General features: G+C 40.3%; 4 protein-coding genes and 1 pseudogene across 7 annotated transcripts; 4 read left to right on the top strand and 1 right to left on the bottom strand.

Moving 5' to 3' along the window:
- The first annotated feature begins 40,349 nt into the window (after nucleotides 1-40,349).
- On the top strand, nucleotides 40,350-42,892 carry LOC122407376 (bifunctional 3'-phosphoadenosine 5'-phosphosulfate synthase-like; annotated as a pseudogene).
- Nucleotides 42,893-55,933: 13,041 nt separating this feature from the next.
- On the top strand, nucleotides 55,934-59,760 carry LOC122405925 (RING finger protein 121). The gene is made up of 7 exons (XM_043411005.1): nucleotides 55,934-56,341; nucleotides 56,639-56,673; nucleotides 56,747-56,888; nucleotides 57,419-57,573; nucleotides 57,698-57,926; nucleotides 58,065-58,300; nucleotides 58,409-59,760. The coding sequence occupies exons 1-7, from the start codon at nucleotides 56,303-56,305 to the stop codon at nucleotides 58,527-58,529; spliced, it is 957 nt and encodes a 318-aa protein (XP_043266940.1). The 5' UTR covers nucleotides 55,934-56,302; the 3' UTR covers nucleotides 58,530-59,760.
- Nucleotides 59,761-64,067: 4,307 nt separating this feature from the next.
- On the bottom strand, nucleotides 64,068-430,505 carry Ten-m (teneurin transmembrane protein Ten-m). The gene is made up of 16 exons (XM_043410995.1): nucleotides 430,204-430,505; nucleotides 340,639-340,724; nucleotides 273,731-274,090; nucleotides 88,145-88,327; nucleotides 84,881-84,965; nucleotides 83,012-83,175; nucleotides 80,291-82,714; nucleotides 78,778-79,055; nucleotides 77,464-78,085; nucleotides 76,665-77,000; nucleotides 76,038-76,245; nucleotides 74,262-74,288; nucleotides 72,745-72,961; nucleotides 71,784-72,619; nucleotides 68,619-71,681; nucleotides 64,068-68,523 (listed from the first exon to the last, which is right to left on the bottom strand). Exons 2-16 carry the CDS (start codon nucleotides 340,652-340,654, stop codon nucleotides 67,035-67,037), a joined length of 10,308 nt encoding a protein of 3,435 aa, XP_043266930.1. The 5' UTR covers nucleotides 340,655-340,724; nucleotides 430,204-430,505; the 3' UTR covers nucleotides 64,068-67,034.
- LOC122405927 (uncharacterized) lies at nucleotides 251,918-253,053 on the top strand. The gene is made up of 3 exons (XM_043411007.1): nucleotides 251,918-252,035; nucleotides 252,542-252,821; nucleotides 252,919-253,053. The coding sequence occupies exons 1-3, from the start codon at nucleotides 251,969-251,971 to the stop codon at nucleotides 252,977-252,979; spliced, it is 408 nt and encodes a 135-aa protein (XP_043266942.1). The 5' UTR covers nucleotides 251,918-251,968; the 3' UTR covers nucleotides 252,980-253,053.
- LOC122405922 (sialin-like) lies at nucleotides 360,911-370,439 on the top strand. Of its 4 annotated transcripts, XM_043411001.1 has the most exons (8): nucleotides 360,911-361,080; nucleotides 361,486-361,598; nucleotides 366,860-366,981; nucleotides 367,134-367,422; nucleotides 368,070-368,655; nucleotides 368,775-368,907; nucleotides 369,199-369,440; nucleotides 369,672-370,439. In XM_043411001.1, the coding sequence occupies exons 3-8, from the start codon at nucleotides 366,978-366,980 to the stop codon at nucleotides 369,870-369,872; spliced, it is 1,455 nt and encodes a 484-aa protein (XP_043266936.1). In that variant the 5' UTR covers nucleotides 360,911-361,080; nucleotides 361,486-361,598; nucleotides 366,860-366,977; the 3' UTR covers nucleotides 369,873-370,439. The 4 variants fall into 4 exon arrangements, with proteins under 4 accessions (XP_043266936.1, XP_043266934.1, XP_043266935.1 ...); XM_043410999.1 differs by lacking the exons at nucleotides 360,911-361,080; nucleotides 361,486-361,598 and adding an exon at nucleotides 362,729-363,346; XM_043411000.1 differs by lacking the exons at nucleotides 360,911-361,080; nucleotides 361,486-361,598 and adding an exon at nucleotides 365,568-365,705.
- Nucleotides 430,506-447,038: the final 16,533 nt, after the last annotated feature.

The raw sequence follows: 447,038 nt of genomic DNA, 5'->3' as shown, positions 1-447,038 counted from the left end.
GGTCCTTACATTAAATGGTTCTCGGACAAGCTAGGACCCGATGGACTGCACAAAATGCTAGATGGTTGGAAGGATAAAGGTGCTGAAGCAATATGCACGTTTGCTTACACGAACGGAGACTCGGACGGATCTGTCATCCTTTTCAAACGTCGTACAAGAGGAACAATCGTCAGTCCAAAAGGTCCCCGGGACTTCGGTTGGGATCCCATTTTTCTTCCAGACGGTTACGACCAAACTTATGCAGAATTACCGAAATCGGTAAAAAATGAAATCTCACACAGACACCGAGCATTAGAAAAATTGAAGGATTATTTTAACGGCAAAGAAACTCTCGTACATTGCAATTAATTTTTTACATATTATATGTTAAACAAATGTACCATCATTAAAATTTCATTTTCAAACACGATCATTATTTTAACGGCTTATTTATTCAATCCCTCGAACCTCTCTCTTTCTCACTCTTTTTCGCTGTCTCTCTCCATCTCTCTCCATCTTTCCATTTCTCTATGTATCAATTCGCTCTATTTCGTTATTCCTCTATATATCTATCTATCTTTCTAAATTTCTATCTTTTTCTATCCCACTCTAACTATCTCTTTCTAACTTCGCTTTGTTATCTCTCTTCGTCACTTCGTTTCTCTTTTTCCATCTTTGCATTTCCCTTTCTCTCTATCTTTTTCTGTCACCTTACCACTACCTACCATCTCTCACCGTCTCTCTCGCTCACCGTCTCTCTCTCTCTCTCTCACCGTCTCTCTCTCTCTCTCTCTCTCTGTCCCTCTCTCTCTCTTTCTCTCTCTCTTTCTCTCTCTCTCTCGCCGTCTCTCTATCTTTCTCTTTCTCTCCCTCTCTCTCTCTCTCACTGTCTGTCTGTCTCCCTCTCTCTCTCTCTTTCTTTTTATCTCTCTCTATCTTTCGATTTTTGTATCTCTTAATTCGTTCTATTTTGTTATCCCTCTAACTCCCGATATCTATCTATCTTTCTATCTCTCTATTTCTTTCTATCCCTCTCTCACTATCTTTTTCTTACTTCGCTTCTATATCTATCTTTGTCTCTTTATTAATCATTCTATCTCTGCGTCTCCCGTTCTCTCTATCTTTATACCTATTAACTATATCTATCCCTAACACCGAAAGTTTTTCTCTCAATAGTCGTTTCCCCCTCTGAATCGCACGAGCCAATGGCGATCGGCGTTAGAGAGGACAAGAATTGACATGCACATGCGCCTTAACGCTTCATGTTGCACTTACTTCACACGCTTCCGTAAACGTTCACCAGTGTAGCCTCCAATCCTCGGGGGCCTATAAAAGTTTAAAATGAAAAAAAAAATTGTGCAAATTTTTTTCAGTTTTTATTCCTATTTATATTTCTCTCACCTCTGAAGAGTAGCGAAGCGTAGCGTGGCCGAACGATGAAAATACAATAGTTACGTTCGAGAACGCTACTGTACAGATGGCGCCACTATACTTTTGCCGGAACGACGCGCTCCGAAGCTTCGAGAATGCGCCACTCTTGGGCTGGCTGGCCTGACCGGGCAGTCTGAGCACAGGACTGGAAGAGAGCGGACGCGTAATCTTCCGAATAGTGCAACATTAAATAAAATATTTCGAGGACGCGTGCAGTTTTGGAGTACAATCCCATCGGTCTCTGATAGCTTCGTGGTCTCGGTACGTCTGAGCGTAAAAAGACTAGATCACGACGAGATCCTACATTTTCCCTGTGCCAGTATAAAATCCAAAAGAATCGCTTGTTACTTTTTAAGCGAACGTCTGATTGAAAAAGAGTTTTTGGTTTTTGTTTGTTACAGAAAATGGGGAAACCACTCGTCTTCGTGACTGGAAATATAAAGAAACTAGAAGAGGTCGTATCAATATTGGGGAAGAATTTTCCCCGTGAGATCATAAACAAAGACATTGATCTAGCGGAATATCAAGGGGATGCGGATGATATAAGCATAGCAAAATGTCGTGCAGCGTATGAAATCGTAAAAGGTCCGGTGATCATCGAGGATACGTGCTTATGTTTCGACGCGATGAACGGTCTACCGGGTCCTTACATTAAATGGTTCTCGGACAAGCTAGGACCCGATGGACTGCACAAAATGCTAGATGGTTGGAAGGATAAAGGTGCTGAAGCAATATGCACGTTTGCTTACACGAACGGAGACTCGGACGGATCTGTCATCCTTTTCAAAGGTCGTACAAGAGGAACAATCGTCAGTCCAAAAGGTCCCCGGGACTTCGGTTGGGATCCCATTTTTCTTCCAGACGGTTACGACCAAACTTATGCAGAATTACCGAAATCGGTAAAAAATGAAATCTCACACAGACACCGAGCATTAGAAAAATTGAAGGATTATTTTAACGGCAAAGAAACTCTCGTACATTGCAATTAATTTTTTACATATTATATGTTAAACAAATGTACCATCATTTAAATTTCTTTTTCAAACACGATCATTATTTTAACGGCTTATTTATTCAATCCCTCGAACCTCTCTCTTTCTCACTCTTTTTCGCTGTCTCTCTCCATCTCTCTCCATCTTTCCATTTCTCTATGTATCAATTCGCTCTATTTCGTTATTCCTCTATATATCTATCTATCTTTCTAAATTTCTATCTTTTTCTATCCCACTCTAACTATCTCTTTCTAACTTCGCTTTGTTATCTCTCTTCGTCACTTCGTTTCTCTTTTTCCATCTTTGCATTTCCCTTTCTCTCTATCTTTTTCTGTCACCTTACCACTACCTACCATCTCTCACCGTCTCTCTCGCTCACCGTCTCTCTCTCTCTCACCGTCTCTCTCTCTCTCTCTCTCTCTGTCCCTCTCTCTCTCTTTCTCTCTCTCTTTCTCTCTCTCTCTCGCCGTCTCTCTATCTTTCTCTTTCTCTCCCTCTCTCTCTCTTTCACTGTCTGTCTGTCTCCCTCTCTCTCTCTCTTTCTTTCCATCTCTCTCTATCTTTCGATTTTTGTATCTCTTAATTCGTTCTATTTTGTTATCCCTCTAACTCCCGATATCTATCTATCTTTCTATCTCTCTATTTCTTTCTATCCCTCTCTCACTATCTTTTTCTTACTTCGCTTCTATATCTATCTTTGTCTCTTTATTAATCACTCTATCTCTGCGTCTCCCGTTCTCTCTATCTTTATACCTATTAACTATATCTATCCCTAACACCGAAAGTTTTTCTCTCAATAGTCGTTTCCCCCTCTGAATCGCACGAGCCAATGGCGATCGGCGTTAGAGAGGACAAGAATTGACATGCACATGCGCCTTAACGCTTCATGTTGCATTTACTTCACACGCTTCCGTAAACGTTCACCAGTGTAGCCTCCAATCCTCGGGGGCCTATAAAAGTTTAAAATGAAAAAAAAAATTGTGCAAATTTGTTTCAGTTTTTATTTCTATTTATATTTCTCTCACCTCTGAAGAGTAGCGAAGCGTAGCGTGGCCGAACGATGAAAATACAATAGTTACGTTCGAGAACGCTACTGTACAGATGGCGCCACTATACTTTTGCCGGAACGACGCGCTCCGAAGCTTCGAGAATGCGCCACTCTTGGGCTGGCTGGCCTGACCGGGCAGTCTGAGCACAGGACTGGAAGAGAGCGGACGCGTAATCTTCCGAATAGTGCAACATTAAATAAAATATTTCGAGGACGCGTGCAGTTTTGGAGTACAATCCCATCGGTCTCTGATAGCTTCGTGGTCTCGGTACGTCTGAGCGTAAAAAGACTAGATCACGACGAGATCCTACATTTTCCCTGTGCCAGTATAAAATCCAAAAGAATCGCTTGTTACTTTTTAAGCGAACGTCTGATTGAAAAAGAGTTTTTGGTTTTTGTTTGTTACAGAAAATGGGGAAACCACTCGTCTTCGTGACTGGAAATATAAAGAAACTAGAAGAGGTCGTATCAATATTGGGGAAGAAATTTCCCCGTGAGATCATAAACAAAGACATTGATCTAGCGGAATATCAAGGGGATGCGGATGATATAAGCATAGCAAAATGTCGTGCAGCGTATGAAATCGTAAAAGGTCCGGTGATCATCGAGGATACGTGCTTATGTTTCGACGCGATGAACGGTCTACCGGGTCCTTACATTAAATGGTTCTCGGACAAGCTAGGACCCGATGGACTGCACAAAATGCTAGATGGTTGGAAGGATAAAGGTGCTGAAGCAATATGCACGTTTGCTTACACGAACGGAGACTCGGACGGATCTGTCATCCTTTTCAAAGGTCGTACAAGAGGAACAATCGTCAGTCCAAAAGGTCCCCGGGACTTCGGTTGGGATCCCATTTTTCTTCCAGACGGTTACGACCAAACTTATGCAGAATTACCGAAATCGGTAAAAAATGAAATCTCACACAGACACCGAGCATTAGAAAAATTGAAGGATTATTTTAACGGCAAAGAAACTCTCGTACATTGCATTAATTTTTTACATATTATATGTTAAACAAATGTACCATCATTAAAATTTCATTTTCAAACACGATCATTATTTTAACGGCTTATTTATTCAATCCCTCGAACCTCTCTCTTTCTCACTCTTTTTCGCTGTCTCTCTCCATCTCTCTCCATCTTTCCATTTCTCTATGTATCAATTCGCTCTATTTCGTTATTCCTCTATATATCTATCTATCTTTCTAAATTTCTATCTTTTTCTATCCCACTCTAACTATCTCTTTCTAACTTCGCTTTGTTATCTCTCTTCGTCACTTCGTTTCTCTTTTTCCATCTTTGCATTTCCCTTTCTCTCTATCTTTTTCTGTCACCTTACCACTACCTACCATCTCTCACCGTCTCTCTCGCTCACCGTCTCTCTCTCTCTCTCTCACCGTCTCTCTCTCTCTCTCTCTCTCTGTCCCTCTCTCTCTCTTTCTCTCTCTCTTTCTCTCTCTCTCTCGCCGTCTCTCTATCTTTCTCTTTCTCTCCCTCTCTCTCTCTCTCACTGTCTGTCTGTCTCCCTCTCTCTCTCTCTTTCTTTTTATCTCTCTCTATCTTTCGATTTTTGTATCTCTTAATTCGTTCTATTTTGTTATCCCTCTAACTCCCGATATCTATCTATCTTTCTATCTCTCTATTTCTTTCTATCCCTCTCTCACTATCTTTTTCTTACTTCGCTTCTATATCTATCTTTGTCTCTTTATTAATCATTCTATCTCTGCGTCTCCCGTTCTCTCTATCTTTATACCTATTAACTATATCTATCCCTAACACCGAAAGTTTTTCTCTCAATAGTCGTTTCCCCCTCTGAATCGCACGAGCCAATGGCGATCGGCGTTAGAGAGGACAAGAATTGACATGCACATGCGCCTTAACGCTTCATGTTGCACTTACTTCACACGCTTCCGTAAACGTTCACCAGTGTAGCCTCCAATCCTCGGGGGCCTATAAAAGTTTAAAATGAAAAAAAAAATTGTGCAAATTTTTTTCAGTTTTTATTCCTATTTATATTTCTCTCACCTCTGAAGAGTAGCGAAGCGTAGCGTGGCCGAACGATGAAAATACAATAGTTACGTTCGAGAACGCTACTGTACAGATGGCGCCACTATACTTTTGCCGGAACGACGCGCTCCGAAGCTTCGAGAATGCGCCACTCTTGGGCTGGCTGGCCTGACCGGGCAGTCTGAGCACAGGACTGGAAGAGAGCGGACGCGTAATCTTCCGAATAGTGCAACATTAAATAAAATATTTCGAGGACGCGTGCAGTTTTGGAGTACAATCCCATCGGTCTCTGATAGCTTCGTGGTCTCGGTACGTCTGAGCGTAAAAAGACTAGATCACGACGAGATCCTACATTTTCCCTGTGCCAGTATAAAATCCAAAAGAATCGCTTGTTACTTTTTAAGCGAACGTCTGATTGAAAAAGAGTTTTTGGTTTTTGTTTGTTACAGAAAATGGGGAAACCACTCGTCTTCGTGACTGGAAATATAAAGAAACTAGAAGAGGTCGTATCAATATTGGGGAAGAATTTTCCCCGTGAGATCATAAACAAAGACATTGATCTAGCGGAATATCAAGGGGATGCGGATGATATAAGCATAGCAAAATGTCGTGCAGCGTATGAAATCGTAAAAGGTCCGGTGATCATCGAGGATACGTGCTTATGTTTCGACGCGATGAACGGTCTACCGGGTCCTTACATTAAATGGTTCTCGGACAAGCTAGGACCCGATGGACTGCACAAAATGCTAGATGGTTGGAAGGATAAAGGTGCTGAAGCAATATGCACGTTTGCTTACACGAACGGAGACTCGGACGGATCTGTCATCCTTTTCAAAGGTCGTACAAGAGGAACAATCGTCAGTCCAAAAGGTCCCCGGGACTTCGGTTGGGATCCCATTTTTCTTCCAGACGGTTACGACCAAACTTATGCAGAATTACCGAAATCGGTAAAAAATGAAATCTCACACAGACACCGAGCATTAGAAAAATTGAAGGATTATTTTAACGGCAAAGAAACTCTCGTACATTGCAATTAATTTTTTACATATTATATGTTAAACAAATGTACCATCATTTAAATTTCTTTTTCAAACACGATCATTATTTTAACGGCTTATTTATTCAATCCCTCGAACCTCTCTCTTTCTCACTCTTTTTCGCTGTCTCTCTCCATCTCTCTCCATCTTTCCATTTCTCTATGTATCAATTCGCTCTATTTCGTTATTCCTCTATATATCTATCTATCTTTCTAAATTTCTATCTTTTTCTATCCCACTCTAACTATCTCTTTCTAACTTCGCTTTGTTATCTCTCTTCGTCACTTCGTTTCTCTTTTTCCATCTTTGCATTTCCCTTTCTCTCTATCTTTTTCTGTCACCTTACCACTACCTACCATCTCTCACCGTCTCTCTCGCTCACCGTCTCTCTCTCTCTCACCGTCTCTCTCTCTCTCTCTCTGTCCCTCTCTCTCTCTTTCTCTCTCTCTTTCTCTCTCTCTCTCGCCGTCTCTCTATCTTTCTCTTTCTCTCCCTCTCTCTCTCTTTCACTGTCTGTCTGTCTCCCTCTCTCTCTCTCTTTCTTTCCATCTCTCTCTATCTTTCGATTTTTGTATCTCTTAATTCGTTCTATTTTGTTATCCCTCTAACTCCCGATATCTATCTATCTTTCTATCTCTCTATTTCTTTCTATCCCTCTCTCACTATCTTTTTCTTACTTCGCTTCTATATCTATCTTTGTCTCTTTATTAATCACTCTATCTCTGCGTCTCCCGTTCTCTCTATCTTTATACCTATTAACTATATCTATCCCTAACACCGAAAGTTTTTCTCTCAATAGTCGTTTCCCCCTCTGAATCGCACGAGCCAATGGCGATCGGCGTTAGAGAGGACAAGAATTGACATGCACATGCGCCTTAACGCTTCATGTTGCATTTACTTCACACGCTTCCGTAAACGTTCACCAGTGTAGCCTCCAATCCTCGGGGGCCTATAAAAGTTTAAAATGAAAAAAAAAATTGTGCAAATTTGTTTCAGTTTTTATTTCTATTTATATTTCTCTCACCTCTGAAGAGTAGCGAAGCGTAGCGTGGCCGAACGATGAAAATACAATAGTTACGTTCGAGAACGCTACTGTACAGATGGCGCCACTATACTTTTGCCGGAACGACGCGCTCCGAAGCTTCGAGAATGCGCCACTCTTGGGCTGGCTGGCCTGACCGGGCAGTCTGAGCACAGGACTGGAAGAGAGCGGACGCGTAATCTTCCGAATAGTGCAACATTAAATAAAATATTTCGAGGACGCGTGCAGTTTTGGAGTACAATCCCATCGGTCTCTGATAGCTTCGTGGTCTCGGTACGTCTGAGCGTAAAAAGACTAGATCACGACGAGATCCTACATTTTCCCTGTGCCAGTATAAAATCCAAAAGAATCGCTTGTTACTTTTTAAGCGAACGTCTGATTGAAAAAGAGTTTTTGGTTTTTGTTTGTTACAGAAAATGGGGAAACCACTCGTCTTCGTGACTGGAAATATAAAGAAACTAGAAGAGGTCGTATCAATATTGGGGAAGAAATTTCCCCGTGAGATCATAAACAAAGACATTGATCTAGCGGAATATCAAGGGGATGCGGATGATATAAGCATAGCAAAATGTCGTGCAGCGTATGAAATCGTAAAAGGTCCGGTGATCATCGAGGATACGTGCTTATGTTTCGACGCGATGAACGGTCTACCTGGTCCTTACATTAAATGGTTCTCGGACAAGCTAGGACCCGATGGACTGCACAAAATGCTAGATGGTTGGAAGGATAAAGGTGCTGAAGCAATATGCACGTTTGCTTACACGAACGGAGACTCGGACGGATCTGTCATCCTTTTCAAAGGTCGTACAAGAGGAACAATCGTCAGTCCAAAAGGTCCCCGGGACTTCGGTTGGGATCCCATTTTTCTTCCAGACGGTTACGACCAAACTTATGCAGAATTACCGAAATCGGTAAAAAATGAAATCTCACACAGACACCGAGCATTAGAAAAATTGAAGGATTATTTTAACGGCAAAGAAACTCTCGTACATTGCAATTAATTTTTTACATATTATATGTTAAACAAATGTACCATCATTAAAATTTCATTTTCAAACACGATCATTATTTTAACGGCTTATTTATTCAATCCCTCGAACCTCTCTCTTTCTCACTCTTTTTCGCTGTCTCTCTCCATCTCTCTCCATCTTTCCATTTCGCTATGTATCAATTCGCTCTATTTCGTTATTCCTCTATATATCTATCTATCTTTCTAAATTTCTATCTTTTTCTATCCCACTCTAACTATCTCTTTCTAACTTCGCTTTGTTATCTCTCTTCGTCACTTCATTTCTCTTTTTCCATCTTTGCATTTCCCTTTCTCTCTATCTTTTTCTGTCACCTTACCACTACCTACCATCTCTCACCGTCTCTCTCGCTCACCGTCTCTCTCTCTCGCACCGTCTCTCTCTCTCTCTCTCTCTCTCTCTCTCTCTCTCTCTCTCTCTCTCTCTCTCTCTCTCTCTCTCTCTCTCTCTCTCTCTCTCTCTCTCTCTCTCTCTCTCTCTCTCTCTCTCTCTCTCTCTCTCTCTCTCTCTCTCCTCTCTCTCTTTTTCACTGTCTGTCTGTCTCCCTCTCTCTCTCTCTTCTTTCCATCTCTCTCTATCTTTCGATTTTTGTATCTCTTAATTCGTTCTATTTTGTTATCCCTCTAACTCCCGATATCTATCTATCTTTCCTATCTCTCTATTTCTTTCTATCCCTCTCTCACTATATTTTTCTTACTTCGCTTCTATATCTATCTTTATCTCTTTATTAATCACTCTATCTCTGCGTCTCCCGTTCTCTCTATCTTTATACCTATTAACTATATCTATCCCTAACACCGAAAGTTTTTCTCTCAATAGTCGTTTCCCCCTCTGAATCGCACGAGCCAATGGCGATCGGCCTTAGAGAGGACAAGAATTGACATGCACATGCGCCTTAACGCTTCATGTTGCACTTACTTCACACGCTTCCGTAAACGTTCACCAGTGTAGCCTCCAATCCTCGGGGGCCTATAAAAGTTTAAAATGAAAAAAAAAATTGTGCAAATTTTTTTCAGTTTTTATTCCTATTTATATTTCTCTCACCTCTGAAGAGTAGCGAAGCGTAGCGTGGCCGAACGATGAAAATACAATAGTTACGTTCGAGAACGCTACTGTACAGATGGCGCCACTATACTTTTGCCGGAACGACGCGCTCCGAAGCTTCGAGAATGCGCCACTCTTGGGCTGGCTGGCCTGACCGGGCAGTCTGAGCACAGGACTGGAAGAGAGCGGACGCGTAATCTTCCGAATAGTGCAACATTAAATAAAATATTTCGAGGACGCGTGCAGTTTTGGAGTACAATCCCATCGGTCTCTGATAGCTTCGTGGTCTCGGTACGTCTGAGCGTAAAAAGACTAGATCACGACGAGATCCTACATTTTCCCTGTGCCAGTATAAAATCCAAAAGAATCGCTTGTTACTTTTTAAGCGAACGTCTGATTGAAAAAGAGTTTTTGGTTTTTGTTTGTTACAGAAAATGGGGAAACCACTCGTCTTCGTGACTGGAAATATAAAGAAACTAGAAGAGGTCGTATCAATATTGGGGAAGAATTTTCCCCGTGAGATCATAAACAAAGACATTGATCTAGCGGAATATCAAGGGGATGCGGATGATATAAGCATAGCAAAATGTCGTGCAGCGTATGAAATCGTAAAAGGTCCGGTGATCATCGAGGATACGTGCTTATGTTTCGACGCGATGAACGGTCTACCGGGTCCTTACATTAAATGGTTCTCGGACAAGCTAGGACCCGATGGACTGCACAAAATGCTAGATGGTTGGAAGGATAAAGGTGCTGAAGCAATATGCACGTTTGCTTACACGAACGGAGACTCGGACGGATCTGTCATCCTTTTCAAAGGTCGTACAAGAGGAACAATCGTCAGTCCAAAAGGTCCCCGGGACTTCGGTTGGGATCCCATTTTTCTTCCAGACGGTTACGACCAAACTTATGCAGAATTACCGAAATCGGTAAAAAATGAAATCTCACACAGACACCGAGCATTAGAAAAATTGAAGGATTATTTTAACGGCAAAGAAACTCTCGTACATTGCAATTAATTTTTTACATATTATATGTTAAACAAATGTACCATCATTTAAATTTCTTTTTCAAACACGATCATTATTTTAACGGCTTATTTATTCAATCCCTCGAACCTCTCTCTTTCTCACTCTTTTTCGCTGTCTCTCTCCATCTCTCTCCATCTTTCCATTTCTCTATGTATCAATTCGCTCTATTTCGTTATTCCTCTATATATCTATCTATCTTTCTAAATTTCTATCTTTTTCTATCCCACTCTAACTATCTCTTTCTAACTTCGCTTTGTTATCTCTCTTCGTCACTTCGTTTCTCTTTTTCCATCTTTGCATTTCCCTTTCTCTCTATCTTTTTCTGTCACCTTACCACTACCTACCATCTCTCACCGTCTCTCTCGCTCACCGTCTCTCTCTCTCTCACCGTCTCTCTCTCTCTCTCTCTGTCCCTCTCTCTCTCTTACTCTCTCTCTTTCTCTCTCTCTCTCGCCGTCTCTCTATCTTTCTCTTTCTCTCCCTCTCTCTCTCTTTCACTGTCTGTCTGTCTCCCTCTCTCTCTCTCTTTCTTTCCATCTCTCTCTATCTTTCGATTTTTGTATCTCTTAATTCGTTCTATTTTGTTATCCCTCTAACTCCCGATATCTATCTATCTTTCTATCTCTCTATTTCTTTCTATCCCTCTCTCACTATCTTTTTCTTACTTCGCTTCTATATCTATCTTTGTCTCTTTATTAATCACTCTATCTCTGCGTCTCCCGTTCTCTCTATCTTTATACCTATTAACTATATCTATCCCTAACACCGAAAGTTTTTCTCTCAATAGTCGTTTCCCCCCTCTGAATCGCACGAGCCAATGGCGATCGGCGTTAGAGAGGACAAGAATTGACATGCACATGCGCCTTAACGCTTCATGTTGCATTTACTTCACACGCTTCCGTAAACGTTCACCAGTGTAGCCTCCAATCCTCGGGGGCCTATAAAAGTTTAAAAGGAAAAAAAAAATTGTGCAAATTTGTTTCAGTTTTTATTTCTATTTATATTTCTCTCACCTCTGAAGAGTAGCGAAGCGTAGCGTGGCCGAACGATGAAAATACAATAGTTACGTTCGAGAACGCTACTGTACAGATGGCGCCACTATACTTTTGCCGGAACGACGCGCTCCGAAGCTTCGAGAATGCGCCACTCTTGGGCTGGCTGGCCTGACCGGGCAGTCTGAGCACAGGACTGGAAGAGAGCGGACGCGTAATCTTCCGAATAGTGCAACATTAAATAAAATATTTCGAGGACGCGTGCAGTTTTGGAGTACAATCCCATCGGTCTCTGATAGCTTCGTGGTCTCGGTACGTCTGAGCGTAAAAAGACTAGATCACGACGAGATCCTACATTTTCCCTGTGCCAGTATAAAATCCAAAAGAATCGCTTGTTACTTTTTAAGCGAACGTCTGATTGAAAAAGAGTTTTTGGTTTTTGTTTGTTACAGAAAATGGGGAAACCACTCGTCTTCGTGACTGGAAATATAAAGAAACTAGAAGAGGTCGTATCAATATTGGGGAAGAAATTTCCCCGTGAGATCATAAACAAAGACATTGATCTAGCGGAATATCAAGGGGATGCGGATGATATAAGCATAGCAAAATGTCGTGCAGCGTATGAAATCGTAAAAGGTCCGGTGATCATCGAGGATACGTGCTTATGTTTCGACGCGATGAACGGTCTACCGGGTCCTTACATTAAATGGTTCTCGGACAAGCTAGGACCCGATGGACTGCACAAAATGCTAGATGGTTGGAAGGATAAAGGTGCTGAAGCAATATGCACGTTTGCTTACACGAACGGAGACTCGGACGGATCTGTCATCCTTTTCAAAGGTCGTACAAGAGGAACAATCGTCAGTCCAAAAGGTCCCCGGGACTTCGGTTGGGATCCCATTTTTCTTCCAGACGGTTACGACCAAACTTATGCAGAATTACCGAAATCGGTAAAAAATGAAATCTCACACAGACACCGAGCATTAGAAAAATTGAAGGATTATTTTAACGGCAAAGAAACTCTCGTACATTGCAATTAATTTTTTACATATTATATGTTAAACAAATGTACCATCATTTAAATTTCTTTTTCAAACACGATCATTATTTTAACGGCTTATTTATTCAATCCCTCGAACCTCTCTCTTTCTCACTCTTTTTCGCTGTCTCTCTCCATCTCTCTCCATCTTTCCATTTCTCTATGTATCAATTCGCTCTATTTCGTTATTCCTCTATATATCTATCTATCTTTCTAAATTTCTATCTTTTTCTATCCCACTCTAACTATCTCTTTCTAACTTCGCTTTGTTATCTCTCTTCGTCACTTCGTTTCTCTTTTTCCATCTTTGCATTTCCCTTTCTCTCTATCTTTTTCTGTCACCTTACCACTACCTACCATCTCTCACCGTCTCTCTCGCTCACCGTCTCTCTCGCTCACCGTCTCTCTCTCTCTCACCGTCTCTCTCTCTCTCTCTCTCTCTGTCCCTCTCTCTCTCTTTCTCTCTCTCTTTCTCTCTCTCTCTCGCCGTCTCTCTATCTTTCTCTTTCTCTCCCTCTCTCTCTCTTTCACTGTCTGTCTGTCTCCCTCTCTCTCTCTCTTTCTTTCCATCTCTCTCTATCTTTCGATTTTTGTATCTCTTAATTCGTTCTATTTTGTTATCCCTCTAACTCCCGATATCTATCTATCTTTCTATCTCTCTATTTCTTTCTATCCCTCTCTCACTATCTTTTTCTTACTTCGCTTCTATATCTATCTTTGTCTCTTTATTAATCACTCTATCTCTGCGTCTCCCGTTCTCTCTATCTTTATACCTATTAACTATATCTATCCCTAACACCGAAAGTTTTTCTCTCAATAGTCGTTTCCCCCTCTGAATCGCACGAGCCAATGGAGATCGGCGTTAGAGAGGACAAGAATTGACATGCACATGCGCCTTAACGCTTCATGTTGCATTTACTTCACACGCTTCCGTAAACGTTCACCAGTGTAGCCTCCAATCCTCGGGGGCCTATAAAAGTTTAAAATGAAAAAAAAAATTGTGCAAATTTGTTTCAGTTTTTATTTCTATTTATATTTCTCTCACCTCTGAAGAGTAGCGAAGCGTAGCGTGGCCGAACGATGAAAATACAATAGTTACGTTCGAGAACGCTACTGTACAGATGGCGCCACTATACTTTTGCCGGAACGACGCGCTCCGAAGCTTCGAGAATGCGCCACTCTTGGGCTGGCTGGCCTGACCGGGCAGTCTGAGCACAGGACTGGAAGAGAGCGGACGCGTAATCTTCCGAATAGTGCAACATTAAATAAAATATTTCGAGGACGCGTGCAGTTTTGGAGTACAATCCCATCGGTCTCTGATAGCTTCGTGGTCTCGGTACGTCTGAGCGTAAAAAGACTAGATCACGACGAGATCCTACATTTTCCCTGTGCCAGTATAAAATCCAAAAGAATCGCTTGTTACTTTTTAAGCGAACGTCTGATTGAAAAAGAGTTTTTGGTTTTTGTTTGTTACAGAAAATGGGGAAACCACTCGTCTTCGTGACTGGAAATATAAAGAAACTAGAAGAGGTCGTATCAATATTGGGGAAGAAATTTCCCCGTGAGATCATAAACAAAGACATTGATCTAGCGGAATATCAAGGGGATGCGGATGATATAAGCATAGCAAAATGTCGTGCAGCGTATGAAATCGTAAAAGGTCCGGTGATCATCGAGGATACGTGCTTATGTTTCGACGCGATGAACGGTCTACCGGGTCCTTACATTAAATGGTTCTCGGACAAGCTAGGACCCGATGGACTGCACAAAATGCTAGATGGTTGGAAGGATAAAGGTGCTGAAGCAATATGCACGTTTGCTTACACGAACGGAGACTCGGACGGATCTGTCATCCTTTTCAAAGGTCGTACAAGAGGAACAATCGTCAGTCCAAAAGGTCCCCGGGACTTCGGTTGGGATCCCATTTTTCTTCCAGACGGTTACGACCAAACTTATGCAGAATTACCGAAATCGGTAAAAAATGAAATCTCACACAGACACCGAGCATTAGAAAAATTGAAGGATTATTTTAACGGCAAAGAAACTCTCGTACATTGCAATTAATTTTTTACATATTATATGTTAAACAAATGTACCATCATTTAAATTTCTTTTTCAAACACGATCATTATTTTAACGGCTTATTTATTCAATCCCTCGAACCTCTCTCTTTCTCACTCTTTTTCGCTGTCTCTCTCCATCTCTCTCCATCTTTCCATTTCTCTATGTATCAATTCGCTCTATTTCGTTATTCCTCTATATATCTATCTATCTTTCTAAATTTCTATCTTTTTCTATCCCACTCTAACTATCTCTTTCTAACTTCGCTTTGTTATCTCTCTTCGTCACTTCGTTTCTCTTTTTCCATCTTTGCATTTCCCTTTCTCTCTATCTTTTTCTGTCACCTTACCACTACCTACCATCTCTCACCGTCTCTCTCGCTCACCGTCTCTCTCGCTCACCGTCTCTCTCTCTCTCACCGTCTCTCTCTCTCTCTCTCTCTCTGTCCCTCTCTCTCTCTTTCTCTCTCTCTTTCTCTCTCTCTCTCGCCGTCTCTCTATCTTTCTCTTTCTCTCCCTCTCTCTCTCTTTCACTGTCTGTCTGTCTCCCTCTCTCTCTCTCTTTCTTTCCATCTCTCTCTATCTTTCGATTTTTGTATCTCTTAATTCGTTCTATTTTGTTATCCCTCTAACTCCCGATATCTATCTATCTTTCTATCTCTCTATTTCTTTCTATCCCTCTCTCACTATCTTTTTCTTACTTCGCTTCTATATCTATCTTTGTCTCTTTATTAATCACTCTATCTCTGCGTCTCCCGTTCTCTCTATCTTTATACCTATTAACTATATCTATCCCTAACACCGAAAGTTTTTCTCTCAATAGTCGTTTCCCCCTCTGAATCGCACGAGCCAATGGAGATCGGCGTTAGAGAGGACAAGAATTGACATGCACATGCGCCTTAACGCTTCATGTTGCATTTACTTCACACGCTTCCGTAAACGTTCACCAGTGTAGCCTCCAATCCTCGGGGGCCTATAAAAGTTTAAAATGAAAAAAAAAATTGTGCAAATTTGTTTCAGTTTTTATTTCTATTTATATTTCTCTCACCTCTGAAGAGTAGCGAAGCGTAGCGTGGCCGAACGATGAAAATACAATAGTTACGTTCGAGAACGCTACTGTACAGATGGCGCCACTATACTTTTGCCGGAACGACGCGCTCCGAAGCTTCGAGAATGCGCCACTCTTGGGCTGGCTGGCCTGACCGGGCAGTCTGAGCACAGGACTGGAAGAGAGCGGACGCGTAATCTTCCGAATAGTGCAACATTAAATAAAATATTTCGAGGACGCGTGCAGTTTTGGAGTACAATCCCATCGGTCTCTGATAGCTTCGTGGTCTCGGTACGTCTGAGCGTAAAAAGACTAGATCACGACGAGATCCTACATTTTCCCTGTGCCAGTATAAAATCCAAAAGAATCGCTTGTTACTTTTTAAGCGAACGTCTGATTGAAAAAGAGTTTTTGGTTTTTGTTTGTTACAGAAAATGGGGAAACCACTCGTCTTCGTGACTGGAAATATAAAGAAACTAGAAGAGGTCGTATCAATATTGGGGAAGAAATTTCCCCGTGAGATCATAAACAAAGACATTGATCTAGCGGAATATCAAGGGGATGCGGATGATATAAGCATAGCAAAATGTCGTGCAGCGTATGAAATCGTAAAAGGTCCGGTGATCATCGAGGATACGTGCTTATGTTTCGACGCGATGAACGGTCTACCTGGTCCTTACATTAAATGGTTCTCGGACAAGCTAGGACCCGATGGACTGCACAAAATGCTAGATGGTTGGAAGGATAAAGGTGCTGAAGCAATATGCACGTTTGCTTACACGAACGGAGACTCGGACGGATCTGTCATCCTTTTCAAAGGTCGTACAAGAGGAACAATCGTCAGTCCAAAAGGTCCCCGGGACTTCGGTTGGGATCCCATTTTTCTTCCAGACGGTTACGACCAAACTTATGCAGAATTACCGAAATCGGTAAAAAATGAAATCTCACACAGACACCGAGCATTAGAAAAATTGAAGGATTATTTTAACGGCAAAGAAACTCTCGTACATTGCAATTAATTTTTTACATATTATATGTTAAACAAATGTACCATCATTAAAATTTCATTTTCAAACACGATCATTATTTTAACGGCTTATTTATTCAATCCCTCGAACCTCTCTCTTTCTCACTCTTTTTCGCTGTCTCTCTCCATCTCTCTCCATCTTTCCATTTCTCTATGTATCAATTCGCTCTATTTCGTTATTCCTCTATATATCTATCTATCTTTCTAAATTTCTATCTTTTTCTATCCCACTCTAACTATCTCTTTCTAACTTCGCTTTGTTATCTCTCTTCGTCACTTCGTTTCTCTTTTTCCATCTTTGCATTTCCCTTTCTCTCTATCTTTTTCTGTCACCTTACCACTACCTACCATCTCTCACCGTCTCTCTCGCTCACCGTCTCTCTCTCTCTCACCGTCTCTCTCTCTCTCTCTCTGTCCCTCTCTCTCTCTTACTCTCTCTCTTTCTCTCTCTCTCTCGCCGTCTCTCTATCTTTCTCTTTCTCTCCCTCTCTCTCTCTTTCACTGTCTGTCTGTCTCCCTCTCTCTCTCTCTTTCTTTCCATCTCTCTCTATCTTTCGATTTTTGTATCTCTTAATTCGTTCTATTTTGTTATCCCTCTAACTCCCGATATCTATCTATCTTTCTATCTCTCTATTTCTTTCTATCCCTCTCTCACTATCTTTTTCTTACTTCGCTTCTATATCTATCTTTGTCTCTTTATTAATCACTCTATCTCTGCGTCTCCCGTTCTCTCTATCTTTATACCTATTAACTATATCTATCCCTAACACCGAAAGTTTTTCTCTCAATAGTCGTTTCCCCCTCTGAATCGCACGAGCCAATGGCGATCGGCGTTAGAGAGGACAAGAATTGACATGCACATGCGCCTTAACGCTTCATGTTGCATTTACTTCACACGCTTCCGTAAACGTTCACCAGTGTAGCCTCCAATCCTCGGGGGCCTATAAAAGTTTAAAAGGAAAAAAAAAATTGTGCAAATTTGTTTCAGTTTTTATTTCTATTTATATTTCTCTCACCTCTGAAGAGTAGCGAAGCGTAGCGTGGCCGAACGATGAAAATACAATAGTTACGTTCGAGAACGCTACTGTACAGATGGCGCCACTATACTTTTGCCGGAACGACGCGCTCCGAAGCTTCGAGAATGCGCCACTCTTGGGCTGGCTGGCCTGACCGGGCAGTCTGAGCACAGGACTGGAAGAGAGCGGACGCGTAATCTTCCGAATAGTGCAACATTAAATAAAATATTTCGAGGACGCGTGCAGTTTTGGAGTACAATCCCATCGGTCTCTGATAGCTTCGTGGTCTCGGTACGTCTGAGCGTAAAAAGACTAGATCACGACGAGATCCTACATTTTCCCTGTGCCAGTATAAAATCCAAAAGAATCGCTTGTTACTTTTTAAGCGAACGTCTGATTGAAAAAGAGTTTTTGGTTTTTGTTTGTTACAGAAAATGGGGAAACCACTCGTCTTCGTGACTGGAAATATAAAGAAACTAGAAGAGGTCGTATCAATATTGGGGAAGAAATTTCCCCGTGAGATCATAAACAAAGACATTGATCTAGCGGAATATCAAGGGGATGCGGATGATATAAGCATAGCAAAATGTCGTGCAGCGTATGAAATCGTAAAAGGTCCGGTGATCATCGAGGATACGTGCTTATGTTTCGACGCGATGAACGGTCTACCGGGTCCTTACATTAAATGGTTCTCGGACAAGCTAGGACCCGATGGACTGCACAAAATGCTAGATGGTTGGAAGGATAAAGGTGCTGAAGCAATATGCACGTTTGCTTACACGAACGGAGACTCGGACGGATCTGTCATCCTTTTCAAAGGTCGTACAAGAGGAACAATCGTCAGTCCAAAGGTCCCCGGGACTTCGGTTGGGATCCCATTTTTCTTCCAGACGGTTACGACCAAACTTATGCAGAATTACCGAAATCGGTAAAAAATGAAATCTCACACAGACACCGAGCATTAGAAAAATTGAAGGATTATTTTAACGGCAAAGAAACTCTCGTACATTGCAATTAATTTTTTACATATTATATGTTAAACAAATGTACCATCATTAAAATTTCATTTTCAAACACGATCATTATTTTAACGGCTTATTTATTCAATCCCTCGAACCTCTCTCTTTCTCACTCTTTTCGCTGTCTCTCTCCATCTCTCTCCATCTTTCCATTTCGCTATGTATCAATTCGCTCTATTTCGTTATTCCTCTATATATCTATCTATCTTTCTAAATTTCTATCTTTTTCTATCCCACTCTAACTATCTCTTTCTAACTTCGCTTTGTTATCTCTCTTCGTCACTTCATTTCTCTTTTTCCATCTTTGCATTTCCCTTTCTCTCTATCTTTTTCTGTCACCTTACCACTACCTACCATCTCTCACCGTCTCTCTCGCTCACCGTCTCTCTCTCTCTCACCGTCTCTCTCTCTCTCTCCTCTCTCTCTCTCCTCTCTCTCTCTCTCTCTCTCTCTCTCTCTCCTCTCTCTCTCTCTCTCTCTCTCTCTCTCTCTCTCTCTCTCTCTCTCTCTCTCTCTCTCTCTCTCTCTCTCTCTCTCTCTCTCTCTCTCTCTCTCTCTCTCTCTCTCTCTCTCTCTCTCTCTCTCCCTCTCTCTCTTTTTCACTGTCTGTCTGTCTCCCTCTCTCTCTCTCTTTCTTTCCATCTCTCTCTATCTTTCGATTTTTGTATCTCTTAATTCGTTCTATTTTGTTATCCCTCTAACTCCCGATATCTATCTATCTTTCTATCTCTCTATTTCTTTCTATCCCTCTCTCACTATCTTATTCTTACTTCGCTTCTATATCTATCTTTGTCTCTTTATTAATCACTCTATCTCTGCGTCTCCCGTTCTCTCTATCTTTATACCTATTAACTATATCTATCCCTAACACCGAAAGTTTTTCTCTCAATAGTCGTTTCCCCCTCTGAATCGCACGAGCCAATGGCGATCGGCGTTAGAGAGGACAAGAATTGACATGCACATGCGCCTTAACGCTTCATGTTGCACTTACTTCACACGCTTCCGTAAACGTTCACCAGTGTAGCCTCCAATCCTCGGGGGCCTATAAAAGTTTAAAATGAAAAAAAAAATTGTGCAAATTTGTTTCAGTTTTTATTCCTATTTATATTCTCTCACCTCTGAAGAGTAGCGAAGCGTAGCGTGGCCGAACGATGAAAATACAATAGTTACGTTCGAGAACGCTACTGTACAGATGGCGCCACTATACTTTTGCCGGAACGACGCGCTCCGAAGCTTCGAGATTGCGCCACTCTTGGGCTGGCTGGCCTGACCGGGCAGTCTGAGCACAGGACTGGAAGAGAGCGGACGCGTAATCTTCCGAATAGTGCAACATTAAATAAAATATTTCGAGGACGCGTGCAGTTTTGGAGTACAATCCCATCGGTCTCTGATAGCTTCGTGGTCTCGGTACGTCTGAGCGTAAAAAGACTAGATCACGACGAGATCCTACATTTTCCCTGTGCCAGTATAAAATCCAAAAGAATCGCTTGTTACTTTTTAAGCGAACGTCTGATTGAAAAAGAGTTTTTGGTTTTTGTTTGTTACAGAAAATGGGGAAACCACTCGTCTTCGTGACTGGAAATATAAAGAAACTAGAAGAGGTCGTATCAATATTGGGGAAGAATTTTCCCCGTGAGATCATAAACAAAGACATTGATCTAGCGGAATATCAAGGGGATGCGGATGATATAAGCATAGCAAAATGTCGTGCAGCGTATGAAATCGTAAAAGGTCCGGTGATCATCGAGGATACGTGCTTATGTTTCGACGCGATGAACGGTCTACCGGGTCCTTACATTAAATGGTTCTCGGACAAGCTAGGACCCGATGGACTGCACAAAATGCTAGATGGTTGGAAGGATAAAGGTGCTGAAGCAATATGCACGTTTGCTTACACGAACCGAGACTCGGACGGATCTGTCATCCTTTTCAAAGGTCGTACAAGAGGAACAATCGTCAGTCCAAAAGGTCCCCGGGACTTCGGTTGGGATCCCATTTTTCTTCCAGACGGTTACGACCAAACTTATGCAGAATTACCGAAATCGGTAAAAAATGAAATCTCACACAGACACCGAGCATTAGAAAAATTGAAGGATTATTTTAACGGCAAAGAAACTCTCGTACATTGCAATTAATTTTTTACATATTATATGTTAAACAAATGTACCATCATTTAAATTTCTTTTTCAAACACGATCATTATTTTAACGGCTTATTTATTCAATCCCTCGAACCTCTCTCTTTCTCACTCTTTTTCGCTGTCTCTCTCCATCTCTCTCCATCTTTCCATTTCTCTATGTATCAATTCGCTCTATTTCGTTATTCCTCTATATATCTATCTATCTTTCTAAATTTCTATCTTTTTCTATCCCACTCTAACTATCTCTTTCTAACTTCGCTTTGTTATCTCTCTTCGTCACTTCGTTTCTCTTTTTCCATCTTTGCATTTCCCTTTCTCTCTATCTTTTTCTGTCACCTTACCACTACCTACCATCTCTCACCGTCTCTCTCGCTCACCGTCTCTCTCTCTCTCACCGTCTCTCTCTCTCTCTCTCTCTCTCTGTCCCTCTCTCTCTCTTTCTCTCTCTCTTTCTCTCTCTCTCTCGCCGTCTCTCTATCTTTCTCTTTCTCTCCCTCTCTCTCTCTTTCACTGTCTGTCTGTCTCCCTCTCTCTCTCTCTTTCTTTCCATCTCTCTCTATCTTTCGATTTTTGTATCTCTTAATTCGTTCTATTTTGTTATCCCTCTAACTCCCGATATCTATCTATCTTTCTATCTCTCTATTTCTTTCTATCCCTCTCTCACTATCTTTTTCTTACTTCGCTTCTATATCTATCTTTGTCTCTTTATTAATCACTCTATCTCTGCGTCTCCCGTTCTCTCTATCTTTATACCTATTAACTATATCTATCCCTAACACCGAAAGTTTTTCTCTCAATAGTCGTTTCCCCCTCTGAATCGCACGAGCCAATGGCGATCGGCGTTAGAGAGGACAAGAATTGACATGCACATGCGCCTTAACGCTTCATGTTGCACTTACTTCACACGCTTCCGTAAACGTTCACCAGTGTAGCCTCCAATCCTCGGGGGCCTATAAAAGTTTAAAATGAAAAAAAAAATTGTGCAAATTTGTTTCAGTTTTTATTCCTATTTATATTTCTCTCACCTCTGAAGAGTAGCGAAGCGTAGCGTGGCCGAACGATGAAAATACAATAGTTACGTTCGAGAACGCTACTGTACAGATGGCGCCACTATACTTTTGCCAGAACGACGCGCTCTGAAGCTTCGAGAATGCGCCACTCTTGGGCTGGCCGGCCTGACCGGGCAGTCTGAGCACAGGACTGGAAGAGAGCGGACGCGTAATCGTCCGAATAGTGCAACATTAAATAAAATATTTCGAGGACGCGTGCAGTTTTGGAGTACAATCCCATCGGTCTCTGATAGCTTCGTGGTCTCGGTACGTCTGAGCGTAAAAAGACTAGATCACGACGAGATCCTACATTTTCCCTGTGCCAGTATAAAATCCAAAAGAATCGCTTGTTACTTTTTAAGCGAACGTCTGATTGAAAAAGAGTTTTTGGTTTTTGTTTGTTACAGAAAATGGGGAAACCACTCGTCTTCGTGACTGGAAATATAAAGAAACTAGAAGAGGTCGTATCAATATTGGGGAAGAATTTTCCCCGTGAGATCATAAACAAAGACATTGATCTAGCGGAATATCAAGGGGATGCGGATGATATAAGCATAGCAAAATGTCGTGCAGCGTATGAAATCGTAAAAGGTCCGGTGATCATCGAGGATACGTGCTTATGTTTCGACGCGATGAACGGTCTACCGGGTCCTTACATTAAATGGTTCTCGGACAAGCTAGGACCCGAAGGACTGCACAAAATGCTAGATGGTTGGAAGGATAAAGGTGCTGAAGCAATATGCACGTTTGCTTACACGAACGGAGACTCGGACGGATCTGTCATCCTTTTCAAAGGTCGTACAAGAGGAACAATCGTCAGTCCAAAAGGTCCCCGGGACTTCGGTTGGGATCCCATTTTTCTTCCAGACGGTTACGACCAAACTTATGCAGAATTACCGAAATCGGTAAAAAATGAAATCTCACACAGACACCGAGCATTAGAAAAATTGAAGGATTATTTTAACGGCAAAGAAACTCTCGTACATTGCAATTAATTTTTTACATATTATATGTTAAACAAATGTACCATCATTTAAATTTCATTTTCAAACACGATCATTATTTTAACGGCTTATTTATTCAATCCCTCGAACCTCTCTCTTTCTCACTCTTTTTCGCTGTCTCTCTCCATCTCTCTCCATCTTTCCATTTCTCTATGTATCAATTCGCTCTATTTCGTTATTCCTCTATATATCTATCTATCTTTCTAAATTTCTATCTTTTTCTATCCCACTCTAACTATCTCTTTCTAACTTCGCTTTGTTATCTCTCTTCGTCACTTCATTTCTCTTTTTCCATCTTTGCATTTCCCTTTTTCTCTATCTTTTTCTGTCACCTTACCACTACCTACCATCTCTCACCGTCTCTCTCGCTCACCGTCTCTCTCTCTCTCACCCTCTCTCTCTCTCTCTCTCTCTCTCTCTGTCCCTCTCTCTCTCTTTCTCTCTCTCTCTCTCGCCGTCTCTCTATCTTCCTCTTTCTCTCCCTCTCTCTCTCTTTCACTGTCTGTCTGTCTCCCTCTCTCTCTCTCTTTCTTTCCATCTCTCTCTATCTTTCGATTTTTGTATCTCTTAATTCGTTCTATTTTGTTATCCCTCTAACTCCCGATATCTATCTATCTTTCTATCTCTCTATTTCTTTCTATCCCTCTCTCACTATATTTTTCTTACTTCGCTTCTATATCTATCTTTGTCTCTTTATTAATCACTCTATCTCTGCGTCTCCCGTTCTCTCTATCTTTATACCTATTAACTATATCTATCCCTAACACCGAAAGTTTTTCTCTCAATAGTAGTTTCCCCCTCTGAATCGCACGAACCAATGGCGATCGGCGTTAGAGAGGACAAGAATTGACATGCACATGCGCCTTAACGCTTCATGTTGCACTTACTTCACACGCTTCCGTAAACGTTCACCAGTGTAGCCTCCAATCCTCGGGGGCCTATAAATGTTTAAAATGAAAAAAAAAATTGTGCAAATTTGTTTCAGTTTTTATTCCTATTTATATTTCTCTCACCTCTGAAGAGTAGCGAAGCGTAGCGTGGCCGAACGATGAAAATACAATAGTTACGTTCGAGAACGCTACTGTACAGATGGCGCCACTATACTTTTGCCGGAACGACGCGCTCCGAAGCTTCGAGAATGCGCCACTCTTGGGCTGGCTGGCCTGACCGGGCAGTCTGAGCACAGGACTGGAAGAGAGCGGACGCGTAATCTTCCGAATAGTGCAACATTAAATAAAATATTTCGAGGACGCGTGCAGTTTTGGAGTACAATCCCATCGGTCTCTGATAGCTTCGTGGTCTCGGTACGTCTGAGCGTAAAAAGACTAGATCACGACGAGATCCTACATTTTCCCTGTGCCAGTATAAAATCCAAAAGAATCGCTTGTTACTTTTTAAGCGAACGTCTGATTAAAAAAGAGTTTTTGGTTTTTGTTTGTTACAGAAAATGGGGAAACCACTCGTCTTCGTGACTGGAAATATAAAGAAACTAGAAGAGGTCGTATCAATATTGGGGAAGAATTTTCCCCGTGAGATCATAAACAAAGACATTGATCTAGCGGAATATCAAGGGGATGCGGATGATATAAGCATAGCAAAATGTCGTGCAGCGTATGAAATCGTAAAAGGTCCGGTGATCATCGAGGATACGTGCTTATGTTTCGACGCGATGAACGGTCTACCGGGTCCTTACATTAAATGGTTCTCGGACAAGCTAGGACCCGATGGACTGCACAAAATGCTAGATGGTTGGAAGGATAAAGGTGCTGAAGCAATATGCACGTTTGCTTACACGAACGGAGACTCGGACGGATCTGTCATCCTTTTCAAAGGTCGTACAAGAGGAACAATCGTCAGTCCAAAAGGTCCCCGGGACTTCGGTTGGGATCCCATTTTTCTTCCAGACGGTTACGACCAAACTTATGCAGAATTACCGAAATCGGTAAAAAATGAAATCTCACACAGACACCGAGCATTAGAAAAATTGAAGAATTATTTTAACGGCAAAGAAACTCTCGTACATTGCAATTAATTTTTTACATATTATATGTTAAACAAATGTACCATCATTAAAATTTCATTTTCAAACACGATCATTATTTTAACGGCTTATTTATTCAATCCCTCGAACCTCTCTCTTTCTCACTCTTTTTCGCTGTCTCTCTCCATCTCTCTCCATCTTTCCATTTCTCTATGTATCAATTCGCTCTATTTCGTTATTCCTCTATATATCTATCTATCTTTCTAAATTTCTATCTTTTTCTATCCCACTCTAACTATCTCTTTCTAACTTCGCTTTGTTATCTCTCTTCGTCACTTCGTTTCTCTTTTTCCATCTTTGCATTTCCCTTTCTCTCTATCTTTTTCTGTCACCTTACCACTACCTACCATCTCTCACCGTCTCTCTCGCTCACCGTCTCTCTCTCTCTCTCACCGTCTCTCTCTCTCTCTCTCTCTGTCCCTCTCTCTCTCTTTCTCTCTCTCTTTCTCTCTCTCTCTCGCCGTCTCTCTATCTTTCTCTTTCTCTCCCTCTCTCTCTCTTTCACTGTCTGTCTGTCTCCCTCTCTCTCTCTCTTTCTTTCCATCTCTCTCTATCTTTCGATTTTTGTATCTCTCAATTCGTTCTATTTTGTTATCCCTCTAACTCCCGATATCTATCTATCTTTCTATCTCTCTATTTCTTTCTATCCCTCTCTCACTATCTTTTTCTTACTTCGCTTCTATATCTATCTTTGTCTCTTTATTAATCACTCTATCTCTGCGTCTCCCGTTCTCTCTATCTTTATACCTATTAACTATATCTATCCCTAACACCGAAAGTTTTTCTCTCAATAGTCGTTTCCCCCTCTGAATCGCACGAGCCAATGGCGATCGGCGTTAGAGAGGACAAGAATTGACATGCACATGCGCCTTAACGCTTCATGTTGCATTTACTTCACACGCTTCCGTAAACGTTCACCAGTGTAGCCTCCAATCCTCGGGGGCCTATAAAAGTTTAAAATGAAAAAAAAAATTGTGCAAATTTGTTTCAGTTTTTATTTCTATTTATATTTCTCTCACCTCTGAAGAGTAGCGAAGCGTAGCGTGGCCGAACGATGAAAATACAATAGTTACGTTCGAGAACGCTACTGTACAGATGGCGCCACTATACTTTTGCCGGAACGACGCGCTCCGAAGCTTCGAGAATGCGCCACTCTTGGGCTGGCTGGCCTGACCGGGCAGTCTGAGCACAGGACTGGAAGAGAGCGGACGCGTAATCTTCCGAATAGTGCAACATTAAATAAAATATTTCGAGGACGCGTGCAGTTTTGGAGTACAATCCCATCGGTCTCTGATAGCTTCGTGGTCTCGGTACGTCTGAGCGTAAAAAGACTAGATCACGACGAGATCCTACATTTTCCCTGTGCCAGTATAAAATCCAAAAGAATCGCTTGTTACTTTTTAAGCGAACGTCTGATTGAAAAAGAGTTTTTGGTTTTTGTTTGTTACAGAAAATGGGGAAACCACTCGTCTTCGTGACTGGAAATATAAAGAAACTAGAAGAGGTCGTATCAATATTGGGGAAGAAATTTCCCCGTGAGATCATAAACAAAGACATTGATCTAGCGGAATATCAAGGGGATGCGGATGATATAAGCATAGCAAAATGTCGTGCAGCGTATGAAATCGTAAAAGGTCCGGTGATCATCGAGGATACGTGCTTATGTTTCGACGCGATGAACGGTCTACCGGGTCCTTACATTAAATGGTTCTCGGACAAGCTAGGACCCGATGGACTGCACAAAATGCTAGATGGTTGGAAGGATAAAGGTGCTGAAGCAATATGCACGTTTGCTTACACGAACGGAGACTCGGACGGATCTGTCATCCTTTTCAAAGGTCGTACAAGAGGAACAATCGTCAGTCCAAAAGGTCCCCGGGACTTCGGTTGGGATCCCATTTTTCTTCCAGACGGTTACGACCAAACTTATGCAGAATTACCGAAATCGGTAAAAAATGAAATCTCACACAGACACCGAGCATTAGAAAAATTGAAGGATTATTTTAACGGCAAAGAAACTCTCGTACATTGCAATTAATTTTTTACATATTATATGTTAAACAAATGTACCATCATTAAAATTTCATTTTCAAACACGATCATTATTTTAACGGCTTATTTATTCAATCCCTCGAACCTCTCTCTTTCTCACTCTTTTTCGCTGTCTCTCTCCATCTCTCTCCATCTTTCCATTTCGCTATGTATCAATTCGCTCTATTTCGTTATTCCTCTATATATCTATCTATCTTTCTAAATTTCTATCTTTTTCTATCCCACTCTAACTATCTCTTTCTAACTTCGCTTTGTTATCTCTCTTCGTCACTTCATTTCTCTTTTTCCATCTTTGCATTTCCCTTTCTCTCTATCTTTTTCTGTCACCTTACCACTACCTACCATCTCTCACCGTCTCTCTCGCTCACCGTCTCTCTCTCTCTCACCGTCTCTCTCTCTCTCTCTCTCTCTCTCTCTCTGTCCCTCTCTCTCTCTTTCTCTCTCTCTTTCTCTCTCTCTCTCGCCGTCTCTCTATCTTCCTCTTTCTCTCCCTCTCTCTCTCTTTCACTGTCTGTCTGTCTCCCTCTCTCTCTCTCTTTCTTTCCATCTCTCTCTATCTTTCGATTTTTGTATCTCTTAATTCGTTCTATTTTGTTATCCCTCTAACTCCCGATATCTATCTATCTTTCTATCTCTCTATTTCTTTCTATCCCTCTCTCACTATATTTTTCTTACTTCGCTTCTATATCTATCTTTGTCTCTTTATTAATCACTCTATCTCTGCGTCTCCCGTTCTCTCTATCTTTATACCTATTAACTATATCTATCCCTAACACCGAAAGTTTTTCTCTCAATAGTCGTTTCCCCCTCTGAATCGCACGAGCCAATGGCGATCGGCCTTAGAGAGGACAAGAATTGACATGCACATGCGCCTTAACGCTTCATGTTGCACTTACTTCACACGCTTCCGTAAACGTTCACCAGTGTAAGCCTCCAATCCTCGGGGGCCTATAAAAGTTTAAAATGAAAAAAAAAATTGTGCAAATTTGTTTCAGTTTTTATTCCTATTTATATTTCTCTCACCTCTGAAGAGTAGCGAAGCGTAGCGTGGCCGAACGATGAAAATACAATAGTTACGTTCGAGAACGCTACTGTACAGATGGCGCCACTATACTTTTGCCGGAACGACGCGCTCCGAAGCTTCGAGAATGCGCCACTCTTGGGCTGGCTGGCCTGACCGGGCAGTCTGAGCACAGGACTGGAAGAGAGCGGACGCGTAATCTTCCGAATAGTGCAACATTAAATAAAATATTTCGAGGACGCGTGCAGTTTTGGAGTACAATCCCATCGGTCTAGATAGCTTCGTGGTCTCGGTACGTCTGAGCGTAAAAAGACTAGATCACGACGAGATCCTACATTTTCCCTGTGCCAGTATAAAATCCAAAAGAATCGCTTGTTACTTTTTAAGCGAACGTCTGATTGAAAAAGAGTTTTTGGTTTTTGTTTGTTACAGAAAATGGGGAAACCACTCGTCTTCGTGACTGGAAATATAAAGAAACTAGAAGAGGTCGTATCAATATTGGGGAAGAATTTTCCCCGTGAGATCATAAACAAAGACATTGATCTAGCGGAATATCAAGGGGATGCGGATGATATAAGCATAGCAAAATGTCGTGCAGCGTATGAAATCGTAAAAGGTCCGGTGATCATCGAGGATACGTGCTTATGTTTCGACGCGATGAACGGTCTACCGGGTCCTTACATTAAATGGTTCTCGGACAAGCTAGGACCCGATGGACTGCACAAAATGCTAGATGGTTGGAAGGATAAAGGTGCTGAAGCAATATGCACGTTTGCTTACACGAACGGAGACTCGGACGGATCTGTCATCCTTTTCAAAGGTCGTACAAGAGGAACAATCGTCAGTCCAAAAGGTCCCCGGGACTTCGGTTGGGATCCCATTTTTCTTCCAGACGGTTACGACCAAACTTATGCAGAATTACCGAAATCGGTAAAAAATGAAATCTCACACAGACACCGAGCATTAGAAAAATTGAAGGATTATTTTAACGGCAAAGAAACTCTCGTACATTGCAATTAATTTTTTACATATTATATGTTAAACAAATGTACCATCATTTAAATTTCTTTTTCAAACACGATCATTATTTTAACGGCTTATTTATTCAATCCCTCGAACCTCTCTCTTTCTCACTCTTTTTCGCTGTCTCTCTCCATCTCTCTCCATCTTTCCATTTCTCTATGTATCAATTCGCTCTATTTCGTTATTCCTCTATATATCTATCTATCTTTCTAAATTTCTATCTTTTTCTATCCCACTCTAACTATCTCTTTCTAACTTCGCTTTGTTATCTCTCTTCGTCACTTCGTTTCTCTTTTTCCATCTTTGCATTTCCCTTTCTCTCTATCTTTTTCTGTCACCTTACCACTACCTACCATCTCTCACCGTCTCTCTCGCTCACCGTCTCTCTCTCTCTCACCGTCTCTCTCTCTCTCTCTCTCTCTCTGTCCCTCTCTCTCTCTTTCTCTCTCTCTTTCTCTCTCTCTCTCGCCGTCTCTCTATCTTTCTCTTTCTCTCCCTCTCTCTCTCTTTCACTGTCTGTCTGTCTCCCTCTCTCTCTCTCTTTCTTTCCATCTCTCTCTATCTTTCGATTTTTGTATCTCTTAATTCGTTCTATTTTGTTATCCCTCTAACTCCCGATATCTATCTATCTTTCTATCTCTCTATTTCTTTCTATCCCTCTCTCACTATCTTTTTCTTACTTCGCTTCTATATCTATCTTTGTCTCTTTATTAATCACTCTATCTCTGCGTCTCCCGTTCTCTCTATCTTTATACCTATTAACTATATCTATCCCTAACACCGAAAGTTTTTCTCTCAATAGTCGTTTCCCCCTCTGAATCGCACGAGCCAATGGCGATCGGCGTTAGAGAGGACAAGAATTGACATGCACATGCGCCTTAACGCTTCATGTTGCACTTACTTCACACGCTTCCGTAAACGTTCACCAGTGTAGCCTCCAATCCTCGGGGGCCTATAAAAGTTTAAAATGAAAAAAAAAATTGTGCAAATTTGTTTCAGTTTTTATTCCTATTTATATTTCTCTCACCTCTGAAGAGTAGCGAAGCGTAGCGTGGCCGAACGATGAAAATACAATAGTTACGTTCGAGAACGCTACTGTACAGATGGCGCCACTATACTTTTGCCGGAACGACGCGCTCTGAAGCTTCGAGAATGCGCCACTCTTGGGCTGGCCGGCCTGACCGGGCAGTCTGAGCACAGGACTGGAAGAGAGCGGACGCGTAATCGTCCGAATAGTGCAACATTAAATAAAATATTTCGAGGACGCGTGCAGTTTTGGAGTACAATCCCATCGGTCTCTGATAGCTTCGTGGTCTCGGTACGTCTGAGCGTAAAAAGACTAGATCACGACGAGATCCTACATTTTCCCTGTGCCAGTATAAAATCCAAAAGAATCGCTTGTTACTTTTTAAGCGAACGTCTGATTGAAAAAGAGTTTTTGGTTTTTGTTTGTTACAGAAAATGGGGAAACCACTCGTCTTCGTGACTGGAAATATAAAGAAACTAGAAGAGGTCGTATCAATATTGGGGAAGAATTTTCCCCGTGAGATCATAAACAAAGACATTGATCTAGCGGAATATCAAGGGGATGCGGATGATATAAGCATAGCAAAATGTCGTGCAGCGTATGAAATCGTAAAAGGTCCGGTGATCATCGAGGATACGTGCTTATGTTTCGACGCGATGAACGGTCTACCGGGTCCTTACATTAAATGGTTCTCGGACAAGCTAGGACCCGATGGACTGCACAAAATGCTAGATGGTTGGAAGGATAAAGGTGCTGAAGCAATATGCACGTTTGCTTACACGAACGGAGACTCGGACGGATCTGTCATCCTTTTCAAAGGTCGTACAAGAGGAACAATCGTCAGTCCAAAAGGTCCCCGGGACTTCGGTTGGGATCCCATTTTTCTTCCAGACGGTTACGACCAAACTTATGCAGAATTACCGAAATCGGTAAAAAATGAAATCTCACACAGACACCGAGCATTAGAAAAATTGAAGGATTATTTTAACGGCAAAGAAACTCTCGTACATTGCAATTAATTTTTTACATATTATATGTTAAACAAATGTACCATCATTTAAATTTCATTTTCAAACACGATCATTATTTTAACGGCTTATTTATTCAATCCCTCGAACCTCTCTCTTTCTCACTCTTTTTCGCTGTCTCTCTCCATCTCTCTCCATCTTTCCATTTCTCTATGTATCAATTCGCTCTATTTCGTTATTCCTCTATATATCTATCTATCTTTCTAAATTTCTATCTTTTTCTATCCCACTCTAACTATCTCTTTCTAACTTCGCTTTGTTATCTCTCTTCGTCACTTCATTTCTCTTTTTCCATCTTTGCATTTCCCTTTCTCTCTATCTTTTTCTGTCACCTTACCACTACCTACCATCTCTCACCGTCTCTCTCGCTCACCGTCTCTCTCTCTCTCACCCTCTCTCTCTCTCTCTCTCACTCTCTCTGTCCCTCTCTCTCTCTTTCTCTCTCTCTCTCGCCGTCTCTCTATCTTCCTCTTTCTCTCCCTCTCTCTCTCTTTCACTGTCTGTCTGTCTCCCTCTCTCTCTCTCTTTCTTTCCATCTCTCTCTATCTTTCGATTTTTGTATCTCTTAATTCGTTCTATTTTGTTATCCCTCTAACTCCCGATATCTATCTATCTTTCTATCTCTCTATTTCTTTCTATCCCTCTCTCACTATCTTTTTCTTACTTCGCTTCTATATCTATCTTTGTCTCTTTATTAATCACTCTATCTCTGCGTCTCCCGTTCTCTCTATCTTTATACCTATTAACTATATCTATCCCTAACACCGAAAGTTTTTCTCTCAATAGTCGTTTCCCCCTCTGAATCGCACGAGCCAATGGCGATCGGCGTTAGAGAGGACAAGAATTGACATGCACATGCGCCTTAACGCTTCATGTTGCATTTACTTCACACGCTTCCGTAAACGTTCACCAGTGTAGCCTCCAATCCTCGGGGGCCTATAAAAGTTTAAAATGAAAAAAAAAATTGTGCAAATTTGTTTCAGTTTTTATTTCTATTTATATTTCTCTCACCTCTGAAGAGTAGCGAAGCGTAGCGTGGCCGAACGATGAAAATACAATAGTTACGTTCGAGAACGCTACTGTACAGATGGCGCCACTATACTTTTGCCGGAACGACGCGCTCCGAAGCTTCGAGAATGCGCCACTCTTGGGCTGGCTGGCCTGACCGGGCAGTCTGAGCACAGGACTGGAAGAGAGCGGACGCGTAATCTTCCGAATAGTGCAACATTAAATAAAATATTTCGAGGACGCGTGCAGTTTTGGAGTACAATCCCATCGGTCTCTGATAGCTTCGTGGTCTCGGTACGTCTGAGCGTAAAAAGACTAGATCACGACGAGATCCTACATTTTCCCTGTGCCAGTATAAAATCCAAAAGAATCGCTTGTTACTTTTTAAGCGAACGTCTGATTGAAAAAGAGTTTTTGGTTTTTGTTTGTTACAGAAAATGGGGAAACCACTCGTCTTCGTGACTGGAAATATAAAGAAACTAGAAGAGGTCGTATCAATATTGGGGAAGAAATTTCCCCGTGAGATCATAAACAAAGACATTGATCTAGCGGAATATCAAGGGGATGCGGATGATATAAGCATAGCAAAATGTCGTGCAGCGTATGAAATCGTAAAAGGTCCGGTGATCATCGAGGATACGTGCTTATGTTTCGACGCGATGAACGGTCTACCGGGTCCTTACATTAAATGGTTCTCGGACAAGCTAGGACCCGATGGACTGCACAAAATGCTAGATGGTTGGAAGGATAAAGGTGCTGAAGCAATATGCACGTTTGCTTACACGAACGGAGACTCGGACGGATCTGTCATCCTTTTCAAAGGTCGTACAAGAGGAACAATCGTCAGTCCAAAAGGTCCCCGGGACTTCGGTTGGGATCCCATTTTTCTTCCAGACGGTTACGACCAAACTTATGCAGAATTACCGAAATCGGTAAAAAATGAAATCTCACACAGACACCGAGCATTAGAAAAATTGAAGGATTATTTTAACGGCAAAGAAACTCTCGTACATTGCAATTAATTTTTTACATATTATATGTTAAACAAATGTACCATCATTTAAATTTCTTTTTCAAACACGATCATTATTTTAACGGCTTATTTATTCAATCCCTCGAACCTCTCTCTTTCTCACTCTTTTTCGCTGTCTCTCTCCATCTCTCTCCATCTTTCCATTTCTCTATGTATCAATTCGCTCTATTTCGTTATTCCTCTATATATCTATCTATCTTTCTAAATTTCTATCTTTTTCTATCCCACTCTAACTATCTCTTTCTAACTTCGCTTTGTTATCTCTCTTCGTCACTTCGTTTCTCTTTTTCCATCTTTGCATTTCCCTTTCTCTCTATCTTTTTCTGTCACCTTACCACTACCTACCATCTCTCACCGTCTCTCTCGCTCACCGTCTCTCTCTCTCTCACCGTCTCTCTCTCTCTCTCTCTCTCTGTCCCTCTCTCTCTCTTTCTCTCTCTCTTTCTCTCTCTCTCTCGCCGTCTCTCTATCTTTCTCTTTCTCTCCCTCTCTCTCTCTTTCACTGTCTGTCTGTCTCCCTCTCTCTCTCTCTTTCTTTCCATCTCTCTCTATCTTTCGATTTTTGTATCTCTTAATTCGTTCTATTTTGTTATCCCTCTAACTCCCGATATCTATCTATCTTTCTATCTCTCTATTTCTTTCTATCCCTCTCTCACTATCTTTTTCTTACTTCGCTTCTATATCTATCTTTGTCTCTTTATTAATCACTCTATCTCTGCGTCTCCCGTTCTCTCTATCTTTATACCTATTAACTATATCTATCCCTAACACCGAAAGTTTTTCTCTCAATAGTCGTTTCCCCCTCTGAATCGCACGAGCCAATGGCGATCGGCGTTAGAGAGGACAAGAATTGACATGCACATGCGCCTTAACGCTTCATGTTGCATTTACTTCACACGCTTCCGTAAACGTTCACCAGTGTAGCCTCCAATCCTCGGGGGCCTATAAAAGTTTAAAATGAAAAAAAAAATTGTGCAAATTTGTTTCAGTTTTTATTTCTATTTATATTTCTCTCACCTCTGAAGAGTAGCGAAGCGTAGCGTGGCCGAACGATGAAAATACAATAGTTACGTTCGAGAACGCTACTGTACAGATGGCGCCACTATACTTTTGCCGGAACGACGCGCTCCGAAGCTTCGAGAATGCGCCACTCTTGGGCTGGCTGGCCTGACCGGGCAGTCTGAGCACAGGACTGGAAGAGAGCGGACGCGTAATCTTCCGAATAGTGCAACATTAAATAAAATATTTCGAGGACGCGTGCAGTTTTGGAGTACAATCCCATCGGTCTCTGATAGCTTCGTGGTCTCGGTACGTCTGAGCGTAAAAAGACTAGATCACGACGAGATCCTACATTTTCCCTGTGCCAGTATAAAATCCAAAAGAATCGCTTGTTACTTTTTAAGCGAACGTCTGATTGAAAAAGAGTTTTTGGTTTTTGTTTGTTACAGAAAATGGGGAAACCACTCGTCTTCGTGACTGGAAATATAAAGAAACTAGAAGAGGTCGTATCAATATTGGGGAAGAAATTTCCCCGTGAGATCATAAATAAAGACATTGATCTAGCGGAATATCAAGGGGATGCGGATGATATAAGCATAGCAAAATGTCGTGCAGCGTATGAAATCGTAAAAGGTCCGGTGATCATCGAGGATACGTGCTTATGTTTCGACGCGATGAACGGTCTACCGGGTCCTTACATTAAATGGTTCTCGGACAAGCTAGGACCCGATGGACTGCACAAAATGCTAGATGGTTGGAAGGATAAAGGTGCTGAAGCAATATGCACGTTTGCTTACACGAACGGAGACTCGGACGGATCTGTCATCCTTTTCAAAGGTCGTACAAGAGGAACAATCGTCAGTCCAAAAGGTCCCCGGGACTTCGGTTGGGATCCCATTTTTCTTCCAGACGGTTACGACCAAACTTATGCAGAATTACCGAAATCGGTAAAAAATGAAATCTCACACAGACACCGAGCATTAGAAAAATTGAAGGATTATTTTAACGGCAAAGAAACTCTCGTACATTGCAATTAATTTTTTACATATTATATGTTAAACAAATGTACCATCATTAAAATTTCATTTTCAAACACGATCATTATTTTAACGGCTTATTTATTCAATCCCTCGAACCTCTCTCTTTCTCACTCTTTTTCGCTGTCTCTCTCCATCTCTCTCCATCTTTCCATTTCGCTATGTATCAATTCGCTCTATTTCGTTATTCCTCTATATATCTATCTATCTTTCTAAATTTCTATCTTTTTCTATCCCACTCTAACTATCTCTTTCTAACTTCGCTTTGTTATCTCTCTTCGTCACTTCGTTTCTCTTTTTCCATCTTTGCATTTCCCTTTCTCTCTATCTTTTTCTGTCACCTTACCACTACCTACCATCTCTCACCGTCTCTCTCGCTCACCGTCTCTCTCTCTCTCTCTCACCGTCTCTCTCTCTCTCTCTCTCTCTGTCCCTCTCTCTCTCTTTCTCTCTCTCTTTCTCTCTCTCTCTCTCGCCGTCTCTCTATCTTTCTCTTTCTCTCCCTCTCTCTCTCTCTCACTGTCTGTCTGTCTCCCTCTCTCTCTCTCTTTCTTTTTATCTCTCTCTATCTTTCGATTTTTGTATCTCTTAATTCGTTCTATTTTGTTATCCCTCTAACTCCCGATATCTATCTATCTTTCTATCTCTCTATTTCTTTCTATCCCTCTCTCACTATCTTTTTCTTACTTCGCTTCTATATCTATCTTTGTCTCTTTATTAATCATTCTATCTCTGCGTCTCCCGTTCTCTCTATCTTTATACCTATTAACTATATCTATCCCTAACACCGAAAGTTTTTCTCTCAATAGTCGTTTCCCCCTCTGAATCGCACGAGCCAATGGCGATCGGCGTTAGAGAGGACAAGAATTGACATGCACATGCGCCTTAACGCTTCATGTTGCACTTACTTCACACGCTTCCGTAAACGTTCACCAGTGTAGCCTCCAATCCTCGGGGGCCTATAAAAGTTTAAAATGAAAAAAAAAATTGTGCAAATTTTTTTCAGTTTTTATTCCTATTTATATTTCTCTCACCTCTGAAGAGTAGCGAAGCGTAGCGTGGCCGAACGATGAAAATACAATAGTTACGTTCGAGAACGCTACTGTACAGATGGCGCCACTATACTTTTGCCGGAACGACGCGCTCCGAAGCTTCGAGAATGCGCCACTCTTGGGCTGGCTGGCCTGACCGGGCAGTCTGAGCACAGGACTGGAAGAGAGCGGACGCGTAATCTTCCGAATAGTGCAATATTAAATAAAATATTTCGAGGACGCGTGCAGTTTTGGAGTACAATCCCATCGGTCTCTGATAGCTTCGTGGTCTCGGTACGTCTGAGCGTAAAAAGACTAGATCACGACGAGATCCTACATTTTCCCTGTGCCAGTATAAAATCCAAAAGAATCGCTTGTTACTTTTTAAGCGAACGTCTGATTGAAAAAGAGTTTTTGGTTTTTGTTTGTTACAGAAAATGGGGAAACCACTCGTCTTCGTGACTGGAAATATAAAGAAACTAGAAGAGGTCGTATCAATATTGGGGAAGAATTTTCCCCGTGAGATCATAAACAAAGACATTGATCTAGCGGAATATCAAGGGGATGCGGATGATATAAGCATAGCAAAATGTCGTGCAGCGTATGAAATCGTAAAAGGTCCGGTGATCATCGAGGATACGTGCTTATGTTTCGACGCGATGAACGGTCTACCGGGTCCTTACATTAAATGGTTCTCGGACAAGCTAGGACCCGATGGACTGCACAAAATGCTAGATGGTTGGAAGGATAAAGGTGCTGAAGCAATATGCACGTTTGCTTACACGAACGGAGACTCGGACGGATCTGTCATCCTTTTCAAAGGTCGTACAAGAGGAACAATCGTCAGTCCAAAAGGTCCCCGGGACTTCGGTTGGGATCCCATTTTTCTTCCAGACGGTTACGACCAAACTTATGCAGAATTACCGAAATCGGTAAAAAATGAAATCTCACACAGACACCGAGCATTAGAAAAATTGAAGGATTATTTTAACGGCAAAGAAACTCTCGTACATTGCAATTAATTTTTTACATATTATATGTTAAACAAATGTACCATCATTAAAATTTCATTTTCAAACACGATCATTATTTTAACGGCTTATTTATTCAATCCCTCGAACCTCTCTCTTTCTCACTCTTTTTCGCTGTCTCTCTCCATCTCTCTCCATCTTTCCATTTCGCTATGTATCAATTCGCTCTATTTCGTTATTCCTCTATATATCTATCTATCTTTCTAAATTTCTATCTTTTTCTATCCCACTCTAACTATCTCTTTCTAACTTCGCTTTGTTATCTCTCTTCGTCACTTCATTTCTCTTTTTCCATCTTTGCATTTCCCTTTCTCTCTATCTTTTTCTGTCACCTTACCACTACCTACCATCTCTCACCGTCTCTCTCGCTCACCGTCTCTCTCTCTCTCACCGTCTCTCTCTCTCTCTCTCTCTCTCTCTCTCTCTCTCTCTCTCTCTCTCTCTCTCTCTCTCTCTCTCTCTCTCTCTCTCTCCTCTCTCTCTCTCTCTCTCTCTCTCTCTCTCTCTCTCTCTCTCTCTCTCTCTCTCTCTCTCTCTCTCTCTCTCTCTCTCTCTCTCTCCCCCTCTCTCTCTCGCCGTCTCTCTATCTTTCTCTTTCTCTCCCTCTCTCTCTCTTTCACTGTCTGTCTGTCTCCCTCTCTCTCTCTCTTTCTTTCCATCTCTCTCTATCTTTCGATTTTTGTATCTCTTAATTCGTTCTATTTTGTTATCCCTCTAACTCCCGATATCTATCTATCTTTCTATCTCTCTATTTCTTTCTATCCCTCTCTCACTATCTTTTTCTTACTTCGCTTCTATATCTATCTTTGTCTCTTTATTAATCACTCTATCTCTGCGTCTCCCGTTCTCTCTATCTTTATACCTATTAACTATATCTATCCCTAACACCGAAAGTTTTTCTCTCAATAGTCGTTTCCCCCTCTGAATCGCACGAGCCAATGGCGATCGGCGTTAGAGAGGACAAGAATTGACATGCACATGCGCCTTAACGCTTCATGTTGCATTTACTTCACACGCTTCCGTAAACGTTCACCAGTGTAGCCTCCAATCCTCGGGGGCCTATAAAAGTTTAAAATGAAAAAAAAAATTGTGCAAATTTGTTTCAGTTTTTATTCCTATTTATATTTCTCTCACCTCTGAAGAGTAGCGAAGCGTAGCGTGGCCGAACGATGAAAATACAATAGTTACGTTCGAGAACGCTACTGTACAGATGGCGCCACTATACTTTTGCCGGAACGACGCGCTCCGAAGCTTCGAGAATGCGCCACTCTTGGGCTGGCTGGCCTGACCGGGACCTCCATAAACTTGGCCGAATGATTTGCGCTTTTCTAATTTTTTATTAATCATATCTTTAAGTGGTCGTTTAGTAGTCATCAGTACTGTAATTAAAAAGTTTAGTAGTAATTAATTATTTTATAATCGCATAAACAAAATTTGGGTGCAAGTTAGCCGAAATTTTTTTATTTTTTGTTCAAATCGATTAAATCAATGCCTAAATCAATAGAGAATCGTTGAGTGGTCACGAATAATCGAGTTGAATCGTTTAGTAGTCATTAGATTATTGAAAAACTCGAAAAATTTATTTCCCAATCACCGGCTACGTCTAGCCTATTGAAGTAGTTATTACCCAACCGATTATATTCTAATAAGTCTCAATCGAAAGAGAATTGTAAAGTGGTAATTAGTAGTATGCTTGAAATCTTTAGTAGTAATTAATTACTTCATAATCGAATAAACAAAATTAAACAAAACTTGGGTGCAAGTTAGCCGAAATTTTTTTATTTTTTGTTCAAATCGATTAAATCAATGTCTAAATTAATAGAGAATCGTTGAGTGGTCACGAATAATCGAGTTGAATCGTTTAGTAGTCATTAGATTATTAAAAAACTTGAAAAATTTATTTCCCAATCACCGGCTACGTCTAGCCTATTGAAGTAGGTATCATCCAACCGATTGTATTCTAATAAATCTCAATCGAAAGAGAATTGTCAAGTGGTAATTAGTAGTATGCTTGAAATGTTTAGTAGTAATTAATTACTTCATAATCGAATAAACAAAATTAAACAAAATTTGGGTGCAAGTTAGCCGAAATTTTTTTATTTTTTGTTCAAATCGATTATAATCAATGGCTAAATTGATAGAAAATCGTTCAGTGGTCATGAATAATCAAGTTTTATCGTTGAGTAGTCATTGAATTATTTGATAATTTGAAAAAACTAGAGACCAGTTGGCAGGGACAAAGTCGACCAGTCGGTGGGATTTAGCCGGGCAAATAAGTTTTTAATTAACCAATCGCATTCTAATTAATTTTAAACTAAAGATAATCTTTAGGTGGTGATTAGTGGCATAATTTAAATATTTAGTGGTCACTCCTCATTCTTAATTAAATAAATAGAATTAAAGCAAAGTTGGCCGAACAATTTTCATTTTCCATTCAATCATTTAAACCTGAAGCTAAATCGATGTAGAATCGTTAGGTGGTCACAAATAATTGCGTTGTAATGTTTAGTAGTCAATAGATTATTTAATAACTGCGAAAAACTATTTGTGACCAGTCGGCGGAGTTTAGCCAGTCATACACATTGTTTCATCCCAACGTGGCGACTTTTGATGGAACACGTGGTTACGACAGTTCCTTTCTGGGACGTCCAAGCTCTTTGAATCCCGGTGACTTTACACTGTTCGTTAGTTAAGAAAAATATTTTAAGCACGGATAATATGTTTGTTGGGGTGAATAAAAAAGTGAAATAATAAGATTCGCGTTATTTACAGGTGAAACAGTGAAGTGACTCATATTAAGATTCAGAACGCTGATGATTATTTTACGATCTTTATTATGGAGGTGAAAAATTTGCCACACTCTCGGAGCTCGCCCAGTTTTACATGGAAAATGGTAGACAATTGAGAGAATAAAAAAACGGTCAAGTTATTGAATTAAAGTATCCTCTTGATTGTGCGGATCCAACAACCGAAAGGTGGTGCCATGGACATTCATCCGCCTAAGAAGCCGAAAGTTTGATGTTCGAGCGAGGAAAAAACGGATCGTTTCTCGTGCGAATCGAAGAGCTAACCAGGAGACGTTGTTTTATCGGTCAGGACTGATGATCTTGTTACTCATGTTATATGATCTCAAGTTCGAAAGCATTCTATCGCTGTTTTGAATATTTCATAAACGACGATTTCCTCAATTGACCATCTCATCGCACGTGGGAAGATCAGTAAGTTCAGCATCTGAAATACGGCGTTGGTGGGGGTGAGATATTTGATAGTTTGAGCGATCTGATAGAGCACTACAAAAACCAATGTACAATGGCTACAAATTTTGAAAGAAGGTTTGTTCTTTTTATTTCTCCTTCAATTCATTATTTTTGTTGAGTCAAAATTCTAAACGTTTATTTGCAACGAAAATAGCAAAAATTCAATGATTTTTGGGGTTTGAAATTTTTTTTCAGGTTGGGCAGCTCTCTTGACTGTTTTCATGTGAGAAGACCAATTCCTGTGAACTCAACATTTGAGATATTTGAGCAACAAAGGAACAGAAGTGAACCAATCTGTGCCAATAGTATTGGCGATAAGCACTGCGAATAAAAATTGTTTGGAAAGTTTTCTGCTATAACCCTTTGATACGCTGGTAAATCTTTAGCTATTTTGAGAAAACCAGAATTTTACGATCATCGGAAAGAGGAAAGATGCGCTCGCCAATTTGACACAATCGATCAGCGGCATCCGTACGTCAAAATTATCTGCAAATCTAGCGATTGGCTAGTCGATGGTGACGTCGAAGTACTCGAGAAAATCAAATGGCACGATGAAGTTGACGAGTACAGACTCACTCCCAACGAAATACGTTAAATGCGATTGAAATTCAAGGAAATGAAAGCCGACGCGGTCTTTGCCTTCCAGCTTAGAAATCCTATTCATAATGAACACGTTTTGCTGATGAACGCAAGTAAATTATTTTGTAACGTTGCTACAAGCATTTCAATTATATTCCATAACTGCACAATTGAACGAGAATCTGAAAAATTTTAACTTTCAAATCTATCGATCATTTTCGTTTTTCACAAAATGTTTTTCGACAGTCCATAAAGAGAGAAAAAAAGAATTTTTAAACAAGAATTGTACTCAAAAGAATCTTTGATTTTGATATTTTATTCAACATTTTTCTCGGAACGCTGCAGCTCGTATAGAACAAAAATTATTACCATTAATAAATGTGTGAATATTCATTACATTATTTTTTGTTCCGTCACTATTTTCATTATTAAGGATACTCGAGAACGTTTGCTGAGCGATCGTGGCTTCAAAAACCCAATTTTGCTTTTGCATCCACTCGGTGGTTGAACAAAAGACGACGACTTGCCTCTGCTGACGAAAATTCGTCAACACAATAAAGCTGTTCTCGAAGAAAGAATATTGGACGCCAAATCAACACTTTTGGCCATTTTTACAAGTCCAATAATGTACGCGGGTCTTGTGGAGGTAAAATTGAAAAAAAAAACCATTCCATGTTCATCTGATGGATAAAAAATGAAGAAAATATATCGAAATTGTAGTAAAAAAATCAAAAGAATATCAAATTTCAATTAAATACAGATTTTTCACCTCTATTCGCAGGTTCAATGGCACGCGAAAGTTCGAATGAACGCAGGAGCACATTTTTTCATCGAGATTCGGCTGGAATTTCTCATCCCGATAATAATATGACACCCGATGGAAATCTGTACGATCCGTCGCACACTGCAAGAGTATTGTCAATGGCTCGTGGAATTTAAACACTAGAAATAATTCCATTCAAAGTAGCATCCTATGACACAAAAAACAAGCGAATATCGTTTTTCGGGCTCGAGCGTCGGCGAGATTTTGATTTCATATCTGGCACGAGGATGTGCGGTGAGTTTGAACTTTTGGAAATCAACTAGATAAGCAGACAAAAACGAAAAATGAGAAGAATTGTTCGAAATATCAAAACATTCTTAAAGAGCGGATACAATCAATCATATTTATTGTTTGCATTAAAATGTCTAAAAAATAAAACATTTTTTAGGTTTGGCAAGGTCCGGCGAAGTTCCTCCGGACGGTTTTGTGGCTCCCAAAGCTTGGCAGGTCCTTGCAGAATATTACCAGAATGTGGACAAAAATTGACGCAGGAGAAGAAAAAATGATTTATTGAATTGTATAAAAACGAGGAAGCAACGAGTGGCTGCTTCGTCGAATATGTTTATCACGCAATCAACTATTTTACATTCTTCTAACCCATATTTTATTCTTATCGTTATTACATGTGCAAAATGTTATTAATGATGTTTAATGATGATTAATGATGTTATGATAAAAATTTTATCATATTCATATGTTATTTATGATTTTTGCAAATACTCTAGCACGTGACTAATGTATCTTGTACAAAGATAGCTTAATTCTCATATATGCACATACTCAAATCAAAGTATTAGAAAAAGTATAAATGTACTGTGTAGAAATATGTCTATCTCTTATAATATTAAACCAAACTTACATACACGATTCGCTTAGCCTTTACGTTTATCATTTGTGGAGGTCAACCACGAGTGTAAATTTTACTGACATCTTGAAAAAATGATGCACTGAGTTTTTGCAGTAAAAACTCCTGGGGCATTTTTATTCAGAGCCACCGTTGTTGAGATAAATCAATCTAAAGACTTTTATAAATAACTTTCCTAGGTGATATCACGAATTAAGAATGAAAAGTAATGAAATAATTGATATAACATCAAAGGATGACAACTTGGAAGGGTGAGAATCGTTATTACGTGAATCTTGAAAAGGAAAATACTCTTTTCCTTCATTCATTCTTTTCTTTAAAAAATTAGGAAAAAAATGTAAACTTGTTTGATATTTAAAATATTTTTATTATCGTATTAAAGTTACATTACATTGAAAAAAGAATTGGATAAAAACCCTTTTTTACACAGTTACTGTAGAAAGTATTCGTCTTCAAAGTTTCGAGTGCGACCAGGATCGAAATTTTGGCGAATATTATTTCACAGTAATTTTTCGAGCTATTCCATATATTCTTTCTTGTGAATTCGCTCAGGCTTTATTTTGTACCACGAAGAAAACATTGAATGCTTTATAAATTTTTTTTCACCGATATTCAATAATGTCTACTAACCGCACACAAATTTTGTACCTGCGATTGTGTGAAAGAAAAAACAAAATAATTTGTATTTTTTAAATCCAAATATTTTTCGAATATCATTTCAAGCAAAAATCAACTTCAGTATATACATATATACATACATATATATTCAGTATTGTTATAAAGATGGTGTTTTCTCTCTAAAGATTCATACAATTCGTAAGAAATCTATACCTTTACAAATTCCAATTTGAATTGAAGTGAATCTCAAGTTCTCATGTCGATTTAGGTTATAACGTTTGAAGCGTGGTCATATCAATAGATCCTCGTAAACAATGAAAAAAAGTGTTTCACGATGATTTTTTTTTTCATTTGCTTTTTAAACTGTTTGGAAAAATTTTTCCAATAAGCAAATTATATGCTTACACTTCTTTCGAAATTCGAACGAGGTTTTCGCTACGAACCTCGTTTTATGTTTTTTTCTTTTTTTTTTTTAACCATTTACAGCACGAATAAAACTAGTACAAATTTAATTATCGTACATTATCAACGCAGTCGCTAAATTTACCTCGGCGCTCGAGTCACAGAGATCAGGACGTGATAGCATTACCAGTATAACTTGAATTTTACTAGAATCATCTTGCTATAGTTCTGTATATTCTGATCTGAAGAATTTTGCATATGCACAATATATGTGCACTCATTCGATCGCGGAAATAAGGGAATTGACATAGATTGACTATAAAAAAAAACTCGCTGAAAGGATGCCTTTGATAGAATGATACCGGAAAGATAAAAGTATCGTAAAAAAGCTCTTTCAAAAATGAGGCAGCGTTCGTTGCAGTACGACAGCGAATATCAATATAAGTGCTTGGAACTCTAGAAGTTATCTTCGTTTGAACTGCAATTGCATTGCTTTTTCAGAGTTGTCGTCAATGGAGCGATGTATCCTGAGGGGGACGGTCACGTCCAGATAAAGAAAGAGTAAAACGTACAGCATAAGAAACCAGCTCCCCGTGCCTTCCTACAGATTCCATGTTTTAATAAGAACACTGTATAACAGAAGAAAAAATATTTAAGAGGAAAATACGAAAATCACCAATATTTTATGTTTTGAGACAATTTTTTAATTTTTTTTCCCCTACTTTTTCGTAATTAACAAAAACTGCCAACTGTGAAACATCTATTTTTCAAAGACGGCAGTTGTAGAGATTTTTCAAGGATATACAGTTGTGGAGATTGAGTTTATTCAAACAAATGCAAAATAATGTGGAAAAATGAGCAAAAATTTACCGTATATTTCGAGAACATCGAATTTGAGAGCTCTTTAAACAGAATCTATATTTTTTTGACATTTAAAAAACTACGACGCAGCACAATATTAGCAAGCATTTAAAGACGATTTGAATTTAACAAAACTGTAATTTTTTTTCTATCAAAACTCACCTTAAATAGATTGCTGTTAATGCTGTTTTATGTAAACAGCTAGATGCGGTTCAATTTCTTCATTCATTTTGGAGTTTGTTATTTCTTTAGCGAGATCGTTAAATTGTTGCCACGTCCCACTCGCACGTCGACAATGTGCAACGAAGTGGTTAGAAGAAAATGATACTACTGCGATTAGCCTGAAAAGGAGTATTTATCGATTAGCAACAAATAATAAATACATATTCAATTTTGGATTACAAATTTTTAAAGATTCAAGTTCTAGATTGCAACTGTGTTTTATGGTAATTTTTTTCCTTTCAAATGAAAATCGTAGTCTTATATTTTGTCACGATATCGACACACCTACAATTGGTAATAATAGGATCTTATATATAATTTATTTTTTTTTTTACATCGAAAGACAAATGAACTAACCTATATATAACTCGTAATTCGTTTGAGATTCGAAGAGATAGGGTTGTTGGAACGTTCGCTAACTTGCACCGCAGCCCTTCCTTGGAAACGCCCGAAGCTGTGATCCTACGAATGTCCATGTCAATCAGTAAATGAAAATTCAGCTTGTTATGTAAAGTCGCCCCTCCTTCGCATCTCTTGCAATGGACATTGTAAATCTCCGGAAAAAAATCTAATGCATCCTGCAGATTTGCGATGTTGTTTCTAATTTTTCGATGATTCGGAGACAGAAATGGCAATGAAGAAGTTTGAACACCGCATTTGGAGCAATCCTCTTCCACGTACACACTCGGACATGTCTCGAGAGTTTTTTTCACGAGATTTGAGATGCTGTCTGTAGCATCCATGGAATACGAAAGGATTCGTCTTTCTGTAGTAATTTCGGACTTGCACGAGTATCCCAATAGATCCAGAAGCACTCCTCTGTCTTTAAGAACTTCCTTCGTGACTCCTGTGATCATTAGCTTCTGGGCAAACCTCAATATTTCGTTCGTACAAGTTTCAATCATAGCTGCGTAGTTGCAGTCATCCAGAGCACCAATCATGAGAGCATGCACGAGCGAATCGAAAGCACATGTTGATTTTATGAAAACTTCTTTACTTTTGATGGTCAATGGTGTTTTACTCAGCGAGCCGTTCGGTAACAGAACGGGTTTTCTCGTCGTAGAAGTAAGAAGATTCATTTGCCGAATTTCCGGATACGGCTTGAAATATTTGCTTGATTCAGATTTCGATTGTATTTCGTTGGTGCAATAATTCAGATCGACTTGAGGTGTTTGACCATGATCGTTTGCTTGCGGAATGGAATCAGTTTCCAACAATGAGTCTTCTATCGTAGTTTTCGATGCGCTTACGATGTCACACGTCTTGTCCATAGAATTTATTTCATCGTGCGATATTTCTGATTCCGGATTTCTGCAGTATGAATGATCAGAAAGTTCCCCATTGTACATCGATGTGTTGTAATTTGATGTTAATTCTGCTGGAGGATTGATGTCACTGTTTTCAAGTACAGAGAGAATTTGAGAAATCTCCAATATTGGTAATTCTGAAGACTCTGTACAGTCGTCAACTGAATCCTCACTCGAAATATGATTGTCAACATTTTCATTCGAGGCTTTTGCTCGCCAGTTTTCTTGGGCCATCAAGTCCGGATCGATCGTGTTCAAAATCATTCTTTTTTCTTTTTTTCGTTGATTGTAAGTCGATTCAGCGCTATTAGTATTTCCCACATTAATCATCTTCTGTAATTGTAAATTAGCTGAAAGATGCTGTTTTTGATCAAAGTGAATAAGCTTCGAAGAGAAGAGCAGAGTTTCGCCGATGATGTCTCGAAGATGAATTTTGATAAATTTATCGGCTCGAATCGGTAAAGATGTATTTTTAAAAACTCTTGTTTTGACATCGTTGAAATGCCCTTCTGCATACGCTGAGCTGGCTCGTCCAACGTTGTTCGGGATAGCCGCATTTGACCATACTGGAAATTCTTTTGCCAATAAAAATAGTTGATCAATGAAATCGGGTAAGTAAAATGGGTTCAGATTCTTCCCCTCACGAGTTATGATTTTTGCGCGTTCCAAATGCTGCGTCAACCATTCCACGAGAGTATTCGATTCATTGACGTGGTCTGGATCGTCGATTTTTTCACTTGGACCGGAACCATCAGAAAACGTGCTTTCGATTTCCTCGTCTCCGTTTTGCATTTCAGCGACTTCAAAGTCAACCGCGATTTTACGATCAGCAATGAACGTTTCCAATGTTTCTCTGGCGTTTTTAGTGTTTTCTATGCTGTCAATATCGATTTCAGAATCTTCATATGGCTGGAGACCTACTACACATGTGAGATAAAAAACCTGTCCAAATTCAGCAATCGACTGTGCCTCAATCATGAGGGAAACACAGCGAACAAAAAACTCTTTGATACACCTTTGCCGGAGTGATTGGAAACATTTCCAACGACAAACCATGTGAATCAAGTGTGCAACGTCGATTCTGATAAACGTTACTATTTTGATGAAGTGAGGTTGGTTGGGATTAGCAGCCATTGTGAACAACACTTCAACATATACCTTTATCGAGATATTATTATACACGTGACACAAGGCAGCAATCAGAGCTCGGGAGTAATCTGTAATTGTTTCATTCGGTACAGGGGCACCTCTACGATTCCACTGCAGCAGCCAGTAAATTATGATGTCTGTTTCATGCGTTTCGGACAACATCTGATGGACAGCCAATGTCGTATTTTCAAAATTTATGACTATCGAATATAGAAATATATGCCCGCTGAACTGATCATCAGAACGTAACAATTTTTTTACAATGCCTCCCGTTGCATCTAGAATGATTGTAGCTTTTTTTCGGTTCAAACGACAAAACTTTTTGTATGCATGCATTTGGGCAGGCGAGCTGTAAAAAACGTAAAAGGGTTTCGAACCGGTATTGTGTATGAGCCCTTTGAATTCTTCTGTTAGAGATAAATCTTCGATTGTCCGTACAAGATCTCTTCCATCTTCTGGCTTCACATTGAGCTCGGCGTTGATTCTATCCTTATTCGCGTTTCTCAGAGTACTTTGTTTCGGGAGGATCGGAGGTTCAGGGTCACCCTCGTTCATGAGTAGGCGTGCTTGTTTATTTTGCCATCTTTTGCAGCCTTCTGCTTTTAATTCCTGTTGCACTTCTCTTCTCCGTTTTCCATTCAATGGTCTTTTTTTATTTTCGTGAATTTTTCCGCGAGTGTCATGAGTTTCTACACAAAGTGTTAGACCATCTTGAGCAGAACGTTTTTCGCCCGTTAAAGTGATGGTATTACCACATCTTTTACTTAGGCACGATCCAGGTATCGATATTGTAAAGGTACTTTCGTCGGAAGACAAGGAAACGTCTGCTCGTTTAAACGAGAAAGCACATGGAATCTTGAGCTGCTGCCACAGAGCTGTACTTATTGTATTCGACCATACCCACGGGGTTAAAATATATTTGGCTTGGCCCTTGTACTGAACTTTCCCATGTGGCTTAATTGCATCCCAATCTTCCTCATTTAGATATAGATCAAATTTTTTGAATGATGCTGAACAAGTATTATTCAAGTCAACTGAATCTTCTTCGCGATCTGATTCTGATTCAACAATTTTTTTCGAATCATTTTTGACGACGATGATGCCCATTATTTCTCTCGCCGTACTCAAAATTTCTCGTCGGTCTTCTCGAACGGCCGTGTAAACTTCATGGGGAGTCCATACACCTTTGAGTTCTGCACTCATATCCTTCCATACTTGCGAAGTATATTTTGGGAGCTGGTCGGTTGTAAAATATTGGATGAAATTTTTAACCACGTTTATAGCATCGTCTTTAGCAACTTTCGGAGGGCGAGGCATGATTTCCCTGCGACAATAAAAATAGAGGTGATAACAAATTTTTCGTTCAAACGAATAAATCAGATGTTAATGTTGTCGAAAATAATCCGATCTACGGCAATTTTCTCTATTTTGTTTTGTTTTGAAGTGTTTATAGAGTAATCATTTGATTTCAATTTTGACAATTATGTTGTGGAAATTATAGAATTTCAAATTCGTGGAAATCTGTTCAACACGATTTACGCCTTAACACAGAGAGTAATCATTTCATTTCGGATGGGCCTCATTGAAAAATGTATTGATTTACACATCAATGTACCCCAAAAAGCCCCTTTTATTTTCATTTACGGTTTCGCTGTCGTGAGCTTATTCTAAGTTTCTAGTAAAATATTTAATCTGTTGTTTTCAATACATACTTTACGTCAATGGCAAGAAGGTTCGATCAATTTTAAAACATCAGTGTCGAGGTATATATATATATATATCGTTGATACGACATTTATGAGCCGCGTCTAGAGGTAGTGATCCATAATCGTTCCATAATCTGTAACAATTTTCGAAACATTACCAATATTATTAATTACCTTACGAATGAACAAACTCATTTCTCAACACATGAAACTGAAAAGTCAAAAAGTTCAACGTTTAAGTTGCATATGTAATTACAATGATATTCATTTCTTCTCTTTACGAAACTGCAAAATTTATAATTACATCATAGGAAAAAATCGTAACAGTTACACTTAGGAATTGTAACCCTTGCAAGTGCTTCCCTCGAACAAAAAGTTATAATTTCCTAAAAATTGTCATAAACTTTTTCAACGAAAAAAATTGCATTAGTTTTTAGTTGGTGGTCATAAAGCTTCATTTTATTGCGTTGGTTATACTTTTCAAATCTTTAATGAATTTTCAAGTACATGATGTTTATTTATCGTTTGTGGTATGAACTGATTTTTCGTGTAGAATACATATTTAAAATAAGAGCTTTTATAAACTAAGATAAATTTGAATATAGAATTGAAATTTTATCAGTATGACCATTTGGAACGTATGTGTAAAATATCTCTAACCAGTTGCAGTGATTTCGTTTTCAAATAGTCAATTATGAGCAATCGCAGAAGCAGTACTTTTTTCAGCTGGCAGGCTATAAACTTTAATGACTTAGAATTTTGCCATACGATTTGCAAAATGCTGTTTAAGTATTTGAAATGAAAACGATCATGAATAGCAAATAATAATTATTTTTAAAATCATTTTTTGAGAAGTGGGAATGCGACCCAATGTTGTTATACTAATTTTGAAAAATATTCAATATACTTGAAGATCAGCAAAAATATTTTAATGACACAATGATAATTGGTTAATTTGTTCAACTAAAATTACCTCAAGTCAATGTTGTTAGATTGCAAAGCGTTTTCTTGATAACTTTTAATCGTCACCACAGTTGAGACACTCAACGGACCTGACTTTGAACAAATGCGTCAAGGTGTTTTGACCTCCATGTGAAATAATACCTGAGAAAGAAAATAGATTGCAGTTCAAGTGAGACAAGCTTTCATTAGGCAACATTGATAAGTTAGTTTTTTCTATTATGTCCTTGCATATTCAAAGCGAAAAATGTCAGATTTCAAAGCTGCTTGATAAAACACTCTGTAATTGGTTGGGGCTGGAATGTGCTGTAAGCTCAATTCTAAAAAGTGACGTTAATTTGTTAAACTGAAATATCAGATACCTCAAATCAATGGTACGAATCGTTTTCTTGATAACAACTTTTAATCGTCACCATAGTTGAGACACGCATCGGACTTAACATTGCAAAAAGATGTCAAGATGTTTTGACCTTCATGTGAAAAAAAACCTTGAGAATGAAAATAGATTCCAATTCAAGAGAGACAAGCTTTCATTAGGCAATATCGATAAGTTAGTTTTTTCAATTATGTTCTTGCATATGTAAAACGAATAATGGCAGATTGCAATTGTTGTGGCTGGGATGTGCTGCAAGCTCAATTTTGGAAAATGACGTGAAATCGTTTTAATATCCATGAAGCAACACAAATCTTCCAAGAAAAGAATGAATAATTGAATATCAAAAATTATATCTGAATAAAATTGAACAAATTTATGACGTCATATAGATTTTACAATTTTATGTATTTCAATCACGCATACCTCAAAAAACTAATGCCAGATGCCGAATTGGTGATCAACTCACAACTGTTGCTACATTTCGATTGTTCATCAGACTCAATCCGAAGTAACAATGTGAAATTGTTTTTTAACATCCGTGTGAAAACATGTGTCTTGAAAAAAAAAAAAAATTTCAAGTAATTCACAAGGGTTATACACTTTGAATAATAATTATCCACGAAATGAACGAAAATTTAGTTGATTGTAAGTGTAAGGAATCAAAACACAACAGTTATGACTCTATTGTTCATAAATGTCTCTACTACTGATTCGCGCTGCAACCGAGTCAATACATTGTAAGGAGTCGAAAGCGCGGGAGCGTTGTGCCTTTATTGTTTATCAATGTCTCTACTGCTGGTTCACGCTGTGGCCACGTTTGTTTTGGTGGCTATACCTTTTTTTTTTATTTCTATTCTTAATACACTACTACACAAACGAACGTTATAAAAGTATTTTATTTTTTTCATCAAAATGAGAATATTTATTAATGAAAAGACAAATTACGAAAATTCGAATACTTGCTCAAAAAACTCTGAGCATTTTTTTTCATGAAGCAAACATAACACCTTGCAACACGCGTGAAATTTCAATGCATGCAACCGGTATGATGGAGATGTGAGACAAAATGTTCTATATATTTTTTTATTTTCCAAAAAAAAAAACAGAAAAATCCACTAGTGTGCTTATCTTTAAAATTGCTCATATTTGATTAATAAGCAAGCTAAAGCTAAAATTTTGTGCTAGCTCGTGTAACTTTTGCACATTATCTTGAAATAACGCTTAGCTTCCATAAAAATCACTCTCATCTAGGTAAACGTGAGTTATTGAAAAAATAGGATTAAATAATAACGAAAACTATTAGATATCTCGCCAGAGCAGATTGAAAAAGCTGAAAAAAGTGACATGCGCTCTACTGTTTATAAGTCTATAGAAGGTCTATAGTCACAATTTATACATTCTATTGTGCATTAAAACAAGCATCAGTTAAATGCCGCGATGCTGAATTATACGTACATTATTCACCAAAATATTTGACTTTGGTGTTATAATAAAATAATTCCAGACCATAATACGCATCATTCATAAGTAATTCTGAAATTTAACTGCCTCTAATGGATTTGAGCATCCAAGAGATATCAGTTATATCATTCGTTCTTTTTTAAAACGGCATATTATCTTTATTCAAAATTACACTTCATCGTTAATCCCAATTCTACCATATTGAAAACTTATTTGTTCATAACAAAAATGATGATATAATTTAAAAAATAAATAAGTAGTATGCATTTCAATGGAGCATTATTCCTTAAAGATGACCATTATTAATCAGCAAGTTCATGAAATAATTATTCTTACCTTTGTATCTAACATGGGTATGATATTTTAAATCCCACTGATTCCATTCGGCATAACTGGTCTTCATGTGTGATTTTGGATTTGTTGAGCCCATTGTTGATTCCATGCACTGTAACTTTTCATTCATATTTGACAATATCGATCCAGTTTTTTCAGTAGGTGTAAATGGATGATCTGAAAAATAATTTCAAAAGAGTCACCATTAACAAATTGGAATATTTATTGAAATCCAGTAATAGCGTCAATCACAGATCTTCAAAGGATTTTATTCAGAAAAATTTCCTATTTCACGCTACACCAGTGAATCATAAAGATAGAAACATTAAATTCATATTGAATTTTATCATCAAAATCGACCTTAACTAACGAGTGATATACATATTTGTTTTTCATTACTTTTTTGTAACCTTAATGAGAAAGCAGAGATTTCAATTAGAAACTACTTCGAATTATGAAGTATATATTTGAAATGTATTTTTTAACTTATCTAAAGATTCACAATCAGTTACAAAGTGCATCAATTATGAAATAACTTAATGAGATCGAATTATTGTAAATTTTGAGGTTAGGATTCGCTCGCTGTAAATACTCACCAGAATTGTCAGAGAATGGACCCCTTGATCGGAGAAATCTTCAAATTAACCTGTGTAACAAAAGATGAATAAAAAGTGAGAGCCGCTGTGTTTACATCTTTTCCTTTACGAGGGTTTTTTATAATTTTTCATTCTAATTGGGTATTTGTCGCAATTAATTACTAAAGATTCATACTGTGTAACGTAAAAGTATTCGATTGCAAAAGACTACAAGAAAATTTTTTTATTAAACATTAGCTAACGACTATTTCATATAACTGATAAAGTTCATTCTGAAATTGATACCACAAGTAGAGGAAAAGTCGAATATAATTAGTATATTCGTATGCATGAATAGAATTTAAGTTACGAAGTCGATTCTTTTTATGAAAAAATCCCAGAATCAAATTTGTTATTTTAGTCTTTGCATTCAATAAGTATAACGTAGCTATATTTATCGGTATATTAATTCCTATGCTTAATAATGTCAACAAAATGACGACGATGCTCCATTTATATTTTCGGAGTATGTATGTGGTTTGAAAATTGTGTTTTTCAATAACCCTTTCACTCACCGCAAAGGTGAAAATAATAGAATAATCAACGTAATTCTCTAAAAATATATATTTTTTAACTTGGTTATTACCTTTCGCTTCCAAACACTTCTTTAATTTCTTCAATATGCTCCGAGCTCACCATACCGCATGCTGTTCACCTGCTCACTCTGCATCTTCTCTCCTTTCCTTCTTTGCGGCTTCAATGGAGATGGCCGGTCTCACCTGGCCTCTGGATTCCGTATCGGCCAATGGGAGGCTTAGAATCCAGACCATCCAGACGTACTCTGCTATTATCGACTGGCTAGATATATAGCTGACTGTCCAAAAATAGTTCTTTAAAGTTATTTGATAATTTAATGACTACTAAACGATACAACTTGATTATTCGCGACCACTGAACGATTCTCTATTGATTTAGCCATTGATTTAATCGATTTGAACAAAGAATAGAAAAATTTCGGCTAACTTGCACCCACAATTTGTTTATTCGATTATGAAGTAATTAATTACCACTAAACATTTCAAGCATACTACTAATTACCACTTTACAATTCTCTTTCGATTGAGACTTATTAGAATATAATCGGTTGGGTAATAACTACTTCAATAGGCTAGACGTAGCCGGTGATTGGGAAATAAATTTTTCAAGTTTTTTAATAATCTAATGACTACTAAACGATTCAACTCGATTATTCGTGACCACTCAACGATTCTCTATTAATTTAGACATTGATTTAATCGATTTGAACAAAAAATAAAAAAATTTCGGCTAACTTGCACCCAAGTTTTGTTTAATTTTGTTTATTCGATTATGAAGTAATTAATTACTACTAAATATTTCAAGCATACTACTAGTTACCACTTTACAATTCTCTTTCCATTGAGACTTATTAGAATACAATCGGCTGGATGATAACTACTTCAATAGGCTAGACGTAGCCGGTGATTGGGAAATAAATTTTTCGAGTTTTTCAATAATCTAATGACTACTAAACGATTCAACTCGATTATTCGTGACCACTCAACGATTCTCTATTGATTTAGGCATTGATTTAATCGATTTGAACAAAAAATAAAAAAATTTCGGCTAACTTGCACCCAAATTTTGTTTATTCGATTATAAAATAATTAATTACTACTAAACTTTTTAATTACAGTACTGATGACTACTGAACGACCACTTAAAGATATGATTAATAAAAAATTAGAAAAGCGCAAGTCGTTCGGCCAAGTTTATGGAGGTGAGCGATTGTCACGTTAATGTCATAAGTTTTCTTTCGCGTCAACGCCGCTATATGTCGTTGCTATCGATGAGTGTGATGCGCAGTGTACATCGCGCATGCCAGTGCTCCACAAGGTTTCCACAAGCGTCTAGCAACTGTCGCGTACATTGCCGTTTTGGTTTTATTTAATCATTTTAATGTCGTTTTGTTGAGTAATAGGAATGAGTAAAAAAAATGTGCTATTTGATATTTTTGGAAAATTAATGTTGATGAAATTTTATTTATGCAACTATTAAATATTCTTACTGCTTCCTTCGTTTATTTTAACATTGATTATCTGAAAACCCTATGAATCCAACTCTAGTTTCCTTTCCTTGATTGTGAGTATTGAAAAAAATGTAGAAATCAAGATACTTTTGTTCTATTCAGAGAAAAGTCAAATATTATTTACTAAGCTTTTCTTGAGTTTAAATCATTGCAAAAAAAAATTACACGTACTGAGGATCGAACTCAAGACCTTCAAATAATAGAAAAGCTTTATACCAACCTAACCACAATATCTCTACAAAATATAAGTAGTCTTTTAATATTTAAGTAATTTTGCCACGCTTGAGGTCAAATATTAGACTTGCCGGTTTGTTCGGCTAGTCTATTATCTCATTTGTTTTATGATAATTACCTACATTCTTAAACATAAAAGACAAATCATAAATTTCCATTATAAAAAACTTGTGTCCTACTTGTATATAATAAACACAAGTCCACGTGTGAATAAAACAATACGAGCTAGGCGCATGCGTTACATAAGCACACTCCTCGATCGTCATGCCTCTCGCGGCCGTAAATTGAAAAGGAGAAGCGCAACCATTAAGCTGACATCCCCCACTACCGTTGTTGCAAGACCTGTATACAAGACCGTGATTTGAAGTGAACGCGGTGACGCTGGTTGCGTTCACGTCATATTCGACTTGGTGCGATTACAAAATGGTGGAACCAACGAGTGATCTTGTTCTTTTTTCAATTACTCGACGAAATAACACTGGATTTATCGAAAAGTGAAGACAGAGAAACAAGTAGTAGTACGATAACAGAGATAACAGACGATTCTCTCTGTGGATGCGTTCAACCACTTGAACGTCGGGAGCGTTGAGAACACAATTCTAAACGCACCCATCTAAACGCTTGTAGCGTTTACAACGCCAAGTTGAACGCAAAATAACGCTATTAACGCTGTCAGCGTCCAAGTAGAATGTACCCAATGAGTTCTTTGAACAGCGGGAAAATTAGAAACATTTTTTACACACGATGGAAACCGCAATTATGTTGAATCTACATAGATGCCTTTACAAACATTTTTTTTTGCAATTCGATTTAAAAATTTTTTATATTTTCCGTAAAAAAAGGGCAGTTTTTGAAAAACTTTTTGACGAACAAACGAGAGTGTTATTCAAATGATTTTTTGAGAAAATAAAAAATCTGATCAGCTGTTTGAGGGTGTGCGCGAGATTCGTACGTGCGTCGTGGCAGTCGGTTTGGCGTTTTTGAGTGTCACATAAATGTATTTATATGTATATTTATCAATATATAGGTGCGCGAATGTTATCACCCTATTGATTGCCGCATTTTCCTCCGGACAATAAAAAAAATAGTGAAATTTCAAAAATGGACTCGTACATGGAATTGCATGTGATGCCAAATAAAGTAGGAAAACGTTTTCCTTAAAAAAACTTGTAATATTTACAGAACTTCCCTTGCCATACGTCAAACATCGATTTAACCTAAAAACTTGTGACTTCATTATGATATTTTTTGAATTGAAATCTCAAAACTCAAATTGTCCCCAAGAAATAGGATAATTTAATGAAAATTTTTATTTTTGCATTGATTAATTAAGCAGATATTTTTGTTTGTGTAAAAGAAAGTAGTTTACTTTTACTCATACAGGCAATTAATCGGAGAACATTTTAAAATGTTTTTAATGTGTCAAATTGTTTACAGAGTGAGGCTGAATTAACGCCTGAGGAACGATGGAGGTACATATTTCATTATTTAATTGCGTGTTGTTATGAATTATTAAAATAATTGTTTGAATTTACTTTTGTTAAGGGTGGAACATATAAAAATGCATCGAAAGCATCAGGGCCACGAATCAATGCACGCTGAAATGGTCATTGTTACATTAGTCACTTTGTTGGTAGCTCAATTTATATTAGTCCAATGGAAACAAAGGCATTCTCAATCTTATCAGGTATGAGCTCATTGCTCCATTTTTTCTTTTACATTCATCGGAAATAACTTTGTTATTCATATTGAGGGGTTACATTCACGTTGCTCACTAAAAATGGTAACCACAGTTGTGAGTGACACTGAAGAATTCAATTTCACGTCACTCTATATGTTATTAATAAACCTTAAAAATGTCAGAAAATTTTGCACCTGATTGTTTTGTTTGAGAAATCAATATTTATACCAAATATTTTGAGAGGAAACTGAATTATCAATTTCTCAAATAGATAGGTGTTTTCATGGGAAATACTATTTCTTATTGTTTCATAAGAATATTTTTAAACAAAATTCTTCAAGACTAGCTTCATAAACTGTGGGGAATTTCGAAATATAATTGATTGGAGTAAACTTGTCCTGAGCTTCTGACATTTTTCACAGTTGATATTATTTTCCTTGTTTTTAATGAAAGATTCTTGTCTAGGCTAATTCTAAAGACAAAGATTCAACATCTATTATATTAATCTTGATTATGGAATGATCAAAAAATTTCAGCTCGTCACTTTGATCGCCATGTGGCTCATACCGTTTGGTGTGAGTGTGAGGAATTACTGGTGGCGGTTTGTGTTCATTTGGCTTGTATTTTCCTGTATTACGGGGCTCGTTGTCAGGAAAGCTAGACAAAAGCCAATTTTGGGAACAACACCTAGGTTTGTACCATTAATCATAAGAAATTCCTGTTTTTTATCCTTGACATAAAAATATTGCAATTCTAAATTCATCTTGAAACTTTATTAAAAAGAATTATTATTATTACATATTCATTTTTTGCAGATTGGTTTACAAATGGTTCTATTTTCTATACAAATTGAGTTACATTCTCGGTATATGTAGCTATCTCGTTGGACTAGCAACGTTTTTTGGACTTAACTTAGTATTCGATGTTAAGCCAGCAGTCTGGATGGATTGCGCCCTTTTATTCCTGTGTTATGGTATTTATTTTGGTGTATTGGGCAGAGACATGGCTGAGATATGCGCCGACACCATGGCTTCGCACATTGGAGTGAGATTTTATATTTTTTCAATCAAATTTTCAAGTCATCGCAAAGTGCTACTTTCTAACGACTATCACAAGAGTTCCCCTTTAAAATTAGATTACAATAGTTTTAATGTCATTATTAAATAATCATTATTGTTTTAGTACTATGCACCGGGAAAAATGCCAACGAGAACATTGGAGCCAAATGTGTGTGCAGTATGTGGTAACAGACTGTTGGTCTCGGAACATGAAGAAGGAGTACTCGAGAACACATACAAATTGAGTTGTGAACATGTTTTCCATGAATTTTGCATTCGAGGTTGGTGTATCGTTGGTAAAAAACAAACATGTCCGTACTGCAAGGAAAAAGTCGATCTCAGGAAGATGTTCACAAATCCGTATCCTTTTGATGGAATGATGTTTAATTTTGTGTTTGATATTTTGGGGATATTGAAATGACAATTTTTATTTAGCCTTTACTCAGAGAAAACATTTCTTTTCGAAAGTTGGGAACGACCTCATGTAATGTACGGTCAATTGCTCGATTGGATAAGGTGGCTCGTAGCTTGGCAACCGCTTATTACTCTGCTTGTTCAAGGCATCAATTGGCTGTTGGGCCTTGAGTAAGCTGCTCAAAGAAGCGAGAAAGTTATTAGAAAAATTTGCAGAGCTATGCCACCAAAAAACTATGCCACAACAAAAGAAGATTGATGAGGAACGACAGAAAAAGGAAAACTTGAAAATTACGAATCAACTGATTTGTAACGGCCCCTGAATGTTTGTATTTTTGTATATTGCTATACACTAATTGACATGAATTATGGGGTGAATTGAGAGATTGGTCGAAGTCATAGGATTGCTTATCTGTTCCCAGACCTGTAAATATTTGGTTTCTTCTTGATACTTTGACGAATTATCACAAAAAGTTCACACACAGAGAATAACTTTCGACATTATTCTGTTCTTGTGCGTTTTGCTTTTTATGAACTCGCACTACATTTTTTCCGCCCAAAGCTCGAAGGAACATTGATTTCCTTCTTACAGCATTCCTTAAGGTCCGTCTTTGTTTTTTTTCGACTAGTCAAAAATCGCGTGAGCTTGGATTACTGAGGATATTTCTTTTTTTTTTTTTCGATATCGAGTAAAAGTGTGTGTGTATGTGTGTGTTTGCGTGTGTGCGCGTCGCGTGCTTGCATAAGTATTTTTCAAACCGTATTGTTCCATCTCTTTATGCAAGAATATCTAGAAAATGTCCATCCTCAGCCTTTAAAACGGATAGATCGTGTAATTTTTGAAAGAAAAATCCTGATCGTCTACAGATTTAAATTGGTGATAAAACTGATCAACGATTCGTTGTAAGAAAAAAACGCTTGAGAACTTTCTTTTCGGTAATTTTACTCTTTATTTGACGCTATAAGTTTCGGCGAGAAATTAGGTAAATTACGTGTTTCATTAAGCATTCATTTATATTTTTATTCACTATACGTTGAGTATTCTTGTACGTTAAGTTCGGTAGTTACGGTCACATCTTATCAGAGTTTGGTGAAATTATTAATGATATGACTCGACTGGAAGTATTTAATTACCGAAAATCATATAAATCCACATTACTTTTTTTGTTTCGTTGAATATTGCACTGAATTTATGGGTTTTTTCCTCATTGCTCTTATTCACAACACTTTCGCATAGTTTATGAACTATCATGGGAGGGAACGAAAGAACATGGTACTCGTATTTGTAAATAGATGATAATAAAGTTATCCATTTATGAAATAAAATAATATGAACGAATGAAAATTTATAAACATGATTTTACCAATCTAAATTGCTGACAGAAAATAAAAGTCTTCACATTTGATATTTTTTTTCTATCAATTCTTCGAAAAGTTGCAAAAACTTCGAAGCAGACTGCATTTGACATTGCTCTTCGGAATTGAATCTTAGTGCAATCGAGTGAATCTATTTTGCATTCACACTCGCTGGATAAGGACTCGAATTTTCTTTTTTTGCAAAACGAGTCGTCGAACCGTTGCAAAACTTTTTCGAACGATAGCGCTCCAGTATCGGTCCGCATTTCAACGTTGCGAACGTTGAATTTGCTGCAATCAAGTTCATTCTCATCTTGATGTAGAAACGACCCCGGAAAATTATTCAGCTCCTCCAACAACACAAATATGGCTCGAGCGATGAAAAGATGACGTGAAGAATTTGGGTAATCGTGAAGGAATTCAAAACGGTAAACGATCCTTGATACATCTACGAGTATTAATTTAGTTTCTCATTGCGTGAAACCTGAAAAACCCATTTGCATAGTTTTTTTTAGGGGCAAGAGAACAGTCGAGAGAACGAAGAACATATTCAGCTTTGACGTTTTCACTCGAGCCGTGGATCTCGCCGACTGGAAGATCGATACGAGGCACTCGCGTAATATGAGTAGCGTTCCAAACCGCAACTTCATCGGCTCTGGAATAAAGAAATCCAGAAACAGCACAACTTGACTCACGCCTGTCGTGAAAAATCTCGAAATTGGCACATTTTTGGTTTCACCAGTGAACTGTAAAAAATCAGTTTTAGGTATACAGGGCGAGGCAATAACTGTTAGCCAGTAGAAATATTTTCTACCTTGCCAGACTAAGGCAAAAACTTTTCCTACAAAAGTTGTATGATTCGTAAGGGGTCGTCAAGTAACTACGAGGTTCATCTAGGTGGAGGCACTTCGAGAATTTCAAGCACTTCTCCAAATGCTTCCACTTTTTTTCTTCATAATTTCATCGAGGGACTGTGAATAAGTTCACGTACTAAATTTCGTCATGATCGATCAAGATTTAACATAAAAAATCGATAAAATAGAAATTTCAATGTTTTCAGCCTTAAATCGATTTAAAAAACGGTTCAGCCACTTACTCTTGTAGAAGATACTCAAACCCCGATGGCTGCCACTTTCAGTACGTGCTTGCAATCTAATTCGCACGCCTAGATTGTATACTCTTATTAATAACGAAGCAATTTTATCAGAACTTTCCTAAGAAATTTAGTTTCCTAACAAAGTTATGTACATTTTTTACGAAACATGTCTCCAAATTCTCGTCAGTATACCATTGCATTTTGTCCTTCAGTAATGAAATAATAAATCACAATTCACATCAAATTATATCGAGTATGACTTCCAGTACTTATAAATAAATGATTCAATGTAATACCCAGAAAATTCTAAAGGACGAGAAATCTTTGAAAAAATTCAATGCGAGTGAAACAGATTGTAATACTCGACAGGAAATGTTTCAAGGGCGCGTTCGACTTGTAGGCTGACATCGTTAAAAACGTTTGAAACCCTAAAATGCGTTCGACTTGGAATGAACGCAAAACACATCGCAGTTGTCCTTATAAGCGTTCACATAACGCCAAGTCCAACGGTAAAAGTAACGTTATTAATGACGTCGACGTCCAAGTCTAATGCAAGCCTTTTCCATCAAATATTAATAGTTAAATAGTAGATCGTAAATGAAAAATTTTGACGGGTAAAGGAATTTTAATTTGGAATAAAATAACGTGTGCAGTGCGATATAGACGTACACATCGGAGGTGCAGGATGAAAGACAAATTCGTGTGGAGTTTAGGCAAGGGGCGGAGTTTAGACATACACAACACGAGGACATTTTATATATATATTTATTGAGTACTTAGTGTGTAAGAGTATAGAATATGTATATATATATATTCATATTTAGAGATATATATATACCTATCATTAAGTATTATTACGCAGTTATATATAAATATATAAGTATACTTTTTATATAGATATATATGTATATATAATTGCGTACACTTTAAAATAAAAACCTTGTGTGTGTGTGTGTGTGTGTGTGTGTGTATGTGTGTTACATGTTTTTTTGTGTTCGCGGGAGAGTTCAGTGTATTACTTGTTATCTCCGATTTTTTTTTATGAAATATGCTTTATGTATAAGTTTTCGTGCTATTTACATAATCATAGTAATAATAATACGATATTTACAAATTCATGAAGTTCTTACACACCCTTTACGTCTCTCGTTCGCTACAAGTCGCGGGTTATCCTTTTATTGTGTCACTTATTTGCATTGTTTTCACGTGGTAAAAATCTCAAACGGAACACTAGTCGTTAATTTTTTAGTTTTTTTTTTTTTTTTTTTTCAAATTTTCACGCTTTTTTATGAAAGTATACGCAAAGGGTATATCCCCGAAATGATCGGTCGACGCAACACCCTCGCGACAGCGGTTGCCGCGCTTGATAAAAACGTCGTCGAAATAATTATTTCGCTATTGAAAATATTATTAATGTAATGATAAAAATTGTATGTACAAAATCGGAATCAAAGAAAATAGGAAAATCAGCGAAAGTTTTGCAATGATTTTTTGGTTTTTTCTTCTCAAATTTCCATTTACGCTCGACTTTTGTCGCGTTTTTCTCACACGCTGCGCATTTTTCCTCATTTGTTAACTTCTCTTTTTATTTTATTAGTGCCAACGCACCGTGACCGAATGCACAAGCGCGTACCTTTTTTTTTTTTCGGCAGTTGCAATTTTCATTTCTTCCTCCTATATTTAGATATTCGGTCGTAATATTTTCGTTTTGCTAACATTTCTTCCCACTTTTATCTCCCTCTCCATTAATCGTTGGAAAATTCCATTCACACTGACTTTCTTTTAATTATTTATTTATTTAGTTATTTTTTTTTTTTTCTTTCGACAGCCACAACATTCAGTCATTCGAGCACGTTAGTTACGAAGTATTGCTTTTCTTATGCACACGTGTCAGCACATTTTTTTTGCCCGTCGCATCTACCTGCTCCTTTGTGAACTCGCACTGTTGAAATCCTGCAGACATGAAATATGCAGCGAAAAATGAATTATCGAATGATTCGGCTGAAACGATTGCTCGTAATATTACTATTAATAATATAATAAAAATAGTAACAATCGTAACAATGATAAAAGAATTTTGTCGTTATAAAAAATTGTTTTAGCACGTTCAGTGTGTAAAAAAATGTGAAAAAGGACATTCGAATTTTTCCCCGCAATGAATTTTGGATGAAAATAAAAACGATTATAACGCTTTCTCGATACGATAAATATTAACGGTGTTGAACGCGAGAGCTTTTTTTTTAAGCGATATACAATTCGACTGATTCGAGAGGGCTTTTGTATCCAATATATTTTTTCATTGCTCGTATCAGACGGTCCTTTCGACCAAATATTACGAGCGCATCGTCGTCGCAGTTGTTTTGTTAATGATTATGTTTCGATCACGTTTTCTTTCACTTTGCTCGTTTTTTTTATTTTTATATTTTTATATATGTCATTTTTCATATGCTTTTTATGTGTGCGTGTTTATTTCGCGATTCCGGGGGGAGGGGCGGGGAGGGGAGGGGAGGGGAGGGGGGCGCTCTCTCGTTACTTTTTCGCTTATATTTTCTCGTTCGACAGACAAGTACATATATATTTACGTACGTGTATGCATTTAACACGTAAATATAAAAGACACGTATATGTAAACAGGATGATGAAAAATAAATCGGTCGACAAGCTGCTACGGTTGTGCTGAATTCCTCAAAAGCAATGACCTTACTTTTTTCTCTTTTTCTCTCTATTAAGCAATCAATTATTTGAGTTACAGCCAATCCGTTGCGCCGTTGAATGAGCGCAGGGGAGACAGCTGTGCCGGTTCGTTTCCGGTTGGCCGGGTGCGTCACCACGTTCCGTTAGTCACTCCCACATTTAAAAAACAGGGCCATTGATTCGTTACAATTGATCAATCGATATCTCATAAACGGTATCACGTAGAAAAAAATAGCTCAGGACTTATATTTTATCTCGAATTTTCATGCTCTAATCAACCGCGAAATTTAATGGGCTAATTTTTCAAAGAATCCTGTACATATACACGTAGATATATGTATGAGTGAGTTCTGGGGGACATGCACGTGGGCTTGTTGTTTATTTATTTACTTATCTTCTCTTGTTTCGTTTATACTTTCTATCGATTACTTTGCTTGCTTTTTCGTTTGTTTTTAAATCTTTTTTTCATCCCTTTTTCGATCCAATCCAATCGGGGCATCGAGATCTATACTTCCAATATCTAAACACCGACAAATCACTTATTTTATAATTGTTGTTGTTTGTTTGTTTTTTTTTTTTTTTTTTTTTCTTTACGATTTACTCCATTATTGGGTAACAGTCGGGAAAGTTTGGGACCAGGGATTGGGGGAAGGGAAATGGGGACGTTGGGCTTACGTTTTTTCTTTTGACGACACAATTTAAAAAATAATTTGCTTCTTTTTTCTCCTCTCATTGTTTTTTTTTTCTTCAGTAGAAAGATAGGCGGGGCATATTACTATTATTATTATGATTATTAATATCATTATCAATATTTTTATTACTGTCGTTATTAATTTTATCATTAATTTTCCTCATTTTTTTCCATCTCTCTCTCTCTCTCTCTCTCTCTTTTTTTCTCTTATTAATTTCGTCATTAATCCTTTCGGATATTTTTGGTGTGTTGTTTTTTGAATTTGTTTGCTAACGATCGGGGCCGCGATCATAATTGAATACACGAATTTCTCAGCTCTCCTCAGCTCCCCATCATCCGAGCTTTCCCAACAAATTTTGCAACATCCATTGCATCATCGTTGTTCTCCTTCGTCTTCGATGCTACTCCATCAAACTTCTCGCATTAGATACGACACAGTTTTTCTTTTTTGTTCTTTTCTTTCATTATCTAAATGAACTTTTTATTATTATCGTTATTGCTAATATTTACAAGTGTCTATGACATAACGAGAGAAAAGTTGTTTTTCTTTCGCGACTTATGAACTAATCGACCACGAATGAACGATAATCCTGCATCGATTTCTCGAGTTGCAAGATTTGTTGTTGTTTATTTTTTTTTCCTTTTTTTTCTTCATCGGGGCTTATTTTATTTTATTTATATATACGTATATATATCATTGCTTGTGCAACATTTCATTCGCGCGCGCGCGCGCGCGCTATAGACTTCGCAAACAACGATTTGTCTCGTACACGCAGTGAAAAAGAAAAAAAAATTGCAAAATTCTCCGAAGAGAGCCTCGTGAAATTTGAATGAGAAATTGTGAAATTTTCATCAGTTCCAGCGTTTTTCAAGAGTATTTGAAAGAAAAAAAAAACAATCTTAGTTTCACAATTTTCTTGAATTATCCGGTCTTCGTGGCAATTTCGACATTTTTTTTTCTTATCCAAACTGCGCACTCGTTCATGTATACTCGTATATACACATACATGTGCGTGCAGCTCAAGTACATGTATCATTGGATGCTACAATTATAGTTTCTCGTTCCATTCATTCATCCAGTTTATTCTCCGGTGTACATGAATTTTGCATTTGCTGTTGTAATTTTTGTTCATTTTATTTGATTCTCTAATAACTCGCTGTAATTACGTTCATTACCGTTTATGTGTCCGAGCATGGCGCTGGTAAATGGTGTATACATATAAAAAAGCGATATCGTCGAGTGATGTTCATGCATCCCTGTCGGATATTTATATATATATTTTGTTTTTCCACCTCATCGATATTTCGTGTTACAATATTATCTACAATTATGACCGTTTTAATTTATATATATGTATAGATTAAGTTGATATTTACAAAAAAAATCGAGATTCTCCCTCGATTCATTGAGTTATGTTAAAAATATTCCTTTTTGTGTGTGTGTGTGTGTGTGTGTATATTTGCTTCTATTCGCAGCTCATCACCGCGCACCCCACATTCTTAATTTAATTTCTCGTTTGTTTATTATTTTATTTTTTTCCTCATTCCTCATTTCGAAAAGAATGCGCGAGACGACGCTCTTTTGCAATTTTTCTCAGCTTCTCCCACCTCTTTTTTTCACTATCAGTTACGTTGGACGTACACGCGTTTGCGTGGATTTCGGAGAGAAAAAAAAGAATAAGAAAAGCAAAACAGCAATGTGGGCGTCATGTAAACACAGACGGAATCGCTCGCTGCGAATGATCGCCTGTATATTTTTCCAACCCTTCGCTCGTCTCTCCCCCCCCCACCTGCCTATTCGCAGTTTTTTTAAATTTACGTACACGCGTCCTTAGACCCTGTTGATGCGTCAAATATCACCGAGCACTCAATGCATTTTTGCAGGCGATTCTTACATTTTTTTTCCCCCCAACTACTTCGTGGTGAGATCGTTGGAAAAAAAAAACAAAAAAAAAAAACAATTCATCGTCCTCTTTTCTCGTTCAGTCTCTACGCTCAGCGCAACCCAGACATACAAAGGACACACTCGACATCCTCGACATTTATTCTCACATGTATTGTTCATTAATTACATATCTGAAATCTCCGCGTAATTAGACCCGAGAGTTCATAATTCGTCATCTATAAAATAATCACCTTGTAACAAGCTTTATACTTTTCGTATTGTAAATATATATCGCGACTAGCTTATAATTTTGACACTTCACGGATCACTCGTCCGATAATTACACCGATCATCACTGCCGTATTAAACAACGAGACTCTGGTCACGTACAACAAAGCACTTGCAGAAGTTGAAAGAGAGAAAGAGTCTTATAGAGTCAAAAGAAATAACAAAAATATTAAGAAAGAGACTAATAAAATAAACAACAGAAGAGAGAAACGGAGCGGACAAAAATAAGGTCTATAATACAGAAAATGATTAGGCGATCGATTCGACGACGAAACGAGGGCACTCGTGGATACAAAACGAAAACATAAATTGAGATTGAGCTCTACTCGAGAGGTGGAATCTCAAAAGTTGCATTGTTCGTTATGGGGAAAAAAACATTTCAAGAAGAAACGTTTTTCCCATCAACGTATTGATTTTTCGCGGTCGTTTGAACGCTGCTAGTTAAGGACGCCACCGTCGATGGCGCCAGGGTAGTCAGCGCCACAGTCGTCGTATCGGCCACTCTCTGCACACTCGTCTCTCTCGTCGGCGCGATTGTACGTGACGTGTACTCGTCATCGTTGTCGTCGTCGTCGTCGTTGTCGTTGTTGTTGTCTCGTCGAGTTGTATCGACGACTTTGGACTTGGTCGAGACGACGGTCGTTGCAGATGATCCGTGGCAACGGTCGCATCACGAATCGTGCCTGTGTATTCTGTTGCGTCGATTACCCGATTTACGTCTCTTGCGTTTAGTGTCCCGCGTGAACGCGACGTTGCCGGGATCATCCGCTAATTGTGGATACCTGTGTACGCTGTGGATGTCGACACCCTCGTAACCGACGACGGTACCGCGAGCGATCAACTCGTCTTTTTCCTCTTTCGACCAATCACCGCGACCCTGGAAACCCGCCATTACCAATTGCTTCTCAATCTCCCAGGCTCGTTCGACCGCCCTCTTGTGAGCGTGTTTCAGGATTCGATGTCGCTCCTGCTCCGGATCAGCCCCGTATTTTATAACTACAGCGGCATCGGGATTATGAAGCCTCAATTCTTTCCACGTGCCAGCGCCATGCTCGGTCGTCTCGTGGGTCGAAACGTTGAACATGCTGCCCAGACGACGAAGCTCGTCCATATCATCGCGTATTTTGAGGGCATTGTCCTTCACGAAGTAAAATACGTCCTGATCGTGTACGCTGAAGTGGAGAGGCAAGAAGTACGAATTGTTGAAGACAGAAGTTACGACGTCTTGGACTACGTTGTTGACCCCATCGACAACGCTCACCAGAGCACGACCTCCGACCCTCGAAACTAATATACCCTCGCCGAAAACTGCCCGTCTGTGGGCCACTCTCGGCAACAAATTACGCGTTTTCGGCTCCAATTTTAACAGAGGCTTAGGCACGAAACCAAGATCTGAGAATTTCTCGTGTACTCGATCAACGATGCACTGCAAGCCTGACATGACTCCAAAGTCCGGTGTCAACTGCGGCGAGGTTATCGTCGCGCTCGGTTGATAAACCATCCGCTTCGTGTATTCGGAACCCAACATCGAGTCGATGTCGTAGCCGTAGAGCTTCAACCAGCTCGTCAAATCGGTCATGTATTCAACGTTCTGTCGGATATTTATTGGATCGTTATTGCGGAAACGATATATAAATATGTCCGTAGGCGTCGTCAATTCGTTCGCCATTTGCTCCCAGGCCGGCGTCATCCATTGGCCAACCGTAGGATCGTACAGGCGTTTGTTCAAGTAAACGAGCTTGGTGTTAGGATCGAAAAGACCACCGTGGAAGTCGATCGGCAAGTAGAAATCAGGATTGGTGTCTTTGATTATTTTTCCGAAGGGCGTACGGCGCATCTCTTTCACGAGGTTGCCATTCGTGTCGAAGAGTGCCAACGGTGAGCCGTTCTGGTCGGTCGCCACGTAGAAACGCTGTTCCGACGTTTCCACTGTCATCAGGTAGTCCCTCGAGTCGTACAGGAACCGGAACGTTTTCGATGATTTCGGGAAGTGCACGTGAGTTATCAGATCCGGCGTTCTTGGATTGGCGTAAAAGAATTGTGTTATATTTTCCCTGTCGTCGTTCCAGGATACCAGGCGTCCACGGTCGTCGTAAAAGTACCAGATCTGGAATTTCTTGTGTTCGGATGCGTGGATCAGTTGGCCACGTGAGTTGTACCTGAAATAAAACAAATGTCGTACATTTGAAAGTTGTTTTGGGCGGTGAAAAAATCAATGGGGAAAGTTGATCTGTTGGGCGGTGATACCCCGTACCTGTATTTGTGTTCACCACGAATAACAACGAATCCTCTGCCATCGTAGGAGTTGAATTCGACGTCGCCGTACTGAACGACCCGATCACCGCTGTCGTAGCCAAGAGTTATTTTTTCAGTGTGTTCGGTCACACCGATGACGTTGCCATTCTCATCGTAGGCGTACTGCCAATTGTTATCGGTGTCGGCAACTTCGAGAACGTGCCCGTCGGCATTGTAAGTGATTTTGTCCATTCTGGACCACTCTTTCTTCTCCATGGGTTCTTTGCCGATCGTTAATTTGCGCATTTTTATGCGATTTCTATTGTCGTACTCGAGTTCCATGCGGAAAACGTCGACGGATCGGATATTGGTCAGAACAGTTTTGACGCGGCCGTGCTCGTCGTAATCGGTGACGGTGAAGAATTGTTTACTGCTGTCCTGCATGACCGACCGGTTGAAAGTGTTACGATAAATTCTCAGGTCACCGACGCCCTCCAACACTCCCAAATTCTGATTGTACTTCAATCGCAATTGCGGCAGTTGTTTCCCATTGATGTCAACTTCGATGCCGGATATGCGAGCGTTACCGTCGTACTGGTAACGATAGTGGGCGTTTGCCATTCCGCTCTTGCTGCCGAATTTGATCTTCTCGTCCTTGACGATGCCAGCGTGATATTTGTACTCGATTCTCATCTCGAAATTAGGCTCATTGATGTCGATGCTGCGCACGAGGCTAGTAGTCTCTTGGTAGGTGTAATGGATCGAGGAAAGTCCGGCCAACGTCGTTTCCAGTTTGCCGGTGTGATCGTAAACGTAGGCAACTTTGCCGCTTTGGTGAGGATAAACCTTGGCAAGGATTTGCCCGTCGTCGTTGTAAAGGATTTCGTACGGATGACGATTCATCGGGGAGTAATATTGGTACTTGTAGAAACCGAGAGAAGTTTGGAGAGAGAAGGCGTGAATGTGGCCCCTCGGCGTTGTCAACGATTGGAGAGCTCCGGCTTCGTCGTACTGCAGGAGATAATCGCTGCCGCGTGGAGTAGTGACTTTGAGGGGAAGACTACTGAACATGTCCTTGAAGGCATAGATCATTGACGTTCCGTCGCTGTACTTGATCTCATACAATCTTCCAGCTCGGTCGAAGCCGTAAGTTTCGCTAATGTCACCCCAGGTCCAGCTGGTCAGTCTGCTAAACCGATCGTACTCGAGTTCAACTCCGGCGAAGATTCCATCCCGCGGTCCCCACTTGACGGGTCGGGCGTTCCTGTCATAGGTCACGTTCAGAAGTTCCACTCGATCATCGATGAAGACAGCGACCGTGTTGGTTTCACGGTCGTATTCTAACGACAGCAAAACGTCACCGTTGACCCGGAGTTTCCTGCCGACTTGAGCTATCGCTTTGGCGTTGCCACGGTTTTTGTTGCCTTGAACCTTCCGCAGGAAATATCTCCACTCAAATCGGTTTGCGAGATCGCCGGCGATCTCCGTCCGTTGCTTAGCTGGGACGGGATAACTTTCGCCCAGCAGTGGCTCGATCTCGGCCAGGATGGCGTACGGCATCGTGTCCGTACTAACCGTATGAGCCCAGGGTGTCACGCGGCCCACAGAACCGTCACCCATAACCGTAGTCCGTTGTTCAGCATCGCCGATCTTCGTGACGACCGAGGAACCCTTGATCAACATGGAAACGGGTTTTCTGTTGTTTTGACCGACCTTCACGGTGGCTCCTTTCAGGCTAAGGTCGAAAGTCAGGCTTATGACTTTGCCAGTGGGTGTAACTGCACTGGTCAATCTACCGAACTCGTCGTAGTTGTAGACGTAACTGCGTCCCGTGCTGTCCAATTTGGTTTTCAATAGCCCAGTTGGTCCGTGGTAATCGAAGGTCACGTTGTAATTGTCCGGGGTGCTCAGTTCGTGCAACATCTTCATACGGGACATGCGCAATCGGCACTTTTGTCCCTTGGTGTTTTCGATCGAGTTTACTTGGCTGCTGTAGTCCCTCAACAAAAATACTTTGTTGCCTGCGGCATCGGTGACCGTCGACAGCTTGCCGTTGCTGGTGTTGACGTTGTACGTGAACAGGTAGAAGGTGTCGCCCGTAAGAATGTTTTTGGTAGCGATGTGCTGGCCGAATCGATTGAACACGTAGATTTCCTGAGTGTCGGGCGAGTAAATTTCGTACTCTCTGGCGCCACTCGCATCCGGTATACTCGCCATTACCGATCTGATGCGGTAATTGGCCTGGTCGCCGATGTGAACGACGCCGTCGGGCGATACGGCGACGGCTGAGATCGTATTGAACTTTGAAGTCGAGGCCAGATAATGATCGGCATCGAAACAGTCGCAGCCACGTTCCAGACAATTGCACTTGGATTCGGCGCCGGCGTACGGAGAGATTTTTCCGTCCGTACCGATCACCCGAACTCGATTTATCCTTTGGGAATCGCTCTCAGCGATGTAGAGGTTGCCCGATGGTCCGAACGCGATGCTCTGGGGCATTACTAACGTCGCGTGCGTCGCCAATTCCGTGTCGAAGGTCGAGGAGGGACTCGCACAGTGCAGGGGACGTCCGGCTACCACTTTGACGCGGCCGTCCGGTGCCAGCTGGAGTACCATGTGGTCGTCGATCATGTGAAGAGAATTGTCGAGGGGATTTATCGCCAGCTCTGTCGGCCAGCGTAAATGAACCTCCTCGACATTGAGAGTCCCTTCACAAGGAATTGGCTTCCAGTGGGACTTGTGCATGTGGTTACCGATCACCGTAGTTATTATCCCGTCACGATCAACCATACGGATATTAGTGCCGTCCGCAAAGTAGAGCACGTTGTCGGCCGAAACAGCGACGCCTTTCGGATACGCCAACTTGGCGTCGCGAGCCAATGCGCCGTCGCCACAGTGGGCCTCGTCTCCGGGCAAACAACGTTCACCCGAGCCTACTATCGTTTCCCAATTGTGCTCCGGGTCCGAATAATCGTTCGTGTCGCGGACGCGAATGATCTGATGCGATTCCGGGTCCGAAATGTACAGGACACCGTCCAGGGGGCTCAGGGCGATGTGATACCGGTACGAGACTCTGGTCGCACTGAAAATAAAGTTAAATACGGTCCAGTTAGATCTCCGATTTTTCGGATGCTTCAAACACAAGCGCGGACAATTCGGATGCACATAAATACTGTAAACTTACTTGAGACGAACGACCGTTTTGACGGTCCCGTCGACAAGGATTTTCCTCACGAGGTTGAAGTCCCCAACGAAGATGGACCCATCAGCGGATGTGGCGAGTGCGACTGGCGCCAATAATCTCTGTTTGGAAGCTTGCCCGTCGCAGTCGAAACAGTCGAGAGGTCGCTGGTGCCCATCCCCCATGGTGGTCAGAATGACGCGTGGTTTGTGCTTGAGGTAGATATTCGAACCGTCACCTTTTTGCAATATGCCTTCGTGGAAATTGTAACGATGATGAATGTCAAGATTCCAACCACCAACTTCGGATATCGACATGTCATGGCCGCTCAGCTTGGTCGTCTGGACGTCCCAGATTACGTCCTTGCAATCGCTGTACTCGTAACCAACCTTCACCATTGCTGTGGTTACCCCATAAACTCGCTGGCGATAGACGTTCAAACGATTCCAAGCGTAAGTGAATTTGATCACCGGATCTGCCTCAAAAGTTTTCTCGAAGAGTATCCCCTCGATCGTTATCCTCAAGTGGATAAGGTTCAACGTTGGTGGTATCGTCTCAGGTGTCAATTGCAATTGTATCGTTGATAAATAGCCGGCTGCTCGTGAGCTGTGATAAACCAAGTTCAAACCGGTTCCCGGTATCTGTAAACTCTCCTGTATAACTTGCGACTCCGCGAGAATCGCACTTTTGTCAGGACAAGCACCTTGGAAACCGTGCTTCCATGTTGCCAACACGACCGGCTTCATCAAATCGTAGTCGTGCGCTGCACACGCGTGCGGTATGTGAATTGGCGCTTTTTCGTCCACCGTGCTCATAACTATTCTGTCGATTATTACAACCTGTAAAATTAAACGTCATCCAATCTTTAGGTCGTAAATAAACAGCTAATTAATGGTTATTGCTTGGGTTGTTGCACCCCAAGCGAGTTTGAGCGGCATTGAAAAAGAAGTAAAATATATTTTACCTCGTTCCAAGGCACGAACACGATATGGCTCTGGGGCTTGAAAGGCGATCTGCCAAATTGCAAGGTGACCGCTCCGCCGCCATTAACGAGGAGATCGAACCAGCCGTCGTCTCTCGTCAGGGTGAATCCCTCGAGAGGCGTACTCGTACTGACCCTTACGCCCATCAGACCGGTACCCAATGACGTCACCACGCGTCCACGAACAACGGCCGAACGACTAAACGATGAAAGGCAAAATTAATTAAGCAAATTCTTCGATTTCTTATCGTCGATCAACAATTTCAAATCTTTTCTCTTCTAGCAAAATCTACGTCGCAACGTTTTTGAAATGACTTTATCAAACTACGGATAATCAGCGACTAGTCTCGTTTAATTGGCGGCAAAACAAAATTCTGATGTTGATACTTTAGAGTTCTTTCATGTTTTTAGTGACGTTTGTTCACCATCAATTCCCAACATCTCATATTTATTCACGCGAGCTTTCCAATTCGGAATTTACGAGGAGTATTTTTTTTCCGTTTCTTCGGTTACTGATTTGATAGTTGAATTTTGTTTGGGTTTGTTTAAATGATTTTTATGGAGTTGTAACCAATAATGGCGTCTGTCCTTAAAAACTTTGGTGTTCTTCAATGCTCTTTCTTTCGAAAGTTTACGAGAGCAACACACATACGACAAAATATAATGTAATTAGCTTAATCACGTGTCCTAACCAACGATTAACACAACGTACGAAGCTCAACGAAAAAATTCACGTAACACAACGTAGGAATGTAATTAGGTCAAAATGAACCATGCAACAATTACGTTTAAACACAAAACCACGCATTGTGACAGACGAGACGATTCAAGAGCTCGGGTGCGCAACACACATATACACAATTCGTTTTTATTTTCTTTCGCCAATGTGGGTCCATTTAGAAATTGGAGAAAAACCACCAAAATAAAATAAAGCATCGTTCTATATTCGAACAAAACAAACATTCGAGTTACCGGATATTCGGAATATTTCGAGATCACGAGATATAATAAAACGGAAGAATTTGGTGATTTTTTTGATAATTCCAAACAAACGAAATTTCTTTGTGGACGTAGGCTAGAGAGAAAGAGAGAAAAAGAGAGAGAGAGAGAGAGAGAGAGAGAGACGGATAGATAGAAAAACACATAAGAGGCGGATGTCGATAACCCGCTCGTGTATTGACTCTCCAAATCCTTGACATAAACACACACACATACGGTCTGAATATATAAAAAAATGTGTTCTCGCAACGTTTCGCTCTCAACATTTTTTTCGAACGATTTTTTTTATCATTTTTTTTCCAAATTTACTTCTCATCAAGGATGCAGAAATAACACGAATGCAAAAGCCGATCTTCACGCGGCAGCTACGACCAAAATAAAACGGTTAACTCTACGAGCTCTTTGATAAAAAACGAAAATCGAAAGAAAAATAATCATCAAATTATTGTCGTAAAATCGTTCCTTCGATTCCATCCCTCCTGCGGACGGGGCATTCTTACCTTGTGTTGAAGTGATTCCAGAACACACTGATCGGGCAGCACGGATAAAACAGAGCCCAGTTAAATTAAAGTATTTTCTTTTTTTTTCACCCCAATACGATAGTCGAGAGAGTGGGTCAAAGTGATCGATACAGGGTGTAAAAGAACGAGTATTTTTCAGTTTTTTCCGAGTATTTTCATCAAATAAATCGATTGAATTCGATAAAAATTGAAGAAAAAACAAAATAACGAGCACATTGAGAATAGAACGAAAAATTGTTGACATTACGAAGTATCGAGTAATCCATTAAATGAAATGATCGCTTCGACTAATATGCAAGGATGAATTTAATCTCAAACAAATTCTATTCCTGAATTTCCTTCGCTTCAAAAATTTTGAGAATTTCATCAATCATGATCGAGCATAAATTCCACTGTGGAATAAACCAAAAAATGATTGGGGGTGAACTAATGGATATTTCATGAATTCAAAAACTCTTGTCTCTCTCCAATGTCTTGTGATTGGCTCCGTCAATAATGAGCAATATTCGAGTGTCCCTTAGCTGCGACATTTCCAATGTACTATTTTCCTTTTTCATTCGTTTCGTACGATGGTACGATGGACCGTTCGAGAGCGATGGGCAAAAAAGCATGGGTATTTTAGACATACGCGCAAGCTTCACTCGGACGGACAATAGAAAGAAAATATTAGTAAGAGAGAGCGAGAGACGGGGCTGGGGGGGGGGGGGGGGGGGTTCGTCGAACAAAAACGAAAAATATCGATGGGAGACGATTATATGAAATAAATTCAAAACTACGAATGAGCGTTATTTTTTGAAGCGTTATAACAATCGGAAATGGACATCATTTTGTAGAAACACTACGCAAAAGGAGTTTTTTTTTTCGAAAAAAAAAAAAATTTTCATTGGCTGTTGAGAAACAAGAATGGAGAAAATATCGTAAATGGGAGGTTCGGGTGCATCGGGGGAACACACTCGCGCACACTTACATACAAAACATATGTACAAAACTGATGGGATGTGATTTCACACGGGTCACAACAGCGCAGTATATTAATATATTAAATATGATATTCTGTGGTATTTGTGTCAACGGTAAATGTCGTTTCGTTTCTTTTTTAATTATCCTTGAAAAATAATCGCGATTGCGATATTGAAATAAAAAAGAGAAATATATAATTGTCGCAAATCAGTAATGGGCCTCGACCCAAAAGATTCGGTATGAAAAACACTTGAGTCGTTTTTCATCTTGCAAACATCAACAATAATTGTTAACCGATTAATACTTTTGTTTTGTTTTGTTTTGTTTTTTTTTTTCTCGATAAACCAATTTGAACTCTACATTTTCTCGAATTTCATTGCAATAAAATTAATAAAAAATGATAATTAAAAAAAAAACAGAAAAACGTGTGTACAAGTGTGAAGTTATTGCATGACATCGAACGGATTGACGTTCGGGTTCTATGATTAAAGACGCCACTGCACGCAACATCGAATCGGGACGGACATTTTTCAATATTCATATTAATATATAAATGTAAATATATAGATATATATATATGGATATATAGAATTATATGTACTACTATTGATTTCATGAATCAATTTTAATAAATATTACTATCGAACATCTTAACAGGTGTCTTTGAAACGCCAAGACGATTTCGAGTACGTTTCAATTTACAGCTATCAATAATATCGTTCATTTTGTTTTGTTTCGTTTTTTTTTAGCTTTCTTTTCCTCTCGTAAATAACGAAAAATATATCAACAACTCACCTCTCGTTGAAAGTCTCTTGGCGAGCGTAATTTTGGAGACTACCTTCGTCAATCAAAAATTTCATTCTCTCGAAAAACGAGGCCGTTATCGCTGGTGGTTGTTTTCGCAATAAAATGTCAATCGGTTTCGGTGCGGAGACGCAAAGTTGGCTGCTCCGACAGGCGTGATTAGCGCAACACTCCGGATCCGCACAGTCCACGAGACCGTCTATTTTTTTCGAATTGTTTTAATCAGCTTTTCATTGTTCACTCGGTGGAAAAATATTATGAGGATATTCGAGGACGAAAAATTTCAAATTGATTTGAACGTTCGAGGCTCATCGAAGCTAGTTTTCGGGTAATCCCGAATGTGGAAAAAATACTGAAGAAGAAATCCCCGGAATGGACATCATTGAAATGCTTACGAGATCGAAAATCAATCGGAGTATTTTCAGAGGATTTTCATCAAGGCTCGATGCCTCGGCAACTCGAACAAAAATTATCCAAAAGTTGGGCAAACTTTTCACTTGAATTTCTAGCTTTTATTAAGCTTTGGCACAGCAAAGAGAAATAATTTTATTGACAGCCAAATCACTGGAGATTTTCCTCCTTCGTAAACGTCAACGAGAACGAAATTCGTCAACTGACCTTTGTCATTGTCCCTTCCGTCGTTGCAGTTCTGCTCGAGAAGAACGCTGCAGTCCTTTCCATCCCAGCCATCGTAGCATCGACATTCCCACTGTTCGTCCGCGTTACCTTTGCATTGTCCATGCCCGGAGCAAGAATTCGGGCAACCCTCCATCGTGCAGTGACGTCCGTTCCAGCCACTCACGCACAAGCACGTACCATTTTTACATTGGCCATGCTCGTTGCAACGCGGATCGCACTGTTTCAAGTTGCAGAGGTCGCCGGACCAACCGGGCAAACAATCGCAGGCGTTATCGACGCAATGACCGTGAGGACCGCAATCCAAATCACAAAGCTCTGCAATAATATTCGCTTTATCAATTCCCATAAATTCTCATTATCTTAAAAATGCAATAATTTTATTCCGATTTTTCGAACAAACGATCAAAATTTATGGAGAAAAGTACATTTAAATTAGTGTATGCGAACTTTGCGCGTAAATTCTTCATCCTTATGAAAGTGACGATAGAGAAAAGAAAATAATACAAAATCAGAAATAAGACATTTTTTCACTCGTTTCATGGACATCAGAATCACCATTAATGGAGATGATAAATGTTTCGATATTCGTAAAGCCTCATCGATTAACGAATTTTCGTTCTCCGCGCCAGAATTGGTCCGAGCGAATAATTCACTAGAATTCACAATGGTTTGATTCTCGCGGTTTTCTAGACAGCTGATTCCACTAAAAGTGGGTAAAAATAAAACTGATCAAAGGAATGGGCGAATCGAGGTGAGAGAGTGGACGAAAGTTGCTCACCCTTGGAGCAATCATCCCCGGACCACATGGGTTCACAGTGGCAAGTTTGTGACTCGAGATCAAAATTTCCGTGTCCACTGCAGTCAGGCAAGCATTGGAGGGCCTCCTTGTCCATTGTGCTGCAGTCAGCGCCCTTCCAGCCCTTTTTACATATGCAGGTACCTTCGGCACAAAAACCATGGCCGGAGCAAGTCGGATGAGGACAGTCGGCTTCCTCGCAGAATTTTCCTTTGTAGCCACGGACACAATTGCATTTTCCATTGGTGCAATGACCGTGACCGTTGCAATCAGGGACTTCGCATTCGTCGTGACGCAACGAGCATTCTTTACCCTTCCATCCTGGGTTACACTGGCATTCGCCGTTGATGTATTCGCCGCGTTGGCTACAGAGCACTGGACAAACGCTCTCGCTGCAATCCTCCCCGCCGAAACCCGGGTTACACTGACAATGGCCAAGCAAACATTCGCCTTTGCCGCTGCAACCGTTCGGACAGTTGTGCGTCATGTCTTCAGCGATGACGGCGATGAACGCGACCTCCTGGGGATCACCGTCGTCATTGTACAGCGACAAAAACCAGTGGCCTGGCTCCATGTAATGCGTCACTTCCTTTTTTATTGACGGCTGTAATTCATTCAAACAAACATAACGTGTTTATTGAAAAAGTCACAATTTTCAGAGTTCATTCATTACGGTCGAACACTGGATACGGGAAAGGCGGTTAAACGTTAAAATTCTTCTTCGATTCATCAATATTCGATGACCCTTCATCGAGGCATTGAAAATATTCGACCGCGATACTACAATTTGTAATTATGTTAATAAACACATTTCCAGAATAATGGGATGCTTTATTTGGACTACGTGATTGGTCGCCCATTTCAATAAATTAGCATCCGATTACGAATCGTCGATATGCAATGGGGCCATAAATTACGATTGACTCGCAACGGCGTGCGATAAAAATATCTAGAGGGAGTGCGCTCGAATTTTTCAAATGCCGAAGATTTATTCGTCGCGGAATTTTCTCATTTGAGGAAAACGCATAAAATTAACAGGATAATTAAAAAAAAATAGGAGCATCGGTATCGAACTAAAAATAAAATTGTAACGATATTTATAAGAAAAACATGATGATGTTGAAAAATTCAAAAATTTATGTTAACGATTAATAACAATGAAGTGAAAAAGGATAATAAAAATAAAAATAATTCAACGATAAAAATATGATAATGCACAAAACTTGATGAGCGTTTCGATGAAAAGGAGCGAAAATAAAACATAATTGGGTCACTCGCACATACAATTACACTAACATGGGACGCCCTGGTTGTTCGAGCCTTGAATCCGCTGAGGACTTCGAGAAGATCGTATTGCGTGTGAGTCGGTAGAGCGTTTCTTCTCGCGTAGACACCGATACTCGCACCACGTGGAATATTGTAATCGAAACGTACGTATGCAGGCTCGGATTGATAGAACTGCATGTTCCAATAACTGTAGGGAGGAATTTCCTTGCTCAACCTTTGGCCGAGACCGACTTGAGCAAAGGTTGTGCCATCCGGTGGGAAAGATCTCGCAGGAAACGTTCTTGCGCCTAAGAGACAGTAATATAAAATTCCTCATTAATTTCGGATTAAAAAATCGCTCACGAAAAGCGTGAAAAATCATGAAAAAAAGATAAAATTTGAAAATTAAATAAAATAAGCAGAATTGATGGGATTCGAAATTTATGCAACGAGAAAACGTGTGAAAAGAACGAGGCAAAAAAGTGAATGAAACAAATGAAAGATTCTTGTGGCGAGTCATGTTTTAGTTGCGTCGAATGTGTTATTGTTATTATACGAAATTGGTGTATCGTGCATCGCAACGAATCGTGAAAAAAACGAAAAACATAAATGTTTGTATGAAAATCCCTCGTGAATGAAAAATAAAAAATTTTTTTGCAAACTTTTGTCAATGTGTAAACAAAAATAAACAGTCTGGCGTGAAGGAATATTTGAAAGATACGAAATATAATAATAAATGTCGATAAGTTATCCGTTGTAGAAAAATTTAAACTGGTTTTTATTACGCCACCGGAGATTAAAATAACATTGTGTGTTTGAGAACGAGTTGTCGCAATCTTTTTTATAAATGAATTGTTTCACGACGGGAAAAAAGCTTTCGCACAGAGTAACGCTTAACATTTTTGAACCTACCCTTCCGACGTTCTTGGGCAAAGCAATTTACATGATAATGGTACAAAGGGAGAGCGGCAAGTGAACGGTAAACACGTGATTAAAATGAGGTCGTTTACCTGTGACATTGCGAACGAATAGAGGTGGGGGGCAAAAAAACTACAACAACAAAAAAATGCACACTCGCTAAACTAACGAGCGCACAAAGCATTTTACGATAAAAGGAATGGTTGACAAACAAAAGCATGCCGCAAAATTGAAAAAAAAAAAAAAAAAAAAAAAAAACAAAAAAACAACAGGAATGGGGCATGGAAAAATATTGGTAGCAGATTGTGTGTCGAGAATGAAATATAACCGAAAAAAGAGTGAACAAACAAGTGATATCGAGAGTTTGAAAAAAAAAACGGAGCAGCGTTTATTAGAGCAGGAAAACTCGATCCGCAGCGCTGTAGGTTGGCAGGTCATAAACAGAAGTTTGCTTGAAATTCGTCTGTTTTAGAATTTTCAAAATTCTGTTAACTCACTCGGGGTAGTTGTTTTTCGAAAATCTCGATCGACTTTTGTTTTCTCGGGATCAATGGAAAATGGAAATGGAAGCAAAGCGATTGAATAAAAAGGCGTGAAAGATGGCGAGCGAGAGAGCAGGCCTCACCTTCGAGAATAAGTATAGTGGGCTCAGGGGGAAGTGGGGTAGTGTTCGAGCACCAGACAGTCTCGTTCTCGCTGGTGGTTGCGTCGACATAAACGGTTGGCGTTGGGTTCCTCGTATCCACGTTCGTGTCGTTAAAACCCTCGGAAATTTCGGTGCTCGTAAAAAAATCGGACAAACCTTGGTCAGGAGTGGTGGATAAATCCTGGCGATGCTCGAAATTCGGGTTCTCGAAAATGGTTGTATCTTTTTGAGAAGAAATTTCATTAAGGTCCTGAGAGAGGTGAAACTCGTTGTCGAGAATTTCAAGGACGTTAGGGGCTCGTTGGTTAGTCGAGAAGCTGTCCCATTCGTCGGAGGACGATTCCATGCATGGGCACGAGCACTCGCATTCGCCGCCGCCCCATAAAGGGGGCGGCGGTGATGCGGGCGGCTGGGGAGGCGGTGGCAAGGGTGCCTCCAATATTTTATACGGCATGGCTCGGGAGGACGTTCCCAAAGTCAAATTAACCTTGTCGGGCTCGGGTATGTCTTGGAGCTTGGGAGCAGGCTCGACGCTGACGTGAGGTGAAAGGTCATTCGAAGGTGAACCGTTGCCACCGGGCACCGATACCGAGAGGACGTAAAGTGCTCGAGTTCCCGTCGACGAGGACGAGTCTTCCGTCGAAATCGTCACGTTTACGAGAACTCTACGAGAATCGTGACGGATCGCAGCCTCGTTTCGACCTTTGGCCTCGGGGACCATCGGGATTTCTATCATTTGGACGTTCGTTAAGCTCGCACTGTTAGACTCTGCATTATTGGGAGAACCCGGGGCGTGACCTTCATGCAACGACGCTTTCCCATCGATTTCTGGAGAAAATGATGACGGGGATGTTGTTGATGACGATGAAAGGAATTGCCTGCTCTTGTGGCTGAAACGTCGCTCGAATTCTCGGAGGAATTCCTCGTCCGTTCCTTCTCTCATGATCACCCGGAGGTCCTCCTTCGACCTCTCCTCCAAGTTCTCCTCCATCGTTTCCGCTTCGAATTCTACCGCTCTCACTTCGTTGTTCATTCCCGTTGACCTTGGCAACGTATCAAGGTCGACACTGTTATAAATCGATTTAGAACCGGTCATCGACTTTTCGTGATTCAATTTAACTATTTCTACCTCCTCGTAGTTGTACAACAGTGGATAATCTCCTTGAGGCTTTTCTGCCGACTTCGCGCTCGTCTCCAAGACCGGAGGAGCGTCCGCGTTCGCTACTTCCATCGATTGGTCCTCGTTCGAGAGCTCTCGAACTATTTTCAAAATGTTTGATGTTGAATTCTCCATTTGGACGTCAGGATCAGAAGATTTTTTGGAACTCGTAGTTTGCTCGGACGTGTTCGGTTCTGCACTCGAGGCTGCCTCCTCATTGGTCATCGAGGAAACTTCATCTGCCTGAGAAGGCTCTGATGACGACGAGGTTACCGAATTATGCTCACCAGTCGAGATATTTTCGTCGCTCCATCCAAGTTCTTCAGCCCTTGGAATTTCGGCGTCTCTGAGATACATTTCCGGCAGCAATTCCAACGAGTCCTCGTTCGAGTCTTTATCAGTTCGAATCTCATCGAGATTGCCTTTCGTTTTTGTCGCAATATCCACGGGAGCAAATTCATCGATGGGATCAGGATTACTAGAAAATGACTTTACGCCGTTGTCTTCCATCGTCAGTAACGTCGTCCCTTCCTTCGTTGACGTTTCGAGATCAACGAGGACTCGCGACGGCGTGGTCGAGTGAGTTTCCTCCTGATTCAGTGGGGTCGATGAGCCCATGGAACTTGAGAAGGAAAGTTGAGTCGAGGGCAGAGAAGAAGACGAAGAAGACGAAGAAAAAGGAAATGAGGAAGTCGCAGAAGAAGATGAAGGAAAATGAGAAGAAAAAGACGAGGGAGATTCAGGTAAGAACGTAGGCGAATGTTCCCGAGTTAGTTGTTCAGTTTCCAGTTCATTGTTATCACCGATGCTAAAGATTCCAGGAGCATTGATTTTCGCTTGCGAATAATCAACAGGATCCACGACATGCAAACCAACCTTAAGAACCTTGTCATGCGGATTATCGTCGCCGGGGCTTTCAGACGCATCATCAATACTGACGATCTTCTCCGTGACGTCACTCGGATTATAACTAGTCATTTTTGTTTGGTGCAACACTTGGGCATGCTGGTTAACAGTGTCTCTACGTTTGCGCAAAAATACGTTGTCTAACTCCTCATCAGTACGTTTCCTACCTCCTGAAGACGATTGCTGACGCGTCCTGCCACCCGACGAGGAGGAGCCCGACGTCAACGACGTCGACGTTTTGTTCGCCTCGGATCCTGCCAATTTCGCGTCCGCATTCTCGCCTACTAGCACTGTGCACGCCTTGGTTCGTTGATACGACCAGTTCATTATATTTGAGGCTGAAAAGTCAGGAAACGTGAATGTAGAAGGTGAGCAAACTCGTCCGGAGAATAGAACTGGAAGAACGAAACGGCGCTCAAGTTTGCAACGTTGGAGTCCAACGAATTTAAAATTTGTAGTTTTCCAACCCCCACCAATGATTCGTGAAATAAAAAAACGAGTTACGAATCTTCTTTTCGTTCATTTCGTTGGACTCCAACGTTGCGAACTTCAGCGTCGTTTTTTAAAACTTTTCCCTTAATTTTCAACGTCACGTGCACAAGAACGATTGGAAGTACATGAAAAAAGGAACTCACCGGCGACGTAAATGAGGGCTGCGCCCAAGCAGAGCGAGACCATGGTTACCACAATGGCGATTTGTTTCCAGCTGCACCAGACCATTCCTTTGCCAAAGTGGCATCGTATGCTCTGTCTTCTCATGGGGATCATCGATGGGGTGTGCCCGTAAGGCAAAGTAACTCTGGAACAAGAGAAAAAAGAGGCCAAAGTTATCACCCCTGATCGTCGTGGATTACACAAAGTCACGTTTCGGTATGCCTACGAATCGTGTGATATTCAGTGGCCAGGGGGGCGGCAAAATCGGTCCCTGGATTATGTCATCAGGGTCTATCTCTCGTGGGAATCGGACACGTTGCATGCCTAGATGAATTCAAGCTCGTGGGTCCCAAAAGTGATTTCTCGATGCATTGGCATCCCTTCGACTGCTGCCATGGGCTCTCGAAATAACCTCCACTAATCTCACCAGATGACCCATATGCTAACAATCTTCTCGAGGGTATCAAAGGGCACACGTGTCCTCGTATACTTTAACGCGGTTATCGAAAGTTCGACTATGTTTTCTGTCGAAGCAAGATTATCGAAAGCATAATAGTCGGACTCTTAAGCCTCGGCTTGGCTCGAGATACACTCGGAGTGTGACATTGTCACTCGCAGATTAATAAATAGGAAAAGATAGGAAAACTTTCAGTGATTCGTCATGACTTTTTGTCCCTTTTCGTCTCGCCCCCTCAGCTTCCAGGCTTTTTTCAGTAGGTCTCTTGGGGAATTTTTCACGGCAGTATCGCACTGAAATATTTTTCCAATCGTACGCGAGGAACACTCTGGCTGGATGGAAAATTCTCCCTCTCTCTTACCCATGTGGGTGTGAATATGTGAACGTTTCTCTGCGCGACGAGACAAGTGTTTACTCTGGACCCCGGAGCCCCGTTCCTGTTACTTACGAGTGTCTAACCATAATATTTGAACTGGATAGACAGATTCTCAGGCAAGAAAGAAAAAAGAGACGGAGAGCGAAGAGAGTTTACTCAGAATTTTCTACCGCACACTCGACCTCTGAGTGACGACGTCACGAGGAAGAGGCTCAACACGAGTGGCAGATATCTCTTTAACCGAGTCTTCAAATAGAAAAAACCTCCATATTTTTATTTCTTTTGCTTTCCAACATTGCAATATGGAAACATAACTCGTTCAGAATTTATTAAATCGAATTTTCTTGCTTTTCACTGGTGAAATATTTTCAAAAAATAAATGAAAAGTTGTTTTAATTATTTTCACCATAAATTCTGGCTCCTCGAGTCCTGAGGAATCGATGCGAAATTTTTCGAAATAAATTCGAAAGATTTTTCTTCAAAATCGATTATTTTCTCCCGTGGCATTAAAAGATTTTCGAGGACCCTCTCGAGGAGAGCTTTTGTCGTGAAAAAGGAGCCCCGTCAATTTTCACGGTGAGCTCGACACCGAGGATCACAATACTCCAACTTTGACTCATTCACCGATTCATCGAGTGTTTGGAGGAATGATTCATGGTTTAAGGAGAGAGAAAAAAGAAGACCAAAGTTTGTATAACGGTAGCAATAAAATTATGAATGAACACGAAGGTGGTGAAGGGGAGGGGGGGGGGGGGGGGGGGGGGAGGGTGCACAAAATTCCACGAATGGCGCTTGCAACTGGTCCTTTCCCAACGTCGCCCTCGGAAATTTATCCAAATTTTCTGTCCCTTATTTTCCATCCCTTGTTTTTTTTCTATTCGCTTTTTTTTTCTGGACGAAAAGTCGTAGGCTTAGGAGAAAAAACACGATGGAAAAGAACTCGCGATTGGAGGGGGGATTGATCGATCGATCGTTTTGTTGAGCCCCAACTACTATAAGCTGTCCCGTCAATCTTACCTGTCCATGTTGTTCTGGAGTTCGACCTTTATTGGACTGTTGCCCGTCGATGGGTTCTTGTTGTTGTAATCATTCTTCGGTATTTCTGCAAATAAATAAATGAACGTTTAAATGAATATTGCATTGGAAGAAGGTAAAGGTAATTATCAAATTTGATCGATGGACTGAATAATTTCGTGGAAAAACAATATTTTTCACTCGTTCGAAGAATAATCTGTGTTCCAGTGTTTTAAAAATTATAGCGAAATTTCTCGAGCTTCGGAATGAATTTGAAGCATAAATAAAAAATTTAAAAAAATTCTACGAAACTCCGAGCACGTTGTAAAGATAACAACCGTAGTTGAGGGCCCGAATGTGTCCAAGAGAATTGCAAATGCATTATTTTTAATATTCTAGACGCGTTTTTCGAGCTTGCTGTGCATTGAGATTCAACGAAAATTCGCGAACGAGACACGCGAGACTATAAATAAAGAACCCGAGAAAATGTGCGCGGAGGCGAACGAAAAAAAGGGGAACATACCCCTGTTGAATCAATAAGTACATGATTCATCGCGTGGTTTAAATTTCAAGCCAGCACGCTAGTCCAGAGATGAGTAAGTCTCGTTACATATTGGCCGAGTGCGAGGAATAAATAAACAAGGACTTTGTTTCGTGAATTATTTTCGACGAGGAGAAATAAAGTGAGTGACAAAATGCGTGTTCGAAAAATATAATGGCGCTCTAGAATTTATCGAAGGATCCATCGCTTTTTTTATTCATTTTTTTTTCTTTGTTTATATTTTTGAAAATTGACTCTGGGACGAGACGAATGCCGAATGATTAGTAAGGTCAATTTCACCGGACGGAGCTCGAGGCTCGCAAATCCGAGCGTGGGAAGTTTGTGTAATGGTCAGTTCTCTAATTGCGGGTGTCGAGACCGAGACGCTCTTATCCGGGTCAGGAGAGAGAGAGAGAGAGAGAGAGATAAAGGGTTCAAAGCTGAGGGAATGAAAAGGAGAGTCGAAAGAAAGAAAGAGAGAGTGGGAAAGGAGGGTCGAAAAGAAAGAGAGAGCGACAGACCTCAAGAGGAGAAAAGAAAGAGTGCAAAAATGAGGGAGTGCTATGGTAATTATGGCATTTACGAAGATGTCCGTGATCAGGACGTTTAGGAGCTCTCGAATTCCCAGCCATTATTATTTCTTCCTTTGCCTCCCTTCCGTCCTTTTATTCATTTTGTTTCTTCCCCCGCGCTTCAAATTAGCCAATGTTTCAATGCTTTTTTCCTATAATTTTCGAGTCCGAAACTCGAAAACGACTCGAAGAATGCGGCGAAAGTTTCAAAACTTTCAATAATGTCAGTTTGTTATTCGAAATTAATGAATTACGAGAACGGAAATATAGCAATTGAACGAAGCCTAATAACGTACGGTTTGACAAAAGATAATCTTGCACTCATCCGCGCAAAACCTTAATCTCGAAATAAACGAACCCTCGTCTTCGAGAAATAGGTAAGTCGACGATCGGGGAGGGGGACGAGGATCGATAATTGAAGATAAGAAGTAGGAGGAATCGACAGGGGCGAGGAGGGCGTGAAGCGTCGGAGAGGAAAAAACTAAAGGGATAAAAATGTACATTATGCAGGGCGATTGATCGAAAAAGCGAGGCTGTCATAGCCGCGAGAGAGTCAATAGATCGAAGGGTCGTTTATCACGGGGGTGCTCGCACAACACCCCAAAAATAACGTAAGCTGCTCTCGTGCTTTGAGATTTCGCTTTGTTTTACGAAGAAATAAGAAAATTAATAAATTTTCATTTCAGAGTGAAATTCTCACGATGATTGCGGTCGCTGAAGAAGCGCGGAACATTTGTTGCGTTCGGTTGAAAAAATAAAGCCTCTCATGTCAATGAAACGTGTGGAAGAAGTTGACCCTGCTTTCCCCTTCCAGTAAAAAAGGGGGAAAAAATTGTTTCCTCAAAGGGCCATCGAGAGACGAGCAGTCAACGATAAGGACGCAGGGAGCGCTCGGCGGCTCGGGCGATAAATAGCTGAGAAAAAAGATGCGAAGGAAGTTAGAAAAAAAAGAATAACACGAGTACCGAGCTAGAGCTATCTCGAAATTTCTTTTTATCTTGTGTGTCTGTCCGTCTGTTCGGGTCAGTCGGGAGAGAAACGCCCATCGATCGAGGGCTAAACCCTCGTCAAAGTTCTCTCAGATTACGGAGAAAAGCAGAAACTTCCCTTTCGGCATTTGTTTCGTGATTTTTTCTCTTCTTTCGTGTGATTGAAAATTCGTTTTTTTTTTTTTTTTTTTTATTTATTCGTAGCTGCAAATTCATTTCAACTATTTTTCATGATTTTTTCAATGTCGCGCTCAAGTTTTTCTGTCGATACGAACATATATTTTTTTGATTCTACATCGGTTTTCTTGTAGGATTTCTCCCCGTCTACCTGCTGTTGGTTTCAAGCCAGTATTATTATACGGATCGATATATTTCCGAGTGACTCGGATCCTTTCCGTTTCTGACCACTCCCACACGAGCCGCGTGGATTTTCTATTATACTCGATATCCAACATTAGTGAATAATGAAGAAGAACGTGAACGAGGTTACCGACCACACAATGAGACAACAAATTCTTTCATGAAATATGTTTATATTGTGCATCGAATCGATCCGATCAAAGGAAATCTCGATTTCGATACAAATTTGTGGTTCGAACGTTAAAAAGGGAGAATCATCGAAGGGTAACCATTTTTTCCACGCGTCACTTGATTTAATGTGCTCGGAGATGCTTTTTTTAATCCAACGTGCGATCGCGTCGAATCAATGTTTTATTCATGCACGAAACGATTTTCTTAAGAAAGTCTTGAAATTTGGACAGAGTTTAAATGGCTAATCGTCACAGCCTTCTGTCTTTTTATTAACCCTTTTTTCTTGATCCATTTCCCGTTGTGTTTTTCCCATTGTGCTTTCTAATGCGATTTTTTACATAAAAAATTAATTTTTACGTAAATCATTTCAGTCACCGAAGGATAAGTGGAAAAAATTTATTTGCAATTTCGAATTGATAACTTTGACATTAATTCAATGCGATTATATCTTTAATTAGCGATTGAAAATCTATCCAATTTAGAAAACCATAAAAAACGATCTTTCGGACATGATCCACCTTAAGGAATGTATATTTCGCTCGATATTTATTCTCAGCATGATTTTTTTACTTTTTTTTATCGTTCATTCTCAACTGGCATATTTCCATCGTAATTAGCAATCATCGTTACTCACTTCCAATATTGTAGAAATTGCCAGATGGTGTGCGCACCAGACAGGATGGTTCGAGATCGGGATCGCGATCGGGATCACTGGCTCCGTGACTTCCTGGCAGTCTTCCGTTGATACGGCTCATTGTAGGATTTCGGGGTGGCACATCGGGCGGTCCCCGTGGTGCCGTGTTGTCCAATAAACACCCTGGAACACAACAAAAAAAAAAAAAAATTAGATTCATCATACAGCAGCTAGCTTCGAAGCGTGAATATTTAAGTCTCATGAAGTATAATCGCATCGTGTCAATAATCTCTCAAGCAGATCACCATTTTTTTTTCTCTTAAAAAGACTTGGAGTGGAAAAGAACACGATAAAATCATACTCGAGAGTGTAAAAGTACATGAGCACTTGGAATGGATTACGAGTCCGACAATTTGGAGGTCAAAAATGGTAGGAGGATATGAAGTGCACTCGGCGTTGACTTCTGGACACGTGGGACGAGACATAAGCGATTTAAAGCGAGGAGATTTTGAGAAAAAAATCAAAGAAATTCCGTGAAGTAGCGTCACAGTGGAAAAAAAAGGACGAAAAGGAAAAATAGAAGGCACCCTTGGACTGCACGTGTATGGTACTTGTGGGAGTGCTCGAAGGGCCATTGTCCTCTGGGCGAGATGAGAAGCAGAAGCCTCTCAGGAGTGCGGAGAGCTCAAGAAATGTGGCTTTTTTGAATGAAGTGGCTTCCTCTGTGCCACATTATCCTCGGTACGATTTTTCTCTCCCTCTTTTTTTTCTTTTACTGTTTCTTTTGCATAGAGCGGTAAAGGGATCGAGGAGAATGTATTTTTCCGCGTTGTTCTCTCCCACCGAACGCTCGGCCCGGAGGACGAGACTGAAAGGTTCAAAGGACTGAAAATTCCAGCTCGACATCTGTCCTCGCGAACTCCGTGAAAACGAGGAGCTCCAAATGCCCCACTTTCCCTTGGCCATTCCCATTGTTTCCGAGCCATTGATTTTTTTCGCGATTTCGACACTTGTCAATTGAATTTGAAGCCTTAGATGGTCGCGCGCGTTCCCATTCAACGGAGCGTTTGCAGCTGTTAGTGCCCGCGAAGCAACGGGGTTGAGGATTCGTGCCGTAAGGTCACCCAGGAAGCCCACGAAGCTCCGGTGAGGTCACCGGGACTAGTTTTTCTTCTTTTCGTTACGAGGAACTCTTATTAACGGGAGAATTCGTGGAAGGAAATTTGTCTTAATTAGGAAGAACTCGTACTAATGAGGGGCACCCTTTTTTTGAAAAAGGTCAACAAACGCCGTCCCCGTGGAGCGGAAGCCCTTGCGATCAACATTTTGCGAGCTTCTCGAAGGCTCAAGAGTTTGAAAAAAATGAATTTTGCGATGTCGGGCTCCGATGAAAGAGGATCATATTTTGTGCATCTTAAGGAGACTCTCGTTTCGGTTAAGAAAGCCTTTGCTCACGTCTCAAGTGATGTTTACGAGACTGCTCGCCCATTAGTTACAGAATTGACATGAAAGAAGGTGACCCAGGTCGTTGACGAGTCCACGGATCATTTGCAAGGGCGGGTGGAGAGGACGGATGAAATAAGCGTCTGGCTCGAGGAGGGAAAAAGCACAAAAGTAGGATAGGCTAAAGTCGTCAATTTTCAAGAGGTTCAAGGCAAAAACGTCTGCTCGATCGAATTAGAGTACGCCTGATTGACCTTGAGCGTCCTTTCGTCTAGGATTGCTCACGTGAATGAGACACGATATTTCATTGTTCGCATTCTCTCCTCAGCGCACTCTTCTCGTATCTCCTTATTTTTCTTCTCGTCTAACGGAGAAAGAAAGAAGATAAAAGAAAACGTGGCGTTGTTGTCGTACCTCGTGGCGTAATGGATGAAAATGGTCCATTGAGGTCGTCCAAGGGCCGTGTCAAAACCCCTCGTAACATAATATCCTCGGGCTCCTCATGCGTCCACGATTCCAAGACTAATGGAATTTATTAGAGAACGCTCCGCGTGCCAAGGTAAATATACAATGGAAAAAATTTCTAGCTCGGCACCGAAAAGGGCCCTCGTCTCCCAAATCGCAAGTTACACCCATCTCCGCAGGTATAAACCTGGCTTATTCTTCTCACATTCTCCCTCCACTCGATCTTAGCGCGATGAAACTGAAGCCTATTTTCGCTATGACATGATACCATTCGCTCCAACATCTGGCAGGTCGAGGCACACACTTCAGCGCGGTGAATCGTCCTCGGCGCAATGAAGGCGGTTGCCAAAATAGGAGGATTTTAATAAATGGCCTAAAATTCGGGCTGCCACGGCCGGGGGTCAGTTTTTAGTCCCGAGTGGAGTGAAGATTCGTCGACATAGTTTGAAACTTTAAAAGGTCCCCTGGAATGTCGACGATCGGATTCCGATCTCGATATTTTTATATTTCAAATGAAATTCCACGAGAATTGAATTTCTCTCGTTAATAAATCGCACTCTTGACACAATTGACGAGAGAAAAAGCGACCTTTTTGTGCTCCCGGGTCCCAGACTCTCGTGCGAGCTTCGCCTCGATTGAAACCGACGAGTTCGATCCAACTCGAATTGTTTTCGGCGATAAAATCGCCGGGGTCATCCGCGGGGTTCGTCTCACGCATAATTCAAAGAAAAAGTTTATAAACGAATGTCATCGATCTTGAGGGCGCGCGCGTGATTCGTATGCAGAGGTGCGTGCCGAGGGGAGACTTCGCCAAGGGCTTGGAGAGCCGGACTGGCTCCAGTTTTCCCGTCATCCCTCGTCTCTCATTCACTCAGAGATGCTCCGCAGAGCCGGCGTCACTTCGGGCCACTTTGGTGAGATTCCTCGGCCAACACATGTGTGCGCGGGAATCGCATCAGTCGCGCTCGTTCGTTCGCCACGCTCAAGGAATCAAGATTCCCTCTTATTCCACCCCCTCCTGCCGCCACCCTCGGACCCGTCGCACGGATACTTAGGAAGACGGGGACACATGCGGGGCACATACACAGAGGGATGAGAATGCAGGGACTCCTCGAGAGTTCGGTAAACACGCAGGACGTAACGCGCGTTTTGTACCGGAGAGAAGCGGAAGAAATAAAGGAGAGAGAAGTTCGGGATACTCGAAGCTCGAGGCCGGGACAAAGTGCGACGCGTTAAAAAGGGGCAGCGGGGAGAGCGCGAGGGACAGAAGAAAATCTCAAATGGAAGAAAAAGAGGGCGAACCCCCTCCATTTGCCACTTTTAAAGGGAGACCGAAGCGAGAGTTCACGCTTTTATCGATTACGGACTCTCGGCACGTTGCAGCTTAAAAGTACCGGCAGACATTCCGAATGATACTCGAGAGAAACTTAGCCACGAGAGTCAAACGTTTCGTCACGATACTCCGCCAGGTGAGATCCGCCGGAATCCCTTTTTCTCCGGACGCACTCGTGTTTTTCTTATATTCCTCTCCTTGTGCTTCTCCGCGTCTTCCGCCGCGCTTCGTGATCGATCAGCGTGAATAATTGCCCGGCTTCGAGCTCGAGTGCCCTCCCGGCGAAGCTGCAAAAACAACTGGCATCGGGACGTCCGGCCGTTTAAGGGAAATCGTGCTTTTTCAGGGCCTCCTTTTCTGTCATAACGTTCCACCTCGAGACTCGTGTTTTTTCAACTTAAACGCGTCCCATCTCGGCACTTCCTGTCCCTATCGATTTAGCCTCTCGTTTCTTAAACGCGCTTCGGAACCGCAGCGCTGTTGCGCTCCGCCGTTCTTAATTAAGTATGCTTACTTAATTAAGTCTCATTTCGGGCCGACCGAGTCATCAAACATGAGAAAACTCACTCGCCGAAATGTTCGGGACAAGAGAGCCGAAACTTTCGTCTCTTCGCAGTCTCCCTCCACCCCCTTAAGATGATGGATCAGTCGGTAATCACACTTCGAATTTTTGAAATCGAAACTCTTTGACATCGTTCGTCCGATTAAAACAATAAAAATGTCATCGTACGCAGCACGATCGCAAAAATCCGATGACATTTTTATTTTTTCGATCAGACGAACGATGTAGAAAAATTTCCTTTTCAAAATATGCAGCTATCTCTCTCGCACTCACGGTTGTGATTACCGACTGATCCATCATCTTAAGCTCGACCGCGACTTTTGAATGGTTCTGCATGTTTGCGCACTCAAACCCAGTATATTTATAGAATACAGAGGACGCTGGAGGGAAAAAAAAACGAAGTGCGTGAATGCGTCCTCCACGCGGAAAGCCGACCAACGAGAATGGACAATGAAGGAGAAAAGAGGAGGAAGAAAAGAGGCCGGGAAAGAAGATAAGGATATAAGCGCGTCGAGATACTCGCCCACGCGTACATTTCTCCCCTTTCTTCCGCGATCTCCTCGGATTCTTCCACGTTTTTTTATCCTCAAAGCAATTCTAGTAAAAGTTCCATTGTGCGAAAGAACCGATCGGTGCCTCTCATTCCGCGAGTTTCTCGCGGTATCGAGGCAAGCGATCGGGAGATTCGCGGACCTCTTATAAAAGCATCTGTGTGTGTGTGTGTGTGTGTGTGTGTGTGTGTGTGTGTATATGTTTATATACATTTTTTATTTATTTGCCCGTATGTATATAGATTTATATAAATATCTGTGGGAACAAGAATTGTACGGACGAGAAAAGGAGCGAAGTCTCGCGTGGGCGATTAAACTCGCGATCGGTTCCTACCATTCACTTCCATACATAAGCGATATATCCGAATGGATATTTGAATACAGTAGACATTGCACTTTGCAGATATTTCTCGTAATTCCAGCTAAGGCAAAGCCACTTGGCTTCATAAAAAACCGTTTTTTGCCGATTTTTTGTTTCCTTTTACTCAGAGGATCCTGCAGCGATTTCTCAATTCCTGGAATGCTCCCGAAAATATTCAGCATTTGGTCAAAGGTATTTCAGGAGGTGCGCGATCAATTTATAAATATTTTCACGCGCACAACGAATGATAAAAAGGCTGCGCGACGTCACGCCCTTTATTAATAGGACAAACTGTTATAATTCGCTGTGTGGATTCTTGTGCAAGAGCAGAACATCACGAGAAGGAATCGAGAGGCTGATGACAGGAGAACTTGTACGAAAAAAATCCGAGTCATCGCGAGTGGGGTGAATGAGGCAACACGCCGAGGAAACAGGGGGAGGAGCGGAATCGTGAATCGAGGTAAAACGTTGACACACGTTGCCTCAAAGAAACTTTTAACGCCCACGTGTTAATTTAATGAATTATATCGTACGCGCGGCCACCCGTAGAGATCTCATCTTTACGGACGAAGAAGGAAAAGCCAAAGATGCGTGCATTTTGAAATGTACACGCGGGGACACCCGTATTGCTCGGGGTACGGATGTGACTCTCAGATATAGTGCCTTAAGATTTCGTGATGACAGTATTACGAGCTACACGCGCGTGCTTCGCGTTGAAAATATTAATTTTTTAACGTGAGAAGAAAATTTATGGAGAAAACCTTCCATTTTCTTCCGCGTAGAAAACAAATTTGAGAGAAAGTGGAATTTTCATTCCAAATGAAACGATTTTTGGTAAATGGAGCCATGGGAATCACTAATTTCATCAGTAATTAATTAGTTAATCAAGAAAACTTGTTAATTTATCAACAGACGAATAAATAAATGTGTAATCAGCTCATGGCCATTTTTCATGGTCGATTAGAGCATTTCGATGAGCCCAAACTGTTAATTAAAGCTTCTCTTGGAAATGATGGTGGGGAGAAAAAAGTCTGACACAAGCAGCGTAGTTATTATAAGCCACCTACGCGTTCGAAAGGCCGCGCCTATCTCGTGTTCCAGCCTATATATTATTGGGCCTAGCTCGAGGCAGTGAAACATCGAATACGTTGGCTAATAAAAAAAATAAATCTATTTATGATAATAATAACAATAAAAGGTATAAACAAATATGAAAAATAGGCAGATTCGTATTTATTAAAGGAAAGAAATCTTACGGATCAGTGGAAAGAAATTCTCTTAACATTTTTAATTATAAAACCTGTCACTTCTGGTTGTAAATCTTTGTTGGGCGAGAAAGAGGATTAAGTAGGATCTTGCTCGCTAAATCACGTTAACTTATAATCGAAGGATTTACCCACATCCATAACACCACAATAAATTCGAACAAATTTATGCTCCATCGTATATTAATCGTGGATCTCGAATTCCTTCCTCATAGCCAGCTACGAATTGATGCTTTTCTATAAATTTACAGGAATTTAAAAAAAAAGAAAGTCCAAGTGGACTCCGTGATCAGTTTAATTTCTCATGGAGCCACCTGCGAAAAACGGTTCCGCATTTGTGTCCATATTTTTATCGTTATGAAATGGGAAATTATTCGAATCGACTAGAGCCGTATGGATCAGTCTTGGAATTTTCGAAATCGAAATTCTGTGAAACAGTTTGACCGATTGAAAGAAGGCTCTGTCAGCCTAATCAGGGCGATGCCAAAAATCGGCTGAGAAGAGAGCTTTTTTTAATCGGTCAAACTGTGTCAAAGAATTTCGATCTCGAAATTTGCAGCTATTTCTCTCGCTCTCTCCCAGTTGCGATGTGCCGACTGATCCACGCTCTTAAGGGCCTCGGTAAGCAATTTTTTCTCCTCGCACCTTATCGCTCGGTTTCTCTCACGGTTGCGAGAAGACGAGAAATAAAATGGTTATAAAAAATGAGCAACAAAAAGCCGTATATTTACGATGACGAGTTGGTTCGGGGTCACGGAGGTTCGGAGAGACGTCCGGTGATGCGACATAACGGAATTTCGAATTGCGTAGCGTAGCAGCAGCGGACACGTCCCAGGGACGAACGGGGGCGAGGAGATGGACGGGAGAGCTTGTGAAATCCCGATTATTAGTCGCGTCTCTCATTAATCAGCGTTTCGTTCCCTTTCGTACTGGGAGATTGAGAATAATCCCTCTTTAATTCCAGGGATTAACTTTGCCCGCGAGTCTCTGGCAAACGACGCACGAGAAACGGAAGAGGAGAGTTTTTCGTTATATTTTTTCGGTTTTTCAAGAAATTTTGGATGCGGGCTTGGAGGGAAAAATAAACGAGAAAGCGTTGGTGAATAAATAATGCTTATGCTCAATCACCGAGTTCTTTTTGAGCCCCCACCCCCCTCCGCCCATCATGCCACGTGAGAGATAATGCTTCATGATATTAATGAGAAGTAATTAATTGGCTCAGAGGGTTGGGAAGTGCACTCGAGGTTCTGATGATAATCCTCCTTTTGAGGGTAGCGACAAGAGAAATGATTCGGATTACAGCATCGCAGAGGCTTGACTGAAGGAAAATAGCACTGGAGAGGCTTAGACGAGCGGCCATTTTGCAAGGTTTCGTTATAGCCATCCGTGTAATCGTCGAGCCCGCGCGCGCGTCGCGCGCTTCTAATCCTCGTACAGAATCCATCACATTTGTGTACAGATAATTCGATTGGGCAATTTATATTTTCCTGTCTCCTCCGCAGGCCTTTTCGCGATTCGTAAATCCCTTCGATATCTTCCCTTCAACGGAACCCGGGGCCGTCTTCATCGTTGTCGCTTCGAGAAGGAGGAGGAGGAGGACGACGACGACGACGAAGATGATATAGTATACGCCACAAGGAATCCGAAATAAATCCGTTGAGCCGGGCTCCAAGATCGATGCGACGAGCTTCGTGAAAAAGTACGAGGGTCCGGAAGAACCAGTGGGAGGGAGACGCCGAGATGCAAGCGCGGCTACCTACCGAGACGACGCGACGAAGGCCGAATAAAAGGGAGGAAGAGAGACGCGCGCCGATGGGAAATGCGTAAGACGATAGTGCGGAAAGAAAAGGGCTCCGGCGACCCTGCAGCGTGCGAGTCTAACCGGGAGAGAGAGAGAGACGGCGGAGAAAAACGACGACGGGGAATGAGAGGATGAGAAAGACGCCGACCGCGTGAGAGGCTCTCCTGAGTTTGGCAGGTCGCGGATATCGGAGCGAGTCGTACATAAGGGCTGTGTGGGAGGGCGCCCTAACGGAGGGAGATTCGGGCTGGTTTGTTCGTCGCTAGGGTCGTCACATTTTTGCCTCGACGAGGGTGCCCAACTTCCAAGGGAAATGTTTAACTCGCGACGGGCCTGCTTCGGGAGAGCTCCACGCCCGATTGACTACCACGGGCTCTTCCACTTCGATCTGTCCGACTCTGCGGAGCGTCGTCCTTCCCCCCCGCCGCCCTTTTCATCCCTATTTCTCGTCGCCACGGTCCACCGGCCGTCCTGGCCCCCCGGGAGCTATTATGAGCACTGGAAAAAATCATCGATTGCTATCCGCGTCGTGGCCTAGATTTACGCGGGGAATTCGAGCTGCCGAATTCTCGGGAGCAAACTTCTCAGCGATATCCCGCGGCGTCGAATGATTTACCGTTTCTGGGACACTGATCGAAGCTAGTGCGTGCAGCGCACCCCGCTCGTTTCAGACACGCCGGGATAGTCTCGAGCGGCCGCGGCCTCTCGCGCTCGCCACTCCCGCTCCTGCTTATCAGCGGCATTTGATAGCCGCTGATTCATTAATATCTCGTTAACGACGCTTCCCCGTGAAAAACCGGGGAAAGAGTTTTCGCTCCGGAATTATGTACGACCTGCTGCTGCTGCTGCCAGGGCGCTCCTGACTCAAGCGAATGTTGAACGTCGCTGTATACACCGCGAGCCCCAGTCTATAACGCTCAATCGATAGCTGAGCACGTGCCTCTAATGAGAATCGGAGCAACGTACGGAACCCGTAATATTGCCACTCGTGTGTTTCGGCCCTGTCGCCCTCTCATGTCCATCGTTCGTTAGTTACGTACATTGGGAGGGGCAGATTATCGCGGCAGGCTCTCGTTTTCAAAGAAATTCATTGAAGCTGTTTGCGAGTGCTGTCAGCTCTCTCATTTAAAACGCCGACGAATTCTCGTATACGCGGGAGATAGCGAGCTCGAACTTTGACACGGCGATGAATGAACAAACGGCCTAATCGCGGCAACCCGCTCTCTTGGAGCCTCCAGATAAAGCGGGGTTCAAACTTCGGATAACAGCGAACCGCTAATTTGTAGCCGCATTCTATATTCGCCGAAGTGATTTAAAATTTTGCTATAACGATATCGCTCCTACAAATGACTTCATACTTATTGCGTGTCGTTGACTATCGATGTAAAATTTTTAAATTGTCGGACAACATGAAATAACACGAGTTGTAATGAGGAAAAATCGGCATTCTTTCGCAGAAAGAAGAATGAAATTCTACCGGTTGAATCTGGCGTCGCCGCTTCGTATAAGGTCACGAACAATTAAGTACCATGTTTGGACGATAATGCCCAACGGGAGACAAAGGGAGCGGGGCGAGGCGGAGAAACAAGCCGTTGAAATGTGGCTGCTCCAGTAGCATGACCGAAGTTCGCAACGTTGCAGTCCGACGAAATGATTTTAAAACAGCCTCCAATAATTCCAATAATTCTCCAATTTCGCGTTGCCTGCCGAATTTGCAATTCGTAGGTTTTCAACCTGCACCGATACTTCGTGAAATAAATAATTCGCGGTCTCACGAGCATGATTGTTAAAAAAAAATGTTTTTTTTTCTTTTTTTTTTTTTTTTTTCACAATTTTTTGTTCGTTCGATTGGTGAAATTAATTTTGGATATGAATATGAAACGATTACAGGTGGACGCACAATCGGTCGCGAGAAGCAACAGGAGAAATTCAAGCATTCGTGCAAGTGTGAAGTTGCTTTTTTATTGCCAACTGTATATCTCATCTCCACGCGGTATAATGTTTCAAGGAGCCGCTCGCCTGGCGGACATATAAAGTTGAACGAGCTGAGGGTATACGAGCTTGTAATATATACGATCGTATTTACATAGTTAGGTGAAGAAACGAGATTTCTTTACGTTTTTATCCTCGGTTTATCGATCTCGAAATTCGGCTGTTCAGGAAATTCTTTGTGCGGAAAAATGCGTTGTCCCGAGGATCCCGGAAGTCCGGTTTCTTGTTTTTAATTCACAGTTACTTTTGGCTCAACGATATGCTGCTGAGAATAATTTTATAATTTCTGACGCCTCTGCGGCTGGATGTCGAAACCGTTTGGTAAGCGCATTCGAGCCGCTGATCCGGAATGTTTTTGTAAAAAAAAATATTAAATGAAAATAATCGTCGAGGTATTTATACAGATATGAGGAGTGCGAGTAGAGCGATTGCGCGGAGTTTGCATTCCGAAAAATTGATATATGTAATCGCGCAAGCGGTGCTGAAATTGGAGAGTGAATAAATTTAAAAAATGTATACACCAGCCTCTCGTTTTATTGGCACATCTTTTACGAGCCCTTTACAGAGAATTCTTCTTTTTTTTTTTATTGGTCGGAATTTCCGGAGGAAATTTATGGTGAAAAAGAAAGGAAAAGCAAAGGGAAAATGTATAAAAAAGTGGAAAAGGTCGTTTTTTTTTTTTTTTTTTTTTATATTATTGTTGCAGGAGAACGACAGCTGAGCTCTATTTCAACGATTCTAAAACCACCACACAGGGCATTTCACCACGTTCACTACATTTCTCTGTTATTTTTTTTCCTCTCTTTCTTGCCACATCGCGTATAGATTGCTAGGGCTATAGCTCGAATCCTGCATCGGAGCTTTGCCTCAGGGAGCACGCGATCTTTTATTATGCAGATGTAATATCGGCTTCGTGACGTCACTAGAAGAAGAAAAAAAAAAAAGAGAGAAAATGCGGGAGGGAACGAGAGGGTTCGCTACGGAGAGAAATATATATAGGGCTGTAAAGCTTTCAGGGTGAAAAGTGCGAAGGCACGCGAGCCCTACAGAAAATATATAAAACCAATAAAAATGACATGGAAATAAAATCTTAATAAAAGAAAAATCCACGCATTCTTATACGCGATTCTTCCTTTTTTACTTCTACCTACGTGTCCCACACGATTTAGACGCACTTTCGACGTCTCGGAGTGTCGCGATAAAATTCTCTCCCCCCTTTCCCACCACGGGAGACTAAAAATCATGATTGTTTATGCGCTTTTTAGAGTTTTATTGTTCTCATCGTCTTTATGTTTCGGGCCATTGTTTAACGCACGTTAGGAAAAAATCGTTGCAAACGTTTTTTTTATTCGTCGGTTTAGCGGATAAAAGAGGAAAAGCACACGCGGAAATGAAATTGGTGATGCACTTTTTTTCGGAGCACGAGCTTCGCGAAAATCGAAAACAACGTTTCGCTTTGCTTTTTGGCTGAAAAAATAATGTTTTTTTAATCCACCAACTACGAATTTTTATTCTGAATCAACGAATGGACTTATTTGTTTTATTCACGCACCATTTTGTGTAAATTTGTTTTTTTTTCTCGTTTCAACAAAATGTTTGCGCGTCATTGAAAAAGTTTGATCGAATACATTGCGTGATGGGAGGGCTTCCTTTGGTTTATTTTAAGAACAATTGTATTTATGGGACGAGGAGACGAGTTTTACTCTCGATATTACTTCTTTATTGGATTTTAGATTGAATTTTTTTGTTTTGTGTTTTTTTTTGTTACGCACCTCGACCACCACCGTAGCAATACGTGTACTCGTTGTAATCCATGTTGGGCTTTTTCAGTAATCCTTCGCCTGGTACGAGATCCAAGAGTGCCACAGGATCGCACATTTAACGTTTATGTTGTGTGATAAATAATTAATTAACGGTAATTTTAAGAAAAAAAGACGAATTCATTGTTGCATATTTAAAAAAATAATTCCCATTAATGGGGATTACGAAAGCTATTTTCAAAATGAACAACACGTTCGATGGAGCAGTCTATCGCTTTAAGCTCGACTTTGAACCTTTTTTACTCCATTTCTTGATGAAAAAGTATTATCGAATGGAGTAATTCGCGATAAAATTGAATCACGCACTATTTTTTTTCACGCACTTTCGACACGAGGCTTTCGCATAATTCGATAAAACTTGACACTTTGTTCGGCGATGTGGAAAAAAAAAACAAAAAAAAAACAATATTCTCGTTTCACGGTTGGATTGAATTAAACTTTTTTTGTTTTTACATCTCACAACGAATTATTTTTTTTATTTCATCGTCGCCGAGATGACGCGCAGTTATTTTAGACCCCTTCGTAGCAACGAAGTCATTTAAAAAGCCCCAATAAAAAGCAAGACTTATACTCTGAAAAAATCGCTCCTCTCAGGACTTGAGAACCCTTAACGAGAATTAATTTCTCCGGATAATTTTCACTTACGATGATTGGGGTATCCAGAATCGGTCAGTATATCCGGCGGAAGCATGGGCTCTCATGGACCGCAGATAACAACGTTAACAACAACAATAATCACTCGTTTTATTCTCCAACAAATTCACCTCACTGAATATCCATTTTGTCACTGTGAACAAATACACGCTTCCACTCCCAAATAAATGTTTTTTCGCCACGTGAATTTTTCGTTTATTCCCCAATACGTCGTTTCCCCCCAAAATATTTCTCCAGCTCCAAATTTTTTCTTCACTCCGCCGACAAAATATTGTTTCGAATCCTCGCGTTCGAAAAATATCGAACGAAAACAAACGAAAAAGGATAACGAGAAGAGTAAAACAAAACAAAACAAATCTTGGAGAATTGAAGAAAAAAAGCAACTTAAAAAACACGAGAAGAATTTCCAAATTCGTGTTCGCTCCTTCCCGGTTTGACGGGACGATCCGCACGGTTGCGCGGTCGACGGTAGACTGAGTATCTCGCGGGGCGAACCGTTCCTTGGCATACTGTAGCCAATGCACAATCCTCAGATTCTGCTGCCCCCTGACGGACCGTATCCCATCTTCCGTCTTCCAAAACGTACGGAATGGCCAATATATATACATTGATACTTTCTCTCGGATTGCTCTGGCCCTGCACATGTACAGCGTTGCGAAGGGGCGATACGTGTGTGCGTGGAGAATGGTGCGTGCGGGCGAGAGTGCTCGCCGGCTGGTTTTTGAAGCGAGGGTGGAGAGAGAAAGAAAAAAAGGAGGCGCTCGGAAGGGAGAGGCAGGCGAGTAAATTCACATGCAGCGCTGGAGGATCGGAGCTTGTGCTCCGGCCTACGCGAGATGAGGAGCATCGGTATCGGTCCGAAGCGGCTCGGTTTTTCTCGCTCTCTCTTTCTCTCTCTCTCTCTCTCTCTTCATTCGCTATCTCCGCGCGTAGTTTTCGTACGTTCTTTTTCATTTCTCCCACGACAATTTACGTATTAATTCCGTTAGAAATTCATTGTGCACGAATGACGTTGAAAAATTTCATTTCATAACGAGGGACATAATCCGAATGGAACAAAAATGAGAGGACGATTGGATTATCGTTCGGAATTCCTCTTTTCTCATCGATTTTATTTCGAGCTTGAATTGAGGGGGTACGAGAAACAAAAAAAGCGAAAAAATACGGTTAACTAGATCTCTAATTATGCGATATGCAAAGAGCAGCGGGCATGCCGCGTATGTCTACGTTTCTGTAACGCAGGTGCATGCACACGGGGACATCTGCGTGATTTTAATGTATTCATGAGATATCTCTCAATCCGCGTTCCTCGGTCCACCGCGAGCTCTTCCTCCTTCAAGGCTTTTCAATGCGAATGTCCGTACGAATAAGAAACGCGCATCAGCTCGGAGTCTGCTCCGGGGATTAATGTACTGACCAAGCGTGAGCAGGTGGTCCACGTATTTCGACAGATTGAGTTTCTACTTTTTTTCAAAATTCTAACCAAAAATCACTCTCGAGATAAATAAAACAATCGAATTTTGCGTTAAATTATGAAAGCTTTGATGAATTATAAATTCGCGATAACAATGATGATATCGCGGGTGTGAAACTGGTCAAATGGATCGTGAATATTGGAAAAAAAACTCTTACGGTCCGAACCGATAATTCCCCCGGCTGTGACATAATTACATTTTCATCTACCTTCCCTCTCGCTGTCTCATTTTTCGCAGACATTTTCTCCCATAACATTTTTTCAACCTTCTCCAACTTTGAATTTTTCATATTTTTTATTTTTTCACCGTGATTTCGCTGTGTATGAAAGTAATAAAAATTACTCCGAGTGCTTTTCGCTCTGCCTCCCTCCCTCTCTCTCCCTCGCTTCCTTCTCCGATGCTCTCGCATTTTTTGCGGGGGCGTGAAACAGCCACCATGGTTAGATAGAAAAGTGAGAGAGCGAGAGAGAGAGAGAGAGAAAGGATGAGAAACGAGTTTAGGTGTATAAGAGGGCGAGAGGGAATGAGAAAATCCCTGAGGCTTCCCACACTCACTCGTTACATTAATATATATAAGTATATGTGTGTGTGTGTGTGTGCGTTATGTTCACGCGGATGATAGCTTCGTAAATTGCTGCCCTTACGGCAACGGCCCTCGCCGGTAAAGTCCCTCTATCCATTTTTCCTTCTTTCTTCTTTTCCTTCTCATTTCCCTTCCCTCCCGCTCCTCCTCGTTGGCTCTTTCTTATTGTTTATTTCCTCTTTGCCCTTTTTCCTTTTTTATTTTCAGTTTTTATTTTCGTTTTTTTTTTCTACATCTTCCCGTCTCGTTCTCTCTTTCTTAACATCGGAGCATTACATACGTAACTTTTGTGGCATTTTATGCACGCGCGTGCACGTATGCCAATCTTGCCTCCGGCTTTGAATATATTTTCCTCCCTCTTTGCTGCCCCTTTCCCTCTGCCGTTGCTCTTCTCTTGAGCCTTCATTACTAAGGTGGATAAAGACGAAATGATCTTCCCTGAATTCTCATAATCTTCTTGGACGGTATTCTCTCGAATATTGCGTTCGCGGAAAGAGTATCGAACTTAACAATTCTTAATCTCGGTATATCTCGTCGCGCACCCGTTTTATAATCGTCGAAAAGTTTGACTTCTAATCTCGCGATAAACACGGCCAAATAAATTTCACCGCTACCTTCTGCGGGACAAAGTTATAAATTCTCTTTAGTCAAGAGAAACAATATTTTTATTAAAACCTCATACAGATAGCATAACGAATTTATCTTGTTTTTTTTACTCTCTGAAAAAATAGCAAGTCTTTGTAAAGTCCTCCATAAAGGGACTTTGAACCAAGCAGGATATAAAGCTCGAAAATTTCCGCCCAGGCTTTACATTCAACCGACTCGTGCTCCATGGTCATTTTATATTTAAGTTTGCGCGGCCATACATTGAATATTCGGTCAGTGCAGGTTACATGGATTATTCTGCTCGTGTTATTTTGCAGCTCGGGGGCAAATCGCCCTACGAGCTCTCCCCGTAACGTAGCTTTTGTCGTTCAGGCAAAGCAGGTCGTCACGATACGTTATAAAATACACATGCATACGTACATATTGAGGCTCATACATGTACGTACGTATACAGGGTGTCTACACAGGAAAAGCAACGACTCGGTGCGCTCTCTCCGAAAGGAAAAACCCTTGGACTCTGCCTCACGTCAAATCGAATCCGAGATTGTCGTGTTTCTTATTTTAACTTCGTTTCAGAGAGACGAAAAAGCGATTGTGAAACGAGCGAATTCGCTCTATTCTCAGCTTCGAATCGCCCAAGTTTTGGTCACTTATTACGCCGCATTTCGATCGTTTACGCGATTCAGCAATGATGCAAAAATGTTACCTAGTATTTCGAGCATTCGCCGCACCCTTTCCGGAACGAAAACGTCTTGCCCTTTCGTCGCGAGCACCCAAGACGAAATGTTTTTCTTACTTTCGAATATTTCCTTGAACATAACCGACAAAATTGCTTGAAATTTTACACAGCTCGCACGCCTCTGGGAAAAACAGTGCACACTGTATAAGCATGCAGCCTATATTTTCCTACGCTTTCTATACACAGATATACACTCAAATTGATAGAGTGTAATATCCATATGTATGGGTAAATGCATGCCCATGGTTGTATAACGCTAAGGGGTCGTCGTGCACAGGGTGCTAACCTCGTGGTCACGCAAAAGCGTGAGTCCGAGGTGGTATTAATACAACACTCTTAGTCCATTTATATACGAAGCCTCATGGCACCGAGTAAAGCCAGAACCTTCGAGGCTTTCTCACTAATATAAACAACATACGAATATAACGAATATTTGGGTATTTTTGTGGCTGTATGGATAAATATATATCCGGATATCAATATGGATGGATACACATTTCATGATCCCCCGTTGCAGGTTGAAAATTTCTACGGAAACGAGGGTTTCGTGTTTTGTGCTCGCACTTCCATCTCGTAATATCATAGTTTAGTATATTTTTGTATGGATTTTTCATCGGGCGACGATAAAACGATAATGGCACAGGGCCCTGGGTTCTTTTGCTCTTTGTTTTATTCCACGTTGAATTTCCGAGGTCGGGAGAACATTTTTGGGGATGCGTTAAAGGTCAAAATGTCTGAAATTTTGCACATTTTATTCGTTAACATAAAATTCGGTTTCGGCCGATTCTTATTTTGTTCTTATTTCGTAATCTGTTGAATAGATTTTTTGGAATGTTCGCCAATCCGTTACTTCGTGTATAGGTGTTTGGAGCATTGGATTAAAGTGGTTCGGATCCTACGAGCAATAAATTATTTTGGTATTTTCATAGAGGTAATAACGACAACAAAGGGGAAAATGGAACTTTTCAATAGTAGCGCGATCATCGCGCCCAGCTCTGGGAGGAAGGGGTGTGTCGAAGAATCCATCCCGGCTCGCTCTGCAGCATCCCGTGTGTATCCGAATGGAAGAGAATAAAAAAACGACAGAACGAAAGAGTGTAAAAAGGGAGAGGCGCTCGTTTTTGGAGGCCCTCTGTGTCAGCAGACGAGACGAGATCAGCATTGACCGGACGTATGAAAGGACGACCCAGCATCCTCGTGGACCCACCCTTTTTTACGTTTCATTTTCTACAGATCGACAATCTCCCCGAAGTTGCAGCTCAAAATATCAGAATTTCAACCGAAATGAGTAGCAAGTTATGCACAGCACTTGGTATTTTCTCTCGCCCGTTAATTACGCAGCATCCATTTTTCTCTCGTTGTTCGTAAAATTAGTGGAAATTATTGATTCAATAACGAACAGTTTAGCATAGAAATTCATTCGCATGGGAGAGAATCGACGATGGAGGTGAGAAATTCAAGAAATTTTTTCAGCTGGATTTACGTCTTTGCTAGTTTTCCTGAATTCCTGGTAGCAGGCGAAAATGAGTGGCGAAGAATGGACAAAAGAATGGAAAGGAAAGATTTTTTCGTTGTGCAAAATCTTACTGCATCTTGTATACGTATATCTTCGTAACGTTGCGTATGGGTTAAGGATGAACCAAGTTCGGGAGACAGCCGCGCCTGCCATCTGGCCGATAGGGACTTGCTCTTTTTTTTTCATCATATTCTCTTCGCCGCAGCCCTTTTCGTCTTTCTTTCCATACACACGTACAGACCCAGGCAGGCGGTAAGCTGAGACGATTTCCAATCTGCGATGAGAAACTTTTTCTTCTCGAGCCCTCCGCTTTACTTTCTTTCTTTCGGTCTTTCTTCCGTGCTCCCTCTCTCCTTTAAGGGAGTTTTTTTATCTTGTCTTGGAGTCTGCCCATTGAAAAGGGCCCCCAAAAATATCGGGGCAACAATCGGTAAAGAAAAATCGAGATAATGCTGCTGAGACCCTTGGGCCCGCGCAGGTTTCGGTGTTTTTTTTATCGCAAACACAATTTCCCAGATTCTTCATTTTCATGAAAAACGTTGAGTACTTCGATCCGCGAATTTTTTAAACCGTGACTGCGTTTTTCGTGTATCCAATCACACAAGTTTTAGCCTCGAGGGAACACTTCCACATTTTTTGGATTTGCGAAAAATACAACGGTCGAAAGATCAAGCGAAAAACATTGAAATATATTATTTCGTTTAATCCGAATGGCTCATTGTTTTTTTTTCTCCCAACAAGCATTCCAATGATTTTTTCCACTAACGCCACCCCTTGAATCGTTTTATTCCCTCGGCCATGCGCGCAAGCATACGTAAATGACATTTTTTTTCAGGTCACGAAACGTACCAGATTTTCTTGCCGGACGCGCGACACTGGATTATACGTCATTTCCTTACTGGATGCACTTCCGGCTCCACGCCGCGGCGGCGGCGGCGGTCTCGTACGAGATTTTATCTCTGGCGCGTTCTCTTCGCTATCTCGCCGAGCCGGGAGGACAGGTTTTCTCTTGGAGTCTTCGGCTTGGAGGGTAGCGCGAGAAACTCGAAGGAAAAAGCTCAGGGACGAACAGAAAGCAGTCTTACCACCCTTATCTTTGAATAAGGGTGCGAGAGACGTTTCTCCACGGGCTTATACATATGTATTCATCCATCTATACATATTTATACATAGTGGTAAAAGTAGAGAAACGCCGCGAGGCCACTTCCGCTATATTCGTTCCAACTTCCCTTGTACCCTGAGAACGAGTATTGCGAACAAGATACGAGGAAAAGTGTGAAGCGAGAAACGCACAAGTGCAAAGTACGAGCGGAAATAAAAATGGTGCTACGAAACTGCGAAGGATCTCGGATAAAACCTCGTGAGAATGGAGGAAGCAGGAGACGTGGGCGAAAAATGGAAGCAATCAGAGATCATGATCGTGTCACCATTTTTTTCTCCAGCGTTTCATTTGCTTCTTAATACGAAGAGTATTGACCGGAGCCTCAAGGGCTCACGATTCGCTACGAGACATTTTACTTCGACGCGAACATTCGCGTATGCTCGTGCAAGCGTACGAATACACTTACAAATGTGCAGCACGCGACGAGAGCCTCCGCATGACGTCATCAAAGGCCAACGAAGGTAAAAAAAGGGAATGGAGAGCGCGTGGACGAGAGAAAGGAGGAAATAAATTAAAAAAAAACGTATGAAAAAAAGGAAGAAAAAATGGAGGGGCACGCTCGAACAGTTTATCAAGCCAATGAGTCGTTCTTTCTCTCAGCCACGCGTGAGTAAGCAAATCATGTATGCCACGCGCGCAGCAAGGTGTACCAATATGGCGTCCGTGTGAAGGAGCCTGACACTTTGACATTTCCTGTCGAATCAACAATTCCGCGTATCAATGACTCGAACTTTTTTTTTATCCACCTTCCTTCCTCCTCCCTTCGTCCCAGCTCTTTCTTCGGGTGTGGGCAAACGAACAATGATATTTTGGGGACCCGTTATGTATGTTTGTACGGCCCATCGAGGAATTTAATCGTGCCTATTTTCGATATTTATACGACAACAATCGACAGGAAATTTGACAAAGAGACTTTCGTTATTTACGTGACCGGAATCGTACGGTCAAAGAATTTGGAAGCTACGTTATACCGAACTCTGCAACATTTCGTTCGTCGAAAAATTTGTCTGCCATTTTTTGAGAGAGACTCCAAAATTTTGTTCAATTTTTTATTCGAACGTGTGAAATAATAATTCATTTTTTAATAATAAAAACGCTGATACTTTGGAGATAGTAAATAAACAGTTAACACGAGAATTCCATTATTTAATTGCTCCCCACAATATTGCTATCGTGAAAGGTCGTCCGATCGTGTTTTAGAAAAATGTGGACAATCAAATCGTAAAAGATCTGGGAATATAAATTTATAGGACGGTAATAGAAAAACAAAATGTTTCGTAGTGTTATAAAATTATAGTTTTCTCCACCTTAATCTCCAATAAATCAGAGCTAACTGCGGAGGCTCGGAATTTTTTTTTTTTCGTCAACACTTGCGAGACCGACCACCTACGAGAGCCTCGGAATTTCGATTTTCGTTCCATCCTTGTTAACGAGAGAAAGGGGCTTGATCGTGAGATCACTTGGGACACCTGAGATTTTATGTTACAACGCTTCGGACTAAACCTTCGGAGTACGTTATCGTGTTTTTATTATTTTTGAATTTCAATAAACATTTTTACAAATGAATAATCTCACATTTGTTTAAATATTTAATAAAATAAAACGTTTGGCTCGACGTGAAAATTTTTTTTTCGTCATTCTTTGTTCTTCCTTCGATTTTTCTGTACACTCAGTTTTTCTCACGCCCACCACTTTGGCTCAATTTTGTTTTTCGTTGGATAAAGGCTTAGGGAGATGGAGGAATTTTTTTACGCCCTTTTATTTCTGTATCGGGTTTTGAATCCTCCGGCCACTATGCAGCTTGCCTCGTGAATCAAGAATCAGACTCGCGTTTCTTCGCAGCATCCCGTCGGCCAGAACCAAAAACGTTTATGTACACGTATTCTCATACGTATACGTATACACGGGTTAAGTAAAGATTCTTATCGAGAAAACGAGGAGATCCACATCCCCGAGCTGAATTCATCCCTCCCTCGCATACACACAATGTAACTGGCTTGGATATATCTCCGAAAGATATATCTTTCGACAAGCTCGCTAACACCTTTCTCTTGGTAAGCTGCGTTTCGTGAACCCGATCTGTGCATAGAAAAAAGGAGAGACGAAGTGAGACCGGAGAAAAAAGTCACTCGGGTGGTCCTCGTCCATTCCCCTTTCATTGAATTGTTTTCTCCATCTTTCTTTTCTCTAATTGACGTATTATTTCTTGAATCTTGGAAAAGCCTGTGCGAAAACAATTCATTCTAATGGTTTCCGAGTGAGATTGAAATAATTAAAAAAAATGATTCATTTTTTCTTTCGATACGGATTTTTTTCTTGTACTTTCTATTCGCTTATTGAATATGTTTTTGTAAAAATTTGATTATCAGTATTATAATATTTGCTCATTTTCCAAACGATAAATATGACACATAAAGTGAAAATAAATGCAATTGAAGATCCTGAATCATGGCGGGGTTTGGCCAGAAATAGAGAGAGCGAAAACAAGCAATGTATTTGGAACAACGACTGTATGTAGAGAAGGCTCGTGGGCGGGCATATTAGCATAATCGGCTAAGCCGGCTGCTCCTCTTTCATGTACACGAAAAATTCAAAGAACGAGGTAGAAAAAGAGATGCTGGAGGAGAGGAGAAAAAAAACGGAATATACATAACCAAGTAAAAGGGAATAAACGGGAGGGAAAACCGAGAGATCGAAAGTAAAAAAAGAAGCGGCCGAAGGGGAGAGAGAAAGCGAGTGAGGTACGCGGAGAGACGACAATAGGAAGAATGGATAGAGGGAGGGAGAGACTGCGAGAAAAATACGAACTGCACAGGTAGACCGCGAGGACAATTAAACATTTTTTCGCCTCCACATTTTTTTATCTCTTCCTCCTTCCGCTTCGTGTATTGTTCGTTCTTTCAAGAATAGTCGGCAAAATGTTTGTCATTCTACCGCGCAACGCAGTCAGGAATTTAAAGATGTGTACATACGAGGATTGAACGCTGCGCGCTATTCTCGAGAGGAAGTGAAATCGCGTGTGTGCGTGTGTGTATATTGGCACGAAGATTAGCATCTCTCGGTGACCGTAATTGACGTCGAAGCCGAGACACCCGAAGAGCGAGTAATTAACGGGGCGACAAACTAAGAACATGGTGGAACAAAGGACAGAGGAATGAAGAAAACAAAAAAATCGCAATATTTCGATTCGTGGAGTTGGTTAACACTTTTTCAAAATTCATTAATATATGTCATCAAAAGAAATTTCAAAAAATACGAATCTCAGTATCCTGTTGAATTGTTGCCCTTCTAAATATGAAAAACTATTTTTTCAAGTTTCATGATTTGATTTTGGGTGTAGAGAAAAATGGAGGGGCAAGGATTCTTCTTTTTTTCAATAATTACACAATGTGATAATTAGTTGAATATATTTTTTGGCAGGTAGAAAGAAAAAAGGAGCAAAAGAGAGGGGGGAGGGGGGGTTCGGGACGAACGAGATGGGGAAAGAAAAATTCGTGTGACGGGGGAAATATAATCGTTGGATCGTGTAGGAACGTTATTCGTTTTCATCCATTTTGGCTGGATCCCTTTCACTCGAGAAAAGAGAGGGAGGGTGGGGGCGGATAGAGGGAGACAAATATGAATTTTCCTAGCTATTTGGTCCTGTCGGGATGCGACGACACGTACGTCGCGGAAGCTGCGAAAGATGTGTTGCGCCACGAGGGAATGAAGGAGCTCTCATTATTATGAGAGCAAGAGAAAGAGAGAGATAAATACCACATTTATGGGCTCACGACAGCCGCAACTGCCAGTTAAGGAAATTTCGCACGTGAGGCACGTGGCGAAGGCGGAATTATTCGGCCGTAAAGTGTGACGTCGGAGCAAAGAATTTTTCCACCAAATATACGAGCGCGAAGAATCTCGTCCTCTTTTTAAATCCACCCAAAAATGCGTTAGCTTACAAAAAGAACACGAACAAATGGAGACTATTGAAAAACAAAAGATAAAATAAACAAAAAAATCATTCTTCATGGAGTTGAAAAAAGGATGAAATTTGAAAAAAAATGTTATTGTCCTACTCGAAGGAACATGAGTACCCAGTTTGGTCGAAACGAGACGGCCATTAATCCAATCCCATATCCCGAGGTAGCAAGTTATTGTACGCGCTAGCAGACCGATTCAATGTTGTGTACACGAGACGCGGAGGTTGTTGGAGGCTGTGTGGGAGGATGAGGTTTGAAAAGTGGGGGACGACGAGTCGTGTATACTTCGGGGTTGCTGATTTAGTACGCTCGTCGAATTCGCAAAACAGCCACATCAAACGAAATCGATGAGCCCGGTTCCGCGGGGGCCACGAGGGAATTTAACCCGAATGGACCAGCCGAACAAACGAACCGGCGCGAGAGCAAAAAAAAAGTAAAAGAACGAAAATGGTGCACGTATAGCACCGAAATAATCACGAGGAACAAGCACTTTGCAATGTTAAATAAAAAAAATGAGAAAAAAAAGTTTATTGACAGAACTCACGGCTCGAGAGCACGAATGCAGTTACGGCACGTTGCCCGACCCAGGGATCGGCCGCGTCGACGATATGGGCCCCTCGGGGCCACTAGAAAAATCGAGGGGGCGCATTGAAAGACGCTTGGCCAGAGGTTTGGGGTACCAAGGGGTTGCGACAGGTTTTGCTGTTATAATGAAAATATTTACTGACTTTGATAAAGGGCAGCAGGGCCGCTGCTGCTGCTGCTGCTGCTGGTTCCGAGATTCGTAATCCCAAGTCTCAGTCCAGTCGATGCAGTCAAAGCGGACGAATCGGGAGAAGGAACAAAGAGGATGCGTTATTCCTATGCGAGAGCGTAACTGTTCCATTTTTTGCGGAATGATAAAGCGCAGGGTAGCGCGTAGACGAACAAATTTGATTGATGATTGAGCTCCTGGAACAGAGGGTCCGGTCGTCCTGCTCCCAAGCGACCGGGGAATAGCAGCATGCGTTGAATAAAAGCATGCTGGAGTGTGCTCGCCGAGATGACGGATGGACGATCACTCGTCGGCAGCCGAGGCCTTTCAAGTCTTTCGACCGGAGAATGGAAGGGGAACTCGCCATAGAAAAGGGAGACATTCGTACAGGAAAAAGTGGTATTAACCCTCTAACTGTCCCTGGGTGATTATCTAATACGAGCACATGACTGGGTTACATAATGTACACTACTCCTAAACCATAGAACTAGCCGAGCTGTACGTGTTTTCTGTTCTACGCACATACATGTACTGGGTGAACCGAGGACAAACTCCGTTCGAAATGAATAGACCTTGCCCTGGGATTAGGGCGATGATCTCATGTTGGCTGTGCGTAGGCATCGTCAATGGATGAAAGAGAGAGCCTGGCTTTTCACCGGTCAGATACATTGGCGATCCACGAGACATACCAATATCCTTCGGAGCTGGCATACGCCGTGTGGCCTTAATCCAACCCTTTTCAAGATCCAAACCTTCAGATGCTGCTCAATCACTTCGGGAATAATTGGACAACTTCTACAATCTTGGGTCGAGTTAGAATTTGATGTTATTCTCTCGAATCAGTGTAGTGCCGCCTTCGCTATCGGTGGTCGAAATTCTATCGACTTGAGGGGCTGCTGGCGACCTGGAGAAGTGGATGTAGAACATGAGCTATAACGAATCCAGTTTGTGAAACCGAAATCTGTGTTTAGTTGCAGCTGTTTGTTATTTTTTTGCTGGTGGCTGCTGTTTCGTGTCTGCCATCTGTAATTCAACGAATCCAGTCTCCGGGCATCCGAGCTGGCCAACTGAATCGAATAGTTGGACAGGTCTCGAGCAGGTTCTAAAAGCAGGACGTCGGCCCGGACATGCCACAACGGGTTTTCCGAACGAATTTCCTATTTTTTGTTGCTAGATAACTCATTTGGTTGAACCCTTTGGTGCGGAGAAATGGAAAGGTGGGCAACAGCGGCGCGGCGGAGAGAGCAGGACGAGCGAGCGGTAACATAAGGCGACCTAGCGGGGTTTTGGACTGAAAGGGCGCGCGGTGGAAATAAAAAGAAGGAACCCTTCCAACTATTGGGCGCATTATAACATGTCGCCTCGTGCGGATTGTACAAGAGACGAGAATATGCCAGTGACACAGAGGGAAAGAGAACAGCACGAAGAAAGAGATGGAGCTAAATCGGGTTCGCCTTTTTCCGGAGGGGCTTTGCTCCTAGCTGGGTGCTGCTGGCAAAACCGAAAGGAAGGGAAGCCACCCGGTGGGCTGAGGGGGGCTCGGGGGTACAAATTGCTGGCTGCCACTCAAATTGGCCCGACAACGAACAATCGCTCCTATTACGTCGCATTTGTCGGTCTCCGCGCTACCCATGTCTCCTCTCACATTTGCTCTTTCCCTCTCTCTCTCTCTCTCTCTCCCTATCTAATTCCTTCATTGCCCCGTCCTTCTTTCTCACCCCTGTTGCTCCGATCTCGTGTTACTTTTTACGTACGTGTGCGCCAGAACCGTGACCGCCGCGATCTCCCGGTTCTGTATGAACTGTTTTTGTATGTAGGTGTTGTACAATAGCGCGCATACGTGTACACACCCGAGTTATATCCATACGGATTGTACGAGGGGTTGGAGATACACACGAATTAGGGGCTGTTTCGGGGTTGCGGAAGTGCCATTGCGACGCCTGATGGCCTTCCTTTACCTCGAGAGTTTATAATCGTTTTGCTCTTGAGTTTCTCCTGGCATTGTTGATACTGCGGGTTCCTGCTAGTTTTCTGCATTTAGTCGATGCTTCTGCTGTTGGACCCTCATCGTGGTGTGGTCTTGTTCGTCACCTGATGCCACGCTCCAGCCGTTTTTCTTCTAGTCATTCCCACATCTCCAGTCCCCCTCCCCCTTTCCAGATTGTCGCTGATGAGTCATTGTCCAATTGATTTCAATGCACCCATCAATCGTCGCGTGCCATTGATGACGTTTTCGAATCAGCACTATCCGTTGATAGCCTCGAATCGAATAGCCTCCCGGGCTTGTCATAATTACTGGTATTTCTCTTTCCCAAGAAAGAGCGAGCTCTTAATTGCCGTTCCTAATGGATATTTAATCGATTGTTTTGGGGAAGGCATGAGCTGATAAATGAAGAACAGCAAATCCGGGAAAAGGGTCGGATGACGTGGCAATATTCTGACTGCAGGCTCTATCTTCTTGCGTCGAATGACACCCGCGCAACTGGACGCTTCTTAATGACTGGCTTTCTGGTTCAGCTTAGTTGAAACGCCTATTGAACGCACCGCACAGGGCTTTCGGGAAGAGAGAGGAAGAAAGAGGCGAGAAACGAAAAGGGTCTCTTCCATATGATGCTTCTGTTTTTGCTGTTGATCCTTCACGTCCTGATGATGAGCCAGGAAAAGAGGGAGTCGCTTTGTAAACAGGCCTCTGCCACATACACTGACTCGCATACCACATGGCAGTGAGTGTTAAGATAACCAAAACGAAAAAGCAGAAACGCCTTTTCCTCATCCGTCGTCTCTTTTCCTTCCGCGTGCACTCGGCCGTTAAACTATTTGTTTTTCCAGCCACTTCGAACGGTATGCCAAGACGCGGCGTCTTACAGCTCTATATTTCCATTTTCACATACCACGAGATGGAGTCCAATGACTCGTGACCTCTGAGGCCTCCATTATCGGAGCCATGGTTTTTCCTGGGTTTTGAAATATTTATGAAAACACAGCTGGTGCAAAAGAAAATATGATTTTCACAGAAAATGTTCAACCGTGTTTTGTAGCTGTTGGTTCAAGTTCCCTGCACTTCGAGTTGCCGTTGACGTTAGTCATTTTGGAACAAAATTTCAATTAACCGGAAGGCGCACAGCGACGCGCGTTGCTTTGTAAAGACGGGAACGAGGCCCTGGTTGAGCAAGCGAGGAATGGAAGTCAAAGAGTAGCAAAGAGGGAAATCTCACAGCTGGACAAGTCGAAACTCCCTTTATAGACTCTGAAGCGTATGTGGAAACGAAGGGTTTCTCCACCAAGCTCCAGCAAGAGTTAGGATAATAATAACGTCTTTTAACAGTTCACCGGTTCCGATTTAGCGAGCTTGGATGGACGGGTCCAGGCGGAATGCTTTTACGGCAACATGGCTTGCCACTATACCACTCTAATTATCGAGCTCGCTTGTTCCCCGAGTGCGTACACTGCAACAACATTGGTACTTTCTTCTTCTATCACTGAGGGAAAGAGCGAGAGAGAGAGAGAGGGAGAGAAGGAGAAAGCATTGGCAGCAAACTCCCAGGACGAAATAGCTGGCTGAGCTTCTCCAGCATCTTCTGGACTTGGATCCACTTGGCGTCGTGTTCTCTCGTATTAGCGTCTTGAGTTCGAGTCTTATCCTCCGTTTGTTCAACGACAAAGCTCAGTCTCGTGGGAATGCTGTAACCCTCCGCCATCTTCCAAGCCCTCCTAATCGACCTCGTAACTCCAACTGTGTCATAACCGAAGCTATTCCTTCAGAAAAGTCTCCCAATTATTTCAACTCCTGTCTCCTTATACTTTGACCTTTGAAAGGACAAAGGTTGAGCATTAACTCGAAGGAGACTTTGGAGAAAGATAAAAGAGTAACCATTTCAGGAATCCTACCTATTCCACGTGCTTGTGTTTTCGACCCTGTCTAGGATCAATGAAAGAGTCGCATCAACATCGCTTTTGTATCATCATCCAACACTCGACGACCCTGATTCAATGGCCCAGACGACGAATCGTTTCTGAGTATAGCTCGCTCTCAGTCGTTCGTCTCATTCAGATCGTTTTGCCTCTTCTCGCGTTACCCGAGCTGCGATCTTCGGGTTCGTCATTGAAATATACAAACCTAGGTCTAGAAACAAAAAAATATAAAAAAAACACAAGTCAGTTTGAGGATAGACGGAGGCTGGGGCAGTATTGGTTTGCTAGGAATCCAATCGGAACTTATTGGATCCTTATTCCACTGCAGAGTTTGACTTTTCTCTCTGCTTCGAGAGAGAAAAAATGTTCGTATCAGCACGCAGTTCTTTCACTTATTATATTGACCTTGGGTTTGCACGAGTGCGCCGAAAGTACCCTTTCGACCACTGTCTTCGACCTTCGAAAGTGACCTCTCACCCTTGTATTCCATTCGGGAACACACATATCTTCCTTTTTCTCTCTCTCTCTCTCTCTCTTCCTGCCTCGTGGGCTGTACATTCGATCCTCCGTTTATTGACCGACCCTCTTGGCTCTTCGGACCCAGACAATTTTTGTTTGTTCCTGTCTCCGACTTGTCGTAGATATGAGGAAAGCGATACGAGATTTTTGAAAATCAGATGAAGATCGAACTTCGCGTTGAAATATTGCCAACTTATGGGGAACAATAATATTCCATCTATAAATAAAATCAGCAATGAATTTACATACGAATGAGATGAGAATTGAAGTTAAGAGGGAAAGGAGGATAAAATAAATTAAAGAAATGTATGAAATTGACGAGCACAAAGACGATTTGGCGAAGCTTTGAAGGGCTATTCAAGCAGACAAAGTCGAATGAGCCTCTTGCCAAGTACAATAGAGCAGAAAACCGTAATTATATCACAAGGTGAATATCTCGTCTCGTCCCTCTAATATATACGTAACGTGAATGTTTTCTCATAGCTCAAGATCACGATGGAGAAAGATCTCGAATATACTCGTATATTTAGGTATATTTAGGTATATGCAGGAGTGTAGATGTAAAGAAAAGAGGAAATGCGTAGGGCCATGAAAGCCAATTGATAAGGGCAAGGAAGCAACTACGTGGAATGAGGGAAGGCAAGACGATATTACGAGAGCACTTTTTCTCCCTCTTTCTCTCATCGGGGATCGTCGAAACGTTCGATTATTCTCTGGAGACTTCAAACGATATACTGAGCACAGGAAAAGCGAGAGCCAGAAGGAGAAGACACAGAAGAGAACTCGTTATAAAGTCCCTTCCTCGCACAGTACCTCTTTATTTTCTTCCTCTTGCTTCTCGCGAAAATTCCAATTTGGAAATTTTCAAGGGGCTTCTTAACTCCCCTGCTCTTCCCCTCTCTCTCTCTCTCTCTCTCTCTCTCTCTCTCTGTGGAATATTTATTCGCACAGACGCATGAGCATGGATCCACGATTTTCTACCACAAATGCACCACTAAGTTTTGAGAAATCTCGAATTTTCGTTTATAAAACATCGAAGCATTTAACTCGACGTTGATTTCATTAGTTGTTTTAAATTTGAATAAGTATTATGGGAAATGTAGAATGATATTTGTTAGAAAAAATCGATCACTGCCCGAAAACATCTTCGTCAAGCTTGACTCAGTTGAATTAAAAAAAGTTAATTCAACGAATAATCGCCAATCCAAGCGCATCGAAACGAAACTGTCACTTATGACAATAATTGTCATGACAGCACGAACGAGTAGATGGAACTCCGGAATTTTTTTCTACCGGAGAGTGAACGAACGAGAGAGCAAGAGTGAGAGAAAAAAGCTCGAAAGAATTTAGAGGCGTCTTCTAATTGCTTGGAAACCTGTCAAGCAGTGAGGCATGGTTGATATCACCTCGCTGTTGGAGGGCTCCAAGAACCACATGATTAATGGACGTAAATATATGTGTGTATATACCTATAAATATATAGATATATTGTAACCTTAACAACGAATATTCCAAGGATTTATGCAGTATTTAAAAAATATTTTTTAACCATTGAAAAGAATCGTGTGTCATGTCAATACATATAGAATAAAAATATTATGAATACAGTAAATGAAACAAAAAGTGTAAAGTGAACGAAATAAATGTAAATACTTAATTGATATTTTGATAGATTTTTTAATCTTTCTTTCCCAATCCATATCGAAATGAGTATCTCGTTATAATTGTATTTTTAACGCTCCTTCTTTCGGTGCCTCACCTACTCGTAGATAAATGGTAGAAGAAAAAAACTCGAAGATGTATCAGCTCTACGAAATGGATCTCAACAATACTCGTCACGACGTCTTTCTCTCCCTATCGCGGTATGGTCCGTGTATTATAATAAGTATTTTACAGGCATGAATTAATCTACATAATAATCGAGTTCACGGACCCCCGCATCCACGGTCGAAATCCTCATGTGCTCGTATCTCTCCAGGAAATACAAACGTGTAGATTAACTTGAGGAAAGAAAAAAAATTCTGGAGAGGATCTTAGAAACTGTAGAGAAGGTTTTTTGAGAGCACGGGATTAAGGATTATCGATGAGAATCCAATTATCGTCGTTTAGGAATGTTAGTTTTGGTGACATTGAAAAAAAAAATATGATTTTTATTTTAAAAAAATATTTATTTAATTTTTTAATTATTTTTAAGAGCCGTATGGAATGAATTTTGTGAATAATTTACAAGTGAGTGTCTTTATTGGCATTCTTCATTTTTATAAATGATGTGCGAGTATTGGCTTCCCCTCAGGGATATTTCGTGTAAAAGCTGTTAAACGAAAAGTTAGTTCCGAACTGAAATCGATTTCGAAATTACGGAGTCAAAGTTACATTGTAAAATGTTTTAAGGGGTCTGTTATCCAGGTGTGTCAAGTTTCAAAATTATTTTCGGAGTTCTTATTTACTCGTGAGTGTTATAGATATATATTTTTTGGAATTCCAAACAATTCGAAACGTGACATTTCTGGCGAGCATATTGGGAGTCCATCTGGGTGCAACTGAATTTATAAAAGATCGAAGAAAATAAAAAGGAACGTGACGAGAAGTCGTCTCGTCACGTTTCCGACTCGAAATTTCGCTCCCTCTGGTGTTTTTTTTCTGTTTCTCCTTTGTACACATCTGTTTGAGAGCGCGAAAAGATCGCACGAGATTTCGTGTCGATTGTTCCTGATCACGTTTGCCTCGTCCAAGAGAGAATCTCGAAACATCCCTTCGCAAACCGTGACTTTCTTTGACGGGCTTCGTGTCCGATATTTTCGTTGCTGTAAACTCCGAAATTGGAGGTTTTTTTTAGTCTTGAAGTGTGTCCAGACCCGCTCTTTATTAGACTTGAACGCCTTGAGGGCACGTGGTCTGCAAACCTCGATGACCATGTGTGTCTTCTTCTCGTCTCTTTTTCACTCTGATCCTTCTTTCTTTTCACTCCTTCCTTCCCTCTTTCACTTCACATTGCTGAGAATCAACATCCCGTAAAGTATTATTTTGTGCAGGAATTCCGGCTCCCTTTGAGATAAATTTGAATTCGTATTTTGTTTCATCATCGTCGACGCGAATTCTTCTTCTTAATCACATTTTCGACAACTCCACGAATAAAATTCCAAAAATTATTCGATTTTCACAATATTTATTGATCCTTAGGACTGCTCCTCCTACAGCCTTAAATCGTTGGCACGAGAAAGGAATTTCATCGTAACAATTTTTCTTCCAAGTATTCAGGAGTACGTAATAGAAGCAAAGCACTGGATGATTCAAAATAATTCTTATCAAACTCGAAGCTCCATTAGCTTGAAACCTGATGGCGTCGAGTGCAGAATTTCGCAGTTCAAAGGCGAAGCTTGGACAGGAACAGATTGAAGTTTTCAAGGCGAGCGGCCTAGTTTGTTCTCAAACATTATTATTGTCCTGGAAAACTTGAATCAAAGATATGTGTCAGCTCCAAAGTGTGCATGGGCATTCGAGATCGTAATAAACGTAGTCGAGGCGTTCGGTGACCGCACACGAAACAACGCCACCTCTTGAAAACGCCTGAGGCTCTTCTCGCTCAAATTGAGAGTCAAGAGAGAAGGAGAAGCAGCAGGAGAGAGAGATACGGAAAGAGGGAGAGAGAGAGAGAGGAAAAAGAGAGAAAAAGAGTCATTTAAAGAAACGACTGCGAAGGTCGGTGTCTGTTGCACACGTTTTGAGCAGAAATTGCTACGGTGAGAGAGGAAGAGAGGTCATCGAGACAAAACCACCCAGGATGAGACGTTGAATGGTCATGCTCGACACCCTGCGGTTGTGGCGTCACTACGATTGACCACCGGGACAGAAATTTATCTATAAATTAACAAACTCTTTTTTTTTTCAATTTTACATGACGTTTTGTTTGAACAATATTTCTGAACCGTTATTGATGGGAGTTTAAAAAAATGATCGAACTGTTTGATCAAATGATTGTGAAACTGAACAGGAATTTAGAAGTGCGTCAAAACGAATTTACGATCTACTTTTCACATCGAAATAGTTCGTCCCAATTCATCAAGATTCAATGTTTAGTATGCTTCGTTGATCCAGCACGGAGAAACAGAATTTTAGAAAGTTCCTATGAAATTGGGTTACCTAGAAGCCCGTTGGAAGGCCCCGCTCCTGGGCAGTTTTGTTCGTTGCGGCTGTGAATTTGCATCTCAAGACCAAAAACATTGCCTGTCGGGGGTCTCCTCCTTTGAGGACAATAACAGCGAAGTTTCTATATCTAAGAGTTGAAGGGCGATCTACACGCAGATGGATCTTCAGAAGTCGAGAAAAAGGCAGTAAAGGCAAAAGGAGAAGAAAAAGGAGCGGCGCCTACCGAGGAACGTCGTGGGCCACTTGTGGACACCAGCCGACGTTGCCAGACCCCCGGCTGGGTGGCCATTTTTTCCTTCGCTGTTTATGAAGGATCGTTGAAGAAACTAATGGTCGGCCCTTTTTCTTCCTTTTCCCTCATTGAGCAAACACCTAAGAGACCTTTTAGCCAACCTCGTGGAATGTTTTTTCCTTTCAAATGAGAATTATACGCATAATGGAATGTGTACCACACACCACAACCTCTGACTGCTCCAGCAATCCACGTATGTCTATATACGCTCTTCTTATGGTGGACCCCCGGGGGCCTTTTTTGTTTACGTTTTCAAGATCCTAATTCCCTTCAGGCGAAACAATTAGCCACTGTTTAGAATAGTCGCTGCCTACCTTGACCGCCCATTTGAGGCGGTAAGTTTTTCCCTGAGAAACCGATATGAAAGAAACCGATAGGAAAGACGCAAAGACACTTACTTGCTTACGAAATTTTTACTAAGTTTCTAGTCGATTCAAACGAAACATTTTTTCAGTATTCCCAGTGTCAACAAAATCTGGAGAACCGCTGACTCATTTTACAAGCGCATGTTTAACAACGTTCCGACCAATTGGAAGAGCAAGCAGCGTCGTACGTCTAGATAGGAAGTCCGCTCCGTCTGATGTCACAAGTCTTTATTTGTCCATCTCGAGTTACCGTTTACCAAACTTTTTGTCACAGTCCATTAATTATTCCAGAAACCAGAGTTTCTCCACAAGCTTTCAAACGACACACTCCGCGTACAGCAGTGAACCTTCCACGAATTCTTTCAACTCCTCCCTGGGCCTTTTGACTAACTTTTTCAGTTTGTGCCAGCAGTTTTAATTTCCATTACTCTGAAATCGGTAGCGGGATATGATCGATTAGATTTTTCCATATTTTTGCATTTTTCGGTCCAACGAAATTGTTCAATCGCTGATAGAAAATAATTATTAAGATAAATCATGCCCGAAGGACCGTATTTTATGAGTGTCTAAATTCGGTCGATTTTTACTCCTCAATTGAAGATATAATCACTTTGAATTAATCCCAGAGTTATCGATTCGAAATTGTAAATAAATTTTTTCAACTTATCTCATTGCGAATGAAATTACAAGCCATTAATTAATCGGGGATCCATCATACTGACTGAACCTCAAATTTCATTCGTTTCTGGCTAAAATACTATACATATGGATCAAGAAAAAAGTATTAATAAAAAGGTGACAGGAATGGCCCAAGCCGAGAAGAAACAAAACTGTTTATTTTTCTTCATATTCAAACACGTTTATCTCAATAACCGATAAGACGAAGCCTTAAAAATTTGATATGCGTCTCAGTCGACTAGCCATTTAAACTCTGTGCAAATTTCAAGACTTTCTTAAGAAAATCGTTTCGTGCATGAACTACCTTAATGCCTCAGATACGGATAATATTTAATATTTAATAATAAAATTGAGATACTTGACGTAACGAGCGAGCGAAATATATGAAAATAATGTTATTCGTAGCGTTATTTAAAGATCTAGATCGAGAGGTAGACATCAAGTCTGGTTTATTTCGTTTTCATTTTATCTTGAGTCGAAGTTTCATATCTCATTATTTCAATAAGGATCTATATTTTCCTATGAAATTATAACGAAACTTCGTAGCTGTATTAATGTCTCGTTAAGCATTGAGTCGAACAATGAGAGATAGAGGAAGACGTTGTTGGCAAGGTGAGCCAAGGGCACGCTTTGTAAACATAAAGAGTGACGCTTACCGAAGGTATTCACCCTTCTTATCGCATATTCGTCATGCTCTTTTATTCCGTTAAATTCTCTCGATTCTTAAGCTTCTATTTTCTTCATCATTTTTCTATGGATCGTGTACCCAGGCAACGGAGCCACCTACGATCCTATCCAAATAGGCTTTTTACATTACAATACCAAAACTAATTCGACCCTTGAACAAAAAAAAAACGATGAAAGAGCGAGTGAGATGGAGGAAAAATTCCCTCGGTATATCGAACAGAAGGCTCCGGCCCTTTTTCCCTTCGAAAAGCCTCGATCCATACTACACAACTGTTGGAAAAACAAAGTTATTGTCACGTGGTGCGATGAGACATCTATGACTGGTACGAACAATAGAAAAGAATGGAGAATGAGACTTTGCTGGCAGTTCGGAATGATCGAGTCTACTTTTTCGTGCAGTTATGTTAATATATTTAGCCGGAAACGAATGACGAATCATCTCAAATGACGTTTCCCAGCCTTGTCACCGTCACGTCTTTTTTTTTCCCTTTGGGAAAATATTTTTTTCCAGAAATGATGGAACCACCGATATTCGCGGCTGGGTGAAATGGTAATTTATGTACAGGGGCAGGACTAAAATAATACGATTAGAAATTCAAAGAGAAATTCCGCTTAATCGAAATTTTTAATTGATTTAGGAAATCGCACAGAGTTTTACGGTTTAAAATAGCAGAAATCATGGCTAGAGTAAAAAGTCGACCGATTAAAATGTTGAAACTATTAAAACTATCGTTATAAGGTGAAAAAGCGCAAAAATCAAAGTCCACATTGAGTCGATTCCCAAACAATAACAGGCGGCTTCGATACGAGAGTTGAGCTGGGCTCACAGGTATTAAGTTCGAAGAGAACAGATGCCTCAAGGAAAAGGGTATACAAAAAACGTGGAGAGCAAGATTCACAGCCGGTTGTGTGCCGAGGTCCACTCTTTCCTTCCGCGCCCTTTAATCTCTCGTACTTTCTCTCTCTTGCTCGTTAAGAGCCACCAGTCATTCTAAGATCTTTTCGGCTTTTTGGATCCTCGCTTAGTTTCCATCTCGCCTTCCGTATGTCGTCGTTCACCGTGTATAGTAATCGGGTTACGAATTTGAGGTTAACTTCTATTATTTTCATCCTTTCAGCCTTTTCCCATCATCTTTTTTTGTGCACATTTTTTCGAGCTCAGATTCTCAGCTGACGCTTGATTTTATGCTTCCTCTTTACCGTCCTTGACTTTGTAATGCTCAAATAAAATCACAACAATCGTCCAAAATTTTGCAAATAACGTCGCGATAAATTAGTCCAGTTTTTACGGACCAATGTATTCAGAAAAATGGATAATCCGGTTTATCCAAGTTTTATATAAGGCCATTTAATTTCTAATAATGCTGGTCGAAAAAAAAAATTTCGAATTAATTTTACGATCCAATTTGTCGTTATGAGAGGGTTTTAAAAAAATGTCTCCATTAAGTAGATGGTGATGATAACATTTGACAAACGAGACCAAGTTGAACGACTTCTTGTCCAGGAGCTTGTGTATACACGTATAATCTCATAAACTTCCGGCCTGACGAAAATTCTCAGGCTCCGATGTTAAGACTACGCTCGTTAAAAGACGAGGGCGGAATTTCCGGCCCGCAGGCTTCCGTCATAGATTCGTTTGTAAATCGTAAACTTATTTATCGAGCATAAAAATGCTGTCTGTGTAAACACGTATGTCTGAGACTCACTCGCTTATCCAGAAAAAGTGCGGCGTTGATACTAGCCCCATGAATTATGTGGAAAAAATCATCACGAAACAAAAATCAGATTAAAAATAGATCTTTCGAGATTATTTCTGTCCCATCGATCCTCGAGAGTCCTATGAAGTCACTCGTACATACCTGGAACATAAATAAAGATTTTTTTTTAATTTTTCAACTCCAATTGCATAAATTAAACAATGAAATGAAATGTTCGTTCCCAATTGGAATTGAAAATTAAACGGACAATTTTTCAGACGAAAATTGAAAGAATCGTCTTTTGAGATGAACTTTTTTCCTGAAAACTTGAATTCGTTTATGAAAATGACGAATCCACGATTATTTTTACGAAACAATAATTCTTACGGTGTGAAAACTTTTTGTATAACGTGATAAAAAATCACCCCTGCATGACGCTTGAATTTGACGTGCGTGCAAGTCGAGGGTGACGATTTAGCCACAAGGGGCGAATGAAATGGCGCGAAAATATGAGAAGAAAAAAATTGGATGAACGAAGAGCCCCGGTGTGAACTTTAAAAGCTTTCGATTTTTTCGCGGCGAGGCTACCGCGAGTGTTCCGTCTATGACTTGCAGATCTCGCGGAGACTGGCAAAAATCTACCCCTGCGAAGCACCCCTTTGCACTGCCATTATGTACGGAGCAGAGTATGTGTCACCATCAATCTTCGTGCGGGACAAAACCGGCGTATCGCAAGATTCTCGTGACTCGTATAAAGTTCAATCTCCGCCCCTGACAGCCCCAACAAAACTATGTACGCATATTTATTAATAACAGTTTGATTTTTCCAAGATTTTAATATAAATTGGTCTTTTTAATATTGAGAATTTGACGTGGTGCGAGCGATGAATGAATTTTTCTCAAAATGCAAACTGACGATTGAGTGGACATGGAATTGGGCAGTGTTCCATTTCGTGTCGTTCGAGTTGGATACAGGGAGTCCGATTTGGCAAATTAGTCGTTAAAGAAGGAAGAGGAGAAGGATGAGGGGAGAGTGCCGAGTACAAGAAGACACGATAATAGCTGTGAACGTTGAAGCAAGTGCTCGGATGTTAAGCACGGCGAAGAAAGGTGCGGGGAGGTGAAAAGGAATTAATGTTGAGGGAGCAGACGATCTTGGGGGACGTTGAGAGTTGGGCTTCTCTTCTCTCGCTCATCTCACAAGTCACTTATGGCTCTTAATCGTGTCACGACTCAATGTCCTATCAGAAGAAGGCGTTTTTTCACTTAAGCTGTACCGAATATACGAGAAAAAAGATGAAGGAAAAGGAAAAAAGGGTTGAGAAGAATATAAATGGTAAATGATAGGAGATAAACATTAAGGTAGCTCGAGCACGAAACGATTTTCTTAAGAGAGTCTTGAAATTTACACAGGGTTTAAATGGCTAGTTGGCTGACACGCATATCAAATTTTAAGGGGTTCGTCTTATTGGGCACTGAGACAAACGTGTTTAAATTTGAAGAAAAATACATAGGGCTGTGGAGACTATGATTAAAAAATCGTTTATCTTTCCATACAACGAATGAACGCTTCTTACGAAGTTTATGAAAAAGTACACAATAACAATGAAGTATATAACGAAGGTTTGGGGAAAAATTCTAGACGATTGTCTTACTAGTTATAAAGATATATTGCGTTAAAGATTGAACGAATTTGGTAATGAGCATTCGGATGACCACACATTTGCTTATTTTGGCATTTTGTTTCTTTTTGGCTTGGCCCATCCCTGTCACAGCCTTCTGTCTTTTTATTAATACTTTTTTCTTGATCCATTTCCCTTTTGCGCTCTCTAATGCGATTTTTAACATAAAAAACTATAGTATTTTAGCCAGGGACGAATGAAATTTGGGGTTCAGTGAGTGATGAATACCTGATTAATTAATGTCTTGTAATTTCATTCGCCATGAGATAAGTTGAAAAAATTTATTTACAATTTTGAATTAATAACTCTGATATTAATTAAAAATGATTGTATCTTTAATCAGGGAGTAAAAATCGATCGAATTTAGACACCCATAAAATACGATCCCTCGGGCATAATCTAGCTTAAACAGGGTAAAAAAAAGAGGAAAGAATCCACCGAAAAAGTGGAAAAATGGAAAGAAAAAAACGATGCTGAATAATCACTCGGGAAAGACAGAAAAAATGCGGTAGATAAGTTGAGAACTTTGCAAGTGTTGCCGGTTTTCTCATATCAAGGCGCGTGGGAGCTCGTCAATGAGAAGGAGAAACTATTACTCACGTTCTCTATAACCGCATAAAAGACACATTTTGAATGTAGAGACGCGGCGGCAGCGTCTTGTTACGAAATGGGACGTTTGAAACTGGAAAGGAATGATAACATAACTGGCGACCGATACGAAAGTCTACTGCCACTTTAAATTGACTCTCATTTATCAATGATTACTACAATTTACATATTTCCCTCCTCGGATTTCCAAAGCGGCTAGCGCTTCACAAAAGAGGCGGATATATCTTTGAAGTTTTTTCGTCTCCTATTTTTCTTCTTTATTCCTGTTTTCGTAGGCGTAGACTCGACAAAGCTGGACAAATGTTATTTTCATATTAAAAAAATGAATATAAACGGGATGTGATACTCGTGCTATAATTTTAAGGCGCAATTTTTTTTTCAATAAAATACTTCCAAAATATGGATCGGCTAAAAAATTAAATCGATCGCAGTAAAAAAACATTCAATAATTTTCAATTACCAGTTTTTTACGTTTGTGTACCGAGCGAGAGTTTCACAGTGGAAAATCGACTTGAAAATCGAACGATAAAAATTGCGGATTTATTTCGAATTCCAATCGTTTTCGCTATGTAATTAATTTGCCAATAACAACTTGTTTTTAATTGTCAAAAATGCATCCGACAGTGACCACCCAAACTGAAAATTAATCATATTAACGAACGAGACAAAGATCCTTCGGGTAGTAAAAAATAAAAAAGTTAAATCAAGAGCACATGAGGAGTTCAGTGTGAATGTTACGATCGTCGATCGAGCAGAACTGTAACCTTAAATATATATATACACATATATGTATATAATACGAGTGCTTGTCAATAAGACTTGTTAAACCCGACGTTGGCTTTCGGTCCTGCGTCGAATTAACGTCGATTAGTATTCCCATTAGCCAGACGTTGAACCTCCAACCGAGAGGTAACAAAATCTCTATATATATTCATTCGATCGTATTCTGTTATTTATACCGCGTGTGAACACTTGGAATAAAAAAGAAAAATGGAGAATTTTAAAACCAGGCCAGTAGAGGTATAAAGTCGTTGAAGGTGTCTTTCATCAACCGTGGATCTTCGTTAGTTATTGATGAATCTTTAAAAAGTCACTTTTGCTGGAGTTTCAAAGTATTTGCGACGATAATTTCGGACGATAAAGTTGAGAGCAGAAAAATGGAGGGCTCGGAAGCCGGAAGCATGTTTCTTCGAAGAAACCAGTTTTTTCCTTGCTCCTTTTAAATGTTTTTCAAGTTCGGAACAATTTGTCATCTGCTCAAAGAGCTGTGAAGAGAGGGGAGGGAACAAACTCCAAGAGTTATTTGCTTAGGACTCGTTTTTCTCGGCCCTTGTCGCTGGTTCACAAAAGCTAATAGGTGGACAGTGCTTCTAAAGAGATCCGCCATTTCTATTTTTTTTTCATGTGGGGGAGAGAAAAATAGAATAAAGAATCCGAGTGACACGCGCTCGAGAGCGTTTCACGATCGGTCGGACGAAAGATGAAGTCTTCTTCGGATACGTTCCACAAGAAAAAAAAAAGATTCTTCCATATTCGTCTCTTTCAATTTGGGAGATTTTTCCGACCAACAATACGTGTATTTTTGAGAAAAAATTGCAGCATCATGGACATTAGATCCATTCGGTCGGCAGTTCTCCTTAATCGCCTCGAGGAATGAAAAGAAATCGATGGAGATGAAAAGGGCCACACGTCGTGTCCCAGTATGACGTCTCAAAGGGATCGGAGACCCTACTCCCTCCATTTCTGCCTCCTACTCCCTCCCTCCCCCCTCTTACTGATCTATTCGACCGATTCTAAATTCTGGATTACCTTAGAGAAAGCAGCCGCTGGCTCATCGGTCCAGAAGACTTTTACAGCAATCGAGAAAAATTCTAACAAGAATGATGAGAAAGCAGACATTTATTTTCATCATTGAAATCATGGGCCTGCGTTTGGGCTGGCAAAAAATCGAGTTTCCAAGTTTGAGTCTCATTCGTCGTTATTTAAATAAAAATTTATTCTAATCTCTGCCTTAAATTCGATCAGATAGTAAGATAAGCGGCAAAGAAATTGAAGTTTGGGTGAAAACGCCACCACGAAACGTGGGTAACTCTTCCGTGTTGTCCATCCTCTCAAGATCCAGAAGAATTCTCGTCGTTAATCTGCAGAGAGGGAGAGAGAAAGAGAGTCGTAGAGTAATTCAGCACGTTTCTTCTCGTAGGATGCCAACCTCCAATACTGTTTTTCCCCTCAATATGGGATCCCGGGGACCTCTGGCTCGTCCCTTGGGCCACGAATGGCCCAATCGTAACCCCGGCCAAGTCTCCAAATGAAGCTGAAGAGAATAAGAGAGAAGAGAAAGACGGAGAAGGAAAGAGAGCGAGAAGAAAAGGCGAAGAGTGAGGAGACGCGTGGAACGACAACCGTGCCTTGTGCTCTCCATTTGCAACGCTCGTTTTCCGTAAATAGCTAATGGCTCGGGTCGTGGCTCCTCTTAGGTGTCGTATTTCTATCCCTATGAAATTTCTCCCAACCCAAACGAACCGACCGACTCTCATGTATTTTCCCCTCTTTTCCCCTTTTTCCACGATTTTCCGTATTTTTTATGGCGCCATTTTTTTCGGCACAATTTTTATGCTCTATACGAGATACTCCAAGTAAAAAACAGCTGTTCACATGGGAACGAAAATTCTGCGCATCCGGTAGTGTCGAAAAAAAAAATCATTCAATTTATTTGATTCCGCTTCCAAGGCTCTTTTTAATTGAAGTTTGAATAATTTTTCAATATTATAATCGAGCTCTTTAATACCGTCATTCGATCAGTGTATTGCTCTCGATTGTGAGTCGATTCAACTCCTCGCATTTTTGTAACTCATTTTATTTTTCCCACCGTTCCAATGCATAAAGAGAAAAAAATCGTTTCCAAATTTAGGTTGATCGGGTGGAATCCAGATGGAAAAGGTTTAAGAATTACGATGGAATCTTTACGAGGATCAGAATCGTTGCAGATGCTCTGTTTGGAGGTAGAAATAATAAAAAAAAATAATAAAAAAATAAAAAAAAAAAACGAGGATTGTAGAAGCTGGATAAAAAGGGTAGAGGGAGAACAGAAGAAAGAATAGGATGAAACTAACCCTTGAAAAAAAAAAATTCTATCGCTTGAGAATATCGCTGGCACAGATTTTACGAGTGATAAGTCGAGAGAGAGAAAAAATTTGTAGGTCGGAATAGTTCACTTCTCTCGCTGCAGAGTGCAATGCGAATTATTACGAATGGTAGGCCACGTGGGTCACGAGTAAGAAAGAATAGTGGAATGGGCGGAGGGCGAGAGCGCAAAGGAGTATTAAGAGAGAAAAAAGAAGGGTACGAGACAGAGAAAAAAATGGTGCACGAAGAAGAGAGCGAAAAAGAAACGACAACTGAGACCAGGTGCTCTAAAAAGGATCAAAGAGATCGAGAGCTGCGATTTAGAAATTCGTGCATTGATTCTGGGCCAACCCTCTCGAAAGTCCAGCAGCAACGTTTTAACTTTACAATGCCACGAATCAGTTCTTCCTAAGACTTGCATACAATATAAACTGAAAATAAAAACACCCAAACGATTTCTCCTAACAAAGAAACAGAAAGAGGATCCAATGTTTTAATAAGTGCTCTTTTTTATTATACAAAATTTCATAAAATCATGAATACCAATATAGTTGCCCGATGTTTGATTGCTCGGAGATCAAATTTAATGAAAATTTTGATTATCGAAAAGTATATGAAGTTGGAATTGTCGCGTGGAGATAAAATTATGACATATTCGGTATGAACGCGTGAATCGATTCGACATGAGGTCAATAAATTTTGCGATGTTCCCAGAAGCGACTAATTTTCAACGGTGTAATAATAGATCGCGCATGAACCATTTTGAGTGCACCCAATAATAGAAACTGTAACGGTTTTGCTCGACCGAGAGAAATTTGAATTACCGTCGTGGACCGAGACGAAAAATCTCGTCCCCTCAGTTTTACGAGTCAGTCGTTTACCCGCATGAGAAAAAAACGGTCGCACATCTTGGTAAACCGGAAGTCTTTGATTGTATACGATTCTCGTGAGTCGGTTCCTTTGCATTAGTTCACTCTTATTTTAAGCTTGTATGAAGCATCGAAAAAGTATAATTTACAAAGGTTTTGATATCGAGAAAATAATGATGAGTGGTCGATCGTTTTTTTTTTTTATTCGTTTAGTCGTGAATTTCATTTTTCAATGATTTTTTTTCTACTGGAAAAAATTCACAGCTTCTTCCACGTGTCTTTCCCGGTGGAAAAATTCTACGGGCGTTTATTACAGAAAATGTAGTTAACGGGCTTTTGTGCGAAGCGTGGTTTGGCAATTTTTCACGTCACCGCGTAATTGTAGTATCTCCCACAAGTTTTTTTTTTCTTCTTTTCACAATTGCAACGTAACGAAAAATAAGCTGTTATTAAATAAAATGAAAAATGTCCGATAAGAAATGCGAGAAAGAGAAATGTAAGAAAAATAAATGAAATTTTTTATCCACAATAGTGACACGAAATAATAGGCGAACTTTGAAGATCTTGGATCAGAAATGAAATAGAGTACAATAGCAGTACGATTTAAACAGAAATGTAAATATGGCTGGATACAATTTTTTTTTTTTAGTTTTATTATTTATCTAAAGAACAGTCTATATAAATAATACATAGAGTTCGAGATAGAACGATACATGAAAATAAAGGAGCGAGGGAATTGAAGAAAATGGTAAAGCGGCGAGGAGGAAGACGAAGAAGAAGAAGAAGAAGAGAGGAGAGAGATTGGAGGACCAAGATGGGTGAGATAAAACACGTTATAACGGTTGTCGAAGAGCAGCAATGTGGGAGTTGTGAATAAGGGCCAGGGAGCAGTTCCCGTGTCAGGCTCAAGGATCTTTACGAAGCAAAAGAGGCGTTGGAATCACGAGAGAATATTCCTCTGTACCGCACGAGATATACGACGGAGAAGAAGAGACGAAATTACGTGATTCGATCGACTATCGTATTACTGACGTTTTTGTTGTGACTGACGAGTCATCCGGAAGATCGAGAAATTAAATTGAAGATTGTAAATACATGAGAAACTCGATTCACGGGATTACGAGGCAGTTATCATTGGATTACTCTAAAGTAGTTATATGAGAGATGAGAAAGAGAATAAATTGTTTTTCTACTTATTAAAGATCGATGTGTATATGAATAATACAGTTCGAGAGCTATCTGAACTTATCTCTAAACAATGCTTGATCTCAATCCAGAGAAAATCTAATTGCCAACGTTAACCCCTTGCACCCACGAAAATTTCAAATGTCTAGAACTTCAAAACTCCTTTCTTCAATTTGGCCATTTTTCTATAATAAAACTTTACTTTACAATTTTCTTGATGATTGTAATCGATTACTGAGGAATTGTTACCCCTAAAAAGTTTCGTTGTAAGATTAATTTCATACATTCATGAATGATGTAAAAACCTTTTGGAAAGTGCAAGTGCTTGTGTTCTAGTTGACCAAAATGTGTTGCAGTAATTTTTGACTTTCTTCCATGAAGAAAAATAAAAGAATTTGCTTTTAATATCAACTGGGGTATGAAATTTACATTTCTTATGCAAGTGAAGGTGCAAGAGCAAATCTGACGTCAGCTCGTAGAACAGCCGATTGTAATTATCGATGAGAATGATTTATTTAACCGATTTCCTGCAAGTTGAGAGCCTAATCTCTTTGAATGCTCGTAGGAAAAATGGGTTGGGACGTTTTCGATTTTGAATACGTCTCGGTCCATGTGTATCCGATGATTAATCGTGCGCTGATAACCTCTTACACACGATTACATTGTGCGGTGGAGGAGCTGAAAAGGGTGGATGGAAGATAGGAGCGAAGGAAGTTCTCGCTCGTGCAGTCCCTTGGAGTCGTTATTCAAAATCCTAAAAAGTTAGGCTAGAGCCGGATTTCAGTTGACATTTGCGAGGTATCAAATTTCATGGGTATGTCGAAGATGTGAGTGTGTGAGGAGTCGACGCAGTCATGCGACCATACGAATCTAGCCGGGCTTGTGAGAGAGGGGAGAAACGAGCCCTTTGCGTTGCACCACTACGGTTTCTCTGCAATCTATGAAATAGACGATACTTTTATTTATTGACGCGAGGATGGGGCTGGACGGTCGCTTTGGACAACAGAATTGTCCGATCCGGTCGAATGATGAAAGAGGCGGCAGACTCCCACTTCGTTCAGGTCCATCCAGCGGCTAACTCCAACTATATCAATCCGTCCATGGGCAGAGCTCGTGCATTTTCCAGGATCAGCCACGAGCCACGTTGGGCAAAGAGACTGGGCTCTCCAGCTCCGGTCCAACCCGTCCACAATACCCACGGACAATACGATCGTGAATGGGAAGCAAAGAGGATGAGGCAGAGATGAGCCAGACTGGTCGACACTGTGCCTCCGAACTCATCCCATAAAGTAGCGACAATAGATTGGTGAAAAGGAAACCAAGTAAATACGGGGGTGGAAAGGGTGGCGAGAGGACGTAGGAGAGGATGGTAGGATGAGGTATGCCAGGGGCTTTGTCCCGACACCCTTTCAAAAATTACATTAGTGAAAGGCCCTGGAATGCTGGAACAATTGGTCAGTCGAGCAGGACAATCATTCAGCAAACTCGACCTCGCACTCTGATCAGCTGGCTTTTCGAATTTTCACTGTTTCAGAATCATTCAACTCTCAGGAATCTAGTTGGCAAACCAAACGTCCGTGTGACTAGTGATCTGGAGCAGATCGTAACGAAATTTCTACAAAAAGCTGCAGGAAAGTCGCGAGCGTCGATGAGAAAAGGCCTCGAGGGCAACACTTGGAGAATTGTCGATAGCTCAAACTATTGTGGTGAACTTGGAGAAGTTAGGTGCTGACTTTAGGCACTTGGTCAAGTTCCATTTGCCATGGTCAGACTGGAGGATTACAAGTTGCCCTGCTCGATTGGCTTCTAATTGCAAGCTCATTATCCGAGTCGAGGGTTGGACTTGATCATTACTATCAGTGGGTAACTTAGTTACGAAGCAGATTCCATTTTCCTCGTATGACGTGGGCCATTGGAAGGGTCGAACGTGGTAATTGCTAGGGCAAATGCTATTTTCAGGTCCAAGTTTCCTGACTTCCCTGTCTGGATGTTCCTGATGATCCGTTCAATCACGATTGATCATGAGGAAACGAAGACGAGTCAAGTGAGATGGAAGAGGTTCCCATGGAACTACATCGAGACTAGGAACACCGACCTTCGAACCTAGCTGGACACGTCTTCGTGCCTTCCCGGGTAAACGAGCCGCTTCCAACCGAAAATCCTCCATCCTTTATCGTCACTCACCAAAGCTCTATCTTTCCGGGTCTAATGGATGGTAAAGCTGACCAAAACTGGCCCCGGTTAAAAGTGTTGCTTGCTCGTAACGCAGTTTTACGGCTAGCAGCGGATTTACCACCTTATTATATCTCCAACAGTAGCAGCCATGCTGTACCCACTCCAAGACATTAAGGGTCCAGCTTTCAGAGTGGAATTCCCTTATCGTCGACGGTCACTGTGATTACGACCAAGACCGAAATTCCGCCCGACCTGCAGGCTTCTTTATCGATACTTTGGCGGGCGCTAATTGACCGGGTTTTCGGTCCGAGACTAGCGGGCTTCTAGGCTTCATCAGTATTTCCATTGAATTGCCTCATCCAAGATCATATTCCGGGTGTCGCCGACGATGCACTCAACTGAGAGAGGCTTTTATGATGTCTCTTGGATTTTATGACGAATGACGCCACGGGTGTGGAATATTGAGATCTCTGACTCAGGGTTAGTGCTTGCTCCTGACTATTGATTTACCCAGATGAGATTCTTGTGGGTTTCTGAATCATTAGTCACAGGTTTACAACGTCCAATTGCTGTGCTCGCTCTCCTGACGATCCTGACTCATTGGCAACCCTAACTATTGTTGATTCAGTTAAGAAAACATTCGTCATCACCCAAGAATGATTATCCAGCCTGATTTCAGTGAGTTGAATCCAGTTCTGTTTATTGACAAACCGGATGGTCTAGGATCTCGGGCTTGCGTTGTAAGCCCAACGAAAAAATGTTGAAAAAAACTGAAGCGAGTTGCGCGTTTGTGAAATTTTCTTGCAACTATTCGAGCATTCTTGACAAATACAATCCTAGGATGAAATCTTCGACGTGGATGATTTTCAGGAGAAATATCCGAGCACCCCGGCGCCTAGACACTCGAACACAAGTGGTTTAAGCTTCGTGAAAACTGGTCTGAGGCCTTTTTTTATTCATACCTGCAAATTTTTCACTGCGCCGAGAACAAATGGCTCGGAGTTGTGTGATAGAGGTTCAGGTCTTGGGAGAACGAGCGACAAAAGGGAGGAGAGTCTTGTCTCGCAGATTGCCTCAGTCAGCAGGCTCGTGCTATAAAAATACATGCATACATACGTATATAGATAAAACTGGAGGTTGCCACGAACGCATCAGCGCCGCCGAGGCAATTTTCGCACGTCGAACTTTCGATACAAGTTCCGGGGCTTGCTGCGCGTGGATTGAGGCACAGAAGGGAAGGAGGGGGCAGGGAGGATAAGAGAACCGGGCGCTTTGGTACTTTTCAACGTTCAACCAGACCACCCCACGTCGGATTTTGAGAAACACCCTCCATTATTCATGGCAGAGTTCGCGTGCTCCGGATCACCCTTCTCTCCCCCCTCCCGCGCTCGCTTTTCGTTCACTCTTCCTCCGGCTGTTTCGACAGGAGCTAAAGGGTGCCATGGTACATCGCAGGTTCGAAAAACCTCTCGCACTCCAGAGGGAGCGTGACTACTTTTAGCTGGTATACCTAGAACCACGTCAACGAAACAACGTCGGGTGAGAAAATTGTTTTTTCTCTCGACCTCGCTAATGAAGCACGAGGCTACTGAAACTCCGCCGCTGATACGAGGATTTTTCTTGTTTTCCCTCACAGATGAATAATCTGAATTCTGAGAATGCTTCATTTTCAAATTCAGATAAATGAGCTACACTTTTTATTTTCAGAGTTGACAGAATTCCTTTCAACAATCGTAAATAACTTTTTTCTCAGCATAAATCCAATCATTTACTAAAATTAACTAAAGATTATTAAACGAGGCAATACATCGATGAAATCATTGTTGGCAGATCAAATGAAATGAAATGTATGGAAAACGACGTGATTTATGCCCGTATAATCAACGCAATAGCCTCCACCAATGGTAATCCTAATAACAATAATAACTAGAAAGACTGGTAGAGAGCAAGCTCGGTTATCTTTTAATCTGGCAAATGTAATACATGAATAGAGTGAACCTTTCACAGGAAGTCAATTTTCCAGAGGCTCGCGTCTCGTCCCTTTGGTGAAAACTTCATACCCTCCGCACTCTGCGAGTTATGTTCCTCGAATATATCATTGTGAATATACGCACGAGTATACACTTGTATGTAAAGCATTACGCCGTTTTGGTAATTGGCAGTATGAATGGATACATGTGCCCCATAGAAATGCATTTTCGAAGCTTGTACATAGGTTGGTCGGTTCGCCCATTCTCCTCAAAGTACTCAATGCTCTGTTCGAAATCTGTTGACTCGCTTGTGAACAGTGAGCCACCATGATTGCTGTGGACCAATCAAATATTATCCTAGTTATCGAATAACTAGAAATTTCATTGAATTTACTTTCATATTGAATCATGAATTTTATAACGAATTGAAAATATTAGAGAACATTCTTCAGCGTTTGTGTTTCGATCGAGATGAAAAAATCCCCCTGCTCGATTTTTACCAATGTTTTTCCGACAGCTATTTACTTTGACCACTGTCAATCCATCCATGTTTAGCCACTTCGGAACGCCTGTGCACACGTAATCCTAAATCTGTCTCTATATCAATAGCCATCCTCCATTAATTTACCAACGTCCATGTACACGCTCGTCTGTATTCGATAGTGAATCCCTATACAAACCATAGTCACGGGAGTTCAAAGCATTTCTAGAAACAGGGAGGATCCATGGCCCCCGGCTAATTCCCATTTCTAGATCAACGCGTCTGATCATTAACCGGTCGAACTGCATATGACCGAGAGCATCCTATAGGCTTACTGATTTCTACGGATGCTGATGCATCGACAAACGAGGGAGAAATTCATCAAGCTTATCATGCAGGATGGCTTCAGAGTGGCCCTCCGCGAGTTGCTTCGAGGATAGAGTGGATTAAGAGCATCCGAACTTTATTATTTTCAATTTGATCGAGAATAAAAAAAAAAAAAAACAAAGTATATTCGTGCAATATCAATGCACTGTGGAGGCAACGAGAGTAGAATGCCGAAGCACCTTACTCACTATCGTCATATAAGTTGATGTGCAGCTAATTTGAGAGTATGTAAATTTTCGAAATGTCTCGTATAGGATGTGCTTTCAGTAACGTTCCATTCACGCACGTAACAACCCCGAGAGCTTGCGCGTGTGGTCGGCGAACGAGGGTGCCGTGACGAGAGGGCTGCAGTATTTCGTCATCATTCCCACTGTCCAGGGAGGAAGAGAGAGTGGATGAATCGACTGATAGAAAAGGGGGTTCGCAGGCTGCAAAGTAAAATAGAGAGAGAGAGAGAGAGAGGCAACAGGGGCGGGGATCCAGGGGGTAGTTTCTATGGAGCGAAATGCAAATTCCGAAGCAATCGTTCGCTCCACGCTGGAATTTGATCGGGACACCAGACAGCAGTAGGCTGTTGATGAAAATCATCTTTTTTTCTTCGGATAAGCACGGAGTGCTAAGATATATGTTGCGAGGGATGAATAGTCGAGTGGGAAGCGAAGTGCGGGAATGATGAATGAGTGGAGGGTGTATTAATAATGCTTTCTATAGGTTATGAACATTCCTGCATCGTAATTTCTTTAAATTACGCGTCATTCACTCGGGGCAGGAAAGAAATATTGCTCGCGAGGCGACTTGCCTCGGAAACAAAATACAGCAAATCTTTGAGAATTCTTCTCAAGATCTCGCCCACGGAATACTATTTTTAAGCTCTTTTGAACATTTCACTCACTGCAACGTAGAAAAAACTAAAGCAGCGATTCTTACACGTCCGAGATCCGATCTACGGCTCGATCTTCCGAAGAGGATTACCGGGACTATCTTCTTTCCTCATTCGATCCCTGATCGTCCGGATCTCGTTATACGAGTACTACTTAAGCGTTTAAAAAAATCCTTCCTCGCACGAACACGACGCTTAGACTCACACATTTTTTCGAGGACACTAAACAGCTTACTGCTAAAACGACAGCTAAACGGTATCGAATGAATGAAAGACATAATATTCGAGACAGAGAATCGCTTTGGAAGGTTATAATAGCATTACAGCTACAATGCCCTGTCCCATAACAGGCTACCATTGCTAGAAATCGCCATTGCCGTGTGCTACAACCATTTTTCGTTTTCCGACGAATGTCACATTTCTCTGCCACTTATACAGCCCAGCTCTACTCTAGAATGGACTCCCTTAAGCCGATCTACACACTCGCCTAAGAGATAAGGGTCCTTCCGACCGGGAAACGTGTAGCGATGTATAAATATGTCCTGTCTATGGGGCGTTTTATGGGTAACTTACAAAATCGACACTTTCATGATGTTTTACTAGTGGAAGTCGATCAGTGTTATATGATGTACGAATGAACGGAATTAATTGATTTTTCAACGTGCTTTGTGATATTAATATTGTTTATTACTGGTTCATGTTTTTAGGGGCAATGGAGTTTTAATTGATGAAAAAGACTCGGAATTTCTAGGGAACGTGCGAAAGCCATTCAATATTTTAATGAGGAATTGACAAATAAACAGTTTTACATAAAAGTATAAATATGAAAAAAGTCAGAATAATTCATGCAGTAATTCTTCAGCTATAAGCCTTAAGAAATTTTGGCATGTAATTTGACATATTTAAAGAAGAGCAAATTCATAAACGATTTTTCCGATTAATCCGAAAATAATTTGGATTGATTAAAAACTGTTTTGAAAGATACGAATTGAATGTATCATCTGTGTGCACCTCATTTTTGTGGACATTTGGGACAGAAAAAATCATGGTTTGGAAATGGTTGATGGGAATCGGAAGACCTCGTATGAAGGAGAAAACTTGAAGGATCGGGCGACGAGGAGGCGAACAATCGCCATTATGTGTCGTTCACGTTTTGTCCTGTTGCGAATATTATTACGGCATTAGGGTCTGAAGGAACAAGGGTGGGATTAGAGGACGGGGAAATTGGCCCATGGGAGATGGGTTTTGGCACTTGGTCCATCAGGACGCAGCATCCCGAATGAACTGTCCGCGGATCGTGAATAAAAGAGGGAAATTTCGTTTCGTAAATGAATGTGTGTGCATGCGTGTTTTCGGTCTCGTGAGGTTCTATTCTTCGCCCTTAAAAAAAACGAAGGACGAAAAATCCTTGTTCAATGGGTTGTCTCTCGACCTTGAGGTTTTCATATTTTTTTGACTTCCTTTTTCTTCTCCCTCTTTTCTCCCCGTCAAAGTTTTTGCCCTTTTTTACTTGCTTCTCTTCTTTATGGGTACTTTGCGACGTGGATTTCGGCTGCCATGTCGAATCCTCAACAACCCGGAACTAAATAACAGCTGTAGGAAAATCGAGTTTCACTGAAAGGACATTTTTTATGGGGCCGTCAAGCATTATGCACCCCTTTTCATTCCCCTTTTTTAATTAAGGGCAACGAAAAATTCTCGATGAAAACAATTGACCTTTGGCAAACTTGCAATTATCACAGATTCGAGAAAGTTTCGCTTATCATTTGTACGTGCCATATCTTCGTGGCAAGTTATTCTGCTAATTTCCGTTTACGTATTCAGCCACATCAAGTGTTTGGCTGCGTTAGACCGTGCACTCGTTATTCATTTTCATTCAAAACTGAATGAAATTAACATTTCGATTATAAGTTTTAAGCAAGAAGACGAGAAATACGGATAAACGTTTGAAAGTTTTTTGTATTTCAAAATGAACTATTTGCTGTTATGATTTTACAGGCCCACCAACCTTCGCTCGCAATTTGTTAAGTCAAGTCATGCAATAACCCGAGATTTTTCCCCGTCGAAAACAAAAAACGATCATAAAATGCAAGAGCAGGTCTCGAGAAAATTTCTAGAACTTGCAATTTGCGTATCCGAGAAACAAATGACTTATCACGCGTGTGTGGTTAACCTGACTACTTTGCACAGGAATTTCATTCGAAAAACCTGCCCTGCTCAAGATGAAGCGCGAAGATTCCTCGCTCCCTATTTCTCCGCGCACGAGAGCAATCTCGTACTTCGTGTCTTGAGCATTCTTTCGTACACCCGGTAAAGAGGATTTTCAAACTACTGCTGGTTCTCAACTTATGAATAAATTTGCCGATCTTTTAAAGAGTTATTGATTTTCCATTATTATGTTAGTGAATAATTGAGTTTAATTTTCAAACAGTAATTCTCCAGTGAGATTATCTATAATTCTGAGGCTGAATAGAATAATTTCGCCAGGATCGTCTCAAATTCGCCTCAAATGGCAGGTCGCGTGCGTGATAAATTATCGACTTGAATTTTTATGAATTCTACAGAGATTAAGGATTCGATTAGTGCAGCATTACTGATCAAATTTTTGGTGACACGTCAATATAACGTAACGTCAAAATAACTCGAGACAAAATAACGTACAAAAATAACACACAACAGAAATAAAATAGAACAAAAATAATACGCAGCATAAATAACATAGAACAAAAATAACATGCAACAAAAATAACAACGAGCAATAACAACGCGAAACGAGTGTTCGGGGAGACCGGGGCAAAATGTCCGATAAAGTGTTCCGAATCCATTGAACGATTTCTTACACACATTAAAAGTGTTCCGAACACACGCGCGATTGAATGTGTGTGTGTCGATTCCATTTTCGTCGATTACTGAACACGAAAATGGACCTATAATATTGATTATGGTGATGTCAATAATGGTGATAAAATGAATGTTATTTTGGGATCATGTCATTTTAAACATATGTTATATTGGTGCTATGTTATTTTTTCTTGTGTTGTCTGGACACATGTTATTTTGACGTTATGTCATATTGACATAGTATTAAATTCTTCGTGACATTTTGATCGAGAAAAATGGAAGTTTTGTTTGAAGAAAAGTTGTCCAAGAAGTTGAAAAATATTTGCAAGACATAAATTATCGAGAGAAATAAAATAAAACGTGAGAAGAAAAAAAATGAAAAACGATACACATCCTTAGAAATTATGGGGAGTCTTTCGGTCGAGTATGAAGTGAGTTTAGAGGAAAAACTCACGTATAGACCGTAGCCCCGTTACGGCCGTTACCTTTATGATCTTTTTTATCGTTTCATCGGGCCCTATTCGCGCCACGTACGAGACAAAACTCCCAAGATTCAGGATACAAGAAAAGAGAGAAGAGGAAAGTGCGCGACGGGCGGAGGAGTCAGGGACGAGGTTTAGTATCATATCCGGAAGTTAGAAAGACAGCGAGGTTGTAAATAATGAAAGAATTGAACAATCTTCCCCACACTCCGAATTTATCGGAATAAAGATGAACAAGAGCTACGTGCATATCAGGCTCACACGAATGTCGAATGCTCAAGTTTCTCTTCACGATCGCTTCTCCACAGCAAACTCTCATTGTTGCAGTACCAATTAATGGGTGAAGTTATATTGGAATACAACTGCGTCGCTTGACACATTTTTTCAGTTATCAAACGTTTCGATGCCCCACGATCACGTGCCCGATTGTAGCCCCACCGTATTCACCATCATAAAATTTTTAGATTGGACCGAGGTCGTTCGTCAGCTCGTCGCATCTGAGCTACGAATGCTCGTCATACGGAAGATCCAATAAAGCTATTCAGATACTTCTGAAAATAGTTTTGGAATATAAACACTTTTTTAATCCCCGAATATTTTAAAAATAAAAAATACGAAGTGTGGTTATCGGTGTATGAAAAAACCGAAAAAGTATTTCGATTCGAGAGATGACAATTCATCCAAATTAATAAAATATTTTTAATATTCGAATCCAAAGTGCCGTTCTAATTAATATGGGAAGAGCTCAATCTTGGATGGAAAAATAGAAACTTTTTTAGACCATTCTGTAGAAGCGATTCTTGAAATCGGTTCAATTTCGTAATGAATCTCTTAATGTCATTCAACCAAATTTTACATGCAATTGCGAGCTCAAATGTGGTGAGTCATTATTCATGAATACAAAAAAAAGTTCAACGAATTTTAACGGCTATACGAAAGATTATTGGACAGAGAGATTGAGTCGCGATTAAAATTCATAAGAGTTCCTTGAATAATACAGTTAAGATGGATATTTATTTAAGGTTATTGTTCCATAATGAAACCCGATTTGTTACGGAAATTTCGAAAAAAATATTTGTCGCGCAGAAAAATCTAACGAATCAATAAATTACGATTCTGATTTTAATGATTTAAAAAAAACACAGTGTTAGAGTATCTTCTGAAAAAAAATTAAAAAAAATTAAAAAATAACACGATCTACCGTCTAGTTTTTGAGAAAAAAATGATTGTAATAAAAATCGTATGAGAATTCGAGTCGGAGAATATCAAGGTTCGCGACGTAGCAACGCTGTCGCGTGAGACAAGCTTCGTTTATCACGATACTTTAGGACGTTGCGTTCGTCTCAGACAGCTGCCCGTGTACAGTGTTGCCACGAGCAATTATGAAATTTTAGTAAAATATCGTAACCATATAATTCTTTAACTGATCATTGATGATTATTTCAATGATTTTTGGAATTTCACAACGAATAATGCGCACACAGGAAGGGGGCTGCACACTATTTTTTATACGGCACTTGGCTATCGAACTACCTTAAGTTGCTGAAGAAGCGATGCGAGAAAAGGAGGAAAAAATAGGGAAAAGCGAACGGTGATGTAGTTTGTGTAATTCGCTGGCGTATTATATAGAAATATGAGAAGTAAAACAACGCATATGCTTAGTCGGTGTACACGAATATGAATATGATTAAAAGTATCTTGATAGCGAGACAGACTGACGGCGTGGATAATCGATTGGTCTCGTATCCCTTATTCGCACATGCCGCTTAATAAAGCTCGCCCTTTTCCTCTCCCTTCACACCCAGGGCTATTTCTAATATACTATTTCTCTCCCCTCCCACCCTCCCTTCTCACAGGGGCAACTACTTTTTTCCGTTTTTCCTCCCTTGCGTTGCTTTTTATCTCGACAAATTTACGAGTGTTGCACGTCGCAATATTTTCACGCTCGTAAACTCATTTCTATTTGATTTTTTTTCATCTTTCTTTCGTTATTTTTCAACGAAAATATTGCTCGTCAGGATTTTTTCACAATTGAAAAATAATGAAACGTGAAACAGTAGTTTTAGAGGTGACGGAAAAAATTGCATGGAAAATCTCAGTCGTTCTGTCCTACGACGAAAAATAAAACGATTCTTCGATAAAAGCTCGATTTACCACGGCGAGAAGAACAAAAAAAATTATTTCGAAACCAAAACAATCACTGATTATTGGAGAAACGAAAAAAATTTACTGGAAAGTGCACTTTTAAGGTCTCGATCCTGCACGGCAGTTGCGAAAACGGACAGATTTTCAGCCCCCTCGTAGCTTTTCACCCCGTAGACAAAGAGAGGGGGAGGGAAAACTCAAGCGTGAAAAATCTCGTTGAGATTGGACATTCCGGGTGTTCTGGTGTTACATCGAGTGTTGCAAAGGTGACCTTAGTACTTGGATCCCCGTCCGTATAAACTGATGTAAAAATATATATTTTTGGCCGGAAAGAACGAGCGCCGCAGCCTCGGTGATCGATGAGTCCTTCGGGCCCCACCGCAAGGGGCGCCATCTTCGAAATGAGCGAGCGTGCACACGCGGTATTTCCCTTCAAATAAGAAGAAGTTAATGACGTTGCAACGAACGGGAATTATTCGATGCTTTTGTGAGAGGGGCTGGTAAGAATACACACAAATATATAGATATACGTTTCCTTATTTTTTCAACCCCCGCTCGTCGCCTCGAGAATGTAAGAAGGGGGAGAAAAGAGAGGAGAAAAACAGAAAGGAGGATGGGGCTCGAAGACAAGGGGATGCTTGAAACACTTTCTCTTTATCATCCCTTTTCCTCTCTCACCCTTTCACATCTCTGTGATCGATGTACTGTCCGAACACGAAATGGAAGGAAGACCGAAAATACACTTTGTTAATCCTCATCCATTAGTTTCGAGAATAATAGTTATGCAATTTTTATTTTGACGTTCACTAACGAAAAGGATTTTTTGTATATTATTCCATGGTTTTGCATCCCCCTACGTTATTTTCTTCCTCCGGCATCGGAGACTGTTGTTCCACTTGTTTGAAATCTTCCCTGTTTATTATTACGAGATAACGAATTTCTTCGGGATATTTACTGAAACAATTATGCAGCGAATTCCACGAAATTGAGGAATCAATTCGACGTCATTTCCAACCCTCCTGTTTATTATGCTTCCGGTCCTGGCCCTTTTTCCACAAGCCCCTGCACTCTTGTGCTCACGTAAATTCTACTCAAGAATTTCCTCTCGCTCGATACTCCACCACGAGATCCGTTCGGATTTTAAAAATTTTTTGTTACTGTTATTGTTATTCACTGGAAGTACGTCCCATAATGGTTCTCTGGATGTGTATATGTGTATAGACGTACAAAAATATATATTGTAAAATATGTATAAAGTGTGTATACGTATGATCGAGCAAGCGCTGTAGTTCGCCCGGGGCTTTTCCTTCATCCATTATCCTTTGTGAATGTTTGATTTATAACGTAGTGAAAAAGAGCACGATATCGCGAGAAGCTCGAGCTTCGGTTCGTGCTTCGTTTCTCCTTTCTACATTTTTTCTTCCTCTCCTTTTTTCAGGTTTTTTTCTTCTATTTCTATCGCTGTCATTCCTTCTCTCTCTCTCTCGCTCTTTCTCTTCTATTCGCTCGTTGATCATTCACCGCAAGTGGTCTCGATGTTTAGGCTTGCACAGGTATTTACATGGGTAGGTGAAATGACATGATTTCAAAAGTTCGTTTTGTCGCTCAAACCTCTTAACCCGTAGACACCAGACTGGTGCAAATTTGCACCCTAAAAATTTCAAGTGTCTAGAACTTTAAAATTCCTTTCTTCAATTTGGCCATTTTTCTATGTCAAAACTTGATTTTTGAATTTTTAAAATGATTGTAATCGATTACTAAGGAACTGTTACCCTTAAAAAGTCTCGTTGTAAGGTTAATTCTATACATTCATGGATGAAATAAAAAGCTTTGAAAAGACGAAGTGCAAATTTGCACCAGTGTGGCGAATGTACTGCGACCTCAAAGGGAGTGTGGCGTCTTTCTCGGTGATTTTTAATAAAATTAATGGAAAGGCAATTGAAAAAATAATCGACTCATTTCCGATCATTTTCATGACTCGAATCCACAGACAGAGATATTTGCCAATTACGAAAATGGGTACCACGAATATTTTTCTTATCGAAAAAAAAATCATTGTTTTCCTCATACAGCTGCTGAAAAACGTCACGCTTGTTTGTTCATACCGATCAAAGAAATTGTGGCTCGCTGTAACTTTCTGAGTCGATCAAAACCCTTAAAATCTTTATTTTTCCTGTTCTTGGAAATGAGACATCGAGCAGGATATCACGTTGGAAGAATTTCGGACGGGAATTGTCGAACGAAATCGCGACAAATATCGTTTGCGGTTTAACAAATAATTCGAACGGTAGTTTGGGGCTGATTTTTTCACTGGCGGCAGGGCCGAGGGGGCCGGAAAAGGAGTGAAGGAATCGGGGTGCTTTCGCATGAATTATTCAAACGGTCGCGGTTGCTCGAGCGAGAGAAATTCTCGAAATAAACTGGTGTTCAGATACACATATATATATATTTATCGCAGTATCTTTCCTGAAATATTAATCAACGACTTTCATTGGCGCGATTCACAACCGCAACCGTCGCCCCCTCACTTCTCCCAACCGCGTAAAATCTCCGGAATGCGATATCCTGTTTCTCGCGATGCTCCGTATTAATTCGATAAAGGTTGCTTCTTAAATTGATAAGAGATCTCTACTCGACGACAAATATCCGTCTCTCATTTCGTTTTCCTGTATTTTCACTAAATTTCTTCACTCTCTCATGCAAAATCATTGAATTTATAATGGAATTGCAGATCAGTGCAAATCGCGTTGGCACACGAACAATGTGTGCCTTCAAGATATTTTCATCGAGAATTTTTGAGAGGAATTTCCAAATGGAACTTGTCGCGTTGTCGCGAAGAGGATCCCAAATCTAAGAATCTTCGGAGAGTTGCTCTACTCGGATAAGGAGGAAGCGAGGCGGAGAGAGTGAGGAGAGAAAATTGAAGCCCTATACCGCGCAGCAAGCGGATAATACGTAATTAGAGATCGTTGCGCAGTCGGTGGTTTCTGGTGGACCGCGTTTTTGCGGTTTGCAAAAGGTTTGCCCCATCGCTTGTTCAACAGAACTCTCAGATTGGAGGAGAGGCCACCCTGGGTTACTGAATTTTCCTCATTCGCATGATCGAGCCCCTTTTTTCGTTGCCCAAGTAAAATTATGCCTTGAGGAAGAGCAGTGAAAAACTAGACTCGTGTTGCAACATTTCCATTCTTCGTTTTCAGCGATTCAATGACGTGCAGATTTTCACTGTTTATGGTAGCCGATGCGAAGGGGTCGTTGAGCACTTTTCACGGTGACAGGTGCGCTCCTTCTCCACCGCATTCACTCAGCAGATTTGCTATCAACCGAATAATTATTCCGGGGAGGATTACTCGAGTTAAAAATGCCAGGGGAATTCCGTATTCGAAATTTTCCGTTTCATTAGTTCGATGATTCGTATTTTAGGTTTAAATGTTCGCATCAATCCAACGTGAGATTAAAAGTCCAAATAAAGTTGTCGACAAGCTTGATTAAGCTTTCACTCTTTTATATATTATCTGCTCCTCCTCCGTCGTCGTCTCTCTCTTGCTCTTCATCATTCGCACTCGCACCGAGCAGAGAGAGCATCTCAAGATAAACAATCGACGGCATTGTGCTCTCCTCGGTATAATCGTTTTTCTTTTATTTCCTTTAATTTCTCTCAGCCTCGGTCATTCGAGATGAAATCTCTGAGTGTTCATCTCGTCGTTCGAGCACGTGCGAGAAACGAGAAAAGAGAATAGGGAGATAGGGAGTCTGAGCTGGGGCGATGCAAGAACAACGGACAGTGGACTGGTTTGTGTTGCCATGAGAAAAATATTTTTTAAAATCGAGCTCAACCGTCGAGCTTTTTTGCTCTTCGCGTGTGTCAAGCATGTGCAACCGAATTTACGATGACGAGAAAAAATTTACGAGCCCCTCGCGAAATTGACTCACGTTTAAATACTCAAAACGAATGTGTCGTTCAATTTTCACTCGCTCGCAAGATAGTAGCGTAAAACGAAAACAAAATTTTCATTCCTCGCACAATGCCCTCGTTCACGTAAATCGAAAATTTTTATTTTCCGCTCATTCTTTTTTATTAATAAAGTGTAATAATAATCCTTCAAAAATCTGTATACATTTTTCTGCTTTGTCCCTCGCTCCTGGCTCTTTCTATTATTATTTTTTCTCGCTTTCATTCTTTATTAAGTCTTAACCCCTCGTGCCTCCTCACCGCCCTCGAGCCCTCCTCACTTTTGTTAATGTAATCCAAGCAGGAGAAGCTATCACGGAGTTAATTAGTTCGTCGAGATGACTACCACGTCGGCGACTATATGAGCATAATAAGTACAATAATACGACGAACTTGGTGAGAATTAAATTGACTCGCAGTCAAGAATTTCGAGGGAAGGAGCTGAGAAGAGAGGGGGGATGAAAAAAATGACGATATTAATAAGAACGAAACTGCAAGAACCAGCGTTAGCCAATGGCGTGGAATCCTGCATTGTTTCTAATCCTGGCCAATTTTATGGACTCATAACAAACCATAAAGAAGGAAATGCTACGGAAGGTTTCGGTTATGAATAAATAATTCAGAAAACAATCGAGATTAATGACGCGTGACATCGTTTGATAAAATGAAATGGACGAGGAGTGGCCCATATAATTTTTGGTACACGATATTCTCGAGTCACGAGATCTCTTCGCGCTCGTGGCAATTCGGTTTAATTAATCCTCTCGGTCTCCGTGAGTCGAGAGACGAGAATGAAAATGTTAGAAAGAGGCGAAAAGGACGAGAGAGAGAGAGAGGAAAGAGAAAGGGAAGATGAGAGGAAAGACAGTGATATTTATCTCTCTGTTGCACTCATTTTTCTCGTCTTCCCCTCTCGCTAATTCCCCTCTCTGTTCCTCCATCTTTGTGTAATAAATACGACACTCTCGGCGCTGAAGTCATCTCTCAATTAACGTACAACAATGCTCGCTTAATCGCCTTACGTGTCACAATTAACGCGAGCTTCTCTCTCCCTCTTTTCCTTCCCTTTCGTTTTTTCTTCCTCTCGTTTTTTTTTCACATATTTTAAAAAAGTGATTAGAGCGCAGAGATTGTAAAAAACCTTTTAGCATTTTTGCTGGAAGTCTCGAATGGGAGCGAATCAATCTGCCGTCATTTTTTCAATGATTTGACTCCATTGAAAAATAAATATTGACGAGGTCGGCCTCCTTCCACTGCCCGGACCTCGTCTCGGTCAAATAGTTGGAAAAGTTTTTGTCCACGTTGAACGTTCTCGGCCGAGGAAAAAAGCGAACGACGTCCATTCAATTACGATTTTTTCTCGAAGCGAGAAAATCCTTTGTTTCGGTACGAATGGATGAAGAACGAATAACGCGAAGTGGCTTGATTAACATTGCTGACGTAACGTTGATGGTGCAGCCTCCACGACGGCCAAGCTAGCAAAACAATGGGCTACAACAACACGAATGTGCGAGTAGTATTATCTTGAGCAAATACGCAAGAAACTTTCTGAATCTATGCAAAGGTACTGGCGAGCCTAAAACTTGCGTTCGAGATTGACCGGTAGAAATTAAAAGAGCAAAGAACGAAAAACTTTTCGTCAATTTTTTTCCTCGCGGCTCGCTAAATCGGACATTAATCATTCAGATATCAGTCAATCCAGTACAGCGATAAGTGGGCGGGCTTGCACTGTCCTCACTCCCCAGCTTTTATTAACGACACCATCCCGGATCAATCAATATTTCACGAATGGTGTAACAAAAAAAAACAGTCGACGGTTGTTCTCTTAAAACTTCACGAACTAATCTATAAAGAGTGAGTGTTATTTTCGGTATAGCCTGTACACGTGTGAAATAGAAATTCGTATAAAATTTTAACGGCTGTTTTGTGGAGTTTCGCGTTATTTACCGAAACGTTAATGACCAGTTTAATTACGGAACGAGGTCAGCGAATTTACTTCCTTGCCCATTCGATCCTCGAGTACGTATTCCGTATGACGCTTGTTCACAGTTTTGTACGACAAACTCGTTGAAAATTCAATGAAATCGTACAGCGCGTTTGCTGCCCTATTTTTCGATAATCAATTTTTATTATTAGCTCTCCCACTGGCTAACAATGAAATATTGCGAGTGGCTTGAAATTTTGGGTCGAACGTTCGACGGTTTAATTATGTCGAACGATTTTACACATTTTTTTTCAACATTTTCCAATTCCATGCCAATTTCGGTGTGTCTGTGAAAACGTTTTTTTACTCACGACAATATCCTCTAAAAGTTAATCCTTCGAAAATGGAGTTTGCTGCTGTACATACCTGCAACAAAAAGAAAGTGCTCTTCAATATAACGAGGAACGATGCCATGCCTCTGTACGCAGAGGCATGGATGCTCAATATTTTATTTAAAACATTCGCATCGAATAACAGTCAAATATCATCAGCATTGTTTATTTTTTTTTCGGTTATCAGAATGAAAATGATTCAATGGATGATCGCAGCAGCCAGAAGAGAATGAGTAATGTAAGACTTCCCAATTACCGTTATCATACGTTATAATTTGCCTGTATTTTCCGTTGTGTATATATAACCCGTATGATATCGGAACGGTACAGCAGCGATAGAGGGAAAATCCCGGAGGCTAATTTCCCGTGCCAACGAAAATTGTTCAGTATATGCCAGATCCCATTGCAGCCCCCTCAGGCAATATTAACGCACAGAGTTATTAATGAAGTTAATTACCAAGAGCGTTACGTTGCCATTCGAATTATTCGGCTGGTACTCGAATTCGCAATCTTCCATCAAGCCAGCAATAACAAATCCGTGATACAAATCAATTGTTTTTCACACCGATCTGAATATATACTCGATCATCACGAGTCGCTTATATATTCGTTCAATCCGGATCACCGTTTTTCCCCTTCCAATTTATTTCTCAAAGCTCGAAGAGGGATATGAACATTTTTTAAGCTTGTTGCTTAAAATCTTTGAGGAGAATAGATAACTATAAAAATGTTTCTATTTTTTCATGAATATCTCGACGATCATAGATTACTGCATGACGATCATATCGGGTTAAGGATATATTGCACAGGCGATACAATGTTGCCATGCTAAACCATGTAAAATACATAAAAAAATTCAAAATGATCAGAATTTTATAAAATTTGGTGAACATATTCTTTAGTGCCAAATTTGACAATACAAATTTTTTAAGATTTTTCTTCTGTACAGTTATCGAGTAATTGATCACTAAATTTCACGCGTATAAGCATAGCGTTTCCATATATATAGTTATACATTCCGGGCATAAGAAATCTGCTTTAATGCGTAATTACTTGATAACTAAACAGAAGAAAATTTTGAAAAAATTTGTGTTTTCGCACTTGATGTTGAAGAACATTATCACCAAATTTGATCAATTTCTAATTATTTCGACTTTTGTATTATTCACCCTTAACTGAGACTGCGGTGTAGAAACGCGGCAACGTTGCGAAACTAAGACACCAGCGGGAGCATTTCCTTGACAGGCAGTCATTGACATAATAACCTCCAAAAACGCTGGGCGAAGCAAGTAGCTCGTACACAAAGGTACAGGGCTCACTGCATCAAACCTAACAATTGAGTACGAAGAAATAACGCAACGTTGACAAACTTTGTCTTTATTTCAACGCAATTTTCAACAACCGAGAATAAATTTTCTATCAACCTTAAGTCATTAAAATAAACTTATTTCTGAATAATAATTAATATTATCATTCACACTGTTGAAAATTCTCGTGTTGATCATCCGAATGAATAGTAATCGTTCAGTATCTGTAAGGCGGCATTGCTGACGTCACTCGATGTATTAGCATAGGAGCTTCGCCTCTTGCCCCCTCCCCCCTAAAAAGATTTAGCAATAACCTTAAAATATAAATAAAAAAGTTAATCAGTCGATAAAAAGTTAATCGACTGATTAAGGAGGGTGGTTACGTTCGTCAAATTGATAAGAAATTGATCAAATTTGGTGATAATGTTCTTCAACATCAAGTGCGAAGACACAATTTTTTTTTTAATTTTCTTCTGCTTAGTTATCGAGTAATTACGCATTAAAGCAGATTTCTTATGCCCGGAATGTATACCTATATATATGGAAACGCTATGCTTATACACGTGAACTTTAGTGATCAATTACTCGATAACTGTACAGAAGAAAAATCTTAAAAAATTTGTATTTTCAAATTTAACTCTAAAGAATATGTTCACCAAATTTTATGAAATTCTTATAATTTTGAAATTTTTCATGTATTTTACATGGTTTAGCATGGCAACATTGTATCCTCCCTAGCCACCCTCCTTAAGGAACAGTCGGTAAACTTTTAGAATTTCATTCGTTTCGCTAGCACTTTTCGTCAACCGTCAATCTAAAATTGTCATGGCCTACTTTCCCTCGAAGTATCCGCAAGCAAGAAACTGTGCTATCCATAGGAAAAAGTTATTTCCGAGTAAGAGTCGCGTCCACGGGAAGAGGGGTGTACGATAATTTTGTAACGTGAGAACACTAATTCCGAGCGAGTATTTTGTATTGAACAGTTCGCACTCATTTATGGGGGAGGAGAGGGGTTGGCTTTGGACGAATCGCGTATTTATGTGACACTGGAGTGCATGAATATACCGGTAGGGCTCTGGGAACATAATTACGGAATGTCACGCATTTAAAGCGATATAGCACAACTGTTATTAGCAGCAGGAAGACCGGCAGCTCGTCAAGATTATTATTACTGTAGTCCGTTCGTTCCCTCCCTGGGTTCTGTCCCTCGGTGTGTCTCTGTCGCGCTATCAATCAACGATTACCATGTAACGCTTGATTTAACGTGTGTTAACGACCGCACGTTGACATTGCTCCGTCGAGTTACTCTCGGATGAGAGATGCTTAACCCAATGTGCGATATGGTGACTGTGTCTGCGCGCCTATGATGTACGCAATTTCATTGTTCTGTAGATTAAGAATGTGCTAATTTACGAGCTACCTTCGGACGTGTATCAGTTGAATATTTACGAAGTGAGTGGGTCGTTAAATTCTGGAGGGAAAAGTCGTTGAGCATTTTCCGGGACGATGCATCGATGTAGTGCTATTGATTCATTAAGGGGCGGGGGGGGGGGGGGGGGGGGGTTTGTTTTAGAAAGTCCAAAAATCGATTGTTTCCGGGAATGTTTTTAAGATAGACGGACATAACTCAAGATAGTGAACTTTTCGGTAGTTTCGAGGATATCTCAAAAGTACAAGTTGTGAAAGTACAATGTGGCGATAGTAATTATTGTCTGCAACATAAATTCCAATTTTTTTTTCCATTCTCATATGTTTTCTTTCCATATGAACCTATAAAAATCCGAATAAATTGCGAAATTATATATTTACAGCACGTTGAAGTAATATTCTTCTTCTGGAGAAGTAATTTTTTTTTCAAACTCGTTAAAATATAGAATTTCGCAAATTTTTTCAGTTTTTATAGGCGAAATATCCTTGAAAACCGAAAAGTTCATTGTGAGTTTCAAGTTTAATGGTGAGTTATTTCCGTCTATCCAAAAACATTAGCGAAAACTATCGATTTTTTTGACTTCTTAAAACAGGACATGGTTTGTCTATCGGCGTGAGCTGGCGGGGCATTGCTAGGGCACCGTATTGACTGGATGTCGACCGACAGTATCTTAGCGAGAGGGCATCATATACCTGAAAAATTGTCGTTCCAGAACGGTGGGATCTTATACAGTTTATTTTTAAAACGATTTTTGAGACACCTTCTATAGAGGTTGATCGTAATGTATAAAGGTACTTCGACATTTCGTGTGTGAAAACGATCCCGCAACGCAATGGAAGAACAGAACGCGAAATATTGCAATTGCAAACGAGCTGGTGAAAGCCCACTTCATTGTGGCAACTGCAACTTGGATGTGTCACTCGATTTCTGGATAATTAAGCCATCCACAATAATTGAACGCGGATGATCGATCCTCAATTTCGTATGATTAGTGACTCTCGAAATTGCGCTCTCTAAAGGCACAAAGTTTCCATATTGGGCGGTTGTTTCCCTTGGATTTCTGTCCCTCCCTTTTCGACTCGTGGCTGTTTAGCTCCAGAATACATATTATATAATTATGTACACTGAAAATAAGATTGAAAGTGTTGCCGTAGCTACGCGATGAGATTAGACGACCGTTCACGCTGCGTTTACGGACATATTGCTTTCTGTTGATCGGTCGGTGATTGATCCATTGGAAGGCAGGACGTTGAGGCATCTACGTCACGATTCTACCTCTAGATTGAATTCGTTCGAGCTCGGTGTATGCTTCATGGGAAATAATTTCTTTATGGAAAACAACAAAACCTACACGGAGAAAACGAGGCCGAAAATTCTACAGGAAAGTACTAAGAATATAGTATCTCACGTACTGGATTTCAGCCTTAAGGAGGGTGGCTAGGGACGATACAATGGTGCCATGCTAAACCATGTAAAATACATAAAAAATTTCAAAATGATAAGAATTTAATAAAATTTGGCGAACATATTCTTTAGAGTTAAATTTGACAATACAAATTTTTTAAGATTTTTCTTCTCTACAGTTATCGAGTAATTGATCACTAAAGTTCACGCGTATAAGCATAGCGTTTCCATATATATAGGTATACATTCCGGGCATAAGAAATCTGCTTTAATGCGTAATTATACTCGATAGCTTAAGCAGAAGAAAATTTTGAAAAAAATTGTGTCTTCGCACTTGATGTTGAAGAACATTATCGCCAAATTTGATCAATTTCTTATCAATTTGACGAACGTAGCCACCCTCCTTAATTCTAAGAGCAGTAATAAGAACTGTTCTATCCACCATAGTAAAAAGACCAATACCCATACCTTGTATTCAAAAGACTCAAGAGTGTTTTTCTCATAAGCATAGTAAAAAAATGTTTCAGTCACTTCAAATGTTTATATTGTAAGGTATGCTCGAGCAACCCTGAAAAAAAACTATTCGTATGGTAAAATGTCACGAGTATTCGGTGTATATTCGTGTATTTATCATAGAATTTACGATGCTGACAGTCAAAATTTGTGATTTACAATACATTTCCACTCGTCAGAGTATTATTCATCTGATAAGATGAATAATACTCGAAAATAAAACGAAAATAAAACGTCCATATAAAGCTGTTTAGAATCGAAGGGATGAAAAATAGGAAAATTCAAAAAATATTATGCTGTTTGTAATCGGTGGCTAAATACTTTGAAAATTTTTGAAAAATAATATATTCCTCACTACACGAAACGAATCCATTTTCCTCGTGTTAGTGACATATTATGGGGTTGGAAAAACCTTCAGTTATTCAATTATGCGGAAAGGACATTTGAAAAAATTAAAATGCACAAAAAAAACGGGGCGCGCTATTTCTTTCAATACTTTGCGTCGAGTCGCTGCCGCATCTCTTGGGCGTTTATAGTAAAAGATAATCGAGGGGGATCGAATTAATTGAATAATTAAAAGCCAGGATTATTTAACTCGGTGTTTGTCAAAATTAGCGTCAATAAAAAGTTTTTAATTAACGTTGGATAATTAATTGAGAAGAAAGATGGTGCAAGAAATACGAGGAAGCAGGAAATAACTTGGTGGTTGGAACCATGGTCGAGAACATCGACCGGAAGTTCGAAAGTGCACCTTATGTAGATTTTCCTCTTTCCAAGGAGTCCCAGGATCTTGGACCAGAAGATCCTTTTGACGAAACTCTGAGCCTGTGCAACGATATCCACGTACAACCACAACGAGACAACTCCAAGTCGTTTCCAAACTTGAGAATAGAGTTATTCGGGTGAACACCCTCGAGAATCTCGAGTTTCGACCATTGCTTTGCTTTTCCACCCACCAGTGTTTGCACAGCACCGCACTTCTTGCCCTCAACAACAATTCTCTTCGATTCTCGCGACACACCCTAAATTTACTCGTTTTTTTAACCTCTTCGGTTCGAATAAATATTCCGATTGAAAACGCGTACCGTGAAGAGCTCAATTATTTCATTGTTTTCTTGGCATGTTCATTCGTTCAAGAAAATTCAACTCGAGCAAGTACATTCACTAACTTCTAGAGTTCCAACGACCTTTCCAATCGTCATATACACACATCGATAGGAATCCTATCAGTGGATACCGAAAATAGATGTCACGACAATTCGGAAGCATGGGAATGATGTGTCGTGATTGAACGAGAAACGAGAGATCGGGCGAGCAATTTAATTGAGTCTTTAACGTTTAGCCTGCTTCTCTCTCCTTCCTCCTCTCGATGTTCCTGTCCCGCGCCTCGCGCTCTCGTCATATTTGAAGCACACGCAAGCACGTTCTATTATCCCAATTATCGAATCGTTCATATGTTCGCCATTGGTGAATAGTCGATCACTATGAACTTTCGTTAAAATAAACGAAACGAAGATAATCCGTTTACCCCAAGGATCATCGTTCAAGGTATTGACATTTCAATTTCGATCCGATCTCATTTTTCGCGTGCATTATTTTTCAGACCTTTTTTCCCCCAATCGACTTTTTGTGCCTCATCAAGTTTACTTTTCGTGCTGATAAAACTAACAAAATTTTACCCTGGAGCCGTATTTTTTTCAATTAGCTTTATCAGATTTATTTTCCATTTATCAATTCGGCCATATTTTTCACGAGGAGAATAATTCCCGTACCATTGCAGGGGAACTTTTTGAACATTTTCTATTTTATTTAATCGCTCACCGACTGTGGAAAATAGAAAGATTTGGCAACGCGCGCTTGTGTTTTTCGGATTTAATCAGTGAAAAGATTGATGAAAAAATAGACAAAAAAGCACAGAAGGGAAATGGGGGAAAGTATAAAGAGACAAAAATGATGAGACAAGAAATTTCGTCGTCGCGGACAAAAGGAAAAAAAAACCAGAGAAAATGGCGGCAAGCGAGGAGGAAGGGGAAAGCTCGAGCTTACTGGCTGGCAACGTAATTGAACCGACACATAAGTACTCTTTTTATGTCGTTGCGAAATGATCGAGAGGATTACCGTAAATCCCATTGGGATATATGGCCAAGGAGCAAAATGTATGAGATAAAAAAAATAAAACGATATTTAGGTGAAGGAAAAAGTGAGCTGAGCAACTGAAGAGCGTGAAGGGAGGTTGAGATGAGGTTGATTCGAGGGTTTCTTCGAAGAGGACAGAGGAAGAAACTCTGGCTTTTTCTCCTTGAAGGTCGAATCAGAGAAGCGACTCGTCGAGTCAGCTTCGTTTCTCTCTTTCTCACTCTTTCCCCCTTGATGTGTAGGATCCAAGGAGGATAAACCTGTGGTACGTAGAGCAATTTCGAGAGAAATCACAATCCTCCAATTCTGTATCGATATTTCCCTCTTTTATATTCCTCTCGTTCAAAATATTATCGTGAATAATAAGCGTAAAAAAGCTAAAATACGAAGTAGCGAATAATTATAGCAACGTCAAACTTCAATTCAACTTTGCAATCAATAATACCGATCGTTCTATCAGATGGTGATGTCATTCCACATTTGGTTTGGTGCCCAGATAAGAGCTGGATTAAAATCATTATTTTTCAATCTCACTTAGAACTAACAGGATTGTGATCAACGTGCTTTTGTTTCTGGGCTTTTCATCACAACCCAAGCAAACTAGTTAGGAATGTTTTCCGCTCGACGAAGCCATGCATCGATGAACCGTATCATCCGAACCAGATTATTCCCCGTCGACAATCTAAATTATAATGAAGTACGTTTATTCGCACGTGTAAAAAAATATGCGGGATTCGCATAGAACAGAAAGTGGGGGGAGAGATCAATAGCGATCTTTCCTGTTCTGCCATTTGTCCACGCTCCTAAAAGCAACATCTCTATACGTCGGTTGATTCGACATCCATCGAATCGTAAAGAGCGGATTGGAGTGCTACGGAAATCAACGTCGGACTATCCAGGCCACAAGTACCTACACACGTGTTTTGGCGAGGCAAAAAGAAAGAGAGAGAGAGAGAGAGAGAGAGGGCGTCCAGTCGATAGGGTTCGCGATCCGTCCACATAAATTCTATAGCGAGTCTAGTATCGTTGATACACAAAGTTGTCGTGGATGAGGGAAATGAGAGGGTTGGAAGAGGCTTTTTCGCCTTTGGCCGAGCACGGTTTCGCGTACGTGCATCATGCTATATAAAACGCTATGCCAGGTTCCCCGGGTCATTCCGCCAAACGCTCGATAGTAATATACACGCGAGCTCGCCATGCATATCGAGTGTCCTGGGATTTGTACTTCGTAATGAGCGAAGCCAGTTAAAATATGAAATTCTGAGTCGTTTAAAATTTTTCTTCCCGTCGAGTCTTCGCGGATGAGTGAATTACTGGGGGATGAAAATCCAGACGGGATTTTCGAGCTACCGTCAATTCAGTAGCTCCAGAAAAAACGCGATTCCTCGCCGCCTCATTCCTTCTATTGTCACGTTCGACTTTCGATAAAGAATTCACTGACAGGAAGTCTCAAATTGAGATGAAAAGGAAAGCCTCAAAGTTTGCTCCCAAAGGTCCTCGCAGTAGAAACAGTGCGCAGCGTTTAATCGCAGAAGGAAGTAGTTCGATCCACAACTGCAAATACTGCTTTAGAGGAAAGCTCAGAAAGCTCAGCCAGCCCCGTGGAATCAGCGATACACGATATATTGTTGACCCTACGAGAGCTCGAATCCTCCGATTTGCCCATTGTAAACGTTTCGGCAATGATTTCTCGGACACCTTCTATAATCCGCGTACATATATCGGCGCGCCACCCACTACCGTTTCTCTTTTCCTCTCTAGGCTACTCACGTTCTCTTTACCGCACGTACTCTCGTCGTTTTCTCCCTTCTGCATCTGCGGTGGACGCGCCGGCCATACACATAACCTACCGGACAGTCTGCGCACAGGCCAAACGTAGATCAAAGGAGCCATTCATCGGGCTATCCGTGTGTGCCTTCTCGGAGAACACATATATTGGTACACATGTGTAGTACAACGGGCGACAGCGTTCTCTAAGCTACCATGACAACCATCCCAGCGTGTCCCTTCTCTTGCTCGTGCTTCCACTGCGAGGCGCGTATCAACGTTGCTACTGTGTCTCACCATTGCTTTTTTCTTCTTCGTATATTACCGAGCACAGTGACGAAACACTGAAGGAGACGGGACGCAGCAGAAGAAGTAACCGAAGTCCCGCTCACTGTCACTCAACGTTTCAATTAAGATGAAAAAAAAGAGAGAGAAATAATGAGTGATTGGATGATAAATTTTCATGTGCGACACGAGAATCCGCGTGCGACCCAGATCGAAACGTTTATGTTTTGTGTTATCCACAGCGTCGTTCACGTCGTAGATGCGAGCGTGTGCACCCAATTCTCGCTCCGTCGCAGTGTACAATTTGGTAATGGTTTGTTGGTTGAAAGAGAACTGCATAGGATGAACCGACGCATGCAGTATGCCCGCATGATCCTACTGCGGACACATACGAGTGGGGGAACGAGACCGCGCGGTTCACGGTTCTCTGTAGAATCTCTGAAACATCACGTGTCTCGAAATTCGGAAACCTCTATTCACTGGTTGCTGCTAAATTGTGAAGGAATTCGTTGCTGCTACTTCATTAATATTTGGGGAATGGTGAACCGGCCGAGAACAGAACGATGCTTCGGGCTTTTCTCCTCGGAATTTCACAGCGGATATATTGGCTCGATGCTGCAAGACAAATTTAGGGCCACCGGGTGTATAGAGACATTGACATAACACACAAACAACGCGTAACAAACGAGCCCAACTTCTGCTGCTACTGGCTCCACTGAAGCACCGAATTAATCGAGCAAGTTCCACGCCATGATGCCCAATAACCCGTGCACTACGATTATGCTTCGAATCATCGATACACGTACAATCATATGCAGTCATCTTTACTAGAACCACAAGTATCGATCTTTCTACGGACCTTTAGTTCAGATGGACCGAGTCGTTAATAGCGAAGTTAATTATACTACCGAATTTTATCGCCCGCTGAATTCTCTGAAACTCATCCCGATTGTGTACGATTGGACGATTGGCTGCCGGCTTGGTAGAAAAGTGGCAAATGCTGGTTACGTGACAAAATGTCCCTGGGACGAAATATCCTAGGACAAAATATCCTCTATAATTGAACGATTAAACGAACTTACCTAAGTGAAGTTCTATCGTAATTGTATGAAGCGCCTCCTCCGAAAGATCAACAGTCGTAGTACCCGCTCCAATGCTCGCAGTGCCACAATGTTCATAGTGATGACTAAAAAATTTTGTCGATCACATGTATTTACGGTTAACACCTTCAGGTGCTTGGTTCTCGATCTTCATTCTTTTAAAGTTCTGCCGTACTAGTATCAACTGGGTTGAATGGGGTAATCTTAGGGAAAATCAATAGGGTGGGACTGATCTTTCGGAGGAGGCGCTTCATACAATTACGATAGAACTTCACTTAGGTAAGTTCGTTTAATCGTTCAATTGTATTACGCGCCTCCTCCTTCAGATCAACAGTCGTAGATGTTTAAAGAAGTACGTGCAGAAAATAATCAAGTTTTTGAATCATAAGAAATTTATGAAACTCGAACGTGGAAATTTACACTCAAGGTGCACACTTAACTAATTACTTATTTGCTTAGATTTTAAAATAGTGTTTGCAAAGTTCGAACGGTCTTCTACGACTTTTCGATTATAAAATTTTGCAAACGTTTGTGAGGACGATGTCCATCCCGCGGTTTTTCTAATTAAATCAATGTTAACTCCATTTCTCATGGCTGCCGATGTCGATGCGTGTCGTGTAGTGTATGCCGTAAATTTTGTTGTGTCAATACCACTTTGTTGGAGAACTTGCTTTATCCACCTGCTTAAGGATTGCGTGGTAACAGCCTTGTATGGTTTCTTCCATGATACGAAAAGGCTTGATGTGCTATCTCGCAAATTCTTCGTCCTATTGACATATTCTTCGAGAGCCGATGCTACACAGATCGAAGGATCTGCACGGAAAAAAGGAAGCACGAGACTTGGTTGATTTCGTCTTGGGTTTGACGTTTTAAGTTGAGCAGTGATCTTTATTTCGATTTGATCACGGTTCTTGTCAATGTTCGCAACCTCGATTGCAGCTAAAGTTTGAATTCTATGGCCAGTCGTCAGAGCCAGAAGCGTGACCACTTTACTTGACAATTCCTTTAGTGAAATTTTTTCATTCGGAAACCACTTTGAAACGAAATCGAGCACCCCTTTTGGATCCCAGGTACTGTCGTATTTAGGACGTGGTGGACGAAACTTTGCGACACCTTTGCAAAATCTTTTGATGTCCGGGTCATTTCCCAAATCTGATCCTAAAATTAAGGCTATACCGGATCTGAGTGAATTAACGGTGCCATAAGAAGCTCCATTATCCACTTCACTCGTAAGGAATCTCAAAACATCTGGAATTTTTGCCCTGAACACTGGGGTTTCGGTAAGATGGCAAAATTTCCACCATTTCTTCAGAACCGAATCATATTGACGTATAGATGCTTCCGATAGTGAAGCAATGCTTATTTTTATAGCTCCTGGAGTCAAGTTCCTTTGAGAGAAAGCTTGCGTGATAATTTTCCGCCCACCAGGGAAAGCTGGGACCAAAGTGGATGAGGTTCTCTGTTTGATGACAAAAGTAATTTATTATTTGGCTCGAAAATAATTGGAGATGATTCGAACATTGCCATACATCTAGGGAACCACGCTTGTGAAGGCCAGTTAGGAACTACTAAGATTCCTGTTGCACCATCATTTTGAATTTTTCTTAAAACTTTCGGTATAATTGCAAAAGGTGGGAAAGCATAAAAAAACCAGCTGTTCCAATCTAAAGTGAATGCGTCGATAGCAAATGAGCCTGGGTCTTTTTTCCAAGACACGTATTTTTGGCATTTTGCATTATTTCGACTGGCAAAGAGATCTATCTCCGGACTTCCGAAAGATTTTTCCAAACGATTAAAAGCTTCTCTAGATAAACTGAATTCCGTTTCGGGTTCTAATCGTCGCGATTCAGTATCTGCGTCTTCATTATCTTTTGAGGAAATGTATGATGCAAAAATAAAGATATTTCGAGTTTCGCACCACTTCCAAATATCTTTCGTAATTTTACTTAAATTTTTGAATTGGACTCCCCCCATACGATTTATGTATGCAATAGCTGTGGTGTTATCAATTCTTAGCAGTATGTCACAGTTTTTCTGACTGCTAGCGAAACATTTTAAGCCAAAAAATGCTGCTTGAAGCTCCAAATAATTTATATGATTTTTCCTCTCATGAGAACTCCAGAACCCATGAATTCTTTCATCCTGACAGAAAGCACCCCATCCTGATAAGGATGCATCCGTGAAGATTATCATAGAAAACTTGGGACTTTTTATGGGCTTAAAAATTGTTTTAATATTAGATTTCCACCAAGTAAGGTCTTCGCACACCCGTGATGACAGTGTCATTTTTGCCTCAAAATTTCCCTGATTTTCTTGAAGTGCTAAAAATTTTTCTCTTTCCAAGCTTTTCATATATACCCAACCATAGGTAGCTGCTACGCATAGTGATCCGAGTACTCCTATCAATGAAGCAAAATCTCGAATTTTGTACTGAGAATTTATAACAAATTTTTCCAATAATTCTGCAGTCTTTGATCGTTTGTCGTCTGGTAGTTCCACTTTCATTTCAACAGAATTTAAAATGAAACCTAGGAATTTTTGTTTTTGTGCTGGATATAATTTGCTCTTTTTCTGGTTGATTATAAACCCAAGGCTTTCCAATAGGTATACTGTTTGTTGAATGCTTTTCAAACACTCCCTTTTAGTATTTTCTAATATTAAAAAATCATCTATATAGACCACTAAGAGACAGCCCCTTTTTCTAAGAAGTGTCACTACTGGTCTCATTATCTTTGTAAAAACATAAGGTGCCGTACTTAACCCAAAGGGTAAACAATTAAATTCGAAAATCTCGTTGTTAAATTTGAATCTCAAATATTTTTTGCTGCAGTCAGCTATAGGGACGAGATAATAAGCGTCTTTGAGATCTATAGTTGCCATAAAACAATGTTTTTGCATTAAATCTCGAGCTATCCTCAAATCCTCCAGTTTGAAATGTTGAGATGTAACGAACTCATTTAACTTTTTAAGATTTAAAATGAAACGGCTCGTTCCATCCGGTTTCGGGACAAGAAATATACTCGAAAGAAACTGACCCTCATTTTCTTGACACCTTTGAATAGCACCTTTTTTCATTAATTCGTTTATATGAGTAGCCATCTCTAATTTTTCTTTATCAGACCATCGTGGTTCCTCTGGTGAATTTATTTGAAATGGCGTACGTGAAAAGGGAATAACATAGCCCTGTATCCATTTCAAGATAATTTTGTCAGAAAAAAGATTTTTCCATACACGAACGAAATGCTTTAATCGTCCTGATGTGATATTTACTGATTTTGTTATCGACGTTTCCTGGTGTACGTCGTCCCCTGCCTTCTTGTTGGATGCTTGTAGCTGGAAGATTTCTGATTCTGGTGGCTTTGTTTGCGCTGCCCCCCCGTCCCCGAGTTGTTCATCGTAGATTGACGGCGGGGCCCCTTCATGTTTTTTGAATTTTTTGGAAAAGATGATGACACTTTGTTTGCTGGCTTAAGGTCTTTCGACGAACGTTCAAGTGATTTTGCTGATTTGAGCGTATCCTCAAGGCCCTTGCCAAACAACCACTCGTCTGCCGTTGTAGAATTTAGAGTATCTTTGAATGATGCGTTCAAGTTGGCAGAAATAATGAGACGTCTTGTAAGTGTTTCATCGCGTTGTAAATCCACCAGAATTCGTCCAATTTCACTTAAATTGGCTATCAAAGAGATCGAGTCCAGTGCAACACCTTTCAAGAGACTCGATAACATGGTACCGATCGTAGATAAACAGACCGTTACTTTTTGTTGTTTTTCAACAATTCTGTTATCTCTGTTTATAATTTGCTCTAATAATGAAGCTTTCACTTCAGCGTTTAACTTTGGTGGCTCTAGAGACACGCAATTTTCTGGTGTTAAATGTTTTTTATATAAGTTTTTCCGTTCATCTTCTGGTAGGCCTTTTTTAAGAATATCTTCCCAACGTACCACAATATCATTGTGAATAGCTGGGGATCGTTGTTTGTCGACATCAAGACGACTTCCCATGACAGCTAAGATTTCTGGAATTATAACAGGGTCTTCGACTTTTCCAATATCCAAAGGGGCTGAAGTGGATTCTATCTGAATTTCATTTTCACCCTTTTCTTGAGGAGGATCTTGAGAGAAAATTATATGTTCATTATCTTGATTATGGTTATTTGTTTTGGAAACATTATCCGGAGTCCGATCGCTTTCCCGAGCCATATCATCAATACTGGCTGTATTTGTCGCAGGTGAATTTTCACGATTTCTTTGCTGATCATATGGAGTTCTACTACGATGACGGTACGAGCGGCGATGATGTTTGCTAGAGTAACTCCTCGAGCTACCCTCTTTTGGCGATCTCGATCTCGATCTAGACTTATCTGAAAATGTACATTTACGTGTGAATTTTGCACGTAGAATCAATATAAAATATTTATTGACTCTCAAAAGATTGAAAAGTTGTCGATGGTTTATGTCAAAATAAACCAAATTTTGTTCTTGACAAAATAAGCACAATATCGTTCTTGACGATATATACGTGTCATTTTTTTTTTTTTTTTTTACCAATAAAATAAATTTGGGTTTTTGTTGGCTTGGACCAAATTTCGTTCTTGACGAAATAACCCATTTTTCGTACTTGACCAGACGAACAAAATTTCGTTCTTGACGAAATAAACCATTAGTCGTACTTGACGAAAATAATCAGTATTCGTACTTGACGAAAAGAACCAATTTCGTTCTTGACGAAGTGAACAGAATTTCGTTCTTGACGAAAGGAACATTCTCGATGACATATTGTAGTTAGGTTAAACCTACGTTTTTTGCGTAATCGATCAATTTCGTTTTCCTGTCGATCCAATTTTCTCTTCATACTTCTCAGCATTTCCCGTATATCTTCTTCATTCTCCTCTTCTATACGATGTCCTCGTTTACCCATTTTAATGAAAGGATTTCCACGTATTTCAAAAACGATGTGGCTTTCTTTGAGCACAAAGAAAAGGAATAAAGAAGATCGAGAACCAAGCACCTGAAGGTGTTAACCGTAAATACATGTGATCGACAAAATTTTTTAGTCATCACTATGAACATTGTGGCACTGCGAGCATTGGAGCGGGTACTACGACTGTTGATCTGAAGGAGGAGGCGCGTAATACAATTTGATTTAATGGTTATTCGTTTTTTTTTTTATTGTTTTTATTCATTTGTGCCAGGCAGGCAGAACACACACACATACAAAGCCGAATAAACATGAAACACACACACACACACACATCGAAAAAAACAAACAAGAATATACACATATTCAAAAAACTAATTTTGTATGGTGAAAACGCGAAACAAACGTTGGTCGTAAAGAAATGTTCTCTCGAGTAATTCGATTGGAAACCAGCGATTTTAGTTTTCGAACAATGTTCGGAAAACAACGGATTTTTATGAAAAAGCCATCCCTCATCGCTGATCGTGCCAAGTTTTCCAAATATCAAAAGATTTGGACAAACTGGCAACGTTGAAGCTCACGTTTTTCAAGAAATTTGCAAGTCAATCGGTCAGCCTGGACCCGGTCAGATCGAGTTGGGTGGTGATCGATAGTTGACAACGACTTTTTACTAATTTTTAATCGTCGCTGTTTTTACTGTTTTGTGTCGTTGCTCCTTTAGTGTTTTTCCGATCGCGTTAAGCGAGTACACGTATTTTTCGTTCATATTCGATGGGCCCTCAATGTTTTTTCTATTCGCCCTCGAGGCTCAAAGAAGTGCCCATTCTATGCGGATCCGAATGGCTTTTCAGTTCATTTGGGGCTCAATATTTATTTTTCCTCTTTTTCTCCGTAATATTCTTTTTTTAAAAAAAAAACAGTGTATCGAAACATTGTCGAATTCACATCGCGTATTTTTTCGTGCACGTGATTATGTCGAGAAATAAACAACGATCGAGGTTACAGAAGAAGGACAAAATATTTTTATTAATTTTAATATTTACATACATAAACCTGCAACGGAATCTGGCATCAATGGTCCAAAAAACGAAGTCACCGTTGCTAATGCGATCCAATGCGGTTAACCATTCCGGCTGATCTCTCGCTCCTCCATGCTCGTGATTTATTATCGTAAAACGAGTAATAAAACAACTCATAAAAAACTAAAAACAAAAAGATAATTAACTAACTTTGAATTCTTAAATTTCCGGAGAATCCGGTGAACCGACGAATGAATAGAATTTCCCATGAATGAAATATTTCGGAAAGTGAACATTGTGCCACGATTCAATGGAGGCTCTCGAAAGCTCGGAACGTAAACAATGTCAGTTATTATCTTAGGTGAGGGGGCTTCGAGCCTGGTGCATTTCCGGGGATGAGTTATGAGGGGTTGCTGCGAACGATCCTTATGGGGATATGAGCCAACGAGGAGATTGAAGTTACTTTTGGTTGGATGTTAGCGATTGAGCGTGGAGATTCGAGATTCTATATAAACATAGATATATTTATATCTATAGATAATTGTATCTATAGATGCATATATATGTAGTTTCAGGTCGCGGCGTTCGACGTAATGAAGCTCGCGCGCAGTATTCCACGTCAATATTCACGAGCCTGGGCAGATCCTAGCTCTCCCGACGCGTCCCTGACCACTGCCGCCACTTCCTCCATGACCCTTCCGCCTTCCAGCTTATGAATGTATCTATGTACGCAGTAAAATCCATTAATACGAACGTCACCGTAAGATATTTCATGTTTAATTTGTTTAATAGAAGAATTTATTAGTACAGTAATTGCACCGGGATACTTAATAAAAGTGGTATTTTGGCCCGCTGAATCCGAAGTCAGATTGGCCGATAACCTCCAATATTTTGAATAAATTCGAAAGAACCGCTAAAATGTCGGAAAATCGAAGTTAAAAGCATGATAAATGTTGTCTTCGGCCTTAATCGGGGGTGTTTTTTTATGTAAGTTGATGCGCTGAATCGGAATCTGAGGTCAGATTAGCTGATACGTCCGTAAAATTTTGAATAAATTCTAGAAAATCGCAAAAATATCGGAAAATCGAAGTTGAAAACATGATAAAAGTTGTCTTAATCGACCTTAATCGGGGGCTTTTTAAATGTGATTTGATACGTATTAATCGATGGGAGAGGCGATTATTGAATTTTAATTAATTTAGTGAAAAATTCATAATAAAACAACGAATTTGATGTGACCGCAACGAATTTTTAGCAGGAAAAAGATTGAAAATCCATTGAATGTTAACTGCCGAGGCCGTGGAGTTTTTTTCGCTTCGTCACTCACTTAGAGACAATTCTTTGCGCTTTTTTCACGTTGGCAACGCTTCGACGCCCTCCGGGGATCAGAAATTACCGTCCGATTCATGATCCTCGATCGCGAAGAGAGAGGGAAACACACACGCGCCGCTCGGAGCGAGCACCGAGAGTAAACGATCCGAACGAACGACCGCCAGCCGATAAATCAACGGAGCGTGATCCTTAACGCCGACTACTCGCCCGTGGCTCCATCCCTCACAATTTACCATACCATGAGAAAATTCTTTTTTTCAAACAATTTGAAAAAAAGTTTTTTCCCTTTTTTCACTTCCTAATTGTTCCCGGTCGTAATAACGTTTGCGAAAACAAGCAATCTTTGTGGTAAAGCATTTGCCGTTTTTTTTTTTTTTTTTTTTACTTTTTTCATTCATTTTTTATCGTCGCAGTTGAAAATTTGCGTTCCGTCGAAATTCGGAAAGGCTATTTTCGATTCGTTTTTTCATACCAGCGATTATCTTTTGTTCGACAAATAATCTGATGTATCAATAGACGCGCGGACTTCGAACGAACGGTTTTTTATTTTAGACAAACGTTCCTGCTTCATCGACGACAAAAGAGCGTCATCATTTTTATTGAAAAAATCGAAATTTCACTACAGTCGTTCATATTTTTGTAATTGGTTTTCCTAAAACCCTTCATTCAATGATTCAATCTGTTGACGCATCGCTCTCTCATTAACGACGACGAGCCAAATATTCGTGATGACTCCAAGCTTTTTTTCAAAAGCTCCTTCAAAGTTTTGCTCTTTTAGCATAATTTATTAAATGAGAAAAAACTTCAAAATATGCTTTATTGAATTTGCCAAATTCAAATCAATCAAATCAGGGCAAAAAAATGCCAAAATTTATTCAATCAGGTCGCTATTTTTTATCGTCACACTTATGGCTGCATCTTCTGAGAAGACGTTGATTGAAAATGATATTTGAAACTCTCTGTACGATTAAGCTGATGCGAAACGATCGAGCAGTCGATAAAAAATCAATTGAACAACTCCGCCGTGGCCGATAATGTTTCGATGAAATTTTCTACGAGGTGATTGAACTGTTTTCGAGTCTCCCTTCCTTTCGAATCATGCTGTTTCTTCATTATGGAAAATATATTTACGATATAGGCAGAGGTATAAGTTTCTTCCGTCCATTATACATGCTCCGGGATATACGCGGTTCGATTTCACAGCCAGATTCACCGTGTCTATACGCTCTTTTACATTTTAATATCGATTGTATGTAAATGTTTCGTTTATACTCGTCAAGACCCTCTTACCGTTCGACCGTTCTACAAAATTGCTCCACTTATCGAACCGATGTTTTTGTTACTTTTTTTCGACTAAATCTCGAGGGCTCCAGACAAACAAAGGAGCTCGGTAAATAAATAAAATTGAGGCATTGAGAAAATTGTCACGAAAGTTCATAAAATTGATTCTGAAGCTATCACTTTCTGTGGGTCAGCATAAAACTATTTTTATCCTCGATTCAAATTCGTTTCGACTCAACCAGTATTTGCAGTGCATTCAATAAAATTATTCCCAAAAATTATTCATGATTTCTGAGCCAAAAAATCCTAACGGAAAATAATTAAGGAGGCTGGAACTCGTTTCAGTTGTTTCGAGCTCTTCGTAGCGTAGCACAAAATGTTCGAAGAACTTACCGATTGGGATAATCGGCATTGAGTCAAATAATGTTTCAATGAAGAATCCGATGGGACAATTTTTCAAGTCAAAAAGTTCGAATCGAAGGAATTGATTCCCCAGGCTGTTGTTATGCAGTTCAGGTCGTTGTCAGTTTAACTATCGGATTCTACGTGACTTGGCCCTCTCTTGGACAACTTATGGCCCCGAGAATTCTCGCTTGCTCTGGCCTCGTGGAAAGCGGGGGGTTTGGAGGGTTAACCATAGAGGGAGCTAGTCAGACACTCGAGAGACTGCGCCATTACTCGTTCCGGCACAATCAGGACGCGACAAACGTGAGGAATACTGATGGGGAGCCCACTGCGTCCTGAGATGTTCAATGCACAAAAAGCAAAAAATAAAAAATAAAACACCGGCGACATGGAAAAGAGGTGTCGGAGAGACGTTCAGCATGAAAACGATCTCCCAAACGTTTCCCGTTTGTACTTAATCGATGCTAAACTTTCACCGGATCTAAAGTAGTGCCACATACTTTAATAAAACCTATTCGAGCCAAAATAACTTTGAAACGAAGGAGTGCAAAAATTTCAAAATATTTCAAAATGGTACTCTCTCACCAGGTCCGAATAAATCCCAATTAAAGTCTGACGATTTTTTCATTTTTCATTGGACCTGAACAAGGCACGTGTGAGACAGCTAAACGCATCAGCTCAATTATAAAAAGATATAATTCAGAGAATTCTATATATAAAAAATCATCATTGACTTTCGGTTTTAATCAGACTACCAAAATCCATGACTATTAGAAAATTCGTGGACTAAACGAACTGATCTGTAAGTGGAGTTTCATCGCAATTGTATGAAGCGTTTCTTTCGTATTGATCAACTGTGCTCACTTACCTCCTCCCACTCTAAAAGTACATTGTAATAAATAAAAAACTATGAAGTCGTTGAACCGATCGTTACATGCAGCAAGTCTCATACTTGGGAGACTCTCGACGATATTAACGGATCTGAGGATAAAATCTTCGAAAGAGAGAAAGAGTTTTCGAAGAACGGATGTTGATCGTGTTGGAAGAGGTACTTCGTACAATTACGAGTGAACTTCATTTATGGCCAAGTTATTTTATTCCGTAAACTGTATTTACCGCGCTCTCTCTCTCTCTCTCTCTCTCTCTCTCTCTCTCTCTCTCTCGAGATTAACGCTTATTACGACTATTTAATGAAAAAAATAAAGATCTTCCCATATTAATTTGATATTATCATCATTAAGCAGTTTCAAGTGATTTACTTTTTTTAAATTTTTTATATTCTTGCATATTCTTTCGAATGTGCAATGAATCTTGACGAATTGTCAAGAAAGTATAAAGTTTTTAAAAATGCGTCACTTTTTAGTCCGTTCAATAACTTTTTTCAAAGTAACAATAATTATTTTGTCCAGAATTCAGAATTTTGTTCTGGACCTACAAAAGTTTTTCGAGACTTTTTATTCTCTCGTAAAGATAGAAAATCATGAAAAAGTTATCAGTGAATAGTTAGTGCGTTCGAATCTTTGTAACTTTGGAATAGAAATAGGATGGCATGACATAGCATCGAGCATTCGATTGGGAAACACATGAATCTATTTCTGGTCTATCAAAAATGTTACTTCAGAAGCTATATGCGAGCATTTGAATTTCGTTAGAATCTCTACGACTCTGCATTGCTTTTTCTGAATTCTGGTACGAAGACCAAATCCACTTATCAGACACGTCGATTTATCGACACATATCAATTTTTTAACGGCTTTGAATCAGAACCAAAGTACTCCACATCGAAGCGAGCTTCGTGAGATCTTTTTAAGGGATTTACCCTAAATAGACGAGCAAAAAAAGACTATTTTTTCGAATTTTTTTCACCAGTATCAATTATAATATGGATACAAAAAATGTTAGGTCTAAAAAATACATTTTTAAAATACACAAATTTTTTTTTTATATTTATTTTACTCAGTTCTCGTACAAAATAACGAAATAAAAGACGGGTCAAAAAATGGGTGTGCGCTCTCGATAAAATCTCAGAAATGGATGATCGGAGAAAAAATAAAAATGGTTCTAGATTCAATAGGTAAATGGCTACAGCGCATATATTATACGATTTTTGATTTTATCAAAAATGACAAAATGCTGGCCATTTTTCCAAAAAGCCGTCGAAAAATGTAATTTTGACGTAATTTTAAACGCCGCTCAAAAGTACACTCGGACTGCTCAGATCTTTATAAAATTTCAGTACGATACTTTTAAATACGTATACTTTCGAAAAATGCAATAAAAAAGTCGATTTTTTGAAAATTCTAATCCGTCTAGACCCCTTAACGAATCCTCATCGCTATCTTGACATCGAGGCATCTAAAGTATTTCCAAATCGACTCCAGGCTCTCAAGTAGACAAATTTCTTATTATTGGAGTTCCTTTATCACGCGTCTTCACTCGAATGCCTTCCAAGTTGAAAATTACACGATTGCTGCGTGAAGCGTTCATGTTCAGGTCGGATCAGTAGAAATCATTGCACTAAAAAATCAATTCAGCCAGAGAATATTTTGAAGAATGAATCTACGAGAATTTTGACTGTAGCTAAGTAATAATTTGAAATTATATTGTACGATGTTGGTGTTCTGTAGAACGGTGAATCGAAGGAGGTCGGTGGACTGGAAATATAGGGCTGTACGCCCTGCGGCTTAAGCCTCAGTCCGAGTAGCCAGGCCAAGAGCGTTCCTTCGATTCGATCCTTTATTTATTTCATCCTCGATTTCATCGGGTTGTTGTAATATTCATCGGAAAGCAGAAATCGATTTGAAATTAGATTCCTCTTAAAGTCTCGTTCGCCTCTCGCTCTCCCTTGACTTTTCCAGACGATGTTTCGGAGCGCGGCAACGGGCTTTTATTTAGCTCTAGGCGCTGTGGCCTTAGTGAAAAATGCTCGATTGTTTTTGTCCGTCCATGTCTGTGAATTTTGTTCTTCGTGATGCAGTAGATTCGAGGGAATGCCTCGAAAAAGGGAACATAATTCATCGGCTCGAGGATGGACTGCGAGGATAAATATTTAGGCATGTACGGCGGGGTTGCAATCACAGACGAGAATAAATTTTTATGGGATTTGTAGATTAGTCCGATGGGCTATTCGACTCGGAGGGCAGCGGTCTCTCACGCGATCTCCGTCTTTTTTCTTTCGCTCATTCCTTTCGGCTCTTTCTCTTTCTCTCGCTGATGGGCGTGCTACCATCAGGAAATTTCGTATCGGCATAATGATCCTACGTACATATATAGAGCGATATAATCGAATGAAAAGCCGAGGGGCTTGGCCACATCCCAGACATTTAATGCGTGAGAGCCTGGTATCGTAACGTCGGCCATTTAAACTATTACTATATCGTAAGAGGCACCGTATAAACGACATACTTGTTCTTTCGCTATCGTTCTCAGAGCCTGATAACGCTCGACATTTTGTCAAGCGTCGAAATTAAAAGCCGCATGAGCCACTCCGTATGCGCTTGTGCATGTTTATAGATACGCGTTTACGTTTAATGTACCCCCGGGACTTCTTCGACACTATCGCGAGAAGCAAATTCTCAGCGTTGCAAAATTTCCATTTGATATATACGTAATTAATGTGTGTCTCAGATTCGATCTGAGACCTCCACCATTTTCATTGCAAATTACGCTATTTTAGGTCCCGCAAGCCGTTCTTATCTTCATTATTTTGTGTATTACACACTCCGAAGAGATATCGTTTTTTCGAAGACTGAAATTCTCGTGATATTTCACGGCGTGTTTCGTTATTATTTCAGCTCAATCGTTCCTCAAGCCTTCTGTCATTGGCGTATGAAAATTTGCCTCGTTTCTTCGATTTTTTTCCTCCCGGCCCAACTTCCTCCTCCATTTCGAGCTTCGAACGGCGCCATTTTGTACGGATGAGTTTTTATTTTCTTAACAGTGAACAAGCTCGCTGCTTACCCTCTCGCAGTGCTGGCTTTTGATATTTATTAGAAGCCCTCCCGGCGCTCTGTTAATCTGTCGAACCACCGAAGCTCCATATAAATTCGACTCGGGACGGTGATAATTCAGTGAGACGAGACTGGACTATCGAGGGTTAGTACTACTGGACTCTTCACTCGTTTCTCGTTCGTCTTTCTCCTCAAGTGTATAGATATATTTGCAGGACTGTGGAAAGGGCTCGAGGGCGATACCAAAGACTTGGTTTGGTAAGAGATACGAGGCAATATAGACAGGCATAAAAATTGATTTCTGTTTTCCAGATACGTGCTATTGATCGAAGCTTTTTTGAGCCTGTGCTCCTTGCTCTATGTACGACCCTTCTAAGGTTTTATCGAATAACTCTATCTCGAGGCTATTAATGGAGTCAGTTGTAACATTAAAATCTATTTTTTATGATTGAGGTAGAGAAAATCAAGCGTTGTGCCGTTGTTTTATTCAATGTTTCATCAACTTTTTCATCCCCCACATTTTTTGTTGTTTCTCATAATACGTACGAGGAATAATTGATTTTGATTAAAACTACAAACTAAATGATCATTGTTGATTAATAAAAAGAGGGCACGACTCGAGGTAGGGTAAGGAGTCAATCCGGAGGAAGGACTTGAAGTGATCGGAGACATCAAGGGAGGGGGTTAGTTAAGGCCTTTATACACTTGCAACGAGCGAAAAAACGTGATTTTCTTGATTTTTTTTCGACGAGAAAATAAATGTTAATTAAAAAACTGTGAACGATGTTCGTTAGTACATATGTTCATGTGCTTGTACGATTTTTTTCATCGAAAAATTTCTCAAAATGTAGCAACTTTTTTTGAGCATCAGTTGCGGTGGACGTGATAACTAAAAAACTATTGATCCGATCCATACCAAATTTATACCATTTATATATTATAATAATAGCTTGGGCGTGGGTGAAAGATTCGTAAAAATTTCGATTAAAAAAAATGGCGACAGTTTTAACAAAAAATTCAGTTTTTGTGGTGCTAAATTTCTGGTTTTTCGTTACAATTTTTTTTCCAAAAAAATACGAAATCCTTCGTCCAGGCCCGAGTTATTATTGTAATAAATAAGTGGTATAAATTTCTGGACCGGAATAACAGTTTTTTAGTAATCGTGCGTCCACCGCAGAGGTATTTTTCAAAAAACACGATTCTGAGATAATCGCGTTTAAAGATGCTCCTATCTTTATGAAATTCTTTTAGAGTATTCTTCAGACATTGTACTTGAAGAATATCTAATAAAAAATTTTCGATTTTTTCGCCCATCGCAAGTGTATATAAGGCCTTAAAAAGGGAAAGAGACGAAGGGGGTGAAAAATAGGGGTAGTTGAAGGAGCTTGCGAGTTGCTAGGAGAAGAAGAGGAACGAAGGGGACCAAGACGATGGATCGAGGCCGGTAGAAGTCGGTTAAGGTAAGGGGCTGGTCGGGGGTGCGATTCCTTGATATTTCCTTCGGCCATGAAGTTTACGTAGATGAGAGGAGAGAGAGAGAGAGAGAGAGAGAGAGAAAGAGACGAGACGAGACAGAATGAAGCGACGCTCGCGTGAGCTCTGTTACTCGTTCAAACCCCTGCACTTCCATTCCACCCCCTCCAAAACCTGATAGAAATACTGTCGGGGCTCTTGGTAAATTTGCATTTTTGGCGAATTTACAATTTGATTAGAAAGCTCGAGCGCGTTTCTCCCCTGGCCTCCCAACCCCTCAACCCCTCACGCGCTCCATAGACAGTCCTACGTCTTGACTATCTACAACCGGGAGATAGTCGGATTGAGAAATGGGAATCGTCGACGATTCCTGTCGGCTGCATCCAGACAGTTGGGAGGGAAAGAATAGGAGGGGTGGGGGGTAAAGAGAGCAGGAGAGAGAACGGAAGAGAAAATGGAAAGGGAGTGGAAAAACGATACCCAGCGAGAAGGTGAAAGTGTAAGTGACCTAGAAACAAAAGGGAGAGAAAAATCCCCACCATTATACCTAAATAAGAGCAGGATCAATATTCGCACTTTGGGATCCTACTTCCCTATCAAAAATTTCCAAAAGACTAGCTCCATTGGCATGAAAACAAATATTTTTAAGCATCAGTCATTCATTTTCATCGTAATAAAATTTCTAATTATTACAAATTTCGAAAATTTACCCTCTCGCATGAGAAAATATAAATATTCTCGAATGATTTTCATGCTTTTCCAATTTACGCAGAAAAATGCGCGAAACAACCTTCTACGCACTTTGTTGCAGCTCTTTTCACCGGATTATGTAAAATATTCACGGAAATTTCAAACACGAGAATTTTTTCAAATTAGAGAATTGTCCTTGCTCCTTTTTTGTTTCTCGAAAGAAGGGGCTCCTTCTTGGAACTCAGTGAGCAAAAACGCTTATCGGCTTATGTTCTCGGAAGGGAAACTGCGGGTTTTCTGTGCTTGTAGAAGCTTAACATTTAATCTACTGCTTTTTAAGGTAGTAGAATTATATAAAAAAAAATTAACGTACATTTTTCTGTTGGATAGTAATATTGTCAGTGTACGAGGGGCGAAATGCACCTTGAATGCATCTGCAATCTGAAAGCATTATGAATTCACTATTCCATTCTTTGTAATGTTTATATCTCCATATATGAAATTTGTTGGAATGGTATTTTTTTTATATGTACATTAAAGAATAGATAAGTGTTTAGTCCATGGCTCCGGAGATCTCGTAAGAAAAGCAGTTACGTACGAGACGAGTTTCTTGCAACAGCAAGGCAGACTATCCGGGAAAGTTCAGTACTGCAGTATTTGAAAAGAGAACGGTTGGGGGTAAAACTGTTGAAAGATCCCACCGAACATAGAAGTCAATGAAGTGAGAGAAAAGTGGCGTTAAGTGATGCTTGGGGCTCGTAAAAATCTCCTGGAAATAGAAATCAATTGGAAAAATGATGAATGAGTTGGAATGAGTTTTCTGAATGATTTCATTAATAATATTATTTTGTATTGAGTGATAATAATGTACGTATTCCGGCATAAAAATACTACGAAATATTCGAAATTGTTATTGAGGTTGAAGCAAATTTATTTTTATAAATCAATCGCGGTATTCACGCCCCATTCCACGTTCGCGATTCTCGTTCGCGAGAATACCGAATCGCCTGATATTGCTGTTGGTTTTGTACGAAAGATAAACGAGAAAATATCACCGAACGCACATATGATTTTTCAGTCGGAAATTAAATGTATCGAGGATATTTTGTGGGAATTATTATTGTGTCAAAAGGTAATGAAAATATTTTCACGGGATTGTTTGAGCGAGAATTTCATGTGGTGCTTTCCAAGGGTTGGATTTAGCAGCTTCAAAAGTCAACATTCACCGAGTCAAAAGTTATTGAAGCAATATTAATATTTTTTTTTTCAAAACTTTTATTAGATGTACAACAAAATAAAACGCATTCGAACGTCACCAATGAGGAAAATTGGAGGATTTAATGAAAAACAAGGCCCAAATATGTACGAATGAAAAATCAAGTGGACAGCAAGTTTTTCTTGTGGCTATATTTCCCATGATATATGAGAAAACTCCGAGGAGCACATATACCGATCGTGCCAAGAATTGGGGCCATCAAGAGGCCACAACGACCTAGACGTTATTTTCTTACTCGAGCAGGGGTTACCAACCTCACGTAAATTGGCCAAGCTGTACACTAAAAAGATATTACTATCTATTTTACTCGAATGTTGACTCAATCCAGACAGGGCCTTTTGCCAAACGTTTTCCATACGAAAATTTTATCGAAACTTCTTGAAGATTTATGCTATAACAACGAAAAATGTCGAATATCGTGAATTTTTTCTACAGTTAAAAAAAATCGATAACCGTGGCAAATAAGGAAAATGTGAAGTTCGAACAATTCAACAGCAGCTGTTCCGAGCGCCCGAATCCCACAGAATTTTTTTTCTTATTCTGCATGAGAAATTTATTTGAAAATTATCGAAAAAATAATTTTCGTTACCCAGGATTAAGGTAGTGCATGCACGAAACGATTTTCTTAAGAAAGTCTTGAAATTTATACAGAGTTCAAAAATGGGTAGTCGACTGACACGCATATCAAATTTTAAGGGGCTCGTCTTATTGGTTATTGAAAAAAACGTGTTTAAATACGAAGAAAAGCCCACAGCAGGACTGTGCGTAAAAAATAATTTATCTTTCCATATGACGAATGGACGCTGCTTACAAAGTTTATGAAAAAGGACACAATAATAATGAAGTATATATAACGAAGGTTTGGGAAAAAATTCGAGACGATTGTCTTACTAGTAATTAAGATATATTGCGTTAAAGATTGAACGAAATCTGTCTTTTTATTAATACTTTTTTCTTCATCCATTTTCCTTTGCGCTCTCTAAAGCGTTTTTTAACATAAAAGACTACAGTATTTTAGCCAGGGACGAATGAAATTTGGGGTTCAGTGAGTGGTGAATCCCCGATTAATTAATGTCTTGTAATTTCATTCGCCATGAGATAAGTTGAAAAAATTTATTTACAATTTCTAATCGATAACTCTGACATTAATTCAAAGTGATTATATCTTTAATTAGGGAGTAAAAATCGGTCCAATTTAGACACCCACAAAATACGATCCTTCGGGCATGATCTACCTTAATAGAAAATTTCCATTCGTTTTTCCGATATTTTCTACCATTGAAAAGTGTGCTCAATATCGCTACGAATGACTTTCATTTTTCATATTTATATGTGACGATAAGGAGACGTCATTTGTGATGAAGATTTTTTCTGGAGTACATCAACGCAGGAAGATAGGGAGTCGGTATAAAGCACACGGAGAAGCGAACAGGAAGTCGTGGGTGTTGTCAACCGGAAGCTCTATTCGGTATCTCGCGAGCGACATCCGCGGTCGGCAGGACGTTGCTACGGAGTCAGAGGGGCGGGGGGCGGGGGGTGAAAGGGAAAAAACTGTCTGGTGCCGTTGATGATGCTCGGACGAGAGTCAGAGCATTCTCGCGGAAACCGAGAATCGACTTCCGGTACGTTTAATTAGTCGGCGACGTGGAAAGGGTTTGCTGCCGAATGGGCTGCTTTGCCGGCTTTCTATTTTCCCCTTGATACACTCTCGAGAGCGAAGATACGATAAATGAATTTGTTTTTTCCGATTCAGTATCACGGAATTACACATTTTGACAAGAATAATTAGCTGCAAAGCATTACAGGGCTTGGGTTAACCACGAATAATATTCCCGCCGGCTTTGAATACGTCGCGAAGATGCTCGCCACTTGAAATTCCGAGGTCGTTCGTCTCGAATCTCAACCCCTTCGGTGCTCTCTTTCCAACCATTTTCAGTCTCTCCTCTTCCTTTTTCGTCTGCCCATTCAATGCTTCCCAATGTATATAAACACTCATGTACATTTATTTTTATATAACGGATGTCTCAGGAATCCAGTTCGAGAGGAAATAAACCGTTAAATTTTCAACGGCGCTGAAGCTTGCAACGCTGGGGTCCAGCGAAATGAACGAAAAAACTTTTGTAATTCACCAATTTTTTATTTCACGAAGTATCGGGGCAGGTTGAAGGACCACGAATTGCAAATGCGGCAAGGAACGAAATTGGAGAATCACTGGAATTATTGGAAGCTTTTCTTAGATCATTTAGTTGGACTCCAACGTTGCTAATTCAGCGTCACGAATTTTCAAGAAAAAACTATTCAACTATTCTGCTCATGAATGAGCAATTGCTCAGATATTTCGATACATGTCGGACAGCCGATTCGACCTGGCGTCACTATCCATCAACATCCATCAGCGCTCTGTCATTGAACGGTTAATATCTGTGGAATGGTGAAACTCCTCGCATCCAGAACAATGAAGTAAAATCATATGTAGTTTTGTTTTGTTCCTCGGGTCTATAGAATGCATGCATGCACGTATGAATATGTATACAGAGACAGCAAAGTGCCCGATCAAGAACTCAAATATCAGAGCTGTAAAGGATTGTCTGATTCAGACACCACGTGCCAAGCCACGTTACATTTTGTATGAAGACACTGTCGGATTGCTGTACAAGTACGAACTGAGATTACTTGGTAAGACCATGGCAAAGGGTCCATTACAGTAATTAATGAAAACTGCTTAATTATTTCATTTTTCTCTTGAGGGCATGCATTATGAAACGAAAGACCAGATTCATACTGTGCTCCATGCTGATAAAAAAAAAATAAAAAAAATAAAAAAAAAAAAAACACTCATGGACGGATTGAACATCGGATTTTTTGGTTCTGCGAAGGAGAAAATATTCGATTTGGTAGTGCAACAAGCAATGAAATTCTGTATAAAATCTTCGATGCATCGAAAAGATACAAACTGTTATCTTCGATTCTCGAAATTTGCACAAATTTGAAGGATTTAACCCGTAGACACCACACTCTTTTTGAGGTCACACACTCACCACGCTGGTGCAAATTAGCACTTGGACTTTTCAAAACTTTATTTCATCCATGAATGTATATAGAGTTAATCTTACAACGAGACTTTTTAAGGGTAACAATTCCTTAGCCCTCTCGGACCGTATGTTGCTTCTACGCAACGCGCGCTTCCAGCCCCAATAAAACTGCATCGGTCAGTAAGGTCGGGGTTCTAACTGCCTATTTCCATGAAGCAAGGTTAGATTGCACTTTAAATACTCCTAAACCAAGATCTAAACTGCTTTAACTCATCGAAATATCAATATGGAGTCGGCGTTTCATGTTGAGTTGGCGTTGTGTGAAAAGGTGCTTTAGTTATCGCAAAAGAAAAGTGGGTATAAATTTTTTTTCGTACTCCAATCGTTATTTCCTTTCAAAGGGAAGCTAATATGATGTATTTAAGGTATTCGGTGCTAGACTCATTCGTAAATTTTCCTGATTTTGCTCCCCAAGGACCTGGTGCTGCACGCAGCGAACATTCAAAAATTCATATTTCCCAAAAAAAAAACCGAAATGTCACAATGGATTCGGAAACTAGAAAGTATTTTGAGATAAAATTATGAAGGGAATCATTTTCCGTCAACGCGAAATAGGTCTCGGTCTGAGAGGGTTAGTATTAGATTTAAATCATTAAAAAAATGGAAAAATAATGTTTTATTACAGGTAAATGGCCGAATTGAGGGAAGGAATTTCGGAGTTCTAGACACTTGAAATTTTCGTGGGTGCAAATTTTCAGCAGTCTATGGGTCAATGAACAAGCACACGATAAACGTGAGAACAACGTTCAGCTACGTCCAATAGAATAAACCTGAGCATGTTGTCATTATATCGTGGCAATATTTCGAAAAAATTCGAGTTTTTTTATCACGGAGAGCCTGATTAGAATCTCGATTAAGCGCCCCGTAATGAGGGGAGACCACTCGATAATGTTTTGTAACGAGTGAACTGATCGTGCTCTATTCGAAATTCTATGTTGGCGCCCAAAATGTCGCGTGTCATGTGATTCTCCCCAATAATCCACGGACATGCGTATAGTGACCATCGATCAAACGTCGATCTCCCGAAATTTTCGCCTGACTCTTTCGTTCCGGGGATCTCATCGAAGCAACACCTCCGAAATCGCTCCTCGTCATCGAGTCATCATCGCGAACCTCGACATAACAACGCCTCTTGGATCTCGGAGTGGCCTCCCGAATTCGATCAATTATTTCGAGCTGTGAGGTTTCCCCGGAACATGAGAAAAAGCCAACGTTGGATATCCCCTCAATTTAAAGATAAGCAATATTTATCGTTATAATCTTGTTCACCAATAATTTCTGTGCTAATGATCTCAGATGAGTCTACGTTGCGAGAGAGCTACTGTATTGTGTGTGTGTGTGAGTGAACGAGTGGATGAATACCTGAATTTTATCGACAAACCATTTCGTCTTTTCCTTTCATGTACAGTTACGAGTGCATTTTTATTTCCTTTGTCATGAAAGCAAACTGAAATATTACAGTTTAATTCCCAAAATTTTGCAATCGCCTGGTTTCACGAGATTTCACAGAATTCCCGGGACACCCTGTATCGAATAAAAATGTGAATAATGCAGTGGCTTTTCTTATACCATCTTTTCTTCGTCGCATCGACGAGGCGAAATTACAACGAGGACAAAACGCACTTAATTACTGCTCGAGGGAGCGCGACGTTATCATCTTCCTCGCGCTCTTCCCTCGATCCCCCTTTTTATCCCTTTCGAGCAAGCTTCTTCATACAACTCTGTACTTTTTTGTTCCCAAGTCTGGACCCTTTTCAATGATTTACGCAAGAGACGCACGTTCTCGGGGAGATTTGTCGACCGGTTAAATTCACGTCAACGGATGTGGGATTTGTGGGAATCTGCGTTGAACGCTGGTCGTAGCTGCCGCTAGCCTCGTAGCCACCGAGGAAATATGATCAAGAATTATTCATTACTCGGTACACCATTATTGATGCGTGTCTTTAAAACCGATAAATATACGTCCGCAAAAGTGTTAGCCAGTTTCTTTCACAGTGATTATTCCGGTTCACAGGGAGGAATGCATTTGTATACGTAATTTACGTTGGCGAGAGTAGTCGAGAGGTCTGCGTGCTAGGGTCACATTCGTCAGGTCAAATACAAGGGCGAACGAATATAGGGGTGCTCTTGTTCGTCGACTCTAATATACTCATCCCTTTCGCGTGGCTCCTCAACAACTTTTCTTTACATATATCTATGCTCTAACGAACAGATAGGATCTTGACTGCTTGGACTGGTCGGACTTACGTAAGTACGTACGTGTGGGTGGCTCCCTCATTCGGCAGTCTTCTGAAGTCTGCTGTGATCTATCATTCACCGTCTTCTAGATTCCTTTGTTTTTCACCGCCTGCACTTTCTTCGATGAATATATACGGACGTACAGCACGTTGCAAAACTCGCCTCAGGACTTTGGCTCTTGATGGATTGCGAATTTGTGCTGAGTAAAGTACTTGATCATTTTTTCCTGTGATACTCTCTTCCGCTGATATTAATTAGCGAGTAACGAGTTACGCCGCGGTAATGCCACGCCTCCTTTGTCAGATAAGGTTGTGACTGCTGGTTGTCATTCGGGCTCTACTGCCTCATCGTATTGGCTCATGCGCGGCAGCTAAAATCTTAAGGAAGTTCGAGAGGATGCCGTACGAAAAATACGTAGATTTCATTATTCCGAGTTAACGAATTGAAAATTTGCGGGAATTTTGTTGAACAGTGCTTAATAATGAGTGAAAAATTTGGAGAGGTTTCACCGTCTGGTAATCGAGATATTCATCGTTGAAAATGACTGGTTAAACACGAGTTCTTGTGGAAGCTTCCAAAAAATTGGGAACTTCAGCAATAAATATGCCAATTTTGAGTTTAATCGTCGGCATATTCAGCCAGAAGTTTAATACTGTCTGAAGCTTTCTGTTTAGAATGTTATTCTGCGAAGTTGGAAAATAATTTTTCCGTAAGATACGCTTGATCCTCCTTAAGAACGCCGCTTCGTGGATAAAAGTGCTGAGGCACTTTCCACTTGAGAATAGCGTAAACTATCCACGGTTTAAGTTGGAGCACGAATGTTGGTACGCCCTATACATCGTTTGGCGAAACGTTTGCAGCCTTCGGACGAATCGAAGGGAGGAAACTGCCGAGCGGAAACATTTTAAAATAGGCTGGACTGAGGGACAAGTCGTTACCATTCATCTGCATTCTTTTGACGTTAAAGCTAACGCATCCGTTGCACGCAATGTTTCGTCGAAAGAAATCGATGAAGGGGAGTAATGACAATCGTTTTTTGAAAATGATGCTTGCAGCGATGGAACTCACGCGGAAGATTCTTCGAAGTGCGGAAAAAACGTCAAGTACGCGTGAGCTTGAACGGTATTTCTATTTGGTTACGGAACTCCGTCTGATATTTCTTCTACTCACCGAAAATTCTGACTCCCCCAAAGGTCGACGACGGAAAAGATGTAAAAAAGAGTACACGGATGACCTTAGCGAGAGGTGTTGTAGTGAAAACGTGTATTTTTCTCCTCCTCGGAGCATAAAGATCACAGGGGGCTGAAAGATGGAGGGAATTCACATATATCGTGGCGGAATTCTCAGCTAGCAATCGAGAGAATCCGAGTGGAGATCGAGGCATTGTGGAAAGAAAAGGGAATAAAGAAAGAGAAATAGAAGAAACGGATAAAGATCGCGCGAGGAGTGGTGCCGCGCCCTGAAAGAAGAAGCCCCCGAATCTCTTCGAGATAAAGGTCATCCCCGATGCCACTATTCAAGGGAGGGTTGAAACGACGAACCAAGAATCTTCGGGCTATACCTATTACAGGCTGCGAAGGTGGAGAACGCGAATAAAACTAAAGGCCATTAATCAGGCCTTTCCAGTTTTCTCTCTTTCCCTCTCAGGGCTTGCTACGGAAATAAGGCCGCGAAAAGGAGCGCCAAGTAAAGATCTTCTTTTTCAACCCCTTTAAATCATGAGTTTATTTCGTTGGGAAATGTGTGGGTTGTTGCTGCAAGAAAGAGAGGAAAGGAGACGAAGAAGAAAGGTTTCAGCACCAGGGAATAGGAACTTCCCTCCGCCAGAAACAAGCAGCCATTGCCGGTGTATTTCTGCGCTTTACTGCTTAATGCGAGATAAATCGAGAGAACGCAGGGGAGAAAATAAAAGAAATAGAGCGAACCCTACGAATAAGCAAATAATACATCACGTATTTTACCCCATGCTTTTTTATCTTTCTCTATTTGCAGATAATTTCCGCTTGCGAATCTCCGTGTGAGAGCTCTCTGAATATAGAATCTGTTTTTAGAGGCCCCTTTACAAAGTTTAGAATTACCCTGGATCAAAATAATTCCTTCGATCCAGAAATCTCACTGAACAGAGCTCGAACCGTACGCCGATTAAACTCGGTATGATATCGCTTTCTCGAGATAATTCTTCAAGTGTGTCATGACCTCTTAGTACCCGAAAATGGAAATGCTTACTCATATAGATAATCACGCTTTCATTGAACGAAGGAATCTTTTTTTAACCTCGGGAAGGTCAAAAGTACTGTAAACGGAATTTGAGGGGTCTATACAAATTAGAATTCTCAAAAAATCGATTTTTTTATTGCATTTTTCGAAAGTATACGTATTTAAAAGTATCGTACCGAAATTTTATAAAGATCTGAGCAGTCCGAGTGTACTTTTGAGCAGCGACGTTTACGCGGCTGTCTGAGCGCGCTGATACGTACCGTCCGGTGCGGTACCGCGTACCTGCCTATATTTGAAAACGATGAAAAAGGCGCTTTTTCGTATTTTCAGGAAAAATGGCCGCCATTTTGTCATTTTTGGAAAAATAAAAAATCGTATGATTCACGCTATAGCCATTTACCTATTGAATCTAAAACCATTTTTATTTTTTTCCCCGGTCTTCCATTCCGGAGATTTTATCAAGAGTCCACACCCATCTTTTTTGGACCTGTCTTTTCCATTTTTCTGTACGAAAACTGAGTGAAATAAATATAAAAAAAAAAATTTTGTGTATCTTACGAGTGTATTTTTTAAGCCTAACACTTTTTATATCCATACTTATAATTTATACTGGTCAAAAAAATTTGTGAAAATAATCTTTTTTTTTCGCCGTCTAATTAAGGTAGATCCCTTGAACGTAATTGAGCGGTACTGAGGAACATGTAACAGGAAATAAGTTACAGATCAGCAACCAACGTTTTCGGTAGAGTGCGATAATTAATCAACTTCCGATGTTTCAAGATAAATTGACTATTCACTTCTTTTAGCGAACGAATTTGTGATCTTTTCATCGCAGCTTTCGCGTCTTTAACGTTAAGCCCATTTCAACGTTTATACGTTTGAAAATTTTTTATTTCCTGCATCCTTGGGCACGTGGGCACTTATCAAAGTAATGTCACTGGTTGGAATGTCCGTCCTTGAAGTTATGAAGAGAGACGAGCCATCAATGGAGAGGAGATTTATCAAAACTTTCGACGTTTCGACTTGTCAAAAGGTGTTCAAGTCTGAAACACGGATAATTCGATAGCCCAGAAAACTTGAATAGTTTATTAAATTATTTGTATTTTGGAAAGAAAAAGCTTAACGAACTCGACGAAGGAGCACAAGTATCAACAAGTATATAGAATTCGACTAAGACTCGGTACAGAGTCGAAGTGCGTAATCCGCCATTCCATGAACCCTTCGAAAGGGTATGGAACTATTTTATTATGCTTAATCCTCGCACAGCGACCTTAATTAATCTCCGGAGGAAGCGGCAACGCTCAAAAACGTTGGGAGATGAAAGCCATTTTGAAAACCCCGTGAACGTTTGGCAGCATCGTCAACTGTGCCTAATCCTTGCACATAGTGCTTAACTAAGCTCTCGAAGGACCGGAAGTATCAAAAAGCATATCCAGAGTGAGCTTACTGCGTCAATGTGCGCGCGAGTTACATTCGGGGTGCGGAATGCGACGTTGAAAGCTTTGGAAACGAGGTCACCCGAAGGATATACAGGCGCTGCACGTATCTGGTCTCCTTAGCGATAGAGCTCGAGAACCCTGGAGAGACCTGGAGGACGTTCTGGTTTCACGGTGACGACAGTTCGCCAACTGGCTACGTGGCAAAAGAAGGGATGGGACAAAAGCAGCAAAGAAGAGGTGAGCAGGCGGGGAGCTCGACTGCGCAAGATGGGAAAACGTATTGGATGAGAATAGCTGAGCAGTAGGCAAGGACATGATAGAGTTTTGTGGCTCAAATAGCATAACAGGGTGAGAGAGAGAGAGAGAGAGGCAGCGCTGGCGGAAATATATGGAGCGAGAGGAAGAGTTTAGACCTTGGCGCGTCTCGGGAAAGTAAAGGATGAGGTAACAGGGTGATATCGCGGGCCTCGGGGTGTGAGTTAAGGGATAGTTTTAGTGGCATCAGCAGTGAACAATCCCGGAGTGCACCAGGTGTCCGGACAAGTTCCCAGATCGACCCGAATCGCAGTTTGAGCGACTCGTTCCTCTTTGCCGACGAAAACCTATCCTCCCTTGCTCTCTGTCCGCTTGTCATCATCCCCTAAGTTCTTGTTACCGGCGCTTCGTCTGGCGTCTTCATTGAATATCCCTGGATTTACGGGTCACTTGGCACAAACACGTACGACGTCACGTGACTCGATAAGTACATTGAAACGATGTTTAAACGCTTCGTGGAACGGCGATTTTTTGTCGCATCTTATTGATCTGTAAACTCTTGTTTCGAAGTAAACTTCCATCAACGTTTTTTTCTTGTTCTCGATGAAACTTTGCTTTCGCCAAGTTTCAGCTTTCTCGGGGTTTCGATCTTTTGAGAGACTCTCGTACGCCAACCTCGTGGGCACAGAGACCGTATGTTTCGACGGTCCTAACCCAAGCCGCGCGTCCCTCCAGACGAGGCTGTACCACCAGGGACACAATTAGTCACAATCTACCTTAGTTATGACTTATTCGCGGTAGGTGCACGGCGCACGAATTACTTAACTTGGTCATCTCTCAGGAAAACGAAGAGGCGCGGTCGTTCGAGGGGAAACACGCGGAGGCGAACACCACCAGGAAAAGGGACTGAGGCTCGAAAAGCGAGGGCGCCAAGGAGTGAGAAAGGGACAAGAGCGTGCGAAAGTTGTTACTAGGCGTTTCGGCTCCCTGGGTGCGAGCAGGATACGAACTAAGGAGGAAGAAACCGATGGGGGGTTGTAACGACGCCAAAGTTTGCCTCGAAACTTTCGCACCCCTAAATCCCTCGAACTCACTATAGGAATTTCATCGTCATATGGTACATTTCCACGTATTCGATACTCTCCACTTCCTCCCTCATTCTCTCTGCTCTCTACATTCCTCCCATTTCTATTTCTATTTGTTCGTTCTCGGCCCAAATGGCGCATGACGTTTCTATCGCTTCCCGACGCTCCACTAGACCCGGACTTTTTAGAGTTTTAGCACGTGGAACTCTAGAAATGCTTTCTTTTAGATTTTTCATACGTTCGGATCTGATCTAAGTGAAAACGTTACTCATTAGGTTTTATCTTTGTTTGGGTTCTTTGGGTTGGAAGTTGGAAGTTGCTCCACAGGCAACGCTGACATGAGTTTTTTTCATACTTTTTCCAAAATCATTGATTGTGAGCCGTCGTATTCCAGTGTTCAGATATTCGCGGCCGAATGTGTAAAGCTTCTTGGTTGCCAGATTTTGGCCAAGTTATTAGTGCCGAAGAGACGGAAGCGCCCTCTCTTAGCGGCGCGATCTCACGCTCTCGGCCTCCTCGCTCTGGGACGTCAACGAGGTAGGACACTTCTCGGGAAATTGAGAGGATCGTACGAATCAATCGACTGGCCAGTCTTCAATCGATCGCAAATTTTGGAATGCGATTCGCAATAGTCGGCATAGAAGCGTGTGTGCGTGAGTGAAGAATGGGTGAGATGGATGCGATCGAATGGTGGGAGCCAACGTGACGCCATATTTTCATAAACGATTATAGAAAAAAAAAGAAATATAAAGAGATTCCGACGATTCTATTTCGATTGCTAATAAATCTACATGAGCATTGCCGAAGAATTTTTATTCCTTTTTATTGCTTCTTCGAAATTTAAAGAACTCGATTGCACCTCCACATTTTATTCATTATTCCAAACATTTATGACAATTTGTGGATGGTTTTTGAAAACTGGAAAGATTTCAGTATTCAGCTGATTAAGTACTTGAAGCCATGCTCGAGGAAAAAGATTCTCGAGCGCGACAAACTTTTAGGATACAACGAGTAGGCCGGGTGCTGATGAGTTGCCATTTCGGACTTAACGTATAAGCAAACTTTTTGATGAAACGTTTTGTATACGACCTCTAACTTTTGATTAGATCAGTGTCAGTATGGTTTTAAAATCATTTGAAAAATTTCTCGTCGAAAAAGTGATGAATCTCGAGCATTGTGAATCCAGGTGAATTCAGCAATGTTGAAGAATTTTATGGAACGTGTGTTTACTTTTATCTTTTGGCGATAGAGAACAAAAGCGACGACGTACAAATTGCTGAGGAAATAAAATCGAGGAGTGGAAAAAAAATGAAGGGAAAAGAGGAAAAAAGCAACAGATTATCTAACACACAATTATGGGAGTTTGTAAATTATTCAGAAAGGAGAACACGTGCATTAGTTTATGGAACGGTAGGAGGAGAATCGCGTGACCGTAGCTTCTCTACTGAATTACCGTGTGTTAGCCCAGTTAGTGGTCGAACGAGCTTACACACACTAAAATATTCAAGCGAAGCGATTGACGAAGTGTTAAAATGGTTGCTCCCATTTTTAATTTCCCTTTTTTCTCCCGTGATTGAAATGATTTTTTCATCCTTTTCCATGTTAGTATACTTTCGTTATTTCAATTCGAAGGCATCTTTTTTCAAGCTGATCACTTAGTTCTCATTTCAAATTTGATTCTACTTGCTTTCTTCTTTCACTTTTATATATTTGGTTGTACTTTATTTTAGATAAAATAATCTTGTGGCTTCTTTTTTCGGCAACAAACTTATCACTTAATGATACGTCAACTGTGGAGCGATTAAATTAAGTATCCCGGTGTTCTTATCTCTCAAGAGTTTTCGCCCCTCCCAGTGCTAGAAAAATAAGTCCCCGCGAAATAACACCCACGCCTTTCTCTACACTTTTCTCCTATCTTTTACTAGTTCTTTTTTTCCTCCGTCGTTCCACGAATTTTATGGTTTTGGTCTTAGTGAACGCGGCCCGAGCAGCCAGACCATCATACAGTCCAGACAACCCCTGCCAAGTGCTTTACCGAGCTGTTAAATACTCCAAACGAAGGGGAGAGGAAAAAGGTTTGAAGAGTAAGAAAAAAGTCGTCTCGTAAATGAAAAAAAACGAAGAAAATGAGACAGTCGAACGTCACAAAATAGTGGGATGATGCAAAAATAGGGAAAAAGTACGAGAATACGATGCGAGTTTAAAAGTCATTCGAATTGGATGTAAAACAAAAATACTTAAGGCAAGAACCGACAGGGTTGAGTGGACGGTCTGTGCAGACGTCCATACTTTACAGGATTCAGAAGTTCCCAACCTACTGGAAGGGATGCAAAAATCTTTCAGGGATAACTGAGTGTGGACCAAACTTTCGGGAGGCTGCTTAAACACGCAAAAGTCAGTGTAAAATAAAAGGAAAAAACGATACTAAAAAAAAGTATTAAAATCGATTTGTTCAAATTAGATTGAAAAAATGTATTAATAGAAATTTTCCATTCTAATAACGTCCACGTTGATAAAAAGAAAAATAAATTGAAAGCATTTTTGAAATTCATGAAACGAAAAGCAGTTGGCGAATCCATTCAAAGCGTTTGAAAATAAAATGAAATAATATACAGTGGAGGAATTTCAAGATACAGAGTCAAAGGCTAAACAAGAAAAACTCCATGTTCGTGAGGGAGTCGGAAAAATAGCTCGACCGTCGAGTTCACTCGTTTCTGGGGATAGTAAAGGGTGAAGGGTTGAAGCTGAAGGGCATCTCGCGTTAAAGGTAATTGTCGGTGAAGTCACGTCACGTCTCACACCTTGTTGGCATGGTCAGTCGAGCCTGGGTGACCCTCGTTGGTCCATTGATCACTGGCAAGACCAACAACAAAACCCGACACTCTTCTCTCGCCCTCTCACGTTACACAGCAGCAACGTTCAGCCGATGGAGGAGGTCGACAGGTGGGGAGGTCATGAGACCCGAGTTTACCATTGAAAAATCGCGTCCTAATAATGGGAAACTCCTCTGTTGGTAAAGATGCTTTTTTGGGCCCAGTATAATTTCTATTTTAGTCGAAAACAGGTACAAAAGTAGAAGAGTTTATTGACTGATGGTATTTCTTGGCGGATCCTCATCTCTCCTACCCTCTGACGTTTAGTAATTTGCTCTTTTCTATTTCTGTGAGTGTCTTCATATTTTTCGTTAATCTACATTATTTCATAAATTTTTGAATATTTTTGTAACTGGATGTTCCGTAACTGCTCGTTGTCGGGTTATCTGTTCAGTATTTTTCATTTTCAGTAAAAATAGGAATAAATTTGAGCGCAGTGAATACTAGAAATGAGAGAAATAATTTTACGATTTTAATGGTCCATGCGACCGAAAGCAGAAAGGAAAGAGTATAATCGATGGAAATAAAGGGCAAAATGCACAGAATCCACATGGGGAACGTAACTGGATTGATGCATTAAAAAATGATGGCAGCAATTCTGTAAGTAAGACGAGAATAAGTTTCCAAATAGTGCGGGGTGAATAAATTCGATAAAATTGAGTGTATTTTGCAGGTAAAAAACGAGCATTTTATTCGGGCCATTTTTCTCGGAGTACGAGCCATTCATTGTCTACTCGAGATTATTACGTACACAGCATTGCTCGAATAAAAATATCACGTATACCACGAGATAAGTACGATATGCGATAACCTTTCACCTCCTACTTTTCCTCCTCCTCCAATTTTTTCTTCCTCTTTCTCTTTTCCTCTTGGGAATAATGGCTCCCATATACTCTCGTTCCTCTACACGTTTCAATGCGGACTCAAGAGCGATAAAACATTCGAAGAGTGCAATAGAGGAAGACAGATAATAAAAATGAATTCATTTCCCGGTAGTGAGGTCACCGACTGTGTGCCAACTCTTTTGAGTCACGCGACCAGATACTACGTTATTCTTCTTCCATAACTGTTCCCTCAATCTAAATTGAGAAACTTGGAGAATTTTTTTATCGAATTTGATACGCGTATAATTTAATTCCCCATTGGCGAGATTCAATTTTTCTATTCGAAATAATTTCATTATTTTTTTTTTTTTTTTCAGCACGAATGAAAATATTTAAATTTGTGAATTTAGTAATCAATGTATTTTTTTAACGAATATGAATACTAGTATGAATGAACGAAAAATTCTTGAAAAGTTTTGCTATTAACAGTGATATTTCAGTAATGACATAAAATGTCGGAGAAAAGGTGTCGGGGATAGAGAAGAAAGAAGAAAAGGATGGTCCGAGTACGAAATCGATGGGAAGAAGCGTGAGAATACGGAAACAACGTCGACTCATTTACAGCGTACTAAGCTGCGCCTCATAGAAACCCGGGACAAATGTAAATAAATTCAAATTGGAGCTTTAGTCGGGGGAAGCTGAGACGACTTAATCCGGGAAGCAGACTGTCATTGGTGAGGAGAAAGAAAGTACAAAATACTGGAAAAACGACGTTGAAGAGGAGAAAAGAAATTATGGGAATACCATTTTCCTAGAAGATTATCGCTGGGCCCTTCTTTTAATAAAAAGGGTCTAAAGTCCGCGAAGAATTCGGATAGGGCGTCTTGGGAGATAAGAGTTCTCAGGTTGCGTACATAAATTTTATATGCAATCGAGCGATCGAGCTTTCATTTTCTTGGCATCAACGCCTGAGGGCCCTGGGGGCCCTTTTTTATCTGGAAAGTACATATGAACGAGGAGAATGCACGTTGAAGAAGGAAAGGGAAGGGTGGGAAGGGCTGAGAGAAAAAAGTAAGCAAAAAGAGTAACGATAGAAGGAAAAATAGAATGAGCGTAGGGCCGGCAAGGACGGAAGAGGGTTTTCCAAGCAACGAATGCCGAGGCGAAGAATGAGGTGAGGTCTGGAAAGAGAGACGAAAGTATAATGGATGTTGAGTGAAAGAGTGCGGAAGGGAAAAAGCGGAGCTCGGGCCTTGAGGCACTGGAATACCTTTCCTCCTTCCATATTTTTTGCCTTCTTCTCTGCCTTCCGTGAGTCTCGCCATATTTTTCTGACTCGCTTGGGTGCAGAGAACTTAGGCAAAGGGTGGAAAGAGTGCGGCCTCAAGAGGCTTCGAGCCCTCCATCCCTCGTCATCGCTTCTCTCTGTTTCTATATATCATGACGCAGTCTTGGTAAAAATAAAATGAGCAAACACCGTAATTTGCACACGGAGTATCACGCAATCGTTTTTGTTACTGTCCAGCAATGCCTCCGTTGGCAAGGAAAAGGTTTGGAGAGCTGTGATCGAGCGACATTAAAAAAAACTTCATTTATTTTGTATTTCAGGAAAATCGACATTGAAATAGCTTCTGGTTTCGACAGCTCGTCCTGGGGGATGGACGAAGCTACTCATACGAGCTGCTCGTGCGCTTCACTAACGCGAAAGTAGTGCCCGAAGCCATCTAGCGGTCGCTTCATGACTCAGACCGCGCCGAGTCCTCTCGTGTTTCCGTAGCTCACGAACAATTGTTCCAATACTGCGTAAGACGAAACACTGTCGACGCTTTTTTCCGGAACAGCGATGGAAGAGGGTCTAGAAGGAAAACAATAAAAGAGGGCATCGAAGAAAAAAAAGGTGATTTGGAAACAGGTGGAAATAAGGTTGGCAAAACGAAGGCAGAGTGAGAATCACGAGAGGTTGGAAAGGGGATTGAAGTCTCGAGTACATAAGTTGCTTCGTTCGCCACTAGGGGAAACTTCCAACCACTAGTCAGACGTCCCGAAGGGTAGCTTTTCGCTCCAGCTCGATTTTTCCTACTTTTTATTTTCCTTATTTTTTAACGTCTGTTTTTCCTTCCGAACGGTTTTGGTACCTTGGTAATTTTGTATGCCTGTAGTTTCGGCAACCACCCTCCGACTCTTTGAGCTACCGAAGGGCGTGGTTTTTTGATCTCTCCCTTCCTTCCTTTTTTCTTTCAATGTACCGAGCCCCTAATGATTTTTACATCGAGTTTCCGCTAATTAATTACTGGAAGTGCGCACAAGAAACAGACAAGGCTGGGGGTTGCGCAGTTCGTCGGGTAACGTTTATGCGGACGTGTAAAACACTAATTGGTATTTACACTTTGCCAATTCCTGCCCAATCACCGCACACACACACACACACACAAACATGCCGTGCATTAATTTCCGAATGTATTGTACTTTCACCTCTGTCCTACGACGAGTTGAACTTAGCATAACCTCCAACTTAATTGTCCCACTAATGAGAGCGTAACATGCTCCACTGGTTCGTGACGTCTCCCTTTATTTTACATCCTCCGAGTCGTGACTTACCTGAAACAAAAACAATTCAATCTTTCAGACGGTGTTTCCTTCTTCACGCACTCAATCAGACCTTCATTCACTTCTAACTACACGGAGAAAACGAACTCGATTTGTATAGTGAGAAATATATTGTTTTTCAAGAATCTTCAAAGTATTTCAAAATCATAATCACAAGACATCGATTACAAACAGCACTGTATTTTTTCAATTTTCCTATTTTTCGTCCCTTCAATTCTAAACAGCTTTATGTACATAGCAAAAAGTGATCCACGTGAGAACTATATTTCGTTTTATTTTTGAGTATTATTCATCGTGTCAGACGAGCATTTACTGATGAGTGGAAATTTATTGTAAATCACAAATTTTTACTGTCAGCTAGTAAATTCCATGGCAAATACACGAATATACACCGAATACGTGTGACATTTTACCATACAAATAGTTTTTTTTTCAGGGTTACTCGAGCATACTTTACAATATAAACATTTGAAGTGACTGAAAAAATTTTTTAAAGATTTTTTACTATGCTTATGGAGAAAAACACTCTTGAATCTTTTGAATAAAAGGTATGAGTATTGGACTTGTTACTATGGTGGACAGAACATTTCTTATTACTGCTCTTCGAATTAAGGCTGCAATCCAGTACGTATATACTGTCCCCGAGATACTATATTCTTGATACTTTCCTCTAGAATTTTCAGCCTCGTTTTCTCCGTGTAAAAAACTCGGAGGTAAAAAATACTTTCGTCGTTCTGTAACCACCTCGATGTTTGTAAAATTCAACAACAAAAGCAATAAAAATTGTAGACAATTTGGAATAAACTCCACTTTCGTTCACCGCATCATTTCTTATTACTGCTCTTCGAATTAAGGCTGCAACCCAGTACGTATAGACCGTCCCCAAGATACTATATTACTAGTTATTTCCTCTAGAATTTTCGACCTTATTTTCTCCGTGTAGAGACTCAACGCGTCGAAAATATCATTCTCATTGTAAGTACGTTGAATTATTTAGGAACAATTCACAAGAGCAATCGTATATGTTTCTGCAGAATTCGTTTGCCGAAGCCTAAGCATTTTCCGAAAGAATTCATCCTCCTCATTCACATTGAACATTGCAGTGAATTGAAAATTGGTGAAAAACTCGAAAAAGGTCGGCTTCCAAAGTTTTTATTTTTCAGGTTTTTTAAAATATTTGTTTTCAAGTGCACGAATTCCCTTATGTTGTAATTTCTGTGACGAGTCAGGGTGTGCGCTCCTGGGCACCGAAAAAAAATGCAAAAATCCACATGCGCACATTGAAATGGTTACAAAAGCGGCGCCGCTCGAGTTACAAGAGCATAGGGTGCATACCCAGTGGGAATGAAAAGCGAGGGAAAAGGGAAGACGAGCGACGACGAATAATTGAAAGGTACCCTGTCACATACCGGGGTGGAGCACGGGGCGGAGGGGAAGAGGGAAAGAAAGCTCGTGGCCAAGTGCAAATTGAGCCATACACTACGAGCTCATAGTTTGTTTGCAAACCCACAGACCGGTTTTCCCCTCTTACTCACACATTTTTTTTACCGTACTCGCATTGTCATTGTTTCTGCAAACTATTTTTCTTCCAACCGAGTCACACTTTCCCTTTGACGAAAAAAAAAACTAATGCAACATAAAATAACTGAAAAGGTGGCGGGCGCGCTCCGCAACTCTCCGAAAATATTTCCATCCCGGAGCCATTAATTCTCAGAAAACTGGGCGCAGCAGCCGGATGAATCGAATACGAGAACAATAGCGGGGATAGCGTCGAAGAGAAAAGCCCACAAAAATGGGATTAACTTCTTGGTGTCCCATGAGCCCAGGGTTAAATACGTAACGATACAATGTCGAAGCAGCGATAAGCGGATGTAAGTTTGGATCGAGGAAAGAAAAAGTTTGCTCTTCTCGTCGTACAATAATGTCTCGTTTCAACGAGACTCCGTTCCTTCGAGCAGTACAATGACAATCAGCAAAAATTGGGGGCTGCAGTGACTAGATTTTCCATTGTTAAGGCGCCATTATTTTTGACTAAATTTTTTTCCACGCGTTGTTGTATTTTGCCTCATCCGTTTTATACTCTCCTTAACGCAGCACGATACACAGTCGATCTGTTGATGTACCGTTGGTAAAAGTAAAGCGGTGAATCCGTATGGAAAGCCACAATTGAGCCTGCGGGCACAGAGCGAGTTTTTTTGTTTCACCACGATTTGAAGAGTCGGAGGGAAGAGGTGGGTGCTGAAAAAGCTAGAAAAGGGGAAGGGAACGTATCGCCATATTGAAAGCTCCGGACAGAGCGACGCCGTTTTTATCTCGCTCTCCATCTCTCTCGTTTCCTCGTTGTTTTCATTCGTTCATTATTGGACGAGGCAATTAAGCGGAATCTCTTCGAGGAAGCCAATTGTTCTGCGTGAATTCCATTCTGCGTTATGTACCGACAGCTCCTCTGCCCCTTCCCAATCTTCTATCTCTCTTCCTCTCTTGTGTGTTTGTATCTCCATGAATTGGTGAATAAGTGAGACTGATATTTGTTGAAGAACCGTGCATAGACAGCCTCCCTATTAGAATTAATGATCCTTCATGGGGATTTTTTTCCCTAGGGTGGAGAATCTGTCTAGACACGGACTCTTCTCATTTTAAATAATATTTTCCTCCAGCATGCTTTCAAATATTCTTTCAACTCTCGCAACGTCTACTTCCGGCTTTCGATTCCGATTAGAAAAATGAATCATCTGCCAACACGCTTCCGTGGGAATGGTCGTGAGTAGTGAAGACAATTTGGAATCCCCTTGACATTGGAATGATTCGCCAGAAGAATTTTCAAAGTTGTTCCTTTTTTCTTGATCGAAAAAAAAAATTCATTATCACTACATAAAATATAACCACTTTGTTCATCCTTAGTTCTGCCGCAATAACAATTCATCAAGTTCTTTTTGTAAATACAATTGTGTATGTGCGTTCCACCCTTACACGGAATCCTTTTTCCGTACCACGTGATGATGTCACTAAGGGTGACGCTACCGACGCGCTAGCCTGGGATTCTAATTAAAAAATTAACGTTAATTATACCGGCCAGTGAGCCATGCAGCCTGGGCACTGACTCAGTTGGTTGAAAAGAGGCTATCTCGTTGCATGCCTGGACCAGAAGCTGCAGCAGCAGCGTGAGACTCGCACGCAAGAAAGAACGAGACGGAAGAGAGTTGGCACGAATGCTTTTTAATCAACATGGGCTCGCGCAAATATATGTACTTTCTTTTGATGTCTGTATATACAAATGTGTATTTTGTGTCCGTATGTGATTAAGGGGGAAGGTGGTTTGGGAGTTGCAGGGAAAAGTCCAAAAGCGGATTAGCGTGCTCCAGGAAACGTGAGAAAATCGCTGCAAGTTCATTTTTTTTCTTTTTCACCGTTGGAAATTAAGGTCGTTGTACTTATGCGATTAATAATTATCTTTGCAATTGTACTTATAATTGCGAGGGGGAAATTTCACTCGATCGTTGTCAAGGAAATAAATGATTTTGACAAAAATTCGGAAAGTTCCTACGACAACAGAAAAGCTAGATTTTGATAGTTTTTCGATGAAAATTATTTGTTCCCGAAATTCGATACCGTAAATCGTATAGATAAATATTTCAAGGCTGAGACAGAATCGTTCATTCCGGGTTCAAGGGCAACAACTCAACGAGTGCTCGTCGACCTGTGTATGCGACTTCTTGAACCCGGTAACCCGATGACAACGGCGACGTCAATGAGGACAGGATTGCTTCTAACCTCTATTAAAACATGGACCGATCGATACACGAGCCCGAAGGGTAGTTAACCCCTTAACGACGCTTCGTACTACGATCTCTACGTCGTCGAGTTTTTTCATTCAAAATGAGAAAAGGAAAATCGATTCGAGCGTACATTCGTCTGCAAGTGTAGTGAACTTATTTTACCGTTTGAAATTTTTTCACGTTGAAGAGCTGTTATTGGAATTTTAAAAAGCATGATAACAGCAATAATTATTTTTCATGAAATTTCAACATTTCGACAAGAAATCGAATTATTCATGGATCGATAGTTTTTTTTTTTTTTCATCTGCCACGTATATCAATGGAGATTTTGTTAATTCGTGCCCGACTTCGATAAATTAGTAATTCAGCGGATTTTCGGGATTTGTATCCTGTAATAAGTTTTTGCCACCCCATCGAAGAGTAGAGCACTCTCGAAGCATTAAAACCAACGAAGCGAAACCCTCGACATCTTGGGAGTCGGAATTAAAGTGCATTATCCGCGGTGGGTCCCGAGAATAGAACTCGACGATCGATACCGCATCGGGACTTTACTCTTTGCTATAATCGTTTATTATTCACGCTACTTTCCGGGTATTTCGCTCTATTTTTAGTTATAAATATCCAACTATCTTGGATAATAATATTTTTATACGACGCTTTTTCGTGCAAATCTTGACCCGGATTTTGTTCGGAGTTGAACACTTTGCTGATGCGGTGAACGAAAGTGGAGTTTATTCCAAATTGTCTACAATTTTTATTGCTTTTGTTGTTGAATTTTATAAACATCGAGGTGGTTACAGAACGACGAAAGTATTTTTTGCCTCCGAGTTTTTTACACGGAGAAAACGAGGCTGAAAATTCTAGAGGAAAGTATCAAGAATATAGTATCTCGGGGACAGTATATACGTACTGGATTGCAGCCTTAATTCGAAGAGCAGTAATAAGAAATGTTCTGTCCACCATAGTAACAAGTCCAATACTCATACCTTTTATTCAAAAGATTCAAGAGTGTTTTTCTCCATAAGCATAGTAAAAAATCTTTTCAGTCACTTCAAATGTTTATATTGTAAAGTATGCTCGAGTAACCCTGAAAAAAAACTATTTGTATGGTAAAATGTCACACGTATTCGGTGTATATTCGTGTATTTGCCATGGAATTTACTATGCTGACAGTGAAAATTTGTGATTTACAATAAATTTCCACTCATCAGTAAATCCTCGTCTGACACGATGAATAATACTCGAAAATAAAACGAAATATAGTTCTCACGTGGATCACTTTTTGCTATGTACATAAAGCTGTTTAGAATTGAAGGGACGAAAAATAGGAAAATTGAATAAATACTGTGCTGTTTGTAATCGATGTCTAAATACTTTGAAGATTCTTGAAAAACAATATATTTCTTTCTATACAAATCGAGTCCGTTTTCTCCATGTATACGACATTTCGATCGTGTTCAATCGCAGCATTTTGTGTACGTCTTTTGTAATTAAAATGATATTCTCTGTTCGGCCATCGATAAAATGCTATTGAAAGGTGCTCGGCGCATGAATCAATATCGCTTGATCCGATAATTCATATGAAGATGACTGTGTTCGCAATTCATGCGGGTTGTATTCTTTCCGTGTCGTTTTGTTGATCATTTTCCATTGAATTGTTTGCTGCCCATTGGAATGATAGCTGTCCGAGCATGCTCGAGACACAATTAGGTGGGCCATGTAGCGCGTAATCCTCGAGCGTATCAGGCTGACGCCCCATGACAACAAAAAGCGTTCCCAGGTTCGACGAACAAAAGCTCAGTATCGGCTCAGCGAAACAGGACTTTGGGCCGGGATAGGATCTCTCATCTGTATACAGAATTCCATGGTAAAGTCCTGATCAGGATTTCGTGAGAACACGAGCGTGTTTATAAATTCACGACACTCTTCGCTTTGGAAATTAGAAAATAATAATAAAACAAACTATTTTTCCAAAAAAAAAAAATAACGAGCTCGGGGACGTTGCCCGACACTCGGGAAGTGACCAATACGTTTGACAACTGACAGATGGAAACCAATCGCATTGATTGGCAAGTTTTTATTAATAGTAAGCCCACCGTCACCCTTCGTTTTTGAATTGAAGCGCCCGCTTCGTCCCTGACGAAAAAAGATTCAGCCAGAAAAGAGGCGGGGGACGAAAGAGAAAAGGTTGAATTTAAAAAATAGTCTCTAACGATGGACCGGGAATATCATCGACAAAACCCGCAATATATAAGTGATCAAAAACCAACGAGTTTTAATTAATTCCTGGGGGAGTTGTTTCGTGAAGAGAAAGAGCGCGAGAGCGAGGGAGGGAGGGAGTAACTGTTACACATATTCAACCCCCCTCGCCTCGCTCGCTCCCTTCCTCTCGATAGGCTACGAGAATTATCCCCACACGTCACGCACGAAAAGAGGGAACATAAAAGAGCGACAGGCTTCTCGTTAGCCGAGAACACCCCATGGGAAAATATCCTGCCTCTCAAATACGTTCACCCAAATATGTAAAAGTTGCATTGTCCGTTATGAAATTTCGTTACTCTTTCCACGCTTTCGAAGTGGAAACGGCAGGAGATGATTTATCGTACGGTATATATATTTTAAGTAATTTCCGGATAGTTGAGAAACATTTTCAACAGCTTTATGTCATTTCGTCGGGCTCCAATATGCCGGAAGAGAGCTGAAAATGTGTGACAGAATTTGAGGGTTGAGCGATTATTCAATCCTCGAATCCCTTGCCTCCCCTTTGTCAATTACACCTGAGGATAAAAAAATGGTACAAGAGTATTTTCTTCCTTTTTTTTTCGTTCTTTCAAGACGTCGAGGGAGCCGAGAAAAATAAGTTGCCGGGAGACTCGCCTCTTTTTTTTATGTTAAGGAGTCTGACGACAGGCAGGGCTAAATTTCGGTGGAAGCGCGAAAAAACCCATTCCCGGGTGGGTTACGATCGAGACGAGGGTAGGAGAAAGGAATCTTTTCCTAAAATCGGTACTCCTCGCTTCTCCCCGGGCAATGGGATTGGTACGTGTAAAAAAACCTAAGTCACGTACAGGCTGCCTCAAAAAAAGTATCTCAACCTTGTACAGGGCTGACAGTTCATCAATCCCGAAAGAAACAAAGCGTCGCGTTGCCTGACGCAAATCATTGAAAATCTCCTGAACGATACATCAGAGAATAAAATTTGTGAGACTCTTGTTTCGAGAATTCGATACGAATCGAGCCGCCGCCTCAGTTTTGCTTCCGCCTGTATACGCGGGTGCGTGTAAATGTATACGTATTCGTTATCGTGGCTGGGGCGTACTGCCGCTGATGTTGATGGGGAACAACGGAATATATATAGGTGGGATCGTAAAGGGAAAATCCCTCGACTATGGAGATACAATCCCGGGGACGCTAGTAGATGTAGTCGGTAGGATAAGGGAGGAGGGTCGCCGAGCTCGCACAGCTTCGTTGTCGTGTAAACTGCGTATAAAATACAGGCTAACCCGAGAGCGACACAGTTCCCCGGGACTAGCTGCGTGATTGGCTAGCCCTCGGCTGAAGGGTTGAAAAACAAGCCCTTTGGGTCATTCTGCTTCGGACGAACGTCTACATACGAATTTATGACTTCAGGTGTGATTTCTCACTGGATCGCAGTCCTATAAATTGTTATTGAATTCGGCACGTGTGCTAATGTACATTTAATTTTTTTTCTCTCCATTCGGGAAGTACGATACATCGTAGAGAAGCATTCATCGCGGGAGAGGGAGGGAGGAAGATGAGGAAATAAGTCACTGCGAGGGAAGTTCGAAGGGATTATCTCGGCCTCGCTATTTCAATGGATCTCTATTTTCCAAGCGACTGATTATACGGCAGCATCGAGAAGCTCGTTGGCCCGAGCATAACCCTGTCGATCTACCTGCATTTGTATTATAGTTTACATACGTACGTATATAAGTATGAACGCAGTTGTATTTGAGCTCGCTGGTAATATCCTATCGGTTTGTCGATATCCGGCTGATGGAATTATCCCATCCCTATCCCGAGGCCATATTCTCACGCGATTTCGTCGAATCGTCGCGGCGAGGGGTGGCGCGAATCGAGGGCGGATGAGCCTCCGAGGAGCCTACGTCCGGATCAGTGACGAAAAACACTTTTTGCGAAGCGTCCAACGAACGGAATGCGAGTGTAAAAGGATAGAAATGGTAAAATGAAAATCAGCGATTCGGTTGATGTTCACCTTCGCTCAAGATTTATTTCCATCGCGTCAGAACGTCTGCATTCGGTGACTTTAGTCACCGAGAGCGACTGGAGTTTTTGTTATTTTACGGCCACGCAGTACGGCTACGAAGTAGCGGAACTAAATTGGTTTTTATTTTTTCCAGTTATTCCGCTTCATTACCGCGGCCCGGCCCCATCGTAGCTGAGATAAAAAGTCCAGGCGCTCTGTTTAGAGCAAAAAAATGCTCCCTCAATGACCGGGATGAAGAAAAGCTGGAAAAAAATGAGAAATTCGTCGATCAACGGTAATAGTGGTTGGGAGAGCGAGCTAAGTTCCTCGCGAAGCTGTGCATTGCTGCAGAAAATTCAGGCCCCTTTCGCAGTCGGGAAGAGAATAAGAGAAAAGCGAAAGGAGAGAAAAGGAGGAAAAAAAGGGAGCAGAGTAGATGGAAAATTTTCTGGCCATTCTCGCTCTCTATACAAAACTCTTATACAAGGCGAGTGGAAAAAGGAGAATGGAAAGAAAAGGTGCTCCCATAGTCCTGAGAGACTTTTCAAGCGCGGGAAAAATTCTTCTGGAAGATCGCGAATCTCTATGGCGAAAAAGGTCGAGGATTTTTTTTTCTTCCTCTCTTTTCAAACCCTTTTATTTATCCTGATCAAAGGAAAATTTCTAGCTTCGTGAAGGTTGATCGAAGTGAAGAACAAACAACAAAGAGAATGGAGAAACGCACGGATCCGCGAAGGTGATCCAGGTGTTAATGAAGCTAACATTAGAACCAGCAGTTCAAAGAGCAATGCAGTCAAACCACGCTTTTCCCCTATGGACCAGGAAGGGAAAAAAATTCACAGCAGAAAAAAATTCGTGGCGTTACCTCGTCAACCATGCTCGCTTTTGTGCCTCTTTCATGGAGCCGCGAACAAAAGGGGTTGAAAATAAAACTCTCAAGATTTCGAAAAATCGATTTTTTTACAAACAAAAAACCATGCATGCGCACAATTGTTTTATGTATAATCGTCAATTCCGTTACCAACGTTTCATTTATTCGTTAAAATTCGTTGCAATAACGAAATATCTCATTTGTATTTTGTTATGAAATAATTTTGTTACGGAAAATCAAGAAAATGAATAAAAGCCCAAATGAAAATAGCCTACAGTTATTTTTTTGAAGATAATCCGTTGACGGAATGGAGAAGACTCAGATGGCAATCAAATCCCGAAAAGTCGGTGATAGAATCAAAATGGCACAGAGATTAAAATAATCCAATATATACATAAATATATGTATTTATGTTCCGTGAAAAGAAGAATAGCGACAAAAGATCCCCCTAGTTTTTGTTGAATATTAAGACACCTTATCACCTCACGAGATCATCTACAAAAAGAACCCCAACGCGTGGCCGAGTTAATCCACGAGCTTTCTAGATGTCATCGTCGCTCGATTATTTCGGCTACATCGAAGAGCAGATGTGGATTTGATTGAAATCGGTTTCGTATAACCACCGCTATGCACATGAATAGAAAAAATAATAACAATTTTTATGGTTATTACTACTGTCATCAAATCTTTATACAAACGAAGTTACGTATACGAAATAAAATAAATTATAGAATATCGATGATAAATATTTGTATTGGTTGGATTTTCATAATTTTGGTTTCATCATTAAAAATTTATTAGTCTTTATCTCGATTCGAGAATAGTGCATCTGATTTTTTGGGAACTTCGATAAGCATACTGTTTGAGGGCTATGATCAGTGTAAACGTTGAATCTTTAGGTGTTTTTGTACATTTTATAAATAAAAATTGGTCGGATGGATTTAAATAAAACCTTGTACACATTTTTTACACACTCAGAAGTACTGGAAATGTTTTTTTTTTAAATTTGTTTCGTGCCATTTTTTTGGACAATGGTGCGTTGAAAATGGCACCCCTTGAATGGGCGTTGATAGCAAATCTCAAAAATGGAATAGCTGAGGACAAAAAATAGCGACTATTTAAAGAATAAAAACACATTTTTTGTGGATTTTTCAGTAGGGAATTGTTTATAAAAAAAAATTTAAAGAAAAACGGCTACGTTAAGCCCAAAATATACGTTTCCCTTATAAAATGCAATTTTACCATTTTCAACACACAATTGTACAAAAATGTACCGTTTAAAAAATAAAAAATTAAAGTTAAAGTATAAAGTTTTTTGGAAATTCATCCAACCAATTTTTATTTATAAAATAAACAAAAAACACCTAAAATTCCAACGTTTACAGTGTTCGTAGTCCTTAATGACGTAAGAGAAAGACTACAACAATAAATGTAGAAGGGCGGCGACCTTTGTGCAAGGCTAGTTCGATAAAAGGTGTGCGTATATATCACGTAAGTTATTACAAAACCCCGCCCACCACGATGCCGAAATAGAAAAGTTTAAGCAGCATCGAAAATTCCATAGTCCGGCATCACATTTCAATTTGAAAGAGAATTTTCGACGTATCGTTTCAAAGACGGAGGCCAGGGTAAAAGCAACGAATATTCTGCCACAAAACGCTGCCTGATTGCTTCCGCAGGATTTTCAGAGAAACTGCCGTGAGAATCCGACGCGCCCTCGACTCAGTTGCAATGTGCTCAAAGAACCTTTTCCTTGTTCCAATTCAGCAAGTGCAGCTCGAGGCTCAAAAATGCTTCCCGAGCGCTAAAATTTTCTGCCAAACTTTTATCATCGAACTCAACCGCCTCATTAACGAATCGATTCACCCCTCGATAAGACTTTTGAGACATCCTGTAGCTGCATGTACCCAACCGCTTGTATATATACGAACGGCTCGCTAATTTCCCACTCCGCTCGTGCGAGGAACCTACGATGCGAGCCGTACCCACGACCAAACCAGACCGGAGAAGACCAGGGTTGGTTTGGTCTCGTACCATACCAGGAGGCTCGTATATATATCTATATAATGCCCATGAGAGCCTCTAATTTAGATTGGACGCAGGGTGAACGAGGGACGCACGAATTTCTCTCCCAGATCACGATCCTCCATCCAGCACATCAAACCTCCCCTATTTTCGCGACCACCCTGTCTAGATACACCATTTACAATATAGATATATACGAATAGGAGGAAAATCTCCCTGCTGTCTCTTCTGCCATTTTGCAACCAAGTCACCTTTTCCGCAACCCTCGACTTTATTCCGAGACCCCTCTTCCTGCTCATCTATAAAAAAATAGTCAACGAGATTCCTTCGAAACGTATATAATTATAGGCAATAAAAATAATAATAAGAAACGCACGGTTTCTTCAAGATTGTCAACTTTATTTTGTTCCGGGGGTAGGCAGGCTCGTATCGTGTGGAGTAACGTTAATCAGTGCCACGGAGACATTCTTCGGGGGTGGAAAAAATATGAGTTCCTTGGGATTGGAAGAGAAAAATGAGCGTTCGTAGTTTGCTTGGAAATATTTTTTTTCGGATGATATTCCTTTGATAATTACTTCGTTGAAGTATTTCTGGGTTGTGTATTTCGTTCATGGGTTTTTTTTCTCAGCAAATTAAGGTGGAACGGTACGATATATGAAAAATAAGAGGGATTTTTATGCAAATTGGTAAATACTTTCGGAAGTGTGTAAACTGTTTGCTCGCGAAATTTTGACTTGTTCGACCCTACCGTTTCTGAGAGAATTGAATTAATTTTTTACTCAGATCTTATGGAGAAGCGTCAAAAAACGCAAAAAAAAAACGTTGAAAAATTACTGTTAAAAAAGTCACTTTTCGATGAAACGAACTCCAGTATACGAACCAACTGTCAAGATAACTCTCGCGAAATTTGCAGTGTTTATTGCACCGTGTTTATCTCCAATGTGCAAAAGAAAATTGAATATTAATAAACGAAGTTTTGTCTCTCTCTCTTCCGGCGGACACAGCTTCAAACGCGGCAACGTCGCATCGATCAGCGTTCTCTCGTATAGCTATATATAAACAGTGGGACTTAGGCTCGCTACACATTGTCAATAATATTGCACAGTAATATTGCACAATAAGTTCGTATGGTGTGTAGTGCGCCATAAATTGAAGATAGCTCAAACTTCTGTACAATGATTGCGCAACGTTTCAATACTGCATCTATACACGTTCAATAATATTGTACAATCACCTATATTGCGCAATATTATTGACCGTGTGTAGCAGGCCTTAGAGCTTGTCCTCGAGCTTGAGCAGAGCAGCCAGCAGTCAAAAACTGAAACCATAACCCTGCATTGTTGCTGTCAAAGCAAATGTTTGATATTTTGAAATATAAAACAAGAAGCTTTTTGACGCAAAATTAAGAATATTATGGTCGAAATAGTTATTTTTTCATCTAAAAGTAGAGAATTAACATTTTTTCATGTAAATTGAAAACCAGAAACTAAATTCACGTGCAATTGGTAAGACGAGAGGGCTTAAATAAAAAAATAAAAAAGGAAAAAAACCTTAAATAAAAGAGAGGAGGGAAATTGTTTGTAGTAATTTGCAAAAGTTCGTCACTGACCATCGCGTTCGTTGATTGTTAAAGTTCGAATATTTATGCAAATATGCAAACACACTCAGTGATATATATTTATCAATAAATGACGCGTGATTATTTTCATGACACCGAGATAGGATTAGTCTCGGTGGATTATTTGGGGTGTTTTTCGCACCCCTATTTTCATTTCAGAATGTCTGAAACTCCCCTCGTTGCCAACTGGCGAAAAAAGACGATGGCAGGGGGTTGAAGTAAAGAAAGCAAAGAAAAAACGAGACTAGCACGCGTGCAGTTCACACACCAGGTGACGAAATTTCCTATATACACATACCCTTAAGCCAATGTATGGACTGCAGTGTGACAATGACGCGGAAGATTTTTTTTCCATTTTTTCTTTTTGACACTAATATCCCATCATCCATCCACCCTTATTTCTCAACCCCGTGCCACTGAGACGAGCCAATATTTTCGCCACTTATTTCGTTGGCCGAGTCACGTGTCGTCGTTGTCAATAAAATCTCACATGACGTTTCTCACTGACAAAAACAAGGATTAAACCGACCCTCGTGTGCTCGGGGTATGCCTCCATTACGGACGAAAAACCATGACGTAGCTCTAATTTAAAAACGAAATTAGGTTTCTTGATGGACTCCTTCAAACAGGATCATTCGAACTTTTTTTTAAATGAGAATCGAAAAACTTTTGCGCCATCCGAAAAGCCATACGAAAATCGATATTTTCCGACGTTTTTTCAAACCGAATAATTCATTCGATGAAAATCTTTGGATTCGATCCATCAGCGAATGAAATTGTATTGAGAGGAACGATCTCGCCGCACCTTTGGCCGCCAAATCAATCCGCTTTTCGACATTTGGATGAAAGATAAAAAAACTGAAGAACAAAAAAATGAAATTTACGGAGCACGCACGAGAATACGTATGTGCCGAACGTTATCTCCCCTGCTCGTTCGTGCAACTCCACGATGGCACAGTGCGGCACGCATGGCTCCCATGGGGAGGCTAGAAAGAGCCAGGGAAAGAGGGAGAGTAAGAGAAACGCGAGGGAAACTTCCTAGATTTATGGCACTCTTGGTTCAGCGTATCGAGAGTCCAGAAAGAATTTCATAATGCCGCAAGGATAGCGAGGAAATACATGTGGGTAGATCTGCCATGTTGCGAGCGTCTCTTGATATTTATTGTTGTCGAATAACTCGTGCGATATCGAGCCGAAAAAGGTGGATATCGTTGTCACACAATTCCAATTTGAGGAAGGGCGCTTTTGAACCTCGAAAATATAAAGCCCCCCCAATCAGTCTGAGCGATCTGAAACATTGATCAAACCAGCCTTGTAAACCTGGAACGAAAAAACTCACATTTTAAAATGCTCTCAAACAAACTTGACCTCAAAAACGTTTGGCCGCAATGAAAGTAAAGATTTGAGTGTGAAAGAAATTCGTTTGAATGAAACAATTCCAAAGTTTATATTCGCTCGCGGAGATTGGTCTTGATTTAAGGGGCTTCGTGAAGCAAAGTCTCGGTAGTATCGAGCTCGGTAAAAGCAACCCCTGACTCATCTATATCGCGCATCCGTACACGCCCTTGTAAATTCCTGCGGAGCGGTTTGTGCACATTCGTAAACTATAATCGAATTTACGGGAAGACTGGGTCCACCATCTTTCTCCATTATTTTCCGTCTCCGTTCTCGTACGTTTTGCTCTTAAGGGTTGAGAGAGTCAGGAATAAACATCTTTGGTTGCCACGGTTCAACGGTTGAGAGAATCTGCCCTTGATATGTAGGAATCGCTTTATCCACTTTCCCCGGCACATGCTGAGAGCGGAATACGTGAAGGACGAGCTCGCTCGTATTATTGAGGAGTTTCCTCAGAGGGCTTCAATGGAAACCGCACAACCAGGAGGATACTATCCTCCATCATGGTTTCTCTCCCCGTGGCCTCTCTGCGGGTTTTCAGTTGCCAAATTTGTGCTGGAGCTATGATACGAGCAAAGTTGTTCGAAACCACGCGAAATAGCTTCTACATACACACCGCAGCGCTGAGTAGTGAGGCAAAACAACGTCTATTCCACTCCAGAGATTTTGATGAGCGAAACGGATTATGTGTCTCAACTGACCTTGATACGTCCGAAAGAAACATTTTTTCAAGTCATTATTATTTTCAATTCCGCTCGCTGAGGTCAGAAAGCAAAAAGCCAGCTTGTGGATCACATTTCTGTGAATACTTTTTATTTCTCAAGTGCCAAGCTTTATTCGAGGCTTCGATGACCTTCTTTCTGGTCCACGTCTCGCAAGAAAGTCACTGAAAATATTGGTGAAAAGTGGGGCGTAGAAGTTGAGTTAAAACAATGTAAAAAATGACATTTTCAATAAAAATGAGTTCCAGAGAAGAAACGAGTGAGAGACGACGAGAGTCCATAGCGTGATCTTATCGATCTTGGCAGAGGTCACTGTGGTGCAGTGTGCCCATAAGTTCTGGAATAGAAAGAGAAAAATGGCGCTCGAAGGTACGTAGAGCGATGGTGTAGTCGACCTCAAACCTTAGCCATCTGCTGGGAAAAGAAACATTTATATTTCATCGAGTAAGCTCAAATCGTGCAATCCTCTCTTTTTCTCACAGTCACACTTTTTAACGCTGTAACTTGCTTATTACCTTCCTCACAATTTTCAACAATAATCGAAAAAAATTGGTGAAACAATTACAGTGACCTTGACTATTATTTTGAGTGACCAGCGTTGCTGGTCCCAGCACTCCCAAACGCTAAAAATTTCATGTTTTTCTTCATTTTTATCCTCAAGATAATGGCTCACGAAAATAATTATGGTTTTAGAGCGAAACATGGCTGTGCCTACAAAGTTGTTTGACTGTGTATCGTCTTGTGCGCTCCTCCCTTGACTAAACTCCCGCCTCGCGCTCTCACTTTTCTCTCTTCTACAACATTCTTTCCCCACTTTTTACCATTTCTACTCCCTCACCGTTTTACTCTTTCATCCCTCTTCCCCGTCCTCTTGTTCGCCAGCTCACGCGAAAGAACGTGCGAGATGGAGTCGTGGACGAGTTGAACCTCTGCTGGCAAACCCTGCATTATTTATGAAGCCCCGGTACAACCCTGATGAGAGCATCGCGACCGACTTCCATACCGAGCTCTCTCCCACCCTCAAACATCCCTTATTCGCTATATTTCTCAGTGACAATATACCTGAAACCACGCTTTTGTTAGCCTCCCCGAAATAAACTGGCAGAAGCTTTTATCAAACGACGTGTATATCCGAGTCTCGATGTACGAACTCCTGCCTTTAGTCCATTCTGTCATCTGTTATGTTAATCATGTTGGCATGTCATATCGATACAAATAGCAGAATGACACCTCATTAGAAATTCAAAAGATCCAGTTTTATATCCTTCGATATTTACTTATATATATATTTTTTTAACTTTTTCTAAAACTATCATATTATAATGCCATAGATGATCTTCCGATTTATTGCAATTTCCTTATGACATTATTAAGGCAGAAAAAGCCTGAAGAATTGGATTTTATGAGTGTTTAAATTGGATAGATTTTTACTCCCCAATTAAAGATATAATCACTTTGAATTAAGGTCAGAGTCATTAATTAGAAATTGTAAATAAATTTTTTCAACTTATCTGATAGCGAATGAAATTATAAGCCATTAATTAATCGGGGATCCATCATCACTGACTGAACCCCAAATTTCATTCGTCTCTCGCGAAAATACTAGTTTTTTATGTTAAAAATCGCATTAGAGAGCGCGAAGGGAAAAACTCCTTAAAATTTGATATGCGTGTCAGTCGACTATTCATTTAAACTCTCTCTAAATTTCAAGACTTTTTAAAGAAAATCGTTTCGTGCATGAACTACCCTAACTCGTTTTTCTACATTCGTTAATTTTCACCTAATTATTAATTTTCTATTTCATTAGATTCATTAATAATTCAACCTGTCACCGAATAAATTTTCATTCTAAATGTATTAGACTACCGCAAAAAAGATGTTTCGAGATTATTAACCACGATTTATAAAATAGGTCGAAGTGAAATGTCTGAGAAAAAGATATTTGTATCTGACAACGAAGAGAGCTCCATTGCAACGTTCTCATCAGATGTCACAATGTCGTGAACGAGAGACAAGTTCTGCAGCTATCAAAAATCTTAGTTAACTTGTCCAAAGTCTCGAGAAAAAAAAAGAAATCTGCTCTATCGAATTGGAAAAGGCGGGACAGAGCCCTACCGTTAAAAAAGCTCTTGGAAAGAGGAGTGCAGTTCATAATGCAGATAAACAATTCTCGTTGACATCCCAGACGTAAATCCTTTACGGTCACTTGACTCTTAGACGCTACATTTCATGTACCTTCCCCTCTCGCTTCGTGCATTCTTCCCTTCTATTCTTTGCCGTTATTCCCATTCGCATGCCATCAGCCAACATTCTATTTGCAAAAGAATCGAGGCTTTTGTGAGCACGAAGAGTCTGGGCTTGAACGAACCGATCGATAAAACCGTGGTGAAACTTGCTTCGTACTTATAAAATTCGTTTCATAAAGAATCAAGTTCTCATTATAGCCTTTTCAATAACTTTTTTTCTTTTGTCAATAACCCTCGATATTTTATGCAGTCCCCGAGAATATTTTCATTCTCAGATGCTTCGGCCCCGTGTGCTCGATTATCAGTTTCGGAACGTGTTTAGCAAAATTTTTCATGGAAATCTCTGAGGCCATGAACTTATTGGTTTGTTGACAAAGCTTTTCTCGATTCCTAACTATTTCAGGTTAGTTTGAATTCCAAATGAGTCTGCAATGATCTTCCAGATTGGGCCACGTGAATTGTGGGGTACTTTAAACATTTCGGACAATAATTATTGAAAAAAATTTTGCAGTTTTGAATTTCGTAGGGTTCTTGAAATTGGAATTTCCTACTCCTAATTTTTCAAGTTACCCGACGATCTCTTTTTTCGATGATTCTTTGCAACTATTCGTTAACCTCATATTTCAAAAGACAATGTTCTGGAACGTGAGATACGCGTTTCCTTTCGCGATAGAAAATTTTCCCTCGAGTCTGCTGAGTCGCAACTTTCTTTGGGAGCTGCGAAATATATAACCACATTTTCCCAGTTCGTTCGCACAGTTGGTCGGCGTAGCAACCCAAGGCCAGTGATTAGAGGTGATTCCATTTTTGCTCAGTTGAGCCTCTGCGTACTCCTTTGGCTTGCGTGCTCCACGGCAAAATGTGAGAGGTCGAGAGAGCGAGCAACTGGAAAAGGGAGAACTTTGCCGCTCAACGATTCTCATTATTATAAAGTCACTAACGAACCGGAGGAAGCGCGCACCCTTAGATTTCTTTTGCACCGCACCACCGGAACCGTTTCGACCCCCTCAAACCACCCCCGACCCCTAATTTCTCCTTTTTCTCTCTCTCTCCCTCTCTCTCTTTCGCTTTTTCTCACGTTACCTCGGCCGAGTAAATCGATTGCCCTGGCAATCGAAAAAACGAGATTGAGCCAATTACTGGCGGGATTGCGTCGACCATTGGAGAACTTTACGAGAAAACTCCGCTTCGAGTGAGTTCCGCGCACAGAACGTTTTCACAATTGTCGTTTGGCAAATCAGGCCTTTTCCTAAATCAGGCTATCCCACCCTTCTCTCCCAGCCTCTCTCTTTCCTCTCCCATTCTTCTTTCTTTTTCAGTCCATTATGGCATGATGATGGAAAATATGATAACAGTTATAGTTATCATCACTTGAATGTATGAGAATTCAAGGTTCATCGTTTTAAACGTCCATTTTAGGCTTTCTTTTTGGTGTTAGTGACAGGTTTTTATAAATTTAATCAATTAATTAATTATCTATAATTCCATCAGTGAATACATTTGAAAAACGATAATAATAAATAATAATAAATAAATCTAAAAAAATTAATAATAAAGTGTGTCTAAAAAAAAAAAAAAAAATGAAAAAAAAAATAAATAAAGAGACAAACTTTGAATTTTTCTCAAGCGAACGGAAAAATAATCGTTCAAAAATGAGAACGCGTGTGATTGGAAAAATAGAATGAATTTATTGTGAAATCTGGATTTTCGGTGGTATCTTTGAGCTCGTTGATAAGCAGAAAATCCCGTGGGACGAATGGGGCTCGAATAGAGGGAACATAGGTGCCTTTTTTTCTCTCGAGGGGGTTGCAATAGAGTGACGAATGTATAGAGTAGTGGTTCGAACTAGATCTAGCTAACTCTCTGGGCTTGTATGAGCCAAGCATCTGGCGCTGTGTGTGCCTCGGTCTTCCTGCTGGGAAAACTTTTAATGCCTCCCGATTTCGACCCCCGCGCTTCATCCCCCACCCGTTTTAACGGGGCATCGATTCACCGCACGAACTCTTTGCGGTGAGGCGCCACAGCTTTCGTGGTGTCACATCGAGGGCAACGGAATTTCTATCTCATCCCTTTTGCCACCCCTTGTCCATCTTTCCCACCCCCTCTCTCCTCCGGCTCTTTCGCGGACACAAAAAATAATCGATCTCTTCCACCACTCGATACTTCTCGATACGTAGCCCAAATAAATCTCCAGTCGTGCGCAACTACCCTCTCACCAGTGGCTGGAACCACTTTTTTCAACCCCTCAGCGTAGAGTAGAGGTCCATATTTTTTTTATTTTTCAAGAAAATGACTCAGAAAAGTTAACGGGCTGCAATTTGGCGCAGAGGAAAAAGTACTTTGGGCTCAACACTCAGTATTTTTGAGGATAAGATAATCTAGCCTTGAGACGAATGAAATTTTGTTGCGATTTCTTTATTGGGATGCAGCACAAAATAGAACGTTTTTTTTTTTTCGTTTTGTTTATTTCGTATTTTTCTATATTTTCATCGAGCTGTCGGAAATAATCAATCGATTTAACAACCGGACGATTATTTCCACCTCCGAGACGTCGATTTTCGGGATAAGTTAGGCACTCAAAATATATAGACAGTGAATTTAGTTGGAGCGGTATTAGATGGGATGTTGCACGAGACAGAAGCGAGCGCCCAAGGTTATTTCTGGTTAGTTACGCATTTACTAACTGAAATATTAATATTCGTTGTAGATGAGGATCGGGAAGCAAAGTGATGTTTCGGAAGTTCCGGTACTTGGCGAATCCACGTCGAAATAACCCTCCGTGAACTCGCCTGAAACGCGAGGCTAAGATAGAGAGGGAAAGTCAGGGGGAGGGTGATTTTTAGGGGTAGTTTCAAGTGGAGTACGGTTTCCGGTGAAAATCGAGATTCAAGTTACCACGAGGATGCCCCGAGACGCCTTCTCTTCTTATATAGGAACTTCGAGTACCCAAACGTGGAAACCGACAGAACTAGACGCGAAAGAGAGCTCGGAGTTTCCACGAGGGGTGGGTTCTCCTTGCAGAATTTTCCACCGAAGACGAAGTCCTATTAACGAACATTATTATATCTACATACTTTCTCTTTCCTCCTTCCCCTTCTTCTCGATGAATACCTTATTCGCTAACCCGTCCTATTCTATTTTCTACTGAACTAACCCCTTTATTATTTCGACTTTTATTGCATGAGAATTTATCGAAAACATCTAATAAATTCGCAATGTTTTCGAGAATTTCTATTCTTCATGTGGGTGTTTTCTATTGGGTGTTACACCTTTTTTTGAAAACTGTTTTAAATTTATTCTGAGATCTTAATGAACCAGTAGAATTTTTATTTTCATTTTATGAGATCGAAAAGTGCCTTAAAGACTATTGTTTGTTTATGATTTTGAATTTTCGGGCGAATACGTTGGTGAACAATACGACTGCGGAAGACCAAGTAACAGGATGTTTGAAAATAATTAGTTATAATGTATATCATTGGTGTCTTGTGACTGAATGCAATAATACAAGTGCAAAAACGCCACAAATTTGTGGATTCATCGTCACCATCGATGTATTTATCATTGATAGATCCGTACTTTTTGCTTTCACAAACCCCTCTTCCATGATGCAATTTTAATCAAATAAATGGCAAAAGTCCACAAACGTGATAATAACTTGTAAAATTTTAAAATAAAACAGAGCGCAAGATAAAAATCTAGATTGCTTACTATTCGAGTGACGTCACATTGAAATCCAATATGGTGGATGGCGTTTTAGAATTTAAAAAACAGATGAAAAAAGACGATTTTTCAAATCCCTTTTTATAAAGTAAGCTCGTGACGCGTGAATTAGCTGTTCATTGTTATCGCTTTTCCGTGATTCCGATTGGCTCTTGAAACACGATCATTGTGGGGCTAAATTCATTCGGAAAAAACAATAACGTTCACTCGTCCCGTCAAAATGACAGCTTTCAACATTTCCCGTAAAAATTCAAACCATCTTTGACATTTTGTCCATATCGTTTTGCTCGACTCGATTTCTCGAAAATTCTTCGAATTGGACATTCTTTCAATAGTTACTCAATAGTTATTAATTAGTTGAATTATTAATCCAGGTAAAAATAAATAAAAAATTACGCTACGCAAGAAGACGACGTGCGCGGAGCGCGCGTCTGTGACCCACCGAGTTGAGTTATAAAGTTTACATTGCATTTTTGTGAATAAATATTGACGTTTCTCGTTTACTTTTTACGAAATCTATTATAAACATGCATTTTTATATTTTTTCTTACATGTTATAAACTACTCTGTTGGAACATTTTCGTAGTATTCGGAAGCAGACAACTTTTCACTAATTCTATAGGATTCGATTTAGTTCTGACGCTCCGTAATTAATTCTAATCACGTGTAGAATTACTTTAAGCCTGCATTCCATTGCTATCGGATACCGACGCTCTCTCATCATGTTTCCATCTTCAAGTTTTTGAAGCTGCATGTTCTTGCATGTAATATTGCACTCAGAGTAACTTCATAACTCGTCAATATCGTCGGCACACCAAAAGTTTCGTACCATTCATTAAATGTCAGTTAAAATCAGTGAAAACTCGTGGATTCCGGCTTGCGAGGATTTCATCGTCACTTGTCATATCTTCATCGAGATATTGGCAGCCTTGTGTCATTAATAGAATACATTTTACGTCCTGGCTCTTGTATTATACCTCGAGTTCGAACGGTGACATTTTTTCCTACTCATTGTCTCTGCAGTACTTGTCCTGTCGCCTTAACCCGGCACCTTAGAATGTTTGTTATTTGTTGGTTAAGCACGTTGGTGTAAAAACAAAACTTTCGACATAAAATAATGCCGTAAAATCGAGAGCCATTCAGTGTGTACACGCACTTATAATAAATTGCGGTCTATGAGAGGAACTATGATTCCGGAAATGTAGAATTCCGAAAGTGAATAAGAGCGGAAAGAGAAAATGCGGAAGAGGGTCAGGGAGGTTTAGGCAAACATGAGAGATACAGCGCTGTATATTCATCATTATTCCTACAGCAGTATAATAACAGAGTGGGAAATGGCGTTAACTCTCCGATTACGAAATACCGGATTCTGTACATTTGTTTGCGGGTGGACGCGTGCTGATGATGATTTCGTAGCTCGGGGCACAAATTGCGAGAGAGTCCGAATATATGGTAGCAAAATCTCCCCCCACCCTGGCGTTCGTTCCTTCCCTCGTCGCTATTCACCCTTCAGCAGAAATGTGCGTTTAAACGTTTCACAAGTTTGGACGCCTGCAGGGGTCACCTACAATCGTAATAAATATCATTGAAACGGAGAGCTAATAATTTTCTGTAATCTTGGTTACAAACAAATGTTTTTATGATTTACCGTTTTGTTTACAATCTGTTGCTGTTTGTATTATTTTTTTAGCCCCGGTCGCGTAAATGTATTGAAAACACGATGAAAGAAAATATTTTGAACACGTATTTTCGTTTCTATTTTTCGAAGCGTTCATTCACGAGGGTTGTGCGGAAAAAGGAGCAAGAGGAAAAAGAATTAACGTCTCTTAACATTGAGTTTCCTCGGGAAAAATTCCAGGTTAAATGTACGAGAAAAACTGGGGTATTATGTGCGTTTTATCGAGCGAAAAGTTTCTCGACGATTGGAAGCAGTCGATAAGAGGAGCGAGAAGAAGAAGAAGAGGAAGAAGGAGAAATGCGAGGAGGTTCGATAAGGGTGTGTTCGTATATGAGTACGAAGACGCACGATTCCCGTGGGGTGCGTCGAAATAAGCGATAAATTCGGATTTAAGAAAACATCGGAGATTCCAAGTTGAGGGTTGGAAATGTAAGGGAGGTGAGGGAGGGCGAGCACTCGTGAAGAGTCTCGCAAGACTTCGTATACTCGGGCTAATTTCGAAGGAAACCTAAAGCGTTATTTCGGAAGCGCGAAACATCTCGAAACGTTGGTAGGGCGATGTCTCGTTCGCCGCTACGACTTCCGCTTTAATCCATGACCGTGCTTAGAGTGATTTGTGACTGTGAGTCTAAAGCTCCGAAAGATTTTCCTTATCTCTGGAAGAGAGAATCGAAAAAGTAGGAGAGAAAGTAGTGCGAACTAAAAAAATAAAGGTTCGATACACCGGCCATGAAAGTGCGCGTTATTGCTTTTCAATTCAGGAAGAGCAACGATACCTTCATTATCCAACGAGATGAGAATTTAACCAGTAGCCACACGAAGCCTTTTTTCGTTCGCTCAAAAGGTATTAATTTGACAAAGTTTTAGCAATTTTCATTCGAATGAGCGAATGCAACTAGCAGCCATTTTGTAAAAATCTGATTGAGGTACCAGCGGAGGCTTGGGAGCGTTGTAATTAATCAGCGATTCGTTAAATTCGTCGCTATCGGTTAGAGCCATTGACAAGAACGAGCTATAGCCTCGTTGGCTAACCATTCTACCTCCAACCCGCATATATATTTGACACGCTCTGCAGGCTCTCACTATATACAAGTATTTACACACACATACGCAGACACACAAGTGCATGCTCTACCGCGGGGGTCGTGGAACCTGTGACGGGGTAGGTAGCGACGGTAGCGATCCTATGTTGCATACAGTGGATGGTTTATGCAGCGGCCATACATTACGGGCTTTATTGGAGTTGGGTTGATGCTATACCATCGCTGAGCTCAATCAAAAAGTACAGTTATATGTTGACAGCGAAGTGGGTACCTTCGCTCTGTCCATAGTATGCCAGAGATGTTATTTCCAAAAATATAACACCCGGGATCAAAGTTCTACAGCGAGAGAGGACATTTCCGGTTCCACAGAATCACCGATCATGTCCGCACCTTTCACTTGTCTTCTTGCCTCTTACAATATCGACTCGGGTAATTGAAAAATACTTTTGATTAAAAAATTCTCTTCAGATGTCATTCAGTCCTCGAGGATTCGAACCTACCTACTAACCGAGCCAGGACTTCATTCGCGTTTGAGCTGATGATGGTTATCGCAAAAGGATCTCCAGTCTATCGGAGCTGTTTCACCTACCGAGGCACCTGAAACATCACCCTTTGGATGAGACCCGTCGACAGGTCCAACGGTCTATGCCCTACCGCGTCTACCAGCACGTTCACGATGACATTGATGATACCTTTTCCGGATCAAAGTAAGAAACGCTAGCCGTACCTGTCCAGCTATCTTCTGGATGTCACAACCAGAGCTGTGTAAGCCCTTATGTATATCTGAGAGGTGGATAAATATATGTACAGGTATAGTGTGACGAAATGTGATGCGCATCAGCGAGAGATGCACATGAGCTGTGCATGCGGGTCACTGAATATACCACGGCCGGGTATGTGTATACTGGTTGGTAAACTTACAGTATTATTGTAGCGTACGTGTGTGTATGGGCTATAGGTAGCACGAGAAACTCTCGAATCTAAGCGGAGCGAGTGAGAGAGGCCACCGCGTATACATGTATAGCAAATGAAACCGCCGGCGGGGCCATGTAGTCCCCGTGACACCCGACCTAGCGTGGCCTCGATAATGTCTATCAGCTCCATCACCCACCCAGAGACGAGTTAAGTCTCCCCGTCATGGCCCGTCTCGTGTTCAACAATCTCCCTCTCCCGCTCGACCACCTCTTCTCTCCCAACCGCCCTCCCACAACATATATAAGCTATTTCATTCCCTCGAGCACTGCCACAAATTGGGCTCACGAAATCGGTGCTCATGATCGTTATACAGCTTCGTAGTATGACTACTGGCGTACACGCAACATCACGCTGTTTCATCCAACCCTATATTCGGATTTATCAGTCTTTATTCTGGATTATCCTCTCGTTCAGGTGTCACTGTTTGCTCATATCAGTTTCCCCATTGGGGATCATTGCTGGTTAGTTGGATCACCGTTCTCTGGCGGGAATGCAGCTGAGGGCTTGGCAATAATCTTGATAACGAAGGACAATGGTGCAAAGATGAATGCATCAAAATCCGGGATTTTATAACGGGAGTTTGAGAATATTTGGAATTTCGTGGATAAGATTTTTCGAAAGGATTCGCCATCAGTTTTCAAGCATGGTTTTGATCATTGCTGACTTGCACATTAGGCTGCATTCGACGTCATTGGGTTTCAGCGAATTTGAACTCTAGGAGATTCATGATAGGGTGGAATCCAGTGAGGGAAGCTTTCCATCAAATTCAATGGCGACATGGTATGATCAAAATAATCGATAGACACTTGGCAAGCTGTTCAAAAGTTCGTCCAAGCCAGGATTAGTCACCATGAATCCTTGAACATATTCCTTGTAGTTGAAGTAGAAGAGTTTGTCATCAGTTGGCGACTGAACGGTCCAGACTGACCATAATAATATCTGATGATAATAGCGCTTTATCACTACCCTAACCGGATGGAACCGAGAGACAGTTTTTCCCCTTCAATCAAAAGTATAAGCCAAGTTTCATTCACCGATTGAGCTGGCTCTGTATCTACTGTGGAATTCCAAAGAGATAAATGAGACTGAAAGATAAAGAGATGAAGAAAGAGGAAGGAAGAAAGAGATGACGCAGTTGAGCCCCCGTTAATAGCAAGGGTGGTGCGGAACAGGGAGAAAGAGTGAGAGAGAGAGAGAGAGAGAGAGAGAGAGAGAGAGAGAGAGAGAAGAAGAACGAGATGGCACAGTGAAAATCTTTTGCTTCGTAGTGGCTTCTACAGCCAGTGTCTGCTTCAGTCTCCTGCTGGATTCCTATGTATCGATCCGACGTCCTAGCTCGTCCCGGGCCAAAACCGAGATTGACTGGGCGGCGCGCCACCCTCTTCCTCTCCTTTTCCACTCTGCACCATTGCCTACAATCCTACTGTCCCTCGAGAGGCCAAAGGCAACGTGGAGGAAAAGGGTGACTGAGCGACAACGAAACGACTCCAAACGTATTTTAATCTGTGCATCATTATTTTCTTCCCTCACGTCGATTGAGTTGGCGAAAAAAAGCTGTTGAAAGGTTTTTAATACATCTACGTGAATCATCCTTTACAGTCGTTTCCGATTGATTTTGTATCAATTCTACATCGTCTGAGTTGCTTGCAAAAAACCATGTTTCGCATCCATAATTGCATAACTCTTTATATAGCAACGCATTAAGGTGGATCCATGCACGAAACGATTTGCTTAAAAAAATCGTCAAATTTAGACAGAGCTTAAATGGGTAGTCGACTGACATGCACATTAAATTTTAGAGGCTTCGTCTCATTGGTTTTTGAGATAAAAGTGTTTAAATGTGGAGAAAACATGTATTTTTACATGAAATTTACGAAAAAGTACACTGTAACAATCAAGTATATAACGAAGGTTTGGGAAAAATTCAAGACTAGTGATAAAGATATATCACGTTTAAGATTGAACGAATATGCTAATGAGCACTCGTACAACCTCACATTTGCTTATTTCGGCATTTTCTTTCTTCTTGGCTCGGCCCGTTCCTGTCATAGCCTTCTGTCTTTTTATTAATACTTTTTTCTTCATCCATTTCCCGTTGTGTTTTCCCTTCGCGCTCTCTCGTGCGATTTTTAACATAAAAAACTATGGTATTTTCGCCAGGGACCCTTGAAATTTCAGATTCAGTCAGTTGATGGATCCCCGATTAATTATTAGCTTGTAATTTCAATCGTCATGCGATAAGTTGAAAAAATTTATTTACGATTTCGAATTAATAGCCCTGACATTAATTAGGTAGTAGAAAACGATCCAATTTAGACACTCATAAAATACGATTCCTCGGGCATGATCTACCTTAATCTCAATAAATCTCGCGTTCTCTGGATTGGTAAAAAAAAAAAAAAATGGAACACTTTTCATCAATTTGGAAAAAAAACCGGTGCTTTGCTTTGTTCAAAGGAAAGGGAGTGGGTAATGGGATGGGTGGAGTGTTTTGCCCTGTACAAGTGACATTACCACACTATTCTCGTAACACACCACGCTCTTCCGCGTCTTCTGGGATTCGGTGAGCTTTCAACGGAGCTCGATATGTTTGCCAGACAAAGTAGAAGGGGATGGAACAAAAAAAATATGTGTATGTATAAAATAAGTGTACGTATAAATATATGTATATAAGAAGGCTTTTTTATCTCAGAGAGTGTATAAGGGTTGGAAAGAGATTTGAGGGGAGAAAAAATTTGACGCCTTGTGTACGGGGGTTGTCAGCTTGAGACACACCGCGGGTCCGGGGTGCCGAAGCGAAAAACATCGACGAATATGACACTGATGCAAAGTACGAATGTGTACGCGCCCACCGTGCACTCAGTCAAAAATGCGAAGGGAAAAGAGATATGGAGAACGGCTCAGATGTATCGACAGGAAAAGACGAAAATACAAGAAAAATGAGAATAAAAAGGAAGCGCGGGGATATACGGAGGCGAGAAGTAGGGATTGGAAGGTTTTGCGTTGGGGGTGAAAAAACCCACCCAGTGGAGGACATAAAAATTCCCATATTTTCTGTCTGAAACATTTTCATTTGGCAGCTATTATTTTGATTGCATTTTTCACGAGTGCTGTTGTCTTTTTTCTTGTCCCCTTTTATCTCCTCGTTGCAGAACCATGCGCTGGATTCTCTGTGCTACTTCATTCACCGGAATCCTACTCTTTTCTCTGACAAGATATAAAAACAACCTCGCCTCAATTTGATTCTTTTTTTTTTGCCGAGTGCTTGATAAATCCATTTTCCAAGGATTTCATTCAATTTACATTTTTTCGTTTTCGAATACCATTCGATAAAACGAATCCAATTTACAAAAAGCCAATATACTCACTTCGCTGAAGAAGCATGCCAACCTAATAACTATTCCACAAATTTTTTTTTCTTCACAGCTGCACCAAAATCTCGCTGTTTTTATATCTTTTACGAAATTTTTATGGGATAGCCTGTTCTTAAGGCACGTCCATCACAATATTCTATCAATAGAAACTATCAATTGAACGAACATTCGCGTATTTCTGATTAGAAAAATTAGCCTGAAGGGCAAAGAAGTCACCGAATTTTCTACTCTTTCTGCACCGCCTCCCAACGTTTTTTCTCATGCTCGCTCTCTAATTTCAAACACACTTTTCTGGAAAATTTGTCGAGTACAAAAAGAGCTACAATACTAATTTATGCTACGACCGCGGAGAGCGACGAACTCTATCACGCGTGAAGTTGCCGCACATAAGCCGGAGGCGCATTTGCAAAACTGGCCTTCGGCCTGCAAATCTCAAATGCATCGTAAGTCGAGGCGAATGCGGCATTTTATGTGCGGTGTATTTCCTTTTTCGTCGCATACGTCGCATGCATTATTTTTTGTCATGTTTGCCCCGAATGAGCTGCTCGAGACTCAAAAACGTTGGAACGAATTTTTATTGCGTGTCATGCGAATGACACTTCTCATGACATTCGGTGTCAGTCGGATTCAACTCTGTTCGGACTTTCGTATCTTATCAAAACTACCGATTCTGTAAAAGAGCTTTTTTAGTAAATCAAAGCGTCGATTGAGCTATAAAAATAGTGCTTTCCGTCACTGGTGTTGGAGAGCAAGAATCGTTGAGAAACCAGGCACTTTCCATGCGCTGGATCTCAATTAAAAATCGCTCTTGCGAGGCAGACATTCATTGAAAAAAAAACTTTTTTCGAATTACGCTGACATTTGATCGAGTTAAAATTGAGTGGGAAGAGAAAAATGTTTGAGGTGCCGAACGGAAATGGTGTCGTGAGATGTGTAGTGTCAGTGGCCAGGATGAATAATTAACATCCGGAGAGTTTGCCGTGTCAGTAGCTGACGCTTGAATTTTTGATGGACGGAAAAGCGTTGTTTCTGGTCCGTCGATAAAGGGGATGAAAAATACTGCAATTTAGGTAACGTAGAAAAAAAACTCGGTCATGGTAGGATCGCAGCGTTCATTTCCGTTCTAATTCTTTCTGCACGTAGACGATGATATATACTCGATGAATACAAATATTTGAAAAACAGTCTTTATCGAAGGGGAAATATTTTTTTAAACCATCGAGATTTATTCAACTAAAAGCAGGACTCGAAATATTCATTGGCGCAGGTGCAGCTCGTGCGCAACTGTAGCATGGCGCGCACGAATATCGCAATACTCGTTGGTTTATTATTACGTCCTTCGGTTTGGCAGCAGAGCTTTCGTGCTTCCCTCAGTTTTTCGCTGTTCTAAGAATACACGATTTTCTTCAGGGTGTAAAGCTCGCCTTTGTGTCAAGCTATGAATAGAAAGTAATAACGTTTTAATCGTCATTACTGGCCCAGCTGAACACGAACAATTAAATGTATATGCGAGAAATTCCACAGTGCATTATCGATTTCTCATTGAATGCTCCCAATTAAAGTTCATTAAAAACACATCTTATAACTACGCTGACTCGATGAGCTCGCAGTTGTATTATTCATGGCAATGCTTTCGTAATCGATTCGACGGATACATGCGCTTTTTTCAGATATTTCTTTCAATTTATGCACCCGTGTATGTGCTGCTTGAAAAATGATCGTTGAAGTTTTGCACTATTCATTAAACTTTATAAATAGCTCGTACTTTTTCTTTTTTTACTTCGTCACTCGAAGCAATTACTCGGCTGTAAATTGCCAGCACTCAGGCACTTCGTAATTGTTTAAATTCGATCAATTTTTGAGATATCGTAGCAAAATAAAGGGTAGGTCCAACAAAAATCGATTGTAGGTCGTTGGCCTAAGATGAACTACGATCGGCTACGTTGGACATTATTGATTCTTTTAGAATAACGAGTAGATGTTCTTTAATCATCGCAATCGTTATAAATGCATCAGCCTTCGATATTATTCTACCCATTACTGCGAGGAGGACATCCGGAAACAAGTTCACTCGGATATAACTGGATTCTCGTATAAAATATGCGAAAATCTTCATAATTTGTCGCTTCATTAATACGAGAATGAAAAAAAAAACGAATTCAGAAATTTCTAACTGAATGGGATTGAGTAAGCTTTGCCAGCTTTCATTGTAATCGAGCATTTCGCGTTGGCTAATTATTTCAGGACACGATAAATTTTTGCACGACTTCTTGTTAATGCTCAATCGCGATGTGTGTTCATGAAATGGTTAGAAAAATGTTAAACCAGCCATAACAGCGGATGGGACGAATCGTTGTGTCATTCTCGTGATTCAGACTTTGTCGTCGTTTGCATCTCAAGATAATAAAGAGCCTGAAAAATACACGTGCACACACATACACTTATATGCACGCACGAAGGATCTCGTGGGTCGTCGACCGGATCCAATATATTTAATAAAAGCGTCGGTCTCGAGCAAAGAAGACGCAAGTGGTAAACATTCGTTCGGGTCATCAAGTGCCATTGATTGGCTCGAGAGCGCTCCCACTGAACGTCAATGCCCCGCCACGATCAAAACGATGAACCGCGTATCGAAAGCTTTTGTGATCGTATTTCCTCCTCGACAATTACTAATAAAATGGAATTTTCTTCCTACGCAAGAACTTGGCTAAACTAGTTGTAAAAGTGAATTGTGGATGTGAAAAGCATTCGGTTCATTCTGATCCATTTTCGAGTCAACCAACACCGTAGCTAACGTCGAAATGATGTATAATCCCAAAAAAAAAAAATCAATGAATTTCCTTCACAAAATATCGAGGTTTTCCATTTAAATGTGTACATGGAGAGAAAAAAAATAGTAAGAATTACCATGCTGCCATAGTGTTAAGGTTCTATATCGCCCATTTCGGAGGTTTTTACCAAAAACGTTGTAATTTTCGTGTCGTTTCGAAATAAAAGCTTTTACATTGCTTATTTTACAGTTGAGCATATTAAAATTCCAAGAGCTCGAATACAGTATCGCCGATCCGCCGAAATGTTTGAAAATTTACTATGGCACATGAAGAATTTCATTCGTCCTTGAATATTCAGACGGAGAGAAAAAAATTGTAAAAGTTACTACGACACCATAGTGTCAGGATTTTACATCGCCCATTTTGGAGGTTTTTACCAAAAATATTGTAGCTTCCAAGTCAACTCCGAATAAAAACTTATAAATTGCCTATTTTGCTCTGAAAAAGGTTTAAGCCGTGCTATTTTTATATATGCTGACTCGACGATGAACTGTAAAGTAGAATTATTGTGCCATTTTGCTATGGTTAGTACTGTTTTCACAATCGAAATTTACAGTCGCGAACATAGTAAAATTTAAGGAGCTCGAGCACAAGCGTCGATGATCCGCCAAAGTGTTTAGAAATTTACTATGGTACGTAGCAGAATTTCATTGGCGCTTGTACGATAATATATCGGTATACATATGTGTACCGATATATTTCTTTCGGTATCACACATCAATTCCCTTTGAGTTCTCATTTCACAAAAAATGACCATGCATGTTAGTAAGAATGAATAAATATAGAACCCTACTCCTATGGCAGCGTAGTAGTTTTAACTGGAATTTTCTCTCCGTGTAAACATCAATGTACCACTGTCTTGACACTCGTCTCGAGAGTCGATGAGTGACCCAAGGAATGTGGTGGCATTTTTCGTGGCACGATTCAATGATCCCAGGGCCAGCAAAGAACTCCGAATATGATTTTGAACAATTAAAAACTGCGTGCTTAAACAATTTGTTGTAATATCGAATTTTCATTGTCCCGAGGTCAAAGAAGAAAGGGTCAGAAGCCTCGTCACTTTGACTTATTCCATGAAGCGCGCACATGGTGAGACATTATTTTTCGCGCTGCAACTATTTTCGTAGCTCGTGGCATTGGGTGTCTTTGTTTTTCGCCGTTGTTGGCGTCGTCGCTCTCGGCGATGGCGGCACGTGCAACCGACACACCGCGCACACCATTCGTGTGTGCTCACCCGTTCCAGAACGTGTTTCAATGACAGACAGACTAACACATACGCAGCGCACACGAGCCTCGTACATCCACATACATTATGGGACACACAGCCGAGTCACGGTAATGGGGAACACATACGGTGAAATACATCGAGAGCAAAATGGCCGAGAGGGAAAGGGGCTGAAGGGGTAGGGGCCGGTACACCAAGACTTGAAGGGAACGGATAGGAAGCCCGGAGAGTATACAAGTTGCATTTGTTTCCATTAAAATACCAGGCGCCACCAGCTCGGAATCCCTTCGAGAATGCCACGTTTGTTTGCCTTCGACAAGAGAGAGAGAGAGAGAGAGAGAGAGAGAGAGAGAGAGAGAGAGAGAGAGAGAGAGAGAGAGAGAGAGAGAGAGAGAGAGAGAGAGAGAGCGAGCCTCTTTCGTCGTTTCCTTTGGGAACACGTTACCTTATTCTTTAAAAATTTCCGCATCTGCAGATCAAATGTATTTCTCTCTTTTTCTATTCGCAATGTTTCCGAGGGAGTGAAAAAAGGCGTAGTTCGTTCCTGTGTTTATTGAATTGATGCGAAATCGGTTATTTCCAAATTTCATACAATTCGGGTGAACTACTTTCGTACTGTACAGATTTCAAACGGGAATAAATTCAGGCACGACAAGTAGATTATTCGCTGACTCGTTTTCTAGATTAGTGGCTGGACGTGAATCTTCAAATTTTGAAAATATTTGTTCCTTTTACATTTATATCATTATTAATATATATTTCTCATATATTGCGATTTTTAAATAATTTATTGGTGCTATGGATTAATACATATATTTATCATTGTTTCGGCGATAAGGATTACACGTGCAATGATGCTATAGGATCGAAATTCCATCTGCCTCTCGCGTTATCCCTTCGCTTTTTTTAATACCTAAAGCTTTCGCGCGATATTCGATTTGGGCGCACGTCCGGTTAGCTTGCGATAAACACTGCTCCGTTTAACTCGCTGGTGCATCGCTGCACGTGTATAGCGATCGTTACAACCCGGTGACTTTGGACCTCCGAGGTCGTGTGAGGATGATGCTCGATCAATCTGCTATAAAAAAAGGAGGAAAAAAAAACGAAAAAAAAAAAGAACAAAAAATTCTTTTTCAGAGACAGACCGTGCTGACATATGACGACGGACATAGACTGAGTGTGAAAGCGCATAAACTGTGTCTAAATCCTTCACCGTTCGTGGATTGAACGATTTTTTTGTTCGCCATTTTTTAATACAAATCTATATACAATATTATGGAAAAATGAATATAAACGCGAATATGAATTAATTGGGCAGGGAAACAATATATTGCGTTCTCCGTTGTAAAGAAATGTTTGCACCGCTCGCGACACGCGTTCAATAAAAACGCAACTGTTACGGGTTCTCGTTTTTGAGAATATTGAAAATTTTAATGGAAAAATCCGAATTAAAATGCACGCTGAATAATTATGGGCGAAGAATAACAAACGAGGAATTGATTTTATTCAGTTATTCGTATAAACGTCGATGGGAAATCAGGATATTGAAATGCGTCGAGTTATCGACGTCTATCGAGAGGGTGAGAGGCTTGACCCTTCAAACCCTCTTGAGATTCGAAGATCCCGCGCGCCTACCGGGGATCTGCACTTTTACGACAACGGTGCACGAACGGAAAGAGCAGGAGAACGAGAGGGAGGAGAGATGGAGAGCGAGAGAGAAAATACGAGGCAGGACCATCGAATGGCGGAAGTTTGATGTCGAGTTCGAGAATCTGAGCTTGGGAATCGATAAGGTTGCCCGTTCCTTAGCCCCACGAAAACCTTCTCCTCTTCTCTTTCCGCTCTCGCTTTATGTCTTTCCGTTCTCCCTCTCCCGACATATGATTGCGAGCAACTGTCGCATCCAGCAACCGTCTGAAATAGTTTTCCTCGCGAACTATTGGAATTGGCCTGGATGCTCGATAATCATTTCCACCTGAATCTAAACGGAAATGCTATTTTCCCAGGATGAAGGTTGATTAGAAGATACTCGGACCGAAGTGGATCGGGCCACCAAAACTGTGGGGGTTTATAAGATTTCCGTTGGTTTTAAAAATCTCACATAGCTTCGAAGTCAAACCAGGTTAGTCCAGAGCCTGTAAAAAAGCTTTCAACCTCGGGGTGGAAGGTGTCAATTTTGTGGATACAACATGCTCGTATAGGATTGAAAAAGTAGTCCATGCATCCGAGCAATGACACAGGTAAAGGTTCAATTCGCAGTGGGCGTGGTGGGGAGTCCCGAGAGAGGGTCGCGAACGCTGGAGAGGTTTGGTATGACTCGATTCTGGGTTGGGTCCGTCGAGGTTTGTCGGCGCGAGGCTCTCGAGAGCAAAGACTCATAAGAATTGAAAATGTCCTCGTAACGTTGAACCTAATAAAAAATTTCAAGAGCAAGTTTTGAGCTCGTAAACACAGAAGATGCCATTGGATTCGCAGTTTCGAATGTCAACAAAAGCCGTGGCACTCACCTTGCTGGTACATTGATCCTCTATCGCTATCGTTGTAACGGTTGCTGTTATCATTGCACAAGACACTGTTACTTGCTGCACTTAAATCACCATCGTGTTCGGCCCAACTTTGATTAACTTCTAGGTTAGTGCGTCAAGATTAGTGAAATTGAGCCCGGAGGAGTTTTTCACTGAGTCACAGAGAGGCGGGAACGTTCGGAAACTCGAAAGAATTCAATCCAAACTTATGCGGAAGAACACACACGAATAAATTTACCTTCCCGATTGCCAACAATCCTGCAAACGAGCAACGTTAATCCTCCGCGTCGTTTCGGCCGAAAGTTTTGTTTGACCTACGTAAACTCGCAACGGATTATATCGATGGACTCGTACTTGGCGTGTTGTGAAGGCCACTAAGTGCAGTAGTTCTATCCTGTACTAATGCACGGTGTGTTAGTGGGATGCAGAGGCGATGACGGATTCGCCCTACGTCAGGAAGTGGTCAAGCATCTGATCGGAATGAGCGACATTGGGCAGGGAGTATCTTGAAGATCTTTATTGGATAACGAAAGCTCTTAAGGGGGCTTCAAAGGCTTTGAGAATCAAAAGTTCATCGACTTATATTCGAAGCATTAAGCACACGGAGTTAGTATCTGGTCCTCGTGTATTTTTTGTCTCAACATAGAGGATAGCCGCTTCTCGGAGTGTTAACCAAGTCTTTTGGGCATGAGTAGCCTGAAAACGGATGTGGTCAAATGTCAGAATTCTCTGACGAATTGACCGTTTGCTGTTTCATCTCCACCGTTGGTGAAGCTTCGTCCAAACTCCGATGAGTCCTATTCCAATCGAAAAGGATCGTGATTTGACTGATCTCGTCTGAATCTTCCAGCACTCGGCCTGTGTATCTCGTATTGGACGTTGTATAATACGATACCGAATTTCGTGAGATAAACGCGGACGTACGCGGTACGAGATCAGGCAGTGGACTGAACTCGTCTCCTAGTTCGACCCGAGTTACGGTAGCATTACTCCGTATTGCGCATGCGTGAATAAAGACGACGACGACGACGACCCTGCGCCGTCGCCGCCGCCTGCATCGCTCTCCTGCCACCCTGGCGCCTCGACACCACACCAACGCCACCGTCAACGTCGACATCGAAACCGCGCTACCCAACCCTATACCCTCAAGCTCCCTCTTCCCCTTGGACTACCCTGAAACCCCTGCGCCTCCTTCCCGCTCGTGTTTCATCCCCTAAATCGGCACTCTGCACCCCCGAGTCTCTGTCCTAACGACGCGAGTACCCCCCCCCCCCTCCCCACCCTTCTTCTCCTGCTCCTCTTCCCCCCTCCGGAGCTGAAGAGAGGGAGTCGCTTTCCTAGCTGTGCAGCAGCCTGCTCAGGCGATATAGTAGGTGAGTTCAGCCTCTCATACTCTATACATATGTGTACATTTACTCCTACAATATCGCACACTTTCTACTCTGACTGTTGTACTTTCTCTCCTCGTCTGTGGCAAGAGTGAGAAATGAATGGTATATGTGTACTAGCCTGAAATGGCTAGTGGCCCCTTACGACACTGGCGGGGCTCATATCCCGAGGTGGTAAAACGAATTTGGCAGGATCGTACGTATGTAACGTAACTCGTTCTCTTTCTCCTTCGCTATGTGTGCGCGTGGGTTAACGTGAGTCGGTGATGTTGCAGATGGCTCGGCGATAAATTGCATCGACGAATCCTCAGCGGTACCTATGACTGCGAAGGGATTTATTTTTTATTCGAGCCTCACAAAGTTGTACTTTTGGAACTGGTCTGATCCGGAATGGATGAGTGGAGGAGGGAGCGGCCATTAGGCAGAGAGCTTGTGAGGAGGTAGTTGTCACCGTAATTGTCGGATACACCATCGTACGATTATGTGGAGTAGCCATTGATAGAGGTAGGAATCGACGTTGTCGTCGTGAATATCGTCGAGGATTGTCGAAGCCCGGTGAGGGCTTTTTGCGAGGCCATTCGTCGTCGAGGATTAGCATCAACGAATCAGCGCCTTGGATGGAAGCGACGGTCGCATCAACGACTGCCGTAATGAAATAATTTCACTAATGATTTTGTTGGATGATAAAATTTGGTCGAGCCAAAAAACGCCATCAACGCTTCACCACCCCAGGACTTGAAGATCCACGTAATACTATCAACACATTTTTCTACCCTCAAGACAAAGGAAACGAAATAACAATAGAGGATAGAGCTCCCTGTGCTGAAAATAATTCCCTGCGTTTGCACAGTACACTAGGGTAGTAGAAGGTTCAAGGGTACCGGAAGACCCCGCACGACGACCCTCGGCCAAGTGGTCATCCGGGGATGGAGGACGCTGTCCACAGGCTCCACGGGCAAAGGGACTCGGAGGCAGGAGAGAGAAAAGCAGAGATAGGGGAGAACTGTCGCGAGGGGACCCGTCGTAATCCTTAATTGGTTCGCGCGCGATTCATTCGGTCCATTCATCGTGACTAACTCGCCCGACGTGGCTTGATCGCAACGAAACGTGAGTCCGTTTCGTTCCTCCTCACCGGTTCCCTTCCTACGGTCCACGGCCACGTTCGCGAACCGACACAGCCGAGAGTATCAGAAAGTTACTATCTCAGGGACAACACGTGCGACAACAGCCTGCTAAAATAGGAATGACCAAAGGGAGAAGCGATGACACAATCTAAGGAACCCGTAAAAAAAACAAGAGGAAATCAATTGAACGAGAGATCACGGTAGCAGGATCCTTCTGCGTCGTTAACCAGTCGAGATCTGATAAGACGAACAGGCTTGATTCATTATGTACCTCAAGGCTTGACATAATCGCGAAACGATTCAGGTGCCAAGTTGAGTGTGTTGTAAGACGTTCCTCCTCTTGTCTACCAAGCATCGGGGACAACGAGCTCTCTCCCCTACATCTTTCCACCACTTATTTACTCCGATGACGTGTTCCGATTGCAGTTGTCACTGAGAGAGACAACTTCTACAGTCCCCTCGGATCGAGCGAATACTCACTCTGGATTCTGCTTGCTCGGATTCTCCGATTATTTCAACACTGGCTGGCATTCCGAAGCGTCAATCACGATCACTTTAGTTGTATGAATGAGGCGAAGTGGCTCGAGACAGTTCGCTAAAAGAAAGTGATTTACTTTGCTGAGGTTGACCAAACGTGTTGATCGAAGTTGATCCAATTTGCTGATGAGTCTTGTCAATTATCGAAGATTCCTCGGAACGGGCAACCCGTGAGAAGATTATCTGAATGCGGATTCTCAACGTCGCTAATTTAGGCTCGAGTTTTAACTGTCCCATGGCAGTCGACACCTTTGACTTCCATAACATTGTAATCAAGCGGAACGAAACAATAAGAACGCATCGAAGAGTTTACAGCCGAGCGGAAAGAAGCGTAGAAGAAATTTCAGTTTCTTTGAACCGCGTCACAATTGAAAAAATGCGTTTCCGGGAAGCTACAACTGAAAATCGATATGACTCTGCTTACATTGCAAAGGTAAAGGCGTTTCGAAAGGAACGAGGCAAAGAGTGAGGTACTGGTTGAAAGAGCCTGCGGAAAGAAACTGTAATAGTGACTGAGGAGAAAGAAAACACGGTAGATACGATGAAAAGAGAATGGGGCATGTATGTATGAAGCAATGGATGAGGTAGAAAGATCTAAGACTCGTGCGGATCGCCTGGCAGAAGGGTGAATAATAATGTTTTGGAATTCGAAGAGCAGAATAAAACGATGTCGCGAATGAAGAGTTGCACATGAGAAAAGAAGCAACGGGGGACGGTGAGGAGGTCGAGGAGAGGCAGAGGAAGCGAAGAAAAGCGGAGGAAATGGAGGATGAAGTGGCGGGGAAGGAAGGAAGGAAGGAAGGGAAATATCAATGGATGCTCGTAGGCCTAGAACTCGAGCTATATACGTAAGTAATTCAAAGGGATATTGAGGAATTGGCATGCCTTGGTTACACTAGGTTGCCTTCGATAAAACGGAATATCTGATAAGGAACAAATAGAATTGGCCCAATGTGAATACACGCCTCGGCTAGGTCGCCTGGACAGATAAAATACGAATGAGAGAGATGAGGTCAAAGTGTTGGTGGCTTGAAAGAATCCAAGATAAGCTGGGAGAGCCCCGGAACGAGCAATTGAAAAGCGGAAAATGTGAGACGCGGTATATATCATAGAAATCTCTCCGAATGGATGGAAAGCTGGGCAAACTCGATCTCGGTAACTCTGAAAAATCATGGTTCCTTGTTTCTTAGGTTTCCTTCGATGTTTCTTGACCTCTGAGGTCCTCGAGTATGCGGAATGTAAGAGCGGATCGATCCGATCTAATGATTCGAAAAAAATTTGACAGTTGAAATAAAAAAACATTATCGCAGACTCGGTCAGCTTCACCAAATGCTTTTTGACGTAAACCTGAGGATTCGGGCACTCACTGAAATGAAAGCTCAAGGCGGTAAACGAAGAGAGGATCGATCGACTTTATCTCGCACGAGTTCTACTCCCTCTCTTTCCCAACTCCGCCGCCCCCCCCCCCCCCCCCCTCCTCCGCCCGACCCCTCCCAACCCTCTTTTACTACTATTCGTCCGTACAAACAACGATGAAAAAAGGAGAGGAAAAAACAAACAAATGGAAAAAGAAGTAACATCTGTCTCATCCCGCAATTTCCAGAGTAGTACCAAGCTGGAATCCATGCTCCATGCTTTTATGGATAACGACAGTGAGCAAGGGAGAACCAATACGAGGAGACGAGCGATGAAAATAACGAAGGGATGAACAATGCAACAGAAAAGTTGAGATTTACCTACAAAATGTCGTTTCATGACGAATAACTTTGACAACTGTTTTCGAAAGACATCTAAACGAATGTTTGATGAAAAACGAAAATAATGTACGTCATTCTTTGATGACTATAAAAAAAGAATAAATTCAAAACGTGATCGCAGTGCACGTACAACCAGATTGTAATAATTCCAATCCAACCGAAATGGAAAATTCATTTAATGGGTTCATTGCGAGACACATTGATTAAGAATTCTGGAAAAATAATCGACCGCGAAATCACTTGCAGAAAAAGGTCAGAAGAATTTCTCGACCCTTTTCTCGTACTGGGCGAGGGCAGTGCTGCGACAAATTTCCAGGATATCTACCGAGGTATTTTGGTGTGAATCCAGAAGGGATTTGACCCAAGAATGCCTCTTGTAATCCAGCGAGGATTCTGGGTGTCGGAATATGTCAATGGTACGTCGATTCTTATCGGTGAAAGGTGAATCCGAGATGGATTCCCATGTAAATAACTCTGAGAAAATCAATCACTCGAGTTGGAGAAAAACGAGAAACTCACGTTATTCGTGGTCCATTTTTTCACTCCTGAATGTTTTTATACATAGATATATGCGAGGAGAAACAGGCATTTTGCGACTGTCTCGTGTCGAGGTTGGGATAAAGAAATGCGAAAAAATAACGTATACAAAAGTGAAAGCGAGACAGGAAAGAGTGTAAATGGTGAGTCGTGAAACCTTTGTTGGAGGTGTATGTAAGGATCTTTTCCTGTTTCGCTTAAGATGGATGGATCAAGGAGAAAATGGATTGAGAAGATGGAGATGTAGGAAGAGGATATTCTAAAGACACTGAGAATGTGACGCGCACTTTTCAGCATCTTATCTGGACATATTTGATGTGCCCTTGTCTCGAGTTTTTTTTTCCCCGTGAATTTGTTGCTAATTTAAGTGCAATAAGCTACCAATATTAAGGAGAACTGTGATCAACGATCTTGAACTCTGCTGTTCGATCAACGTGTCCGAGGCGAATACTGAGTGAGCCTCTTTCTCCTTCGACCCCATCGACAAATCAACTTATCACAACATTAACGAAGCCTGACTTTGATTACGAAAATACAGTGCAAATGATTTCGCGAGCTTTTTAAAAAAGTGTACTGAAATTAGTGGACTTAGGGGGACTGAAAAATCGTTTTGGGTAGGCCCACTTGAAATTTATTTTGGAAAATCGTAACGTACTTTTACGGAACGTTATTCGGCCGGATGAACTACTGCACAATAATCTTCACTTTCACGAATACCTTAAAGCGTAATATCAAGATTCTCTGCTCTGCTCTCACGTAACACTATGAACGGCCTGACATCGACAAGGCCCCATTGTTTCGGGGAATCCCCTCTCAGTACTTTTGCAACACTTGGGTGTCGTGGAACGAGCCGGAAAATACTCATGCACAACAATATATTGAATTTCGCCTCGACGCTGCCACAAGTCGATGTCTGAAGACTCGAGTGAAAATGAAAAATGATGCCAAGATTATCAGGGGATCGCACATATGAAAAGGGGAATTCACCGCGCAACGGTATAAACTTGAAAAAACTTTTTGAGATCCGTCATATTTGAGTACGGCAGGGCTCGCTCAAGCTTTCTTTCATAGCCCTCGACTGCATGCCTCTCCCAATCGGGTGCATCCAAAAAGTCGAGCTATATTTTTCACTGATCGTTAGTTACGCACGTGTCAAGAAACCCGATCGGATAAAGTTTGTTCGCTGCCGGAAATTTGAGAGACGCAGTCACACTTGCGGAGTTCTCAACTGGAAATCGTGAAAACTGATGGAATCGAGTGTGCTCCTTTTATCGACGAGTACGAAAGAGCTCCGAATGACCGTCACGTAATTCGCATGGATCAAAACACGTACATGACCCAAATAAACACATCCACTGGACACACAACGTCAGTATTGAATAGAAAGAACGAGTGTCAACGAGCCAGTATCTTCGTGGTAGATACGAACAAATAAATGCATTACAAAATTGTATTTTAATTCAGTATTTTATTCTTGACGTCTAGCAAGACTTTTGGAAAGAGATGGAATGTGAGTATGAAGTATAATGTGTGAAAGATAGTGGGGAAAAAAGAAGGAAGAAAAAGAATATCTTTTCTCCCTCGTTTCCTTTTGGTTCCTCGACAAGTTTCGTGCAATCGGTTCGTTTGATGCGAATCCCTTCTGTCTCTTCTCGCGGGCCTTTTTCTCAAAATCCCTTGGCCCCTTTATTCTTTCGTAGACATGACTCGCTTTTACATTCTCCACACTCTGACGCACGCAAAGAAAGTAGAAAAGAAGGAGGTGGAGAAGAAGGATATCTTCTGATCCGAGACTCACACGCCATTGGCGTGGCCAAATTCGAAGACGTTTCCTGCACAAAGTTGAGGCACCCTCGAACCTTCTCCTCTCCTCCCTCCTCGCCCCTCTTCCCTTCTTTGCTGGTATTCGCACAAACGCGAGAGCAACTCAACTGTTATCCGAGATCCTTGCTCAACCCAACTTTTCGAAAGGAAAGACAAAAAGCGAGGAGATGAGCTTGCAAGCAGGATTACAGAAGAGGATGGAGACCGATCCACCGAGTAACTGAGAAAGACTTGGATGGAGGAATCCTAGGAATACCTCCGAAGGCGAAAAAAGGAGTGGGGAGGAGCAGGGTGAGAAACTTCCCTGAAACTCTAATGTTTATCGGCTTCCTTACTCCCGATAAAGTCCTGCTATTCTCTCTCTCTCTCCCTCCCTCCCTTTCATTCTCTCGCTTGCTTGCTTTTCTACTTCTTCATGTCTCTATATCCCCACAATCATACGTCAGATATTCACTCTGCTAAAGTATATTGGCTTACTTTCAACTTTAGTAGTGCAGGCTTTTATTGTTTATTCAATAATTAATATTCATTTTATACCGATTGTTCGTCAAAGTTCGTGATAATATTCAAATAGGAAATCTGACTTCATCGAAAAAAAACGAAAAGTTATCGCCATTTCCCATAGACTCGCACTGTGGACAAAATGAATCTTGGAAAAATTGTGATACATTTCAAAATAGGGAATAAAATGGAAAGTTCCCGGTAGCACAGGCCAGGACGTTTTCCGATGATTAATCAATGCCTAAGATAAGCATCAGAGACCGACAACCCGGAATCTTTTGGCCAACCTTGACCCCCATGAACGGTAGCCAACCATCGATGGCCAACGTGTACGTTCATTCCCCGGGCTGATGCTGCTCGTCGTTATTTTTCATAGATTAGTGATGAAAAATTGAATGGCCCGAAGTTTTTGAGCAGACGTCAAAATTTTATTTCACCATCGAAATGAGTGCGGCTGTGTTTTAAAAAATGTTTGAAAATGCTGCTGCAATCCAAAAGAACACACAGAACGAGCGTAATCGTGTCATCGTGAAATCTTGACTCAAACTCCAGAAGAAAAGTGTGCTTGTATTTTTTCACAAATATTTTGATAGCCGGATGGCAGATATCGAATCGCGATAGTTGAAATTATATATATCGGTTTGCACAGGGCCTGGAAGGTCCCAGGAGACATTCGTCCGGACAAGAGGTATTGGGAAAGGGTCGGGATGTTTCTTGAGAGTGAGCAAAGAGAAGAATATGAGAGAGAGAGAGAGAGGTTGATGGAAATGGCCGATGGTATCTTACGTACACGGAGACCCAACCTGGATAAACCATTATTTCATGTTTATTCGCTCACGGTCAGTTCTCCATCTGCCATTTTGTTCTTCCACTTATAGCTTATATTTATTTGCTTCAGAAATAAGAAACGTTAGCTCACTTCTATGATACGTGAACGAGGGAAAATTCGTTCTGGACATTAGAAAAACGAAATAGTTGGACTGTATTTACGAAAATTCCATCAATAAAAGACCAAGATATGAAAGAGAAACGATGAACGGTTTGATTCAAAATAAATTCTTTCTTCCCACGTCGATTTGAGTTTTGCTTCTGTTTTTTTTTCTTCGTGATTCCAAATATATTGAAGTAAGCTTTGGAAAAAAGCAGTGTGTAATTTCATCTTTGATATCTCGTGCCCGAAAATCGTTGAAAAGTTTTTCGTTTATATTAAAATCTACTTTTTCATGGACCCACAAGATTAATGACAGCTCTGCAATATTTTTTAAAATACAAAATCGCATTCTTACCCTTTCTACTGTTGACGGAAAAATCCAAGGAATGATTCACTACTCACCTGGAACAAATAAAATAAAAATGGAATGTAATTATTTTTTTCAAATATGTTGTCGTGATATTTTCTTTCAATTTGGTCCTCTCTCAGGGTCAAAGGGGGTGAAGAAAATTGGAAAAACGTAGTATCAGTTTTTCATGTACTTTTGCTCAATAAACATTCGTATTTGGAATAATCGATAATTAAATTTTATTTTAAAATTCCTGTAATTTGTTTCCAAACAAATGTCAATTAAATAGCACTTTTGTGAGTTCTGTATTTCTGCGGGGTATCGATCGTGGAGTTTTGGAAGAAGTCTTATGATTCCCTTGACTTTTTTCTTTTCTCAACATGATTATTTTCATTTTTTATATTCTCTTTCCTCTCAGCTCTGCGTAAGTTTGCATTTCCGTTGGTGAAAGCCTTGGGCTAAGGAGTCAAGTCGTTCTCCTCATCGTTCACTGGTGCGTCCTCTTCGTTCTTGGACTCTTCCACGTGACTTCGAAGCATCGTCTGAAGAGCAATTTTCCCAACTCTTACCAACAGCAGCATCCTTTTTTCCCTTAGCCCTAGCCCGGTCTCAAGCTTTCCCTTTTTCTGTACCCTTCAATTTTTTTCCACGAGCCACCATTACGCCTCAGCTATCACGCACTCTTGGGCCTTTAATTCTTTTTTTCATCTTGTATCAAGTTTACGGCTTAAAATACGGAATCAAGACACGGGAACTCGAGCGAGCCGATTCCCGTCTAACTTTTTCTCTCGGAGCTTCAATCTCGTGGTCTACGGCGTACGAGAGGCTCGTAAAAGCGCAGCATCCCCAAAAAATGAATATTCTTTTCGTACCGAATCCTTTGAAAATATAATATCAAACTCGGACAGAGCTCGGTGAGAATTGAAAAACTGATCTTTGGTAGATCGTTCCAAAGTCGGCACGCAAAAAATACAATGTAAAAATCGTGCTCGTACGACAATGATAACAATTGCACTTGGATGAGCGTCCAATAGCGTGCAAATGAGTTTTTTTTCCCCTAAAAAAATCATTTCTGTCTTCTGTCCATATTGAGAGCGGCTGAGTGGAAGCGATGAATGAAAAATCCCGTTTGATGGAAGATCAACAAAAAATTCAAACGCGCGTAAATAAATAAACCGGAAGTGCGATGACGAAAGTTTAAATTTCCGCTGAGAATTCGTTTTTGTTCAGTACATTTCAATTTTTGTACAAGAAATATATTAGTCGCACCGGTAAGTACTACTTTTCCAACACACGTGAATCGAATGATCGAATTTCTTAGTTTTCTACAGAAGAAAGAGTGTATCACTTTCTTCGGGGGTTGATGTTACGCGTTTTTCCTGGTCTTTTGCTTTTCCCTAGGCTGCTTTATTCAAGTATTTCTTCCATTCGATGTACGCTCCGTGGATGTTCTGCGAAGCGAAAAATTGAAGAAGCAATAAATGTTGAATAAAGAAAACCGAAAAGGTATAATTTTGAATTTCGCGAGGAGTAAACTTCCTCAATCGAGTAACGCTTTCTCTTTCACTGAAACGTGGGGGGTTTGGAAGAGTATGGAAATTTGAAAAACTTTTCTTAGCAGCAGGAGCGAGAATTCCCGTCGATGATTCAGAGCCGCGAAGGAAAGGGGCGTCTGCAGAGGGAAGAAATGAGAGCGATACGTATCCATGAATTACAACCGCTTCGTCATGAATGATCGATCAAATTACGTTAGTGTGAGAGCGAAAGAGCTGTACGACGCGTTATAAATGCGGGCTGAAAAGCTTTCGCAAAATGGAGACGTCGAGTCTCGAACAAAATGGCGCTCTTCCACCCGCAACAAAACGACAAACTGTTGTCGCTTGGAACACGTTAATTTATTTCTTCTATTTGTCTGAGGTTTCCAACAAAATTTATACAAATATCCACCCATTTGCATCTACTTGGATATACCTTTATATACGCAGACTCGTATATTGACATATATATTTCAAATCTATGTATAAGTATATCGTCCCGGTAAACGTTGAGGGTGAGAACGCTCTCGCGCTAAGACAAATAGCGAAGAAACAATTTTGGAATTGCTAGAAGAGAAATTGTAGAAATTCCACAAAATGGCAATAGCTTCTCTAGACGTGGACTGCCCTTTTGCGCGCCCCTTCGCCTCTCTCCCTCTCTCCTCAAAGCGATGAGATCTCTCTCGCCGGCTTCTGAGTAATTACGATTATTAGCGTGGAGAAAAGTTCTTGAGAACAAGCCGATATAGCAGGAGAATCTGATAACGAATCGAGATGACGCTGGTGCCGAGGTTGGTTTGATTGTCGAGCGAATCCCGATATTAATCGAGTCTTTGAAAAACCCTGGAATATCGATATTTGGAACTTTGACAAAGTTACTAATATTCGTTCATTCATTTGTCCAAGTTATTCTGCGTATTTATTTGCGGCTATTCGACACACGTAAAAACGATATTGATCGTACATATAGTTGACCACGCGAAGGGATGATAGTACCTTAATATCGTTATAATATTATCGTACATGGGTTTTGGGGTTGGCAGTTGAGCTGCATCATGAAGGAGCATCACACACATCGAAGGTAAAGTACATAGACGCTCGAGTACACTCTATCGTTGGGTTTACAATCACACAGGCACTCGCACACGAATTCGTATATTTTGGCAGTCGTGTACACCGTATATGACTCCCTCCTCTCTCTATTTTTTTCTCTGTACCTGTCTCTCGGTCGCTCTTCGGTGCATATCGTAGGGTGGTGGGTCTCGGTGAATAATCAGCAATCAGCAATGGCTATGGCTCGATGGCGTCGGGGGGGCCGAAGGGTATTCGTGGAAACGCCAACGGTTTGCCACAAACTACGCGCATGTGTACACATGCTCAAGCCAGGCACGAGATGCAAATTTTCGTATCGAATTTCTAACTTGCTGGCTTGGGTATTCGTCCAGCCAGTTTGATCCTATTCTCGCCCTCTCCCCTCCTCCATTTTTCGCTCTCTTTCACAAATTAGCTGTTGCTCTTTTGCACTGGCCAGTCAGACTCGTGAAATGAAAAAAATGCTGAACACTAGTGCGCAAAATTGTCACGGTTATTCGGTTTATCGAAGTTGGTTCCAATGAAGATTCGGCAAAGTCATGGGGGGAGTCAATGGGAAACCTGGAAGCAAATTTACAGTGAATTCCTCCCTAGTGTTGATATTTATACTTGATTTTTTCGAAACTTCCAAAAAGCACTAAAAGTGGTAGGGAGCGTGGGATTTTTTTAACGGACGAATGGAATAACGTAAACGCTCGAATTGGTCACGTTTTTTCGTTCGTTTGTAAAGCAAAAAAACAAATACGGTTTCCAAACCAGAAAATAAAAAGTTTTCTGGTTTACGCTCTTTGAAAAGAGTTTCATGAGGGAAGACGATAAAGAGACGTCGTCAAAAGGGGATGGATGGTTGATAAGGGAGGAAGGAGGGGGGAGGGGGGGGGAAGAGAGACGTGCAAACACCGGAGAGAACGCTAATTCGCAGTAGCCTGGCACGCTCCGATTAATCGCCAGAACGTATTTTCCGATGTTGCGACGAGCTCCGGAAGCAAGGATGAACAGGGCGTAACGAGAAACGCAAACCTTGGCAAAACACACGGTAAAGAGGGCGCCCGCGAGAGCAAGGCACACAGTCGAACTAACGTTCTTACCCACGGACATTTGACTCGTCCCTGATATGTCCTCATCCCTCCCTTTGCCTCTCTTGCTATTCCTATATTCTGTACAAACTTTCACCAATCCGCGTTTTCCAGACACTTTTATCCTCGGGGAATCACATGATCTTGCAAATGTAAATAATCAAAATTATCAACTATTTACTCGAAGTGACTAGAAAGTAGATCGTCGCTATGCGAGTTCGTTTCCTCTGAATTTTTTCGATTTTTAATATATCCCTTTTGGGGTTCATTCTATTGTGTCTTTCAAAGTGTTTTGCCTTTGTGGAATATTGAAAGGAAAAAACAGGGAAATGAATAGAAATCAGATTTCGATTTTCAGCGATGATAATCCACTCGAATTGATCGGAAATAATAAAAAATTCATTTATCGACAGCAATCAGTACTTGCTCGTGGTTTTGGCGACCTCCCAAAATAAGTCTCGCGCACCAATATCGCTAGATTCGACCAATAACTAGTTTCAGCGTTTATAAATAATTTTTTTCATATATCAAGAATGTTTTGGTTGAGAGAATTGAAATTTGTTGAGATCAACGAAATTTTCGTTTCCACGTAGACGAGGAAATCTCCCGTCTCTCGTGCCAAATTTATGCAAAAACAATATAGGAACACGAATGTGTATAATGTTGGAATACCAACCTAAAAATCAATTAAGCATTTTCACGGAAAAATGAGAAAAACAGCAATTTTGAATATTTTAATAATAAATAAGCAAAAATACAAAATTGAGGAGCAACATGAAATCGGGCTCCGCGGTGCGATTGTGTTCACTATGCTCTGGACGTTCGTGAGAAGAGATGGGATTTAAAAAATGGCCGAAAGATGGATGTATATCAATGAATCTCAGGTAGAAAGAGATCAGAGACCTCTGCGAGGAGCGGTCGTTTCTCATGGTCGTGAGGAGTTCACGGGCCAGGTACGTAATTGACAGGCTCGTGCTCGAGAGCCCTTGTGCCCATCCCCCTTGGACAATAATTGGTGATGTTATCGGGGACCCAATAACGCTCGTTTGGGCCTCTCGCGCAAATAAAAAAAGAAATGATGAAAAACTTGGAGCCTATTTTACGAGCAGGATGGGATGCCAAGGGAGAGTAAAAAAAAGACAAATAATCAAGATGTGATTGATCCTCATACCAGCTAATTGCTTACACGACAATAATTTCGGCCTTGTTTTTATTATTTTTTCAATTTCCAGAATTTTCGATAGTAACTAATTTTTACTAAATTTATATTTAACTTCACTATTTCAGGTAGACAGCAATTCCTATTTTCCCTTACATCGCTCATCCACACTCTAATTTCACAAACAAACTCCTCGACTCATTTAGTCTCCTTTGGAATTGTTCCAGAAAAAATGCAAGCTGATTTGACATTTAGTTCATTTTTGTTCTTAGTTCATTGATTTTTATTTCACGAAGATTTTCAGCACATGTGTGAAGTGCACGGAATCCATTTTGTTGGGTCGTAAAGTCGGAGAAGTATATAAAAATAAATAAAAAAACACTTTTGTTAAATTTTTGAATATTATTTTCCGAGTGTTTTTATTTCTCCACGAGCCCGATTTTTTTACTGCTCACTTTTTCTCGGGGACTCGATCGAGGGCTGTTGGATACATGCCTTCGTAATGTATATCAGATTAGCGGATCTGATGCTGCGGCCGAGTGTACGCGAGTGGACCGCGCGAAATACATATCTGTGCTCGAGATAGACCTCTCCGATTTCACGCTCCTGCTCGTTCGTATAATTTACAGACCGCGGGCTAACCTTCGAGATGCCACGGGATCGAGTACATCGCTGTCGAGATCTCTTTTCCTCTCTTTTTCTCTTTTTCCTCTTGCACTCCCACGATATTAGAAATTGCACGTATTCACAAGAAGTCTGGAGTGAGAAAACACACAAGAGCGAGTCAAAGCAATAAATAAAAACATCGGTGAAGATACAAAAAAATATTAAATTCCCAAATGACACTCGTGTATTGCTTGAGCATCTAAAATTCAACTTGAAATAGTAGAATTGAAAAAAACGCTCGGATGAATAGATGAATAGAAAAAAATTATTTGATTTTTTTCCATAGTTAAAACAGCAATTTTGTGTCTTTCGTTTCTTGCGGAGTTATTATTTTTAGCCCCCTTTCACCCTTTACACTATAAAAGGTGATAAGAGCCCTAGATTCTGGACGTCTTCTTTTTTTTCGATAATCAGAGAGGCAAGATATTTCCGGAGTGAAGATTGGTTGACTTTTGTGCACAGTTATAGCTATAGAGCCTCGAGTATCGTACAGTAGCTTTTCTTCGTGAGAAGCATACAGACGAAAAAAAAGTTCTATCTTTGTCTCTCTCGTTTTCTCTCTCGGTCCCCCTCTCGCTTTTTCTCCATGTTTTGGAGCGACTCTAGAATTTTTCTCTACCCTTACTCCGTGTCTTTCATCCCTTCGCTCTTTGCCTGGTACTTACTTTCACTCTCGCGGAGTCTTCGCGAAGGTACATCGTCTCGGAGGCAGCTGTAAAGTTCTCACGAATTGTGGAGTACATAGGGGGTGTTATACGAGGCTGGGGAGACGAAAAGGGAGGGATGAAAAAACAAAATAAAAGTGGCGAAAAGGAGAAGAAGAAGAAGAAGAAGAAGAAGAAAGAAGAAAATAGAGAGGGAGGAGACGAAAAGAGCAACACGGGGTAAAAGAGGGTTGAGAAAGGCCTGAGAGCTCGTAGGGGATGAAGAGGGTCTAACGGGTGGGGATGAGAAGGTGAAATTGAAATAGCGAAAGCGGATCACCCGAATAGGAGATGCACCCCTTACCACGTGGAGACACAAACTTCAATTCAAGCATACAAGGGATGAAAAAACGGGGATGTCGAGTAGGGGATGTTTCAGGAAGAAAAGACAGATCTGCTAAGTCCCACGCTAATCCATGTATCCCTCACGCCCTTTCTCTCTCTCTCTTGAAGTTCACCCCAACCCTCCACATTCTTCCCTCTCACAAATAAATTTTCCCCTTGTGGGATAATCACTTATGTGAAAATCTGGAATAATTATTCAAAAAACTTTGAACCAAGACATTGGAGAACTCGAAATCAGATTGGCGGTTGCTGTTACACAAATACCCAACCCTCGTTCGTGATTAATTTAACGTGCTTTGAGACTTCATCGTCTCATCTTCGATGTGAAGTTTGTCGAATTATTTATCGGATCAGAAATACATTTTTTTGAGGCTTTTTTGTAACGATGTAGAGTGGAACAAAAATGTTCTTCTCTGAATCAATAATCCTCGTGGCTTCTCCAAAGCGGTATATTTTCAGTCTTTCATTTTTATTATGAGTCGTAGTCGAAGATTTTTTAGATGTTCGTAACACAAAATTACAAAAAGAAAGATTATTTGAAAAATGTGAAAAAGCAACGATGTCAAAGGGGAGTCTGCGGAAATTCGTGCAGAATCTGTACAAACTATGACAGTGTACACGAAGCAATGTTAGAGAAAAAGTATTCGAAATGAAAACGAAGCGAGAGAAAGAGAGAGAGAGAGAGAGAAGCAGAGAAATGAAGGGTACATTTAAAAAAGAGCGAGAGTTTCTCATTAAAATAGAGTTTTGCGATTCGGCGCGTCGCTTCGCGGATGGGTGGCGAGTGGTGAGCTCGAAAGGAACGCTCTGCAAGGACGAGGAAAATTACCGTTACGACGACAACTCTCAACTGCGGTCGTGAAAGGCAAAAAAATATATTTTTTCGTTTTTTTTTTCTACAAAAATAAAATAAATAGATGAAAGTGTATGCATATTTTTCTATATTTATTTCAATTCTTAACGAGTCGACAACGTTACGAGTCTGGCTGCTCAAAAGTGCATACTCGCTCCCCGGCCCCGCACGGTCCTCACCGTGCCTCGGAATGCCCTTTTGCATCTCTTCAATTCTCGTAAACTTTCGCTCGACTTCTCATTTTCACCGAAGAACGTTTGAATTTCGTCGCCGAAAGAAGAGACGTCGGTTTTTTAACATTTTATTTTTGTTTTCGCGTTTTTTTTCACGAAGATTCGCGTAAAGTTCTCCATAATCTGACGAGATGCGCGAGCTTCTTTTTTTTTCATTCCTAAATCTGTAACGTATTTTACTAGAAAATCTTGACAATCGTGAAAAATCTGCAGTGCTACATTTTTTCAATCGCATTTGCATGAAACGTTTTTTCAAAAATCGTATTTATATAAAATGATTCGAGTCCACGTTCTGAAAACATTGCGAGAGAATAAAAAATGCGATAATGAAAAATTTCGATTTCCTCGACAGTTTTCTCCACGTTCGCGTGTCCTTTGAAATTGACAGAAAATTTTGACGCGTCGCCAAAAGAGTTTAATTTCCTCGCGGGAGATTGTACGTCAATCACAAATTGCAGAGCCACATTGAAAAATAATGATGCAGTCTTGATAATGATGAAAAATAATACCCGAAGCATGGCTACAGACGACAGTCAAGTAAAGTCGGTTCGAATGCGTAGATTGGTTTAGCCTCAGGGGCTGAACGGGTTGTGAAGAGGGTGTTGTTTGTTTATGTACGTCGAGATTGTGCACGACGAGATTGGTGCCGTACCTGCCGTCGATCTCACGCTCAGAAATCGACAGCTGTTTGATTGATTACTGCTATTTTTTCCACATTTATGAACTGCTGGTTCGAAAAGCATCCACGTACAAAGACTACTCTCATTCTTGTGTTTGCAGTACTCCAAAGATTTTCCTTCGGATATGATCGAACCGAAAAAATTCCCAATATCAATATTCTTATTTGCTGTCTTTATTCATTAAATTAACAATTATGTTGGTAACATGATTTTCTGAAGCATCGAAATAATCATCGACCAATTTGCTGTGTGAAGAGATACTTCACTTTACCATTCGATTGTGGATTCAATTAGTTCATTTCGACGTTACATTTGGATGTTGACAGACGGTTTTGTATGGTCGATTGCAAAGGAATACATGTGTTTTGGAGCCTGAAGGAAAATAGAGCACGCAGGTGCCAAAAAGCCTGGAGGTGTTTACTTGCCCTTGTTTACGCGTCCAATGCACGTACGATAGTTTGTACACACAAAAATCGACTGGTGTCTACGTGTGGTTGGAGATGTTTCAATAATAACGTAATGCAATAATAATGTGGATAAATTGAATTGACTATTTCCCTTTCGGAAATGGCTCCAGGAAACGATTGACTGTAGTATATTTATTGACAAAGGAGATTTGGATTTTTGTAAATATAATTATTAATGAGGCTTGAACTCGAAATTCGTTGAAATCTTTCGAGTCCGATGCGTTGATTGCCGGGGAGATAAATCCAATTAAAATATCAATTCCCACTGGTTTTTTGAGATAATTCTTTCGTCGGTCTTGGGCTTAAAATATTTCGTGGGTCGTTTCCACCCTCGAGATCCCAATCGAAATGATCGAGGCTGCGTTATACGTAGCTGTCGAAATGTTCGTGTTTTTTTTCTGCCCTTAAAGTCGAGATCATGCTGTCATCGAGCCGAAATAAATAATGAAATAAAGCAGAGAACTGATTACATAATGTGTTAAGGGCGGTTCGTATACGACAAAGGGAACTCTCTCACGCACTCCATAGATAACGATTATCGGCGCGGCATTGTTGTTGTGGTATAACCAAGGGTCAAAACTGTTAGCCAGTAAGCTCAGAGAGTTATATCAAATATTACAGCGCCTTTTATGGCCTCTGTACAGAACGCTTCAAAATAAATGTCATTGCGATTCGGAGCTTGCGTACAAAGTGAATTTTTCTCGAGATAAATAATCCTCAATCTGTTTTCTCCCTGGCGAAATATTTTTAGTTTATTGTGATCTAATTAAGGATGATGGATCATGACTTAGGAGTCAAAATAGAGCCCAAAATTGTTAAATTCATAATTTGTGAAAACTGTAAAAATTATATCGTCAACGACTCTGCAATATTCTTCATATTAGATTATATATCGACAACGTCTCTATAGTTTTCTCCATAAAAGATTCGTAAACAAAACGGACTTGGCAACGTTGCGATTGTAATACCCTGTATTGGTGTTTGCAGTCGAGCCAGGTTATGCCCGCTGGCGGCATCATCTGTCAGTTGCGACGTTGCCACATTTTTCAATACCTCTTCGTCGTTCTCACAATGCTCAACCGGAAATGAAAACTTTTTAGTAAGATTATTTTGTTAAAAACCTGGCGAGGTACGATTTTTCTATTTTTTACCAAATCTTTAATAACCCATTTATCCTAAAATGGGTTTTTTAATGAATAATCTTGTATTTTGGGCAAGAAAAACCGTATTCGTGGCACTTCCGGTCGATTTTTTTTCAATAAACGACGTATATCCGGTGCCTCGAGATCATCGACTCTGCAATTTAATTACAAAATAACTGGATGGTCAATCCATCCCGAATTTGGCTAATCCTCAAATAAAATATTCATCAACATCATAAAAATATTTCACGTCAGAATCTTCCATTTGACCTAGTCATCGATCATCCCTAAGTCGAGCATAAAGAGTCGAGCGAAAAGGGAGAGCAGTGCACAGCAACCAAAATCGAACCGGATTGGTTTCATCACTATCACGTGGTTTTCACCACGCCTAAATTTCCTTCTCGGAGCTCCAGATTGGCTCTCCCTATGAGGTGAATGTTCCATCAACGAAGCAAAGGAGAAAAAATATTTTGCATACTTTTTCTCTTGGTAAGCAACGTTCGCCATCATTCAGACTCTCGTCTTTTGTATAACTCTGTACGAGGCACGTATCATAATCGCCTTATGTCTATCTATATATGTATATTGTGATAAAATGTATATTCCGGTGGGGCATAACGGTGTGTATTAACGCGATCGTGATGTTGCGTGACCGTTCGCGTTTTAGCACCGTTTGTGGCGTCAAGGGAGTGGATATTTAGTACACTTATATACCAATGTATATTATTATCCTATTTTGTGGATATACGCGCCGAAATCATGGTCGTTTACCCCGACAGAAGCGGAAAGTAAAAACCAACGAGCCCCGCTTTTTGACTTTTTAGCCTTCGAACACTTGGCAAGGGCAGTCTGCGAAACGGCTGTGAAAATACCATTTTTCCAATCCCGCATCGACCCATCGAAGATACTTTTTTCTCGTGCAATTCGAATCTTTTCATGCACTCTGCTCTCAAAGACCATCAGCGATTTGCAAGCTACTGGAGACACTTTGTACGTTCCAAGTGCAAAGTCCATTCGAAATGTTATTTTTAGCAAATTTCTAGCCTGCTTCTTTCTACCACTGTTTCAATCCTGGTGATTATCGTCGTCATAAATATTACTCCGTCCATCAGTATTGGAGCTCTTTAATCCTGACAAATTATCCCATTTTTCGACAGAATTAATTTTCTTTTGCTACCAGGATTGACTACAAATGCTCGATCACTTTCTTCACCCTCGTTTCCCATAATTCTTAAAATTTCATCCCTCATCGTAACTCCCAGCAGACGAATCCAGCATTTTCACGACTGTCCCATAAATTTGGCAGAACCCTGACGGAATAACCCTGTTCCCATCTTCTGTTTATATATGTATATATCGATGTATGTATATCTGATGTATGATATATATCCGCTTGACTTCTCATCAAGACGTGAAGGCCCTCGGACCCTTTTATTTCTCACAAGACATCAGAGCGAGAGGGAGAGAGAAAGAGAGAAAGAGAGAGATTCTCAAATACATTGCCTGGAAACGTTTCCTCCGGAATTTCCGGTACTTTGCGTCGTGAATGCTCGTATATGCTCCGCGACTTTAATAAGTCTGCAGAGTTCTTCATCATTGCACATGTTTGTTAAGGACCTAAGATAAGAAGGAAAAATGACAATGTGACAGAATTGTGACCAATTTGACTTGGAATTTTATCTTTTTTGAATTTCATCGTATTAAGTTGTAATATTATTAATTTTGTATTGCTTTTTTCATACGATCCCTATGGAGAATTATTAAATTTTTGTATGCTGTGCATGTAAGATGACAAAAATATTCACTCTCATATTTCGCTCACTTTTCCTTCGTTGAAAACGATCCTTTTTTTCTTCTCATGGTACGAGGATAAAATCTGTTATTACCAGGAGATAGTAGAAATAAATCGGAAGAGCCTGGGACGTAATTGAGCTCAGGAATATTGGGATTTCTTTCTTTTCCCTTTCCCGGATATTTTGCTGAGTAAGGTCACTTTGATGTTATCGATACTCAATCGAGGCGTCGTCATCTTCATAATATCGGGAGCAGGAGGGTTCAATCCCAGTATATGGAAGGGCAAAAAGGACAAGTACAAGGAGAGATGAAAGAAGCCTGAAAAACATCGGGATAAAAAGGTCCGAAAGGAATGTATATACATCACATTTTTTTCGGTAAATATATTTAGACGAGTTCCGGACAGATGCTTGCGGAATAAATAACGTGGAAGTGTCTTTACGGGATTCCTTTACTATCTTACAATCCAATATTTTTGTCGCGTATTTTTGTCATTATCCAAAATGGAATTTTCTAGACTTTTTTCAAACGTTACGTGAATACTTTTTTTTATGTGAATTCGATGAAAAATTGTTTAAGGTAGTTCATGCACGAAACGATTTTCGTGCAGAAAAATCTTGAATGTCTAAGAAAGTCTTGAAATTCAGAGTTTAAATGGGTAGTCGACTGACACGTACATCAAATCTTAAAGGGTTTGTCTTATTGATTATTTAAATAAACGTACTTAAATATGGAAAAAAAAACACACACACACACACACACAGGGGTAAAGGGACTATGCGTAAAAAATCGATTGTCCTACTAGTAACAAATACAAATCTTTCGTTGAAGATTGAACGAAATTGGTAAAATGAGCACTCGTAACCTCACATTTGCTTATTTCGGCATTTCGTTTCTTTTCGGCTTGGGCCATTCCTCTTACAGCCTTCTGTTTTTTTATTAATACTTTTCCTTGATCCATTTCCCGTTGTGTTTTCCCTTTGCGCTCTCTGAAGCGATTTTTTACATAAAAAACTATGGTATTTTAGTTTGGGTTGAATCAGTGATGAATCCCCGTTCAATTAATGGCTTGTAATTTCATTCTCCATGAGATGAGTTGAAAAAATTTATTTACAATTTCGAATTGATAACTCTGACATTAGTTTAAAGTAATTATATCCTTAATAAGGAAGTAAAAGTCGATCCAATTTAGACACACGTTAAATACGATCCTCCGGGCATGATCTACCTTAAAAAAATCCTAATTTTCATAATTTATGGCTGAAAAAACTAGAATTATTCGTAAAAATTCTTCGGAAAAAAAACATTTTTTTTTTAAATGAGTTTCATGTTTAATCTGTTCGAGAAAAGTGTATATGAAGATTGGGCGAGCCGATGTGTCCGTGAAGGGGCGGGGAAGGGGTCATAACACGTGCCAATACCGAGATTGCCAAAGGCACGTTGTATATCCGACGTATCATACGATTGGCGTAAATGCCAATAGGTATCGATATTCGTGACAAATATACAGGCCACGATAGCGTGAGAAAGGGACACCGGGTAAGGGGACCAAGGGGAATGAAGGCTTTGGAGAATTTGCCAGAACTTCGTGTCATGCGACCCGCTCGGGTCGGCAGACTGTGCACACATAACCTCAAACGTTTTGGTAGCTTAAAAATCCCGTTACGCGTATACCTGCAAAATATATTCATGTATGCATTACACTATTTCCGGACTGTAATTAACTATAAAATGTCTATCTACAAAATTGTCCGAAAAACTCGTTTTTTTTCAGTATTTTTCAAGTAAATTCTGTATTCGAGATTTTTGAAATTTTTTTTTCATAAAAATAAGATAAAATGTGACCAACTTTTTAAAATTTTCCATCTTGTTGACCTTTTTTTCCAGCATTACATTTTTGTTTGCCACAAAATAATGAATCCAATTTTTTTTCACGTGACTAGGATTTGGAGAATGTGGTTCTTGAAACACCTTCTCACGATACCGATTTGGCAGTTGTCCTTCGCGATAGAAACAATATTATTTTTGTAGGAGTCAATGACGTAGAGTGATCGAGGCAGGTGTATCGGACATTCCGTTCTCTTTGTACTTTGATGTGGTTTTTCTCACAGATGATTGCGAAGAACACAAAGTGGAATCGACTGTACTTATTTGGTAGTCGGGGCCAGCGAGGCTATGCGGATGGTGACTCGAGGCTCTGGTAATCACAGCATGTGGCACTCTCGGCAGGTGGAATAGCGAGTGACGCTTGAACCGGCTCAAGATCTATACACGAGTCCGTGAAAGAAAATTCTCAGGGAATGAAATTGTACATGGCGTCAATAATTTTCTTGGAATCCAAAATGATACAACAATTAAAAAAACAATTTATGGAAAAGGTCATTTTGTTGAATATGGTGGAGAAAATATTCCTAAAATTACGAAAAAAATTGGGTATTTTGGGAGAGCGATATGATGGCAAATCGTTTAAGCAAATAGGTCAAGATTTGTTTATTGTAATCAACAAAATGATAAATGATATTCCAATTATTCGTGATCGCGACTCGCCCCACTTTCGTTTCATAGCTATTATAATAAACGGAAATTCAAGAGTATTTGAATTATATCAGCAGAACGCATGATCTTCCTTAAAATCCTTCGAGTACTTTTGTACTCATTTCGAATCGCTACTCCAGTTCCTGGATAAAATTTGCGAATCCTGATTCATCCGTTTGAATTATGCACCGTACAATTTTTCAAATATAAACATACTGAGAGTTTTCCTCCAGAATTCAAGAGAATGAACGTGCACTCGAAAAATTATCTCCAAGCTTTGTGGTTGAGCCCGGAAATCTCCGGTCTCAGGTTTACGACATTTTCAGTGTATATTCAAAGTTCAACTGAGCCATATTTTTTTCAATTATTTTTTTCCTCCAGTTTGCACCTTGTTACTGTAATCTACTTCGGTATTTTTCATAATTTTCGTAAATATAATGTCGCCTTTACCGTGTTTGTATTTTTATAATTTACATTGAATTCGTGTTGTTATTCGTCGCAGATAATTTGACCTTCTCAGTTAAATTTTTCGAAGAATTTCAATTTCGTTTTCATTAATCGTGGTAATGATGTTTTTTGAGCTGATACAAAATACCGATTCGTGTGCATAGTATGAAAGGTGAAGATGGTGATGAGCTTTGCTACTTGTTACGCCAGAACGCAACTGCTGCAACGTGCTAATGCTCGACGGAGTATTGCCCAACCCATATTCCCCAGAAAATGGTTCACGTGGTTGGATGAACCGAGTTATGTATTTATACGCATGGACATGTGGATGCATTTATTATATACACGTATACAGCACCTACACATATTGGAAGGTATGGCAAGCATTCGGTAATCCGGTAGGTTTATACGAGCAGTCGTAAAACCTCGTCGAGGTAAACGACATTGGATTACGTGACGTCTTATGGGAGGAAGGTAGAGCCACATTTGTAGCTCTCGGAGCGTTAGAAGTGCGCGCTAGCGCGCTGTCAAATCGCGACTGAAGTGGATATCGCGACTGCAGCGCCAGGTACGCGTCTTTTTGCGCGGCAAAGTGGGCAAAAATGTACGATCGTAGCGCCACGGTGAACGGAGGATGCCGGAAACAGATTTTAAGTCGATTTTCTTGGGATTTTGTAGATTAACATTCTTTGTACGCATTCCTAATACTTGAATAATATTCGCCGTTTGCCAATCTGCCGACACGGCTAGTGAGGTCCTCAACGGAGGCGAATTTTCAGAAAGTCAATTTCTGGGGCGATTACTTTTTGGGTGGGGTGGAAAAGTACTTATTCATTGATAAATAACGGCAATCGTATAAGTAATGAAGAAGCTTATAGGAATGGAAAAACACTATTTTTCGTACATCAGAATCTTTTAGTAAAAATTGCATTCGTAGATTACCGTGGTTTTCGAACTCCGCTGTTTTCATGCGCCATTAAATTTCATCAATGGCCAATTAGAGCGCCTTTAATAGGTGCTTCCTAGTTGTTATCGTTTTTTCTTTATGTAATGATCTGATCACTACTCAACGTTTCGATCACCTGTCTAATCACGATCAGATGATTCTCTTTCTATTGAGATTCATTAGGATACGATTTATTGGACAATACGAGCAATTTGGCTAACCAGACGTAACTAACCGCTAAAATATAACCGTTCTAGATAATTTACAAAATAAATAATGAAAAATTCGTACTGAAACATATGATTAATAAAGACTTGGGAAAGTGTAACTTTTTTAACTAAGTTCAAAAAGGTACGAAAAAGTCGTATCTTCTACTTTTTTTAGTATGTCCAATGAATCTCCGATGTTTTGGTATTATTTGTTATCACGTAAGTGTGATGTGGACCTCGCGAACAAATTTTCGTCAATATTAATCCAATGGCGGAGATGATTGTTTTTTCGCAATAAAAAGACATTCATAAAAGCTTTTCATGTGGTCAGATATCGTAGAATTCAATCAGACTATCATATCAGGTTCATTGCTTTATGGTTTTCTAAACGATCTTTTAATTTTTACAATGCGGCTGCAATATTTTCATCGCACAAAAGAGTAAAAAAGGGGGTCGAGTGTATGGTAACTGGAAAAGAAGTCACAACGTTGTTTCCTGCTGACGAGAGGTTCCTGTATTCACGATCCCAGATACCCTTTGCTTCTGCACTTTTTATAGATTCGTATCGTACTTTTTTCTTCTTCTCTCCTACAGTCCCTAACCTTTTTTCCCCGAAGAGAATCGTATTTGGATCACGAAGAAATTTATAACGGCAATATCGGCAGCATTGAATAAGACCGTAAATTTGATGGCTTCTCATCTTCCCATTATGATAGCACTGTTTTATTTTCTTCATTTAATTTTCCTATGGCTCCTCTACAGACTCTAAACAAAAAGATTATAAATGAATAATGGATATTCCCATTTATTTTTTTATTTTTAATCATTTGATTTTTTAATTTTTTTTAACCAATTTAATTTTCATTTGCTATTTATTTAATTTAATTATTTATTTTTATTAATTAATTTAATTAAATTATATATAAATATAATTATTTTATTGAATTACTTAAAAGAAAATTATTATTATTTTTATCAGTGAATTGATCACTGATTATTCACAAATATTTTACATTCTGTGAACATGAGATAACAATACGCCTAATGTGGATTTCTCCATGATAACGATGTCAAGACAAATGTTTTATATTCATCCTTGAATAGGAGCAATCAGAATAATTTCATATTTCATCCGATCAGACTATTTACTATTATGCTTTCTAGTTTCAACTGAAAGCTTTGTTACTTGGACTCATGTTTAAACTAAATTAACATACTTCAATGAAATTAAGTTATAATAAGATATAAATCGTGTATCTACTCAATGATTAAACAGGTGTTTTGAAGAAAGGATTGATGGAATAATCGATAACTATTGAGATGTATAAATAGTCGTAGATTTCGTTGAAATTTCATTCAACTCTGTCAGTTCGATTTGGTCATCAAGATGTACGCATTTGGCTTGACTGTCGCAATTCTTTGCGTTCTTCCCAGCACTATCTGGTGTGACTCAGGTAATTAATAATATTTTTCAAACCTCTTTATTTTATTTTTTCAATTATCACCATGTTTGCGTAAACTTTTTCGGATTTTTACAAACCCTTCCTACTATTTCAACTTCACTTTTTGCCTACTTCACCATTCCCGTTTCTGATAAATCCTACAAAATGCCATGCGGAATATCTGGCCCTTTAAGGGCGCTTCATTTTTATTGACTTTTCGCTGCGATTGAGGCCGGAGGTACTGCCTTCCGCTCTGTGTTAAATGTTCAAGCTGATGTACAGCTAAACTGGCACTTATCTAAAGTCTGATTTTGCTCGAGGCTGTTTAACCTTAGAGATCGACAAACTGACTGCACACTCAATCGCAGGTTCTAAAACCCAAAAATAAATCTGGTTACCAATCGTTGAAAAATATTTAAAAAATTTGTGCCAAATGCACTAATACGAATACTCATAAAATTGATGGAACCAAATAAATCGTGGAGGAGAAAATTGATCAGTTTTGTTTTTATTGTCAGATCAAAGTTCCTGGTGCGATGTGGAAGCGGGAAACCCGGAGTATCCTCAAGCACCTGCAGAATGTTGCACGACTTCTTACCATTGCAATATCACCATTGAGCCGAAAAGCTCAAAGTTTGGTGTAACTAACAACGGCGACTGGAGGTTACAGTCGTGTATTTGTAACTATCACTTTGGCAATTGTTTATTGAATACATTGCCTCGTCCGGACGCCTTCAAAAGCTCCTTCGCTGCTCGTCGTCGTTCCTGTTTGGAGCCACGGAATTGTCCGAATGGAGTGTGAGTAGAAAATATATTTCGTTTTAGTATTCAATCATTTAGTTTATAAAAGGCATCCATCAACGAGCATTACTAATTTATATTTCATGGCATGTAGGCAATGCGAGACCCAGTACAACGTCGTGAATTTTGGAGATTGGTTGTCAGCACAGAATTGAATCCTTTATAAAAAAAAAAACAATTTCTCCAATGCTATAGTCCCAGTGGAAATTTTCTAGTGTCCACAAAATTGGCATCCATAATAAAACAGAATTTTAAGTGTGCATTCAGTTGTTTTTTTATTCCCACGAATAAATCCAACCATAGTATAAGGAATAAAATCAAAATGCGCTGAATTTTTAGACACAATTATCAAGACCTGAATTTTTTAGTATTATTTCTAAAAATAAATTGATAAGAATTAAATAATAATTAGTTTTGTAAATGAAAAAGAGAATGGATGAGAAAAATTGCGGGCGAAAAAATGGACGATGCGTCGCCATGAAAGAGCAAGTGGATCTCGTGAACTGTAGGCTCGGGTACCAGCTCGATGTATAATTCTGAGGTGGTCCAGACAAAGTTTTTTCAAAAGAATGTGTGTCAAGTGACTGCATCCACTATGCATATAAACTTTTTTTTCGGTAAATATATGCCTTTCAGTATCCTGAGCTTGCCTCATCGCTCTATGAATTTCGCTACAAAAAAAATGAAAATGTGAAGGAGGAAAAACTCCGCTCGTATCTCGGCTAACAGTGCACTGGGCTTGTCCAGTCAGCCCAGCCAAGTCTATTCAACGGGGGAGGCCTCGCCTTGAAAAATTTACTCGGTCGTAACGAGAAGCCCGCAAGAAGATGAGGTCAGCATATTGTGTGTGTGTATGTGTTTTTTTCGTGTGTACCGGAAGTGAGAAAAGAGTGAGCGAGGGAGAGAGGAAATTTGTTCCACAAACATCCATACACACAAACACACATCCCTTGGTGTCTGCTTGAACCTTTACACCCTTTTTTCTCAGGCTTCATTTTCCCTTTTGTTTCTGTCCACAACCCTTTCTTTTCGTTTCACCTGCTCTCGTTATCGTACTGACAATTATCTCGGTCAAAATCATAACGCTTCTCGCCTTTAGGCCTCTCTTTTCCTCACTTTTTTTCTCTCCCGTGACAAAGAGTTTCTTCACTTTTTCGCTCGTTCTGAGAGACTGAAAACGGGATCAAAAAAAGTTCAATCAAAAGCTTCATCTCGCTCTCGTCTTTTCGTTCGTTGTTTTCACAACGAGCTTGTTATTGTTTCAGATTTTTCGAACAGATTGTAATTGTCATTCAACCTTACAGTGGACACGCTACATCCTACGATTTCACTCTCTTTCACGAAACATTTTATGTATACACATTTTTTTTATAAATATTTATTGTTTTTATTAACAAAATTTTATGTAGAAAAATATTCATTTTTTTTCGAAAAGTTTGGCTCAATATAATCGCTTTTCTATTACGAGATTGCTTGCATCTCGTAAGCTACCCGTCAGCTTCTATGAATAAATGAAATGTTTCCATTATTGAGATACTTCCGAGGAAAAAATAGGAAATTCAATATAAATACGTTTTGTGTATTCGGTTATAAAATTTTTAATAAAGGTTTCTCATTTCCACTTGAATTGGGTCAAATGTCATGTTCGACGCGATTAAATTTGTTGCTTTGATGCTGAATGGATTGGGACGGGGGGATCCTCACCTTCCAGTTATCCCAAAACCCTGTATTCATTGGATACAATTATTACAGACATCCACAACCGATATCTGTAATTCTGTGCAACGTAGAAAACCCAGCGCAGTATCATCCATAAATACATACCCATTAATCGATTATACGTGGAGATGTCAATTGTCAAATTTAACCAAACGGAGTCGTGAGATGCCGTGTGAATTTTTGGCACAGCCACTTAACGACAAGAGATCTCGGAAATGCAGGAATTAATTAATCTGGATATTCGATAGCCATGGAAGTTTGTACCGTCACTCTTACCAAAATAAACCTTTCCATTAAATTCGATATGAATTAATAAGGAACTTGAATTTTGATATACACAGTAAATTTTCAATCAAAGATATTTATATTTTTTTTTCACGTCTTGCTGTTCGAGATTCATGAGTCACTAATGGGTAACGTATAAATATTTCTAGTCTAATCGAAAGTGAAGAAAATGCGATCGCAGTACGTGTGCACGTTTCGAATTTTCATGTCGAGTCTAATTTTTAATATCTTTTCATGACAAATTATGATAAATGGCTGTATCATTTTCCTCCGTCGAGATTTTGCCCCATAACGATGGGAGGATTTGAGTTCCACGCCCTTCTGTCAATCGTACTTGCGGGAATATGTTTTCAAGAATTTCTTAACGATCCGCTATTCGATACCCTCCTGGTGCGTCCCTCCTTTACTTTGCCCTTTTTATCCCTTTTTTCTACTTTGGTTAGGAGGATCTAGACGGAGTAGGAGGAGTGGATGTTATGTGTTTCTCGATTTGTTGTCATTCCCGGTACACTTGAGAACTACGGGGGTGCTCCGCAGGGCGCCTCAGACCCCACATCATGCTCAAAGGTGCCGATCCCTCAGCATCCAACATCACCAGATGTGTAACATTCGAGATCAGTATTTGTGTGGATATTCCATGCTCGTAGAGCGAGCCTAAGTGGCAGTATTTCTTCCTTCAATCCTTTTTCTCTTGCCCAATCTTCGATACAAGTTTTTTGTTCTCTTCCTTTGGCGCTTTCGCTTCGCATCCTTTATCGTATAACTCGAATCTAATTCAAGTCAGAATCGAACCTGTCCTTTTGCTAAATTTGTCCTTTCGGATTTCTAGGAATGTCATATCGTTCAACGAATTTCCTTGAACTCATAACCCACTTAGAAATCGCAAAATTTTACAGAAAAGCATTCACTCATCCGAGTATTTAATTGCTCATCAACGATACGAATTATTTGGATAAGCTAATCGAATCCGGTGATCAGATACACAGAGAAAACCGGTTCGTTTCATATAGTGAGGAATATATTATTTTTCAAGAATTTTCAAAGTACTTAGGTACCGATTACAAACAGCATAGTATTTTTTTAATTTTGCCATTTTTCGTCCCTTCAATTCTAAACAGCTTTATGTCAATAGCAAAAAGTGATGCACCCAACAACTATATTTCGTTTTGTTTTCGAGTCTCATTCATCGTGTCAGACTAGAACTTACTAATAACTAGAAATGTATTGTAAATCACAAATTTTGACAATCAGCATAGCAAATTCTATGATAAATAGACGATAGTACACCGAACACGTGTGACATTTTACCATACATACAGTTTTTTTCAGGGTTGCCCGAGCATACTTTACAATATAAACATTTGAAGTGACTGAAAAAGTTTTTTACTATGCTTATAAAGAAAAACACTCTTGAGTCTTTTGAATAAGAGGTATGGGTATTGGTATTTTTTCTACAGTCAATAAAACTATGGTGAATTCTTATTACTGCTCTTTGAATTAAGGCTGTAATCCAGTACGTATGTATATACTGTCCCCGAGATACTATATTCTTACAATTAGTACTTTCCTCTAGAATTTTCGGCCTCGTTTTCTCCGTGTACGAAGTAAATGAATTTTTTCTAGTCCACAGTGTGTGTGCTCGACAGTAGCTTCGAAGAAGGCCTGCAAGATTAATAACTCGACGTCTGTATACACAGTTGGGAAAGATGTAGACATTTGTCTTTTTACAATTCGTTGATCAGCGCAAACTCTTTGGATACTTTTGGATATCGATCTCAAGAAAAAAAAGTTGAAAATCACTCATTGAAAGAGTTTGGTATAGCACGAATCCGATCGTCGATTCGAGAAAGCGCGTGAATCTTTAGGGAATAATTCTTCGATCCCCGAGACATTACGTGGTTAGGGAGTTACGAGAAGCAAGAAAATAGCGATAGACAGCTAAATAAATACACCTTAATGGAGATAAAGTATGCTATCCCACGGTCGTTTTGAAGTGCGATTTATAATTCACGTGGATATAACTCCGGGAAAGCACTCACGAAATCGAAATCCCTGAATTCCCGTAAGAATAACAGATCCCGATAAAGAAATAAGGTTTCAACGATCCCAGATAAAAACTCTAGCAAATTTCCATCAGTTCATTTTGAAGTGAGCCCTCAATGAAATTTATCATCCTCCAGTATTCGTGGGAGCTCGAATTGATTCGAAAAATGATTGGAATTCCAAAACTATAGAGCTAAAAGCATTGTTTATGAGAGCAGTCAATGAAAGACCCTGAAGTACTTGAACGTGAAGTATAAAATCGTATTTTTTTTCCCCCAAGCAGAAGACCGAGAACTGATGACTTTCCGTAGGTTTTTATGGTCGCTTTAAACACCCCTTAAGAGAGGAATGAAAGGGTTACCTAAGAGGCACGGAATCTGCAGGATGGTGTGTGCACCACACTTAAACGGGGTGTTACTTCCGCATGCTTAAGCTCACCCTCGAAGACATTCCGGGCAAGGCCTCGGGGGCTCTCGTCGTAAGGGACCATCTTCGACCCCGTCGTAGTCTTTGGGCGACGCTGCTAGTCGGACGGTTGCACAAACTTGGCGCGCCATAAACCATCAAAGAAGCGTTTGATACACAGCAGCAGCTTGACAAAGCCAGAGAGGTTTCGATGGACCAAGGAATCCTGTCAAGTGGATACGATATAGCGAGCGTCCTGGTAAAGACGAGAACGATACTGCCGCAAGGCGTCATGCGGTAAACCCCTTTACCCAAAGCCCTTGCTCCTTCTCACGTGACGTCGCGGAAGTGAAGTCTGCCTTTCTAGGATCGGCCGTCATCAGGCGGCCGTTTAAAAAGTTACTTTTTGTGAGATAATCCGGGACGAGGCTAGAGAAAGCAATTGTCCAGATTCAGTTTATTTCAGAAATGTATCAACGAGTAGCCAAGGTCATAGGAGCACTCGTTAGTCGATAGAGATTGACACTTTGATTGGCATTTCGTTTCTTCGAAGCGGTAATTCCTGATGGATGAATTGGATCGACAAACGTTTCCCTCCTGTCAAAGGTCACTTTCTGCCTTAAGGTCATTTTCACTATCGCAAACAACGCTCTTGGTAAACGAGGAGGAAAACGGTAGGGGAGGAATGGAGTATCAAGCGAAACGACTGCGTTTATGCTTGATAACAATCGCAGCATACTGAGTTAACGATGAGAAACGATAATTCTCAATGTAGCCAGAAGCGTATCGGTACACGCATGAAGGGTCGAGGGTCAGCCACAGGGGGATCCCGAGATCGTGCGTGCACGTGACGACTGTCACGACCAGGTGTCAGAATCGTTGTTTCGCCTTTAACATCCCCGTAAACGCATCAGCACACCGTGACCTTGCACGAAATATGGGAAAATGACTTTCGTGCTCTGCGGTCAATGACTTTTTTTCTCGATTCCTTTGAGCCTACATTTTTTACGAATGAATACATTGGTGTATGAGTAAATGAGTGAATTAAAAAATCTAGGTAAATTAGAGGAGAAAATGGGTCGTGGTATTGATGAAAGGTGAGGCAAACGTAGGTACACACGTCAATGTTTCCCTGCGTGGTCAAAATGAGAACTCGTGTTCGTACGTTTGCTGACATGCACGCGATCCTTCATCTCTCTCGCACTAACGCATACGCCCTCGGTAATTCCATGAAAGCTATTGGAGCTAATTCGCAGGTATGTAAGAGCTCATATCTATGTATGCTGAATTTTAAGCATGAGAAGCTGAACTAAATGTTGCCGGGGAACAATTTCAAACGGTTAAAGCGATGCGAGGATCGCTGAGTCACGGTCCGAGCACGAGCACATCGCATACGCTGTGCGGTGCGATGTGAGCTTTTAGAGTGTTCAGATACCTGCACACGATATCAAACTGCCTCTTCTCCTTTCTCTCACTTCATATCCTTAACCCTCCTCAGCTTGATAGGGCCGCATAACTGAAGCTCAGGGAGGGTACAACCGCTGACGACAGAAACATCCGGTTCCGGCTTTCGCATGGACGTTGCCCCAATCGGATCCTTACAAAAGGGCGAGTCTTTACGTAATTAATGAACTCCAGTCTTCAACTGGTTATTGCGTGATATTATCGTTGCCTCGGTGTTTTTAGTACAGCCATAATACTATTTTTGTCATTTCGTAAAGATCATTCGATAAAGCGAGCCCGGAAAAACTTTTCTTAATGATTAATCATTCCGTTTCGATTTATTGTAGAGTATCGGAATTTATTTTCCTCTTATTAATTTTTCTTTTTTTCGTTACAACAATCATTCGTTTGTAACCTTTGATCTACTGCATGCACGAAGATAATGAGGCCGGAAATTCTAAAGGAAAGTACTTGGAATATAGATCTTGGGGACGGTCTCTACGTACTGGATTGCAGCATTTATTCGAAGAGCAGTAATAAGAATTGTTCTATCCACCATAGTAAAAAGACCAATACTCATAGCTTTTATTCAAAAGACTCAAGGATGTTTTTCTCTATAAGCATAGTAAAAAATCTTTTCAGTCACTTCAAATGTTTATATTGTAAAGTTTGCTCGGGCAACCCTGAAAAAAACTATATTTATGGTGAAATGTCACACGTATCCGGTGTATATTCGTGTATTTGTCATAGAATTTACTATGCTGACAGTCAAAATTTGTAATTGACAATATGTTTCCACTTATGAGTAAGTGCTAGTCTGACACGACGAATGAGACTCGAAAACAAAATGAAATATGGTTGTCACGTGCATCACTTTTTGCTATCGACATAAAGCTGTTTAGAGTTCAAGGGACGAAAATTAGCAAAATTCAAAAAATACTATGCTCTTTGTAATCGGTGACTAAATTCTTTGAAAATTCTTGAAACATAATATATCCAGTACGAATCCGTTTTCTTTGTGTAGATTGAAATTTTTCTTCCAAAAGATTCGTAAACTAATAGCGGCAAATATGGCGAGGTAACTTCCTTATGGAGTTCTCCAATCGTACCTTTTTATAAACTTCATGCTTTACGGTGTATCCTCGTATTTATCGAAAATATGTGTGTCTACTGCAGAATACCTTAATTCTACGTCAAGAGACGCGGTAGTAGCTGTGAGCCGAGTTTTAAAAAATCCAGCGTGAGCTCCTCCCATCTTAGTTATTCGAATATGATTATTCTCGAGATCTTTTTATTCCTAATCTATACTCATTGGAGGCACTACATTTTTGCTTTTAATTATTACAGAAAATGTTCTGACAGTGAGTGAAAATAGGTTTTTTGTCAGTATCACTTGTCTGTTCGAGGACATTTATTTTTCTGTCGAAATAATGGTACAATGTACTCGATAATATTTAATTCCCAATAGTCTTTAGACTAATGGACATTGACATTGAGGGTACATGTATCTGAATCGAGATATAAACGAACTTCGATATTTTCCAATGTATTAGTGCAGGATTCAAGTGAAGTATGTTTGAAATAGAAATGACGTTGATGCGAGTACAAATATCTAAACGGAGACATTCATTTTGTAAATTTACTTCGAGGATATGCACAAAAACCATGCGAATATGTCACGATCAATATTTGCCGACTCAGTTAATCAATGATAAGGGGGCACTTGCTATTTTTGGTCGAACAATTTACTAATCACGTAATCATTTTGATGGAGACGAATCTGTAGAGGGAATACTGAATTTTTTTGATTCCCTGTTCATAACATACCCCGCTGTACTGTCAAAAAAAAAAGTTCCAAGCTTACGGTTGATAATTCCTGATGTACGAAAGTTTCAAAAATTTAAGAAGTTTGAATCGCTTCGATCTTATTATTAGGGTTTCCCAAATAGGCTGAATTATTCGATCGCATTTATTGAATAATTCATTTTCAAATTTACAGTTATCCTATTGTTCCAGCCATAGCGAATTATTAAATTGTATTTCGATCGAACTGTCGTGAATAATTCACTCGGTTCTTACAGAAGAGATATGTTTGGGAAAGCAGCGCATTTGATAGAACTCGGGTCGTAATATAGTTGGGGAACTAAGAACCAGTAATTTTAGAGTAGAAATTTACAAATGGCTAGGTGAACTAGAATTACACGTACATTTATGCCAATAGGCAGTAAATTTTGTCAGGGCTGGGAAGCCTGATATTAATAACGTATAGCTTATTTTTGATCAATTTCTTTCATTGCTGTCCCAGTAAGAGGGAGCATTTAGCCTCATTCCTGGCTAGTAACATTGACGAGACGAGTATATAAGTGGGCAGGGGGGCGAACTGTATAACTCGTAAGTAGGGGAACAAAGATGGAGAACGAGGATAAAGCTCGTAAATGGTACTTGCGATGTATTGTAAACTATGAGAAAATGCGGGGGGTGTGGAAGGGGAGGCGAAGATTTCGATGAGTTCCTCCGGGTCCTCAGGTAACGAGGATCCATTTATTCCGGCCAGATGGAAATGTAAATTCCCCGACCCAATTTACCCTAGGCGGGTGGATGGGAGTTTCACTCTTTGCATCGCTCTCTTTCACTCTTCTGTCTTCCTTTCCATCCACGACTCATGCTCGAATTTCTCGATTTTGTTCGGAGAATACGCTCTCGCGCTGCGTCTTCCGTTCACGAGAAGCGGAGCTATTTAATTCTGGAGAATCCTGAGCACGTTAATTGCCTTTACTCATTCATACGAATAGATTGGAATGCCTACATACGTGCTTACATCGAGTCAAGTTCCACAATTTCTATCAGCAACAGCACGTAATCCAGCCCACACAGATTAAATTAATTGCTAAGCATGTCTAACCGATAGATTTGTGTATCGCTCTAGAAAATATTTTCTATTTACGCTTCATTACGATACGATCTGTAATGTTACGGAAGACTCCAAACGTGTTCGTGCAGTCGTCGCATTAAACGGCTTTCCTGGGATTAAATCTACGATGAAGTTCGCTCTGCAATAATTACGGTCCTCAGAATACCATCGAAAATTGAGTTTATACTGTGCGAATTATTGATCGCAGAGGATTTTTGTAACTTAAATTTGTTGCTTATTCGTTACGGAAAAGTTTTCACGAGAAAACCCTTCGAACGTATTCACATGTACCTTTAAAATTCTCCCAACAGCTTCCACTGCGTGACCAACCTTTAAATAGTTTCATTTTGTGAGGAGTTACATTCGAGTGAAAACCGCTATATTCGTCCACTGTAAATTGGCCAAATTGGCCGTTCAGTTCACTAATTTTTCGCCTCCGTGAACTGCTCTTTATAAAGAGCCAAGAGCATGAGGCATCGCGCACGAGAACCTCAGCCACCTCAGCCATCTGGTGGAGACTCAGCGAACTAAACTGTTTTGACGTTTAATTAACGTTGAAATTTCATACGATTATCTGTCAAATGTATTTTAGCTGAAGTTGATCGTGTGACCACCTGGAATTGATATATTCCGGGACAATGATGGCATCGTTCGCTACGCAATGGCTATTCAATTCGAGGCTTTTTTCAAAATGGTTTATGGACAGGCCGAATGCCGTTGATAAAATAGAACGTAAAATGAGGGTACAATTTACATAGCAGGCGCGCAATAGCAACACAGAGCCCCACCCAAACAACAAACTCATCATAGACTTTCGTATGTATCAACCAGACGAACAGAATTCACGTGTATGTACTTGAAGCGGGCAAAACAAACCGCACGTTTACAGAAGAGGTTCCATGGTGCGTGCAAACATTGGCACAGAGAGAGAGAGAGAGAGAGAGAGAGAGAGAAAGCCAGAGAGATGAGGGGAGAAGAGATGGAACGAGGGAGAGATGGCCCCGTGTAGATTACACAACAGTTTATTACGCTCGACGGGGGCGACGCGGACGACTCGCTACGGACTTTAATTAAACGGCACTATTTTAATATCTTCAGATGTATTACGCTGCGTACAACAGAGCGAGAAAGGTAGAAGTACATGACTTTGAAATAATCTGAGTGTCTGGAGTAGTAAAAAATTGTCATTAAAATGTTTTTCAATGATTAATTAAGCAACGATCGACAAACTACTCCGTGCAGGAAGAGAATCAATTTAGAGGAAAAAAATCGAAGCTGCCCATGGATTTCCCATGTAATAATGACATTTGCCGAATTTGATATCGATAGGACGGGGAAAAGGCAACATTCCTATAGCAAAGGGTACAAAAAAAGCGACGCAAAGATGGCTAAAAGAGATTTCCAGATTGGACGGCACGTGGTACGTGCATGCTCTGCGAAAAAAAAACACACACACGAAGTACTCTGTTTTAGCTTTGCTCTTTCACTTTCTCCCCCATATTGCGTTGGCGTACGTCGAGAAAGTCCATTCCCTTTTCGCCAGGAACGAGCTTTTCCCGGATCCCCGTAAGGAGAACCGACAGCCAGCCGCGTCCCTTTCTCCCGATCATCCGGGACGATTTGTACTCTCATACGTGTTCTGAATGAGGCGAAAGAGTCCAGGAAATTTGGCCGAGAGAGTAGTTACGAAATATAAGGGACAACATGTGTTGGTAAAGAACGAAGAAAATCGTAGATCATGACGTCTCTCCGACGCTTTCTCTTCACATCGTTGGCAGTGCTTTGAATTATCTTGAGCTTTATGGCACCCATGGGACATGAATGAACTAGGGATAGTGGTGATTCTTAAGTATGTGGATGTGTGTTTGAAAAAAATATTCGCACACGTGTGCTTGTGCTTGGCCCGTTATGCGCTCGGAAATGTGCCATTCACTTCTCTATATAGAGCCCCGAACGCGGTAGCTCGTTCGCGAGAACTGTAATGTGCCCTCGCCATCTAGCGGCGCAGACAGGAACTGAACTGTTTTTTTTCGAAAGAATCGACTGGGTCTAAGCCTAAGAACACTGGAAGAAGGGATTAATTTTCTCGTGTAAATGTGTTTTCTGTGAATGCTTCTCGAAAACTACGTTCCTGAGAGTTTTAATGGAAATCTTTGTTTTTTTTTTTTTCACCCCAGTGGTCAATAACTTGGTATCTGTATAGAACATTTTTCTACCTCCAAGAATGAATGTCTTTTGTTGACTCTGAGTTCTGCGGGTATATGTGCTCGAAAAGTATGGAAAGACACAGTGGCATTGTCCCTAAGGAAATCGATTCGACTTGGCATTGTTCGTCGGGCTTGAAACTTTAGAGTTGCCGTCACAACGTGACCTCCACGCTTCTTCTTGAGCGGTATACCGACGTTGCAATTACAGTACGGTCTTGAATTTTAATTTCATTGATTGTTATTCAATAACGAGTTATAGATTTCTATGAAATAATGTCTAAGAGTTGATAAAAATTATCTTCATGATCGTTAATTGAGAGAACAGATCGAAAGTGAAGGGCAGCAGATTCTGTGCTGGAAATGGTAAAACGGTGATTGTTCGTAAAAGCCGAATCTCCACGATCCCGTAAGTCACGTTGACGACTATGAAGGAACGGGCGAGAATCACGACGCTGGTAATTGTCACTGTGTGTATGGTTACTTCGGCTTTGCAGCAGCTCGACGTTAGAGCTTGGACAAAGCTCCTAAGAGCTCGACAAATTGGGTAACCCTCCTCCCTTCCCCTACGACTCCGTTCACCTTGCGACAGAAGCACCCTTAAGAGATGGACGAGAGTGTATAGCGTGTTTGATGCCCTCTTACGAGCCCTCAGCTCTTGTATTGGGAACTCGACTGGACGGGTAGAGAGCCCGAAAGATTGGCGTCGAAGGAGACGCCATACGTTTTCATTATTCCATGGTCTTCGTTGTCTCGTATGCCGCCGCAGCCGCCCCCCCCCCCCCGCCCCGGCTCCCCCTTTGTTGTCTGCTGAACCCTTCAGCTGCGAACTTTTTGAAAATAGGATAAAACTTTCGAGAATATGCTTTGGAAGGAATCGACAATAAAAATAAATAACCGTCTAATTTCCTAGGAGTGAGCACAACGCCGTTCGAGAAACAAATAATGAGTGTTTACCAGGTCTATTGTATCGTGGAGCTTGAAAGATTTGTTCCTTTAAATTTCTTGCAATGTCATAGCGGAAAACAGAGATGCACGGAGAAAACGAGGCCGAAAATTCTAGAAGAAAGTACTAGTATCTTGGGGACAGTCTCTACGTACTGGATTGCAGCATTTATTCGAAGAGCAGTAATAAGAATTGTTCTATCCACCATCGTAGAAAAGATCAATACCCATACCTTTTATTCAAAAGACTCAAGAGTGTTTTTCTTCATAAGCATAGTAAAAAATCTTTTCAGCCACTTCAAATGTTTATATTGTAAAGTTTGCTCGGGCAACCCTGAAAAAAACTATATTTATGGTGAAATGTCACACGTATCCGGTGTATATTCGTGTATTTATCATAGAATTTGCTATGCTGACAGTCAAAATTTGTGATTTACAATACATTTCAAGTTATTAGTAACTTCTAGTCTGACACGATGAATGAGACTCGAAAACAAAACGAAATATAGTAGACACGTGCATCATTTTTTGCTATCGACATAAAGCTGTTTAGAATTCAAGGAACGAAAAATAGCAAAATTCAAAAAATACTATGCTATTTGTAATCTATGTCTAAATACTTTGAAAATTCTTAAAAAATAATATATTCCTCACTATAAAAAATAAAACCGTTTTCTCCGTGTAGGTATTTCCTGGAGTGAATATTGATTTGTAGTCAAAGATGCATTGTTTATCGTTTTATTTAATTAAAAATCATGGTCAGATCACTTGTGACCAAAAAAGGCTTATTAATTATATTTTTGCTTATTTACTTGGGTGCATTTTATTGTTAGTTTTCATTGAACTCGCCCACGTCAAGTTTTCGGAAGTCTGGGGCGGTGTTAACAAAGTTTCGGAGGGAAATTTTGAAACCGGAGATCGATCTATCGTGTTGTAAGAGACAGATTTACGGTTATTAATTGATGATTCATAATTGCCAGCCACAACTAGCGGCAGCATCCGAACTTAGCTCTCTCTCTCTCTCTCTCTCTCTTCCCTGTCTCTCTCCTTCCCTCTTTCGACTGTTGCTGAGCTCGGAAGTTGCGAACGACGAATCTTCACCTCACCCCCTCCCCCTCCTCCTCACTCTCACCCTCCTAGTCTATGTTCCTCTCTTTCTGTTTCTCGCCTTTTCCTTTCCATGGAAAAGCCACCGCGGGTGTTGCTAATAGGGTGGTATCCGACGTTTAATTATCCCGCCATGAGATTTATAGAGTTGAGAAGGGGTCTCATTCCTCCCAGCGACTATGGAGTCCAACAAATCTGCTCTAGCCCTCGAGACTCGATAAACGCAAATTTTATATACATATGTGCGTATTCAAATTTTTACTTTCTCCTTTATATTTCCTTATCACGTTTTTCTTTATATTACTGTCATGAATTTCTTTCCCTTCATATACGAGATTCTATTTCATCCTCTCATGGACAGAATTATCACAAATTTAAAAAAAGAAAAAAAAACAATTTTAAAAAGACATGACAACAAGAATTTTAGCGTCGTAACCTTTTCAAGTGAATTCCTTATCAGCGACCGAATGTTAATCTAACTCCATTTGGACCATTTGGATGGTTTTTAGCTTCTGGTGACACTGGATGAATCATCATCAAAACTTTTTTTATACGAACACTTTGATAATTGTAAAAATTTAGTCGCGAAATTATTGAGCGGACAAAGTAAGTGACAAGAAAGAAAATGCATTGATAAAAAAAAAAAAAAAAACATTGCCAATGAAGAACAAAATTAATGGATGAATAAATGATTTATATATTTATGGGTGCGATATTAACTCTGTTTATATGTAGAGCTAATAAACATTTCCTCTGTCCTTTTGTTCCTTGTTTCTTTTTCTCACTCCCTTCTTCCATCCATCTTCTCTGGTTTCTTTCATTCTGTTTCTTTCATCGACCTTGAAGTTGCCAGCGAAATAGCTGCCGCCATGGCAATAACGCAATTTGCTTTCGTTTCTCGCCCACTCAGAGCCCTTCTAGATCGTTGGGGATCTCCAGCGAGTTCTCATTCCTCCCCCAAATATACATATACACAAGTCTCGGTACTCACTTTTTCCTTTTCACCCTTCGTGTGTTTTTTTTTTTTTTTATTTCTTTTTTCTATTTTTTCATTTTTTGTTCAGCCCCTCTTTCTTTTTCGTGCCTTTTCCTTGCAAATCGTATCCTCTCACCAGGATCGAATGAGGCAACTCGGCTCTCGGCTTGGTCGTCTGTTGGGGCGGCTACCTATCGTTTTTTTCTCAAGCTCCAGCCGCCTCGAGTATGTAAATTGGAGTTTCCGGCTGGCTCGCGTAATAAACGCGCATTAGGACTCTCTGGTTCTCTCGGTAAAATTCACAGAGACCCTTCGACGACTTTCCAACGTTTCCTCGCCTCCTCCCCTCGCCCCACGCGAACATTCCCCATTACGTTTCCGTCGAATCTGCAAATCCACTAGCGCTCTCCAGCCCGCCTTTTCCCTCCCCTTCGCACTCTTTTCCAACCCCCTTGATCCTCTTTGCGACTCAAGCTACCCTATTGGAGAAAACGTCACCCTCTACAGGATTGTAATCAGCGCCATTGATATACAACTTCTTTGTCTACCGCTCTTCCTTTTTTCCTTCTTCTAAAATTCTTTCAGAGTGAGTTTACTGAAAGTTCATTTTTTATTCTCGAATTTATTTTCGGAAAAGCTTACGGAATGATATAAACTGAAACTTCATTGCATCAGCAATTCACAGTATTCAGTAAGAAGTAATATAGAAATATTTTGATATCTCGACAGAAAAAAAACGAATGGCTTTGTAAGTGTCCCTCAATATTTATCTGACTCTCGAAGGCATTGGACTCGCTTATAGCATTAATCAAAGAGAAAACTGTAATGATCGATATAATTCTGCTCGAAGAAAGAAACAACGATGCTTCGTTTCGTCTCCGGAGATTGATGAAAAGCTGGAGACCTCGTATAGCAAATATTTGCATGAATGTACGGACACGGACCTTCGACTTGGGACTACCGGGACAAATGTATTTCAATATTTACCGAGGGCTGCTGCGACACAATTAAATTGTTGATGCTTCGCTGGAGCTAGTTTGTTATTTGAATTTTTCGAATTTTCGGCTTATGAAATTCAGTTCAGAAGACTGATGCGTTTGCTCTTTTGTCCAATTGAATTTTTTTGATCTTTGAGTTCTCAGAAATCCCTTGAATCATTTCTTTCTCGCACAAGATTTTCAAGGTTTTTCGTAACTGTTTAGAAATTTTTTCAAACTGCTCTTCAAATGTAAAACGAAAAAAGAATGTCGTACCTCAAACGAATTTTTACGGTTCGGATAAGAGGAATCGTCGTGGTATGTGAATTGGAGCTTAAGCGAAGTCACAGAAGAGTCCCGAGTTGTTCATCCTCAATAGTAATCTCCAAGGAGCCTGGGGAATGCGTAAGATATCCTTCGAGGAACTTCAAAGCGGCTTGCAAGTTCTAACGACGATTGAAATTGTTTCAGGAGCCTGCACGTAAGTAAAAAAAAAAGAAAAGAAAAAAGCAACAAATACAAGGGAGGAAAAGGAAGAAAGCTTGTGAGGTTTGTTCTGATGTTTGTTTGTGTTGCATAGATCGTGACCAAAACTGAGGATTTTGCCTCTTACTTTGTCGGGTCACAACGAATTACATTCCTGTTCCTGTACAAGCTTGGACCGATTCCTTTGTCTCCTCTTTTTAGCTTATCCGACTGTTTAGTGGATAGAAAAGACTCCGGGCTTGGACGCGACGTTCCAGTTGCATTTTTCCTACTCCTACTTACACTCTGGCTTCCTCCCTTTAGTGCCCTGAAAAGATCGCTTTCAAAAGATTTTGAATACCGAAACATGATTGAACCATCAATCGACCAATGGTCTTCCGAATTTATCAGGCGCAGCGTAAACAAACTCCCTGCCATTCTTACGTAAGGTAGCGACTGGATGCAATAAAAGTTGGACAAAACTGTTCCCAAAAGAAAATAACACGGAGCCAAAGTTTTTCGTAGAAGGGTGGGAGCCTGGATCAAAATCGGGCGTAAGGTAGTTTCCTTAGGGGGTGAAAGTTGTGCGTATCTTTGGCGCTGGTAAAAAGGCGACAGGAGGGTTGATAGAAGGTACGTACGAGGGTTATATCTAGATATAACAGAGAGGGCAGTTGAGTTAGCTACGAAGGGTCATGCTCTCGTTGATACATGATTCCTATTGCTTAAGCCAACGTCTTCCAACTTTTCCACCCAGAAGCAAAAAACACGGTAGGCTCGAATGGTAGTTGAGTAAGATTTTTTTCCCCACTGTCTGTTATCTTAAAGATGGTAATCATCTGCTGGTCTTTTTCTCTCCAATCAGATGAATGTATGTATAGCCAGAGGGCAAGAGTCATAAATTTGTGAGGATAAACTTTGAAAGTAGGTGAGAATTCGAACCGTGTCATCTCCTTAAAGAACTTGGAACGTCGCGAAAAATTCACGTTAATTTAATGCCACATTCCTTGCAAGCAGAATTCCTGGTGATACCCTAGAAAATCTGGTCTTCAATGACATCAACGCTTGACAATGTGTATCTTTTTGATCAATGGATTTGCAATTTGGAACTTGCCTAGTGCGCAAGATGAGACCAGTGGTGCGTTGGTATATTGAGCTTTTTGTCTTAGACTCAAGGTTACTACGCCATTATGAAAGGTTACTGGAGCCTGACCAATCTTAATGACCGCTCGATTGAACGTGTCGTAATTATGGCACCAAGCAACCGCCACGAGTCCACTGAAGGAGCTTTCTTGGATTTCTTCGATGTTGAGCAACACTCCTACATCACTGGTACGTTGGGCAAGTGGCATTACCGTTAGAATCGAGACCCTCTTACACACCTAGGATGCCTTTTACAGCTTTTACTCTTGCCTGTTCAATCCACCACAGTCATTCTGCATTACGACGCGCTGCTGTTGTATCATTATAGACCACACGAGTATATCGTTTTAAGCACACGTTACGAACAACCTGCTATTAGTGGCACGAAGAATGTAAACGCCGTCAGTGGGGTTGGTCGAGAACGATCATGTGTCCATGAAGACGCCGACTATGGGCTGAAATCCGTCGAGGGCATTGAGACTGCTGGCCTGCGTGGGTGGCTTCCATGAATCTTTTATTTATCATATTTATCATGGTGGTACGTGAAACAGTGTTAATAGTAAATCATGTTGATGACCCATTACCCAACGCTTCATCATCAAGCATAATTGTTAATAATTTCGTCTTTGGCAAAGGTCGTACATGGCAGTGCTAATATTTTTATGATCGTGCGGATTGAACCACCGCCTTTTTGCCTTCAATCGATAGCTATCCTCCGTGCTCATTATTCTTGGATTTCAAAGTACCAACCTTCTTGCAGTCTTTTCCAAGCTTTCGTATACTTTCTCTTTCTCGTCTGTATGAAGTTATATATCCCAGGTACTCGAAGGTATGTCAGGCTGAGGATCCGAGCGTAGGGGGATTGCCTGTCAATTGGGCTGCTTTGCTTCCCTCTACAACTGGGACGAGCACGGGAGAGAGAAGGCTTTCATTTAACTTAGAAATTGCTTCTTCCGTAGCGATGATGGGCTGCAAATTGGGCGCAGAAGAGAAAACCCCCGGGAAGCAGCAAGGGAGGAAACCAATAGCATCCAACAGACTGACTCAAGTGTATAATCGACAACTTGCTTTCCTCACTCGTATTACTAGAGTTCTTTTAACGGCATTGAATGGGTCTGCACATGAATTAAAATAAGATGGAGAAAGTTTTTTTCTGGGGGAGAAGAAAAATATAGAGGGACGCTGAAATGGTTGCGCACAAAAACCGATGGGGACAAAAAAATTGATTTCCCTCTTTTCTGATAAGAATTCTACCACCGTTACCATCATTAGCAACCTGGAAATCTTTGAAACATTATAACTGACTTCAGTCGATTAACCACTGAAGCGAAGAACCACTTGAACACAGATACCGATTCGGTAGGATGACGACTAGCGTTTTTCCTCCATGAATATTGCATGATCATTCAAGCTGAGAAACACACGTCCATTGATGTACTCGCACAATGGTTGGGGGATGATGACAAGTTGAAAACTTTCATTCCAGTGTGCTGAGGAAGCAGTGCGGTTGCATGAAATTACTTCCGTTCCATTAGAGACCAATGACATAACGAAAAAGCCCTCATGCGTTTGATTAAATTGGCGTGTGCGAATGCCCCGTGTAACATTGGCGTTTTGCAGTATCCATGAATTCGTCACGCCCGCACTTGGGGTTGCAACCGGAGAGGTGTACGAACGGAGGGGGCTGATATTAAGTCACCCCTGTTTGCCGGTTGCGTACTCCATGACAACATTAGTTAAGTTAGCGAATGAGAGAGAGAGAGCGAGAGGGGGGAGGGTAGTGCCATCAGACGACTCGGAGACTCGCCTGTATGATGAAGGACGTTTGCGCTTAGGCAAGGAGGCTTGTTATAGCCAAAGGCTTAATTACTCACATGGCAGAATCTTTCTATGAATGTGGATGCAAAATTGGGCATCAAGCGAGTAAAAGCGTCACAGTTACATAACTCGCTGGTGACCAAAGATAATGCAATCGTCTCTATTCCTCTACCGGATAATACGATGATGCCTACTGTCATGCTAATTCACAACAAGGTAATTGCACCCAGTTACGCACCCTTGACATCCAGGATCGGAGGGTCGAATATCCTCGTAGCTGATTACCATTGTCCTCAATGACTGGGACTAGGTCTACCTGCATGTACTTCCAAATACAATACCATTCGGCGGTGTATGAAGATCTTGAACGTATGTTGGTCTATATATGGAAAAGCTAGATAGTGCCAACCATTTCACATGCTTTGGAAGGAGTGAAGCCTTTAGAAAGATCATATGTTTTCATGTCCCGCTAACGATACCTTCGTTATAATTAGTCTTACAAAATAAATGAGTTTAAATAACCGCGAATGAAAGTTAGTTGTGAGAAATCTTGAATGGATCTTGCAACAAGATTAGAATCTTCCTGACAACTATGAGCAGCGAAGGAACCAGGGTGATCTCATTTTTCCGGGCTTCGGAGCTGAGGGAAAGAGCTATTTGCTCGAGGAACAAAAGAAAGTGCGAGATGATCGATGATGTCGGGAGTTACAGGATGGAACGACGTGATAGCATGGAGTCTCGTAGGGGAAGAAGGTTCGCCTTGTATACTCCCCTGCTCTCTCTTTCGCGCCCTTAGTTTCCCTCCCGACTATCGCGAATATTTCTCCCGGAAGTATATATCTCGACGGAATCGTGGTGAGACAAAGGAGAAGATGAGGATGATGGAGAAGCGAGTCTGGGATGAGGGCCAATGTGGCAGGATGTGTTTTCCTCGTGGAAGAAGGATGATAAGAAGATTCCACAAAGTCACTGCGTGATTTCGCTAAAATCATTGAGTGCGGATCGAATACAATGGACCAAAGCGTTGATAGCTATGGCCATCGTGGGCGCGACGAATTATTATTTCCTGTAGACGTAAGTAACCCCTTACATTCACGATATGATTGAGAAATTTCCAATGCTCGATAAGGGCGAAGGCCTTTCTCGAATGACTACGAATAAATGTCCAATGGTCGCGTTGGGGTGAATATATTTCTTGATCATTCAAAGCCTCTCTCTGCCCTCTTATCTTCCATACATCGTTGTTTTCAACGACTATATTTCTTTCTTGAATGGGAGGCCCGAACAGTTTCACATTGAATATCCCTCGAAAATTGAGCCACAAATCAAGCCACGGGTTTGTGGAGAGACAGCCACGTGCGTACCCAGGAAATTACGTGGTCCCGCGATCTCTGATCGGGTAATTCGAGAGAGGCTTTCAGTTACGAATCACTGCGATATTACGACACGTCCGTATATACTCGTAATATCTCTGCAGTACGCTGATATCAACGTTTTTTCATATTAAATCCTCCATTTATTTCTATTCTTGCCATCGAAAAGTGCTGATTTTATACCTGAATAAGCTGCCGTTCATAACGAGCTGCGACAAAAACGCTTTTAAAGAAGTCTTTACATTACCGGGCTGTTTTCGGCATTGGAGGCATCGCTTAAGACTCCACCCAAGAAACTCTGCGTTCCAGAACCAATTTGAAGATCGATACTAATCACCTGAAATGCTGCAAGGACGATTCTTTTAAATGCCGATTCCTATCATCCTGAGACAGCTCTAGAGGCAAGTTCTTCCATCGAAAGGAACAGCTTGAATGTCATTTGAGTGTTGACACTGGAAGAGTCAGAGAAAGCAAAGCGAAAGGCCATGACCGTAGGCATACGTGAAACATAGACAGAGCCTAGCGCAGCATTGGTTGAGTGTTGCTAGGAGTCACGAGAATCCGACCTACGTTACCGTCCAGGCGATATGTCATTTGAACTTGACAACCCAGTGTGGGCACAAGCGTTGACTAACCTCACCCTCCTCCTGTTCTTCGTGCAGTAAACGTGTGCGATGTATCGCCAGCTATAGTAGATGTGTACACACACGCGCAGTGCTCTTGTTCAACCCGATATCCATGTATAGTTACAGATATCGAAGAGCTCCGACAAGGAACTTTGAGAACCTTGCCCAACCGGACCGTGCTCATTCATCATACTTGCGTAATACAGGAACACGATTTCACGTTATTGGCAATAGTCGAGCTCGTCATAGCCGACCCGATACACGAAATGGGTCATCATCCTTCTTTAACTATAAAAAATAAATGGATTCTGCAATTCCACAATGGCCCAGCCCGTGTACGAAAAAGCGGATGAAAGGACTTTGGAACTTTGACTTCGAGCTCACTGAACACCTGTAGAACTCGTTCCATCTGCCATCCTTCAAAGTCATCCCTGAATAGAGCTTGAAGAAGAGCTTGCGGACTTACCGTTATGAACTAGAAGAGTCGAGTCCCTGGCAAGGTTGGTCAACTCGCTGTCAGTAAGAGTTTCGTCCGAAGCGTTGCCGGAAGTAGGCGTATCACTCAGCCCCGCGCCGCTCCCAGGAACGTGATAGAGCGGATGTTGTTGCTGTAGTTGTAGTTGTTGCTGTTGCTGCTGTTGTTGCTGGTAGGCTCGTTGCTTGCTGTGCTGACTCGAATTGTAGTGATTGTGTTGGGACTGAGCGGTTTGGTGATTATTTTGGGGATAACCAACGCCACGGCCACCACCACCGCGTTGTACACCCAATGAATTATCCTCGCCCTCGCTGCCGCTCAGGCTGTAGGCCGGGTAAAGCCGTCCCTTCCCTGTGGAACGTGAAACAAAGGGTGCAATCAGGAACCCCAGCTCGATAAACCTCATTCAAATCTTCCCTTTCCCTCTTCCCTCCCAAACTTCCATCCCATGTCTGTCTATACGAATCGTCTGTAAACAATTCAACGATAAAATATTAATCAAAGGAGTTACGTCGAACCGCCGTGTTTGCAGAACTGGGACACTTGCTTTATTCTGTTTTTCCCTTCTATTCGAGTTAGCTTGAATTGGTTCGAATTTCGGTTGTCACATGGCCTGTACTTTTTGCGGACTTCTTCAAACTGCGTTGGGCTCTTTAATTTATTTTTGTTTTTTGAGAGTTCATCAAAACACGTTACTCTCATAATCATTTTTCTTTTAAATCTTATGGTTCGTTTTATTTTATTTTCTCAATCAGAATGAATAAACGTGAAAACTATTTTGACTTGAGTATTTCTCACGAATTCACGCATTCTGATCCATGGGAATAGTTTCGAGGTTCTACAAAAATACGTCAGTTGGCACGAGGCTGTGATACGTCGCTGAGTAAGACGCACTAACGACGCGAGAGACTTTGAATATCTATCTCGCTCGATTATCGACATTCGAACGTCTTCTCCCTGCCTCATCCCGTTGCACTGTCAGCCTCTTCGTCATCCTATTTTCACGTAGGAAGCTTCAATCTCAGCAGAAGCAGCGTCTTAGTCAAAGGATTCTCGAGATCCTTGTACTTGTAGCCAAAGTTTACTCGTTACGTTGCCCACCGCGCGTTACTATATAAGATCGTTCGAAGCAGGAGGATGAGGTGTCGAGCTGCACAAGCAGGAACGTTCCTCCTTCGAGAGAGACAGAATGAGAGGAGACGGAAAGGACCAGCCAGAAGAAGACTGGGAGCAAGAAATCAGAGAGGATCAAAGAGAGGACTGAGAGAGAAAGATAGGACAGTATCAGAAGAGTCTACGCTCGACTTTCGATCGGACTTTAATTATTCGTTTTAAAGGACGGTTAACAGAGTTACCTGGTCATTGTATAACGCCCGATAATCTCGTTCCACTAATGGCTCCGATAAAAGTCTTTCGTACGTTGCATTAAACTCATTTCATACTAAAGAGCTTCGTGTATTCTTCAATTTTTTGAATCCACGGCGCAATAGAATATTATCTTTTCTAGTTTATTCTTAAATTCATAACAAGCTTTCGTTCCATTTTTTTTCCTGTTGCCTACCATCATTTTATAATCAGGTTTTTCTTATTCTCCATTGTTTTTTGCGCACGCTATTTTCATCGCTATTCCTTGTACACTATGTTCCATTAAGGAGGTTGAAGCGTATCTTATGTTAAAACTATTTTCCAACTTTGCCCATTAAAATTTTTTAAACAAAAAGCTTAAGACAGTATTAAACTTCTGTCGGGATATGCCGATGATTCACCGTCGCGAAATTGAGATATTTATTGTTGAAGTTAGCAATTTTTTGAAAGTTCCCATAAGAGCCCATGTTTAACCTTGTCATTTTCAACAATGAATATCTCGATTACCAGGCGGTGAAACCTCTCCAAATTTTTCACACATAATTAAGCGCTGTTCAAGAAGATTCACGTAAATTTTCAATTCATTAATTTTGAATAATAAAATCTAATGTACTTTTCGTATGATGTCCTATATATATCGCTTCAACTTCCTTTATGCCTGGACCTATCATAATGCAACTTGAACGGTCGGTAACAATTGATAGGTCCAGGCATTAAAACATAGTACTGTACCTATTGAGTGAACCCTCAAAAGTAAAAATGATCTCAACTCAGAAAATGCAACAGAAATCGACTGATTGAGAAAAATGGAAATTCTAAATTATTTTTCGAAAGAACCCCCAAATATTTGTCATTCATATTTTCATCTAAAAGAACCAAAAAACCACTGTTTCGTTTTCATTTCAATGCATCGAAAAACGAAACACAAAAGTAGTTTCGGTCAGTCGTTATCTACTATGCCGAAGTTACAAGGCATTTTCAAGGTCACAAACAAGATTGCTAGCAGCTTAGATTATTCGAAACCTGATTTCCGAAAACCCGAGTAACGTTAAATGACCATGGTATAAGAGCAAGCGTTTAGCAACAAAAAGGCGTTGAATGTGATCGTCTTGAGGCACTTTGAAGGAAACGATAATATATATAAAATTCTGGTAAATCGAGAGTGTGTATATGCGATAAAATGTTTTCAGAGGTGGAGCATACAGCAAGCACGGGTGTTGGATATCAAGCGATGGCACTTTCGCTTAAAGCAAAAAGAAAGAGGGAGGGAGAGAGAACGAGATTGAAACCCAAGAGGTAGGACGGTAAAAGCAAGCTGATGGCAAAATGCGAGGGTGTAGATTTACTATACATCTCGTTCGGGCTGTTTGTGTACGTGTGCTGGGCATTAAAGCTCTCGAAAAGAGACAGTGGGCGTTTGCCACGATGAGGAAATCGAAAGATACAAGAGTAAGAGAGACGAAAAGGAGCGGAGAAAAAAGAGAGAGTGAGAGTTACTTGGGGTGGCAAAACAATCCGGACGACTCGCACTTGGACAAACATCCCAAACGCGAGACTTCCGGAGGGTGAGAAGAGTGCTACAGTTACTGAGAGTGAAAGCCTCATGGGCGATATTCTTGCAACCCTATACCGCATACCATCCCGTCTTATACTTTTGCTTTTTCGGCTGAGGTACTTTGACCCCTCGTTTCGAATAACACCGGACCCCTTACGCATTCGATAAAACATTTTTCACGTTTTCGACATTTCGGCAAATGGGATTCATGGAATCGTAGAGGAAAACATGTTTTATTATTTAATTGGTTAATTGATTAGTCGAGCGGATAATTCTATTTTTATTACAGATTTCCTGCTCGTTGTTGGTTCTCAGAAAATTACGTTTTATATATTTATGAACGATTCGTTTCCTAGCTCAGAAGTAAAGCGGTATTTTATGGACGTTAGATTTTCATGAAGTGCACACCAGCTGGATAATCGGTGCTGGGAATAAATGCTGAATGACGAGAATCGATTGGAAACGCTTCCATTCCCGGCATCAAACGCAGGGTATAAAGGATACCGGCTGACTTTTTCGTTATGATTTTTTATCGTCCTTTTTTATTTCTTATTTTTTTTCTACTAGATGAAAAGGTGTGTGAGCGTTATTGGTCGCACGATCGGACGAGCTCGGGTCCGAGATGAGGAAAGAACGTTGAAACGACGAGAGACCCTCACGTACTTGTCCTTCTGCTATATAAGCGGGGACAAGGACGAGCTACGAAGAGACGCGCGGAGACAGAAAGAAAGAGGGAGGAAGAGAAAAATATTGCCTCCAGGTTTGAGTGCGAGGTTTGCAACGAGAAAACTGCAGATGGTCATCGGCGTCGGGAACGTAGTCACGAACCGGTTTCCTCACACCTTATTCTTCGCGAAGATATAATACACATACTCTCGTTTTCACGCACCCAAAGGTACCTGCTGTCGCTGCTAAATGTTTCGTACGTGTTGCGCGAGTCTCGTATCTCGCTCGCGTGCAATCGTGCACAATCGAGTGCACCTCCTGTCAAAGTAATTGATCGTCGAACTGTTTCACGCAGATCACGGATTCATTGTCAGTCGATGATACACAGTGATACGTCAACTCCGGAGCCGTCATAATTATCGACAGCATAATTCGACTTAATTCATCGACCTTATCCAGAAAAACGTTTATTTCGATATTTTCTGCACCGAATTATTTGGAAATTGATTATGCAACTATGTGAAATTCAAAAATATTGGGAAAAATTCGATCTTACCTGCTCTTTAGAAATGTAGCAGGCCTTCCGATTCATCGAAAATTAAGAAAGTTCATTTGGTAATCGAATTAACAAAGAGATTTCGATTTAAACATTTGAATATAGTAATAAATAACTAAAAAATGTTCTGTCAAAATTTTGAGGCCCGTGGATAGTTTGTTCGTGAGAAAAAAATTTTAAAAATTTAAAAATTAAAAAAAAAATTAAATTCATCTTCAAATATGAAATTTGCAGGCATTAACAAACAGTTCTTGCAGGAATTTTCCCAAGTGATAGAAAAATATGTTTACAGTTTCGTAAAATCCATTCAATATTTATAAAGTTCGCAATTCATGATATTTTTTTTTCGAAAAATGGTGATTATTGGGAGGTTAACCCGTATGTTACTTTCACTATGGCAACGTTGCATCCATGCGCTTTTTGAAACCGGAAACTACGTTTTCCGATCCACGCAACTCACACTAGGGACTTCCAATAAAATATGAATCTCTACCATGTTTTAATTATGCCAAATGTTTAAACACTGATTATGACATGAGCGCGTGTGAAAAATTCTGTCAATAACAGCTGCATCGACAGTACAGGTTACGAGGTCGCGGTGTTGCCAAACTCACTGGACCGTCGACTACGCTAGTCGCAATAATTATTCTTTTAACTAACTCGGTACCAGACGAACTTCCTTAATACGATTTTTCTAAACACCGCTGGGCAGCGTACGATCTCGGCTCCTCTGAAGTTAATTACCTCTAAAGTTAGCCCCCTCAAATTTAGGCGAGTCCAACACGTTTCAATATTTTCACTTGACATATAATTTATAGTGTTTCAGGTGACCAACATTGCAATATTAGTGTTTGATTGTTGAAGCACGCGGAGCGTTTATGTGTCTTGTGTATACATGCAGCTGTAAAGTACTGACGTTGCTCAACGCATGCCGAGGTTGTCTGTTGCATATCTGAGGTACAACATACAATCCCAGTGAGTAAACATGGAAATACGTCGACGGTAAAAGGGACATGGGAGAATATTGATGGAGGAACGTAGAAATATGGTTGATAGGACATGGACGAGGAAGCTTGGCCATACACAGAACACGGGAGGATCCATTATAATTAGGTTTGATCGTGCATACCGTTAATGGAGGCTGTATCGACTTGGCCACACTCACGCACATATGCACGCGTCGTCAACTAGACTCTTGTAGTTAACCAAATTATTCACCATCCTGTTATCTGCCTACCTTCGTTCCTCACGTGTTACATCGCGTCCGAAATTTACCTCGCGTGTGTGCACATACTCTGTACTATACCTAGTTACAAACGAGTGACATCGGTTTTAGGATGGACCTCATTCCAGCCAAATCCTAAGCTGTGGTCTTTTGAATCACGGCGTATCATCTTTGGCATCGGTGACCCGTTCATTAGCATGCCTTCATTAACATCCGAAAGTTAGTCGTGCAGAGCTGCCCACGAGAAATTACAAGCCAACTATTTTGGCATTAGATGCTTTGGTTGGGTTCTCAAGCGAATTATTACTTTTTTGTCTTTGGCAAGGCAAACACGTGTGCCCAAACTATTTTCAGGGGCTGCGTATTTTACTTTGGCTATCTAACAAATTATCTTTTCGGGTCAAAAGTGAGTCGTGCAAGATCGTAGTCTGCTAGGAGCAAACACATGGCGCGGGAAATCGGCAAACAAAATTAAATTAGAAGGGAAAATTCATCGTGGCAGTAGTGTTAGTCGACATTCAAGTTGTTGCGGTGAGATCCAGTGCGAACTGTGTGTTGAACGTTCAACTCGCGATACGCGAACGTTGGGCACGCTACGGAAAAGAGAGAAGGATGGGGCCGGCGAGTACAGAACCGTGAAAGCCAGGGGAAAGCCAGTTGAGAGGTTGCTAGCTCATCCCCGGCTTCTCGGGCTTCGTTATGCTCACGGGACAAACTTTTCCGTGTCGGCGAGCGCGGCTGGAAATCGTTGAAACAACAGGGACGAATATTTTATACCTATACTCGGCCATGTGCTGGCCAGTTAAAAAAGGGAAGCAAAGAAAAGTAAGAAGAATCGAGAAAAGTGGCGTACCGGTATTAGTAACGGGAAGACTAAGAAAAAACGAAAACAAAATGAACGTGGGAAAAGTCGAAATAAGAGTTGGATAAAGTTCTCCGAGCGGAGTCTGTGTTCTTTTCTTGCTGCTAAAGCTCACGATGAAAAAAAAAGCAGAAAAAAAAAACAAGAAAAAGAACATTCCAAAGAAGTATGGACGTCGCCATGTTGGCCAGATTCGCAAATTTCACATGGACCATTCGTGCCTCGAATTCTTTTGAATGTGCCAACTAGGACACTCGTTCGTTCTGCTTCGCTATCATCCTCGAAACCCGTACAAATGTGAAGGACCGTGAATATTGCGTGAGCAACATTGCCAGAGTGACTTTTATAGCCTCATGAAAGTGTGTATAGACAAGCACCCACTTTACTTCGTACGCGACCACGTTGCCACCGTTGAACGTGTATCACTCGATCCGGGGTCACTCCGGTCGCGCGCCGTTGTGAGCTTAAGGGCTCACCTATATACCTGACCTACCACCCTGAGCATGGTATCGTCACTAACGCGTGAACCTCCCGTCTTCGCGTCCAGCTATGTTACGTCGCGTCGCCTGTTCACGTGACCGCTGTACCATTTATAATCCACAACGTGATATAAAAGCTCGGTAAAATAACTATTTGATATGATGATGCATGGCGTTAGTGGAGTGAACAATTGTCGGGAGTTTATCGGCATCACCACCAGCTGCGAGCTATGATTCTCAGAAGTTGTTGGTTGAGTCTTCGAAGCGAGAGCCTGTCGAAAAACAAAAGTTGTAAATCGACGATCAAACTTGAACAGGATCGATTCGGTTTTGAGATCAAATCAGAAGTCAAATTTTACGTTTTACAGTTCGTTCCAGAGTTAAAATATCTCGAGTGGACCAAGATGACCGACCAACGGAATGTAAAATACACTGCGGAACCTTTTTTTGATCATCCATGTATATTCATTCGAAGCCACGTATTCCTGCTTCCTTTCACAATCTTGTTTTCAATTCCATGCTATTTCGGGACTTAGAAACCGCTCCTGGCTCGTCTGTGCAGCTAACCCCCATGAGCGCTATCGATCCCCAAGCCTCGGAGCCCGACTGCCACCACAAACCACCGCTGGGCTTCTCTGACCTCCTGCTGTTGATGCTGGTGCAAAACCACCTTGCCGCATCGAATCACCGCACTCAGAGCGCACCAAATCTCATCAGTCATCTAGCGAAAGCTCTAATCCTTACCAAAGCTATCGGAGAATATTTCCGTACTCGGATGGAGATAATTTCAAACCGTTTTCGAGAAGGATCCTTCGTTAATTTGCATCGAATAATCGTGTTTGGATGGGCTATTAGGTCGAAGAATTAAGTGAACAACTGTCTGATGAGCTAGAGGTCGATTTTAGAGGTTCACTCGGATAGCTGAGTAGTGAAAAAGTTGAACGGCGAGCTTTCGAGTAGAAAAATAGTCAACCATATTTTTTCCTTCTTACGATTACATTTCTTCAAATGGTTCGATCAAATGCTTCGAAAACATCATCGGATACGCTGCTCCCATGCTCTTTTTCCCCAGTCAATGCCATCTTTCCGGTTCTTGTAGCTCCTTCACGAACATCTGAGTGGTCTCAACGAGCTGAGCAATTGAAGAGACGGTGCAGTTTTTTGTTTTGTTGTTGGAGTTGTTGGCTTCTGTCGATGCCGAATACACTGGGAGGGGGAGTAAAATCTACCACCGACATTAACCAAGCAGGATTCTTACGCGTTGCGGATAATTCCTGACCAGCGAACGAGCACGAACGAAAGATTAATGAACGAAGCTCGAGACTTTTTTGTTCTGAGAGGCATGGAAGTAAAAATGCTAGGTCTTTGACAACATTGCCAATGGCGACGTTAGCACTCTCTTCTCCGGAGTATACATACGCGCAGAAATGCGGGAGCAGGTGCGCGAATCAATGGCAATAACCTCGGGGCCTGCGTCTCGAACCAATTATCTTCCACGACTCATGTGCTCTCCTCTCTCTCTCTCTCTCTCTCTCTCTCTCTCTCGCTTCCCCGTTTTCCTTTGCCTCAAAGACGCTTTAAGTACATGTCATATAACATTTTTTGACAAAACCCGAACACAATCATGGAGTGTTCGCTCCTTCACGAATACAATGACAGTAATTAATAGAGAATTTTCAATGAAACCTGGCACTTGGACAGGAAACCATTTCACAGATATTCCTCAATTGACAAATCTAATGCTCCAAGCCATAAATCAAGCAGTGCAAAATCACGGCTCCAGCCATTTTATCCGGATATGAGGAAAAAATGGGGAAAGATGGCCAAACAGGTTACATATTGGAGACGATTATGATAAATTATGGGGTTACCAAGGAGCCCAAGCGATCTTGGCATGTAGCGTGTGTGTTGGCTTCGGTTATGTAGCTCGCGAACAAGGCGCGTGCTTCGAATATCGATCTATGTAAAGTCACCGACTGGCTTTTACGTATTCTCGGCTGGTTAATGTGGGTACACGCGAAACCACTACGTTTTCTGTACCCGTGCGCGCAAACCGAGGCTATGCTCGGGATCGAGGAGCGTTGAGGACAGTACCAGAAAGAAACGAGACTACAGTGCCGTTAACAAGAAATAGTCAAATTTTGATCCAGCAAACTCCAGCAATCCAGCAATCAGTGGCGCAGTCTCGAATTGTCTGTCAAAACAGTTGTATGACTTGAGGACAAACTTCAGATGACTGGGAACATTGACCTTACGGTTCGTTAACAATCTCTTTTTTTTCTACTTCCATGTTAAAAGATCTTTCCTGTTGGTGTTAAGGTATACTGGCTATTGCTTATTTATGCACATATCTATAGAGAGGATTCGTCACTGCTGCTGACGATTCTAAGCTCTCTCTGGTGGAAGAAAGCTCTGAATGCTTGACGACAATTAGATTCACTTATCCTCCATCCTTTTCACCATCCGGTGCTCTACTTTCTACCATTTCTATCGCGTTCCCTTCATACACACCGTCCATATGCATGTATATAATAGAAATGGGTAACGGGAAGAGAGAGAGAAGGAATTGCAGTCGTGAAAAGTTGACGAGTGCAGGCTTGTCAGGAAAAGTGCTGCGCTTGCGATTCCGCGAGTGAGTAGAGGGAAGCGGATTGTGTAAGCGGAGGATTGGGGTTGCGGAGGGAAACGTTGACGAAACGGGTGGTTTGCTACTAAACGACAATCCTCTGAAAGGTATAGCGCGAGTGAAAAGAGAAAGAGGAGAGTGCGAGGAGAGATAGATCGTATCAAAGCGGATAGTATGAGTGGGAGAAAGCACCAGTTGAGAAACGGTTCATGCCTGAAGAATGCGAGGACACCGAAGAATATAGGGGGAGAGATAGCCGAGTCTGTAAAGATAGAAGGATTCTCTCCATGGTTCAGCTGGATGAATAATTCAAGGATGGGTCAAGAAATCACAAGAGAGAATTAGAGATGAGTTCCAAGGCTTTCCTCTCATCCATTTTTTCTTGTACTGGAAAAAGAGTACAGTCCTCCCATCGCAATATTCGTCTCTCTTCATAGTTAGACACACATCATTTTTGAAAATATTTAACTCTGCCGAATCTCTGAACTTCAGGACATGAGTCAGTTCGTATTTGATCGACAGTGGATTGTAAAAAAATGCTCTGCCATTGATGAATTTTCTTCCAAGATTAAAATGCAGGTTTTGGTACGCCCTGTACATTTTAAAGATTTCCAGAATTCTGTATATAACGTTTCAATAAAGCAGTGGAGCTCCAGTGGCAGCAACGCTCTCCTGCTCCCGCAAAATCGCTCGCCCTCGTTCAAGGACTGGTTTAATTAATTAGTAAGAAGGCTGATTACAATACATGTCCCCTCGACGTAGCCACACTTGAGACCTCCGCCCACCTTCCCTCTTCTATCGTCTTGGCGCTTCTGAGGTCCTGAGGCGAGCTCAAAGTCATTTGTGCTTCGACATTGCAGTTCAATTACTTCGATTGTGGTATCCTACTCACCAACGGTCTCGAGTGACATTCAAAACTTTTTCCGTCTCGTTATTTTTTCTTGGGAATAAAACTTCACAACCTCACGAACATCAGCAGGCACTTGAGAAGTGACTCGATTCATGATAGAAGATTTCATTCATACGAGACGCGCGTGAATCCATTTTTCGTACTTTAAGCACGAGCACACACCGGACCCTCAAAAATGTCTTTTGGTCGCAACGCCACTTCGGAAATAGCGGTCCATGTCTATTGAGTAGTGGATACAACCGAGCAAAGTGCTCGAGGCCATTTAGCTTAAAAAACTGTAAGAAAATGGCCGAGTGTTCCGAATAGGAAGGTCACAAGGTTGAGGGGTTCAACACTTGGAAGGAAGAGCTCGGGTGTCGCAGCAGCTGGGCTCGACGAAAGTGTTGAAAAAAAAACAAGAGTGTACTGAGTGATGAGTATGAGAGTGAGAAACGCGAAAGAAGGGGGAGAAAAAGAGTTTGAAAGAAGAAGCTTGAAAATTGCATGAGATTCTAAAGAGGTACATGATCCCTGAACTCGGTGAGTGGAGGATCAAGGGTGCCATTATTATTGTCATCGAGATGTCGAACGTGGTCGAGAGTCTTTTGGGCTATATATTTCCTTCGAGATCGATCATTTACGCCTCATTAAGGAGGTTCAAGCGTATATTATGGAAATATGATTTTCCAACTTGGCACAATAAATTTTTTTTTAAACTCGAGACAGTATTAAACTTCAGGCGGAATATGCCGATGATTCACCGTCTCGAAATTGAGATATTTATTGTTGAAGTTCACAATTTTTTCAAAGCTTCGATAAGAGCCCATGTTCAACCTGTCATTTTCAACGATGAATATCTCGATTACCAGACACGGTGAATCCAAATTTTTCACACATTATTAAGCACTGTTCGACAAGATTCCAAATTTTCTATTCAATAACTTGGAATAATAAAATCTAATGGATTTTTCGTATGGTATCCTCCATATGTCGCTTGAACTTCCTTAAAGAAAACCTCGAGCCCACTTCACTAATCTTATAACAGAATTGAACGGTAGGTGCATTACGATTTTTGATATACTTAGCGACAGAGATAAAAATCGAGGTAAGATTTGAAATGAAAATCATCGAAAAATGAATGAACTATTAAAAATTGCAGCATCGATTCATTTTCGTATTACGTTCAGGTGGCTTCGAAGATGCAGTACGGAGCTCACTCCCATTCGCTTGAATGTTTTTTGTTCTTCACCCGTTCCACAGTTCGTTGGGTGGATGGTTACCCAGACATAAATTCTGTATCGGACAATGGGTAATTGTGCGATCTGGGCGACGTGAGCGCGAGCTCTGCCGGTGGGCATAAACCCGAAGACGAGCTCACGTAAGGAATAGCCGATATGGAGTACAGTAGAGACCCTCGCAAAGTGCTTATTTTTTCTTGGGATTCGTCGATCGACGGCATCTTTGAAATCGTCCAAGTGAATAGTGTAAAACTTTGATATCGTTGTTAGGTATTAGTTTCGAAAGACGAGGAATGTAAAATACTGTGGGGGTCGAGGATGATCCGAATTGAGCAGACGAATTTGACCGAATTTTTGGATAGGCTACAACGAATGTCCAAAATTCTAATGGAAATCGAACAACTCGAATTGATACGAACGAAAATAAATAGTTTGAAAACTTTGACCACTGCTTCAGTCTTACTGACGCCATTGGCGCTGTTTCCAGTTTGAATTGCATTGTTCACCGGAGTAAAATATTGCAACGAATGCCGCCTCGAGCACGAGCGCATTGTGGGCGTTTCTATGGGATGTCAGATCGACCAAGAAGATATATTTGCCCTCATACTACCCTGAATTACGTTCTTCTGCAAAGAAATCATCTCCCACGCTTCCTTGATCTTGGTGCATCAACTCGATAAAAAATAAACAATTTCTCTACCAGCATGCTCGTAGAGAAATCCAAAAAAGGCTTGCTTTTCGATGTCCATTAATATTACGGAGGTACAAAGGTCATGGTAAGCAAGTATACATCATTTGCAATGAAAATTTGAACTAATCTCCACTTTTTAAGAACTCTATGATTTAATTTGTCACATTCGGAGGGCTCTTTGAATCTCAAAAGAAAGGTTTTTTGGATCTCAAAAAGTGTTGTTTTTATCTAGTCACGACTGAGAAAAAGGTATCAATCATCGTGGACAAAGAGATATTGGATTCTTTAAGCACTGTCTAATGAAAATACATGCTGATTAATAAAGAGAGAAACTTCGAATTCTCTAATATAAATATACTTGACATAAAAATAAGGCGTTAGTAAATTACAGTTAAAGGTACAAATTTGGTATAGTGAGCTTCCAAGTACTTTACTGGAGAGCAGTCTTTGGGGATCTTTGATTCGCGGTAGCTTCTTTGATCGCAGTTGAGTTACACGAAGGATTAAAAAATATTCCAAGTCACAATTGAAATGATCGGGAAATATCGAAAGTCCTAAGGCAGAAATGAATAAGAACTTGAACGCTTTGGTTCTGGGATTGGACGAGCTCTCTTCTATGGGGAACTCGGAGTTCGATTGGAGCTCGAGCATAAGACGACTAACCGAATGAAAACCGAACTACTGCTAACAGTATGAAGGTGACTCTAGGTACGGAACGGAATGCGAGTTGTGTTGGAAATCTAGTCTTTTTAAGGGCTTATATACCCTTGTGATGGGGGGAAAAATTGAATTTTTTTAGACAACCGCGTTCGATGCGCGCCGTCTAATACTTGGATCTTTAAATGCGATTATCTCAGAATCGTCTTTTTTGAAAAATACCTTTATGGTGGACACGATTACTAAAAAACTATTAATCCGATCCATACCAAATTTGGACCACTTATTTATTATAATCATAGCTATAGAGCCTGTACGAAGGTATTTTGTTGGAAAAAAAAATTGTAACAAAAAACCGAAAATTTAGCACCTCAAAAAATGAATTTTTGGTTAAAACTGTCGCCATTATTTTTTAATCAAAATTTTTACAAATTCTTCATCCAGTTTCAAACTATTATTATAATAAATAAGTGTTATAAATTTAGTATGGATCGGATTAATACTTTTTTAGTTATCATCTCCACTGGAACTGATGCTCAAAAAATGTGCTACTGGAATACAACTGGAGTCGCGCCATTTTGAGAAATTTTTTGATGAAAATAATTTCACAAGTACATGAATATATGTACTGATGAATGTCGTTCACGCAGTTTTTCAATAAACATTTATTTTCTTGTCGAAAAGAATCAAGAAAATCACGTTTTTTCAATAAAATATTCAATAAAAATGATTTACGAATGATGAGGCATAATTGAAAAAGCTTAGAAATTAATATAATCACAAGAGAATAACCGGAAATCCTATAGATGGCAGGGTGGACTCACGAAAACGAGCTTTCTCGCTAGCTCGCTTTTCAAAAGGACTTAATTACCCTCGTACTGGAAACTGTGGGGTCAGTAATGAAAGCAATAGATTCTCTCTCCGCGCTACTACCCTCTATTATACCGTTGCAACCGCTATACGTACGCGTAATAATACAAAAGATTTTACGAGACAATTCCACAGGCAAACGTTAAACTCAACATTTTCCTTCGTTTTCGTGCCATTTTAACTGCGCTAAAAATATTCCGGTACAAGCGATAACGGTGTTCTTGGTTTTCCCTACAAAAGGTTAAGGTTAACAACCTTCGATCGTATAAATAAAAAAGACAATTAAGCCTTGTGCAGATGTTGCTGCAAACTGTTGAGTCTCGTCGTTGAGGAAGAAATACTTTGAAAAAGCAGCTATCGGTACACTTTTTTTGCACGCAATAATTTGATCAAAATTGAGAAAAGTCAAGTTGAAAAAATGGCTTGTAAGTGAAGGATTTTCATGTGCAGATGAAAACGTAAATGTCGTCTGCAGAAGTAAAAATGTTCACCCTAAAACCACGCATTTGGGACATCCCCGAATATGATTGGACGTTATTCGTTAAATATTTTTTCGCACTTATTTTCGCGGGTTGAACGATTGAGCATCCCCTGGAACAGTGGGGCTTGTTGCGTGACGCCATTATCGACCTCGTAAGCGAATTTTGACGCACTTCCGGGACTCCCATGTCGCTTTGTGCAAGTTTATCACAATTTTTCTCTTCCCTCTCTTTTGGCCTCTCATTCTCTGTGCACTATTTCTTTTTCCCTCGGCGTTTTCCCGAGTGTCGAGAATGCCCATTGGGAGGCTGCTGGCTTCGCTTCAACAAACGGAAGAGAACGCGGCGCTATTTTTCTTCCTTTTTTATCGCACTGAATTTCCCTAGACAGTGGCGTTGAAGCTTGAAACGAAAAAATGGGACAATTTGAGGCAACAAAAAGCAATCAATAAATTTATAATCCAAATTCAGTTTACCAACTGACTGGAACTTTTACTCTTTTAGGAATTTGAAAATTCACCGCTATGAACTCTTGCCTAAAACATTCCGAGATTTCAATATATTCTGTACAATCATTTCATAACCACTTTCTTTCCTTTTACTATTATTTATCAAACCAATCAATCTCCGATGAGATGAAACTCGTAAAAGTTGACTGTCGAATAAAATGGCTCAGTAAAGTATATTCTACAGGGAAAATAATATGTTATGAAAAAAGACAGAAGAAAAAAAGGGGAAAAAGACAGTAAAATTGGAGAAATGAGAAAGAAGAGGGGCGGTGGGGGGGGGGGGGGGGAGGGGAGCTGCCAGTAGTTACGTGCACTATAAGATGAGTCCGAGAGTTGGATTCTCGTGGGAGTCATCTACAGGATAACGACTCCCTTGGAATAGAGATACTCTTCTCGAGGTGACCATTCTCCGAACCTTACTATCTTTGCGATGTTGAACCTCACGCGAAACAATACATGTATGGATAATAATATAAATCGGCCATGAAGTATTCTACGTAAGCTTGGCCAATTTATTTCTTCCAAACCGCCAAATGTTTTCGATTTATTCTCACTTTTTTTTCATTAATTTTTTTTCAATAACTGTACAGAAGGATTGGAGTTTCTTGATTTTTCAGTCTCGTTTCGTTCCTAATGATTTTCAATTACGCAAAAGGTACAAATTTAAATTTGCACTTTTTTTATCAGCCGTCACACGAAATGTTTTGTTTTGATTTTATTTTAACATTGCGCGTTCGCTCTTTTTCGCATGTATCCTCGTTAGTGACATCAATAAGTTTGAAAATTATTTGCATATTGCATATCGAAAATCCGATGATATAATTGACGGCACAAAAACTCGAAAGTGTGCGTGTTCATCACGACAGAGAAAAAAATAAAAAAATCGTTGGCGGAGCGAAAAATGATGGCACACAGATTCAAAATGAGTGGTATTAGGTTGATCGGTTCGGCACATTCGTCCATAGAGTGTATCCAATTCGTAATCCTATGTGGGAGGATTTTCGAATCGAATCTTTTATACGACGATACTGCTCCGGGGCCTCAGGTCCACGCGTTCAAAATGTCGATTTCGATTTCACGCTTGTCGCGTCAATCTGCCGTTATACTTTGAACTATTTCCGAAAGAGTATCGCGTGTTGATATGTTTTGTATTTCTACTTTTTTTTCGTATTTTTTGATCGTTTGTTTTTTTTTTTGTACTTTTTTGTCGTTTTCTTTCTTCCCGCAGCGATATCGGCTTTGATCGGCTCGAATCGACTCTCCAATCTGCCACTTACAGGATCACATCGAAATCGTCACACGTGCTAACGTTGAATTCACACATTTTTTATTCTCCCACAAACTGAAACTCCAGAATATATTTTTGTTCCTTTTGCAAATTCCCTGAGCCCCCGGATCATCGAGAGCTTAGCCCCTTGTCCAGCCAGCTTCAATACTTCCAGGACGAGACCTCCGATAATCAGATAAGAAGCCTCTCAATGGGAACAGATCAATGGAAATTGGAACGTTTTTTTTACCCTCTCCCTGGTCCCAGCACACCCCCGTGGCTTTCATAATTGCTAAAAATACGTCCCAGACTTAAAAAAAAAAACGATCAACCCTCTGAATTGTGTTTGAAATAAAAAATTCCGCATGCCATCAGTATTTGAGTACTGAATAAATAACTATTCAGAATTCTCATTATTTTATTGTCAATTGTGAATAATCAACATTCACCGTTTATCAGTTGAGAATATTCCTCGATTTCGATCTTTTGGTGAACCATTCCGCCGAGATGCAGACGAGTTTCAGTAAGACAATAACTCGGCACTACCAATATTATTACACATAACAAAAAAAAAATAATCAGCAGAAATAAATAAACGATTTATCTCTGGAATTTAACGAATCCCATGTAATATTGTAACAGGGGAGAGGGAGGTGTTACTTATTGGCCACCATATCACATTATGTCTCTGGGGCTCCGAGAAGGGGCGAATGAGACAAAAGAAGAAAGACGAAAGAGAGCACAGGACGAAGCCAGCGAGAGATAAAAAGAGAGAGAGAGAGAGTAAAACAGGGGTTCTTGAGGTGGTGGAATCTGGCATTTGATGCAGGGGGAAAGATCCCCGCAAAACCGCCATTGCACATGAACGATAGCAAAAAGTCAATCAATCTGGAATGACGTCGATGTACGTGTGTGCACACTCGTGTTCGTGTGTAAGGGGAGAAAGCGTTGTTTGGACGGAGCTCAACGCGGTAATTCCTATTTGTAGTTCTGATTGGTACGGTGACCGGCGGATTAATGCGGCGGCGATACGGATTGCTATTTCATTATCATTATAGAGGCGAAATCCTGACTCTTTTCACTGCAAAAGAATCAATTGATCAAGCTACTCGTTTCGTGACCGAGGCATGTAAATCCTGACGATGATCGAGTGATAGCTCGACAAAAGATATTCTTAACTCCCCCATCTACGGGGTGTCTTGAAAATAAAGCCTGCAGTCATTCTGCCGAGGAGAATCATTATTTTCCGAATGGAAAAGTCGCTGGCCTTCCACTAGTTATGCTGGCTCAATTCATCGGGTATTATTCCGTAAGCGATGCTCAGCAGACTCAGGTGAGTTACGTTCTCTCGCTCGCACATCCACTGCTCGAATCAACGGATTGACCGCCGCAGCACTACTAATGAACGATGTATTATGCAGCGATATGGAGCAAACACTTTTGTTTGTGGGGTCGAGCGATTTATTTGATCGATAAATATTCCGAGCAATATTTCTAATCCGTATAATATGGACGACGAATTATAAGAGTTGGAGAATGTATCAAACGATCCCAAGGGAACTATGAGCGCGAGGGTGATTCCTGACTTTGACAAGCCCTGTTTGAGAGCTATTTAAGCGTTCCGGTAAATACTTGCTCAAGGTTTAGAGTACATCTGTACGAAAGTTTTGTCGATTCACGATGTTTGAGAAGGCTCCGCAGCTCTCATTTCCATCGAGCCTGTTCGTATACTTGAATGCATTTTTTTCAATCAATTTCGTTTATCCACATATCGAAACCTTCTGAAATGCATGTGTACGCGGACAAATACGTGGGCTACGTTCAGTAGGGTATGAGCGCATGTACATTGGGATGGACGGTGACGAGCAACGTAGCGTAAAGTCACCGTGCTTCGGACCCACCACACGCTCTCTCTTTCTCGTTCGGGGTGTCCTCCATCGTTGCCCATGCTAAACTCTCGATGGAATTCGCATATCACGCTGCTCTCTCTCTTACGCACGCGTGCGCGCGCGCGCGCGCACACACACACACGTTTGTTTTCGCCGCGTCGACGCAATCGGACAATGGAGCGATTAACTCGCGTGGGAGGTTCCGTTGTTTATCGTACGAGCGTTATTTGCCTGGTGGTCGTTCGCTTAAATTATTCGTCGCGTTCGGAGCCTGCTCGGACAAATCAGAGTATGTGTGTGTGTGTGTGTGTGTGCGGCTACATGGGTGAGGGAAAGAGAGAGAAGCGATAAAACGACAGAGACAACTCGAGAGTCCAGAGCCAAGTGCAGCTCCACCAAAGCGACATTGAGCTCGCTCCAGACTTTACACGGATGCTTTAATCGTTCCCGGATAATTTGACGGCTATTAACGAAGCTCCGAATAGTTTAGCGTGTGTGGTCGAAGCATTGGCTACCACGAATTTAACATCCTATGAATTCACGGACCAACGAGAGGGCTGACCTCCTCTCTCGCCTCTTCCCATCAAAAATCAAAATATGTCGACGCTTCTCCATTGCTTGAATCATTCAAGCCTACTACCTTTCCTCGAATATGAACGTTACCAGTGTACCTTGTTCCCACAAACCACCAATTTCACTCTCAGAACTATCGATTCCTGGCAGTTTAGAAAAATTCATAAATTTTTTCACTTTTTGTTGTGGTTCGTTAAGTAGATTCGTCGTAAACAATATGCTGACCATCTACCAGAGGGAAAATCCTAAGGGGGGAGGGGGGATCAAAATTCAAAAGCAAGGAAAAAAAATTGTCGAAACGTCACAACCAACGAGAACGAGTGTACATCCGTATAGGTGTTTATGTATGGATGAACAGAAAATAAACTCAGTAGAGCTGTGAGAGCGTAGAAAAGCTGTGGGAGGTCGATAACGTCGTGACGATTAAATATTTATGGGACCCACCGAGAGAGCTAAAGAATAAAGAAAAAGATCTGCAAGCGAACGAAAGAGAGATAAAAAGAGAAAAGAAGATCAGTCAGTATGCACTGGACAACGCGGGGGATCTAGGTGCCCTCTCATTAGCTCGTAGTTGCAGCAGTTTTTTTTTTGTTTTTTTCATCAAATTGTATTTTTTCGTTCTTTTTCCTTCATCTCTTTAATAATTAATTGGGCTGCGATGAACACTCAACCAGTGTCCGTTTTTTCTCTTCCTCTGTTTTCCGGTATTCTGAGCCAGAATTAATTTAATTTATTCATTAGAAATACAAATGAACCATTCATTAGCTAGAAACATTTTTATCATCACTATATTTCTCGACTGTTTGTTCATGGAATAGTGGTTCATCAAATTTCCATTCACTCTTGCTAACTTTGAAATATGTGTGTGTGTGTGTGTGTGTTTGTGTGTTTTGATAGATTGATGCAACATTGGATGTTATGCAGAAAACAAGGGATAAAAATTGAAAAGGTTTTGTTTCTTATTCGAAGGTGCGAAATATAAATTGCAGGAGGCTCTTGCGAACAAGTCTGCGAGGTTGAAAATGGCGAAGGCTTAAGGGTGGTGTATGGTAATGGCTCAGGGGTTACTCGCGCAATTCTCTATGGTCCCATAGAGAGCGCGGCACATACTCGAGGGTGAATCCACCGACTCTTTGTTATTGTAATGTTCACGAAGATATGCTACGTTCCTTTGGACGCTTCGCCGAAGTCAACCCCCGGGCATACTTTCTCAGTCCCCGTTAGCCCGATCTCGCACACCGAGCTTAAAAGCACCCTGAAGGTTATTCCCTACAATTGCATGAGTACGATAAAAGAAAAATCGAAATTTGACATTCATTTACTCTCGGCGAAGCCGGTGAAGGATCTTTTTTTCAATTCTTATCACGTTTCATTTTATCGACATGGATTGTTAGACTTTCTACTTATTCAATCGATTCATTCTGAATTTCATTCAATTTATTCATCTCATAAGAGTTTATTATTGTTTTAATTAACAGATTTCCATTTGGGATTTCATTTAATAAAAAGTCCATTTGGTACATTTGAATTTGACTTATATTTCACAATGCGAATAAAAATAATAAATCAGGTGAAGAGTTCTGAGAATGTTATGCGGTCCGTAATGCCTGGGTTGGGATCTTGGGGGACGTACGAGAAAGGCCATTCCTCTTATCTGCTTATCCTTATCCCGCGTGACGGAGAAAGAGGCCGTGATAGCTTGGCGGATGAGCCTGAGAAGAGAATGCTTTAAAACCTTTCCTCGTGTATTATTTTTTTTATTTTATTTTTTGCGCTTCGTCGCCTCGTCTCGTCAACACTTTTCTACCCGTTACCCTTAAACCTTCGTCCGGACTTCCATTCTCATTAGCCGAGCGCTGTGCACCAAGCATTTTTTCCCAGTATTTCAGTTCGCAATTTATTTGCTACGGACGTATATTTCGCTCCGTTTATCTTGATTTTGTTGTTGGTAAACTGGATTTTGAAACACTGCGCGATCTCATCTAGATTTTCAAAGACTTATGCTCCACGAGAAATTCCAGAAATGATCGAATCTCTTTTTCCGTTCGGCACCCTCTACAGGGACGCTAAGGAACCAGAAGCGGCGGTAGCGCCATCTTTAGTTACTCCACGAAACTTTATCCTCGCATCCGCTTCCAAATCGTGCCAAAATCTGTGACTTCACTTTGGCTGCAGTTTAAAAGTCGCGAACCTTCAAAAACTCATCTTCCATGTGGTGGAAAGGGCGACGAAAACGCACAAAGACCTCGTTAGCATAGACTTGCGAAAATTTCGACATGGCTTGACGAATCGAATGACCGAAGTCGATGGCAGAAAATAGCGGAATGGAGGACGATGCGAGAAGTAACGCGTATAGATAGGCTGTCTATGGAAAAGAGAAGAATGATCGAGAACAGCGAGGCAGACTCGCGACAGGAATACCCTCTGATGAATGGAGCCAATTTACCGGACTGACGCCCGGTCTATTTCCCTTCTACGTTCGAATGGCCACCTCCTATGGAGCCCTCTCTCTCTCTCGTTCTTTTTTTTCCACTCTTTATCCCATAGGCCCTATAGACTGTGAATCCAGCTACCTCATGCTCCGTTGAAACCGCGTGTTACACTCCCCCTGCCCCTCCGGCCGCCAGGAGCTTCAATAGCGTTTTCAAAACATTTCACCCGGGCACGATGTTTTTTTTCTTCATCTTTGACGATGCAATTTTTATTTGAAAAAAGGTATTTTTGCTTTCGCACTCGCGTTGCGTGAGTCATATTGTCGTGCACGAGTCCACGTACAGTCTGGGAAAGCACGTTTTTTCTCAGAAGCACTGTGGAGAATGGGGTGACTTTGTTTTTTGGCCCACTTGACGCAATAAAAGTCCTTTTCTCTTCTCAGAAACGTTCATAACGTAATCCATGGAATAGTCTAGCGAAAATTGACATCGACGAGGAGACAATGTGGTCAAGAAATTTGCTGGTGAGAGAAAAAAATTAGAAAATTTTTTCACACTGATAAGCTTGTTTTTTCTTTCTGTTTCAACAGTGACGAATTTTACAAACACACATTTTCCGCAGCAAATATTCAATGCGGATGACATTTTTGAGAAAATGATGACAGCACTGGCCAACAAAAATATTGAGCAATAAAATTAATTTTTCGGAAAGATTTTTCTGTCACAGATTATAATTGGAGTTGATGGACCATCTTGGGGTTTAAAGAAGAGATCTCGAAGCCTTTTCGTGTACGAAAGAATCAGCGGAAATGGCGGGTCAGAGTTGAGAGGACAATTACATAGAAAAGGATAAAGAGTGAAGCGGAAGACGAGAGAGTGTGGAGGGGGGTTCAGGAACCTTCCCAGTGGTACCAGTCGCACGGAGATCTACTTCGTCGGCGGGATAATCCTCGAAACGTAATTATATTTTACTGCGACTCGACTTCCCCGAGAGTACGATGGGGACATCTTCCTCTCCGTCTCTCTCGCTCTCTCTCTCTCTCTCCTCCTTTTTGAACGAGGCCTCTTTTTCCCTCTGGAAAACTGGTGAGATACTCAGAGTGCACCGTTTAGGCGATGAAATACGGATTAAACATTATAACTGGAAATTGCCAGTGGACCAACTAACTTGGAACTCTTCTTGATTAATGCCCCCCGCCCCCCTCGCCCTCGGCGTCTCGTCCATTGCTGCGACGGAGTCGCATATAATCTCGTTTTTTTTTTTCCATTGCCCTTGATATTTGAAAACTTGTTGTATTTTAGGGTGCATCAGGTGGCATAAGATTCATCTAACAACAGGCTTCTGGTATGAATGGAAATGTAATTCTGCAGTATGAAAACTGAGATTATTTCGGGGAACTCGGAACGGGCTTGTCCTGGATTCGAAAGAAGTGCACCACCGAAAAATGAGGATGGAGTCGGAAGGATAACTGAGAAATTCGTTTGCCCCACGAATTTATCACATTCGTGAAAAAGGAGCACGATATTTTGGTTTCACAATCAACCCAGATTGACGTCTCAACTCATAAATCATTAGTGATTTTCAACGGTTTAATGTCTCACGTTGAACGATTTACAGCTGAAAAAAGCTCTGGCGTAAAAATCGTTGCCTGAAAAGGGGATGAAAACTGCAAAGGGTCAAAAGATGATTTTTTTAATTTCTATTTGGCATAACTCCGTATACGTCCCTGCGGTCCTTTCGGACGTCGCTTTTCCTCGTTATACGGCCGGTGCACGCGGCATATACAGGAGAGAGAAGAGGGGGAAGCGCAAGGGTGGCGGGAAAACCAACCACCGCCGTATTACAACAGGGTCCACCGCCAACCCAACACAGTTCCGTATTGATCCCGAAGGGGAGAGAACGCCATCCGCCGCGCGCAACCACCCTCTGAACAACTATTGCCTCGGGCATCTCCGACGATCTTCGTCGTCGGATAACCCCTTACCCCTGTTTCAGCCCCTCAGCTCTCTAAAAACTCCCTCGAAGCCCGATTTCACCCACCGAACGACTCTGCGTCCCGTCTTATTCTCTACAACCCTTAACTTCTACGTCTTCCTTATCCAACCCCCTCCTGTCACCCCGTTCCTTCCGTCCTAACCTCAAAACTTCATCGTCTTCGGTTTCATGGCCCTTTTACGCCTTCGATTTCGACCTTGAATGACCCCCCGAAGAATCTCCAAAGGAATTCCTCCATTCTTTCTCTGTTTCTATTTACTTTTCGTCGAATAAAAAATACTGCTACCAACGAGATGGTCCGTAGACGCGAGGAATCACGGAATATCGAGGAACAGTGAGCATTTGATTTTTTATCGGGAACATGAGGCAGGAGAGAATTCCGATGTGTTATTCTATCTACGAAATTGAAATTCGTAGAACAATACTACGATTATATCTTCAGTCATTTATTTTCTGACCGAAATTTCGTAATGATATTCAGGGGGTCAAACGAGTTCTTGGGAAATGGTATTTCGATAAATGATGGCGCGGAGAATGGTTTATGAATGGATTATCTGATTTCTCTTTTTTCCCATGAAACATGGAGCTGGGGAGAAAAACGGAGCTGAATATATAGAGAGGATTCGTGATATAGGGTAGTTTTGACTCTCTCTTTCGTCCATTGCCCGTTTCCTCGCTTTTATCGATATTCCATGACTTTGCTGGAAGTCATAATGAAAAGCCGATCGAGCGGGAACAACCCTTAAATGGTGCGATGCTTCTGCGGGCTCTCGGACTGCGGCGCAGAGGGGAACTTTGTTCCAGTGTAAAATCTTCCGGTTCCTCGCCCCCTGTGTCTCCTCTACCCCGCTTTCCATCCCTTGTAGTACTCACAAAGAGTGAGAAATAAGAGAAATGGAAAAAGCGGAGTTGCACAAAAACCAAGTTGGGCTGATAAAAAAGGTAGGAATTTGATAGAAGTGGAGGAAACTAAGAAATGGGTTATTGATTTCATCCCGATGGAATCAATTTCAGCTGGAGTTCATAGTGGCTTCGGGTCACATTTGATACCCGAGAATTTTTTACCCCCATTCTTATATACCGCACTCGAATATTTCCTCTCTTTTTTTACCCCATCCGTTATGTTCTTGGTCATTCCATTATGCTCATCCATTGAGTAGAATCCTTTCTGTTTAAAACAGGGAAAGTAATCAAGAATTTGTTGATTATTTGGATTATTAAAATTTAACAATATTTCGCACAAATTGTTCTTGGTCAATCATTTCCTTTTGTTCCCTCGAACATAATGTTTGAGAATTTTCATCAAAATGTCAGTGATGTCCGACAAATTTAATGAATTTTACAATCACGCGATTGTAATTTCGATTCTATTCAGGTGTATGAAAATAAAGAAAAAAAATGCACACAGACGGAAATTGCGATGCATCGATTCGACCAATACATTTTTATAGAATTTTTTTTCCATATCGGAAGAGAATCTGGTCATATTTTGAGCGGCAATGTCGGGGAAAAATATGGACATATCTACCGATATGACGCGTCACGAGAGACTAATGTGAAATGGCATTTTTCAAGATTGCAAAGACACACGGCTATATAAATAAAGAAGAAAGAGGAATTATTTCAAATGAGAAAATATGAAAATATGTGGAAAGTCTTGCAGAAAAACAAAATGTTACAGTCGATCCGAGCACCAATTTCCTGGCTCGTAATTGGGTCTTATCTTTTTGGAAAATAAGTATAAAGAGATAATAGGATTCGATCGAGGATAACAAATGCGTAAATAAATTTGAAGAAAAGAGGAGCCCTTATCGTTCGAGTGATACAAAAGCCTCTTTTAGGGATTTTCGTTAAGGGTAGTTCGCTCAACTTTTGTTCTGGGGGCGATGGATATCGAGGTCGTGAGGATCCGTATGAGGAAATGGAGCAAGGAAATGGTTTATAGCGGTATAAATAGAAACTCGTTGTGCGTACCAGGCTTCTTGACCAGGAAATTGACTCTAACCAATTGAGCCAGTGATAAATTACTCGATTTCCGGAATCTAGTTATCTTCTGGTACATTATTGTAGATATAAAATATGAGTAGCAACGTATGGGGAATGACAAATAATTGCGTGCTGTATTATTATCAAATAAATTCATTCAACAAATAAAAACGTTTTTCTGAACAAATTTCGTCAATTTATTTATAAAATATTCAAATCCTCCAAATTATATTGTGCAACTCGAGCGATCACGAGGCTTAATCGAATTCGGGTGGAACCAATACTTAGTTGGGTGACCGTTTTACCATGCACCTATTTAGTGAGACTTGAAACCTATTCAATTAAAATCATTTCGTGCTCTACTGTTTCCTTGGTCCTCGATCAAAATGTATTACCCATTATAAAGCAATGTCCAAAACAGATGAATCGCGATAACTTTCAAATATTTTTTTATTCGATCACCAACTTTTTTCATAATATGAAGTAAAAAATAATAAAAAGTCGTAAGATAAAATAAATAATGGCCTTAAAAGGAAAGCACATTTTTTCACGTTGAGAATGGAGTACTTGGACGCAGAAAGATCGTGAACTCATGAGTTACTAGGCTTTTTTATATTCTCGACATTCAAGAGGGTCCTTTTTATGAAGAGAGCCAAAAAGGGGTAACTTAGCGAAAAGTTAAAGGGATAAGGGATAAGAGAAGCGAAAAATTCGTGGCCAAGAGTCTGATGCCAATTGGACATGACGTTTTCTCTCGTGCTTCGTTAGACGTTATTTTTTCTTACGCAACTCTTCCCTCACTCCCTCATTATTTCGCTCGATCGTGCTTTACCATCCCCTTTCCACTCCTCTCGCTTTCCTCCTGCTTCCCTCCCCCTTCCTGCCTTTCCCATGTTTCTCACTCGGTTTAACGCCCCCGAGCAACATATCTTCTTCACGCGTTGAATCCCAACACGAGTCCTGATAAAGTGCGAAAGGAAAAGGAGAGGGAAAGTAAAACGTAAGGATAGTATCCTGTTTGCCCTGGAGGCCTTCACTTATATGTGTTTTACTATGGGTAAACCTTTTCGAGAGCTCACACGCTCTTATTTCCTTTTTTTTCTTCTCATTTCTGAGAATCTTATTTTTTTCTTTTCTTTCGTTCCCTCTCTGGAATTTCGTTGAAAAATATCAGCGTAATGCTCTCTCGCATTCTTGTATGAACGTTGAGGTTACTAATTACGCTTGAACGAAATTCTCCCTGTTTTAACTCAAAAACAATTCCGTTGCGATTTCGGAAATTCGTTGTTTCTCTATTCTCGATAGTATAAATGATCAATTCGTATTTATACTTAATATCGTCTTTTTTGTATTTATGATTGAAAGAGAAGAAAAAGTGACGGTCATGAAGATTCTCGTGGGTAAAATTTTTCCCAATTTTTCTCAAATTCGGCAATTCATCTATAAAAATTTGTGTGCACGCGAAGGAAAAATGGAGGATGATATAAGTGGCAATGTTCCCTATGGCCGAGGAGAAAGAGAAACAGCGAAGATGGGAGAGAGAAAAAGGAGCCGAGGGAGATGCATCATGAGTGTAGACGAGAGTGTTCCGCGTTAAATTACGAGCCAACCCGGCGATGGTTCATTGGAAATTCTTCAGACAGGATTACAATACGCCTGGCCTCGACGGCCCTCCAACATACCCGTTTCCTTGCTCCTTAGTATTCATTTGATCTGAATAATGTACTATTAAATTATCGGCCGTGGAAGCCTCGTGCTAAACGATCTTTCGTCGTCTCACCAGTGAATGTATTATTATTAGTCGATATACATGTATTTTATACAAACAGTACCAGTAAAAATAGAATATGCAATATATCGTATTTACTTATTTTTTTCCAAAAACAAAAATCTCAGTCGCAGTCTGTGATATTTTGTGGTGTGGGCAACACTTTCCATTGAACTCTACGAGAACAGTCGATTACGGAATAAATACCGACGATCATTCATTGATTACGAATCGAAAAACAATGTTGGTTCATTGACAAAATGAGAAATTCGGTGCTGAGGACCGGCGAAGGCTTAGTTTATAGGATTTCTATTCGAATGAAAAAATCACGGATAAAATTTGTATTATGGCACCAGATTTGTCACTAAATGAAAAACAAATAAACACGAAAAATGTGTGCGAAAAAATGCATATTTTTTTGATTACATTAAAAAATTAATAATTAATATCTTTTCAATGCGTTATGCTACAGAGTTCGCAGAGGTCACAAACGAAAGGAAAAGAAATAAAAAATATGCCAACTTGTGGTATTCTTTGAACTACTGTCATTATTTCATTGTTAAAGAAATAAATTTCGAAAATAAATAAAATTTAAAAAAAATTGAAAAAAAAAAAATAAATTATCGAAAACAGCTGCAAAACACTAGCGCTCCTGTAAAGACTCTCTGGAAACGACTCGTAACAACATGAATGTACTTGTCTCAAAGTGTAGGAAACGTAAGGAGTTTGAAACGCGACCGATAAATTAAAAGCGAGTGAAAAAGAACAAAATTCGCCAAAAAAAAAATCGGCTTTAGCCAAATTCTAAGATTTCCGGGGCCCAAGCTTTTCTGAATTGTTTTTAAATCCCCTCGAGCCTCCATTCGAGAATGTCGTCACTTCCTCGGCGCTAATATTAGTCGAGTAAACGTAGAAATGTGCTTTATGGTAAAGCTGAGATGATTTTTGATAGCTAATGCCTTAATAATGAAATTAAAGTATGGATAGAATCGAGCAGAAATCTAGAAAAGTATTCGCGAACGGAGACCACCTGTTGTCCAAATCCCAAAAACTCTGCATCAGCGTCAGCGAACAGCCCGTCTCATTTCCACATAATTCGGACAATTATTTATCAATATCCAATTTTCCAAAAGATCGTTAAAGAGCCTCAGAGTGCACTCTTAAAACGTGTTTTGCAAAATTCGGAATTGCCTTGATGGCGAAATTTTAAACGAATGTGATATGAACGACATCCAACGCAATTTCGATATGCTCTTCAAGCAAATTTTTAATCATATCGATAAACCTCTTTATTTCCAATAGTATGAGTATGAAAACGTCCCTGGATCATGTTTGAAAAGAAAAAAATGTTGATTTTGATTTTGATCACTTTGAAACAGTCAAAAATGTAACTTTTTTTAGAGACATTCTGCTCCCTTGTCAATATAATTTCCCAATTGCTCATGATTTAATTAAATTTTTAATGGTACTGGACATTTTCAGTGTCATTTTTGAGCTAGTTTTGAGTAACATTTCAGCGAAATATACTAACAATTGGCTGTGGATGTAAATGAAAGCAGATGTTGCCAGGAATTCATGACAATTCAAAAATGCAGTGACGTGTACTACGAGAATATTTTTCTACTTTTGAGAGTAGACGAGCATCGGAATTTAATGGGAAAAACAAATGAGAATGGAAGCACCAGTTGGGTAATCACGAATCCGCATTCTTATCATTCGAACGTGGGAGCACACGAGAGGACGATTTATTTCACAGTGTTTTTACGTTCGATTCGCATACACTGCACTTTTACTGTCCATCAAAATAGCACACACTTTTTCCCCATCCTCGAATCACCTGCAATTCGAACTCAAACATCGACATCTTTACCTCGAGACTGTTTTTTCCTTGTTTTATTTATTTTTTATCGCAGTTTCCCTCCTTCAGTTATTTCCGTTGGCTTCTCATCTCCCCGCTTTTACAACCACTTTCGTTCGGATCGACATGCGTTGTATGCTATCCGTTGAAATTTATTTCCGAGCGTCCAGAACATATTTTCGATATTAACATGAAGAAAAAAAAACGAAAAAATCGAATTTTCGTTGTTTTTCATTAATACTTCACATTTCTGTCAACAGTACATGTCCACTTACCGAGAGTTAAGAAACTCGCTATTTTTTTAATTCTTTTTCTACGGCAAAAACAAGTTTCCCTTTTTCCAACGTTGAAAAAGGGTCATGAGCAGAGACTCGGCGACATTGTGAGGTAGGTTAGACGTGAAGGAGGCCGGAAATTAGGAGCTTTTTCCAGGGCCGTTACTTTTTGTCATTGCGAGTCGGTTGATACGTGGGACCATCAGGAGTAGTAATAAACTGGGGATAGACGTGAATGTCGTCCGACCGGAAACGAAGTGAGAAGACTAACGAGAGGTCGTGTCGTATACGAAAGCAACGTGCGTGGAGGGTTACGTGGCAGAGTTCCTCGATCTTCCGGTCAGAATTCTTGTTGTACAGAGAGAACGCTCGTAATGCAACACTCGGGACAGTACGTTTACAGGATTTCTCAAAAACCATTGGCAGCTAGTGAGGGGTGAAAACGGAAAAGAATAAGCGTCGACCTTGAATGGTTCGCTGAATCACTGCGAGGCTGAGCTTCCCCAGAGCACGGTCCTTCGTCATGGGACGCAAAGTTAGCTGTGTTTAATTAATTAAAATCTCAACAACGATGCATCAAAATAGAAAATGTCTAGGCTTCAACCTCCAGAATTGGACATTCAACGAGGTCTGCAAGCTTGAAGAAATTTAGTGCGCCTTATCCACAGTCTTTTTATTATTTTATTTTATCCGGCAGTGGGGAATGCGAACCCATCGCCAAAAGTATTAAACCCTTGTGTGACTATTTCCTAGCGTTTTCTCTCTTACTCCTGGAAACGCAGTGCACTGTGTGTACAAGAAAATAGAGGCCCCGCAATGGGAACGCTGATGAGATTTTTTTTAGTGCTCCTATAAACATACACACGTATAAAGAACAGGGGCGTGTTAAAACTGGGCAATCTAGAGATTTTTACAGCCGAAAGTTATTAACGGGAGTGGATTAGAAGTTGGGCGAGCCACCAAGCGTCACATTCCCATAGGTACTATAACCCCCAGCCCTACGAAAATATAAATCCCGACTGAGCGGAAAATATTAAAAATGAAAGTGTCATCTTACTCGAGGACGAATTTCAGTAAATCTCGACGTTTTTGTAATGTATAATTTGTTTTATGCATCACAATACTTGTAATAGTTATATTCCGTAATAAAAATGCAACAGAAATGAATGAAGGGTAGCTGATAAAATATGAAATAAAACTAGAAATGCACGAGGCAAAATACTCAGGGCTACGAAATTATTATTATTATTATGGTGATTGACTCTCTCATAGATTTTAGACGATTATTAGACGACTTTCGTATCGTCAAACATTTAAACAACTTTCCCATATAGAATTGACCCCATTGGCCTAGCCACTATTGAGCGACATAACACCTAAACCGGCTTGGGACCTTCATACATCGTTTCCTTCGTTGGTTAAATGCCCTAGCAGACGTGTCTCAACGACGCTTTAGGACGGTCGTTAGCGTTGATTGGCCTCGAACAGAATCAACGAGGAAATTCTACCCATTCTCTCAACACGAAATTAAGGTAGATTTATCGTCGTTTTCCGACGTTATTTCACGTTTAACCCGGCCAAATCGACGACACCAATTCCAATTCTCATCGTCTGTAGGTCTTGAAGGAGTAATGGCCACCCCTAATGGCACTAATGTCCAATCAAGTGAGATTCGAATAAAAACATTTGTGACCCAACTTGAACCTCATAAAAATGCAACTTACATACTGCAAACAAATCCTTCCCCTTCATTCATTTTCCGATCGAAACAATTTCGCAGATCATGATTGTCGATACTTTTTTTTCCATGATTTATTACCATCAGTTAATACCTTCACAGTTATTTAGTTAGTCAACAAAATGGAGAAAAAAGTACAGCACAGAAGAGATCTTTCTAAAATCAACGTGGTGATTCGTTCGTATCAATATGCATTAATCAAATTTTTCGGAGCTCGCCATGTGCTGGAGGTTACAAAACACTCATTTAATTATTCAGGTAAAGCTTGAGCTATTCTGGTAAGCGTTGTATCACGACACTATTAAATAAGCGAGGGTGACATTGGCGCTTTTACTCACCGTAAACTATGCACTTTTATTCACGATTTCTCTCGCTCTTTCTCTTCTTCGCTTTACTGACATTGTCAAATGTTGGTTTCTACCGAGCATTGGTTCTGCCATTTGAATGCAACGGTCTGCTTCATTATTTTGGCATTAAAATAAGTACCACGAAGGGACAGCAAGCACCACCCCTGCATGTGACAACGGCCAATGTAGCGTGGGTAATTTTATAGTAGCATTAGCGCGAACGTTTTGTACCAACCGTGATTACTGCCAATTTTCGTATGTTTATATATATATAAGCACAGGACAATAGTACACTTTGCATCACTTTCTCTCTCCCTCTCACTATACGGAATGAGCAGTGATAAATTCACGATAACGTTCTGGGGCTAAAATGGTGCGACATTTGGTATTACCGTACAGCAATGTTTCGCTTTGTAGAGACACTTTTGTTGCAATTTTTATTTCACTCGTTTTATCAGAATTTATAATCGCTTGATTTTTCATGGGGTTTTAGATCGAGAGAGTTCGGAAGTTACGGTGGACTAAAATTTGATTTTAAAGGTGTTCGATGGATGTCAACGATTTGTCTTCAATCTACAAAAAAAACGAGATTTGCATGTGATTGGTTTGAAAAAATTAAGGACATAATAATTTTTTTATGCTAAAAGTATTGTGGAAATTTCCATGAGAAATGGTCGGAAAACTCAACTTTTCGAGTTATTCAACAAAAGCTGAGTGAGTTTTTTCCATTGAAATGACAACATTCTGTGGGAATTGAATTCTTGAAATCCACAAAAATTTCACAAAGTTTGTTTAACTCTTAATTACGCTAGACTTGCATGTTGAAAGAACATTCGGTTTACGCCATGGCATTTGAGAATTCTAAGAGTAACAGCTGATGAATCAAATTATTAAAAAACGGCAGCAATCATAGTTATAATCCTTCCCGTCCGTTGCTGGCTCCATACTGTTTTTTTAATGTACATGAGGAAGTAAAAAATAGAGAGATTGGTTATTGGGCTTCTGCCTATCTACATCGACCGGGTGTGCGGAAAAAGAGGGGGTCGAATGCGCGAAGGGTGCAGTGCGGGCAGTGCCAATCCCCGCTAATCAGACCCGTCACCGATATGTTGATAGAGTGACAGGTCCGCCCATGCGTATTTGTCCACGTGCGACATCTGTCAATTCCGGGGGATTTCTCATTGATCGGGGCCTTGACGAGGGGGGTTAGACGTACTAAAGCAATCGTTCAGTCGTAAACCAACCGTAATCACATACAGATGGAAATAGAAACATTGTCTTGGTAGGCTGACATTTAAAAAGTAGTTGGAAGGCCACTGAACTTCTCAGAAGACGTTCAAAAGTGACTTGGCATCCCGGAAGACGTTGAAAGGTCACGTGAATACTTTGAAGTTTGAATTCGGCACACTACCACAAGGAATATTCCATACTCCCAGCTGCATTGAGTCCAGGTTATCAAGTTTCAGTGTTTAGCGCCCCCCCCCCCCCCCCCCCACAATATTAAACATATCCGACCCTCCCTGCAGTGTACATATTTGTAAATGCCACGTGACTATGAAAAAAACCAGAGCATACGAACTTTAGCCTAGTGCACAGCTGCGTGAAGGTACTTCACCAGGACCTTGAATGCTTTTCTGCCCTTTTTCGGGCACTACAGTCCTACATATGTCCACAATGCGCGCCCCTATAAGTCGTCTGTATTGGTCCACGTGCAGTGATCATTCGAAACAACAAATACGAAAGATAAACACGTTCTATAATGGATCTTGGCTGGATGAGAGTCTTCATCAACCAATTAATGCCGTCATCGGGTCATTGACATTATTCACCTCAGCCTCAGCCAAAATGGGCAATTGACTATGATTCCAGATCGACTAGGGTCCTCGCGAAGTAGTTGTTTGCATTGACCGAGCTATATCGACCTAACGATAATGTCGAAAGCATGAAAATTCGTTTCTTCTTCTGTCGCCGGCTTCGTGACAACGATGATCGCTTCTTATGTCGACTCATTCTTGATCCATCCTGTCATATTTTTGTTCTCGATAGTCGCACTTTGAACTATGATATTTGGACTGAACTTTAAGCTCTTTTGCGTCTCACTTGGTTGGTGGCCTATCCATCCATCCATCCATCCATCCGTTATACGAAACCACCGTTGGCCCAACGACCGCAGCCAGCCAACAGTGCAAGCACCTCACCAATCCTTCACGCCAGAAAAGCATCTCAACCTCTCCTCTCAGCCCGCCGCTTTTTGCTTTCGCATTCTCTCAGGCTCTTAGCCTAACCATCCCTTCGATATCCTTCTCTCACATAACCCTCGGCTCGGCTCTTCTTGTCTGGCCACCAACATGGCGGGGGCATTCAAGCAGCAGGACTACCGCAAACTCCTATTATTGCAACAGTTAAGGAGATGTTCCCGACCTCTTGCACCTTCCATATCTCCCTTTCCTGTCTTACCCCCATCCAAGCCTCTCTTCATTCCTCTCAACGCTTTCTCGTTAAAATTATGCTCACCGCAGGCGCATCCTTTGCCGTTGCCATTGCACCGCTAATGGCACCATGGGAGGGAGAGCGTTGCAAAAGCTTCGAGCGTTTAATAATAGCGTTAATAACGATAATTTCCGCGCACTCCTAGCCCTCATAATGCCAAGATCTGAGTATTAAAACTACCCTACCCAAAGTTATATTGATTGAAGTACACCAAAGGGAAGTGTTCGTCTCGAGTGCTGGAGGCATTTCATCAGGACTTGCTAATCAGTAAGTGTGCCTTGTTTCTATCATTCATGATCCTGTCATTAACGATTTTAATCGTTTGATGCACGATTCCAAAGTTAATTAAAGATGCTGATTAGAGCAGGTTTACTGCTTCTTATCCAGTAGAGATCGCAAAGGACGCTTCGATAGCATTAATTATTCCTCCGCCGTATGCACAAAGTTAACAAATCACCAAAATTCTCCAGCATGTCTCGTGGCTAATCACGATTAAGTTAGTCCTTCATTAATCATCGGATATCAAAAAATGTCTTGGCCTATAGATACAAATCTGGGTATAACGAATCAGTTTCGTGGTAATGACCTACGGTCGGCAAGGTAGAAACCGTGCAGCACGAAGAGAGGGGGGAGGGGGGCAAGGTATCATGTGGAAATGGATCGTTTTAGTGTAGATTTTGGTTTGCTTTGTACGGCAAGATTATGACGGGAGTGCACTGCCTCTGCTTCCCAAATAGCCTTTTGGCTAGGGGGAGCCCAGAAAAAGAGGATGAAACGATCGAAGAAGTAGGAAAGGAAGTGAGACAAATAATGAACGACTAATACACGGCAGAGAAGGCCCTCAACGATCCAACTACCCCGAGATATAACTCGGGTCAGCAAAGCAAATATGCGCTCGCTGTTAGTACGACCGCAAACATTGATATCTCCGTTATACTCACTTTCGTTAGACGAAGAAATCAAAGCTTTCGATCTCCCTCTGTCTCAACCTTTCCGTGTTACAAATGCAACGTCGAGAAAGACAGGACTTGGAATTCAGGGCTTTGAGTTATGACAGCTCGACAGACCAGACTCAACGGATCAAACAGTTCGTTAGTTTCACCCCGATTTTCCATGCCGGTTATCAAGCTTGTGCTTCAACCATTCGCTTGCATCGAACGCCTCGATTAACTCATCGTCAATGATTCTCATATAATATTACTATTCTTTCATTATAGCATATTCGTAACTGCACTTATTTTGTATGCATGATATATCATGTAACTTTTTTTAAATTTCCATTTTTATTGCATTACATTTAACATATTTATGACGTTTTCGTTCTGGACACATATTTTGAATATTTATTCAAACGAGAACGATAGCAAAGTACCCACACTCGCTTTGAGAGCAAGAAACGCTGCTTCGACAAACAATCGCGAGATATTCGGCCATTTGGCTTGGCCTTACGGTCATAAACCGGAAAAGCTATACGGTGGAGTGTCTGCCAGCTACGAAATCGTGCAACCTTCCGTTTTCGCGTGTTTGCTTCCCTCACATATATGTGTGTAGGTGTATACGTGTTGGAATCGATCGTAGACTACCACATTATTTTATAGCACCATCTTATACGAGTGCAAGATTCTCTCCTATCGACGTTCTTCGTTTTCTCGCTTCTCGACGTTTCGAGAGAACGATGAAAATGAACATACTGGCGTACAGACACTCGCGATATTTTCATTTTCTACTTTTTTTCTCGCATCCTTTTCCCATCTATTGTCGTTTAGTCTTGTTTCTGACAGAATTTCCATCCTCTGTTCGATGATCTTCAGGGCATTGTTGAATCCGTAAAGAATTCGAATGGGTATAAAATTCTGATTTTTCCTCAAATAAAAGAAAACTTTCTACAAGCTTCGACATCTTAATTGAGCTGTTGATACTCGAGCTTACTTTATCACTTATAATACGCGTAGGATCTCGTAAATATGAGGGGTGAGTCGATTTTTAAAATCGTACTGTACGTTCAAATGTGATGATAAAAAAAATGTAATCCAAGATGGAATAAGCGTATCCAAGCGTTATAGTAGCAATATGGTCGGTGGATCGTCCCTTCGTGCGAATGAAGATTCCAAACACATTTCCGAGTGCGTTCGAGGTCTGTACTACCCTAGCGTAATACAGGAAGCGAGAAAATCGAACCCCGTAACCTCCACGTGCAAGCTTATCGTTACGAGAATCTCTCGATACAAGAAAAATCCTAAAGTACTATTGAAATCGTATCCTCTACCCTGAAGATCCCACATTGCCCTATGACTTTGAATATTTCCGGGCGATATCCGACCAAGAAGATTCTCCCCACCATTGAATAGCAGTTCCCATAATCAAGATTTCTTCTGTCCGTATCTTAAAATTCATAGTGTTCCTTAAGGGCAATCACACGAGTCTGTTTTCCACAAGATTTGTTCAAAAGGCTAAGTAAAAAAAAAAAGCCATCCCTTCGTAATTGATGAGCTCTTCGTGGTTAATCATTTAGACAAATAGTTTTTACAGCATTCGGGATCTTGTCAATGTTGCATCATACTGCCAGGCCTGACATCATCAAGGTAAAGTACCAACTACAAATCTTTGCCTCCCGATTAACAGCAGTGAGTCTGACGGCAGTTGTTGTTGTCTCACGGGTATCTGAACCGGATTATCTGGACTGCCTACTTGCAGAAAGCACATAGCGGGATAACTGTACCGTAGAGGGGGAGGGGACGACGAAGAGCAAGAATGAGCAGCGGAGCGAGTGAGAAACGAGACAGGGATAGGTTGCTTACGTTTAACGCCCAAAACTCATAAACCATTCGGTGAGCCGAGTCACATCCGGCGCATAAATCTCTTGGGGGTTAGTCAGAGCTCCCTCGTGCCGCGGTACAAAGCGTGCGCAAGTGAACTACAACGGCCCAACTGCAGTTTTGGTGTTCGAGGGGGTTGGTGGATGTTCAGGGGCGGTTTGCGAAAAAGGGAATTGCACTGTTGCTCCCTTCACTCCCCGGTCTCCGTCCTCATTCACCTAACCTACACGCTTTATAACTAGGAGGGTGGATTGCAACAACCATCACACAGTTGGGCCAACCTCTGCTCGCTTTGTAGCTGCTGGACAACCGGTTAATGGTCATTAGCGAGCTACGTCAGTTTTAAATCTTCACTGACGTGCCTGGCCCTCTCTTACACACACGTGTACGTCAAGCATGCGAAGCTTCTATCGCTGTTCACATATTTCGTTATGTATTGCACTCCACACATTGTGTATTTCAACTTACCAACCTGATAGGTAGCATGATAGCTTGGCAGAGTTGATTTAGTGATGCGCAATATCCGTAGAACCGTAAAAGTGCCCTGAGTACATTCTCTTTTCAGCTCTAAACCATCCCTCCCATGGTACAGCTCACTTCAAGGTCAAACATATTTGCTGACCAAAGCATCGTTGCCGACAAGGTGGGTAGTTAGATCCTGCGGATTTCATATCTAAAGACGAGTAAAATACTGAAAATATGGACGTCATCAGAAGTACTTGGGTTTTACAGGCGATTAAGATCTTTCAGAATCCGATGACCATGTCGCGACAACCGTTAGATGCTACAAATGTTGATTCATTTCCCCGTCAATCCAAGATTCATTCAATCACGTGGTTATAGACTGCTCAGACGTTTCTACTATCAGCCAAATGCTCCTTGCTCAAACTGATGGAGGGATGATCATAGTAACTGCTGCCGATACATCCATCGGCAGTTGCTATAGCCATATTACGATACGTGAGAAGCACAGCTCTGCTTGAAGGGACGATAGTAGGAGGTTAATGTTAACGGCTCCGCTGTTCCGGCGATTAATCCTCTGGCTTCGTTCTGATACTGGCGGTAAGAGCACCACCAAGCCACCAGCTGGACGGGGAGACAAGTGTGTAGGAAGTCCTTTCGCTGAAGGAGTAGCCACGCCAAGGCCCAGGAGCATTCCTGAGCTGTCCTTAATCCCACCCCAGAAGAGCTCCAACAAAACTATCGTGCTCTTTTTGTATCTTTTTTCTTGCTTTCTCCAGCATGCTCCAAACAGTGGTGGTTGCTTGGCCTTTCACTCTCACTGGATTGTACAGTGTCGAGTACCTTCTGGAATCCTCCTTGAGAGATCAAGCTCCGGTGCACTGTAGTCCCACCTTCGAAGCATCCAAGCCTGAGGAGTCAGAGAAGAGAATGGCTTGTTTGGTCTGTGCAGACGATGCTGAGATTTACGACCACGCCATGACTTATCCTGTTCTCCTTTCGAACATCAACCAAGATTTAGTTTCTGGCATGGGTGAGTTCAGAAAAAAGCTCAATTTGGGTGCTCGTCTTTGGTTAGTGATTTCAATTGGCTGTTGACTTTGTGGATGTACGAGGATTATAGTCCGAGCTTACGTTACGAAATGAATAAACATCGATGAATATCGGAGCTTTATTAAACCATTTCGTAATTGCACTCTGGAGTACGAGCGCAGCTTTTTTGGCTTCATGCGCTTTGCGCGAACTAGAAAATAGTTTTATCATCGGAGCGAACCATCGAGATCGTTTGATGTTCACCGAAGATTCGCTCGGTTCAACCAAAAGGTCCTACGATGAATAACATCCAAGGCCAATGTCTCTGTTATTAAAAGCGTGGCAATTAGTGAGTTCAAGCCTCGGAATTTCTCTCAACGGAGTAGTCGAGAAGTCAACGACTTGCGATCTCAAAATGTTTTTTTTGTTGTTGTTGTTTCCGTGATTCTTTTAATTACCCAGACATCTCTTTTAAAGGGGAGCTTTTTTTTAACAAACGCCGTTCTTTTATCCTGGTTCAGTGTTTCCCTCTCAGCTGTCTGGCAGACGTAAGTTGGAGTGAACGTCCTTGCGCTTCTCGTATCCATCTTTAGTCGCTTAGACGCTTCTCACATCCGAGACAAGTGTTTGTCCTCTGTTTAGGTTTTCCCAAGACTCGTGTTTATTTCCTTTGTACGTATTTAAATATGTATACACGTGTGCGTCTGAGTCCTTGCGATATGGTGTGTATGTACACTCAGGGTGGTCTCCAACGCGTGACTTTGTACACTCTGCCCTTGGTATATTTAAGCCACCGAGCTCTTTTCGTTTCTCTTTGTTCGGGTTTCTCGTTGAAGGGATTCCTACCTCTCTCATTCCATTCTTCTTTCCAGCTCTCTCACCAATTCACCGAGACCTTAACGCCTCCCCTTCGTGCCTCATTCCCTCTACGCTGCCCCTTCTTGTTGAGGGTCCGACGTAACTCACGCATAAATACATGAAATTACTAACCCTTATTTAGGAGCTCGTTAGCCGGATCTACTGTTATTGCCAACAAACCAAAAGTCGAGAATGTCGGGCGCTCGCCCTGCTCCCTCTTCAACGAAGCCAAAATGCCCTAACGTTTTGCTTCGTAGCACGGCTCATTTTTAACCAAAACCCACATCCCATCTCCTTCTCTCTAGTGCACTATTGAATAATTTTCTGTGCTTCCCTGTGACTAATTTGAACGAGACCTCCGGAATGAGGACTTTTTGTGTGTTTCTGGTAATTGGAACATCAACTCAACTGTACAAGCGCCTCATCAAAAGGCAGGAATTTAGCACAGGAATTACCAGGTCCACGGAGCTGTAATACTCCCAGTCATGACACATTAATTCGACGATTTGACTAGCATCGTGAATCACTCCAATGTTTCCTGTTCCCATCAACAATCTGTCAATCTCAACGTACTGCTTCGGATCTACCGAGTCACCGAATTTTTAAACATTTTTCTTTCTCGTGTCTCAATAAATACGATTGGTCTGTACGTCACGGTACATTCGTTTTCCATGCTGCTTGCTAGAGGATATGTTTCACGATGCGCTACAGCCAATTGTATATTTTTCCAGCCGTGAAGAACGTCAAGATTCCGGTTGATGTCTCCCTCTCTTCGCTCGAAGGCGTTTTGGGTTTCGTGTATGTGCAACACCCTCCCCCTTCCCCGTGTGCCTCCTCCCTTTCAGTTGAGCCAAGTGTACCAGCGTCATCCTGTGAGGCAAAACACTTGTGCACACAAAGCACTGGAGGAACTGGAGAAAAATGCTTTCTTGCCTCTTTTGCCTGAGTCTAAAGAGACCCCAACAGCTGAACAGACTCAGACTGGCTTCTCCGAGAGCTTGCTTTCCTTCCTTGATGCACTCTTTCAACGGAGTCTCGAGCTACGATATCTCGTAAACATAAACAGGGTGAGATATAAGGTTTACAAATAATTCATATAAATTATACGGTCCAAATGACATTTCTTGGAGAATTCGAGATCCAATAGGTTCAACAAACTTCCTTAGGTTCGGACCTCAACTCCGAGGGTCGAATCGAGTTTTCAATCTCAGAGAACTGAATTTAGCAGCACGAAGCACTAATATCTTGGAAGAACCGATTACCTAATTTCTATTTTTCCTAAACAAATCCCCCAGAGTATTGTCATACTTTTTAAATGCAATCTTGTGTTCCATTTCCAGTGCTTCATACAAGCACTGTCCTTACCCGAGCTTGAAAAAGTACCGAAGCCATTTCATTGATCAGGCACTAGTCCCATCACCTCAAGTCAACACGTTGTATGGCTGATAAATGCGTACACAAATCGGTTTTCCACTGCACTTAAAAAAACGATATTTTCTTCATACTGCTCAACAATCTTACCAGAGACGAAAATGATGAAGGCTCAGAATTTGCAGAAAATGTGACTTTGATGACAGAACGTTTGCTATCAGTTTATATTTGTAATAAGCGTTTTCACCTTGCACTTGAACCGGAAGAGCAATTATCGAGGTTCCAAGTTTTTATTCTTCTTTTCCAATTAGTGTTCTCCCTCTCCTTCCATCTCTCTCCCTCCTCTCAGTTTTTCCCCATTTTTACTTTTTCTTTCTTTCCGTGAGAACGAGCCTTTCACGTCAACGACTGACAAAATATAAATACGAATGAAGTAGTCACAAGCTTTTGTTTTCGTGTCAACACTCATTATTCAGAGTCAGATATATGCTCATTACTTTCTGGATATCTTTTAACCAGAAATATTGATTTTTTTAACATATTTATCTAACAGATTATTTTATTTCCACTACATGGCCAAGCAAATCTCGTGAAAATATTTTATGCATAATGAGATGCATCAAATATATTGCTTAATACACGATTGATATCTTGGGACAGCATGAACTCGGAGATAAAATTCTCAGTGTTGAAACTGGAGTTCTCGTTTATTTACGGAGGTCACGATGAATCGGCCGAAGTGTTAGTTCCACGAGTACATATAGAATAGGATAGTTGTGGGAGGCCGAGAGAGCGGACGAACCGGATTTGTGCCCCCCATTAATACCACTGGCTCTGTCCACTATTCGTGTACAAGCTCTTGATTAATAACGATAAGTACAAATGCGTCTGAACCGCAGCGGATAAAGTGTGACAGTGGTGGTAGTTCGTTTTGGTCGCTCGTACCACAAAAGTGAGAGAGAAAGCGAGAAAGAGAAAGGGGGCAAGAAGGAGAGACACATAAACGTACTTAAGCTACGTTTATCTCGTATTTTGACCATTGCGGTGAGATGACGAAGAGCGAAAGAGCGAGAGGGAGAGAAATGAACGAACCTATTACCGAAGAACAAAAACAGAGTTTGAAAAAAGTGTTTTTATTTAATTACAAGCGATGAAGCGTGCGGAGACAAAACAAAAAATTCATCTCAATCCGTCATTTAAACACTGAACAAATTAAAACCATGCTCATGGGGCCATCGCCAGCGAAAGCTGCGCTCGAAAAAATCGTAAACAAGAATTAAAAAAAAAAAAAAAAAAAAAAAAAAAAACATTTCCAATAAAAATGAAGATAAATATTTTTTAAAATCGAACAACGTCCACGTCCTGAGGGACGATGAAGTAACGAGTAAATAGCGAAATTCCTCTTGTATCTCGGATTTCGGAAGGGAGAGGCGTCATGAGCTTGTTTCTCTCTCGTGCTTGATACAAGCCAAACAAAAAGCTCAAGAGCATATGGGAATAGCGTGTTGCTATTCCCGTATGAATGAGAAGTGGGAATAAACGTGATTGCTGTAGAGAGACAGAGAGAGAGAGAGAGAGAGAGAGAGAGGGAGAGGGAGAGAAAGAAAGCGAAAATGATAAAAATGAACGATCGAGCACACTGGTCGAGATTGAAACGAGCGATTCGGGATCGAGTGCGTATCGAAAATTGCGGGGGCAATCCTACATCAACGTGGTGCAATTTAAGAGGGGCTGAAGAGGCGATGAGGGCGAGGGGGAGGGTGGCGTCTCTGTACGTCCGATCGAATCGAATAAACGAGAGAGAATTGAACATGGATCAAAATGCCCAGAATTGAGAATGCAGGACAAATGAAATCGGTTTTTTTTCTTTTTAATTACGTATATACATATACGTACAAATCGTTTCAAGTCTATTGTAATACTGTGATCAATCAAATCTTGTACAAAACTCTTCAACTAAAAGCATTGACCACTCCGAATCATCATTCCTGCTCGCCCTACATATGTAAATATCACGAAAACTCCAATGGATTTTGTTTTTTTTGTTTTTTTTTTCAAAATCATTTACGGACAGACGTTGCATGTTTATTGTTTCATTTTGTACTCGCTCGGACTGGATACTCTTCGGTTGCAGGCCAACATTTTTTTCACTTTTTATTATTCAATCAATGTGTATGTGTGTGTGTGTGTGTGTGAGTGTGTTGATATCTGTGTTGATTCGTTTATTCATAATACCATCGAAGGTATATTTTATTTACTGTTTCAGCATCTCTACCCGGAATAAAAAAAAAATCGTTGTGATGCTAGTGTCAAATTGGAAACCATTATGTACCAGTGTAACTAAATTTTATTACTGCTGTACAAGTTTGAATGCACGAATCGACCTTATTCGCTTCAAATGTTTCATTTCATTATTCATTTTTTTTTCTTCTATTGTGTAACAACATTTTTTCTTCCATCACTGGAATGTTTCCAACTTCCTTCTACTCCCACTGACTTCCTTCGTTTTTGAATAATTTCATAAATGCCTTTTTATATAGGTATGCCTTTTTTTTATAGTTTATTCACGTGTTTCAATTACTAGGAAATTTTCAGAATTTAATATGATCGATTAGATTGAGCACATCATTAATTTTCTTCCTGGGAACGACGCGTCGAAATTGGCTTAGTTTTCCCCAATTCACGAGCGGGGCGAAACATACTTTAGCGGACACGTTTCAATAGAAATTGTTTCGCATATCTCCTCATTAATTCTCAATCGGATTATAATATGTGTTTGTTTTTTTTGTTTTTTTTTTCAATCAGAGACTGCTTTTACAATTGCAAATATATTTACGGTTTGGAACGTAAATGTAATAAATTGTTTTCGACAATGTTCAGCCAGTGTGTCTACGCGCGGTACATGAAGCAGAAAACAATACTAAATAGCAGGCTTTTTGATGAATAAAATCGTTCCGTGTGACTCGACTCGTATTAATATTACCCCCGATGAATTTAAGTACTGACACATGCGCATGAAGAATCACACATTGCGTTTTAAAGTTTTCAATATTTTAGCCTTTTCGTTTTCTCAATCGAATTTTTTCAAAGTATCGATCGTATAAAGGACAGAAAAAAGGATGCTGAACAGACTTACTACTGAACTCCAACACGTCGGATTTCTAAAGTTTGATCATTGCTCCATTAGCATATTAAGTTGTTATACAAACGTTATTACAAGAGATTCGGTACCGTGCAGTTCCAAGAAGTATAAGAAACCGCGACATTCGAGTTTTCGATAGAGAAACGTAGATTCGTCCATACCCTGACGTCATTGTTGCCGAAACTTTTCGCATCAGGGAGTGAGAGTACGGGCACCGAGGATGTTTCGAGTTTTTGGGAAAAAGAGAAGTCTCTGAAGGGATAAAAAGTTTATTGAAACAAGAAGATACTCGAACTCCTGAATCGTAAGCTTTCCTGGTCACTGTGAGAAATCGACGATATGAGCGATTAGAAAAAGCAAATTTTGCAAACAAAAATTGTTCGGTTCAAGGTTTTTGGCAACTGATTCTTACACCTCGCCGGACAAATTATTGAGATCTTACCATCTCCAGATCGTTGGAGTTTGAAAAACTAGAAAAATCACTCAAGTTTAGACCTCTCAGCGTGTATTATTACGTAATTGTCGAAAAGTGGCGCACAAGAGGGCCATTGACGCTACAATTTCTTTTCCAGTCCTCAAAATTTTCATTGGCAGAAATACAAAGCAAAAGGTTTCCAAGATTCGGTGTGACAATGATAATCAAAAGGGAGCAGAGGACCTGAAGCCAAAGATATAGGAGACTTTGGGTGAAAGAGGAAACCGACGATCAAATATGGCAAAGGGAAAATAGCAAAGGATTAATTGTCTGTGAAGCTATTAGTGAACTTTCTCACACTATGATATTAATTTAGCGTTCATCTCGCCATGAGGTGTAGCACAACAATGTGAAACATCGAAATTTGATGTCAGAGAGGAAAGCCAGGATCCTCCCCCTCCCTCCCCCCCCCCCTTTCCTTCCACTTCTTGTCGTCATATTGCCTCATTTACTTGGTGAATCATCCAACGAACCACCGGAACCACCAAGCATGATATTCAATCCATTCTGTATTCGCTACTTGAGCACATTGTTCATTTTGAAGCTATGACCCTGCAGATAACAATAACCCGAATGATTATAGAACATTGCACATGATTATTTGAGTTTGACATTTGAAGTAGGAGATAATTGACTGGTTAACTGTGGTATCGCTACTTTCATACAAAACTCAAATACTCCAGGGGCATCCAGAGTACATTTTTTGAGGACTAAATATTTCATGAATTCTTTTAATGTTTGTAAAGGGGGATTCTACTTTAGAAAATCAAAAAATCGATTCTTTTTGGGAATATTTTTAGGATGGACGGAAATAACTCACTGAAGCGAACTTTTTGGTATAGTTTCAAGGATATTTCAAGAGTAGAAAAACATTTTTTTTATGTGAGAAATACTAATTTGTACATGGCTTATGCGCCAAGTCTGATTGTCGAAGTTTCTCAGCTGCGTAGAATGTGGAGATCGTAATTATTGTCAGCAACGAAAATTGCAAATTTTTTTTCCATTTTCATATATTTTCCTTCCATATGAACCTATAAAAACGAGAAAAAATTGCGAAATTGTATATTTACAGCACGTTGAAGTGATATTCTTCTTCTTTAGAAGCGTTTTTTTTTTCAAACTCGCTAGAAATATAAGAATTTCGCAATTTTTTCGTGTTTTTATAGGTTCATGTGGAAAAAAAATATATGAAAATGGAAAAAAAATTGGAATTTTTGTTCCGGAGAATAATTACGATCTCCACATTGTACGCGGCTGAGAAACTTCGACAATCAGACTTTGCGCATAAACCATGTACAAATTCGTATGTCTCACATTAAGGAGGGTGGCTAGGGACGATACAATGTTACCATGCTAAACCATGTAAAATACATTAAAAATTTCAAAATGATAAGAATTTAATAAAATTTGGTGAACATATTCTTTAGAGTTAAATTTGAAAATACAAATTTTTAAGATTTTTCTTCTGTACAGTTATCGAGTAATTGATCACTAAAGTTGACGTGTATAAGCATAGCGTTTCCATATATGTAGGTATACATTCCGTGCATAAGAAATCTGCTTTAATGCGTAATTACTCGATAACCAAGCAGAAGAAAATTTTGAAAAAAATTGTGTCTTCACACTTGATGTTGAAGAACATTATCACCAAATTTGATCAATTTCTTATCAATTTGACGAACGTAGCCACCCTCCTTAAAAAATGTTTTTGTATACTCTTGAAATATCCTTAAAACTATACCAAAAAGAACTTTGACTTTGTAAAGCCCTTCCTTAAGCAGCATATTCGAAGCGTGGTGATATTGTAAATATTGTATTATTTAAAACGCCTGCTCTGTCAATGAGAAAAAGTCGGCTTCCTCGAATGCAAAAGCTGCTGCGCGTGGATTATTTCGTCGACCAAATGGTAGTTGAATCACATGAAAAATGAAATCTTCAGACAATTAGTTTTATCGACCAAACTTTATTCCATTTGGTAGAAAAAAAAAACAATTTTTCCAAACTGGTGGGCCAAAAAAGTGCCAAAAAGTGAATATCGCAGTCGTTTCATGAATTGGAATGATTTGGCACACGCAGCTACGAGTGTATCAAGTTTGCGACTAAAATATATGATATTTTTATTGGCCAAAAAGTTCACGAATCGACGAGACCCAGGATCATACCCTCTCCGCTCCTCCTTCAATCTCAACACGTATTCTTCCGACGTACTTTTTATTACCGACAATGTTACAAACTGGTGCCAGAAAACGAATTTTATTCGCCACGATCGTAAAGAGAAAAATAATGGGGAAATAATGCTTGAAGCGGAAACTCTCAGACGGGGATACTAATAAAGTTTTCCAATGAGAAACTTATTATTTAGTCGGTCTAGTGGATTTTACGAGTGATACTGAATTTCGCCCTTTAGTCGAGTGTCAGTTTTATTACTGTTTCTTTTTTCCTATATATTCATCAATATGCCATAGAATTTTGAAGAATTGAAAGAAAAGAGGCATCAAGATTCCCCCAGTTATTTTGCAGATCCCAAAATAATTTGACGAGAAACTTTGAAACGTTTATGTCCAGTGAAAAAAATAAATAAAACAAGAGGAAAAAATTATCCGGATGTCTTTTAATTTCTCCCGAAGGTTGGGGAGAATAAAAAATAAAATTTGCATAGAAGTAACATAAGGTGTATACGACGAGAAGAAAATTCAATCTAAATGTAGTTGGTGCTGGAACGAAATTTTCAGCGACCGAATCTCGTCGGAAAAATCCACTTTCGAAACCACAATTTGGCCTTCCGTTGCTGCGTCGTTTTCTCAAATTATTGCGGAGAATGATTAAAAAAATCTGCATATATGGGACTCTAGAGGAAACCTCGACATTCCAGAGACCAGGGGTTGAAAAAATCGATGCCCGAGCGACTCCGAGCTGCGAATTGCCAAGGGATGAAAGATAAGGGTGAAAAGTCAATCTAGTACTCGAAAAATGAGTGAGTTACTAATAATCGTTATAATCATTTTTATGTTTTTTTTTTCGTTGATTTGTATTCTTGTAAAGTTGACAAAAATAGACAATTGACCAGAGCACTAAAAAAAATGGTTGTTGAGAAATTAGTGGACTCTCGCGGACTTCCAAATGAACAATTAATATGCAAACAACGATTACTTAATTTCAAGTCAGAGGCCGCATTTCCATGGACTATTCCGCAACGCTGAAAAAACTTTATTATACGAATGTCGTCTTCGCAGTTTTGCATTTTTTTTCCTTCAATTTCTCCCCATACAACCGTTGTTTTGAAGAAAAATAAAAATGGTCCTGCTGAATTTGATCAATCGTCACATCGGTTTGTTGATAACGTCAATGGACAATTTAAACAATTTTGTACCAAATACCATCACAATTGCTCCACGTAAAATTTGTCTTAAATCTTAACAGCAATAAAGCACCATATTAATAAACCTGTCCCTTTATTACCGCCTTAATTACGAAATACGTAACATGCACGTGACGCGATCGTTCACTTCTCGTCGTCCATAAAGCATGTACGTGAGGCATTATATATTTATCATAAATATACGACCCAGTTTTGAGATCACAGCTCATTCTCATATCTCGCAATTTCTTTTCACGTACACGAAAAAGTGCTCAATTTCGAAAAGAATGCCAGAGCTGCCTTTTACCAAGTTAGTATACTTCGACCTTTCCTCCACACTATTATCGTGGTCGGTATTATCGATTCGCGATTTCATGTTATAGCCAACGTGCTACAGCTCCGCACCGATCCCTACCAAACGTGACATCCACTTTTTTCAGAACTACTTTTACTATGTATTTCTTCTCACGAAGTTCACCATAACTTTGGGTCACATCTTTTGTCGTCTCACTTTAATAAACTTAACTTTTTTCAACACTCTCGAAGCCTAGAATGAAAAAAAAAATTATGAATCAAGACAAAGTTGCTATTCGAAAGGAGGAAAATTATACTTGCATTATACTGGCATTTGTATTAAGGTAGATCATGTCTGAAGGGAGGTATTTTATGAGTGTCTAAATTCGATCGATTTTTACTTCCTAATTAAGGGTATAATCACTCTAAATTAATGTCAGAGTTATTAATTCGAAATTTAAATAATTTTTTTTTAACTTATCTTTAAGCGAATAAAATTACAAGCCATTAATTAATGCGGGATCCATCACTTGCTGAACCCAAAATTTCCCAATCCGAATCTTCATTATATACTTCATTGTTATTGTATACTTTTTCATAAACTTCATAAGAAGCGTTCATTCGTTAAATGGAAAGATAAACGATTTTTTACTTTAAAATTTGATATGCGTGTCAGTCGACCACCCATCAAAACTGTGTAAATTTCAAGACTTTCTTAAGAAAATTGTTTCGTGCACGAACTACCTTAATATTTCTAATCGAGCTTGTGAGTGAACTGTTTTTGAAGCTGCATTTTTGAGATAAACGTGAAGCGTTACAGGCCCAAAATTCCTATGAAATCATACAACGAGGAACAGCTGATGAAATTGTAACATACAGTGATGGAAAAAGGCAATACTTTTCGTCACATAGAAGTCGCGGTTTTGGTGAGGGCTCTAAAAGAAAACTCCGTGGGCAGGAAGTTGTGGAACGGCACCAGAGTAGCTTCGAATGCTATTAGTATATTCATGAGAAGGTCCAGGATATCTTGGCTGGATGCGATATCGTTACCGCCCCCACTTCTACCCCTGCTCCGACGTTCCTCTTATCCATACTGGCCCCTTCCCTACCTACTTGATACTCAACCTATATAGGACACCTTTGGATTCAGTGACAGAGGCAGGACTAAACAAAAATGTAATTAGTTGCTTGAGATAAGAGGAAGAGCGAATAAGGGGAGAGTGAGAGGAAGGGAAGAGGTTGAAGATGGAAAATCACCTCGCCCGGAGGCGAAGGGCGGAAGAATCGAGCGTGAAATTAGCCGATTATCTGTGCGACTCCGAGAGAACATGGCCAACGAAAAATCTTCCTCAAATCTTCCCTCGAATCGTTCGCTGGTTTTTCTCCCCGATAAGAGCACTATCAAGCTATTTTTTTCGACGATTAATCCTTCCTAATCGAAGAAAATTATTCTCATCAACTTGAGTAAAATGAGGTAATTTCTGAATCTTGAATAATGTTGAACGTCCAAAAGTAACGAAATTTATATTTTACTTGACTTTATTCAAATGAGGAAATATATTTTTAGGTTATTTCTTCAATCCACGAAGCAAAGGCCTGAACCTGGCTATAGAAAGTAAAGGCACAACCCTCGTGTAACCATCTCGCGAAATCGAAGAGTCGCTGAGGCGTGAAATAGAAGTAGGGAGCACGAGAGTACGTGTAGGGATTCGAGGAGATGGGTAATTATTAGCTGTACAGATTCGTCGCCTGCGCCAACTTCGACATCACCCAACTGCAAATGCCTTCGGGCAAGTCTGTCTCTTGAGAATCCTTCGGGCGTTCGTGCTTGAGGAAATAGTGATGGATTGGAAGATTGGGAGGTTTATGACGACGAGGCTATTGAAAAACATTGAATTTCTTGGCGTGATCGAGCTTTCAGAGGCGGCTCTTATACCGATATTTAATTCCTGGAGCGGTAGATCGCATCAGGTCACGAAGTATTTTTACTCTTCATTCAAGCCACTCTAATGAGTCAATCACTGTTCACAAGTTTCTAATAACTCGTGAAAAAGTATTGAGCGATTCCAATTTGACGGATGAAGCATTCCAAGGTCGTCCGAGCCCAGGATGCTACTTCCTTTCAATCCGAGGATTGCATGAAATGACAAAAAGAAAGTTGGGTTATGGTAAAAGCACGATGGGCCCGTCACGGAGTTCAGAGTATGACCTTCAGTTAAACCCGATACCCCAACTAATCCGGGCGCCTTAACCGCTTGACCCACGTCCGCGTGATCCTCTCGCTCCTTCCAGAGTTGACGTCGAGCCCGAAAAAGCTCTGCGCCGAAGCTTCCGGAGTGTCCAAGTACAGAGCAGCACGCTGGCGGAACATTATTGAGTGACGTGGCTCCGAGGCGATCTCTTCGCGAAACGTGATGGTATCTCCCGATATCCGGTTGACCATCTCCCTTGGGATTTCCTGGTCACTGGGACGCCGGGCGTGTCGTTTTGGTCTGTTCACCCTTCTCGCGCGCGCGCGCGCACTCTTTCTCTCTCGTTCTGATGAGGCAAACCTCGCAGGATCTCTCTTCTCCCTCGTGACATACAGACTCGAGCAACTATCTCCCTCTCAGTTTATTTACTCCAGCTAAGTAAGTACACCGGATAGATAGCCGGAGGGAGCCCGTGTTATAGCTCCGTTACTTATGGTATCAAGTGCCCTTGTAGATCTTAACGGATCTACGAGCTTCAAGAGGATGTTACACTCCGGGTTATAAAAGTTGGTTACTCGTTCGATGTCATAACTTCCCTTGAAATTGCCCTCATACAGCTGCAAAGATTCTACGAGAAATCCAATGACTCCCCAGCCCCTGAATCCTTCTTTAATTGCTGGTGAAACACACTCGTCCGGATAACTTTTCTACTTCGATGAAGTACGACTTAGACACTTTGAAGCATCTCATCCTCTGCTTACCCAGTTTTACGACTGCGTGTAAAGAGCTTGGGACTTGCTCCTAAAACCTCATTTGAGTAGAAAATTCACTGAGCAAATCTCGTGGTATCCTTAGCATGAAAAATAGTTGAGTCGCTAGTCATCTGGCAAACTGTTCGACGGGACGACTCGACTCCTTCCAACGAGTCCTTCAAATGAATTCGAGGAAAAAATCAACTGGGGAATGGAGAGATTCTCGATCTCATTCCTTGAAGATGACCAATGGGATTTCACATGACACTGACATCAAAGAGACTAACTGAAAATCACAAGAGCTCTAGGATTCAATGGAAACGTGCCCAATTGGACGGTCTCCATCCTCAAAGTTATTCCACTATTGTCTGTGACCTCAAGGGAGCATTAAGCAATCGGTGATAGCAGGACAAACGATAACCACCATCAGCCTCCGAGCACGTAGGTTGGCACTCATGCGTTGTTCTGTTGGATTTAAAGAGGGGGTTGCTAACAGCAGTTCGCCCTAACTGGTCAACGGCCTTTGCGAGGTCCTGCAACAACCCAAGCCTTAAACTTCGTCTCGTTGTCCGAATTACAGGCGTCCATGCATGTTGAACAAAGTTTTTGATTATGCGAGATGCGGTTGCTACGTTGGAAGCGAGCAGTTCTCAGCTACAGTTATAGCAACGGCCACTAGTGTCAAACTAGACTTTACACCTATCTCTGGTTATCCTCTTTGCTTCACGACCTCTAATGCAAAGTTGGTGGAGTTGAAACACCCGCGGGGTGAAAGTCCTTTTAGCTATACTCTAACTAGGAACATTGGTCCCTTTGCTGGTCTAGTTAGAGGGATTCCCGGTTGTATCGTACGAGATAATCAAATGCTGATCCGCTTATTACCTCTATCGAGGTAATTGGTGGCTAAACGATTAACCAGTTTGATCTGTTAGCTTCAATGACTTTGGAAAAGTTTTTTCTTCCAATGGAAAAACATTTTCGTTGCAATTGGACACCTGAGAATCCTGAAAGCTGCGATGTAGTGAGTCTGATCAATCTCAATTGCGTTCAGAAGTTCTCTCAAATTTCCTCTCTAGACCTGAAATTGATCTTAACTCCAGAAATTTCCTTCAATTTTGAATCCTGGGTCATGCTAATGCTCCAAATGTCCTTTCAATGAATCGGATGACCAGAAACAATAACGAAATCGTACCAGAAGTAGAAACGAGTGAAAATCCATAAAAGTAATAACGGCAGTTGGATTAGTCGAGCCCCTCGTGCCAAAATCATGTTCTCCCCGACACCCCCTTCTACCAGGCTTCATCTTTAAGGGGGATGCCGTTCATTCGCCCGTAGCTGGGCTTCGTTCGCCCGTGCTAATTCAATAATATCGCTGAATCTATTAAGCGGATACGATCGTGACTCTAATATCATCTCGTAATGTTCTTTGCCCTCATTCCCTCGTCTTTTTCCTACATCCCATCGACACTATTGCCTCGCTTTCACCCCCTCTTCTTTCCTCCACCGACGTTGCTGATAGGCTCTCCGTTAATATTGTCAGAAATTTTATTCTGTATCGAGCGATCACTCGACTTCGAACATCATTTTCACCCCTACATATTGTTGCATCAATATTCCATCTCTCTCTTATCGTTTTTCATCCCTCTTTTATTATTCTTCATTTTACGCTACTATTTTGCTCTTGCTGCGTATGTGTAACTCTTCATTTTTCCTGATCCATACTTTACGAGTCGTCAACCCCTTTTTAAGACACGCGAGTAAACCTGGGTAAAATGATTTTAATTACAAACTCATAGCTAGCCTTCCAGGCAGCGATTTAATCGTCTTCTGATTAATTGTGGCAACTATGTTAAGGGTGACTTTAATGAACATTCCGGGGTACGACGAAATGAGTGAAATTAATTCAATATTATAATATGTACTTGAGGCATTTGAATGAAAATCAATAATAAGGAGAAGAGTTTGAAATTTGTTTGATGCGGAATTATTCTATAAAAGATTAAGGTATTTAGCGTATAAATAAATGTTAATTATTGCAAATAGGATACCTCAAAAGGTTCATTCATGAGACTATCGAGAAAAAATGGATTCCTTTCCGAAGGATCATTATTCAAAAATATTGACAGTCATCTCGTTGAAGCATCTCAGCTCCTCCTAACAACTTCGATCGATCTTCTTTTTATAATTAATGAATCGCTTCAAGCCCGACTTTTCTCTTTCTCTTTTTACAAATTGGCACGATTCCTTTCTTCCGTTCAGAAGAATATCATTCACACGATTAGTTTGCACCGACCAGCGGTATTGAAATTACATTGGAATTCTTCGCGATGAAATGTCGGAACGATTAAAAAAATCACATTGAAAAGAATCGGGGAAAAAAGACATTGAAGGTGCGGTGTGTGACGCAAAGACGAGAACCGTCGCGGACTCAATATTAACGATCTTCGCTACTCGACAAGGGTAACCTTATCCAGAATACGATGATTCTGCATACCTCATGGATGAGATTCGCCAGAATAGATCCAACATTCTCAAGGTAATATGGCACCGTCCTGGAATAGATTTATCGTGAAGTTTCTCGGAGCTCATTTCCTGCCGAATTTTTCATCACCTAGCAAAATTTTTGTTGAATTATCTCCATTTTTAATTCCATTAAATGTTAAAATAAACGTTGCAATACTCCCAACAAAAATTACATTTGCATCATAAATGCAACTTGAAACGAAAACAAGTAATGATATTAAATAAATATTCTAAACAAAATTGAGAAATTAATGTTTTGTGAAAAGCTAAGCTTGATCGCTTAATATTTGGGGACGTCAACCTAAAGAGTCACTCCAGGTAAAAAAAAAAGATTTGCAATAAAAAATGGCATCTGAAAAAGTATAGGAAGAACCAGTAAAAATAAGGGATAAAAAGACTGAAGGAAAAATAGAAGCACGATCGAAATAGTTGACTCTGGCGACGATTCTCCGATAACGTGGAAAATAGTATTACAGAATCATCAAATTTAAATCCAACAGAATAGTATGAAGCTTCACGGTTATGAGAAGTAAGTTAATGGAAGCAAAATGTTCAATTACAAAATGCATTAATAAACGACAAAATAACTGCTCTACTTTCGGATCATCCTTCACATTTATCCTCTGCAGTTCAATTGACGAAATATGTATCTTTGAAAAGCAACGCCATTGCATGAACTTTGCTCTGGGTGCGTGAATCGTTCGAAATTAGATTGGAAGAAAGGGGCCACTGCAAAAATAGCAGTGAGCTCAAAATAGGGTCCAATTGAAAATTAACAAAAATAAAATACATGAATAAATGATAAGAGTTCACTGAATGGGTATGTTATACGGAATGCTTAATCGATAGAAAGGGAATAAATTTGATAGAAGCACAGACCGATATATTGAGAAGTACAAAGGTTATGATATGGAGGTTTAACTGACACGAAATGAATAAATATCGTATCCACATTTTAACGGTGTCGAAGAGACTGGGCTCATTCAATAGGATTGATATGCCTGCTAACCATAACTGGAATCGAATATAGTTAAAATAAATGTAAACTTTTTGTGAGTCGAATGTATTTTTCGCGTGCTTTTTGTTAAAATGAACCCCTTTTGGTTCAAGAAAATGTATGATTTCTGATAGGCGATACGAATTTGATTAGGATGAAAAAATATTATGATAATTGATTCGGAGCCAGACTAATCTCACACGGGAAGAGAAATTTCACGAGACTCGTGTGAGACGATGATATGTACTGTGTCTTGTTCCAGTTTGAAAATTTGAGAATTGATTGAGAAAAAACACGAGTGAGCAATCGAATAGAGCATAGAGACACAAATACAATATGATTGTTCCAATAAAAGTGTAAATTATAAAGAAACGTTAATATTTAGTAGCAGATTACCTGACGAAATCTTGATTAACCGTAATTCAAGTGAAGGAAAAAATGTAATCCATTAATCCATCTCCATCACTCGTTCGTTTAAGAAATCTTCTTGTTCTTTGGCAACTTAAGTACAATTTTAAGGATGAGGACGTAATTATAACACAAAATATCGATGTTAGATAAATTGATTGAATATTTCGATGATATAAACTTTACGTCCTTTTTCACCGTTCGTCGTCCTTTTTTTTTATATTTATATCCATCTACATATCCGAACTAGACAAAGACAGTGTGACCTTCACTGGCAACACCAATCGATAATATTAATACTCAATTGAAAGAATGAAGCATTTATCGAAAAACAAGTTTCTTCATTTTATAATATCTTTTAAACACTTTTTCAACGTTCATTCTTTTTCGATTTTAAGTCTGAGCATCCAAACCACTCAGCTTACTATCGCACAATTTGGCCAAAAAAAAACAAACAAATTTATGGATTCCATAGTTTTTCTCGTTTTTCATGGGATTACTGTTTTTTAAGTGCTTTTTTTAAATAATTTTTTTATTGTCCTTAACACCTTTCCCAATGGGAAACAACTGCGACGCCGTTCCCATTGTAAGTTGATGCTATTATCATATTTACTGAGAATGACATTATTGGAAAAATAAAAAAATGATGGAACGATGATTCGTGATACTTTTGTCATTCGAAAAATTCTTCGTCATTCGGGATTTACGTGGACAGAAAAAAATTCATCAGGAATGTGAATATTGACCGGAAAGAAATGAATTCCCTTTCAAGTCCCCGAGCCGTATATCAGCTCGTTTTTTATGACTATCTTTTTGGCCATAAAATAATTCCGGGAACGCGAAACCATTAAAATCCGCGATCGAGACTACATTAACGTATTTTTTATTTCGAGCGAAGGAGGGAAGGCGAGGGAGCGACGAAGATAGAGAGAATGATTCATCAGGTATACGACACATGAAAATTGATGAATGACCATCTTCCGGTGGATAAGAAAGTTTTTGTTGCTCGTCTTATTTGGGTACATGGTCGAATCGGTTGTTCCTATCCAATATCGCAACTCATAGATCTATGGAAGCGGTTTTCAGGCGCTAATAATTATTCTCAGAACAAATGAGACATTCCCTCGCTTTCAAGAGTTATTCTTGCCCATGGCGATTATTATCTTCTGTTATTCCGTGATCCTCGTCGCGAAATTCCAGCAAACTTTTGTTTAGCTTCTCGTGATTATATAAATCCATTAATCATTGACGCCATTCTTCTCTCAGAAAACACATTATATGAATATATAAATGTGTTTGTATACATGTAGGAAAAAAAACAATTATTCGTGTCCACGAATGATATTAATTGTATGAAAAAATTGAGGGTACAAAAATTTATTAAATTTGTAAATAAAATAAAAACTGACAATATTTAATGTTTCAGCGGATGATAAATTATTTTGAAAAATATAAATAAATATTTATATGATGTTCGTTGAAGATGATACATGTGAATGTGAAATATGAAAAAGATGCAACTGTTGACGAGAATTTCAACACGGTTTTGAGGCTACGACCTGGCACAGAATATGAGAAGGGACAAAGACAAGAAGGAAAAAGATTGTGAATATAAGCATGAATTTAGTTTGCTCGTAGGACTTGGCTTGTCACTGAGCATAACAGAAGCAAAAGCAGCTGATAAATCGTTGCTCGCTTTGCTCAAAGACTATTTCTTTGTGACGCATGTCGTCGTTCTTCTCTTCTTCTTCTTCTTCTTCTTCTTCTTCTTCTTCTTCTTCTTCTTCTTCTTCTTCCCTTTCTCGCGTGGTATTACCATTTTTAAAGGTGTATAACAAATGATCTTAGCGATAAACAGCGTTCAGAAGTTACGCGTCTTGGCTCCAGACACATTTCTCAATTCGAAAAATTTATTTTACTTTTTTGTAAATGAAAATCAACAATGGATGGAGAACGAAATCTTGTCTGCATTTCATTGGCTTCATTTCATGTTCTCAAAGCTACGAGGAGCACAAAACTCTACGAAAAATAACCAGGAGTCACACGCTCACAGAAAGCATAACGCTTCCATCCGATTTTTAAGGTAGTTCATGCACGAAACGATTTTCTTAAAAAAGTCTTGAAATTTAGACAGAGTTTCAATGGGTAATCGACTGACACGCATTGTATCAAATTTTAAAGGGTTCGTCTTATTGGTTATTTAGATAAACGTCTTTAAATATGAAGAAAAATACACAGGCTTATGGAGATTATGCTTAAAAAATCGTTTATCTTTTCATATAACGAATGAACGCTTCTTACGAAGTTTATAAAAAAGTACACATATATTGAGTTAAAGATTTAACGAAATTGGTAAATATTGAGCACTCGTAACTTATCATTTTGCTTATTCCGGCCTTTCGTTTCTTCTTGGCTTGGGCTGTATTTGTCTTTTTATTGGAACTTTTTTCTTGATCCATTTCCCTTTGTGTTTTCTCGTTGCTCTCTCTGTTCAATTATTGGCTTGTAATTTCATTCGCCAAAGAATGAGTTGAAAAAATTTTAATTATTTACAATTTTGAATAAATGACTCTGACGTTAATTTAAACTGATTACAACCTTAATTAGGAAGTGAAAATCGACCCAATTTAGATACCCATAAAATACGGTCCTTCGAGCATGATCTACCTTAAAACTATTTCGTCAACAATTATTTGATGATATTCTGGATCTGTTTCGCTTTCTGCTTCAAGTAACTTTTGATTAGAGAGCCCGCTGAGAGCTCGTGCAAAAAGCCATTGACATTCGTACCCTCCGTTCGTTATTTTTGTTTCTGTATCAGATTCATTTTGCTCTCATTTTCATTCTTGTTCTCGTAGCGTGGCACAACTATGTGATGCAAATCATAAAGGCGAAAGCTGGAAAAGTTTCACCAGAGCGACTCGTGTCACCAGAGCAACGTGAGTGTGCTCGCGTTGCCATCCGGGAGGATTAAGCGGGTGTCGGCTATATCGACAAGGTTTTCCGCAGTTTCCCTCCACCGTCGGTAAACGCAATACGTTTACGGGTAAGTGGATTCGAGTCGTACAGGCAGGGGTCCGAGGGTCGAACGAGTTGGGAAATATCAGCGGTAAATTTGTCCGTGATGGCTTCAACAGCTCCATTATTATGAGCCTTAATAAAAAACAATAAAAACAATAATTCATCCGATTACTTCGAGCGAGAGAATTTACTCCGTTTTGTTTGCGACCATGCACTTTTTCATTCTCTGCACTGAGTTATGACGTTTAATTATCGAATGCGTGATAGCAAGGATTGATTTGATCGCGTCTGAATTATACATTAACAATGGGAGTGGATGATTATGAAAGGGAAGCAATTCATTGAAGTTTAAACGCAGTGTGTATGGGCTATGGTGAGGTCATTTCTGCCTTGTCGATTCAGCATCAATAAATTATGGATTAGTTTCCATTGTCAATCCACCAATAAATGTGTACATATTTTACATGTCTGTATAGAGACACGAATTTGTTGGAGGCTGTAACCGGTTCACTATACGCTTAATTGGTTCGTGCTATGCGGACAATCTATTACTGTCATTGGTGCTTATTGTAAATTTCGACAAACGCGGAGCACATTCTTGCTACATTTGCACGCTGGTTAACACACCGTATTATATAAAGAGCTAACGAGGTGGAAGTGAGGAAGAGACAGAAAAAGGGATACACTGAAGAAGAAATGCAGCGAGATAAAGACTTGAGAGCAAAAAATAATAAAAACAGATTCGAGAGAAAGAGATGTCAGGAAACTCGTGAGCGAAAAGTCCATTGATCAGACGAAAGGAGAATAACAAAAAAAGATAAAAGACTGAGATAAATTGAATAGAAATCAAAGCTCGTGCAAAGTAATTTGACAATAAAATGAAATAATTGAGCTCCAACTAAAAATTTAGCATATTTTAACGATATGAAAAAATTGCCTACAGAAATTGACAATCCCGATTTGTGACATCGAATCAAGAAGGAAACAAAATCCCTCGAGTCACATTTTCAATAACGCTATTCAACAACAAGAAACTACTACAAAGGCAGTCAGTTTTTTTTCATTACTTAGTAATATGTGGTAACACGACGAATGGTAGGAAGGATGGCGTGGTAGCAGGTGCCAATGTCCCACTCACTGCGGATAATCTAAGACATTTCGGATTGAGGCGACACTCGAAGCCTGATTTGAAAAAAGTGTAAGAAGGCTGCTGGAAAAATGGCGGTCAGGCTGACGGAGACAGAAGCGAATATAAAGTTAGACGAGGGAGAGATTGGAAGGACATTTGATTTGCATGCAATTCAATACGAAACTATGCGTATTCGAATCGCTCTGTGGTACGTTTTAATTGCGTGAACGCATCGGAAAGTCCAAACGTTTCATGGGGGCAGAAGAGACTGGAGGAAGGGATAAAATAAAACAAAGCCGGTGAACGAAATTCAACGATAAATGGTATTGACTCGATGAATGTGATGATGATGACGATGACGATGCCTCGGAAACGTAAATCCAACAGCAGTTGATCAATTTGTACTGTATTCTTGTATATACACACTTCCACATATGTACGTAAACCAATATTTGGCCCTCATGCTTCGATGCAATATCGACTAAAACTTGTAAAAGGTTGGCGACAGGAAATTGCACCAAGAGACAATAGGTCTCCTATTTGTGAATGAACAAAATATCTGTACGCGTACGTGCAATGCTGATAGAGACACAAAAAGATTTTTTTCGGTATAATTTAGATTTTAGCGAAATTATATTGCGAGAGGAATAAATCGACAGTGTTAAGGAGGATCATGCGTTACTTGTGACTCAAAAAAGCAACTGAACTTTTTTGCTCTTCTGATCGTCAAAGAAATGAATAACATTTATTCTTGCAATTATTAAAATTATGTTTAATTTATTTGTTGAGGTTGATAAATTTTTAATATTATGACAGCGGTTAAAATACTTTCGTAGTAAAATCGTCAAGCAAAATGTATCAACAGCCATTTTCTATTTATATTTTAAACCAGTTGGCTCATGCTGTTGTTAAACCTCTCACTATTTATTTCGTTATTACTCGTTAACCTCAGATAAGTGTTTTTCTTTTTCCATTCCCAAGTCATTTTAACCGGTAACAAGGCTTTCTCAAGACATCATTGATTCTCATTCTCGTTTTTGGCTCTGTAAAGTTGGGAGGATCCCATTTCATCAAATCAAATTATGTATAACCTTTTAAAAAATGAGATTTTCGTTGATTGTTTTCTCGACAACTAGACGGCAGATCATATAATAATTCTGGGAATAGATGGACACTGTACATTTCTAGTATATTTCCAAATGTCAACTCTCGAAATTGGAATTTTCGACTTCTATATTAGATTCGTGTGATCTTCCTTAAACAGCGTTGAATAAACATATATATTTCGCTTGAGGATAAAAAATGATAAAAACAAACAAGAATGAACGAGATAAAAAATTTGCGAAAGAATAATGAAAGAGCATTCCGTATCGTCCGGGACTTTTTAATGGCTCGTTTAGAACGAGTCGCGATAGTTGCAGTAGCCTCAATTAAAAATCACGAAGTCATTCGTCCACGTCAACCTGCCGGGACTGTGGATAGCATCGCCTCTACCTTTGTCCCTAGAAACTTGGGACTTGGATCAGAGGTTCAGAAGGTGAATTTCCACCTTTTCGACCTCACGACGACCACAATGGCCGTAAGTAATGGTCACGCGGCGAGAAAGATCGACCTCCTGCTCGGCGAAGTGTTTCACTTTTGTGTCCACTTATTTACCTCGCCCTACTTGGCGGGTCCTCGAGAAACTAAAGTTAAAAGGAAGAAGAAAATAACTGCTGAAAAATCATTTCATTGATTTTTCGCGCAAACGGTTCCTCCGCATTGCTACCAGCTCGGTCTCTTCAGAACGGAGGGTCCCGGCAAAGATTTTAAGCTAATCCACATCGAAATAAAACGCTTGGGATAAATGGGAACAAATTTCAAGGTGCCTCTTGAATCGTTATAAGTTTCTGGCCCCCTCAGGACGTTTCGAGGCTTACGCAACGGAACGGGTATCGTACGTGAGTCCCTAGCGACGGCATCGCGAGAGTGAGAAGCGGGTAATGAAATGCGAGGGTGGAGAAGGTGGATTAGTCACCCCTTCGGAGCGTGAGAGAAACGGTAACGAGCGAGGGAGGAAAAAAGACGAAAGTAGAGGCTGCACAACACTCCCTCGATAAGGGTGTGCACGGCCATGTACAATCTCGAAAGCAAGTCTTTTCCTTCAGCCATTCTTCGTGCTCGTGTCTCGAGCGTTTAAATTTCATTACGCTATAAGCAAACCTTAAACGTTGGCTATCTTAATGACACTACCTGCCTCCATCCCTTCCCTCGTATTGTCATTCAGTAAAACAAGCCCCGGGTGTCTCTGCCTCGCTGCTTAGTAAATTCGATGCTCGTGAAGCCACATGACAGCTGATCATTCTCGAGATTTTGGCAAAGAACGAAAATCACTCGTACACCAAACCTAGCCAGAGTTATCCAGTGGCAAAGATCGTTGAAATTAATCCGTGTATACTGATCCAGCAGTTGATGTTATAACCGGAACATCAACCCGTTCAATCCATCGCCGGAAGCATTGGTCGTCAACAGATTTTGAGTGACCTCAATGACCGGGGGCTGGAGGTCATTGGGAAGGGGCGATCCGGAGGATGGGCTACCGCCCAGGTAGTCCGATACTCTCTGGCGGATGTTACAGACCGACGCGTGAACAATCGATGACCCCATTAGTTGCAGTTACGCCGGGTTACGATTGTTATTGACAAATCGTCATGCTGGTCATTGCTCATGACGCTGAACGACCTCCATGCCGAAGCCTCCCCTAAAGCTTGTAGCCACGAGTGTTAACCCGTTAAAACACGGAACGAGCTATGCTAGCCAGATTATTCGGAAAGTGGGCTCTACGCAAGCGGACACGCGTAAGGCTGCAGGCTATTCATCACTTTGCAGCCGGTCAAAATCCTCCTGCTGATTTCCATTGGACACTGTTGAAGATGCGGGGAAAAAATGAAAGCTTCGTGCCATTGTTTTTTCGTCGGAGAGTTATTTGCTTGACTCTGATTACTCTGGAAATATTCAGAGTCTTCGAGGAAATTGAGAATCCACTTTTCAATTATATTAGCTGAAGTTGCGCATGACGCGAGATATTGAAAAATTGCCTCAAGACATACTTTGACGTGCTTCTATTCATGTTGATTAAAAATATTTCAAAATGACCTCAGGCACAATTGAATATTTCTGGGGGTTAAACCAACGCCGAAGCATCGGATGCCAGGCTGAAAGTATCGTAGACGACTAGTCAGTTTCGAAGCTTCGCTTGACATCTTTGTCATCATACAAATGACCACCCTTTTCGAGTCCCAAATTCTCCTGTGGCATTCCTGAACTGTCTGTATCCTTAAGAAAGTTGAGGCATTAGAATGAAAATGGTGTCATCGCTTTTAAAACGATTGCATCTTATAAAGTGAAGTGTAAAAAAAATCAGTTAAATTTTCAGACAGTTTAGGAGCGTCGTTGCTGAGAAAAATCAATAACAATTTGGGCCAAATAACATGTAACCTTATGGAAGTCAAGACACATTCAGTGATATCTCCGTTAAAAATGATGTTAAAAATATGAAATTTTTTGGGCAACATGAACAAGGCTTGCTGAATAATGTCAATTTTTTCAGATTTATTAGGAGATTCACTGAGATTATATTAATAATAATCTGTTTCCCGTGCAGTTTTTTGAGGCTAGGATCGTCACCGTCCGTGTTTTCGACTGAGCTTTCACCAGTTTTTCATCTTTTTTTCCCCGACTCTTCTTTAAGGTGTATGCAACATTGTCTAACTGTATGCTGGCCTAACTTTTGAAAGGCACAGGTCATAACTTTTGGGTAAAAAAATGACTGTACGGCCTCAACTTCCTTAAACGGAATGTTCACAGTTCTGGTTTGAAGGAATGATGGTGCTAGGAAAACTGGAAATTTTGAAAAGCTGCTTGAGAATTCGCCAATTCCAATGGAGCAATGTCGAAATGTTAATTACCGGTACGAGGATTTCTCGACATTTGATCTCATTGCTCGCTGTATCGTTGCCCATGACGGGTCTTAATATCGTCGTTCTTCACCTGTGAATGAGATGAATGAGACCTCCCCGATCCCTTTTCGTGCAGTGAGGGTTGCTTGAGTCCGTTGGTGTTGAGGAGCCAAGAGAATGAGAGGATAAGGGAATAGAATGGGAAGACCAAACCAGAGTATTTTAGAGGAGACATCCGGGTGCACCAGACCAGGAATAGGAGATAGATTCGAGAACGAGGGGCTTGAAAGAGCGGGGGGCGAGACAGAGAGAGAAAACGGAGATCCAACTGTCTTGGGAATTCAATTATACCGAGGGAACAATGGCACCAACGACGGTAATGAAGCAAGGAGTGGCGCCCTAGGTCCCTAGATTACGAGGTATTTACAATATATAAACCTCCGTTCAGCCAACATCGGTTATACAAAACAAAAATCTCACGTTTTGTATCATTTTATTTTATTGTTTCGGCGTCTTCTTAAGGCCTTATGTATACGCTTGCAGCGGGACGAAAAAACGTGATTTTCTTAATTTTTTTTTGATAATAAAATAAATGGTTATGGAAAAAGTGTGAACGAGATTCATTAGTACATATGTTCACGTACTTGTACAATTTTTTTCACCAAAACATTCTCAAAATGGAGGAACTCCAGCTGTATTTCAGTAGCACCTTGTTTTGAGAATCAGTTTCGGTGGACACGATAACTAAAAAACTATTCATTCGATCCATACCAAATTTCTACCACTCATTTATTATAATAATAACTTGGGCTTGGACGAAGGATTTGTAAAAAGTTTGATTTTAAAAAAATGGCGACAGTTTTAACAAAAAATTCATTTTTTAAGGTGCTGATTTTTAGTTTTTAGTTACAATTTTTTTTCCAACAAAATACAGAATCCTTCGTCAAGGCCCTAGCTAATATTATAACAAAGTGGTTTAAATTTGGTATGGATCGGATTAATAGTTTTTTTAGTGATCGTATCCACCGTAAAGGTATTTTTCAAAAAAGATGATTCTGAGATAATCGCGTTCAAAGATTCAAGTATTAGACGACCACGCGCACCGGGCGGTCGGTTGAAACCCCCATAGCTACGAATCCAATGCTCCGATCTTTATGAAATTCGATGAGAATATTCTTCAGACATCGTACTTGAAGAATATCCAATAAAAAAATGTTCGATTTTTCCGCCCATCACAAGTGTGCCTTAAAGTTGACGTGTTATTAGAACGTGAATAATGAAAAAATCGATCTTCGGGCACTCAATCAGTTAAATTAGTACGACAGAAATAACAGTCCAGTGAACGAATTTTTTTTTCCAAGACGATTGAAACTTTGAGGAAAATAATGAGGCTTGTTTTACTCGCAAAGTTACTCGTAGCTTCCTCTCTTCCGGTTCCAGATCCAAATCATATACGCGAATAGGCAAATTTATTAATTGTACAAAGTGGATGAAAATTTACATTCCGCAGGAAAAAATTGAATCAATAAAATTCGTAGTTCCAATTAGACCCGGTGGTTTTTACTTCTCAAGAAGAGAAAAAAACAAACACTTCGGACGCTGACTTTTGATGTTGGTCCAATTGGGACCGATAGAATTTTCGATACGGAACGATCGGTCGAATAATTATCACGTAACAGAGACAAGCGATGGAGAATTTTTCACGAGGGAGTGGGACGTGAAAAACGAGTATCGAAAAAATTCACCCCTTTGACTCGAACCGAGGCTGAGGCTAATTCTATTAAGAGTGAGGGTTGTAAAGGGATGGTGAAATAGGAAAGGATGAAAAAGCGGACTGGACCAGAATTCAGGTAGCATCAACGTCCCCTCGCTCGGTTGGTCAAGCGTCCAGAGGTCAAAGGGGGTCGAAAAAAACACCCTTCCCTCTCTCTCCTGGAGCCCCTGCTGTTCGCTTGATAAATCTTTTTTTTTCATTAATTTTTTTTCCTTCTAATGCTAAATTAGTTAGCCTCGATGCTCTTTTGCATTCGCTGCTGGTCGTTTAAATGTATGGGGGGGCGTAATTTTTCCCAACCAAAATTCTCTTATTTCTCCATTCTCTCTGAGCCCGTCGAGCTCCTATTTTTTTTGTCCACTTTATGCCGACTCCGCTCATTCGAACGGTCGCCAGAATCCCTTTGGGAATAAATTAACAACGATTCTAAAATTGCACCAATTTCTTTTCCAACCCACGTCATACCTTGATAATTATATTTATTCTTCGACACCCGTGCTCATCGGGAAACATGAAATCACATTCTTTTTGTTTCCCTAATACAATATTTCTCCTAATAAGTATTAATGAAAATCAAAGGAAATGTAAAGTGAATTTTCAGAAGTTTGTCATTTCGATACAAAAAAAATTTGAACCTTGTATAGACGAGAATAATCGAATGAAAAATATGAACGTGCATAGCATTTCAATTTCTGATCGACATTAAAGATTAAGAAAGTTCTATTCTCACTGCATGTTGGAGAAAAAATTTTTTCCCTCTGAACATCTTCAAATTGTGTGGAATCATCGATTTTATGATAAAAATGGTTTTACACGTTCGAGGGATTTCCTCCGAAACAGTAGGAGAAAGCAACATTTTATTTCGTAGCTGCACAGTCTTCGCTCCGAGTTCGGAGAGAGTTTCCTAATGGTATGGTTATATTAGCATTTCAATGCGCAACAAGGCGCTTAGGTACGTAAAAGCGCGTTGCGTTTTCTCAGACCAAGAGGAAAGCCCTTCTCGTTGCATCTAGCACAAAGTAAAACGAGCAATTGGGGTAAAGGAGAGAAAGATAGAGAAGAGGAAAGAGAGAGAGAGGGAGCGAGCCGGAGAACTGGGTAAAGAAATGGAAAGGCGAGCAAAGTCCGGTAAACGAACGAAGAAAAGCAACGAGAGCAAGACAATTAGTCCGAAGACACAAGACTAACAGCCGGAATAACGTTGAAAATATATTTTACCATTCATTTTCAACCAAACACTGTTGAACGTCAACGAAAGTGAAATGGGAAAAAAGTAATAACTATAAATATCTACAAATAATCATGAAAAGTATGAATAGAAATAAATCGAATGACAGCTCAAGAAATTGCAATCTGTCGTACGAACACGCTCATAAAAATTTAGACTAATCATCAGCGCACCTTGCAATGATAGAAATTGATGAGACCCCTTTACGAAGAAAATATTATTAAGGTAGATCATGCCCGAAGGATCGTATTTTATGGGTGTCTAAATTCGATCGATTTTTACTTCCTAATTGAAGATATAATCACGTTAAATTAGTGTCAGAGTTATTAATTCGAAATTGTAAATCAATTTTTTCAACTTAATCTTTGGGCGAACGATATTACAAGCCATTAATTAATCCGGGATCCATCACTGACTGAACCCGAAATTTCATTCGTTCCTGGCAAAAATACTTTAGTTTTTTATGTAAAAAATCGCATTAAAGAGCACAACGGGAAAACACGACGGGAAATAGATCAAGAAAAAAGTATTAATAAAAAGACAGAAGGCTATAACAGGAATGGCCCAAGCGAAGAATAAACAAAATGCCGAAATAAGCAAATATGAGGTTGCGAGTGCTCATTTTACCAATTTCGTTGAACCTTCAACGTAATGCATCTTTATTACTAGCAAGAAAATCACCTCGAATTTTTTCCCGAACCTTTATTATATACTTTATTATTAATAGGTACGTTTTTCATAAACTTCGTAAGAAGCGTTCATTCGTTTTATGGAAAGAAAAACGATTTTTTACGCTCAGTCCCGATAACCTTGTGTATTTTTCTTAACATTTAAACACGTTTATCTAAATAACCAATAAGACGAACGTTTCGTACACGAACTACTTTAAAGTGACCATCCCATTGGCCCTTCTTACTCTGAATATCGGTTGATAACACCCAAATGCGGTCCGAGAGATGGTAACCTTGGAATAATAGTTTGTAATAAAATTCATGAAAGCCAACCGTCAATAAACTACGAAATAATGAAAACAGGCCAACAGGCCTGTAATTCGATTTTGTAATGCTCCACGATAAAAATACTATAAAAATCGTCGTTCAATGAATCGCTGTAGAACCTTAGAAGAATAAGAAATTTGTTAAAATTTTGTTGAAACTATTCTAGACGAAGGGGAACGAGGTTAAGGGACAAAGTAAATCTAAGAGAGAAAGAGACACGACATTGCCATTCGGGCCACGTAGATTGCTAACGTAACTTGTTTAGCGGTTTTAGCGGTATTTGATTAGTTCAGTGAATTTCGAAACTGTTTCGGTACGAACGAACCTTGCGGATTGCGAACGAACAGAGTTACGAGAAAGGAATATACGGGAATAAGTACACGTATATATGCGATCATACGTGTATAGGAGAAGTAGTAAGAGAATCCAGAAGCTCAGACAAGGTACATCGTGTTCGACAGCCGATTACACTATATCTACTCTAGTTCATCCAAGATGCATGTGTGTATTAAATACGCATATATTTGTTTCACAGTGTACTCGAAACTCTCGAATGCGATTGTAACCCGATTGCTGCAAATTTCGGATTACTCTCGTGTCAAATTTTCATTCCATCTGAAAATTCCAAGTGAATTAACTCACAAATATCATTTGAATCAGTTCAATTTATCACTATTAATGTCCTGTTAGTATTATTACTGAAAACAGTTTTTGCACCAGAGAATATGGTCCTTATAGAATATAATTTTATTTCAGTTTATTTTGTCAATTTTTGATGTTCTCCAAATCATTGAATTTTCTAATATTCGATAATAATTGCAATGACAATAATATGAGTAAGTTACCTTGCGAGTAGTTCATGTCCTCCTCTCATTCACGTCGTCCTTAACTCCGTCAGGGAGTCGCCTCGTCGCAAATTTGAACTAAAAACCTGCAACAGAAATATTTTCCATTCTGCATATTTTGATTTCATTCTTCTTTTTTATGTCACGTATTAATTAATGCATACGTTTTTTCTCGGTTTTTTTTCCTCGCTTCCGCTATTTTTCACGCATCTCAAAAGTACCGAGAGCAACTTTTTCTCCAGTCAAGGAGCACGCGGTGGAAAGTTATGAGAACCGAACTGGAGTCTTTGGAATGGGGAAGGGGTTGGAAGTCGGGACAATATACGACCTCGACTTATTAGCAAACCGAGCCAATACCACCGCAAATAGGGTGTCCATCTGGCCGGCTAATTAGCAGTTTACTGTAGTCCCAAATTATCGCCTCACCTTCCTATCGCCACCCGTGCTCAGGGCTTAGGAAAACGAACGATTTTTGTGCTTTAAGCTCACAACTTCTTGTAAATTGAATTACACATTTTATATCGATTTGGGAATCATTCCAATTTTTAACGGAAGCTTCACTAAATCTGATATTGCGTGAGAAATTAAATTAATTGACCAATATAAAAATTCGTTGAGCTTGGAGCTTTCATTGACGGTCACGATGTATTCAAAGTATTGGAAACCGATGTATCCCTTTAATTAAGGGCGAATTTTATTCGAGATTTTAATATTACATGGCGAGAGGAAGAGCAAGGGAGGAAAGGAGAAAGTAGGTAATTGAGAAAAAATGAAAAACAGAGAGAAAGACAGATCGAAAGGACTAAAAGGACGAGATGTCCAAGTCGAGGGAACAGGATGTGAAAAGGGTCGAGGAGAATGAGTAAAGGGGTGGCCTGGGGTTGAAGGAGGTTTCCGAGGTTTATACAAGGGCTGCTAGATAATACGCCGGACGTTAATGCGGCTTCGAAATAGTTTCCGGAACTAATTTGCCCCCGTCGCTGCCGTAGCTATTTCTCGGTGCTCTTTCGTGTACTATTCCACCAGAGGGCACCGCTAGCTTCGTTGCCCAGCCACTAGAATCTCTTCCTTTATTTTATACCTTCACGCGGCTATCGCCCATAAAATCGCTTCGGTCGTTAAGCACAAATTTCCGCGAGAGAAACTTCCCTCTGACCTCAAAAATCATCATGGAAAATTTCAGTTGATTGCTATCGTTATTTGTCAATAATGGAATATCGTTGATGGAATCATTGATGAAACGAGACTCCAAAAATTATTGATTTTCCTGTGAGTTTTTTTTCGTACAGTTTCTGCGGTACCTTTGATGCAAAATACTCGAGGGCTATCCAATATTCAGCTTCAGAATTCAGCTCGTTGAAGATCGGTGAAAATACATTTTTCCTCTGGTGTCTGGGCATAAGAATTTCGATCGTCCACTTCACATTTACTGGCACGGAGGAACGTTGGATTATTTTCTTTCGAACGGACCAAGGATCTTGAGGTCGTCAACACACCCCATAGAAATTGCCTTAATATGATAAAAAAAAATGGTATTATCATAAAGAAATTGACAGGGAGCCTCGACCAAGATTATTTCGGTTTTTCTCCCGTTATACTTCGTTGACCGGTCTATCGAATGCCTACGAGACAGAAAGTCAGCCCGTAGAGCCGATATTACTAGCCATTCATATACACACCTTCAATATCCATTCTCCATATTCCGCCATATCGAGCTCGCTCCATATGAAATTCTGAATATTCGCTATTGCCAGAATAACCGCGAATCACTTGGAATTTTTTCATTTCTATTTTTTTCATTTTCATAAAAAAACCTGTTCCATTTATTATTGAAAAGGGAAGTCGTCACTGCCTGAAAAAGGCTTGGAAAAAAAAAAATGCGAATGAATTTTTTCTAGGCTCAGTAAATCAACTTTGACGCATTTCTTGTTTCTAGTGAAAAGTGTTAACGGTGTTTGAAGGGGGAAAAATGGACTCGTTTTGTATAGTCAGGAATATATTATTTTTCAAGAATTTTAAAACCATTTGTCCACCGATTATAAACAGCACAGTATTTTTTTAATAGCAAAAAGTGATGCACGTGACAACTATATTTCGTTATGTTTTCGAGTGTCATTCATCGTGTCAGACTAGAACTTACTAATAACTGGAAATGTATTGTAAATTACAAATTTTGATTGTCAGCATAGTAAATTCTATGATAAATACACGAATGTATACCGAATACGTGTAACATTTTACCATAAATATAGTTTTTTTCAGGGTTGCTCGAGCAAACTTTACAATATAAACATTTGAAGTGACTAAATAATTTTTTTACTATGCTTATAGAGAAAAACACTCTTGAATCTTTTGAATAAAAGGTATGGGTATTGGACTTTTTATTATGGTGGATAGAACAGTTCTTAGTTCTTATTACTGCTATTCGAATTAAGGCTGCAATCCTGTACGTATAGACCGTTCCCAAGATACTACATTAGTAGAACTTTCCTCTAGAATTTTCGGCCTCGTTTTCTCCGTGTGTGGTGGTCCCTTGCATGAGTGATGAAAAATCGAGATTTGGGTAACCAAGATTAATGATTACGGAGGAAAAAGCGATGCCTCGTGTTTTTAAGTTATCAAATAAGTGAATAAGTTTTTCAACCCAAAACTCTTTACAGGTGGTCGAAACAAATTTATTGTTAATTCTGCATCAGGCTTCAAACGTCCTGGGACCATTGGAGCACGCGTAACACCTCAAAAAAAATATCGCGAAGAAAACTTCATAAGGAATTCCTGTTTATCCTGCATCGTTAATTCTGGATAAGTTGACCAGTACGATGGAAAGCAAACCGAGGAAAAAGTAGCTCCTGAAACTGGAGACAAGGAAACTTTAAGGTCTAACGTTGTTATTGACCCTTTATCGTTTCGGTCCCCCAGGAACGTTTTCTGTTTTCAGTTTTCTGAAGAACTCTCTAAACCGGAATAAAAAGAGAGATAAAAATAAATTTAGCTTCGTAATATTGATGGCGTAGCAGAACCTATGTCGTACATTTATTTCACAAAATACGTAAGGCCTGTTGAAGAACAGGTATGCAGAGGAGTCGAGGGTGGGTTTGTACTTTCTAGTGAAAAGCCCCGGGGCAACGAGAGAAAGAGAGATACAAAAGAGCCATATCGATACGCCAATATCGTAATTTTAACGGTACCCGAGGCGGATAATGTAAACTCAATATCCTGCATCCCGGTGTATCCGAACGGTTGGCAATGATCCTGGGATAGTGAACGCTTCGATGGTTATACAGGTCCATCGACCATACACCTGACGATCGAGATTCCCCGCATGCCCCTGCCCCCCCCCCCCCCCCCCCTCCACCGCTGCCCCACTCCTTGCTCCATGACATCGAATCACCCACATAATCATTATACGAGTATTTCCCGTTAATACACCCGGTTGATGCCTCGACCCAGCCCAGATTGCCCAGGCATCACCCCAATCGTTATCCAACTACCGATACTTCCAATATGGCGCGTTAAACCCTCTCCACATCGTTCCGAGCCTTCTCTCAATCATTATAGCACTGTGGGTGTGCCTTCTGAAGTTCTGCGGACGTATTATCGTTTTTCTTTTTTTTTTCCAACCGCACCAGAACATTGTGAATTCTGCGCGGAATTTCCCGAAATTTCACCCGATCCATGTGCACCAGAATTGCCAACTTTCATGAAATTTACAAGTGTCACTGTTAGTCTCTGTACGGTCGCAGTGAAAATCATAATAAGGGTTCCGCTAAATTGGGCTTCGACGCGAGTACGCAGCTTGAAAAATATAGCCAGTCTGTTTTTTGCTAATGGAAAAATGTCTCCGCTCGTGCAAGGCTAGCTAAAAAATCGCAAGCTCTTTTATCTGTTTTTCACTTTTCTCATCCGGAGACTGCAATATCCTCGAGTGGGGCCAGCACTCGATCCTTAGAATACTAATTTTCTCATGGCGCGAGCAGATTTACGCTTTCTTAATTTCGCACCCAGTCTAACGATAGTTTTATAAATCCGTGCCCCGGCAAAACAGCATGCTGAATCCCAAAATCCTCCTCGCTTGTGCGCTCCTACGTGTGCGCTCGTACCTCTGTGTGCTTTTTCGCTTTCCCGAACGTTTTTCCACTGAACGCTTTTCCTTGTACAACGCGGAGCGGCTGCCAAAGCGCGAGAAACGCTTTCGCCCTCTTGTCCGGAATACTAATTCCTCTCCAACGTTAAGTTTGCACATTTCGATGAACGAGTAAAGATCGACTGCATCTCCCACCCTTGAACTCTCCATAAATACGATTCACCAATTTACCTTTTTTGTCCCACTAAAAACCCTTTGTTTTTCCACATTCTGGCCATTCGAACGGAAGATATACCAAACAATTGTACACGGAGAGCATTAAATTTGAGTAACGTGAGTAACGATTATGCGGTGACGAGCTACAATTCATGATATTATTATGAGAGAAAAGTTGAATTGTCCTATAAACTAAATGATATTTGTTGTTCCAAGTTTTATCGGAGTATTCAGTAAATTTGGACGTCCCATCTGCAATTTTACTGTGCCTTACAGGAATGAATACTACTTTTCGTTAAGGAAGTTGAGGCTGTACAGTCATTTTTTTTACCCAAAAGTGATGACCTGTGCCATTCAAAAGTTAGGCCAGTTTACAGTTTGGCAATGTTGCATATACTTTAAAGAAAAGTTGGGAAAAAAAGACGAAAAACTGGTGAAAGCTCAGTCGAAAACACGAACAGTGACGATCCTAGCCTCAAAAAACTGCACGGAAAACAGATTATTATTAATATAATCTCAGCAAATCTCCTAATAGATCTGAAAAAATTGACATTATTCGGCAAGCCTTGCTCATGTTGCCCAAAAAACTTCATATTTTTAGCATCATTTTTAACGGAGATATCACTGAATGTGTCTTGACTTCCATAAGATTACATGTTATTTGGCCCAAATTGTTATTGATTTTTCTCAGCAACGACGCTTCTAAACTGTCTGAAAATTTAACTGATTTTTTTTCACACTTCACTTTATAAGATGCAATCGGTTTAAAAGCGGTGACATCATTTTCATTCTAATGCCTCAACTTCCTTAACTCGTCCCTGCCATCAAATATATCAGGTAAATTTTACAGTGAACTTCACGCTAAATATTACGGTTTAATGTTCTCCATGTAAGAGAGGGATTCGAAAACGTTTCGCCTCCTTAAGGGTTCTTATAATCGAAAATGTACAAAATAATTCAAACCATAAAACAAAAATAATATGAATAATAAATAATATGTGGAGCGAATACCATGAATGATAATGAACGTCCAATGAAATTGGACGAAGGTGTCTGACCAAAGGACCAAGAGGGGACGTATCTCGAATTTCCGAGGGACGTACAATCCTCGTACCGTTGGTATACGGCACCACCCAGAAAACGTATAAACCCACGTAATACGTTTTCCTTGCACGCACACACTCACGGGCACGCAGATTCACGCTCACACGCACAGGCTCAATTATTCGAAGGAACGTGGACCAGCATCCTCTCTCGCGTACGCGTTTGCACGTACGTTTTACAGAATGATTGATGACACGACGCAGTGGGCCTTCTCATCCCTCTTATCGTCTAGCAGACGCTTTTACTTGCTCCCCCTTTCCCTTTAACTACAACCCGAAACGTTCCGTCCTTCCCACTCTTTTGGCACTCTTGCATGATCCGCATTTCTAGGGTTAAAACAGAGGCCTCAGAACGAGCTTGCAGCCTCCCATTTGAATAATTAGCCCCATGACGCACAAATATACCCTCTTAACATAGAAAATACGAGGCTGGCTTTTCATTAATTTCCTTACGTGTGCCTTTAGCTCCTTTATTTAAAGCAAAAACAGCCCGCGAATTTTACACTCCAGCTGGAAACACTTCACGAGGCTGGGGCCAATCGTCAAATTCGCTTCGTCAAATGGATCCTGAGCCCGACTCTGAATTAATGTTTCCTCGAGTACTTGTAAGATTTCTGGTTGTTGCTAGAAAATTTGTTGATTGAAATAGAAGTGTTTTTACCTGACTCCATTTTCTCTGTGTCTAGTTAGAAGGACTGGAAGTGAGGAAATAGGAATCAGACAAAGACCGAAGTAATCGAAGGGGATAAAATGATTATGGAAAAAAATAATGTTCTCGATGTCTCTATATGAAACTGTGAGGTTCCATTGCTACTTCCTGATCAACGGGAAAATTGAATTCTAAAACTAGTGCAACGGGTCGCCAGGGGAGACGGGGAGGATGTTGATGAAGGAGATGATCCTGATCCAGGAAGATCTCTCTTCGAAGAGGAAGAAAACTGCACAAGCACGAGCAGAAAAAAGGAATGCTCGTGCACGAGTCCCTTAGCAGTCTTGGCACGTCGCCGATGAATGGCTTGACGAGACTCAGCGAGACAATCGCTTGGGAAATCTGAGGATCCCGGTGATCCACCCTCTGCAAAGCACCCTCTTTTTTACCGACTGAACAACAACTCGAGAGAAGAAAAAAAGAGATGGCACCAAACACTGTGTTTATTTTCTTTTAACTTGTTATTCTTCTTTCATACGTTTATAGAGTTGTGTCAATCAATGTTAACCCGTGGACACCACACTCCCTTTGAGATCACACACTTGCAAAACACTCGTGCAAATTTGCAGTTCGATTTTTCAGAACTTTTTGTTTCGTCCATGAACGTATGGAATCAATCTTACAACGAGACTTTTTAGGGGTAACAATTCCTTAGTAATCGATTACAAACATTTAAAAAATTGAAAAATAAATGTTTATTATAGAAAAATTGCCAAATCGAAGAAAAGAATTTTGAAGTTCTGGACACTTGAAATTTTTCGTGGATGCAAATTTGCACCAGTGTCGGGCCAACGGGTTAAGGAGGGTGGATCACGAAATCAAAATAATCAGAATTTGATAAAATTGGGTGATGACATTCCTTGGTATCTTGTGTATAAATACATTTTTTTCAAATGTTTTACCACATGGTTATCGCATAATTGAGCGTTAAATCGAAGTTCTCAAGCACGAGATGTATAACTAAATAAACTTTATGTTTATACACATGAACTTTAGTATTCAATTACTCGAGAACTATGTAGTAAAAAAATCTAAAAAAATTTATATCGTCTTATATATTTTTAAAGAATACATTTACCAAATTTTATGAAATTCTTATCATTTTGAAATTCTTAATGTTTTTAACATGGTTTAGCATGGCGACATTGTATCGTCGCGATCCACCCTCCTTAACAAAATCGCATAAATCTTCTTAAACTGCCTTAACGTTTCTGAACATTTCCGGATCACCGTTTATAGAATAACAGTGATTTTCCAGTGGCTCTATAATGCTTCTAGTATGATTTATAAAAGGCTCTGAATCTTGTTAATATTCGCTTACAAATAGTGAGCCGAAGCGTAAATTCGCTTTGCCTAATGAGTCTTAAATATAACTTACGGTTTATCAATCGGGTTATTGAACTGAATTTCATTGATCTTCATAAGTGCATCGACCGATGCACAAATTCAAACCATAATGCATTGCACATGGTGCTGAAATCTCGCTCATTTTACCGTAGAGATTCCAATTCACATAGAAATCCCCTCCCAACTCGTTTCTCTCTTTCTTCCTCTCGCTCGTACTTTCATTGCATGGTAACATGTAAATATTCGACTCTTGTTAGCTGCATCAATCTACTTCATCCTTGTGCATCGTTCCGCGAACGTGAAACTACCGCAACTCCCGGACCTAAAGAGGTTTCGAAACTTTAACTGAAAGTCGACCAACCGTAATTAAACACAAATATGATGAAATTTTTCCTCTATCTCAACTGAATCAAATAATAATGAAGGAAATAATAATAGTAATAAAAATAATTCCGAAAGTATCCTACCTCGAGCAAGTATCATGAATATTTTTATACAAAAGCCCTTTTTTGTTGACTCGATCGCTGCCTTTTTATTTCAATAAGTGAAATCTCCATTTTTGTTAATATTTGGACATTCTTGCCTTTCGATTCACGTCCGTTTTACGTCACGCTGGGATACTTCAATTGTTCAATAAATCCCAATCGAAATAGCGAAGTAAATATCATGTGAGCACTGCAATTTCACCATCAACTCGAAATGTAATCATAAACTAATTGACTTTGAAGATTCATTTAAAAAGTACATTTTTTATTGAAATCGTTTTGTATTGGACTCAATCAAATATTGAGTATTACAAATACAGGTGCATGGGTAAAATCTATTGTTAATCATGAACGTCCGGTTGAGAGGGAAATAAAGTGGAGTCATACGTCAGAAGAAATATCGATTTACAGAGAAGAAATCATTGAGCGCTAACAATTGTATTATCGTGAGTAGATTAGAGGAGAGAGCAAGAGGGACGAGACGGACCATTGTAAACAAGTAAAATACCGAATAGGATTTAGTGCAGTGTTAAATATATAGAACGGATTTAGCACTATCGCGACCAGCACTACATCGAATTTCTCGTGCTCGTCTTCGCCCACCTCTCCACGCCGTTCAGACTCTGCGGTCGTTAAATGGATTTACTCGCATTAGCGCGTCACTCCCAATGTGACTCAACTCCCGGATAATTCATCTCTTTTACCTCCCTCTAACTCACACACACACACACACAGATTACTTTGCAGTTGGAGCAACTACCGAGACCACTGAGTACTTCTGCTCACGTGTTTACCCATTTAACGCACGTAACTTAGGTATTTACAGTTTTGAATTTCACTCACATTGCTTAAAAATATCTCGTGAAAACTAGCATTCGTTCGCAAGAAATAAACGAAACTTACATCGACCTCATAATAATTTTTTCATGTTCTTGTGTCTCTTTCGAGATTTGGAATTCTTAGGCTGATACAGTAACATTGCAATGTTGTGTTACAAAGTTTAAAAAATGTTGAATTTGAAGTTAGAAAAATTTGAGCCAGCTGGAAAAAAGTTCGTCAAACGATCTTCTGTTCTGGCTCCGATGGCAGTCGTTTGTCAAACGTCTGTCACCGTTCAGCATACATCACGAACATACACACATGCATAGAGGCGCGACCATTCAATGTGTAGGGAAACTCCGCTGAGACAAGGCAAAAAATGTGCATGGCAACGCTGCTAATTACGAATCGCGGCTCCATGCAACGTCCGAGCCTTTTGGCTTTGGATGGAGTCACGATAACGCGTTTGTTACAAAAAACAAGGCACAAGCAAAAAATAACGACCATAAATCAAGCATCAAGAACTACGATCCCGACCTCATTTCAAATTTACTAACTTTCTCACGTTCACTCCTTCCGAGGTGTTGGAACTTTCAGGTATGAATTTATTTTCTTACTGTATGTGGATTGAAAATTTCTGGTACTTTGTAGAATTATCATCACATCTCTGGATACGGTTCACATTTACTTCCACCAAATAATATCTCAAAAGAAAATTTTCCAATTTATATGTTCTCTCTGTTACTGAAATACGAAGTTGATCACGAAAGGCGATGCGAATTATTGATGAGTAACTTCTCAATCATTCTCCTTGAGGCAGATGGTGTCTGTAGGATCGTATTTTATGAGTGTCTAAATTGGGTCGATTTTTACTTCCTAATTAAAGAAACTTTATCACTCTAAATTAATGTCAGAGTTATTAATTCAAAATTGTAAATAAATTTTTTTCAACTTATCTCATGGCGAATGAAATTACAAGCCATTAATTGAACAGAGATCCATGACTGACAGAACCCAAAATTTCATTCGTCCCTGGCGAAAATACTATAGCTTTTTATGTAAAAAAATCTCATTAGCGAGCACAAAGAAGAAACAAAATACCAAAATAAAAAAGTGTGAGGTTAAACGAGTGCTCATTACCAATTTCGTTCAATCTTTAGCGTAATATGTCTTTATTACTAGTAAGACAATCGTCTCGAATTTTTTCCGGACCTTCGTTATATACTTCATTGTTATTGCATACTTTTTATAAACTTCGTAAGAAGCCTTCATTCGTTATATGGAAAGATAAACGATTTTTCACGCATAGTCACTATATAACTCTGTGTGTTTTTCTTCATATTTAAACACGTTTATCTAAATAACCAATAAGACAAACCCTTCCAAATTTGACATGCGTGTCAGTCGACTACCTACTGAAACTCTGTGTCAATTTCAAAACTTTCTTGAGAAAATCGTTTCGTGCATGAACTACCTTAAAATCTCATGAAATTATTTCTTACTCCGATATTCCATTGCTCGCAAAGTTCCATCATAAACCCTTTGCAGTGTTGTAACAACACAAAGAATTTTCCAAATACGTTTCCGGATGACAGAAGGTTTACGAAAAGAATTAAAAAAAAATGAGAAAATCAAAAACTTGAAGCATGCGTCGAACGAATTTAGAAGTGCCGGGTGGACAAGTTTTACATTAATATATAAGCGCCGGTTTACGTTATCTCATCATTAACGATGCATCGATTCTTGCCACCGACAACTGTGACGGCTCTCGCGCTTAAATATTTCAACGTGAAATGTCGCCTGGCGTGTGTATTACCCCATCGATGTATGGCTGAGAGAGAAGGCCGAAATGAAAGAGACACAGTCCAGATTCCCACGTGGGTTTGGACTATGGATACGGAAACAATCGAAATGGTCGTTCGCTCCATGTTCATGGACATGCATAGTATACACGTTTGACATTGTGTATCGACCATGGGAAATCCTGGAATCTCACACCAGAGCTTTCCCTACGTACTAAATCTATCTGTGTTTCAACTGTATTCACACGAATCTATGTCTGTAGATTTGGGTTATATACAAGCATTCGAGCAAGTTCCGATTGTCACAAATAATTCATCCTGATAGACCTTCCTCTATTTTTTCTATCTTCAATATTTAATTGTTACGACATGGTTAGATTGCGTCAACACTCAATCCTTGTTTAATTTCTGAAATACTAAAAATTTTCATTGGTACCTACTGCATAGGGATATATTGCAAACGCGTGGTAGCGAATCGAAACGAGTGCATCTGGAAGAAGGAAAAGAAAGTAAAGATTTGGTGAGTGGTTATATCAGGAGTCAGAGAATTTAAAAAACACTGTAATTATGGGATTATTAAGAAAAATCACGCGTCACTTGTGACTCAAAGAAGCAATTGAACTTTTTTACTCTTTTCATGATCGAAGAAACGGATAACATTTATTCTCGCAAATATTAAAATTCTGTGTAACTCATTTGTTGAGATTGATAAATTTTTAATATAATGACAGCGGTTAAAATACTTTCTTGGTAAAATCGTCAAGCAAAATGTAACAACAGCCATTTTCTATTTATATTTTAAACCAGTTGGCTCATGCTGTTGTCAAACCTCCCACCGTTTATGTCGTTATTCCTCGTTAGCCTCAAATAAGTGTTTTTCTTTTTCCATTCCCAAGTCATTTTCACCGGTAACAAGACTTTTTCAACACATCATTGACATCTAAAAACATTTTCTTTTCTCATTCTCGTTTCTGGCTCTCCAAAGTTGGGAGGATCCCGTTTCATTAAGGAGGGTGGATCACGAAATCAAAATAATCAGAATTTTATAAAATTTGGTGATAACATTCTTTGGCATCAAGTATACAAATACAATTTTTTTTCAAATTTTTTTACCACATGGTTATCGAATAATTGAGCGTTAAGGGTGAATGATACAAAAGTCGAAATAATTAGAAATTGATCAAATTTGGTGATAATGCTCTTCAACATCAAGTGCGAAAACACAAATTTTTTCAAAATTTTCTTCTGTTTAGTTATCGAGTAATTACACATTAAAGCAGATTTCTTATGCCCGGAAACGCTATGCTTATACACGTGAACTTTAGTGATCAATTACTCGATAACTGTACAGAAGAAAAATCTTAAAAAATTTGTATTGTCAAATTTGGTACTAAAGAATATGTTCACCAAATTTTATAAAATTCTGATCATTTTGAATTTTTTTATGTTTTTAGCATGGTTTAGCATGGCAACATTGTATCGCCTGTGCAATATATCCTTAAATCGAAGTTCTTATGCACGAGATGTATACCTGTATATGTAAACTCTATGCTTATACACGTGAACTTTAGTGCTCAATTACTCGAGAGCTATGTGGTAGAAAAATCTAAAAAAATGTATATCGTCTTATATATTTTTAAAGAATACATTTACCAAATTTTATGAAATTCTTATTATTTTGAAATTCTTTATATTTTTAACATGGTTTAACATGGCAACATTGTAACGTCGCGATCCACCCCCCTTAAGATGATGGATCAGTCGGTAATCACACCTCGAATTTTTGAAATTGAAACTCTTTGACATCGTTCGTCCGATTAAAATTATAAAAATGTCATCGTACGCAGCACGATTGCAAAAATCGATGAAATTTGTATTTTTTCGATCAGACGAACGATGTGGAAAAATTTCCTTTTCAAAATTTGCAGCTATCTCTCTCGCACTCACGGTTGTGATTACCGACTGATCCATCATCTTAAATCCAAATCGTCGCACAGGGAGTGTGCCTGCCATAAGAGCCCATGTGTGCCTGCCATAAGAGCCCTTTTAAAAATGTGATTTTCGATCATTATTTTCTCGCCAACTAGACGGAAGATCCTGTAATAATTCCGGGAACAGATGCACGCTGCATATTTCAATCATATTTCCAAATTTCAACTCTCAAAGTTGGAATTTTCGATTTCCATTAGATTCACGTGAACTTAAAGAAATAAATTTGTAAAGTTTTCAAAAACAGTTGAAAAACATTACCCCTCCTGTAAAGACTGCATGTCTGAGAGCGATTCGTCATACGCATAAATGTACTTGTCTCTGCGACTCTCATTACGAGAAAGCATCACCTTTTTATTCCTTTTTGCGGAGTTTGTGTTGTTTTCACAAGTACAAATGTAAATTTAGTTATTGATAAATTCTTTTCGCCCATATCATCTCAAGCTCCAATGTAGTTGAGCTCCGATGAAGAGATTTTTTAACGACGAGGCATGGCACAAAGGGGCGGATGTTTACTAAAGAGTTTGCCCTTCGTTGGTAAGTTGTGCGCTCTTCAAGGTTCCACTCTATCTTGGAGACTGCTGCTGATGGCGTTCATGATGATGGTGGAAGTACAATTTGTCAAATGCTGACAGTAAGCCGCTAACTTCACCCCGTAGGATCATAGCTCATCTCAAGCAAAAGTGGTGTGCAGGGACGGGGCCGGGGGGAGAAGAAGATTGGTGTCTTCCTCGTACGATGCCTCTCTGTACGCCGCGTTTCAGTGTCAGTCTGTCTCCCCGCTACGCGCTCACGTTCACGTCAACATCGTCCGCTTCTGATGACTCTGGTCCCCCGCCCTTCTGTCCCTTTTGGTCCAGCATCACGTCTCCATTGGGCAGGAGATATTCGGAAGATCGAAAAGCTTCTATTCGACCGAAGCTCCGACGTTATCGATCGAATTTCGACATCATTTTCACCAGGCATGCAAATGGATAACCCTCTTTCGAGGCTGCTCTCAGTCCTGTGAGTTCATCCGAAGTTAGATGACGCCGTAAAGTTTCTGGGAACTATGTCGCCCCGGTATACCGGGCACCAGATGCGATTCCGATTGCCCATCAGAGTACCGCAGACCACGGGAAGTGAGAATCGTTATGTACATACACCCAATTCTCATTGTACAGGATTTTCCAAAAGTAGTACCGAAATACATCGACTAATGAGATGCTGACCTTCGTAAGGAAAATATTTTTTCAACAGAGGTACTAAAAAGCCCTCAAAAGTCTCGTTCGCCAGCCCGTTTCATGGGTGGGAAGGGAGAAAGAGAAACGAGTCTGTGGTGTGTCTGCACTATAAATTGAAAAGACACTCCGATGACTTCGTAGTTCGCTGATAAGTAACGAAGCTTTTGAATGAAAATGGAAAAAGACCTTCTTTTAGAAATTTGACGTGCTTTCCTAGTCGTTCATTCCGAATACACGTATTTAGGAACACTTTGCATAAAAACATGAATTCTACAAGCCCTATAGTTCGTCGCCTCGCTCGGTAATGGGGGTGGGAAGAGATATCTACCCTAAAATCGTCGCGACGCGGACATCACAGTTGGCAACTCGCCTGCGGTTATTGGAAGCATACAACTGATTTCTCTCCTCCTCCTGCTCCGCGTCCTTCCGCCAATTCTCCTCCACCTCGAGCCAACCTAGCCTCCATCATTCGCACTCTCTTATCCCTTTCCACGAGAAACTCTCCGAACGTTCCGACTATTCGACACGGACCCCAAAGACAGTTTATCAGCGGATTCGATGTGCCCCCGAGTGAATATATAAACGCGTTCTTCCCTACTTTCATTTCGCACTCTATCGAGCATCCTTCTGGTCATTCTCATCCCTCTTTCAGATGAGTATTCGCGAGTACTAAGATTCAATACTTATTGGATAGAGCCGATTCATATTACTACGAATTGGAATGAACGCTTCGAACCAGGAAAACAACTTTTTTGTCTCATTTGCAGAACATGTAAAATATTATACTTTTTATGCAAGGATAATTACGAAGATGACAGAACGGCAGAGTTGGTCATTCTCGTCAGAGTCGAATATTGCCATTGATGAAAAAACTGCTGTTCAACTGACAGTAAGCGAGCTGTCCACGTGCTTCGAAATATAAAATTAAACATAAATCTATAAGTAGAAGTGATGAGGAGGTTTCTGGGAATAACGAAATGCCGAGCACACGAAATATACGAAGAGTATGGATCAGACGATTAACTTCATTTGGAATTTTCGAAATCGAAATTTACTCTCTCGCACTCGCCGTTGTTATATATCGACTGATCCATCCTCTTGAGGAGGAACATCAGCTTCACGTCAAGTGAGGTTATGAAAATAGGAATTCGATTTTTTTTATCCAAGTTATGTAAACTCTTTTTCCTTTGTTTATACGGGACCCAAAAATGACGTATTTTTGGGGCTAATTAATGATAAAAAAACGACAGAATGAAACGACCTGCAAGTTTGCACACGTTCTTTAGGGTTCAAATTGTAAAAATAGTACTTTTTTCTATCCTATCACGATTTTTTATTTGTTTTTGAGTATGGAAAGATGGGGCCTGTCGAGTTATTTCCTATGCGTGAGTGTTAAATATTTGAAGTTTGGAAATTATTTACTAGAAAATTGCTGAATCGAATGGATTGAATGTTGGAGAGGCTATAGAAAATATATCCAAAAATATATTCTAAAAGTTTCATTAAGCTATCACCATCAGAGAAATTTCATTCCCGAAAAGTATGCTTTTCACCGTCGATCTCTGGAATTTCATGACATAAGAAAAAGAAGTAATCGCACATCGATTACCCCGAACCTACTACAAACCGTACGAAATAGAATCATAAAAATTGTTCTACGTGAAGATGAATGGCACTCATAACACAAGTACACAGCACTGGAATACGACTTACGTAAGGAAACATTGCTGCGTGTCTGCGTTGAGCCCCTGCATGAAGGTAAATCTAATATCCATCTTTTGCTGACCCAGCTCCAAGCGAAAGAGTAACGAGAAGCTACGCAAATAAGAAATGCACTCGCGAGTTATAAAGAGCAAAGGTTGTAAGTACTTTTTCTATTGTACAAAAAAAAATTGCAAATTACCTGGCTCTGGGAACGCGAAGTTCCTTATTGAGCCTGCCTGCTGCATATGCCTGTAAAACACATAAAAGTAGTTTCATTAGATCGCTTAGTAAATAATAGCTCCGCGTATTGAAATAAACTCGAATCGCTGAATTTCACTTGTAAAGAAAGTTACATTTTGGAAGCCCAGTCTTTCTTTTCGGATGGAACAGCAGATCTGATGTCACTGTATGAATGACAGGACAAAACGAACGTCTTTCTGTTACGAATGCTCTAAAATTGATTATTCTCGTAATTATGTTAATTAGAAATTTATTTTAGTAAATTTAAAATAAAAAGTTTTATTTTTCATTTTAATAATAATTTTCATTATTATTTATTCATTTAATAATATTTGCCATTAGAATAGTATTTAAAAATAACAATAATTTTAATAATAAAAAAAAGTTAAAATAAAGTTACACAAATTTTGCAAAAATGTCATTTGAAGTTGGAAAAAGAAGCGAAAATTTGTTTCAATATGAATCTTTGAGTAATTCGGCCGCGTAAGAAAACAGACTTAAAAATAGTACGTCATCGTTCGAGTCTCATGTGCGGCGAGAAGAGTATACACAGAGGGCAAGCCTCGTTAGCATCGAAGAGATTTCCGGCTGCTTGATTACTCGTGTGTTACTTTTGCTCGTGTGTCTTAGAGGAACGTTAATGAGCATCGAGAACGTGACCATTCGTCTCAGAAGCTGTGAATGAGCAACCCACCGAATAAATACATACGTAAATGTATAGATATATATAAATATCTGTGTATCTATACGTTTGGAAGGAAATCTTCCAGTACACTTGCGAAATGTGAATCTCGAGAGGTGAATAACGACGAACGTCGTCAGAGTAAAATCCTCATCCCCCCTCCGCCCTTATTTCCCTAACCCATCAACGACATGTCTCGAGTGTTCGCCAGACCCCGTCGTCGTCATCAACGAAAGAAGAGAAGCCTGTGAATTTCTCAGGCGAATCCCCCCTTGCGACTCTCAAATGATATCTCTTGAGTTGTGTATGAAAATTCATACGAGAGATTCGGCCAGGCGAAAAGGAGTGAGAATTAAGTACGTTTGACGTACAACACGTTACGATAAATGTTGAGATTCTCGAGATGCTCCACATTTGTGACGTTCCCTGTGAAAAGGCCATGAATGCAGCATCCACTTGCGAATGGATGAGAGAAATTTGTTTGACCTATCAATTAATTTGATCTCGTTGAGAAGATCAAATACATCGGTGCACCTCGAAGTTGATGGAATTTCAATAAATGAATTTCCTTCATCATTCTCGATCTACTTGAATTGCAATTGGTACGAAAATTCTACAAAATATTCTCCTAATTATCGCGAATAATTTTGATTTGTAACGTTTTGTGAAAAAGATGAGAAAGATTTTGAAACGTGTGTGGAGGAATTGATTTGAAAAATGTACTCAGTAAATTCGAGGTGATTTTTTTTCTTTTGGAATTTATATAATGTAAAACAGAGGCTCACGAGATGAACTCTTTGAAAGCTCGCGCGTACACGTCGCGTCGAAATATAATAACGTACCATTAAAATCTAATGCGTTTGTTGCCATGCTCGTCATTCTACGAACTCGATACAACCTAATTAACTCCCCTTCCCTCCCACTCTCTCTCTCTCTCTCTCCTGCTCTCCCTATCTGTCCTGTTATGTTGAACCTGATAGTACTCACTACCGATGTAATTATATATCCATTCCTGCTTTTGATGCAGCTTTAATCTAGTTCCAGCCACGTGGTTTGTGACATTCACTCTATATACACCATGCGATTTTGCTCCCTTCTCGTTGGCCATTTTTTTCTCCTGCCCTTGTCCCTGAAGCCTTCATCCTTGGGGTCCAACCCTAATTCCGTTTGACAGTCACCCTCGGCAAGGGGCAGAGTTTACAGTTTTCGCTTATAGTTAAGAATTTCGTTTTGAGTGACCTTATAAAGTAGAAATATATAACCAAGAAAGAGACAAGATATATTTTGGAAAAAGGAATGGATGGGGGATTGGAAACCGTGCGGAATATTGAAAAGAAGTGGAGAAAATAACTCGTGAGAAGCAAAGACAAATGGAAAAAAGAATAAAGGAGGGACTAAAAATAAGGGAGAAGGCAACAATTAAGTCTTTGTTCCTCCATCGATTGTTTGGTGTATCGAATTGATTCTAATTTTTCAGGCAAGTGTCCTTGTGACTCTAAGAACGTACATTTTTTACAGTACTTCGACTATGACTGTATTTATATACGAGTATGGTCGATACGAACATTCTTGTAACCATACTAGAGTAAATTTTATTTTCGTTTTCAACACCGTTTAAAATATCACACTTCTTAAGGTATAACTGGATGGACAGGCTCGAGCAAAAATTATATCTTGATCGGAATTTCCGTACTTCGTTATGCAATAAAAATCTTAAAAAATTCAACAACATTTGGAAAGCTATGAACAACGATTATCAATAATAATATTGCCCAAAAGTTAATAACAAATTGTTTAAACAATTAATTATTCAATAATTTTGCGGTGACCTATTGTTTTTTTTTTACGAATCGAATGTGTCCATTTTTCTGAATGCTCATGATTTTTTTCAGAATTTTCATGGATTTTTGAAATTGCCTTTTTTAAATTTTTTAAGTGTCTCTATTCGTACATTTTTGATCCAGCAACCTTGAGACTTTTCAAAACTGATGGTAAATATGTCTTCTAAAACATATCCAAAATTCAAATTTTTTTAAATTTTTTTCAAAATTTTTTCAAGAAATTTCAAAAATCCACGAAAATTCTGAAAAAATTCATGAGCATTCGAAAAAATACACACATTTGATTCGTAAAAAAAAACAATAGGTCACCGCAAAATTATTAAATAATTAATTGTTTAAACAATTTGTTATTAACTTTTGGGCAATATTATTATTGATAATTGTTGTTCATAGCTTTCCAAATGTTGTTGAATTTTTTCAGATTTTTATTGCATCACGAAGTACGGAAATTCCAATCAGATATAATTTTTGGTCGAGCCTATCCATCCAGTTATACCTTAAGTCTGAATATTTTGACTTGCACCATCATCCATTGATATTAGTAATAGTGAAAAAAAACAATTTGACGAAATTCAAAGAGGCCATCAATTGCTCATGAGTTTCAGAATGAAAAAGGTCTTTGATCTGAAAGATTCACTCAAATCTTCGAAATAAAGAGACAGTGCCAGCGGATCCGTCAGATGTGTTGGAAAAAAATGTTGCGAGTGATGATTTATATAAGATAAGATGCACTTCGATTGTCAGGAACAAAGCCAAATAATAATAATAATATGATAAAAACACAATAAAGGAAAGAATAATGGAAAAAAATAATTAATACATAAATGGAAGAAAAGGCGAAAGAAAATGGAACAAAAGAAAAACAAAGCAGGGATCGAGGGAGGAAGAGAGGGAATGAAAAGGAAGTTGGTGTTACAAGATCCAATAGTGTGGTTCAGGATTGTTGGAGGACTTGATGTATGAAGACTAGCCTCGAGGCTAGCCACTATGCTACGATATGTTTTCTCTCTCCCTCTCTCTTTCCGTTGCTCTCTCGTTCGTTCTCACAAGTGTAACGAGGTCCAGCGAGCACAGCCGCCCTTGTGCTCGCTCTCCATAAATTGCACCCTTTCCCAGGCTCGGAGCCGACTCGGCGCGTTAATTTCGTTAACATCCCAGCACCAGGAGAGCAAAAGAGATAGAGAGGAAAAGATATAGAGACGGAGAAGTGGCCGAAAGAGCATAGAAACGAGAGGAGAAAGAGAACGCGAGTTAACCAAGAGAATCAGGTTAACCCGGAACTGGGCACTGGCTCTCCACTTCTGCGAGTCAAGTGCAAATGAATTCTGACATCTCGAGGATCGTGACATGGGAAAGTACATGAAAATTGCCTAAGAGAAAAAACAGAATTTATCAAAAAACGAAAACGTGAAAGGTACAAAAAATTAAGTGAGCTGTCAAAAATCAAACATTCGAAGGTCAATTTTCTTAACGTGTTTACGAAGATCAAACGAAAATGAATGAAAAAAAAAAAAAAAAAAAAAAAAAAAAAAAAAAAAAAACATCTCGTACATGAATGCGTTGATCTCGAGCCAATTTCCTGTATATCAATGACAAGAATTCTTACAAGATTTACATACAACAACTTTAACACTGATATGATAATTTCTGAATAATAATAAAAAATTCCCCTCCGGGTCGGAGCTAATCCGAAGCCAAGAACGAGGGCTGCAACTGACACTCCGTACGAGGGCTTCGCTTATCTTTCATGATACCTAGTATCGAATTCTATTTCAACTATGATTACTTTGAATAAAATATGCTTAAAAACGGAAGCCATGCAGAATTAATCGAACCTTCATTTTTTCGTGGCTCGAAACCAACGAGTCTCCTTTCAGAATTTCTGCTTCAATAAGAGGAACTTATACTTCCGGAATTAGTGATAACGAGGGGAAGGAATCTTGCTGATTGTTGACAAGAGAGGAGAGGACACTTCGTCTTCGCTAGTGTCAAGTGTATCTCATCCGAGATCCACGATTGTTGAAACGTCCTAATATAATATTTCGCAGAGTCAGTCGGTCCCTGACATTCCGTGAGACTATGGGAACATCAGCGAGATTCGTGCCACGCTGAATATGTGCTTAGCTTGCTCATACGTCCGTTTTCCAACTTGGCACACGACGACGACAACGACGGCGGCGAAGAACGTGTCTTTCTGAGTGAGTGTCACGTGACCGAAATCCTACGGACGTATCTTTGATATCGTTGTTCGCCGTTCTTTTTATTTCCCATTTCTGCGTGACGAAAAGTTCATTTTTTAAGGCGTTTCATTCTCTTCGTTAGAGCTGGTTTTTATTTTACATTTGCTCTTCTCGACAAACATAAAGTTGTTTTTTCTACGGCTCCATTATTTACTATCTTATCCAGTTTTGTTATAATGGAATATTGTCAAAATAAAAATTGTAAATTAGTACTGGAATGGATTAACCCCCTGTACCAGCAGGGCCAGAATTTGGAACGGGAGGAATCGGAAGGTCGGAAACCAATTTTTGAGCGTTGTTCTCAAGGTTATCACAAAATCTGAAACTCCAATTTAATAATTTTGTTTGCCTATGTCATTCTAGAGAATATAGAGAATGAAAAGTTCATCCTCCACTTCTATTCGTCCCAGAGACATGGCGAATTAAAGTTTCGCCAAAAACGCTGGAAAAACACGGGAAAACACCGTGGAAAATCGGTAAGAACATCCGATGTTTTTTTTTTATTTAATAAATTAAAAAAAAATTGGCTAATGTTGAACCTGTTAAAAACAATAAACAATAAAGTTATAATCAAGCATTTCGAATTCCATAATGAAAATCCCGCATAGAGTTTCGTATTTATCCGCGATCAATATTTTAAATGAATATTTCAATTATTTTCCATATTCCAGTAATTACAAACTTGACGTTCATATTTAATAACGATTTCTGTTCATTGTTATTTTGTTCGTTGGTTATTTTACCAGGTTATTTTGAGCGAGGTTATTGGGGCCTTAGCATATACATGAAATTGTATTGAAATAGTAAATGACAACGAACTATGGTACGAGGTACGATGTAGAAATCTTAAATTTGAAAAATCAAATGACAATATTTTAACTACTCTCGAAGTATGTCAATCCCACGTACAAGCTTTAGTATTTATCACTTATTTTTTCTTCAAACTTTTATAGCGAACAAAATACTCATTCACAATCTTGCTGGCTTTTCTGATAGTTTCGAAGATAAAGAACGAATGTGCATATATAAATTTCCGTTGTATTTCCAACGATTTTCCATTGGCCCTGTTGTCGTCTATCCGGATCGTGCGTTGGTAATCAACATTTTTCTGTGGTGATTTCGTGAGTTATCGTTTCCGAAGATTACGTAGGATTGCGATAGTTTCGAGATTAACGCCCCCGCATGCAGATATATTTATGTGCGTTGTTCTGATTTTCTCACAATATAGACTACGACGAATTCAAGGCCACAAGTAGAAAACTGGCAACTTTAAAAGCAAGGCGATCCAATTTAGTCCACTTCATAATTCTTACAGTGCGTATGAATGTTCTTCATTCTGTTTTGAGTATCTTTGTAAAAGCCCTGATAAAAAAAAGTGTGTCACCACTTGCAAAGATGCGCTCCAACATGACCTCAATTAGCTATAATCTAAATACAAGAATGAAAATAGACAGAGAAAAGGTGCACAATCAGCCGAGTTAATCTGCTGATTGCAATTATTTGTCGATCGTATATGATTCGGTGTTTAATCACGTGATTGGAATTTGATAAGATTGTGGAACATAAGCCGGTAACTCAACTCTATTTTATGAGGAATATACGACCATAAAAAGATTAATCCATCCTATAAAATGCATGAGTACAGATTGACGCCTTTTAACGACATCAAAATTGTTCATCAATCGGAGCAATCGCGATGGTACAACACAGCCCACTGTGACTGAAAAAAAAACCAAAAAAAAAACAGGATTTATCAATGAGTCGAAAAAAAAATCTGTGAAATAACGGTGTAAAAATTTCTAACCAGTGAGAAGCGAGGCGATTATCATCAATTCTCTGTATCAGTGAAGTGCGTGGATAATTTAAGCTTGATAAACGATTTCCTACGGACCGTCACTCACAGCCATGTGGCACTGCAACTTTAAAAACAGTTTTCCCGGTCGACTGATAATTCATTTTCGAAAAATCTCAGACTATATTTGAGTGATTAATTGTTGTGTTTGCGAACATCATAATTGAATAAAAAACACGAAGTGTTTGTCCCCAAACAAAACGTCGGCAGAACTATGCACTTGTTTGTTAAAAATGCCTTGTGAAACGAATGCTTGATGCGACGAAGAAAGGATGGAATGTAAAAAAAGAAGTTATTTGGAAAAATTCTGATCTCGTTTTCCAGTAGATGCATCAAAGAGTGAATATTGTCGAGAAGGCACCTTATATTAAGGTATTAATATTAGCGATTCGAATCAGGTACATCAATATGCATGTAAGTCGACGGGTTGGGTCGGGGCTTCCCTTTCGAGATTAGCCAGGGTATCATAATACTTGTAAGCCATCGGACACGTTAAGCCGGATCGTGGTATGATTGCCTGCTGCAAGTTGGTGCAGCTACGAGCTTCAATCCCGCACCCTCTGTTCTTACTCAACCTTAAGGGCCCACCAAAAACCACTTTGCCTTTAAATCTCATACGTTCTCGCGCATTATTACGAACATTCATTAATTCAAATAATCCCCGTGTAATTAAACGATGTTCATCTATCGTGAAATTCATTATTTTATTTATCTATTATTCTAATATTACGTTGTCCTCGTTGGGACGAGTAACGTTGAATAAAACATTGATTTTACAATCAGAATTTATTCGTATATAAATGGCATGATTTACATTCATCCAATTATTACGCCAAATTCATTATTATTCCAATCGCAGTTTTACATTCGTTTCTCTAATATTTACCGGCATACAACCTTCGTCAAAAGTATTGGGAAGGTGAGAGAAGACCCAAGACTTTTTGCTGTTGTCAGGCCGCAGGATTTTCTAGGATTTCGTGGCGATCGGGCAAGGCAAAGTGCCTAGAAACGAGGAAACAATTTAATCATTCAAGATTTTGTTTCATTATTTTATGAACTTCCGGAGAGCCGTGCACTGTCCCATGTTTGCGTAATCGTCGTTTGGCGAATAAGCAGTGAACTGCGAAAGTGTCGAATACCTTCGGCCAAGGCTGTATAATTGTAGAGGTAGATAAATAAAATTCAATCACGTTCACGAAATTGTCGTGGGAAAAAACAAAAGAATGATAAATGCTCCGATCTTAAGGTCCATTGTTCGCTGGGATCGATCGTAATCTGCTGGCTGCGCAGCTCGTTCGAATTTATTTTATTTTTTCGAATATTCCTTTTCTCGTAAATATTTATTGAAGTAACCACATGAAAATATCAGGAATACTCCTTGAATAAACTTATTGCGATAAATTTTTCCGTAATCGGTATTGCGATCTTTGCGGGTACTATAGAAGAGGCAGAAAGAAAGAAAGAGAAAGGAAGAAAAGAAGGAGAGGGACCTTTGAGGTCGTCGGTGAATATTCATCGGGATGTCGCCTTCGACGTTCCCCTATCTTTCAGATCGCGGTATCCCGTCGGGCTACATCGAACCTCCCCCCACTTCTTCACCGCGTCACTCCCTCCTTCCTCGAAGAGCATCGGTATGACTTCCTTCTAGTCGATTTTTTTATTTTACCACTTTTTGCGTTCCTCTCGCTCTCATAATATTTTTGGCTTCTTCGAGCATTTCTCCTCTTATCAAAACGTCGATAATGCAAGGGCACTGAGAGTGCGGAGAAAGTACAAGAATCAAGACCAAATAAAACCTCATTATTCGTACCTAAAAATAAAATGATCCGCTCTGAAAAGAAATCGTTGTTACAACTCAATGTCTGCAGTTGATATTTTTGTTGCTCGATCTAACTAACATCCGCTTGGGATAAATGAGGAATAGTTCATTTATGCGAATCACTAAATTTTTGTTTATGTAAATTGACTAAACGAGTGAAACCAACATTTTTCGACGAACTCGAAACATTTGTTTATTCCTAAAGCACTGAAATATCTAAACGGTTTTGTTGAGAATGATAAATATTTTGTAAATCGAATCATACTGGTCAGTTCAATATAACACAATATTTTTTGAAATGTATTATTATGTTAGCCAACACGATTTGTGCAAAGTAGCAAATAATTTTGATAGCCAAGGAAGATCGATATCAAAAGCAGCTGAAATGCTTCAACATCATATCAGCACTTGAAGTCTTTATTCTTCGAAATTTCGATAGCTTCAAATGTTTATTTTGTTACCCACATGGCAATGTGGTGGCCAACAAAATAATAATTGAAACTAATAATTACAAAATATAATTTAAGTTTACAATATTTTTGTGCAAAAAAATGAATTTTATTCGAGGAACAACATTTTATTTCAGTGCACAAATAAGAATGGCAATTAAAATTAAAATCATCAAATTGACCATCATTATTTTCCCATTATTTAGCATAATTGCACCCTCATTATTCAGTTTACATTATATTCTCATTATTTTATGTAACGGGCTGTAGGTTACGGTGCGCGTGATTATTGAGCAGTTTCGGATCGTTGCTCAAGTGACAATCAGTCGGTGCTGATATTCGGTGAGGTGCGCTTGCGATTTTGTGCGTAGTGTTTACAAATTTATAGTATTGCTGGATATGAAAATGTTGGTCATTGTGATTTTCAGCGTTTGTTTTTCTTCTCATTGAATACTTGCATGAGGTGAGAAAAAAAAGTGTTTTTTGGTCAGGTGATGAAAACGAGGAAAAAAATAAAAAATGACAAAACGATAAACGACGAGGTAATCCGTCATCGTTAAAGTTTCAAACGGTGACAGTGGGTATCTGCAACGGTTTGGTACTCGTTTAGTGGCAATGCGGAAACATGCCAGGAGCTCACGAGGGGGAGGAGAGGTGGGTGCAAAAGAGGATGGCGCAGGGTGGGAGAGACTGACGACTGTGAAAACTGTGTGTAAACGTCGTCGAGCAAACAAACGTTTTACGGTCGTTCAATAGAGAGTCTCCCACCGTATACGCCGACGATCGTAATATTTTGTATGTTTATGTGAGTGTACGCAGACATCCGTGTGATGGATATTTCAAAGGAACGCACAGTAGAACTTTACAACACGTGTATAACGTATCAACGAATACGAAAATGTTTGCTCTTATCTGAGGTCAATGGATGCCTTTTATTTCCCAAGGATTTTCTATTTATTTCATGCCTTCATTTTTCAGATACTTCTCCTACTCGAGCGACGAAAAATTTCGACGTTTGCCATTATTTTTATCTTTGAATGAATTCATTCTGAGAATTGTTGTTTCGTAGTAATAAGTTTTAATGATTTGGTCCGTTCGAATTGATTGGGTACAGTGGTCCAACGTTCACTAATTGAATCACTGACTTATTCATGTTCCATTAAAAAGGTTTCGGCGGTCTATATTCTAATTAACTCATACTGTACGCTATTTTCAAGTCATTAAAAGTCAGCTTCCGGTTTAACTGATAATCGAGTTTTCGAAATCTCGTTTAGAGATAAAGAAATAGAGGAAAAGTAACGTTTTCAACACATCCGTTTCGTCACAAAACGAGTTAATAATTATCAGCAGCCCCAGGATATTTTCTCGTTATCGCGGCAACAACTGTCGTGGGTGGCTCTGTCATTTTTATCAAATATAATAAACTTTTCAACGCTCGTGCTGCTTATGCGTGTCAGTTCTTCAGATACTCCTTCTCACATCGATGCCTTTCGAATGGCTACTTTCGTCAATTTTCTTCTTCTTTTGCTCATGAAAATCGTGCCGCTTACACGTCGAATTTCTCCGTTATTAATTATAACTGTGAATAAGTGTTGTGAAATTTTTTTTCATTTCTAGGCATGCCTGGTGACGATCTAAATGTGTCACTTTTGACAGGAGCTCATTGGGTGAAGTTGGTGCATTCCGATCCCAGCAGTGAATCGATTGCTCAACGATAAAATCCGATATTAAAATAATGGGTGAGGCATAGTAGTATTTTATGCAGTGAAACTTTACACTTTATTCATAATTCGCAACCTATAGATGAATTATTAACACATTATTTTCCCTCGCATAATGCACTTTTCTACAGTCCAGGCTTTTTTAGAATTCATTTTCTTCTTTATTTCAGCCGGAGTCGTCAGATTCCTCTTTGCAATAATGCTTTGCATAGCAAACATGATAATTTACGGTCTCAAAGTAAATATTTCAACCGCCATCATCGGAATGGTAAAATCGCATAAAAATCACAGCGGTGATGCCTTTGACGAGTGTCCAGATTTTCAGCAAAATGAGGATCTCTCAACGACCGACCTCGATGGACCTTTCGAGTGGTCCAGCACCCAACAAGGCTTGGTCGTCAGTTTGTATTTCGCCGGTTATTTTGTGGGCATGTTTCCTGCTGGATATTTCGCCGATCGGTTCGTTACTTTATTTTTTTTTATATATCAATATCAAAATTATTCAGTAATATTTACTCAGTTAATATACAAATTGGATTGGCCCATGCAGTCGGTAAACTCTCGATCGAAAAAAAGGAAAAGTTACCGAATTAATAAACTCTGCTTCCACAATTGATTAGTCAAGTTATTTCTTCTAAATATTTATCTTCACGGTTTAATCGTTGACTTCAAATTATGTTCAAGTTTTTTTTACAGCATCAATTCTCAGTTTAACAAAATAATATTTATTTTTATCGACACAAATGATCAACTCGCAAACGAATCGTCGAATTTGTTTCCTTCAATGTCAGTTCATTGCTCTCCTACCCCCCCCCTCCCGTTCATGTATCGGATTACCTAATTACTGTTTCCGGGTCCAAGTCCATCGAAACAAGCATCTAATGAGCAAGGAATATTTATATTGGAGCATGATTTATTCACTAAAATTACAGAAACGTTTCAACCAATTGGAATCAGTTCAGAAGTTCACTGTTAGGCTTACAAATAGAGAAAATTCTAAATTCACCGAAATATCAGCGAAGCTTTGCCATCTTCATATTGGAAGGCGAAGGAACGATGGATTAGCTGGATTTTTTTTTTACAATTGTACTGATTTCTTGTTGCAGTTTCAACACAAAATGGGTGCTCTTAATCTGCATATTCTTCAATTCGATATTCACGCTGTTGGTGCCATTGGCTGCGAGCAGGATCGGAGTACTTTTGGCACTAAGATTTATTACCGGTCTCGTGAGTTCGGCAAATCTTCCGGTGGTAAATGTGCTCGTTGGTAAATGGGTCGTTTACGAGGAAAAAAGTATGTGGGTCGGAATAATTTATGCTGGCACGTCACTCGGCACTGTAATATCGATTCTCTCATCTGGTCTCATAATGCGATATTTAAACTGGGAATCGATTTTCTACATTCACGGATTCCTGCCGCTCATCTGGTGTCTCGTGTTCGCATTTTTTTTCGCTGATTATCCCGAGGACCAAAAATTCATAAGTGAGAAAGAACGCAACCTTTTAATCAAATCTTACGGCCATCGGAGCCCTGGATCCACAAATATCCAAATACCGTGGCGAGGAATTTTCACTTCCGGCCCATTTTGGGCCCTCATGCTCACTAATACACTCGGAAATTTTTGCTGGTATTTCTTACTCACACAATTACCGCTGTACATGAACAAAATGCTCAGATTTAATATTACCTCGGTGAGTCGAGATGAAATTTATCATTACTATTAACAATTACAACCAAATATTATCAGTATTAATTTATACTTTGCTACTGTAAAACTGTTTTTTTTCAACAGTCCATTATGCTTTTTTAGAATGCTGGAATAAGCTGTATTCCATATTTAATAAATGCTTTTACGAATCCACTGCTGGGAAAAGTGTTGGATATAGGAAGAAAACGAGGCTACTGGACGCAGACGAATGCACGAAAAACTGCCGTAGGAATAAGTACGTAATTAATTATAAAATAAGCCGAAACATTTATTTTTAAATGAAAGGATTTTGTTTCCATTTTACTTTGCGATTTCGAGACAAGCTAATGCAGCATTCATACGTTCATGGGTATTGATTAATTAGTTTTGGTAGCACGTTCAAAAGAAGTTAAAAAAGGCTGAATTTTTAAAAATTATTCAACGAAACCATATGCTTCCCTCAAATATCGATTCGGACCATTATTTATTCATATATTTGAGCTCAATGATAAAATTAATGAAAATTCATTGTTAATGCTCCATCCAGGTTGTATTCCACCGAGTATTCTACTGATAGTGATCGCGTATATTGGCTGTGAACGAATCGCAACGACTGTCATGTTAATTCTCAGTATAATTATTTGTGGAGCCATTTTTGTTGGTCACCTCACCAATCACAATGATCTCGCTCCCAATTACGCTGGCATACTTATGGGAATCACTAACACTCCTGGAACCATATCAGCTTTTGTGTTGCCAGCTTTGGTTGGGGCTATCACAGCAGAGGGGGTGAGTCTTTTTTAAACGAAAATCAACAAATTTTTATTTGTATATATCCGCGATTGGCGTCAATTTCTCTATATTTACCTTTATTTTTTAAAATGTAATTTATTTGGCATGATCTGGTTCTACGAATTTTTTTCACTCTCGCGTTCGTCTGTTCAGAGAACTTTTTATTACCGTACTAATTTATATTTTTTTCGAAATCTTACATCCAATGGAACGTGATTATTTTTCCAGCACACGTTTGCCAGGTGGCGCATAATTTTTTGGATAAACGTAGCCGCCCAAATGGCTGCGTTTTTCGTGTTCTTATTTTTCGGCTCAGCTAAAATCCAAGATTGGAATTACCCGGACGGCCAGCGCCCAACTGTTGAGAGCACAACCACAAAAGCAAATGACAATAATCTCGAGTCATTAAGTACAGAAAAAAAGTCTTGAATAATTTTTTGCCATTTTATTTTCTACGTCAGTGGATTGATTTTTCTTTCCGGTTTTTTTTCCTGCTTGAAAAAATACCGATAATTATCGGAAGTAGAGGCGAGTCAAGGAGCTTAAAATACGCCCATCGAGAGAGTACCACAATTAGTGCAAGGGACCACCCGCGCTTTGAACAGCCAATTAAGTCGCGAAAAAAAATTGTAATGAAAAGTATAAAAAGGCAAGAACAAATAATGAAAAAATTCAATAAGAAACTAAAAATCTCCTAATTAGTTATAATTTCGTCCTCATTCATATCGCCCGACTCAAGAAAATCACTGAAAATGAATGAAAAATGTACAAAAGATATTAAGATTTTTAAAACAATCTATTTTTATATCTGCTTAGCACTTAATTGATTTTTTAAACTCTTCGTCTATGAAATAGAAAATTAAATGAAATTCAGGATCAATCGGACTCATCAGGCATCGTATTTGCTTGTCGATTTATTTATTAATTGCGAGTTTCTGTACCCGCAAGTAATTGCGAAATTGTTAAAAATAAAATTTAAGAAAATAATCGGTTAAATCTTGTCAAGATAAATGCTGCGATTTTAGTCTAAGAGACAGTCGAGCGATTATTCGAGATACGCTCTCTTTTTGCCTCTCCTCCTTTTCCTTCCCTTTCCCTTTCCCTTTCACTAACCCAGCTCCAGACCGCACCGTTATTACTAGCGATAAATCGCCACATTTAATAAGAGCCGCGTGCACGCCATCCAGGGACGGGTGCGAGGATCACCGCGGGGTCAGGGGAAAGGGCAGAGGAGGGAGGGAAGGATCTGATCCTCCAGAAATGGAGGAGTATTCCCTTCCCGCTTTCCTTGTCTCTGAGTAATATAGAAAAAGATTGAAGAGAAAAAATGGTGAAAGTGCAAGATCGAAAACCGAAGAACCTGCAAGAGCTGCAAAATTTTTACCTCGCGAATCAATCTTCAGTTCTTAGATTTACTCAATCTTTTTATTTCCCTTTTATCATACCTTTCAACCGGGATTGAAAATATTGAAAAAAGTTAGCAGATCCAAAAGCTTTTGCGAGTTCAAACGAACCGCCATTGTGATAACTCCGGAATCGAGTTAACTCGAATCGACTCTGTTTTCAATTTTTGAGCAACTTATCGTTCAGGAAACTGAGCACTCGACCCAGCGCGAACTATTCGACAGTCAAGTATTTCGTCACTTTGCGAAGCGGTTAAATGAAGTCCTGCCGCTGGGACGACCCGAAAAAAAATGTTCGAGCCATTGATCACCGGTCGAGAGGAACCGCTTTTCCAGCGAGCAGGCTGAAGTTCATTTTGTGGATTCAGAGAAAACGTTTTCCCGCTCCAGTTTGCTTCAAAAATACACATTCCTTTTCCGTCGACATGCTCAAATTGCAAGTATTTTATTAAAATAGTGATCGCAGAGGCGCTTTTCAGGTCGGTATTCATAGGAGGATGCGCACTCATTTCGTTTTATATTTTCGACGTTCCCTCCTATCCATCTGCGAGCTTGTACAAGTCCAGAGTCCAATATACTCGGCAGCATTTTCTCTGAGTTTTAGTTCGTCATTGCTAAAAACTCGAAAAATTTGGCTCCAACTCAGCGATCGATGCGCGCGAGCGCCGGTGCATGACAAACTGGTAAACTCGATAAAGTTTTGACCCCACCCGAAGCTGCTTAACTGGGACGATCCCTGGAAGCTTACACCGACCGCGCACCCACGGCTGGTGGGTGTCCCTCAACTTATTTCCGTGATTCATCGGATCATAAATCCGTCAATCAGGCCAAGTCAATTTTATTCGTTGCGACGTATTTTCTGGGATTTATTATCTTTATAGCAGGAAGCTTAAAATTTAGTTTCGGAGGCAAAGAAAAGTATAAAATAGCCGATCCTTTTCAGGACGAGTAAACATTTTTGCGGTCTCGAAAATTCCCATTTGAAATTCGGCCGGTTAAAAAAGTATGCATTTCCTGAAATTTACTATTTCTTCCCCGCAACGTAGACGCGGATGGAGGGAACGTTTTGCGAGTGTACGAAGGTAGCTAGGAAATCGATTTAGTCGAGGTGGCCGCGGGCCGATGTTGAATGTGGGTCAGTCGTTGAAAAGGGAAGTGAATTGTACGTTGGAGAACATCGAGGGGGTTGTAAAGCTTGCCCAGGATGTGCAAGAACTTGGCAAAGGGAGGAAAAAATGAACGAAAAAAGAGAGTACAAAAGGCAGTGGAAGAGGAATGACAAATTGCTCGAGTCAGCTGACTATGGTAAGAGCGCGTTATCATGCAGCTATAATCCTCAAGGAAACTCGTGCACAACGAGTATTTACCTCAAAGCCTCTTGACCAATAGTTTAACTTTGGACTGGATGCATATCAGACCAGTGGTTCTTATCAGCGTTGAATCATCGCAGCAGAATACAGTGGTAATTTTATCGTTACTTTTTCTCATCCAATTTCATCAGTTTGAACTATCCCCGTGTAATTTCGGCGGACTAGTTTCGAGTAATTCCAAAACTCGAGCTAGCCCAGAATAGTCTCAAAATGAGCCTCGTTCCACTGTTTCGGGGTTCCGAGAGATCCTGCAATTGGTTCGCAGGATCTCAACATTTAGTTTGCAAGCGTCGAAGGACTCGCTGAATCAGTTCAAGACCCCTTAAAGCTGGCTCGAATGGCCCTGATTTTTGAAACGTTCCATTCGGCCTGTGGATTCCAATTAATGGAAAATTCGCTGATCACATCACCGAAAAGGATGACTGCAACGTACTTCCAAAATTTCCATTAACATGGCCTTGCTTCTGTGCCACGTATTCTGCTTCTAATTATAACCGGATTTGAAACTTCTGACGTAGATTACCTCGAGGCTGAAGTGCACGCGATCAGGCATGGGTCTGTTCGATATTCCTTCGTGAGATTGAGAACCAGTCACGCAATTACGTCTCGGGGAGTTAGAGAGCAAGGGAGCAAAAGAAAGAGGGCGATAAGGCTATGGAAATAGCTGATGATAAACCGTGGCAAGGGCAGTCGCAAGATACCTTGAGAATTGACAAGGAAATGTGGAGCGCGTGTTGGACCGCTGTAAATTCAGCGCACACGATATTCCACGCCCAGAAAAAGCATTCAGTTTATTCGACCAAGATCTCGTTCAATCGAATCAATAATTTATGCTTCGACTGCGTGGAGAGCGACGAATTCCATGGCGGGTGAGGTTGCCGCGGAAGTCGAAGTCTCATGATGCATCTCACGAGTTTTCCCGAGTGAAATGCACCACGAGTCGGAGCAAATGCGGCGAATCACGGGCCAAAAATCTCTCCTTTTCGCACGTGTTACATGCATCATTTTTCGCAACGCTTGCCTCGAAATTGCGATTTGAGATTCAACAACAACCGAGCAAACTTTCATTCCGAATCGTCAGAATGACGCGCGAATTGACGTTTTGCTTCGCAGGCTACGTTCCAGTTTTCCCTACGAATCCAAAAATATCGAAGGAACAACTATTTTCCTGAGCAATTTTAGGTTTTTAAAAACGTGGGGACAGAGAGTCGACTATAGACGCGTTCGCTCCTTCGATACTTTTCGAATGAATACTAATTAAGTGTCCGTCAAATGAGCTGCTCGGTATCGCCCAAGCACCGCCTTGCTCGCCCCTGGAACAATAATTCATGCCGAATATATTTAACCCTCTCCGAGCGTGCGTTGCTTCTACGCAACACCCAGGCCCCATAAAACTGCAACGGTCAGTAAGGCCGGGGTTCTAACTGGCTCGTTCCATCAAGCAAGGTTAGATTGCACCATAGATTCTCCTAAACCAAGAGATAAACTGCTTTAACCGATCAAAATATGAATACGAAGCCGGCGTTTCGTGTCGAGTTGGCGCTGTGTGAAAACGTGCTTTAGTTATCGCAAAAGAAAAGTGAGCACACATTTGTTTTTTATATTCCAAACGTTATATCTTTTCAGAGGGCAGCTAATATGATGTATTTAAGGTGTTAGGTGGTAGATTCATTCGTAAATTTTCCTGATTTTACAAAAACTGAAGTGTCACGATGGATTCGTGAACCAGAAAGTATTTTGAGATAAAATTATGAGAAGAATAATTTTCATTCAAATTGAAATAGGCCTCGGTCTGAAAGGGTTAACAAAAAAATTAGCCAGCCCTTATCTCCTTCACTAGCGTACTAAAAGCTCCAAATGACTTTTAATTTGAAGGTTTTTTCCCTCCAAATTTAGGATACAAGTTAAAAAAGAAAGAATCGTTTCTCGTTCTTGCTTCGTAAACACCTTGGGTAAAATTTACCTAGGGAAATGGCAAAGAGCCTTGGGGGTTGTATAACATCGTTCATTGTTGTGCGTTCGCACTTTATTGTTGTTTCAATTACCTTTGAGGGAGAAGGCATTCAACCCTTCGGCGACGTTGACGGTCTCTCGGTTATTAACTCACCTACCCTCCTTCCTTTTCATCCACCTCTTCCATCCCGTTTTCAGCCCTCGCACTCTTTTTTCTCTCTCTCTCTCTCTCTCGCTTCAATTCGCTTCTGCTTCATCCCTCCCGTTTCTCTCACCTCATCCCACTCGGTTTTCCACCCCCGCAACCCCTTAGATACGAAAACCTCTCCACCTCTCGCTCCTTCATCCCCCGCGCGAACTCAGCCTCGGAAGTCAACGTAGCTTTGCGCCACTAGTCTCACGGCCTTATTACGCATGCATAATTTAACGTCCTACCAACAAATAATAAAGTTTTTGCATACTGATAAGCTAACCATCCCCCAAACAAGCCTGATTTTGCTTGACGTATAGTTCAAACTGTATCTTTCTCTCTTTCCCTCGCTCTCTCATCTCTCTTATCCTAGTCGTGCGCATCGAGGAACAAACGAAATTGGCGCTGACACATTTTCATTTGAATTTCTACCCTATGGGCTCCCGTATGTGGCAACTTTGCTATAAAAAGACGAAATATTTTCGTGCCGCTTTGCATTTGTGACTCAGCCGAGAAATCGCCGAGAAGACGTGACTTTGAAAAAAAATACTGCTTTGAATATGGTAATAATTTGAGGGAATAAGAATTTTTAATCCCAAATGAATCGTTATATTTACAATTTAATTTTTATTAAATAATTTTCCCGCTATTTGAAATGGCTCGGAAAAAGTGCTCGAAAGAGTATCAAAGTGGAAAATATATACATTTCGGTCCGTATCCATCGGGCTGAAAAAACGGCTTTATTTTGCGAAGCGCATGAAATATTAAAACATGTTTTAGGAAGGAATAATCTAGGTCAAATCTCAAACACCAGCATCCCTTAATTAATTAACTCTTTGCAGCAGTTGGCCAGGAAGAAGAATAAGAAGAAGGAGGTGAGTTGGAGGGGATATATAAAGAAAGACGGAAAAGGAAGAGGAAGCGAAGGAAGATAGAAACAAGTACGAAGTATAATAGAAAGCTCAAGTATCTCCAGTACCATCCACTTGTGTAGCAGGGTGGAAAAGAGGGAGTCGAGAACTAAAGTACGAAATGATTCGTCGAGGATAGGGGATGAAAGGGGTTGCCCCTCGGGCTTCTATTTACATGCATATAGTTCAACGGATTCTTCCGTTCTGAAAATACCGGAAATATAAGTTGAAATAAAAATATTGTAATTTTAATTGATTCTGATCAAGCTGAACACAGCGATGTCTTGTCAGAAGAAGGTCCTGAAAAAATGTGTTCGACAAACGAATTTATTTGTTTTGGACTCTAGAAACTATTTGAATGATTAAACCGTCGCAGCTCATTAAAGACAGGACGTACCATTAAGGACGTACCAAGCGCAATGATTGATGAACTTTTTTATTATCACGATAACTGCAACGTTCATTAATTAACTTGTGCAGGGAGCTAAGGAAAGAAAAAGTGGAATTTTTTGTATCTTATTCGTGTAAGGAACGATGCTTGGCTGACCAAACCGGAAGTAAGATCTACCACAAGAAGCTTCATATGTCAGAAGGGAAAATGAGGGGAGGAACGTGACCCCACGTAAGATTCAAAGCTGAATGCCTCTGATCTGGACTAACGGGCAATTAGTAATGGAACGAACGTGGCAGACACATGCTTGGCACTGCGACATGACGTTTCGGTGATTTTCACTCACCGGATGCTCTTCAACGCTCGCCATTGTGAAAACATTTCTTTCTACCTACTATCGTCACTAGCTTCTGTGACGATCCAACCGGAGTCAATGAAAATAGAACTATTTCTCATCGTTCCTAAAATAGGAATATCACTTTACGTCCAGATATTTCAGGCAGCTTATTATCCAGAGCTGCCATCATAGTTAATCCCAAATATAGAATCATTTCCGGATGAGCCATCGATGGAGCTTGCATCATCACACTTCTATCGTACCATTCGTGGCGGAGAGATCAAAAGATATGGTGGCACAAGAGCAGGCCGGTGGAGGACTACATGTTGGACCGTCCTCTCCCCCTCCTTCTCCTGTTCCACCATTCAGTCAAGAAGTCTTTTCGTTGATCTTCTCATATCCTTGGTTATCTCGATTCCTGCGTATAACTTCGTATCCATCGATGATGATAGTGGAAGGCTTCGTTCACTGCGTGCTGAAGTCATTGGTGGTGGTCACGCAGAATTAAGTAAGATGAAAGGAAGGCGACCGAAGATTATTTCGTATCCTGGATGCAAATTATTGGAATAGTCCAATCTAAAGTTGACCTTGGTGCGGAGTTAATCTTACATTGTCGAAACTATATATCCGGTGGGAAAAGTTTCCAAGGGCAATTTTGTCCAGACAATAGTGCTATTTCCCGTCGCTGTCTCGTCCCGGCTGCATCTGCAATTCATTTTCCGTGCGCGGATTTACAGGTACATAGTAGAAATGAGAGAACGATGAAAGAAGAGAAGAAAACAGGGCCGGGCAGGAGGGGCGGAGGTGCGCCAGATGTGGGAAGAAGAAAGAAGAAAGTTGCTGGCTCGGAGGTATTTGTTATGCGTGAGTGGCAACCAACTGAACTGAAATTGTCGCCGGCAGAGGAGGGAGGACCGGGCCGAGGGGGTGGAACATAAGGATCGAGCAGCTTCGTCCAGGTTGTCGCTAGGGGTGGGAGTCTTGAAGGGAGAAAATGTAGAACGGGATGAAAGCAGTACCTCGAGGCAGGACCAATGTCTCGACGAAAGTATAAACTTGTCTAGAAAAGTCTCTCTTTCCTGCCGCAGAATACAGACAAAGTTTTAGCACGTTTCGCGAGAAGACTCTACGGCTATCGAACAACTTGCATTAACGAGTACTCGTCCCGGACTGAAGCAACTTTTCGTAAGTAACGATTGCGGAACTGTTCTACTGTTTTCATCTTCTATTCCTCAACTCGCTCCCCTTCTACGGGGCCCACGCCTCCCTTTCCTGGCTGCTTGTCTCGAACAAGCGATATCAAGCCTCATTACTCAATATTAATCAACTTTCATTCTTCCATCAACAAGATCGGTGTACAAGGACACAATCATCCTTTCAATCCGCTCGAACCGGATACCTCGGAACTCGGTAGAACCTCCCTTATTATTTTTTATGGAAAAATCCTCTTTTTTAAATGCAGTTTCATCTCAGCCGAACGGCATTAATATCAATTGGGAATCGTTCGTAACTTTTATAGCGAAGCGACTTTTCATTAATTGGCTTGAATTGCGAAAGCTCCGTTGCTTGTTAGTCCTCGCGTATTATATCGACTACTCGAGTTACGAGATCCCCTTGACGTAACGATTGTCCCATGATGCTTCAGGCTTTCCTTCTCAACACAGGATTATACAGCATCGGTCCATCTCCCATCCAAATCCCACATCTTGACTGTTTCGATCCTCCAAAGCAAATGCTGAGAAATCTCGTGTACGAGAAGCTTCACTGTAGTAACTCATGGGTCATCATCCCTACGAGGATTTCTTGAGACGTACTCGGTGGATCGAATCTTCAGGGTCGTTGGACAGTGGAAAAAAATGCGATCGGTTTGGAGAATGTTGGAGTCGTTTTTACCTGGGCAATCACGTTGGTCATTGGAGAGTGTTAATATTAATTCGCTGTCCATTTCGGGGGTGGCACCGGTCGAATGATTAGCGATTAATTGTTGATACTATTTAATTTTTTTTCCAATTTGATGAATATTTTGACCGAAAAGCAAAAAAAAAGAAATTTGCATGTCCGCAAGTGAGCTCATCCTCGAATAATTCATATTAAATTCCGGCGGAATTCCCCAGTCTGAAATCTCTCCGAGCTCCAAAGTAGAAGAGAAAGAGAACTTGACAAAAAATAACAAGAGAAAAAGGAAAGGAAAAATACATATAAGCGCATGTATACATGTATATTAAAACGTGAGGTTTTTATCCGTGGTTGTGCAGCAATGTTTAAAATTGTCGGTTGGATGACCCAGCTCATGGCAAAAGATTGGAAAGAGACAAAAACAGGAGGAAAAAAAACGAGCGCGTTCGTCCTCCGGATTTATCTTTTTTCCTCACTCCCACAATTCCGTTCTGTAATTAGAATTTTTTTCACATAAAAACCATATACATACGTATGCGGGGGTATATATTATCGTGTGAATATGTATATTTATATACTGGCGCAAAAATAGGTATGAAAAAAATCTAACTGTCTAAAATCTGCCCTAGTTACAAGGGAGAAATGTGTGTTTCGGTACGGACGCCGGCCGGCTTCGGTTTAATGGACCAACATTGCCGTCGAAGAATATAATACTTTGTTTTTCAATTTTTTTTTATTTTCTTTCGTTTCTTTTTCAAAAGAGTTAATGTTTTGTATCCCTCATCTCGGTTTTTAGTCACTTCCACGGATACTGAAATTCCCCCGTACTCCAATCGCGACAATTATCGTACATGTACTTGTGTTTGTTTCCCTCCGGGCACCCAACCCTCATTCCCGGAACTCCGAACCCGCGAAAACATTTTTATCCATTTCACGATAAACGTTACGTATTTACTCGCACATTAAGAGCTCGTTCTTATTTTATTCACGGCGGATTTCATTTTAACAAATAAAATGGTAGGAAAATTCATGACAATAAAGAGACACGAAATCTGGAAGTAGTGAAAACCACCGGAATTGTAAATATTTCGAATCTTCAATAATTTCAGAACTCTTATTGCGAAACTTTTGTATTTGATAACAAAAGAAAAAACAGCACGATGCCATGATAAAGTTGAGCCAACTGCGCTTTCGAACTCGTTGAAAAAATCGAGCTCTCGATAAATGCAAAAATTTGCTAAACAAAATAACCAGTCAAATTTGCATTCAGGATTTCAATTGAATTTTGAAAATGTCAATCTTTCGATTCTCGCAAAGTGTTTGAAGAGAGTGAATATGGTTAGCAAATTTTTAGATTGCCAATCTGGAAAAAACAAAAGAAAATGGAAATGAGTTTTGTTTCAGTAAGTTTTCTCGTCTTGTTGATATTGTTTGTGTGTGTGTGTGTTGTTAAGCTCGGAATAAGAGCATTCTGTATTAAGATAATGGATCAGTCGGTAATCACAACCGTGAGTGCGAGAGAGATAGCTGCAAATTTTGAAAAGAAAATTTTTCCACATCGTTCTTCTGATCGAAAAAATAAAAATGTCATCGGATTTTTGCGATCGTGCTGCGTATGATGACATTTTTATTATTTTAATCGGACGAACGATGTCAAAGAGTTTCAATTTCAAAAATTCGAGGTGTGATTACCGACTGATCCATCATCTTAATGGTGGTGAAGTAAAATAAAACAACATTCTTATTTCTGATTTCTTGGATTTATAATTGATAACAAAGGTTGTCAATCTCAGTAAACTATCGTCAAGAATATAACAATTAGCTAATTACGCACGACCAATCAAGATAAGTTAGTGAATATACTAAAATATCTGTATCTATCGATCGATATGATTGATTATTTCTGACATCGTTTTCATATGACGAGTCTTTGTTGAAATCTTCTTTCACTCGTCACACATTTCTGCACTTTCTGAGTCGAGTGAGTTTCTCTCGTCCAAAGCCTATGTGGAGGTTGTCTCACTTCTCGACTAATTCTATCAATACTCAGTAGTTTGGTAAAGTTACGTTCATAAGTCTATACTGAGACTGCTTTTTCTTACGAGCCTACTACTTGAAGTATCTGAAAATTGTGTTAAAATGGCTACACTAGCCAATAGTATCCACATTGCTTTACACAAGCCTGTTAAGAGATTTTATTCGCTCGCGTAAACGATTCTTGAGTCAAAACACATCCAACCAATCTCGTGTTGATTTTTTATTCGTTCATGATCTAAATTGTATCACTAATTCTGTTTGTTTTACCAAACCAGGTGAAAGAAAATTGTCTAACATAGAGAAAAATCAAACTTTAGAGAATATTTAATTTCATTGTTGTTTTTTAACACGTGTATTCTCTCATATTTTCTCAAAAGATGAAACGTAAGTAGTTCGATTGCTAACAGAAAAAATTTTGTCTCATGAGTCTGATCAATCGTGGACAATTTGAATCGACAGTAAGTACGAGGTGACTGAAGAAGAATTTTTCGTTTTTTTGTCCATTGTCGACATTGGCGAAGAGACCCGCACGACGTTTTATTACGTGACGTGATGGTGAAACGGCTCGTGACATCCTGTCTTATGTGTACGGGAACCGCATCTTTTACCACCTTTTACTTTATGCTTTTTCTTCGTTTTTTTTTTCATCTTTTCTCCTCTCCTCTTCTTCCTCCCACATTTACACACAATTATATTCTTTTAGTTTTTATTTTCATTCATTAAGTCATTCGTACAGGCTCTAATACGTCGTAGCATTCTCTCTTTTTCACTTTTACCCTATTATGTTTCCAATTTGATAAAAAATAAAGAAAAACTGCATAAAATATGAAATTACGAATTCGTGGAATCCAAAAAATGGGGGATTTCGAAATGAAGATTTTTGAAATTGGTGAAACGTTGATTGGAAAATGCCCGGAATTCAAATATTGGGCCACCGTCCACTGCATCGATCGTTCGTATCTGATGCATGTGTGCATTTCGATGAATTTTTATTTTTCGTGAAACTTTTCTCGTGTGCATTTATTTTTGAGATCGAGATAATCGTCAACTTACGATGACAGTCGACCGTTCAGATGTCTCTGCATGGGGCTCCTCGAGGAGACAGAACAGGAAAACCGCAGTGAACAATCGCACAATCTTTCGTAAATGTCCCAACCATCCGGACCACATGGATACTCGTGGTGGGATATTGTTGCATTGTTGTGAGAGAGGGAGAGAGAGTAGAAGAAAAAAGCGATGGAAGGATGAGAGAAAAAGGAAAGAGTTCGATTTGAAGTATAACGTAACACTGCCTTTGAAGATTTAGAGAGTTTGAAAAAAATAATATCAATTTTTAGGTCTTGAACTTTTTGATAAATGTTTGCAATGAATATTGTAATTTTTAAATAAAGAAATAATGTTTGTAGTTCTTAGAAACTAATTGTTGTTTTCAATCGTCTTCTATCAGACCAAGCACAATTTTTTAAGGCTTCGTTTGTGCCGAAATTTTTCGAATTTCATGATTAAGGAGGGTGGATCACGAAATCAAAATAATCAGAATTTAATAAAATTTGGTGATAACATTCTTTAGCATCAAGTATACAAATACAATTTTCTTCAAAGTTTTTTACCACATGGTTATCGAATAATTGAGCGTTAAGTCGGAGTTCTTATGCGCGAGATGTATAACTGTATACATGTAAACTCTATGCTTATACACGTGAACTTTAATGTTCAATTACTAGAGAGGTATGTGGTAGAAAAATTAAAAAAAAATTATATTGTCTTATATATTTTGAAAGAATACATTTATCAAATTTTATTAAATTTTTATCATTTTGAAATTCTTAATATTTTTAACATGGTAACATTGTATCGTCGCGATCCGCCCTCCTTAAAAAATTTTATCGGTTATTAGAAAATGTTTGTTTTTATCAACAAATCGTGTGCAAGGTAAATGCTGTGACGATTTCGAAAGAATGTTTTTTAAAAAAAGTTGAAAACGCGAAGATAATAAAAGGGCCGCGATGAGATATAAAAAAAAGTTAAGAAGAGGTGAAAATAAGCAAAAAATCGAAGGTGATATAGTGGATACACATCAGATACTTCACTCTTCTCTCTGGGCTGCTGGCTCCTCGTGCTGCGTTTTTTCTTTGATCGGTGGGATAAATCACTTCGCATCGTTCCACCCACCCTCTCCTCCAGCACCCTTAGCTCTCATTTCTTTCATCTCTCTTTTTATCTCATCGTTTTTTCAAGGCTGCTCGAGCTCCTCGCGGATATATAAGGGTGAAACCATTATCCTAATTGATCCAGAAACAGCGTTCGATATCATGAAGAACTACGCTTTTGCAATCTTTTTTCTTAGTATTTCCTATCTCCAGCCTTTCTCAAGCTCCAACGTTTGAAGCTTGAAAAAACTCTTTTGGTCCCTAAAGGAAGGAAATCGGTTGGAAAAACGGATATAACTCGATACGAAGAACCTTCGTTTTCAAATCAGTATATTTTGTTCGCTGTATTTATTGTCTTTGAAAGTAATCATTTTGGCGAAGCTACGAATACACCGCAGGAGCAAAAAACAATACTTTGGAAATATTTTCATTTAAAATTGAAAGGGATTTGCATAGTTATTTAGTCAACGTCGAATATGTTACTCAAAATTACGATTGTGTTTTTGTCACAGAATAAAAAATTAAAAAAAAATTAATAAAAGTCTGTTTTTTTTTTTAATAACCAAAAGGTTGTTGTAACAAAAATATTTTTTCTGAAGATAAATAGTCTCGACGAATCAGCCTTTTTTAACAGATCCCGAAGCGAGTAATGCGGTGAAAATTGATTCAGTAAGTGATTGGATTGTCAAAAAAATATGAATAGACTACTTTGAATTACCACTGGAAGAAAACATTTGGGACTTTTTTTCAAAGCATAATTGAATTGATAGCTGAAAATGAACATTTCCGGGCTTTACAATTTGTCGCGCGAAATTTCCGTCCCTGTATAAGACCCAGACAAATATCTGTGTAGGTATAATGTAACGTGTAGAGGACGAGTTGTTGGGTGTTTCCTCACCGACATTGTGGTTTCCTCTTTCGTTTGCCACCAGGACAAACCACCACCTGTCTAAAAATGAAGGCTCCAATTTGAGGATGGTACTTCAATGCAATGACAGAATAAATATTGCATTTCTTTTTTTTTTCATGTCCATTTAGTTGAAGGATATTTCTCAGAAAGTAATAACGACGCATCACCCGTATTGTGTTCAAAGATCATTGGAAAAATATTGTCATTCTGAGATAAAAAATTATTTAGAGACGCGACAGCATCTTGACGCAAAGTTTTAAAACGAAGAATTTTGTAGGCAGAGCGAGTCAAGATGGGCCGTGTATTTTTACTCGAGGTTGGTCGATTTCCCCTTACTCGTGAAGTCGAAGTGGTCGCCATTTGTTGGGAATTCGTCGGATGAAAAAAATGACAGTCCCACACGACAATGTTATTTGTGCTTCCTATGTGATAACAAAATTTGGGTGGGGGTCGAAACAGCGAACGATCAAAATCCCGAACAGGCATTCTGTATATCTATATATGCATATATATAATTTAAATGTTCAATCGTGAAATCGCGTCCCTTAATTTTCATAACTGTATTTTAACCCTTTTCCCAATGTGACAGCAAAACAAATTTTGATCGGGACCCTGTTCGGGATTTTGATCGTTCGCTGTTTCGACCCCCACCCCAAAATTTGTTTTGCTGTCACATTGGGAAAAGGGTTAAAATACAGTTATGAAAATTAAGGGACGCGATTTCACGATTGAACATTTAAATTATCACAAAGAATTATGAAGAGACTATAAAGAAATATTCTCAGATTTTATTGGACAATTATTATCGGAATTGTTAGTGTGGATGTTAAAAACGAGGCCGAAAATTCTAGAGGAAAGTATTAGCATCCTGGGGATGGTCTCTACGTACTGGATTGCAGCATTTATTCGAAGAGCAGTAATAAGAATTGTTCTATCCACCATAGTAGAAAAGACCAATACCCACACCTTTTATTCAAATAACTCAAGAGTGTTTTTCTCTATAAGCATAGTAAAAAATGTTTCCAGTCACTTCAAATGTTTACATTGTAAAGCATGCTCGGGCAACCCCGAAAAAAAAACTATATCTATGGTAAAATATCACACGTATTCGGTGCATATTCGTCTATTTATCATAGAATTTACTATGCTGACAGTCAGAATTTGTGATTTACAATGCATTTCCACTCATCAGTAAGTGCTAGTCTGACACGATTAATAACACTCGAAAACAAAACGAAATATAGTTCTCAGGTGCATTGCTTTTTGCTATCGACATAAAGCTGTTTAGAATTTAAAGGACGAAAAATAGGAAAATTCAAAAAAATATTATGCTCTTTGTAATCGGTGTCTAAATACTTTGAAAATTCTTGAAAAATAATATATTCCTCACTATACAAAACGAATCCGTTTTTTCCGTGCAGTGTGGATACACAAACTGGGTAGCTAACTATTCGCGTCAACTTTCCACCATCATGCTCGTGATACAACAAAAATAAGAAGGATGGAGAACGAAATAACGTGAAAGTAAGAAGAGAGAAACGGAAGGTAGCAAGAAATAGAGAGAGAGAGAGGGAAAGAGAATTGAAAGAGATCCACAAAATCTTTGTAAAATCTGTGTCACTCATCATTTAGAGCGACGTCGGTAGCCAATATCCAGAGCGCATTGTTGTCCCGTTAAATTAGTTGTTCATTACATTAAGCGGTGTCTCGTTCAGTTGCGCCGCGTCTTTCACCTTCGCTCCGATATCCCAAGTCCAATCTCGTCGTTCATCGTTACATTTCTTCTCACGTATTATCTATAACATTACCTGCAACATTTTAGCTCTCTCTGACTACGGATGCTCAGAAACCATTCTCTTTATTGCCAGAACCGGTTCATTTGACGAGAACTCGATAATAATGAAAAAATCGCTCATCATTTAAAATAAAACCTTTGCTTCCACCGAGGGAAATTCTATCGTCAAAAATTGAGGGCTGTAGAATTTTCATCCGGAATTATGGACAGTGTTTACACGTACACTTTGCTTTCCTATTGGATCTCCACAAAGACGGGGACAGTCCACGTTATCTCGAATTCTCCATTATGTCTCCTTGCACTCCCTCAAGTAAACCCTCCACTTCCTGACCGAAGAACTCGCCTCCTGTACAAGGTGTTCTGAAATTCACGTCCGGAGCCACCGAGACCGATACATCTCGAAGTTCAAAGAACAAACTGTTCAGGTGTTTCCTCTCATGCTGATGTCGTGTCAGGCTAAAAAGACACAGACGTTGTTAACGTCCGTCTGGCAGCTTGTGCTTCGATGCTTCATTTCTGATTCAATGATTTCCTCAACGACTACGAATAGCAGAAAAAAGAGTCCGAGAAAGTGACTTTGTAAAATGTTTGGAGGTGTTGTAGCCTCGGCTGTTCGATTGTGAATATCGAGACACATGGTATACAGGAGGCTCTGTAAGCTTCATCTTTGAGCGTACTTAGATGTACAGCAACAACACGCGTCACGTGCAATCCCCCACGTTGCGATGAACAAACAAAGCCTTGGGCGAGTCTGAGACTCTCGAGTTTCTCCTTGGTCCTCTGTGTGTTGCCCTCGAGGAGACATCATGACATGTGTGTAAATAGTCAAGAGACAACCTCCTAATATCCTGAGCTATGTCCCGATGATCTGCGCTCGTGTTCGTGCCTTTTCAACCTTTTTATCAACCGATCAATCGCTCCGTGATCAATCGCCAAAAGGTAAGCACAAAGAAGGACATGAAATCGGCATCCGATGCTGTTGCAGAGAGCAAAGATTGACTCCGTTTCGACGAAACGATATTTTTCATTCTCAATGTTGACACCGAAAGCGATAAGCATAAGTGGAAATCGTTGTAGCTTACTCCGGATCTTTCCATAAAATAGAGATTCATTGCTGTCGAGATTTACTCACGCGGCGTGTAAGGGCTGAAAAAAATTCACGATAGGCACGGCATGATGGAGATTTATGTCGATACTGAAATATCGCGATCGCTTCCTACGTGTTTCAACACTACGAACTACTAGCGAAATGTCATTCGCCAATAAAATCCCAATGAAAGTCAATTCAGTTTAATCTGCTCATTTGAATTTGAAGGATTAGAAAACAACTTAGATAAACGACGCCGAAGTTTGCAGCGTTGGGGCCCAACGAAATGACCGAAACATTTGTAATTCGCCAATTTATTATTTCACAAATTCGACATATTTGCAAATTCGAGAGGAAACAAAACTGCAGAATTACTGGAATTATTGGAGGCTTTTTTGGACTCCAACGTTGCAACTTCAGCGTCATTTACATAAATGCATTTTTTCACTGTGCATTTTTCCACCAACTTAATTGAAGCGATTGAAAATTCGTGTCAATCATCATATGTGAAATTGTATCGACATATTTATAAATTAAATCTCTTTCTCTCTCTTCGTTTACTCATCTATATACATATTGAGATATCCTGAGACTAAATGCCGTAACGTTTGGACCCTTTAAGGGTGCGACTCACTACGCTGAGACACGCGACGACGTCGGGGCCACGAAGACGTGACGCGCATTGGCTCGCGTGAGCGCCATTCGCGACGCATGCTAATGCATCCGACCACTCGAAATCACAAACGTCAACTGGAGCCGCCAGCATCCATATCTCGTCCGCATATAAGGATATATCTGTACAGACAACTATATAGAGATAGAAGTATTTATATACATATATAGATATACTCCGTATGAATATACATATAAGCGTTGCTCTACAGTGACAATACTCGGAGCTCAGTGCCTACCGGGATTTCCTGTAGGATTCAATTCAACACCCGTCTCAACTTCCTCGCGAGAATCGTGCACGCCGAGAGCACCGGCATCCTCCACGTATTACGTATACACAGGTATCTGCGAATTTTATTCGTCCCACCTACAGGATCGTTCATAAGATCGCCAATTTTATTTGAATAATCATTTTTAATTGGAGTGCACTATAATGCGGATTTTTGATTCCTTAAAATCTTGGTCGCTGTCACTGCGTTGATTTACTTTTCGGTATTTCAATTTCTTTACGTTGCCAATTATTGGAATTATTTTTGTTATTTCCATCCAATTTATCGATTACTATGCAGTGATTTTATTTCGATATTTTAGAGGTTTTCGTTCTCTGACCTTTTTTAATTAAGTAACAAAGTATTTCAAGGTTGAATATGAAATGGGGCGATTGGAAGATTGGATTGCAAGTCGTTTCTGAAGAATTGAGGTGACAGTTTATTTATTTCGTAGTGACAAATGGCAGATTATTTAAAAAGATTATCAAGAAGTTTTCTCAAGTAGGTGAAGGAGGATAATGATTTTGTGAAATTGTGTCGTTGTTTGAAGGCACCTGTATTTATACACGTGCATACCCACACAGAAATACGTCAATGGAGGTGGCTTCGATCGACCCAAAGTTCCGATATAACTGTATCTCGTGAGAATTGAACACATTATATCGCGTCATGGACATGTACATGCTGTCAGTATCCAGTCTCGATTGAGAGACAATTGGACAACGGGTCTACGTCAGGTTATCAATAATCGTGTTCGAATTGAATAAGGATTGATTGAGTTGTTATTTGCAGTCACGAATTTTCTTTTTTTAATCGTTCTTTTTTCCAATGGATGCCATTGGCTTTTATTACGAGGACGATTTGTAGAGATTGGCATTTGCTGGAAACGCTTGAAATGCAGTCGGAACACATCGATATCGATTGGCTACACGGGAAGACGGAATCGAAGCAAACAATCGCATTGATTTTATAACTCATTAATATTTCAATGACGTAAAACGATATGCCGTTTGAAGTTTTTGATGGCGGTGAAAAAATATTTTCATTCGTTTTGAGAGGGGAAATGGGGGGAAAGATTCCAGGAGCTTCAAGACGATTTCATATACTTTATTGCGCTCCAGTATTAAGTAATCACTTCTGGCTTTCGTTGGCAGAGCTCGTAGATTTAGTGAACTTGAGTAATCGCCCATAGGACGGTTGTGGGTAAAGTCCGCGTGGGACGAAAGTAATTTCTGTCGTCTCTGGGAGCAACCGTTTTTCCTCTTCCTGTACTTTTTCACCTCCTCCTTCCTCCTCGTCTCCCTTCTCCTCATCCTTCACCTCGCCTCGTCTAGCCTCGCTTATGACGCAACTAATCGTTGAAATACGTGCAAATATTTATCCCAGAAAGCTGTCAGGTGCAAGCTCCGAGAGTGTGCCCTCTTTCCCTTCCCACTTCCAGAGCAACCTCCTGGGAAAAGCTTTTCATCGTGTGTCTCGGAGACATCGCATTTTCACCAACAAAGTGCTTTTCCTCACTTCCACAATGTACACGAGTAAAAAAGGGGAAAAGGAACATTGCAACCTATGACAAGTATTACTGCCACAATATGGAAACGATTTTTATTTTTTTCATAACGTAGAAATAAAAAATCAATAAGTTTTCCACTCGCCGATATTGATTGAGAGCTCGATTGGAGATTGAAGAGGAAAAATGGACTTCACCTGGACCGAGGAGAGTGTGAAACAGCCAAAAACGAATTAATCTTCAATTCCAAGTTCTTGCCTTTTCACGTCGAAGCCGGGGCCACATTTATTCATACAAAATTTCATTCCACGAGTGAAGTAGTGGGACTAGGATTGGAGGAAAATTACAACGATTTTCCCAGCTGTAGAAAGAGCTTAGTGGAGGAAGGGGTGTCGTGTTAGACGAGAATAAGATTGGAGCCAATCGTGGGCACATTTCACAGCAGCGATGGAATTCCGTCCTGGATTCGTCCTCGCCCTCCCCCGGGGGAAATCGAATTATAAAAGGGTTTCTGGCAACGCCTTGGGGATCGAGAGGGTTAGGGGTAGCGAATTAAACCCCTGCTCTGAAGAAAATAGAACAAGAGAGACTCAAAAATAATAGAGGGAGGTGAGATTAAATAAAATACATTCCAAAGGTTTGCAAAAATGCATGCTTCTGGTTGCACTTCCGGTTGCGCCTTCCTGGAAACAAATGGCAGGTTTGAAATAACTGGCAAACAAAAACAAGTTTTCGCTGTTGCAAATCGAGCTTAATCCAAGAACCTAGGGGATGCGAGGAAATCTTAAATTATTTCAAAGTCTAAGCGACCGTTGGGGGACCCTATTTGAACGAACATGATCCGAGTCATTCTCTTGCTTTTCTGCCGATGGCTTTTTCTCTTATTACACTTCCGGCTCCCCTCTTCGCAGTTTTTATTCTTCCCGTAAGCTATTTCTCAAATCCTCCAAGTTGATTTAGCCCCGGCTGAAACTCATTCAATCTCCAGGATATCAATTGCTGCTCCTCGAGGGGAATGCTTACCGAGATAATAGTTTTCACTGACAATTGTAAAGTAGCTGAACGATTTTCCTGGCTTGGAAATGTACACGAATGAGGGTACAACTTGACAATATCCTGTGATGAGTTCGATTTAGAGCCGGGAATGTTCTTCCCGGCATTCAACAATATCCTTGTAACTTTCGAGGGAAGCCTACAGTTAGCAAAGATTTCGTACGTGAGCTCCGAATCTATTTCCACCACGTGACTAAGATTTCCGTCGCAGCGAATTCACACCTCGTATAACTCCAAGTTGCATTAGACCCTGGTAAAATGGGGTGAGAATCAGCTGAGGCTAAGTTCACCCTCTTTTCAACGCGCTCCTCTAATATCGCTGGATATTAAGGATTGCAAGTAGGTCAACCCCGTGCCAGAGCAGAGATCCGCGGGGCGAGAAAGCTCGGATTCAACTACCCTCGCAGATATTACAGTTACTTTCTTCTTCTCTAATATTTGTTCGCTCATGATTCGAATGTCGTTTTTTTTTACACTCGACAACCTATTGAATAAATAAATCGATGATGGATCGTGTATTCTTGAGGAAAGATATATTAGTTGAAGCTTACAGATTCTTATGCCTTATTTTCAAACACTTTTTTGCTCTTCCCGATGATATTGAAGGCCCCCTTATTTGGAGGCTAATTTTATCTCAAATGAAAAAATAAACAGCGACAATTTAAGAGTCGACAATTTATCGATTAATAAACGTCGGTACTTTTATTGATGGAAAGAATTGGTGAGTTAGAAATCTACAGTATGTTACAATCAGACTTGTACGGAATCAACCTGCTCGATTCAGGACTCAATTGTCGGTTCAGGATGTCCGTTTTTGCGATAGAATTTTCAACTGACTCCCTCTTGCCCAGCAAACAGCTGCCTCAGCCGAGGGAGGAAGAATCATGAAAGGTTTAAACATCTTTTAGTCAAAAATGTAAAGAAAGTGTGGTCCTCCAAGTGGAGAACGACACTTTCATGTTTCTTATGATTTAGAAGAATACAACACAAAAAAAGTAAATTTATGAGCCATGCGTGCTGGGGTTGCCACGCAGTGGACAGAAGATCGATCCTTTGACCTGAGCGAGCGCATTCGGGGATGACACTCGAAAACTAATAATTTAAATCTTAGTTTTACGAAAGTCTATTCAGCGCATGACACGCAACAACGAATGAATTTACATTAACGAATATGAGAAAAACGAAAAACTGCGTGAAAGTCAAGAAAAATGAAAAGGAATAAAAAGAATTAATTCTTGCACGTTCTGCGATTTAAATAGCGAGCTTCACACTGGAATGAATAATTCACGAAAAAGTCTCGAGCGCAGTTTACACGAACGAATAGTCCATGCGGGGAAGCTTTACGTTTTTCTCCTAACGGTGTACATACGGCTGCCTTTCTCGAGCGTTTTCTATCGTGCCGTTTGGGACGAAGAAAAGCGAGAGAGGGCTCAGTGACGACCACCGGGACGGAAGTGCATCGTACCGAAATAATTCAGATGGTCGGGTGAGGATTTTGCAGACTGGGATCCGACGCAGCACCGGCAACGGCCAAACACGCCATATTCTACTTCTTTTTCGTACCCCATTTTTGTTGAATTATTATTTTTCCGCTTTTTATCCTCTCTAATTTTTGCTGTTTTTCTATTTTCATTGCTACCTTTACCATCTTCCATCTTCCATTACACAACTTTAATCTCGTTAAAGCTTCCCGAATTATGCTGCTAATGAGTTTCCCTCTTATCTCTGACATGTGCATTTGTTTATTATCATTTTTTCTAACGTATTTACCAAAAGTTTTCGTAAATCGATCTCATTCGAGCAATTCGAGCATTCAAGCAGTCCCATGATTCGTTTTTCAAAACTCTATTATAAATATCGTTCTCAGATCTAATAACATAATTTCAAAAGTTTAGAATGAAATGCGCTGGTTTAAAACAAAAAGTCGAAACATTCGATTCGTTACGTCTCAAAAATGAGGCCTCGAGAACATCAGAGAATCTCACTTATCCCATAAAATATTGAACAAACAATAGTGACTCCCAACATCTGAAAAAATTTTCCACTTTTTGTTTGTAAATTTAAGGACTTTTCATTGTCTTCCCTTCGATAGCGTTTACAGTTATTTTAGTACTCGTACTGGGCACAACCGAACATAGAATCCAACAGTAACAGCAGAGCGAGCATTAAAGTGGAAGGGTTCTTTTCACTCTCGAGAACGTCGACCTCGAGATGAGAATTTATGACCCATCGTTGTTGTTATTTTTTTTTGTTCCCTGCTTTCTCTCTCTCTCTCTCTCTCTCTCTGTCTCTTGTCTCTTCCTATGTCTCCCAGCAAGTGAGGTGGAAACGAGCGAATACAATTTAAACATTGTTGATCCTGCAGTGACAAAGTGAGCTGCATGATGGATGCTGGAGAGTTTTTGATCCCCCTTTGTGTTACCTCACAGCTCTATAAATACGATTCGCAATTTATATGTAACGGTATATCGTATTTTTATCGACGTTTCACTTAGCCCACCCACAGCTATTTCCCTACATTTCTCTTAATACAAACCGTATCTATCAATTCTGTACATTCGTAGATTTCCGGGTAAAATATTCGGTGAAAAGCTCTCTTATCGATTGAGATCGTTCCGGCCAGTATTCTCCATCGTTTCGTTTTCGTCTGCAGTTCTCAATTCATACATCGATGTAACCGTACCATTGAAGAGGAACTGAACAAACATTCAACATTGTAATGAATTTCCGTGCATTGTAAATTAATTGGTAACGACGAATGACAAAGTGAAAAAATAATTGTGGAAGAGCACAAGAAAAAATGACATCCTACTTACGTGGGCGATTTAACAGTCAATTTCACAAGCCATTCGTCTTCATACTCGCTGCATGTAATTACGTCAACAGTTCGTAGCGAACGGTGCTCTTGACCTACGGATTTTTCAACACATTCTTCAAAACGAAAGCTACGAATGAAATCAATTGAAGTATTGCTAGAAGCATCAAAACTCCATGAACCCGATTGTCGTTTTTAAAAATGGCTCCAGAGTGTGCTTATAAAAAAAAAAAAAAAAAAAAAAAAAATATATATTCTCAAGTTCTGAATCCCAAAGAAAAGTGCTCGTTGACAAAAGTAAACGAAGATTAAGGCCTCGTTTCAATAGGACAGTTGCGAGTAAGCATTGCGCTAGGTAAATACAAGATGCGTGCAAGTTACACGCCAATATGTGTGTACGGATGTATATAGTATATACGTATGTTGTAAATGTACAGATATATATGAATAGCTGTAGTCTGGAGGATCGTATCTGCATACTCGTTGTTCGGTACATCCCACGCAACGTCGAACAAGATCCAGAACCTTGTTTGGTTAATGCCCGGGCTTTGTCATGATTTGTGCGACGTGTATCCTCGTTTGCCACTATATACTCTGTGGCATCATGAACTAGAATCGGTATACATGCCTTTATGTACGCAAATTAATGTATTGAATTATCGTTTTGTACTTGTTAATATTCTCGTGGCATCGTAACATTAATAATGGCAATAATAATGATGTGAATAAAGATAACAATAAGGATAAGAAGGAAACGTTAAAGATTGTTCGTTATTTATTGTAATTTGGATGAAAAAAGGAAACAGTACGAAATGACAGCGATGATAAAACTTACAACGAAGTTAGTGATTGAAATTACGTTGCAGTTTTCACTCCTCGATCATTCAATAAAATGTACAAAATTAATGCTCGTTTGAGTTTATTAAAAAATCATCACATTCCACAGTGCACGAGAAACTGGCAAGTTTAACCAAAAGCTCAATGATTACAGGATAACGGTGGGTCGATGGTTAAGCAGCATTAGGTTTATGAACGCTGGGCCTTCCCTTTGTCCAATTTACGTAAATACACACCTGGCTCGAGCAAGGTTAGGCGGAATGATGCAGATGCAACCGGAAACGAGATGGGAGCCAGAAACTGTGCAACCTCGAGGTTCGTCCTTCATGAATATTTCATGAGATGACGCGTGTGCTATCCACGGAGCAGCAGCAAGAGGCGAAGGAAGAAGGGGTGAAAGGGAGAAAGTACGAAAGAGAGAGAGAGAGAGAGAGAGAGAGAGCGAGGAGTAGAAAACGAGAGGGTGGAAGCGAGGGGGGGATAACTGCAGCGGGCACTCCGAGTCAGAAACTGCTTCTGTGACATCTCTATATCCGGTAGCGACTCGTACGGCCAATCATACACGTCATTCAAGGCAGAGGACAACGCTTTGGTAGTCTCAACAGCAACCCTTCTATCGTTGAATCTCCCCTGCTCTCGTGCTGCTTGACAAATTCTTCCAATTGCTTATTTCTCACTTATTCTCAAGCGAGCTCCCTAATGTGAATGGACAACGCTCCAAATGGAATTCATTTGTCGACTGGGCAGCAAACATTTTAGGGATCCTCTGAAGTCTTCCGTGTTGAGAAACAATAATTATTGTTTCTCAACAATGAAAGTGGATCCGTCAACAGATAGGCGGACTGCATTTGAATAATTTATTTTGTTTTTAATATTCGATCGTGGAATGTTTAATAAGCAAGGAGGAAAATTGACGCAAGTTTTTTGGTGCTCGATTTATTGTTGGGAGGGATGGTATGCATGGTAGAGGTATTTCCTGTCAGGGCTGAATTAGTCGGGACTGCGAGACCAAGGCTACGATTCTTATCATCTTTAAGTCGCGACTGGCCTCGCGCAGGACTCTAACATTTTGCATCTCTTAAATATTTATGTATATGAATGTGTGTGTGTGTGTGTGTGTGTGTAAGAGAGAGAGAGAATAACTGAGAAGCTTTCTACATGACCAAGCACAGATAAGAGGGCGAGGACGTCGTTAGTCTCGAGCTTGCCACGCCGGAAGTACGTCGTCGCACGCGAAAACCAACCCCCCACCCTCTCTCAACCCCTCGTCCACCCTTGTCCTACCGGATTAGCCAGGAGTTAGTCCCTCTTAGTTCGCGAATTTAGTTTTCTCCCTCTTCTTTTTCGTCACGTAGACTTGACTCGGTATCTGTCATTCTCGTCCTCCCCCTCTTCCCCAACTGTACTAAGCTCACTTCACTTTATCGCCACGACCTTTGTTCAAACCTCACGTTGTTATAAACTCTTCTCCACTTATTTCGTACTATTTTCATTCGCCTTCTGTACACCGACTTTGGCTTTAATTGATTATTTCTGGAACGTGCCCTGTAGAAACGAAATCAATCGGAAATACAATCCTCCGGGGACGCAATGAAGATGAATTTTGCACTTATGTACTTTGAGGACATTTTTTGAAGGGTAACAGAAATAAAAATCGAGTGCAACGCGTCGGATGATGAATGAACAATTAATTAATAGTCCTCAACTTTTCTCCTCGTCTACCAACTTCGTTTGGATACTTGCTGACTCGTTATACTCTTCAGGGTTGGGAAAAAACATCCAGTAAAATCATGGCTTGGAAAGATCGAGGGAACGATCCATCAGTGTAAAAGCCCTTATTCGACCTGCCGCTTTTTTTGATGCTCGCGTCCCCGGTGGTAACCCCTTTACAGTGGAGGGACCAGCAGTCAGGGGTGAATGAAAAAGGCGAGGAGGGGTTAAGGTGAATCGAGGGTATTTCACAATAGAGCGGAGGGTCAGAAACCCTGTAATTGTCGTGATATGCGACATTGGTTGCTGACCATCGTCAACTCATTGCACCCTTGGCCATTAAGGGTTAGAACACTCTCTTGGTATCGAGCTCCCTGTTCGGTGATCAAAGCTGTTGGAAAATTTTCCAAAACGACAGCACAAATATTCATCACCAGCAAACCTCTTGATTTTCAATCCTTTGAAACACAAGTTTTCAACTAAAATTAATAAAATGGTGGCTTGGAAAAGTGTGCCAGTTTTTCATGGGATGCTGATGCTAAATTTTCTCCAAGTTCGATCACACATTTCCTTTATTGGAGAATATATTCAGAGTTCATAAGATATTTCATTCTCAAATGACGTATCTCATTTTAAGGCAGTATGCATTAGAAATTGAATAAAATAGCTACTTTGATGGAAGAGGCATTTTCCATGATAAACGATCACGACATTGGTTCAACGAACTCACAATTCATGTGAGTACTCATTCAATCTTATCATAGGAAACGAATTTTTTGTTGCCGACATTTTTATTTCGTTGTATTTTAGAGAAACAATTTATTTAAGGAAGTTGAGGCTGTACAGTCATTTTTTTTACCCAAAAGTGATGACCTGTACCTTTCAAAAGTTAGGCCAGTTTACAGTTTGGCAATGTTGCATACACTTTAAAGAAAAGTTGGGGAAAAAAAGACGAAAAACTGGTGAAAGCTCAGTCGAAAACACGAACAGTGACGATCCTAGCCTCAAAAAACTGCACGGAAAACAGATTATTATTAATATAATCTCAGCAAATCTCCTAATAAATCTGAAAAAAATTGACATTATTCAGCAAGCCTTGCTCATGTTGCCCAAAAAATTTCATATTTTTAGCATCATTTTTAACGGAGATATCACTGAATGTGTCTTGACTTCCATAAGATTACATGTTATTTGGCCCAAATTGTTATTGATTTTTCTCAGCAACGACGCTCCTAAACTATCTGAAAAATTAACTGATTTTTTTTTACACTTCACTTTATAAGATGCAATCGGTTTAAAAGCGGTGACGTCATTTTCATTCTAATGCCTCAACTTCCTTAAGTAGTTATTTGAAGGTTGAAGCTAAAGCATCGACTGCGTGCTCATTAGATCTATGAAAATCAATAAAAAATTTAAATACCAAGGTGTGACTATGCCTTTCTCGAATCATCTGAATGGGGATCTTTATCTTGATCTGATATCACTCATACGCTTGATTTCAAAGAATGATAAATTGTTCGCAACATGTCAACGAGAAAATAACAGTGGATGACGAAAGAAAAAATGGTTTAATCAATTTTCTTGAACTTTGAAAGTTTTATAAAAGTGTAACCATCGTCCATTGCAGTGGCGTTTTAAATAACTGACGTCATGGAATCAATAATGGTTCTTCCGATTTGATTAAATTCGTTTCTTTGTGAACTCTACAACTATTTTTCCATAAAAAAAAAAAACGTTCAGGAAAGTTAGTTGAAAAAATGTTGTAAGACAATATTGCCGTGTACTCAACTTGGCGTATAAAAATGTGGAATTCTATTAAAAAGTAAATGCCGTACAAAATGTCGTGCATTTTTGTGCCAGGTCTCGGTGGAATGAGGATTTTAATTGTTGGCTCGAGGGAGAAGCAATTAAGGAATGAAGCAACTTTCTACTCGCGTTTTGTCTTCTCCTCTTCTCAATGATTCTTCGTGCATTTTACCCTGAGAAAAATTTATAGAGAAAAAGAATGCAAATGTTAAAAAATACCTTGCAGTCGTTCCTCATAAATACGTCCCTGAAAATTCATTACAGAAGTAAACATTCATCCCTACGATTCTTATATGTGACTTGAAAAATTTCAATAAAACTATAAATCATTTTCAGCAAATGTGAAGCAACGAAAAGTCTGACAAACTTGTATCAGGGCCACATTTATTTTGACCGAGTTTTGGTGAGTTTTATCACAACCGGGAACTCGGTGAAATTTCTTCCAATCAGAGCATGACACGCGAGCAGGGATCTAGCTGTGCGGTCGCCATCTAAGCATGCCTTGCACCTGAAGCAGCTTAGCGAGGAAATTACTCATGTAACGCACATTCAACAACGTTGATAACTGCCACAATTTTTTTTTATGCTTCCAAAGTGCCCCCGATTTTCTCAACCAAGTATTCAGATATTAGGGAAAGAATATTATTATTTCTCGCCTGCACTCTGTGTCTCCAACAGCCGAGGGTAGAAAGATCGTTCAGTCGTAAGCTCCGATGGACGCAAAACGTGCTTTTCGAAGTTGCAAACTTACTAAGCTCGTGGAGTTTTGCGAGGAACTTGAGATTGTCTAAAACGTTCTCGATCTCGATCGGAACGGGGTCGTCTACCAGCCTGAATAATAGACATTGTTGTACGGGCTTAGAGAAAGGGTTAGCCTGAACCTTCTCGTCCTACGGCAACTCTTCTACTCGATGAATCATTCATTAAATGCCCGGACTCGTTTAATCTTCGATGTGAGAAACTTCGAGTCGAGCCAACTTGTAATTTATTGATCCTATTAGATCCAAAGATTTGCTTGAGCTTTATTCGTTGAAACGACTCTTCGTTTATTTAAAAATAACAAATCCCTGTGAACCAACAAAATTATTTCACTGCGAACAATTAGAGGATATTTGTAAGAGTTCCATTAGAAAAGCCATTTGCGATGACTACGATTCCGAATGTAAGCTGCAATCCAAAAACACGCCAAATCTTTTTTTTCGAAGTTGAATATTAAACTAGTTTTGCTCGAAACGTACTCGTGATGATTTTTCTTTTACAAAATCCATAATTTTTCAACTCCAAAATTATGATTTGCACAGTTTTTTCATTGTTTTACTCATAAAAAACGACAACGTTCGAGAAAAAACTCTACAAAGAATCGATAATTACATGGAAACGTTTTTTTTACTGAACTTCAGCCAGATTGTAAAAACCCGGCGTTTTTGAAACAACGCTCTTTGATGATCGAACACCTTTCAAATTGATTTGAATTTTTTTTCCCTCATGCTGGTGAGGGGTTACTGGCTCGTGGATTTTTTGAAACTCATGCATTTGAGGTAGCGTTGTGGATGAAAACTATCCTCGATTTTCCACCCTTCCATATGTTTGGATACGCCCTTAAGTGCAGATTAAAAACGAATAAATATCACCCCTTGGAAATTTTATTTACCAATCACTCAGAGAATTTGTTTACCCTTTTTTGCATATAGGCAAGTTTTTCACCCTAACATATTCCCTCATAAAGTATGAGCTCATTGACAGGAGCACTTTGTAGGGACGAGCTCATGGCACACATACACAGGTATAGAGATACGTATACAAAAAAGGAAAATAAATTACAAGATTCCTCATCTCTCTCGGGAGTGTAGGGATCATGCTGGAAAAATGTATCTCGTCTGGTTGGTTTCCCAAGCTTTCAGGAAATCAACCATCGACCCACGCTGAGTTTTTTTTTCTCGAGGAGAAAAAAGAAGAAAAAAAGCTGCACGTATCAGTTCGAACGCAAAAATACATATAACAGAATTTCTAGAAACGAAAATTTCTCGAAGATTTCGCGGTTCATGAGGGCGTGTTGAGCCTCGACGAACCCCAGTTCTGGCCCGCTGGGGACCATCAATATTTCGCGAAACATATTGGCAAGGAAAAAAAATAACAATCGTCGAATTCACTCGAGACTCCTCTTTCCCATTTTTCACGTTCGACGTTCGTCCACCATTTTTTTGGACCACTTTTCTTTTTCGATCCTTTGATCTTTAGTTATCAGAAATGCTTTCAATTTTATTAAGATTGAGGAGTTAATTAGCCGATTGATTCTATAATAATTTTATTGAAATGTTGATTATTTTATTCTGTTCTTGGGTACATAATTATAATTACGATTATTAGAATTGATGAATAGCTTATTTTGGGTTTGAAAATGAAAATAAAGAAGTTATTTTCGAAATAAACTTTTGGTTTTGGCGAAAATTCAACTTTTATCCGGAGGTTAAAAAAATAACAAAATTCTAAAAAGCTACGTGCAATGAAAATTTATTCTCTGGCGCAACCAATATTCTACCTTCAAAAACATTCACTTTTATTTATTTTTTATTCGTTCGGGTAGCTGTAAAGATTTTTCGTCGTCTTTGGTTTTTGTATCTATAAAATATGAATAAATTTGTTTAAAAATTGATTCAAGTCGGTGAGCAAATGAATAATGACTGAAATTTTAAACTAGAAATGATTGCTTCGAACCTAGAAATATGACCAAGTGAGTTGTATGAGAGTATAAAATATTTTCGCACAGAATGCAGTATTGTCTTGAACTGTATGTAAATGGGTCAAGCATTAATGTTTTCGTGAATACGTGAAATTCGAGAAAAAGCATAGAATTGATTTTTTAATTCCTTACAATCGCGTTTCCCTAATAAATGAGTAGCAATTCAGGTAATTTTTTTTTAATTTCAACATTCACTGCTCATTTCTCTTTAAAAAAAACTTTGAAAAAGTGACAATCTACCGTCGGAGCTTCTGATTTTTTTTCGACTATTGAGATTACGATGAAAAGTGTCAAATGCAGAAACCTAACGTGATGGGTATGGAAATCTTCATCCCTTCGTGGTTGGAAAGGGTTGATGGTGATTGCAGAGAAAGAACTCTTTGATTATCCCATCACTGTAATAATCGATCGACGGATCCTGAAGTTTTCGCTGCGAAGTTTATCAACTTCATAATCTCTCTGGTGCTAACGACAAAAAGCATTTCTGTCTTGACTTTCAATCCCATGAGCAATTTATCCATTGTTTTTCTCTGCTCCGAACAATCGTATCCTTCGAAAGCTTTACAATCTGAGAATTCTTAAGTAAAATGAGGTCTGGTAATTTTGAAAATTAATCAATCCCTTCGTTTCAAAGAGATATAAAAACTTTCGTCACTTTTCCCCTGATTGAAAAATTGTTACGTTTTCGTTCCAAACGAAGCAAAGTTTTCCAACAGTCTCAAGACGTTGTACGAGGTTAATCAACCTGGAAATTCAAGTTCCACGTTTTCCCCTGCGCAAGAGTTTGTAATCACCGAATAATTACTACTTTTAATGGCAGCTAAGGAAGGATTGAGAAAGATTAATCCCTTCATAATCATTTATAAAGTAGAGATTGAGAGTGTGAAAAATAAACTATCAATTCAGATTGAACGGAATTGATTCGACGAACTAATAATTTCCTCCAATTTCACTACAATATTAACTTATGAATCAAAGGATTTTTAGAACTAGTGAGGAAACCTGATACGTGCTCGACTTTGTTGCAGCGTCGACAGACGAAAACATGGTCGTTTTCGTTTACTGAAAAAAAAAACAGAAATATAAGTTTTGTCCCAGTAGCACAAAATTCAACAAAAAAATCATGCAAAATATCCCAAAACATTAAAATTTCTTCCAAAATCTTTCACGATGCAAAACGGGGTTATGGAACTTACGAAAGTAATACCAATAAAGTTTAGCATATTTTTGGAAAGTGGAAAAAGGGAGAGAGAGGATAGCGAGGGGAAAAAAGTACAACGACGTGGCATCATAAAACTCAAGATCATGTAGAAAACTTGAGATCAAAGTTTTCCAATAAACTGGCCAGTGGAGCGGTAATCAGTCCCTTTCTACGATGAAACTTTTCGCGTAAACGACTTGATAACGCCATCTACGTACAAGTATGCTATATCTGATAGGTAAATGTGTCTCGAAAAAATTTGGAAAATTTGGTGGATTATGAACTCGGCACAGTGCTCCAGAAGTGTCGATGTAAAAATATAATAATATTTCCATCCTTGTGAGACAAAATGTTCGCAGTCTCACTGAAAAATACTGCTCATTTATTGAGAATCACGACAAATCAGAATTTTAGCGTCACCCATCGAATTTGAGTCTCAGTAATCAATAAATTCAATGGTTCAATCGAGTAACGAATAAACGATAGTTAGCTCTTCTAAAAATCAAATAAAAAGAACGTTCATCGATGGAAGTTTAAAAATAAAAAATACCTACACACAGAATCTGCAGGAAATGGACTGAAAATTGTTGATAAATGTAGGAGAACGAGATAAGGAAATAATAAATAGTAAAAATGGTTATTACGTCGGTACCGGGGCCAGTATCGCTGTCTTGCGAAAGATATGGTTTATATAAAATGAGTTATAACCCATTACCACATTCGATTGCCGTAAGCCCTGATTCGGAGATTATAACCTGCTCCTCTCAACCTAATCCTGTGAGTATACACATACATATAACCAAATCGAAAATACACACAGACACGAATGCGAGTATGTACATATACATACAGTTGTGTACTTTATGATACACTGATATACGAGGTTGGTTAATATTATATTATTCGACCAATCATTCTTAATACTAATTGATATTAACGAGTGATCAGGTATGCTCGTTCTCGTGCAAAGAGCCTGAGGCATCGAGAATTTACAGAATTCACACGTGCTTCGATTCGACGAGTTCATTCATCAGCGCATATATTTATGTGTACTTATGCTTGATACGTGAAATGTTGCTGTTATGCCTGAAGCTGTAGATCAACGAATTGATGTCGATTTATATGCCCGTACAATATTTTTTCGTTCCTCTGATAGTTCCCATGTACAGATGAGTACGAGCGAAATCAAGAGAATTGACGATTTCGGATGATTAATTATGATCGTGCTCGTCAATCTGTTGATGTTATATTGAGGGCACAGTTTGCCCTTCTGGTCAAAAAAAAATAATGGCCGAAAAAATTTTAATGGTGCTTTCGTACTTAATTGAAAATTGATTATTATCTCTTTAAGAAAGATCATGCGTTACATGTGATTCAAAAAAGCAACTGAACTGTTATGCTCTTCTAATGATCAAAGAAACGAATAAAATTTATTCTAGAAATTATTAAAATTATGTGTAACTTATTTGTTGAGATTGATTAATTTTTAGTACAATGACAGCGGTTAAAATACTTTCGTGGTAAAATCGTCAAGCAAAATGTGACAACAGCCATTTTCTATTTATATGTGTATGCATGTCTATGTTTTAAACTAGCTGGCTCATGGTGTTGTCAAACCTCCCACCGTTTGTGTCGTTATTACTCGTTAACCTCAAACAAGTGCTTTTCTTTTTCTATTCCCAAGCCATTTTCACCAGTAACAAAAGGCTTTCTCAAGACATCATTGATATCTAAAAACATTTTATTCTCTTATTCTCGTTTTTGGCTCTTTAAAGTTGGGAGGATCCTATTTCTTTAATCCAAATCGTTGCACAGAGAGTGTGCCTGCCATAAGAGCCTATGTATGACCCTTAAAAAAATGTGATTTTCGTTAATTGTTTTCTCGACAACTAGACGATAAATTCTATAATAATTTCGGGAATAGATGCCCCTTTTCCATCATATTTTCAAATTTCTCAAAGTTGGAATTTTCAATCCCCATTAGATTTGCGCGTAAATTTGCCTTATTCATGTACGTACTTTCGTTAAAGCCTTATAATAAAAACGTTCTGAGAAAATGGGAGTAATTATACCAACAAGTAGCATTAACTTTTCGGATAACTCGTCCGATCGTATCCTGGTACATGGGCTAGAAAAATGCGACTACGAAACTCAGAAAACGCGTGTATTTCAAGCAAACATCGGACTGTCACTTCGCATAGAGAAATGAGGGTTCACGCAGCTCTATTCTTATGAGTCTATTGAAATTTTCAACTCAAATTGTGATTAGGTACCAAGCAAAAAATTAAATAGACTGAGAAAATATGGCAACGTTGTAGACGGCACCCGTGTCATCGATCTTATCGACATTTTGGTCCTTGCGCAATTCGAATACACTTACAAAGTTCTCGCTATGATTCACTTATTATAGTTTCAGCAGCCGGCGACGTCTCTGTCAGCAGTGAATTCCGCTTACATACTTATAGAGCATTTTATGTAAAACGCGAAGCCAGCTGCGTAGGATTCTTCCATAAGAAAATTCTTTTTTAGTGGTCGCATTAACCGCAATTCACTCGTTTTTGGAAAAATGTTTTTCCGCATATTTGATGTAATCGACTCAAAAACTTACGGCGCACCAAAATATCGCAAAATTCCACCTACTCAAGTACGGCTCGAAGCGTCTTGAGTCGAACTTTCATGCTTCGGTTGGCAACACACAATGTTATGATACGAGAAACGTTTATTTGTCATCTCGCAGCTCATTCATGCCACGTCGCTTCTAGACCGCATTGTATAAACTCAACATATACCTTAAGATCCGCGTACGCATCGGCTGCGTTATAAATTGGATATTACGCTATTAGTTAGCGATTAAATTAGGCGAGCTGAGTGGTCTTTGCCAGCTTGCTGGCATCCTACGTTAGATACGATCCGATAAACTTACGAAGCTCGAGTGAACGTGAAAGCAGCTCTCCCGATGAATATACATGATCTATACATCCTCGTAGAAAGCTCGTGCAGCCAACTGATGAGTCTTGGAGCAGTCCACTGCTGCTCCTCGAACCATATTACACTGGCGAAATTGTTGTAATGGAAAAAATACTTGAACATTTTTAGTCTTCTGACGTTTCGAAGCGAGCTGCTCTAATTCAATTAAACTGAACGCGTTGTTCATTAAAATCGTCCTCACAGTTGTCCTGCATTCCGCATCCTCGTTCCCAATCAATTTTTGCTCGCAATTAATGAAGATTTTACAAGTGATTGTAAAAAAAGAAACTCGAATAAAAACTATTTTATTTCGAATCTGTTTTTCCTCGTGCTTTAGCGCTTGCTCATCTTGGCGGCAGGTTCGGAAGTATGGATCTTCTCAACTCGCCACTTGACCCGGACCACTCGTCGATCTCGCAGCGCAGCACTTATAATCTTACGTCGTGTTTTTCTCGTCGGTAAAACTCATTTTGTCGTTTTCTCGTCACTCTTCCCCCCTCCCCTGCTCTTCCTTTTTTCTCTCTGGGGCTTGGACGAAAAGACACATCGCTTGGGTGGTCGATCCTACCCTGATGTCGTGGGTCGTTTTCGTCTTCGTCTTCGAGAGTCCCTCCAGTTTTCAGACGAGAATAGAATGTCTCGGCGTTGCAATTATGTCGACTATATCCATTAAGCGACATCCGTCCGTTCTCATACTTTTTCAAGACTTTTTTTATCAGAGGAAATATATTATTTCATACTAATTGCGATGTAACAGTGGCGAAAATACGATTTTGATGCTGAAAACAATAAATTATGTTAATCCGAATGAAATCAATCAATATTTTGGAAATCATTGAGTTTGATTGACAAAAAAAGACAAATTGGAAATCCAGTTGGAAACGGTAACCTCTGATTACAAGGAACTTTCGGATTTGTTTACAGCAGCTAATTTAAAGTGCTAATAAGAAAAGATAAGTGACGAAACTTTTCGTTTAATTGCTAATCGAAATGACTTTTTCCTTGAGGACTGTTTTATTGGGAATTTAAGAAAATTTTCTCCGGTTGGACTCGTTAAACATTGATCAAGCCGAGTCTGCAGACTCCGAGGGAGTGTTGTCTCGTCAGAGTCTCGAGTGCAGAGAAAAAGAGAGCGGAAGAGAGAGAGGGACATCGACGATAGTTTGGTCGAAATGAGGGAAAGAGCAAAGGTAAATACGACGTGTTTGTGGCAAGGAAAGGGTGAGGGGCTGCTCGAAGTCTCTTCGTGTTCAAGGAAACATCGGTCTTTCCGACATCAAAAACTCACGAGATTCGGTAGTTTCGCTATTTTCGAAATGGTTTAAGTCTCTTTGGAAATATTTAACAGTTTTACTTGTTTTGATTAAGTGTAATTCAAGCTATCCACGTTCAATTAGTTTTGCAGTCATGTTCGAAACATCAATCAGACTGGTGAACACAAAATTTCAGTCTTTTTCCGCAGGGCTTTCAGTCCCACGATGCACAGAACTACCCCACTTCCGCCTCAAAGCATCCACTCTCATATCAACTTCGATGTTTATTTCCAATTAGCATAATTCTTGGATCGATTTGAAACAGGCACAACTTGAGTCTTCGAAAATGGTATAAAAAGATAGTTTCCAAGTTTTGCTCACGATTTCCGGAAAAATCAGACGGAAAAAATGGCATCGATGACCGAATCCATGCATTTCTGTGTGCAAAAATTCCAGGGAAATACCCAGTTTTTTCGCACCCATGAAAAAAAGTGTAACGACGTCGCCTGTTTTGATTTAATGTGAAAACCGTATATTCATTTTCGCATTCTATGTTGATAATTTATTTTTTTTTATAGCGTCTAAAATCTTGTGTTGATGCAAAATATTTCCGGTAGCTTTCCGAGGCCATTTTTCGACGTTTTCTAAAGAAAAAACAAGTTTCGGGAATGACGACTGTTACGAGGAAATGATACTTCTCCCATCCGTCCGTACATATTGCTTTATTGCGACGAAGCGTGAATTCGCAATTGCCAAGGACACAAATACCCTGTTGTACAAACATATAAGGGTGGCCATTTTCTCTGTTGCTGTGCAATTGCCCCACTCCTCTGTTGTTTCCGCTCGGTCGGTTGACAAAAGTTGCACCAGCCTGTCGAATAATGGCCCGTTGTATCGTTTGAAGCCCCCTTCCTCTCCGGCTGTCTGACTTGCACCGTTTGACATATGTATGGACGAGATATATCAAATTGATACCGATACGAGTCGACCCTTGTCATTGAATTGTTTCATTTTTCAAGGCTCGTAGATAAAAATACAGCATGGAAGGACCTCCTTAATGTATTCGACCTTTTGGTGCACAGCCATATGTGCAGTCTCAACTGTACCGATTGAATAATGAATTTGTACTTCACAAAACAATAAATTATTAAGCTTTTTGACCTTTTTGACCTAAGAATGACCTCGAAACGAGTTTTCTTCGTTCCAATTCACGTAACAAATATTTTTTCGCTTTCTGCTCTCAAGATATAAGTAAAGCTCAAAGGGTTCTAAATATTGTCCCTTGAACACACACAGACTCGTACACACAGATAAACATGACTTATAGTTAAGGGCTTCGAGTGAGAAAGTTTTCTCTCAGCACTCGACGGTGGCACCTAACGGCAACTATAATGTCGCAAGTTGCAGGTGTTTGAGAAAAAGAGTGGAAGGATGAAAAAAAGAATATAAAACAGTGAATATGGATACGGTAAAGAACGGTTGAAAAGCTTTCTTCAGCGGCTCTTGCTCCGTCCTCACCGAGAAAGGGAGCCGCGAGTCTGTCGAGTGTGTATGCACGCACACCGCAGCATCTTGGATTGCACAAAAGTGCCAGTACCAGCCCCCATTTTTGATTGTGTACGTGCACTCTGTTTTCTTCGCGGTACCTGTGTGCACAAACCATACGAGCGCCAGACTTCTCGATAGTTTTGGCTCCAGCCGGTACGCTTTTTCCACGCCCCCTCTCCCTTTCTCTCCTCTTGGGTCCCCCGCAAACTATTACTATCGGGTCATTGCTTTTTATGGCTACGATCGGCCCAAAATTTATTCGAAACGCTTCGCTGATTGGCGTTTTAAATTTCTCGAGCCATTGGGCGACCCTGTTCCTTCGCATCCTCTCGCCAATCCCTTCGTCTGGCTTCCACAGAGAAAAGGGAGCTTGTAAAGAAGCCTGGCATCTAAGGAGGACTGGATATACCTTACACCCCTGGAAACACATTCGCACATTCGAGCCCCTAAATCCCTCAAGAATTATGACCACCCCCCTCAACCGCTAATACCTTTCACCCCCTTCATCGACGTTCCTCATCGCTTCCGGTACATCCTTTCTAATCTCTTTGTTATCCGGGCTTGCCCCGTCCGGCTTGGCGGAACTCCGAGACCCGGCGAGATAGCATGTCGCGTAATAATGTTTGTTTTACGAGCCTCGACGAGTGGCTTAAGATACTCCAGGAAGTCTTGTTCCAGTCCAGGGCTCCGGTGATCTTCCCTGCCTCGGGAGAGCTCCGGAGCTTTTTTTCAAACAGGTTTTCAGCGGTCCTGTGAATCTCATCCTGGTTAACGGAGAAATTCTTATCCCCTCATTACTTAGACCGGCAATAAACCTTCGTTCGTACCTGGATCTGCGAGACTGAGAAATGAAAGAGGAATTGTTGCAGGTTGCTAGGTCGGAAGCTCGGTGTCGACGAGGTCGGAGCACAGGCCAGAAAATACAGTGAAACATTCGAAATATGGAGATAGAAAAATTCCGGGCAGTAACACGCTGCTGGAAAAGTTGGCAGTCTTTGTGAACGAACGTGATCAGATTTAGGCAGATCATGCGCTTCGGTCGAACCATTGACACCATACCCGACCCAACGTATGTCCAGGCAAACTCGCGCCATCATTGACGCCCGGACACATTGCCCTGTCCATCCTTCATCCAGTGTGCATCCTGCTTCGAGTGGACGAATGTTCAACGACCTTCCATTCACTCATACGCTACCTCCGCCAATGTGAACTATCCAGCATGGAGACAATGCGAACTACCCGCCGGGAGACGAAAACGGGATTTCGGGCCATTGAGGTCGTTCAAAAGTCACCAGTGTATTTTCATCCAGCACACAGAGAAGAACCAGCATAACGCTGATGCAAATAATCTATGGCCAAACATACTCTTGTCAAATTACTGAGGATTCAAATGCTTCATATCACAATCACTAGGTTTTGGAGACTGGCACTTTTTGCAATATTTTCATCAGACTGTCGACGTTGTGCAATCAGCGAGATATCCAATGGAAAAGTGGCAGCAGAACGTGGAGAAAGTGTTTACGAATTTATGATGCGTTTATAAATTCATTTTACTGATTACTAATTACTTTGACTAATTATTTTAATGCGTTAGCGTATTTGAGGCAACTGATGTTGGGCAAGTCCGTGGTTTTGGAAACTATACCACGGTTGCTTCGGGGTAGCCGGAGAATCAGAGACCAGGTAAAAAGTTGTACAATGTATTTCAGTTTTGGCTGCCATGAGTTGTCGCTCTTGAAACATTCGAGGGATAATGACTTTTTGATGGGGTGTGTGGTATCAGCTCCCGACAACGGAGAAGAAATCTTTTACGTTCGAATAAAAAATTGATCGAAGTGGATCCCAACGACGGTTTCTTCCGCGCGATAAATGTGAAAGCTCATTGCATTTCCTGTATTCGAAATTCTCATTTGTGTTCATCCAATCTTTCGTCGTATCTTTCTCCTCTTTTGCTTTATCCTAATGACCAGACATTTTGGGACTGTAGGATTTTCAAGATTTCTCAATCTTGACTCTGTTTTTTTCGTTAAAATCAACCCCCCCGTTCTCTACCTTTGACGATCCCTTTCTACGTTTGACCCCTACAAAAGTTCACCGCAGTTGACAGCCAGGCTCATTTTCAATTGACGACCGACGAATTGTAATTGTTTCAAGTTTAACGAACTCTGGAAGGAAAGTTGTTGCAAAACTTACCGTTGTACAGCAACCCATATAGTGGGTGACACGAATAAGAAAAGCTTCCAATACGTACCTGCAACAAAAATGGAAAGTTCGATTATCCAGCTGTGTTTCTTTCGACCCTCGACTTAATTTTGAACAAGTGATCTTTGCGAATATAAACAAACATGTGCAATACTCAATTACATTAACAATTAGAGGTTTCAAGTCGCCTCACGATTGCAACGAAAACTTTTCGATTGCACCGACATATTGATTTTCTCTCGAAATTAATAATCCTACTTCGGTTAGGTCCTTAATGAAAACCGGAAGCAATAACTTCAAAATCTCAACTCACTTGAACGTGTTACGCCAATTTATAGATAATTGTTATTAAATAGAAATTCCAATTTCGATTCTAAATAGAAAATATCTGGAACACAAGAAACCATTTTAATCGTATTTCAGAAAACCTAATTGCCTAAATATTTTAATCATCTCAGTTATTTATAGCTCGTTTTGTGTACCGGGAGCTTTCTAAGCTCTCCGGAGCTTCGAAACGAAGCTCGTCCTTGTACACATAACAGTCGACTCGTTCCCTTTCTCCCTTTCTCCCTCTTCCGCTCTTCCAGTCTCGCTCTATCGACTTCTACTTCCTGCCTAATGACGAGACCGGCATAAAACTTTCGACACGACACGCGAACCCAAGACGAACTAACTTCTCCCTTATTATTGCTTAGCTTTCCTCATTGTATTTAACCCCACCCCTTGCCACCATTCCCTTTATCCTCCGCCCCTTCGCCGTTCTGACATCGTTGCTTCACTTTTCGTGCCTGTTACTCCATTCACCTGACGTTTCTTCTTCAGCCTTCAAAACAATGCAAAATCACGGGATTCCGTAAATGAAATACTTCTTCACAGTGGAACAAAGTTTCTCTCTCTCTCATATCTTCATTTTTGCTCGTCTATCAGTTTCATTTTTACAACTTCCACCATGAAGTTGGAATAATTCTGTGACAGCGATTTCTCCAGTCAATGATTTTCCGCTGAGGCCATTCGATTTCATTTATCGTTGGTCATCGATCGGTACGAGGAATGTTTACGCTTCTATAAAAAGGATCGTAAGCTTAATGCTCATTCATAATCCTTGTCTTGACACGTACAGACGTCTATATACAATATAAAAAAAGTTCGCAAACGTGACTGCACGTTGATCGAGATAAATTCGTGATATTTATAGTTTCCGAGGCGGGGATCGCGGGGATACAAGAACGCGCTTGCCGCAAGCTGGCCATTGTACTTTCTATAAATGCATCGCTGCGCCGTTTGCAGCTGCATTAAAATTTTCTGTGGAATATTACTTCAAGAATTATTAATTTACATACTTTCGTGGATACACGAAGTGTCTCAAAATTCTCGATCAATCGATCGAGCGTGAATTAACTGCAAAAGTATCAAGAGAAAAGTTTCTCAGTTTTTCTATTTGTCTAACACATTCCCGAATAATAAATCGATGACGAATGAGGAAAAATAAGGCACGCCAAGCGCTGTGTGCAAATTCTTTCGACTCCACCGATCCGCTCCAACGTTTTCCGCCTTCCACAGACCGCTCCTCGTCGCGATGCCTCACATTCGGTTCGACTAATGAATTTTTATTAGACTCGTCAACAGCACATCGTAAAAAAAGGTCCAAAACCATTTTCTTCAACGATAAACTTCCATTGCACAGTTCGAACGCGAGGTTTGTGGCCCCCTGTATGAACTCTTGTATTCGTAATACACGTGCATACATATATTCATTGACAAATGTGTTGTATTCGTTTTTACGTGCCATGGGTGCGGGTTTCGTACTGCAGTAAAAATTCCTCTTACGAACGAGCAAAGGAGTACGAGTCCTCAGTACACAGTGTTATGTACATGCGCGCACGCATATACATCCAGTGGCAAAACACTCGCGGTTGTACGCTTGTGTGCTCGGGCTCCTAAGTGCACGCTAAGCATACGTAAGCTCGACGATACCCAAAAGGTATAATAGAGCTTGAATACACGACAAGAGCACGTTATTAACGGCCCTTTTTCATTTCTTATGACAGAGATCACCTCAATATTCTGCAGCCGATGGTTTCAGTACTGCTCCTCTTTTTCGAAATTGTTCAATATGAGAGTAGATGCAAATGAAAACAATATTTGTTTGCAAAAGCAGGGCGGTACGAGTGGACGAACAAAATTTCACTAAACGAGATCTGAAATGCTTGAGATCGATGCTATTTTTTATTTCTCTACTAAAAAGCGTTCGAAAAATATGGGATTCTTTTTTTTCGAATAAAAAAAGTGTCTCGTCCCGCGAGTATTGAATCTGGAGTGGCCACACGCATTTTTCACTTCCACTTATGGCTGAGGGAGGCTGACGATGGTACAGAGAAACGTGAAAGTATGCGCAGCATGAGGCAATGCATCCGGGCTAATTCGGCAAAGTCAATTATTCTCGGGGGAATATTCGATTTTCGGAATATCGACGAATCGTTGACGGAACGCGGAATTCGATTCGCTCCGCTCGCTGAAAGAAAGAGGACGCGTAAACGAGATAATCTTTACGTCTGGTGCGATAAACGTGAAGAGAGATCACTAAAAAACTCTTTGATTGATCGAATAAATAGTGACAAAAGGAAAAATGTGTTCTCGCCATAACTGGAAGTTACGATACATGCGGAATCGCCATTAAATTTATGAAAATTATCAAATATTGAAGAAAATTTAGGATTTTTTTTTTTTTTTTTTTTATCATCGAGAGTGAAATATCACTTGAAACGGAAGTGCTTCGAAGGGTGTCCTTAATTTGGGGGGACTTCCAACAGCGTTCTGGAAACGTGTCAAATATTTGGCCACAGCGGGGAGAAAAAATTTTGCCAAAATTATCAATCGAATGCAAAGTAGCGTAAGAAGAGAGTGCAAAACAAACGTGGAGTAAAGCTCCGCGACGAGAGAAGACACGGAAGAGCAAGGAGCACGGCAGTCGATATTCCCTGGCGAGATGCCATTTTTTCCGTTCAGAATACGAGCTCCTATGGTAATTTTTATTTTTTTACAATCGGTGTGTCGTATACCAACTTTAGTATATAGTAAGCTATTTTGTAGCCTCTGAAAAAAGGGGGTGTTATATCTCGATATGAAGCCGTCGTTTGGCTCTTATTCGGATCATAATTTTCAAGAAAAGTCGTAAGGAATTTTACGCTTTGTTACGTTGACATATTTCGACAAATATTGTACGAAATTTCATTGGTAATCTTCATTAGGAAAAAAAAATATTCTCCCTTTCGTCTGATGTTTATTTTTATTCAGCTATTTCAAACCATTCACCGATGTCAACTTTCAGCTACGAAGTTTCACTAAACTTGTGGTAGGTTGACACCATCAGACACTTGAAAAAACTTCCTGCTACTCAACGACTGATGCGTGAGTCGACACAGGCCTAAGAGACCACCCAACCACGGTCCAACTCGAGAGATTTTTAAAGTTCTATCCTTACTACGCACTCGTCATTGTTGGCTTACGTTTCTCATTATTTCATAATAATTTTAATTGTCTCAGTTGATTAGACAGTAAAAAAGATCGCTGATTAAATCAGAACTTCCATTAATCGTAGGGTCCGATTCACCCGAGCGAAGAGATATTGTGAGTGAGAATATAAATAATCGAAAGGAAGAGGACGCGTTCGTAAACGCGTTAAGGGTGTCTAACGGTCGGCAACTTAGCAATTTCCTTTGAGCCCCGGTCGGCAGGGCAAGGGAGACGAAAAGGTGGATTTCTGTTGATAATCGATAGTGCGATTCTCGGAAGGTCTTCCAAGCCCTTTGCAATCCTGTCTCAGGATCTTATCCGTGTCTCCCACCGGTTTTGCCACTATGGAGGTTCTCGGGTGCTCCAGTCCCTCCCACTCTTTATTTTCGCGTTGCGGTTGTCTTGAAGCATACTGAAGTTCTCGTGGAAGGTATCTTGTCCTGAACGCGTAGCTGCGATAAAGCAACGTCGTTACGAGAAGACAGACCCTTTTCTTCTTTCCCGTTTCGTTGGCCATGGCGGCGTCTAACAATCGCCATTGTTCTTTCACCGTGTTCACTGCACTCCCTCCGCAACTGCAACTCTCCAGGAGAAACGAGGACAAGCTAGTAAAAAGGAGAAAGGAAAAGAAGCGAACGAAAAAAGAGCAAAGTGAAAACAAAGAGAATCCCGCGAGTGTATTAGAGGCTGCGAAAGTGAGGGGTGGGGAGACAAAAAGATTGAGAGGAGTAAAGAAGCATGGGCGTGCATAATAAAACTAAAGCAGCTTTGTTTTCTGCCCAAGGCTATCTTCACTTCGTACGATTTTCTGTGTGCCCTCTCTGCTTATCATCCCGATAAGTGTGTTCATGTTCGCAATGTCCCTAAGGAACTTTTCCCTCTGCGCTGCTTCCTATCTTCCCTCCTTCCAGTACAACGAAGCTCTTCTGATTGATTAACAATCACATCGATAAAGACCATGGAAGATAATATTTTTCATGACTAACTCGCAGGAGGAGGAGGAAGAGAGAGAGAGAGAGAGAGAGAGAGAGAGAGAGAGAGAGAGAGAGAGAGAGAGAGAGAGAGAGAGAGAGAGAGAGAGAGAGAGAGAGAGAGAGAGAGAGAGAGAGAGAGAGAGAGACAAGTGGTAGCTTAACGAGGCAGAGGACTGGAGAACCCAGAAGGCGAACGAGATATGCTTCGGTTACACAACCAAGGAGAAAAGCCTCACCTACCGATGTATGGAGGGTGGATCCACTGAACATAGACGTGTCGGCATGTACACCAAGTCGTAGAGCTCGTACAAGTGGGTATGTGCGATACTCATTAGGCGCTTTAGGACCCTCATACCGCTGTAGAAGGTGAATAATTAATAAAGGAGTCAGCGGGACCAAACAGCAGGTAGTACTCGAGCACCCAGATGTATGCATCCTCCTGCTGCATTTCATTTTCCTGTGGGCACACCCATACACGTGTTCCAGATGCCATTTGGGTGCGAATAAACCTCCAAGAACAGGAAGGTATCATCAACCAACCTACAGAGGATCGATCCTAAACGAGTCAGGCTTACATGTCATCTGCTAAATATTGAACCCACCAGCTTGAACGGAACTTGGTTGAATCCGAATGCCTTACAACTGCAATCAGATCTTTCATCATGCAGGATCAGCATTTTCAAAAATTTCGACGATCTGGACTGGATCTTCAGGAAAACGTCTAACCAACAACTTGGTCATCACCTGCTAGAATGCTCACCCGGCCAATTTCTATTCGACATTTTCCTCAACGTTATCTACCGCCTACGAGAACTTATCTAATTTCGAATCAGCTCTTATCCCGGTGGATAAATCACCGACTCAGCCAACCAAGGACGATGGCAACCAACAAGTGCAGCAGAAGTTGTCCAGACGCCACATAAGCATCCGTGGAATCGAACGACGAAGAAAAAGAGCTTCGTCCACGCCTTCGAGAATAGGAAGATTTAGGAAACGCATCAAAGCCTCGTATCATAACTCAAAACTGACGTCCAACCTCTTCACGATCTTTTCGACTGCAAGCGGCGGCCACCGAGCGGAGCAGCAGATTGTAAGCCAGAAAACTCCAGGGAAACCATAAACAATTCAGGCAAGTTCGATTATGAAACTTTTAAACGAATATATAGGGGCGAGTCGGAGCTTCGGAATCATGACGTTTGTTTGCCCCCGCGACCATTTCTGCCTTCGATCATGTAGCATCTCACTGTATAATGGAATGCTGATTTATTTGGTATAGTAACAGAACAGCATTACGTATTGGACGTTATGACGCGATATCAGCCAGCGGGATTTCGCCCGTGGGCAGGGAGAAAGGGGCTTCGAGAGGGATCCGAACGAGTGTCAAGCGAGCTGTTAAAACTTTTATGAGGGTGACCTGTTTGGAAAAGCGAATAATCTCTGTGGATTTTGGCCTGTCACAAAATCCAAAGAGGAATAGCCCTGCACAACGTCGATCTACAATGCTGATGTATTGCATCCTGTGTTCTGTTAGAGATTCCATTGCGTTTTTGGATGAAAAAGGCCAGCAGAGATGGCGCATAATGGAATAAAAGTTTCGCTGTTCCATTCGTCGTTAGCAGAGCTCACGAGGAAATATTATCAACAGGAATTTAGGATTTCGCAGAAATGAGTTTGATCGTGGATATCGATAAAGAAATATTTCGAATCCGGAAGTTTGAGAGGGAAGTTTGGAATCCCGGAGTGTTTTTCCAAGACGAGCATCACCGTACGGTTTAATGACACTAAATTCTTTCCTGAAATGTTCCATCTCAGTTATCCTCCATCACAAATACGTTTTAAAGTCAGCAGGGTTGGGGATTATTCCATGGAGGGCCTTGCTTAATAATCGCGAACCAGAGTACCCGCCTGCTCGCTTTTCATTGTGGAAACACGACGGGAAAGGGAAAGAGGGGTATGCAATAAGTACAGTACGTACACGATGTAGGAAGTCAGGAAGCCCGAGCGAGCCAGTTCTTTAGTGTTACCCGAGGGAGTAACTCTGGCCACGTGTCGCCTGATGTGAATTACGAGCCGGCGACGCGATCCAACGATACGGGAGAGCCGAGGCTGTCTCACAACTAGGACCAACGACGGCTGACTTAATAATCCCTTCAACCTTCGCCACCGTGCGCCTTCCTTCTCTCGCTCTCTCTCTCTCTCTCTCTTCCTCTCTTCTCCGCTCCTGCTTTACCTTCGTTTCTCAACTTGCTTGGTCTTTGCTTTAACGCTTCCTCGTACGTTGTCTCGAAGCGTCACGCGATTCCACTGAGTTACGGTCGTTAAGAATTCGTTTACGAGCCCAAACTCCCCCGTACGTCTTTCCAGGATTCTATGTCATTCTTCCTCGCGTTCTCTATACGGGAAGGATCAATGGGAGTTTCTTGTTGATGGTTTTCTATTAATCCCTATCAAGGGGAATTTAGGTGAAAAAAGAGGAATGCCATTCGTTTGTCCATGGGTTACACAACCGGATGTTTCGAAGGATATGCCATCCAAGGTAAGTTATGAAAAATGAAATAAAAAAATCAAACGAGGAATGATGAGGCTTGCGACTAGCTAATATGCCGATGAGCTATTATGGCTAGTTCTAGATGAATCCATTCTCCGCACCAACCCGAATGGAGCAGCATTCATTTGGATTTTCGGTGGCACTTACTCCTAGATAGAAACGATCTTGGTTCAAGGATCCAGAGTTTCCCGCTTGGATGGTAGCCTTTCGAGCCAATGCTCCAACTTCCTGGAATCGTCTACAGCTATGGTACTGCAAGTTATACAGACGGATGGATGAAACTCAGCGAAGGGTGGTGCCTGCATTGGCCTCCCTTGATAAGAATTAGCATATACAAACGTCATGGCTGCCTTTTGGAATATCCAGACACCAGAGAAACTCTCACTACTTCAAGATAAAAGCAGATTCTCCTGGCGGCCTCGCAAGTCGTCTTTTTACTTGAAAATCTTTTGTTTTCAGTCATTCTTAAGTTTTATATTTTTGTAGGCTTCACGCTTTAGTCAAGTTGATCGGTATTCTTAATTAATGATTTTGATGTTGATCCGGACATCTATTGACCGGTTTTCATCGAATTGACTTTCGTGTCGAGATTAGTTTAGCCTCTATCGAGATCAAAGATCAAAACTATAAGGAAAACGGGAACGAGAGTAAAGATTCTTCGAATTTCGCCTGCAACCCTTATTAAGCTACATAACAGTGCACATAAGCCCAACTACATCGAGTTCCCCGCTTTCTTTATCTACGAATTGCCGCTTGGTTTGGTCTGCCGGAAGAGGAGAGATACCCAGTTGAGATCGCAACAAAAGACGAAGACGAAGATATGTTCATTGTTGAACGTGCTCCGTCGGAATAAGGGCCAAAAGAGTGTGGAGAAGCTGAAGGATGAAGGAAATAGCGAATGACGAGAGGAAGAGGCTTCGTTTTCTTTTTTTTTCGTGAGGCGATGAGAGTTTCACTCTGGGACTCTGAGAATTCAATGAATAGGGTTGGAATAAATGGAGGATGAGGGACAAACCCGACGACAGGGTGAACCAGAGTGAAAAGCGTGGGAAGGAGGGTTGAATCTCAACCAACTTCGTCAGTCTTATCGTCTCGTAATAGAAAGAATAACGTCGAACTTGATAGGACTGGGAGAGAGGTTGGATCAAGAATACGAGAGGGATAGAGAAAGATCCCGAAAGAGGGAAAAACGAAGCATGAGGAAAATAATGGTGGGGAGAAGGAGAGAAAATAGACTTGGAGAAAAGAGAAATGCGTTCTTCGTCCGCTGCTGCAGCGAGCGAATTTCAATCTGAGTCTCTTTGTTTCCCCAGAAGCGTCGAAGACTCTCGCTCTATATATATTTGAAGTTTTCTTTCTCTTCTATATACATATACATATGAAAGAAAAAAGCTTGTTTATATGTATGTTTATATAGACATATAAAGAAAAGGATCTTTTCTTTAGATAGAATCGAGTAGATAAGGCTCTGGGTAACGCGCCAAGTTGCTGAAGAGGCCTCAGGACGTGGATCGAGAATTCAAGCTGCGAAGGATCGAACATTGAAATGAAAGCATAAAAAAGTCCTTCGTACAAAAGGAGAGTAAAAGTAAAATAAGAGGAACTTGAGAGTGAAAAAAAACGTTGCAGTCTTGACAGAGGTGGACAGAAGATCCACCGTGGAATGGCAGTTGGGAAAACGCAGCGGAGCATGATCCAAGTCTTAGGACGATGGCAAAGGAAGATAGAGAGAGAGAGAGAGGGAGGGAGAAATAAAGAGGAAGAGAAGGATCGCGAGGGTGGGAGGGTAACGGAGAAAGAGAAAAGGGCATCGAGAAGCAGCATCCCTTTCGCGACTGCGCTGCGTTCGTAGCCCTCTCATTAGAAACTACGTTGCGGTTCTTCTAATTAAATTACAAAGCGAAGTATTACCCCCTACGGCGTGGGATGAGCGCAGGGAGAGGACGAGGGGGAGTGCAGCAACCCCTCAGCAAGGGCTGGAACGATATGAATTTCCCGTTGGTATATAGGTTGCTGGCGTTTGAACCAGAGGGTAAAAGCCGCATCAAGAGGAAGAGAAGCAGCGAGACGAGCGAGAGCAACGGATGAAATGAACGATGCGCCGACAAGATAAACGCACGTCGTCAGCTCACTTGAAATACAACATTTTTTCATTTGTTTATCTCAACAGGAAGTTGACTGATTTTATAACATCAACATCCGCGCGCCTGCTGCCAAACTGAGCGTTTCAATTGAATGTGGATCAATCGATTAGTAGCTCGTCCAAGAAATGAGTGCGAATTGCAACATCGCTAGTCCGAAGTTCGATTTTAGAAAAAATCCATGAATTTTGGAAACTCACAAGTGCCACCCTGGCCTCTGGTCGCCAAATATTCAACTGCACAGAGCCAGTCGCTGCCTGGGCTTTTCTATAACTATGTACATCAAAAATGGACCCTCATTCTCAGTCAATTTGCTAAACCACGCCCCCATGATGTTTCCTGATAGCGATATGGTAGTTTTGAAAAATCCCTCTCCTACTTTGCCTCTCGTATTTTTTTCGAGACCTCACTGTCAATGGATCCTTCCCCACGTCCGATCGAAATTCACCCATCAAGCCTGCTCGAACAGACATAAAATGTGCTCCAAATTGGAATTTTTCTGATGAAAAATCTATAAATATGGTTGACAAATATTCGAGCCAGTGAGACTGCCGTTTTAAACTCTCTGCCTCCGAAAGTACTGATCGCATCGTTCGGCTCATGAAACTCAGCAGGCACAAGTACTTAGCAATTTTTCTATGAGCCAAAGTGTATAAGATTATCTTATTAATGATTCTCTACCAAGTCGGAGTGCTGGCATAAAGCACGGAGCGCAGAGCTCCGCCTAATCTGCATTCGCTTTGAAGCATGCCTTCATTGGCTGTACCACTTTTTCATTATTACTGGCTGGACGGTAAATCAGAAAAAAAGGTATCCGGAGACTTATATCACATCAGAATACTCATACTGAAAAAAGCTTGAGCACGAATTCTACGATACTCTTTACACGTGCAGGAGAATCATAACGTTGCATGGGTGCCAGTTGTGTGATTTTTTTCAAGAGGATGAAAAGCACTCGAACATGAAACAATGCGGGATGAACGACCCAGAGCGCTCGTCCACTAGGCGAGTATGAGATGTTATAGAAATCACGAACGCTCATACCGAAGGCCGACGATATACGAACGCGAAATGACATCGCTCCTCTCGTCGTCGTCGCAGTTTTCGAGTATCCCCCCTTCATAAACACACAACACACGTATGTCTACAGATATGCGTATGTATGTATATACAAACACTTGCCGTTTTCCATCGCCCCGAACGACCTGCAACGAAAACATTTTTCCACGATGCCTAGACCCACTTCCAAATGCCGGCTGATCCGGACCACGTATCGCTTTTGTTTTCATACTTTTACCGTTTTTTATTTGCTTGCCTCTTTCGTTTGGCTCGACAAGATTTTTTGTTCTCCCTCTGCGAATTATAAAATTAAACCCGTCGTCTCGACACGTTTTCAAAAGATCTACAAGATCGATAGCGTCCATGTTTCCATCCCACGATTCCGGCTGATGGTGCACTTTAATAAACGACTGGAGCTTTGTCTCCAGAAATATTAGGACTCTGGTTCGATTGGCGTGGATTCGAGTCGATTGGATCTGATGATGACCAATCTCGCAGGGAAATTTGCTTCCAGACGGAAATGTGGCTACGGTAATGCATCGTGCAATATCCGTCGTTCGAAGGGATGCGAGAGGCGGGGGTGCGAATGTGGCAAGCCGCGTGCTCTTCAACTTTTAAGTGCCCTCTCTCACTCTTGAAGCGGCAGCCACTCCCGACTTGTCCCGAGCTCTAAATGCGAGTTGAACATTCTATAAAACATGACACTCGTAGTCGTGTGAATGCGTTCGCTGTTCTAGCACGCACTAAAAATCCCTTTCCAGCCCTCCCGCCCTTCCTCATCCCTCTTAGCACGTTCTATTCTCTCTCTCTCTCTCTCTTCCTATCTGTCACCCCTCTGGCTATGATTTCCCCATGCCTCGTCCCTTTTACAACCCTTTCTACTCTGCAGTACACTTGATGCTGTCACTATCAAGAAATCATATTTGTATTCTTAAGTACATACTATCTCTTCCTCATTCCATTTTTCCACATTTTACTCTGTCAGATTTAGGGATTTTATAGACTTAAACTATCTCGGGTATAGTGCATTCTTGAAACGATTGTAGTGAGTGTCGAAAAAAAAGATCATAGTTACTAATTTTCGTTGATTAACAAAATATTGTCCCCAGTGTTCTAGGGTTGTATCAGCAAAATATGATTTGGAATACAAATATGCAGATTTCGAAACTACGAAACGAGAATTCATACGATTTTCCACCTAAATTAGCGTCCTAATTCATATCCTCGAATTTTAAGGCAAATAAATAAAAAGCCTCATCCACTGCTGCTATTGTTTCAAGGGATGAGTCCTCTCTCCTTTATCGGTAAAGCCTCTATGCGAATTTCGTTCCCAGCAGCCTCGGCGCAAGAATGCTTTAATTACAAACGACACCGAAACGTCCCCTCTACCTCTGTATCTTATCCTATCTATATTTGCATTTCTCTCAAAGCTGTTGAAGCTCCGGTCCAGTTTGATGCGCTAATTCGCATGCACTTTGACTCCAATCGGCAAACAGCGCTGACAAACTCAGCGAAACCTCGGTGTACTTGCGTAAAATAAACTATGCTCGATGTACGTGTGCATGTGTGTGTGCAAACCTTCACTATTATGTCGCACGTTTAATCCCACATATGCGTGGCAAACAACGAGAGAGGGGGAGGGCGGAGGAGAGCTTGGTTTATAGTTCATCTCTTTGAGCTTTTAGCCAATATAGTAGCTAAAAAGAGCTTTTCGTTAGGTTCGATCTGAAAATAAATGTTTTTCGAAAGTTTGCGTCAACATTTATAATCGAATCGTCATTTGTATGATTTATTTTTGAAAAATATTTCAAGTTATCGAGGACGGGTATTTAAGGGATTAAGGCCGAAAAGAGTTGAACTCCAACTCGATATTTTTACAACAAGGTAACGATAAGTTTATTTAAAAGGTTACAAATTCGAGGTTTTATTCCCCAAGACGAAACGTTACAAATTCTCGTAAAAAGCTGACGATTCCCAGTTAATTGGCTATTTTATAAATTCAGGGGTTTTTCCCTCTCGTGTTCGATGTTGACATTGAGGGTCGATGCGCTCGTCCGGGAGTGTTGATATTAAAAAAATCTTTGTTCTAACCGAATGAATGAATTTCGTAATATTTTTTGGAGTATGATTTTTTTAGAGGAAATTACGGAGAAAGATTAATGGCCATCGGGAGACTAGTTAATCGTCGTGCGAGATTTTCTCTCATGAAAGTGGAGCGTGTTATTTTAGAATTTCTTTTCCCTCGTTTCTCTTGAAAGTTGGTCGATGCTGGAAAGCTGTCAGACGTCGTCTAACATTTTTCTTTCTGGCTCTTCGAGTAGGATTTATTGTTTCGAGCCTAAAATTAGTCGTCGATGACAGCGTCACACTCGGAAAAGATACCTCTCTCATATATTTTGTATTTTCGGAGCCTCTTAGACAGATATTCTCGAGGGGTGAATTTCAAGACTCTCTCGTGAATCTATCACGCCTCTTGATTCATGTCTCCAACACTTTACATTCAAAGTATAACGATTCGTTTTATTTTCCGAGTTACAACATTATTATTCGTTAATTTTTCAAGGTTCAGACAGAAAACATAAAAATTTGTTGACAGAGTTTTCTTTCACCTGGTTTGGTAAAACAAACGGAATTAGTGATACAATTCAGACCGTGCACGAGTAAAAAATCAAAACAAGATTGGTTGGAGATGTTCTTGTGAAATCTTGGCGCGATAGGCTCTCGTGGAGGGGCACGTGGCATCCAAGGAGAGAATTGATCGAACTGTCCATCGATGGGTGTGAAAAAATCGTTGAAAATAAGTAACCACTCAATGAACAAACAACTGATTTTTTCTTCATTAACTTCGAATTTTTGATTTTTGTGGTATTGAACTTTGAGAAAAATCAATGAAAATGAAAACATTCGTTTCACACGCGTTCGGAACAAAAATTAAAGGCGTTTCACGGTGAATCGTTTAGTCACGAATGCCAGAACGTCTTGCCGCGATTGTGTTGATAAATGAGTGCGTTGATGCTGAGTATCAGTGAGCGATGGTCGGAACAAGTTCAAGATAGAGATCAGTGCTTTCGCGGAACAAATGTAGGGATGCAAATCGAGGAAAGTGTAGCAAGCCACACAAAGGTGCGATAAATATATATATATATACATATATATATGCATAGTTGAAACATTTAGTGGCAAGCTGGATCGGTATATAGGTAAACTGACAAAGTGACGTAATCACGATCCTTGACGGGCAATTAGTTAGAACCCAGGCCGAGCACGACTTGATTACGTCAATTTTTCTTCACTCACAGGTAAACCTTCAGGGGCACACCACACTGGCCCCTCTTCAATCTATGAGAACTGCTTTTGTTCTTTCGGGTGAAACAAAAATGTTGGAAAAATCACTGAAAATGTGCACACACACCGGAGAGACCTTTGTACTTCAGTTTCTCGAATTTATATCTTTGAAACTTCACTCAATTATCCCATTACCAACATAAAGATTGTAATGGCTGAAGAGTATCGGTAAAAGCTTGGCGATCCATTCAATCACAAAGCTGAATTTGGAGGTACAATCGTATTATCTTCAAATATGGAAAGCGGAGAATTTGTATTTTTTTATGACAAAAATTCGTTAAAAAATTATTCATTAGATGAATCTTGACGAGTGCAGTGGATTTTTTGTCACTTTTATTCGCACACGTTTGCAGCTCTTTGTCTCAGAAGACTTGGATTTACCGATTCTTTAAAATGCGTTATTGAAACTGATGAAAATTGAGATACAAAAATATCGAGAGCCATTGTGATCACGATCGAGCTGCCGTACTGAAAAATTGATTAATTATCAGAAAAATTATCTTTTCGCCAAGAAAGCATGCTGTATTGCAGCGAAATTGCGTAGTATGTAAATTCAGCGAGTTGAAAGCACTGCACCGATAAAGAAAATGGAGGCAACTCGAAATAAAGTCAATGATAAGGAGCGAATATTTTGACAGTTGACTATAGAAGATGTTGAATGTGGCAACATCTGATTACGGTCCTACATAACGAGAGAGTAAAAAGTGATGAAATTAAAAAATTGAACGAATATACGTCGTCGAAAATGATTTTTTTTACATAGATATCTTTGGCACAAAATTTTATATCGTCTCGACCAATGTTTCTAGTTTTTTCTTATCAATACCAGAGGAGATATTTGATTTTATGTGCTCATATGTTGACTTGCTTTTGGTACCGATGGGAACGGATTTTTTTGCTACCCCGAGGCCTTTCAACCACTAGCAGGAGAGCACAAGGTTACATTCCGTGTACCGTTGAATAGGAAGCTCTGAAGTTGTATCTGAAAGAAGAGAGCGTGTGCTGGAGAGAGATAGAGAGCATTGCGGAGCTTTTAATTGCTTCCGTTTTGATCCGAGAAACGTTGCCTCGACAAGTTTCGCATTCGGAACAATTTACCGTAGTTTCATTTCGCGAAACTTGTACAAACCTTTGCCTCGTACCATCCATGACTTTATCCGCTACTTTTATATTGGGCTGTTTTCATGTCTAGTTCTATATTTTGTCACCTATTCACTTTTGCCCAAGGATATGGGTCAATCGAAATCTCGCTCTTCGCCTCTTTTCTCCCTTTCCGTCTTTCTCCTCTTCGTTTTTTCATATTCCCCTCTTTTCCTAGTTTTTTCTTCATCAGTACTTCTTGTGTGCGTGTACGTGTTTTTTTTCCTGTGTTTTCACTACTTTACCTTTTCTATCTCCCTACCGCTCTCCCTCTCTTCTTGCTGGTTCTCGCTCGTTCCTCGTTCTCTTCCTTTTTATTCTTTTTTCTTTCCATGTTACTTTTCATTCGCAATCTTGTTTTCGTATTCCCTCTCCTCGGCTCTCACTCTGTCTCTTTCGCTCTTTTTCTCGACTAGTTTTCCTCCTTCGTGCTCCTTGTATTTTGAGCGCTATTATACGAATCAAATTCTTGACACATCCTTCATCGTAAATCTTGACTTCCCATTACTCATCAACACCTATCTCTATCTACAGTTGGAATGTCCTATTGCTGCACCAAAAAACAAATACAAAACAAAATAAATAAATCGAGATGAAACCCGGAGCCTCCATTCTTTCTCTTTCTTCTCGAAGCAATTTCCGTCACAAAGCGTTTACGAAAGCGCGATCTCATTCGTTGATCCTCATCGTACGTTCTTATTGTTGTTTCTCCTCAACGTTTCTCTCCTACTGAAGAGAAATTGTCCTTGAAACAAAATAGAATACACGAAAACAAAGCACTGTTCGATCGAAATGAGTCTAGAAATACTTGTTTCGAAATCATCCCCCAATAATGAAGAAATTAATAACAAAGACGTAAAATTAACGAATTTACTTTTTTTCATCTACAGAATGAGAAAATCAAACGACGAAATAAAAATGGTTGTCTACTGGCAACACCGATTGATCTTAAATCGATCATAGTAGAGAATACTTTCCAAATACCAACGATTAGGGTTTCCTTGTATTGTTTTCTCTCTAACTAGCAACAATGCTTTCATTTTGGTATCTAACTTATGCTCGGCGGGAATTAATGACGCTCGGCAATAATTCGGCGCTGGCAACGAATAAACAAAACCATGGCAATGAATAGAGCCTTCAAATTTCGATGCATCGAAATGTCTTTTTGAAGATGGATCAGTGATACCGCAACCGTGAGTGCGAGAGAGATAGCTGAAAATTTCGAAATTGAAATTCTTTGACAGAGTTTGGCCGATTAAAAAAAGACTCCGCCAGCCTATTTTTGCCATCGTCCTGCGTAAGCTGACAGAGCCTTTTTTTAATCGGTCAAACTGTGCCAAAAAATTTCGATTTCGAAATTTCCAGTGAGGTTAGTCGACTGATCTATACTCTTAAGCTTGTTGTGAGGTCCAGCCGTCGGGGGTGGAGCGTGAGGGCTCTAAGCTTATGCACGGAACCGATGAATTATTACCAACTGTTTCTCGTTAAATTATCACCGTATTTGACCTATTTTTTCGAGGAAAAAATCCACATCAATTTAATGGAATATGTATTTTCGACAAAGTAATGGTTACAGGAATTATTTCTATTAGTTTGTGGCATTATTTTCGATAATTTTTTAGAGATCAATTATTGCAAGACGAGTTCCTAACCTCGATATTCAAGTGTTTGTTTCTCAACCGCGTGAACATCGGTCCGGGGAAAAAAAAGTTACTAAAGCAGGAAGCTGTTTCCATGTTTCCGAAGCCTTATATTTTGTGTGCTCAATTTTTGGAAAAATTCGCGATTATAATCATTAATAATTGTGAATCAGTAGTTTAAATGATTATTTTCTAGGCACCAAAAGTTAGTATGACATTCCATTTAACCGTACCTGTTTTTTTTCAACGCCGTGGCATCGTTTTCTCGGCAAATATATTATATAATATACTGAAAAATGTTCAGATTCTCATAAACATAATTTTTGATTTTTTTTCTAAATAACTGTACCCTAGATCGTTTTGAAATTTGACAAGTTCATTAGTAAAATGACCATGAACGTTCACAAAAAATTATATCTCAGTGACATCGTTTGGTCCTGACCCCACAACAACGTTACAACAACCAAAAATACGAGCCTGCATAATGCACAAGTTGTGTTGCAAGAAGCTTAAATGGCCTTGACCGGAAATTACGTAATAAAATTTTTTCGTCCGACCGTTCCAGAATATTCAATGCTCGAATAAATACTTTGGCAAAAAGCTGGTCCAGAGGTCCCCAAAATCCTATTCGACAGAAAGAAGAAATCGAATAAAACGACCCGTTGAAGGGCCCATTACTTTTGAATGCACTTTTACGTAAAATCAAAGTCTTCAATTGCATCATGTGAATAGTTACTCTCATCAAACTGAAGCCCATCTCTCTTTCCCTCTTACTCTTGTCCCCTCACTCCTCCGACTCGCCTAATTAATAATAGCTGAAATCTATCAAAGGATTGCCTCCTCGATGCAGTTTCACAAATGTCCAAATCTGACTGGTCTCTTCATGTTTGATAATCACTGTTCCTGTACGTATGCAATCCTGTTGTACGGAGATGATCCAACTCGTCGGATTAATCCTCTTACCACGAATGGATTCACAGCAATGATAATAGCGCACTCATCTCTCTATGGTGACGTTCAGAATGTGAAACAACAAAGTTTATTTTTCATTTTCATTGTCCATAATCCTCTCGATAATTCATCGTCTCTTTGAGCTAACTCTCATCGCTCCAACTTCCATTTTCCTCCCACCCTACCAACTCCTCGTTTCTGCTCAGGGTATGATTTGCTGTCATTCTTTCTCGAAGCACTTATCTGCATCGGGTCAGCACAAGGGCGGAGGGAAACTGTGGAAAACCCGGTCGATAAAGGTCGCCACATTTGCATCCAGTTTCGGCCAGTGTCCGTCGTCAGAATGTCAAGACAATCAGATTGCGCTTAACGATCGATTTCCGAGCTAATGCATGGCTAAGCGGTTCTCCGAGCAAGTCGTGACCTCGCCTGAGGCCCCTCGGCTGGGGAGATATCCTCAGAGCCACACACTGACCAGGCGTACCGACCGGTGTTGGTAATGCAAAATTGAAATTGTCCTGAATATCTTGGAGCACAGGAGAGTTACATTTCTCATTTTTCCACTTGCAATTTTGTGAAGTAGTCATTTTCCCGTATTGAGGTTTCATTAGTAAGATTTATTTGTTAGAATTTCAAACTCATTATAATTCAATTGAAAATTTATAGATATCATAAAAATGAAGAAGTTTGACTGCATCCATCGAGGACGTATTATTGGGAACGTTGATTCAGTTTTCGTTCATTTCGTTGATCGGTAAATATTTCCTGTCAACTTTATACATCGCTCAGCATTGCCCTAGGTGGTTCGTATAATTTAGCTCTAGTTGTTCGCATTGTGCATGGACTGTTGCGCTTCACTGAAATTGTTTAGCACTCGCTCATATGGACTGGTTTAAAGGATCTAACGAACTGCGAAGCGACGCTAATTGACCGTACATTCGGTCTGTCTGTACAGTGTGCTCCAAAAGTTGGAGATGAGCTTGCCCGGGTTCGTTGGAATGTTTGATTTTTCAGACGAATCTCCTTCGAAGTTCTTGATTTCAGCATACCCTTCGTAGAGCATGCAAGTAATCAAAGTGTTCGTCCAATCAGGAGTACTGGCGGCGTCGAAATCGTGAGGAAAAACAATGGCAACTGCGCCAATGCATTGCGCCAGAGTACGTGAATGCTCTCATCACGTTTTTCTTCCCGAAATTTCCTCATTTACAAGTTTTCCTATATTAATAGTTTTATGGTCTCTGCGAATACATTTTCCAGAGTATTACCTACAAAGGCACTCCGACTATTAGATCGTTTTTGTACAAGAGCCCAGTGATCGAGGCATTACTAAGCGGTCGCCCATCCAGGTATTGACCTCTCCCGAGGGCTGCTTGACTTGGGAGCCACACATCGACCAATCGCTGCCGGTTTTTTCCTTTTTTAAAATTTTTATAAAAAAGTATTTCCATTAGTGAGCAGAAGTCCGACAAATTAAATGAGAATAATCAGAAATTTTGAATCCTTTTCATCTCGGAATGAGATATCGTTTAGCCAGGTTCCTGCACTGATTATAACTCAAAAGAAACGACCTGGAGATCTGACGGATATTCAAGCGCCCAACCGAGTCGAAGTCGAGGGGGGTGCTCGTTGTTTTTGTATCACAGTGCATTCTGACTCGGAATAAGAAAAAAAATATAAAAAGGGTGGAAGCATTAGAGGTGTGCAGTTGTGCGTCGTCTAAGCAACAGCGCGCCATCCACGGCCCTCTTGCAGATTTCTGCCGCACTAGAAATCTTGATCAAGGATGAAGCGGCTCTATCGCAATACACGTTGGAGTGTCACATTTGTAAAAAAGTGTATAAACCTTTGTTGAAACTCAGAGAACAATGTGAGCACATGTAATCGTAAATGAGCGAGCGTATATAACAGTGCGGAATTCCAATTCTCAAAGGTTCGCTATCCCATTGTAACTCTGAGGCATATGGGTTCGATATTCGAGGGAGTATTGATGATCAAGATCTTAGTGTCCAGTTGTCGTGGTTCAGTGAATTCTCTACAATGCCCGTCGGCGAAGGAACTGTCGTTGAAAGTTTCATGGGGATTTCTCGGTGCCTAAAACTCATTCGTGAAACCACTGTGACCCCTGCGATTTTGTGGTACGAGAGACGTTTGCAGCGACTTGGTGGAAGAGCCCGGCTCATGTCGGGGTACAGTGTCGTCCTGCTCGATCCAATCCGTAATTACAATTCGAACAAAGTTATGCCCAACCCCGTTTTCAACCCTCTATCTTCCGTCCCACCCCCGTGACGAATCTCGCGAGAAGACTCAGGAAAAGCGCTCGTCCTGGCCGAAGGTTAGGGGTGGGAGAAGGAGATGTGTCAAGTATTTAATCAGAGCCTCGGGGTCGAGTCTGCGTGAGACAATGGAAAGGACCACCCTTCCGGGGGAGGGGGTTACTTCTGCCGGTCTTCCCTAACCTCTACAGCTATTCCCGGTATGACTAGGGGCGCAATTATGTCGACCTCATTTCAAGACAGATTTACTTCTCTCTGACGCGCACGAGCATTGTCCTCGAGCCTCTTCCTCACTCCTCCCCCCAACAACCCTTACCCTCCTCTCTATTCTTGCTTTCTTCATCTAACTTATTCTTCTATTCTACCACGACTAAACTCGACTTTTCTTTTTCATTATTATTATTCTTCTGCTTCTTCTTTTTCATTGAATGCTACCAAAGATGAAGTCTCACAGGACCCTCCTTGGCTCCTTCATCCCAATGCACTTTTGTTTTCCACCCTTTAGAACAATTCCCCGACTACCCTTTCCGCAAATTTTTATAATCTCGAATATTTCGCAATCTCGTCTCGAAGTGGTTTTTTTTTCGTCAGTGCACTTTTTAGCGCATTATTAATCGCGGTCTGATAAATATTTATTGCATTGGTAATAAATAACGATGGCTAACCTCGAATGTTCATTGTGAGTTTTCGTCGTTAAAAAACAAAAATGTTGATACCAAACTTTATAACTCGATCAACGAACATAATTTAACTAAAAATTCCACGATGTGCTGGATAAAAACGTGTTTTCGACAAAATATCGTATTTTGCTTCGTTTTCGTGTTCGATGCTGAGCATACAATTACGCGTGGTAATTTAAAACTTGCTAGACAGCATAGGTATGTACTCGGAGAATTATTGCACAAAGAGAAAAGGGCTCGGAGTGGAATTAGCGAATTATTTTTATTTTTTGTCGGATTAAAAATTCTAGAGATTCTATCTTTCGCATCAGTTTAATATAATACGTCCTGGACGTAGCAGCACGTATGAGAACACATTTTTAAGCGAACCCATGCGAACTGATGCATGACGAAAAAATTCGCGACGTGAGAATTCGTGCTTTCTATCTTTTATTATTTTTATTATTTTTTTTACCTTCCAACGAGGGTACGATAGTTGAGAGGAGATAGTGGAAAATAAAAGAGGCATTTCTGGTGCAGCGTACTGACGAATTTACATTTTCAACCCATCCCATTAGAAAAAAAAATAAACCAGCCACTCGAGGGTTTTTCCGAATAATTACGAGCTTCTCAAAAAATGCCTATTTGCGAGTTCAGCTCTACCCAACTGTCAATGTTTAAATACTTGGCGTCGAGCCGCTGCCGCGTCTCTTGATTATTTTTATTGGACTTGGGAAACATCAATGTTTCGGGTTTTTCACTGTCTTTTAACGATATTCAAGAAATGCCGACTCTGAGACGCTTCTTTCAATCCCATCTCAAAGGAAACAAAATGAAAACATGCAAAAAAAATTAGAGAAGAGATCGAACGAGTTCCCCAAAAACTCCAGGACTTTGACAATAACTCATCGGTTCTAGGACTGAAATCCAGAAGCATACCAGACACCCTCCAATATGAGGGATCCTTGTGCGTGATTGACTGTTCATTATTTATGATTGGCACCAATTTGTTCAATCGAGAATAAATCCCCGAAGGGTTTAGTGCGGTGAGGGCTGGATTTTTACCCCATTTTTACAATCAATCTGCCCAATTAAAATTGTTTATTAATGTCCCACCAATTGTTCAACCTTCGATTGGCAACTAAAACTGGATTAATCCTGGATTCAATGGGCTTCAAAATTATCTTCTGCTTTCAAAAGACTTTTTTCAATTTTTTGGCAAAACAAAAGTGATCCCAATTCTCGTTGAAAAAAGTTCAAAGCATTGTTATTTTTTGGTCTGTTCATATATTTAATTGAGTATCGGTGACTCGACGAAAAACCAAGTCAAATGCTCCGAGCTTGCCTCTATTAAATCCTTTATGAAAAAACCCGAAATTCAGTGGTCAGTTTGGTCCCACCGAACCAGGGAAGTTAGAAGAGATTAAAATCTTGCCCTCCTTTTCTAAGGGGCTGGGAAAAATAGAGCAAGAAAGCCACGTGTAAGAGGTACGTTGCAACGACTCACCAGTCACATCGAGCCACGCTTCGACCTCTCCTGAATGAGTTCTGTCTTGAATGTTTTTTCAGGTTTCCTCGCTGTTTGAATTTCGGTGTTTCTCCTGTGTCCAGATAACACACGGTAGAACGGAGATCACGAAGTTTTCTTGGTCGCTCGCCTCGTCAAGGTTCGTCGAGTTTCGATTTCACGGACGGGGCTTCAGTTGGACGCGCACGGATTCCTCACTGGGATCCCATGAGTCTACTTCGCACCGTACTTTCGCGCACTGCACACCAGGCCCTGATCTCATCCGCCTCGACCGTCACGATCTAGTCTCGAGGCGGTCTTTTGCTGCTTCTTTGATATTTTTTCCTTGTCGTTTTGTACCCGCGGTAAAAATTCGGCTAAAAATCCCCCTGCGAATTTATCTCTCGATCCTCGCACCCTCGTGTTATGAAAAAAAGCTCAAGCGCTCGGTAACCTGGGAAATGAAACGAAATCAACTCCTCGAATTGAATTATCCACCCCTTTACTCGATCAAGTGAGCCCCACGACGCTCAACTTTTACCCAACGCCGTGCTCCGAGCTCAAAATGTCTTCAAAGTGACCTTGAGACAGCCCTATCGAGGAAGGACCAAAAACTTTCCGCTGCACTGTGAGTTTGTTGACATTTTACCGACACACGAATCGTCCTCCCTCACTGTCTACCACTCGCGAGACCGTTGCTTTGAGCGATCGTCAGACGAAGCTCACATGGACTTTGTTTTCGTCTTTACACTGGAGGAATGAAAGATTTTCTTTTCCGTGCGGGTCACATCCCTCACGACAATTAATCATTTCACTCAACTCTTGGGTTTCCGAGTGGCCGAGCCCGCCAAGCTGTTTTCAGTAGAATTAAATTACTGTCCAAGCTAGAATTACATTTGAAAGAGTTGTGAGGTGACTTTGAGGTTTTCAAAGTTGCAGAAACGATTGCCGACGTCGACGCAGCCCAACCGGTTACGCTGCTCTCGGGGATCACGTGGTGGACCACGTTTTCCACTTGCTCGGTACCGCAGTGCACCTTCTTGGCCAGTCAATATTCTTTTCTTCCCCGAATTCAATTTTCATTTCCAAATTACCAATAAATTTCGAGTACCAAAAAATAAGCGATGGAATAAAATAGTCATGAATCTGGTCACAATGACCTTAAGCGATTGGATACTCGTGAGGGGTGGTTTTTGACATAAACACTTTTTTTACCGATTGAAATGTGTATCCAATCATCTGTAAAAATATTTTCAAGCCAAGTGGGTGGAACAAGGTTGCTACAAGGTTGACTCCCTCTTTTAACGAGACTCTAACTATTTCCCTGGCACCTCAACGTCGTCGAAGCCACTGGGGGTGGTTTTCGATAACTATCTCATTGCAATATCGATATTTGGAATAAACAAAATTTGCTTGATTTCTCCTAAGACTCAGAGACATGAGAAACTTCTTTTCAGTTATTATTTCACCTCTTTCTCGAGCATAGAGTTGTGTTTTGGTGTACGTATATGAGCTCACGAAAGGGGAGGGAACACGTCCGTCCGCGAACCGTTCGCCAAACGCACTGAGGAATCCGCGACCGTTGCCGGTTCGCCGGTGACGTCTACAGGACTATCTTCTCCTCTCTCTCTCCCTCTCCGTTTTCCTCTTTCTCACTCTTTCTCACTCTCTCTAGGCTTCGATGGCCCGGATGAGCATGCGCCACGTACCGTTAGCATTGGTCCTATATAGAGCTTCCCAACCACCCGACCACCCCGGAACGAGCTTGAGAGCTGCTACCCTTACCGAGCTAAAATTCTACCCTTCTCGCTACTGCTTTGACGGCGTTCAAAATCCCCCAACAGAGGGGGGGAACGCATCCTCGGACTCGTCTCAGACACTCCATGCCCTCCGACCCTCTCCTCAACATCTCAACCCTTATCAACTCCTCAATTATACCCACCTGTGTAACGTCGCCAAAAGCCTTTCAAATATAACATTTTTTCGAAATCCCTTTCTTCAGTTATTTACTCCTAAAGCGACTTCCGTTTAAATGCATTTCAAATTCATTTTCAGTCTTTTTTGAATGGTTTTTTTATGGCGTTGGAAGACTTTTCCCTCATTCAAATTAGATGTTGCAATATTGTGTAGTGCTAACGATGCTCAAAAAAAATTGGAGTTGATTTTGGCAGAAGCCCTGATTCGGAATTTTTACGCAAATAACACTCGGTTAAGAATTTGTATGTATTTCAAGATTAAGCATGAGATCAATGTTTTTCTTTCATTGCTCAAAATATTCAGAAGTTGAAACTGTCCAGTGAAGCTCTCAAACATTTACTCACTCTGTTGAAAATGTAACAAAATGGCATCCAACTTATAGAAAGTTACCCAAGGACCATAAGTTTGAGAAATGCCTAGAGCCAAAATGAACTGCAAGGCCATTTCCATTCGAACAAATATATTTCGCGGATTATGTTTTAAAAAAGTAAGTGGAAATTATTGAATTCCCAGTCGTGAAATTTTTTGAATCACTATTAAACTTTTCCCTCATCGTTAAAAAAAAAAAAAAAAGAAACAGAACAACACATCTTGAAAAGCCATGATTACTGTACTAAAATAATTCACATTGCGCTGTTTGTTGATTTACTTTCGCGTTTACATAGGTCATACGAATATTCGCTTGAATGTTGACTGAAAAGCTAAAGAGTATAAGCTCATAACTACCACTGAAATCTGCCAATATTTTCTTTCGATCTAATTATTTCTCATATGGGATTAAATTTATAGTTTTATTCATTTTTTTTTTTTCATCGAATTCATCAGTTATATTTCCTACGAGATTAAATGTTTGGGCCTGGAGATTCATAAGTTTTGAATTAAATTGTGAATATAGTGCTCCCATGCTTTTATTTTGATGAGTTACTTTTCAAGAAGTTTCAGGTGATTCGTGAAATTTATAGAAAAGCTACCATAATCCATGCATACGTGTTACTGAAGATTAATTTTTTATGCCCTTTCATTTTTTTTTTCAACGAATTCATCAGTTATATTTCCTACGAGATTAAATATTTGGGCCTGGAGATTCATAAGTTTTGAATTAAATTGTGGATATAGTGCTCCCATGCTTTTATTTTGATGAGTTACTTTTCAAGAAGTTTCAGGTGATTCGTGAAATTTATAGAAAAGCTACCATAATCCATGCATACGTGTTACTGAAGATTAATTTTTTATGCCCTTTCACGATTTCGTTATAGATAATCCAGGTTCAATGAGTGGGCAGAAAGGAAAGCTTTTTTAGTCAGATTATTAACGTAAAACCCAGTGATTATCCAGTCAAAATAATCCAATATCGTGCATGAACAAAAATCTCATGTTCAACAATTCTCGTTTATGAGATATGCCAATTGTTCTGGTCTTCAGAGTTTTTTCACTGGTGTTTCTGAAAACATCAGAGTGAGTGGAGAGATTTCACAGGTTTTTACGAAAATAAAAATCACAGGAGTCAAAGTTTTTCGATTCTGTGAAATAAACTCTCATAAATTAGGATAATTATAAAGTTCTCATTACAGTATAATAACTTCATTTGATATTGATAATTCAAACGGTTGTTAGGGACGATTAAAAATATGGGGAAAATATGGAAAAATATTGATAATAATAGAAAAACATAAGTGATCATAGAGACAAAAACAAAAACATAATAATCATTCCGTTAAGGCGGTTTTTTCACTCAGGCTTGTTTTGTGATTAAGAAGCAATATAAACTGCTTGTCAACGAGACCAATTGTACGGAGTATTTTTCTAGGGGTTGAAGAGGTCTCCGAGAGGGGAGAAACTCCGAAGCAAGTTCGTCGAAGAAACTCATTCTTTTGTATGCGTTTCCGCTGTAATCAAGAATCCGAACGAGTTTCAAAACTGTTATATATGCGCATCGGTTTACGATATAAATTTAGCATTGCGTTGATCGAGCCCCAGTAAATTGTAGAGCAAAATCGAGACGAGAGTTAAGATTCGTAAGAATTTCACGTTTCAAGGTAGCAGCACCGAAAACTGGCCAAGTTTCTTGCTCCGAGATAATCATCTTTGGACACAGTACAACTAACAACTTTGTACGGCAGGAGACTTCCGACCGAACTCCAATTTATCCCTACAATTGGAGATCTACCGATCTGCGAAAATGGTCCCTCGTTCGAGTTGACGTGGAATATCAGAAAATTCAGAGTCTGAAGTTTCAATGCTCAGTCGATTTCACGATCGGAATGGCGAATGACGAGTGAAGTTTTACAGTGAAAGTATTAGTTGCTTTTGTCACTAATTGCAATTGAGGAGTTTACCAATCACGTTTGAAAGAGTGTTCGTTCTGCAGTAATGCCGAAACGAATCAGCATATCACGTCACTCGAGTGATCAATAGTCACGCGAACTGGAAAAAAACGATTATGATAACTTTCCACTCGGAATATAAAAATTCACGTCGAATATTTTGAAATATCGGTCCACAATGATGGTCACAATATCGGAATAGCGTGAATGGCAGAGATGAAATGGAGACTGAGATATTTTTCGTGTGGTCGGTACATCGACCACGTCGATCCGGAGCAATAGAGGTTGGAATTTCCTCTCACTGTGTGACTATTTTCTTCAGGCTCTTTTCGCGACTCGGAACCAAACGAATAACTTACAGTGCTATCTGAAAGTAAAATAATGCGTTGGCGTTGCTTGCGTTTCGCCTGATTCTCCTTCCCACCCTTTCATCCTTCAAGAATGTGAAACCACGTTCTCGCACCAAGTCGCAGCAGAATACCGAGCAAAAGGGATGATGAAGATAGGGGCTTTTGGATTGTGACTGAGAGCCTTAAATCTTTTATCCCCCCGAAAAAATAAGGGTAGGAACTCCCTTCGGTTCACTCTTATAAATAAGATTCAAAACAATTGAGACCGAAATTTCACTTTTTCTTATTGCAAAATTATTTTTGTTAAAAAATGCATGCAGTGTGTCATCGACCGTTGCGTTCTCTTGCAATTTCTATTTCCGTTGAAAAAAAATGAAATTCCATCCTTGTTTTTGCTACAATTTTCCTATTTTTTACTCTCGTTTCTCATTGAACAGGACAATTTTTTTTCTCACCGTTATTGACAGCCAATTTATTTTCATTGGATTTCAAACTCTTGCCATCTTCAAAATTTAATGTCAATAACATCGCGTATTTTATGTACTTGCAGCGTTTTTATAAGCCTTGTTATCTCCGATAGTTGCTTTCGAAGGAAATTGTGCTTCACTTTTTTATAACGAACGTAAGCAGGGAGTACAATTGCGAAGCCACATTTTAGAGAGACAAAGCTGTCACTTTCTTTTTATCGACATGCAACTGTACGAACACACGAAAAAATGATCAATTAGTTCCAAATTATTGGGCTAATAAAAAAATGTACTATCCAACGATAAAATGATTATTTTATTTCACGCCGATTTTATGTATTTTGATCTGGGACAAGATTTGCTTGGAATATTGAAGAGAACACATCGGGGGAAAAAAAAGAAAAATGAAGCCACTGCGAAAGCCTTTTTATACTTTTTTATTCTCTCCTTGTCGTTAAATATTCATCGGCAAAATCCACAGAAATTCTACAAGTTCATTTTTTTTAGATTCGATAAAGAGTTTAACTGAGATTTCCAACTCGATAACATGCAATGCATTACTTAATTCGATATCGCGCTTAATTTCGATGTAATGGACGTATGACTTTTAATTTTCTTTGCTTAGCTATTCAATTGTTAATGAATATTAGTTTCCGGTTTAAAAATTATTCGGTAATTGATTAAAAAATAATTGATTTCAGGTCTTATCGAGTGGATCGAAATAGCAAATTATGGTATCATGAAATGCCATTAGATTAAAACTCAAAAAACAATAATAACGAAATTATTTTAATAAGAAGAGGCTCAAGAATCGTGATCAAAGTGATGAAATTAACTGCAAAAGACTTAAAAGAAATTAAACAAAATAAAAAATAATATTGAACGGTACGTTATCGCAAGCCGAATTTTTTCCTGAGTCAATCTGAGGGTTTATGATTTTGTTATTTTTTGCAACGATGCATTCTTTCGTCTTGGGAGTTGGTGGGCCTGCCTGAGGAGACTTACGAGCTCGGTAAAGCCCGCGAGGTTGCCCGTTCCTCGTATAAGCAGCCACCCAGTCAAGCCCACCAGCTCTAATAGGATTGCCAAAATTAATTACCTGCATTTGCATAAGCCCCTCTCTTGGTAAACGTTTTTCTTCCCTGCTTCTTTTTTGTCTAGTATTAGAAATTACCGCGCAGAAATGATGGAAAGTACACAATGTACACCTGAACAAAAAGCAGACCTGTCGATGTTTCAACTCTCGAAAATGAATTTTCTATTTTTGTTACAACACCGACAAACAGTATTCGTTCCTTCTGATTTTTTTTTTCTGGAATTTTTATACTGAACAAGTTTTTCCGAGTGGATGCTCTAAATTATTTTTACTTCTGTTAGATTTTTTGTTACATTTCAAGCCAACTTGGTATCGTTTCGTATATTTGATTTGCCTTGAAGTGCTGAATTTTCATCAGTCGGAGTTTCCGAATCAACATAACCCATTTTATTTTATTCTAGCCTTAAAATATCGGAAAACGGGAGGGGAAAATTGAAAAAACGTTTTTCTCTGTGACCTAATTAAAAATGTCTCTTCACATATTTCGTAGTGTTTTTGAACGTGAACGAAAAATATGTCGTTCGAAATGTGAGACGAGGAGTGCGCCCACGTAATCGCTAGTCTGGTCACGACAATAAAAAATGTCTCGCCGCTCTCTAATCACAGAAAGACCGGAACTGAGAAAATCACCGAGAGAGAAAAATTCGTCGCGTTGGCCCAGAGGTCGACGAATCTCGCGTCGAGAAGAGAAAAAAAAAATTAAGAAAAAACCAAAAAAAAAACGGCTTGCGATGAGAATCGACGATGCGACGTGTTTTGTGAACTGATTTTCATCGAGAGGTGTGTTCTCGAAAGAATTCCAGTTTGCTCGCGAGATGATGCGCACCGACACGCAGACGATAATTATTAGTCATTAGATCTCGCGCGCCGTTTGTTCCTCCTTTACGAATTTCTTCCATCTGCAATTTGAATTAATGCCGAAGTACACAATGGGACTATTATTTTTAGAAAATAATTGCATAAGAGTGTCAGAAGAGTTGCTATCATTGGCAAGGGTTCACAATATTATATGCAACATACCATTGGTTACCCTGAAAAGTCATTTTAAAAACAAATATAAAAAACGAATTATGCAAACGAGTTCAAATGAATAACAAATTTCTTAAAAAAAACTCACGTGCATGACCCAGTTTTTGTTTTTTAATTTCTATATTATACGGTCATACAAAGTCGAAATAACTTTGACAACTGTGAATGGACGAAACATGAAAATAAGTTTCCTCATTTATGACCATCAAGGATACGCAATGAGGAGGTGAAAATGGAGGTGGATAATAACAAAAGTATCTTCTTTTGAGTTTGGTTCGAAGTTTACTACGATAAAATTCTTTCATAAATTAATAAAATTAACTACATTTATTATTAATATTATTAAAAATTTATAAATTAATAAAAAAATTATTTAAAAAATTCGTAAAATAATAAAAATTTCATAAAAAAACATCGACGATGCACGTGTGTTTATTTTCCATGTGCATTTTGTAGTATATTTGGGAAAAATATGAATAGCAAGCGATAGAAAAGAAGAGGTGGATAATATTGTGTCTCTTTTTGGAAAACGCGTCGACGAACACTATCGAAAGATTGAAAGTCGATTGAATGGAGTGGGCAAGCGGAATCGGCCATAGCGTGAGCGAGCTCTTTACTCTGGGGGCTTCTGGCTACGTGCTATATCACAGCATTAAAATATATATATATGTAGCCATAGATGGAATCTGATCGAGTCTGTGAACTTGAATCGGGAGTACAATGGATCCAATGAAACGCGTCATTATTGTTCGATTTCTCTCCACGGTTTCGCTATCCGCTTTCCACTCCCTCCCCCAAACTTCCCCCTTACTTTTCTCGGGTCTCAACAACCCCCGTAGCTTTCGTGACTCTCGAGCATTCACTTTTCTCATGCTTATGGACTCATTTTGTAGCAATTATAACGGTGTGGCTAAACTGTACCGGGACTCTGCCATATTACGAAGAATCCCAATGAAATAATTAATCGCCTCATTAATTCCCTCGGAACATTGCAGTCGCGGAATTGATTGGTCGTATAATTGAAGATTTTTTTTTATGTGCATACAGCGTACGTTTTGGGTTGGAGGAGTGTTAATGGCGTGGTTGGAGTTAAATTTAGTAATTACAGGGATTAACGTTTATTCAATTACTTTAATAATTTTTTTAGTAGCAGTTATATCAGGGTATATGAAAAAAAAAAATGAGAAATATGATAAATATTATTGGGATGATCGATGGAGATTACAGATTTGATTTTTTAGTGGTGAAAGATGGATTTTCGAAAAAATAAAAAAGTTTCGAATGTCGAATGTGCATGGCTCATGCCATTTCCTCGTTTCAATATACCTTTGTTTCAATAGAAGTGAGGAATTTTCTAAGCTTCACTGTGACTTGTTAATTTTCCTTTTTCAATTGAAAATAAAGTCAATCGGTGTAAAGCAGGAGGATCGAGAAATGTTTGGGTTCGGTGAAACGAAATGACGACGAGGGAGAGAGCAAGAGAGTGGGAGAGGGCGAAAGGGTGAGGAAAGCAGAGAGAGAGAGAGAGAGAGGGAAACGAGGAAGAGTTATAAATGTGAAAAAAAAACAGTAGGGAATGAGTGAAAATAAACATTAAGCGTGTGACGTCATGGAATATAGGAAAGTCGAGGCAAATCATTGAATGCACCGGCCGAGGGCTTTGCCAACTCTCGGTTGCATCTCTCACCCCCTCGCACCGTGCTGCTCCTCTTGTAGATTCTGAGTTTCCCTTTAGTTTATTTTTCCATGCGTAATGAACTGCCTCTTTCAGTGGGTTATTCACCCTCTCCCTGATCGTGTCTCTCCCTCGTTGCATCGATAAATACGAACTGCCCCAACATGAATTACCAAGCAAGCCCTACTCGATCCCTTTTTCGCCCTTTTGCCATTCAACGAAACGCAGTTTTGCAATTCGATGCTACTCCCCTCAACGAACTCCTGATTTTTCTGTTTCTTTCCCTTTTTCACTCCTTTTTTGTTACCATTTCATCTCACTTTTTGCAGACCGAGTTTGTTTTTGTTTTTTTTGTTTTTTTTTTTTCACTTCTTTTTTTAGTGTCCCTCTCGTACGTCCTGACTTTCAACCCTTCTCGTCAGCAACCAACGAGCTTTTTACGTTCTCATCACACATCCACCGCACTCATGTATGCAGACATTGCAGTAGTTTTTTTGGGTTAGGCAGCACCAGCGGGGGAATAAGAGACCGCTGGTTTTATACATCAATCTATGCAATTTCTACCCAGAGTCACGATTCCGTGCTTTTAATCCTACGTTGAAATCACGTGACTGATTACTCTGGGCAACATTTTTCGTAGGCGTTCTTTGTACTAATTGCTTTTTTGATGCGATGAGCTTTGCAGTAAATTTAATCGGTTGCTTCATGAGGGAACCATTTCAAGGCGAAGAATGATGGCTATTTATTGTGATGGAACAAAATATCGATAGGCTCAGATTATATTTCGTGTCTCGTTCGAGATGATTAACTTCTAGTACGCCTTCTCTCGTACGATGTCACCACTGGTTTTGGAGATGAAGGAAAAGTTTTCTCTTCACTCCAACCTATCGAGATGCTTCATTGTTTTTTCTAGTGTGACGGACACCACACGTCGTTTATAAACCTATCAAAGAAAAAACTAAGGTAGATCGTTTAATGGGTAGTCTGTGCTTATTTCGGCATTTTGTTTCTTCTTGGCTTGGCCCATTCGTATCATAGGCCTCTGTCTTTTTATCAACACTTTTTTCTTGATCCATTTCCCATCGTGTCGTTGAAATGTTGGGTTCAGTCAGTGATGGATCCCCGATTAATTAATGGCTTGTAACTTCATTTGTCAAAAGATAAGTTGAAAAAATTTATTTGCAATTTTGAATTAATAACTATGACATTAATTTAGAGTGAGATAATATCTTTAATTAGGAAGTAAAAATCGATCCATTCTAGATACTCATAAAATACGATTCTTCGGGCATGGTCTATCATAAGTAATTATCACTTAGTCAAAATCACGTCAAAAAAGAAGAGAGAAACAGCAACTGATAAAAAAAAATTATTGATAGTAATTAAAAAACGTTATAAAATAGTGTCTTCACAGACAATAAGTAAATGGAATAAGAAAACACTTGGTATAAGTGGTATCGATACAAATCATTTTTCCGTACATAGGACTCGCCATGTGGCAACGTCCACAGAATACAAACGATGTTTAGATTTAAACAGTATTAGAAATACTGCAGGTTAGTCGGGAACACTGAAAATTTTTGCAATTTTTGATAATAAGCCAATGACTGAAGACAGAACGAATTTTTCTTTAGTCGTATTAGAATAAGTTTGTTAATTGAATTTGTAAACAGCATTAAACAACATCATATGTCATTAAATATATTACTTTCACCGAAATTGTATTTACTCTTAACATTTACAAGTTAATCATCTCGAATGAGACAAAATATAATTATAAAATCACACAAACTTATCAAGTGAATTTCGACGAAGTTCCAATTTTTTTTTATTTTCATGTATTTTCATTCCATACGAACCTATAAAAACCTTAAAAAAATTGCGAAATTTTATATTTTTAGCGAGTTTGAAAAAAAAGCTTCTAAAGAAGAAAAATATAACTTCAACCTACTGCAAATATAGAATTTTGCAATTTTTTCGGGTTTTCATAGGGTCATATGAAAGGAAAATATATGAAAATGGAAAAAGAGTTTGGAATTTTTGTTGCAGACAATAATTACGATCTCCACATTGTACGCAGCCGAGAAACTTCGACAATCGGACTTGGCGCATAAACCATCTACGAATTAGTATTTCTCACATTAAAAAAATGTTCTTGTACTTTTGAAATATCCTTGAAACTATATACTGAAAAGTTCGCTATCGTGAGTTATTTACGCGTCTATCCGAAAAAACATTTCCGAAAAAAATCGATTTTTTTTACTCTCTAAAGCAGGACCCCCTTAATTATATGAAGAGTCTCGTTCGAGATGATTATCTCCCACCCAAAAAATTTATTGTCAATGCCGTGTTTATGATCCAGTAATCATTACACATTTTTGACGCGCTTTGAAAATATGAAGCATCTCAAAAGGTAGGCGTGAAGGGAAAACTTTTTCTTTATCTCCAAAACTAGTACTTCATCTAACTAGAACTTCACTTGGTAAGTTTGTTTGATCTTATGATTTTTTCGGACTCTCATCTGAAAGCACAAATTTCATTAGATAAATTTGTTTGATTTTTTTTTCGATTTGATAGATGCACGCATGTTTGTTGCGGCTCCCAATGTATTTGCATGGTTCCGATTTCAGTCGCAATTTCTTCGCTCATCAGATAAATATCGGGGAGGAGAAGGTCCAGGTGCATGCACGCGCCCCAGGCGATTGAGAAATCTCAGCTCGAGTCGTTAAACGACGAAAAAAAATGAGAAAAGGCGAAATCTCGCGAGGAAATCTCTGCCCCAAATATTCGAAAGTTCTTCGATGCGAGCTCTCGTTATCCCACTCTTCATTCCCATCTCTGTTCCTCTCGATTCAAAAACGTATACTCACACGAATTTCCTTGTTCTCCTAAATACTGTAACGAAGTGAATCGATATCCGGTTTACGAACGTTGCCGCTTTTTTCCCTCCTTTCACTCTTACCACTTGGACAGGTGTGCACGAACGGTGCTCGTAATTCACGAGATATGACAATTTTCACCTTGTCATTACTGTGAAATAAATTGCTTCATGAATATTGTTTTATTATCATTTTTTTCAATGTTTTTAACAGACATCTGGAGGAATCAAGGAACCACGTACTCGGGTGAAGGAAAAGTAAAAGTAGAACGAATATTGCCAATGTTTTTTTCTCATTGAAAATATGACTGCACCGAAAAGCGAGTGACGTTCAAATTAAAAAAGCATGCGATCAAGTTTGATAAAATAAATGATCTTTTTATATTTAGTCATAAAAAAAAATCATTTTTGATCATTGTTTAGAAATTTAAAGTTTTGATGATTCATTACGAAGAATCAATATTTTTTTTAGTTGTTTAATACTTTTTTGAAAATACATAATTTTAAAAAACCCATATTTTTAATTAGCTGTTTAATTTTCTTTTAACTTTATATTTAGTTATAAAAAATAAAAATTTTTTATCATTGTTTAGAATATTTATGTTTTTAATGATTAATTATGAAGAATTCAAAATTTTTTAGCCGTTCAAGAGTTTAAAAAATAATAATATTTATGACGAAATCAATTTTATTTCTAATCTCCCAGTGTGAAAAATGGCTAAAATAGTTTCAACATCGTTTTTCATTCTTCACTGTGCAATTGTTTATCTGACAAACTAATCGATGTAAATGCTCATTCGATTATTGCTATTTTATCATGTTTTCATCTAATTTTTATCAATTCGTTTAGTTTTTAATGTAGGTGTCGGTGGAAAACATGAGCTGTCCAAGCACATGTGTTCAAGTCCAAGATAAAGAGAGTGACGTTGCACGCAATCGTCATTTGTAGGTGTCGCACCCCCATCGGGAGTACCACTGCGTGCTAATTATAGAATCTTGATTTCATACGGCTCGTGCAAACTCGGCTTGTGCCACTCTCGCATTACGTTTTTACTAACACGCACCACTTCGTTGTATTTCTTCACTAACGTGCTTTCTCTCTTTCTCTCTTTTTCGTTATTTACTTTCAATATTTTTCGTGGATGTCAAAAATTTGAGTCTGCGAAAATAATGATCGAAAAAATTTCATTACCTGATTGGCCTGCAATGTATAAATGACACAAATATCGAGTGACCATTAAGGATAACAATATTTGGAGGATCACAATCGAGCTGAGGATGAATAATCATCATGAGAAAGGGCGAACACGGGGAACGAGCCGTTCAATCGAGCGGTGAATTGCAATTTGTAACTCAATTTACAACCAACTTGATACCGAAAGTATCAGATATTAATAATTCAATGCAGAAAAAAAAACTTATTTGTCTCAACGTGAAAGAATTTTATTCCAATCTTATTTCTATAAAATATCGTATGGAAGAACGATTTTTTTTCGTTTGCATAAATTGGATATAACAACAGTATGAAAATCCAATTCTTAGGAATTTTTTTGGGTCTACAATATCCTACAGCACTGACGTAACGTGCAGTGTAAATATTGGAAAGGATTCTCCACTTTCAGGTTGAAAAACTTGACCAGGTGCACGAAGAAAATGGATTCGTTTTGTTTAGTGGGGAATATATGATTTTTCAAAAATTTTCAAAGTATTTAAGCACCGATTACAAACATCACAGTATTTTTTGAATTTTCTTATTTTTCGTCCCTCAAATTCTAAACAGCTTTATGTGAATAGCAAAAAGTGATGCACGTCAGAGCTATATTTCGTTTTGTTTTCGAGTGTTGTTCATCATGTCAGACAAGCACTTACTGATAAGTGGGAATGTATCGTATATCACAAATTTTGACTGTCAGCATAGTAAATTCTATGATAAACACGTGTGACATTTTATCATACGTATAGTTTTTTTTTCAGGATTGCCAGAGCGTACTTTGCAATACAAACATTTAAAGTGACTGAAAACATTTTTCACTATTCTTATAGAGAAAAACACTCTTGAATTTTTTGGATAAAAAGTATGGGTATTGGTCTTTTAACTATGGTGGATAGAACAATTCTTATTACTCCTCGAATTAATGCTGCAGTCTAGTCTCTGTGATACTATATATTCCTAGTACTTTCCTCTAGAATTTTCGGCCTCGTTTGCTCCGCGTGCCACGGAAATTACAACTAGAATAAAATCATCTTTTCTTGGTGGTCATAACGACTAAGCCAAAGTTCGACACTTTACTGTTCATTTTCGTGAAGCTAAATGTATGGATTATAATATATAAAAAAAAGGAATTGTAAACACTTTGTCAGAAGACTGCAAAATAAAAACCAACAAATCTTTGGTTTACGAAAAAAAATACGAACATCTGTTTTAAACGAATGTCAAACGCGCTTAAATAAACAGCCGATGTGGCTCAATAGCCCATTTTTTTCGCCACATGGTCCCAATTTTCAGCACGTATATCCACTTTTTGCATAGCGCGACGATTACCAGAATTATATCATCAAATATCTGGCGACGCCTCATTTTCGGAGAGCGGAATTTCCATCACGACATATGCACATAAAAACATACTTTTTTTACACTCTTGTCGTTTCACACGGAGCGTCATATCTCATTCGAATCCACAAAAAACGGAACGAAAATGTACAGAGGTGAAGATCGATGGTATTTTTGAGCTTTTGGACCTTCGTCGATAATTTCGCAGCTTCGTTGCTGATATTTTAATCTCGAACGAAGATTTTTCCGTTTGCCTAAAATCGAGAAGTCGAAGGTCTCCCGACGTATGCATCGCTTCATCTAACAAGTGAAAAAAAAAGTAAAACATTGCAGCGTTCTCGACGCCTCGTGACGATGTAACGACTGAGAGAAAGGGGGCAAAACACAAAGAGACACGAGTGAGAACACGGCGAAGCTGCAGCATCGAGGGGAATAAAGCATTTCGCGTTGATGCATTATTTATAATGGTGTATGACAAGCATTTTCATGTTAATATCAGTGGCCCCCGCGGGGGTCATTACATTCGTGTGTAGCCTGGAGTGCACGAACAGTCGTGCTCTCAGCTTCGAGCTCCTGCTGTTGCCAGGATGAGAAGAAAAGGAGGAGAGGCGGGGATCCGAAAAAAAATTGGCCTCGGTTGGTCTTGCACCAAAAACGAAAAACCTATCAATTGTCACTACGCATAAACATATTTGTGTGGAACGTTAGAGCGAGGAATCGCAAACGACCAACTATTGAATCTCTCATCCACACGCACGCAGTCAGAAAAACCAGTGTGAAGCAAAAAAACCAGCGATGAAGACAAAAACCGTGTTTTTTTTGCTCACCAAGTAATTCAGTGCGTCCTCGAATTGGCTCAATTGTCTAGTACACTTAATGACTTTTTAAAGCAATCATTAATATTGGCTTCATCTGTTACATAAATGTATGGGCTTGATTTTATTTTCTCGTCTCCTTTTTCTCGTTACTTGGCTCGAGCAGCGCCCGGAGCCTGGAGCATGAAATTGATGCGTGCAGGAGCAGGAAGAAGAAGCATAAGACGAGAGAGAGAGAGAGAGAGAGAGAGCAAGAATGAAGGAGTGGGAGAAGAACGAAGAGGTGAAAAAAGACGATGGCCACGAGTGCACGAGGATCAAGCCATGCTCGCTCCTTTCATCTTTGTCTTTTCCCATGGCCCTTTCCCGCGCCGATGCATGCACAAAGTGTCCCGAAAGTTGTCCGCGATATTGTGCAACTCAAAGAATCGAGAAATCACGAAGACAAGTGTCTTTGAATGTGTTGTCTGCGATTGACCGTCGACCAGATATTGACTCACCGATCAGAGCTCACGCGACGCGTTATTGTCGACACGTGACTCTTGCCACGCCCTTATCACCCCCCAACACGTCCTCATTGGCCAATGCGATCGGTAATCAGTAACTCAGGAACGGCTCGTCGGAGATAAAAGTACCTGGGGATTTATCTCTCGAGAATTTGGAGCTTTAAACTTTGCTCATTCTTAGAACACCGTGTATAGCAAATGAGAGTAAGAGAGAGCTTGAGCCATTGTGCCTCAACTGATAGAATGTATAGAGCATGAGAGCTCGGGCATCAGTTGGTTGGCCCATGCATATATGGATCGTCGTTCTCGTTGTCGCGACGAATTCACCGTGATACACGCCTTGTAGATAAATATGTATGAATCCCTTCCTCCCCTTCATCTCTTTTCCTGCCGCGGACCCATTCATGCATCGACATTTTTCGTAACATTCGCCTTCTCTTTTAACCCAATTTCGTTATTTCCATGTTCTATTATTTTTCTACGTCCCCTTTGTCCAGACGAAATGAGTAATCTTGTCTTAATTTTCCGATTGTATATCCGCGACCCGAGAAGAGAAAAATAAGTGCGACGGATCACGGGCCACGGTGATGTCTCACCGACTGAAAAGAACACTGAAATTCCACCAATTCGTGAATTTCTTCGCGTGTCAAAATATTTATAGTTTACGACTAAATCGAAGAGCCAATTTTTATTTAAAATTTAAGAAATTTTCGTGGTAACGAGTCCTCGAATGAGCCAGGCGCAGTCATGAATGCATCGTTAGTTCTATTCGGATGTGAAAAAATGAAGAAAAAACTTTCGAGTCATGCAGACGTCATGTTCGAAAAAGAAAACTCCTGTGTGTGCACTCCACATCTCGGCGGGATGAGCTTGTACACATTTTTTTCATTCAGTAGCCTTCGGCAACTCGTGTCTCGTTCATACTCAGGCAACATGGAAAAGAGAAGAAAACATCTAGCACATTAATATTTTATCATCTGATATTACCGTTAATACACGAAAAAAAAAAATCACTCTCCCGTGTTGGAAACTGCTCGATCCACTGTTGAGATCGTATCGATCGTAATTTGCTTCGTTACTCCTCCGCTTAATGTTTTTTTTTTTTCATGCTTATTTTTCCACGCCCCCCAGCTCGTGTCTTTGTTATTAATTTTTTTTTTGTTTTTT

Source organism: Venturia canescens, chromosome 2 (assembly GCF_019457755.1).
Source record: "Venturia canescens isolate UGA chromosome 2, ASM1945775v1, whole genome shotgun sequence".
Lineage (NCBI taxonomy): Eukaryota > Metazoa > Arthropoda > Insecta > Hymenoptera > Ichneumonidae > Venturia > Venturia canescens.
Note: the sequence above shows the minus strand (reverse complement) of the source record. Positions and strands in the feature narration are given on the sequence as shown.

What these genes read in the sequence shown, in the direction of transcription:
- LOC122405922 (XM_043411001.1), top strand. An exon ending in GCTGGATATTTCGCCGATCG is followed by an intron (nt 367,423 to 368,069) that starts GTTCGTTACTTT and finishes TTCTTGTTGCAG; the next exon opens with TTTCAACACAAAATGGGTGC. An exon ending in AAAAACTGCCGTAGGAATAA is followed by an intron (nt 368,908 to 369,198) that starts GTACGTAATTAA and finishes TGCTCCATCCAG; the next exon opens with GTTGTATTCCACCGAGTATT.
- LOC122405925 (XM_043411005.1), top strand. Translation starts at nt 56,303, where the DNA reads ATGGACTCGTACATGGAATTGCATGTGATGCCAAATAAA. An exon ending in GGCATTCTCAATCTTATCAG is followed by an intron (nt 56,889 to 57,418) that starts GTATGAGCTCAT and finishes AAAAAATTTCAG; the next exon opens with CTCGTCACTTTGATCGCCAT. An exon ending in CCATGGCTTCGCACATTGGA is followed by an intron (nt 57,927 to 58,064) that starts GTGAGATTTTAT and finishes TTATTGTTTTAG; the next exon opens with TACTATGCACCGGGAAAAAT.
- LOC122405927 (XM_043411007.1), top strand. Translation starts at nt 251,969, where the DNA reads ATGTACGCATTTGGCTTGACTGTCGCAATTCTTTGCGTTCTTCCCAGC. An exon ending in CACTATCTGGTGTGACTCAG is followed by an intron (nt 252,036 to 252,541) that starts GTAATTAATAAT and finishes TTTTATTGTCAG; the next exon opens with ATCAAAGTTCCTGGTGCGAT. An exon ending in CGGAATTGTCCGAATGGAGT is followed by an intron (nt 252,822 to 252,918) that starts GTGAGTAGAAAA and finishes CATGGCATGTAG; the next exon opens with GCAATGCGAGACCCAGTACA.
- Ten-m (XM_043410995.1), bottom strand. An exon ending in CAATTTCTACAATATTGGAA is followed by an intron (nt 84,966 to 88,144) that starts GTGAGTAACGAT and finishes ATTTATTTGCAG; the next exon opens with AAATACCGAAGAATGATTAC. An exon ending in AAAACGGTCGTTCGTCTCAA is followed by an intron (nt 71,682 to 71,783) that starts GTAAGTTTACAG and finishes CTTTATTTTCAG; the next exon opens with TGCGACCAGAGTCTCGTACC.